The sequence below is a fragment of the Thamnophis sirtalis genome, unplaced genomic scaffold, assembly GCF_051295495.1.
Source record: "Thamnophis sirtalis isolate CommonGarterSnake01/CBP01778 unplaced genomic scaffold, rThaSir2_p1.2 scaffold_1, whole genome shotgun sequence".
Classification (NCBI taxonomy): domain Eukaryota; kingdom Metazoa; phylum Chordata; class Lepidosauria; order Squamata; family Natricidae; genus Thamnophis; species Thamnophis sirtalis.
The window spans coordinates 130,776,382-131,353,097 of record NW_028261381.1 but is presented as its reverse complement, the minus strand read 5'-3'; the positions used below and the strand labels follow the sequence as shown (position 1 = coordinate 131,353,097).

Genomic DNA, 576,716 nt, shown 5'->3' with positions numbered 1-576,716 from the left:
CACTACAAAGACACAGTATCTTAGGAACTGGAGTGGTATTAGCAGAAGAGAGAGAGAGAGAGATGTGAGGACAGTAGCAGTCAAATGTCCCCATTATAATTTTGTTTGCAAATACATGTTTGTGTGTCTATATAATGCATAATTGCATTACAACACACAGTTATCTGTGCTGTTCAATTTATGCATTGCTTTTATTATTATCCTCATATGTACTGCACATTCCTTGCCTTCCAAAACCCTACAACTGTGATGGCAAACCTATGGCATGCATGCCCAAAGTGGTATGTGGAGCTATGTCACCTGGCACACGTGGTGTCACCTGTTCATCTTCCAGATTTCTGGCACACATGCGCACGATGATCAGCTGGCCTTTGTGCATGCAGCAGTGCTGGAAACTGGAAGTGCTTCCATTTTCCTGTGTGAGCATGCGTGCTTGCCAGCTGATTGTTGTGTGTGCATGCGTGCCAGAAACTCGAAAGACTAGCTGGCTGACATGCATGCATGCAACAAAAAAGGGAAGTTAATTTTCGGGTATGTGCATGTGCTCTGGGTTACGGCCCAGAGGAGTGTGCACACTTTCCTTTCGGCACTCGGTACTAAAAAGGCTCACTATCACTGCCCTACAACAGTGGTTCCCAAACTTGGCCACTTTAAGACTTGTGGACTTCAACTCCCAGAATTCTCCAGCCAGCAGAGCTGTCCACAAGTCTTAAAGTTGCCAAGTTTGGGAACCACTGCCCTACAAGATACGACTGTCTATCCCAGGGATGTCAAACTCACGGTGCCTCATGATATATCCAACTTTTTTCCCTTTGCTAAACTGGACAGGAGTGGGGCCAGGACATGACATAGCCAGCCCACTGGCCACAAATTTGACACCCCTGGTCTATCCTATACAAAATTTCCAATTCCATATTTTTCCATAGCTATGTTGTTATCCTGGTTTCACAAGCCTGTGAGCTCTTATTAAAAATGAAATAATGAGACTATTACCGAAGAAAGACAGATAGACAGAAATGGAATTTTAATACTCTTCCATTTAGCTTAAGGCGTAAAGTATTCAAATTAATGATATTGACTCCAGATATTCCCAATAGCCCTCCTGGGAATGCCATGTTTAATTGTTTCCCAGTGAGACTCATTCTTTTCAATGAAGAATCTAGTCCATTTCCTTTGGAAAGGAGGGTGGGGAACAAATTAACAACTCTAGACACTTTCTCACTTTTAATCATAAGACATATGTGGCTGCTTCCATTAGCTTCAAATGTGCCACCTCTGCTTGCTTCACTGCACTCCATTATCATCAACAGAATGCAACACTTGCACACAATATGTTGTGAAGATCATTTGCAAAGCATGCTGGTTCTCTGGAAAGACCAATCGCATGAATTTCATTGAAAAGTTAAGAAAGCAGGAGGGGAAAAAAATCAAAGGTCATCCAGCCACTTATGTTAATATTTGGTCATAATTCTCTCCCGGCTGACATTAAATAGCTAAGCTACTAAATTTTAATAGCACAGTTAAGTCTTTCAGACAAGCACCACCTGAAGTTGGAGGAAAAAGCATAAAGGAATGGTTATTTCACCTCTTTTAATTCTTTCAAAGAAGGCTGAGAAGAAGCCGCTCATTAGCTAATATTTAGAGATTGCTCCAGGAAAAAAACATTTTAAAGATATTTCTCCTTTCTTCAAACTACATTTCAGCAGAATTTTTTTCAGAGCTCAAAGTACTTTTTTAAAGACTCTTATTCAATGACATATGGCAAATAAATCAGTTTAAAGAGAGATGGTGGAAACAGAGACTAATAGCCCATTTGAAGTACTGGGGCTGCTTGGCCAAATTCCAGTTTAATGAAGCAGCAATACTTCACTTAGATAATTCCCAGCTCTCCGTTTCTTGCCTCAAACACATATAGAAATAATATGGCTTAAAGATGAAGAAGCACTCAACATGCTGATGTGACTTCATGTTCAAAATCATTGCACATTCCAAAGAAAGCTATTTCAGTGCACGGCTGACATTTCTAGTGGCTACATCACATTTGTTCCCTTTCCATTTCAATTTTCAAGCATTCACACCACTTTTCAGAAATGAATGAGGCTTTAGGAGCAATGAAAAGGTATTATATAACCCATAATGCTGTCTCTTGAAAAAGTGCTCTCTTGCCATTTCACATAGGCGTATCCTGTTCACCATCCTTGAAATCTTAGCCGTTTTTCAAAAGGCACACAGAGTTACTATTACAAAAATCTCTCCAGCTCTCATCAATTCACTCAGGCTAGATTAAACACAGCTGAACAAATGCACCAATTCCACTCCTTCAAGCAGACCCAGATAGCTGACCCAGCTTTTATTACCATTATAGGGTAGGTCAATGCTGAGTAACAGTTTAAAATTGCTTAAGTCCCATCATCTCAAAATCAGGGCAACCAATGCAATAGGCTTTTGGCTAAGGCTCAGTACAGTAATGTTATACCTGCTGTCATCTCTCCCAAGATCCAAACAAGAAATATTTTTCCCTTGAAGTGTAGATACAATGCTGATGTTACAATGTTAGAAAGGTCCTGAAAAGGGATAAAGGCAGGTATCAAGATTGGGGAACTTTCTTTATAAGACTGAATACTACCCAAAATAAAATAAAAGATAGTTCACCTTTCTGTTTCATCTTCACAAAAGATATGAAGATTAAAGGCAAGAGGGACTTTATACATTTTTGCTTATGTTTGGTGTCCAGTACAATGGCAGACCTTTAAAAAAAAGTCAGCAAGATGGAAAGCAAATCAAAAAGAGCATCTCTGGTCTGATTTTTTTCTCTCTTTTCCTTTTTAGAAAGAAGACTCAAGAAGGTAAAATACAGCTATCTGGATAATGAAGGAGGAAAGATGAAAAAGCAGAAAATGAAAAGGGCTGATGAAGGAGATGTGCCCATTTTGTTGCACTAAGTACAATTCAACACCATTTATATCAGAAACAACTGAATTGCAGCTTTTGTTCATCTTCATTTTGTTTTCTAAAAAATAGAGGTGATTTGGGTGCTTTTGATATGTTGTGTTTCATACCATCAGGAGTATAGGTACAAATATTATGCCAACATTCAAAGGCTCTGGATATGTTGAACTAAAAAATAAACTGTGGACATGTAAAACACTCCAAACCTGTTAGAGCAATCCTATTTGTATCTCAGATAAATATATCTGTGTTGCCCATTACATTTGCAAAAAATGCAGTCATTAGGGAGATTAATATTCATTTTATCATATTCATATCTCGTGTTTCATTCAAAGGAGCTCAGTCATTTGTATTTCCTGTCTCACTACAAACTCTCGAGTAGATTAAGCTGAAAGATAGTGACTGGGCCAAGGAGAGTATTGTGAATCCACATAACACTAATCATTACATCTATTAGCATATTGTGACAAGTTCTTATACATACAGAAAGATCAAAACAGAAAGAGAATGGGTCACCAAGGCAATCCTGCTTCCCCTTTCTGTTAATGGCCAGATGTTCAGGCACAAGGTTTGAATGCCTTCTCTGAAATGAGATTCCCACCTTACTAATATTTCAAATGGCCCTGAAGACATGAACCCAGGCTTTTGTCAAAGCTGATTAACACCCCTTTTCTGCTTTTTTTTCCAATCTGTGTTTGTTATTTCAGCCATCTTTGTTCTTTTTGTTTCCTTTTGTTTTGTTTTTAAAAGATTTTAAGAATTTGTAAACTTTCTAGAATTGCTAAGAGTTGAACAGTGTAAATTTAATAAATTATTAATTTTGGTTTAATTTGAAATTTGTCATGCCATTTTCCCATGAAACAACAATTACCTTGTGTCATTGACACATTTATTTTCAGATCAATATCCTTGTTATAAAATTTCCTCATTATAAAATCTAATAGCTAGATTTTGCTTTTAGATTTCTCATACTTTTATAAAGATACTGGAGCTCATAAGGTATTCCTTAATCTTCAAGTTTCCACCCTTAGCTAATATATACTTTTTAAAGCATGACTTATTGAATAAACTAAAATTATGGATTCAGCCATCACACTAAGCCATGAATTGTAGTTTACCCATTATAACATCTCCTTTCCCAAAGATAGTAATTTAAAACCATACATCACAATTTAATGTTAGACTATTTCTGAGCAAGGCCTTGTCTTTCAGCGGGCTCAAGAAATTACAAATGTATTAAAGTAGAAATGCTGAACAGGTTGAAATCTACCTTAAACATATCAGAAATTTGTCCAACCTCTTGTTTTCAATAAACTATTTTGTTTCGGTGTGTCAATAAACTTTATTCTGACCACAAAGCAAAGGTCTTCTGTTAACGTGTGTCATTTTTGTTTGTTTTTCCTTCCTTTCTTTTTTTCCAAAGAGTCTTGACATCTGAGCAGATAGTTCAGCTCCAGATGTAAATGACTGAATTAACAACAAGAAAAAAAAATACTCTAATGGGCTTTAAGAAAGTATGAAGAATTTTAAAAACTCTGCAGTTTTATGCAGAAGTATCAGATGACTGATAGTCAAACAACAGCTTTTCACCCACCTGTATGAAATTGTGCAACTTGCTGAGATTATGGTGTTTTTTTCTCCGAATTCAGGCTCTGTGGTAGAATGGAAATTATAAATATTTGTGAATATGTGGAGATCAAACATACCTATATTCTGTAATCTTGAAATAATAATGCAACAATTTTGAGACAATTCAGCCATGGAAACAGTTTACAAATGCCAAAAATTAAGGCATTTTCTTTTACCCAATTTTATTGGATTATTTACCACGGGGGAATTAAGGGGTGGAGGGAGTACTTAGTTTATTTTTCATCACTAGTTTTCACTGCTATTCACCCAATTCATAAAAGTTATCATTCCTTGTCCCATTTTAATCCAATCTAGGCAAATAAAAGCTTTTGCTTCTCTTTTTTTATCCCCCCCCAATTTGTTTCATATTTAGAATGCAGAACCATACAAGAAGAGTGAACAAAGTGTATGACAATAATATCTGAATAGTGCAAGGATTAAAAGTGGGTTCCTGTTGGACTGTGAGCTTCAGCCATGCCATGCTAAGTTCTGCTATCCATGGTCTCAATCAGAGGTGGGTTCCTACCAGTTTGCACCTATTCGGTAGAACCGGTTCATCAAATCTACCGAACCAGTTAGAAGAGGTTCCACCAGTGGACCCAGAAAGCAGGCCACAACCACAGAAGAGGCTCCCAAAAATTTTGAAACCCACCACTGGTCCTTGGATATGATTATTCTACACTATCATGCTCATATTTATAAAACTCAGTGCCTCTGTGAAAGGTAAGGATGACTACTGCGTTTGTGGTGCAATCAGAACATTGCATGTGTTGAAGTTGTTTTAACGCAAACCAAAGATGCCTTTTAAAAAACAAGTTTACATCATATTCTTATGCATGCCAGTGCTGTGTGTGAGGTAATTTAAGGTGGTTCTGACAAGTGTCATCGGCATCTTCATATCCGGTCACATGGGTGGCAAGCCATTCCCATCCAGTCATATGGGTGGCAAGCCACTCACACAAAGGAGGCCACACCCACAGAGTAGGTTCAAATAATTTTTGAAACCCACCACTGGTCTCAATGAAATAATAAACAAATAGAATCTGCAATTTTTCCATACAGTGCAGAAAAAAAATCAACATACCTTTGGGTGCTCAGACCCAAATCGTAGACCCAAGTGTTATTCTCAAAAGCTTATGATACATCTCCTAAAAAGTTCTCCAAATATTGTCAGCCCAAGTTGTAATTGTTCACTAGATAGCTAGTACACATGTTAGTGTCATGACTCCCCCATGCTTCCCCAGATACCTCTCCGGATGTCATCTTGGAGGAAGATGAACCAGTTCCAGGTGTGTCAGGATGGGAGTTGGTCAATGGCTCCAAGCAGCCATCTGAGAGTGATTTGGCTGAAACACAGCTGAAGCAGAACAGCCCTCAGGCTTCGTGTGGGAAAAGCATGCAGCTGCAGCCAGTCAGCTATGAGAAAGAGGGGCTTCCTTCTATGTTTGATCCAAAAATGTGTAAGGTAGATAAAAGGCAGGAGCAGCAAAGGTCATCCAGATTACTCATGAGGAGGCAGCCTCGCCCTTCTTGATAGACTACACCAGAAGTTGGCTATTTAGCACAGCAGACAGATGGAGACAATGCTGAAAACACAGTGTTTGTTTTCTTGCTGTATGTTCCTGCCTTGAACTTTGGGTCACATCTCTTCAGTTGTTTCCTTTGCCTTGTCTTTCCCTATGGATTTAACTTTCTCTTGGAACTTGCTTTGGCCTTTGCCTTGAGGACTAGTGTTGGCTTCATTTGAGTAGCCTGTGGAACTCATTGGGGTGAGCTGGTGCCAGCACAGCTAATTTCTGAAGAATACAAATTCAGGCTCAGAAGCCTTAGTAAAGACTCTTTACACCTGTGGCACATGTGTGCTTGAGTGGGACAGCACAGTTAGGACTAATCTTATTAACTATTACACAATATTTAAATATAATTTAAATGTCATGGTTATCTTGTCACCAGAAATTTATCTACCTTAGGAAAATGCAGTGCCCAATAGACAGATTAAAAGTTAAATGTTGCCTTCAGCCTAACAGAGTTTATGCTCTCATACTGTATGGTGCTATAGTCAACCATATTTTTGAGTGTAAGAAGGTTTAACTCAAGAACATTTTCTTTGGATCTCCATAAAACAGCAACTTAGCTTCCTGGCTGTAAAAAAATCATGTAGATTTGAAGTCATATTTTATATTTCAAAATGGAACTAAGACTTGCAGATTAGGCAGAAAAATACTGCCAGAACATCATTATGTCTTTAAGAACAGAAGCATAAAATCATTTAACAGAATAACAGAGTTGGAAGGGACATTAGAGGTCTTCTAGTTTCCTGCTCAGGCAGAAAACTCTAAATCATTTCAAAAAATGGTTGTCCAATATCTTCTTAAAAACCTCCACTATTAGACCACCCATAACTTCTGGAGACAAGTCATTCCACTGGTTAATTGTTCTACTGTCAAGCAATTTCTCCTTAGTTCTAGGTTGCTTCTCTCCTTAATTAGTTTCCCTCCATTACTTCTTGTCTTGTCTTCAGATGCTGTGAAGAATCGATGGACCCACCCTCTTCATTGTGGCAGCACCTTAGATAATAAAACACTGCTATTATGTCAACCCTAATCCTTCTTCTCATTAAACTAGACATACCCAATTCCTGCAACTTCTTCATATGTTTTAGCCTCCAGTCTTCTAATCAACTTTTTGTTGCTCCTCTACACTCTTTCTAGAGTATCAACATCTTTTTGTATTGTGGCAACAAAAGCTGGATGCAATATTCCAAGTGTGGTCTTACCAAGGCTTAATAAAAGTTTCAAGGACAGGAATCAAGTACATTGTTCTCACTGAAATTGCAAAATATGCTCTTAAAACACCAAATATCAACTAATGCAGAATATAGAATCCAGAGAGATATTTTTGTCAAATCCAGAGCTACTTGCTCATACATTATATGGCAACAGATTTTTGTCATAGCTTTCTCACTGTATAGATGGTGGCATGTCTATACTTTCCAAGAGCAGAGTCATGTAAGCCCTATGACTTTCTATCAAAGTGAAAGTTAGACTTAAAGATATAGGAAGGGTTGAAGACTTTGAACTTTGGTATTGAAGAACATCCTGAGAATACAGAAAAAAACAAGTTTACTCAAGGCACAAATGACCCAGCTCAAATTATCCAACTTCTGATACACTATGCAAAGATCTAGCTCTCTGGAAAAGACTTCTAATGCTGTGAAAGCTGGAGGGAAAGAGGAGAACAACTAGTAGCAAGGTAGATGAATTCAGTTACAGTGTCAATGAATACATCATTGGAAGACTTGAAAGAACAAGGTAGGGATAGATTGTCATCAAGACAATATATGTTGTCTCTAGGAATTGAAAATTACTTGATAGCATATAGTCAATTTCTCAGTGTTGGCTAGTCTGGGCACCTGCACAGTTTTGATAATAGTCTTGCTAACTCTTTTACTCTTGGCTTCTAATCTTCCCAGATTCAGTCCAGAAAGGTATGAGAATTGGAACACAGCCAAGCATTACAAGCTGAAGAGGTTTATAATAAAAACTAAATAAACACTTCAGCAACATCACTAATTGGGACCATAGACTATCTTTTCATGACAGCTGGACATTTGCCTCATATTCATTAGAGATGCTTCAGTTCTCAGAGTAAAAATCCTACTGGAGAGGATGTTTTTCAATACTGACTATTCATAAATAAACACTTAATGAATACCAACTTACCAATTTGAACAGGGATGGTGGTGGAGGAGGAATTCAACTGAAATAAAGCATCAGCATTTCAGTTTAAAATTGAAATGTATCTATTTCAAGTTAATTAGTTTTGGACAGATTATTAATGAATCCTAATATTTTTCACAGTGGAACCAACAAGCAATGTATTTATTTTTAGTCAATGGTTATCAAGCCCTGTGCTAATTAAAGTCAAGCATCAGTAGAAATTTATCCAAAGTGATATTTTAAAAATGTGAACAATAATGTGAAATAAGCAAGTGACACTACATTTCCCAGGTGTGTAATAAAATCTAAAGTAGAGGAAGAGAAAAGTGAAACAGGTGGGGAAGAGGAAATTCAGAGGAGGGGTAGAAAGACTTTTCTGACTCTGAATCCGATGGTTTAGCACCTGACTTTTTGTAGCCGTGTTTATATGTTCAACATGCTTTTGTTTCTGAAAAAAAAATCCTGATAATACTCAAGCAAACGATTTCCGGTGGAGATAGTAAGGTAAAGGTAAAGGTTCTCCTCGCACATATGTGCTAGTCATTCCCAGCTCTAGGGGGTGGTGCTCATCTCCATTTAAAAGCCAAAGAGCCAGCACTGTCCAAAGACTTCTCCGTGGTCATGTAGCCGGCATGACTAAATGCCAAAGGTGCACAGAACACTGTTACCTTCCCACCAAAGGTGGTTCCTATTTTTCTAATTGCATTTTTACATGCTTTTGAACAGAAGGTGAAGATTGTAGATCCTTACATAAATAATTAGTTATCAGTAGTTAAATTAGAGTAATATTCAGGAAAACATCAAAGAAATTGCAGAACACAATTGAAACTACTTTGTCTTTTGGTTTTGAGAGTTTGTTTAGAGAAATTTAATCTTACTAATGAAGAAATTTATGAGGGGAGAAAGAACTATCAATCAATTTGGATCAGGTTTTGCATAGATTGGGCTATAATACAGAGACATGGGTTTCCTTTCATCTAAATGGAGAAAAAATTCAAAACCAGGAAGACCTCAAGGGCAGTGTTACTACTTGAAGAAATGAGTAAGATAAGATTAATCCATCCTAAATAGAAAAGCTGACCAGATTCTATCAGTCCTTCATGCTAGTGCAGATCAGGAAACGGATGTCGGTTAGAGATGTCTGATTTGTGTTGATGTGTTTTGTCATTTTCTTAATAACTTTATTTTGATGTTATAACAATAGCACTACCACTTAGACTCATATATCACTTCACAGTGCTTTACAGCCTCTCTAAGCAGTTTACAGATTCAGCCTATTGCCCCCAACAATCTGGGTCCTCATTTTACCAACCTGGAAGGATGAAAGGCTGAGTCAATCTTGAACTCATGAGGACCGAACCCCTGGCAGTGACTGAATTAGTGTGCAATACTGCATTCTCACCACTGTGTCACTTTGGCTCCTTCACATTGTGAGCTGCCCGGAATCTTTCCAGAGTTGGATGGGATCAACATTTAATTAAATAAATTGTTTTACTTTGACAGTATGAGAATCCTATATTGAAAAATAGTGGTGTAGTCTTATCACACATGTACCATGAATTCTGAGAGACCTGGCTTTATGAGTTTTACAGTCAAGGGAAGAATCCTGGGAAATTGTCTTTTCCATCTTGAGCTTCCATTTGATTTAGAAAAATAATTTAATATTTAATTAAATTGTATTTATTTATTTGTCTTGTATGCCACCCACTCTCGAAGGACTCCGGGCGGCTCACAATAGACAAGGGAAGTGGGAAGACTAGACAAAGACAACACTTTAAAAACAAAACCACAACATTCACAATTTCCGCGGGGCTGGATGTTTCACAGGCCCCCCGGCCTGCTGGAGCAGCCAGGACTTGGTGGCTTTGCAGAAAGCCAGGAGGGTCTTAAGGGTCCAGATCTCGACAGGGAGATCATTCCAGAGGGCCGGAGCTGCAACAGAGAAGGTTCTCCCCCGGGGAGTCGCCAGCCGACATTGGCTGGCGGATAGAATCCGGAGGAGATTCTAGCATTAATCAGCATGGTCATCTATGAAACAATCCAATTATTTAATTCCTATGATTAAAAATGATCTTAATGTTCTTTGATCTGCAAAGATGGAGAATATAATATTAACACATAAGTAAATTTTAAATTGTAAACATTTTAAATGATATTTTAATTAAATAAAAATTAAATAAATTGAAGTGACACAATGGCCGATGCCTCAGTGGTTAAAGACGTTGAGCTTGTCAGCTGGAAAGCTCACAGCTGAGAATCAAGACCCAAGCATCGTGTGTCAGGGTGAACTCCCATTACTTGCCGCAGTTCCTGCCAACCTACCAGTTTGAAAGCATGGAAACGTGAGTAGATAAATAGATACCACTTCGGTGGGAAGGTAACAGCATTCTGTGTACCTGGGCATATAGTCATACTGGCCACATGACCACAGAAGTGTCTTTATACAATGCTGGCTCCCTTGGCTAAAAACAGAGATGAGCATGCCTGCTAGAGTTGGACAGCCTTTACCTTTACCTTAAATTGTAAATATTATCATGTCCTTTCAATACTGCACTTGCTATTAACATTTCTCTAGCCAAAGTATCTAAACAGTTCTAACATTTGAATCAAATATTAATACTTTCAATTAATTCATTCCATCTTACCCTATGCAGTGGTATGTTATCAGTCAACCAAATTATGCATGCTGGTTTCATTTCAATTCAACTATTTATTTGTCCATTTAGTTTCATATATAATGAATGTGATGGCAGCCTTAGATTTCTTTCTTCCATCTTTTCTTGCATTAGTATTTAACTTAATTAAGTTTTATGATTCCTACATTTTCTGCTTTGCAAATCTTTACTCTGATGTTATTTTGTGCATCATAACCTCCAATTAAAGTTAGCTATGAAAATGGCCAGGAATACACTGTGTGATATTTATTTAATGAGAATATGTTTTTTTTTCAAAATTGGCTTTCCGTTGTCATTTTGTCTACTAATAAAAAGAAAGAACTTTTTTCCTCTAATTCCATAATTCTTGGCTCAATGATGGTTTATATATATGAACATAGAATTGTAATAATTAAAAGGTACTCTTGATGCCAATATATTGTTGCCTTCTGGTATGGATCCCAGAAGTGTTTTATTTTTTAATGTACTTTTATATAGATAGATAGATATACCCATCATGCTATTCCCTTTCATGGTAAACAAATTAGGCTAAGAGCAGGAGAGTTATAAGACATAATTATATAAAGGGAAAAATATACCATCACAATGTATCTCAATCTTAGTAGCTTTAAGATATGTGGACTTTAATTTCCACAATTCCTCAATCAGCATGGGACTTGAAGTTTGCAAAGCTGCCAAGATTGAAAAACATTAGATTAAATTAAGAGTTTCAGTGATTGTCATATAACATGCCCAATTTCTTGCTGTCATCAATACTGATCATTTTGGGCCACCAGGCCAGTATGCCATAAGCACAATGATAGCCTAATGTTATTCTGGGCATGCTCACATTAGTCTAATCTAGAGACTACTTTGTGAGTTGAAAGGATGTTATTTTTAATGTATCAGTTACCAGTATCCCACATACATAAGCAGTATATCGACAATCCTTCCCAATCCATATAGCAGCTCTCACATACACTCATGTACCATTCCTGATCTATACCCCTCTGCTTCTCTGCACTCCCTCTCTTACCCTGCAGCAGCCATTTACTTGTCTGCTGGCCTTGGACTTGCAACTGGCTTCCTCACTGCTTTTTTCCTATACAGAAGAGAGGGAGGAATGAAGGAAGGAAGATGATAGGGAGGGAGGGAGGGAGGGAGGGAGGGAGGAAGGAAGGACGGACGGACGGACGGAAGGAAGGAAGGAAGGAAGGAAGGAAGGAAGGAAGGAAGGAAGGAATAGCAATAGCAATAGCAATAGCAGTTCGACATATACTGCTTCATAGGGCTTTCAGCCCTCTCTAAGCAGTTTACAGAGTCAGCGTATCGCCCCCACAATCTGGGTCCTCATTTTACCCACCTCGGAAGGATGGAAGGCTGAGTCAACCCTGAGCCAGTGAGATTTGAACCGCTGAAATGCAGATAGCAGTCAGCTGAAGTGGCCTGCAGTACTGCACTCTACCCACTGCGCCACCTCGGCTCGGAAGGAAGGAAGGGTAGGTTAGTTTCTGATGTTCACTACCAACTTCCTGCCAGGAAATTCAATGGGGAAGCTAGTAGAAAGCCAGAAATTGCTATCATTCCCATTCCTTTTTGCCCATCTGTTGCAATTTGGTTTCTGTGTTTAGGTAAGGATATATCCAACAGGGTACACATAATCCCACCCTTATTATAGTTTTCTAAGAGGTGGAAGAAAATCACACACAGACATATTGTTCATAATAGAATAAACCTTAATTTTAAAGATGGGATTTTAGAATTTAATACATGGTTTGGCAAACTTACGTTCTTAGTTATTTTATCAGCTAACTGCAAATAGTCATTCCTTTATTTTCCCTATTTTAAAAGACCCTCCAAAAGCCTTACTAAGGACAAGTGAACTCAGCGCTGAGACCCTATAGTCCAGCTTCAGAGATGCAGCATCCTTTAATAATTTCAAATAAGAGAGGTTTTAAGGCTGAAATATATTTGAATTGCACTTTATGCTTTCAACCACATTCACTGGGCAAATCAATAATACAGCTAAGTAATTTACATCTCAAGCTAGATAGACACAAACCAAAACCAAAGTCTAGTGAAACACCCAACTTGATCGAGAAGAAATATTCCACAAGATTCTGTGTGAACCTTTCTTTCCAGGAAAAGGTGTGCACATTTATAAGACTGGTGTAATCCATACACACATTATACATGAGACCCATCACATTCCATAGAGATTTAGCTCTGTCAGAAATGTCCTCACAATGATACAGCCTGTGTTTTAGATTCAAATGGAAAAGATATCTTGGCAATGGTTTATCAATTGTAGAATCCCACTGCAGATTCCAAGGTTCTATTCAGCTTAACACATATGAGAGGGGGCATGCTTTTCTAAATTAGAAGACAGTTCCATCTAGCCCAGTACAATCGACTCATAAAATGTAAACAAACATGTAAACAAAAAGTCCAGAAACAAAACACAAATGCCAATATCCCCCTAATTTTTCATGTCTTCAAAAGTCTAATATACAAACTCCTTTTCTTTTGTATAGTTGAAAACCCTTATAAAACACACAGATACTGCGAGCCCAAAGCCAAATGATATTTAACTTAATATATACAATATATGATTGGATGAAAATTGTGTGTATAAAAAGTCAGTTCTGCTGTGTTGAATATCTATAAATAATTAGGAAAATTCTAAAGCATGTGGTCCCAAAAGCATAATTTTGTTCCCTGTTGAAGATGAAAACATATACAGACAGTCTCAAAATAGGCATTACACAATTAAAGAAAAACATATCTCCAAACCCTCCAAATACCATGAAAAGAGACAGAAAGTTTCATCTCAGCCCACACATGTAAAATGACCACATCAATTTTGGATAACTACCTCACCCACTAAAAATCTTATTCTGTCAAAAATATTAAGCCATCCCAAAACTCTCTGTTCCTATTACTGCATAAATGAAGCACAGCTGGTGCTGCATTTTTGAAAAAAAATGGTTCATGAACAAAAATTGTCAAAAAGATTTAATACAGATAAGGAATTTATTAAGTTCTCTGACAATACTGTAGCCTTGATGTAATAAATGTGTATGTTTTTTCATAATTTTGCTGCTTATTTTTGTTCAAGATCTATTTTAGTATTCTTGCTGCATGTTTTGTTTTGCATTGCCGACACTTTAGAAATTAAAAAAAGAGTAATAGGAACCAGAAAATGTCTGATTTCAGTGATCACAATAAAGCTATTTTGTTTATTATCTCTCTCTCTTTTTTGTATCCTAGTTCTAACTATATTCAAAAAGATAGTTCAAAATGTAACAGACGTAAGCTATAACTCTGTTTTGGTGTTGTACATTGGCCAAATGTGCTAATTTATATCTCTCTTGTGTCTCATAAATAATAATATAAACTACATTATAAAATTCTCAAAGGGATATTGATTTTTTTAACAAAGAAAACAAATAACACTATTATCTTTCTTGTTCTGAAGTACTAACCATTCACATCTCTTAAAATTTCTCTTAGATATGTTTCCATTTGTTTTTATTACAAATAGTCATGGGGGGGGGAGATATGTATGTTTTATTAACTAAACAGCATTAAGGTTTTTTTTCAGCAATCTATTACATTGTGAATAGCTTACCAGATTGCCAGTTAAAAGAATATGCTTATTATTTTATATATATAAAAGCAACCAAATGAAATCTGTTCTAAATTTTTATTGCATCTTTGCCTGATTTTTTTCTGTATATTAGCCACATTGTTCCTTTCCACAAGAGTGTTATAAAAAGTCTTCTGTGCTTCACCCAGCTTTGCAATGTATTTATTTTTTTATTTTCATTCTCCCTTATCTTCTCATGATTTTAATAATGATGCTAGCTAGTGAGGAAAATGCACTAATTCACTTATCCTACCTGAATTTTTTTCACATATTTCTAGATATGTGTTGTACAAATATTTCAGAAGAGATAGAATGTGAGCATATGCCTAAATAACCTTTACACTGATGGTAAAAGCAGATTCATCTTTTTCCACCCTTGTCAAGGTGGAGCTGCTAAAAATTGTCTTTAAAGAATTATAGACCTTTAAGGTAGAAGTAGAGATACAGGGTTTGGTGAACTGGTGTAATAAAAACAGCCTTATTTTAAACATTGATAAAACTAAAGAGATCATTGTGGATTTCATAAAAGGCAGGCACAGCCACATTCCTCTGTATATTAATGATTCGCCTTTGGTGATGGTTAGCAGCATCAAATTTTTGGGTGTGCAGCTACCGGGTTTCACCGAACTTGGCCTTATTTTCGTGGAGGTCTTATTATTTTTGAGGTGCAGGATGCAGTGAGCGTGGTCACTTCATGGCTGCTGCTGTGTTGCAATATTTTCAGAGAGGGCTTGTTTTTGGGGGAGGGCTTATTTTAGCGCATGCACTCAAAAGCTTGATTGGGCTTATTATCTAGGGAGGTGTTATTTTCGGGAAAACAGGGTAGTGAATAGTCTATCTTGGTCGCTCAACAGCTACACGCTGGTGAAGTGGGCACAGCAGTGCCTGCATTTTCTGCATCACATGATAAGAGTACATCTTTCTCCCCCTGTCCTTATCACTTTCTATAGAGGGATGATTGAGAGCATCCTGTCATATTGCATTACAGTCTGGTTTGGAAGCATTACTACTTCAGACAAGAAGGTGGTGCAGAGAATGGTGAGAATGGCAGAAAAAATTATTGGCAGCTCACTTCCCTTCTATCCAGGACATAGCACATAAGTGTTGCTTAAACAGGGTCCACAGTATGAGCTCAGTAGCGCAGTGGTTAGAGTCCGGTACTGCCTCCTAGCTGCAGTTCGGCAGTTCAAGTCTTACCATGCTCAAGGTTGACTCAGCCTTCCATCCTTCCGAGGTAGGTAAAATGAGGACACAAATTGTTGGGGACAATAGGCTGACTCTGTAAAGAGGACTATAAAGCACTGCAAAGTAATATATTTCTATTGTCTGGGACACTACACATCCTCTTCACAACCTGTTTTCCTTATTACCTTCTGGGAAGAGACTTTGTGGTATCTGAAGCAGAACATCAAGATTCAGCCACAGTTTTGTTCCATACTGTATCAACCTTGGAAACTCTCGAGGTTCTTCTTTCTACTAGGCATTCAAGATGAACAGAGATTAATATTTATATATTAGGTTGTAGGTATATACATATGTACGTATATAACATATCTGTATGTGTGTTACAGGTAACAGAATTTTAATCTTAATGTGTGCCAGTGTGCCCACAGAAAAAAATGACAATAAAGATTATCTTATCTTTAAAAACCAGAATTCAAAGCTATATAGATATCTGGCTATTTTAGCCACTCAGAAAGCAGTGCTTCACACCACTCCTATCTGTTCCAAAGCATTTCTTTCACAGGATTTGCACAGCCCAGTAGAGTGCAGTCACACCTGCCTTCGCATGAAGCTTTGTGCATTACCAAGTTGCAAATGCTTCCTAATTGAAAAACATAAAAGAGTTCAGCTGCAGACATGGACATTTATAGGAATTTTTCCAGGGACAAGAGCAAAGTTGTAGTTTATTGTAATTTGTGCATGTAATGCACACCACAGTAACAACACTGGCCATTTATCTTCATAACTGTGGCAATTTCACCTGATTTGTATGTTCTAAAAGAGCAACTTGCAAACTTCCTTATAACAAATTAAATTCTGGTCTACCTGAGTACTATTACTATCGTGTTTCCCCAAAAATATGACAGGATCTTATATTTTTTTGATCCACAAAATATGGCCTTGGGCTTATTAAAGGGGAGGGCTTATTGTTTTTGGATTGCCGGGCAGCTGCTCCCTTGTGACTTGGCTCCCGAAAAGTCGGACACCGCCTCAGGGTCGAATGGCTGTGTTGTGCTTCTGCAGCAGCAACACAGTAGCCATGAGATGACCACGCTCACGAGCATCTGCCCGGCAACCCCCCTTTCCATCCGGGCACAGCGCCGCTGACTGACCTAGAAGTATCCGGAAGGCACCAAGCAATGCAAGCGCCTGTTTGCTGCCATCCGCCTCCCGCAGTGCCTTGGGAATGCCCCTAGGTGAGTGAATGGGGCTCTGCGTGGCTGAAGAGGGGGGTTGCGTGAATGGCTTTTCTGCTCCCTGCTCGCACAACTCGCAGGCTCACGATGCCCTTGGCTAACTCTACAGTACCTGCAGAGCCAGGGCATCTCCGCTGCTGGCACCATCCACTGCTTGGATTTTTTTTTGCGGCTATCAAAGCACGGAGGACGGATACCACTCTGGGAGTACACTCTATGGTTGTACCTAGCGGTACCCCAAAAGCACCAAGAAACGTGAGCCCACCATCTTGTTCCCGCGGCTTTGTGCCTTTGGGATACCACTAGGTCAGCGAGCGGTGCTCTGCCTGGCCAAAGGGGGGATTCTCCAGGGGGCTTATTTTGGGAGGGTAATATTTTTGCCCACCCGAAATATGTGTCAAGGCTTTAGTTTCAGGACAGGTCATATTTTTGGGAAACACGGTACTGATTGGTATGTACTCCAGGTTTTCAAAGTGAAGACACTCATGGTTCTGTATAAATCAAATTGGGGTTATTCTATATGCAAAGTTGGGTTTCTACCATTGAATTACCACCCTTCTGTTTATTCATCTTGGAAACAGGTTTGAATGCTTTAGATGGGGGATGCCTTTTGCAGTTGAGATGGTGAGAACTATACAGGTAGTTCTCATTTAATAACAATTGGGATCAGGAACTCCATTGCTAAAGGTTTTGGTAGTTAAATGAGATATCATGTGGCCACGACAAACCTATGACCTCACTTCTGGTATGGGCAAGTGAATCACAACAGTGTAAAATGAGACATATGATCCTGGCTTTCCATTTTATCACCAGCTTTTCCATTAATTGCTTATCATTGTGGCACACTGTGATGGTCATAAAAACTCATCAGTTGCAACGTGTTTGAATTTCAATCCCATAACCACAGGATGTTGCAATGGTCATAAGTGCAAGGACCAGTCATGAAATTACTTTTTCAGTGCTGTGATAACTTTGAATGGTCACTAAATGGAGATGTTGTTAAGCAAGGATTAGATGAGACTCTGGAGCTTTTCTTCCACAGCATTATTAGCCATTTTATTAATCAGTTGTAAAATAGAATTTTTGTAATCTTGTAATGCACAGGAAAAAATATGCATGTTTCTTAAATCTGTTCTTTGTATCATAATGATACAAAAGAACAGATTCTGTTTAAAAATGGATCTGGTAGCAAAATTAACAAACTAAAGAATCTGATATACCATTGTCTCTTCCTTCAAAGGAAAGGCCTTCATAACTATAAATTCTGCCAATGGAACCAACTTCAGTTGTCCATTCAGCATTTGCTCAGAAGACCAGTGAATGGAGGTTGAAGAATAGATGCAGATGTTATTTTCAGACAATAAGATTGAAAAACTGTTGTATGCACAACCCTTGGGGGAGATGAGGAGCTAAGAAATAGAATGAATGCATGCATGAATGAATGCAACAAAAACTAATTATCCTATTCCCTCTTTCTCCAAACACAAGATTGGTGTAGTTTCAGAGATAGCCAATTAGAGTTTAGAGACAGTGCTGTAGTAACAATACTTATACCCTAAATGGCAGCTATTACAGTTCTATTTTATTAAGGTCCAACACACATCCCACTCCCCAAAGACAAAATTAGGCCCAAAAAGGTTGTGGATGAGATGACTGAAGAGGGTCAGTGCAGTTTATTCTAGGACTAAATACATAATAATTCATGCATTCAAATCATTTTTCAGAGTGGAGCTTTAAAAATCCAATCACTTGGATTGATCTACCACCATTCTTGGATGAAATGTGCCAGTTCCTTATAGCAGAAAACTGAAACAAAATCCTGTAAAGTTTATGATAATAAAACTGGAAATACATTCATATTTACCTAGGAAAAGGTAAGCAAAGGCAAAGAAATTGAACTGGTTGCTGTTATTTAAAGGATGAAAGGAAAGTGTTCATATGCCAGCAGGAATTTTCATGTGTATCAAAAAGTCAAGATTGCTATAACTACATAATAGAAGTCCTTTCCTTTCAGGATCAGGCCTTTGATTTCATAGTCACAGCCACCATCTTTTTTAAAAAAAAACTTGTCCCACTACAGATGCTCCTGGGTGCTAGGTATATTTCCTAGAAATACTTTTTTCTATCAGCCACCAGGTAATACAACTCAGTTTGGCATCTGCTGTTTAAGATGTCCATAGAGCAATTCAGAGTTCATCTAGAATTCATCTCAAAACTGCTAATGTAAAATGTGCTTCCGAGCAGAATCAGAAGAAGAGAAAAATGTAATCTGAAAAAGCTAATATGAAGCATAAGTGTTTCCACTTGAATGAAATTCTTCTTACCTTGGCAGTTATTTTAAAACTGCTTCTTGGAAGGAAACAAAGGCTTTTCAACTTCCTCATGGCTCTTCTGGGCGAGATCATTGTTATAAATATTGATTCAACGCTGTCAGCTTAATAGGTAGTAGGAACATTGTTCACACACAATAAACTCAACAAAATGACCCAAGGTGTGTGCATTAAAATTTTGATCTGGCAGAGTAGTTTTGTTCTTGTTATACTAAGAAAATCTTTTTAATGTCCTTTTCTCAGTTAAATAGAAAAAGATGATGTAAAGTTTAGCCGATATCTTGCCTGCCAATTTATTACATATTATTATTTTCCTGTGCTCTAACAGTCTCCATATGACTTACCTTATGGAGAAAAAGACAGATTTGCGCTATGTGGCATTCATGTTAAGCTGTTACTTTCCTAAACTAGTGCTGGCAATAGCTTTTTGCTTTCATCAGTACAATAGATTCACTTTGGCCCCACAGTGTTAGTTTTTTTATTTTATTTTTTGCCCCAACATTCCTGTTTCCTACATAGTTGGCTATTATCTTCCAATATAAAAATGATGTTTTCATTTTCTTCTTGGTGTTTTATAAAATTCAAGATAGGTTCCTTCAAGTTGTAGTTAATTCTCAGTGACTCCATGGAAACATCCTTGCAGTTCTCTTGGCAACAGTACAGAAGCAGTTTGCCATTGACATCTAGGATTTTCTTCTCAAATTTGGTCTAATCTACCTAATTGAAATTCTTTGATGGTGCCTGTATAGGCCCCAAGAAAGCACAACCCTTGTTAGTTCAAGGCAAAGCCACCATCTGTTGAAACTTGATCCTATACAGGTGTTCTTTTATTTATGTATTTATTTGATTTGTTTGCCACCTTTCTCAGCTCAAATAGATAAATCAATCATAGTTTTAAACTGTTTCATCAGTAAACTCAATTTTCTCTCTATATAGTCACTACTTTAATTGTGACTTACAATATTTAACATTAAAACACCTGAGCTCCCGCCACCCTTCCTTTCAAGTCCTGTACAAAAGGAGACAGGGAAATGGTTCTTCATGAAAGAAAGCAATTTATGGAGAAAGTAGAATAATAGAATTAAGGGTTAGAAAGGATATTGAGGATCATCCAATCCAGTGTTTCTTACTTTTCATAACTTGAAGATGCCTGGACTTCAACTCCCAGAATTCCCAGGCAGTATACAATACATTACAGTTCATTTATTCAAACACAAGTAGCAAGTAATACATTCCCTCCACCAGAGGTGAGTCAGAATTAAAACAATATTTACCAATAATTACATCAAATAAAATTTTAATCTAAATCATGCCAGCTCATTATTCTGTCCTTGAGACCTAATTTCCTTTAGAAATCTGTGGAAAATTAAATATGTTTATATCCTATTACATATTAGCAGCAGATTAAAAATGCAATATGTTGACCCTTTTTCTTTTTTAATCCATTCCCAGAATGTGTGCATGCATTTTCTTGCACAAAAATGAACATGGATCTCTAGAGGATCTATGATTGACTGCTGTATAGCTCTCTTCATTTCAGTATTATTGATTCTCAGTATTACTCTTCAATAACTGGAAACCAATTGCACAGGAGCTGTCCAGCTACTATTTTTCAAAAACATTTTTAAAAATTATCCCAAATGTGTTTTTTTTTCCTTTTGTCAAATTTTGGTTTAGATTCCAAATATCTATAGCTACAGGGTGATATTTAATCTTTACTATAAGTGTATTACACCCCTATGATTAATGTTTTTTTAAAGTGGGGTGAAGTCTGATGGAAAGTGTTAGGCATAGTCTGAGTAAGCCTTTATCTCTTAGAAAATTATAGTTTGAGAATTTAAATTAGGACATTTTTTCAAATAATGAAGAAAGAAACTTCCAAAAATTGAAACATAAAAGAATGTGCATTAACAAAGAACAGGCTGGATTTATATATGACATGGTGCAAATCATTCAAAATTTCACAAAACCACTAAGTCAGAAGGGGATATTTAGGCTACTGAGTCCACTATCTATTTACTGCAAGTCTCCAGACTAAAGCATCGCAGACAGAGGTCTGTCTTACTTCTGTTAAATTACATCCATCGAAAAGGTATCCACCACCTCTCTATGTAATTATTTTCACTGTTGAATATCTCTTTCTGAAAAGGTTTTTTCCCCCTTAACATTAAGTGGGATCTTCTTTCCTGTAATGTAAAACCATTATTCCATGTCCTATATTCTGGACTGAAAGAGAACAAATCTTGACTTTCTTCAATTTAACATCCTTTCAGAAATTTGAAAAGAACTGTCATATTCTCTCCCTCACACATGTTGTTTCATCTGAAATCTCAAAACTAAACATAATCAATTCCTTCAATCTCTTGTCACAGAGATAGTTTCTAATCCTCTAATAATTCTTGATGCCCTTCTCTGAATTTTTTTCCAATTTTCCAAATCCTTCTAAAAATATGGTGTCCAGGACTAGACGTAATATTCAAGCTGTGACCTGATGAAAAAGAATAAAGAACTTTTTCCTCATAGTTTAGAAGTATAAATTCTGTATCATTTCTTGAATACAAGACAGAGCTTCCCAAGAAATCCTTCTCAAGTGATCTGGTATGTGTGTGACTACAAGAAATTGAATGGAAAAGCACCCATGGATTAACTTGAATATATATCAAGTTCAGTGCCTAGTTTATAATTGTGACCCCCATTTTTCTTCAGAAAGAAAGCCTTTCAAAAGTTCCTGAAATCCTATTTCATATAAGCATTCACTAGCCACAAAGTCGTGAAACTTTCCAACCCTTTCTTAAACAAGGAAGCTACTGATCATTGCTATAGTTGTTAGCAATGTTAGCAGTGAATTACGAATTGTTCATGTCAAATCTACTGTACATTCATTTCATCCTGAGATCTAGCATTGTAAAGAATTACAAAAAATAGAATGTCTGCTGATGTAGAAGCCCAATGTAGCTTAGGATGTGATTATCTCATTTAGTATGTTGCTAATTAATAACAAAAACAGCAGAATAATAGAGCTGGAGGAAACCTGCTTAAGCAGAAGACCCTATTATTTCAGACAAATGGCTGCTTAAGGAGAAGACCCTATACTATTTCAGACAAATGGCTGTCCAACCTCTTCTTAAAAACCTCTAATGATGGAGTGCCCACAACTTCTGGAGGCAAGTTGTTCCATTGATTGTTCTCACTGTTAGGAAATTTGTCCTTAATTCTAGGTTGTATCTTTTCTTGATAAATTTCTATCCCTTACTTCTTGTCCTGCCTTCAGGTGCTTTGTAGAATAGGTTGACCCCCTCTTAGATATTGGGTTATTGTTTTCATGTCACTCCTAGTCCTTTTCTTTGTTAGACTAGACTTACCCAGTTCCTGCAACCTTTCTTCGTATGTTTGAAATATTCTTAATCCATTAGCCACTCGAACCAAACCCTGTTGTGGCACTAATGTTTTAGGATTTTTAGCTTTGAAAAAATGAGAGCAATAACAAAGAGAGAATGTAGAAAGAAATGTTCCTCTCTTCATCTCCCATTCATAATACTGGACACTTGGTCATTAAAAGTAAAAAGAAAACATTTTTTGTGCAACTCCTAGAGAACATTGGAACTTGCTGCCATGGGAAGTAGTGATGGCCAATACACCAGAAGGGATTAGGTGATTTTGTGGGATAAAGGTATCACTGGCTATTAGTCACTTTGGTTTCATATTAACTTGCATATGCTTTTCAATACAAATTGGCTGAGAAAGGTGGCCAGCTGGACATTATTTGCTTACAATGGGATCTGCTTGGCTATTGTTTTAAGAGCACACTGAACTTGAATAGTCTAATCAAGAATTCACAGTTGTGTTCTTTTGCTTCATTTTTACTTCCTCCACTGCCTGCTCACATCTTTCATTTAGTTTTCACAGTCAGCATATTTCAGTATGCTGTCTGCTGCAACCTCTTCTACAGTCCCAGCCAGCCTTCCTCACCATCACTGTATTATAACTGCACTGGCTGCAGTTTGTTTTCTGATGCAATTCAAGGTGCTGGTTTCGACCTTTGAAGTCCATCATGGCATGGGACTACAAAAGGCTCCACCTGTCTCCAATTACATCAGTATGTCCTATTAGATATGGCAGAGAAAGCATGCTTCAGGTTCTGTGTGCAAGGGACTTACATTTACGTTCCAGGAGGCCCTCACTTATGGAACATTTTCCCCTCATCTCTGCAAATTGGTCAGCTCATCCCTGTCAATGTTTAGAGAGTCTCTTAAGACCTAGTTTGGGGATCCCAAGAAACTGGCAACATTTTAAGTTGGCTTTTCTATTGCAGATGATATGTAGTTGCTACACATATTTCTATATTATAGTTTATGTACTCTACTTTTTGTAATAATTCTTTTAAATTTTTAATGATGATTATATATTTGAAATATTTTTATTAAAAAAATTAACTATGGTTTTATTTGACTATTATATGCTGCCAAAAGTCACTTCTGTGAGATGGACAGCTATATAAATTTGATAAAATAAATAAGTAAATAAATAATTTATTCTTACTTCTTTGTGAACCACATTGTGCCCAGATTTCTATGGCTTCTTGGTTCCCATACTATGGACACTTTTGCTCAGTTTGTAGAGAACCTTCTTAACATTTTGCAGAGCCTGTTTTAATTTCAGGAACTCCTGAATAATGTATCATCTGGAAATTTGATAAATATTTACTTATTTCTATTCTTTGGTTAAAGAGAATTCAAGGTTAATGTTCAATATAATTTACCAGACAAGGGAGTTCCCATCAAGCAAATCCAGTCAAATCAATTTTTATTGTAGTCATTAATCAGCTCCAAAAATATGTAACAATAGCCCAGAGATGAAATTAAAGGAATTAAAATAGTAAGGAATAAGTATAAACCAGCAATTTTAACAAAAAAAGCATTTGAAAAATAAAAGGCTTAACACCAAAAGGATTAAAATAAATGGAGAGGGTGAGGATAATATAGAACATTTAACTCCAAGGAATGCTGAAGATAAATGCTTCACTTAAAATAAGAGCAATTTTAACTAATAAAAGTCAGTCTTGCATTGACTTTAGGGGTAAGCCATAACTAGCAGCTATAGTAAGCCATATCTAAGTTCAGCTGTTTTGGGACATTATGTGCCTTATTTTGTATGCAGAACTTGGCTATGTCAAAAGTTGTCTGGAGGATAATGTCAAATGCATGTGTATGGTGTTTTATATTACATAGGCTCTGCTTACTTAAAGCCATTTGAAAATAATTGAGAATGTGAAAGCTCTAGACATTTTGTAAACTGCTTTGAACTGCTGGTGGGGAAAAATAGGATATAATTTAACAATACGGTAGATGTTATCTAAATATGCACACAATAGGCACATGGGAGAGACACTATGGGGCTACAAGACAGCCCACAGTTCTTTGTTTAGACATTATTTTACTGCAGAGAATGTTTTTTTGCTAAGCATGTGGCTTTGGATTAAGATATCAGTCCTTTAAACTAGCTCTGGAAGTCCTCTGCAGAAGGAAAAGGAGGTTGGAAGTAGTACTGATGAAACAGGAAAATGGCCCAGGAACAAGGATTTTGCACCTTCTGTGTGCTGTCCATCAGCACTTTATTCAAGATTGCATCCTCCTAGGACTGCCTTTTTTAATTTTAAAGAAAGAGCAATCAAGCTGCTATATGTAATATATCACGTTCCACATTGCAGGAATAAACAGAAAAATTAGACATAGTACAACTTCCATTTCTTTCTAAAAATCAGCGTCTTTTTTGTAATCACCTAAAACATTTTGTCTGTAAATAAGATATTTCATGGAGCCATTCCTTGCGCAAGAAATTATTAATTTGGTTCACTTTAAACAATCATTTTTTCTTTGCAAATTAACCAGTGAAGAAAGTCTCTCATGTCCCAGAGCAATTTGAGTACATTTGAATTTTCCCCATCAAATATGTCTTCAATTTTGGCATTGGAGACAGGAAATGCTATTGAATTGGGAAACTACAGTATCTTGGTTCTTCATTCTAATTAGTGGATCATAGCTTGGATTTAGAGGACACATATCTACAAGTCCATTCACATGGAAACTTGATGCTGTGTCTCTGCAGAATCTCTTGTCTGTTTCTGAGGAGGATGCAAACAGCTTCTAAAATAAACCTCTTCATGTTTCTTTGCCAGTTCACAAAACCATATCCTCACCTAATTTCTCTGTGGATATGAGATTTGAAACACAGAAAATGAGTTTCTGGATATGTCCCACTTAATGTGACTGCAGAGGTGGTAAGGATGAAATGCAAGCTGTAAACCATTTTTTTAAAAATCCTCTTTTTCAGGGGCAAAATGTCCATGAATTAGTAAGGGCTGATCTTTTACAGTAAAAAGGTAATTAACCTGTGGGAAACTGTGGGTTAACTGACATTTTTCTTCATTTATCACTCTCAGTTTCAGGGTAAACTTGCTCAGCATTGTCTAAGACTGCACTATCAGATTCTGGGAGAGCTTAAGACAAATTGGAGACAAAATTATAAGTGGTGTCTCCCACATCATTTATAACTATACTATATACATGGTAAGGATGAATATTATTCTCGGCAGAATTAAACAGTCTTTATCTCCTGCCTATATATTGATTAACAAAATATAATAGACATTGATGCAATTCTAGAAGTAATTATATCATTTAAATAAAAATACATTTTTTCACAAAAATGGAAAAGATTATGACCAGATTATTTATGTCTGATGTCCAGGTTCTTACTATTAATGATCAATCACAAGGTTCTTGTTTTTCTTCTTTGGGGATCTTTATTTTAACCTGGACCCAAACTGCTCAGCTTTGCAAATAAAGCAGAAGTTGTCTTCTTTACTGTCAAGGCTATTTTTGATGTGGATCACATGGGTAGGTGGAGCTGTAGCAAAAAGAATGTGAGGCTAGAGGTAGGTGGGATACCCATTGTCTCTTGAACAATCAGTTTTTCTCTGACACTTCAGTCTTCAGGCTGCAAATTAGGAGGCTACAAGGGGATCCCAAGTGGAATCAGAAAATACTTTACTGACCTTCAGCATTTTTCAAAGGAAAAACTGCTCTAAATTATAACAACCATAAACGAATCAGTAAGCATACAGAAACCTGAAAGCACTCAAAAAAGCCTCCCAACCCCATATTTCTCTCTCTATCTGACTTGCAGCATTAACTAAAGACCTTACAGAACTGGATACAATGTGAATGCCTTGAATCAGTCATTCCAATTTAAGTGTAACCAGTCAAAAAGGAATTGACAAATGAATATAATTTTCTGTTCATTTCTTCTTTTGTGCAATATAAATGGTTCTTTTTGTGCAATACAAATGGTTTATGGTTTATGGTTTTATTATTTATAGGCCGCCCTTTTCCCTGCGGGGACTCAGGGCGGCTTACAATATATAGGGAGGGGAGTACAAGACAGTAAGACATAAAACAATACATAAGTAAAAATAGTACACAACATTCATCATTCGGGTGGGGACGGATTACGATCTTTATCCCCAGGCCTGACGGGATAGCCAGGTCTTGAGGGCTGTGCGGAAGGTCTGGACGGTGGTGAGGGTACGAATCTCCACGGGGAGATCGTTCCAAAGGGTCGGAGCTGCTACTGAAAAGGCTCTCCTCCATGTAGTTGCCAGTCGACACTGACTGGCGGATGGAACTCGGAGGAGGCCTAATCTGTGCGATCTAATAGGTCGCAAGGAGGTAATTGGCAGGAGGCGGTCTCTCAAGTACGCAGATCCACTACCATGAAGGGCTTTATGGGTGGTAAGTAGCACCTTGAAGTGCACCCGGAGATCAACAGGTAGCCAGTGCAGCTCGCGGAGGATAGGTGTTATGTGGGCGAACCGAGGTGCACCCACGATCACTCACGCGGCCGCATTCTGGACTAGCTGAAGTCGCCGGGTGCTCTTCAAGGGCAGCCCCATGTAGAGCACGTTGCAGTATTCCAGCCTAGAGGTCACAAGGGCCCGAGTGACTGTTGTGAGTGCCTCCCGGTTCAGGTAGGATCGCAACTGGCGCACCAGGTGAACCTGGGCAAATGCCCCCCTGGTCACAGCCATCAGATGGTGATCGAAGGTCAGCTGTGGGTCCAGGAGGACTCCCAAGTTGCGAACCCTGTCTGAGGGGTATAAAGTTTGGCCCCCCCAGCCTGAGTGATGGAACACTAGCCAAATTATTGGGAGGGAAACACAACAGCTACTCGGTCTTCTCCGGGTTGAGTACAAGCTTGTTAGCCCTCATCCAGTCCCTAACGGCTTCAAGACCCCGGTTCATCACGTCCACTGCTTCATTGAATTGGCACGGGGCGGACAGATACAACTGGGTATCGTCCGCGTATTGGTGGTATCTTATCCCGTGCCTCCGAATGATCTCACCCAGCGGTTTCATGTAGATGTTAAATAGTAGGGGGGATAAGACCGAACCCTGTGGCACCCCATATGTTAGGGGCCTAGGGGTCGATCTCTGCCCCCCAACTAACACCGACTGCGACCTGTCTGAGAGGTAGGAGGAGAACCACTGCAAAACAGTGCCTCCCACCCCCACCTCCCGCAGTCTTCGCAGAAGGATACCATGGTCGATGGTATCGAAAGCTGCCGAGAGGTCAAGGAGAACCAGGATGGAGGCATGGCCTCCATCCCTGGCTCTCCAGAGATCATCGGTCAATGCGACCAAAGCGGTTTCTGTGCTGTAACCAGGTCTGAAGCCGGACTGGAAGGGGTCTAGGTAACTGGCTTCCTCCAAGGACCGTTGAAGCTGGAAGGCCACCACCTTCTCAACAACCTTCCCTACAAAGGGGAGGTTGGAGACTGGACGATAGTTGTTGAGAACAGCTGGATCCAAAGATGGTTTCTTCAGGAGGGGTCTCACCACCGTCGCTTTAAGTGCGGAGGGGAAGTGCCCCTCCTGAAGGGAGGCGGTAACAACCGCCTGGATCCAGCCTCGTGTCACCTCACTGCTGTTGGCGACCAACCAGGAGGAACACGGGTCCAGTACACAGGTGGAGGCACTCACAGCTCTCATGGCCTTGTCCACATCCCCAGGGGCAACATCCTGAAACTCAACCCAGGGATGGTCTGCCAATTTATCCTCTTGTGCCTCGGCTGGATCTGCAGAGGTGGAGTGGTTACATGGTTACATTGTTTGGCAATTATTTATCACACTGTACATAGACTTAACTGAGCTTCCTATAACTGCATAATCTTAAAGATTTTAAAGCTAGTGGCATTTTCTAACTCATATAAGGATTGTATCATGAAAGTTACAATGACAATAACTCAACAGTTTAAAATATATATTTAAGATCAGAATCCTAAAATTAAAGTATTGATTCATGATTATTGCCAAGTTCACATAATGCACATAACCAAAAGATAATTAGACCAGATTTAAAAAAAAAAAATCAACCAATTTTAGCTTACTAACAAATGGATGCATACAGTATATGTCCTTTTTGGTGGAACACAGATTATATGATAATCTGTAAACTAAAGATTTTCACTTGCACAAAATAGTGGGAGCATATTTGGTTTTAAATTGGGGTTGTTGGAGTTTGTGACATATTATGTGATTATGTTATGTTGATTTAAAAATATCTGGTATTCTCTTACTGTTTGCAAAGATTGTTGGATTGGCACCAATATGATTAAGTATGTAAACCTATCTACAACTTCTTTATTATTATTTTTTAAATCTTAGATTAAGGCCTCTTTTGATGCAATATACTTAACTCTAAGCGCAACCATTATAACTGCAATAATCAAATGCTGCAAATATTAGACTACATGATGCAAAAAGAAGCATGCAGAGGGGGGATGCTCCCAGTTTGGACTGTTCAGCTGAACTGGGAGTGGTAATTGGGTGTTGCTGAACTGGTAGTGATGGCTGGCTGGCCATGCCCCCAAACTGGCCCACTTCGATGCTCTCCCTGCCTCGCCTTCACCACATGCATCCACAGAACTGCCACTTCTTGCCTACACAGATAAGCATTTGTGCAAGCCTAGCCCCCCCTATCCACTGCTGCCATTGCAGCCATGGTGAGGATGGGGGCAGCATGCTGGAGAGAGCAGCAGCAGCAGGAGAAGGCGGCATCCCAAGTCCCAGTGTGAGAAACCGGAAGAGATGCCTCCCTTGCGCTCCACTTGCTCCCCACTGGAAATGTCTGGGTTTAGCTTGGATCTTGGGCCCGCCAAGGAGCACCTCAGCTTCATCAACTTCCTGCAATAGGTAAGTTGAGCAGATGTGATGGGAGGCACCCAGACAAGCAGGAGCCAGGCAGGCTGCAGAGCACAGAACCAGGAAAAGCCATAAGTTTCCTAGAAGGAATTGAAGCATTTAACATTGTAGCCTCGAAGCCACACCTGTGTTTAAATCTGGCAGGGAGGGTAGAGAACAATGGGAAGGAAAGGGTGGCAGATAGGAAAAAATGCAGGCGGAAGCAGTTCTCCCCCCCCCCCACTCGCCTGCCGGATTCATAAACACAGATGTGGCCTCTGGACTGCAAAATTGAATGCCTCAATTCCTTCTAGGAAACCTATGGCTTTTCCATGCCCTAAAATCCTCCAGCAGTCTATTTTTGGGAGTTTTTCCCTCTCTTCCCCGCCCCCTTTCCCTCCATCAGAGTCCCAAAACATTTTGCCACTATTTTAGTGGGCGTGGCTTTGTGGGGGGGGTCATGTAATTGAGTGTGCATAAGTAACATCAAGTTGGCGATGCCCACTCAGTCACATGCCCCCCCACTTAGCCACGGCCACAGAACTGGTAGTAAAAAAAATTGAAACCACCCCTGGACGCATGGCTATAAAAATTGCTGAATAAAGGTCCAGGTATTTTTGTTAGAAAGTGAAAATGAAGGGAGTGATGGTAGTTGATACATAAATACCAAAAAGCTAGAAAAAGTAAATGAATGTCTGTATCTTGCTAGAATGTTTATTAAAAATGAAACAAAATGAAAGATTTTAAGAAACTCAACTGCTTGTAGAAAAGTAGTAAAGTAATACTACTTAATAGTAGCAAATAGTACGATGTAGGTAATCAGTTGTAAGGAATGAATGTTGAAAGATCAAATATGGCTGTGTATAGGATTGTTAGGGTTAGGGCTAGTTCAGAAAAGAAACCACATTGTGTATTTATGTATGAATCAAACTTTATTATAAAAATACAGCACAATATGTTAGATAAGATAGGTAGAGACAAGCAAACTATGGTTTAGGTCGGTGGCCAGTTCCAGTGTGGCTATTCAGTCAGAGAAAAAATATTCCAGTTATATATTTTGATAAACAAGAAGAAATGGAGTTACCTTTATTGTGCTATAAAATTTGCAACAATCCAGCTGTAACTTGAAACGAGAAAAAAGGTTCTGCTTTACAGCCGATTGCAGTTTAAGCTTCCTGGCTCAACAGGAATGCAGAGTTCCGTTTGGATCATGCAGGAAAACCATAGGAGATTCAGACAGGCAAAAATGATTAGATTTTCCATCACTCCACTAATGCTGTCAAGCCTGCTGAGTTTTTCATAAGACTCAAACTTGTGGAAAGCTTTCATGTCATCAGGGAATGTAGTTAAGTCTGATCTGTACATTGTCCCAAAAGATACAGCTGTGTTAACATGAGCAGAAAAAAAAACCCTAAAACGCTTTGGTTTAGGATTCAATAGATATTACCCATATCACCCAGGAGTCTCAGTATGTGAGAATATAGTTGCTTTGTTTTATGATCTCACATTTGGGCATTATTCCAGAAAAACTGTTTATTATTATCATCATCATTCAAATTAATATCACAGTGTGGTCACCTGGATGTTGAATCCAATTGTTTGAATTTTGGCCAGAGTCTAAGACTCATACTCTTTTCTTGTAGGGTGCTCTCCTTAATGCTCTCTGAATTGGTTTTTTTTTAATTGCAGATGTTTTATTGCCAAACTAGGTAACGTCATCAGTGCTAGAAAGGAGCGGGCTTGCTTTTTATATATATACTACTGACTTGCCCTTTCTATGCCTTTCCTACAACTCGTCTTTCCTCAAAACAGCTTGGAATAATACACACCATGTTTTCAGATTTATCCTTTGGGGGTATATTTTTACTGAGAGACAATAACTAGGAAAAAGCCATGTGCTGATATTCCTCACTGTACAGAGATTTAAATCTACATTTCCCACATGTAATCATGTCACACTAATGACTAACTTTTGGCAGAAGAGAAGAAAAATACTTTAGCATTAGTACTTCTTGTAACAACAAACTGCAGTGAGCATCTCCAGATTACCACCAATATTTTTTTTGATGAAAAACAAATTGGAGATATCAGCATTTTTCAGGGAAAGCCTGGGTTTGCAGAATATAAAAGATATTTCCAAAACAAACTCCATCAGTTAGATCTTGCTTAGAAGACTGAGAGACAATTGGGAAAGAAAAATTCAACCGGAAAATAGAAAAGTCTCATATTATCTTATGAGAACTTTAAGGAAGAATTATTTCATTTAAAATATATCTCAATATTTTATTGCAGACCTTGTCTATTTGTAACATTTAAATGACAGAACGTTGCTGCTAATTTGTGCATCAACACTTAATTTAGAATTCAAAGGATGGTATCAAAGAAGGAGACCACTAAGGGAGATGCCAATATGGCAATAAACTGTTAAGAAGGTTTATTAAATAGTTTTTCCCAAACAGACTCTCACAGTGCCGGAGGTCCTTCCTCAATCACCTGGAATGAATCCAAGTAACAAGGAAGGTCTTCAACTCACAAAGAAGTTGATTTTGCAAGGCAAAACTTATAAACCTTTCCCCCTCTCACCCTCATACTTTGGAATGATGATATTGGTGCTGGGGTGATTAACCAGCAGGAAATTAGTGTTTATATTTACAATCATTGGATAGGAATAGAATACAAGAGAGTAAACAGGTAAATAGGAAATTCACATTGAAAGGAATGCAATAGCATCAGCTGTTTGCCTAGTGCAATTGAGCTGCTCGGGAGATGAACGCTGTCAGCTATTAACTTATTAAGGTCAAGGCAGGAATTTTGTTAGTTGCAGACTGCAGCATCAGTCACACTAGGAGGAGCTAATTGATTAAGATCATGAAGCCAAGCTTGTTAATTTGCAGTTAGCACTTATTAGTAAAGAACCGCACTGTGAAGAAAAACCATTCAAGAAGAGAACTTGTTTATATAATCTCTCTACTTTATAGGAAAAGAAGAAAAAAGGAAAAATGGCTCAGGCAGAGGATACTGATTGTTTAAAATCTAGTTTAAGTTTAATTGCCAAAGGCAATATACTGTAGACCTTTGCCTAATATTAGTGTAGACCTAACATTATATGGCAATGCAAGTTAAATTGCATAGAGAGTATACAAGAAACATTGTAAAAATGCTGTTGTTGGTGATGATTCCACATGGATGCAATAATGTGCGACATTATTTATTTATTTATTTATTTTGTCACATATGTATTATATATCATATATATTTAAGGTGATCAGATTTTCAGATTGCTAAAGAGGGACACCTTTGACCGGGGGGGGGGGGGCGCTTGATTAAAAAATTTATATGGAGCAACAAAAATTTTCATACAACGCAAAAATAGTATTGTAATGTTTTTTTTTATTTCAACATAACTACAATTTACAAATATAAATTGCAACTGTTGCCAAACATCAAAATTTTGATCATGTGACCATGAGGATGCTGCAATGGTCGCTAAGTGTGAAAATGGTAGCTAAGTGTGAAAAATGGTCATCAGTCCCTTTTTTCAATGCCATTGCAACTTTGGTCACTAAATGAACTGTTTGAAAGCTAAGGCTAACTTGCATTATAATGCCTTATGGTAGCTTACATTTTCAAGAGAGAGAAGCTAAACTCCTAAACACACAAGGAATTTGTCTTTGGTGAATATGCTCTCAGTGTACATAAAGAAAAATAAAATAGATCTGGATTCATCAAGAATCATAAGCTACAACACTTAGTGATGGTCACTAAAGCCTGGAAGATTGTTCCCTCTGTGCTTCTTTAAAACAGTATATGTTAGAATAGAATAACAGAGTTGGAAAGCACCTTGGAGATCTTCTAGTCCAACCCCCTGCTTAGGAAGGAAACCCTACACCATTTCAGGAAAATGGTTATCCAACATCTTTTTAAAAACTTCCAATTTTGGAACATTCACAACTTCTCTCCTTGATTAGTTTCCACCCATTGCTTCTTGTTCTACCCTCACGTACCTTGAAGAATAGTTTGACTTCCTCTTCTTTGTGGCAACCCCTGAGATATTGAAACACTGCTATCATGTCTCTCCTAGTCCTTCTTTTCATTAGTGGTTCAGGCACCAGACAAGAAATCAGGAGTTTCTAGTCCCATTTTGGACATGAAAACCTGCTTGGATGAAATGAGGCCAGTCACTCTTTTTTTCCCTTCTTTCCTTCCTTCCTCCTTTCCTTCCTTCCTTTCTTCCTTCCTCCTTTCCTTCCTTCTTTTCCTTCCTTCCTTGTTTCCTTCCCTCTTTCTTTCCTTTCCTTCCTTCTTTCCTTCCTTCCCTAACTTTCTCCCCCCCCCCCGCTTTCTCTGTTGTGGGGAGTTGGAAGGAGCATTAGATCTGCTCACCGCCTTAAAAGTGGGATTTTTTTTAAAATGGCTTTTTTTTAAGTTATTTCAGCCGGGATGCCTTTAGTACTCGCCCCATCCGTCCTCCCATCCTCTTTCCAAAAAGTTGATTTAAAAAGCCAGCGATCTGCGCCCGCTTCTCCAGCATCCCTGATTCAGGGGCAGAGGTGCCTGGGCGCGCCCTGTTCCCCCCTCAAGGCTTCACGTTAAAGCCAAAAAGGACCTCCACAGAGATGGCTCTGGGTCTGGGAAGGCAGGGCAGGGAGGGACGCTGGAGAGCAGCTTTCGCCTACAGCCTTGGGGGGAGGGGGTGTTTGCAACCCTGCCCTGCTTGGCACCCCTCGTTGCTTGAAATGGGGTGCTCCGTTTGGGGGAGGGATGCAGGAGGTCCAAATAAGAGGCGGGCTCAGTCTCCGCTGGGATGGAGCAAGCAGAAGGAAGGGCAAGAGCGGGGGGGATGGGACTTTGCTGGCAGTTGCAAAGCAGCCTTCCCCCAATTGCCTTTCCCCACACCTCCCAACCCTTTCAAAAGCCACCCCCATCACCAGCCTCTCCCAACCGGATCCCCGCCTGCCTCCACTCGGCTCATCCAGACCAGATTGACAGTGGCTTGCACGGCATGGCTGCAGAAGAGCGGCGCCCAAAAGAAGCAGGGGAAAAAAAAACTTCTGATGGCTGAGCTGCTTGGCCCAGGACCTAACCTCCTCCTTACCATCGCTCTCCCTGCAGAAAAACGGCGTGCGTTGGCGCGCGCACGTGCAAAAGGGGAGGGAGGGAAACACTGCCCTCTAAAGGCCACATCAGGAATGACACTTTAGAGAATTTTTTTTTCACAGAGTTCTTTTTAAAATTGATTTTCTTTCTTTTGGAAAATCGGTACTTTTTCAATACACGATGGGACGCGGGAAAAATTATTGAAACGCGTGCCTGTCCTGCCAGATGTGGGACGTCTGGTCACCTTATATATATTATATAACATAAACATGATTTTGAATACATGAAATGGATACAAATAAAAGGGAACATTAAGACAGGGACGGTAGGCACATTGGTGCACTTATGCACGCCCCTTACAGACCTCTTAGGAATGGCATGAGATCGACAGTAGATAGTTTAAGATTAAAGTTTTGGGGCTTCAGGGAAGTAACCACAGAGTCAGATAATGCATTCCAGGCATTGGAATGAATTGGAAAAATATCTGAGAGATCTTCATAATCTTGTGACTACAAATAGGATTTTTAGAAACTCTGAAAATGTTCAGAATATTTATGAAAATAAAATTCAATGAAATGTCAGGAGCAGGGAAGAGCATGAGGCAGATGTCCTAAGAGCAGTATAATGGAAAAAGCTGTTTGGAACATTGTCTTTCTGCGTAAGATTATTAAGGATGTGATAAGATGCAGAGGAACCTGGAGGAAGCAGATTAACTAGACCCATTCAAATCAGGTTTCAGAATCAGGCATTGCATAGAGACAACACTAATCATAAGTTTTGATGAGTTATGATGAGACCAAGAGAAGGATAATGCAATCCTCCTGAGATTAGAGAGAGAGTTGTTTTCCAGTGGCCCTTGTCCTTTCTAAAGGGAATGGTTCAATTACAGAGTGCCATAGAAGGAGCAGGTTGGGGCCATTCTAATTTCTGCATTAGAATTCTCTGTGCTCCCAAATGATGAAAACAGAGTGTTTCCAAAGGGCCTTTTTGGGCATGCTACCATTTTTTTACTGTATTTATATTGTAATTTATCTTATGGTTCTTTAATATTATAATTTTTATTATTAATTACCACTGCTAATGAGAGTGGGAGAATTTTATTATTAATTTCCACTGCTAATGTGGGACTGAGAATCCCAGACTGAGAATCTCCAAAGACTGCTAATGGGAGTTACCAAGAGTCTATTTATGAATACAGTGGGATACAAATCTGATTAATAAGTAAAAAGGAATAGAGTAGAATAAAATAAAATCTCCGGATCTCCAACCACTATGACAAGACAGGAGGTGAAATGTGGTTCATAGTTCAACAGATATCTGGAACGCCACATGTTGACCACTTTTCCAGGTTGATGCTGACACGGAACATAACAAGGCAACAAATGCAAGGCCTTTTTGAAACTGGAATTTTGACATAGAATAATCACATATATCACATTATATATATGGTTATTCTATGTTAACATAGAATAATGTTAACATAGAATAGTGGTTTAGTGGTTTATTAGCATTTGTAGGCCGCCCTTTTCCCTGAGGGGACTCAGGGCGGCTCACACAAAACCGGGAAGGGGGGGAATACAAACATTAAGATAACAACATATAGTAAAATAATAACCAACATACATTCATCATTCGGGCGGGGTAACTATCCTATCCCCAGGCCTGACGGGCGAGCCAGTTCTTCAAGGCTATGCGGAAGGCCTGGACGGTGGAGAGGGTACGAATCTCCACGGGGAGCTCGTTCCAAAGGGTCGGGGCTACTGCTGAGAAGGCCCTCCTCCTTGTAGTTGCCAGCCGACACTGGCTGGCCGATGGAATGCGGAGGAGGCCTAGTCTATGGGATCTTATAGGTCGCAGGGAAGTAATTGGCAGAAGGCGGTCTCTCAAGTATCCAGATCCACTGCCATGTAGGGCTTTATGGGTGATTAATAGCACCTTGAAGCGCATCCGGAGATCGACAGGTAGCCAGCGCAGCTCGCGGAGGATAGGTGTTATGCGGGTGAATCGAGGTGCACCCGCAATCACTCGCGCGGCCGCGTTCTGCACTAGCTGAAGTCGCCGGATGCTCCTCAAGGGCAGCCCCATGTAGAGCACATTGCAGTATTCCAGCCTAGAGGTCACAAGGGCCCGAGTGACTGTTGTGAGAGCCTCCCGATTCAGGTAGGGTCGCAACTGGCGCACCAGGCGAACCTGGGCGAATGCCCCCCTGGTCACAGCCGTTAAGTGGTGGTCGAATGACAGCTGTGGATCCAGGAGGACTCCCAAGTTGCGAACCCTCTCTGAGGGGTATAAAATTTGACCCCCCAGCCTGAGTGTTGGAATATTAGCCAAATCTTTGGGAGGAAAACACAACAGCCACTCGGTCTTTTCTGGGTTGAGCACAAGCTTGTTAACCCTCATCCAGTCCATGACTGCCTCAAGGCCCCGGCTCATCACGTCTACCGCTTCATTGATTTGGCACGGGGCGGACAGATATAATTGAGTATCGTCCGCATATTGATGGTATCTAATCCCGTGCCTGCGGATGATCTCTCCCAGCGGTTTCATGTAGATGTTGAATAGTAGGGGGGATAAGACCGAGCCCTGCGGCACCCCATAATTTAGGGGCCTAGGGGACGATCTCTGCCCCCCCACTAACACCGACTGCGACCTGTCCGAGAGGTAGGAGGAGAACCACCGTAGCACGGTGCCTCCCACTCCCACCTCCCGCAGTCGTCGCAGAAGGATACCATGGTCGATGGTATCGAAAGCCGCTGAGAGGTCAAGGAGGACCAGGATGGAGGAATGTCCTTCATCTCTGGCTCTCCAAAGATCATCGATCAATGCGACCAAAGCGGTTTCTGTGCTGTAACCGGGTCTGAAGCCTGACTGGAAGGGGTCTAGATAGTTTGCTTCCTCCAAGGACCGTTGGAGCTGGAAGGCCACCACCTTCTCAACAACCTTCCCCAAGAAGGGAAGGTTGGAGACCGGGCGATAGTTGTTAAGAACAGCTGGATCCAAGGATGGTTTCTTCAGGAGGGGTCTCACTACCGCCACTTTCAGTGTGGCGGGGAAGTTCCCCTCCCGAAGGGAGGCGGTTACAACCGCCTGGATCCAGCCTCGTGTCACCTCACTGCAGTTAGTAACCAGCCATGAGGGACACGGATCCAGAACACAGGTGGAGGAACTTACAGCTCTCATGGCCTTGTCCACATCCCCGGGGGTAACGTCCTGAAACTCAACCCAGAGCTGTTCTACTTGGTCCCCCTGTGCCTCGGCTGGAACTGCAGGTGTGGAGTAATAATTATATAATATATATACATATAGGTTTGCTTCTGTTTACTGTGCATTATAGCTTTAATACTATAATGGTAAGCAAACAATTCTAAAGATAAGCAGCAGTGGGGAAAAGCAATCCTAAACTTTTTTAAAAATTGAAAAGAGTTGTAAGGATAGGAAGGCAAAAAAAAAAAACCTCTATCAGATATTCCTGCTGTGAACAATCAAAAAGGTGAAATTTCCCCCTTCCTCCTTTCCCTTCCCCAGGGCAAGCTCTTCTAACCTGCTGTTACTGAGCACATTATAGTAGGAGAAAAAGAATGGAGAGGTGCCTATTATAGACAGATTTAATCAGACACCACTCCAGTTGTCAGGCAACTTTGGAAAAGAAATTGCTTTGGTTTCTCTCAAATGAGATTAGTAAGTGTGGGAGAATTTTAATTTAGAAAGGTGATGGCCAGCCACAGCAGGCTCATCACATATATTTTCTTCTTTACTTTCATGTAGTTCCTGGCAAGTGATTGCAAATAAAATTGGATGAGGAACACTAGAGAAAAACTGCTGAAAATATCTTTATCCACATATACATTTATATTTATTTCTTGTATCAGTTTTGAAAGTCTAAGGCATGCTAAGAAACTTATCGGTCTGAGTTTCCATTGAATGAAACCCACTGAGTATTTTCAGTATGCTCTGAAGGCAGTTTCATACTGGGGGTTATTCTGATTCTGTAATGGAACTGTTAGATTGGGTAATGGAAAGGCACACACAGACTAATGGTAACAACAGCTCTTTATTGTAACAAACAAGTATGAACAATCCAGCAAAGGTTGAATCTGACAGCAGCCTTTATATAGGGAGCTGTCAGACCCTTCGACCAATGAGATTAAACCTCTGTTCTCACCGGAACAGAGGACCTTGGTGAAAACCATTATAACTGAAGATAGTATCTAACAGGAACTCTACAAGATGCTTCAGAACTGAGTATCTGCTCTGTTCATATAAAGTCATGATTTGTAAAAGGGTGCACGTATATGCACTTACAAGTGATTGTGTTGAAGCATATTATTTATATTATGGGTTTGGAGAAGAAAGAATTGGTCATGGTATTTTAGTGCTGTATTATATTCCCCTGTGTTTGCCATCTTTAAAACAAGAAGCCCCAAACCAGCAATTTGTACTGTCAGAATTCAGGTATTGCAGTCAATAGAAGATTTACAAGGGTTGTGACATAGGAGCTAGTAACCAAGACAGTCACTTGGTATACAACATGTCTTTATATTAGTAAATCGTAGAGATGCAGGGAATCAGAGAAGGACTGGTTGTCACTGGGAACTTAGATAAAGTAGATTCCTTTCCTTCTGCCCATTGTAGCTAGAATGCTTAACAAAATAATTTTCTATTAATTCTAAAACTTTTGAAATTTTGTTATCTTCATGAACTAATTGCATCCTTTATGCCTCAATTCTGTAGCCCTTATTTAAAAATGTAACCTGTGGTCTTTAGCCACCAAGAGTGCTCAACTTCTCTATATGTAATCTCTCCTAAAAATCTTAAATTTCAATTTGGTGGGGGACTTATACATGTTTTAGGCTTAACTGTTTTGGAAATCTCTAGCCAATCTATAGAAGAATACTTCTGAGCTACTTTAGAGGAATGCTAAAATCGGGTGGATGAAGGAATGCAAAAACTTTTAGCAGTGCTATTAAATCAGAATAATTTAAATCAGAGAATGTAAACCACTGCATAGCTCTGGGGAAAAAAAGGAGCATGAAAAAGAGATTCAAAATAGCCCCACCTTGATTTTACATGGTATAATATGGGACAAGGGAAAATTCTAGAATTCTTTCAACAATCTGTTGCACTTTACAATAATAGTTTTTGCGATGTTCACTTCTTAACCAGGCTTACCAGGCTCACAGCTACTTAGAAATGCTCACATGCCACTAGCTGTCCCAGTCATACATACAAATTGAATCCTGCATTTAATATGTTCTCTCTAGACACAGATTTCACTCATCCCCATGGGTATCCATAGGAGGATTCAGGGGAGCAAATGACAAAGTGCTTGTCAAAGTGCAAATGCCACAACTTCCCCTCTTAACATCCCTTATAATAAAAAGTAATCTTAAAAATTAATAAATGAACAAACCATCCTGAACTCGATTTACATGATTTCATTCACTTTCATTAGCATGCTACTTATTTTCCATAAGCAAATATCTATTATATAATTTTTTAACAAGCTAATAAAAGATAAAATGCAATTTCCTGTTTCTGTCTTCAACACTTGCCTTTGTAATTTCCAAATGTTATTATATACACATAATTTCAAGGAAATTTCTTGAAAGTATTTATTCTGGACAAATAGATGATAGTAGATATAATATGGCAATTTCCTCTCTTCTAAGCTAGGGGGCCTCTATTTTAAATTTTTCACACTTCCTGGAATCCTGCTAGGACATTCCTTCATAGCACAGTGGGCAAAGTAAAATGCTACCAATTCTCAGTGCAATGGCACCCTTAATTACAACATTTCAAATGCCTCATTCTTCATAGTTAAATGGACAAAATTCTTTGGAAATATATTTATATTAGTGCATTTGAATGCTCTAATTTTGGGCAAATAATATTGTCCAGAAGGACTAAATTTAGATAATGAATAATATGCTCAACAAATGGATGTCAATTTTCTGGACAAATACCTAATATTATTGTTGATGATGTATCATTATGAAACAAGAAAATAAATCTAATGTCAAGGTATAACAAAAATAGAATAAAATGCTGCAGAATAGCTAAGTTTAGAGGCTGTACAAGATGTGTTCTTTTTAAGAAATGCAGCATACCTGACACACCATCATTCACAGAAATTTCCAAGGTGCTATTTGTCATCATCAACCTCATCAAAGACAGTTCAGCCGTATTCTTGCAGACAGTTAGGTCATGAGATGCCACCATGCCTGACCACCACATTTATCAGTTTAGGAAACCAACATCCAATAGTTGGCATGATGAAATATGGAAAGCCAGATACAACATTTATCTTTGTTGGAACTGACTGATCACTCCCACAGTTTTAGTTCTGCCCAGGCTGACACTCAAACATAATATCTTACAATCTATCATTGGATCCACCTTTGAAATACAACTTGGATTTTTTTTTTTTAAGAGTCAGAACTTCGTGTGAGAGAGAGGGGGAGGGAGAGAGGTTGTTACCACAATATATTTGAAACAATACAAAATATAATAGAAATAAATGATATAGTAATGGTATATTCATATACATTGACAGTTTTGCATATTAGCTCCTGTTATCTATCAGCTTGTTTCATTTAAAAACATTTTTTCAGAATTTTGCCATGATTAAATTTAACTATTTGAAAGATGCAAAATGGTAGAAATATTGAGCAAGACAAAGCTGGTATGGCTTTATCACAGGATATTTCGGGTAGAAATTTATCTCCCCATGAAGTCAGAACTTACTTCCTTCAAAAAAAAAAAAAGGATGCCTGCACTCATATTTGAAGTGGATTATGAAATATGATACTGAATATGAACTTAATTAGGTCAGGTGCTATGTTGCCTTTAAATACAGGCAGTCCTGAAGTTACAACCATAATGGAGCCTGCTTTGGTCATTAAGCAAATATCACAATAAGTTAAGTTGAAGTGCCAGTTTTCAGCAGAACTATTGTAAACCACAGTTATGTGACCACGAGACACAGCAAAGGGCCCATAAATGTGGCCATGTTGGCAAATACCAACAGAAAATCACATGACTGGAGGGACAGGGAGGAACTACTGTATTGGAATTTCAGATGCAGGTCATGAATCCCCTTTTTTGGTAGGCCATGTTTTCAAATGCATACTAAGTGATTGGTAGTAAATCAAGCACTACCTGCATATAATTTTTATTAAAGATTTTTTTTAAAGGAAGATTAAAAACTAATATAAAGAAAGAAGATTAAAAAAATAAAAAAGCCAAAAAGTAAAGGAAAAATAGAAAACATAGAAAGAAAAAAGATACAAAGATACAAAGAAGAAACTTCTGATCTTCTTAACTTCAGTTATAAGTACAATTATAAATTTACCTCTTACTAAATGGTTACAATATAACTGTATTATTTCTATAATCTATCCTGTCTAATAATCAGTTAATTCATAACTTTTTTTTCTCTGTTTCACATAAAAAGTCTATAAGAGATTTCCAGTCAACAAGAATGTAGTTTTTATGTTGGGTTAAAAAGGTTAATTTAATCATCTCAGTACGTTCCATCATTTTCATCATTTATTCCTCCACTGTAAGAAGCAACAAAATTTCTATCTTAATGCATACAATGATTTTGCTGCAGTTATTAGGTACAAAACCAAAGTTCCATAACGTTTTTTCCAATTGTTTGTACATCAGTCTCGCCAAACAAACCCTTCTGATCTCAATTATGTTCAAATCCTATATTATCTTAAGGAAATAAGTGGATGGCAAATATTTTGCCTTTTCTCCTTATCTGCCCTTATCACAATTACACAAGTAATATTGCTCTCTCTTGACATTTTTATACTGCTAGTCCTATTGGTGGTAAAGAGATATTTCATATGTATTTTTGCTAACTTAAGTGTTACACCAAGCATGTTTCTTTGATGCTAGAATTCTATTGTCCCAGTTGAAGAGAAACATCCAGTCTAGTCACTACTAACCATTACACTACTCATTTAAATGCTATAATGGCCTAAATATGTATATATTATGCCACCAACTGATACAAAATTATTGGCTTCTCAGTGACTATATGCAGAGGATCTGCAGCTTTTCCTCTGTAATCTCATGTCTATCTTTTTTTTTCAGAAGGTTTGGGGAAAGTATATGATTTTGGACAGTCGAGTCATAACTAAAGACAATATCAAAATGGAATTCTTAACATGATTGAAATAGTCAAGCAACTATTTCTAAAACAGATCAAGGTAAGGAGAACTGGAAGATTTTCTGGGCCTGTAAAAATAACAAATATAGACAATGTATCTGCAAAAAACCCATGGGTTGTTGAGTATCCATCTAATTGAATGAGAAAAATAAGCATGAAGAAGTACTGAATTGCTGAGATTACAGGAAAATTAGATGCATAATATAAACCAAGATCAACATCAAATATACAAACTAAAACTAAAACAAGAGTGAAATAGTATATTAGAAATGATAAATAATAAATCAGTGACATTCTTGTAGCATTTATCTTTTCATGGTATTTTCATAAAACATCATAAAACACAAAACACCACAGTAGACATTTTATTGTTAGGCCAGACTCCAGAACTTCTTTTCCGGTGAATATGATAAACAATCCAGAGTGACATAGAATTTCTCAAAGGAACTTTTTTTTTCTTTCCCTTCTTCAAAAATTGTTTCTCAAAACAATTCTCACTAAACAGATGAGGAAGCTTCCTCAAATAGCACAACCTCAAGAAAAGATAATCAGGATATTAATCCTAGAGGTAGATATATTCCATCTTTGTAACTTACAGGACTAGAAGATATATGATTCACATTTCCCAAAATAACATAAGGTTGGTAATGTTCTCATCCTTCAGTATTTGCATTTTCCTAATATTTCTTCCCAAAGATGTAGAAAAATGAATTTTAAAATGCATGGTTTGAGAGAAAATACATTCAATAAGAAATTCTTGTTCTAAGAAAACAATGTTTTTAAATTTATTATTATGTGGATACTTGGTTATTCAGAAAGTGGCAGCTAATAGAAATGCAGAATATTTTCAATAAGAGAGAGCTACTGATGGCTCTAGCCTTAAGGTATACTAGATTTCTTGATGCAACAGCTCTGTATATTCTCAATTTGACCTTGGGCTTTTCTCTATTTTACATTTGGGGAATGTATTCTGTAATTAAAAGAGTCCTTATCAAAGGACAGCAGACTCTTAACATATGTATAGCCAGCTGTACATCAGAAAACCCCAACAGCTATTTTCAGAGTTATTAAGTGGATGTCATACAAAGGAGACAATATATATGAAGAGTGTCCTAGTGGATAGTCTGTTTTTGAAGATAGGTGAAAATGTCTTACTACACCCTTTTAAGATACCCTACCATAAAATGAATACCTTATAAAACAGCAGAGTTTTCAATACATGAAATACACCGTACCTAGGTTTATGGACCATTACCCCCACCACCTAGCATTTTAATCAAAGTGTGAAATATTTTGCCTATTTCACTCATTAGAAAAAATGCTGTGTCTTTAGATGTTGAAGAAAGAAGATGAGGTAGTGAAATTCAATCCACTTGAAGTCAGCTATCTGCCAGAAATACAGAGGGAAGGTGGGAAGAACAAGGATACTGCAAAAAAAAAAAAAAAAAGTAACAACCTCTAATGTCATATATATCTTTGGTTAGGAATAGCTGTTTCCCAAAAGGAACAAGGAACATTCTTAGCAAATATAAAAGGTAGATGCCTACAACATAGTGTCAGAATACTTTAATCAAGTATTACCACTGTAATAAATGAACCTTGTATCAGTGCCAGGACACAACTGTTAGGATATCATGCCAATCATTAGAAAATGCCATGGCATAGTGGTATGCCTAGCATTAGGCCATTTGTTTGGATGAATGGGCATATCTGGAAGATGGAATGCATGACACCGACTCAATACAGACTAAAAAGGCAGAAATGTTTGCTAAGGAAGATTTCAGCATATGAAAAGTTCAAATATGAAATGCTTAAAGAAGATACAAAAAACGGTTTTCATGTGAACTGGATTAGGAAAAGATATTCTGGTTAAAAGTTTCAGGAATTCTGAGAAAAGTGCCCAGCCATGGATTGATCAATGGTCAAGCTTTGCTGAAAAATAGAAAAATGATTGCAATTGTAGTTTTTAGAAAGTTCACAAAGAATAAATGTGGTATGTTGGCATCCTATCTTGATTCTTCTAGAACTGAAGTATGATCAGACCAACAACATAGAATTAGGAAGTTGCACATATATGTCTACATGTGAATTTTTTAATTCAGGAATTAAATAATAAAAGTTGTAAAATAGCAATTGTTTATATATATCTGAGCCTCTGAATGAAGAACAAATAGCATTGGAAATATTGTCCAACCAAAGACATCCACAGCAAGTTACAATAACATTAAAATGTTGAAAGATTTGTCATATTATTACAATGCCACTCACATACGAAAATGTAAGAGGCAAAGCTTGTGTTGTGATATTGCAACATGTATTTCATCACTTTGTTTCCCTTTCGGCCTTCCATGTGACACTACTGCATTATATAAAATTGTGTCCCACCACCAAAGATGAAGTAAGAAACAGATAGATAGATAGATAGATAGATAGATAGATAGATAGATAGGTAGGTAGGTAGGTAGGTAGGTAGGTAGGTAGGTAGGTAGGTAGGTAGGTAGGTAGGTAGGTAGGGAGAGAGAGAGAGAGAGAGAGAGAGAGAGAGAGAGAGAGAGAGAGAGAGAGAGAGAGAGAGAGAGAGAGAGAGAGAGAGAGAGAGAGAGAGAGATGATAGAGAGAGAGAGGGAGAGAGAGAGAATTGCTGAACAGATTGATGGGAGAAAAATTATATTTTTTCTTTATCTAAATACATGTATTGTGGTAATTTTATTAAACATTACAATTAAAATGATTAAAAACCAATACAAGCTACAAAAATAAATAATAAATAATAGAAAGAAAAGGGAAATATAGGAATATATTTTTTGGAAAAATTGACCACACTATGTGGGTCTCAAAATAAGCCACAAGAATACTGAGGTGAATTTCAGGTATCAGAATAGCCTTGGTTTAGATAGATAATGCAAGCTGAAATGAAGGAATGGAACCAGAAATCATGCAGTCCAGAATAATTATCATCTGAACAGAGATCTACACACAAGATTTCCTGCAAGCTATACCTGACCACCCAAAGTGATAAGTATAAATAGATATTTCAAAGTACAGCTGAGGCATTATGTTTATGTACAATTTAAATGTTAAATTTCTCAATCTTATTCATAGCATCACTGCTTTGTTGGGAAACAATTTTAGGTTAGATTTTGCACAGATGAAAATTACACAGATGATTACAAATCTTGCAGTAGATAAAGTTACAACCAGCCAGCTTTTTATAATTCTCTAAGCACATCAGAGATATACATGTATGCTGCTTTTATTTGTGCAAACTCCAACTGGACACTGAATCTCCAACACAATAAAGATGCTGTGAATAACACGGGAGACCTGAGCAACTTAAATTATCCACTAGTGGAGCTTTTATATGTATATTTAAAGAATATTAATGTAGCTAATACAAATACGGGCATTAATGGAGATTTAATTTAATTTAAAAGTTTCCCCTGGTAAATTCATTTATTTGATTTATACCCTGCCTTTCCACTCTGGTGAATTTTCAGCAAATAAATAAATAAATAATCAAAAGCATAAATTAGGATTAAATGGATACTAACATCATAAACAATTTACCCTGCTAAAACCTTCTTTACAGGTTTATTAAATCACGAGAGAGGAGGGAGAGAGGGAGAGAGAGAGAGAGGGAGGTGCAATTTGGAAGTGTCTTCTGCAGCCTGGGGCCTCTAATATATGCTCCTCCATATATTAGAAATGCAGGACTCTAACAGCAAGAATATTTTCAAGAGAGATCCTCTTTAGATCTTTAAAAAAACAGGCAGGCTCGTCATAGGAAACATGGTCTCTTACCTAGTTAGGCGCAAGTTAGCAGTTTTGAAAATACTTATAAATGGCATAAATAGTGTTTGGTAAGCAACTGGGAACCAAGGAAGAGTTTTCAACAGGTATCATATGTGGCAAGCTTGAGGCCCACTGTAAAAGATGGCTTCCAAACCTGACATGAATGATGTGAGTTTGACACCCCTGTTCTAGTTTATCAGTGTGGTGTTTCAGGGAAAGAGCCCTCTCATTTAAAACAAGCTGAATTTTTATCCTTAAATCTGATTTCCTATTTTTGCATGTGGATTAAATGCATGTGTCTGCTCAATACTGTTGTCTATAGTTTTGAAGATCATAACACAATAACAAATTTGGAAGGGACCTTGGCGGTCTTCTAGTCTACACAAACAGGTGAAATTCATTTTTTTTTTTTTACTATTGGTTCCATGGAGGTGGCTTGGTGGGCATGGCGGGGAAGGCTACTGCAAAATTCCCATTCCCACCCCATTCTATGGCCAGCCGGAGATAGTATTTTCCAGTTCTCCGAACAACTCAAAATTTCTGCTACCGGTTCTCCAGAACCTGTCAGAACCTACCGAATCTCACTCCTGGTCTAACACCTTGCTCAGGCAGGAAACCCTATACCATTTAAGATAAATGTTGTCCAATCTCTTCTTTAAAATCTCACTTGTTGGAGCACCCACAATTTCTGGAGACAAGTTGTTCCACCGATTGTTTTGTCAGAAAATTTCTCCTTAGTTCTAGGTTGCTTCTCTCCTTTATTAGTTTCCCTCCATTGTTCCTTGTCTGGTCTTCAGGTGCTTTGGAGAATAGATAGACAACCCCCCACCCCAGCACCTTCTTTGTAGCAGTCCCTTGGATATTGGAACTTTGCTATCATGTCACCCCTAGTCCTTCTTTTATAGACATACCCAATTCTATACAATTTTCTTTTCTCTCATTTGAATTTAATTTAAGAATGCTTGAAGAATTCAATCTTTGTGCAGTCCTACGTGAAATGACTTAATCTACATATCTTAGACGGGCAACCAAATCAGCAATCACCTATCCATTGAGTTCTACTTTTCTTTGAAAGTTGTTTTTCATAATTAACTTCACATTACAATACACATTTAACCTTGCATAGGCAGAAAAATTGATAGTATGAATCTATGATAAAAAAAATTAAATATATGTCTGGAGAGCCAATGCTAAAATAAAAATTATTGATCAGAATATATTTTTTATTTTTAACATTTAATTTTTAAAATAAATTTCAACTTTCTCTCCTTTAGTTCAACTATGTAATTTAACATATAGTATGGGATTAGGAACTGTAATGCCAAACAAATTCAGCAAAAAAATAAACCCAATATAGTCAATGCATGGAATCTAACTCATCCTACAGTTTTTTATTATAGGTTTTTTTTTATAGGTTTTATTGACATTTGTAGGCCGCCCTTTTCCCTGAGGGGACTCAGGGCGGCTCACAGAAAACCAAGGGAGGGGGAATACAACATTAAGACGACAACATATAATAAAATCAACACCATACATTCAATATTCGGGCGGGGTAACGGTCCTTATCCCCAGGCCTGACGGGCGAGCCAGTTCTTCAAGGCTATGCGGAAGGCTTGGACGGTGGAGACGGTTTATTTAAAACATAAAAGCATAAATTATGCCAATGGTAAACATATATTATTATAACAGTGTCATCACATTCTTTAATAAATGACAATTTGCATATTTTATACCAATTGCAAGCTATAATTTGAGCAACCTGTACACAATCAATGGATAAAGTCCACTACTTGTTTAAGATGTACAGAAAGTCCTTCCGATTTAGATATCAGCAGAAATCTAGCATAAAATCAACAAAGAATGTTTACTTTATCAAACCAACTCAATTTTTTCATGATCTTCCGAAAGTAATGAATAATCAGGAACTTTAAAAAGTGCCGTGTTTCTAATGTGCAGATATTTCACCATTCTTCAGTTTTCTTTAAAATTAGTTTCTCCCAGTCTTTCTAAAGAGCTGAGGTGGCGCAGTGGTTAGAGTGCAGTACTGCAGGCTATTTCAGCTGACTGCTAGCTGCAGTTCGACAGATCGAATCTCACCAGGCTCAAAGTTGACTCAGCCCTCCATCCTTCCGAGGCTGGTAAAATGAGGACCCAGATTGTTGCGGGCAATATGCTGACTCTGTAAACAACTTAGAGAGGTCTGTAAAAACACTATGAAGTAGTATATAAGACTAAGTGCTATTGCTATTCCCCAAGAGCTTATGACACCAGCTTTTCAGTCACATAATACTTCACTGAGAGAACATGACTCCATCAAGGCTTAATAATAGCAATAGCAATAGCAGTAGACTTATATACCGCTTCATAGGCCTTTCAGGCCTCTCTAAGCGGTTTACAGAGAGTCAGCATATTGCCCCCAACAATCTGGGTCCTCATTTTACCCACCTCGGAAGGATGGAAGGCTGAGTCAACCCTGAGCTGGTGAGATTTGAACCGCTGACCTGCTGATCTAGCAGTAGCCTGCAGTGCTGCATTTAACCACTGCGCCACCTTGGCTCTTTAATCTTTTGTCTAACAAAGATAACAGAAAGGTGGGCTTCCAGGAGCTTGTTTCTATCAATTGTGAGGCTACTCATTTGATCATAAGACTAGTTGGGGGTGGACTCTAAATACTGGGTAGTTCAGAAGAGGTCCAGGTTGCGTTGCAACAATTATTGAAGGAAAAACTAAGTGAGAGTACTAGAGAATCCATTAAAATTCTCACTCAGACTATTTTCAGAAGAGTTGCTTTGTATCCCTCAATGCATCTAAAGAGAATTAGATTTTTCTAAATCAAAGGGAAAAAATGATATGTTGCTTCATTTAACGCATCTCATACTTCCTATCTTCTCTCTTGTAAGCAGGGTTTGTTTTAGTTGTCTTTGTGTCTTCGTTGTTGTTACTGTTCTGTATTGCATTGAGAGCAAACTGCTGCATTAGCCAGAGGGAGGACATAAAAGAAACTCCAATATAGTATTATTTTAACCTATCTATCTTCTTTCTTCCCCTCTATCTTTTAGAGGAATGCCTTTGGGATGCCACAAATCTGACAGGGTTTGCCAACTAATGGATGGATATTCTATAACTGCCCAACACTGCTAGAACAAATCTATTGTGAATACACCTAGCATATACTCTCAATATTCTAAATATTCTATTTCCTTTACTGCCTGGCCTGAATCACATATGACAGTATATTATTAAACATATTTTACCCATAAGACTTCTATTTTGTCCTACCCGGATAAGTTTTCTTTGCTTTGGGTGGTAAACTATTATTTCGGAAATATGTTTGAGAAATTTACCTCCCTCTGAAACTTGCAATAGGAATTCTTTTTTCCCACTGAACTATCTCATATTGTACATAGTAGAAAGGTGCTAAGATTGATTTTGTCAGTTTCCTTTGGCTGTCAAATATGAGTATTACACAAGATGTAGCTGTGATGTCCCTATAGTAGCTAAAAGTATCATTAAAAGAAGGAAAAAGTATGATTGGGTCTACTTCATAATGTCCACCTGAATGTTGTTTTATTGGACCTGTTTTAATAAATTCCAGCCTACTGCATTTACCAGAAGCTATAATTAGGTGTATATTGTTTCTAATTATCTAATTTTAGAAATTTATTTAACTCAAACTCTAAGAAAAAACAGCCAAAACAGTCAGTCAACTCCAAAGTTTTTGTAATATAGCCTTGACCAAAAAAATGCAACTCTTAAGTAAGAACTAATAGTACAAAGCCATTTATTCTTCCTTTGTTCCCTGTGGGAAAATGTGAGGCTTAACTAACAGAAAAAAGACAATTTATAAATGTGGGATTGATGAAAAATGAATCAGCCCGTGTCAAACTGTGCTCAGCGGCTTCCATATCTGCCAGCTTCCTCTGCATCATAAGAACTTTCTACCTTCCTGTCTGAATTAGTTGTAATAAGATGGATGGGAAGAAGTAAAATGTACTAAATGAAATGCACTGCTCATCAGCTGCCTTCTGCTTTGCTGGCAGGTGGTTCCCATCCATATGGAAGAGTCAAGTGATAAGTCACTGCAGAATAACACCCCTCAGAAAAAGAAGTCTCTGAATCTACAAGTGTGTCTTGAATGCAGAGGACATACAAAACAGGAGAAAGCTATTACAAGGGATCCTGTACAATCCATCATGCTATCACATGCAGATTAATGTCATCATGCAAATAATTTGCACAGTTGCACAGTGATTTATGATGTCATCTATCTGTCTCTCTATCTCAGGGCAGTCAAACTCTCAGCCCGGGCCCAGATGCATCTCATGCTGGCTCCTCCCCCGCCTAGCTTAGCAAGGGGGAGGGGGAGTCCCAATATGTCACGCGACAATGCCGTGGCGATGTGAGTTTTACACTCCTGATCTATCTTATGGGTCACCCACCCCCTATACAACTCTGCATGGCTTACAACTAAAAAAGAACAGAACATATTAAAAAATCCACAACAAACCAAAAAAGCAAAATATAAGAAAAACCAAAGCAGATTGAACCAAATTAAAACTAAACAGAAAGCAGGGGGATATACCCCAATAATTTTCTGAACACAGAAGAGACATCATTACTGAGGGCAGGAATTGCAATAGAGTAGGCACATTGTTCTTTTAGTCTAGCCAAATTGGGGACTGGACTGCTGGAATGGACTGCTGAGTCTAGCAATCTTCCTGAAGAGAAAGAATATCTTTTGCGAAAGAAGCTGATATGAAAACATAGATCCACCTAGAGGTCATCAGCTGTACTGGCTTAACCATACAGGAGGGACTTGAATCTAACACATAGCCCAGCAAACAGTCCTGTCCACTTCTCAGGAATCATAAGATCAAATTACTACAGAGAGCTACACAAGGCCCGCTTTGAGGATCTCATCTGGATCTAACCAGAATCAACGTGACTTTATTTGCAAAACAGCAAGAATTTTCAGTTCAGTGCCCCTAAATATGGTCTTGTGCCTGTCCCTTTACAACAGGGATCAGGTCATCTGAAACAGAGCATCAAGGTAACTACCAGTATATGTGATAAAGGTGGAAAAGTAGAATGCTTTTTTTCAATTAGATTCCCACTCTGATGATACTTGACAATGTGTGCTCCAGTAGGTCATAATTTCAAAAATATTTACTTATCTAAACAGAGAAACAGAATGACCATGGCATGGGGTAGGGGAAGCAGTGGGACTAAAAGGAATATCTAACTTCTTGCTAGCTTACCCATTAAGTTTCTTTGCTGGAAGGATGAATCAGAACCTACCTACTACCTACCTACCTACCTACCTACCTACCTATCTATCTCTATCTATCTACCTTCCTTCCTTCCTTCCTTCCTTCCTTCCTTCCTTCCTTCCTTAATTCTCCAGCTGGCAGGTAAATGGCTGCTGCTGAGTGGGTGACAGTTCTAGCAATTGCAAGAGCAGTTGGGAAACTATAATGAAATGTTGAAAATGAAGAATATATGACCATACCAGCAGCAGCTAGCAGCACTGAAGCAGCCACAACTTTGCCAAATTTCATTCCTTTGGGAGTCATGGATTCTAGATTTTGTACCAATTCTGTAAATTAGCTCATTTGATTGAAAAAGTGTTTCTGTATTGATACAATGTTTTGCCCAGTTAAAGGCTTTGACAACTAGAGGTTTAGTAGTACATAGACTCCATATGCTTCATTTCCCAAAGCTCCTGGGAAGGTCAATAGCAATAGCAGTAGACTTATATACCGCTTCATAGGCCTTTTCAGGCCTCTCTAAGCGGTTTACAGAGAGTCAGCATATTGCCCCCAACAATCTGGGTCCTCATTTTACCCACCTCGGAAGGATGGAAGGCTGAGTCAACCCTGAGCCGGTGAGATTTGAACCGCTGACCTGCTGATCTAGCAGTAGCCTGCAGTGCTGCATTTAACCACTGCGCCACCTTGGCTCAAAGTGTACCCATGCAAAGATGATTCCAAAGAGCCATCCAGTCTAAGACCTGAGCCAGGCATCCATTCCAGGACATGACTTAGGGTCTCAGCCAAGTTGCCCTATAAATCTCAGGTTCATCAGTTTCCTGGTCTGAGTCAATTTAAGAGGTCCTGTCACCCGTGGGATGGGGTAGCACCAGCAAGCTTAAAAGCAATCAGAAAGCAATCTGACCATGGCAACAGTGTAATAGCTATGCTTTTAAAATTTCTCTTCTGGCAATTATTTTACATACATTTTCTTTTTTGTTCCATGCCTTTTCCTTACCCAAGGTCTACTCTTAATGCTACTAAATCTTCATTGGTCCCACATTTAGAATTCCTCATCATCCATATGTCATTCACTAATTCTCTCATTATGAATTATCAGTTATGTTTCAATGCATTTCATTTCCACATATATTTATATGCTTAAACTATGTATTTGAAACAGACAGATCTTTTACTAAGCAGATGCTCCCTGACCATCATCTTCATTCATTCTTGACCTCCAAATGGCCCAATTACTTTCTCGGTACTTTCTCTTCACTTTCTCACACATATATTCATGTCACTAAGATAATACCTTTTCCTCTACATCTCATTAAATCCAGGATGGTTTGCAGAGATAGAAAGGTATGCAGAGATGCAATGATTTGGGCTAGTGTAGTTACTCATAGTTAAATCTCCTTTTATTTTTTTCCTGCCTTTAGTTCATTTTCTTACTACTAAACTTTGTGCTTTTTTGTAATGATGCTTATCCTGAAACAGAGTACACAATGTATACCTATGTATTTCAATTAAAGCTTTAATTTTTTTTCATTTTTCTTTTGTGAAGATGCTCATTTGAATCCATAATTCAATATTTGACAAAGGATATTTGGATATTTGACAAAGTTAAAGCAGCATCACTTCCAGAAATTATTTGTTTCAACAAGGACATAAAAAACATTTACTTATTTTCCCTTAGTTAAGAAAATATGAAAATGTCTCTGGTTAGATTTTCCATCTTAACCTCTTTCCTAGCAAAGTGAACCTAAGATTGTATTGCAATTTTGGACTACATTTTTTATATTGCAACAAAGATCATGAGTCTACACTCTGCATTCTCAGAGACCATATGTACCAATAGGATTTTACTTCCAGTTCCCAACCTCATCCCCTGCCAATTTTTAGCTAAAGAATTAAAATTAAACTTAGTCTTTTAAAGGTTAGGTAAACAATGATTAAGAGAATCAAGTTGCTCAAGTAAATAGATATTTATTTTTTTAAAGGACTCCGTGACTTTCTGCTTAAATTACCTTATTGTTCCAACTCACAAGCATTCCCACAACACACACTTGAGGATCACAAGCTGTCTATAACTTATAAAAGTAAATGTTTACTACTTCATTTTATTGATTATCTTTCTAGAATCAGTTTCCTTGATGGTGAAATTGTACTCTACTGAACTGTTTCCATTGATGATTTAGCTGCTTTTGTAGTAAAGTTTCCAGTTTTTCTTGTTTCTAACACATTTCAAACTTCGGTTCAATGAGAAATTTCAGCATTTGGTGGTAATCTTTCCCAACTGCTTCTTCAGTTTTAAAATCCCACATTAAACAATATAATCACAGCAATTGTACTCATGGATTGGGGGGGGGGGTGTTCATTCTTTTTGTCTTCAAAATTGTGACACTTGCCTCTGCAGAAGATAGAATTCCTGTATGAGACTTACGTCTAGATAATTAGCATCAGTACACATTCAGAAATTGCATTTAAGTGGTAAAAACAAGAAATCAACATTATATACTTACGTGATATACAGTTTAGGTAATGGTTAGCAGAACACAAAACAAAATGAAGTGAAAGTGATTATGATGAAACATATACAGCACATATCTTTTCAGGCAAGCCTGTTTTGACACTAATCTATAATGGGTATTTTATACTATATTGCTATTTTTCATGTGCTGTTTTTATTTTCTAAACCATGTCATTCTCTTTCAAACTGAATTGTAGGAAGGTCATGATGACAATGGTGATGGTGGTGATATTGATTATGACAATGATAACAATACCTCCCAGATTCAGCTATTACTGGATAGAAACTAATATATTGGCTTTGTATTATCCTGAAAAGCAAGGTTTTCTCTGAAACTGAGATGGAAGCTATTGAGTAGATAGAAAATAATAACTATCTGCTATCTAAGCAAATTATAGATAATTTGAATTCTGGTAACTAACAGTTGAATAAAGTTGTGGAAACTTTAGAAGAATGTCATTCAGAACTATAAGAACAGCGTATAACTTGGGGAAATTGATGCATTATAGCTAAAAAAAATTAGAAAACAGATCTGACTCAGAAATGAAAAGCAAACAAGCAAAAAACAGAAAGAATACCATTAGCACCAGAAAAGAAAAAGCATTTGGTCAATCTTTGTATGACATTAACATGGCAAATAAAACAATTCCAACATAGTCTTTTAAAGAAAAAAACTATCTTATGCATTATGTTGCTTCTATTCTTTCAATACAACATGGACCTAAAATAAAGAAGTCAACTATTTTTACCAAATGAAAGTCATAATGGAAAATTTGCGAAAGCCGTAAAAAATTGGACAGATTTGAGTAAAAGCAGAATAAATTAAAGCTTAAATAAAAATACCATATTTAGAACTAAAACTTTTTTTATTGAAATCAAGAAGCTGAAAAATATAAAGCATCATCAAATCCAGGTCAAGGAAAAAAGCACTGAATATTGGAAAAGTTTGTGGGAAAATGATAAAATAAGTAAAAACAAAGCACAATGAATCAACATAGCTGAAAAAGAATGTAATGGAAAGCGAAAGGACGATCGGGTGTAAATAACAGAAATAGTTCAAATGAAGATTGAAACAATCAAAAACTGGAATGCCCAAGAAAAGACGATTTACACTTTTGGCTCAAATACCACAGAAGCACATTTCCAGGCTTGTTGAATGATTTTCTGCAACTAACAAAAAGTAAAGAATAGATAACAACTGAAAGAACATTTCTAATACATAAATCAAGAGAAAAAGGAACTGATAATTACAAGCCTACAACTAACCTGTCACTGCATTAAAGTTGTTTACTGGAATTACAGCACATCCAACACAGGCTTTTTTGAAAGAAAATGGCATTTTCCCATTGGGACAAAGGGGAATGTGCAAAACTTCACATTGGAAAAATGACCACCAAATTGATAAAAATGATTCTTCAGAACTCCAAGAGAAAGAAAATGAATTTTTAATTACCCAGAAAAATCATTTTAAGACATTTGATTCACTTGAAAATACTAGGAAATTTTGGAATGAGCAGAAAGATTGCAAAAATTCAAGAAATGTTAACAACTTCATGAAAAACCAACCTGATGGTAAATGGAGAAGTAAAAATGAAAAAGGGATATATCAGGGAGTCTTGTTGTGACTATTAGCCTTTGAACTAGCAATGATTTGATGCATAAATATCCTGAATAAAATCAATTGTGAATACCAAGTCACAACACAAAACTTAAAAATAAACCACTCATTTATATAGATGAGATAAATCTGATACTTGCTTAGAGTACAATACAGTACAATAGCAGAGTTGGAATCTTGGAATCAAGGGATCTTGGAGGTCTTCTAATCCAAGCCCCTGCCTAGGCAGCAAACCCTACTCCCTTCCAGACAAATGGCTATCCAACATCTTCTTAAAGACTTCCAGTGTTGGGGCATTCACAACTTCTGGAGGCAAGCTGTTCCACTGATTAATTGTTCTAACTGTCAGGAAATTTCTCCTTAGTTCTAAGTTGCTTCTATCCTTGATTAGTTTCCACCCATTGGTTCTTGTCCTACCCTCAGGCGCTTTGGAAAATAGCTTGACTCCCCCTTCTTTGTGGCAACCCCTGAAATATTGGAACACTGCTAACATGTCTCCCCTTGTCCTTCTTTCTATTAAACTAGACATACCCAGTTCCTGCAACCGTTCTTCATATGTTTTAGTCTCCAGTCCCCTAATCATCTTTGTTGCTCTTCTCTGCACTCTTTCTAGAGTCTCTGCATCTTTTCTACATCATGGCGACCAAAACTGAATGCAGTATTCCAAGTGTGGCCTTACCAAGCCATTATAAAGTAGTATTAACACTTCACGTGATCTTGATTCTATCCCTTTGTTTATGTAGTCTAGAACTGTGTTGGCTTTTTTGGCAGCTGCTGCACACTGTTGGCTCATATTTAAATGGTTGTCCACTAGGACTCCAAGATTCCTCTCACAGTTACTACTATTGAGCAAGGGACCACCTATACTATAGCTGTGCATTTCGTTTCGGTTGCCTAATTGTAAAACCTTACTCTTTTCTGTACAGTAAATCAAAATCTGTACAGTAGATTTGTACAAATCTGTACAAAAATCTGTACAAAATCTGTAAAATCTGTACAGTAAATCAAAAGCTGAAATCAAGTCTCTACTGGATGATGTCTTCATATTTACTGAACATAGAAGAACATAATTTGACATGGGCACATGTGCTATCTGGCAATTAAAGGAGGAAACGTTATAGGAAATGATAGGCTGTAGCTAATGAATTAAAACACCATTAGACACCCAGTATCTGAAGAAGGTTATACAATACTTAAGATTAATGGAAGCACCTGATGTATTACATGGCTAGGTTAAAAAGACTACTAGTTCAAATTATATAAAATATTTTAATGTTTATTTTTAAATTTATACTACATAGCATAAATATTATTAAAGCAATCAAAACCGGGGCAGTCACTGGAATTGATATATTGCAAGGATTATTGAGGAGACCTAATCTAGATTGGACAAGCAAGATCAGATCTAGATCTAGACCAGTGGTTCTCAACCTGTGGGTCAGGACCCCTTTGGGGGTCGAACGACCCTTTCACAGGGGTTGCCTAAAACCATTGGAAAACACATATTTTTGAAAAAATATGGAAAACATAAAATAATCTTATGGTTGGGGGTCACCACAACATGAAGAACTGTATTAAAGATTTGCGGCATTAAGAAGGTTGAGACCCACTGATCTAGACTAAGGAAATTATGGACCGTAATTCATGCACTTCACCCCAAAAATGGCATGTGCAGATTATATGTATCCAGAAACAGAGGTAGTTAAAGCATACTATAAATAAACTGTGGAAGGACAAAATACCATCAAAGCCAAATTTGAACATTTTTCTTATATGACCAAATGGAGATTTAAAAAGCTAAGGTAAAACTAGAACCTCTCATAAGTGGCTCCAGCAAAATCAGCATAAACAAATCCCTGATTGGATTGAAATGTGTGCCCACTGCAACTCATGTAAAAAAAACCAGATTTATTATTTGCAGACACCACTGGAACACAAAAGAGTTATGCAAAATGAAGAGATAACACATTCTTTATTTTACAATTCAAGCATTGAAGCACTTAGGTTCTAACACAGTAGACATTTCTGCTATAGAAAAGAACAAAGAAAGTTTCCTTGACATGGCAATACCTAGAGATAACCAAATTGATGGGGAAAAAAACCAGAAAAAGTAACAAAATACCATAATTTACAAACTGAGGTTGAAAGATTGTGGAGGAATAGATTGACATGCTTATTGTAATTGGATTTTTTGGTATAATAATAAAAGGATTCATCAAACATTTGCAGATTTTAAATGGACTTGACACCACTAATTTGCAAAACATTATTCTATTTGGAACAGCATGCATTTTATGGCAATATCTCCATGACTGTTAGATCCTTAACTAGAACTCATTTGAGTCAATGCTCTAGTAAATTAAACTATGATATTCACTGGGGCAAATAGTGATGTATAATCATAACAGGCAAATTCATATAATATATTCCAGCACATCATAAAATCCAATAATGCAATATTTCAATTAAATCATGTTAAAACACTTCTTTTTGCCTACATTCCATGCCTTCAGCTAACCTCCAGCTTTCTGGCAATCAGAAATGATTACCAGTTACAATGTATAGCAAGAAACTGAAAACCGAGAATTCATCTATGAATATACCGGAAAGGCTGTACTGAGAGATACAAAGATTGTTGTTTGACATGTCATAGATGATGCATTTTCGTTTGGGGCAAGAAGAGAACTGGCTATCTCTAATCCATTTTGGAAATGGATTGTCACAGTAGCCTCACCTTCTGCTATACCTTCTGTAGCTGACTCCTCTGCCAGTTGCTGCCAGTCTTCAATCTGTTTTCCGCTAATGGAAGTGACTATCAAACTGTCTAAGAGATATTTCATTTTTATTTTTTTGTTATCAGTCCAAATACCTGGGTTTTATATCATGTTATAAAAAAATGTCTTGAGAAAGAATGAAAAGTGATCACTAGTGGCTTAGCTAGTTCTTCTCTTACTTATATCCAGCTAAGTCCACTCCAGAGGTGGGTTGCTACTGGTTCACACTGGTTCAGGTGAACCAGTAGTGGTAATTTGGCCTGTGTCGCAAAACCCACAGCAACCCAGGCTGGCCACGCCCACAAACTGGTTCCCTGGTGTCTGCTGCCATTGCCAGCATGCTTTTTATTACATTTTCATGATCTTCACACGTGCACAGAACAATTTAAAGTGAACTGTGAGCTCATGCAAAGCGAACCAGTACCAATGCTGGTAGGAACCCACCCCTGGTCCAATCTATTTATATTTGTGAACGAAAAATATGTGAAACACATTATTTGCAATAAACTTTTTTTTTCATTTCAATGCAAATGTATCATTCAAGTGAATTTTAAATTGCAAAAAAAAAAGACAATGTATAGGAGGTAAAGGAAAAAGAAAAAGAGAAGGACCAGTTAGCAACCTGGAATGGACTGAATTATAATGGCACGATAAAAACCATTAGGAGACTTGAGAACAAGTTAGGGATAGATTGTCACAGATGAAATCTATGTGATTGTCAGGAATCAAGAAATGACTTAATAATACATATTTAATCAAATCAATAATGTGTTGATTTTAAAGCATCACAGGTTTTGGCCATAGATCCACATATATCCCTTAAAGACTTGGGTGGCGCCTCAGAAATATACAAACTATGGAATTTTAGTAGCTGATCTGACAGAGAGTGAAAAATTATTAAATATATAAATAAAATTTAGTTAATAGTATTCAATTTAAAATAATTTAAATATAAAATAAAGTTAATGTTTGTATGATCACCAATGACATTTTGGAAAATTCTCCCTGATTAATTACTCAAGATAGTATTTCCTGCAGCCCCACAAATGTTTTTATGCAGTGAACAGTGGCAAAAATGGAAAAATCCCTTCTGTGTCCAGAAGCTAATTTGTTTGTTAATTTGTTTATCTATTGTTATAACTTATAAATCACTCCATTTTCAGACACTCCAAGAGGATTAATAAATTATTATATAATGTTAAACACAGAAATAAGTTCAATATAATTAGATGACTTCAAATAATATAAACAGAAAATGTAATAATGTTGACAGCAAGAGATGGGGATGAATTCTTCAGTCTTTTTTTAAGTAGTTGTTTTAAAGCAAAATAAATGTATTAAGTTTATCTACCACTTCTTTTTCTCCTAAAATCTGCCCCAAATCAGAGCTTTAACACCAAATTTCAGCAGCATACAGGTAGATTACCTATTATCCCATGTCCCACTGTAGGAGGTTAGCACCCACCTCTCTCCTAGGAAAATGATATATTTTAGGAAATATTAAAAGGGCAGAATATTTCCCCAAAAGAGAGGCAGAAACTAACATACACACATTTGTCAATGGGCCATTAAGGCCTGGGCCAGTCTATTCTACAGAATAAAGATGCCTCCTTCAGGCCGAGCCACAATAGGAATCCCAAAGCCTTTCACCCAGCAAGACTCAAACAAGCTTGTGACTCAGGACAGCCTACAGTTGCCTCTGCATGGCCCCATGGGAGTCTGACAACCAATTAGAATACAAGCTCAAATTCAAAAGCCCAGAGAGGGTATAAAACTCAGGCCCTCTCAGCATCTCAGCCTTTTTTTCTTTGCCCAAGATCTCGAAGCATGTGGTCCTGTCCATCATTAAAACCTTCTTTCCAAGCAACTACCATGAATCCAGTGTCTTTTTCCCCACTTGAAACTGAGCCCAGATGGATATGTCTTCCAATAAGTCTACACAAGTTTTCTGTGAGGAAAAAATTGGTGCAGAAAAAAATATAACTTAGTACACTGCACAGAACGTTTTTGGAGCGAGCTAAGATTTGGGGAGTAAACGCCAGTAAATTAACTGTTAACAAAAGTCTCAGAGAGAAGAAAAAGAAAGAAAATGGATTTGAAGTGGTTTTCAGAATGCATTAGAAGGTTATTTCAGTCAGTTAAAATCTATTTAGTGGCTTAGATAAAGATAAACTAGGATGAAAGAATCAACAAACAGTATACAAAATGCCCAATACATTAATGCTTATTTTTTCTTTATATGAATTAATGATGAGTTTTCACTATGAAGAGATAAATTACAATATTTAATATTTTCTTTTCTTCAGCTCATTCCTAAAAAGGCAAGAGAGGACTTGTTCATTGGGGGGGGGGGGCTGTGATTCTTTTTTTTAAAAAAAAAAGCCTTATATGCCAGCAAAAGTAGTTGAAATTACCCCCAGCCTTTCCCTGTGCCGATGATGCAATTAAATGTCTATGTAAAATCTCAACCATCATGGTCATGATTGTCCCAAAGTGGCTTTTCCAAAAGTCAACTGGACTTCCTTGATTTTTTTTTGTTTGAAAACATTTTGCTTCTCATCGAAGAAGTTTCTCCAGTTCAAGCTTCAAAAACCAAGGAAATCCAGTTGCCTTGTGGAAAAGCATCTTTGGAACTACGGTGCCACTAATTGGTTAAAAAAGGCAGGAAGGAAATTTACTTTCTTCACTTATTCATTTGCTAAAATGAATGTGGGTCAACGGTGGGATTTACTTACCTTCCATACCAATTCGCAAATGTGAGCATGCGTGTTCTGCGCCTGCACAGTGCTTGCACATTACGTCTGGGTGGGTGGGCGGAGCCTCCCGCAGCCGGCACTAGCGGTTCACCTGAACCAGAGAGAACTGGCTGAATACCACCTGTGATGTGCGTGTTAGAGAACTGCTGGAACAGGACAGACTAATGATACATACTTTAAATCAGCTTGTTAACGCAGCAAGCATCATTCTATTTGGAGAAATAATATTTGAGCCCTGTATACTTTCCATGCCTTTTATAAGTGAATGCCTAGATTCCAATTTCAATGTGCTGTGGACCATTGAATTCCATATAAGTGATCGTATTGTTTCTTTTATCGTTTGGGAATGTGACCTATTATGGGTTTCTTATCAGTAAGTCAAAGTAAAATCTAATTTGACACTTCATGGGGAAAACTTTCCTCACAAATCTTATAAAACTAGTTTGCTCACAACAAATCTTTAAGGTTCATTATGTCACACATGTGCCCTAGCCAAAGAAATGTTGTAAGTATATCATTCTCAGCTGTTGAGTGACTTTTCTGCTTTGGTGTAATTTGAACCCTTTACTTAGCCACATCCACCTGTTTTTCTTCATCCAAACCATTTCATATTTCCAGATGTTGATTTATTTCTCTGGATTGATTGGACTCCAAATGCACAACCAGTAAGTGATTCTCAATTAGCTATGGGATTACTGGAACAGGCTTCTTACACATATTTGTTGTCAGGCAGATACAGTCCAGATGTCTTATTGGAAGCGGCTTTCTTGATGTATAAGTAGAAGAACCATGTGAACTGTGAACATCAAATCCCCATGTAATGCAGAGGTTGACTGCTGCCTTCTTATGTGTAATACCTCAGTGTTCATGGTACCACTGGCAGAAGATCATAGAGATGGACTCAGATACATACACATTGTTTTCACCAATAATAAGAGCAGCAGCACAAGACCAGTATACATATATCTTATTGTTGAAAATTGCTTTAGCACTGAAGCTTTGGCAAATCAATGGGCATTGTACTTGTGCAATAGAGGCATTATTATAGCTAAAGTAAAGATAGCTTGGAAGTGTGAAATCAGTGGCACTGACTCTGCAGCACCTCATGACCTATTGACCACAGGGGACAATAAGATGTAAATAGAAAGTTAATGATTGTCTCTTTGGCAATTTACCTGTTTACAGTCTAAGAAATTATAAATATTAACTACATTTGTTTTTTTTCCCCCAGACACGCATGTAAAAAAAAATGTGTGCTGTCTAATTGTCTTCCTGGCAGAATGTAGCTAACTAAGCTTTGTCTGCATCAGTGGTTCCCAACATGGGGCCCACACCCCACAGGGGAGTAATTTGATTTTTAATGGGGGCAATTTGAACCTTGTTTAAACCAAGTTAATGGCATTTTAGGCTTCTTCTGCATGTTTATACATTTTCTTGAATATATTTCTTTTGATGAATGAAGACAAATATATGTGCCCCAAGAGAATGTTGCAGGATCCAATCTGGATCAGTCATTGGGACAAGCGGTTCTGTCTTCTGGGTTTTTGGATTCATGCTGGAGCCCATCTTCAGGGAACTTCTCTCTACCAGAATGTAGCCAAAAGCTCCATCTTCTGGTAGAGTAAAATTCTCTGAAAAGGGCTCCAGATTGAGTCCAAAAGCTTGGAAGACTAAACATCTGGTCCTGGTGACTGACCCAGATTGGATCCTGTAATAATATTTCCTTTCTTTTATAGTTACAAATCCTGCCTCACAAATCAATGCACAGATCAGATCCCTATTCTCAGGAATGCTCACATGCCCACATGGTGGAATGATTCCACCACTACCAGTTAATCTTACTGAATACATTGAGATAACAGTGGTTTCTGTATGCACATACAATGGCAGTGATAGGCACATCAGGGACTTCTTAAAGTACAAGTAGTTTATCACAGCATAAGGAAATAGATTAAGTCTTTAAAAGACCATCCTGCTTTTGCAAAACAAAATATCAAGAAGTGGAGTAACATATAAATTTAAGTTATATGTGATAAAGGTTAACTGCTTGAGGGCGAAACTTGTCCATAACTAAAGAATTTCAAGTTCCCAAGGGTTATATTAGGCTCTACTCCTGTACTGTAATGAATAGAGATTTCATCTGCTGAGCCATAATGTTTCCTTTCTTAGAAAAATCTATGGACAATCCCATTCTTACCATCTTACCCCCTGCTTCTATTCTGTATAATGTGCCATCAAGTTGGTATCAACTCCTTTCTTTCCCTTTCCTTCCACCCTTCCCAGCATTAGAGAATTAGAGCTAGAGCTCTAATTCTCTAAAGAATTAGAGCTATGCATAATACATGCAAATCTATTCTGGATTTCACCTCAAATTTCAGCTGTTGGCCACAATCTATTCAGGTTTAAATTTATTCTTGGAATAGCAGAGAGTAGCATCTATATTTTTCAGTGAGTTCCTCCGAACTTGAAGAACCTGCTATTCATTGGAAATCAATTCTTCTTTTATCAAATAAAACAATAGTCACTGGGTTATAGGCATGGAGCAAGCAGAGAGGTTTTTTTAAGTTTATTTATATCCTAAGGATATTTCTTGATAAAACATTTTGATAATTTCCAGGGTCTTTCTGGTCATGTGAGCCTGAAAATTGGGCAGTGAGTAAGTGAGCAGAATACAAATTATTTCACATTAAGGCTTAGGAGAGAGAGAGATCACCATGAAAAAAATTGCAATATATCATGTTTATTTCTAGCTAACAAAAACAATCCATGAACGATAAGGCAACAAGGTTAATTTCACTGCACAGAGAAAGGGAAAAAATGCCACAAACCACATATTCCCTCAGTAGTCATAAATTTTTGATCACTGTGAGATTAACACTCCTGGGTAAAGACAACGGGGAAACCATATATGTAAGCTATTGACTATCATTCTGAGCCAAATTATGAATGCACAGTTTCCCAGTCTAAACTCACCGTCTGATTTCTTGTTTTCAGCAGGAATTATCCAGGGATATTTTTATTCTTATTGATTTCCTGGAGTCAGATATGAAAAGAGACACACACTTTTTATGTCTGATGTTGATTCTGCTTATCATTGTCACTTCCATGATTTAGTTTTTTCTTTTCTTTTTTTTAGCTTTCAGTCCCATTTTTTCATTGATTTAAAAAGGGTAACAAAAGCTACACCAAAGAGTAAGAAAGATTTAAGAACTCCTCCACCAGAGAGGGAGAGAGAGGGAGAGAGAGAGGGAGAGGGAGACAGAGATTATATATAGATAGCTCTAAAATAGCAGAGGAATCCAGATAGCCTAGCTTCTGGTAAGAAAATATTCATGTGTTCTTCTCTTTCACGAACTGATTATGTTTTAAGAACAGACTACAAACTAAAAACTAATTACTACTTCAGGAGCAGGGACTGGGAAATAGAAAACTGTGTTGTTCTTAGTTGTACATGTATTTGGATCATGACCAATTTAGCAGATGCAGATCTTTAAATATAAGCTTTCTGTATTGCTTGGACCCCCCTGAATGGCTCTTGAAAGTATCTCAAAAAATATTATTTTTCTAATGTATTCAAGAAATTGAAGGTATTACATCACTGATGGATTTGAACCAGGGGAGTATTTGCTATAGGAAGAAAGTAACTGGGTTTATTTATGCTTCCCACATTCTCTAAATAAAGTTTATTCTTTTGTACATTTTCTTCTGCCAAGATATTGTTGGCAATTTATCTACCGTATTTGCTAAAGCTAGTATGGGAACTTATAATCCTCAACTAATGGTGAGAATTGCTGTGCTCCATTTAGCAACAACTGTAGGGTCAAAGGTTCCCCGCACTTATGTAACAATTTGCAGTGGCTGATGAATACTAATTGCCCAGATGGCTGGACTGATATTTGTTGTCTAGATATAGAGTAATATATTGGCAAGATACTACTTTCATCTTACTTATTATAGACCTAATTATACATGCTCATCTGAACTCATATCTGTTAAAAACTGAGTGGAGGCAGAAGCCAGAAAAATTATTTGATCTCTACTCAAACACTTTCTTTTTATATCATTTTTTTGTCTTGCTTTCTCTCTTTTCTTCAGTTAAACAATAGCAAATAAACAACTGCACTCAGAATCCCAAATTTTAAGAAAGGAAAACAGAAATCTCTGCATTTAAAAAAAAATTGAAGAAAGGAGCATTGTGTCATTATGATAGAAGCTTCACACCTTTTGTATCTAAATAGCATATCATGTCACATATTCAAAGAGTGCAGCTTGCAAACTGACAGTATGACACTACACTCATAATTTACCCATCCTCCTTTACTGCCTTCCTGCCAACAGCTCTGGTGGGAATCTTCTTGGTATAATTATTCTGCTACTGCAACTGCTGCTTACCACATTGAGACAAAGAGACAACATATTTCACACAAATTGGATGCTTTGCATTGCCTCATAGGCTCTTAGCATCCTTGGGCTATTGCAAGTGATGGCTATGAAGGGAGAGGGAGCATGAAGCAGAACCACTTCTCTGTTAGAAGTGAGGGGGACCATTCTTTTCTATAGCAATTCAGTGGTTGCTAGGTTCAAGCCTTTATTACAGCAAAACGCCCCCTTAAAATCTGTGTATTTTAGCATGAAAAGTATTGACCTTGAGATGGTTTAAAATATTCAATCAAAGTATGGATTCAACCACTTTGATATACAGACCAAGGCAATTTCTAAAGTCCTGGAAAGAGTCAGAATGTAATTGCTATACTAAATGTCTATAATCAGGAGAGCCTTTGCATAGATTTATCTTGCCAGTTGGACCCTTTCTTTGATCAGGACAACCTTCAGTTACTCATGCCTGGTCACTTCACAATTGAATTATTGCAATGTCCTCCATAGGGAACTTTTCTTAAAAGGTACCTGGAAGCTGCAGCTGCTTCAGAATGCAGGGATGCGAGCAGTAACAGCCACTCTTTGGTGTGTTCATGTGTCACCATTGCTATATGAGATGCATTAGCTTCCAAGCGCAATTCAAGATGCTGATAGTTACCCTTAATGCCCTGCACAATATAAAGTCTGGATATCTGAGACACCGCTTGCCTTTAACCATTTCTGCCTGACCAGTATTTTCCAGCACAGGAAAATGTTCTCCAAATCCCCTATATTAAATATTTCCATCTAGATCAGCATTCTCCCCAGAGATAAGGAGGGAATCCTCTCTCCTATGTTTCCAGAAAGCTGGCTTTGATCCCAGACCTGGTGATGATGTTTATTATTTGTCCAAGGCTTTTTGTTTTACTGGTTTTTCTGTTTATTAGAAAATCTGGGCTGAACACCTGATTTAATTTTTTTAGCTGTTTTTATGTGTGTGTGTTTTTCCTAATTGTATATGCTGCCCACAGTTCATCAGAGTTGGATCACTAATACATTTAAATAAATAATTTGCTTCTTGTCCCAAAGAGAGACTTTTGCTTTGTGAAGCCCAGACAATACATCAATATTAAAGAACACTAAGAATCATTCTGCCAGCTTGGGTGAACTGACTTCTAAGTTCCAGACATCACAAAATTGACCGATTTAAATGGAATTTGGGGTTAAAGGCTCTTGATACAGAACATAAGGATAAAAGGAAGCAACACCTGTGCTCTGTCTTATTGGCAACTTGGAGAATGCAATGCAGGAAGTGGAGTCTTGCACAGAGAGAATGTAAACTCTGGGTTATAGTTAATGTGGTTGAAGAAAAGATACTTTGACATGACCTTTAGAAAAATATTGTAGAAACCACAAACAGCACCTACAAGTTCTTAGAGTAAGTTATCATCTTACAATTCAGAATGCAGCACTCCTGGTCACTTGCTTAGAGATTTGCCTTCTAACCCCAGTTGTTTTATTTTTGGCCAATAGACAGCTCTCTTTGACCTGGTTCATGTATTACACCAAGTCTTAATACTGATAACTGAGTTGGGTTGGGTTTAATGTATTTTATGAACTAAATCTTGGTGGCTTGGAAATCATATTTCATACTTTAGTGCACTATGCAAACCCAGCCAATTGTAATTATTCAAGTAAGCAGTTATGGTTTATTATGGAGCAGACCACAACCTTATACCATTTGTAAACAGTGCCTCCCAATTCCAAACTGACACTTCTTGATCCTCATTCAAACATTCTAAAAACCAGAGCATCTATTGCTGCATCTATGCTGACTTCTTCCACCAGCAAGGACCCCATAATAACTCATGTGGAAGTGAACCACATGTAATTGCTTTTACTTTTCCCGAAATCAAAATTATTCAAGAATAACTGTACAAGTAAAATGGGGAGAAGAAAAGGGAGGGGCTTTAAGGCAGGAGTGTCCAGCCTTAGCAATTTTAAGACCTGTGGACTTCAACTTCCATGCTGAGGAATTCTGGGAGTTGAAGTCCACAAGTGTTAAAGTTGCCAATATTGGACACCCCTGCTTTAAGCCCTTAATCAAGCTGGTCACATGATAAATACTCCGGTTTTCAGAACACCTACTGTAAATAATATTCTGGTATAGGCTGGATTCATACATCATTCTGAGACTTAAATTGTGCTTTTAATAAGCCACAATGTCTGGGATCACACAACACAAATAAGTCCCAAAAAATTCAAACCATATTAAGGTTTAGCATACATTCCGCCACGATCTTCCATTGATCTGACTTTCATATTCATTTGTTGAAAATAAGGCATTGGCCAAATCTTTAAGAAAAAGCTCCATTTGTATGACTACATAAATGACAGAAATGTGTAACAGTACATGTTTATGTGCATTACATTGGAATGACACTTGAAATTGTAAAGCCTTTGAAAGCATTTCCTGTTGCTAACATCCAGCTAAGTAAAGTACTGAAACCATTTGATTCATGTAATGTACAAACTTTACTAACTGCTCTTTCGATTCCATGTGTAATTCCTTTCTACTTATTACTGAATTCTTAAATGGCTTGGAGGTGAGCAATTTATTGCCTCCTGGCTTGTGCACTTGCTACGGCTTTCATGTGTGTGTCATTACTTTCAGGGGAACCATTAGCAATCCATTAGGGGGCTTAAATTTAAGGGCTGCAAAAACCGCACAACAGATATACGCCAGAAATATTAAGTTGGCAGGGTGAGTAAAATTGGTGCATTTGTGAGATATAGAAAAGGCATATGCAAAATAGGCACTGTTTCCAATCTAAGAATTTGACAGCATAGGTAGAGATATATCCAGGTTGCAAAAGTTTAGACAGCCACTAGAGAGAAACAGAGAGAGGCATACAATTTCTCTTTCCTGCCATCTGGTGCCCATCTGGATTTTTATAGCACAGGTGTGGTAACTCTACACATATGTTTATGCTCAATTTTTTTTTAATTTCTTGGATGGAACTGTGCTCACCATAAAATTGGTCAAGAACCAAACGTCTGGATATTATCCAGTCCAAGTTAAACAGAATGAAGCCATTATTCCAGGACCAGGTATAAGCAGTAGAAGATCATGCTTCCATGCATTTTTGTTTGATTTGGCCATATTATTGTGAATATGTAGTCACCATAATTAATGCCTGTTTCAACTGAGAATGGCTTATACCTTATTGCTGTTTGGCAGCCAAGTCTCCAGTAGTGTTGCTACATTGCCACCCAGTGGCAAATAAATGCACCAAAAGACATGGCTGGAAATGGGGTAGAAATACACAGGACATATTTCAGAGCTGTTTGCCTATCTAATCTGTGCAATTTAGTGAACATTTTGTTAAGAATTACACTTAAATTAAAATAGGAAAAATGTCACTGAACTGGAAGGACACCCAATTATCACCTTTGCCAGAATTAATCACTTATTTCTGCATGCAGAGTAATGGATGCATTTGAATTTCATCTGAGACAATGGATTTTTTTTATTACTCTATACATTTCTGCATAGACGAGAGGCCAGGTCCATGTGCATAAACTTATCTGTCTAAACTAGATTTGGTTAAGGGATCATAGTTTCATAAAAGAGTACATGTTTTGGGGTAAAGAAGACCCTGATTCAATTCACAGTACATTTAATGAGATTATAGTGGACTGGATGACTGATAAGAGAGTCTGAGACTCTGCTGACTCTTGGAGACAAAGGGAATAACTGTCAGATGGAGTAGACAGTACTGAATTTGACAGGTCAATTTTCTGACACAAAATCAGTCTTTATATAATTGAGTACTAGAAGCCAGCAATCAAAGAATTAAACAGCCCAGAACAAGAACTGATATTCACCCTCTCTTTTCCACAGTATACAGCCTCATAATTTACAGCATATATGAAATGTTAGTCCCAGGTAAATTAACTTAATCCCCCCCAGGATTGGATTTCATAGAGTTGTTAGCGTGGTTCCCTGAACACTGAAACATTCAGGAATGAATTGTGTTTTAGGCCTACCTATTACAAAGCTAAAAAGGGACGTGGTGGCTCAGTGGCTAAGATGATCTTGTCAATCAGAAAGGTTGGCAGTTTGGTGGCTTGAATCCCTAGTGCCGTGTAACAGAGTGAGCTCCCATTACTTGTCCCAGCTTCTGCCAACCTAGCAGTTCAAAAGAACATAAAAAATGCAAGTAGAAAAATAGGGACCACCTTGGTTGGAAGGTAACAGCATTCCATGAGCCTTTGGTGTTTAGTCATGCCGGCCACGTGACCACGGAGACGTCTTCAGATAGCGCTGGCTTTTCAGCTTTGTAATGGAGATGAGCACCATCCCTAGAGTCAGGAGTGACTAGCACATATGTGAAAGGGGAACCTTTACCTTTACCTTTTTACAAAGTGTCTGTCATTACTATTAGAATTCAAGCCATGGTTACTGCTATGTCTATCCCAATAGTGAATTCTCATCCTTGTGTGTGTTAAGTGGCTGTTCTGTCCCACAATGATGCCAAATGATTTCCCAATCATTTGCTCTCCATTTTTGTGGGGGAGGGGAGAAAAACTCCATAAAATATAGCTACTCTCAAGTATGGCTGTCAGAAGAATCATATTAGAAACTTTCTACTTTATTAATTTCCTCTCTCCCCTCTGTGCAGGCAGTTACAACACAAAAGAGAGCAGAATCACAAGCACTGAAGTGACACATACATGTCTATCTTCATACACAGAGAGGCAACACTTTTACCTCCACCCTGATTAGACCCTAGCAAATGACTAGCAAGTGCTGAGCCAAGGTGGCACAGTGGTTAGAGTTCAGCACTGCAGGCTACTTCAGCTGACTGTAGTTCAGGTGTTCAAATCTCACCAGCTCAAGATTGACTCAGCCTTCCATCCTTCCGAGGTGGGTAAAATGAGGACCCGGATTGTTGGGGGCAATATGCTGACTCTGTAAACCGCTTAGAGAGGGCTGAAAGCCCTATGAAGCGGTATATAAGTCTAACTGCTATTGCTATTGCTAAGTGCATACAGACATATTCTCCCATTAATCCCCATGGAGAAAAAAGCATGTGCATTTTCCTTCCATTATTTCATTACAAAATGCAGTTGTGTTTGACTCTATGGGATGATGCTCATCTCCATTTCCTAGTAAGGAAGCCATTGTTGTCCCATTGTCCCTTCCATGGTCATGTGGCTGGCATGACTATATACAGATGTGCACAGAACACTGTTAGCTTCCCACTGAAGTGGTACCTACAGTATTTATTTACTCTCATTTGCATGCTTTCAAACTCCTAGGAGGCAGGAGTTGGGGCAAGAATGAGAGCTCACACTGTTATGCAGTACTTGGCCCTCAAACTGCCAACTTGTTGGTTGAGAAGCCCAGCATCCTAACCGCTGGACCACCCCAGAAAAAAAAACATAGGCCACTACTTAGTGGCCTAGTTTAGGGGACTGAAGGCTAAAACCAGAGGTGGCAGTGGTGGGAGGCTCTGCCCACCCACCCTCAAAGTGTGCATGAGCAAACCACTAGTAAAAATAATGGAAACCCACCACTGGGTAAAATATATGAAGAATGGTTGCAGAAACTGGTATGTCTAGTTTAATGAAAAGAAGGACTATGGGGGACATGATAGCAGTGTTCCAATATCTCAGGGGTTGCCACGAAGAAGAGGGAGTCAAGCTATTCTCCAAGGTGCCTGAGGGTAGGACAAGAAGCAATGGGTGGAACTAATCAAGGATAGAAGCAACTTGGAACTAAGGAGAAATTTCCTGACAGTGAGAACAATTAATCAGTGGAACAACTTGTTTCCAGAAGTTGTGAATGCCGCAACACTGGAAGTCTTTAAGAAGATGTTGTATAACAATTTGTCTGAAGTGGTGTAGGGTTTCCTGCCTAAGCAGGGGCTTGGATTAGAAGACCTCCAAGGTTCCTTCCAACTCTGTTATTCTATTCTATTAACTTTGACCACTGTTGAAAAGAGGGTTGGAAAGAGATTCCAAAAGTCATGTTTTCTATGCTTTTGCTACTTTAAAAAATTAGCTAACGAATAAACATACAGATCCAGGTTCAGTGAAGATGAGAGACTAGATGAGACCTACTCGGGCGATTATGTACAATTTATGAAGAATAATGTGTTTTGGATGTTGCAAGGTCCTTTCCAATTGTTTCTAAAACATAGGGGAAATTGTGCTTACTTTGAATGTAGGCTGCAAGACCATTAGGTAGCAAAGCTAAGACCATTAGGTGTAGACTTTTTAGCTAACAAAGTCAAAATCTTACATTTGGGGTAGCTGTATCATCCTGGAAGACTGCCATTAAATTTCAACACCCTTTGAACAACAGGGCTTCTTTCATTTCCTATTTGCATTTAATTTGGAAAAGCTGACAGAGGATGACAAAAGGACTGCTGTCATTAATTTCCAGCGTAATTAGTACTTACTGGACAAAAAAAAAAGATTAAATCTCATTGCTACAATTTACAACTCAGCAAAATGAGTGCAGACCCTACATTAACACCGGGAATTGGCACTTGGTATGATTGTGTGCAGCGGCGTATAAAAAACACATTACTTTGAGCAGATAAAATATTTAAGCTGGCTATCTACAACTGAACAAATTGCAAATGATTAAAAAAAATAAACATTTTTTTACTCTGCATGCATTTCATTTCTATGATGGCTGTAATTGTGCCTCACACAAGGTTATTGGTAAAGTGTTTAATTTGTGTTCTCCTCAGTCATTAGAAAATTTAAGCATTTGCTTGGATCCTATGGACTGAAGGTGAGCACCAAATTAATGAAGGCCATATCCGGCTGTGTTCCTATCTTGAGGCAAATTATGCATATTTTGAAAAGAAAGAAGCAGTAATTGAATCTCCCTGGATTAAATTTTATGTGGCCATAAACCTACTATTAGTCCAGCAGCTAAATTTAATAATTCCTCCATGATGTTTCCATCCCTTAGCTGCTTTTGTTGTTCTTTTGCCCCTTTTTCCTGACACACAAAATGAGAGGCACAAATTAAGACCAAAACAATTGTGATATGATAGAACATTCCAGAAAGATAGGACTATTTTCAACCATGGCACTAATTCCCCTTGGATGCTCACTTTTAGCTTACCTTTTTATCACATTGTGTTTATCCACCATGTATTATTACTAGGAGTATAGGATTAATTATCTCTCTCGGTTCAACTGTCTTAACCACAATGAAGTCTCTGTAGCTGATTTCAAACTAAGTTAAGTAAAAGGTACAGAGATTTCATCCCAGTTTTATAATACATATGTACTATGGGTTGCCAATTTCTTTATTACTGGTTCAGGCGAGCTCCCATGCGCACGCAATGCAGGTGGGTGGAGCCTCCCACCACCGCTACTACCGGTTCAGCCAATCTGGGCTGAAGTGGCAGCAACCCCCCTCTGTTCCAGAGGCAATAACAAAACTATGTTATGAGGAACATATATGGTAAACTGCATGTATCCACCAAATTGTTACAATAATCCAAGCCCAACATAATCAGCTCATGAACTAATTTCTTAGCTATTTTTGTAGTGTGGAACAAGCTATTCATCTTAAAATCAATCATTAAGGGAATGAGCTATAAGTTACATTTAGCTTCTTCTTGATCTTCACGGCTGCTATCACATTTGTTACTTGCTATCCCTGCTGTTTTTAACAATTTATATTTTATTTTAGATTTTTACATCTAAAATTCTATCTAAAATTTATTAGTACTGTACAAATTCTTCAAAAGAAGTGTTTTAAGGCATATGGGAACATGTATGAAAAATATAGAACTACCATATCTGGGCTGAAAAAAACTGAATGACCACTAGATTGGAACAACATCGGGCATAAAACTGTTTGTAGTGACATGCAGTCACTAGAGGCAGGGGAGGCGGGGCCTCACCAGTCTCCTCAGGAAAAGGAAAGAATTTTAAAGAATTTTTTTAAAATAATTAAAGCCAAGGTAGTTGCTACCAGACTCCAAGTCACAGTGGCTTAGAGTCTGCTTAGTGTTAACTATAGGAGGAGGTGAGAGAACTAGGGGCCTCCTTTGCATAAGGAATTTTTCGCCTTTTAAAAGTTAAGCAAGGGTTAAAAAGCGAAAAATTTCGTATGCAAAGGAGGCACTGATTCTGCCGCCTCCTGATCTTTTTTTTTTTTTTTTAAATATATTTTATTCAATTTTCACATTCCATTTGCAATCATTTATATACAGGGTATTCACTATAAGAAAAGAGAAAAAAAAAAGAAAAAGGGAATAAAACGAACAGAAAAAGGAAACACAACTCATCATTCACAACCCCACCTAACCCTTCCATCCTCCATACACCCCATCTACCCCCTCCAACTTTCCTTTCTCCCTCTAACACTCCCCTCCTACTTCCCTTTCCCCTCAAACCTTCCTTCTCCCCTTACTCCCCAGACACCCTCCTTACATTCCCCTTACTCCTTACATTCCCCCTACTCCTTCCTTACTCCTCCCTCTTCCTTCCCTCTACCTCCCTCCTTGGTGTATGCCTTTATTCGAGTGTTGTTGGATCTGATAAAGGTAAGATGAACCAAGGAAAAAAAAAGAAATAAAAAAAACAAAAAAAAACAAAAACAAAAAAAACCACCGTATATAAATACATTCTTGTTCTTTTTAAGGCTATGTTAACACCCCCCCCCACCCCACCCCCCACAAATCCCCATCCCTAATCCTCCCGACTTCCCAGGGCCCACACCTGGCGCTACCTTCTGTCTAAAATATCTTGTGTACATATGGATTAAAAAGTAAAAGTAATATATCAAAAGAAAAAAAAAACAGAGAAAAAAGAAAAGGAAAAAAAAAAAAAAGGAAACCACTCTTTGTGTTGATCTCAGCCCCCCATCTTTATCTATGTTTAAATAGTATAAATCCTTCTATCTATATTTTATTCTCGTCTCTTACTTCTTTGCTATTTACCCCAACCTTCTGTAGGTTCTCCCGTTCCTTTTCCTTAACCTCATGATCCCTTCCGATAAAATTTAAGCAGCGTGGTTCATACCATATATTCAAATATAACTTTACAGACAAGTAATCAAACTTTCCCTTCTAGTAAAATTTACACAGCATGAATCATCTTTCTTTAAAGCAGCGTAAATCAACTATTACTTTACACAGAAATCAATTTCTATCTTAAGATAATTCCAACCAACTTCCTCTTCAAATAGGATTTAAATAACGTAATTCATTCCACATGCATTTTACCCTTTTCCCTTACTTGTCTGATATTTTTCCCTTCAAGTAAAAGTTAAATAGCATGGGTCATTTCACATATTCGAATAATACTTTCAGCAAAAGTCAGTTAACCTTCTATTTTAAAATAGTCCCTTCTAACAAGGTTTAAGCAACATAAATCATTCAGCATTCTTTTTACACATTATCTTAAAATAATCCCAACCGACTTTCTGTTCTAATAAGCTTTAAACAACATAAGTTTTACCCTCATCCCTTGCTTGTCTGATGTTTACCACAAATAACGTAGTTCCTTCCACATGCATTTTACCCTCATCCCTTACTTGTCTGATATTTACCACTATCAAATTTATACTAGCATTTGTTTAAAATGTAATTCAGAGCAATTTATAAAATAATACTTTCAGCAAGAATCAGTTATCCTTCTATTTTAAAGTAGTCCCTTCTAACAAAATTTAAACACCCTAAATCATTCCGCATTCTTTTTACACTTATCTTAAGATGATCCCAACCGGCTTTCTGTTCTGATAAGCTTTAAACAACGTCAATTTTACCCTCATCCCTTACTTATCTGATGTTTACCACTATCAAATTTATGCTAACGTTAATTTAAAATCTAGCTCAAAGTAGTTTCACCCAGCTTTCCCTTCTGATAAAAATTAGTCCGCTTTTTCTACCGGGGAGAGGTCTCAAGCCCCCATTCAGTCCTCAAGCATTTTGAAATGTCTAAATTCTCGATCTCCGTTTTTCTACTTCTCCGAGGGAGGAGGGGCTACCCCCTCCATCTTGCAACCACATGGCCAACCGCTCGGCTTCTCCTTCCGCTTGTCTCTCCACTCTTCCAAACGCGTCAGGAAGTCCCGCCTTCAGAATCCTACAATAGAAATCTTGAGCCTCCGAAACAGAGTTAAGACGAAATCTTTGATTCTCAAATGTAACTGTGATACCGGCAGGGGCCTCCCATCTGTATCGAATCTGTTGGCTCCTAAGCTCCTTAGTTAAAAAGGCGTAATCCCTTCTTGCTGTCAGCATCTGAGAAGGAATATCTTTAAAAACAATCAGGTCTTGGCCTTCAACTCGGAGCCTGTTATTATGAAATTTTTGCACGATCGCATTTCTAGATTCTTTTGTAGAGAAATGTATAATTATGTCCCTCGGGAGCTGTCGCTGTTCCGCTATCAATGAGTTCTGGCGATAGATTTTCCGAATCTGCCAATCAAAGTTAAGTCCCGGGCTTCCCAGCGCATGGCTGAAGGCTTCAGCAAAGGTTTGTTTCAAATTCTCTTGCTCCTTTTCACGGAATCCCCTGACCCTTATCGCAGATGCCTTCCTATTAAAATTTATCACCATAAGCTGTTTCTCATTGTCTCTAATTTTCTGTTGTAAAATTTCAATATTGGTAGTCAAATTTAAGTTAGCCTTCTCCAGACTTTCCAATTTGTTCTCTATTTCAGCAGAATAATCTGACAGGGCAGACACAGCTGCAAACGTATTCGCCTTCATTTGATTAACTTTAGATTTTAAATCATCATATAATTCCAATACAAATTCCCTGATTTCTGTCTTAAAAGCGTTAAGCATTTTAAGGAGATATTCCTGTGTTAAAAGTTCCCCAGCAGAAGGCACAGGAGACAAAGGCTGTGTTTCTTTAAATTCTTTTGTAGCAAGACGCTTCCTTGACTTGGGTGGCATAATAAATAAGCAAGTAAGCAGAGCTTCGCTCCCCTCTATTTCCAAAAAAGAAAAATTTATTTTGTTAAGGAGCAGTCTGCAGGGAGATAACACCGGCTAAGTACATCAATCATCCACGGAGAGAAATCGCCATTTTGAGGTCTATTTAGACAAAGAAGTCTCTAAGACGAATGGTGCTGGTATTTACGATAGTAATAAAAACATAAATCTCACAGGGGTGGGACCCGCCCGTATCAATTCTAGCTTGAAAAAACTTTGTCTTGTCCTGGGGGGGGGCTAGCCTGTCTGGGGCTGCCAAAAAAAAAAAGGCAGCTGAGAAGAAATGGCTGGAGATAAAAGCTCCGCTTCGGCCGGATCTAATCTCTTTCCACAGCCATAAAAGAAAAAAGGCTGTGGCTTACGATTAGATCCTAACCTACGGGGCTATCCTCCCTGCCCCTTTCTTAGCCAAAAAGGGGTGCTATCTATGATCTTATTTAGATATACAGACCAGATCTCTGAGGAGCTCGGTGGAGCCCTCCTCGGCAACAGGCCACGCCCCCCTGGAATTCCTGCCGCCTCCTGATCTGGGAGCAGCGAATCATGCCTTGCACTTGAGCGACTGTGCAATCTAACAGCAAGAGACTTGCTTGTAAAACGCGCCTGTGTGAGCAAGTTCAACTCTCCACTTTGCATTGCGGGAGCCGCCAAGACGAGAACCATCAGAAGACTTAGAGGTCTCTTATCTCCCCATTAACCTGCAATATCTTTAACTAGCTAACTGTCATGCCCCACTCCACTCCATAATTAGGAAAGAAGACTAAGAGACTCCATGGGTTGGAAATCCAAAGTACTTTTACTAATTATAAATGGTAAGCGAGCAGTAGTGAAGCAAAATCTGAATAATATGGCGCGAAAGCAATTGATATATAGCAAAGCCTGTTCCCCCCCCTTAGGATCAAAGCTCCAGTCCAATCATAAGTCCTTCAAATGTCAGGTGTGAGATAACTTCAAAAAGACAGGCCGAAGATGGAATGTGTAGGCCGTTGATGCAGGCGGGAAACACGTACGCATGCGCAATCCCAACGACTGGTACATCCTAGAACATTCCTCCAGCAGTCCTCCAGCACATCAATTAAACCCCTCCCACATACACGCCCCCCCTTCCCGTTTCATGGCAGCTGAAGCAACAGCAAAGCAGAAGCTGACACTAACATTTAATATACATTTAAATTTGTACTGAAATATTTGTTTTACAAGTTTTTTATATATCAGTATCTATTTTAGTTTAAATTAATATTTGCAGAGAATGATTCTCAAAGTATTCATACAGCTATGGCTATGGAAAATGATCAGATGTTAGAATACATTCCAAATAATTGTCCAGCGGGGCACTTTGCATCGCGGGAGCTGCCAAGACCCGGGTCTGCAGCAAAGGCGCTTGGTGGCTCCCATGATACAAAGTGCCCCGACGGCGAGGCTGACATTCGTGCCGCTGCCGATGTTGCCATCCACCCGCGGCATCGGCAGCAGTGTGAATGTCGGCCTCAGCGGTGGTGGGGCACTTTGCATCGCGGGAACTTCATCGGCCGCCACTGCTGCTTTCTCCGCTGCTGCTGCTTTCCCCTCTACCCTGGCTGCAGCTTATGCCGTGTTCGGAGTGCTGTTCTTTCCAAAAGCCCTGCCAAAGCCCTAGCAGTGTGTCCACTATAGAGCGGGACGCATCCTGCCTATATGGCGGACACAGCGGCAGGGCTTCAGTGGGGATTTTGGAAAGCCGCTCCAGGGCTTTGCCTCACCAGCCATAAAGCTCACCACACGTCACTGCCATTTAGTGATTCTCCAGTTTGTCACAGCCCAGATGTGATAGCTCTAAAGGTAAAGGTAAAGGTTTGCCTCACACATATGTGTGAGTTGTTCCTGACTCTAGGGGGTAGTGTTCATCTCCATTTCAAAGCCAAAGACCAGTGATGTGATAGCTCTAACGAAGTGTTTATCTGAATTATTAGAGGAGTGTCTTTTGAACAGCAATATGGTATGCAAGCCTGAAAAAGGACTGCTTTAATGATACCAAAAGGAAGTGCTTAATAAACTTTGACTCTTTAAAATGATTTGCATAACTGTATAAAATATTCTGCTGGTTCGGGTTTAGTTTTGACCACATATTCTCCAAAAAAAGTGTGGAGGTTAAAGAAGTGCTTAATTTCCCTTTTCTTTCCCTCTAGGTCCTAAAGAACATTGATAAATGAAAGTGCAAGAAGTAAGATGAAGTGAACGCTTGAAACAGAAAGCTTGTTGAATGAAGCTATGTTGAGGTAATGACAGCTGGGCATTGAGGGACATTCTCCTACACAGAAATGTAAAACTGCACACTCATTTCTACAGAGTGGGTAAGGTCTGTAGTTTCTTTCTTAGTCATACTGAATCTTGACACTTTTTCTTTGGTGCCTGCACTTGTTTGCTCTGACCTTGAAATATGTATTAGATGTGTGATGCTCATCCCTGTGGTGTGGCAAACTGGTATATTTGATTCTGACAGATGTCGACCTGGCTTTTATTTGACACATGTTGCAATTTCCCTCAGATCCATTAGTGCTTCACTGCTGCTTCCAACCATAAAACAGGATGGATGGATGGATGGATGGATGGATGGATGGATGGATGGATAGTCAAACAGATAGAACTGATTTATAAAACTATAAAATAGACAGTTTCTGTCAGAGTTCTCTGAAAGAAATTCTATGGGAGTGATTCATAATACCCACTTCCAATGAAAAATGGAAAAATTCCTAAATGCTTTACGAGTTTGGATCTTGATTATAATAGTTGTAACCCATAAAAACTTTAACTTTGGGCAACAGCTCAATTTCATAAATTCCAGCTAAAATATCACTTCTGAAGTTTCAACAGATAAAGGAATCACTTTATTGTTTTAAACTTGTTTTTATTTTACTATCTTAAGACTTCATAAATAAGCTGGGTAGAAAGATGCATGTAATTGGAACTTGTGGATGAAATGAGTAGCTGTAGCAGTAATTAATATCATTACTCCTTTGCAATTATTGTGATCTTTCAGACTTTTTTCCCTTGAGTGTGGCCCTTCCAGCAATTTGCAGTGGAGAATTTATCTTTTTTTTTAACAGCAGACTGCCTTTTGTCTTCTCTATTTTTTGCACATTATGAGTGAAGAAATGTGCATGCAAATGTCAGTGACAAAAATGAATGAAACAACTCTGACCCTGAATGAAAAGCATTGATCTGTGAAAGAAAGATACCGTATTGTAAGGAGTCCACCTCTTTTCAAAATGATACATGTCAAAGAACGGTCCCTTTTGCCTTTGAAGTGGAAGAGAGGATAAGCGGACTCTCTCTAAGGCTAATCGAAAGAGGAACAAATCCTGCCAAAACTATCTGTGGCTCATAAGGAATTTAATGAAAGTTTTCGTTAGGAAGAGTTATGGTTCCCCTTGATGACTTTAATTTAATTTGCTTTCATCTGAAAGATTAAATTGCAGCAGGAGTTGGAGTTAGTTGATCACCAGAGACTCAATCCATGAGGATTGCAAAGAAAAGGAATTGGTCATATGATGAGACTCAGTTCCACAGAGTCCCACTGAGATCTCTAAAAGCCAGGCAGAATCTTCAAAGATTAGTCTAGGCTGTTTCTGTTCAGCCTTAATCAGCCATTTTCTGTAACAGTACCGGCCTGGAGAATAGTGAAGCTGTCTTTTGATTACTCACAAGGGAAATAATACCGAGATTTTGCCTTTTAAAACTTCTCATGTCGCTCAGTTGTTTTGTCCAAGTTGATACAACAGAAAACATTTGCACACAGTAACGCATCTTTCCATCACTGCTAAAAAGGCCCACAAATCTAATTTTGGTTAATATTATTTGTTAGATAAGCTCCCCGTTGGGAAAGCGAGTATGTTCAGAGAAGCGTTGTGAGAGTGTTGTTGGAGAACACACTGCAGTTTAAGTAGGCTTTTACTTTTGTGGAAATAGAGGTATCAGAGTCCATCAAACAGTCCAAGTCATACACGGTTAAGACAGTCAGTCATCAACGTCTTTCAGTTAAGGGATAATCCAAATAACATAGTCCAGTATCATATAATCAGTTTGGTACTCAAAGTTTGCTAGCAGTTGCAAAACTTACAATAGCTCACGGCACTTCTAACAGCCGGTTTTCAAAATACTCAGATCAATCAGCCCAGCATCTAACAGAGAGCTAACAGTCATTCTGGCTCCCTCTTATGGCCGATTGAGAAAAAACAGCAACCAATCACATTTTACAGTATGCTTTAAAGAAACAGGAATAGCATTGTTACATGATTTATATATTGCCAACCCAACTGTTATATTATATTCCTCACATTTATTGAATGCCGTCTCTAAGTTGCTATCATACATACTTGCACTTCACTCATTTCCTTTTCTGACTAGACCCTGGAAATAGCAGTTTTGCAAACTTCTGTAGAATAATCATTGCTATCTGATAAAAATGAAAAATAGTTGAAAACAACTATTATAAACATTTTTATAAATGGGAATGTGTGGACTCTACAAATAATCATGTTAATTGTATGTTGTTAATTTCATTATACCTGCCCTTACCATATACTACCTTAGTTCTTTGTACTACCTTAGTTCACTTTTTTAAATGTTATTCTTGGCATCAGAAACTAAGAATATCCAGATTTAACTTTCTCCTTGATCACTTTGGGCAAGGTCCTCCTGCATAGCTGAAATAACTTTAACAGGTGGTTCTTCTGAGGAAAATTTGGAGGTGGGAGGAACTATGTATGTCACACTGAGTCCCTGAATGAAAGATGGGACATAAACAAAATAAATAAATAGATAAATGGGTGGAGTTGGGACTAGTTAAGAATACCTCCTAGAAACCCTTTGGCTCAAAACTCATTTCAGGCTGAACTTATCAGGTAGTGTCCGGTAAAATTGGAAGAATTAATTTGCACCTCTGGGAATATAATTTGTACCCCAATATGAGATATCTGAAAAAAAGCACATATTTGCAAATTTAATGAAATTATTTAACAGGCTGCTCTGTAAACTAAGCAAAAGCAATCAGACACCTGGAGTCACAGCCACATCTGAAGTCAAAAGGCACTAACAAAATAAGTGAAACATTAGCTGCAAAAACTCACACTAGATGCAAGTGTGTATCAGACATTTAGGAATTGACAGCATTTAGCACAGGGGACCAAAGTAACAATAACTGGTAGCAAGTAAAAAATAAAAACTTAAAAACAGATACTAAGGTCTTTTGTTTAAGTGAAGCCTATGCTGTGTAAAAAAGTAATTGAATTGATCCTTAGATTAATATTTTATTATGCATAAATTAACTCAATCAGTAAAGGTAATATCAGTCATGACTGTGATGGCCTATTATACTTTCCTAATTAACAGTAATTGCAAAGTCCAGCAACCAATCAAATGGAAGTAATAACTTTCATAAGCCTATAATGAGGATTTTGTAACCCTATCTCTTTCCGCACATTGCCTGTTGCCTTCCAGGACCATGTTTGTCAATAAATCATGTTTATGCTTCAGTGTTACTGTGTTCTATCTCTTGTTCAAACATACCATTTAATGGAATTATTTCTCATTCAGTGGCCTTAAATTTAATAAGAATTTCAAATCGAAAGAGTCACTTTGGATAGCAAGATGATCAGCATATAAATTTAATAAATAAATAAATGAAACACTAGTTGTTGAAGCTTAACAACTCATATATGACCAGACTTTGTAGTCAGACTGTACAGGAAGTCCTGACTTAACATTCATTCAGTCACTCTTTAAAGTTACAGTGGTGCTGAACAAATGGTAGTGACAAATTATCTTCTAAGTTACAGCTTTTGCAATCATATAATCAAAATTTGGGTGCTTAGCAATCAGTCCAGATTTACAACCACAGCAGGCACTTCCAAACCCACCTACCCCACAATGCTGCCCTTCTAGCAATTTGCACTCTGCTGCTGCCACCTGCAGGCCTGGCTGACCTTTGCCATCTTCTCCCTTCTGTTGCTGGCCTGTTTTCCAAGCTCTGGTTAAGGCCTGGTCCTGGGATGTCCACAACAAGGGTGGCAGGATGGCAGAAACTTATTCTGGACCTTGTTGGGGAGAAGCCAGTGGGATGGAGCCAGTGAGGAGGCAGGCATCGGTGCAGGCAGTGACTCCTCTGGTGGAGGGGATAGCTGAGATGAAACAAAAGTGAGCATGGCAGGGCGGAAGGCCTCATCCGCCAAATGTTAAGTTGGGGTGTAGAAAAAACATGTGCCTCTCTAGGCAGAATGGTCACAGGCTAGAGATGATGCTACAACCCAAGAGCAACTAGCAGGTACAATGGGATATCTAGCTGCGGCCAACTAACTGCAGGACAATTCAATTTAATTATTTAAAATAATTTTAAAAATTAAGTTTTGTCATTCACATTTCATTTTGTCCCTCATTTGGTATCCTTTCTTTAATGATTCTATTGCACCATTTCTTCGAGATTAGTGTAACTCTGTTCCCGGGGCAAGTTGTCCTGTGGTGAATTGGCCATGATGCATTGTCCCGCAGTGAGTCGGTCATGGCAAGTTGGCCACAGAGAGTTGGCTGTGATGATTATGGCACGTTGGCCATGGCAAGTTGTCTTAGACCCCTAACGGGTCACAAGTTCCTTTTACTGCTTAGAAACTTTGCAAAGTTCAAAGCAAATAAATAACAGTAATTATACAGGACTTTTTGCATAATATGGATTGGCACCCACTTTAAAACCTATCTTCCTGAGACTGTTTCAGGCAGGGCAGTTTACTGTACAGGTGTGTGATTCAGCTTTAATCTGATCTGACAATTTAAATCACTCGGAGAAAGTGCTTGCTTAATTTTCTGAAGTATTCAGACAAAAAAAGAAGGTTGTCTTCTAAATTGTCAAATCTATTCATAGGCATCTGATTCAATTCAATAATTCAATTCCATTTCTGATTTGATTCAGGAAGTCTGTTCAGTTCAGAGATTTAGTCAAATTGGCTGCAGATCAACTCTCCAAAATATAATTTTTACACAGCTTCATCTTAAAACTTGGCGGTATGATACTGGGATAATTGTAACAAATATAAATATCCTATATAAATATTTGTTACACCCCACAAAAAAGATACAGCATTTTCTAATATTTGCACATTTCAAAACTGTCTCTGTAATTCAAATAGGAAGGCAGCATATGTCACCATAGTGAGGCTTATGTGCTGGTGACTTGTGTCATTGCCTGTTCATTATGTAATGAACATGCAAGCTTGACAACCATTTGACTTACCGTATTTTGGATTCTTTCAGCTCATACATTTTAAGGAGCTGAAGAGGGTATATGGAGGGATGGCAGCTGACCAATTAGCCTTGTTAAAAATTAAAGTCCTAATGGATATTTTGAACTATGGGCTGGTAAAATCTGCAAACATATAGGTTTCCTCTGCTATCAGAGAGTGACTTATTTGACATGAGGAAGACCATCCACTGTCTTGAGTATTTCCCCTACTCTCCTTTTCTTTAGAAAAACAATCAAGATAATTGTTTTTTTTTTCTATTTTATTAATGGATAGCTGAATTGTATTCAAAGTACAATTTTACCTGTATTTGTTAGTGTTACTTTTTGTACTCTGTACAACTGTATTTATTGCTAGTTACCTTGGGTGCAAAAATTAAACAAAAAAAGTGGCATACAAATCAAATCAATAAACAAACAAAGCCTGCAAAAGCCTTCTAACCAGAAAAGTAGAAAGGCAATATAAGTGGTAAATCTGACCTGTTGGATTCCGAGGGCTGAAAGCAAGAATTTGGTGGACTACATCTAGTCTAGGAGCCTCAGGTTAAACACCTTATTCTACAGTCATCCTCCTACATACTAACGCTTCTGCTCTGTCTTAAAAATACTCATCAAACTCCTATATACTAATTCTTCCTTTCACTCCTGTGCAATTAGGATAAATGTGTGATGAAAACAAAAGGCAGTGAAATACAGGGGGGAAATGCTATCAAGCCAAAGGGATTGTTTTTTCAATCATTCAAGCAAGTCACCTTCCTCTCATCAACGCAAATTCTAGATTGTGCCACAGCTAGTCCTTTCCAAGAGGTTGGAAAATTCCATCTGAGGATAATGATGAAAGAAGCACGTTCAGCCTCTCTATTTAATGCCATTGTCAGCCTCACTAGCTCGTTTTATAAAGAGGAATTCAGATGGTACCAAAAACAGCCTCAGTTGCCTGCCTATTGGGAGTGTCTGTACTTATATTGAATGAGGTTCAATACAATGGAGAGTTCCCTTGAGTCCCTTTCATTGTGACAGTGATCTTGGGAAGTATATTACTCCCAAAATGTTCTGTGCTGCTATGGCTGGCGCTGTGCATGCCAGAAATATACAGCATATGGCTCAAAAGCTGCCTTGGTTCTGCCTAGCAGATGTCTCAGGCATAGCTTGATCGGGGAGAATAAATGTGAGTGTCACTTCCCACACCTTTCCCTTTGGCTGGCTCATTGCTGTTTATGAAATGGTCATCTGCTGGGAACTTCAGAGAACTTCAAATAGAATCCCAGTCAACAAATTCTGCAAATATGAAATACTTCTTCTTCAACAACAAGCCAAGCAACTGAGGCCACCATGGCTGGCATACAGTGGTGGGTTTCAAAAATTTTTAGAACCTCTTCTGTAGGTGTGGCCTGCTTTGTGGGAGTGGCTTGCCGGACGTGACTGAGTGGGAGTGGCTTGGCAGTCATGTGACTGGGTGGGCATGGCCAACTTGTAAAATGTGGTGAAACTCACTTAACAATGCTCTTGCTTAGCAACCAAAATGTTGGCTCAGAAACTCTTGGCATTTGAAGCACGCAAGTCTTAAAGCTGTCAAGTTACGGGACTCTTGCACCCCCTAACCCTTTAGAAAAAAAGCCCGAGGGGTGTTCAAACTTGACAGTTTTAAGATTTTACGGTTTAGATGGGACTCTTAGAGGTGGGCGGGGTGATTGGTGAGCCAGCCAATCAGTGAGTGGTGGGCGGGGCAAGCGTGGTGCGGAGGGGGGTAAGGAAGCTGGAACCGGTTTTAAACGGCCTCTATAGAAGAAGTTAGAACTGGTAGGAACCCACCCCTGCTGGCATACTGAATTAAACTCCCACCTGGAAAGTCAAAGCAAAAGTATCATCAGACATGTAATATCGCAAGGATGTGTGAAACAAGAAAAGTCATGTAGATTTCTGTCAAAGGATTTCTGTCAAAGGTCTCTGTAAGCAAAAGGTAAATTCCAATGGATGGAAGAGAGAAGGCTAAGGCTACAATTTGGCATGTTTAAGTAGGCTTCTGTTCCACCAAACTCTACCACTTTGGAGAGGTAAGTATGATATATAGTGTGCTTACGCAGCCATAAGTCTTATTTGCAGAGTTGTACTGCTGTTGTTCTTCCCTCCCATATTGCTGACTAGCAGCCTCTCCAGCTGCTAATAGAGAAGCAAAAGCATCCATTCACTGGTCTTCTTTCATTTGTCTTTCATGGTGAGGGGAAGAGCAACAAGCAGCCACCATACATCTGGTCCTTGTCATGGCTGGAAGCAGTGGGGATGGTGACTGCAGCAGAGAGTGATGACTTGGGATTTCCTGTCACTGGGGAATCTCCTGCCTCACAGCTTCAGAAGAAACCTTGCAAAACTCTATTTCCAGGATATCTGGAACTAGGATTTCCAAGGCTTATCCAGTCCCCCAAGTGGTAAGAGGATCCCTCCAGGAAAAAGGAGGAAGAAAGCTATTTCTTCCCACCAAAGCTACCTAATGGCAAAACCATTCATATTTCTGTTTGTTTGTAAAATTTATTGGCCCCCATCTTACCACAGGGGAACTCTGGGCAGCTTACAATCACTATGTATATGTGTCTCAGAGGTGGGTTCCTACCAATTGGCACCGGTTCGATGGAACCGGTAGTGGAAATGATGACTGGGTCTCTGAACCAGTAGGGGCGGCATGCTTGCCACACCCCCGAACTGGTTTCCAGGTCACCATGACATCTTTTTTTGACCTTTTTAAACGTTCTGTGCATGCGCAGACCTATTTATAGGCACTTATTTAGATAAATGTATATAAATATAAATTCACCATGAATTTATAGGCAAAATTGTGCATGTACCAAACCAGCAGCAATACCGACAGAAGCCCACCCCTGGTATGTATGGATATAAAACATAAGTTAATACCAGCCAACAATCCACTACAATCCAATTAAAAACAGTGAGGGTGGAGGCAGAGGGGGGAGTTGGGAAATTTAACAAATTAACATTTTAATATTGTTAAAATCCTTCTGAGAACTGTGGCAAACATACACATAGGGCATAACCTGATATCACTGACTCGTGGTTTATGGCCAATGGTATTTAAATATCAGTCCAGTTAGTTCTGAGGGGGGGAACTATTTTTGTTTAAGCTAGAAACAGCACCCTGTATTTTTCCAAGCTGGCCTCTAATCTGATTATGGGCAAAATTTCAACAGGTGACATATTCTCCAACTTGATCTGCAGGAATTAACAGGTAGAATTAATATGATGCTAATTTTTCTAAATAAAAATATGCCAACAAAACACATTTTTTATTTCAATAATAAATACATTTTTTAAAAAAAAGATATCCATTGGCCGATAGCCTAAGAATTTTTAGAGTTGAAGTCCCAACACGTATGGAGGATATATACAGCTGTCAAAAAATAATTCTCTCAAATTTTAAGTTTGGAGTTTCATTGTTTTACTTTGGTTTTGCTTTTCAAAAAAATCCTTATTAAATTGAAAGCATGGGACAATAAATGAAGCTTGCACAATGGTCTTTCAAGCATTTCAGCTGTTAAGCTCCAACAGTTTTCAATTAATGGCAAAGAAGGTCACTGTTAATGTTGGAGTGCCATCTAGTGGTAATGGTTCATTGAAGTAACTATGCTCCATAGGAATGCTTTCAAAATAAATGTAAAAGTTATTTTTAGAGCTGTGCTATGCCTGAATATAAGCTTCCTTGGAAAATAAAAAAAAAATGATGAAATGTTACAGCCCAGTGCTTTGCTTGGAAGTCCACCAATTTTCTGGAAAAACCCTCAAGTTAAACAGGTGTGGGTAGGAATGTCCTACATTTGATTTAGCATTAAGTGATAAATAGCATTTTGATAAATTTGTTTTGTAGCTGATCACATGACCAAACTTTGGGAATTGCTGGTATGATTCTCCAATAATCCTCTGTCCACATATTAAAAAAAGTGTAGGAAATCCCACACTACATTTTATTGGATTCATGTCTGGTCAACATACAAAAGATTCATGGGCAGGAATATAGTGCTGTCAGATAATTGCTTTGTTAGAACATAGCTGTGCATTGCAAAAAACACGATGTTGCTGCTATGGTAAAGTGTAGCATACATTTTGAGAACTAGAGAGAAGTAACCATTTGTTGTCCCTGACAATTGGATGTTATCTGATACCAGTTATACGTAATATTAAATATGCATTCCTCCACACTGCAGATCTCATGGTTTAAATATGTTGGACTGTTTTCAATTTTCTTGCTTTCTCTTTTTTTCTCTCTTTCTTCTTTTTAAAGTAACATATTTCCTGATAAACAGCACTTGGAGGATTCAAAAGATTTCTCAAATTTTTGTATTATTTTGCTTGCCCTAAGCATTGCCAGGTCAATGTATGAATTATTCCCAACTTTGCCATGATTATTTTAAAAAATAAATCCTGATAATATGCATGACAGAAATTGAACTAGTCCTATGATGGCGAACCTATGGCATGCGTGCCAGAGGTAGCATGCAGCGTCCTCTCGGATGGCATGTGAGCCGTCACCCCAGTTCAATTCTGCTGTTCATGCACATGCACCTCCCACTGGCTAGCTGGTCTTCGGGTCTCTGCCACACATGTGTGTGGGGAAGGAACCTGAGAGGCCATGGGCCAGTGGTGGGATTCAGCCAGTTCACACCTATTCGGGAGAACCGGTTCTTAACTTTCTAAGCAGTTTGGAGAACCAGTTGGAAGAAATCACATTTTGGTTTTTTTTTCAACTTCACAGGGCTAATCCTTTTCATTAATCAATGCTTAGGTCAGAATCCTTGTCTAAGAAATGTTTTCATTTTATTTATTTATTTATTTATTTATTTATTTATTTATTTATTTATTTATTTATTTATTTATTTATTTATTTATTTATTTATTTATCTATTTATCTATTTATTTATTTATTTATTTATTAGATTTGTAGGCCGCCCAATCCCGGAGGATTCCAGGCGGCTTACAAAGCGGAAAGAAAAGTAATTAATAAAAAATAAAGGAAAACTATTTAAAACATCACCCATACACCCAATCTGATTGGGGCTGGACCTCAGCAGTGAGGTCAACAGCCCCAGGCCTGCCGGAATAGCCAGGTTTTAACAGCTTTTCGGAAAGCCATGAGAGTGGGCAAGGTCCGGATCTCTGGGGGTAGTTCATTTTTGTACACTTAGAACAATTCAACTTACAAAATGCTATGTTAAACATATGTGCTTTGTAGTGGAAGTGTAGAACATCTCAAATTACAAGAATCTCTGTTGTTTTATAAGCCACCTCCACTTGTGTTCCACAGATGTTTAACATAGCATTTTGTAAGTTGAATTGTTCTAAGTGTACAAAAAACATTTCTTAGACAAAGATTCTGACATAAACATTGATTAGTGAAATGGTTTTTTCTAAATATAATAGAAAGAAGCTTTATTTAAGAAAATGCATGATAAGAGATAGAGAAAATCTAACATCTCACTAATTACAACCTACCAGGGAGTAAGGTAACATGGAAGAAAAGCAGAAGTAACCAAAGATTGATATTTTCTTAGCAAAGTGATAGACAAAGTGGGAACAAAGAATAAATCTTTGATTCCTTATTTATAGCTCATTGGTCCAAAATAGAAAGTGTCCTCACATACTGTATCACAGTATGGTACACTGGTTTAACAGCTGCGGACAGGAAGGCACTACAGAGAATGATCAATTCAGCACAAGAAACCTTTGGTTGCCCTTTAACACCACTGGATGACATCGCCAGATCTCGCTGTTTCATCAGAGTAAGGAAAATACTTAGGAATGATTCACACACAAGGGAAACATGCAGCAAATCTCATATAATCATATCTCAAATAAAAAAGTTACTATTGTTAGTATAGTGTATAGTATAGTATGGCATGGCATAGCATAAGTACAGTATATACTTGATGATTTCTGAGGATCATTCTAACTTTATGATTCTGTTGACAAGAATGCTTTGTCAATTCCTTATGCTATTGGACAGCATATTCATATGCCTTAAGTATATAAACTGGAGTAATCTTGTCACTGTGTTTTCTTATGCACAATACTCAGGGTCATTATCATCAATGACAAATGTTCAATTAAATTGATCATATTTAATCACATGTTAATCTAAATGTCTAATTAGATTATTTAGGAAATTTAGTTGGCTGCCCACTCTCTCGTAGTGACCCTGGGTGGCTTACAAGCAGTAAAACGCAGTATAAAAAATAAAACATCTGGGTGCCAACATGCAGTCAGATGAGCCACTTGATGGGTTCCAACCCACTCTAGGTTGTCCAGGCCCACTGGCAAAAACCAAGTCTTCAGGGCCTTATGAAAGAGTGTCAAAGTGGGGGCCAGTCTAATTTCTGCAAGGATGATATTCCAAAGGGAGGAAGTTTCCAATTTTAACAGATTTCCAATTTTATCACATCCTTATATTTGCTCCAATATCCAACATGGAATTCCAACTAATCTTGCTTCCCTAATAACTGTTTTTGTGTGATTAATATAACCTAAACAAAATACCAAAAACTGTAGCTTATGAGGCAATCTCAAAATCCCCTAAAATTTCACTTGTTTCCAGGATGCAATTTATTCTTGGCATAATTAACACCAAAGAGATCCATGTTAATTATCCATCCTGTCTTATACCTAGGCATTAACTGACTTTTCTTTCTGGCCTAACTCCAAAGCTTGAAATTGTGTTTAAACCATTTTTAAACTATGAATTTAGTTTTAAATAAAATTACAGTTAAAAGATGTTGCTGGAGATGGGAAAAGTTATTAACAGAGAAAATTACAATAGTCTTCTCTGTGCTGGAGAGTTAATGAGATGGGGAAAAATGTGAACATTTAATGGTAAGGGCTTTATCCATTAGGAAGACAGTGATAAGTCCTGAATATATTTTAATGAATTAGTTGGAATACAATAATTAATTGTCACAGCTTGATTCAAGAGAACATTTACCTTGTGCTTTTATGCTAAACAATTAAGTTACTTTCTTGTTAAATTACACAATTTTAAGATAGCACCTTCAAGATATGTTGACTGCAAGTCCCATTATCCACATACAACATCATACATTAGTGTCATTGTGCAAAACATATAGAGAAAAGCAGTCAAGCTAGAAAGTTATTGCCTGAAATATATAGATTTACAAAATCACGACTGCAAATTTGTTATGTCTGACTTCTCTAGAATTAAACACCTACTTAAAGGTAAAGTATCCAATCTATCCAGATTTCTAATTGCAATGAATAACCAAGGAAGTGGTATAAGAATTTGTGCTCAAGGTAAACTCCTTTAGAACACATTGTTCTCTCAGATTGATTTGCCATTTTGATAGATCTGCCTTTTATTCTTTTCTTTGTTCTTCATCTTTCAAAGCATACTCTGTTGCATCAACACTCTTATTTTTGTAATGCATACATTCTTAATCAACTTTAAATACTTTTTAAATAGATATTTTGATGTTACTTTGGGGCTTGGGTAGGGTTACCAGGCAATGGAGAACATGGATAACTGAAAAGAGGACAATGGGGCAAAATAAAAGACATGCATAGCAAAACTTACAGTGAAAAATTACCTCCAAAAATAATGTAGACTACATCAGAGGTGGTATTCAACCAGTTCTGACCGGTTCTGGAGAACCACTAACAGAAATTTTGAGTAGTTTGGAGAACCAGCAAATACCATCTCTGACTGGCCCCGCCCCCATCTATTTGTTGCCTCCCGAGTCCCAACTGATCAGAGTCCCAGTTGATCAGCTGGGTCTTCTTTTGTTGCCCTGCACAGAACAGAGCTGGAAAGCAGGTTAGTGGGGTGGAGAGGGAAGGAATGGGGTTTTTACAGTATCCTTCCTCTGGTGTGGGTTTGAAATAGACATTTTGCTGTATCCTTCCCCCAAGAGTGAGGAGAGAATGGGCATTTAGCAGTTTCCTTCCCCAGCCACACCCACCAAGCCACGTCCACCAAGCCATGCCCAAAGAACTGGTAGTAAAAAAAAAAAGAATCCCACCACTGGACTACATATATATGCAATTACACTTTCCAGCATAAGAAAGATTATTTTTTCAGCTGTAAGAATGTGCTAGAACCAGTTCAGAGCCAAAAGCCTTCAGGAAATAACTGATTAAGGTTTTGTCAATTTTAGGCAGGAGTACAAGCCAGTCCTGAAAGGTACTAATCAAAGTCATAGACAAAGAACAACCTTGTGGTTAGCACATATTGTGATTTAGTCACTCAAGCTGAAGATTTAAAGTAGTAATTCCCACTGCTTTGAGAAAAATGCTCTTATAATGTTGGTGCCTCAATTATACATTCCAAAAACAAAGAAACTAGCAGAACAATATGAACATCATCTTTTTTTTAGCAGGCAAATGTTTTTAGTCAAGAATAAAATTTGGAAAAAAATAGCTACAATCCAACAGATTACAATGATAAAGATTATTCTTTACATATGTAAGATCGTACCCATCATACTGCTTCATTTTAAAAAGGTTGTTGAGAGATTCACTGATTTTTCTGAGCTACTTAATTTAACCCAAGTTATGAATAAATTTTAGGTATGGTGGATATTAATTTCTCTCAATTTAATATGCAGAGCTTTATAGGAATCCAGTCTATTTAAAAGCAGTGTGTTATCTGCAAAAGACCTTGCTATACTTTTCAATAAATATTCTATCTTGTTATATGTAGCTTAATTGCTGTTTACTTTTCCCCATAAGTAAGTAAGTAAGTAAGTAAGTAAGTAACCTGGAGATTTTCCTACTATGCATCAATTTACTGAATACAATGTTATTTGTTAACCCTGAAAGCCAGCTGGGTAACCTTGGCCAGTTAGTCTCTCTCAGTCCAATCCACCTCATAGGGCTGTTGTTATGGGGAAATTAGAAGGAGGAAGTTGTGTTGGATATATTCACCATCTTAAGTCATTTGTAAAACTAACACAGGTGAGAAATAAATCAATAAATCAATAAGTAAATTTCTTATCAAACAAACAGTAAGCAAAAGCTTGTCTAAAGTAAGCATAATAATAATGATCAGAGAAAACAAAGAAAACTAAAACTGGATATCAGATTTTTGAAATTCTCAAGCCACCAATGCCCAGGCTGCAAGTCAATGCAGGTAGTCCCCGACTTTGTTTAGTGATGGTTCAAAGTTACCACAACAATGAAAATAGTGACTGAAGATTATTTTTCACATGACAGTTGCAGCATATCCATGGTCAAATGATCAAAATTCAGATGCTTGGCAGCTAGCTCGCATTTATGATGGTTTCAGTATCCCGGGGGCCCTGTGATCACCTTTTGTGACCTGACAATTATAGTGAGAAAGCCAAATTCACTTAATAACCATGTTACTAACTTGACATCTGCAGTGATTCACTTAACAACTGTGGCAAGCAAGGTCATAAAATGAGGCAAAACTCACTTAACAAATGCCTCACTTGGCCACAGAAATGTTGGGCTCAATTGTGGCTATAAATCAAGGTGCGTATGGCATTGCCTCCCATTTTTTGCAGTCTTCAGAAGCAGAATACAGAATAGTATTTCATACTATTGAAATATCATAGCAAAATTGCAATGTACTGGGAATTGTTTTCTTTCCCTGCCCAGGCTTGGAGGCTGAATAGTATTATTTTTACCCTCCCCTCTAATAAAACAGATCACAAATTTTAATCTCATATATCTTGGTAACATTCTACATCAACCCAAGTTATTATCTACGGCTGTTAGGCAGAGGTGATTTGCTGCTAGTTTGGCCCGGATCGGGCGAACTGGGAGTAGTAGCATGCGCAGAAGCAGAATGCGCAAGCACATTCACTAGCGAACTGGTAGTAAAAATAATAGAAACCCACCACTGCTGTCAGAGATAGAAATCAAAAAAATAATAGAAATGCAATCTCTAGTCAGAAAAAAAATCTTCATTGTAATTACACAGGAGTAACTTTACATGTACCTCAAAGGGTCACCCCAAGCCTCATTATGCAGGGGATGGTATGTTTCCTGAGATGAATGGGTAAAGAATTGCAAGAATATATATTCCCAGCATGATAACCCAAGGTATGAAGGTCATCCCAGCTGCCCAGCTAAAGGAAACAGGCATCTACATTGAAACAGCAGCAAAACAGAAACATGCTGGAGGTGGGTAATTACTTTAGCAACAAAGACCAAAGCATTGATTCATAGTGTGTAGGAGAAAGCAATGATAAATTAATATTTTACTGAGAAAACAAGAAAGATAGACAATATAAAGTGACAGATACTACATGACAAAGGAGATGCCAGAAGTTCAATATGATTTTAGAAATGGCTGACAACAAGAGGCATTATTGCAGATGCACATTAGATAAGAAAACCAAAGAATACAAAAAAAGAAATCAATACAGTATATGTTTAACTGATTTTTAAAATCTTTCAATTGTGTTATCAAGCTGAACAATGCCTTTAGACAAATGGAAATACAAGAATATCTCATTGTCCTCATGAGAAACCTATACCCATCTCTGCAAGCTTTAGTAATGAAAATCCAGAACAATAAAAATATTGGGATTAAAATTTAAAAGCGCAGAAGACCAAACTACCTAAATATGTTGCATTTAGTTGTATTATTCTCAACTGCCCTTAGTATTTCATAGACTGAAAAAAAAAATTTCAATTATATTGAGGTTTATGCACTTTTCTTTCTAGGGCTGTGGTATCAAACTCAAGGCTCGCGGACAGGATCTGGCCCGCAAAGCTGCCCTGGAAACAGCGAAGGACCGGCCTCTGTTAAAAAAATGGAGGCTGTCCCAGCCAAAAACGGAGCTTGCGAGGGCCACGCACACACACACGAGCTCCATTTTTGCTGGCAGAAGAGGCCGTCGCAGCTGAAAATGGAGCATGGGAGCCCATTTTCACTGACAATGTGCTTGGGCCACCACAGGTGCCCCAGACATGAGTGATGTCGAGCTAGCCATGCCCACCTGACTACACCCACCCTGAGGTCAAACACAATCCTGATGTGGCCCTCAATGAAATCGGGTTTGACACCCCTGTTCTAGGGTATTTATAAACCTGGCAATTTAAGAGTTATTCAGTTATTTTCATTGAGCGGACAAAATTTAGCATATGATAGGAACTAATCACACTAGTTCAACATCCTCAGAATATTCAGATATCCCAGTACAATAAACTGCCTACTACCAGAATGAAAAGAAATCCGGCACATCAAATAAATATTTAACACACAGGTTTTTTTTAAAAAAAAGGCAATGACATATTAATTTATAAATTAACAAAAAAGACAGGTTTCCTAGCAAGAAAATGTAATGCTGAGAAAAGTAATCCTTATTTTTACTGGTCATGTTAGGAATATTGATCATCAATCATGTTAGGATTATGTGAAGCTAGTTGTTGTGATTTATATAACCCTAGTTAATTGGGTTTTATTTAAAAAAATACCGTATTTTTCACTCCTTTTTTTCACTGCCTCTGCGCACCCTATTTTTTACCTCAGCGCAGCCCATTTTCAGCCCGTTCTTGGTGGTGGCAATGGGCAGTGGCGGCAGCAATTAGTGGCGGCAATCCCTGCAGCCTGGAACAGCTGATCGGAAGTATTATGGGAGGCCAATCCAACCACCAATCAGCTGCTCATGCTAAATCAGACTGTGCTGAAGCTGACTAGGGTGTTTGCTGCAAGGAGGAAAATTGCTGGCAGAGACAGTTTTTTTTTTCTTGTTTTCCTCCTCAAAAGCTAGGTGTGTCTTATCGTCTGGAGCATTTTATAGTGTGAAAAATATGAGTTTTTTTCAATAAAACCTAACTAACTAGGTATAAATCACAACCACTGGCTTCATATAGAAAATTAAGCCAAAACCAAATGTGTGGCAGGGCAAAAATTGATGAGAAAAGTTAACACAGATAGTCCTCAATTTACAACAGTTCATTTAGTGACTGTTCGAAGTTACAATGGTACTGAAAAATATGACTTATGATCATTTTTCAAGCCTATGACCATTGCATTGCTGTAGTCACATGATCAAAATTTTGACACTTGGGAATTGGCTCATATTTATGACCGTTGCAGTATCCTGGGAAAACATCGCGCTGTGAGCGGTAAATTTAAAATTAAAGCGAAAACCTTACCCTAACCCCCCCAAACCTAACTCTAAACCTAACCCTAAACCTAACCCTTAACCAAACCCTAAACCTAACCCTTAACCTAACCCTAAACCTAACGCTAACCCTTAACCTAACGCTAAACCTAACCCTAACGCTTAACGTAACCCTAAACCTAACCCTAACCCTTACCTTTATGTGAATCGGCTTGCTTTAATTTTATTTTAATTTCAATTTAATTTATTTTTAATTTTTTTCATCGTGCTGCTGATGACATCAGGTACGCGCTTTCATCGAGCGCGGTTTTGTCTACCACGGTTTTGACGGGTCACGGTAGAAAAATATCAATGTTTGATTTTAGGACTAGCTTTAGATTAAAAGGCAAAAGTGTTTCAAAGATAGAATCTGCCCTGGATGCCTCCTACATTATGACATAATACATGGGTAATACATAATATGGCTTTCTTTCATTTATCTTCAGCAAGGTTATAAAGAATTAATTAACAATAGTTAATTAAAAAAAGATTTTGGATTTTGTGACGGGATGAACCCAATGCAAGGAAAATGCCCATACTAGTGACCAGTTAAGGCCTATCCTTGGTGATTCAAGTGTTTGGGTCAGTGTGGGAGCCTGACAGCAGCAACTGGTAAGTCAGAAGAGGGCTCAGCAGGCATCTGGTGGGAAAATAAAGGAACCAAAAAAATAAGTGCAAGTAAAACATTAAAGGGGAAATAAGGAAGTAAAAAGAAAGGAGCAGAGAATAGGCATTACAGTTGGAATACAATTTGGCCTGAAGTGGTTTCTTCTATCAAATTTCTTGACATATAAGCGTTGTAGTTTTCAGCGGGATTCTGCCCTTTTATCTCCTTTCATGTGGGTCTCTACAAACCATGGATTGTCAAATAGACATACTTTCAGAGCAATCACCATTTCCTGTCTCAGTTCAGTCTTCTCTCTTCTGTAATTATAGTAGTTCGTGCAGGTTTTTTGCAATAGATAAAATTAACTTTCTATCATTATGTCATTTCCTAAATAAAGCTTGTTTTTTTCTTTTATGCAAGCTGCAGGCTCCTCAAGAATATTTTTTTAAATAAAGTTTCATAACTTCAATATTTCTCCCTAGGGGCATTCTTTCTACTACATGAAACCAGCAGCTTTCCAAGATTTAAATTAAGATAGCAGAAAACAAAAGCCTCAAGCTAAAGAAGCTTCTTGTAAATAAGCAGAAAATGAAAAAAATAGCCTTTTTAAAAAATGCAATGCACTTCTTTACTCTAATAAAAGTACCTTCCCAATGGGAAATGATGCTTGGGTTGGTACCACTCCTGACCCTGCAACAGATATTTCCAAAAACGGTGCTTGTTTGCTTAAATAGGAAGGCAGGATGTAAATAAAGTAAATTTACAAAATAAAATAAATATTTTATTGGCCATGTGTATTTACACAGACAAGAAATTTGTCTGTAATGTACTGCAAACTATGGGATACAAAACTTTTGCTAGAACAATTCTCGAATACAGCTTGTCTGTCTAGAATCCGCACTGTATTGTTGTCCCCAATTCAGGTCTGAGTCTGGTGCCGAAACCAATGATGGACACCAGACAGCCAGACATGAGGTGCAAGTTTTTTGATTGCTTTTTATTGGAGTATTCCGAGGAAAAGGATTCCTGGTCAAAATGCCAAGAACCAAGAACAAAGGATTAAGTAAGGTTTATACATTTTCACTAAAGGAGAAGACGGGACAAGGTGAGATAACAAGAAATATCTAATAAAGATTTTAGTAATAATTCTACAATTTGTTCTATTGGTCTCTAGCTGTCTCTATTCCTAATGAATGCTCCAGGAGTTATCCACTACATATTTCATTTGCTATAGGCCATCCCTAACTTTTAGCTGAGGTCTGCAAGTTGTCTAACTACCCATAATTGCTACAACCTTTACACATCATATTTGCTGTTGATAAGCATTCTTTGTTCTTGCCAAACCCCCACAATTACAGTCTTTCTGATTTACTTTCAAGTGTGTTCCATGACCTTGCTTTAGTAGCCAGTCCATCAGTATATTGGACATTAACACAACTGAGCGAGTCCAGAGGTATTTCACCAGAACAGTACTCCACTCCTCTACTGACAACGTAATGTTATGCAATGTTATGCCCCGCTGGAAATTTTGGATTTGGACAACCTAGAACTGTGCCGCCTATGGTCTGACCATAATTATCTGCTACAACATCTAATCTGTCAATGACTATTTCAGCTTCAACTGCAATGAGCACACGATACAAACTCAAGGTAAACCGCACCAAACTCAAAAAAAAACTTCAGCAACAGAGTGGTCAATGCCTAGAATGCACTACCTGACTCTGTAGTTACATCCTCATACCCCCATAACTTTAACCTTAAACTGTCTATGGTTGACATCACTCCATTCCTAAGAGGTCAGTAGGGGTGTGCATAAGCGTGCCTACCATCCCCATCCTACTGTCCCCATTTATTTGAACCCATTTCCTGTGCTCTTACTCATGTTTATTCTCATTCCTGTTACCTTGTACATAAGTGACAAACGAAATAAATAAAATAATAAATTATTCCCTCTCCCCCACCCATCCACTTTTGCAAGCAGGATGGGATGTCGTTTATAGGTTTTAGTTCTCTATTGCCGAAATTAAGTGTGGGAGAGGAGGAAAATTACACGCTGCGACACACGGTTATGCTGAACTCTCGGATATCTTGGGGAAGGGTGCGAGTGTCACGAAAATCATGTCTAAAGAAATCAGAAATTCTTGGTCATCGTTACAATGTACAATTGGTTCGCATTCTGATCAACGTCATTCCTTGAGGCGGAGCATGACATCATGAGGCTTGGATTTAATTCCTCTTGCAATGTTTCCTGGTCTTTGTAGTCCTTTCGGCCGATTTCTCGGTAGATACATATTGCATTGGTGGCTGATTGGGGAATTCTGGGAGTCCGCACATCTTAAAAATTACTGCGGTTGAACTGAAATAACATCGATCTACACCGAAGCATCCCTCTCTTTCACTGCAGAATACAACTTTTAAATCCCAACAGACTCCCACGTGCGGAAATCCCGCGATGGAGACCAATGTCCCTCCACTCTCCTCTCCTTCCGCGTTTGTAACTCTTCGAAAACCAGAGCTCAGAAGTGACTTTAATTGGTCGCCCGCCTCTCCGGCTTCTGATTGGCCGCGAGAATGACATTGACGCGTCACTCCGCCATTGGCATCGGGGGTCTTACTGGCCAATTCAGAGAGGCCATGTCAGAAAACACGCGAGCCAATGACAACGCGCCGTCTCCAGCGTCCAGCAGCTATTGGAAGCGCCTTAGCGGGTGTCCTGATTGGCCGCCGTGCGGCTGAGGGGCGGAGAGCAGGCGGCAGCTCTCCGGGTTTTCTCAGCCGCGGCGGAGTTGCTTTCGTCTTCGGCGGGATGGGTGTTTTCTCGCGGGCCGGGCCGCGGTGGTTCCTGGCACGGGCGGCGGTGGGGTTGCCGCTGTTCCTGTTGCTAGCGTCCATCAGCTGGGCTGCTGCGGGTCAGTACGAGCACTTCCGGTGGGCCTTGCTTTGTGGATGGGGGGCCGAGTGTGGGAGAGGAGACCCTGATGGAGAGGGCGGCGGCGGCGGCCGGGTCGATTGGGGTGGGGTGAAGCAAAAGGCCGAAAGCCGGTTAAGGATAAGAGAGGCGGCCAGTCGAGAACGCGTTGGGATAAATAGTTGCTTTTAGTAGTCCTTTCTCGCTAACCTCCCAGGAAGGATATATACATCGTCGCAGATTAGCCTCTCTTTCAGCTTTGACGCTTAACATTTGCAACCCCTCACTTCAATACAATCCTTATTTTTTTAAATTTAATTTTATTTATATCTCTCCTTTTTATAAATAACTCAATCCAATTAAATCGGGGCGGAGAAATCTTAGCATGGGTTCCTTTGTGTTTAAAGCCAATTGCTCTGCAATTCATGCATGTAAAGCTAAGACTTGGGGGTTACCCCAGAGCAGAAAAGAGGTGCTTCCCCCCCACACACATACCTGATGTAAGGCCCCTAGCAACTTTTTCTAGAGCACAGCGTGGAAATAATCTGCTAAATGAGGAGTGGAAAGGTGTGTTTATTAAGTGCTTTACTAAATGTTGCTAAAGGTTTTGACACCCACTCACCCCATAACATGGTTATTATACATACTGTACAAGTCTGTATAAATATCCAAACAAGTGTGTATATAATAGGTATTTGGCATTTATTTGTCATTTATATCTCATCTTTCCTATAGAAATTCAAGGCGGTGACTGTGATTTCTTTTTGCCTATGCAAGCTTGTAAATATGATCTATGACTGCAACTGAAGCCATTAATGCACATTAAAACACATTGTACCAGACATGTTCTCATATTTTGCTGATAAGGTACACATTTGTCTTTTTGCATCAGAAAAGCTATTTCTCGATAACACCCCCCTTCCAGGAATACTAATTTATTGTAATGTTATATTAGTAAAATTTCAATAGCATCTACTAAATATTTACTGATTATTATATTACATTACATTATTACAAAATAAGGTTAGAAAGAAAGAGAAAGAGAGAAAAAGAAAAAAATGGGGGGGGGGAATATATAAAAGAATAACTTCCAATCTTCATCACAATAATAAACAAATTTGATATCTCTTTGCCTTCTCATAAGATTACAAAGACAAAATTTTCCCACAAAAATCTATTTAATTTAATTATTTCCAAAATCTTAAAGTAACAGTCTCATTTTTCCAAATTTGCCTCGACTCTTAATTTATAACTTAGATCAGAATCTATTTAACTTTCGCTGTTTATTTCCTGTTTAAGTTTTTAAACGTGGCTAAATTTTCTTCTGTTCAAAAATGGCTGTAAACTCATCAGGTGGCTTTTCAGTTCTCTAATAGCCCTAAGATAGTTAAATAAGTAGTCACTTCTGACAGTGAGTAGAAAGTGAGATTAGCAAAATCAGTATCCTTTAAAAGACTCCATGGTGGCTGTGAGCATGATAGTTGATCCCTTCCTCTCCCGGTACTCCAACCTGTGGGAAATTACTATCCTGCTGTCTTCTCCTGAGGAGCATCCATCTTGGGTTACATGTGATTAAGCTCCTATCATTCCCTTGTCCGTGATGGTTCTTCAGTTGTCTAGCTTTTTCAAAGACTGTTTAGTTTGCCACATCTCCCCAAGCCTTATCTTGATATTTCTCTACTCTAGAAATCTATATTTATTGTCTGGCTGGCCAGAATGCTCTGGAAAGCACAAGATGCCAGATGGAGATGCTTATTGTTTGTGTGAAATATGTGGGCTCATTTCTGCAGAGTGGGATAGGAAGAAATTGAGGAATATAAATGAATGAAATAAATTTAGCATTGAAGAAAGTTAATAACCAATAGCAGATAGGGAGGTTCATGGTATTAATGGATGGGTAGTAGTTTTTCACTGTCTTGAATGTCTTGAGAAAGTTGGTTGCCACATATAAAAAGAAAAGCAATGGAGACTGATAATTTGAGGTAGTTATATTGTTATTCCCAGGAATGCTTGGAGCAAGGAATGGTACAAGGAACCTTCTTGTGGCCTGATCATTAGTGATCCCTCTACCAAACCACCTGATTTTGACCTACCTTACTTTGGTCAAAATTGAACAAAATTAGGTGTGATAATGGAAAAAGTTCCACGGTCCTGTATCAGTGGGAATGAAAAGACCCCTGTTGCGATTGTGGTGCTGATAGGCAAACTATTCAACATATTATGCAAGATTGCCCATGACATGTGTTCACTGGTTCCCTAGAGGATCTGCATGAAGCAGCACCACAGGCGATCGCCTGGATAGCTGACATATAGTTAGGAGGCCACTGCCATACTCTCATAGAAGTTTTACTTAATAATTACGTGGATTGTGTATATATGTTTACTTCTATTCTGTCATGTTCTCATTGTACTAATAATAATAACTGAGATAGTAAAGTCAATTAATGGGTTTGACTAAGAGAGTAAAGCAAATAATTCTACTGTTAAAAATTAACTGCCCCACTAGTAAATAAAATATAATTTAATTTTTCAATCAAAATGTTGACTAATTTCTCTATTCACACCTAAAAAACCAAGGCATTTAGTCAGTTCAAATTCACCACATAATCTTCAAAGCTGTAATAGTATTTCTATATATTACTTAATCTGGATGTATAATAACGCAAGATTTTCCTAGCAAAACGGTAAACTCTCATTTTTAATACTGGTGTGTCTCTAGGCATATTTTAGATACATTCACTGGGAATTTAATGCTGTAGTTGTATGAATATTTGTCTAGAAATAAGTCCCATTTAATAAAATGATTGTTTAACTATTACAGCTTACAAAATTTTATCAGAACAAAGTAAAACCTTTCATGATGACCCTAGCTTTGTTATATTCTTATTGTCTCTTCCGCATGTTTAAAGAATAGCTTTGTTATGAGAAGTATTACAAAAGTCTTTCACAGAAAACATAGGCAGACCAATGCCAAGGATGGATGCTTTATCATCATTGATAATGACCATTTGACGTTACAACAGCACTAAAAAATATGACTTATGGTCATTTTTCATAGTTATGACTGCTGCAGCATCGCCATGGTCATGTGATTTACATTTGGATGCTTGACAACTGACTCACATTTATGATGGTTGCGGTGTCCTGGAGTCATGTGTTCTTCTTTTGCGACCTTCTGACAAAGTCAATGTGGAAACTAGATTCACTTATCCTACTAATGTAAGAACTGCCATGATTCACGTAACAAATATGGCAAAAGAAGTCATAAAATGGGGCAAAACTCACTTAAGAAATTTCTCACTTAACAAGATAATTTTTGGGCTCAATTGTGGTTGTAAGTTGAGGGTTATCTGTATTTTGGCTGTCAGGAAAAGTGTACTTTGAGCACTTATTACATCCAAAGGTATGGTTTGATTTGTTTTTGTTTAAATTTAATTAGAAGTGTGTATTTTCCCCAGAACTATTTTTTCATACCTTTGGATGTAATAAGTGCTCAAAGTACACTTTTCTTTACCAGCTGAATACCCAGCTTTGTGAAGCAAATGGAACAATCCTAGATTGCAAATTTTTAATTGGAACTTTATTTCTATACTTATCACCCTGTTACTCTTACTTTAAAATAACTAAGACACTAAATAGTTTTTAAAATCCTGCTCTAAAAGAACGTTTTTGAGGCAAACTAAAATTTGAAGTTGGTCTACAATCATTAGCTTTGACTAGAGGGTATTTGTATTTTTGTTTTGCCATTTATTACAACTACTGTGTAAGGTTTTGTGTAATGGTGGATTATGAAAAAAAAGTTCGATTTTTTAGTTATCTTTTCCTATAAAAGTTATATTTCAGTTCAGTTATTTTTATCATCATTCTTGCAATTCTTCACACGAAATAGAAAACATTTCTGAGCTCATGGATATACAGAACTAAAGAATTCCTATTCCAGACTGACTAGATTCCTAACATTAGCTTGACTTTAATGCTCGGGATATAATGTTATATTTTGTGGTATATGAAGCACTGAAACATCCTTCTGTTAACTTATTGCCCTGCAGATTTATAGATTTTAACTTCAGAATTGGCCATATTGCAGAATTTTAAAAGTATAAAAAGATCATTCCTCCTCCCTCTCCTAATTAGATTTGCCGGTTGCTTTTCCTTTTCTTCTGGAAGCTCAAGATGGCCCACCTAGGACTATTTTTACCACAATGGTCTTTTAGAGAAGGTTAACAGATTGTACTCTGCTCAAAGTCAGTCAGTATATTCCATTGCCAGGGGTAGACTTGAATCCATCCTAGTCCAACATGTTTATTATTATGATCTGCCACATTAGCTAGGTAAGGCTCTTCTAAAGTTTGCTGAAAATTATATTCTTGATAGCATGGATCAATTGTATTTTCTTTCTTCCTTCCTTCCTTCCTTTCTTCCTTCCTTCCTTTTCCTGATTTATGTAAGAGTTTTTTTCTGCAGTAACTGAACATTAATTGCAATTTCTAGGTGGTTTCTGGATTAATATCCTACCGGATACTTTCTAAAAGATGTACTATAATTTTTGTTTTTTGTGTGCTTAAATTTAAAATGTCTCATTATCAATATTTTACATGTTTACCATGGACAAATAGAGGTGAGACACCTGTATACAATATATGGAAAGGGTTTTTTGATTATCTTTGGTTTACCTTCAGTAAAGGGATTGGGTTATCTGCACAATATACTTTTAATTGGTCACAACAGATATTGATAAGTCACTTGTGGCACAAGACTTGTTATAGTAACCAGACACCTTGGTGAGGTGTACTTGCTCAGCTGGTTATCAAGGAAGTTCGCCCGATCAGTTTTCAGTCACTATTAACATCCAACAGTGTAACTGAGAATCTGAGATTATGAAGAAACTCTTAGAGCAGAATAACTAGGAGAACAAAATGGCAACAGTAAAAAGACTACAAGAAAGCCACTTGGAGCCATGTGATTAAATTGATCCATCAGTAAATATCAGTACATTGCACATAAAATCACTCTTGAAGAATTTCTAACAAAAAGAAGAGAATGGCTATACGCTTTGGATATAATTTTCCAAGATTCAAGGTGATGTAAATTGCAGGGTTATTGACTACGGTATAGTTTTATGTTGGAATGGAACCACTCTGAATAACAAGAGTCACGTGTATTCATCTTTTGCAAACTCTGGATTGTCATATTAGAAAAACAATTTAGTTAATTGATCTGGAATTGTTAATAATCATTATTTTCTCATGGGAATCAATAATTAGCATGTACCTGTGTTTTTAATATACACTCAGATTAATCTTTTAAGAAACCAAATCTGAGTGTTTACCGCAACAGGGTTTCTGCTTTTTAAAATCTACTTATTTTTTGTTGAGTCCTTGAAATATAAGGAACCTTCTCTGCTGGCATTTGTTTTCTACAAAATCTTTACCAGCTGAATAGGAAAAGACAGCTAAACAAACAAAACCTGTTTTCCTTATGATACATTGCTTTGGAAAGAACATCTTATCTGCTGACAGTCAACAATGTGTTTGCCTGCAACTTAATATAGAGCTTGTTCCTTTAGAGAGATCTTAACATGATGCAATGAGAATGAAATACAGCCAACTGGCTTCACTTTGAAGATGCAAATTATTTCAATACATTTATTGGTGTGATAGTTTAATGGATTTAAATTAAAATAATAGCATGTTGTACACACAATATTAAACTAAACAAAAATCTTGTGATTTATCATGAAGCTGATCACTAAAATATGTCATCATTATCTATGCTTTTTAATTTGAATTGTTTTCAAGTGAAATCATTGTCTTTTTGATACTGATTACAATGGTTTTCTCATGCTAAATATGCTGCTTTTTTCTGAATAAATCAAGTTAAAGACTATATTACTAATCTGGAAACTCTATGAAACTTTAGTTCTTAAAGAGTGATTTCTAATCTGCTTTCTTTATTATATAACATTGCCCAAAAATTATTGTAGATTTTTTTTTTCCTTTTCTTTGTAAATTTTGCTCTGTGAAGTTTCAATTAGATCTCCTGTCTGCTCCATTCAGTTTCTTATTTTTGGCTCTTTCCAGGTATCAGTATTTTATTTTCTTATATTAGTTCTGTTTCCTCCAAAGCTTTTTTCCCCCTCCTGCCTAAGGATTCTAGCTGATCTAATTTTTTTGAAATAGACATACTATAAATAGAAATAAATATCAAAATCACATTGTTATTGCAATGTGTCTGTGCTTGATGATAATTCAAAATAAAAAAGAAACTCGCAACGTACAGCAAGAAAAAGAAAAATATAATACCTTTTACAGGTTTTCAGCATATTGACTAATTTAGAATAACTGATTAAATTAGATTGAACAGTTTATCTTTAAGCTACATTTTATTTACATACCTCTGGTTAATTTCAGATTGCTTTTTGCAAATGTAAGATTTTTCTTTATTGAAACAATCTGTATTTTCTGCTCCAATTGCCACACTATTCTAGATAGTCCTGTGATCATTTAGTTAGAGGTGAAAGAAAGGAGCAATAAGAAAAATATCTAGCACTCTTTTTTTTCACTGAAGACAACCTATGCTTTATAGCCCTTCCTGGTTTGGATTATTGATTTGCAAATAAGCTATGAATTATAATTACTGTATATATTCATTTATTGGGAAGTATGTATCTCTAGCACATCATTGTAAGCGTTGGGTACATATTGTGTTTATGCATGAAGTACTGTAATTTCATAAGTGTAGATTAATATTTGTATATGATTTATTATCTGAAGCTTTGAGATAAAATTAATGGCAATTGTTAAGAATAGGATTTATTCCCAAATTTTGTTGTTAAAATCATTCTCCTTAATTTTGTAGATGAAGAAGCTGCTCAAGAGGAGTCTTTTGAATCAAAGGTGACTAGTCTTTTGTCTGGGATTCCTTTCTCATAGCTATGAATTTTTGAATTAATGAAAATGATACAATATATAATTGCCATGAAAAATTTTTTACCTAAGTTTTATGGTTGAATAAAAGCTTAAATGAGAGAAAAAATATTTCAGTAATTCTATTATTTTGAAATATCTTAGATTATTTAATTATTTCCACACAGGTTATTTCAGAATTGAAATGGGAAATATTTTCAAACAATTTCCTGTGAGATTATAACTGCATTGGTTGCACTATCCATTAGCTACATTGGTTGAAGCTGGCGGAAGTCATAGCTCAGCAACATCTAATAGGATATAATGAAAGAAGAGTTGCTGGGAATAGAGAATAAACATATTTTTAAAACAAAAAGCAGATTCTGGAAGAAAATGTGATAAATTGGAATCTGTAACAAAGTAGTTTGCATTATCCAAGGTGGCGCAGTGGTTAAATGCAGCACTGCAGGCTACTGCTAGATCAGCAGGTCAGCGGTTCAAATCTCACCGGCTCAGGGTTGACTCAGCCTTCCATCCTTCCGAGGTGGGTAAAATGAGGACCCAGATTGTTGGGGGCAATATGCTGACTCTCTGTAAACCGCTTAGAGAGGCCTGAAAGGCCTATGAAGCGGTATATAAGTCTACTGCTATTGCTATATTGCTATCCTAAAGGTTACTTTTGTGTCTTTTGATTTCTTGCATGCAATTGTCTTAGAATAAAAACTCCAACTTTGCTATATTTCATAACAAAAACTATGTTTCTTTTCCCCCCTACTATTTATTTTGTAGTCAACCTTGCCTTCTGAAGAACAAGTGAAAGATCATTCAGCAGGAGCCCAAGTGGTAGCAGGTCAGATCTTTATTGATTCTGAAGATCCAGAGGCTCTAGCTGAAGATGGAGATGGTTTTGGAGAAGAGGACAAGGAAAGGACTTTGGAGAGCTTAAGCTCTTTAGAATTGTCTGACTTATTAAATAAAGACATGGAAGAAGTAGAAGCAGAAAAAACAGGTGATTGTGTGGGTTATTAATTTTCCATCTGCCGATCTTAAGCAGTTTTTATGTACTTTTTAGATGAGATTTGTAAGAGCTTGAGGAAAGCATTCTTACTTTTTTCAGAGAAATTGGTGAAACTATAGTAGTTAAATCAGAAGCCTTATATTCCCTCCTTCCTCTATAAGTTTTTTGCTTTTTTTCCAGCAAATTGTCATAATAGTATTCTGTTTTCCTGAAAATAAGATCTACCCAGATAATAAGCTCAATTGGACTTTTGAGTGCATGCACTAAAATGAGCCCTCCCCTAAAATATTTCAACGCATGCACAACCTGTCCCTGCCATTTCCTGGGGAGAAAGGGGAAGAAATTGCCCCACATGTCCCAGCCATCCATATGGAAGCTGTTTCTGAAAACCCTAGCCACCGCGCCCCTTCTCTTAGTGGTGACCACAAAAAGAATGGCAGGCCCAGTGACGCACCTTGTTGCCAGCCCTATCCCTGTCAAACTGGGACTGGGGTGAGGGGGACTGGCGCTGGAGCTCCAAACAGTGGCTGGTGCGGGCTCTGAACAACCATGAAGTGGGATTGGCATGCCTGGTTCTTGCCTGCAGCACTGCCAGCCAGGATCGGGTTAGAGCCGCTGCTGGCCAAGATCAGCAGGCCATATTTGGTGAGCCGGACGCACCGCCGCCGCTTGGGAGGAAAAGAGGGGAGGCACTGTGAGAAAGCCTATTTCTCACTTTCTTCTCCTGGGTGGTGGCAGCGTGTTCAGCTCATCGAAACTGACCTGCTGATCATGGCTGACAAGGGTGGGGTGGCACATCTTACCTGACTTCCAGCTCCATCACATTTCTTGCCATTCTGCCGCTTTTTGTGACCGCCACTAAGAGAAGGGGCACGGTAGCTAGGGTTTGTAGGAGTGGCCTCCGCAAGACTGTTCCGTGTGGATGGCATGTGCCTGTGGGGCATGTCCCCCTCTCCCCCTCCCGCCCACCTCCTCACCTCATGTTGTTTGCACAGGTAGCAACAAGGAGGCCCAGCAATGCTAAGGCTGGCAAGAGTGTGCCAGAAACAGACAGAACTTCCAGCCCTCTCTGGATCACCTGATCCGCGGGCAATGGCTTGAGGTTAAGGGACCTCCTGCACCTCAAAAATAATAAGACCTTCCCAAAAATAAGGCCAAGCACTTATTTCGGAGGTAAAAAAAAAATAAGACCCTGTCTCATTTTTGGGGAAACACAGTTACATTATACATACTGCTTAAATGCTGTTTTAAAAGAATAAATATTAGGAATGTTTCTTGTATATTTGTAGATACATGTGGTGAAAATTAGACAATGGGTCTACAAATATACAAGAAAATTCCTTAATATTTAATATTCCTTTAAAACAGCATTGTTTAAGCAGTATGTCCTAAATTCTGCCTACACTTTTGTTCTTCTTTTTTGTAATTTGATGCTCTTTAGGATATGAGAGCCAGTTTGGTGTAATGGTTAAGGTGCTGGCCTAGAAACCAGGAAACTATGATCTCTAGTCCTGCTTTAGGCATGAAAGCCAGCTGAGTAACTTTGAGCTGGTCACTTTCAACCCACTTCATAGATTTATTGTAGAGAAAATAGGAGGAAGAAGTGCTATTTATGTTCACCATCTTGAGTTACATAAAATAATAAAGGTGGGATAAAATTTTAATAAATGATGGAAATATAAAAACTGTATTTAGGTGTATCCATGAATCAGTAGAATGGATTTTTCTGGTAAAATAGTTTTCTGCCTTTCTTATATGTCAGCCCCACTGGTGTATTCATACGGTTTTAACAGTGTTACATAGTTAATCAGACTTTCGATCTAAATGTTTTTTATTACAGGTTGCTGGTAAATCTCTTCAATGTCAAAACCATAGCTTGCATTCTGTGATTTTTAACTAGCTTCACTGACTAAATGCAGACAACATTATAAATCCTTGTTTGTGTCTTGTTTCCAATACTCAGATCCCAATTTTGAAATAGATTTTAGAGGTGAGGTTTGAGATAACTGATATTCATCACAATCCCATAGTAACATTTTCTTTAATGAAAGCAAGATTACCAAAGAGAATACTCAGATATTTAAAGATTAGTTAGTGTATATGAGAAATTGGACTTAAAAATAGGATAGATATATGCATATCTGTTTATTAATACATTGAAAACAAGACTACTCACAAAATGCTTTGTTTCTATTCGTAAACAAACAAGTTCTGCAAGACTGCTTCAGCCAGTTATAGTTCAGCCACAGGATGGGAGCTTTTAAAATATTTGTCTACAATTTTGTGTGGAATAAACCTTATTCTGAATTAATGACTGCATACTTATCTTTCCTAATAAGTTATCTGAAAAGACCAGCTATGCTCTTCACTAGCACAGGAATTACTGGTAGACAAGGTGGAGAGGGGGCAGGTTTCAGAACATTAATCTAGAAAAAATAAGATGAGAAACAAATATGATAGCAATTGCAATATGTATTTTGAAAGAAATAAGCGGTATTGTCTTTCTTTCATGATATCTTGTTTGTTTCAGTGCAGTATATCTTTGTATTTTGTTGATTGGAACTCTTTATATTTGAATTCACATATAATTCTAAATCAAAAAGTGGATTATTTTGAATCTTAGCTTGTAGGAATCAGTCAGTGCAGCTTATTTGGAGCTTACTGCAGTGCATATGGTAGAGAAAAAGTCAGAGATAAGCTATTGTTGTACTTAGTTACCATATACGTTTTATTTTAATATAAGCAGACAACCTTTATGATATGATAAGCATTTGCAATTTGAAATGTCCCAATAGATTTTAAAAGCAAATGTTTTGAAAAATTAAGACAAGGAACATCTGAAGTCCTTAATCATTATGAAACTTTTCACACATCTAATTATAACACTGAAAGAGAGCATAAAGTGATTCTTGCTCTTTCATAGATGTAGCACATGCTCTCTGACTTCAGTTCTCTTCAAGTGCCACGTCAAGTTGCATTTCCTTGTTTTATGTAAATTTAAGAATTGCATTTCATCTGTAAAGAGATCATATTCTTCCCAAATCCTAATCTATTTTAATTACGTTTAAGGACTATAATAGTACATTGTTACAGAAATATTGCAGCATTAAAATGAACACGGGAACTGTCAACAGCTTTAATCAGATTCTACCTTAAATAGTTGAATTAGATAATTTCATTGTGTTCATTTTATTTTCTCTTACTTGTTTACATTTTGTAACTGCCGTGTTGGCTTTCAGCTGTAAAGCATGGGGATAACTTTTCGTACATTTGGTTCTGCTGTAGAGAATTTTCTGATTGGCAGAATTTTTGACAATTAATATGTGTTTCTGTTATCTGTTTCAATTTCTTGTTCTTTTGAATCTGCATATCCATTGTGATGAAAATGTTTATAAACTCCCTGAAATGCCTTAAGTTATATATATATATATTATACATAGGAAAGCTAAAAGAAATAAAATTATGTTAAAATTTATCAACATTTGGTGACTTGGTAGACATTGTAACTTTACGGTGTTTCACATGGGTTGTTTGTTTTAGTTTTGACAGCTATTGGAGGAACTGCAGATGGCGAGTTATGTCGGTTCCCCTTTCTCTTTATGGAGAAGGAATACTCAGAATGTACTGTAGATGGGAGAGAAGATGGGAGACTATGGTGTGCCACAACCTATGACTACAAAACTGATCAAAAGTGGGGCTTTTGTGAAAGTAAGTATGGCTTTCCTGGGAAATGCAGTTTTCAGATTTCCTGAATTTTAATTAATGGGTGTCATTTAGTAAGGGATAGATATAGATGAATGAGAAAAATTACATTTGTACATTTTAATAAATGGATTTAAAGGGTCCATTGTTAGGTTATAGCATAGGAGCTATTGCCAATACAAATACTGCTTACAAGCAGATATCCCAAAGGTATTTGCCAGGACCCAGAAACATACCTTTTATATTTTTTCAGGAGTTAAATTAAGCAGCTACATGAAATAACTTTCTTTCTTCAGCCTAATGTTGCTATTAACTCACCACTCAATTTTTACTTTTTATATTTTAGAACTTTTAATATGTTATTTATGAGCTTGGTTTTTCAGAGCAGAACTTAAATTTAAAATTCTGATGCTGGCATTTAGTACAGTTAAATTAGTGCTTCAGAAAAAAAGAGCAATATATGAGTAATTTGAATATGTAAATATTTTATTCACATGCTTACAAAGCTTTGGAAACTATAGAAGAATAATCCCGAATAAATAAATAAAAAGGATTTCTTTTTTTACTCTATTCATGATTTCAGCTACGTCAGCTTTTTGCTTAATAAATAATAATAATAATAAATCATATTGCCCGAACAATACATTTGCTATGCTGAAATATAAATTTTGCTGATCACTGGAAAGATTTCTATCAACAGAGTTAATCAAAGCTTCATATCCATTTATTTTAAATCTAAAAATGTAGCAGGTATACAGAATGTTTACTTTTGAAATCTGTCAGGTATAAAATTTCATAAAATATTCTGCTTTCTATGCAAAATGCGTTTTGAGTATATAAAATAGAATGGTTTGGACCTTGGGAAATTCTCCAAACAGCTCATTTGGGGGAGGGGGTATGTTTTCATAATTTTTTACTTTGAAAATACTGCAAAATGCATTGCATATCCCTAATAACTGATATTAGTGAAAGTTTTTTACATTTTAAAAAATAACTGCTTTTTTAAAACCTGCTTGTTCATCAAATGCATGATGAAAACTGAATACCATCAAACTATGAGCCAGATATACTCCATTTTAATATATAATTGGTTTTTTTTTAGCCTTTAGTAATTTGATTGCCACAGTATAAGAAAAATGCCAAAACATAATAGTTTAACAAAAAAACCTGAAATAGATGGTCTCAGAATAATATGAGCAGCATTGTAGTGAATATTAATTACCCTTTTTAAAAATATTCTTTTTATTAGCTGAAGAGGAGTCTCATAAGAGAAGACAAATGCAGGAAGCAGAAGATGTTTACCAAACAGGGATGAAAATTCTTAATGAGAGCAGGAAAAAGGCCCAGAAGAAAGAGTGAGTTGTCGTCTTTGTGTAGCTCATATCTCCTGGATCAAAGGACATCAATAGCCTTTAATAATGACATCTATATGACAGTTTCTCCCAGTGATGTATTTATCAAATTTATTTGGATTACAAATTCTGGGGATCAAACTAACAAACTCAGATCCCTGATACCCGTATGTTGAATATAAGCAGTGACTACGGAATCTCTAACGTGCTCCAAGATTCTTTTACAACAGGGTCGCCAACCCCCAGTCCACAGACCAGTCCCAGTCTGCAGCCTATTGGAAACCTGTCCACACAAGCAGCCGCAAAGCTCCATTTGTACAAATAGCAAATATCATGTGAAACCATCCCCTCTCCCCTGACACCACTGCTGCTGGTCCATGAAACCGGAAAGGTTGGGGACCACTGTTTTACAAAATATAGCTTATCAGATAAATGTTACCTATTAGGTTAAAACTTAAGGTAGAAATAGACAAGTGCCTATTTCTAGTGCCTATTTCTGAGAATCATTAAGCCTCCAAGCACACATCATTAGCATGATGTGACTTCCCTGCACCCAAATCATTAAAGATTGGTAGGCTCAATGCATATTTTTTGTCATAATCACCTCATGCTAACAGACTGGAAAAAAATAACTTCAGCATTTCAATCTCAGGCCAGCAATAAAAATGTTTTGCTTAAGATTTTTGTTACTAACTTTCAGTATATGAGGCCTTGTGTTTCAGTTATGACATTACATTCCTGTTTTACACTATGTATCAGATGAAAGAAATGTGTCAACTTTTAGGGAAAAGATTTGAAGTCTGTCCAAACTTGGATGTATCCCCCAGAAACTTCCAAAAGCTTTTAGCAAGATATATTGTTAATGTAATAATAGAGAAACATTATTAATACATAATGAATACATAACAAACCAATTTCGTTGTATTTAAGTACAGTGACAATAAAGATTATACTTATAATGAGATAATCATATTGATTAATCAAATGTTAATCAAATGAAATCTGATTTGGGTTTTAACAATATTCATTTAAAGGTCTTGTGCAGCCATCAGCTGGAGAATTTGCACACCATCTACACATGCATTTTTGGAACAGCATTTATGCTTGAAAGTATAACAGCATGCATTTTTTCTTCTTTAAGGGCTTATCAGTATTTTTTGAGAGCTGCTGACATGAATCATACTAAGGCGATGGAAAGAGTGTCTTATACATTATTGTTTGGTGACTACTTGAAGCAAAATATTCAGTCAGCTAAAGAACTGTTTGAGAAACTGACTGAAGAAGGATCTCCTAAAGGTCAAACAGTATGTATAACTTTTTTCTCAGAGCCCATAGATCCGTCATTATTATTGTGAAAAGTTTGAAAGGGGGGAGGTTGTATATCATTGAAAAGTATGCTCACTTTTTAAACCATATTCATCTATATACAATTATATTAATTAATTTACAGATACTAAGTCTAAAGGAACGATAAGGGAAAAAACCAATTTTATATGTTATACTTCCAACATAGTGAGATTGATAGGGTAGCCCCTTTTAAACATTTTCTATTTTTAATAAACATGTTGAATGTTGAATTGTTTTTATCTTAAGATTATACAAAATTGAGGCTATTATTCCTAGACATTGATATGTTAATATAAGATATTCCAACATTTTATCCAAGAATTGTAGACAAAAAACTGATATAGCCTTGTAATATACTTTATTAAAAAAAGATTGTAGATCTAAAATCATCCAAAACACATTCTAACACAATATGGGCAATAATTTAGACATTTCAGATAGTGCTAATGTTTCTGGATAAAACTGAAATCAAGTGGCCCAAAGTCATTAAGAGTCAGATTCCATACAGGTTTAATAAATACTAAATTATTATCAACATCTCATAAACATAGTCTCATGTATCTTCAGGAAAAATCCTCATACTACACTCTAAACACTCATGTCTGTGTTTTAAATTCATGTTAATTATTATAGTACTGTTGCTATTTTGTGTCAAATTTTCTGCACCTATGTTAAAACAAGACCCATAAGGCAACCTTCTGTGGTGGTTGTTTTTTTTAAAAAAAAAATCCCACAAGAATTTTCTGTGTGGCATTTGTTATAAACTTCTCCATCATCATTCCAGCTCACACACTATGACTAAAAAAGGTCAGTGGTTTCCTCTGAATTGTATGGTGGTATTAGTTCATCTAATACTATTGTCTATTTAATTTGGATTCTGAAAACATACTTAATCAAAGTAATCTTGTAAAAATGCCATTTTTTTCAGGCCCTTGGATTTTTATATGCTTCTGGTCTTGGTGTTGATTCCAGCCAGGCGAAGGTAATGCAAAGCCACCATCCTTTGTCTATTTCTGTTAGTATTCCATTGAAAAAAAATAGAATTAATTTGCTGCACTTTATTTTTGTAGGCATTAGTTTATTATACTTTCGGTGCTCTTGGAGGAAATTTAATAGCACATATGATTTTGGTAAGTAGAGTTTTCTCAACCATACAAGTAATGACATAAAACAGCAAAACCTGATAGCAATCTTACCTTCTAGGTTTTGTGGCTATGTTTGGTACTTACTGAGACTTTATCCCAATGAACACAGAAATTTTCTTTGAAGAAATAAATTTATTAATTTGCTTTTAGAGAGGAATATTGTAATTGTAATTTTATATATAAGGTTTTGGCATTGCTCAGTTTTATTGTTTTTACTTACTGCATTCTATCCTGAAGTTCATTGAAACAGAAGAAGTTGCCAATGATTTAACAAAAACACATTATGTCTATTTTAAATATTTTCAAATGTAAGATAGCGGTACTTGCTTTATGACAGTAGTTGCTTCTTTCCAGGGCTACCGGTACTGGGCTGGAATAGGTGTCCTTCAGAGCTGCGAATCTGCACTTACGCATTATCGCCTAGTAGCTAACCATGGTAAGTACGTGTATTTACATACATCAGTAAATGGAGAGATAGCCATTAGCTAACATATACACAGGATAATTCAATATCCCTTGCATGGTGTAAATTTGCTCTGGAACATTCGAATATCTTGTAGCACATTTGGGGAAGAGATGGGGAAAAAATCTTAAGCAAACATAATTGTGCTACTGTATTACTTACATAAGAAATGATAGAATTGCAAGCATATAATGAATGTTTATCTTTGGTACAATATTATCTAAATTAGATATTTCAGGTTTACTTGTTATTTTTGCAATACTGGGTATTATTCTTGCTTGAACTAGTTGTTTCTATTTAACCCTCTCAATGGAGACCTAGGTAACACCACAAATATTTGTATAAAGGAATAGCAATGAGAACTTCTTCATACTTACTAAATTAATTGTCCATTGATAGTGTAGTGTCACCCCCCACCCCCCAATTTAATTTACAAATCCCTAGAACATTTTTCTTTTGGAAAATTATCCATAATTTGGATGTAATCTTGAAGGGCTCCCTTTTCATCTTGCAGAAACTTCTGTATACTTTGTAGAATCACATGACACAATGAAAGACATGTTTGCTTATAAATATGTATGTGTCAGTTATTTAAAGGGCATTTAGAACAGATGAAGATTCCTTTTAGTAATTCAGTGTTAGAAAAGTATGATATGCACTAGATCTTGAACTTTATAAGGATAAAATTAAATGTTTCTGCCCTGTTCTTTCTCCCTAGTGGCTAGTGATATCTCTCTGACTGGAGGCACAGTGGTTCAGAGAATTCGTCTGCCGGATGAAATAGAAAATCCAGGAATGGCAAGTGGAATGTTGGAGGAAGATTTAATACAATACTATCAGTTCTTAGCTGAAAAAGGAGATGTTCAAGCACAGGTAATTTAACTATCAAACTAAGAGGGCAAAGAAAAAAGTTAATTAGGGAGCTCCATTTAGATTTGAGTAAACAGAAATAGGGAATTTGGTCAGTTTTTGGAGTTGAATAGCTTCACTGAAGAAGGCTTCTTTGCCTAATTAGATAAAAGTTTTATTCTTTCAATTGCATTGTGCTTGCTTGCTTGCTTATCTGTCTGAGGGGTAGACTTACAGTTGCAGGTGATTTCTGATTAGCTAGTGGGTGGAAGTACATTCTTGCAGTTTAGTCTCTGGAAACAGAGAAGAGGAACTTGGAAGTTTACAACTGGAGCAGATAAAGAAAAGCAGAAGCAAAAATGGGACTGCAATTGAAGACAGTAGAGAGTAGCACACTGACTGCCTATCTCCAGAAACGAAACAAGTGGATTTACAGGTAGTTCTCATCTTACGATCACAATTGAACCCAAAAATTTTATTGCTAAGTGAGACATTTGTTATTTGAATTTTGCCCCATTTCACAATCTTTCTTGCCACAGTTGTTAAGTGTATTGCTGCAGTTGATAAGTTAGTAACAAGGTTGTTAAGTGAATCTGGCTTCCCCACTGATAGGTTGCAAAAAATGTGATCACATGACCCCAGGACACTGCAACCATTATAAATACATGCCAGTTTGCCAAGTGACTGAATTTTTATCACGTGCCCATAGAGATGCTGCAACTGATAAATGTGAAAAATGGTTGTTAGTTACTTTTTTCAGTGCCTTTGTATCTTTGAACAGTCACTAAATGAACTGTTGTAAGAGGAGGACTACCTGTATTTGTTTGTTGATATATTAAATTTATTTGCCGCCTGTCAGCATGGGACTACTGTAGGCAGCTTACTATATAAAAACAGAGAAAGGAAAAGAAGCGTAAATGTAACAGTAACAACATAATGACACAATAAAAGAATGAAATACAGTAATATGAGATTAAAAGTTAGGCAGGGAATGCAAGAGGAAAGGAGGTGTTTGCTATCAATCTAATAGCCACCTCCAATGTGATACTCCCCCATTGGGTCCCGTGGCCAAATGGCAGAGCCAGGTCTTCAGGCTGTTGTAGAAGGAGAGGAAGGTGGGAGCAGATGTCACCCATGGGAAGGTGGATAGGAAGTTCCAGAGGGCAGGTGCTACAGCAAAGAAGGCTCTTCTGGATCCAACAGCCAGACTTTGAGTGGTAGGATCCATGGCAGGCTTCTCTTGTCAGCACAAATGGGGCAATCCTGATCTAGCAGGATGAGATGGTTCTTCAGGTAACCTGGAATCTTCTTAAAATTAACAGTTATTTACTGAGAGAATGATGCAAATAATCAGCTCAAACTAAAGGTTTTGAAAGTAATAGGCTATGTGTCAGTTAAGCAGGATAGTGATGGTGATAAGATATTGAAGAATAACAACATGAAAAACAAACTTTCCCCCCCCCCAAGGTTGTGGTGTTATATGCCCTGTTTGCCATATTTGTTGGAAATAATGGCAGTTTATCAGGAGACAAGTTAGGGAAAACTCAACTTACTCTTTAGGTATAATAGGTTTTAAAGGAGCTTTTTAAAAAACACAAGTTCTTCCAAGGTTTTTAAAAAGGCAGCTTGATGGTTGTAGAGCACACTATATTTTCAAAACATGATGGAGTCAAATTTTATCTAAAGCTGGGAGAATATTTTCCTTTCTACAAAATGCTAGGAGTACTTCTATGAGTCATTCGATTTACCGTATTTATCGGCGTATAACACACAGTTTTAAAACTAAAATTGCAAGCTTAAACCCTGCCTGCGTGTTATACGCCGATACTGCGTGTTATACGCCGGGTCCACTGTTCCCTCTAAGGTGCGCGGCCGCGCGGCCGCGCACATGGCAAGAAACCCCCGCGCAGAGGTTTCTAACTCCCACGCAGAGGTTTCTTTCAAAGCAAACGTGGGGAAGTCCTTTGCAGGCAGCTAGAACTGGCTGCCTGCAAAGGACCTCCCCAAACTTGTTTCAGCGGCAGCTCTCAGCCTGGCGGCAGCGTCACACAGACTGTGGAAGGAGGGGGAGGAGGAGGGAACCAAAGAGAGCTTTTACCGAGTCTGCGCCCCACAGCCAGGACCGTCCTGGCGCCTCCAGCCGCGTTTCTTCCTGCAAAGCCCTTCGGGCAACCCGAGAGTTCCTTTTGACGCCAGAAGGGCTTTGCAGGAAGAAACGCGGCGTTTCTTCCTGCAAAGCCCTTCTGGCGCCAAAAGGAACTCTCGGGTTGCCCGAAGGGCTTTGCGGGGAAGAAACGCGGCTTGAGGCGCAAGGACGGTCCTGGCTGTGGGGCGCAGACTCGGTAAAAGCCTCTCTTTGGTTCCCTCCTCCTCCTCCTCCTCCTCCTCCTCCTCCTCCTCCTCCTCCTTCTTTCTGGAGCCCCTTCCTCAAAGATTTGGTACCAAAGCAATGGCGGTGAGGAAGTTGTGTCTTTTGGATTTTGCACTGTTGTCTTTTCAATGGTTCTCAGACTGGTTGAACCTTTAGCAGCTGGGGTGATATTCTTTACTGTTAAGGTTACAATTGGATGTGTTGGACAAATCTTAAAAGATGAAACTTTTATTAAAACGTTTGACTTAACTAAAAACGTCTTCCTTTTTCTTCTTCTTCTTAAATATGATTTATTTATTTATTTTTACTTCAGAAGTTTGATGACCGTTGTACAAACTAATCCAACCTAAATGTAGAGGAGGAGAAGAAGGGGGGGGGGATTTAAAAAGAGCAGAGGAAAAAGAAAAGAAAGCATGAAGAAAACATAAAGAAAGGGATGGGAGGGAGGGAAGGAAGGAAGGCACTTTATGTTGAAACAGAAAATATTATATAAGGAAGAAAATGGAAATAACTTTTTGCTCAAAGAGGTGTTTTTTCATTTCATATTTGCCTTTTAAGAGGAGTTAATGTTATAATTCATGTTCTAATGTTATAAATTTTAATCCAACATTAAGTTCCGAGCTTCCAAGTCATTTATTTTTAATGAAAAAAATTTTTACTCAAATTTTTGTGTTAAAATGGGGGGTGCGTGTTATACGCCGGTGCGTGTTATACGCCGATAAATACGGTAGTTTTCACTAAGACTAGTTTGCATATTCTCTGTCCTGAAACAATACATTGAGCTGTGGTTGCATGGCATTATTTTACACAAGCTAGCAAAGGCATGATTTCCAAATCAATACTGCAGAACACTGTAATGAGCCTTAAAAAATATTGTTAGATAACTCTCATGATAACAACCATGATTTGGTATTGCCCATCCGCTTGTGATTACTTTTGGAGTACAAAGTTGCCTTGTTCTCATTGCCCATATTTTATAGTTTTCGATTGTTATAAAGAACTGTTACAAATCAATGTTACTCAGTAGAAAATTAGATAATTGGGATAAATGTAAGGAAAAACGTTTTTCCTGATTAATTTTTAATATGCAGGATATAATTTCATGTGGATGCATGACTGTGCTTTCCTTTGGATCTGAGTGGGAAATGTTCTTCATTACCCTGGAAGATCACGTAGTGTTTTTGGCAATTCAAGGCAGTTGTATCTTTTCTCCCAATCATGTGGCTGCCTGCCATAGTTATAGTACAGTTCAGGAAAAAAAGATGCGTTTTGGTAACAAGTGCCTCATGAGCAGTCTGATATGTTCTAAAGCACTATGTTTCCTTAGAAACTGCACAGCCTGATTAACAATCTGAGGAAATAGAACCTGGGCTGATAGGTATTTATTACATTTATTTGCCACCTAACAGTATCAAAGCCCTGTCTCCATTAGTTTCTACAAAACCTAGCATGGAGTGCTTGTAGGTATCTCATCAATTCTGAGGTGAAATTACTTTTTTTAAAAATTGTAGCAGGGTAGTTTTTCTTTAAAATATTTCCTTGACCTCCTGATTTGGAGGTTGTCTCTTTATTGTGAGTTCTAATATTCTTTTTCTTCAGAGTATGCTTTCTTATTAGGAAATTGAATAACATGTTTCAACTACTATTGCAGGTAGGGCTTGGACAATTGCACCTTCATGGAGGAAGAGGAGTAGAGCAAAATCATCAGGTATCTATATAGCAATACATAAGATATTGGTACATTTAACTTATAAAATGAAACTGTTTTGAAAAGCTATTTATTGCAACAGCTATCGTCTTAGCGTAACAGTAGAGATCTATGAGGTATTTCAGTGTTTAAGCTGATCAATGCACAAGTAGCCAAATTCCAATTAGTTACAAATGTCTTGTATTGTGTAGTTCATACCTGACATTGATCTGCATGCATTTATTGCAGCTTACAAATACATTGCATATTGCCTGTTGCAACTTATTCTGCATGGACGGATGTTGAAGAGTGTAGAAAGGTAGAAGAATAAGCAGCAAATATTATTAATAATGCTGCTAGGAATTCAAGATGACCAATTCATCTTGAAGAGGGAGTCAAACTATTCTCCAGGGCACCTGAGTGTAGAACAAGAAGCAATGGGTGGAAACTAATCAAGGAGAGTAGCAACTTAGAACTACAGTTAGAACAATCAGTGGAACAGCTTGCCCCCAGAAGTTGTGAATGCCCCAACACTGGAAGTCTTTAAGAAGATGTTGGATAGCCATTTGTCTGAAACGATATAGGGTTTCCTGCCTAGGCAGGGGGTTAGATTAGAAGACTTCCAAAGTCCCTTCCAACTCTGCTATTGTATTGTATTGTATTAATTCATTTAAGAAAACTGTTTAATTCAGTTTTGATATCAAATAAGGCATAAACTATGCCTGTGGTGAGAAATTTAATAAATAAATTATACATTAAGTAAAGCAGTGTTTAAAGCAGTGGCAACTTTAAAATATATGTACCTTAAATTCCAGAATTCTGGAAGTTGAAGATTACATGTCTTAAAGTTGTCAGATTTGAGAAATTGCAGTAATGCAACTAAAATAAAGGTATTTTTAAAATATAATACAGTTCTAAGATGGTAACTTTAAATATATGGTTTAACATAATTCTATTAAATTTATTTACTATAAACTTACTATAGTAATAAAGCAAACAACTTCTTGTCAGCTTTCATTATCCTTGCAGTGCTAGTGTACCAATAGGAATTGCTTGTATTGAAAAACATTTAAAAACAATACTTCTGAAATATAATAATGCCATCTTGTTCCTTCATTCTCATAATGTATGGACCATGCCGCCTACTCTGCTAAACTGATACCAAGGGTTCATAAAATCATGATGTAAAAAGGTATAATAGTCATAATAAGTATTTATACCCTTCAACTAATTAAAAAGAAGATTTATCAAGTCATGGTTTTGAATTGTGCATTGAAGCTATGCCTTCTTGGAATTAAGCACTATTTTTCACAGTAGAATTGCTTTCAAATAAACAAGGGTATGCATAGGCTAGCAAACATGATATTGCCCTAGCATGCAAAAAGTGAAATAATGGTTGAATTTGCATATTTTAGTATCATATTCAGTTATATAAAACTGGTATAGCTATTGCTCATATCAATAATGCAGATTTTTAAACAAACTTGAATGAATGTCAGATGTTATATTAAAAATTATTGTCAATATTTATATTTCTACTCTTTTTCTCCTCCAGAGAGCTTTTGAATACTTCAATCAAGCAGCTAATGCTGGCAACTCACATGCAATGGCATTTTTGGGGAAGGTAGGGCACAATTGTCTTTGAGCTGTGTTTTTGGAAATTACCTTTTGATTACTACTACAGTCAGAGAATTTTTTGCTGTAGAAAATAGGCTAAATGTCAGTCTGATTGTCTATTTAAAAGCAGTATCTGACATTATAACTTCAACAAACAATGAAGAAGCCCCAAACTTTCCTAGGCCAGGGAAGGGAATAGTGTAGGGAATAGCGTTAGCTGCCATAAACTTTTTTCCAGAACTGACATTTCATACAAAGTCCAAATAAACAAAAGAATTACAAATTACAAATCCTATCTGTCCTGACTACAGGTGCCACATAAATTACTGTTCAAGAGATAATCAAGATCCCTCTGCAAAAATAAATCACACTAAACTCTACACTTCCATTTATCAAACTTCAGATATAATGGACAGAACCAGATATAATGTCTCTAATCTTCGCAATAGATTTCTGTACTTAACCCATATTTACTGTTTTATGTATGCATAAATTCCCCATTTATGTAATGAGAGTATGAAATGGGGGAAACCAGCCTTTTATCTCTTACCTTTTCACAATTTTCCTGCCTAATCTAGGCACTCGGTTTGGGATGGAAATATCAATGTTATTGCTTCTGACCAGTGCGTAATTCTTTTTAGAAACAGAAACCTTGAAAAGTACGCTTACCTTCATGTCAAACTCAACTTGTAGTGGCTTCACCTTCAAATAGTTTTCTTGACAACAATACAGAAATAGTTCATAAGCTGTTCGGGGATTTCTTTTCAATGCTTCTATGAATGTCCTGCAGCCCTTATGCTTCCTCATAAGTATCAATTAGGTCTGCCTCTACTGAGCTTTTCGGGATTAGTGACATTATCTAAACCAATTAAGGTGTTCAGATGGGTACGTCCCACAGAGAACAAAACTTATTTCTCAAACAACCAACGTTGTGGTGGTGGGTGGGGGTACTGCGTCTGCTAAGCTTACTTTCCTTTAATGACTCTGATACACTTACATTTATTCATAATTTCTTTTAGACTCTAAAAGAGGATTGAGAGGATTACTTTATTTAGAAAAAGTCTACCAATTTAGCCATAGGAGTCAATTTTATGGTGCTATTATGGTAGAAAGCTTCCTATGATAGATATGATGGAAATGTATCTTCAGATTTTACTGGTCTACCAAATAAGTCAAACTTTGCCTAATTTTAGTTAGACAATTTTCTGGAGAAAATCTGACATAAATGCTTTCCTCCGTAGTATTTTCAGTCAACTTCCCAAGAGTTTAGATTTACTTAGGTACATCGTAAGGTTGTATACTTTCCCATACTAAATTGAGAGAGGAATATTGCATATTTGTTGTGGAATTCTATTAATTTGATGAAACAGATGTTCAGAATTACAGCTTAAAATATCAATGGCTGGCTGACCTTTAAGGACTTAAGAAAGTGTCCATAAATATAGAGATGCTGTTTCTTATGGGTTGAAAGGAGATTTTTCTTCCTTCCCTATCTTTTTTAATGGACCTTAGAAGTTCCCCTTGTGTTTTTTTCCTCTGTCACAAAATAAAAGTGGTGAGACAAGGAAAACCAATCCTAGAGGCAAATCCAGATCATGCAAATCTTGCTTCCAGAATGAGAAGGAAATATAAGTCCATTTTAGATGTCTCCATTAGATCAAGCCAAAAGGAACCTTGGCAGAAAGGACAATAGGCTATTCTTTCTCTCAAAGGAAGAATCTTCTAAGATTCTATTAAGATGCATACATTGATCAACTAAAGCTCTTTTACAAAATAGTTTTACATTTAAACTTTTAAATGAAATTATTATGGTTTTTATTAATCTCAGTATAATTAAAGAGAAGTTCTGCATTAAGTGGGCCAGATCTTATGCCAAAGAATAAATATTTTTTCTAAAATTAGACTCTTAATAACTTTCAATTACATTTTGCTTTTATAGATGTATTCAGAAGGAAGTGATATTGTACCTCAAAGCAATGAAACAGCCCTACAATACTTTAAGAAAGCTGCTGACATGGTAGGTTGCTGAAATCTTGGTTACAAGAACTCACTAAAGTTGTATATCGTACAACTTTATCTCTGGAAGCCAATCATTTTGAACCAAATAGTTCTACACACAACAAATGCATATATATTTGCTTTTTGAGGAAAATTGTTGTTTCTGATATATTCAAAAAAAATCCAGATAAAAGTGCATTTTTCAAAAATCACAAATATTCAGTATTCTCCATTTATGAGCTTCCACATTAATTACTAAACCAGTTAAGTGGTTTCTCCTGTTGTCTTCTCCTGATGATTATTTGTAAGACATATGTAAGTGACCACTTCGTGGTATCTGTCATTTGTCCCACACAGTATAATTCATATGTGCAAGTCAGATTATTTTCTTCAAGGCTTTATGTCCAATTTGTCCTGACATACTATTTTAATGAGTGTTGTAATATTGCACATTTGGTATAAAAATATGCTAAGATTGGGCATTATGACAATTTAGTAATGAAGTGAAGAAAATACTGAATGTTTGTCTTCAGTTCAGGGCAAAATTACCTCATTGATTTAGTATCTTGCATATTTTATGTTTTAAAAGGAACAAAACTCAAAATGAATCCAACCTCAGAGAGCTTGGACCAGTTTTTGAAACAGTTTTAAATTTCCCATTGCAAATAATATAATTGGCATGCCTGGGGGATGAGTTGTCAGTCTAACAGATGCACATTAAAATAAACTTAGGAAACATGACAATTTTGTTTTGAACTTAAACTTCTTTTCAGGATTTTACAAGTTACTAGTTTTGAGTTAGATTTTAATCACATTCTTTTATTTCAGGGCAATCCAGTAGGACAGAGTGGTCTGGGAATGGCTTACTTATATGGAAGAGGTGTTCCAGTGGTAAGTTTGCTTACAAAAATGGCAGTAACAATTCTATTTAAAAAAATGTTGTTTTTGCAACATTAGAATCGTATTGTTTATACAACCCTTTGTATTGCACATAAATGGATAAAAAGGAAAGTACCATTTGAAATGGATATTAGAAAAAATACAGTTTTAGGCCGTGGAAATGTTCAGATAAACAATTCCAAGTATAAGAGGTAGCAAAGAAGAAATGCATCCAAGAAAATTTTGGATGCATGAAGGTGTTGGCAGAGGTGAGTTGGCAGAATGAACAATATAGGTTCAAATGAAAGTGTAAGAAAAAGGGAGCTATGGAATACACAGTCAGATTCATATTTTACTCATTATCCACTTACAAGCAATATATGTATTCACATTAAAACAATAAAAGAGATTTAGGACTGCAGTGAAGATATTTAGTGTAGAACCCTGACTGATCCTCCATTATCTGTGTCCTCCTTTAGAACTATGAGCTGGCCCTGAAATACTTCCAGAAGGCAGCAGAACAAGGATGGGTCGATGGACAGCTTCAGCTGGGCTCCATGTACTATAGTAAGAGACCTTTCTGATATTCAGAATTTACATTTTGGAACTGGATGTGTCATTTTTTTATTAGAAGATGTTGGAAGTAATTGAATAATTGAGATTTGGTTTTCTTTTTTAACACTTTATTTATAATTTTCACCTCATAAAAATAGGCCATAAATTAGGTTATTAACCTTTAAAGCATGTCGTTTTAAAAAGTGTCATTGTTGAACCAGTTTCTCTTGCCTGCTTATTATTGATCTTTTAATATGTATCCTTACATAATATTAAATAACAGACTAGAGTGTATCTGTTTCATAGCTGGAAAAACAAATAAAATAAATAAATAAATAAAATATAATAGTGTGTGGCTAGTTGGGGATTGACTGCCTAATAAATGAAACTATTTGGACAGATTATGAAGTTAATAAAGATATTAAGAATAAAACTCATTCATAAATAGCACAGGGAAGTTATTATAAAGCAAATGGAAGCCACAATTGATATTTTCATGGACAGAAATTGACATGTTCTTTTATTTGGTGACCCAAAGTCTTTCTTTCCTGCTTTTGATTATATTGATCCAGGAAGCTGAGCTCTTTTAAGTTGGGCTTTATGTTAAGACACCAAATATTATATGTCAAGCAGAAAGCAAGATTTCAGGTTTGCATTAAACTTGTTACTCTAAATTATAGAAAACTGAATGGTTTGTAAATTCATTTAGTATTATGTATTTTAATTTCACAATTCAGACTGAACTGGTGGATCTTATTGTCAACTAAGTGAAATAGCAACATAAATCAAATTAAGAGAATGTACATATCAAAGGACATTAATTCAATTATTCCTGCTGATTCTTTTCTATTTGTAGATGGCATTGGAGTCAAAAAAGACTATAAGCAAGCCTATAAATATTTTAACCTGGCTTCTCAAGGGGGGCACATTCTGGCTTTCTATAATTTAGCACAGATGCATGCCACTGGCACTGGAGTCATGCGGTCCTGTCATACTGCTGTTGAGGTAAGAATCAGTTGTTTTTCTAAATGCAGGGTCAATCAGCAGCAGTGTTGCACTTGTTTTAATGAAATTTTGAATGCTGTGTTAAGATAAGTCATCTTTGGGGACACATAAATGTGTACAGTCGCAATGAATTGTTTCAAATTATTTAGTTTTACTATGGAAATACTTTAATTGGAATGTATTTAAATGAAATGCGGGATTTGACCTTCTATGAAGAATACAGTTTGCTGTTTAAAGAGTGAAGCCACCTATTTGGAAAACAAAAAGCTTAAATTTCAGCCAGCTTATAAGCATGAGTTATTCCAAGTTCTTTAAAGTTTCACATAATTCTAAGAGAAATTCAAACAACATAATTAGCTTGCTAAAACAGTAGCATCTACTGATGAAATCTATTTGCTCTTCTTCCCTATATGCATCAAACTCTGGACCTTTGGTGGTTTCTCAAGAATGAATTTGTGGAGCTTGTTTGGAAAAGATTTAATGTAATCTAGAAACATTAAAATAGGATTTGTTGGGAGTTTGTGCTGTTGAGTGAGTTCTTAAACAGGTTTGATAATATTTTTACCTAATGCTTGATTGCTTTTACTCATTCTTGCATTACTGTTGAATGTTGGTGCAGAATCTATGAACAAGATAATTGTTTCTACAACTACAATATATTTCCAAATAGCCACTAAAGAAATTAAAATTACCTTTTTTTCCCCTGTAGCTGTTTAAAAATGTGTGTGAACGGGGCCGTTGGTCTGAGAGACTCATGACTGCTTACAACAGCTATAAAGATGGCAATACAGATGCTGCAGTTGTTCAGTACCTCCTTTTGGCAGAACAAGGCTATGAGGTTGCACAAAGTAATGCTGCCTTCATTCTTGATCAAAGTAAGGATTAAATAGTTCCTTGTGTTGTTGGTCTAGTACAATGCAATGGTAATTTTTAGCATGCAATTGTTACTTTTGCTTAGCTGTTTTCGCCTGTGCACAAATGCATGTGATATATCAATGTAATATTCATATGAATTATGAATGAAGTATAAATCTATACAGGAGTCATAATCCCATGAAAAAAATTAAAAATTCAGTAGCATCCTGAAATTAGTATTCTAGAACTATAAACAGTTTACTGAAATATTCCCCCCCCATTTTGATTGCTCAATTAACAATCTTAGACTCAAGTGAAAAATTCTATTTAAATGCCATTTCAAAATGAAAGCATTCATCTTATTTCCTTTTTAAATTATGTACACACACACACACACACAAGATTATGTCAATACATCAATTACTAATTATAAATTCAGGTCTATTTTAGTAATATTGAATAATATGAATTTGTAGACTTTTAACTTGTTAAAAAATAGCCAAGAGTTAGTTATAATACTTCTTCCCAGTACTGAATAATTGGATGGTTGAAAATATATAAACAGATAGTGTTTAACATTGCCAACAGACAGCAAACTCTGCTGAACTGATTCAGCCAATGTAAATTTTCTGCTTATCCCCTTAATAATAGATTTCATCCGAAACACATTAAGATATCAATTAACATACATATATTTTGGAGTAGATCTGCCTGTTCTTTGCTTATCAGTATCTACCATCTTACGTGCAGCAAAAACTAATAGTTATGTTTGCAGATAGTCTATTAGCAATACTGAAATTTAATGCTGTAAACTTTTATGTCAAATTGAAGTAGCCTAGATAAATTTATATTTGCAAAAAAATTGACTGTTTAGCCAGTTATCTAATATTGCATCAGCTTCTAAATTCTTTCTATCCCATTCAATTTATGAAAGTTAATCTCATAACCTAAAATCTCAATATATGTCTTCAGTGGAGATATGAATTATTTGCATGACTTATATGAGCGAGAGAACCACAGCCAACAAGGGCCCAAATAGCTCGTATTAGACTCCAAGCATTTTTGCATTTCTTCACTAGATAGAGTAGAAAAGAGGGAAGAGTAGAAAAGAGGGATATTCCTTCTTAAATCCAGTGTGTATTTAAGATATGCCCCAAACATTATTTTCTGAATTGTGGTTTTTGTATACATTTGACAAAACGTCTGCCTAAAATTCAGGATGCACAACTTTTTGCCAAGCTTGAAAGTAGTATTTCACCATTAAATGGCAGTCAAGATCTCAGGGTGAAGTCAGAAAGCAGATTGGATTTCATTTATTTTCTTTACTAAATTAGAATTACATAACTTTATCAAGATAACTCTTCAGTCACATATTCAATAATTTCCCCTTCCACAGTTTTTTTTAAATATACAACAACTTCTGGAAGTCTTTGTTCGCTCCATCCAAACAAATTATGAACCTTGGGCCTATTATTTTCATGTTATGTTTTTGACTTTTTGTCATAATAAAATAGGATGACATCTGAGACAGCTAGTGAGTTCTGACTTCACTGGGTTTTAACTTTGCAGAATTCAGTAATCACGATCCTTCAACTGATTAACATGCTTGCAAACAAGGGGTATTGATTCTGGATTCAAGTAATTCAGGTTCAGGTTCTGTTCATCTCTATTTTTGTGATGCTCATTGGAAGAACAGCAAAATGGGTTACATACTAAATGACAGGAAAAGAAATGACTTGGACTTTTATTGTCTCACTTTTTTCCCCTCACTACAGAAGAAGCCAGCATAATAGAAGAGAATGAAACCTATCCCAGAGCCTTATTACACTGGAACAGAGCAGCCTCACAAGGTCAGTCAGTTCAGAATTTAGTCCAGTTTCCTAGCAGTAGCCTCAAGAACTGAGCTGTTGTGGTTTGATTTTTGATCATAATGAGGAATATGATTTTTCTGTAATATGATTTTTGATCATACTAAGGAGTTGTAGCACTACTTGTTTAACAGCTGAAAGGAGATCTTGATAGTGATGTGCCACATGTTTTAATAAAAAACTGAAACTAAATATATTTGGTAGATTTGGAATATTAGGAGCTGCTTCTGCATTCATATGTTTGTACTAGTTGCCATAGTCAATTTGAAATGAAAACATCATTTTTGAAGTAATTCAATCTAGAAATTACATTCTAAATAATAGGAATTGGAGATAGACACAAATTTTGTCTTCAGTGCAAGTCTGTTCTCTCCTCATTAATTTGAACATCTTGAAAGGAATGAAAAAAACTAAGCCGTATTACTCACAAGTCCTTTCATAGCATTTATTTTCTTGATAGGTTACACAGTTGCTAGACTAAAACTTGGTGATTATCATTTCTACGGCTTTGGCACTGAAGTTGATTATGAAACTGCATTTATTCATTACCGCCTGGCAACAGAGCAACAGCACAGTGCCCAAGCCATGTTCAACTTAGGATACATGCATGAAAAAGGACTGGGGATTAAGCAGGTAAGCAAGTGCATAGTTATTTCCATAGTTTTGTAGTAACACAAATATATGTTTTAAAAAACTGTCAAAATTGTCTGCTTTTAAACAAGAGCATATTGTATGAAACTCACATCGTCACATGATGTGACGTATTGCGACTGTTTTCCCCTTTGTCAAATCGGGGGTTGGCGTGGTCAGCATTTGATGCATCTGGCCCATGAGCCACACGTTTGACAACCCTGGTATACTGTAAACCAGAAATAAACATGTGGCTTTCAACCTAGCTTCAGAAGATTGTGTAAGTAATTATTTCAGACATTTGACCAAAATAATCAAATTATTATATTATCTTCTGATTAGATATTATTTGGATTGATAAAATTGTTTTAGTGTGATGCAAAATGGTAGTGACAGTCAAAAGCACAAGGTATAACTATTTAAAATCATAATTTCCAAAGTTCTTGTTAACTTTTTATTATTCTATCATAAGCATTATTAAAGAACAATATTAATTTTTCCCCATTAACACATGTAAGTAATTCTTGTGAGATACATACACGAAGGAAGATTCTCTGTACAATATTCATATTATTTTATTAGCTATGTTTTTGCAAATTTTGTACATTGTATATGTTGTAGGACATTCATCTTGCAAAACGCTTCTATGATATGGCAGCTGATGCTAGTCCTGATGCTCAGGTTCCTGTCTTTCTTGCACTTTGCAAGTTAGGAATTATTTATGCCTTCCAGTATGTACGAGAAACCAATGTAAGTAATGATACAGAAAATGGTGTTATTTAAGGTAACTTATGTAGTGGTGAAAGCTTTTCTTTCATGTGATTAGTTTTGATGGATTTATGTGTGTGAGATATACTCTGTGTGTGTGTGTGTGTGTGTGTGTGTGTGTGTATGTATGCATATGTGTGTATATATATAGATATAGATATTCACACACTTAAAATAAAAATGGTTTTTGACATAGAACAGTTTCTAGGATTTGGCTGAGAAAACATTTTGAATTTTATTTCCATTTCTATGGTAATGGTGTAAAATCTCTATATTTCTTGGTCAGATGTAATGCTTTTGATTTCAGTTCAGTTTAGCCAGAATGTCAAGGACCAGTTGTAAGTACCACTTGTTCAGTACTATTGTGCCTTCGAATAGTCATTGAACAAATAGTCCTTCACCAAGGACTACTTGTACTGATCAAAACTGGCTGTTCTAATTACTATCCTTGTGAGGAACTTTTCTGATAATCCAAACTGCTATTCCAAGTATTGCAAAAACTGTCTAGCCTCAGAACATGCTCATTCCAACTTGAGCTCCAGATTAGGTCCACTGAAAGAACTATAACTTTAGAAGGAAGTTGTTCTCAGCCGAGACTTTTCCTACTATCAAAATACAAGGTATGAAAATTGCATCTGGTCCAGTATCCTGCCAGAAAACATTCAGCAAGTCTGTGAGCATGAAAATAGAAGCCCTGTCATGATATTAAACTTTAGCAATTACTATTTAGCAAAATAGCAAGGTATGTTAGCCTGTCCACAGAAGGAAACAAGTGTGTTACTTGTTTTAGACACAAGTGGCTTGGGTGAAATCGGGAAAAAGCCAAGGATACTGACAGCCAGAGAGACAAAGCGAAATTAAAGGAAAGTGTAATATGCCATTGTAGGAGCCCATTTTTATCAACAGAAGCATCAGCATGAAGAATAGGCAGATAGGCATATAAATCAATGGAAGAGAAGAGAAAGGGGTGACAACCAGAAAAGCAAATGATATAGGCTATAGTGGAAGTTTTCTCCTTAGTGCTAAGGTTGTCAGGAAAATAATTTATAGGCAGGCTGTCCATCAGCCACGGTGGCAGTTGAAGGAAAAGTTGGAGAGAGACTAGGCCTTTACTGCTCTGGAAGCTGCTCTGTAGAGAAAAGAGGAGGCCATGTGCACAAGCCTCACCTCCTTCAGATGTTGTTTCATCCCAAATGTGGGACAATCAAAGCATTCTGGGCATCAGTTGCACCTGTGACTGATCTGAACTCATTTATTAGATTTGTTTTTAATTTGAAACTAAATATTTTTCTACATCAAACATGCCAGGACTGGATTATTTTTTCTGCATTGTTACTATCCATCAAACATAGTACTCTTGCCATTTAGAAAGATGCTGAATCTATGAGGAATTTCATACACATTGTGGTTGCAGTATGAGAATTAATTGTCTCTGTCCCCACCCCATGTTTCTATTTAGGTCAAGGAGATATTCTCACACCTGGACATGGACCAACTTTTGGGCCCTGAATGGGACCTTTACCTCATGACCATCATTGCTTTACTTTTGGGCACAGTAATAGCTTACAGGCAGAGGCAACATCAAGGAGTCCCAAGGCCTGCGGGGCCACGAGCAGCGGTACCTCCTCAAGAACCTGCTCCAGAACAGCAGCCACCCCAATAGTAGCAGCTGGAGGTTCAATGAGGTGAACTGGAATTTCTAGCTAGGACTCATTTTGTGATCTTATGACAACAGATCAAATAGTTACATGCACACAAGATTCAAAAAAGTATTGAATTGAGAAAGCAGTTTAGAATTATGCCTTTTTTCAGGGATATGCATCTTTTTTGAGATGGAGTGGAATGTTATTTCAGTGCCAATGGAATAACAAAATAGATTTTTATGAAAAAGAAGTGTGCTACATGCCTACTATATTTAGTTCATTCAGTGCCCTTTTCAACTGTCCTTTGATTGTTCAAAAAGAAATATATTATGAGGTTTAATATGAGAACATCAGACTTTGTGCTCTTTTAAGTAAACAGTTGTAGTCTTTTCCAAATATGTTTGTCATTGTGATAAACCGGACTTTATTTTATGGTTCTCCCAATTATTTTGAAACCAACATAAACCTCTGTAGTGCTATCAGCCATGAGGGTCTGGATGCTTTAATTTAGAATGACCAGTTATTCATGGGCTACTCTTTCTAGGGGTTAGGCTTAAAATACGAATTACACTTGTGCAATGACTATTTAAATAAGATGAAACCTTTTTTGTTTAGCATTCAGACTTGCTTGAATTATGCACACTCAAGAATCTTTCTGGTATATCTTTTCCCTAGTGTACAAGGCAGCTTGTTTGGTCTTCCTTTCTTTATTGTTTCACAAGTATGCCAAGATTATCCAAGCAATGGGCTGAAAAAACGACCAGTGTTAATCAACCTCTTTATTTCAGTGGGGTTTTTTTTCTGAAATATTTTCTCATTGGATAGCATTGGTTTGCTTTTCAGTCCATCATAATATATTCTTATGATTCAGACTTATTTGGGGTTGAAGATTGTGCAATTAAGTGTTATTAATGTAACTGCTATCTACATATCTCTTTAAAATATGCACTCTGATGTTATGCTGCACATGGCTCTTGGAGAACTAGTCAGTGAATATGCATATGGTAGACTATCCTAATAGTGTTGTTTTATAACAACCTTACAATTATGAACTATACCAACTTGCCAGATTTGGGTAGAATGCATGTGATTTTTAAACTTTTGCAAAATGGTAATAGAACGCATGGCTAGGATTGAAACTTGGAAATTTTCAAAACAGTGAGATGAGTTATATGAGTTGCAGTAGAAAATCTAATCCCAAAATTTCCCTTGCAATGTCATGGAAATAACTTATTTGTTTTGCTGTAATATTAATTTATTAAGATTGTAAGTACTATACTAGGAAAACAACAACAAATAATTTTGGCTGAAGGTCCAATTTAAAAAATATATATATTTTGCTACTTTTCCAAACATAGATGATTCTAGTGCATCGTTATATAATTTTGAGTACCCTAGAAAGAAATATAATTAAATGCTGTTCTCTGAAAACTAAACCTCATTAAGTGCATTTAAGAAGTATGCAACTTCTGTATATAGCAGTCGGCTCCCTCGTGTAAGTTTAGAATACATGACAGGAACAACAGAAGTCCCCTGAATGAAAGTGAAAAGAGAGAAATTGAGTTTGTATGAATCTAAAATACAAGGATATTTTTAAACAGGATTGCTTATATCTACAGGAAGCTGTTTTAACAGCAAGGCGTGTCTTAGCAGCAGTATTACTGAAGCAGATATTTGTGTAGCCAGAGCTTTCCTTCCAATTGTACACATTGGATAAGATGAAAAATTTCTTGCAATGAATAGAAGATTAAAAAAAAGGAAACAATAATGAAAATTGTTTCAATTATTTGGGCTGCAGTTTTTTTAAATAATTTGTAGAAGACCTAAGCTATTTCAGAAGAAGAAAAAAAAACCTTGCCTCTTCTCCAATAAAAGTTGCAAATGAAAAAATGTTCCATCATTAGTTTGAATAATGGTCTGCCCTTGTGTGTATTGTGTACAGACTCTTACGTGATGAACTCCAGAAACTTATATTAACATCAATAAAATCCAAATTATTATATTAAAACTATTTTTTCTGAAATAAGTAGTAGTCTTTCAAAATGATTAGAACATTTCCAAATACTTTTCCCTTTGGCATTACTTTTAATTACTATGGTGAGCTATTATTTCTGGTCCTTAATTACAGGAATGTAATAATGGAGTATATATGCTTAAATTTCACTTAATGTAATATCCTGCATCTAGCTCTTGAAAGAAAATATAAAAATTCAAAATTTTACAACCTTTTGACTTTTTGCTTTCAAAAGTCAGGATAAGCAATATTCATGCTTCCTGTTTTTAGTCATCCTCATCTTCCTCATCTATATAAAAATATTGATTTAGGTTGTGTGTGCTTTTGAAAAGCATCAAGCTAACTCAGGGATTTAAGAATTTGTAGATTTTCTAGGTTATCTGCCTAGGTAATTGTATCTTTGATTATTCTGATCTATTCTAAATTGAACTTTTACCATTTATTTTTAATTAAAATGAACACTACCAGAACAGAAGTACTTTAGTTCTGCTGATGGTAGGGAAGAGACTTTAATTTTAAATTTTTAATATGCAGTAGAGTTTAGTAAGCAATCCACTAACTTTCTGAAGGAGGGTGAATTAAACTTAATCTAAATAGGCTAGTTGACAGGAATCAAATTTCTGAATACAAATTGTTATAATTGAAAGGCATTCTTCTAAACTTACTGGAATTTAAAGCCTGTTACTATAAAAACAAAATGCCTATAGCAGGCCAAGTAGGATTAGAACATAAAGTTGGTTTATTGTAGGCATTAAAGTTCTGTTTAAACTTAGTAATTTTTCTTACCCAACCTTTTTTTAAAAAAAAAAATCTTTATCAAATTTGGAAAATATTATTAGAAGAATGTTTTGGGGAATATATGCTGTTTGAATATTATAGCTCAGATTGTTAGCTGCATTAACATACTATGCATATGTATGGAAAAATTTATTCCGTGTAGACCAAACTGTTTTGAGGATTTAGTCAAGAGTATTTGAAATTATGGCAAACATTCTACCACATTGGTGAGGTTGTTAGGATCTGCATTCCTCCTCTGTAATATAAATGCATCTTAATCTAGAATCTGTAATGTGGCTGTACATGAGGATGAATATTGATCTTTGAGAATGTATTCCAGTGTATTAATTCTGTTCCTTAATAGTGGTAAGAAAACTGAGAGCATGTTTTTCTGCATTTTTAAGAAGTCAAATGTACCACACTCCGACTAAAGGTGTAGCCATCACTATTAGATCCAATAGCTGAAGGTAAGGTTTCAAGCAGGTGCAAGCACTTGCACATGCAACACTATCATAGTAAAACCATGTACCTCCACAGCACAGATCCCTGGTGTAAATGATTCAGTTGATACGAGTGAAAAGCTCAGTGCATTTGTCTAAACACAAGGCTTTAGTGCAAATTAATATTGATAGAAACATGCTGCAAGTCCTGGCTGTCTAAAGCTGGACTTGGGCCAAAATGCTCTGCTTGCTATTTGTAATGATCCCCACGTATCAGGCCCTTCCAGTCTTTTAATATTTTAAACAGAGCACAATAAACTGATTTTTTTTTCAAAGAATTGGTATGATTTGAATGAATGCATTTGCAGAGAGGAAATAAAACTGTGTGTGACTTGGATTGATGTACATTGGCAAAAGGATAAGTCAGTAAGTGTGTATAAGGGGTTTTGTAAATTTTCTTTTGTATTTAAGATGATGCAGTATAAAGGCTGGAAAAGTGTAATATAGCTGTAAACAAAATCTGTTAATAGAGAAATGTACAGATTCATTTTGTATTATATCTTGTTAAATAAAGATGCCACTTTGGTGATTGGCCTGTAATGAATGCTGTAAGAGAACTTGTGTTGCCTTTTATTAAAGATATTTTTGATACAACAGTGATTCATATTGTTAAACTTTACATTCCCATCTTTAAAATTCAATAATGATTTGTAATCCATTGTTTATTTTCTCATTGGGTTCTAAAATATACATGCCATCATGTATGCCTGCCAGTGATGGTTCATAAGATAATTGTTATGAATTATGTATATATCTACTTCATACCCAATGAATGTGTTGGAAGAATAAGTGAGCATTGTTCTTATATGTCTATCATTTGTAGTGATATTTGTATTGCCTGCAATATACATCTTATACATTAATAAGCCTAGACAAAAGAAAGCAGTTTATGTCCATAAGAACAGTTTCCAGCATAAGAATGGGCAAAGAACAACCCACTGCCTTCTGGCAGCATATGTATGTGGGCATTCACAATCCTTGGGGGTGTACGCTCTGTTTAGCAGTCACCATGGGAACGAAATTCTTTGTACAATACTAATCTTCTCATTCCCTCTAAAGAAAATAAGGATTTCTCTATAGTACTGCCTTCCTGATAACTTTAAACATCACTTTACTGCAAAGTTTTGTTATACTCAAAAGAGTTTATATTAAAAAAAACAACAGCAGGATTGGAGAAACAATGCTGATTTGTAACATCGGATTGAAATGGGTGAGCCATAATGTAATAAGGCCAGACCTCAGTGCTTTCAGGCAAGCTGTTTTCTGACAGCCTCTAATCTCCTGTTAGATAGTTGTAAGAGCAACCACTCTAATGCATACTGTAATGAAAGACAACATGCTTGGGGAAATTTCCATGACAGTGCTGCTGTGACATTAAACAAGCCCCTAACCTGATTTTTGGGGACAAATTTAAGTCAGATGCCTGACACAATGAACAGCAGCACCAGTCAATCACTGCATGAGGTTAAAAATAGAAATTATATCATTGAATGTCAATAGTTAATAGTCCTAGACCTAAAGGTTTACTAAAAAAAAACAACCATCCCAATCTACTTCCCATTTATTTAGAAACATTTTTTAAAAAAAATTAATAATATTAACATTACAATCCAGCATTTGTGTTACAAAATAAACAATATTAACTATTAAACTGAATATACCCTTAATAAAATAAAATTGACAAAGCTGTTTATTTTGCATTGCTCAGCTTTTTTTAGCATCTCCACTTTTCTTTTGTTACATACACAATAAACAATGTAAGTTATTTAGCTTCATTTTTGTTCGGTTTCCTAGCCTTGACTTACTATATTCATAACATTTAGTAATTTTTGGAATTGTATTTTTAAAAGTGATTTGAGATCTATAATATTTTAAAAGGAAATTGCAATATAGCGTGGATATTTTTCTTTTAGTTTAAAAGATAATTAAGAACTAGTTTAAACTTCCAATAAAATAGAATATTTCTTATCTAGATTGTGCTATATGTATATTTTTAAATGAAGATTTAAGTTAATAACTTTTACCTGAGAAAAAAATACACAAAATGGAAAATGATAAAATGAGTTAATGTTGATCAGAATGAATGTGCTTTAACTGCAGCAATCCAGGGCAAATAGAGTAAGTAGTAAAAATTGTAAATGATTTCTGCATGTCTCTTACTACTTTTGGCTATAGGTGGTCCTTTACTTACAACCAATTGTTTAGTGACTACACCAGGAGTGGGTTGCTGCTGGCATTACTGCCGGTTTGGTGCACGTGCAATGAGATTGGTTGCCATACAAATTGTCTACATAAACCAACAAAATATATCTGCCAAGGAGGAACAAAATTTGAGCCAGTTTGGTCTAGTGGTTAAGTCTATAAACTAGTAGTCTGAGTTCCAGTCCTGCCTTAGGCATGAAAGCCGGTTGAGTGACTTTCGGTCACTTACTTACTCTCAGCCCAATTCACCTCACAGGGTTGTGGGGAAAATTGGAGGAGGGAATATCAAGTATGTTCAACGCCTTGAGTTACTTTTAAAAATAGTAAATGTGGAATAGAGGAAAAAATGTCTACAACAGTGCTGCCCAATTTTTATTTAAAGAAACCTACCATCTACACTAATATATTCAGTGTTTTTAAGATGGAGTAGTAACTCAATTGAGGACATTGTCTTCCAGATAAGAAAAGTTCCCTTTTGTCTGGACAGGCTTTCTCTATATCAATTTCACATACTATTTCAGCATAACAATTTCCTGAATTTTATGAAAATCTGAAACAAAATTAGTATTGCTCCTCTATGTAAGGCAGAACAATGATGAAGCCAACAGGTTTAATATATATCCCTGCAAAAACCAAAACCAACAACTTTGATATGCTTATTGAGATGGGCAGCCATATATATTGAATTACCGGACAAATAAAAAATCATGGGTTGAAAATATCTTTTCTGTATAACAATACTTTATAAGTAGTTAATATAAATTTTCAATATCATTCAGTCAGAATATAGGGCAGACACAGCTATCAGTCTCTGTCCTTTCAAAAACTCAACTGTGCAACCCCAAAACTTCAATGTTACTGCAGAATGCAAAAATCAAGCTATAGATTTCTTTCTCTCCTGCTCTTTTGAGTCAACAGACTCTGACAGTTCTTTTCTCAGCCTTGATGGGTACCTGCTCCATGTTTACATAATGATTCTGTCTGGCTAAAAACAGCTAGAATGTGAGTCAATAATCTATTTGGGTAGTTCATGCTAGAGAGTAGGAGGAGTCTGGATTTGAACAGTTCCCGTCAATTTATAAAATCATTCCTATTGCTTTGGGAGTGTTTTTTGCAGATTGAACAATCTCTATGAACTTCAGTAGACAGCCTTCATTAAAACAAACAAAAAGTAAAATAAAGGAGTTATAGAATTAAATTGTATTATTTCATTCTCTTTCTAGTCCAGTAAGACTATATTCCACATTTCTCCCTCCCTCCCTCCCTTTTTCTCCTTCCCAATTTACACACAGGTGACTCAAGACAGATTACAAAATATTAAAGCAAGATTTCTTACAAGTAACAAATACACTGAAGCTGATGTTCTCTGATATAATTTACATAAAATTCATAATCACATTGGCTGCTTTGTGATTATTGGAACATAAAATTAATAAAATAGTGCATTTCAGTGCACATATAAGCTATAAATCATTTTTTACTTGCTACAGTGGCTAGTTTCATGCAATATACTGTGTCAAAATCAAACAAATTGCACTGTGGCTTGGGGAAATGTGTGAGAAAATAAATTTTAATACTCTGTTATTATAGAATGTCATGAAATCCATGCCAAAAGGAAACATTGCTCTGGACCTAGGTGAGTGAAATCCAAGATTATTATAATAAAAAGTAAGGTATTTTTATCAATTGCTCCTTGAGATAAGTAAGTTTCCATTTCGATTAGTCTCCGGAAAATGCGGAAACAACATTTTACATTGATATTTCAGAGCTATATTGATCGTTCAATTCCTCCTGTTGTCCATTTTGGAGGGGAGAGGCACGAGCAACTGCTTAAGCTTGGCGTGTTCTTTGGGATGCAATATTTGCAGCCTACGGAAAAAGATAGCAAACGCACGTTTAGAATGGTGGTACTAAATTATTACACATCTGTGTATCTGTGCGGCAGATTAAAACTAGGGAATCCATGTTCCACTATTCCAGTAGCCCAAGGGAGGGAACACTCCGCCTCCTACGCGTAACATGCCACGCCCACAACCCTCTTCAGCCAATCCCAGCTCGCTTTCGCTCTCCTCCGGCCGGCTCAGGAGACGGCCCAATAGAGAAGCTCTGGCTCTTTTCTACAAAAAAAAGTGGGAGGGGGGAGGAGAAGCCACTGCCAAAGCGGCTGCCGGCTGTTGCTTAGCTTTCCTGCCGCTGTAGTAGGAGATTCGGTGTTAGTTCAGTGTTACTTTCCTCGGCGCGGTCCAATTTCTCCCCTTCAGTGCCTGGAGCGAGAGAGCGAGGGAATCAAACTGCAGGGAGTTCCGCAGGTAATCTGTCTTTTCCCTCTCCGCTTTCCTACGAACCGAACGAGCAGGTGGCTGATCCCCGGCCAGTCATAGCCGGAGTCCGCTACGGTTCCCCCTTCGTACCTGCTCAGCGTCCCCTGTTCAGTTGTGGTGTGTAAGGGAGCTTCACCTTTGAGGAGAAATACGTCCACGGCCATGTTCCCTCTCCCGAATCTCTGAAATGGATCAAAAGGGAACCCGAGCGTGCTTGGAAGAATGCATAGCTCGGCGGCGGGCTGGAACAAAGACCAGATAATAGCCGCTTCCTCACTCCTTCCCTTTCGGTAGCTTGGCTCGCCTTAGCTTAAGGCAGCTGGAAAAAAAGGCTTATCGGAGTCAAACCTCTGTTAAAATATCATTTCGGCGGCGGGCATGAGGAAGTCAGAGAGTGGCCGCTTACCCTCCCCTCGCCCAGTGCCAGATTAGCACTTTTGTGTATAGCTTGGATGCGTGGGTGAGGAGTGCGTTGTGGTTAACTGGTGGCTTGAGGCACTGGTCATAGCCTGGGGATGTTCCACCCGAATGTTCCTCTGTACAATGTAATCATCTACCAGACTCCTGATGGGAGTTACTATTAAGGAAATGAGCTTGTTGCTTTGCACCCTGCCACATTCAAGCGTTCTTTCTTAGGATCCTTACCTGGGCAGTTTAAAAAAAAAAGCACCTGCTTAAAGGAGAAATAAATATGTTTCTATCATATCTCTCAGCCACCTGTCAAAGTGCTACCAGAGGAGACTGCTCTACCAATCAAAACCCACTCTGCAGCTCTGGCAACCTTAATGTACATTTTCAAGGAAGCATAAGACAGGAATGGGAGAGTTACAACTGAAGGAAGGTGTTACTTGGATTTCTTCCCTGTAAGAGGTTATGACTGAGGATTATTCCACAAATTAAAGCCTCTTTTAAAAGAATGCATTCATAATAACCCCGGGGAGAGGGTGGAGATGAAGCTTTCAACATATGCAAATTCACAATATGTCTTGCTTGCTATTCTCCTGTTTTGAATGCATCAATTACTCTTATGCTTAATGAACTCAACTAAATCTGCTTGTATATTAATATTTTAGATGGTATTCTCAAGGATAGAAAACTGAAAAGACAATTTATAACTTGTCTTGGTTTGTTTTGTGGGATTTAGTAATGGAACTGGGTGGGGGGAGGAAGCAGTGTAGTAAAAATAGAATGCAGTATATGTGGGAGTGGAAAAATTATTGTTTCCTAGATTAATGTAGGAGTGTTATTTAGCACAAAAAGGGAGGATATTTTAGATTTCTCTACCTGAAGCAAAATAATTAAGTGTCGCCCAACTCAGGACCCCAAATCAAGATGCATAAACCAGTCTTGACATTCGCTCATTGGGGCAGAAAAATCTGCAATTCTCCTACTCCCTGGTTGTAAATATATAATATCAACATTGAAGGATCAAGTAATTAGCAAAATGCTCTGCATTCATGCCATCTAAAATTAGCAACCTCTTACCTAATAGTAATGCCAGCCAGGACCCTCAGTTTTTATTAATGGGGGAAGGAACCTAATGTCACTGGGAAGGATGAGAGGTTATGTGTAGCTCAGGTGTCAAAACACCTTGGAGCACTCCTCACCGTAAACTTTTATTATATGGGTGCACACATATCCCTTTTTTTAAAAACAAAACAAAAAACCCAGATGTTAAAAGAATTACAAGCCGTTCTGAAAGAAAGGAAGATCAAATATCATATTTTATCATTTGAAGAGTTCTGTCTTTATGATGGGGGAGAAAAACTTTGAAGCATTAATATTGTATTCTCCTTGCAGTAGTAAATGCCTCAGCTTATGTTGTGGCATGGAAAGATCAAGAGGACTTTGAACAGTCAGTGTTGCCAATTCACGTTTGCAAGTTATTTCCTGAGGAGTAAACCCGGTTGGGTTGGGTTGAATTAACATGTCACGCTAATCCTAGACATTGTAATTTTGTGTCAATATTTAGAGATCAGAGACCGATTTCAGAAATTTGGAGGGGGGGGGCGCTAATGGCTACTGCGGATGGGGAAATATTAGAAAGCCAACACAGTGTTACATATATAGCATTTTGTTTCTTTCCCACCTTTTGGGTATGGGTGATATTTATGAGGAGGTTCGGTTTTAAATTTGTATTTTAGGTTTTATTGCCTTTTTCATGTAAATGCAGTGAGAAACTGTTCTGATATATTAGTTCAAGTGTACCACTGAAATTTAGTACTAAGATGAAAGAGGATTCCACTGACTGCATGTAGCCTCAGGTTGCCTGATCCTTTTCTGTGAGATAGGCTGAAATCTGAGAATCTGGATAAGCAAAGGGTAAGAAACCATAATACAAGATAGCTGGAAGGAATGCAGGGGCCAGTGAACTATGCATCAGAAAACCCAGTAGAAAGATAAATGAGTAAAGCTTGAGAGAGAATACAGTAGAGACATAGAGAAGATGATGGAGAGAACTTGAGAAACAGTCTCAACAAAAAGGAACCAAATTAAAAGTCAAAATTGAATATCACTGTCAGTAACAGAGCTCATACCAATAGATAAACTGCTCCATTTAGGGTTATTATACAGTCATGTGAAAAAGTAAGTACAGACCATTTAATTTTTTTTTACAAAATGGGCATGCCAATATTTTATCTTTTTTAGAACAGTATATAAAAATAAAAGTCATTTAACTGAACAAAAAAAAAGCCTATGAAAATTGACTTGCAATTATTTATTTTTTTAAAAGTAGATAGGCCATTTCTTTCTGCAGAAAAAAGAAATCTTTAATTCCAATAGCTAATATTATAACTATCCACCTTCTCTGACATTGACTAGGCAGAGGTTTTTTTTCATGTAGAATTTTTTTTCCAGCTAGACAAGGTTTGAGGCATTTCTTGCACACACAGCCCATTTCAAATTACCCCATAGCATCTCAGTGGGGTTTAGATCTGAGATTTGAACTGGACAGTTCAGAACCATCCATTTCCTTGTCCCAAAGGTGCTTTTTCAAGAGGCAACTGGACTTTCTGGTTTTTCTTTGAAGATGTTTCACTTCTCATCCAAGGTGCTTCTTCAGCTCTGACTGGATGGTAGGGAATGGAACTGCCTTACCCATGCCCTTCCAACCCCCCCCCCTTTTTTTTTACCCAACTCATTCCTTGGTGTGTTTTTTGTAATGTTTAGAGTACCTGCACTTTTTGTTAGGCATCAGTCTTCTGACAGATGGTCTTGCATTATCCTTAAGCTTCTTCTAGGACAATGAAGAATTCATAATGGGTTCTATGATAGTTAGTTTCCTGATCCCTGATGCAGCAAAGCAATTCCAAACCTTAACATTTCTACACCATGCTTTGCATTTGGTATCAGGTTCTTTTAGCGAAATGCTGTCTTTTTGTCAAACATTTTCTGGTATTGTGGCTAAATTGTTCCAGATGTCCTGGTCTTTGCCTAGAGATGGGTTTTTTTGAACAGCAAAGATTGCCTCCTGGCAGACTTCTCACATAGCTCTTATTTGTGCTGCTTTGTAATAGTAAAATCGTGCACTTTGACATTAATAGTCTTAAGAACTACTTGTAGGTTAAATGATGAAATTCTGGAGTTCTTAGAGACTTATTTCAGTATCTTACATTTTGCTCTCAGGATGAACTTGCTGGGAAGGTTTGGCTCTTCACTCTAAGTATGGTGCTAAACACATCTCAACAGTAACAACAAATAAAACTAAATAATTGAGGTTTAAATAATGGGTTCTTCCCAGATCCTTTCTAATGATGTTCTAATCATTTGCACCTGATCCAGTGCACCTGATTCTAGTTTTAGATATTTGGTTTAGTGATAAATGTAGAGATGTGCTTACTCTTTCCAAATGCAAAATGTGCATTTATTATATCTATTTAAATTATACAATGGATTGCAAGAATTCAACAGTGTACTTAACTTTCTCATACTACTGTATATCTTGTTTTGATGAAAAATATCCCCATATTGTTCCAGCTCATTTAAAAAAAATATCTTGGAAAAGAGGGCTATATAGACACACAAAGTGAAGTGCAAATTTAGCTATCTGCTACAGTTTAGGTGAGTGAGTATTGACCAAGTTTTGAAACCTTTTAAAACTTTTAAAAAATGTTTATATGCTTGAATAAAAATATAGACAAAGTTGGGGAATGTACCCCAACTTGGTCTATATTTTTATTCAAACATTTAAACATTTTTTAAAAGTTTGTTGAATCAGATCACCTTTGCTACTGCCCAATATCATTCTTTCTTGATCACCATAATGAAGAAAATGACAAAATCTGCATTATGTCATCATGAAGCAAATTCCACTCCTCTTTATGTCTCAACATTGGGCATAAGTCCACAAGTAATTAGGTTGCATTGTCACATTATGATGCACATGTTATCATATTCCCACCCTTACCAGTGTCTAAATTGCTGCCCACAAGAATGTGATCTTCAAAGTATACTGCCCCTAGAAATGCAATTTCCACATAAGGAACGTGGTCATTTGCTATTGTTCTTTATCTAATCCGCTTTTAAGATCACTAAGCAACCAACCTCACAGACTATGGAGATCAATTCTTGCTACAAGTTGTACATTCCCTGCATTACCATACTAGCAGATAGCAGCCTCAAACAGCAATCCTTGATAGAAGAGAATAACTATAAGATGTTAGAGGACAGAATTGTATATTAGGTTTATGTAGTCCTTTGGTATTAATTTGCAAAAAAAATGCTTTAGACAGCATTTGTGTGACAGCACTAACTTTCTTGGAGTCATTTCTGAAGCATTGTAGCTGTAATGGGTATTCTTCCTAACCTTACTTTAAGTACAGAAGAAAATATAAATATGCTTTTAATCTTTAAAGATGCCTTAAAGATTAGTTGCTCATTCTGTCAACTTCTTTATATTGAGACAGTTTCCTATCAATAGAAAGGATTATACACTGAGCTATTCCTAGTTTTATTGAGTGTCCAGTTTGTAAATATTTCCCCAAAATGAGGGGAAAATATATCCCTCTGAGTTATTGAATCTGAAAGTCATACCTTGCAATCATGAAAAGCCACCATTTTCATCTGGAGTTTTCAAGTTTAAATGTTCCATTCATATTATGCCAGACTTGTTTCCACAGTCAACTTGGGCAGGGCCCTTGTAGCTTATTTCAATAGTGGTGATTTTAGTAATAGGCAGAAGAAAAACCTTACATTCTGAAATCCTGCCTGCTCCTTCAGAGGTTCCAATTAAGTAGTTGACATAGAAGATCCTTCCTCATGGAAAAGGGTTTCAGCTTGGTCAAATAGCAATTCCTCAGCAAGACACAAAGAAGCAGGCTTGGGGAAATGACATAATGACATGGGAAAATTGACAGCTTCACCAAGCCTCTTATAGTTCCTGTTTCCTACCAAGAGGGAATCCATGTAGCCTACCCTTCTTGTTGTTAAGCAACAACTCACAGATCCTCAACATAATATTTTCCAAATACTACCCAGATGGCTGAATTCTGAGGCTGATACGTTTTGAAAGTTTCCATACATACAGATAGTCCTTGAGTTACACTGGCATTTGGGATCAAAATGTCCATCGCTAAATGATGCAATCATAAAATGTGACATCACGTGGCTGCATTGCATAGCAGTGGCAAACTTTGCAGTCCCTGTTGCTGTCATTAAACAAGGATCATGTGCCATCAAGTTTCCTCCTTGCAGTTTCCTGCTGGCTTCCAACAACCAAAGTCATTGGAGGGGAAAGGAACAGGAAGTTTCAAGTCCCAGGCAGCTTCAAACAGGCCAACAGGTAGGTAAATGGCTGATGACAGGAGACGGCACAAGAGAGAGTGTGAGTGGCCAGGGAGGTACAGTGCAGCAAAGCTTAGGGAGACAACACAGGTGAGGGAGATTTACCTGAACAACTTATGATCTTCTCTGCCAACAGTGAAGGTTGGAAATTGCTATCATGTGACCATGGGATCCTGCAACTGAGCCAGTGGCCAAACACCCAGATCATAATCAAGTGATCTTAGGGGTAATGGATGACCAGAACTTTGAGGACTGATTGTAACCATTACTCATTCAACACTGTTGTAATTCAAACTGTCATTGACCAAATGGTCATTAACCGAGAACTACCTGTATATTCTTACAAAACAACTGGCTACAAACTGGTTCATTGAAGGAACTGGTTAGTGCAATAACTGCACTGTTATCAGTGTACAAATGTTATGTATATTTTTTGCATTCTACTTGCAGAATTTTGTTGCTAGGACAAACACAACTCCTTGTTTAGTGGCATATTGAATACAGTAGGAAATACTGTCCCCTTCCTTGGCTTAGTTATTAAGCGTTAGCAAGATATTTTTCTACATATTAATTTAGTTTATATTTTATTAATAACTAAAGAATTTTAAAGCAAGAATTGATCAAAACTAATTGATTATGCAATTGTGAGCCTTACTCTTCAAAAATTGTCTGATTTAAAAGCTTTCCTGCCCTCAAAAAGACTAGATAATATGAAGCATATTTTCAATAAAAGCAGAGATCATGGTAGTTCTACACACACATATTTAATTATATCTTTTTATAAAAATATAAGATGGGATTTGAGTTTGGGAAAAATAATATATTTTATTTACGACTAAAAGTTATTGTTTTCCACTCAGAAACAGAATGCTCAGGCATTGTGTGAAGAAAATTATTTTGCCTCAATTGAAATTAAATGAAAAAATTAATCAGTTGAGAATATCACAAGCATTGCCACACAAGGAATGATGTTGGCATGCTGTGAACTGCTGAGAATCATTTGGAGTCAGGCTGCATGAATCTTGAATTTAACAAATAAATACATAAATGAAACAGTAGAATTAACTTGCTTGAGAAAAGATATTTTGGAAGGATGTGCCTCTCTAACAATGAAATGCTACTTATGTCTGCATCTTAAATACATGATGTTTCTTGTCCCTATTGGATGGCGTGGTGGCTCAACAGTTAAGATGCTGGGCTTGTCAGCTGGATAGCCAACAGCCCAGGTTCAAGACCTGAGCGCCATGTAATGGAATGAGCTCCCATCCTTGCCCCAGCTCCTGCCAACTTGGCAGTTTGAAAGCATGCAAGTGTGAGTAGATAAATAAGTACCATTTCAGTGGGAAGGTAACATCGACATGACTGTAGAAATGTCTTTGGACAGTGCTGGCTCAATGGCCTTGAAATGGAGATGAGCACTGCTCCCTATAGTCAGCAACAAGTGAAATAAAATCCGCAGGGACTCCTTTACCTTTACCTTGTCCCTATTGGTTCCTTACTAACATAAGTAATTACAGGGAAGAATTTAAAAGTGTCTTTTCTGAATTCTTTCTTTAGTACAGTATTGTTAGCACAGTACTGTTTGGTATCTGATACTGTACTACAATATGATGAAAGTGGAAAACTAGGTTATATCACAGATTACCATGTTATTACATTGAATATTGCAACCAACAACAAAAGAATTTTCCTCAAAGAGAAAAAAATCTGCAAGCAAACAACCAAACTTATAGAACAATAAGCACTCCACAGAATAGACTCTGTTATCAAGATCTTAAGAACATCTTAGTTGTCCATGAATCTAGTGGAATTACAGTGGAATTCTATGGAGACATCCCCCTTCACATATTTTATTTGGCTTTCCCTCTATAGCCCAGGGATATTGTGGTAAAACTTTGAGCTTCAGTGATAGGCCTTCCGAAAAGCCGTCAAAACCTGGCTTTGCCGGCAGGCCTGGGGGCGATGAGTTCCCTCCCCTCTCAATATGTATGGTTGTGCGACTGTTGTTTACTTTTATTATTTGTATTTTGTCTTTTTATGTTCCCCTTTTTCCCCCTTGAATTGTTCGCCACCCTGAGTCCTCCCGGAGAAGGGCGGCATACAAATAATAAAATACAAATACAAATACAAATAGGTCAGTAACATTCTATGGCATCTCCAAAAGAAACTGAACTTCATTTAGTGGCAGCTAATTTGCTGCCATAGGAATTGCTGAGTACCAGGCAATTTGTGGTGATCTGCTCCAGGGATTTCTAGAAGATAGAATCAAAATTCAAAGTAAGTAGAACTAAGGTAGAGCAGAAAGCTTTGAGTAGAAACTTGTAATTTTTTTTTCTTTTTTAAATTTACCTAAGCAGGAAAAACCCACATTTTAAATGTGACAAAATGATATTCTACTTGGCAAAGATAGATTTGATTGATTGTGTGCCATCAAGTTGGTGCTGACTCTTAACAACCGCATGGCTACTCTACAAAGTGAAATAAAACCACAATATAATGGTACAACAGATACATTTCAAGTAATTACCAGTTTTTTTCTGTTTTGTGAAACAGTGATGTACCATTGAAGGTAAAAGGAGAGACTTAAACATGAAGGAAAGCAATGCTTATAGTAGCAATGCTATTTTTATGTGACCTTTTGGGGAGTTTTTTTCTGGATACTTAAAAAAGAAAAAAGGAAGGAAGTTCTCTCATTTGCTTCGTCTGTGAACCTCTAGATAAAATATATTTTGTGTATAGAACTGTAGAAGTTCTGTCTCATCTTTCTTTCAGGATAATCTCATTGCTGCTTGGAAAAATTAATGCTGTATTTCAAAATTATTCAAAATATAGCTAGCCAAAAATTTTAAGTATGTAGTAAGATAAAAGAACAGTTTGAACCAGTCATGTGGGGGAACAAAACAGCAAAATATTGAAGTCTATAGATCCCTCCCGGTCTCAAGGGCAAAATCAAAAACAGAACACTGCTGTGACCTTAAAAGTCTTGAATAGAGCTCTGCATGGACAGTTTGCTTGTTTAAAGTAGAACTGTTGCTTGGGACTAAGACCCTTTCTAAGTTTTAAGTAGTGTACAATATAACTTTAATGGGACAAAAAGAAAGAATGGGAGTGATTTACTTAAATGTCACGGTTGTGAAGGAAACTTGTCAGCTCCCTTTCTTGCCAAGAACAGGATAGCTGTATAAAGATAAAGAAACTATTTTCAGTGGAATGGCTTAAATTCGGAAGTGTCCAAGTTCCTGCTTAGAATGTTCTAAATTGGGTGTGTGTGTGTGTGTGTGTGTGTGTGTGTGTCTGTGTGTGTGTGTGTTTTAATGAGAAGGGAAGGTTCCTATCTTCCTAAGGATTATGCAGAGATCCCCCATCTCAGGAACAAAATCAAAATAGAACACATACCATCTACAGTATAAACTTTATTTTTTTAAATGAGAATGTTGCCATCATACTGTTTATTTATAGTATGGCTTCTGCTTTCCTAAAATGTTGCAGATATTTTTTTAAATGCATACAGTAGTTTCCTAACTTTGATGGGAATAGAATGTATTGTCAGTTTCCTTGACAAGAAGAACAAAGCTGCATAAATTAGCACATTCATAGCAAAACCATTTCCAGCCTTGTCTTCTTTTCTTGCAGCATCTCATTCAAGTATTTTTCTCAACTCCCTTTGAAAAATGTTAAAATTGTGTGTGGATTCTGATGGAATTGTTTTGTGCATTTGATATAAGGCCACTCAGTTGAGTTTGTGCCTAAGATTTTGGGTCTCCTAGCCCAGTGCCTTAACCACTACACCAAATGGGCTATTGTGATAAATATACAGATAGTCCTCAACGTACGACCATAATTAAGCCCAAAATTTCTGTTGTTAAGTGAGATATTTGTTAAGTGAGTTTTGTCCCATTTTACGACCTTTCTTGCCACAATTGTTAAGTGTCACTGCATTTGTTAAGTTAGTAAAACAGTTGTTCCGTAAACCTAGCTTCCTCTTTGACTTTACTTGTCAGAAGGTTACCAAAGGTGATCCCATGACCTTGGGACATAGCAACGGTCATACGTATGAACCAGTTGCCAAGCATCTGAATTTTGATCACATGATCTTGGGGATTCTACAAAGTGTGAAAAATGGTCATACATCACTTTTTTCAAAGTTGCCATTGCAACTTTGAATAATCGCTAAATGAACTGTTGTAAGTCAAGAACTACCTGTATTATGAGCCAAATTTTCTTAAATTATGGATAACACAATTTTTACAAATATGCATTATTTTATTGATATTTTGTAATCTGTACAGCAGTGATGGCAAACCTTTTTGGCACCGAGTGCCAAAAAGGGAGAGCCTGCTCGCATTCGTTGGAGACACAACACATAAGAGGAGCTGCCCTGGGGGCATGCGTGCACTGGAAAACAAATTTCCGGTTTTCAGCACACATACTTCCAGTTTCCAGCACACGCACTTCCGGTTTCCAGTGTACATGCAACGTGACGATCAGCTGACCTGCATGCATGGCAGAAAACAGAAGACCAGCTCTTTGTTTCCAGCACTACCGCACACACGAAGGGCAGTTGATTGACGCGCTCATATGTGCACCAGAAACCCAGAAGAGAAATGGGTGACACCGTCATGCAAGGCAACATGGCTCTGCGTGTCACTTCAGGCACGCATGCCATAGGTTCGCCATCACGGCTCTACAGTATTAAATGCTTTATAATTCTGGTTTGTAAATTTAATACATCCCTAAGTATGGTTGTGGACAAAGAGATTGCAAATTCTGGTGAGGTATATTTGTAGAGATTTAACAATAAACACATCATGACTGTCTTAACTTTTTCCTACTTTCTTTACTTTTACTGCTCTCTTGAACTTCTCAATCAACTCCCAGGAGGCACTGCTATCCTAGTGGTTAAGGAATTCCAGGTTTCCAACTTCACCTTAGAGTTTTTGGGTGATTTTGAGCCAAACTGACCCATGCTCTCTATCCTGCCTTACAGGATTTTATTTGGAGATAAAATAAATCCCCTTAATGCTATGTTAACTCCCAAAGAACACTAAGATAATTAATAACATATGTAGAAATAAATGACATTTGACTATTTAGTTACTCATCACTGATTTTTATAACTGGAGAAGAATATACATGCATCTCAAGACAATCCACTAGTCTGGCATAATTCTTCTTCCACAATGGAGAAATAATAACAAGATAATTGACCTTGGTTACAAGACTAACTTCAATGGTAATCTAAGCTATTTTGCTGCTTGAGGCCGAGCAAAACACTCTACGTCAATCGAATTATTTTAGCATCTGTGCTTCACCAGAATCGTTCCGTTTTTGGCAGCAGCATGTAATAGTAAAAAATGATTATTTGGTGCCACTTCGTAACATCTATAATCTGGAGCCTGAAGCAGCTATATTATGGTAAAATTAGCTTTAACCTCTTTGTGGACAAGACTAGGGACAAGCAGTCTTATTTCTGCACTAATCCCATTAGATTGTTTTACTTGCTTCTTTTACTTTATTGCTTTTTAAATAGTTTAGATTATCAATGGTTACTGCATTGAAGTTTTTCTCTGCTCGTTTTCTGCTTTATGATGTACTATATAATTATAAACTACTTAGAACACTAGGGACAATAGACAGACTTCCAATACTGTAAAATAAATATATATCACATTTTTCTCATTCTGTGGCAGATAGGACACAAACGTCTTTGAGCAGACCCAGAGCATTAGTTTTCTTGTAGTTTAGAGTTATTTATTTAATCAACGTGAAGAATTGACCAATTCTGAGTGGCTTACAATAAGAACAATTTTAAAAGCTAATAAAATGGTGAAATCAATGGAAACCAAAAAAGGACGTGATTGTGCAAATTATTCCACAAAGCATCCCATGGCTTTGGGAAAGATGCAGATTTTGTGACTTGCTTAAAGTACAGCCAGGCCAAAGGTAACTCAGATCTCTGGGGAATACCATTGCAGAAGACAGGTACCAGAGAAAGCCTGATTCCTGGATCACTTTAGATCAGGGGTCCCCAACCACAAAGCCACGTCCCTCTAATGGGCTGTGAGCCATTTGGAACTGGGCCATGGAAGTGGCGGGTGAGCATGTCCCCATTTGCGCAAGCAGTGGGAAAGCAAGTGTGTGCATGCTCCGTTTTCTCAAGCGGCGGGACTATCCCTCTTCCCCCCCGCCCCACCCCAGTCTACAAAGCCAGAAAGGTTGGGAAACTCTGCTTTAGATGACATTGTTTCCTGGATGGGATCCAGAACATATACCCACTGTGCTGGAGTGAGCAGAAACAATGAAAGAAAGGTGATCTCACAGATAGTCAGGCCCTATGCTATGAAGGATCAACAGCCTGCCTTGAATTGCATCCAGGAATTCACTTTAGCTTGCACAGCAGAGATGTTCCATGAGTATCCTGAGGCATGCCCACAACTGCTGATGCAGCTGCATTCTGGACCTGTTACCATTTCTTTCGTGCAGCGTGTTGTGTGGTCAGACTGCTACGGGAATTGTTGTATTTCATGTTTGAAATTTGTCGTGAAAGAACTTGCAGTAGAAAACCCATGCCCTCTGTTCAGCATTATGGTCATATAACGCTCCAGTGATTCATTGTTCCATGAGAATTTTCTTTGTTGAGTTGACTTTATTGAATTCTTTGTAGTTGCTGATAAAGAAATTGTTGAGAGGTTAAAAATGCCACTAATTGTAGTGATTACATTTGTTTTTGAAGAACTGTAACCAGGAAGAGCAATGTCAGTACATGTTTATGTCTGTGGCTGCACTAGTAAGTCTATTTACTGTACATTGCAAATATACAAGGGAAGAAGATAAAACAACATTGACTTTGATAATGTTATTTATTATCTTCAGTCTTATGTAATATATAAAAGCATTGAAAATGGGAGAAATACAAAACTTATGAAAACTCTAAGGGAAAGAATAGAGTAAGACACTGCATTGATATGGTGATTAAGACATTGACAGCGAGTTAAATGCAGGTGATGTCAGTTTTGTATTGACTGAGCCTCCGCTAAATAAATGTTATAGATTATTAATGTGGTTTAGAGTGGTAGATACTATGTCTTACATGTAATAAAGCTATACAGATAAATTACCTATTCCTAAATTTTCTTCTTTATAGTTGTGTTTCATTTAAACAAAAAGTCAGCTGGAGTATCTGTTCTATATTGTTGTATTAGATTCGGATTATATGAAGATGAATAGGAAAGTGCAGCAAGCATGACATCTCTGGCCAATATCATCTCTTCCCCACAGTCTGAGTGGGTCTCCTTCAGTGATGGCCTTCACTGTTCTGTTACTTCACCAGGTAAAACTGTCCTCTTTCATAACATATAGGTTCTTGCTATTTATTGAAATGAATAAGCAATTGAATTCAGCTATAGTCAAAAACAAAAACTTGCCATGGCTTGCAATGAATACAAGTTCTGCATATGTACAGTTTTCCATCCTCAATCCTCCACCTGTGAGACTCTGTCGCTTTCCAGTTACCAGAAAAAGACTTCTTTAAAAGACTTAAGGAAAACATTGTGCATAAGGAAGTTGCTTCTGATTATTTTGGTCTCCTGATCAGATCCCAGATGGTCCACTATAAAATGTAGTATCAATTATAGGGCAAGTAAAAGGAATAGCTCTGGAGTGTCCACTGTAATTTTAAAAACGTAGATTTAAAAAAATATTAAAAATTGGAGGATTCCATTATTGTTGAACTTGGATTTTGGAATGGGAATTGTAAAATCTTGGGAGAATATTGAAACTGATAAGATTTCAGGTGATTAAAAAAAATTTTTTTTTTGTTTAATGCTGAAATATAATATTGAAGTGAACCCCATCAGCCATTGGGCTCATTGGGTAAATTTGGATCATTCTCTCAATATATCTCAGAGGATGGTAATGAACATAAAATGAGGCCTTGATGTCCAGTTTCCTTGCCTTCTGGTAGGAAGCAGGATAAATATAGTCCTACGGATCTGGTTTCAGTTAGGCAACTAGGACATAGTAGATCATGGTTTTAAAAAGAGAAAGAGAATGCAGTAGTATGCTGTACCACAATTGTGTTTAGAGAAATGAGATTTTTATTAGTATACATTGAAATACAGGTCAAACTAAATCATTTATGGGATTCCCTCCACATCTACAATTTTATGGTAACCTGGGCAGAGTTTTTTGTTACAAAAACTCAAAGCTAAGGAGTTCCTGTAACAAAAAGGAAGAGAGTACCAGTAGCAGTCCTTTGCTAATTTTCCTTCTCCTTCTGTAGTTATCTTCATTTTACACCCCGTATGTTGCCATTTTAATATTTATTTGCCCATTCCTTCTTCATAATAACAACTGGCTTCTGTTTGACAATGCTCTGTTGAATAAACTTGGTTGGCTGGAATTAGTTATAATACAAAGTCATAGACCAGGGCTTAGATTTCACAGAAGCTGAGATCATATGCCTTACTCAGCCCAAATAAATTACATAGGAGAGTCTGAAGGTAGAAGTAGAAGAGAGTCTAAAGATACTCAGTGTGACTGCTGTGTTTTTCTGTTGAACAAACACAGAGCTTTAAAGTCATCCTGTTCCCTTTCACATATCTTAATAGATGATAAAGTTGTGTTTGTTCTTCTTAAATAATTAGTTTGATGCCATATTACTCATTTTTACAGTGTGGTTCTCATTACAGGTCATACTAGGGAGCCACTTGAGAGATTTCTTTCCACCTCTGATACTTCCTCTGAAGGCATCCAAAATCTAGATGGAAAATTGCCAAGTTTTTCACATGCTGAATTGGGAGAAGGAATAAACAAAACAGGTCTTGATTTGCCTTCATCCTTCAGCACGTGGGTCCAGTTTGAAGATGCACCCTGGACAAACAGTTCACCAGATCATCCACGTACAGGTTGGAATGTCACTTATTTATTGTGTATTATATTATATTGTGTATTAAAACAATAGACTACATCAGCTTTTACCAACCTAGTACTCTCCAATATCCTAGATTAGAATTCCCATCATCACTCAGTTAGCATTCACAACCTAATGGGTATGAATTGGATTAACGAGGAACTGGGATAGTAATATATAGTTCAGCTTCTTTTATTTGGAGAGTTTGGAAGTTTCTGTACTATTTGACCTAGGATGTTTAAGACTCAACTTGTACTGTGGATATTTCTTAAGCATGTTGGTAAAGGAAGCAAATTTCTAAGCCTTGATGTAAAGAATTCCTATTTTACAGACATGTATGTATATTGATGTTGCCCAGAGTCGGTGTACCATCCAGGTATTAAACAAGTATATTGTAAAATACTTTCCATACAGATCATTGGTTGTTGCTAAGTTTTTGGTAGCAAATGATACAGCTTTTTAAGAGAATGGGTGGTAGGTGTTCTAGAACCTATGTATGAAGGAGAACTAATCTAAATTTTGATTCGATATTCCAAATAATTGGATGGAATGATGTTTTTCATTTAAACTAAACATCAGGGGGTTGGGTTTTTTCCTGGAATATTTACTAAAACAGAAAATAATTAAGTTGATCTAGCATGTGGTGAGAAACAGGGGAACTAAATTAATATTACATCCCAGTACATCAGATTATTTTTATTTCATTTATTAAGAAATGTTTTTAAAAAGCTGTGCTAGATGAATTTTTTTTTCACGGACTTGAAATATGAAGACAGTTATATCTTTTTTTATTGCTGCTTTAGAAACAAACAACTTTAGCTCTTTTTTATTAGCCTTCAGCCTCAGAGCCAGGAGGAATTTTTTCACTGCTTTTAAGATAGAGATGCCTTCTTGCACACATGTGCTGCATTACCATAACAAAGGTGTAGAACTGGTTAGTTTGCAATTTTAAAATATGTAAAGTTCAGTTTAAAATATTTGATTAGCTTTAGTTTTTCAAAATAAAAAGTCCTATGTTTTCATCTAGGGAATTATACAAGTAATGGTATGTGAAATATGACTAGTATGGTATTAGTGGAATGATAAGAAAATAACTAAATGAGAAGTGATTTTGATCAGCTCCTTTAAGCTTTTTGTCTCCTGTGGGAGAAAAAAACGGAAGCCAGTTGGCTATCAATTAGATTTACTGAAGGATTGATCTGCAACCTGGAAATTACTGAGGCATGAAAACTAGAGTTAGAAAACATCTGTTTTGATTGCAATGTGTAGCTTACACTCTTCTCAAGGACTTTGTCTGATAAATAACAGCCCTGGTAAATAATAACCTGATAAAATAATCCAGGTGACAAGGAAGTTATCTCACATCCTTGGGAACACTACTTCACAATAGGGCAAATCTCACAAGATGCTTATTATCTAGTCTGGAGCTAGAAAATATGAAGTCAAGGTTAATAGCAACAGAAAGAAAGCAATAACTAGAAATGAAGAGATTTTAAAAGTACTATTTAATGTCAGGGTAAAACAATTGAATTGCAGTTGAATTGCTGAAAGTGTTGTCAGAAGTCCAGTCTGCTTTAGTGTAACTTGCTTTCAAAAACAGGATTGCATTACAAGGATACAGTATAACTGAAAATGAATTTCTTAGAAAAAATTAAACCAGGTGGAATTTTATTTCAGGGTGTATGGAATGATAACTATGATTTTAATATTTTCCAGAATGGGAGGAGGGAATGGTCACACGTGGGTTTTATCACAGCCTGATTGGTCCAAGGCTGAGAGGAAATCTATAAATACCGGTGCCTGTCCATTGCTAGCCCAGATTCTCTCTCAGCCTGGTCCAAGCTGTAGAGTAGTTGGATAGGTTCTGTTTGTTTTCTCCTTTTGGGTGAGTTCTATTCAATCTGATTCCTATTTGGCTAATTGGGCACTTTAAATTTAAATTCTAAATTGATCTGCTGCGGCCCCAAGGGACAGATCTCTGCCTCGGGCGGCTGGGGGAGAGCCCAGTGGGGCACTAGTCTCCCCCCCGCAGGCCAGGAACCTTTGCCCGTCCCCGGGTGCGGGGGTGCGGTTCCATTCAAACTGCTTCGTTCAAACTACTTGAAGGGGCTGTTTTTTTGCAGCATTCAAACTGCTTCGTTCAAACTACTTGAAGAGGCTGTTTTTTTGCAGCATTCAAACTGCTTCGTTCAAACTACTTGAAGAGGCTGTGTTTTTGCAGCATTCAAACTGCTTCGTTCAAACTACTTGAAGAGGCTGTGTTTTTGCAGCAGGAAAGTGAAAGAGAAACTTAAGCCTCGAGGCTCCAGCGTGCAGATCGCTCCGGAGGGGGCCCCTCGCTGCAGGCTTCCTTTGTTTGTGTTGCCGGGGAGACAGAGCAGGGGGGGGAGAGCGGCTCTCCCTGCTCAATTTAAAGTGAAGCCGGCTAGAAAAGGCCTGGCTGGGCTGCTGGTGATTATTTCCAGCCCTTTTCTCCCGCGCACGGAGTTCCGGTGGCCATTTTGGAGGCTGCCACGTGCTTGAGGCCTTGCCTTTATTGACGGGCCTAGTGCGGCCTAGTGAGAGGCCTTGAGCCTAGGTCTCCCCACAGGCTTCAGGCCCTGGTCTCAGGTGGGACTTTGGAGGCCGATTCCTGCTCCTTTCGTCAGACACGTGAGTGGGGCATGGACGAGGGAGCGGAGATTCCCCAGGGGCAAGGGGCAGGCCCTACTGGGAGTGAGGAGGCCTTGGATCAGGAGGTGGGGAGGGGGGCTCCCCCTCAGAGATCCCTTTCTTCAAGGCGCCCCTCCAGTTCTGTCTCTAGGGATGAGGCAGCTCGCCATAGGGCGCTGGAAAGGACCTTTGCCAGGGCAGAAAGGCAGGCCCAGTCCTCCAAGCCTTTATCTAGGGACAGATCCAGGTCCCCTGTTAGGCCCATTTCAGAAAGGTCTCTACTTAGAGGTTTTAGCCCGGCTTCTTCATGCAGCTCCCCTGGTAGGTCGCAGGCCTTCTCCAGGAGGGGGCGTTCTCCATCCCCCATAGATGATCCTCTGGAGGGCACGTCCAGAGGCCCCTGTTCCCCCCAAAGGTTGGCCCCTCAGGGTCCTGCTTCTACTTTTGGGGATGTGGAGGATCTGGATAATCTCCCTGAAGGGATTAAGAGGCTTATTTCGGCAGCCATCACTCGGGGCATTGCCCAGCGGGACAAAGGCTCCCTTTACTCTAGGCATGGGGGGCTGAACAGGGCTCAGTTTCGGGCTTCCTCCCCTTCCATGATCAGTGAGGCTTCCTTCCTGGGTGGGGGGGAGTTACCCCAGGAGATGGGATTCTCAGATGATGAGAATACCACTGTTTCGGAGGAGCCTTCTTCTAAGGTCCTATTTATGCCCGCCTTGTTTAAAGTTCTCTTGGATAAGGCGAGGCACACCACCAAGGTTGGAACTGGGGATCCCTCTGTGCCCCCCCCAAGGGATCCCGACATGGTCATGTTCTCTGCCACGGCCACCAACAAGGAAGAGATCCCTGCCCCTCCCTTGTTCCTAGAGGTTCTGACCGACCAGTGGGCTAAACCTTCCACTTTCTCTTCTCCAGGTAGTACCGACCGTCGGCATTATAACATGGAGCAAACCTTTGCTCAGGCCATTCAGCTCCCGACGGTTGACATCCCTGTGGCCGCATTGGTGTCCTCCTCCCCGGTGGTGTCGGGCGATGCGGCAGATAAGATGAAGCCGGAGGATAAGCGCGCAGAGCTTACGTTGCGGAAGAACTTCAACGCCACAGCGTGGGCCATTAAGGCGGCGGCCTCGGCTTCCTACTTTAATCGTGCCACGGTCATGTGGCTCAAGAAGCTGCAGGCACGCATTCCCATACAGGAGGACCGGATCCATCAGGATCTGGTCAAGATTCTGGCGGCGTGTCAGTTTTCAGCTGACGCGACCTTGGACACGGTCAAGTTTGCTTCTAGCGCCCTGGCCACCTCGGTCACCTCCCGTAGGCTCCTGTGGTTGCGCCATTGGCAAATGGACAACAAAGCGAAATGGGATTTGGCGGCTGCCCCCTTCAAGGGGTCCGATCTCTTCGGGGAGGCTCTTACTCGCATCCTCGTGGAGGATAAGGACAAGAAGAAGGTCCTACCCTCCACGGCTAAGAAGGCCGAGAACAAGTCTCGTCCCTTCCGTAGGCAACGATATAGGGCCCCTAGCTTCGGCTATAACCAGCGCTTCTCTTCTTTCTCTTCTGACAGGCATTTCTTGGGGCAGCCCTTCCAGGACAGGAGCCGTTTCCAGGGCCAGGCTCGGCGGCCCTTTCGGGGGGGAGGCGGCCGTCCCTTCCGCAGGGGGAAGTGACTCGAACCCGAGTCATCCCATCGGCGGCCGCCTCGCTCTTTATGCGGACCGGTGGGACGACATCACGTCGGACGCCTGGGTTCGAGCCACGGTTCGTTACGGGCTCAGGTTAGAATTTCTCTCCACTCCTCCAAATCTCTTTCGGTCGTTCCCTCCATCTCGGAGTCGAGAGCGCCGCCGCCTGATGAGTCAGGCGATCGCCCACCTCCTCGAAATCCATGCGGTGGAGGCGGTTCCCGCAGGGGAACGGGGCCGGGGCCACTACTCAAATCTCTTCGTGGTCCCGAAGAGCACGGGGGGTTGGAGAGCAATTCTAGACCTCAAGCGCCTGAACAGGTTTCTGGTCTACAGGCGGTTCAAAATGTCATCGCTCAAGTCCATCCTTCAGGGCATCAGGAAAGGCGATTTCCTGGCCTCCGTGGATCTCACGGAGGCCTATCTTCATATTCCCATCCTGCCCGTTCATCGCCGGTTCTTGAGGTTCTCCCACGGGCCCCACCATTACCAGTACAGGGCTCTTCCCTTCGGCCTGGCCTCGGCCCCGAGGACCTTCACAAAGGTCCTGGCGGCTCTGGCGGCCCATCTGAGATCGGTCCCGGTCCGCCTCCAATGTTATTTAGACGATGTCTTGCTTCAGGCGGGCTCCCTGTCTCAGGCCGTTTCAGATCTTCAGATTACCATTCGAAGCCTCCAGGCCCTGGGGTTCTCGGTAAACTTCGAAAAGAGCCATCTCACTCCCTCCACTCGCATTCTGCATCTGGGGACAGTCATAGATTCCAAGTTGGGGGAGGTGCGTCTGTCTCAGGAGAGGCAGGTCAGCCTCCGTCGGCTGGCAGAGAGCGTTCGCACAAAGCGCTCCGTTTCCATCCTCTCTCTGTCGCAGTTATTGGGCAAGATGGTCTCTTGCATAGGGATTGTCCCGTGGGCCAGACTCCATCTTCGGCCCCTTCAATGGGAGCTTATCCCCTATCAGAGGGGACGAATGAGCAATTCCCTTCAGGCTCTCCGCATCTCGACGGGAGTCCGTGCATCCCTGGTGTGGTGGCTCTCCCCGGCCATCCAGCGGGGGTGTCTGTTCTGGGAGCCGAACAGGGTGACCGTCACCACGGACGCGAGTCTGTTCGGGTGGGGGGCCCTGGTGGGCTCTCGGATGGCTCAGGGCAGATGGACGGCCTCGGACCTCCGTCACAACATCAATTGGCTGGAACTGAAGGCCGCGCGTCTGGCTCTGAGTCACTTTCGCTCCTCGGTGGAAGGGAGCCACGTTCTCCTCCTGACGGACAATGTGGCCACCAAGGCGCACATCAATCGTCAGGGCGGGACCCACTCGAGAGCCCTCTGGCTGGAGGCTCTGCGATTGGGGTCGTGGGCGGAGAAACACTTACAGTCCCTGGTGGCGGAGCACATCTCGGGACTCTCCAACGTCCAGGCGGACTGGCTCAGTCGAGCAACTCTGGACAACGGCGAGTGGCAACTCCACCCGTCGCTGTTCCGGGAGATCTGTCGTCGGTTCGGGTCCCCCCGGGTGGACCTGTTTGCGTCTCCCGAGAACACACAACTCCCGCGTTTCTTCACCCGTTTCCAATCCAGCTCGGCAGAGGGCACGGATGCCCTCAGGAGCCGGTGGCCCCCGGGCCTTCTCTATGCCTTTCCCCCCATTCCACTCATCCCGGGGACCGTCAGGAAGGTGGTGACGGAAAGGGCCCTGGTCATTCTGGTGGCCCCGTTTTGGCCCAGGAGACCCTGGTTTGCGGACCTGGTTCAGCTGTCAGTGACTTCCCCGTGGAGGATTCCGCAGGGGGAGGTGGTCTTACGGCAGGGGGCCCTGATTCACCCAGAGCCTCAGTGGCTTCAGCTGACCGTTTGGCTCTTGAACGGCGGCTTCTAAGGGGGGCTCATCTGTCTTCCGGGGTCATTCGCACCATCGAGGCGGCCCGTCGTCCCTCAACGACCCGCATTTATAACTCCACCTGGGCAGCGTTCGTCCGCTGGTGCTCCCCCAAGGGCATCTCTCCCGTCAGAGCCACCATCCCCAACGTCTTGGATTTCCTTCAGAAGGGCCTGGAGGACGGGCTCTCGCAAAACACCTTGCGTCGCCAAGTGGCGGCTCTGTCCTCGGTCTTGGGGGGGGCGGGATCTTCTTCTCTTTCCCAGTCTCCTCTGGTCAAGCTGTTCCTCAAGGGGGCGGCAAATCTCAGGCCTCCCCCCGTTCATAGATTCCCCACGTGGGATCTTCCGCTTGTCCTCAAGGCATTAACAGGAGCCCCGTTTGAACCTCTCCGCTCGGTGCACTTGCGCTTCTTATCACTGAAGGTGGTCTTCCTGGTGGCCATCACTTCCGCCCGGCGTATATCCGAGCTGGGCGCCCTGTCTTGTAAGGACGACCTCTGTCATTTTCACCAGGACAGAGTGGTCCTTCGCCTTGACCCGGCATTCGTCCCCAAGGTGAATACCCCCTTTCACAGGGCTCAGGAGATCGTCCTGCCTGACTTCTGCCCGAGTCCGTCCACTGACAGGGAGCGTCTTTGGCATCGTCTGGATGTCCGCCGTGCCTTGCGGATCTACCTCCGGCGGACCAAGGATTTCCGCAAGTCGGAGGCCTTGTTTGTCTCCTTCCTACCTGGAGCTCTGGGTTCGAGGGTGTCCTCGGCTACCATCGGCCGTTGGCTGCGTCAGGCCATCTCGGAGGCCTACGTGGCCTCAGGGCGGCCGGTTCCGTCAGGCGTCACGGCGCACTCTACAAGGAGCGCGGCAACCTCGGCAGCGTGGGCCACGAGGGCCCCGTTTGAAGACATCTGCCGGGCGGCTACCTGGGCCTCTCCAACCTCGTTCATCCGGCATTATCGTCTGGATGCTTTCGCGTCAGCGGACGCGTCTTTCGGTCGTAGGGTCCTACAGGGGGTGGCAGCTGAAGCTCCCCTTGGTTCCTAGAGTTCCTGTTCTCCCTCCCTGGGACTTTAGCTTGGGTATGTCCCACGTGTGACCATTCCCTCCTCCCATTCTGGAAAAAGGACGTTGGTCTTACCTGAACGTCTATTTTCTGATGGGAGGAGGGAATGGTCACAACCCGCCCTGAGTTCTGTCTGTTGGGGCCAAGGGGAGGGCCCGGGGGGTGTTTCCCGGGGTTTGTTGTGTTGTTTCTTGTTTTTCAGTTGTACCGTTCATGTTCGAGAATCTGGGCTAGCAATGGACAGGCACCGGTATTTATAGATTTCCTCTCAGCCTTGGACCAATCAGGCTGTGATAAAACCCACGTGTGACCATTCCCTCCTCCCATCAGAAAATAGACGTTCAGGTAAGACCAACGTCCTGTCTCATTTCTTTTTGAATACGGCATTTGAGGAGAAACTATAACCATATTCAGATATTCTTGGAATATGTACAGATTAATGTTTGCAGACAGGCTTAGATCATTCCTGAGTGAATATATACATTATGCATCTGTAAGTCTGATATATACTGCTTGATATTCTGTTTACAAAGAAAAAAAAAGTTTAGAAATGTTGTATGCATGCAACTGAATAACGTATATTAAAAGTTACTTTGAATGTGATCTATAACAAGCCTCAGATTTCCAGATTTCTTCCCCGCTACTCCTTTCAGCAGAGTTAATTCTTCAGAAGAGTTAAGAACTACTAGCTTCAGGTTCAGTAATTCTATGTGGGATGAGGATGAAAATGCAACTAACAACAATATTTAAGAAAAAAATTAAATTAAATTCAATCATAATTCTATCATAATAAAATGGAAACTACTTAAATCCCAAATCATTATGATAAATCTGGCATTACATAATCTGTCTCGGGAATTTAAGAACTGCGCTATATAAATTCCATTTTTCTCTGTTAATATTAATCCTCTGAACTTGTAGAAGCACTTAGTTTGATTGTAAAGTCTGCCTAACACCAAAGCTTATCACTTAGAAGAAATCTGATGTGTTAATAGAGTTGGTTTTGATCTGCTTTGTTCTCTGTTCTGCCTTTCCTATCTGGTGTCATACAGACTGTTACTTTCTTTATGACCAACTTCAGCTTTTTTTCTGAGCCAATCTAACTGGCTTTGTCATTTCGACGCTATTTTGTCCTTATCTAAATATTGCAACCATACAGCACAATGAATAAACATTGTTATAAATTAAGTTGTTAATTTACAGTCAGCCAAAATTTCTCTGTGTCAGAACATAGAATAAGAAGGAATTGGAAAGAACCTTGGAAGTCTTCTAGTCCAGCCCCTTGGCCATTGTAGGATATCCTACACCAGTGATGGTGAACCTTTTAAGCACAGAGTGCCCAAACCAGAAGGCACATGCACACATGCACCAGAGCACCAGAAACCTGACAACCAGCTGGCTGGCGTGCATGCGCGTCTCAGAAATCCGACAACCAGCTGGCTGAGCTGGGGTGACAGCGCACATGCGCACAGAGAGGACTCTGTGTGCCACAAGCTTGCCATCATGGCCCGATACCATTCCAGTCTTTCTTTGACTGCTATCATGTCACCGTAGTGCTTCTTTTTATTAGACTAGACATACCCCAATTCCTGCAATCTGTTTTATCCTCCAGCTCCCTAATCATCTTTGTTACTCTTCTCTGCACTCTTTCTAGAGTCTCAACATTTTTTTTATACTGTGGTGACGAAAACTGGATGCATTATTCCAAGTGTGGTCTTACCAATTCATTATAAAGTGATCTAACACTTTATTTCTCCTTTAAAAGACCAAGGAAAACCTTAAACATAAATAACTTCCTTGCAATTATCCTGACCTGCTGACCAGACACCAGATGGTCTATTTTTAGGATAAAGTTACCAAAAATATCATGCAGAAGTTCTCTAGTTTAGAAATTCTTGTCCAACCAATGAAAAGACAATCTAGATAATGGAAGAATTAGTGTCTTCAGCTGTTATTTGTGGCCATCATTTTCATTTCCTCTTTTCAAACAAAATGGCTTGGTTTTCTCTCTATGCTCATGAACACCTTAAGCCAGAATTTGAGAGTGCATTTGGAGAGGCAAAGTCCTTCTGGTGTGTGCAATCAGATTATATCCTCTGAGAACAGAAAATGGCAAAATTTTAAAAATTAAAATTCATAGTACAATAAAGTAGATTTAAAAGAAATAGGCTTCATAAGGGGAAGAACATGGATCTATCTGTGATGAGTGATTAAATCTCAGGAAAGACTATTTTAAAGGAAACTGAGAGAGGAATGTGCAAAATAAAAACAAGTGCTAATGCTATTTAGTCAAATTATTCACTACACCCAGAAGTTCAAATAGATTTGATTTCTTTCTGTCTTTATGCAAACATGTTTGTGCTCAGGGATCATCCAAATGACTTTCCAGATTTATCTACCTCGAGGAAAGATTCTGACACATTCTTACCTAACAGGAATCTCTAGATGATTGAATTGCTTGCTGCAGGTGCCCTCATTTTATTTCCCTGCCTATAGTTCTCCCATGATATGAGTGTGTATACGATTCCATGTGCTTAGTGGGGAAAGGCTGGCATGTGTGTCCTCTCTCCCTTCAACTCTCAGAAATGGCATATTCTACTCATTTGCCCAACTCCCAATCTCCTTGGCATCTTTGATGCTTTCCCTATTTCATTCCAACAACCTTGATCAGGGTTACAGCACAGCTTGTTGCACTACCTTTGCTCCTCAAGTTTTCCATTGCCTCCACTTCCTTTCATTCCCTCCCTCTGCCACCACTGATAATATCCCATTCCACCTCTCTGGTTTCTCCTAATCTTTCCAGTAGTGTCTCTGTCCTCCAGCACTTGTCCATGTCTCCTCAATAGCTGCTAACCCTGACCTTTGCCTGTTCTGACTCTTCCCCTTAAAACACTTGTGCCCAGAGCATTGTCTTTTCTTCTTAATCCAGGACAAAGCAGTCCCATTTTGCCTATATCTGGACTAAATGAATGTGTTTGGTCTGTAAACAACCCCCCTCCCGCAACCCATAAGTTCCATGTTCTGCACATTCCTCTCTTACACTTGATAAACCCTTTATACAGAAATCTTTTTATGCCATTAAATGTAATAAAGTTATTTTTTTTTCTTTTAAGCCTCCTCTCCAAGAATATTTTGTTGGATGTGTCCCTCTTTGGGATATTCAGAAAGGCAAGCTCTTACTTCAGAGAACAGTTGGACAACTACTTCAGAGAACAGCAGCAGCCCAAGTATCACCCCTTCCTATACTGATCTTCAATCAATAAATACAGAGGATTTGACTAGTGGAAGAGCATCCGCTGAAGACTCAACTGGTAAGAAACATCATTTATTTGTTTAATGTATTTATAGGTTATCTCATTCCTGACAACTCTAGTCATACTCTTCCCTTTTATTGGCCAAATGTTGTTGAATAAACTTCAGGACTTCAGAATTCAGGATATTTGTTTCCAGTCAATCCCCATCATAGGGAAATACCCATATTTTTAAAAAAAAGTTTTTATTTTTTAGTCTCTTATATGCAATTACAGGTATACATTCATGTAATTATTCTTATTTAAATTTTTAACTTTTATGCATTTATTTTTCCATATAAAAAGTTAAAATACACATTCAGGGTTGCTTTGCTTACCATCCCATACACCTATATGCTTTAAGCGCTGCCTTGTCTCGCAGCTGGGGCCACTCCAGGCCGCCGGCCGCTGGCACGCGCTCCTGCGAGAGCCTCTGCGTAGTGCCAGGAGGCCGCGGAGAAGCTTCGCTCCGCTTCTCACCCAGCCTTCCCCCAGAGGCGATCCGGGAGCCTAGAGAAGCAGGCCGGGGCAGCGGGCGGGCGGGCAGGCGGCAGGGCACTTTGCATCACGGGAGCCTCCAAGCGCCTTTGCTGCAGACCCGGGCGCTTGGCTGCTCCCGCAATGCAAATCTGCCCCTCCCGCCGAGGCTGACCGCTGTCCTGCTTCGCAAAAGGATGCCCAGCTGAGCCTCACCAGGTATAAACCTCACCGCACGTCACTGATTGTGGTTATCTCTTTTCCTCTTTCAACTGGTGTATTTATGGGATGGTATTCCCGCAAGCTTGGTTATAGTTTTATACTTATCATGGGAAATACTCATACCTTAGGAAGCATCAAGTAAGCTGATTTGTCTTATTCCTACATCCTGGATGCTATTATTCCAGTTATTACACTCCAGTAATAAGATGACAGATGTTGCACATGTGTTTGAACTTTTAGTTACAGTACTGTTTTGCCACAGTGTCTTGATACTTCTTTCACATTTTAAAGATCTCCAGCCCTTGTCTATGGAGACTCTCAGTTATCCAGGTTGTGGCTATCCCACAGATACTTTTTCAAAAGGCAACTGGGCTTTGTTCGAAAACATTTCGTTTAAGAAACTTCTTCAGTTCAATTGAGAACTGAAGAAGCTTCTTGGATGAGAAGATAAATGTTTTCAAGGAAAAAAACCCAAATCCAGTTGCCTTTTGAAAAGGAACCTTTGGGATCTCCAGCCCTTCCAGTTAAACCAGGATAGGATTTTTACCCCCATTAATAGGTGGTATAGGGACTGTATTATGAAACATGGAGTTAATTCCTTTTCCCCTGCCATTGTCTCAAATAATGTAGTTTTCCATTTATGTATATCCATTTACTTAACAAAACAAAATACATATTGATGTTAAACTACAAATAACAGTTTATCCTGACCCTAAGATTAATGTTGGAGTACTGAAGAAGAGGAAACAAAAACCAAAAATTATTGATGGGAAACCTTATGATTTGATATTTCGAATAAGTAATAGTAATAGGATCCTGTACTCTGCAGCACCGACTTGCCTACATTCACACTCACTCATGCTCCTGCCTGCTCTTGTACCCACCCATGTATCCACCCCACCCATCTCTAGTCATCCTCACTTAATGATACAATGGGAACTGTTGAAATCACCAAGAAGCATTCATGTGCCATTGCGCTTTACAAGCACATTGCTTAGTGATGGAAACTCTAGTCTCAATCACTGTCGTAACCTCAGGACTACTTGTAATGTTGGATTCCTGCTATGTTATCAAAGTAGGAATATGCTTGCCTTAAGACATACATAAAGTGACTGTCAGTATTTTGGTGAAATTAAACTGGTTGTTCCTAAGCATTTTGGGGGTTTTGGAGATCATTCCATTGTTTTGTGGTTAATTCATATACAGTAAGTATGATACCTTTTGCAACATAAGGGTAGTCATTCATTGTCTTCATGCAATGTAAGGGTAGCCATTCATTGTTGCTGACTATAAAATAAGTTTCTTTTAGGTTTTATAAACATGTTTTATAGGTACAGAGTTTGAATAAGATCATAAACTACATATACAGTAATTTGGCTTCTAAGAACATATGCAGCTGCTTGCTTTCATAGAAAGAACTCCAAATACAATATGTAGCTATTTCCTATTTCCCTCCTTAACGAGTTTTCTTTGGAAAGCAGAAAGTACAGTGGAAAGATGAAGGAGGGAGTTTCCTTTTTTTCTTAAAACAAACCAACCCTGTAAAATTCTGAGAATAATAGGGTAATTGGGCAATCATATTCATCAAGAAACATGTTGAAAATATGTCTGAGAGCAAACTAGCCCTGGGTAAAGACCAGCTGCATATGCAAAGTACAGCTATATACCAAATAATATTTATGATGCCTAATCACAGCATCTAAATCCTTAAAGGATTATTACGCTAAATCCTTATTAGGAATCTAATATGTGATTTATGTACAGTATTTTCTATAATAGATGGAGATGAGAATTAACAGTAACATTAAGTGCTATTATAAATCACTTCAATTTGATTATTGGGGTGACTTATCCATGCAAAGATGTAATTTTCCATCATCAAAACAAAGCAAACTGGAAGGAAAATGAGGATTGGGGGTGGGGGGAGATCTGCTTACTGAAATAAGAAAATCCACTTAAGGTTGTTGCACAAAAGTGTGGGAAAGAATCATGAGATCATAATTGGTTAGAAGCAGAATTATGTGGTTTAGCACTGATGGCAGGTTTACAGAACCAATTTTAGAAGCAGCTATTTTAAATGATAAAGAGTTAATTAGAAGCAGATTTTGTATATTAAAAAATAGAGAGTCATAGAAGAAGGGTTGGGTTACTTGTTCTAACAGAATTTGTTGCAATTCGCCTACCCTTTCCTGGAAAAACAAAATGTTGATATATTATATAATCTGAATCAAAGTTAGCTAATATATGATGTACACATAGAAGTCTTAAGGTTGTCAATTTAATATTTTTAGTATTACCCAGTTTTTCACATCCAGGGATTCAGAAAACAGAATAACAGTTGGAAGGGACCTTGGAAATCTTCTAGACAAATCCTCTGCTCAACAGGAGACCCTGTACCATTCTGGACAAATGGCTGACTAATCTTCTTTAAAAACCTCCAGTGATGGAGCCTCCACAACTTCTGGGGGCGAACTGTTCTCCTGATTAAATAGTTCTCATTGATAAGAAATTTTTGATTAATTCTAGATTGGATCTAGGGGTGGGTTCCGGATCCCGTTGCAACCGGTACAGTGCAACGGGGCCCAGCATCCACCACATGAACATGCGCAGCATGTGCGCACAGGCATGCAGCACATGCATGCATCCTTACCTCCTGCGACACTCCGCGACGCCTCTGCGATGCTCCAGCTGCTCAGTGGAACATCACGCAGGCGCCGTATGCTCTGTCCGTGGAAGCTCCAAAGAGCTCAAATACAGGTAAGGACAGCTGGCGGGCAGCCGGGCCCTCTGGAGCACCATACCAGAACTGTACCTGGTGCTCCCGGCAGGCACCGCTATGCCCATACCGGGGCGTACCGCCTGCAACCTACCACTGATTGGATCTCTCTTTGATAAGCTTCCATATGCTACTTCTTGTCCTGCTCTCAAGTGCTTTGGAGAATAGATTGATTCGCTCCCCCCTGTGACAGTCCCTCTAATTTTGGAAGGCTGCTATTATGTCACCCCTAATCCTTCTCTTTATTAGACTAGATGTACTCAGTTCCCACAATCACCTCAGCCGCCAATAATTTTTATTGCTCTTCTCTGCATTTTTTCTAGAGTCTCAGTATCTTTTTTGTATTGTGGCGACCTAAACTGAATGCACACAATTTAATCTCCCACTTATGCCTTTGGATGTGGGACATTATATTAGGTAGTTCATTTTTATGTGTGCTTATAATTTATCTAGTGACCTAGATGCAGCATATTATATTTTATTTATTTATATGGCTGCCCAACTAACTAAGATGACTCTGGATAGCTTACAATATTAGAAATCCACAACATAAAAATCATATACTTCCCCCTCCACCAATGGCAACATAATGAGACCAACTATTTGATCAGCTAAATATCAAAACACTTAATATTCAAATTGCATCTGACTTGGTAAATACTGGAAAATATTTGGACGTTTTTTCCAACAGAAATGAAAACAATTGTTTATATAATCCAGAGTGTGGGTAGAACAAATGAGAACCATGAATTATTGTCAGAGGTACTCATATCCTATGAGGATCAGAAATTGCAGATTTGTTAATTAATCTACTGCTACAACAGATAAATTAAGAAATTGTAATAAACAAGGGCAGTGTGAACTTTGTGATCACTTGAGGGCAGATGGTAATTCTTCAGGATGAATCACTTTTCTAACCAGGCTTCTGATTGGCCAATGCACAATTTCCTTTCATGAGATTGTCAGCTGGATAGTGATTCATAATTAGATCTGCAATATCAATTTATGTTTCCTCTGGAAAATTCCATAGGATTTGGAATTTTCTGGAAAACTCATGATACATGAGCAAAGGTAATCAGAACGTTTTGTTCCTACATGTTACATAATTTCACTTACCTGACTTATTTTGCTGAAACACAGTGCAAATCTGATCTAATGCTCAAACAAAACACCAATCAATAGAATAAACATGACCAGACAGCTAGAATATCTGAAGCTCTATTGAAATAATAGCAATTAGCAAATGTAACAGCTTGGGCCAGGGATTAATTTTCATCAAGATTAAAAGAGACAAAATAAAACTAGAATAGAAAATGGTATATAATAACCATCTTTCTGGCTGAGTATTAAAGAAGGATGATAAAAAGAAAATGATATATAATTCAGAAAAAAATGTGGATGCTATCAATCAGAATGAAGATTGTACTGGCAACCTGTAGCTTTTCTTTAAATAGAAAAACATGTAAAATGTTTTTCATTCATCTCAGTTCACTGAACGACTCAAGCTTTCCTTCAAGTGAGAGACTGAGCTGTATTTGAATGCTTGTTAGATCATACATAACAAATATATTTAACTATATTTACCTTACTGGCTCAGATATGTAACCACCACTTACTGGTATATTAAGATAATATTGTTTTAGATCCAAGGTAGATCTTCACTTCAACTTCATGTATTTTTCCACTTGACTAGAGTGAGAACATTAAAAATGCTATGATACATGTGTATGTGTGTGTATACTTACTGATACATAAAACATAATTGAATAACATTTGTAAAAGTGTCTTATTCTAAGCAGTGAAGTTTGTCACTTGCATATTTGCATTATTTTCTCAAGACTCTGCTATGTATTCCTTCCATCCTTGAATTGACAGAAAAATATGTTATATAAATTGTGCTGCCCACACAGCTGAACTTTATTATGTTTTTGTTATAAAGTCAGGAATTGGTGCCCTCTTATTTCATTTAGGAGTGTTTTGGTGCACTAACTGGTATTTTTCCCAGTTTCCTTTCTCCTTGCTGACAATAAAAGCAGTCCAATTTGCTGCCCTTAAGTTGTAGTGGTAAGCTGTCTAGGTTCTCCTTCCAGCTTCATCCGATAGGCTTACTGTGCATCAGAATGTTGGTTTGTTTTGAAATAGGACTTTGTCAAAACACTAAAAAAAAAACCTGTTAATTGGGACAAAGCTTGCAAAAACAGGTGTGATCTTGTTAAAGACCATTACAATTGAAGCACAAAGCACTCAACAAACTTAGTAGAAATTACACAGCTCAACAGCTTGGGAGCTTCCAAAGCAAACAGTTGTTCTTGTTCTTTTGTGACTTTATTATGTCAAAGTGTCCCTCATTTGGTTGTAATGGTAGGGCTGTCTAGGTTCTCATTCCAATTTGAGCCCACTAAATGAGAGAGCAGAATCATGATTTAAGTCCAGTGGTCGGATTTGAATGAAGATTCTTTGATTCTCCCTTTTTTGAGTTTCTTTTTGTCATCATTTGGAGAAATAATCAAGAAGCAAAAGCAGTGGTGTGGCTGGCTTTGGATGCAGCTAGACTAGACTGTCTTTAAGATTCTTAAGACCCCACCAATTCTCTTGGTAACATCCCACCAATCCTAGAATCATGCTACTGCTTGACTTCTCCTATTGCAATATTGGTATATACCCAGGCATTGGAAAGGCAGAACATTGGGCAAGCATATGAGTGAAACTTTGTTGCTCTCATCATCTTGGTTCTTGGCTATCATCCTTCGATGATGAAGGGAGATCAGTGGGACAGTTCCTCTTGTCTTTGACCATTAAATTGAACCACAGTTGTGGAGCAAATATATGGCATAAATTTCAGACATTAGGACTGTTAAAATATTTAGGAGGGACTTTAATTATAGGAGGAAAGATTTGGACTGAACATTAGGAGACACAGAAAGAAGTATTTGACATAGCAGTCTTATCAACTAAGATATTTTCAGTTTTGTTATTGCACATTTTATAGAAAGGAAAAGAGCTTACACCTCTCTTATTTTGCTTCTATAACATCCAAATGAAAGCAGATTGGAAAAAAACATGTTTAATTCAGAGGCAGGATGCTTATTCTAGTGTGACCTAAGATAAAATCTGATATCAACCATCTAGCCAAATTTTATTTGGCATTATGGGCTGGGAATAAGTAGAGGCATGTTATGAGGATACGTCTTTTAAAACTAGTTATTATTTTTGTACCAAATAAGTTGATTTGGGAGTCAGCCTTATGTTACGTGTGAGCGCACGCGCGCGCGCACACACACCCACACACACACATTATTTATCTATGATCTTTTTATGTTTATAATATGGACTAGCCCAGTGATGGCGAACCATTTTTGGCTCGCGTGCCAAAAGCAGGGGGAGTGCAGGGGGGTCATGCGTGGGTGTGCCACACCCATAATGCTATGTGTGCAATCCAGCACGCATGCATGCACGGGCAGTATTCCCCCCCCTTTTGTTTCGCTCTCCCCAGAGTCCAGAGACTTTCTAGGAACCTGGGGAGGGTGAAAACAGCCTACCCCACCCCACCCCACCCTGGAGGCCCTCCAGACGATTCAGGAGCTTTCCTGAAGACTCCAGAGTATGAAAAGTTGGCCCTACAGGTAAACTGGAAGTTTAGGAATGGATTTTCGGCTTGCTCGTAGGACTGTTTTTTGTCCTTCTGAGCCTTCAGGGAAATCTCTGGAGGGCAAAAAATGGCACTACGAGCAAACCGGAAATGACTTCCGGTTTGGCTGTAAGACTGTTTTTTGCCCTCCAGAGCCTTCAGGGAAGCCTCCTGAAGGCTCCGGAGGGTGAAAAATGCCCCTACGAGCAAAGCGGAAGTCCAATTCTTAATACCTTTATGTTCCATATATAAAATATTTAGAGAGTTTATGATAACTTCACCAAGTTACCAAGTTAGAACAACAAATAATACACAATACCTGAATAAGGTCCAAAGTCTCAAGTTCATCCTACCTCATTCTGCTTTGTAACTTGTGATGTTTTAGATTTGCTCTGAGTGTTTCTGAAATGGTGATTTATTGCCTCTGAAGTCTCCTTAGTTGTCATTCTTTGGTTTCTATAAAAGAAAAACAATGATGCACCAGTTCTTTTATTCTTTTATCAGAATTGCATTTTCTTCTTTTTATTTAGAAAAAATTAAAAGATGGGAACGGTAATGTCATGTGACCTATTACCTGTCAAACTTTTAGAGAAATTACAGTAGCTGTGCTATGCAAGTGTAAGGATCTCCCTATTGAAATCAGGAATAGTAATACTTGAAAAAGTTTTGCTATTGCCCACTGCTGAAGAAATACTAAAAAGAGCATAAAATAAAAGTATATGTTAACTCATCTGATTTGGGCTTAAGAACAATTCAGAACCCTAAAAAGACAGTTTTGTGTTGACATTGTGGGCTGTGATCCTTTTAATAATGTGGTTGACAAAATTCATTGGTTTAATCTAAGACACATTTTAATTTGTCCACACTAAAGGAAAATAATGTTTTTTTCTTTAGATTTCCTCATTGTTCGGTTTTTATTTTTCTCTTCCTTAAACGCATCAAACACCAATTAAAAGGAAAAGGGAGAGTAAAGTACTGTATTTGGGACTGGTTGCTTTTGATGAAGTAACCAATTGATTGAAATTGGAGCTCCGGGCAGCAGTGCCCAGACACCTATTAGCTCATGCTTGAGGTTTGCTGATGGTTATCATGGCTCAGACATGGAAATGGAAATTTAAAAAGCCACTGCTGTAATTTCCTGAACTGTCCTAAAGAGATTTTGAGGAAAAGATATTATTTAATAGGTGTGCTTTGAGTGGGATAAACAGACAAATTAACTCTTGGCTGCCATGAGAGTAGATGTAAAGCATTCAGAAGCCAAAATATTGACCACACAGGGCAGACATAAAACCAAAATTAAAACATGTTTACCTCTGATTTCATAACAATGCCTTTTGCATCCAATGGTTTATTTTGTTAATAAGTATGTTTAGATTACAACATCAGGCTGGGGGGGGGGGGAACCCACTCCCCTTTAAGCAGTCTGTTAGAGATTCAAGTATTATATTTCTGAGAATCTGCCCAGAGTTTGAACTATTTGGGGATTTAAACCACTAGGGATATATAAATGTATTAAAAGAATTGTGTAGTTGTTGGGAGTCAGTGAATATACAGATTGAGTAAAGTAATTAAATATTGGATTAACTATTCATTGTAGGGTGGATGTAAAGGAATGCAATCCCAAAATGCATTAATAGAGGAATAGAATCCAGATCTCATGAAGTTACAGTACAGCTTTACAAAGCCTTAGTAAGACCACACTTAGAATACTGCATGCAATTGTGGTCTCCACAATATAAAAAGATATTGAGACTCTGCAAAGAGTGCAGAGAAGAGCAACAAGAATAATTAGGGGGCTGGAGACTAAAACATGTGAAAAACAGTTACAAGAATTGGCTATGTTTAGTTTAATGAAAAGAAGAATTAGGGAAGACATGATAATAGTGTTCCAATATTTGAGGGCCTCCTACAAAGACAAGGGGGTGAAACTATTTCCAAACCATCAAACCTTGGTTTTTCCAAACCATCAAAAGGCAAGATAAGGCACAATGGATGGAAACTAACCAAGCAGAGAAATCCACCTAGAACTAAGGAAAATTTCTTTAGTGGTGAGAACGATCAACCAGTGGAACAACTTGCCTTCAGGAGTTGTAGTTGCTCCATCACTGGAGGCTTTCAAAAAGAGACTGTACAATCATTTATCTGAAATGAGGGTTTCTACTCAAGCAGGGGATTGGACTACAGGACCTCCAAGATCCCTTCCAACTCTATTATTCTATGTTCTAGGTTTTAAGAGGGAAATAACACATATAAAAATTGAAGGTTCAGATTTATTGTTTATTAGACAATTGTTTATTGACAATAAAACAGATAAGACCTATAAATCAACAATAAATTTGCAGAATTTATTATTTTATTTTAATGTGAAATTATGGGACATGAACGAAATCCATTGTTATTTGAGTGGGTTCAGGACAGTATGTGATATAGACAAAGTATAACATAATTGTCAGTTACAGTTGACACATAATTGTCAGTTACATGATCTGTCACCATTTTTATCTAAGATTTTCTTGAATGTGATGAAGATTAATTTTCAACTGAAAACTCAGTATAATGTGAAAGAAAATCATCAGATTACAGATTGTATGTGCGGAATCCAAAGAATCCTGAAATATTTTTTGGTCAGATATCCACACCTGAAGGTACTTTGACAGAGCTCTTATTGTTTCTGAGGGGGCCGGGGGGGGGGGGGGGAAGAGCCAGGAAATCTGAAAAGTAGCAATTGATGTGTTTTGTTAATAACCATGCACTTAATTATGTCTCTGAGGTATAGATCTTCAGAGTTCTGACTGGACAAAAAGTAGTTGTTATGTGCTTTATAAAGTTCTCTGTATTAAACTGAGTTGAGAAGATGTGGGATGCTTGCCAGTCCTAAAACATTATAGCACACAACTAAATCATGCTGAATAAAAGAATCTTGGCTCTGCAGATTAGGCAGTTAGTATTCTCCAAAGTGCTTTGCCGTGCCTCTTTTGTGACATGATGTTCTCTAACTGCACAGCATTAGAATTTGGTTGGGAAACTTTGCATAAAAGAATTGGAACACTTTTGGGTGCTTTGCTTTCAGGAACTTATTTCTTCTCTTGCTTCTGGGCTGATTTGTTTGTAGAGGCTGAACTGCCTCAAGCAATGCAATATCAGTGTGAACTATGGGGTATCCTTGGAGATTAGCAAGATTTTCTTAAGTCTATTCTGTTCTGAACCTCTTTTCAAGACTGAAGCTAACAGGCATTTTATTCCATAGCAACTTTGCTTAGTCTTTCCCTCAGCCTTTTTTCTCCCTCTTTGTGAAATATATAAAAACAGTTTTGTGTGTTTTTTTAAGCAGACAACGTAAAAGGAATGCTTTGAGTGCCATAATCTCTCTTGATGCTTTGCATTAATTTTTAGCCATAAGATGAAACAAGAGGTGAACCTAAAATGCTCAAATATCTGTCCAGACTTCATTCCTTTATTTTCTCCTTTCTGGGAAAGCGACCCCTTGCCAGGCATGAACATATCCCAATAATCCCTCCTTTTAACCATGTTTTCTTGACATTGCTGTCAGCAATTTAAAATCATCCTTAACTATTCAATTTAAACTGATTTTTTTCCTCTTGTTCTGCCACAGTTTTTGCCAATGGATGTGATTGTATTGGGGTTGTATTGACTTACCTTCCCTACTGATTCGCAAAGGTGAATGCATGTGCCACCTCCGCGCATGTGCACAGCCTTCCGTGCATGCACTTTTGGAAAAAAAAGGGGCTAAATTGGATGCCACAGAGCCGGAATGAGTGGGCGAGGCTACCTACTGTTTCTGCTACCGGTTCAGGTGAACTGGTCCGAACTGGTAGAATACCATCTCTGTCCGGCATACTTTATCAACAATATGTTGCTATATGGTTAGAGCTGGAATCTGCCTAGCATTCATGGGCCACTTTACACTGCAATGGCCTATCATCCCACCATTACTGATCATTGGAAACTGCCCTTAGTGTTCATTTGGGCTTCAGCTGCAGAATTAGAGACTTGATTTCCACAGAGACATTGTTTGCCTAGTACTTTCATAGCACTTGTCCAGTTCTATATGTGCTTCTTGTAAATATGGGTGTAACACTCTTCTGAAAGACCAGTGGACTGCACTAGACCTAAGGTTACAGGACTGTTGAGAGAGTCCTAGTCCTGAGCTGCACAGAAAGTCAATTTAAATAAGGCAGCCAAATTATATTACGTGGGTATTTCAAGATACATCCATGCTACCCATGCTGGACCAGCTGTAACTTTTAAGTGGTCTTCAATTCCCATTGTCATAATCCAAATGACTGTGAGTAGGGCTTTCTGATCTAGGAGCAGAAGACAAAACTATACAAAAGCCATCGTAAATATGGTTACTACTGCTCTTTTACCAGAAGCTAAAATTCTAAGAGGACCTCTCAAATTGCATGCCAATTCTCACTGTGTAAATACCAATCCATTAAAAACCAAACATGGTAAGTTCACATATCAAAGCCAACTAAGATTAAGGCAGAACCTATTTTAGAAAGCAAAAATGTATTAGGTATTTTCCTTTTGGAAAATTAAAATAAATACATAAGTAAGTCCACACCAAGCTCCCATACCTGTTTTATTTCCTTGGTAAGATTTATTTTACTACTATTTTATACAAATTTAATAATTGCTTTCTCCCAATCCTTTGCGGATTTTTTCTTGACATAGTATAATATTAATCTTCAGTTTTCTAAATTTAACTTTTAACTTGAGGCTGAATGAAAGTAGTTCAAAATGAAACCATCTACTCTTTAATTATTTAAGTAGTTCTTATTCTTTAAGTGTGCACATGTCTAATATTACAAACTGAAAGTTGTTCTCTTCCATAATTTTGTGTTGGACCAGTGGTGGAATTCAATTTTTTTTAACTACTGGTTCTATGGCTTGGTGGGTGTGGCATGGCTTGATTGGTGTGGCTTGTTGGGCGTGGCAGGGAAAGGATAAAGGACTGTAAAATCTCCATTCCCTCCGCACTCCAGGGGAAGGTTACTGCAAAATCCCTATTTCCTCCCGATCAGCTGTGATTCAGTTGTGAAACAGAGAATAGATGGGGGCGGGACAAGTCAGAGGTGGTATTTACCGATTCTCTGAACTACTCAAAATTTCCGCTACCGGTTCTCCAGAACTGTTCAGAACCTGCTGAATACCTCTGTGTTGGACAATATAAAATTTTATTGGAAATAGAAACTGGCTGAACCTGATGTCAATTGTAGAATTTGTTCCTTTTATTAAAAGTTTCCTTTCTCGTTGTTTGACTTTTATTAATCCTTTTATAACAGTTCAAGCTATTGCTTTCTTGTTTTAAAAAATAAGCACTTTTGTTTACTAGAAGCATTAGTTAGCCTGATAAGGGTTTCAGTGCAACTTCTTATTCAAAGAAATGGCATTGTGAACTATTGTATTTCCAGACACGATCAAATGAAACTGCAGATAAAGACTGCAACAAGATTTGTATGATTGCCTTTTTTTCCCCCTAACACTAACTGATTCTGCCTTTTAACTGATAAATGACCTCTCTGGCATGGTTATGAATTTTAAAGAACATCAAGCAAAACATTGTTTTGAAATTAGTTTCCATTGTGCTTTACAGTAAAACAATGGAGCAGCCCTTCTGCTTCACAGACCCGGTTAATAAGGGTGACCGAGCACATCTTCATTAAACTGTTGGCATTGCTGTGTTAGAGGATTTATTTGGTCCTAGCCTACTTTCAGATCATGACCTTAATGAATCAACAGTAATGACTGCATTCTGAAAATGTTTTGCCGAGTTATCATGGATCTGAAAGCAATTAGTAGTTCAGGAATTTTGGAAGAAGGGAGGACCCCAGTAGTTTTCTTAATAAGAGAGTCTAGCTGTCACAAACTTTAAAATTCACTTGTCTGATTGATCAGCATGCTACCACCTTCATCCGACTCAAGACAAAAAGAATATTTTATTTTAGAATGTTTTATTCAGCTTATGAACTAAGCACTTTAAAAGAAACCTAATGTTAATGCAGCATGCTATTTCAGGCCACAAAAGATTTCCAGAAGGAAGAACCTGTAGCAATATCGTCAAAGCTAACATGCTAGGGTTGGTGATTTACACTAACAATAAAAAGGAATTTAAGTTATTAAATTCGATGATGAAAGTTATTTTTGTTAGGTATAATTACTGATTGTACAGCTGTAGAGATTAATTTGATTTTGCACTTAATAACTGCAGCTAGATTGTTGGTGGCACAATACTAGAAGAAGGAAGATTTGCCTACAATTAGCAATAGCAATAGCAATAGCAGTAGACTTATATACCGCTTCATAGGGCTTTCAGCCCTCTCTAAGCGGTTTACAGAGAGTCAGCATATTGCCCCCAACAATCTGGGTCCTCATTTTACCCACCTCGGAAGGATGGAAGGCTGAGTCAACCCTGAGCCGGTGAGATTTGAACCGCTGAACTGCTGATCTAGCAGTAGCCTGCAGTGCTGCATTTAACCACTGCGCCACCTTGGCTCTTCAAGAATGGACATTGAAAGTCATAAATTTAGCCGAGATGGCTAAAATATCTGCATATCTTAAGGACTACTAAAACGAGAGATATAAACGAGACTGGAAAAAATGGATTGATTATACTCAAAATAAATATGGGACTAAGAAATTCCAGATAGCTTATGATTAAGATCAGGAATGATATAAATTGTTAACCTACCAAGGAGGAGCTAAGTTCAATTTAAAGATGTTATCAATTTTCTATTCTTTTTTCAAATATATTTTAGACTGTTTTTGTTAAAGATTTATACTGTGTATGGGTTCTGGGAAGTCGGGGGAGGGAAGGTTGGGGGGGTTGGGGGGAGGTGGGGAGGGAGGGATGCATATTAGGCTTGATGAGGGGTGTTGGATTTTAAAGTAATAGGATTGCACATGTATACTGTCTTCTCTTATTTTTTCTTTAAAACTAAGATATGTTAAGTATATTGATATGGAAGCATAAATACCATCAACATAGAATGGAGTTTGCTCAGAAGCTGTAATACACCAAGTGAATGAGAGGAAGAGTGGGAAGCAGAGGAGAGAAGAAAGATAGGAAGAGAGGGATAGGAGAGAGGATAAGGGGGGAAGATGAGGAGAATAAGGAGGAGTGGAATCAGGAGAGAGGAAAAGGAGAAAGGAAGGGGAAGAATTAGAATTTAGAATTGATTAGAATTGAAGTAGAGTAGAAAAGGATGATGGAGGGAAGAAAGGAGGTAAGGATGGGGAGGAGAGAGGCAGAAGAAAGAGGTGTATGGAGAGTAGAAGAACTAATAATGGGGTTTTATCTTTCTGGGAGTTGATGGCAAGAGGAACTGATGTAATTACTACTTAATACAATATGATATTGGCTATGTAATAGTATACATGTGATATATATTTTATGAAAATGGAAAATAAAAAGCATTTTGTAAAAAAAAAAGGAATTTAAGTATTTTCAAAATTAAAGGAGATGAATATATTATTCATTGAAGATGGCAAAATGCAAGCAAGGCACAAAAAAACCTATGCACTAGGTACCCAGCTTATATTTTGGTTCACTCTTCTCCAAATAGAGAGTATGTGTTTCACCAGGCAACTGTGAAGAGTAGTATTAAAGCTTGGGAGTCATAATCAATGGTCAAATATGGCCTATTTACTTTTAATGAATATTAATCATGAATTGCAGCTTATAGTACTGAAGGAACTAGTGATATATTGCTGTATCTTTTTGTACAAGTAGTCCTTGACGCACGATCATGATTGAGCTCAAAATTTATGTTGCTAAGTGAAACAGTTGTTAAATGAGTTTTGCCCTATTTTATGATCTTCCTTGCCACAGTTGTTAAGTGAATGACTCTGGTTGTTAAGTTAGCAACATGGTTGTTAAGTGAATCGGGCTTCCCCATTGACTTTGCTTGTCATAAGATCACAGAAGGGGACCACTTGATCTCAGGACTCTGCAGCCATCATAAATATGAGTCAGTTGCCAAGCATCTGAATTTTGCTCATGTGACCATGGGGATGCTGCAATGGTCCTAACTATGAAAAACAGTTATAGGTCACTTTTTTCATTGCTGTTGTAACTTTGAACAATCACTAAGCGAACTGTTGTAAGTCGAGGACTACCTGAATTACCTTTGAGGAGTTCTGATAAATTGATGAAATATCAGGTGAGTAGAGGCACTTAAGGCATCTTCCAAAAGAGGAAAATGGAGGATTCAGGAAACTACCAATCTAGCAATTTTTAAATACAGTGTGGTAATCGTAAGAAGCCAATGTATATATGGCAATACCAAATTACTTTATTCTTTTTTAGCTTTGGTAGATTGTGAAATTGATGTAATTACATTTTGATTTCTGCAAAGCATTTGAGAAAATGTCCCACATTATTCTGATTTGCAAACCAGTAAAGCATTGGGTGGATTGCAAAGCTATTATGGTTAAGTATAAAATCATTTTTCAATAGTGCTCTTCAATAATTTCTCATCAAAATTGAATGAATGGGGAATTATAAGGCATAGTCTTCTGCCTTGTAGGAATTAATTTTTATTAATTATTTGAATGACAAATGCTAGTCAGATTGCAGATGAGATAAGACGTATATCCCTGGAACATAGAAGTAACACCTGAAATTAACTTGATACATTAGCAAAATGGGCTGAATATTAAAAAAAAAGTTTTATGCTTGATAGTGATGACATTCTTCACTTAGAGAACATAAATTAAATGCACAGTTCTAGAATGGAGATACCTGGCTTGATAATAGTATTTGGAATCATCTTAGAAACAATTTTGGAATAATCATTAATTGCAAGCTGACTATGAGTCACTTATGGGACATTGTTGAAAAAAAAAAAAAAGGCAAAATATTTTATTCCTATCCACAGAAGAATAATATTGGCCAGTCTCCCTGCAAGTAATGTGTCCAGTTCTGGTTACCACACCTCAGAAAGAATTCAGAGAAACTGGAACAGGTTCAGGGAAATGAAATCACAATGATTCGAGTACAGGAAGCAAAGTCATATGACTGAAGGCAATAAGAATGTTTTGTCTTGAGAACAGAAAACTGAAAAGGGTTTATGATAATCACTTTATAAAGACTGGAATGGTTAAGATCTGTTCTTGGTCATAAAAGATGAAGCTGAGAGAAAAGTGTAAATTTTCCCTTTTCTATCTAGAAGACAAAGCTTAAGATTTCTTCTTGAGGCTGTCTTTGGGAGAAAAATCCTTCAGTTCAGTCTTCACAACAACAATAATATCCTTTAGAAAGAAGATACATTTACTTGACTGCCATTTTACTCATTTATATTAGAAAGACAAGGATTAATAAATTCATAATGCAGGCTAAAGCACAATATACATCCTACAAACTTTCCATTATGGCATCCTTGCCTATAAATCAGAATTTAGTTCAAGTCAATTCTGAATTATAATACTTTCTTTAGCCACAAGATGGTGTAATCTAATACCAGGTTCACATTTTTTTAAAAAAAGCATGTAATTAAGATACTAAATTTATGTATCATCGTCTATATTCTAATAAGTAGTGAATATAAAGTCTGATGTGTTGATCATTTATTGCCTGTTATTTGACCATTATTGCCTATTATTTGACCCCAGAAAGCCACTTGCTGAAATGCAAACAATACTGTATTGTTTGTATTTCAGCAAGTGGCTTTCCAGGAGTCCAATTCTGCTGAGTTTTTATACATTAAATGTGCAATCTTCTCCATGGAAAACTAAGTCCAGGTAAAAGTTCACTTTAATAGATCAATAGAGGGTGTTCATTGTTCCTGATTGACAAAATAGAAGATATGTCATTATGGCAATGTTGCAATTTGAAGCATAACATCATTACACAAGTGATAAAAATATGCATATTTCATTTGATGTTCATTTGGGTAATGAAATCATGCAACTGATGAAGATGATCTCACTTGCATAACACCCTTATACAATGATGTAAATCATTATGAATGTTAGCCTGCTGTATCCAACACTTCGAAGTTTCCATGTATTCTATTATTTATATACTGTATGCCTTTATTGAGGAAAAGGAAATGTATATTGCAGAACCTGCAATATTGTCCTTATGGATTATCATGACATCTTCAGGAGATTCCAAGGAGCAATAAGAATTTTCACTTCTAGGTCAACAATTAAAATAGTCTGGAGTTTTTGGGATTTGTTGGATTCCTGTTTCCATTGTTTTTCATGCTGGGGATTATAGGAATTTTCCCAATACATTTGGAGGTCATCAGATGAGGGAAGACTATATTACAAGTTCATCCCTCTTCTTTAAACCTGAAAGTCAACTATGAGAGTATTAGTCAGTGTCTTGTATAAGAATGGGTTTTTTTGTTTGTTCCAGAGACTTTATCTTCAATTCTGATTTTAATGTAAATTGACTTTTGAGCATAGATGATTGAAACCGATGGTATTGTTGTAAATTAAGATGCTTTAAATATTCTCCCAACTACTTAGTGGTTTATCAGCCTGTTTTTTGAGGAAAAATATGTTGTTAAAATATCATCTACCTAGTCACTCCTGAAATATAAGATTTTCAGATTGTCAGAAGAGGATTTATCATCAGTTTGTATGATCCGAAAAATGCCTGGATTTAATATTAATTAAGATAAATCGAACTGGTTCTTTAAGAATTTTTTTTTAATGTGAAGTAGTTCTTCTTAAAAAAAAGAACAAGTGAGATTGTTCATCCCAGAAATGGGATGATCTTTATAGTTCAGATTTATTTCACAATAGGGTTACTGTGTCTTTAAGTGCTGAGTTTTGTTGCCCACAGGCAGTTATTTTTTTTAAAAAAAAACAAGTGATGCCTCCATAGCCTTTGTGCTTCTCCCTTCAGGTAACACTTCCTTTCCTCCCTACCATAGAAATCATTAGCCCGTTCCAAGAATATGAAGATATTATGCTGCCCATTTTCTTTTGAGTCTCTCTCTTTTCCTTCCTCCTCTCTGGGTGTGCCTTGTTTGATTTGCAAGTAACCTGCTAAAGTCTCTCCCAGCTTCCCCCTCCTCCTTATGCCCTGCCCACACCAAATGAACTGGGCTGACTGAGACAAGCAAACAGCCACAGCTCCTGCTCAAGCATGCATAATGCATACCGCCCTATACCACTCCCACAGCCCCAGTGATGCAGAGGGAAGCCTCGCCACGGCAGGCATTCGAATAGGCGCTTTACTCAACTAACTAACACACAACACTTTCTCCTGAGTGCCACAAGGTATTTCTTTCATTTTAGCTTTGGGAAGGAGGCTGGCAAGTTTTAAATGGAAAGTAAGGCAAAAACAGAAGCAAATGTTGTATGGGTCGAAGGGAGGGGGGGAATTGAGTTGAGCAACATGTTGCTTGTGATATCTTTGAAACTCTGGTGCTGAAGGTTTAACTGCATGTGTAACCTGAGAATGCTAAGGTGGCGTAAGAAGCATGTGCTTTTAACTGGTGATTTGAGCTGGGAGCCTAGAGGGATGAGACCGCTGCCCTTTGCTTACATCTGCACCTTGGCAAACCTGCTTCTTTTAGATTATAACTTTTGAAAAAAAAAATTTTAAAAATCGGCTCAGACACCTAGCTGCACTATATCAGGGAAGAGTTTGCTCCTCATTTAAAAAATAAATGCTTATGCTTTTAGCACACTTGCTGAATGGCAAAGGAGGGGAAGCTTCTTAATTACTTGGGGATAGTCCAAGGTTTCTGTTTGTTAGTTTTCTTAAAATAAACAACAGAATGCTCCGTAAAGCATGTCAGCATCTAAAAATAGCGACAGGTGTATTTCTGTACAGTATTTTGGTTTGTTTTACAAGTTCATAAAACAACTACAGTGAATTTCATTTTCATGAATTAAACCCGCTTCTGTAAAATCCCCCACTGATTACAATCTTTTTTTTTTTTTTAAAGTTTCATTCCATCTTCTGTTTAACTTTTTTGCAAGTTTGACATTCAACACTGAAAGGTACTGCTGGGATAAAGTTAGTGAGACCTCTGAATGACTTGCACTAAAATACCCAACTATGATGGTAAATATTAAATCTAGCAATCTGTCAAAGAAAGGGGGTTATCTGAAAAATACTCTGTTCTATAGTGTAAAAAATGCAGGTTTACATTCAAATCATTGATTGATATGGCGATGAAGACAACAAATATTGGTTTTAATAATATTTGAAGAAAATAAAGCTTCCTAGGAAATCAGTGCTGTGACCTTAAAGCCAAGACGTTAATTTTATAAGTCGCTGAGTGAATGATTCTATTATAATAATTGTATGATTAGATATTCTTCTAGGTTGAGTTGCATTTATTTCTTTTCTCTTTGGCTGGACAAGTGCCAAATAGTGTTTAATAATTGGTCTCTATCCAATAACATCACCGCACCCAAAGAATTGAGGCTTCCTTCAATTGCCTTTTGAATAGGTCACAATTTATAGCACAAGAGAGCTCTGTAGCAAGTTAAAGATATGTAAAAGTATTGGTCTAGTGCAGAATGCATCTACTGAAGTGGGACATAAACAAGATAATGTTATAATTAGTGGTCTTTATAACATACTTATTTTGGGAAGTTCCTTCCGCAATCTTTTGGACTAGAAGTTTACTTTGACATGTTGAATATATTTGTGGAAATCTTGCAGTTCTATAAGCTTTATTTTACCTTCCCTCCCCAAACCCAGAAATTATATACTATATATTGAGCACTATCTATTTGCATTTGGTCTTATCACATGTTGAAGTGGAGAAATATCAGATGAAAAGCAGTGATTATGGGAGTATTTTTTTTTTCTTGGCTGTATGTGTGGTAGAAAGAGCTATTAGTAGTAGGTTTAATGAACCTTAGGGAAAGCTTCACATATTATTAGGATTCGAGTTCAAGTGATGGGAGGGAGCTCTCAGAATGTACAGAGAGAAGTTACCATCTAGCACAGGATCTCAATCTTGGCAACTTTAAGATGTGTGGATTTCATCCACCAGAATTCCCCAGTCTGCGTGCAGTTCTACACATACACACCCAAGATTCACTTTTTTGAAGAGGTTGTTGGTGAGCAAAATTGAAGCCTTCCTTTTTTCTTTTTCTTTGTTCTCATCTTGGTTTGCCATATTGGTTCTTTTTTGTTTTGTTGTTTAAATGTATGTACAATACAAGCTTAAGAGCATTAAGAGACATTAAGAATAAACATGAAGAGATATTAAGAGCAAACGTCTGAGGGTAAAATAGACAGACATTTCCATAATTTATGTCTATGGATTTGCGGTGGAAGTGCTTTGCTTCTATTCTATCTCTAATACACTCATATCAGTAGAATTGACATAATGGATAGAAGTTCCACAATTCATTAGTTCCCCTTCTCTTCTTTTAGTTAGTATGGCAATCACAAATTATCCTCATAAGTTTCTGCTGCTTGGAACAGGAATGGAGAACTTCCCACTTGCAGGCCAGTGTTTGCATACCAATTTTCTCTATCTTAATTATAAAGCTTGAGACAGCTTCACAATTTCATTGAGTACATCAAATTTCCAGTGAGCCACATATGCATTACCCTCATCTAAGGTGAAGGATGGATGAAATGGGAAGCCATCATTTCAAGGTGTTCTGAGCATTCTGAATAACTTCTCTTTTTAGATGTTGCCTGATATCACTACATGGAGAAAGAGGAGAATACTAGACATATCCCACTCATGTCAGCAGCCTTGAGGAAGGGTGAGCTGTTGTAAGCAATGGGTTACATGTGCGAGTAGAACCAAGCTTATTAAAAGCTTCTAAACTGCAGGGGTGTCAAACTGGCTGTCTGCAGGCCAGATGCATCACATGCAGACCACACCCACCTCAGCTCTATGAAGGGAAAAACATCATGTGATGGCAACATGAGTTTGACACCTATGGACTAAAGACAGATACTTAAGACCCTAAACAACAAATAATGTACATCATAGAAGTTACAGGATATGATAGAAAGCATGTACTTTTGAGATTCCCTCTTTTTGTTGTGGTAAAGACAGAAGAGTGAAAAAAATCAGACAAAAAAACAAAGACTCTTCTGCGTTCCTACTAGTCTTTTGCACGTAGTGGTCAATTAGAAGCCCAAAGAGCCAATGCTTTTGGAACTGGAATTGAATTTTCAACAGTTCGGTCCTCTGACCATATTCTGAGTGAAATGGTCTATATCAGGGGAGTCAAACTCGATGTTATTGAGAACTGCATCAGGGTTGTGTTTGACCTCAGGGAAATGAGAGGGGCATGGCCAGGGTGGGAATGACCAGTTTGACATCACTCGTGTTGGAGGCGCCTGTGGTGGCCCAAGCACTCTTGCCAGCAAAAACAGGCTCCTGAGCTTCCTGCAACCCAGTGAAAACGGAGCTTGGGAGGATTGCCTGCAGCCCCCACAAGCTCCATTTTCAGCTGCGACAGCCTCCTGCAACCCCCTGCCAGTGAAAGCGGAGCTCAGGAGGGCTACACACAGGCCAGTCCTTTGCTGTTTCCAGGGCAGCCCTGTGGGTCAGATTTAAGCATCCTGCGGGCCAGATCTGAGCCCCGGGCTTTGAGTTTGACACCCCTGGTCTATATAGTATATTATTTGGTAGTCTCTGAACTTGGTTGTTTGCTAGTAGAGGTTTCATTACCCAACTAGATAACATCATCAGTGCAAGTGAGTGGTTTGCTTCCTGTTTACATACAGTAGTCTGCCCTGCCAGTTTTGATGAGGGTGCAGTTTTCTCCTTGATTAGGGTATTGTTTTCTGCTTGATTGTTTGCCTGGTATTAATCTCTGTTTAATTTGGTTATAGCTGCTGGAGAGGATATGTTCTGTTTTATTATTATACAATTGTATCACAGCGGCCAGTTGTTTCGCCGGATTTGGCATTGGTTACTAGTCGGGCCCCACCCAGGGGCCCCAGGACGTCGTAACGTATTTTCGTAATATGCGTGCAGATCCAAGCAGTGCGGCTTTTTGCATTTGACTGATGGTGATTTTGTCAATTTTTAACTGTTTTAAATGTAATTCCAGTGCTTTTGGAATAGCACCCAGTGTGCCAATTACCACTGGAATTACCACTGCTGGTTTGTGCCATAGTCGTTGAATTTCGATTTTTAAGTCCTGGTATTTTGCGATTTTTTCATGTTCCTTCTCGGCGACCCTGCTATCACCTGGTATTGCAATATCTATGATTGTAACCTTGTTTTTCTCAACCAGTGTGATGTCTGGTGTATTATGCACCAGTATTTTGTCCGTTTGTATACGGAAATCCCACAAGATCTTGACCATCTGATTTTCGGTGACTTTTTCAGGCTGATGTTCCCACCAGTTTGTTGCTGTTTTAATATTAAAATTTTTGCACAAATTCCAATGGATCATTTGCGCTACTGATTTTATTATTATTATTATTTTGTATTATTATTATTATTATTATTATTATTTCTTAGCTTTTATGTTGCCTTTTGAATGGTATGTAAATTTGGTTTCTCTCTATGTGTCTATTGATGGCTGAATGCCAAGCTTCCAGGAGTTTCTTAGTGTTTGGGATTTAGTTTGGTTTACAATATCACAGTTTTCCAGTTGATTCTGTCTATGTTTCTACTTGATGTTCATAGATACTCTGGTAGTATTCTACCTGCCTGCCTACATAGTGGCAGTCCTTACATAAGGACTACATAATAGATGGCTCCTGTTTCTTCTTGGACTACTGGGTCATTTGGTTCTTTTAAAATGTTTAGGGGGGCTTTAGTTGCTTTGTGTGGTACAGCAAGGCTGTCTGATTCAGAGGTGGGTTGCTCCTGGTTGCGCGAGTGCGCACGCAAGCACAAGTGAACCCGTAGTAATCCAGTTAGCAACTCACTACTGGTCTGGTTGTAATAGTCTGTTACTTGTTTTTGAGATTTTGTGATGTATGCTAGTGTTTTCTTTTCATAGTGTGTGTTGGTTGTGATGTAATGGAGTGACTGGACTGATTTTTTGATAAAGTTCTATGAGTATCCATTTTGTTGAAAAATGTTGGGTTTCCTTTTTCTGGTGTCCTGGATCACTGCAATATTTTTGTATTCGTCCTTTCCCCCGCACATTCAGAATACATTTGAAACTCATTCTAACATTTGAAATGGAAGTCAGCCTTTTTTTCTCACTGGGACAGTGCCATGGAAACCACAACTACAGTGTTTAGCCAAAATGCATGGAGTGCTGGTGTTTGTGAGTGAATTGTACTTGTGAAATTAAACATACAATGAAAGCATTGCTTTTAAAAATAGAGAAATAATGCAAGAAGGCTATTGCAGAATAAATGATTGGTGAAAAACCAAGTTTTAAAACCAGTTCTGTATATGGGAAATGGATAGCTCCAATTAGTCACAGTTTGATGAAAAACTGTGAGTCGTATAGATAGGAAAATAGGCTCCTTTATTTAAAATTTATGAAATGTTGACGAGACTGTATAACTTAAATAATAATTGTTTGTGACTTTTATTTTTGCCTCTGTTCCCCCACCCCATTTTTTTCTCCTATAAGAACTATTGCCAGGAAAACAAAAGGGTAAAATTAGCCAAAGTTAATGCAGGATGTTAAGAGGAACAAAAGGGGTTTTGTAGAATGTTCAAAATAAAAGGAAAATATAACATCTACTTAATGAAAATAAATATATATTAATCCATTAATATGAAAAAGCAAACAACTCAGCTCACAACTCACTTCAGCCTGATCCAACAACAAATATATATCCATCAGGAAACTGAAGAGCCAGAAAAAGGGCAAGGTTGAAGCACCAGATTGATAGAAATATGGCTGAGGTATAACTTCAAATTAATTGAATTTTAATGTCAGCGATAAGATGAATTGCACCCTTATGTATTACCCTTGTGAAATCATGAAGAACTGAAGGCCAAGATGAGTGGAGGGCAGCAAATGTTCTCACTGTTTTCAAAAATAAAGTATAGGAAAATTCAGCAATCTATAGGCCATACTCTAGAAAGATGCAAGAGGATTTCATAGAGAGATTTGTTTTACCATCTTAGATACACTGCAATTCTTTTACACAGTAGAAGTCATAAACCAAAATTTTGGCAAACTACATTTTGCAGGATCCAATCTGGGTCAGTCACCAACCCAGATTAGATCCTGCAACATTATCTTGGGGCATGTATATTTGCTTTCATTCATGAACCACATTTTACTTCCTTTAGATAACTTTCTTAGTACTCTAATCTAGATATAATATACTTTAGCAAATCATTTGATAGAATACCTTTCTAATGAGCATGTCAGTTAAGTGTGGGCTAGATGAAATTATAATAAATGCATATAAAGCTTTATAATGCATATAAAGCTTTCCTAAAAATGGTATTTAGAATGGCTCATCAATGGCTTCTCATCTATTTGGGAAGAAGAATTGACAAGATGCTACAAGGATCAATCCTGAGTCCTTTGTAGTTTAGGATTTTTATTAATGACATGAATGAAGAGATGGAGGTAATGTTTATGGAATGAAATAAAATTGAGTGGGAGAAGTTAGATCCAGAGGTTATTTCATTTATACCTTTGGGCAGGATGGATGTAGCCTCCATTGAGGAATGGTTGTGTGTCTGTTGTTTCCTGGTTTTGCCATATTTTCTTCTTCATAATTTCTATCTTGTTTTTATGTTTTTGCTGAACCACCCAAAGTCATTGGGCTTGGGGTGATATACAAATGAATATATAATAAATAAGTTTTATCTAGGAGCTGCAAGCAACAGAATGGAATTTTACAGATACAAGTGCAAAGTTCTTTGATTGTATATATATCTCAAGGGAAGGATTTTCTTCAATGTTATTCAGCTTTGATCATATTTGACCTCAAGTACTGTGTCCACTTCTCGGAATCATACATTAAGAATGATTCTGAGAAATAGGTAAAGATATAAGCCATCCAATGATCATGCTTTTCTAGATACTGTGAAGAGAGACTGAAGAACCTTTTTTGAGATTCATGTCTGACATTGAGAAAAGATCACTGACATGGGAGTTATGGCAACATTCTTCAATTATTGCAGGGTTGTCACACAAAGGAAAGTGAAAACCAGCTCCTTTTGTTCGACCAGACAATGCCAGCTGGCGACTACTCAGGGGAGGGCCTTCTCTGTAGCTGCTCCAACCCTGTGGAATGACCTACCCCCAGAGATCCGGACCCTCCCCACTCTCTCGTCCTTCCGAAAGGCTACTAAAACCTGGTTATTCCGGCAGGCCTGGGGCTGTTGACCTCATGAATGAGGTCCAGCCCCGCCTAGATTGAGTGCATGACGTGTTTCTTTTTTAATCTGTTTCTCTTCCCTATTTTTAATTTTTATCCTTTTCAGAGTTGTATTCTGTAAGCTGCCTGGAGTCCTTCAGGATTGGGCGGCATATAAATTGATTAAATTTGAATTTGTTCCAGATTATGTGGCATGTTAACCCTTCCCACACCAATTAAAGAACAATTCTTGTCCCCCAAATTCCTTCAAATTTTCTTTTGGGAATTTTGGAGAAAATAAAGGCAGATGAGAAGCAAGAGAGGTGGGGAGGATTAGGGTAGCTCTTATGGACATAAAGTTCACAAGAGTTTCATTACTTAATCATGTTTGGATACAACTAATTTACAGATAAAGAGAAGCCATTAAGAACCCTCAAAATGGCATGTTTTATAATACTAAGTGAGTTTTCTTCAATCCTTAGTCAAAGAGGTTTTACATACAAGCTGAAGGACTTTCACTTTTTTTAAAATAAACAACAAAAAGATGATTATGACATTGGTTCTGGATGAACTAGGATTTGAAATAAGATTTTGAAATTAATAATTACAATTCTTTCTATGGGAAAATACTATTGCTTTTTCTTGGAAAAAATTGGATGGGACTTTGAAGGTTGGGAAAAAGAGGGGGGAAAAGAGATAAAGATTATAATTAAAAGAGAACACTTAAATTTAACGCCCATAAAGATTGGAACAAAATACTTTCATTACTGGACAATATGTATGACCAGTGGGCCCAGAATTTATTTTTAAGTGTCTGCCATTATAGAGAGAGACTATATTTAAAAGATGATATAGAAGAAGAAGAACAAGTTTTACTGGACAAGACTGATACTGTTTTGAAAGTGGATTTAAAAATCAGGTCACAAGAATGATAAGGGAAAAGATGCTATATGGGATATACAAACAAAACCAGTTGATGTCTTAATAATTAAAAAGTCTATACAAATAAACTAAAAATGTGACCTAGCTAACTTTCCCTTATTGGATTTACAAAAGAGGCTTGTTAAAGTTTTGAAGAATCTTGTGTGAAGAGACAAAGAGAAAAAAATGAAATCAAATTCTAGGATATTGTTAAAAGCGATTAAAGATCAATATTGTTAAAAATAAAAGGCAAGAATATAAATTATTTTATTTGATCAAGATTAAATTAGATGTGTTGTTATCTCTGGTAACCCCTAATGCATGTTTGCTGATCAGGACTGACCAATGAGCTTTTAAAGTTTTATTTATAGCTAAGAGACGAGATATGACAAGAAGATATCATTTATTGTATTTTAAAAGGTGATAAGTTATTAAAATTGTTTATACTTGTGATGAAGAGGGAAGATGTTTCTTTATACAGTACATTTATTTCTCTTTACTATATTCTTATCTCTTGTTTGTTTTCTGCTATTCTAGTTCTTCTTTTCTGCACTTTTTCTTTTTGTTTTCTTGGTTTTAATTTTAAATTTTGTGTGTGTGTGTGTGTGTGTGTGTGTGTGTGTGTGTGTGTGTGTGTGTTGGAAAAAAGTGTGTTGATGTTGATGTCATAATCTTAACATCATGTTAAAAAGGCTATCAGAACTAACTAACTATGGCGTTTAGGTTTGGGTAAACCCAGTCATATGAGCTGCTTGAGCACAATCCAGCCATAGAACTTGCACTCTACCAGGCAGTCAGATCATTTACATGTTGCTCTAGTCCAGTGAAAATAACTTGCAGGAAAACATCTACTATACTTCCATGGGAATGTTTAAAGGCTCCCTTGCTGAGAAAATCCACATTATGGATTATGATGGGTAGTTTCAATGCAAAGTATGTGTATTAGTTATGGAAACCCAGAATAACTTCACAATAATTTATCTACCAATATCATTATTTATACAGTATTTTATCTAGTTCTCTCCCTGTTTTCTGCTGGGAAGATAACTGTAAGTTCTGTAGGACAGACTGGCCCCACATTAGCTATCTGTTGAAAATGAAAAGTATCTTCCTTTCTATAATAATGATCCAATTTGTTGCTGCTGTTGTTCATACTTCTCTGCAAAACAAAACACTTGTCCTTGATAAAATGTGATACTTGATTCCATGTGCTTTGCAAAAGAGGAAGGGATTTATGTCATTCATATTAAGTTGCTTGTTTTGCAGCTATTTTATAGCCTAAAGGGTCAAGTCCTGGCCAGACACAAGGACTAAAATATTAATATATAAAAACTTTTAAAGTTTTATGCTTTAATCTCCCAGGTCGTTTTATTACATTTATTTAGTTGTAGATAGAATAAAATAGAATAGAATACAGCAGAGCAGAGCAGAATAGAATAACTGAGTTGGAAGGGACATTGGAGGTCTTCTAGTCCAACCCCCTGCTTAGGCAGGAAACCCTACATCACTTCAGACAAGTGGTTATCCAATATCTTCTTAACAATTTCCAGTGTTGGAGCATTCACAACTACTGGAGGCAAGTTGTTTGATTAATGGTTCTAGTCCCTTAGTTCTAGGGAAATTTCTCCTTAGTTCTCCTTATTCTACTTAGTTCTACTTCTATTTATTAAATCTATTTGCTGATGAGTGGCTAAATAAATAAATAATCATAAAATTATCATATGTACAGGGCGGGGCATAACCTTTTCCTAGGGGGTCACAGCAACACTTGTAATAACAACACAAATAATTCATACACCATTCGAAAGCCCATCAAAAACTGAGTTTATTGACACGATTTAATAGTCAGTATGACCACCATTAGCCCTTCGAACAGCATTCAAACGAGGTGGATAAGAACACAACAAATCTTCAAACAGTTCCGTTCGATTTTCCAGATTTTTCAACACAGTTTCCAAATTCATTCTCAAAGTTTCAACCGAATATCGATTTTGACCTTGCTCCTGAATCATCAGAGCTTCCACTTCATCCTTAATTATGGCCCCAATGTTCTCTGCCGGATTGAGATCTGGCGAATTTCCCGGCCAGACGTCATTGCCCCAAAATTCGACATTGTTTTCGCGAGCCTCTCGAAAGGCAATGCATTTTATTCTGTCAATGATCCTTTGTTCTTCCGAATCGAATTTTCCAGCCATTCTTAAAGCAAATTTAACATTTAATAGCTCATTCAATTCAGTTTTTTATGGGCTTTAAAATGAGGTGTCGTGGAAGTTGTAAACTGCTGTCGATCTTGCTGTGACCCCCTAGGAAAAGGTTATGCCCCGCCCTGTAGAAGCAACTCTTTTGCAATTGGTGGTAGTAACAGCAGTTAGAAATGGGAAATTCTGTTCTACCTTATTTACTTTTGTAAAAATGACTTTCATAGGGCAAAATAAATAATCTCACCTCTGTTGTAAAGAACTCAGATAATGAAAAGCTTGTTTAGAATCCAGTTTAGTTCTGAAATTTGGGTACAAAGAAAATAGTATTTCTTCTTTTCTCTCTCATAAGAAAGATAAGAAAAATGTAGCAAACTTTTACCCTCAGTTAGAGAGTAGTACTTTTTTTCTGTTTGGGAAAGGAGTTTGGTGGACTCCTGCCACTGATGCTAACATTTTAATTAAAAAATGTGCATAATTCATAAATTGTTCTCTGCAGCTCCTTCTTTAGTTCAGGCTGCATCATCAGTCATGGTTCTTTCTTTACTATGATTTTACATCAACAATAATGGTAGTGGCACAAATTCCTTTGATGTATAATAGTAAAAGCTATGAATCCTTGAATACCAGAAGAACCATAAGATTACAAGACTGTAATCTTATGGTGCTACAGGAGGAGGAGGAGGAGGAGGAGGAGGAGGAGGAGGAGGAGGAGGAGGAGGAGGAGGAGGAGGAGGAGGAGGAGGAGGAGGAATGTGTTCAGGAATTGAAGCCTGGCATTTCCTTATTAACTTCAGAATTTCTCTTTATTGAGTTATTGGATCAACTCATTATCTATCCTCTTTCCATTGTCACATTTGGAATCAAACGTGTCTCTACTTCCTGTGCTAACACATTAAACTGAGACTTATTTAACCATCTGCCTATCTAAGCATGCATAGCCATGCCTAATTGTGATGATGCAAAAATGCATGACAACATCAATGATGCAATTGCCATCCTATCATACTTGTATCACAACGTCCCACACAAAAACACAAGAGGTGAAATTTGTACCACAATATTGCAAAATGTGTTTTGTCACTTGCACTACCTTGCTCCTCTATAGGGTATCTGCACAAATATGCAAAAGCAATCCATTTTATCCTTCCTATCTGAAGTTTTTGAAATTACAAAATGAAACAAGAGTTATTCAATAAAGAAATATCAATCCACTAACTATTCTCGAATCATCTCTTGTGAAGCGAAAATAACACTGGAATCATAGGAAATATTATAGGTTTCATAATTATATGATGGACTATGGTAGCTCATTGAGGTCAAAAGTTCCCTCTAATATACAACAGAATCTTGGATTTTTGTATGACATTTACTATTTTCCAGATGATTTGAACAAATGAAGTCCACTATTAAAGACTTTTTTTTTTGGTTTAGGCTAATATTAATTTGATTTTAGCCAATATTCAGTATGTGATTGAAGTTGACCTCATTTGTAAGTATAAAGAGTCTCGTAGAAAGGAAAAAGAAAAACAACCCGAGGTGCATAGCTACCCTATGTTAACCTCTTGTCCTCTTTCAGCTGCAGCTGTTGAGATCTACACGTAGGAAGGGGATATTCTGCTACAAAAACTTTACAAAATCTTTTCAGTACTTTGTTAACAATGAAACAAATCTATTTTTTCATATACTTTGACACTAAGGGAGTTTCAGAACAATATGTAAATTTAGTGCATTTCTGGATTTGAATCTAATAAACTGTGAAGTACAGACTGTAGGAAACAATTAAACATAGCCTTTCATGAAAGGGATAACCACACAATTGTGCTTCATTAAACGACAGCTTGTGTTGGACAGAGATTTCGAATTGATTGGCTCATAGGACAAATAGCAGACTCTGCCATAGATTTCTGTTTGCTTTGCTGCTATAGCAACAGGTTGAGGGTTCTTTTTCTTCTTCTGTATTATCTGTGGTTTTTCAGTTAAACATATTCTTGGTGTATATAAAAAAGCTAAAGCAGAACTGGGGGCTAGAGGGTCAGATTTAGGTGTGATGGAATAACATTCTTAACATTTATTGCCAGGAAGGGAATCTTCTTGGGATAAGGTTTTTCTAGGGGTATATGGCAGTTTAGGTTTGCTCAAGTCACCATTTGCACCCAAAAGAACCTACCTTAACCTAAATATCTGTTTTAAAGACTTGCTTTCTGCATCTACCTTCTTAGGAAGGTAAATTGGTAAACTAATAGCGTGAGGATCCTGACTGCATGGTTATTGAATTTCCTATCATATCAAACCTCCTTATTTATTACATATTGTTACTTTTGGAATTGATCTTCTGTTCCCAGAAGACATTTTACTATTGTCTGTTTTTTAAAAAAATTCTGTTGTGGTCTTTTTAAAGTTTAATATTCTGTCATTTCTTTGAACTTCAATAGAAGAATGTGTCAACTGTTCATTATTTTACTAAGAGTATAAAACTTTACCTGAATAAACCACATTGGCACACAGAAGAAGCAAAACCAGCTCTGGGTTTCCCGTGAAAAAAGAAACATAGTAATTCCCCCTTTTCCCTACAAGCCATTCAGTCCAAAATGTCCACCAATCACTCCTGTTCATTTTGTAATGGGAAACAGCCAGCTACGCCGGGACATCTGCTCAGTGTGTCCTTGAGATGCCAGCAATGTCTCACTGTGCCATTCTCCCACCCTTGCATTCCATCCACCCCCTCCCTGTTATGGTCAAATTGTGAGGGAAGGAAAAATGTAGGTGAAAGTGCAAATTAGTCTTGACAGGATGCGTATTCTTAAAAATAGCATTTAATATAGTAGATTCAGTTTCCCAAAGAGTACTTCATAGCATGTGGGCATCTGTCTGCAACTCTTTAAAATAGCCACGTCTTTTCCCCAGATGGCACAGCTAACGAGGTGTTGTGCAGTCATAACAAATAAGTGATTAAAATTAAGTCATAATACAGACTGATGTGCAAAGATCACTCATAAGAAGACATAATGGTTGTTTTCATAGAGAAATGTATGATGCAAGCCATCATTTCAGGCAGCAGAAGCTTATAATAGTCTAATACATCATCTAACTCTTGATCATGACAGCTCTATATGTCCTGCCATATAAAGCGTTTTAAAAAGCTTATTAAGATGTTGTGTTTTTTTATTGTCTTTGTATGCTGTCTTGAATTACATGGATAATAAGGTGGTCTTACAAATCAAGCAGACAAATAAGTGTGTGTGCTCCCAAATCCTAATGGCATGAATGTAACACCGTGGGATATGCTACCTGTGGAAATGAGCCCATTATGAGTCAGAGGTTGGAATCACAATCTTACAAATATTCTAGAGCAGAACAAAAAATTAGATATTTAAATGTCCAGAACTATTTGAAGTCTGTTCATATAAACTGTTATGTGGAATTGTCTGCACTATAGATGTGTATGCATGATTGTGCCTGAAAGGATGAAGGAAAAGATTGATTGGAACATTCAGTTTTAATATTTTAATACTTTGAATAGCTACCAAATGGCTACCGCCCTGAGTCTCTCGAGAATGGGCGGCATACAAATCCTAATAAACATAAACATAAAAGTTTTCCTGGTAAAGAAAGAATTCCACCACTGAAAACCACTCACCTGCAAACAAATGAAATGAATGGCTCTATGTTATTATAACTCAGAATTAGCCCAGCTTTATAACAAGAAACAAGAGACTCCCTAGTTCCCCCCAAAAGGGGATATTTTGAGGATATGAAGTAGAATGCAATCTCACAATTATTATTAGGTATACCATTGCTCATTGTTGACTGTATAGTTGTCTTACTGGTTAGCCTTTCTTCTGAAATTGCAAATTCAATGCTTAGTCTGGACTTTAATTCATTCTGTCCCTGCAAAGCAGCAGCAGGTAATGAGGACAAAAGTTGTAGAGAGGAAACAGTGACCTGGCCTCTTGCCAATTCCGTTTCCTGGATTTCTGTGATGCGACCCCTGGTAACCCCATGAATTTTGTCCATCTCTGCACACACACAAAGGGAACGAACAGAAAAGAAAGGACATCAGAAAGATAAGAAAGCAATATTGGCTTCTGTTAATTTCCTGCAATTGTTTGCAGTTGCGTCCACAGTCAAAGCTTTATGATAAAGAATTGTTTATCTCCTTGACAGGAGTATCTGTCATTTAGTGATCTCAAAGAAAAAAGAAAGAAGGTCCTCTTTACTCCAGAGATGAAGGTCACTGTATGAATAGTGTTCTTGTTAAGGGAATGGCACCCACATTTTTTTTTTTTTTTTTTTGCTTTTCTTTGGAGTCTTGATGTCTGGCTTGAAAAAGATTTCAGTAACTACAAAAAGATTGTTGTGTTTGTGGAATCCCCAGGATCACCCGTTTCCAAAAAAGGGGACTATGGACTGCCCTCAAGTAGCATGGGTTGCTTCATGATCCCTTAATTGGGGTGCCATCAGGCTGTTATTCTGGTCAGAACAGGTGAAGAAAAACAGAGAGCTTATTTTCTGCCAGATTTACTTTCAGGTTGCCAGGGTGGTTTATTTTTGGTTCAGTTTTAATTCAGTGTTACTTGAATGGCCCTTCTTTAATTCTAGCTTGCTGTCTATAGATTGAATATAGTTGCTTTGTCTGCCTCTACCACAAGATTATCCATGACTGAGAAAACTGTCTAACTGTTTATTAACTCAAAAGATCTTGTGCAGGTAGTTTTATTCGCCATCTGCAATTTCTTCTTCATACTGAAGAATCGTGGGAGGAGGGGAAGGTGGGGGAATGGGATAGAAGGCACTTTCCAGACTGAAAGAACATGCTGTTATTTTGAGTAGTGAGACAGTCTTTGAAACTACTGAACTACCTTGGAGAAAATAGTGTTTTCATGCAACAAATAAGTTACAGCTGAGCCTTTTAGATAATTGTGTGTGTGAGAAATAGAAGAATAATATAGTGAGGCTCATGTGTCCAAGGTGTCCATTCATATGTCATGCCAAGCCATCAAAATCGTTCTTTTAGGCTTAGCATATTTTCTAATATACTTGAATGTAAGTCACAATTTATCCTTTAGAGTTATATATAAGCCCTCTGTAATTTATTCAACTACAATAAAACAAGCATGGATTACCGTATATACTCAAGTATAAGCCGAGTTTTTCAGCCCACTTTTTGGGCTGAAAAAAGCCGCCTCGGCTTATACTCGAGTCAGTGAAAAATTTGCCCGAAATGGAGGAGAAAAAGGGGCGGGGCCATGCCGCTGGGTGACGCTCGTGATTGGCCCGGCGCCCCTGTGAGTTTCCCCTCCCTCTGTGTCAGTTTGCCGCGCAGCGCGCACCGCACCATCCCCCCTCCTCACGTTCTAATGTAATGCAGGGCTGTCTTACGATTCCCCTTCCTCCCCCTCCTGCCGCTCTGCAACGATGTCCCACCTCCTCCTTGTTATGGCAAGCAGCCACATAGCGATGTCCCACCTCCTCTGGTACAGTGATCCAATGATAGGAATCACTGTGCCATGTGTCATAGGAGGCGGGACATCGCTCCCGCGGCTGCACGGGACATCATCATCACAGCGGGACATCAGCATCATGAGGTGAGTGAAGTATTTCATTGAATACACCGCTAGTTTACTGTTTTTCTTTGAAATAAATATTCAAAAACATTATTGGTATCTATTTTTATTTTTGAAATTTACCGGTAGCTGCTGCATTTCCCACCCTAGGCTTATACTCGAGTCAATAATTTTTCCAGTTTTTTGTGGTAAAATTAGGTGCCTTGGCTTATATTCGGGTCGGCCTATACTCAAGTATATATGGTAATATGATGCATGAACCCAGCCACTGTCTGTATTGTGTAACATGAAAGCCAAATGTATATTTTATATGCTTGCACATAAAAGACTCTGTCCTCAGTCTCTTGCATCTGTTAATTCTACTGGGAAGATCCTCTATTCCAGGCATCCCCAACCCCTGGGCCACAGCCAACTAGTGGACTGTGATCTGTTTGCAACTGGCCGCAGAAGCGGCAGCTGAACGTGCACGCAACCCCACTTGCATGAGCTGTAGATAACTGGGTGCACGCATGCTCCATTTGTGTTAGTGGAGGGTGCATGGGCCACCACTCGAACAAAGCTGGCCGCTCATGCGGAATCATCCTCTTTCCCCCTCCACCAAATTGCAAAGCCAGAAAAGTTGGGGAACCCTGCTCTATCCCACACATTGTAGAATAGTTTCCAATCACCTTATTTATGATATGACTCATTGCTGAATTGTTGTAAAATTAGGTCTATTGTTTTTAGAACTTATACTCTGCTTGAAAGTCAAGGTATGTTATAAACAAAGCACTCCAATATTTAATAAAGCTCATCTAACTAGTTTATTTCTATTACATGGAGTGTCTGTGTTTGTGTCTGTCTGTAAGAGGGAGAGGGGATATTTTAAAATATCCAAAAAGAAAAATAAGAATAGCAAAAACAAATGTCATTAAAACTTCTGTTTCACTCATGTATTAACAAAAAAAGAGACCACTTTGCTTAAAAACACAAGTTTATTTTTGAAGAGAAGAATAATTGATACATTTTAAATAAACAGCCAGATTGGAAAAATTGTGAGCAGTTGGCTTGGGTGCTACCTTACTCTGCTATACAGGTGCATAGCACATTATTTTTAAAATATTTCAAGGCTCCTTCTTTTATATCTTATGGTCAAATTAGTTTTGGATTTAAAAACGTCAAACTGAGGACACTTAAATGTGTTGACTTCCTTATAAGAAATATTATTATAATTTCATAGCCCAACCTTTAAGAAAAAGTTTATCAGCTGAAGATGCCAACATTTCTATAGTCTGGTCCTGCAACATTCCAGATACAAGTATACGGCTAAGAGGCATTAATCATCATTGTAGTAAAAATAACAAATTTAAATTCTTGTCATTTTGTCATCTGTTTATTCTCACAAGCTAGTTTGGTGAAGTGATTAAAGCACCGTTCCAAACCAGTAAAGTGTGAGATTTAATCGCATCTTATGCACAAAGCCAACTGGATGATTTGGGACCAGTCCTTCTCTTTCAGCCCTAGGAAGAAGGCAATGGTACCCCCCCTTTCAAAAATTACTTGTCCAGAAAATCAGCAAAAATCACGTCTAACTCAAAGGAATGCACCCAAAAAAGTTTTACTGTCAGAATTCTGTATTATATGACACACCTTTCTCATTCTTCATTTTGGAGCTGATAAAGTTTTTTCATGGAAAACTTTAACTGAGCAAGAAAATAATTGATATATGGCAACTGATGAAAATAGTACTTTGATGTTACCTCAAATTGATGTACTATCACTCAAGTCAACATCTTCTGTTATGAAGTAATCTTTAATTATCTTGTATCTCCTCTGCCCCTGGTGGATCTGTAGTATCCCTCTTTTTACTACTTGAATCCAAACTTTCTGTCTATTACTCCACTAACTAGAATATAACAGAGAGAAATAGGTTAATATATCTTCCTTTCACCTGTCAAAAGTGAAGAAAAATCTCATTCATTGTGCTTTCTTGGTAAGAGTTTAAAGTGAGTGCACTATGCTATTTATCAGAATTAGAACAAGAAGAGATATCATACAAAAAGGCTGCTTGCCTGAACTTGCTTTCGCTTGGAGGTTTTAATAAAAGGTGGATAGCATCTTCTGTATGCTATTCTTTTGTCCCTGTCATTCCATTCCTGGAAAATAACAGTTTCTAAAATAGTCTTCACAGTAATGAATTATTAAGGATCCCAGACACAAAAACAGCTGAGTAGCTTGAAGAGGCATGCGTAAAGTTTCCCACCCCCTTAATGTGTAGAAATGTTTCTGAAGGATGGCTATAGATTTAGTGTTCAACAGCATCTTAAAAGGCCACAACTTCTCATACTCTGAAGTAGACATATTCATTTAAGGATTATTTGTTATTATGGTTGTTAAGCAATTTCTGGCCTCAGAGGCAATTTGTCTCCGAATACCAATAACTTAGGAGCCAAAATGTTGAATCTCAGAGCCTTCAGGTTTTGGAGGAAGTATCCTGGAAGCATCTACTTTGTCAGTGTTGAAAATAGATGGCTTTTAGTCTGGTTTGATTTAGCAGGGCTCTCTTTGGGTTGTTGCTGTTCTTAAGATCTCTGATGTTTTTGGAATTGTTGTTTTACTCATAGTCATAATTTCTAAAATAGTACTGATCTTCTTAGGGCAGAACTAGATTACATGGGATTCTGATATTAATTCAAACATGATAAGGGGATATTTTGACAATGTCTTCTTAATTTCCTCAAGTCACAGTATGTTTTTAGGGAGCACTACTCCTCTACTTTTTATTCCTCCAGCCCAGGGGTGTCAAATTCAAGGCCCGGGGGCTGGATCCAGCCTGTGGGGCCACCCTAGAAACAGCAAATGACCGGCTAGTGGGGCCTCTGTGCGGCCCTCCTGAGCTCTGTTTTAGTCCTCTGCCAGTGAAAACGGAGTTTGGGGAGACTGCATGCAGCTTGCCTATACTCTGTTTTCGGCCGTGACAACCTCGCAACCCTCTGACAGTGAAAACAGCCCAGACAGGCCATGCACACTCCACTGAGCTCCGTTTTTGCTGGCAGAGAACTGCAAGAGGCCATCGCAGCAGAAAACGGAGCTCGACAAGTAACGTTGAGCTGGCCATGACCACCCAGGCCATGCCACCCCTGGCGCCCCAAGGTCAAACACAACCCTCAATGAATGAGTTTGACATCCCTTCTGTAGCCTATTCCTGGCCAAATAAATAACTGCACTGTAAGGAAATATATCAGTTATAGTATTGGAATCCAAGAGTCAAAACCTACAATGTCAGTTAACAAAACTTATATTTCTTCAAAATCCCCAGGTAAACATTTAAAATACTACAAATGATGGTTCAAATACCAACAACACAGTTATAATGCCAATAAAAATATCCCAAGCAAAGCAACAACAGTACTTATATGTGAGATATTTGTATAAGTGTATACTTCAACTATGAACTAGCCTAAAACCTACTAAAGTTTCTCTTACACAAACACACATATTTTCAAGATGTCATTTTGTGAATAATAAAGGAGAAGTCCTCTAGACACTGTTAAAATAATCTATTCTCTAGACAGCACAATGTGGATAAAAGGAAGCTTATTTCTTCCTCATCTTATGAATTATCATCAGTTCTGCTCTTCACCAACCTCTCCCTTTTTGAAACAGTTTGCTGCCCACGCAGCCTGCAATATCCTTCAAATTGTTTCGGTTGTATATTCTGCAGTTTATTACAATTATATTGAAGTTTTTGTGCATTTGAGAGAAACATTTGTTCCCAGGAATGAGATATTTTGCTTTCTATGTTTCAGTTAGTTCAAGGCCACCTATATAAGTATGAAGATGTTATACATGTTCATATGCATAAGTAGTTGAGTAAGTATCTATCTTTGAAAAGTAGAAATACCTTTACAAGAAATATTTCTTATTTCATTACATTATGGATTAGATTGTATCCAAAATAGAAAAATTATGAAAACTATTCGGAAAACATAAAGATACAGTAAATGTGCATTTGAATAGATGATCTAAGCTATTCTCTTTAGTAGAACAATAGTAAATGTTTACCTAGTATAGTATTGCCGTTATTGCCATTGTACAAAATAAATACAACTAAATTGGTTGCCTAGACGAGCAGTGTAATCATATAAGGAAAACATTTGCATTGGAAGTATAAAGGAAGGTCCTGGGCCCTGCAAAGGACAACTCTGGTGAGACTGCTAAATGTCATCCTCTGATTTCATAAATCAGGCCAACAAGATTTTTATTCTATAGATATCATTTCTCAGTATTTTCTAGGCTTTTTCTCTCTGGACAGGAATACTTGGTACAAGGTTGTCCGAGAATCTCCATAGACATCAGGAATTACGTTATCTTCATAACCTGTTCCATTTATGTTAGATTCAATTTTATTTTAAAACACAGAGCTACAAATCATTATGCTTAGTCATCGAAGAGCCTAACAGCACAATCTTATATACAACATTCAGGCAAGTTTGCATTTAATAGTGCTGCGTATATGCATTTGTGTGCATGTGTATCTTTCAGTCAGTGACAACTGACTTGGAAAAGTCTCTGCACTTTTCTTGTCAATACTTCACATTGATTTGCCATTGCCTGCTTCCTAAGGCTGAGACAGAGTGACTGGCCCCAGGTCATACAGCTGGCTTCATTCCTTAGGCAAAACTAGAACTCACAGTCTCCCTGATTCTAGCCTGATGCCTTAACCACTATACCGAACTCACTCTTAGTAATGCTTACTTCTTAGTATGTAGACAGAAGATTAAAGATGATATAAAATCAAATGTAAACTTTTAATTTAGAGTCTCAGGGATTATTTGATTATCACCTGTTATGTTGGTGTTGACTCTTTAACAACCATGTAGATAGGTTTTCTCCATGAAGAATATTTTCATGGTGTAAAATGAGCTATCAGTTCACAAGCACTTGAAAAATTGCAGTTTCAGAAATATTGAGAATGTTACTGAATATTATGTAGCATTGTATGTCAACAAAAAAGTACTTATAAGGCAACCTGCATGTGTTTTCAAATTCTGATTTCTTTGATAATTGGTCAGAGGTTCGTCAGTGAGAAGAAATACCTGAAACATAGATTGAGCAAGATCGCTCCCTTTCCCACAGCAAATAGTGGTGAAAGCTGAGTGTATTCTAAATCAGTGAGAATTCTTAATTCAAAAAGAAATTGTAATGAGGCCCATCATTGCCTGGTATGGGTACATTATTAACTGTTAGATTCAGTTCTATGAGTGCAGTTGAGAATTTCAGGAAGCTGAAAATTAATTTTGTTTCTGATAGAGCAAGTTAATGAAAATAGCAAAAGAAGATAAACAATTATCCAAACTATCTACTTTACATGTGTCAAACTTGTCGCATCAAGTCATGTTTTGTGATGTTTTTCCTATTCACGGAGCTGGGGTGGGCGTGGCCTGCATGTGATGCAGGCCGCCAGTTTGACACTTTTCATCTACTTAGTCTTACGCATAAGCTGTAGTCAGATGTTTATATACACTCTCCTCATTTAATGACTACATTCCATTCCAATATTTTGGTCACTAAGCCAAATGGTTATGAGGTGATCATGTGACTGAGAAAGACATTACAAACATCATTGGTTGCTGTGCTCACATTCAGATTTAGAATTTAGAATTTTAGAATTTTATTAACATTTATAGGCCGCCCTTTTCCCTGAGGGGACTCAGGGCGGCTCACATAAAATCAGGAGGGGGAATACAAACAATGACATAGACACATATAAGTAAAATAATGAGCAACATTCATTCATCATTCGGGAGGGGCGGCTATCTTTGTCCACAGGCCTGACGGGCTAGCCAGATCTTAAGGGCTATGCGGAAGGCCTGGACGGTGATGAGAGTACGAATCTCCACGGGATAATGTGCCTCACTCATTTTCTCCCCCTTTTTTATTTTATTCCTTTGCAGGGTAGAGATTGCTTAAAGAAGTGATCTCTTCCCAAACAGCTTTTCTCTACAGGGTAGAACAAACTCAACTCTGTGACCTTAATTGCTTGACTAGAAGCCTCCTGCTGGCTGCACAACTGCCTGAAACTTACCAGAAACTTAATCAGTTTCACACTGAAGTCTTTTGTTGTCAAGTGCAAGAAATTTGGTGGGGAATGTCCACATCGGTCAGAAAATTGTTGTTTTTAAATCACTAAATGAGGTAGTTACTAAACAAGGAGTGGCTGTATTTCTTTTATGTGGATTTAAATAGCTGATAACACTCTAAAGTAGAAAACAGACTGGTTGAGGTTTTCCAATCATAACATAGAAGGAAATGGGTACACATGTAACCAAAATGCACAGATTTCTAGAAATCTAAGAGTCTCTGTTAATGTTCACACAAAATGATGGGACAATAGAGAAAATTGGAGCCTTGTGCTGGTCTGAAAAACTTCTACTTACAAAAAACTTGAAGATAGAGCCATTATATAAAAACTCTACTTAGCATTCTTTTATATCCTTGGGCACATTCCTATGCAACACCTCTAGGGAATTATCACATAGAGGTCTTTAAAGAGATTAACATAGAAATAGAGCAGTGACGTACAGTGAGGTTTATGGCTGGTGAGGCACTGACACAATTTTTTTTAGACCTGTGGACTTCAACTCTCAGAATTCCACAACTAGGCATGCTCAGTTCTGATTTAAAGCAACAGCATTTGTTTTTTCTCCTTTGCGAAATAAGTTTCCTTCTTTCTTTTTCTTTTTCAATTCCCCTCCTTCCTCCCTCTCAAACACACATGCACACACACATACACACACACACACACACAATCACACACACACACACACACAAGTTGGATTGGACTATCCTACCCCTTCCCTCTCTCACTCAAACAAACACTCTCTCTCAAACAAGCATGCACACACACACACACACGCGCGCGCACACACACACACACGAAGTTGGATTGGAGGGAGTCAGGGAGACCATAAAAGGAGGCAGGAAGCCAGTCAAAGAGCCATACTGGAGCATACACACTTTCCCCCAGCCCCGGAAGGATCCAGCCCAACTTCACTGATTACAGGTTTGAAAAGACAACGTGGCTCTGCCTGCAATCCAACTACACTTGGGGAGGGAGAGCATTTCCCTCCAGCCTTTGCCCAAAGCCCCGCAACAGGAGGATGAAGTTTGAATTCCTCCCCCTCCCTCCAACCCACACGTACCTTTTCCAGCTGTTTCAGAGAGGATTTCAACTCTGCTCTTGCCTGTCATCATGAAAAGAAAAAAAATTAAAAGGAAAAAGGCGAGAGCTGAGGTTAGGCTGAGGTAGTTGCTGCCTCACCGTGAATGACTGCTTAACTGTTTAAAAAAAGTGTCTAAAAAGTGCTCTCTATAGGAGGAGGCAGGAGAACAACGTGCCTCGCCTACATTAGGAATTTTTAGGCTTTTAACCCTTGCTTAACTCTGCTCGAGTGATCATAAAACACCTAAAGTCAGACTAGATGAGGCACGTCATTCTCCTGCCTCCTCCTGTAGAGGGCGCTTTTTTAGAGGCTTTTTTTAAACAGTTAAGCACTAAGCAGAGTCATCCACGGTGACTCTGGCAGCAACTACCTCAGCCTGGCCTCAGCTCTTGCCTTTTTCCTTTTACATTTTTTTCTTTTCATGATGACAGTGGTGAGGCTCTGCCTCCCCTGACTGCACATCACTGAAATAGAGACATACCTTCACAGATATATACTGCCATATTTTGATAGCATATATAACAGTGATGGCCAACCTTTTTTGGCTGCCATGCCAAAAGCGAGGGAAGCACAGGAGGGGGTTATGCACAAGCATGCCACACCCATAATGCTGTGCGCGCAAACCTCCCTGCTTTTGCTGTGGTTTTTTTCCCTTCTCCAGGCTCCATAGGCTTTCTAGGACCCTGGGAAGGGCGAAAACAGCCTCCTCTGCCTCCCCCCCCCCCGATGCTCTCTGGAGGCCTCAGGAGCTTCCCAGAAGCCTCCAGAGGGCAAAAAACAGACCTACAGGGAACCTGAAAGTTCGGGAATGGTGATTTCAGGTTTCTCCATAGGGTCGTTTTTCGCCCTCCGGAGCCTTCAGGGAAGCCTCCTGAAGGCTCCGGAGGGTAAAACATGGTCCCATGAGCAAACTGAAAATCCATTCCTGAACTTCCGGTTTTCCCGTAAGGCCAGTTTTTCACACTCCGGTGAAAAACAGACTCAAAAGAAGGCCAAAGTTAGCTGGCCAGCACACACATGTGTGCAGGCCAGCTGACAAGGTAATGCCTTGCGTGCGCTAACAAATGGCTCTGTGTGCCATCTGTGGCACATGTGCCATAGCTTCGCCATCACGTACATATAACATGGTAGGCTTTGTAATGGGCTGGTTATTATACATGGCAATATAATGATCTTTTCTCTGGCAAAAAAAATGTTCATGCAGTAAATATTCTGAATTTTAATATTAAAGTTAGGTTAAGTAATATTAACAATCAATATTAAACTATTTTAATCTGAAAACCAATATTTTTTATAATACAGTTTAGTTTTATGGCACCATCTTATGGTCACTATTAAATCATTTTTATTTAACAAAAGTCATGGTTCTATAGTTCTATTGAAGATTGACCACTTGGTTCAAAATTCTCATGCAGCTACTATATAGTTATTCTTTGCTAAGTTGCTGTTTATTTTATATATAATTATTTTCTGACTACCCTTCAGAGAATGGTAGATATTCAATATTCTAGCTACACTGTTGATCAATAATCCAGTTCTTAAACTGAGATTAATGCAGTAAAGAATTTACTGTCATTTACTATGGAAAATCCAGTGTTAAAATCTTTTAGGAACTACTGAGATAAGGATAAAAATTGTTCGCCTAATGGTACCATGAATGGTATATTTGAGAGACTACAAATATACTGTGTATTTACTACTGTGTATTTAGTCTAATTTAGAACATAGAATAACAGAATTGGAAGGGTCCTTGGAGGTCTTCTACTCCAACCTCCTGCTGAAGTAGAAGCCCCTATATCAGTGCTGGCCAACCTTTTTGGCTCCCCTGCCAAAAGAGGGGGGAGCTTATGGGGATCATGCGTGGGTGTGCCAACCCATCATGCTATGTGCACAACACCAGTGTGCGTATCACCAAAGCCCCTCTTGCTTTTGGACCTGTTTTTTTCACTCTCTCCAGGCTCCAGAGACTTTCTAGGAGCCTGGGGAGGGTGAAAACAGCCTCCCTCAGGCCCCCTCTATAGGCCTCAGGAGCTTCCCTGAAGCCTCCAGAGGGCGAAAAACTGACCTACAGGGAAACCGGAAGTTTGGGAATGGTGACCTCCGGAGCCTCCTGAAGGCCACTGAAGGCTCCAGAGGGCGAAAAATGGCCTCAAAAGAAGTCAGCTGGCCAGAGTGCACCCTGTACCGTTTCAGATAGATAGGTTCGCCATCATGGCCCTATAACATTTCAGACAGATAGCTGTCCAATCTCTTCTTAAAAGCCTCCAGTGATGAAGCACCATAATTTCTGAAGGCAAGCCATTCCACTGGTTTTGTAGGATCAGTTCTTAGTTTTGAGATTTGAGGATACGCTGAAGGCAAATGCTCATACCTGTTCAGTCTTTCACATGGTTTCATGATTTCAGTCAAGTATTTACATACAATAAAATGCTTTACTACTTTATGCTCTACAATTTGTTGAAGTTAATGAATAAACTTCACTCTAGTTGTATATATTCTGTGGTGATAAGATCTAACCCGGCTGTCAAACTCCCAGCCCACGGGCCAGATGTGTTACTCGCTGGCCACCCCCACCCCCAGTTTAGCAAAGGGGGGGAGTCCCAATGCGTCATGTGACACCGCCATGGCAATGTGAGTTTGGCACTCCTGATGTAACTATTACGTCTACAGGAATTGTTATTTTGGTATACCTTTATATATCAAAATATGTGCATCTATCTCTTTAACAGAAGCATATGGAAAAGTAGAATTTGTCTAGGAATATAAAAAAAATGTTACCTGCAGTAAGGCAGAGGATCTATTTAATACATCATCGTGTTTCTCGTATTCTTCTTCTGTAGGAAACACACAAGTAGAACAGAATAGTTTTCTGCTATTGTTCCTCAGCAATCAATGCTTCTGTTCCTGGATATAGCCTTGAGCTCTTAAAGAAAGGCGAGATGTAAGTGGAAAAGAACAGTAACATGTAAGAGGATGTTTCCCACTGCAGGCAGAAGATTTTGCACTTATAGTGAAGGGAAAAATTCTACACCACTTCTCTACAACAGGATTCTAGTAGCATCTTTTCTGACTAAAAAAAAGCTTATCAAAAGGTATATGTTTTGTGACTGGAACTCCCTTTATCAGTTGTTTAGAGACTTTTTGTTTTCAGAAAGTCCTGTAGCTTAGATTCGCTAGTTCTTACATTGTCTTTATAAGAGACAGGAGTCTGTTTTTGCACTAGCCATGTATATTTCCATTCTAAAACTGGTTTTTGACATTGCAATAAATATGCACTCATACAGATGTGACAACATGAAATGTTATTTTAAATAAAATATCTGATCTATTTTAAACATACATAAGAGCTAGGACAATCTCACAAGGAGAAAAGGCCTTACACAATGGTCATTCTTAACTCTCTGCTCTTATTTTCTGTAAAAGAAATATAATATCTGCAAGTTATTTAATAGATTTTATAGATTCTACTAGTTTACCAAAAAGCTATCTAAACAATATAAGAAAGCTGATTTTGAGACGGGTGGTTTTATTTCTGTTAAGATTTTATTAATGACTTCTATATAAATGAGATAAAAGGGACCATTAATATAACTTGCTCTTCCCACAGAAAACCTTATGAGCCTACTGGAATATCTTCATTCCTTCATTACTATGTAATCAATATGTGTATAATAAAAATATCTCAGTCATTGTGTAGTAATTATATTCTTTTTTTCCTTCTGCCAGACAATTCTTCATCTCTTCTTGAAGATGAGGAGCTAGGTATGGAGGCCACCAGCTGGCAGCTGAACAACACACCCATTAATGGCCACGATGAAAGTGCAACCACAGCCCGTTTCCCCAGCTGGGTGACTTTTGATGACAATGAAGTTAGTTCCACTTCTCCAATAACTACATCTCCTGTGAAAGAAGAATCCTCATCGTTATCAGAAGGAGCAACAACAGCAACCACACAGGTCATAGAAGGGAACACTAGTACCCCTTTATCCTTTAAAAAAAGGGAACGCCCCAAGAGCACCTTGGGTGATTTTTCTAAAGTTCAAAAGCTTGATCTTTCTTCCATCACCTTGGTGCCATCAGTTGGTGGAACACCACCCTGGAGTGCTACTAATCCTTTCCTTGATGTATCATTAAAAGATGTTCAACCTTCTCCTATCAATCCATTCAGTTCTTTTTTTGAGGAAAGGGACAGGCGTACCCAAAGCAACTCTCTCTCTGGAAACACTAGTAAAAACCAGAGAGATTCTCTTCTTATCCTTCATCAGGAACCTGATTCCATTAGCTTCAATGAGCCAAGTAAACACCTGAAACATAGAGATGCTATTGAGCAACTCAAGCAGCTCCATATTGGTGATCCAGATCAGCTGAACATCCTCAGTCTACCAGATGATGACCCTACAATCTCCACTGAGCTCTATAATACCTTGTCCACTTTGGGGCCACCTCAGCAAAAAGATGGCTGGCCAATGATGCTGAGGATACCTGAAAAAAAGAATATAATGTCTTCTAGGCACTGGGGTCCAATATATGTCAAACTGAAAGACAGAAGATATATACAGCTCTTCTATGAAAAGGGACTGGAAAAACCTTTTAAGGAATTCAAGCTTGAAATAAATCATGAGGTTTCAGAGCCCAAGCTTCAAAATTATGATGAAAATGGAAGGATACATAGTGTGAGAATAGACCGTGTTACTTACAAAGAAAAAAAGAAATACCAACCAAAGCCAGCTGTTTCTCACATAGCAGAAAAAGAACAGGTTATTAAGCTAGGCACCACCAATTATAATGATTTCCTTAGCTTTATCAGGGCTGTTCAGGATTCATTGATGGATTTGCCTGCTTCCTCAACAGATTTAAGTACAGTAGGACTTAATTACCAAGAGGAAGAAATCACTGTTGACGTAAAGGATGAATTCTATGGAATTTTGGCCAAAGGAGACAACAGGATCTTGCAGCATAATGTACTGACACGAGTGCATGTGCTCAGCTTTCTTTCTGGACTGGCAGAGTGTAGGCTGGGCCTCAACGACATTCTTATTAAAGGGAATGAAATAGTTTTGCGGCAGGACATCATGCCCACCACCACTACCAAGTGGATTCAATTGAATGATTGCCATTTCCATTCATGTGTGGATGAAGAGGCATTTGCCAGTGCCCGTGTCATTATGTTTAACCCTTTGGATGCTTGCCGATTTGAACTGATGCGCTTCAGGAGTATTTTTTCTGAGAAGACCATGCCTTTTACTTTAAGGGTTACGGCTAGTGTCAATGGTGCTGAGGTGGAGCTTCAGAGCTGGCTGATGATGTCACCAGGGTTCTCATCCAACAGAGATCCTCTAAGTCAAGTCCCCTGTGAAAACGTGATGATTCGTTATCCTGTGCCACATAAGTGGGTGAAAAACTTCCGGAGAGACAGTGTCCTTGGGGAGAAGTCCTTGAAAGCAAAGGTGAACAAAACTGCTAGCTTTGGATCCACCAGCGTGTCTGGCTCTGAGCCAGCAATGAGGGTAACACTAGGAACTGCCAAATACGAGCATGCTTTCAATTCCATTGTGTGGAGGATAAATCGCCTACCTGATAAAAATTCTGGTGGGTACTGCTGCATGAATTAGATTAGCTTGTAAGAAAGACACATTAGTATAGTTTTTCGATACTTTGTTCAGAAATTCAAATCCTTGTGTAAAATGAAGTTGTTCCCTTTTCTGAAAGTATGACTATGTAGTAGTAACAATAACAACAATAATTTTATCATCAGCTTTCTTTAAAAAAAAAAAGGCTTTGGGGTGGAGAAGGGTGGATCTAGCCCAGTGGTGACATTCAAAATTTTTTACTACCAGTTCTGTGGGTGTGGCTTGGTGGGCATGGCAGGGGAAGGAAACTGCAAAATCTCCATTCTCACCCACTCCAGGGGAAGGATATTGCAAAATCTCCATTCCCATCCCACTCTGGGACCAGCCAGAGTGGTATTTGCTGGTTCTCTGAACTACTCAAAATTTCCACTACCGTTTCTTCAGAACTGCTTAATTTCACCCCTGATGTAGTCCTTCACTGCAACTCTTAAAGTGTCAAGCATCTGATCATGTGGTAGACTCCTTGCCCAACAGCCAAATAGTTTTCAATTTCCACAAGGATAATATCAGGAGAAAGATAACGAGGGACCTGATAATGTACTAATGCAATATTTTTCAGCTTGCTAACTATTTTTATTTTGTTTTAAAATCAAGGAAAAGTCTAATATGAAGCTTTTTCCTTATTCAGTTTCAACCACTAAGCAGTCCTCCTTCAGAATATTATTTCTTGTGGAAAATCTCACAAGACTTATTAGCAGTACAAAAAGAAGAAGCTATAACACATTGAGCCTTCTGAAGATGTAATTGACAATCTGCCAGAAAAACCAGTACTTTCAGAATTGAAACCTCAGTGAAAGGCACCAGCCAGCCTTTCTCACATGTAAAGTAGCTCTCAGCATGTGTGAGATTCCAGAACTGTTCCTTTGTTCAGAATCTTTAGGAAGTTACATATTAAAATTCCACCTAATATACTCTGTTCTCAGCTGGAACTGAGGAACGGAACTCCTAGAATTTTTATTACTAACAGATTTTTTTTATTAGTTTTAACTCTGCTCTAATGTTGAGAACAACTACCACATCTTTCTTCAGCACTTTGGCAGAGGAATTTCAGAGAATGCTGATAACTGCCTGACTACAGTACAGCATCATCTTGTCTGGACATGCCTGATCTCTTGGCATGTTACAAGCAAGGCTGTATTGAGAGCAGAGTAAGTTCCTTTCTTTCACATCAGCTTTGTTGCTGAAACATACGAAAAAATAAGACTGTTTTCCCAAGCTATTGAGGGTTTAGTATGTTTTTCAACTGAAGGCCCATGACCATCTTCTGTAAAATTGGACAGTGAACAGGAAATGTATTAAATAAATTACATTATAAATGTATAAGCTGCCCAGAGTCACCTTATAGGGGAGATCAGTGACATATAAATTTAATAAATAAGTACATTAAAATATCACTACAGCACAGTAGTTCTAGCCCAGGGGTCAGCAACCCGCGACTCTGGATGTCACTCTTTCATCCCTCTGCTGCAGTTCCCTGTTGCTCAAAGTATGCGTCACAACCACCAATATGTGACACCAGCTGGCACACAATGTATTGAGCTTTTCGACCCCCGGTAGGCCAACCATGGATAAATCCAAGAAAAAAAAAGTTTCAGAAGAAAACAGAATGTTTAATTCAACTACATATGCTAGTTTTGTGGCCGCTCAGGAAACAGTCAGGCATGGGAAGGGCTTTGTGGCTCCCGGAGTTTTCTGTGGGAAACTGGTTCAAATAGCTCTTTGAGTGCCAACCCCATTGTTGACAGGGAATCACAGCTAGCTTTAATTGTCAGATTAAAAACCATTAACAGAATTATTTTTCTCATAGTGGAAAGCATTCCTGTTTATGTCAGACAAGAAACATACATGAAATAAAGTCACGGATAATCAAATGAATAGCAGCAGAGGTATCAGGTAATAGAGGAGTGGTATAAAAAGGGAAGACAAAATCATGCTGCAGAATTGATATATTTTGAAAAAGTTTGTCAAAACAGTACTAGAAGTGCTAAAAAGCATTTCATAGAACTGAAAGTTTTTAGAAATGCATCTAGTTAAGATCTCAGAAACTGAAAAGGGTTGGTCACAGAATTTGAGCTTCTCTATGCTACGTGGAGATCTCTCCTGATTACATAAATCTTTTGAATAGCAATAGCAATAGCAGTTCAACTTATTTACCACTTCATAGGGCTTTCAGCCCTCTCTAAGCAATTTACAGAGTCAGCATATCACCCCCAACAATCTGGGTCCTCATTTTACCCACCTCGGAAGGATGGAAGGCTGAGTCAACCCTGAGCCAGTGAGATTTGAACCGCCGAGCTGTAGCTAACAGTTAGATGAAGTAGCCTGCAGTGCTGCACTCTAACCACTGCGCCACCTCGGCTCTTTTGAAGCCCAATCACTTACACTTTTACTTTTTATATAATCAAAAGTCTTAACAAAAATTAAAAAAAATGAATACTAAATGTATTTTCTTAATTACTTGTTACATATTTATAATATTAATTATCTCTGTCCAGAAGCTGGATAACTCCACCAACTTATAGACTGGATTCCCATATGATTCTAAACAAATAAAACCAATGAACCAATGTAATAGTCACAATATAATCCTTTGCATGAATACTGTAGAACTGTTGCATATAAATGATTGGGGCATTGTAATCGATGGATGTTCATATGACCTTGGCATAACTAAATTTTATTTCTCACTTGGGCCTTGGTAAACTGATTTCGTGACGCATGGAAATAACTTGTCCATTCTGGATACAAGGCAAGTGCACAGCTGTCTTTTGTTGTGTTTAAGAAACAGCTGTTATGTCATAACTCTGAACTTTTTTTTAAAAAAAAGTTACGTTGGGCCAGTTTTAAGTTTTAAGATCAAAACAGATAAGCTCAATTCCCCTGTATAGCATTGCTTTTTGCAGTATTGTTCCAACAGCAGCTTGATAACTTCTGATGTGTGCTTCTCTATAAACAACTTGTTGATGCTGGCTGATAAATAATGGGTCTTGTTTATAGGCTGTGAGAAATCTCTGTCCTAACTGTGTATGATTCATTGCTTCAGTACAAAAGGATGTTTTTAGTTAGCCAGCATCAGACAGAATAAAGAATGTTGGGAAAATATTGATTCATAGAATGTTTTTCTGCCTAGCCTGAAAACAGGCCAGCCCATATTGAATAAGAATAGACTTAAAGTACAGATTTGGGGCTGTACACTGTAGAAAACCAACATTTAATCAAACATCCCTTTCTCAATGTGTATGTATGAAAATTGCTGAAGTTTTAAAATAAATCCCTTGCAAAATATTGTATACATTATGCACATGCACACAACCAGCAAACAGGCTTTATTTTTGTGTCACACTGACTCACTATTTTTGGTTTGAGGCTTTGTGTATTGTTTGAACTTAGACAGAATGGCTTGTAACTGTGATTTATGATGCAATGTGTTTTGAGGTTCAAGACAATCATAGCCTACTCAGTAATTCATAGATAAACAAACCATGGGTTTTGGTGTAGTTTTAAAACCCAGTCACAGAGAAAGACAGAAAAAGACACCCTTAAAGTAGGCACCTTCTCCTAAATAATGTCCCAAATGGAGTGAGCAATTTTGATTCCATATTGCTAGTGTCCTCCAGAAGACTGGATGATCTTGCTTCTCCAACATTCTTCACTCCTGCTCTAGATGATAGTGAGACTGTGGCAATGTCTTTTAAACTATCAAAAAAAATCCTGATTCTGCTTCTAAAGCAGAAATTAGCAATCTTATTGTTGTTGAACAGCATTCAGAATAATCTGACACTGCATATCATTCATGTTGGCTGAAGCAAGTTGTGAGTGGGTGAAAAGTCAAAAACAACTAGGATTCGCCATTTTCTCATTCTACCAGCCCTTTGTCCTTTACTCTCTCTTCCCTTTTGACACTCTCATATGTCTCTTTCTATCCAGAAAGCTGCTACTGAACAGATGGACCATTCATGCCAGCAATTGCTGATTGCTGACACCGAACCTGTGATATTACAAAAGGACCATACTACTGCCTTTCCATATTTTAAGCAAACATCTACAAAAGCCCCACCACATGCATGCGCGCAATGCAAATTGAGGTGTGCAGGCAGGGGTGAAATGCTATCATTTCAGACTGGCTCACCCGAACAGGTAGTAAAAAATACTACCGGTTCACTTGAACCGGTAGTTTAAAAAATGCTTTAAAAGTTTTTAAAAAGTTATGACAATCAGCTGTGTGACAATCAGCTGTGCCACACGATTTATATTTGCTAGAAATCCTGCTTTCTAGCGAATCTAAATCACATGGCACAGCTGTCACCACCACCACCACCCCGCTGTTCTACTTACCTTTGCAGATTCAGAAAAGGTTTTGGTTTTTGGTTTGGTTTTATTAACATTTGTATGCCGCCCTTTTCCCTGAGGGGACTCAGGGCGGCTCACAGAAAAACCAGGGAGGGGGGAGAATACAATATTAAAGACGACAACATATAATAAAATAGTAAACAACATTCATTCATCATTCGGGCGGGGTGGCGGTCCTTATCCCCAGGCCTGACGGGCGAGCCAGTTCTTCAAGGCTATGCGGAAGGCTTGGACGGTGGAGAGGGTACGAATCTCCACGGGGAGCTCGTTCCAAAGGGTCGGGGCTACTGCTGAGAAGGCCCTCCTCCTTGTAGTTGCCAGCCAACATTGGCTGGCCGATGGGATACGGAGGAGGCCTAATCTATGCGATCTTATAGGTCGTAGGGAGGTAATCGGCAGAAGGCGGTCTCTCAAGTATCCAGATCCACTGCCATGTAGGGCTTTATGGGTGATTAATAGCACCTTGAAGCGCATCCGGAGATCGACAGGTAGCCAGCGCAGCTCGCGGAGGATAGGTGTTATGCGGGTGAATCGGGGTGCACCCGCAATCACTCGCGCGGCTGCATTCTGCACTATCTGAAGTCGCCGGATGCTCCTCAAGGGCAGCCCCATGTAGAGCACATTGCAGTATTCCAGCCTAGAGGTCACAAGGGCCCGAGTGACTGTTGTGAGGGCCTCCCGGTTCAGGTAGGGTCGCAACTGGCGCACCAGGCGTACCTGGGCGAATGCCCCCCTGGTCACAGCCGTTAAATGGTGGTCGAATGACAGCTGTGGATCCAGGAGGACTCCCAAGTTGCGAACCCTCTCTGAGGGGTATAAAATTTGACCCCCCAGCCTGAGTGTTGGAATGTTGGCCAAATCTTTGGGAGGAAAACACAACAGCCACTCGGTCTTTTCCGGGTTGAGCACAAGCTTGTTAATCCTCATCCAGTCCATAACGGCCTCAAGACCCCGGCCCATCACGTCTACCGCTTCATTGATTTGGCACGGGGCGGACAGATACAATTGAGTATCGTCCGCATATTGATGGTATCTAATCCCGTGCCTGCGGATGATCTCTCCCAGCGGTTTCATGTAGATGTTGAATAGTAGGGGGGATAAGACCGAACCCTGCGGCACCCCATAATTTAGGGGCCTTGGGGACGATCTCTGCCCTCCCACTAACACCGACTGCGACCTGTCCGAGAGGTAGGAGGAGAACCACCGTAGCACGGTGCCTCCCACTCCCACCTCCCGCAGTCATCGCAGAAGGATACCATGGTCGATGGTATCGAAAGCCGCTGAGAGGTCAAGGAGAACCAGGATGGAGGAGTGTCCTTCATCTCTGGCTCTCCAGAGATCATCCATCAATGCGACCAAAGCGGTTTCTGTGCTGTAACCGGGTCTGAAGCCTGACTGGAAGGGGTCTAGATAGTTTGCTTCCTCCAAGGACCGTTGGAGCTGGAAGGCCACCACCTTCTCAACAACCTTTCCCAGAAAGGGGAGGTTGGAGACCGGGCGATAGCTGTTTAAAACAGCTGGATCCAAGGATGGTTTCTTCAGGAGGGGTCTCACCACCGCCGTTTTCAGTGTGGCGGGGAAGTTCCCCTCCCGAAGGGAGGCGGTTACAACCGCCTGGATCCAGCCTCGTGTCACCTCACTGCAGTTAGCAACCAGCCATGAGGGACACGGATCCAGAACACAGGTGGAGGAACTTACAGCTCTCATGGCCTTGTCCACATCCCCGGGGGTAACGTCCTGAAACTCAACCCAGAGCTGTTCTACTTGGTCCCCCTGTGCCTCGGCTGGAACTGCAGGTGTGGAGTCCAAGTCCGACCGAAACCGAGCAATCTTGTCCGCTAAGAATTGGGCATATTCTTCAGCTCTGCCCTGCAGGGGTTCCCCCGTCTCCCTTTTGTTCAATAGGGAAGGCTTCTTAGTGCCTGGGGTGAGCATGCTAACGAAGCAAACCGGTAGCAGATGTCAGAGCATTTCACCCCTGTGTGCAGTTGCACATGCTCCAATCAGCCACTCACTTGGCCAATTCCAAATAAGTCACAGCCCAGAGGTTGGGGACCCCCGTTTTACATGAAAGGCAAAATGATATATTTATAAATCATGGTTTATATACTTGAGAATACTCAAAAATTATCTTGTTGTATGGCATCTATTATTTTTGTCTCTATAGTGTGTAACAACAATCGGGCCAAAGCTAAAAACTCTTCACAGAGGAATAACATGGTATTATTTCTATATCACAGACAAGGAGATTGGGGCCCAGATCATGGTTGTGCAAGATCATACAGAATTCACATATTTAAGCAGAAAGTTACTAGTTTTAGACATTGCAAGAGGACACACTGAGATTCAGATATTTGAAACAAAAGGTTGTCCAACTATTGTCCATACTACTATATTAATTGTTTAAGACAATGTTTCACAATTTTGTTTTAGAATTGATATTCTTTAAGCCTCATTATATGTTTATCAAATTACATGAGTAAAGTATTCTGAATGGGAGAAAATTAGATATGTTTCACAGCAAGAAAAGCAGCTGACAAACACATTTAATTAAAAAAAGTGGGGAAAATAGTGAGGAAAAGTTAAGTAAATTTATTTCCTCTTTTTGAAGTAAGCTTTTCATTAAAACAATACCTCAAAAATACCTCAATATCTTCTTATGAACAATTACATGCAATAAGTCATAACTTTTGTTTGCATCTTATACAAGTGTGTACCAAAGATTTGCCTTGCAGCCATAGGAAAAAATAATGATGATGTTTTGTTCCTGAATTTTTCACATGAAGAAAGTACATGGTTCAAAATAATTATCAGGGGTCATCAGCCAAGAACAATGAGTTGGGCCTATTTCTCTGTGTAATCATGCCTCAAACCCTATATTTTAAAAGAAACTGGGATTTCCTTACTGCCTTGGGATTGAGCATGTTAAAAGACCACATTTGTATGCATTGGCTTATTCTGTTCTAAATTAACACGTAGAACTGTTAATAGCATGCATCAGCCTTAACTACTATTGTATATGTCAAGTGATAATTCTGCATGAAAGAAGAGACAACCACTCTTTAGCCAGCATTAGCTGACAGTTTTTCAAGCATTTTTTCCAGGATTCATTGTGATGTATTTGCAAGGAATGCCAGAAGGTTCTGAGAGTTGTGTAGCAATATTCTAAAATATGTGGGTGGTGTGGCTTTCCAATTCCCTTCAGTTAACTAATTTTGCCAGTGATGATGAATTGTAGGTATTATAGGAGCCGTGGTTGTTTAGACAGGTTCTAGAATTAGAATATGTTGTACTAGTAATATTCTAGCGAAGCTTTATTTAATGCCTGTGAGTCTTATCAAGTTTGATTTTAAAAAAATAAGTTGAGTATCTCCATATTTTATGTCAGAAAAGCTGACCTCAGAATCCTAACATAATCATTTGAATAATTCAGTGGCTTTCTTTTGGTATTTGTCATCTTTTTTCTTCTAAGATTCCATGTTGGTGTTCTCAGTTGCCATATTCTTTCATTACTTTTTAGCTGCAGGTCATCCTCATTGCTTCTTTTGCCACCTGGAACTTGGCTCAGACCGGGAAGTGCCTTCTCATTTTGTCCGCTATGTGGATGTAGACTTTGATATGCCAGCAAGTTCAGCATCCAAGGCTGCCGTTCGGTCCATCTCCGTGGAAGGCAAGACTGATGTCAGGAAGTGGGTGAATTATGCAGCACATTACAATTATAAGGTATGGTTCAATAACTGATAACCACCCGTTTACCCACACCCACATCCATACTTTTGTTTTTTCTTCCAAAGTTAGTGTGGCTTACAGGAACAGCTGGGTTTGTTCATTTTTACATTCAGATAACTTTTGATAGCATGCCTTCTACAGAATCTCTAATGTACGAATAGTCAGATCTTCTATGCTATCTGATGTATGTTGCCTGCAGTAATTTAAAGGATTAAAACAATCTCCAGTTTTTTGGCAGAATATATGTTGCATGAAAAGGCCCCAGGCTCAGAACCTGACATCTCAAATTAAATGATCTCATATAATAAAAATCAGAAGCAATCTATTTTCCTGAGGCACAGAATAATCACATTTAATTACAATGGGACAAAGGTCTGTAATTATTTAACTTTTAAATTATCATAGAATGGGAAGGGGCCTTAGAGACCCTATTGTGCATCCTATTTCTCAGAACAGAATTATTCACTCCCATGAGTTATAACTCTATGCAGAGCCACATTTGGAAACATGTACCGCATGTAGCAGTATTTGGGAAAGGCCCTTTTCTCCGGTCCAACTAGTCATGGCTCCTGCTTAATCCATTAATCCTCCTACTTGCTTGTTTGGATTTGTTTTAGACTTGCCACAGTGTTTAGCATGTTCATGCTTGACCTGAACATCCTTCTGCTTTATCAAATGCTCTTACTTCTTTCCTTCCTTATTTTTTAAAATAATACCCTGCCAACCTGCCAACAAAAGTGTGTATAGTTTTCCCAGTTGCAATATATGTCTGTGAAAGTTGGAGCATAAGAAAGGCTGAGCGCCAAAGAATTGAGGTCTTTGAACGATGGTGCTGGAGAAGACTCCTGCGAGTCCCTTGGACTGCAAAGCGATCAAACCGGTCAGTCCTAGAGGAATCAACCCTGACTGCTCTTTAGAAGGCCAGATCCTGAAGATGAAACTCAAATACTTTGGCCACCTAAAAATCAGGTGGCTGGATGGAGTCACTGAAGCAGTAGGGGTGAGCTTAAATGGACTCCAGAGGATAGTAGAGGACAGGAAGGCCTGGAGGAACTTTGTCCATGGGGCTTGGACACAACTTTGCAACTAACAACAACATTTTAAAAAATATTCTTTAATATACTTTTAATTCTTCTTCAAAGTTTCCTAGAGTTATTTTTTCTTCTTTCTAATTTACTTTCTTTAATTAAACTTCAGTTTTTAACCTTGAAACTTTCACTGTACTCACCAATTTCTTTTCTTTTTTCTTTTTTGCCTAAGCAATGAGCCCTTCCTCTTCTTACCTCCTCCTTGAATATTTTGCTAGCTCTTTCATTGCTTTACAGGTAGCTAAGAGTTCTATTCATTTAAAGCCCTTTCCCCCAAGTTACTTATTTTCTTTCTACCAATTGCTTCTTTTAAGTATCTGGCAGAGAGCAATTGCTTACAGTAGTACATCTCCTTGGCCTATACTAGTGGTCGGCAACCTTAAACACTCAAAGAGCCACAAAAGTCCTAACCAGAAGCCCCCCATTCAATTCTGGAGCTGACAGGAATTCCCGTTCCCCCACTATAGAGTCTCCTTCCAGCGTGGCATCATTTTTTCTCTACCTGTCCTAGCCAAAAGCCTTATCAATTGTGGAGCTGATCGGAAAACCCACGCTCTGCCATAGAGTCTCCTCTTGGCACACCCTACTCCCCCCCCCCACAACTGGAAGCTCCTCTCAAAATTGTAGTGCCAACTGGCGACAGAGAGCTGCAAGAGAGAGATGAAAGAGCCACATGTGGCTCCAGAGCCATGGGTTGCTGACCCCTGGCCGGTACAATGCCATTCTTTTATTGAACCTTCACCCTTCTCCTAATCATCTCTGTGGAATGCCCCTGTGGGTGACACAGGATTCTTGCTGGCCTTCTCCCAGCCTTCCTATATTTTGCTCAGCTGTTTTCCAGCTTCCTTTCTCTTTCATAACAAAGGGTTAAGGAAAATGACAAGATTGCCTCCCCTCTCTTTTTAAAGTCAATTTTGCTTGGATTTCCTAGGCATTCAGTTTGACAGTCAGCTGATTATAGCTTCTTGGCGCCAGTCTTGCCTAAATGCACTCATGTTTTCAACTTAAATTTCCCTTCTTCCGCTCACCATTTCCTCTTCTTTCTTCTAGGAATGATTTTTAGGTCTTGAATTGCTTAATTGCTGTGGGCTTTGTGACTTTGGGTCTTTTTCTCTCTTTTCTCCCCCCAATTTGCCATTATGACGTTCCAATGAACACCAGGCTCATTTCTGAGCATTGTTTCTCCTCCAGCTATTTCTCAATTGTCCCTGTTTAATACTGTTCAGCTCTACTTCCTATTTCCAGAAAAGTACTTTTCTGTGTACTTCAGGTCATGTATTCCTGTGGAAGAAACTTAACTCATGGCTTAAGAGCCATGGTGGCACAGTGGTTAAAATGCAGTACTGCAGGCTAACTCCCTGCTTGTTCCAAGAGTTCAATTCTGAATGGCTCAGTTCGATTCTGAATTGACTCAGACTTCCATCCTTGCAAGGTCGGTAAAATGAGGACCCAGATTATTGGGTGCAGTATGCTGATTTTGTAAATCACTTAGAGAGAAGTACATGAGCACCATGAAGAAGTATATAAATCTGTCTTATTGCTATTGATGAGAAGCAGATCGCTTTGCCATCACATAGCCATTTCAAATGTTTTTTTAAAAGGTGTTGTGGTTTTGGGATATTACATATACTGTACTGCTTATATCTTTCCCATTTTTAAAATGGTAGAATGGCTCACATTTATAGATTTGAAGAATGTATACTTTCATATCTCTATGTAGACCTTGTTATTTAGACGTAGAATAACTTTATTGTCACTGAATTGCCCCTTCTTTACTTTTTAATAGTTTGACTCATTTACTAATTTAGTGTTTCGTTATTTGGCCTCTTTGGCCCCATGTTGTATGTTATGTCATATCTTTCCACTTCAAGGTGTAATTTCATTCCATTGTTTAGGTTAATTACACATTTCCACATTAAGTTTCTTTGCCACATAGCTCAAGTTCTTCTGCACTTTGTTTTCTGGATCAGTTAGAAGAGGTCTCCAAATCAAGGACCACCAAAGAGGCTACTTTCCTACTGCCATGACTCTATATGCTTCAGGTGTTTGTATACAAGTTTTTCTCTGTAACATGAGTCTTGTTTTCCCCAACTACTGAATCATATTAAGTTACAACTTGAGTTGTTTGCTTCACCAAATTAGCTTTATTCATTTGAACATTAAAGAGCTCATTCTGTTCATGGTGGTAAAGAGCAAAAATATTTTTGGAGACATTCCCCTTGTTCATCCTTTATATAGTGGGGGAACCTGTCTCCAGGACCTCTATATGCTAAGTGCTTGGTTTTTTGTGACATCAAATAAACCCTCAAGGTTTTTGAAGTTTGGAAGGCATTAAAAGTGTCCCCATGGTCATTCTATCCATGTAGCATTGATCATTCTGCAATAATCTAATGCATAACAAAAAATGTAGGATATCTACTTAAAAATTCAAAAAATAAGAAGTAAAAATGTTACACAAGAAAATACATAAAAAGGACAACAGTAAAAACACCCTGTAATTACAGTTACTGTGTATTCAAGTACATCAGCTGTTGTTAGTCTTCAAAAGGAAAAACTAAATTTTCAGTGTTAATCAAGCCTGTCCAATTAGTTTTCCAAAGGGAGAGATAATGTGACAGTTTCTGATTAAACAAAACAACAGAAAACAAAAACAAAACAAAAATCAGCAACAAAAAGAACAGAAGGATTCTTTGAAGTCTGGAAAGAAGATATTGTTAGGAAGATACTCTTTCCTAAATCAACAAGTTATAAGAGGGAGGGAAGGTAAAACTCAAATGTAGTGGCAAGATTCTCTTACTGTAATCTATTTCCTGACCTGATCTACCTAGAAGCTTGCCTTCTCTGTTATGCCACCTGCACAGTGGAATAACCTTCCTCTTGGAGTTCAAAAGCTCTTACCCTCCACCTTCTTTCACCATTATAGTTTGGCCCTATTTCCACAGAGATATGATATTTGGAAGAGTTTCATCTTGCCTTTAGCCAATTTGCTATGCTTTAAATGAGCCTTGAAGATTTGGCTGTTTCCCCAGCCTCTAGTTTAGCTGAGTATGAGTCAGCTTGAAAAGGTTATATCCAGTATTGTGCTAAGTCTGTCCCTCCTGGCTATGTTCATCTTTTATTTCTGTGTTGAGTTAATATATTGGATTTTGTTTCCAATCTGTACCCTGCTGTGAGTTGGCTGCCTTATAAATTTAAAGTATAAATAGGTAAAATAAATACATGTTGGCCTTTCTTTTATATTTGAAACTGCTAACTTTAGTTCTCTTTTCATTAAAAGGAGTCGTTCCATTTTCCTCCTTTCTTCAGGTAGTGTTACTCTCTCTAGTCTGCTAATGAAGCTTTTTATGAGCCATCCAGCACCTTTCCAGCCAACATTCCTACTACTTTTGGCCTATAACCTTAGCCTTGTTCTTTCTGTATTTTCACATTAACATTGAAATCCTTTCAGCTGTGTCTCCTGACCCAATTTACCTCCTCTGATGGAAGACACTTTTTCTGGTAGGCAAAGCATTCGGTCATTGACTGAAACCCTATGTGTTTTATGTCCTTCTATCTTTATTTTTATAGGAACAAAGTTGGATTCCCAGATATTTCATTTTTTTCCAAAATCAATCTGTATCTATTGCTTGGAATCATATTGCCTATTCCCCCCCCCCAAAAAAAAATACCTAACACCACTGGAAACACAGCACATTCTTTGAATATCTAGGGCACTTTTGCTTTTTAACTGAATTATACAGTACCTTTTCACAAGAATTAATGTTTATTCCTGGTCTTCTGAGGTCCAACTCAAAAGCATGGTTCCCTGCCCCACCAGCTCCTAGAATGTATCCTAAAGAATGATGATAGCTATCAAACTTTGCCACAAGTTGTCCAAATAGCTGGGTCTCCTTATAATCATGCCTTACTCATCATAATTTTTATGTTCATAAATCTAATGGACAGAAAGAAAAAGCACATTACATATACATAGGGTTTTTTTCTTTGGTTCCCCACTTGCTTTATGTAGGGTTGGGAGAATCCTTCCCTCTCAAATTTATATATCCACTAAGTTAGGTGGACTTTTCCATCCTGCAATGAGCCACCATGGCACTACTTCAATATTTCCCATGTAGGCAGCATGGGAAAATCCTGCTTTTGCTGGAGTCAGTTCTACATACCTATCATCTGTGAATCAGAGGAGTACTGCCCATTCTTGCTTTGGGACAAGTCATTCTTGAGTGAAACATACCAAACAAAAATTAGGTGATCTTTTGCTGTTCTCCACAAAATTCCCGTTTGTTTTTCTTTCAGGTGGGAATAGAGAGGAAGAAAAGCTTGAATCCAGATAATTTGGGAGAAGACAATGATAATGCCAAGGAATGTGCTGTGCAATGAAAGTAGCTGTATCTGAAAACAATAGAAGTGACAAGAATTGAAGACAAGGAATGCCGTGCCTGCCTTCTATAGTCCGAAGAACCAAGAAGTATTTGGAGTGACTGTTCTCTCTCTGAACATGCTTAAAAAATTATTTTGGGATATGTTTGCTGAGTAGTTTGGGTAGAATTACACTAAGTATATAGGCTTGCAATGCACTCAAGCCTGTTTTCATCTGTTACAGTATACCTTTTACAGCAAAATAACTGTATTTTGTCAGCTAGAGTTGTCAAAATTCTAGTCTTGTTAAGTATTTTCCACCTGTTACTTGACAGTTCCTGTTGATTGGTAATTCAGTCTTCAGTGGAGTTTTTCCAGGTGATCTGCAACAGCCCTGGGGATGGGAGGTATAGAAGAGACCCCAGTCTTTCTATGTTTCTATCATGCCTATGGCTCTCAGTGAGAAATTCTAAACAACCTTTCCTATCAGCTACTAGTAGGTAGAGAGAGCCATTGGGAACTCCAAATGAAAGACACATGATCTCAGTTCTCGTGTATGCCATCTTCAAGAAAGAATATTTAAATATTGTAGACTTCCCTTGGCGAATCAGAAATATTTTATGCAATTTACTGAAATGCCAGTTATTCTTTAGACATGATTTAGTTATAGTTACCAGCTGAAAGGGACTAGGTGACTTTTGGAACACTCTTACCTGGAAAAATACTGAGGGGGAAATAGATTTAATCTTAGTTAAATTTTTAGCTATGTGTTCCCCAAATCACTACCATACTTAAAGTTTTGATGGGGTTGGTAAAAAGTTGGTTAACTTTTGTAAATTATTAATGCTACTTTCAAATTCTGTCTTATACTACATTTTATTTCAGAGATACTTCAAAAAAATAATTTTCTATGTTACTAAGCAATTAATGGTATTACTTTATACAAAGTAGACATAGTGGCAGTTCAGAGAAGGTTTTTATGAATTCTTATGTCCACAGTCTTTTTCATAGAGATAAAAACTTGACCTTGAAAAATTTCAGCTTATAGTTGTTATTTAAAGACTCATGTTTCTAGTTTTCCGATTTCTGGGAATATTCCTAAACATGTCTGGACCTATCTTTGAAGAACTTTTTTTGAGTTCACATAGGAGCTTCAGTATTCTGCATATCCATTTTAATCCTCCCTATGCCCATAAAGTAAACCTTACCAATTGCTATAGCAATTGTAGTCCAATATATTGGTAGGAGCACCAAGTTGGGGAGCTGTACTTATCTATAATCACACTTTCTGTCAAGCAAGAATTTGTAGTATTTTTGCATGGGTATTGATATATTTGTATGAGTACAGAGAATTCTGGTGGGCATCTTTGCTTCTGAGAATGCCAGCCAGTTGCCGGCAAGACATCAGGAAATCTGTTGTCTAAGAGCAGTTCCTCAACCCTGAAGCACAACACTGCCCAATAGATAGTGTCATGAAAGCCTACACACAGAATCCTGTCTAAAATATTCTAGTGTTGTAATAAATTCCAGTTTTAAACAAATTACTAGAGCTAGACTAGATGCAAATTTCACATATTTTTTCCTTCTAGACCATATTATTCTGGAAAATGGGCTTGGTGATGAAATCACTGTCCAGTCGCTTGTATAAGGAGAGGAAGGTGTAATTGGTACTTACTCATAGGCCAACAGCAATTTCAGAATATGTGGCGCTCAGGAGTAAACTCTAGAGTCCTTGCTGCTCTCTGAGCTTAGTAGTTTGCTTATAGTTGTTTCATTACCCAACAAGATAATAGCATCAATGCAAATACAGTTAAGTGTCGGCTTTGCTGTTTGTACACTGTTTATATACAGTAGCTTGCCCTGTCAGTTTTGGTGGTTTTTCTGTTGGTAGTTCTTTGAGTAGGGTATTGTTTTCTGCTTGATTGTTTGCCTGGCGTTATTCCTTGTTTATTTGGCTGTTGGCTGCTGGAGAGAATATATTCTGATCTTTTTTATTTCTTCTGATCTTTTTTATTGTCTCTTTTGAATGGTATATAAATGTGATTTAGTTCTATGTGTCCATTGATGGTGGATTTGTCTGATTGCCAAATGTCCAGGAATTCATTAGCATTTTTGGATTTAGTTTTGTCTAAGATGCTCAGTTTCCCAGTTGAAACTATGGTTGAGTCAGTCCATATGTTGTGTTGTAAGATTAAGGAGTTTTCATCATGTCTTCTGACTGTTAATTGGTGTTCATGGATATGTTGTTAGTCTTCTATTTGTCTGTCCTCCATAGTAACTGTTACAATCTTTACACCATATATTATAGATGACTCTACAACATACATCTATAGCATACAGCAAATCTTCTATAACAGGGTAAGGAATGGAACAGCCCAGGGATGGGATTCTACCGGTTTGGCCCAGTTCAGGTGAACCGGTAGCCCCGAAGATCAGTTGAGAGTGAACCAGTTCTCTCCGACCTTCTGGTGGGCTCCTTCGCCCACCCCTGGGTTATACTCACCTATATTTCCTTGTTTTTTAGCCCAGCTGATAGGTGTGGCCCTTCAGCTGCAGTAGAAGCTAAGGTTTTTAACCCACTCCGGATGTGCAAAGCACATGTTCAGCGAACCAGTTGTTAGACCAGTTGAATCACACCACTGGAACAGCCACTATGTACCCACTAGAAAGAGTACAAAGTCATAATCAACTTTCCTCAACTGCTTTGAGCCAAGAACTAATTTTTCTGTAATGTATTTCAACTTTTCTTCTTGGTTTATTTACCAGACTATTTGGTCTTCACTTTTGAGTTCCCTGGCTTGTTTTCATCTGCCCTTCCTTTGCTATATCTTACTTTCACTGACTGTGTGTGAAATAATTCTCGCAATACCAATAACGTCCCTGCCTTTGTAATGATATATCATTTTCTCATTTGGATAAACTGTGTAGGACAAAAGGCCCATTGATATTCTTTACTGACTTCATATTATCTAGCATATCAAGAAGCACATCTGCCTATTATCTCCTAGCTGCATTGAACTGAATATTGTTTACTGTCATTGGTTTGCACATTTAGTGGCAAATCACAATATTTATAAAGTATTTAAATATTATGCAAGCTTTTCTGAACCAGCCCTTCAGCTTCATTTAAAATCTGCCTCAAAAATTGATGAATGCCGTTTTCAGTGAATACTAAAGGATGAGGTTAAGTGAAAGTCTTTAAAAATACTTATTTCACATACTCTGATATATGGGTGTGGTAGAATATTCAGGAAGCCTAATTAGATTTTACCTAATCTCAGAGAAAATATTTTGGGGTAGGGAAATGGACATGGGGAAGATTATTTCTATGTAATGTAGTACGAGGCTCACTAGGGGAGTTTAAAATGTAAATATTAACATATTTTAAGGGTACCCAGAAATTGTTCTTCCCTTGGTGATCAAGTTTAACATGATCTGAGTAGTCAGTGCTTTTCAGAATAGATCCTTATGAAGAATGCACTAACAACAGTTAAGGTATAAGAGAATGTATGATGATTATCAAATAAGAGCCACAACCTGTACTTAAAACGACTTAACAAGAGAGAGGGGATTGTAGAATTGAGGAGAAGCTAAGATTCCTGGCTGATATTTGGACCCCCACAAATGAACCATCGTTTTGGATTAATAACATCTGCCTTATATAGATTCACTTTTAATTGACTTGCTGATACGCAGTCCATTGTTAGTGAATTGTAGATTGTAACATGCCATCTGATTTAAGTCCTATACTGTATATAGGAAACATATTTCTATGGTATTAGCAGATTTGTAATGGGAACCCTATTAATTCATTGTGAAAATGTTACTTAACATAAAGCAACTCCAAAGCCCTTAATGACTTGTGAGGATAAATAAAAGGGCTTGTATTGCAATTATGATGTTGTTCAGTGCCTCCATACAGATAAGTCATAACCTCTTGCACTAATGTGATTGTTGTTGTTTTTTACATATTTTGTAATCGGTTTCTACCTTTTAATGTACTTTGAAAAAGTCTATACACTGGCTAATTCTTAAAAAAAATATTGTGGCACTTCTCCACCCCCTCAGAGAAATGTCACTTTGGAGTTTGGGAAGGACTATTGAATAAATGCAAATGAAATTCGACATTCACAGCAGTTGTGTCTTCATTTTTACATTGTTCATTTTTTTATATAGTTGAAAAGGAAAAGATAATAGCCATAATATAATGACTTGTTAAAACATGAATGGTTCAGAGTTTCAATATACATGTAAAAAGGTGCCTACATGGGCGTAAATTTTGCAACATACACAAGTGGTTTATGTTTGCCATGTTCTGGATGTTCTTTTAACTTTCCAGTCTGGTCTTTGGCCGTTGGATTTCTTGATGGTTCAAATCCTAACCAGGTCCAGGCCTACTTTGCAGAGCATTACCATAAGGAATCCCTATGGAAATTATCTAACAATCTGCATGAAACAGAATGAAGTATGGATAAAGGCATTGATTTCATTTTCTTAATGTTATAATTTTTTATAAGCAGCTTTATAATCTGATATTATTAAAGCTGATGGGTCATTTAATCACAAAATAACTTGATCTGATCATTTTTCAGTATATTGAGTACTTATTAATAGGGAAAAATGAGGGAATTACTATCAGTCTTCACTGATGCTATTCACTTGTCTTGCGTAAGTCCTAAAGGAAGAACACTATCAGACCCAAACTTTTGGCCTCTTTACCATTCATTAGGCAATCTGTATTTTTAGATTATAGTTCTCACCACTGAAGTATTAAGTGTTAAGATTGCCTATACCTCTGATCCAGAATAAGTTCAGTATCTCATGGAAGAAAAAACATGGGAACTTTAAAAAGTCTTCAACTTTGATTGGGAACCTTCCTCACTTTGCTCCTATGTCCTTTTGGCCAGAATGCTGACTAGTATTGCCAGGAAAAATTGATGCAATCCAACAATGCCAAATATAAATTCTCCACACACCACATTTGTTACAGGTCCACCTGTCCTTTTGCCTATGCCAAAGCAAAGCAAATTTCCCATAAGAAACTTGCAGGCTGGCTAAAAAAACCTTCCCTGACCTGTCCATTGCAAGAGATTCCCTATGCAGGGTTTGGAAAGATGCTGCCAGCCTGTTTATAATCAGTTTATAATTTTGCTGAAAATAAAAATAAAATAAAATTAGCAATTATTGTTTAAAAATGGGACATCCTCTGCTAATTATCAAATTATAATTATATGTCAAAGGATAGCATTTACTATATAAGGTGGGAAGATAACTCTGTTCAAATATATGCAATACCTGATCAATGTAACACAAGAACAAAATTGAAATTCATTACATATTTCCTTTCCTTATACTGTAGGCATCAATAAGAAAAGGGGGGGGAAAAACGAACACATGTGAATTTGTAGATGCATTTGTTGCTAAAATAAACATAAGTAAAACAAAATGCACAATTATAGATTTTATTTTCTATTAGATCCAGTTTCTTTATAGTTTGGTTAACAATTTGGCACAAGAGTGGAGCCAAAAAAAGAAAAGGAAACTCCTATGTACATACAAATTCTTAGTGGAAACATATATCATTTCTCCTTTTTAAGTAGATTTTATTGTTAGCCCAGCAACATCAGAATTTTACAACGTTTGACACTTTTGTGAATTGTTTTGGTTTAATTCCAAAATGAAGAAACTTCACCACTTCTTATTTAATTTCTTCCTTTTGAGAACTATTGCCATCTTGTGGTTTGATATTGCTAGTGTTACTCTAATAATGGGTAAAAAAAAATCTAGCAATACGAGTTAAACTGCAATAAAAAGTACACAATGTGAATGTGTTTATAATATAAGAAGATGCATAGATTGTTTTAAAAATAGACATTACAATAGAAACAAAAATATTGATACTTAATTTCTCATACTGCCAGATAACAATCTAAAGTCAGAAAATTTAAAAAAAGACTAAAATCAATAAAAGCAGAACATAGCTAGTTATAAATGTTCATCAAGAGATGGATCAAAATGAATTTCAGCTATTTAAATGTATTCCACACTGATCATTAAGCAAATTAAAAGAATAAGCACGCCATTACTGGCATCAATTTCTCAAGAGACCAATATCCATTATCAATAATATGCAAATAAAGATCAGATTTAATAATCCTTTCTGTCATATTGCTGTAAATTAGAAGAGCATACTTGTACACCATAAAAAACAGATAATTTCAAATCTGCTTCTATTCTTTTTCTCCTTATGATCTTTTTCTCCTTTTAGGATGCAACCTAACACAGCTCGTTTTTATTGTCTAATATGGACACTTACTTTTTCCAAAAAGTTAATAATAATGACAACAAAAGGTTTGGTTGACTTACAATGATCATTTATTAAAGCAATTGAGAAAAACAAAAAAAACCTCAGGGAAAACCTAACCAGGGATAAGATGGGGAACAAGTCTAACAAGTTCTGTCTCTCTTCATGGCCAAGTATTACCCATGCGGATGGGACCAGGTGGAAATGATATCCAACAATATTTGCAATGGTACATCTTTCATGGTCTATTACCAGTTCTAAAGCAAATAAAAAGCAGATAAGATAAGAGTTAACAAAAAGAATGTCACTCTGGGTGGTCAGTTCAGACAAGAAAATATTGGCATAATTTATGGTGGTGGTTGCAAGGCAATGGTATTGTGTCCATTAAGACTGCAGGAAATATAAGGTGTATGAATAACTTTTTAACACTTGATTTAGTCAGTTTATTTGATGTACTACTGTATGAGAAATATAGTCCAATGAGATTTTACATATCTATATTTCTGTTGACCCTTAATGAATTTTCGTTGAGATTATAACTGAAATGAAGAAACTCCATGAAGTTTTTTATGGATAGGATATGGAAAGAAGAGATAATTTGTTGTATTTTAGGGGATGATACTAAGTTACAAAATAATTTATACTTTTTGTGCTTCAATTTAAGCTTTATTAAGTCCAAAGATAGTTTATTTACTGTAAGTTCAAAATATTACTGTTCATTTCATAATAAGAAAACCTTCAATATAGTATTGTTTGCCATTTTTTCTTCTCATTCGTTTTCATTTGGTTCATAGAATCATAGAATGTTAAGATTGGAAATATTTTAGACATGATTTGGTCCAAATCTCTGTAGAAATCCATATTTCTTTCATTTAATTTTAAAATAATTAAATCACCACCGTCAACCATTCCCTACAAGATCATGAGCCATCTTCCAAGGTTGTCAGTACCATGAATGAACAGTTCTCATCTTTAGCATCTTTTTTTTCTTGATAATCAACTGAAATCTATTTTGTTGTAATTTAAACTCACCTTTTTTTGCCCAGTCTTCTGGAACAATTGTGAACAATTGCATCAATATTTTTTTAACTTTTATTTATCACATTTAGAAACTGCCCATCTCTCTCACAGAGGGAGTCTGGGTGATGTACAAATAAAATGTTAAAAACAAAAACTGAATATAAAATTGAAAAAAGTTAAAGACGGGGCAAAATTTGACCTTAAAAGTTACTAAAAGGGAACAATCCTCAGGGTAGTACCCAGCCCCACAGTTTCATATTTGACAATCACTCAAATTATTTTTTTAATAGTTTTCTATTAATTTATAATATAGCATAGAAAGAAAATACAAAAGTAAAGAGTAAATAAAATATTTGTCTTCCATCATTCATGTTTTTTCTTACATTGTTTTGAATTTAGTGTGACTTAGTTCCAACTAAATAAACTGGGTGCAACCCTAAGGGCATTTCAAGAGCCTATGGAATGTGATAATGAAGATGCCAAGATTTCTGTGGAAAAAAGATTGTTTATTAATTTAAATCAGATTTTTAAGTTTAACTCAACTTTTGAATTTTAAATGCAATGTTTGTTAAAAAAAGATATAATCATATCTATTCTAATGTATATTTCAAGCTGAAAGACAAGTAAAAAGCCGTGGAAACTATCCTCTCTCATCGGCCTTCTTCCCACAACACAACTCATTGGGAGTTAGCATATGACTGAGTTTATTTCATGTTATTTTTTTCTGAATTTAAAAACTGATTGCATCAATTTTGCTGTCGCGAGGAGAAGGAAGAAAGTGCTTTGAAAATAATTCTTGTGAATCAGAGGGAGCCCAAGTATCACATTACATAACTGTTTCACTTGAGCTATGTATTTTGCGACAACAGAACCCACTGAAACTGTCAATGGTCAGCATTTTCTAAAACTTTTTAAAAACATTTGTCATATCACCTCCTGCAATCACTTTAATGAGACACGGCTAAAGTGACAGTGCTAACCTGAAAGAACAGAGAAGACCCTGATCTGAGAGATTCTACAAAAGTATTTTCTTCCAGGCGCTTCTCATTCATTGAATATGGTGATCGACAATGCTTGTTTCTAGTGAGATTGCTGATTTTTAAATGCAATTCCAAGCATCTATCTGTTTTCTATTCACTGATTTATTACTGAACAGAATCTCTGAAGGTGCATTTTGAAACAGCATCTGGAGAATCATTCCTCAAATACACACCACTGAGTGCCACACTTTGAAAGGCAATAAAACCTATCAAACCGCAAACTGGGGATAGATAATTACCAGTTGCCATCTTGGATAATGCTGCAACAGGATTTGTTCATGGAAAAAAAAATAGGAAGAGAAAATAGGATCACTAGGAATATAACAGAATAACAGAGTTGGAAGGGACTTTGGAGGTCTTCTAGTCCAACCCCTTGCTCAGGCAGCAAACCCTATACCTGTGATGCCTCTGTTGGTATGTGTGCTGTCGCCAGCTGCTCTTCTGATTTCCAGAATGCGCGTCAGCCAGCTGATCTTTGTGCATGCTGGAGCCCCGGAAACCCGAAGACCAGCTGGCGAGTGCCATCACCACCTGCTTTTCTGGTTTCTGGCACATGCATGTGCACCAGCGAACTGAGCCTCATGAGTGCCAGAGCCCCGGAAACCTGAAGACCAGCTGGCCGGTGTGTTCAACCCCATAAACTCAAAGACTAGCTGGCCGATGCACATGAGCAGACCAGCCAGCTGGTCTTTGAGTTTACGGGATTCTGGCATGCATGTGTGCATGCACCCATACACGCATTCCAGTTTGGGCACTCGATGCCAAAAAGGTTCACCATCATTGCCCTATACTATTTCAGACAAATAGTTGTCCAATCTCTTTTTAAAAACTTCCAGTGTTGGAGCATGTACAACTTCTGGAGGCAAATTGTTCTACTGATTTATTGTTCTGTCAAGAAATTTCTCCTTAGTTCTAGGTTGCTTTCCTCCTTGATTAGTTTCCATCCATTGCTTCTTGCCCTGCCTTTTAGTGCTTTGGAGAATAGCTTGACTCCCTCTTCTTTGTGGCAACCCCTGATATATTGGAACACTGCTATCATGTATTCAGTCTTAGTCCTTCTTTTCATTAAACTAAACATACCCAATTCCAGCAACCATTCTTTATGTTTTAGCCTCTTTTTTGCTCTTCTCTGTACTCTTTGTAGAATCTCAATATCTTGTTTACATTCCACACTTGGAATACTGCATGCAGTGACCAAAACTGCATGCAGTATTACAAGTGTGGTTTTACCAAGTCATTGGTGACTTGGAGTGGTATTAACACTTCATGTGATATTGATTCTATTCCTCTATTAATGCAGCCTAGGACTGTATTGGCTTTTTCTGCAGCTGGAAATATAACCACATTTCTGTAGGGACTTACATTATAGCATGGCTGTACAGTATTGCAATGACCTTATCATAAAAAATAGCTTTTTCTTTCAGATGATTTTTCAAAAAATCATTTTTGTCCTTTACTTTGGTCATTTATCTTTTACCATACTAATAATTCCACTTAATGCATAGTCTTTCACATTCACATGAAATATGGAGACTGAATAGTCCCTTTTAGAATATGCATTTTATAGTTTTCTTAAATTTAGTTTTCTTGAATATAGTTTTACTCTTCAATTTTCCTTTGTAAAACAAAATTATAAGTACTTTTAATCCTTATGAGTTTCTTTCAGATATGTCCTTTTTTCAGGTTTGTCCTTTGTTTTTTCCCAACAAAATATGCTCAACCATAAGCCAAAGGATGGCTTATTGTTTAAATAAATGTTATAAGCAAGAGACTCCAAAAACTAATGTGGAGTAAACCTCTGGACAAAACAAAGTCATACCCTTATACAGGATGTCGTATGATACTCCCAAAACTCTTCACCGTATCTGCAAAAGACCTACATCAACATTGCAAGAGTACTATAATCAATGTTGACATGATGGCATATGCAATATTGATGGACTTGCTTTAGAAAGCTCTTTGGAGATGCATTTCAGGTATCCTTAAAACCACAATTCCATTTATTGGTGAAAATTAATCTGAACGTACTCTGGCTAAATCATTGCTTTATGACATGTAACCTCCATAATGAAATCTGTATCTCTTTCAAAATACTGAAATATTTATCCTGATTAAAACAGCTAAGCAATGGAGGCTCACCACACAAAAAAGAATCAACATTTTATTCAAAGAAACAAAAGGCAATAAATAAATTGATAAGCCAACATAATGCAAAGCACCAACTTCTAGAGACATATTTAACTGTGGGAACCTGTCATTACCATAATTAAATATGCTTCTAAAAGTTAGTGTTTTGCATCATATTGTCTTCAAAACCTATTTACTTGTTTACCGTATTTTTTGGAGTATAAGACACACCTTTTCCCACCAAAGAGAGTGAAAATCTGAGTGCATCTTATACACAGAATATAGCATTTTTGGCCTCCTGAAACCCCTCCCCCTTCGCAAAAATGGAGGTCCATAGGCTTTGAGAGGCCTGCAAAGTGCTCCTGGGGAGGGCAAAAATGAGCAAAAGATTAGCCATTTTTTGCCCGTTTTGCTCTCCCCCCAGCCTCCAGGAACACTCTAGAAGGCATATGCATACCTTTTTTTTTTTTTGCAAAAAACGGGCTGTTTTTGCCCCCCCCCCCAGTCCCTAGGAGCACTCTACAAGCCTCCCAGAGCATATGCATGCCTCTTTTTTTTTTACAAAAAATGTGCCCATTTTTGTTAAAAATGGGTAATTTTTTTGCTCGTTTTTGCCCCCCAGCCCCCAGGAGCATGTTGCAGGCCTCTCAAACTCTCTGTATGCCCAATTTTTCACAAAAAAAAATGAGGCATGCAAAGTGTTTGGAAGGCCTGCAGAGTGCAAAACCTTTTTTAAAAAATTTACCTCTTCAAAATCTTGGTGCATCTTATACTCCGGTGCATCTTATAGTGCAAAAAATACAGTATTTTTTTTTAAAAAATCAAGAAATGTAGGGTGCATGGTAGGTCGCATATGCCATATGGTCTAACTATGCACTGATCTTTGATATGAATTTCTAGCCAGGAAGGCTGCTGCTGTTGCTATAATTATAAAAGTCCTACACACAAGCACACACACAAAAAAAATCCTGATCCAGCCTTTTGTTATTTGGAACTACTTACCAGAGAATGGTAAACACTCACTTGGATTACATTAACTACAGATCATGAGCTGTGTTATCAGCCTGCAGCAGAAAGAGATGGATGAGAAGCAAGATTATTCATTCATTTATTACATTTATATGCTGGCCATCTCACTGTCAAGCCACTCTGGTAAATAACTTTATTACAGCTGAAACTCGAAAAATTAGAATATCGTGCAAAAGTTCATTTATTTCAGTAATGCAGCTTAAAAGGTGAAACTAATATATGAGATAGACTCATTATATGCAAAGCAAGATAGTTCAAGCCATGATTTGTCATAATTGTGATGATTATGGTTTACAGCTCATGAAAACCCCAAATCCACAATCTCAGAAAATTAGAATATTATGAAAAGGTGCAATATTCTAGGCTCAAAGTGTCCCACTCTAATCAGCTAATTAAGCCATAACACCTGCAAAGTGGTCTCTCAGTCTGGTTCAGTAGGAATCACAATCATGGGAAAGACTGCTGACCTGACAGTTGTGCAGAAAACCATCATTGACACCCTCCATAAGGAGGGAAAGCCTCAAATGGTAATTGCAAAAGTTGGATATTCCCAAAGTGCTGTATCAAAGGACATTAATAGAAAGTTATGTGGAAAAGTGTGGAAGAAAAAGGTACACAAGCAGCAGGGATGACCGCAACCTGGAGAGGATTGTCAGGAAAAGGCCATTCAAAAGTGTTGTGGACTTTCACAAGGAGTGGACTGAGGTGGAGCCACCACACACAGACGGATCTTGAAGCATCCTGGTCTTCCATAACGCCTGAGCAGTGCCATAGGCTGATAGCTTCCATGCCACGCCGCATTGAGGCAGTAATTGCTGCAAAAGGGGCCCAAATCAAGTACTGAGTACATATGCACGCATATACTTTTCAGAGGTCTGATATTGTTCTATGTACAATCCTTGTTTTATTGATTGCATGTAATATTCTAATTTTCTGAGATTGTGGATTTGGGGTTTTCATGAGCTGTAAGCCATAATCATCACAATTATGACAAATCACAGCTTGAACTATCTTGCTTTGCATGTAATGAGTCTATCTCATATATTAGTTTCACCTTTTAAGTTTCATTACTGAAATAAATGAACTTATGCACGATATTCTAATTTTTTGAGTTTCATCTGTAATTGTTGCTTTGGGTTAGAGCTGGTCAACCAATGATTTTTCAGAACTGTTCCTATTTCACATTGTCAGTATGGAAAGTATAGTACTTTATTAGTTGGTATCCAAATCTCAGTTCTGCTTTTTCTTTCTCCATCTCCTTTTCTCTTTTGAGGAGCCTAAAGTCTCTGCCTGTAATTTCAATCTTTTGAAATCCATTGCATGTAAGTTTTTAAGTCTTTTTGACAACCTTACCCATAAATACGCATGCAAAAAATTATGGAAACAGGCAGCTTTAGAAAAGAAAAATGGTGTTAGCAATTCTTGTAAAACACAGCTTCATAGGTGCTTCCGTATCTCAATTTCTGAGTTAATTTGAAGATTAAACAGTGGCTGATGTAAAGACGAGTGTTCAGTTGGAGAATGGAAGCATTCAGTAAAAGAATCTCCACAGACATTCAGTAAAAGAGATAGAATTGCAGGAATGCTGTGGCAATGAGGTAATTTTATGGAAGTTATTAAAAAGGAGACAATGAAGAGAGAAATGCAGATATACTTGTGGGTTAAAAAAAAATAGAAAAAGGGGAACATCTTTTTCTGCATTTCCTTCCCATAGCCTTTTCTTCTGTATTAGGTTTTTAAATATACGTTCACTAGCTGTTTCTCATGATTCTGTGACCTATTTCAAATTACATGCAAATTAAATACACAAATGTTTTAAAACGACATTTAAAATAGGGTTCACACAAAAATCTGTTAAATAATAATCATTTTACATTTAATTTGATTAAAGGAAGAAGTAACCACACTGGGATTTTTTTTAACTGTGAAAAACAAAAGACTATTGTGGTATTTTAGAGATAAATTTATTATTACTTAGGTTTTTGTATATAACAGCCCACTTCAATACATGCCCACCGTCCAGAGTCCCTCTATGAGGGAGATGGTGGTCAAGAAGTAAATAAATAAAATTAACACATATTGCAATTTATGATGCATCTAATATTGTGAATTGTATCCAGAAAAGGCTATGCAACATTAGATCAGTGTAGGTATTCCTTCACTTACTACAACTGGAGCCAAAATTTTGGTCACTAATGAAGTGATCATTAAGTGAGCCATCACAAGATCAGACCCAATTCTACTACCATCTATACAACCTCCTTAATTATCATAGTCAGTAAGCAAATTAGGGTGTTCATAAGTGAATCAAGTGGTCCTTAAGTAAATCCGGCATCCTCAATTGACTTTGCTTGTCAGAAGCTGGCTGGCAATGCCACAAATTATGTTCACATGACTGCAACTCACTGTATCTGTTGTAAATGCGAGCCTGTTGCCAAGCACCAAGATTGCAATCAAATGACTCTGAGAATGGTGAAATTGTCCCTTTCCTCTTTTGCCTTCAATCTTTCCCAACATCAGGAGCTTTTCCAATGAGTCCTCCCCTCTCATTTGGTGGCCAAAGTGTTTGAGCTTCAACTTCAGCATCTGTCCTTCCAAAGGATAGTCAAGGTTGATTTCCTTTAGGAACGAAGGGTATAGGCCATCTTTTAGTACAGTAGTTCAAAGTCAAAGTATTACTGACTGAGAGCCATGTTAAACAGGCAATGGGATCACTGACAGTGGGTAAAACCATGATATAAAAGCGGGTTCCTAGCATAATAGCTGGTGGGCAAGACAAAAAAAAATCAAAGACAAAAAATTATAGACAAAATAAAAAAAAACATTTTAACATTTTAAATCGATTTTGGTTGCTTTCAAAAAAGGCTGCATGTGGACCGGGAAAGTCTACCCATGCTTTAAAAGGGGATATTGTAGGCTGTTCCCATGACATCTAATAAAGCAAGTCAGGTCTGAAGTACTTTCCTCTCTCAAACCCACATTTGATAGGAAGTTACAGAAGATTGCTCTTATTTGGACTTTTTGTTTCTTTATTTTTGATTATCCAAAATCAGTGTCTACATTATGCTCAATCTTAACCGATTTGTTTGCAGTCTCTCCTAAATAACCACTCTTCCTGTTGCTCTTGTTTGTTTGACTTTTGTATTTCTTATATAAGGGCAGGGCTATATACAGACATAATATACTGTTGTGTGATTCCATGAAACAAGTATACAGTGGGACCTTGGGTGCCGACGGTAATCCATTCCAGGACTTCGGTCGGCACCCTATTTGGTCGTGACCAGAAGCAAGACTGACTGTGCATGCATGCACATACAAAAAAATGGTGTGGATGGGGAAATCATTGCAACTTTGATCGGCACCCGAGGATGTGTTCGTGACCTGAGTGAAACATTTAGCAGATGTTTAGGTCGGCACCCAATTTGGTTGTGGTCTGAGCTGTTCGTGACCCGAGGTCCCACGGTAATACAAAATAGAATTTGGAGCTAAATAAAATGCACAGCTCTGCCTTAGCACTTTGCATTAAAAGGACACATAGCTTTTAAAGACTGAGCCAATGATCCTTTACCCATTTTCAGCATACTAATTAACACATTGTCCCTTCTGTTTAAATTGTGGTTGTCTGACACAGGGCAATCGTGAATGTTTATGTACAAAACTGATGAATATCACAGCCAACTAGTATTCTATGAACTTAGTAAATGTGAAAACAGCAATATCTGCAAAAATGAGAAATCATAGAAATACCACAAGAGAATATGCACATATAATACTCTGAAAAGAGTGCATGCTAGTGCATTTTAAAGTGCTGTATTAAAACTCTGCATTTATCGGAATCATTAATGTTATACATTACCAAGTTTATGAACACAGATTTGGGTTTCTCATTCCATGCCAATACAGTATCTAATGTTACAGTTATCAATCAGTTTCACTTGCTTCCATTCACAAAATTTCAAGAACAGTAATATAAGTCACTTCTCAATAGATCTGCTACAATAGTAATTCTTTTCATTTTGATCCAAGTTGTATTAGCATATTCTAAAAATGAAGCTCTTTTCATGGATAAGTCATTTTGTAGATAACACTTTGATTCATAAATTACTATATGTAAAAAATACATTTTGACTTTTGCTACTTCTCTGAAAGTTGGACCATAAGAAAGGCTGAAGGCCAAAAACATTGAGGCCTTTGAACTATGGTGCTGGGAGAAAATTCCTGCGAGCCTCTTGGACTGCAAGGCGATCAAACCGGTCAGTCCTAAAGGAGATCAACCCTGACTGCTCTTTAGAAGACCAGATCCTGAAGATGAAATTCAAATACTTTGGCTACCTAATGAGAAGGACTCATTGGAGAAAAGCCTAATGCTGGGAAAGATTGATGGCAAAAGAAAAAGGGATGACAGAGAATGAGGTGACTGGATGGAGCCACCAAAGCAGTAGGCGTGAGCTTAAATGGACTCCAGAGGATTGTAGAGGACAGGAAGGCCTGGAGGAACATTGTCTATGGGCTTGCGATGGGTCGGACACGACTTCGCAACTAAAAACAACTTCTCTGCACTGGAAAAATACTGGATTTGTGACAGTACATGCTTTACTGGTTTTACCAGTAAAATAGTACTGCTGTTAACCCTAACCCTAAAAGAATGTCTCGAAAACACATCGTTTTACCTACCCAGAGATTCACCAAAAAGCAAGGGAGATATCCAACTTGCTTTCCAAACAAATCAAATTTCCATCAATCAGAAACCTACACGAAAGCAAAAAGAGAATCTAAACTCATGTATATACGAATACAGGTCAAGAATAAAAATCCCTTCCCCTACATCTTCATGGTAATATGTAGTCGAAAGGAAGGAGAATCATTTGATAACTCTTGCTCTCTTTATTGCAAATCCTCAAGGGCGATTGCCATGGCATCCTGAGATTTTAGTCCTTGCTCAGTCAAATTCTTTTGTCTTCATTTGATTTTTTGCACAGCAGATTACGAAACCTTTAAATTTTCTGTCTGCGCACGAGGGAAGAACAGCAAGAAGATATTAATCTACAGATCACTTAGTTTGTATCATTTTCCCGCCTAGCGAACACGGAAACCGGAAACAAGGCTTATAACGTCTATTTTCCACCTTTAGGGCAGAAATCCCTGAAGCGCTCTTAGAAAATGAAGGATAACATGGGGTGGGGTGGATAGATGGACATCACTCTTCCAGGGAATCGGCGTGGCCGCATTTGGAGCGCGAAAAGATCCCGCTGGCTGCCAAGAGCTGTCGCACAATCTCTGCGGCGCTGCCGACTTAGCCCCACCTCTGCGCGTCCTGGCGCCAGGAAGGCGGAAGAAATTCGACAGGAGGAGGCGGAGGAAGACGATTTCTCGCTACTTCTCGCGGCGCTTCCCTCCTTCTCCCCTCCGCGGCCTCCCCCTTTCTCTGGCCGCTCGCGCAGCTGCTCGGCACTCGCTATATAAAGGGCGAAACAAGCGGAGCAGACGGCTGGCGGCTGCAGCCCAAGGGCCGCCGTGTGAGGCCGGGCCGCGGAGGAGGGGGAGGGGGAAGAAGAAGAGGAGTGTGTGTGTGAGAGAGAGAGAGAGAGAGGGTTGCTTCTTCCGCGCGGGCGGGTTAGCCGGGCTGAGGAGGACGCCCCTGAGGCGAGACGGGGCGGAGGAGGCGGACAACAGCGGCGGCGGCAGCGGCGGGGAAAGGGGGGACCCTAACTCGCCTCAGCCTGCTCTTGTCCGGAGGGGGGTGTTGGGGGCGCCCTGCCTCGGTGTGGGTGTGTGTGCGTGTGTGTGTCCTACCCAGGGGTGGTGCGGGACATGGCGAGCTCGACTAACACAAACCCCGTGGTAAGGACTAGGGTTGCGCAAGGGGCTCTGAACGGGAGGGCGGTGGGGGGGTGTTCGGTTTGGGGATGGCGGGGCAAGGGTGGGACGGCGACGGGAGCAGCAGCAACAACCGCCCCGGATTCGCGGGCTTCCGCTCCATCCCTCCGGACCGAGCGAGCGCTGGGTGCCGCTTCGGGGAGTCTCGGAAGAGGGGTCTGGAGGGAGCCCGCTTCGTCTCTGCGAGTGGGGAAAGGCGGGGAGGGGATGGGGGGAAGGCTTGGGGGTGAGGTGGCGGTTTTTCCCCGCCTTAGAGGAAAGGCTGGCGGGGGGTGGAGGGTGGGAAGCGTGCCTAGAGGTGAGGCTTCGCCCCCCAAGCATTTAACCTGCTAGGGCAGTGGTCGAAACCGCCTCTTTCCGCAGACTATTAAGGCATCGGTAACGAATGGTTGAAAAGCACCTTTTAATTCCTAGTCTGGCAGAGAACGTCTCTTCCTTCCCTTCACTCGGGGTGATGTATTTTTATATCTATACCTGGGGAAAAGGCCCTTTAGATCCGTCCGAGTTTTCTTCAGGAAGCGCTTTTATATTAATAGCTTCTCTTTCTTTCCCGCCTCCTTTTCTATGCTTCTCCCTTCAGTTCTTTGTAGAGAGGACAGGCTCAGCTTCTGAGTCTCGGTTTCACATCGGTATACAATAAGCAGTCACACGGAAAAAAAGAAAAAAAAAACCCTCCCGGCCCCTTTCATCACTGTTTCTAAGGCACTAAGGAAAAAAAAACCAATGCAAATCAAATGCACTCAAAAATAAGCACCCCACCGGCCAAAAGATAAACCCCTGCTGACCAACCGAAGTCCTGATGCTGATTTGGAGGCTCTCATTTTGTGCTCTCAGATCCATCATGGCTTCCCCTTGCTTTTCTCACTCCCTGCTCCTTGTGTTCCTCCTCCCTGTGGCTGCCCTGTTTATATAGAGCCATTGCCGCTCTCTAATATAGACTCTGCCAGGATGGGAAGGTGCTTTCCAGCCCCACGTCACCGCCTCTCCATTTAAACACCACATCAGCCTTTAAATACGGAGAGAGCTGTGGAAAGCAGGCTGGGAGGTGCCTGCACTACATAGGCACGACCAAAAAGCGCTCTCTTTGTTGCTTAGAAGCTTTTGCTGGCTCTTTTCAAGCACCATCACATGATAAATAGCTGCTGTTTCTTGTTTTTCTGTATAAGGTTATTTTTTGCAAATCGTTTTTATTCTACCTTTATTCTATTAAAGTTCTATGGGGTGACTAGTTGAGTGCAGTGGGATTTTTGAATTAGTTTTCAATGGGAAATCAAAACCATACACTACATTTTGTAATAAGATGCCTCATGTAATTATTTTTCTTGCTCTTAAACATTTTTTACCTTTGGAATGTAGTAAAAATTTTATGGGTGTTATTGAATTGTTCTAAATCATGCCATCTCAGTTTTATCTGGCTGAAAATTGAGATTTAGCACAGCTGGTATCAGTGTGACTACATTGCCCTACAGTGAAATAATTTGATTTAAAAGTCAAAAGAGCATTTGAATGCTCTGTAATGCATAGTTGCCGTAGTAATCTTTTTATGTTGGAAAAGTGAAATTCTGCTAGGCATGTGTGTTAGAAAGCTTGAGATTTTCATGTAGTTTTTCATTTACTTAATTTAGGTTGTTTTCACTTTTAAAGAACCTTCAAAGTTTTGAAATATGGCAAGAATATATAAACATTTTCAAACAGTTATTTGTCACTTTTTAAAGCCTAAATTGTATAGGTCTGTGATTGAAGATGTCATTAATGATGTCCGAGAAGTCTTTCTTGATGCAAGTGTGGATGAGCAAGTCCTTGTGGAACTTAAAACAGTAAGTTGTAACTTCATGCATCTTAAATAATTCTTACCTTTTAGCAGGCGGTGACTATAAACATGGTTGTGTAAAATATCGGTTTATGAAGAACAATCCTGCTTGAATCAGTCTGTCAATAAATTGTGTGTGATATGATATGATATGCTTTGAATATGTTTAATAAACTTCATTAAAAGTTTTAAAGAAGATGTAAAAAGTAACACAAACTACAAAATAGAACAAAGAGAAGGAAAAAAAGTACAGTGAAAGAATAAAAAGAAATAGGAGTTTCTGATTTTCTCTGCAGCAAATATGATTTACAAAATTATATCTTACACTTACGATTAGAAAAACTACTTTTTCTATTATCCGTTTTTTTCTAATCAAAACCACAAACCATAAATACATTTTTCATTTCATGCAAAAGTCTGTAAGTGGTTTCCATTTAGCCATAAATTTAGATGTTCTCTTTTCTCTGATCAAGAAAATTAATTAATTTAGCCATCTATGCAAACACCTAGCCATTTCTCTATTTGGGTAGTGTCAAACTTTTTCACTTTTTGACCATATAATAATTATATTGCAGTTCTATATAGAAACAGTTCCATGACTTTATTCTTGTTACCTATCCATTGGTCCCAAATGAAAAGTCTTTATTTCAGTAGTGCTTTAATTTTTTTTTAATGTTCTGAATTAATGTATGTATTTGTATCCCAAATGTTTTGGCTTTTAACATAGCCATTCAACATAATAAAATGTTCCTACATGATGTTCATATTTCCAAAAAAGAACCAAAGCATCTTTATGCATTCCAGACAAATTTTTGGTGACAAGTAAAATATAACAATAAATCATTTTATTAAAAAATATTTTTAAAGTTAGAACATAATATAAATTTTAATACTTTCACCCACCTATTTTTCCTTTGTTCCATTTGTGTATTATAACCAAAATTTTAGCCATTTTATATATTCAACATTAGTCTCATATGTCAAAAAAATACATTTTAGCAATAACACGTTCTTATTAGTACATAATTCTGTTTCAAATTCATTCTTAAAATATTAAAAACCCAATTATATTTTATCCAATATGCTTCAAGTATTCCTCTATAGGTATCTATAGGAACGCTAAAGAAGCTTTTATTACCTTGTTTTTCATGCAAGAGGTACTAAAATGGATTGGATGGTGGTCCATACTAAATTTCAACTACACTCTAACCTACCCAAGAAAGTCATTTTTTTTAAGAAATTGATGTCATGCTACAAAGAGTCAGCTGACTACTGATAATTTGTTTCCAATGTTACAGTTTAAAAATGTGTAACTCATATATGTCAGTAAAAAGAAACATAACCTAAAGTTTGTTTATAACTTATTGTTATTTACTCACCAGTAAATACATTTTTTTAAATAAATTCAGCTATGGGAAAACAAATTGTTGCAATCCAAAGCTGTTGATGGATTTCATTCAGAGGAACAGCAACTTTTACTGCAAGTACAGCAACAGCAGCAGCACCAGCAGCACCAACAACAGCAGCAACAGCATTCCCATCATCACCACCACTCGCAGCCACAGCAAACAGTTCAGCAACAGTCCCAGACCCAGCAAGTCCTTATTCCAGCAACACAGCAAAGTAAGGCCTTCTCTGAATCTTATGAGGGTTATTGCCAGTGTTCCAATCTTGTAATCAGGAGATTACTGGCACTCTAGGTTTGTAGTGTAGGTCCTTGTGAGGTCACCAAAAACAATTTTACCTGAACCGGGAGGCCCTTGCAACAGTCACTCGTGCCCTTGTGACCTCAAGACTGGACTACTGCAATGTGCTCTACATGGGGCAGCCCTTGAAGAGCATTCGGAGACTTCAGCTTGTCCAGAATGCAGCCGCGCGAGCGATTGTGGGTGCACCTCGGTACACCCACGTTACACCTATCCTCTGCGAGCTGCACTGGCTGCCTATTGGTCTTCAGATACGCTTCAAGGCACTAGTCGTTACTTATAAAGCTCTTCATGGTATTGGACCTGGGTACTTGAGAGACCGCCTGCTGCCAATTACCTCCAATAGACCGATTAGATCCCACAGATTAGGCCTCCTCCGAATTCCATCCACTGGCCAATGCCGATTGGCGACCACCTGGAGGAGGACCTTCTCTGTGGCTGCTCCGGCCCTCTGGAGCGAGCTCCCCGTGGAGATTCGGACCCTCACCACCCTCCAGGCTTTCCGCAAAGCCCTTAAAACCTGGCTGTTCCGACAGGCCTGGGGCTGATGAGTTCCTGTCCCCGCTCGAATGGTGTGCCTATTGAGTTGTTTTAAATTGTGGTATTGTTTGTCCATGTCTTGTTTTCCCCCTATTTGTATCACCTATCCCCCCCCCCCCCCCCCGACTTGGGTTGTGAGCCGCCCTGAGTCCCTTTAGGGAAAAGGGCGGCATAGAAATATAATAAATTCAATTCAATTCAATTCAATTTTAAAAATATTTTCCTAACAATAACAATCCTGTGAGATGTGTTGGTCTGCGAGAGAATGGTTGGCCCAAGTCACTACCACATAAGGTTCTATGAAACTCAGTTAATGTTACTGCCTAATTTTTGTTTTGATGAGTTTAATTTTAAAAGTTTTAATATGTTTTTTACATTATTTTATTTTTTAATTGGGAGCCACCCAGAGTTTGTTACAAGATGGGTGGCTATTTAAATGTTTTAAATAAAAAATATATATTATTGGACATTGTAGTTTCACTTTTTTTCCAACTGTTGCCCATTTGAATTATCAGTTCATAAAGTGCCATCTGAAAGCAAAATATGTCCATGTAGTGTGCAGGAAAGTTGATACTAAAATAGTTTTCTTCTTACATTTTCTTAAATGTAAGTAACTTTAGATGAAATGCTAACTCATGGATGAGCAACTCTTTTTCAGGGTCCATTTTTTATATTATATTATATTATATTATATATAAAGAGCCAGATGAAAAATTGTTGCCAAAAATTGCCAGTGGCAGAGACCTAAGCAGTCACAAAAATTTCTTGAATGAGATGTTTTTTACATTCATGTAGCTTGCAGTTAATAGTTTTTAAAACAAAATGAGACAAAATTAAGGTCAAGGAAGGATATATCCCCACTCCCACAATATGCATGTGGACATTAGTGAATACATTTTCAGAGAAATAATGCTTCATTTAACCTCTGACTAGACTTTCTTTGCACTTCCTTGTGCAGGGAAAAGTTTGGGATTCTGGATAGATAGTGGAGCTGAGAAAGAAGCATATGATCAGCTAAATGTAGAGTTTTCCTTACTGAATCATATCTCAGAGCTGAGGTTTCAATTATGAAACTAATTTAACTAATAACTAATGATTGTAAGCTGCCCAGAGTTACCTTATGTAAAATGTGGGGAAATAAATTTTATAAATAAGTAAGTTAAGTAATTTTATTCATGAAACAGTCATTTTAACTTTGAAGTCGAACGTGCTTCAAATTGAAAATACTTTACACCACTGCAAGAACAGTTATAAATTAATCACAGGATTTCAGCATTTGTTACAGACTGCTTTTACTCAACTGTATATTTTATATCAGAGTTTACTACATTTAACACAAAAGGAAGCTTAATAATTTATCAATACAGTTTGTAAAATGTTTTATGATGGTCATAGCAGTGACTGCTTGTTTTATTCCAGCACCTCAGTCTCAAGTTATGCCAGATTCCAAACTGATACAGCATATGAATGCATCAACCATGGTAAGAATATGTAATTCATAATGTTTTAACTGTGCATAATAAAAATCAGATAAGGCATTATAGTTCTCTTAACAACGTGTTTTCTTCCTACGTCCACTATTTTAGCCAGGTTCAAGATTTCAGCTGTTTATTGTTAGGAATTTGTTTTAACAAAACAAGATTTAAATAGAATCATCTACTGCCTTCACATTCATGTTCTCTTAAAAGCAACCATCTTAAGCTAGTAGATCACTCCCATTAAAATTGGTCTTTTCTAATTAATTGACTAAAAGAATCTATTTTACTGTTAACTGGAAAAAATGGCTTAAATTATTTAAAGATGCTTCATTGACCCAATACAAAAAAAAATGTTTTCTTAAAAAATAGAATGGTTGCAAAATCTGAGAAATCTATGTTTTACACTATTAGGTTTTCTCTATTTTTAAGCACTTTGCCCTAGGCTTGTACTAATGGTAATTACTGCTGTCAGCTTTGCACATCTGTAATGTAGCTAGAATTAGTTTGGTTTTAGAAGCAATATAATTTTTCAAAAAATGGCAGGTGAACATTAAAAATAAATTCATCTTTGCATTCATACACAAAATGCTGCTTAAGATAGGACATTGCATTTAAGCTTCAGAGGTTCTTCGCTTGAATATTTTAAAAATTACATCAATGAAGTATAGTAATAGGGAGCTCTGGTCTACATTTTTATATCTTATTCTGTTTGCTGCTTATTATTTAAATTATGCTTAAAATAAATGAAATTATAGGATCATGTAATTATAATTAAAATTTCATGGGCTGTTGTAAGCTGTTCTTTAAGCATGGGTCAAATCTGGGTCAAATCAATGAGATTTGGAGGTAGGGGACAGAGTTGCTGTGTTTTGCATAGCTGACAACAGCATGCATAGGCAACTTGTGCTGTGTTATTAAATATGGTTCTGTCTTATTTGGACTTAAATCTATCAACAAATTGAATAAATTTCAGTTTGATTCCTAAGTTTGAAGAGAACATAAACATTCAATTTCACTTGTTATCTAAAATCCAAATTATTGTATAAATATGTGTAAGAATGTATACAAAGATTTATGTGATGTTCTACTTCTGTCAAGTCAATTTATTTCATTAAAATTAAAAATAGAAAGCTACTTTTTAAATGAAAAATAAATGTTAAATGTGGCTAAGTTTGACTAAAATAAGAGTAAAAAGTATTTTGCATATAATAATTTATAAATCTCTGTCTTGTTATATCTCAGGTCTGATTTCCTAATTTAAGTAATGTTTTGTACTATATTTATCTTTCAGAGTGCTGCTGCTACAGCAGCCACTTTGGCTTTACCTGGTGGAGTTACTCCTGTTCAGCAGATACTTACAAGTTCAGGTATTCTTTTATCTAATTTTTCAGTCCAAATATTTATATGGTGCTTCTCATTAAAATCTCATGGTGCTTACAACAAATCCTATTTCAAAAAGATAATTTAAACAAATCAATATTAGTATTTGGAAAGGAAAACATAAAAAGGTAGGAGCCAGCTGATGTAAGCTGACCTTGGTTGATAGAGATACTTGCATGTAGAATTATCTGACCCTAAATCAATCTACTACAAGATAAAGGTTGTATTGAAAGTTATGGATTGAAATGTACTATGTTGGTCTAGTACACTTGTTAGATAGATTTTTTTTCAACTTCCCAACCTATTATGAAGAAAAAAACAACTCTGCCAAAGTCACCCAGGTAGCTTTTATGCCTAAAGGAGAGGACTATAATCTGGGTTTCCCATTTATAATCCAACATCTTCACCACTATACCACATTGTTTTGAAAGTCAGTTTACATTTTTTCCATAGTTTAATACTATTAAAGTAAAAATATGAATAAATGAATAAAATCTGAAATACTTTATAAATCACTATTACTGTGGAACCGGTGGGCAGTTAGAAAATTTTACTACTAACAGAGATACAAAAGTGGGCGGTAGGTATAAAAAGATTGACTACCCCTGCACTAGATGGAAAAGAAAAAAGATGAGTGGTATACTGAAAGACTTGGGCAGGGTAGAGAGTTTGAAAATCATGTTTTATCATTTTCTGAGCTATTAGAGGCTTAGATCTTCAGAACAAATGAAGTGAGTCATCAAGGAGGGAGGGAGGCCAAGGGTGTGGGATTCAGTGTGACAGGAAACAGGCCCAACTCCTGTAGGGATCCAGCCCGGTGGATGTTAGGTCCAAGGACCCAATGAAGCAGGATGGAGAGGAAACAGGCATGTAGGAGCAGCTGCAATATCTTTGCAATTGGTAGTAAGAACTGGCAGATTACCAAGCCCTCAAATTTTGTTCTTGTGACTGTGGAAGCTATACAGCTGCCATAACTTTGAATATAGATCATAAACGTCTACATTCAGTGCCCTCTTGGTTATGCTATTGATATATCAACTAGAAATAAGATGTCTCTGTTTTACTGACCTGCCTCTATAAATGAAGCATATACTACTTGCTTTTTTGACTTTCTGTTTAAAACTCGTGATTATTTTATATTACATGAAGCCTTTGGTTTTGGCTCCTGTAGATATCCAGTATGCATTCATTTTCCTTTACCTAAGTCAATAATTTAAATATTGAACTTGGTTCCTTTTTATTACAGGCCAACTCTTACAGGTGGTTAGAACTGCCAATGGTGTTCAATACATTATTCAGCCTCAGCAGCAAGTAGTTCTACAGCAGCAGGTTATACCACAAATGCAACCTGGTGGAGTTCAATCCCCTGTTATTCAACAAGTAAGATTACTGTTAAATAGACATTTCTAAACTGCTTTTTTATTGAATGTCATAATCCATCTGGATTTTAAAAATTGCTTAATTGCAATGTAGGGACTACTCAAATTAGTTTACATGCCATAATATTGGATCTGTTTTCCCCTCCTCCCAATCCCTTTTCTATTTTCACATTGCCCCGGCTGTATTTGTTTGTACTTAAGTGCCTAAACAAGCTTCTACTCTCAGACAATACAAATAATGCTGGTATATGAGAATACAAATACTTAAAAGGAAAAGTGGGAGAGTATAAAATGTTAGGGTACAAGAAAGTAGAGTTTTGGAATATAATGAATATTTATTAGGAAGAGTATGGTAACTTTATTTGATTTCAATTATGTTAAAAAGTAAATTCCTTTCAAAAAAACCATTGAGCATTAGAAATCCTTTTATGCTGCTGTAAGGATTCAGCTCCCAGTTAAGCAAAAGAATATATGGCAACATGACAAATAATAGGTAAACTATACTAACACTGTTTTGCAATACATTTCTAGTCATGACTCAGTCACTAAATATTAGTATATGAATAGCAATAGCACTTAGACTCATATACCGCTTCATAGGGCTTTCAGCCCTCTCTAAGCGGTTTACAGAGTCAGCATATCGCCCCCACAGTCTGGGTCCTCATTTCACCCACCTCGGAAGGATGGAAGGCTGAGTCAACCTTGAGTCGGTGAGATTAGAACTGCTGAACTGCAGATAACAGTCAGCTGAAGTGGCCTGCAGTACTGCACCCTAACCACTGTGCCACCTCGGCTCTGTATTTAAACAATGTCCTGAGTATCCAGAATGAGGGCAAAGAGCTTGTTTTTGGTGGTAAACCATTGAGAGAAAAAAGTTCCAATAGAGAATTCATCTATTTCAGTCCCATCTCACTTCATGTAAGAAGACTTTCAACATACATGTTCTTCCAACACACATTCAGTGGGCAGATTCTCTTTGGTGTGAACTTGGTTGCAAATTTCCGGACCCTCGATGATAAAGGTTATCATAGTATTTTAATTGTGTTCAGAAACCAGTGATCAAAACATTTTTCATAGTACCATTAGTTAATAGCTGTTGTCAGTGGTCCCCAACCTTTCTGGCACCAGGAACTATTTTCATAGAAGACAATTTTTCCACAGACCGGCAAGGGAGAAAACAGCTTCATGAGCAACCTAGATCCCGTGCATGCACAGATGAAGCTTCGTTTGCCCATCCGATTCCTAACATGTCACGGGCTGGTACTGGTCCTCCGCCTGGGGATTGGGGATTCCCCCCATTACAATACTTGTCATTGCAATTTGCCCATTTACTGAAATTTCTGGAAAGTTATCAAAGGTAGTTCCATGCCATTGGTAATAGGAGTGTGAGTAACCATTACTAATACCTCCTGTTCTGGGAACTGGTATAGTGCTATTTGAGTAAATTCAGATTGTTGTATTTGCTAACAACTTGCATTGTTCTGTTAATAGTTGCTCTGGTCCATTTTTCCTAAGTGTATGCAGATCATTTTAGAATAAAACAGAGAAATAGTTTCTCTTTGAAGTTATTGCTACAGTTTAGGCATGAACTTGGGCTTGTTGATGCCTCGTCTTCTGCCAACCTGGTGAAAGTGATGAAGAAAGAAACAAGCAAGATTTGTCATTTAATTACAGTTTTATACAGATCTTGTGCTACTATTAAGTCAGTGTAATGAATGTTGAATTCATTACGAATTAGGGTGAACAGATCAATTGTACTGAAGTCTATAGACATACAAGTGGAAAGTTTAGTGGAAATTAGTTGATGGAACACTGGGGTGAATTAGGTTTTTTTTTTATCATACTGTGCTTAAATACAATGGCATCTTGGTACTCAAACTGAATTGAAACTCATCTTAATTTGGTACTCAATGCATTTTGATGATGTCTGCTGACTTGTGACTCACTACATTTTGGTAGTATGTTTTGGTGCCTCCCAGAATCAATTAACAATGAGCACCAAGACTGTAGTGTGTGAAAAATAATAGCACTAAGTACATGTGCAAAGGCTGCATAACTGCAGTAGTAGAGCAAAGCTGATACTGGAATAAAAATAGATTCCCTTCTTGCTTACCTAGTTCTATTTTGAGTAGGTCACATCTGGAATTTTGAGAGCATGTTGTGGGTACAATTACTGAATAGCTGCCAAGAAATGCCTAGCCACTTAAGAAACACCAGAGATAATATGCTGTTCTCTGTGGGAACCAGTGGTGTTTTTGGAAATAAATATGCTAGAGACCACTTTACTTTGCAATATGCCAGTCTCCTATTTTTATAAAATGTCATTAAAAAAAAAGGTAGACAGCACAGTGGGAACCCAGAAACAGCCAAGTTGCCTAGTCCTATTGTAATTAGTTCCTTTCAGCTACCACCATTACATAAAATACAACCATGAGAAAAAAACTGGTAATCTTTTATGACAATGCTACCTTATAACAATTTATCAAGTGAAATGGTTACTCTACAAAATTCTAGAATGTAAAAATAATTATTTGAGCTAACTCTTGAAAATGATATTTTTGTATTCAAGTTCTGAGATAATTCAAATTCTGAAAATACTTTGGGATATACAAAATAAACCATGTCCAAGATACTTCTTGCTCAGAACATCTGATTTCAACCTGACTGAAACAAATATGGGTAAAATGTTATTGTTCCATGTTGAAATGGCTTTTGGGACAGGTTGAGTTAAGAGCAGAAGAAAACCAAGGACATAAGTGACAATTTCTGACAGAAGTTGCTGCAAAGATTGGTGACTGGTTGAGTTGAGATAGTGGAATATTTTGATTGGGGGCATCAGTAGCAATTGAGGCTGAGGAAGGAAGGGAGAGAGCTCTGGGAAGATGAGTACAGATGGGCTAATACTTAATATGAAGGGAAGGAGAACTTTGGGGGAAGAAACAGAGTGATAGGATGTGCCATTTTCAGATCCGGTTGCTGATACCATCACAAAAAGGAACAGATGTCCAGACCAGAATATTAGAAAGTGTTCAAGAAAGGGAAGGAAACAAAGAATTCGGACTATGGCCTGGTCTAGAGAGGTGGCTGGAAGTCAGTGAGTTGGGAAAGAATTATATGGAGCAACCTTACCCTAATCACACCCTTAAATGACTCTGGGAGCCTTCTAGAGTAATTTCTCAACTAGAACAACCAAAATATTCCTGGATTGAACTATGGCCAATCTGAAAAATATGGGGTTTTTTCTGGGTTTCATATATGTACAGCCATACTCATGATATTCTTTTTTTAAAACCAGGTTTTGGCCCCAATTCCTGGAGGGATCTCGCAACAGACAGGAGTGATTATTCAACCTCAGCAGCTCTTATTTACTGGAAACAAAGCCCAAGTAATACCTACAACAGTGGCTGCACCTACAACAGCGCAAGCACAGATTTCTGCAGCTGGTCAGCAGCAACCTCAGCAACAAGCAGCACAACCACAGGCACCTTTAATGCTTCAGGTAGATGGAGTGGATGATACATCATCTGAAGATGAAGCAGAGAAGGAAGATTATCAGCCAGCACACTCACAGGCACTTTCAGTGCTGCAAGTGGATGGAGCAGGTGATACATCATCTGAAGAGGAGGAGGAAGAAGAGGAGGATTATGATGATGATGAAGAGGAAGACAAAGAAAAAGATGGAGGTGAAGATGGCCAGGTTGAGGAGGTAAATTTTGATAATATCTATTTCCAGTTGTTTTATGTTATATATACAGATGCATTTTAATATGTACTGTCAGCGTTCCAAGTATCATGCAGAATTAAATCAAGAGTCCAAGACAAAACAATCCTTAAAGTTCCAATTTAATAAGTCACACATCTTGGCACATCTGTGGAATCCCAATTCTGGAAGTTACCTAGGATTCCCACCCAGTTGAAAGTTCATGATCTTGTTCCCACACCCACAAATCCATCACATGGTCCAATCTTCTTCTTCCACGCTGCAATCTGCACCCAGCTGGTTCCGGTCAGGTGCAGAGGTGAGGAGACAAAAGATGACCTTGGGCTTCTAGAAAAGAATGACAACAACACATTCCACAATTCTACTCCTTTCTATTCCCCCCCTTCCAACTACTACACTAATGAAACAGCATAATGAAATAAGAGTGTGTGGCAGGCCAAAGATCCTAAAAGAGATATAATTGCAGGCCTGACATATACATTTGGCTTAGTGAATAGTAGTTGCTGTTGTGGATCAATTATAAATAATTATCTGAGTCAATTATTTTCTTGTTATGTTATTGAAAGCTACCCCTACAGGTTAGAGAATATCAGCATGTTTATGGATATTTCAGATTTGCAACAATTATTTTGAATTTAAGAAGGCAAGTTATTACTATTGAATGATTCAGTGAAGAGTGGTGTTAGAATTAAATGGATTGCAAGGAAACCAAAAGAGAAAAAGTCCAAGTACAACATTTTGGTTTACAACTACAATCGTCTCTAATTGGAGGAGTTAAAAGTTGAAAAGAAAAATAAAAGAACCAAAATTTTTGTACAGGTAGTACTTAACTTATAACAGCTTATTTAGTGGCCATTCAAAATTATAGCAGTACTGAAAAAAAATGAGTTCTGACCATTTTTCACACTTACAAACATTGTAGTGGTCACATGATCAAAATTTAGCTGTTTGGCAACTGATTCATGTTTATGACAGTTGAAATATCCTGAGGTTATGTGATCACTTTTTGTGATCTTCTGACAAGTCAATGGGCAAACTGAATTCACTTAATTGTGGCAAGAAAGGTCTAAAATAGGGCAAAATTCACTTAACAAATGTTTCAATAACAACAGAAATGTTGAGCTCAATTGTGGTAGTAAGTCAAGAAGTACCTGTAATTAGAAAAATGCTTGCATTGTATCTAAAGTATTGTGTTTATATTATGAAGCAATTGTTCTCAATTCTATTGATTTATGAAATTAATCTCTTCTAGGAACCTCTTAATAGTGAAGATGATGTTAGTGATGAAGAAGGACAGGAATTATTTGACACTGAGAATGTTGTAGTGTGCCAGTATGACAAGGTAATATATGAAACCGAATGCGTTTGTCTATTATATGCATCTGTCCATACAATACATTCAGAAAGTATTCAACCATCACTTTTGTCAATTTTGTTGTGTTGCAGCTTGATTATTTGGTTGCTGAAATTCATTTTTTACTTATTAATCTACATTCAGTACCCCATAATGACAAAGTGAAAACAGAATTGTAGAAATGTCTGTAAATTTATTAAAAAGAAAAAACTGAAATATCACATTGGCATAAGTATTCAGACTTTTCACTTAATACTTCGTTGAAGCACCTTTGGCAGCAATTACAACCTCAAGTCTTTGTGGGTATAACACGACAAGCTTTGCACAGCTAGGTTGGGGAATTTTCTGCCATTCTTCCTTGCAAATCTTGTCAAGCTCGGTCAGATTGGATGGCGACTTGGTGGACAGCCATTTTCAGGTCCCTCCAGAAATGTTCATTTGGGTTCAAGTCTGGCTGAGCCACTCTAGGACATTCTCAGAGTGGTTCCTAAGCCACTCTGTGTTGTCTTGGCTGTGTGCTTAGGATTGTCGTCATGTTAGAAAGTGAACCTTCAGCCCTGAGGTTCTGAGGATACCCTGAACTTTGCTGCATTCAGCTTTCCCTCAATCCTGATCAGTCTCCCAGTCCATGCTGCTGAACTCCCCTCACCTCCCCAGCATGATGCTACCACCACCATGCTTCTCTGTTCAGATGATATTGGGCAGGTTATGAGAGGTGCTTAGTTTCTTCCAGACATAACATTTAGAACGGAGGCCAAACAGCTGAACCTTGTACCTCACAGTCTGAGAGTCCTTCAGGTGGTTGTTGTTGTTTTTTCAAACGTGAAGCAGGCTTTCATTGTTTTTCACTGAGGAGAGGCTTTGGTCTCAACAATTGTAGAATCGTAGAATTGTAGAATCGTAGAATTGTAGAATAGGTAGATGAATTTATTTGGAAAATATTTAACAATTTAAAAAATCTGTTTAAAACCTTTGGGATCTATCCAGTACAATGTAAATATAATTCTGTGCACAGTAATGGGAATGTAGAAGAGGACCATCTTAACAGATGCATCCAGATCTTGCTGTCGCTTTCCAAGGTGCCTGTTCAGGCTCATTGAAAATGTTTACAAAAATTTGGGATTTCAGCTGGATATTATTTAGAAATATTATTTTCATTTTCTAATTTAAAACAGTTTTATTATTCTATTTTAATTGTGATTTATTTGACAGCTATGAAAAATAGAAAAGATTAATATATATGTGTATACATATTCATATTTGGATGTATTTTAATGTCCTCCTTTAGGAAGTTATCTTGGAATATTTATAGTACCTAATTTAAAACAAACTTTTTAGAGCAAGAAACACACATAACAGTGCTGCTCTGTTTCCATACACACAAACACAAATCTTATTATTCATAACATACTGATTGTTGAACAAAATGAAAGACCTTTCTTGTTTTGTTTTTTTAATCCCATCTTTCCAGATACATAGAAGTAAGAATAAGTGGAAGTTTCACCTCAAAGATGGAATCATGAATCTTAATGGCAGAGATTATGTATTTTCCAAAGCCATTGGAGATGCAGAATGGTGAATACAGAAAATAAATTCAAAGCTAATATAAGAAATGTTGAGACTTGGACAGTACACTTCAACAGAAACATCTCTGCAGACCCATAAAGAAACAATAGAACTGAGGCTACCAGGACAGAAGAATAGCATGGCAAGGTTGACACTACTTCAAATGGGAAAATTGAGGGAATGGTGCAGCTAGCTCTGTCCGACAGCTGGTTTTATATGAATACCTTAATTAACCACTTCTACCTATAGATAAAGGTAACTAGCATGTGATGCTTAATCTCCCCTTCCGCTGATTTGAAGGAACTCTTCTTTTTAGTAACAATACTATGGAAAAGGCTTAGTGTGTTTTTGTGCATAAATTGTGCTGAAATGCTCCCCTGGGGAGTGGGATTGGTGAGAATTTTGATCAAAATTGTATGTGGAGATTTAGCCAATTGGTGAGGACTGAGGTGTTGAGTTCTAATTACTATTGAGTAAACTATTTTTAAATCTTGTGCTGGGCCATGTATAATTTTATTGACAGTTTTAGGCCTTTTATATAAATTTTGATCCTGGTACCAAACGATCTCATTTGTATTTTAAATTTAATAATGCTGAATATTTTATTTAAAAGGAGGTTGTGCTTTAGAAATTGATAAAAATCTCCATCTCCCTTTGCTCCCTTAAGAAAAGATTCTTGAATATTCTTAAAGATTGAGCAATTTGCTTGTTTATTGAATAGCAAATTAGTAATCTTTCAAAAATAATTCCACTTGTGAACCTAATGTATATTTTCAAAGTCCAAGTGAATATGCACTGCAAGTGACAAACAAGAACTGAAGTTATAGGTGACTATGCACTTTGGAAAGGGATCTAAAGCATTGAAGGAGCTTCCATTTCTCAAATCATAATTGGAGAACTGAATCACATTTATTCTAATAAGTAATAATTTAATGTAATATCCAAGTATTGTTGAAGATAAATTTCTCTGTTGTAGCAATAGTGTTTGGGAATCAGGTTTTCAGCAATGCAGACTTTCCTAATGAACAAAGGGCTGAACATCAGCCAAATTAAGGAAGTAACACACCTCCAAATGGTTCATTCTTGCAAGATATGTATGTATTTCACATGGTAGCCAACTGTGAAAAGCAATGAAAAAAGCCCAGGGAATGGTAAGTAAAGAAATAGGTGTGTGATAGTAAGAATACCATCTTTCTTCAATACTAATATTTCTGTTCTTACAAAAAGGAAACCTTTTGAATACTAAGCAAAATTGCCAGTACATTTAATCACCATTATTTGAGTTTTATCTTCTGTTCCTAAATTAATTTCTTTGCATTTCAATGTAAATCTTGGTTATTTCTGCTTGCAGGAAACTCCTAATATATTGCAATGGGCAATTTTTTTATCCCACACTATCTCTAAAGCCTGCCAAACATGTTAATTGTGTTGTATAATAACATTTGTAAGGCATTTGCATTTTTATATCACATAAATGTAATTGAAGGCTTCATTTTCTGGCCATATTGATTGTTCACTGAACCTGAATTTGTTTTGGGTGCAGTGGAGTTTTGGCTTTGGACTTGTAGATATCTTCAAATAGCTTATTCCCACTGTGTAAAATAAACAGACATACCACTACTATACATATCAACTTTTTGATTACATTGAAATCAATTGCCATTTTCCATTAAACCTTTATGTATTTTGTGGCCATCATATATCCTAGTCATTTACCCTGGTTTAATATAGATTTAAAAACAATTCAGAAATACAGCACTGTGAAACTCAAAAAAGGCTACAGGTTCTTTTCATTACTGAAACTAATACTGTACAAATGAATTAACATTCTAGACATCATGGACACTGAATAGCTGCTTGTCTCTAGCCTTTTATTTATTTAAAATAATACCACAGCTTTAAAAGTGACTTATAAATAGGTCTATATGGAAACAGACTTGATGTTTTGCAAATGTATTATGGGTAATCTTTGGTTGGATGAGGGTGTTAATAAAAGGACCTGTGAAATTCTTTTGGAAGCCAGTCATATACCAAACTTGTGCTCTTACTTGCTTCATCAAGTGTTCCTTTTTAAAAATCAAATAGTGTGCTTTTTAAGTTACATTTTATGGGAGCAGCTTCCTGTAGGACTATAGCTTACTTACAAGTATTACCAGACTTGAATTTTAATCATGGTTTTAACATTATAATTAAGCAGACCATTTTGTTAGATTTTTACTAAAATTATCATTCCTTTGAGGGAGAGGCAGGGCAAATATTCCCATGATTAGTCCTTAAGTATTTAAAAAGTATTTGCTTTTGTTCTTATTTGGCTTAGAATTGGAAGTAGTTACTATTGGAATAGTTCAGTACCTCTGCTTTTGAAGCAATTAACGGTTTGCAAGAAGGGCTTTATTTTTAGATTTGCACAGAGAACAGGAGCACCTTTTTAACTTTAAAATGGTAAAATAGAGAAAGCAAATACTTTGGGTTAGACTAATATGAAGATTTATAGTGTAATTACACAAAGGATGAAAGTCTTGTGCCTTTGCAATCTTCAGATACTCCTGTTTTACTCCATGATTTTAGGACCATGGGTCTCCTTTAGTAAACAATACTCTACAAAGCTTAAATTGTAACCTAATATTTTGAGTCTAATCTTATTGGCTTTCTAGAATGTGCAATCATCTGAAACATCTTCATTAAACATTGTCTTTTTAGAAAGTTTTAGATTGTCACAAATAATTTTATATTGGAGTATTTAAATTTAATGTGTAAAATATTTCCCCCTCTAGTGGCAGTCCAAGTTTTCTTTTACTTGTCTCTATTATCACAACTTGTTTTTTGTTATCAGTCAACTCCACGCAAATGGATCATGAATTTACAAATATTTTGCTACCCTTTTTTCAAGGGAGATTAAAATTGTAATTGAACTACAATTTCTGGGAAAAGCAGATTTGTAGTGAATGTTGCACCCAGATTTGCAGAGATACCATTTTAAAAATAATGTTAACACAACTATGTTAACACAACTATACATCAAACAGCAATAACATCCCAATCAAATTACTACTGGATAAACGATGTAGTTCCATTACAAGGAAAAGTTATTTTTGTTCACAATTATTTGCTCTTCTGCTTTAAAAAGTCTTTTATTTTGATTTTTTGCAAAAATCAGCAAAAGTGATTTAGAACCGATTTGTTTTTAAACAGTTTCATAGTTTAGAAAATGCTAGTATAGTTTTCCTCCTGAAATGTCCTTCCATCTAGAGGACATTCAAAGGAAGAACCTGCATTTGAATCTTTTTTATATTGTATAGTCTTAAATTACATAAGAGATTCTAAGAAATCAAGCATTTGGGATCAGTGAGATAACAATTTTGGTTGAGCTATTCTTGATTTGTGTTTTAGAAGGACAAAAGATTTTTTTTTAAGTGGAAGAATAATAGCAGGCTAGCTGCATGTGACATCACATATTCGCTCTTGTGTGCCTAGGGTACCAAAACAACTTAAGAGTGTGAGAAATATCCTTAGTTGCTGTTCTGAGCTACTACTGTCAACTGCTGTTGTACATATACTGTTCTGTGTAAGGGGGTAAATATATTTATTATGTTTGTAAAATCTGTACAATTAAAGATCAAGGATGTTCTTCCTAAGATGTACAGGATGTGTTTCAAAGGCCATGCTTGGAATACAATTAGAAACTTAGTATTTTGATGTACTAAGACCTATTTTAAGTTTAATATTTTGCCTTTGCAAAAAAAAAATTAAAGATGTTATTTAAAATAAGCTTGCCACTTTATTTACTATTTTGTGTATTAAAATACTTTAATGTGTATATAGCTGTGTTTACTTTATTCTAACTTAATTCCATAAATAGCATGACAAAATTGTTAAGCCATGGATGGAGAGAGAAAAGGACTATAGATTATTTTTACCAGGTACATACGGAGCTGGGATTATATTTTATTGCGGTTAAATAAATACGGTATTACGATTAAACAGAGCTTAGGTGCTAATTATAGGCCTTTCATAGACCTATTAATTTTTACTAATAATATTGCTTGTAGTTTGCTCAGCTTTTGCTTATTCTAAAATTAATGATTTACTTCTGGGACAAAATTGAAAACACGGTTTATATTTATTCATTTGAAGGTAAAATGTAAAGCAAGTACAGTCCAATAGCCTGATCTTGTTGCCTTGTGCATACGATCTCCAGTGGAATACAGTATCAACATTAACATGCATGTTGGATTTCAAAGTTTAATTTCAAACTATTACTAGGATTTTGCATGATTTGAATATAGAAATGTCTTTGTGTGGATGTGTATAAATTCTGTCAGGAAAAACATACAATTAGGCAGATGTATACTTGAGGGCTTTCAAAATTTTCAAAAACTACCTGCTATCTCCCCTAGATGGTAGCAAAATGCAATGAAAAATACCACAAAGGAAAGTTAGAAGTAAAAGACAATCAACTGCCTGTTAGCTTTATAGTTTCCTCTTTCCCAGCAATATAAATGGAACTCTTTCCAGGGTGCCATAAATTTGAAGTTACTACTCCTTATAATCACAGTTTATTTTTTTTTACCTAAATACCATTCTTGAAGTAATTATTTAAATATGTATGACTTCCAGGCCAATAGATTTCAATTTTCTGTTTTATCAAATTTATATAACTGCTATCTCATCAGAAATGACTGGGTGGTGCACAATCTTAACAGGAAAAAGTATTTTCTATAGTAGTACATAATTGTTACTGTCAATATTTTCAATATTTAATTTATAAATTAGTATTCTTCAGACAAGAATTTTTGCAAATAAGTAGTTCCATCATAGAATAACCCTTAATTGAATTTTTATTTCTTGCTACCAAGAATGTAAACTGAAATCTTAATTGTATCATTTTAAGTCTTGTAGTTTTAGTGTCGTTTTACTTTTTATTTTATGAACTTATATAGTTATTGACTCAACACATTTATCACATAATGAAAAAAAACATGTTTTGTCAAACTGATCAAATATGGTTAATTTAGTCATGTATGCTCAGTTCATTTTTCTTGGATCACATAAATTTGACCATAGCACATGGCAATCTTGACTAAAATGTGGTTGGCTAGTTTTTGATTCAGTGTCGTGTACATAGAATCTTTTGCTTGTAGGATACGAATATTCAGAGTTTACCTTCACAACTTGTGGTATGCTAATGATAACATAAGTTTTCATAGCACCTTACTAAATTTTGCTTAAAGAACCAGCAAGAGAATCTAGGAATCTAGATTTCCCCCCCACGTCCTGGGCAAACTTTTTTTTTATAAAAACAAGATAGTGAAATAAATTCCATAAAGAAGCCAGTTTGTTCTTGATATCTATTTTGAGTGAAGTTCTCAATAACTTATGGTTGGCTGCTCAATCAGCCAGATATTTAGAGTGGATTTGGTATTGTTATCCACCTATCAAGTGCTTTCTAGACTTTAGACAGGCAGATGTTTATTTGAAGGTGGGATGGTGATTATATGATAGTGATTGTTTAGCGTACTGCAATAATGATAAATAATTTACAATTATGGTGAAAGTATAATATAGCCAAGTCCTAATCAAGGACGTAAGAATTATTAAGTTAGCACTTAAGGAGATACTGTAGGCAGTTCCAAGCAAGATGTTTAGTGTGCTTAGTGTGTTCAGATCCAATAACTTAAAAATGCTCAAATATTAAGGGTCCTTTAAATATTGCTCCAAAGACTCCAGTCACAATTGTTATTACGGTGGATTTCTTCTTCCATAAGTGCTGAACTTCAAACTGCAAGTCCCAGTATTTTGCAATTTTGGGTGATTACTTTTCCTCAATCCTTGTATGACCCAATATGGCAACATCAGTGAAGACTTTATTCTTTTCAATGATTGGTATATCAACATTTTATTAGCAAGATGCCTGTCTATTTAGATCTTAAAAGTCCTATAAGATTTTAACCCACTTGTTTTCCTAATCTCAACATGATGTTCCCAGGAGTTTTTACTACATTTGAATCTAAACAGCAAAGTTCCCAATGATTTTGGCATTGTCATCAGTTTTTGAAATGTTGCTGTTTCAGAATTATTATATAAATATGTGAAATCACAGCTGCCACATTTAGCTGATATTGGCCTTCGTATGTACTAGTTGAGGGGTCTGCAACTTAAACATTCAAAGAGCCACTTGGGCCTGTTTCCCACAGAAAAAACACTGGGAACCACAAAACCTGGGTGGCTGTGGCCAACTCGATGTCACTCACTCCCACCGAGTCACAACAACTGCCCCCCAGCCACACCTACCCAGGTTTAGTGACTATGCTTTCCTCTTCCTCCCTCTCCATCTCTCTCCCTCTCCTTCCTTCCCTCCATCTCATCTTTATCTACCTTTCCTCCCTCTTTCATTCTCCCACCCATCTCTTTCTCATTCTCCCTCTCATCTCTTTCCCTCCCTCCCTCTCATCTTGCTTCTTCCTCTCCCCTCTTTCTCTCTCTCCCTCTCCCATCTCTTTTTCTCTCTCTCCTTCCCTTTCATCTTTCTCCCTCCCTCCATTTCTTTTTCCCTATCTCTCTTCCTCCCTCTCTCATCTCCCTCCATCTTCCCATCTTTTTCTCCCTCTTGCCATCTCTATCTTTCTCCCTCTATCTCCCTGCTATAGATCCTCAAAATAATCAGTTGCTGGCAATTAGTCAAAGCTCATTTCTGATCATACATATAAATAGATGTGCATTCCTTTTTTTTACATGACGGGGGCATAAGTTATCAAGGGGCAGTGGTGACATTCAAATATTTTAACTACCGGTTCTGTGGTCGTGGCTTGGTGGACATGGCAGGAGAAGGATACTGCAAAATCTCCATTCCCACCCCACTCGGGGGCCAGCCAGAGGTGGTATTTGCCGGTTCTCTGAACTATTCAAAATTTCTGCTACAGGTTCTCTAGAACCTGCTGGATTTCACCCCTGTCAAGGGATATGTACATTTAAAACAGTAACAATGTTTTGGATTTTTAAAAAAATAAAAACTCTTAAATGATACTGTTTCATACACAATGGATTCAGGAATGTGGAATTCCAGGATTCCAAAGATAAAAATTCCAGATTTTTAGGGATGTGTGGGTGGGCAATACTTAGATTGAGCTGAAACAAACATGGCTACTATTGCTTCTATGAATATAATATATTAGCATAGTATGCTATGTATTTATCATAATAGAGTTTTTTAAAAAACTATTCTATCCCAGCCTTGCAATGTAAGTTGAGTTCTCTTTAATGGTAGATACTGTGTTCATCTTCTTTATTAATGTTTTAAGTTATGCTGCTAAAATAAAGGGAATTATTAAAACACTTGGACTTTGGTTTGCTTTTGCATTTATTTAATTTTTAAAATGGGCTTTTAAATTTACCTGTAACAAATCCATTATGTTGATCAAAACAACCATTTACTTCGTAATATTTCATAATAAAACAAACAGTAACTGCAAATAGGCAATTAAACATACATATTCAGAAATAAGTATACCTACACACAGTAGACTTAAATGAAGAATTAAATCTTTATTATATTTCTATGGCAGATCCTGTATAAATTATAGTTGCTATAGTGTAACTATTCTTATAATCTAGCTCTAGCATAATGCAAGGTACTAACTAGGAAGTCAAGGAGAGCTGTTGTCATTGTGTGCCCTGCTTTTCTTTGGTGGCAATTGTTGCAAGAAGCATACTAATCTAACTAGTCTCTGGTCTGAATCCAGGAGGGCTCTTGGTACATTAGGTGCCCTGAATCTACCTTCCTTAGATAATGTACTATCCAGCTTTTAATTCAATACAATAGTCTTAACTTTCTAGCTGCACCATTTCAGTGTTTTGATGACAGTGGCTGGGACTCCGTTGAAGTTGAAGAAAATTTTAGTGTAAGTGAAACCACTTGATTAGTTACTGTTCCAGGATAATGATGATGATTCTTCAAGAATAGGTCCCTCAGATCTTTTTATTTTTTAAAAAAAATTTTTTAAGGAACATGCATGGTATGTTCCCTGAAAATAATGGTATGGTGTTGCTATCACATAATGAGATGTCAGTCAGTGGAGAGTGTACCCACTTAAATCTGAATGGCACTAAAGCAGATTGACATTGGCTGTCTTTGTTGGGTCGGAATCCCTAAGAAAGCAACATGCAAGAACAACATCTAATCAGGTGTACAGAAAAGTTATACAAAATTCCCAATTTATCACACAATTCAATTTAAACTTCAAAGAATCTAATACATAGGTAGTCTGATGGAAGCAAACTCTTTTGCATACTATCAGCATAGCATTCATGCATGCAGTTTATAATTTAAATTCCTATTTCATTCCCTTTTTCAAGGATACAAGAAAGGGGAATTATTTTCCCGTGAATAATTCTGTTCAGCTGCATACTTGTTATTGTTTAATTTTCCTTTAATAATAGAACAATACTTTTTCTCAGACCAAAAAAAAATCATGAACACTAGAAGTCAAAACAACACATGTTTTATCAAAGCATGTTTGCTAGTGATTTTAAATAAACATGTTTTAGCTGGTAAGCACAAATAAGATAAATTATTTTTTAAACTAAATCATTTTTCTCTCTGGGTTTATTGTTAACAATTAACGTAGCATTTTTAGGAACCTGTTAGAAAACACTTAAATTTTGTATCATTTTATATGAATTTTTTAAAAAGACATTTATGCAGACAAAGCAAGAAAATGTTTTTAAAACAGGAATTTAATTAGAGTATTCTTCTCCTCTCTAAAAGTGAGGGATTGGAAAGGGCTTTGTAATACCATTGCTTTTTGCATTTGTGCCACATTATTTCATTTGCTTATTTACTTCTACTTTAAATATGACATAAGAATTTTTCTTCTTCTCTTTGGTTGTAGATTTAGAAATGTAATTGTGCTAAATGTTGGTCTTCTCATTTTATAGATGCATAACATTTTTAGCAGTTTATATTTCTTATTTCATAGTACCCTTGATAAAGGCATCACCTGAAAATGCACTAAAGTTTATTCAGGAACACCGCTATAATTATGATAGCAAAGATTGAAGTAACCCAGGGTTCTGCTTAAATATCTGATCCAATGCTGTTATCGATCCCAAAGTTCTGTTTAATTAAACTGGAAATGGACAGGGCAACCTTTCATCCAGAGCATCACTTCTCAAGAGGCTTTAGAATACAGAACCCTTGAAAGGTGGCGTAGCTATTGCCTTTTCTTCAATTGTTCTTCAGAATTTGATTGTGGGATTATAGGATAATATTTCTTTTTCTCAATACACAGAAATTGAGCTTGGATGTGAGCCAGGAAAAAATAGTTTCAGCGTTATTATCCTTGTAGCTTGAAAGAGAGGATATTAATTTCATTAACTGGATGTTAATGATATTTCTATTCTTTCCATTCTACTGCTGCTTGGACATTCAAACAGTTGAGGGGTTTTTTTTGTTTTTTTTTTGCAGTGCAACATGTTTGTTTCTGGCCAATTTCATGAGCTAGTTCAATGAATCAATGTATAACAAGTCAGGGGTAGGCTGCTACAGGTTTGCACAGGTTCAGGAGAACCTGTGGCTAACATTATAGCTGGTTTGAAGAACCTCCTAATCCCACTCCTGGCTGGCGTCACCTACCCCGGTTGCTGGGGTTGTGTGGCCATGGTGGGTGTAGCCTAATCGGCCTCTTGCACCATGGCAGGAGAGGGGGGACATTTGCACTTTCCCTAGGCTCTGGAGGCTTTCCTTGAGCCTCTGGGAGGGTGAAAATGGGTCTGTTTCTGGCCTTCTGGAACTTCCAGGAGGCCTGTTTTCCCCCTCCCAGGAGTCTCCACATGGCCTGTTTTGGATGTGAGGTAAGTGTAGGACCCGTGCGGAGGCTCGGGGTGGGGAAAAATGGACCTCTTGGAAGTTCCAGAAGGCCAGAAACAGGCCCATTTTCACCCTCCCAGAGGCATTAAATTTTATTATTATTTTATAATAATATAGAATATAGAAAATTCTAAATTTCTATATTTAATATAGAAAACAATGAAACTAGTTATACCAAAAGTATATTCCAACTGAAGTCCATTAAATGAACAAGGTAGAAGTACTATCTTCCAAGTAATGTAAAAAGGTACAAGGGCAGAAATATGTCATAGTAAGCTAAAAATAATGAGCAAGACAACAGTTGATTATGTTACATATTTACCATTTCACCAAACAGGAGCATAATTATGTTTACAATTACAACTTTCTAAAATTTATTCATATACTTTTATTAGATTCTTCAATGTACCCTTGTTAGGCAGAAAGATCAACACAAGGTCAGTTAAGCGTGTTTTAAAAAAATACTTAGAACAAATAGATGTTCAATAGTTGGGCATACTGTTTAATTTAGTTTGAACTTTCTAAGCCTGTTGTGAGTCAAATTGATGGCTTTTGTCATTTTAAAAGCTCAAGTAAGAATCCATATGATCTTCTAAAAATGGCTATCCATTGTTGAGTGGAGTAAAAGGTAGGATATTTTCTTTCTTCTATAATTACTCTGGGGAGCAGAGTGTTTGCTGAGAGGTATATATCATTGTCCTCATCCTTGTGGATTTTCTGTAATAAATGCATGGCATTATGCAAACTGACAATTGAACTCGAAAATTACTTGATCTGATTTACTACAACTTTTCAAATATTCATAAACTTACAGTTTTATATAGATGGCTCACAGCAAAGCAGAATGTATCTTAAAAATTCCTATCAAAAGAAACCATGCTCTTTGTAATACAACAAGGATTTCCAATATTCCAATATTATTTTAAGTAGTGATGTGCTACAATATTGTCAGCTTACTATTTTCCATGGATTCTTGAATATGTAGCATCATTGCAGAGTGGTAGCCTCCAAGTACATCATGAGGATGGCTAGAAAGGTTATGGGCAACTCCACGGTTGCCCTTATGACCAGAACCACTGCTGTTCTTGGCCGAGACTGTTTGGCCCCTGTAGAGTTGTGCCTGATGTTCACACAACCCAAATTTGCTAAGCAAGATGAAGATATCTCTTCGGAATGCTTTTGTAAAGATAGCATAAAGGAATGGGTTAGCACAAGAATTGAGTGGATACAACAAGACCAGCAGAATTTTTGAGTTGCTGACTGTTATTAAGGGTCTGTTTATAACAGCAGATAAGGCATAGAATGAGATCGGTGCCATACATAAAAAGTCAGTAAAAATTAGCACAGCCATCCTTTTTGCAATGATTGTGTCTTTGTTCCCTGACTTGTATTGGGGATTCCTTACTGTAATATAAATTTTAATATAGCAAGCACATATGATGATGAAAGCAACAATGTTCAACAGCAAAATAATGATAATGTAAGCTTGATCTACAGGTGTTTCAGTGTTCATGGGAAGGCAGATGCTAACTTTTCCATAACTACTGACTCCAATCAAAGGTAAAAGGGCAAGAAGGAAACATATCAGCCAACCACCCAACATAATAAAAGATGCATGCCAAAGGCGAATTTTTTTATCTAAGCGCATGGCAAACGTAATAGCATACCACCGTTCGAGGGTGATTGTAGTCAAAGTAAAGATTGATAACTCACTAGCAAAGACAGTAAAAAAGCCAGCTGTGTTACAACCAGGCCCAGTTTGCCAATCAATGGCATAGTTATAATACTCTGATCTAGTATAAAGATCCACTGAAGCAATCAAGAGAAGATACAATCCCATACAAAGATCAGCAAAGGCCAAGTTACACATCAAGAACCGTGGAACAGTCAACTTGTAATGGCTAGTGAGTAAGATAAAGAGAACAAAAATATTGCCCACAATGGCTAGCAAGTTTACAAACCATACCACTATCCTTAAAAATCTGTACCCCATTACATCTTCACAGGGGTTGAACTCATCAGGCCTTGGGCTGCAACTAATATCATCATTACCTGTACAGATAACATAATCATAATGATTATCGAAAGTCACAATATTCTCTTGGGGGTTCTTGAGCTCTTGACCAAATCCATCTTCTCTATTGTTATGTTCTTCAAAGAAGACATAATAACGGGAATTTCCATGAAGGTCTCTAAATTTGGAATTCTCATCATGAACAGCATCAGTGTGATCTGAATAATCTTCTGCATAATCCTGATAGAAAGGCGCCCTGAATGTACTGGAAGATCTTCTCTTGCGAATGCTGAGATTGTTAGTTTGATTACACAGCAAGAACTCTAAGATTCTAAAGAAGCAATAGAAAGCATGATTAATAAAATATGTAGCTTATTTAGAGCAAGAAAATGAATCAGTGGGGAATATTTATTGTGAGCTAATGCAACATTATTTGAGAAAAGTGCAGTGTTCTAGCTTTGGAATAAAGCTACAATTCTAAGGTCTAATTATGATAATGACATTTTGATTAGACAACTATTCCTTTAAGAAAGCTATTACCCATTTAATTATACTTTACTGTTATTACACTGCATTTGCCTTTGTTTCTGTTTATTATAACAAATTGCTACCCTTTCTTTCCTTTATAAAATTCTTTTGTACAGTTTACAGTAAACATCATGCTTCAGAACAAATGCAATCTAATCTTATTAAATTGGAGCAGCCATTGAGTATAAAATCTACTTTAAAGAGGTTCAAACAGTATTTAAAGTTGATGATAATTTAGTCCACGGTGAAGAGGTGGGCTTCATTCAGTGCTTAAATAAACACGAGGTTGACTTTCTATGGAGAGAATCTTAAAGTCTGAGTGCCATTTCAAATATTCGCTCTCTCATTTGCATCACATCTGATGTGAAGAAAAGTTGAAGAGGTTTCTGAAGATACATTTCTATTGTTGAGCAGGTTCATGAGCCAGAATTAAATTCCTTAGATAGTTGGATTCTAACCCATTTAAAATTTAATACCATTTTTAAAACTTACCCCTTAGCTTTCTTCCAATTCTTAAAAGCACAACAGTGACTTGGGTATGACAGAGCAGCATAAGTTAGATAAGGAAAAGTTTTTACTGGGGGGAATTTCTTTAGAGTCCAGGTATTTTGAGCCATCAGTTCTTTCAAGTTTTCTAATCCTCTTTCTGGCAGTGAAGTGATACATGTCTGGGACACGTCACTAAAGATAGACACAGAGCAAAAATAAAGGACAATTAGTAATGTCAGTTTCTCATGAAATGCTTCATGAATCTTTAATTTATATGCCATACAACTGTCAAATGCCTTAAAAGAATTAACAAACATAGAAATTAAGAGCAACATGTAGAACCAAAGCCTACACAGTTTTATTTATAGCTGAACCAGTTTCTTCCTATGTACTATATTCTCTACAAAAAATAATCCATTCCTAGCCTCCTATATTGGGCTGTCTAGACTTTGGATTTATTTGCCAGGGGGGTATGTGTTCAGTCTAAGCAAGTATGACTTTAAAATGTCACCTTCCATACCATCACCAAAATGATTAGCATTTTTTCCATGATCCACCATTTTGGCCCAACTTTGCTCTGTTGTGTTGCTTGACACCCACTTTCTCCATATTTTAGACAGAAATTAACTGGATTTTTATGCTAAAAGGCATCTGACATCCAGCATTATGGTTATTTTTAACTGGCAAAATATTTTTAAACTTTTGCTTGACTTAATATTTCTGAGTTATCTTTGGCCTGTTGACTTACGATTTGAAAATCTTAAACTTCGAAATAATATTATCACACAGCTAAGAAAAAAACCCAGGAAAACTCTCTTTTTTCTTCTTTAAATAAAATCAAACTTCATGCATTCAAAATAATTTATAAGGGTTAGGCTGAAAGTAAATTGAAGTCACTTGAAAAACATTTCTCTCTCTCTCCCTCCCTCTTCACATCCTCTTCCCACCATCTCTATCCACAATACAGATGTCTTCCAATTTCTTAGTTCACACCTGCTCCTATGCCTGCCTTTTGGTACTATTGAGATTGGAAAGAGTAATTGCTTAAAACATTATGTAACACAGTAATACTTTTAGCAATAAATATTTTGTACTATCTTTGCACTATATCCTTAAAGGTTATCTCTGTTGTTATAATATAAAACACTTCCCCCCGCCCCCCCAAACCCATACATTTTAAAAAATTCAATTGTCATCATACTTTAGCACTGAGAGTTCCAGGTAGCATCCATTGTACCTACTCCTCAAATTTTCTACATAACCACAGCCTTATTTGGTAACTTGAGTTGTGTGTTTCCATAACAGAAGATGGCAGAAGAAGAACTGAACCTGAGTTGTCCCACTCATAGTTCAGCAACTTATATGTAACCCAGAATACTCCAATTATATTTTTGGCACTTTCAGTTTTGTAATGAAAAAAATAAAAATAAAGGAACAGATTCCTCCATGAAGAAGATGTAAGAATCTGAAGCTTGTTTTCATGTATACCTAGAGGCAGGCTTTAAAAACTTAAAGTGGAATGTGATTATCCTGCATCAGGTATTAAACGAGAATTATAACTTTGCACTCATGTCAGAAGCTCCGAGGTGCTGCCAGGTTGAAAGGATTAGCCGGTGAAATCACCTTGCCCTGTGGATGCCCAGATGGGGGCTCCTTTCATGTCCCCCGCAGGAGCTGGAGTGAAAGGCGAGCTCAACTCCATCTCACAGCAGCTCTCGGGTCTCAAATGCTGCTTACTACCTTCCTGTTCAGTGTTTCAACCACTTGAGCCACTGTGCTCCTAGAATTGTGACCATAACTGAATATGTGAAAGGAAATGGCGTATGAAACATAGTGAAGAATATGGTGACCAAATTCTTATTTGCATCATGAATTCAGTAAATTATATTTTTAGTGCAATTTACAAACAGGAATTGTCTTAAGGGACTCTTTGTGGTGATGGTATTTAAGAATTTTGAATTTCCCTCCTCACTGGCTGACTAAGTGGAGACTTAAGAATTCAATTTATACCTTCTGAGCTGCTATTATTTTAATCTGTATAGGTCCTTTGCTTAGACCGAAACCTAATAGGTTTTCAAGTGCTCTTCCAGGATTTGCCAGTCCATGCTTTGACTAGAAAAGATGCCATACCTTGATTGCTACCAAATTTTATGAAAAAGTGGTGTCACTAATGCTGGAAATTTTCATCTACAATATGCTTCAGAATTCCCATCTTTTTGACACATTTTCTGTTGTCCATTATGAACATCTACTATTATTGCTTTTAACAATCTGCTGTTCTGTCATTTTTATGTTTCTTTCCAGAGATGGTATTCAGCAGGTTCTGATCAGTTCTGGGGAACCAGTAGTGGAAATTTTGAGCAGTTCAGAGGACTGGTAAATACCATCTCTGACTGGCCCCCATCTATTCTCTGCCTCCCGAGTCTCAGCTGATCAGGAAGAAATGGGGATTTTGCATTAACCTTCCCCTGGAGTGGAGTGGGAATAGAGATTTTATAGTATTCTTCCACTGCTACGGCCACTAAGCCATGCCACGCCCACCAAGCCACTCTCACAGAACCGGTAGTAAAATTTTTGGAATCCCACCACTGTTTCTTAACCATTATTTTATCTTTGCAAACAGCTCTACAATCCAATTATAAGCAACATACACATTTACAAAAAAAGAGCTGTTTAATTCTATGTATGACTTTTTTAAATAAGACATTGCTTAACCAATCATACTGACATTCTCTAACATTCAGACGAATCTAAAGTTCTCAAGTCATTTCCTTTGGTGCTTCTGTGTACAAACCAGTACAATAATAACCCTGCTAAGATGAATAGTTAGATGAGCAAAGCAGAAGCTTAATATTTATTGGATTTTTTCTGTTCCCAAGTAAGTTACTTCTTTCAGATTCCATGATTTCATGGTGGTGGAATGTGAATAAGTTCACCTTCCAGAATATTACTCTACAGTATAAACATTACTATTCTCATTTAATGTTTACGCTTAAAAAACAACAACCCAAAAAGTTGATTGTATGAACAGCGCTGAAGCCACTCTGATCATCACAATTAAAAACAAAACAAAATTAAAGCCATATGGATTTCCTTAGACAAAATAGATAGATGTAAAATTTGCATGGTTAAATACAGCCTGAAAATTGGCATGGTCATAAAAGATGCATTTTGTGGTGCACAAGGATGTTGGGAAGGCTGCATGAGTTCCTTTGGCAGAATGCAACTTTTGATCCTTGCTCTTTGGTAATCTAATGGAAATTTCTTTTGCAAAGATATACCGTAACTGTCCAAGAATTCAGTTTCTCTTCAAATCAAACTCTGAGACTGACCCAGCCTTTCCTGGATTCTTGTTGCTTTTCTAAGATGCTTTGGCACCTCTGTACTGGTAGTGCCTACTAATGGTGCCTTCACTAAACCTGTGGAACTAACCTCTCACTCAGAAAGAAATCTTTGGACTCAATAAGGAGACTGCTCCTATGTGTTTCAAGACTGAATCAGTATAGATCACCTTTGTTATTTGGGATTGTACTAGCTATGGTTTTACATTTCTATGGTTGCTAAAACAAGATCTCAGTTTTTGAGACCCAGTTTCTACAACATACATATATACAAACATACATATAGACATACTTATATGCATGTATGTATATAGGGGTGGGATAGCTCAGCGGGTAAAGATTTCGTGATCCCAGTGCCACGCAATGAGGTGAACTCCCATTCCCTGCCCCTACCTAGCAGTTTGAAAGCATGCAAATCTAAGTAGATATATAAATATCACTTTGGTGGGAAGGTAACAGCGTTCCGTGTGCCTCAGCATATTATTATAGTGGCCACATGACTACAGAACTGTCTTCAGATAATGCGGGCTCCCTTGGCTAAGAAACAGACATGAGGATTGCCCCCTAGAGTTGGACATGTCTGGACAGGGGAAATATTTACTTTTATCTTTCATGCATGTGTCACGTTCCGGTGTTCACGTTGCATACAAACAGGCCATTGCACCCGAGTAGAAAAGCCACATGCAGCTACAGGCTCAATCGACAACAGAGAGGCAACATCAACGTGGCAGTATTAGTGGCATGTAAGCATGGCCGAGTGGGCATGGTGATGGACAGGTTCCCCCTGGATGGCAGCCTGAGGGCTGACAACATGCATGTATGCAAGCATGCATGCATGTTTGTATGCCTGTTTATGAGTGTATATATATTGCATATATATGGCTAGCTGATGAGAGCTAAATAGCTTGAAATAGATCTATACTAGTCTCCCTTTATTTATTTATCAGCACAAATACAACATTGCATATATATTGCATATATGTGTGTGTGTATATATATTTTGCATTATGTGCATTATGTATGCATGTATGCATGTATTATGTATGTGTGTGTGTAATGTATGTATTTGCAAAAAAAAAGAAGCTTTTAAGTAAAGTACATTTTCTCCAAGTCCTAAGTCTTGTTATTCATAGTTTCTAGACTGACAGGTAACCTCATGGATAATAAGGAACCTATATTTGATTTATTTACATTGAGATCCAAAATAGTATGTCAGGAATATAGAACCTAGCTTTTATCCTGTTCAACATACTAACTGCACCTTTGACAAATCCTAGAAAAAATATATGTCTGTCTCTACCCTGTTCTCCTGGACCTACAACTTTTTCACATCTTTTCCATATGTCTATCCAATGTTTACTATTTTTCTGTAGGAGTCTATTTATTTTGCCTCAGATTTCCTCTTTTTAACTGCTTCCTTTGATTAGTTAGCTGTCAGTTCCTGACATTTTCCTGGCATCATTTTCCTTGCCATAGCTGATAAATGCTGTTTTCCATTCTCTTTTTATTTTGTAATTTAGATATTTAGAAGTAATGAACCAATCCACATGCTGGAAACAAACAAGTTAATCACATTTTTTCTTCCTGTAATGAATAATTGCTCCTGCATTGATTATACAATCAAGTATACTTACTGAATTAAATTGATTCTCTCCTTGAGCTTGTATTCTAACCCCAAAATAAATAAGTACCTCTGTGTGAATGTTCAATACATTATTTCCAAAATGTGAGTCACCCTGAAATATGCCAAATCTACTAGTGTTAGCGAGTTATTGACTGTTTTTCTGTATTTCTCCAACTGCTGATAGCTATTCCTAAGAAGAAAATGAAGCCTCTTTAGGGAAGCAGGTTTAGAACTGGAATAAATGTTTCATTTGTGGTCATAATATCACAGATAAATTTGGAACAATCCATGTCACACAATACGATCAGGTTATTAAGCTCATTTTGTTTTTGCTGAATTTGTCCAGATGAATTTGCCTAACACAGTAAAATAGCTCTCAGAATGTTCACTAAGTTCTATTGCAAAAGGGAACAAATGTTTGATCTTTCTTCAAATTCATAACAGAATTGCTGATTTCAGTTTCTTCTGCTTCATTGATTGTTTGCATTTGAGGGTAAATACAGTTTTATGACTTGGGGAGAAGAAGAGTATCTAATATTACCTATCGGCAATAAAGATATTTTCACAGATAGGTGCAACCTCTGTTCTGAAAGGGCTGTAATAGGGGGCAGTGGGGAAAGCAAAACACACACCTGCCCAAAAAAGATGACAGCAAAACACCTTTCTGATTGTTTTCAAGAAAAAAAAAAGCATGGATATGTCATTCTAACAAAGGGGCAATCACTGGGTGGACAACATGAAGCTCTCAGCGCAACTCCTAATTGTGAAATATACATACCACAATATATTGTAGGTAGATAAGCAAACCTGAGCAGCAGAAAAGCCAACAACAATAGTACTCACTAAGACTTCTAATATAATAAGTCTACAGTCTGTTGACATTGTATCATATCCTAGTCACCTTACAGCAAGAACATGACTCCAGAGGAATGTATGAGTAGATAGCTCATGCCTTAGCATTATAATTATTTAAATAACCAGTGACCTAGCAATCATTATCCAATATCTATTTATGAATACCACTAGAATAACTTAATATATTCTTCCCCCATTACTCACAGTAGGCTTGGACCACTTTGAACACCCAAAAATGCATCTTCATCAATAACTTTTAGATATTTGTTCTTATGCAGGTACCTGCAGAGAAGCAGTGACACAAATTTTTAGTCCTTAAATTAGAAATGTTAGTCAAACTGAAGTCTTAAATGCAACAATCAAGAGGATTTCTAAAAATTAGTAGCAGTTAAATATTCAGAACAGCTATCAGCTTAAAGACAAGTAAAGATAAATTAGGTTACAATTTCAAAGGCTAGGAAGTTAACAAGGCAGCAGGAGTGCCCTCAGGCCACCAGCCATCCACAAGGATGCATCATACTTTTAGACCCAATGCAAATTGGCAAAGCCAGGTCTTAACATTCCTCCAGAAAACCAGAAGATAGGAAAAAACTTAGCTACCCTAACCTCCATTTCCACCTCTGTGTTGTCAGAAAGTAGGACTACTATATTTGGGCTGCAAAAATCTGGATGAAACTACTTAATAATATGTGAAACATCTCTTTTCCAAGCAGGTATTTACAATATCACAGTTATTAAATAGGAGATCTTTATAAGATAAAAGAGGCATTGTGTTAGTTGTTAAAAGGCTCTTTATAATTCTGGAATTCACACTTAGTCAATATATAACTGTACATAATCAAAGGGGTGGATATATTCTAATTAGGTATATTTGGTTATAGCCAGTATGCTAATTAAATACTTAAATGACATATTACTATAATGCTCCAGTATGAGCTATTAAAATCAAACCCATTCTCACACTAATTGTATCTGAGCTTCACCATAAACTAGACAAAATTAGTGATGGAATGGATTTGTTAATCATTTAGAGTATCTAAAGTAAAAAACATTTACAGTAAACCTCATTAAATGTACTAGATTGTTGGTTAAAGTGCATGTACAGCTTTCTGTAAATAACTCTTCTATAAATAACAGACTTTGATCCTGCTCTGGAAAAGATGCTCATTTACATGAAGTGGACATCCCTTTGAAGACTGAGGATATACCTTGACTTAAAACTGAAGTTGAGCTGCGAATTAGGGTAATAAAACATCCCGATTGCTAGTGAGTCATCACATGGCTGATCTGATTTTATATTTTAAAAATTGCAGCGGTTATTAAGCAAATAACTGAGCCAGGGTGGCGCAGTGGTTACAGTGCAGTACTGCAGGCTACTTGAGCAGCTGCAGTTCGCCAGTTCAAATCTCACCAGCTCAATGTTGACTCAGCCTTCCATCCTTCCAAGGTGGATAAAATGAGGACCCAGATTGTTGGGGGAAATATGCTGACTCTGTAAAACCTCTTAGAGAGGGCTGTAAAAGCACTATGAAGCAATATGTAAATCTAAGTCTTATTGCTATTGCTAATTACCATGAATTGTAAAGCAACTGATTTTTCAAAAAGTAAATACTGGTTTCCAACCCCAAAAACCTTGAAAATCATGGTCACGTGACTGCCATAAATGCAAGGCAGTTGCAGACTGCCCAAAATGTAACCATGTGACCATTTGAGGAAGCCATTGGGACTTTTAGTGTCCATTGTAACTTCAAATAGTTGTTATATATTACAGACTTAATACAATACAATACAATAGCAGAGTTGGAAGGGACCTTGGAGTCTTCTAGTCCAACCCCCTGCCTAGGCAGGAAAACCTATACCATTTCAGACAACTTATTTGATCCCATGTCAGTGAATGAAGATGCAGAGATGAACAGCACCATATAATAGATCAGAATGTTTGAAGCTTTCCCCTTTTTTTGTATGAAAAGTTTTCATGGCAAGAGGGAGTTTAAACTACATTTTTAAATTTCCTGGCTCAAAATGGTGGCAAAATAAATGTTAACAATTTCTGGTTGGATGAGGTCTTGAAGGAGTAAAAAAATGATTTCTCCAACTGCCCATCCATGATTTATATTCTGTGTCCCTATCTAAGAACCGAATTATTAACATTTTAGGGTAGGGATTTTCTTAATTTTATAGAAAATAAGTGGCATCAAAAATCCATTTATATAAAGAAGAAATGTGGCTTTACAGCAAATCGTGGTTTTTTGTTTATTTGTCTGGCATCATTTTCTAAGAGCTAAGGCCAGTCTGAGTGTTTTAGTTAGAAACTTACATAATACTATGCTGCTGGCAATATGTTCAGGTTTTAAGTCATAAGAGTGACCAAGCCCTAAATGTCCTGTTGACAGAGATTATATTTTGTTTCTACAGGTGTCAAAAGAGAACAACCTTGGAAAAAAAATACCTTTTTTGGGGAAACACAAGTAATACAATGTTAGAACTAACAGGTTTTTTTCCAATCAGAGATAGGAAAAATCTCTGGGGTTCTGCATTTTGCATTAGTTACGTTACAGATAGCACAGTCAGTTTTTCAAATCGAGTACAGTATGACAGTTTTGTTTTAAAAAGTATGGAATACAGTTCCAAAATACTTAATTCTAAGAATACATAAAATACCTGAATAAGAATTACTTTAATAGAAAATGACCACAAAGCATTGTGTACAGTTATGCTTTTACACTTCTATCATTGAACAATTACTAATGTAATTCTGAAATTATTAAAATGGCAATTGTTGTAGATTATATATTTTAATAATAGTCATTAAACTGCATGTTCCTTTCTCAGAACAATTTAGAGTTACGTTGTTGTGATTGTTGCTGTTTGAAAACCAGAAGTAAAAAGTTCCTAAAAAGTTGAAAAGCAGCGCAAAGGATACATGGCACTGATTAGCTTTCTACCAGAATAGGTTGAAAGAGAGTTTGTCATTATTTGTACCCATGTTTTATGAACTGTGTTGTGGTTTCTATTTTAAGGCCACATAGACTACACAAGAAATACCTTAACTGCTATTCAGATAATTTATAATAAAGTATTTGAAAGAAATAAAAATGTTCAAAATGATTGTTTAAACTCCCATGGAGTTTAGTGGAACAATCAGAGTGCCCATAGAAGAAAATAGGGGAAGTAGCACAATTTTCAGCATCTCACAAGATCTTCAAAGGGAGCATACGTAGCATTGTAAATACTTTTGTGGATCATAACACACTTCATTAAAGGCATGTAATAGTTTAGTGAAGTTCTTGGATAATAAATATGTTTCCAGTTGATGCAGAAAATGTACACAGCTTACAATTTTGTAAATTGTTATTGAGTATATTTTCTGTCACTGAAAAATGGAACTGAAACTGTGCTTTCCCAACAATAAGACAGGGTCTTATTTTATTTTGACCCCCAAAATAAGCGCTTGGCCTTATTTTCAGGGAGATCTTATTATTTTTGAGGTGCAGGAGAAGGCGAGCGTGGTCACCTCATGGCTGTTGCTGTGTTGCAATATTTTTTTTTGGGGGGGGGGTATTTTAGTGCATGCACTCAAAAACCTAATTGGGCTTATTATCTGGGGAGGTCTTATTTTCAAGGAAACAGAATAGCAAAGGGTTAACACTACTTCAGTCAGTCACTCAGAAGATCAGACTAAGGTTTGGATCCAACAGGGGCACCCCCTCCATCCTCAGTCTTAGGTCTGCCTTCTAGTAAAGGAGGTCTTTTTCCTCTCAGCTCCATCTGGGCCAAGAAATACATTTATTGCCTTTGAACTGACTGAATAAAATAAACTTAATGGGACTGAAAAAGAGATTGGAGTGAATAGCAGATTGTGAGAACATGCAGCAAGGAGAAAGCTGTCTTTCCCAGAAATTTCTCACCACCCATTTGTTTCAGTGACTGCTCAGAGATCTATAAATTCCTCTGTGCAGAATCACAGAGGTCCCTAGAAGGTCGCTTTGGCCAAATCAGACTGCAATGGTGGTCAGGAAGCAGTGAAAAAGGTGTTTTACAAATGTGCTTCCTTGTGGCTGCCTGTATATTCCTTTTTGGGGAATATTCCAATACTTGTTCTGGGAGGAGATAGTAAAAGAGATATATAATCCAACCTTGGACAGTCTTCAGTCTGCAGCCTGGTCTTTGGCAACCAGAATGGCAGCACGTTATGGTCTACGCTTACTGGTAGATACTGGAAAGCTGATTGTTAGTCAAGAATTAATCTAGTACCCAAGTGTTGGGGGAGGCAGAATTTGTTTTGGAAATCTTCTGATATAATGCTAGTGAACAGTAAACATAAAATTAAGCTCTTACCATCAACAATAGAGAGCACCTAGTATCACATCATATAATTAGCTTTCTTTTGCATTAAAGAACAACCTTCATTCATCAAGGCAGTCAAGGAAGTCGAAGCTGGGGGTTTCTGGAAAGGGAAGAAGCAAGTCCAAGTGCTAGGATAAAATAACCCCTTACTGACATCACAATTTCTCAGATTGTTAGATTATGTCAAAGATTTTGGAATATCTGGGAATGGACTTGCAAGATGGTCCTGGAGGTGGGTGCTGGAAATAGATATGGACTGAAATATTTTTTGTGTGACCATTTAGTGCATTTACAATAAATGTTTTTTTTAAAAAAATATTAATTTATTTAAATTAATAAATTAATAATAAATTAATAATTATTTACCTGCGAGACTGCCTACTGCCACATACTTCCCAACGGCCGGTGAGATTCCACAGATTGGGCCTCCTTCAGATGCCATCAGCCAGACAATGTCGGCTGGTGGCTCTCCGGAGGAGAGCCTTCTCTGTGGCTGCTCCGACCCTTTGGAATGAACTACCCCCAGAGTTCCGGACCTTACCCACTCTCATGGCCTTCAGAAAAGCTGTTAAAACCTGGCTATTCTGGCAGGCCTGGGGCTGTTGACCTCATTGTTGAGGTCCAGCCCCGATCAGAATGAATGCATGTGTTGTAATTTTAAATCTGTTTTTATATATTTTTTATCATTTCTTTCCCCTTCTTTTGTAAGCCGCCCGGAGTCCTTCGGGATTGGGCGGCCTATAAATTTTATAAATAAATAAATAAATAAATAAATAAATAAATAAATAAATAAATAAATAAATATTCAAAATAAAAACTAACCAATTATTAAACTTTTCTAACAACTGCTAATATGTTAACAATTTGTGCCTGAAAAAAAGTAGAAGGCGATTATGCCCAGTATAGATCTTTCTGTAAAGAATAACAGAAGAGTGTATCTTTTTCATAGACCTGAAAGATGCTATTAATTTTACATTATACAAGGATACATTATATGATATTCCTGTTGCTAGGCTAAATTAAATAAATCATCTGCTTCTAAAAAGAGTGAAATTGCAGTACTGATTGGACATACAATAACTCTTTCAATTGTACATGGAGAATTTGATCAGTAGTAGAGGCCAAAATGTTTTGCCAAACATTTACAGGAACAGTATATGAAATATCTCCTTGCCTTGAAATCATTGCAAGGAACAAAGTTTTACCCAGAAGCATTGGTGGTCACAAAATTTACATTAACAACATCTTACAAAATGGAATTCATATGCTTTTAAAATATCTTTGTTTCTTTTATTACTTTCAAATAAAGTGAAGAAATTATATTTCACCAACTTAAATTCACACACACACAAAATCCAGCAGTTTGCTGCCATGAAATCCCTCCTTAAGAAACACAGTTGGAACAGGCAACTCTGTAGCTAAGTAATGAGGTTGTTAGAAAAAAAAAAACCATCATATGACTGTGATTTTATTGCCAGCTTCTTTACTGCCGCTGATTGTAGAAAGCTGGCTGTGATGTGCGCAAATGGCGGTCACAGGTCCAAAGAATGCTGCAATGGTTGGTATTGTGTATGCGCAGGCATGGACGGGGATTTCCATTCCGGTCCGCGCTGACCATGGGAAATACTTTGAATCTATTGGCTAACAGCCGCCCAGACTAACCGCGGGAAAATGTGTTGAATCTATTGGCTGAAGGCTGACTGGTCTCTGAATAAAAGAGCGCTGCCAACCTTGTTTTGTTAGTTAGAATGTAGCAAATAAAGAGTATTGATTCCAATCGGCTTCCATTCCATTCTTCACCCAAATCTAACAGTTTTAAATGCCTTCTAGTTGTGAAATGCCTAAATTTTCATCATTCAACTGCGAGGATGCTGTAACAGTTGTAAGTGTGAGGGCTGGTCGTAAAGTTACTTTTTCAGTTTCATTATAACTTTGAATGATCACTAAACAGTGCATTGTTAACCTGTATTCTGGTTCAGAGAATGAGAATTCAGCAACTCCCCAGTTAGGAAACTTTAATGATATCCATGTCACACTTAACATACAGAATTAACACAGACTTCTCTTTCAGCATTTTTAAGGTGAGGAACTATTTGTGAGCACTTATTTTTGAGCTGTTAAAATACAATAAAGGTATTATGTTATATAACATTATTTACTTACACAGAATCTAACTTAGTTCCATTAAATGCCTGGGCTTCTACCACCGTGAAACCATTATTGTAGAGTTTTCTGTTAATAAAAAATGCAGTGTTAGTGGGTTTTGTTTGTCTTTATACATATTTTGTCCAAAATTATTTTAAATACAAAATAATAAAATCCAATCAATGCTCAGCACTATATTCTATGATTGTATGCACATGACTGATATATCCCTGTGTTCTTTAATCCAAAATAAAATAAAATATAAAGTAAAATAACTATGTTATAAGAACTACCATGAGATGGTCAAGAGCCCAGCATCATTTCCTATTTAATGTATCTCCTTACATTTTCAGAATGACAAGAATGCCATTAACTTTAAATCATAGCCATTTCACTATCCTTTCCTATTAATAATCTTACCTTATTATTGTTTGCTGCTGCTATTGTTATTACCAATTCTACAAAGGATCTCTATATAATTTCAAAAATGTACAATACTTGAATGAATGAAACTTGTTTTCAAGTTATCTATCTATCTATCTATCTATCTATCTATCTATCTATCTATCTATCTATCTATCTATCTATCTATCTATCTATCTATCTAAACTGTGTGTGTGTGTGTGTTTATGTTCCAGCATAACTCTGGAAAGCCTCAAGCTATTTCAACCAAACTTGGTACACAGATGACTTACTCTCTGGAAACAAATACTACGGGGGTAAGACACCCCTAACAACCCTTGGGTTATTTTGTTAAGATACAGCCTGTTGTGCCTTAAAATGTACTGCTGTATAATGGCTTCTACTGTACAGCACAGTGGAATTGCCATGGTAATGGCTTCACAGTACTCCATATGGGGTTCTCTCTGGTAATGGGGAAAATCCAACATTAGAAATTATGTTTGATCCAGACATTTTCAACAAGGCTTTGATTATTTTTGAGGACATATGTATGATTTGATTTGATTTGATTTTAATGAGCATTTATATGCCACCCTTTTCCCTGAGGGGACTCAGGGCGGCTTACAACAATGGGGAGAAGGGAGTGCAAGACACGACTTAAAAGAAAAAAAATGTGAATAAAGAAATTAACCATAAAAACACAACATTCACTCAACATTCGGGCGGGGTGAGAATAAATCCTATCCCCAGGCCTGACGGGATAGCCAGATCTTGAGGGCTGTGCGGAAGGCCTGGACTGTGGTGAGGGTGCGGATCTCCACGGGGAGGGTGTTCCATAGCGTCGGAGCTGCAACTGAGAAGGCTCTCCTCCGCGTAGTCGCCAGTTGGCACTGACTGGCGGATGGAATTCGGAGGAGGCCTACCCTGTGCGATCTGATGGGACGCAGGGAGGTAATTGGCAGGAGGCGGTCTTTCAGATAGCCAGATCCACTACCATGGAGCGCTTTATAGGTGGTAAGTAAGACCTTGAAGTGCACCCGACGATCAACAGGTAGCCAGCGCAGCTCACGGAGGATCGGTGTTATATGGGCGAACCGTGGTGCGCCCATGATCACTCGCGCGGCCGCGTTCTGAACTAGCTGAAGTCGCCGGATGCTCTTCAAGGGCAGCCCCATGTAGAGCACATTGCAGTATTCCAGCCTAGAGATCACAAGGGCTCAAGTGACTGTTGTGAGAGCCTCCCGGTTCAGGTAGGGCCGCAACTGGCGCACCAGGCGAACCTGGGCAAATGCCCCCCTGGTCACAGCCGACAAATGGTGGTCAAAACTCAGCTGTGGATCCAGGAGGACTCCCAAGTTGCGGACCCTGTCTGAGGGGTATAAATTTTGCCCCCCCAGCCTGATTGATGGAACGTTAGCCGAATTTTTGGGAGGAAAACACAACAGCCACTCGGTCTTTTCTGGGTTGAGCACCAGTTTGTTAGCTCTCATCCAGTCTTTAACAGCCTCAAGGCCCCGGTTCATCACGTATGACTTCTGGGGTCACAGGGAAAACATTTGTAACTAATTTAATGGTCCCCAAAACCAGGGCTTTCCTGTCTACACAGGATTAGAATAAATAAATACCCAGGCAATGCCAGGTTAACGCCAGCTAGTCAAAACTCTTGGGTTCTATCTTACCATTTTACAATAAATAATGCAAAACAAAACAAACAAAAAAACCCAGTTCTATAGCAGAATAACATACAGTATAAGGGAGTCATTACATAATCCCTGGAATGCATTTGAAGGCAATGAATTCAGATATGGATTATCAGCAATTTCACTGTGAAAAAAAGACAAAAAAGGTTTAGCATTGAAATAAAATTGTAAAAATGTATTAGTATAACTCATGCGTATGTGTGCATTTATTTTATTTTATTATAGTTCTACCATTTGCCATTATATAATCACTTTTGTTGTTGTCTTTGGGATTCATAAGTGTTTCTTTGGATGAACAAAATCTTTTCAATACTTTATGTTTCCATAGACAAGATTAAAATAGGCAAAAGGGCTTTGTTTTCAATAACAGTGTCACATTTCATAGTGTATAATTTGACCTCCTTCTTTGGAGGATTCCCAGAGCATAAAAGTTACAGCTGTATTGTTAATTTATGAGAGATTTTAATAGATTTAGGCATTACATCTGTTTCTGATACTTCATTATTAAAATATAAATTGTTCTATCTTGAGAACTTGAAATAAAATATTTTTCATAACTGTTTGTTTTTATTAATTAATAGAATTACTATTTCAGGAAAACAATATCTATTCCCCCATGTCACACTCAGTCTCCACCTCTAACTGGACTAGTACTGTTGACTTCTCCTCGGTCCTGTTACATACATTTGGGTGATACATACTTACAGCAAAAAGTTCATATTTACTGAATTAATTTTGGTGAGATCAGGAAAAATGCCAAGCCCAGTATTCAAGATCACACTAAAATAAATAAATAATAAATAAATAAATAAATAAATAAATAAATAAATAAATAAACAAACAAACAAACAAACAAACAAATAAATAACAACAGGTAGCAAAGTGACTCAGTAATGTGCTTAATACAGAAAACAATTCATTTATTACACTATAGCAGGGGTCCCCAAACTTGCAACTTTAAAACTTGTGAACTTCAACTTTAAGACTTGTGATTTGAAGTCACAAGTCTTAAAGTTGCTGAGTTTGAAGATCTCTTCACTATAGCCTCAGTATTTTTTGTATTAATAGCAACCAGAAAAACTCTGGGGATTTATACATTTACATTTTTGTAGATCATCTGTTAGATTGATAATTAGACAGACAAGCAGAATGTAGAATATTTCAGAATTAATAATTAAATTTAGTATAATAAATCTGCTTAATTTCCATTCTCAGCAAGGTCAGGCAGATGCTTGCAGACCTATATATATTTGCAGGTTGATATATTCTAATTTTCTTTTGCACTGATGATTGTAAAACTGGAGTTTCATTGTTTAAATCATAATTTGTTCTGATTAGGCTTACAAGCAGATGATACAGATAGTAAAGCTAAAGATGTATTAATTCTTCTGAAATTTTTAGAAGAACCTAAATGTGGTTCTTCATAAAATAGGAAAGTGATCTTGGATCCAAATGAATTTTAACTCAATCCCACTGTGGTAAATGTATTATACTCTTAATTTTTGTAACTGTTGGCTGCATGATAGTATTGAGCATTTAATGATTCATTTCATTTTAAAATTTGCTAATTGATTAGCATAAAAGTAACTGAGTGAAGATTATGTTAATAAAATTAATTATTTGCCTTTCCCCAGGAAATTACATTACATGGATTTTATGCAATGGAATTTAATTCTCCAATGCACATAGTCACACTGCATTAGATATTTTATAGAACATGAACTTCTTTTTAATTTAGAATTCAAGACTGAATTCGTCTTTTCCAAGTGAATCCTTAATTTTCTTAATCAGAACATTGCATCCTATTTTTTATGCCCTACATAAATGGCATTATAAATATATTTTAATAATAATAGGTTTTGTCCTTTCAGAGGCTAAGGTTGACTCTTTGGTCCTTATTATTTCAAGATAATCCTTCATAATCATATATTGTTTAATTCAATTATTTGTGTCAACCATCTAAGGTGATTATTCTGATAATTTTGCTGGAACATAGTAATCAACATTATATGAGAATACTGTAAAAAGGTTAATGATTGTTAGGAAAATAGGTAATTAAGTAATTCTTAATTTTTTCACTGCATAGTCTTGTAAGTTGATTTTTAAATTATGATTTCTTATTTCATTTTTTAAAAATGTATCATTGATTTCCAAGGTGTCTCAGCTGTTAACGGTAAAACATAAAAGTACAGCGTTTTCTCTCTCTCTCTCTCTCTCATTCCCTCTCCACTTTCCTCTTTCTCTCTGGCTCTAAACGATTAAAATAAATTATTAACACCTGCTTAAAATGAATCACTGGGGATTGGATTGTGTACAAATTATTTAGAACAGGTTTGTGTCAAGTACAGTATTTTAAGCCATTTATTTTGCTGCTTGAAGTCCTATTGTTTATTCATCAACAAATTATGGGGCTTTTTTTCTGACAAGTCAGAAAAATTACTAGGAAACAATTGTATCAACTGACTAGTAGGTTAACCCCCCCCACTCCATTCCCCCCCCCAAATTAACAGAGTCACTGGTAGGACCTATCACAAATTCTTCCATGATTTTTTGGAAAGCAACTGGATCCTGTAGTCCAGGGGTGTCAAACTCACGGCGTCACATTGTCATCACGTGACGTATCGTGACTTTCCCACTTCGCTAAACTGGGGGTGAGCGTGTCCAGTGTGTGATGCATCTGGCCCACGCGCCATGAATTTGACACCTGTGCTGTAGTCATTCTGGATTAGACAACATATTCTAATGTTTTCATTTCCCTATAGAAGTAAAATATAGACATTAATTTAAAGTAAAATAGATGGCAATCCTTTCATGAGTGAACAAAAATCAGAAACATATCAATCCATGGAACATCTTCTTTGTCAAAACAAAAGATTAAATTGAGCATCTTGTCTGCCTTAAGTGTAACTAATGAGAATAGACCCTTGGCTTTCATGGTGCTTGAACTAGCTCCAATGTGGATATTGAAATTATTTAGCAGCTTGAGTCATAGATTCTGTAACACCAGCTAAAAGACCATCTGTCCAGTCAGTTTCCAGTGACATTCACTAGTGATGTACAATATTTGGAAACATATTGCTTTTTACATTCTGCTTGTTAGTGGCTCCTTAAAGAAGTCACATTTTCTCTTGATAATGAAGTCTATACAAATTGAGATGCCGAATCTAGAAACCACTTTGCAAGGCAATACAGGTGGTCCTCAACTTACAACAGTTCATTTAGTAACCATTCAAAGTCACACCAGAACTGAAAAAAAGTGACTTAAGACTGTTTTCCACACTTAAGAACCATTGCACTATCCCCATGATAATGTGATCAAAATTAAGATGCTTATGGCAACTGAATCATATTTATGAAGGCTGCAGTGTCCCTGGCTCATGTGATCACCTCTTGTGACCTTCTGACAAGCAAAGTCAATGAGGAAGCCAGATTCAGTTAACAACATTGTCGCAAATTTAACAACTACAGTGATTCACTTAACAACTGTGGCAAGAAAGGTGTAAATGAGACCACAGTCAGTTAACAAATGTCTCGCCTAGCAACATAAATTTTGGGCACAATTTTGGTCCTAGGTCAAGGATTACCTGTATAATGTTATTTGGTCCTAGGTCAAGGATTACCTGTATAATGTATAATGTTATTTTAACAACAAGAAGATACATGTAGTACAATGACATACATTTATGATGAACTTGAACAATGATTTCTCGGAATTTTGTTTAAAATACTTACAGATATTTCAGCATTGGGAGGTTCATAAAGGCTTGATTATCTATGTATCTCAGATTTTTAGCATTTCGAATGTCTCTGTTGATTACATAAACACGTTTCCAAAAAACATAGTAAGTTGAAAATCTTGTTTATTTGTAAATTAAACATATATTCAAAAATATAACAATAAATTCTGTGAAGCAAAACCTTATGGAATTTATAGCTTGTTAGTGAATGTTTTGTGCAAAATATGTAAAACATATTCGCTTCAGTCTTTCAGTATTATTATTCAAGTAAGAGTAATTCTGGTTTTCTAGGTTAATTATATTGCAGACAATTAACAAGTCTTTGATTTGCTTATTGAAGTAGATATTGGCTCTGGTGGGAAAAAAAACCATACTTTACTTACTGAAATTAAATAACGTCACACCACAAAAGCATTTGGCCAACATAAAGAATCCTTATGAGTCTGAAAAATAGATGATGCTCGGGGTTTTAGCTAAATAGTATGTTCATTAATAGTTTAAAAATTAAGCAATTTATTTAATATTATCTTATAGTTGGACACCCTTCAATTTGCTTATAATGGTACAGGTAGTCCTCAACTTACAACAATTCATTTAGTGAATGTTCAAAGTTACAACAGCACTGAAAAAAATGACTTATGATTGTTTTTCACACTTACGACTTTTGTAGCATCCCCATAGTCAGGGGATCAAAATTTGGATGCTTGGCAACTGGCTCGTACTTATCACGGTTGCAGTATCCTGGGATCATGTCAGAGGTGGGTTCCTACCGGTTCAGACCGGTTCGGCCGAGTAGATAGTAATTCGGCCTGCACATCCCAGAACCAGTTCTCTTGGCAGCGCCATAGGTGCCTCTATCTTATTTTTTGCTTATGCGCATAAGCTTTTTTAGTACTGTGCATGCATGCATAGCGCGCATCAAGTTCACACCCGCACAGCGCATCCCTGAGAAAACCGGCAGTAGCAGCAGCAAGAAACCCACCCCTCGATCATGTAATCACCTTTTGTAACCTTCTGACAAGCAAAACCAATGGAGAAGCTAGACTCACTTAACAACCATGTTTCTAGCTTAACAATTGCAGAGATTCATGCAGTTAACAACTATGACCAGAAAGATTGTAAAATGGGACAAAATTTACTTAACACCTGTTTCACTTAGCAACAGAAATGTTGGGCTCAATTGTGGTCGTAAGTTGAGAACTATGTGTATTACACATGCAAAAACAGTCAATGCTACGTAATGAAAAGAAATAATTATATTTGATTACTAGACAGCCAAGAACTAAAAAATGGGAGATGCCTCTTCTTCTTTTTGTCTCCTTGATTAATTTGATTGCCTATAATTTGGAGTACTACTGCATGTTGTATTTAATAGTTTCTACATTGTGTTTTTTTTAAAGCCCAAGCACTTCGATCTAACTTTCTATGAAAATAAAGTTCTCAGACTTTTATATCTTGATATACTTTATAAAAAAATGTTAAATCTAAACTCTAAATCAAAGCTATAGAACTTTGGAATTGTTAGTAAAATCAAACTTTGTTTATTGGCTTTAACTTTGAGAAGATAGGAGAGGAGAGAAGAGATTACTGCTCATGATTTGGGAGGATTTATTTTAATCTACTTACATGTGAGTGACTTTGTTTAAGTTGTTGAAAGAATAAGCCTCCAATACCTGCAGCACTGTATCTATGCTGATATAGCTACGCAGAAGAAAGACAGAGAAATAAAATTCAAACAGATGAAAAGTCAAGAGAAGAAATCATTATATGAACAAAGTGATTAAGCCATCATTGGAAACACAAGCTAAACACCTCTCTTCTCCTCACAAATTAACCCCCAAAAACATTGCTTTTAGATCTGTGCACTGGAAACTTAAGGATAAAAGAGCTGACTTAGATCCCATTTAAATATTGTTCTAAAAACAAAGCTTTTTTTTTTCTTTTAATGTGAAATACCTTTTTCATTCTTACTGGAAGAATAGAAATGATGTGCATGGCTGTGGAGGCAAAAATCAATACACTAGGCACTAAAGAAACAGCCATATATGGTAATTTAAGGAAAGGAACAGTGTCCCTCTTCCTCTCTTGAAGGACACCTCAAGGTTGTAGGGATATAGAAAAGGACCTCCTATAAGAAACAAGGTTCAGAAAAATCAGATTTTCAGTCTGAATCTGAAAATATAGAAACATGGACCTGAATGAGCCTCAAATCTTTCACAGAATGACCTTCAATGACCATGAAGGCCTTTGCCATTGGGTTACTGACAAATGGATTCAGTAGGGAAAATCAGAAGAGTGGCAAACTGTGGATCTTTTCTTAATGGCTGGGATATAAATACATGAGAAATTAGGTTTTGGAGTATTTTTTTAGGATTTTAAAGTCAATAAATAGCATCCTAAAGTATATGCAGAAGTAACCAATGCAGTTACCTTATTTCAGGGGTGTCAAATTCGATCCCATTGCAAGCTGTATCAGGATTTTGTTTGCCCTTAGGGGGTGGGGGTGGCCTGCTCATCACGGCCGACTGATTGGACATGGCCAGGGTAGTCCAGGGCTGGAGCGGCATGGGCCAGTCCCTTGCCATCTCTGGGACAGCTCTAAGGATAACTCTGGACCTATCATGGGCCAGATCTGGCCCGCGGCCTGCGTCTTTCATACATCTGCCTTATAACTTCAATTTTCAAGAGTTCAAGGACACTCAATGTAGAATGCATCAGAAAAATCTATAAATGCTGAAAACATTATTTCATTTTTAGCTGGTATTTTTCAAAACAAGACATTCAGTTTCCTGGTAACTGTCTGGCAATTACATTCTAAATGGCACTCGAGTATTTCATGGTTAAGTGGGTTGGGGCTGCATATGCACCCGAGATGATACTATATAAAAGACAGAAATAAACGAAAAAAGTTTATAGAAGAAGTGAAAATAAAGCAGAACCAAGTCTAGGAGCTTTACAGTCTCCCATGTTAGTATGGGTGGTACCTAACAAAATTTGATTAGCTGAGCTAAAAACAAATCTGATTGACGTAGAAATATGCAGTTCTCAAGTTTGATACTTGTGGACCAGTGATCCAAGTCATCACTGCACGTTTCAAGCCTCACCTCTTTTTAAAACATGTATCAAGTTACTTTGAGTTTACTCTCCCTCCTCCACTCCTTGGACAACCCTGTAGTCAGCATATTTCCTAGGCAGAAGCGAGCAGAGGACATTGGGGGAATGTTTGTTACTGAGATGAATAGCTTAGGGTTGTGGTGTTGTTCATATATATTGCTTCCTAATGATATAAGCAAAGCTGAAATAAATTTATAACTAGAGGTCAGATGCTCTCTTATTGCATAGCCTAGAAAGGAGGGAAACAACACTCCTTGAAGGCTTTGAAACAGCTTTGGCTGAAATAAATTCAATACAAGTTAAAAGAGATTCTCCTTTATATTCTTCAAGAGCTATAGCCCAACCTCATAAATATTTGAATAGGGTCAGGGTCTGGCTATGTTTGCATTGTGCTTATCTAGTTCTTACAGCAAAGCTGCAAGAGTGCATGATGCTACAAGAGTTTGTTTATCAGCCAGCTTGTTGTAGAGCCTGACGCTGATAAGAGCTGCAAGGACTTGTTTGCCTCAAAATCACCCACTAGTTTTGGTGCCTAAGGGAGGACTAGTACCTAGGTCTCTCGGCTGTTTATCCAGCACTTTAATTACTAGATCATACTCTCTCTCTCTCCTCCCTCTCCTTCACCCCCCCCTCTCTAGATATTTAAATGTTTCTACCCTACAAAGGTAATCGTCAATGGAGAGGCAATCAGTATTACTAATAAACATGAAACTGTAACTCGGCAAAACCTCGTAATTATCATAGCAATTACCTATATAGATATGTATTTCTAAACCAGAAAACATTATAATCAATACAACCTGGGTGTTTGTATACATCCCTGAGCTCTTTTCCTCCCCACACACTGAAAAGAACTAACATGTTTGATTTGCGACCTAACCTATATATCTTCAGACTTGAAAAATTGTTGTCAGCACTCCCAAGTAAACTAGCACAGCTGAAATTGTTTAACCAAATATATTCTATAAATATATTGCCATGGTTCAGACAATGGCTTAGGGAATCTGAGACAAGATAATTCATTTTTCTATCACTTCATCAAATTTGTGCAATTGTTGATGTGGGTTGTCTATCTGTCTGCCTGCCTGTCTCTCTCTCTCTCCCTCCCTGTCCCTCTCTTTCTCTGAGCATTTGTGTGTGTTTTTGAATCAGTATTAACTCCTGGCAACCACCTGAGATAGTACTGCAGTGTTATTGCCAAGATTTCTGAAGTCCATTTACCATTGCCTGGTTCCTAGGATTAAGAGGGAGTGATTGGTTCAAGGTCAACCATCTAAGGTGGAAATCTTATAACTCACACTCTCCCCATTTCTAGACTGGTGCCTTAACTACTGTAGTACAGCAAACTGGCTGTCAATCCTTTCTTTTTAGCCTGAAGCATTAAACAAGCAATAGAGCAAATATTGCTTATTTTAAGAAAATAATGTGGGTAAAAACTTACATCCTGGAGATGTTAGGTAGTCTGGAGAACGCTTCACTAGGAATTCTTTTCAGATATGTATCCATAAACCTCCTGTAGGAACAAAGCTTAAAAAATTAATATATTTTCAAGATGATTATGCTGTTCAAATTCTTTACAGTAATGGTTTATAAATCAGAATGGAAATAATAGCAGTGGAAAACATGGATTACATGACAGATGGACAGTTCATTAAGTTTGCTTCCTAACAAGTTTGAATTATTTTCATCAAATTTTATTTGTGCTATGAATACTCAAGTAGAAATTGACTTTTCCTGGAGGGTCATAAAATGAGTGATAATACAAGCATAGCAACATTAACATTTTGCTATTGTTAGTCTGTCAGTGAAATGCTCAATCACTGACTTTGAAGAAAGAGGAGATACTGATAAATTTCTACCTAGACGTCAGGTTGACATAATTGAACAAAAAATAGAATTTTGAAAGAAAGATCATAAAGAATAATACAAATTTTGTATTGTACATTTTTAAGGTTAGAGCATGAAAAAGCATTCCTTTTTCTTCAACATTATAGTACCTGTAAAAATGATTTTGCAGCATCAGAATATCAAAACAGGCAGAATTTTATACCAACTGTAAAACTTTAAGAAATTTCATCTGACATTGATGAAACCTTGTATACAAATTCCTATATCTAATTAATATTTATAGGGATTATTGCATATTATTTAATGGATTGTTTCAATATTTTATGTTATTTTATTTTAAAAATAAACTATCATAAGCACTGATTGTACTGAACAAGAAATTTTTCAAAAGTGTTGTTTTCTGAAAACTTGATTATGATAGACTCCTTGAAACAGCATAGTTATAAGTTGAGAATGACTAAGTCATGCAGGAATCTTGAAAAACATGTTTTAACTTTTAATAACTGTAATGCATAGTGCACAATCTTTCTGACACACTGCATGAGCTCAGGAGTGTTTTGCTGCTGGTTTTCATTTGAACTCAATGTATGATGCATCTCATTACAGTATCCAACAATAGTCAGCCAGCATTGATGGATTCCAATTGCCCTGATATATTTTTCAAATGTGGAAATGTCCTTTTACCACATTTGTCATTGACTGCACCTAAATTTTGGGAAAAGAAATCCAAGTTTGGATGCAGAAAATGAATCTTCAATGATACATTGCACTTCATGGTCTGGTGCTGTAGGAAATTTATCAATCAGTTGAGTGTGGTTTTACTGCTCTGTATTTTGCCAAGAAAATTCTTAACAACATCTTTTGGTATTTTTCAGGTGATTTTCTCTGGTCCCACTAACAGTCCTTCAACTGTTTGTCACTGATGATGTATCTGATCTATGGACCATCAAAAATACCTTCCTTATGCTTGGCATCAGTTATTTTTGGAAACATCTGTCTCAAATAACGAAAACCTTCACCTTCCTTGTTTATTGCTTTCCAAAATAATTTCATCAGTCCGAGTTTTATGTAAAGTGGATGCAAAAATATCTTTCTTGGTCCTCAAGTGATCAATATGCCCTGAGTGTATGATTGGGCTATATAAAGCATACATATAAGAAGCACTTGCAAAAACAGAAAATTATCCTGATTAGCAGGGGGAAAAAAACTTTATAAGATACACCCAGTGTTCAGGAGCAATTTTTTGTTGTCTAGTGCATTACAGTATAAACTTCCAGCAAGGGTGACTTTTGGTGGTATACTATTTGTTGCAATCCTTCCTCAAATTTTCCTTTATAGGAGGATTAATGCAAAAATTCTTAAATTTAAATATTTTCCCAACAGTAGTTTATTAAGCCAAAATGTAACATAGTCATCCTACTGCCATTTTCTCTTTGTTTTGTAAGGTAATGATTGTAAAAACGAAAGAAGATCTGTACTACAGCTGTTGTTGTAATCATATTTGAAGCTCATCCCAACTCCTAGAAATCATAGAGTACTCCTATACAGGATAGGGCTGAATTATTGACATGAGTATTGTCGGTAATGATTTAAAGAAGTTTATCAGAGTATATCTTTGCACATTAGTGTATATTACACTAACACATATCCTGTAGAAATCATTCTTTTGAGTACTGAAATTAACATAATCAAATCAATACCACCTATATGTCAAAAAGGGAGACAGCCTGGATAAGTCTCTGCAATTTTCTTTCTTTTCTTCAAGGTTTTTCATAAGTGGACTTTAATTGCAAGAAAGTTGGTGACCCAAGGTCACCCAGGGGACTTTGTCTCTGTGGTGAGACCAAAACTCACCATCTGCCTAACAATAACACCAATATGACCCTCGTGTGCATTCTCGAAATCATTCAAATAACAGCTCAAGCCTGTATCTATTATAAATTGGGGCTTTTTTTCTTTTAAAAATGTTGTTTACAATGCTTCATATTACAGCTGTCAGAGTATTTCTTCTGTTGTATCAATGTCTATGGCTATTCCAGGTTTCTGGAATGAATTCAGCTGATGACATTCAACCCTGTAGGATTAGTAGAGAATGAAGAGTGAGCTTCAGGCAAAATCCTATTAATTTTACACTTGTAAAATAAGGAATAAAAGCTTTTATTCTCTTTCACACATTCTTCCCAGAGAATCTTACTTTAAAAAATGCTGAAGTTTAAAAATCAATAGTTTTAAAGAAGTGTATTCTATTTATTCTTAAATTTTTCACAATTATTAATATTGTAGTGGATTTTATACTGGCTGTTTACAAACTGGATTGTCTTATTACGTTATTTAAGTCAAATATTCCAGATCTTCCCTGTGCTGAGATATATAATAGAAGATTATATAGAGAGCCAAGGTGGCGCAGTGGTTAAATGCAGCACTGCAGGCTACTGCTAGATCAGCAGGTCAGCGGTTCAAATCTCACCGGCTCAGGGTTGACTCAGCCTTCCATCCTTCCGAGGTGGGTAAAATGAGGACCCAGATTGTTGGGGGCAATATGCTGACTCTCTGTAAACCGCTTAGAGAGGCCTGAAAGGCCTATGAAGCGGTATATAAGTCCACTGCTATTGCTATTGCTATTATTAGTATTAGCTTATAAATTAAAATGATAGCATATAAATAATGGAGCAGTAATCCAACTCTGCTTATAGTTTATAAACCAATTTAACTCAAAATAAATCTTAAAGTCCTGCCTCAAAGATTCCGAGATATTGTAGATATCTCTCTCAGTAGACAGAGAAAAGAAGAAGAAGAAAAAACATTCTTTGGCCAAAGTATTTGAGTTTCATCTTCAGAATCTGAGCTTCTATAGAGCAGCCAGGGTTGATCTCCTCTAGGGATGACAAGTTTGATCGCCTTACAGTCCAAGGGACTTGCAGGCAATCAAACCCCATGGACAGTACCAAAAGGGGGGGAAAAAAGAACAATTCCTACAGCCTACATTTTTGTGATTCAGTCTCCAACAACAACCTGTCCCACAGAGATTATTATTAGCAAATTTATTTTGAAAAAGAGAAATATATTGATGAAAGAAATGTCCTTCTGGGTTCGGCTCCAAGTGGGGAAAAAGACACTGGGGACATGGAGGCTGCTTGGAAAGATGGTTTATTGGTGGACAGGACCACAGGGCTTGAGCCCTGAACAGAAAAGGTCATCACATGCTTCAATGTTGGTGGAGAAGAAGAGAAGGGCTGAGGGAGCGGCTTGCTAGGCTTTTTATAACCTGTTCAGTCCCACCTCTCTGTTTCCTGTTCCTGTGTAAGAAATGTATTCTGATTGGTTGTCAGACTCCCATAGGGCCATGCAGGAGCAACTCTCTGGGCTGTGTTTTGAATCCAGGTTTGGTTGAGTTCTCAGATACCATGGGGTCAGTTGAGGCCAATGTTATCATGCTTTCCTGTAGCTAAAGTGGAGAAGTCTTTATTATGTAAAATGGACTAGCTTGGCCTTCTTAATGGCCCATTAACAAAGTGAGGATGGGCAGGAAGCTACAGGCAGCTATTCTGTCTTTTAAAACATGTTTCTTTCTTTTCACATCGAGAAATATTCTACCTCTAGGATATTTCATTTTTCTGGGAGCGGGCTGGATGATAACTTCCCACAATATAAAGATAGAAAACAAAGGCAAGTCATTTTAAAGCCATAGCACAGAGCACTCCAGTCATGTGAGACATTATATGTTTTAGCTATAGTGCAAGCAGTGAAACTTCAGAATTCCTGTCCTGGATTGCATATACAGTAATAAAACCCAGAAAATCGGTAAGCGATAAAACAGCTTTCGGTTCTGTAGATTTTGGCAAATCACTCCAACCTCACCTCCCTATCTTATGAGCCTTGATTAATTTTGAAACTTCAAAAAACAGTTGAAAGAGATTTATTCCACTTGTTTGATCCAACCAAGTATCAGTAGTTTACACCTGATTAATTTGCTCATCTAGAATCGTCTTAGATATTATCATTCATCTTTCACATATTAGCAAGCAAAGCCCTCAAACTCCAGGAGTAATTACCAAATGGTCAATTAGTAACAATAATAAATTATTAATTGACATTTACTAATAATAATTGACCATTAGTCTAATTGACTACTAAGCTTGCCAACATGGATGACTAGTGTCTGGTACACTGTTGACATAAAGAAGTTAAAGGTAAAGGTTCCCCTCGCACGTATGTGCTAGTTGTTCCTGACTCTAGGGAGCAGTGCTCATCTCCGTTTCACAGCTGAAGAGCCAGCACTGTTTGAAGACGTTTCCATGGTCATGGGGCCGGCATGACTAAATGGTGAAGGTGCACGGAACACTGTTACCTTCCCACCAAAGGTGGTTCCTATTTTTCCACTTGCATTTTTGCATGCTTTCAAACTGCTAGGTTGGCAGAAGCTGGGACAAGTAATAGGAGATCACTCCATTATGTAGCGCTAGGGATTTGAACCGCTGATCTGCCAACCTTTCTGATTCCAATAAATGGAGACAATCAAAGTGAAGCCAAGAGTCATAAGGGGGCAAAGTATAGGAATGTGATCTCTAATTGATACAGAAAAATAAAGTGCTTCTACAACCTGCATTTCTGTGATTGATTCTCCTGCAACAACTTGTCCCACAGGGATAATAAACCAAGGCAAAAACTAGTCCTCCACTTACAACAGGTCATTTAGTGACTGTTCAAAGTTACAACAGCACTGAAAAAGTGATTTATGACTATTTTTCACACTTATGATCATTGTAGCATCCCCATGGTCACATGATCAAAATTCAGATGCTTGGCAAATTACTCATATTTATGATGGCTGAAATGTCCCTAGGTCATGTGATCACTTTTTGCGACCTTTTGACAAGCGAAGTCAATGGGGAAGCCAGGTTCACTTAACAATCGTGTTACTAACTTGACAACTGCAATGATTCACTTAGCAACTGTAGCAAAAAAGGTTGTAAAATGGGGCAAAATTCACTTAACAATTGCCTCACTTAGCAATAGAAATTTTGGACTCAATTTGGTCCAAAGTCAAGGACTACCTCTAACTGTAAAAGTGCTGATCTTCCCCCAAGATTGATATTGTCAGTTATATCCCTCTTGATTTAGTCTACAGAAAAAAGAAAGAACATCTTAAATTTTTACTTATGTTGAGGTAAAAAAAAATTGGGCACCAAGCCGGTAGTAATGGCAGCTGAAACCCACCCCTGAATATAACCATAAAGGGTAAAAAATCAATTCTGTTGAAAAGAAGTCAAAATCCATAGTGAAAAAACCATCCATATAAATCAATTGAAATTTTAAAAGAATCTAATTTCCAAGCTTCCATTTTTCAGTCTGTCTGACTCTTGACTCTCAGACAGTTCGCATTCCCACAACAGCCAGTTCACATGGGTGAAACCTGGGTTTTTGATACATAAACATAGAGAGCTCCTCCTACACTCCCTCTCTCCCTTTCTGTCTTGAAAGGAGAAAGACTGCTTTCTTTAAGCTAGAAACAGAAGCTGCTGAATTGAGGCAGGAAAGGAGTGCCACAGCCTCAGCATTAACCGATTGGAATTTCCAGGGAAAAGGGGAAATTTAGAGAAAAAATTGTTTCCAAAAACCTTGTTTATTTCTGTAGAAATAGATAAAGGTTTTTAGTTAGGCATCAGAGCTAGACTTTTGATTTATTTTGCTGTGCACATGTTAGAAGTCAACTTCTCTCAGACTCCTATTTTTTTGAATACTTAAGCTTGGGGTAAGGAGGTTCCATTGAGTTCAAGTTTTACTTTTTTCTCTGTGAAGTTCTTGACAGCTGACATATTTTGAAAGCCTGTTTTTAATTGTACAATGCAATTGAGGGTTTTTAATTGTAGAATGTTTCTTGATTTTTAGGCTTTTATGATGCGTTTTTTTATTGTATGCCACCCATAATCATATTTTGTGAGATGGGCACTGATAATTAATAAAGCCAGATCCTGAATGAGGTTGCTAATTAAAATAATCCATCAGGAGGTGTTTTTAAATCTTTTTTGTAAATAAAATTTGATTTTATTCATTTTTGCAAACTTGCAGAACTGGAAATGTTATTTTCATGAACCTTTTTTATTAGCCATAAGGGGAGTATAGGTTATGCTAGTACACTCTCTCCCATACATCAAAGAGAAGAGGCACCTCCAGGAACATTACTGATAGGAATATTTGTGAGGCAGCTGAAGCTAGGCCGGAAGTCAGGACTGGGAAAAGTCTTCCAGGAGGGCTTGAGGAAGATAAGATTTCAGACTTCTAGAAACCCTGTTCTACCAATACACAAATATTTCTTATGAATGATATTTATAGTTTGATTGAGATTGGTCAATTTTATCTGAATTTGAATTCATAGTTTTGAGCTGGAAAATAATCTGTTTTTAGTGCAAGTTTTTCAAGCTGGAACCTTAATGGTACTTAGACTTATCAACAGTACTTAGTCTTAGACTTATCGTATAAGACACACCTTTCCCCCCCAAAAAGAGAGTGAAAATCTGGGTGCATCTTATACATTGAATACAGTATTTTTGGCCTACCAAAACCCCACCCCCTTTGCAAAAATGGACATGCAGAAGGTTTGGGAGGCCTGCAGACTGCAAAAACTTTTTAATTTTTTTTTAAAACTGATGCATCTTATACTCTGGTGTGTCTTATAGTCCAAAAAATATGGTATATACCACTTCACATTGCTTTACAGACCTCTCTAAGCGGTTTACAGAGTCAGCATATTGCCCCCAACAATCTGGATTCTCATTTTACTAACCTCAGAAAGATGGAAGGCTGAGTCAATCTTGAGCCTGGTGAAATTCGATCTGCCAAACTGCTGGCAGCCGGTGATCAGCAGAAGTAGCCTGCAGTACTGCACTCTAACCACTACACCACCACGGCTCGTAAATGAGAAGTATTTTCATTCTTCTCATCCCTACCAGGACTATATATCTTCCTCAGTTTGGGATTCTCTACCAGAGGCCTTAGAGTTGAAGGGTCTATGTGGCATCTTCGCTATTCCTGGTACTGCATTTTTATGAACAGAGAGCTTTGATGTTGTTCCAAGCATCTGTTGGAGCTAATTTCTCAATTTATGAGTCAGAGCTCTAAGTGCTCCTAGGACTACCACGAACACTTTGACCTTTACTTTCCAAATCCTCTCTTCTGCCCTGGTGCTTCTCCAGCTTTTCATACTCCTTCATGATATTGCTATCACTTGGCACAGCTACATTTATCACCATCATTGCCTTCTGGATATGTTGTATATATCATGATTTTTGAGGCAGTGATGAATCATTATGAAAACCAGTAACACACACACACACACACACACACACACCGCCCAGGGGAGTGGCTTCCAAAATTAACTTAAAATTGCAACCAAAACTCTCAGAACATAGGGACCAATGAGCTCAGTGAGCATTCTCATATTTCCATTACAGTTAACAGCTTAGATTCAGTTCCAAACCTCATGAACTCATGAAAGCAGCTGCATTCATGGAGATTCATGGAGATGCATACAAGTACTAGGTTCTTCTTCCCACATTTCACTTTCTGGATTCAAGCTGCACTTTGCATTGTCTTTAAAACTGAGATGGTGGAGAATCAAACATTCAGAAAACAAAATGCAGAGAAAAAGACTAAGTCCAGTGGGATCAAGATCTGGATTGGTATGCATGATCAGTTACATGCAACTGATTTAAAAATATGCTAAAATTCATGAGTAGCTTAACTTGAAAGCTTGTTGAACATTGCAGCCGCCTTAAAATATTAAGGTTAACAAACCTTATTTAATTCAGTCACTAGGCTGGATTCATACTATGCTGAGTATTGTATCTGTGTACTCACAATGTCCGTGTGCTCTGTGGTAGTGTAGGGATGAAATTGATCTCCATACAAGTTATTTTATAGTGTCCCCATTCAGAACAATCACACGAGGATGAAGGGCACACTTCTGTCCCTCCACTTCTCTGGCCCATTTCCAGCAGAAGCAGCAGCTGAAAGAACATTGGTGGCCACAGCATCTTCTTGTTCCTACTACTGCAGCAGCTTCATTATCTTGTGTAATCTTTTGCACCAGAGAGAAGAGAGGGACTAATTAAGATGCTTTTCCTGAGAACAGCTGGAATCGCCAAAGAAATGTCCCATCCACCTAATTATTTCCCACTTTCTCTAAAAGCAAAAATAGAAAAAGGAAAATAAGGAACGTACAAAAATACAGTATGTTATACAACTAGCCGTCAAAGCCATGTTGTTGCTTATTAATTTCAATATGTCTCCAGACCAGTGGTGGGTTTCAAAATTTTTTCGAACCTACTCTGTGGGTGTGGCCTCCTTTGTGGGAGTGGCTTGCCGGACATGTGACCTGGTGGGAGTGGCTTGCTGGATATGTGTTCTCTCTCCCTCTCTCTCTCTCTCTCTCTCTCTCTCTCCCTCTCTCTCTCTCCCTCTCTCTCTCTCTCTCTCTCTCTCCCTCCCTCCTTTTGTCTCTCTGTTCCTTTTTCCTTTTTTTCTTTCATCTCTCTCTCACACTTTTTCTTTCTTTCTTTTTTCTTTCTTTCTTTCTTTCTTTCTTTCTTCCTTTCTTTCTCTTTCTGTCTCTCTGTGTGTGTGTGTGTGTGTGTGTGTGTGTGTGTGTGTGTGTCAGTGGTGGGTTTCAAAAAAATTTGGAACCTCTTTTGTAGGTGTGGCCTGCTTTCTGGGTCCACTGGTGGAACCTCTTCTAACCAGTTCGGTAGATTTGACGAACCGGTTCTACTGAACTGGTGTGAACTGGTAGGAACCCACCTCTGCTCCAGACCCACTGGACATTAAAATAAGATGAAAATAATAATAAATATGCTGAAACATAAAGAGTAAGTTCTGGGCCATTCAAAATCCCACAGTAAGTTTCTACTACACGGGCTTCTGGGAAGCATATTCCTTTTCAATCAACTAAATGCCTTCCAGAATGCTGAACAAGGCTTCTGTATGTTGTATTAAAATACTCATACTGCCTAACTATAACTTGAACATTTTCTTTTTTAAGTAGTCTGTCTCTTTTGGCACGTCTCCCACAAATCTGACCTGAAAGTCTTGCTTTTTCAAGAATAAAAACAGGATGTCAGAATTGCCGTGTTACACTGTCCACAGCTGTATTGATTTGAGATTATATTATGACACCAGCCATGGAAAACTTATCATATCAAACAACTAGAAACTACATAAAGAACAGTTGGGATAGTGGATTAAATCCTTTGCTTTGGAGGAAGAAAGCCGATTGAGAAATTATTTGCAATATATTGCAAATTAAACAATGCAATAATTTATTTTCAAACATTTTGCAAATCATAAGCAGGGATTGTTTATTTTCAAATTCAAGGCTTTGAGTATTTGAAAATCTGAGAATTTGATATTTTGAACATTTGAATTGCAAGGATTCAAGGCCGAGGAACTTTTCCTCAGACTTGAATCCTTGAAATTCAATTTTGAGGAAATGTGATATGATATATGGATGAATAGTTAATGAAAGGTGAAACAGAGTTGTAAGCTGGTTTGAATATGTGCAGATAAAACCTCTAACAACATTGGTAGCAACATTAGAATAGACAAAAAAACCTATACTCAAAAATATAGTTGTTTAGAATAAAGCATACAATTCCAAAATATATAAATAATTATAAACAATTTAAAATCTGATTTGCAAGTTAAAGAAATCAATTATTGAGTGATCTTAACAGTAAGCTAAGTATTTCTGAAAACCAGCAATATTTCTGGAAAGAAAATCAGTCATCAATTTTCTATATGAAAATTTCTATATAGAAATTGAATAAATGAATAAAAATAAATATAGAAATGAATAGTAAGAGAAAAGACATGTGAGATTTCCAATGAAAAAAAAATAATGAATATAAATTATAGCTCAATATATTGAAGTTATAAATCTCAAACAGACTTTCCAATTCACTTATAATGGACATTTTCAAAAATAAAGAATATATTCTATTTGTGATAAATAGAATATTGGGTTTTATCATTTTTGAACTAATACTAGATTATGAAACTTCAACATATGGAAACAATTTCTTATATGCCTTTTGTATCTAGAATAACCTAAAAAAAGAGAGGAGAAAACAGTTTTTAAAAATTGCCCAGCGTTTTTAATTTATTCATTACTTGTATGAACAATCACATTTGTTGTCAATTAAAAGTGATGAAAACTGAACATTTTTAATTAGAACTACTATCTTAAATTTAAAATAAAAAAATAAAACATGATATGATTATAAACTTGGGATTGCTTGCAATCAAATATCATTTAACTGCTATTATATTGAACAGTAAGATTTAAACATAGGTTTGCTGCCAAAAGTTATTAATGCATATATAATTTGCATTTCAATGTTAGCAATAATCAGGGGTGGGGGGACTTACCAGTATATTTTTTTCTAAACACAATTGAGAATCTCAACATTATTCCCCAATGTATAATGCCATCGGTTAGAAATTCTGAAAATGGTATCTTATAGTATTATCTTATATACCAACCAAAATTAAGTTCCGCCAGACACAACACAGCAAGGAATACTCAAAGGTGCTTTTTTCTTTCTCTTTATTAAGACTTGCAAGCAGCTTTTGTGCTTGCATAACTGTCAGACAGTTATCAGGTGAAAGTTCCTGCCCTCAGGGAGATAAAATTGTGAAGACACCTGCCAGGCTGAATATCCACCTGTTGCCATTTGGGCCCTCTGCGCTCCAACTATACCAAGATTTTTGAGAGTTGTAGCAACTCTTCATATGGAAACTCTCCACAAACACACCAGCTCTATTTTAAGGGACAGGAGGTTTTCCCCACTTCTCCATCCTTTTAGGTCAGTTTTTTTCAGCCTTGGCAACTTTTAAGATACATGAACTCCCAGAATTCCCCAGTAAGTACAGTGGCTGGGAAATTCTGGGAGTTGAAGTCCACACAACTTAAACTTGTCAAAGTTGAAAAACACCATCCTGAACACAGCAGTATAGATACCAACTACATCTGTTTATTGATCCTCACCGGGACTCGCAGCTCAGTGAGAAGACGGTCGCTGTCAAGGAGGATGTAATCCTTTCTCGTCCTCTTCTCCCGCCCAGCGCCTTCTGAAACACCCGGCCAGAAGCTGCGGAGAACCCTCCAAAGTCCCATCAGGGTTGGACGACAAGGCGCCACAATTTGCCCGAGTGGCAGGTATAGAAGGCAACTCCGCTCGGCACTCTGGAGCAACATCAGCGCCAGCAGTGCCTTCAAGGCTGGCGGTCGGTTGCCATCTAGTGGCGACAAGCCAGATCGCACCGAGTCGAAAGCTTTCCGTCAAGAAGTACGTGAAATCGCGAGTTAATGCATCTGCTTATCGATTCGCTTTAGTTCAAAATTAATTATAGCCCCAAACCACCTATTTATATTCCGCTTTTTAAATTCTTCTTAGTGCGGAAGGCGGTTAATAATAATAGAAGAAGAAAAAAAGATACGCCTGCGTTCACCCAAATCCTCCACTAAATGAAATTAGTGATTCACTGGAAACGTTTGCATTACATGCTTACAGTGATTTATCCAACTGGTCCAGTTTCTGGGCTTTCCCAACCCATTAACCGTAATCTAACCACACAGGCTGAATCTGCATGACTAGCTATCTTAAAATGAAATTTAGTTCAATCTGCAGAGCCATAAACTAGACAACCATATTGTGAAGACCCAGCCCAGGTAGTCAGTCTGTTTCTCAGGAGCTCCCACAAAGTTCAATTAGTTAATATAGTAAGTCCATACAGTAGGCCACACACTGCCATTGCCATGTTCTCTGAATCATATGTGGCTGTGATCCTTGTAAACTGCCTGACAATGTTCCAGGACCAGCCTCGCATAAACAGAAAATATGCTCTATCTATGGTCTCATGGTATTCACCCCATCTAGCCAAATTACAATTTAAGTTAAGGCAGTGATGCCTGGATATTCTTCCATACACAGAGCATACAGTAATCCAAAAAGGTTTTAGACAAAACTATGGGGCTATAATGTGGTTAAAGCCCTGGAGTTAGGACCAGGAGCAGGAGCAGTCCCTAGTCCACCATAGATGCTCATTAGAGATTTAGGTTTTTTTAAATGATGTACTGTGGATCTGCCAGTGGATTTAAAAATTGTTTTAAATTTACACTATGTAAGAATACAATAGGCTATTGGGGAAAAATCATTACCTTGGGAGTTAAATTGTAACCTTTTTCCAAATTATAGGAAATAAGTGTTTTCCTTTAGTTTGCATTGGTCACAGCCCATCAGGAATAGTGGGGTTTAGTCTGGGTTAGTCTAGTCCAGGGGTCAGCAAACTTATACACCCAAAGAGCCATTTGGACCTGTTTCCCACAGAAAAGAAAACACCGGGAGCCACAAAGGTCCTAACTGGAAGCCCCCTGTTCAATTCTGGAGCTGACCGGAAGTTCAGTTCCCCCACTATAGGGTCTCTTCCTAGCGTGGCGTACTTTTTCCTCTGTCATAACCAAAAGCCCTATCAATTGTGGAGACAATTGGAAAACCCTCCCCTTGCCATAGAGTCTTCTCTTGGCACTGTGCTTCTCCCCCTCCCCCCACGGGAAGCTCCTCTCAAAATTGTGGCACCAACTGGTGACGGAGCCGCAGCAGAGAGGAAAGAGCCACATGCGGCTCCAGAGCCGCAGTTTGCTGACCCCTGGTCTAATTAGACGAATTTAGAGAAATTAAACAGGTTTGGAAAAATCAACAAAGATGATTGTAAGGATGACACTGATATATAATTTTATGTCATTTTATTCTATTTTATATATTTATGTATCAAATTATATTGTATCTTATCCCATAACTATTGTATTTTACCTTACTCTTATTTTAAATTGTTTGTAGAAGATTTTATTGGCAATATGTGTCTGAACCTTGTGCTTTGATATGACCTATAGACTAATCAATACAGCTATCATATCAAACAAAGATGATTGAAAATTTTAAAAAAACAACTGAAAGAGATTGAAGCAGCTGTGCAGGGTCTATGGATTCTAGTTACAGGACGGCATATTTCCTCTGAATGTTAGGGGTGGGGGGGGGGAGTTGCTTTGTTGCTCTCCAGTGAGTTTCACACACCATCGGTTATGGCCATTTATGTCATCTGTCCTGGTCTCATAGCCAAGTAGGATTAGGGTTAGTGGTTGATAAATAGAAGTTTATGCACCTGTGCTGTAGTTACAGCAACAGCATTCCAATTATGTCCACTTCAACAATTATATAAGACATGGTGTTCTGCTCTTCACTAGGTGTATTTAAGCAAAGGCTGGCCAGCCAATTGTCTGGGGTGCTTTAGGAATTTGGATTTCCAAATTTCCAGACTAGCTAACTTCATTTCTTAAACTGTTTGCTTATAAGATTCTAAGTTTCCTTCTTTGTCTTATTGAAAAGCCAGCAATTGTTGGAAATAAAAGTAACATCGTCCATCACCAATCCCATTTCCATGTTTTAAAACAAAAACAGCATCTGTAATTTGTGTTTCGCTCCTATTTGTGATGTGGTTGTGTACTTCACTCTTCTCTTACCCAGTGCGTTCCAAACAGCTTGAAATAAAATCCCGATCACCCCTTTTCAGCTTTTGGGACAGCTCGTTGTAATGCAACATAATTGTAAGGAATATGACTGGGAAAAACCACGCAGAGCTGACATTAAGTGCCTACGCCTTTAAGAAACAGGCGCAGCCTGACTCTCTCTATTACCGCTTGCTGTACTGGTTCTTCGGCAACGAGGAACGGCGCTTCTGACTGTTCCTTAGACGGCTCGTCGCGGAGCATTCTGGTAGCTGTAGTTTCCTCTCGACTCGAAACAATCGGTGCCTCGGGACATTCGAACTACGATTCCTAGGATGCTAGGCGCCCGAGGGGCACTGGCGCCTTGCGAGGCCGCTCTCTCTCGGTGGCAGGGCGGCTAGTTCAAGTTGCCATAGCGGCAGCTGGGCGGGTGTCGGACAGTTGGAGACGGAGGCGTCCGGGAGTCATGCTTTTTTCCTGACAACTATTCTCATGTGAGAAGGCACGGGTTAGTCCCGGGATCAGAGAAGTGTCCGGGGCCCAGTGTGGAAATAAGCGTGGGGATGTTATGACAGCGGGTGGGAATGGGAGAATCGGAGTGGGTGCATCCGCTTGTGTCTTCGTCGCAGGCGCGGGGTGGAGAGAGCCATTGCCTTGGATCGTGCGATCGGGATCGGTCGTGATCTTACGCTGGCGGAACCCGAGTTTCGGGTAACGGAAATTCGGCCAGGAAAGCGTCTTTATAGTATCTGGACAAAAGAAACTTTGCAACGCTTTAAACGGATAACAGTTGTGCAGCCCGATTATGTGCATCAAAATAGAATAGAATTCTTTATTGGGCAAGTGTGATTGGACACACAAGGAATTTGTCTTTGGTGCATATCTTCTCAGTGTACCTAAAAAGACAAGATACATTCGTCCAGAATCATAAGGTACAGCATTTAATGATAGTCATAGGATACAAATAAGTAATCAGGAAACAATCAATATCAATATAAATTGTAAGGCTACAAAGTTACAGTCCTGCAGTCCTACATGGGAGGAGACGGGTGATAGAAACGAGGAGAAGACTAATAGTAATAGTAATGCAGCCTTAGTGAATAGTTTGACAGTGGTGAGGGAATACTGTTCTTGTGTCTAGTTGTCTTGGTGTGCAGTGCTCTACAGCGTCGTTTTGAGGGTAGGAGTTGAAACAATTTATGTCCAGATGCAAGGGGCCTGTAAATAGTTTCATGGTCCTCTTTTTGATTTGTGCAGTGTACAGGTCCTGAATGGAAGGCAGGTTGGCAGTAATTGTTTTTTCTGCAGTTCTGATTATCCTCTGAAAGCAGGTGATTCATGTTTTGCCCAGCCTCTTCCTTTTATCATCCTTAAGAAGTGATAAATAATTTAACCATCATGACTCATAATAAACCCTGTTTGATTTCAGCAGCCTTACACTGGGGGGAGGCGGCAATTCTGTACAGTATCTTCCAGGTTAGGAGGAAGAGCCATTGGACAAAATGAGGTGTGCAGATTGAGGTGCATTTAGAGTAAACAGATTTTGAGTACTCATGATTAAGGCAACGTAATATAGGAAGGATTTCAAGCAAAATGAAAATGAAAAGTGTCTTCAGATTATGTTTGTACATATGAACTTCATACAGTATATATTTTTTGTGGCTTGTAAACTAAAACTTTTTTTTAACTGTCTGATTTGGAAGAATTTGCTCTTATTCATTTTATTTAAGACTATAAAATAAACTATTCATTTTATTTAAGACTATTCTGTATTAGCTATTTGTGACAGTTCCTAAGTGTTTCTGTTTTCAGTTGTATATTCCATCCATATGGTTCTGTGAAGCTGCAAAGGGATATGCTTTATGTTAAAGAGGTGATACCGTTGAGACCTATGAGTCATAATTAATTTTGAAAAGAGACAAATCTTTGCATTTTAACAGTATGCTGGATGAGGGCTTAATCCTGTTTTCTGGAAAAAGTGTACTCTAGCAGTGCCTTAATGTATATGCTCATGTTCGTCTTAAGGCATATCACCACTGAATTAAATAGATTTTAAACTCCTTCCTTCCTTCTCCTCCCTCCCCTCCCTCCCCCCCTCTGCAGATGAGGCAGTTTGATAACCTTTACAGTACTTTGTGCTGTATTGGGATGGAAATGGGAACTATGCCTATAAGCTGATGATATTCTACATTTAATAGGTAAAAATGGGTATGATCCATTTGCTCCTGAATCACAATATAGTCTGGTCCTGGTTACTATAACAAAGCTTTCCCTTGCTCCATTTCAACCTACTTTTTCAACGGTTGCATTCTGTTTAATTTTATGCTGACTGAACTGAAAGTGGCTCAGCATATATAAATCTTCCCCATAGTTCTTAGTTTGACTCAACTTCCTTTTTCCTGTTGATTGAAGTTTGGAGAAGTTGTACTTAAAGTTTCCTAAGTATCTTTTTGCTATTAGTCTGCTAGGGTGTGGCTTTTCCCCCTACTATTCTGTCTATATTTTATTTGCAATTGTGACGTTCTGTGATTAGGGGGGTAAACTGTTCTGGAGGATTGTGAATTTCACTGACAACTTAGGTGAGTTTCTTCACCTTGAAGATCTGCAATGATGCATGTATTGTTTTAGACTAGCCTTTTCACTAATTTGTTTTACTACTTTATCAAAGATAGGAATTACTGCTCTCAATTCAAATGAATCAATTTTGAAAATGTCCCTATTTTTTGTGAGAAGTGCTATGGGAACTAGGTGCATGCCCTAGAGTATTGGCCTTGATTTGGAATCCCCTGTCTGGCCATGGGTCCGCTCTAAGGTAGATCTTAATTGTATTGCTACAATATTATGGTAGAAATACATGATAATAAAAGTCACTGGTTACATTATTAAAGTTTGGTTTATAGATAAATTTTGTCTAAACAGGTCAAAGCTTTTTACTTAGTTTAGTACAATCTGCAAAGTAGAGGTACCATAGTATATATACATCATGGGTGTCAAACATCATTACAGCGACGTTATGTGACATATCAGGACTTCCCCCCCCTTTGCTAAACCAGGCGTGGGCGTGGCCAGGAAGTGACGCATCCAGCCTGCGGGCCGCAAGCTTGACAGCCCTGCTATATATGATTCTTCAGTAGAAACTAGAATAGGGAAAGGAAGAAAACTGTTGTCAAGTTTCTATTATTCTTTCGCTCAATGGATAAGTGAAATCTACATTTTAAGGAATACTGTAAAGTGTTTAAAAATTGATGTTTTACATAAAAAGATGCATTTTTAAAATGACTACTCCTGACTTTATGTGTAACTTCTATTATATTTCAATTTTTGTAGTTCAGGGCATTTGTGGAACAGATAATGTGTTTCAAATAATGTTATCAGTAAGCTTCTGAGAACTGATTGGGTATAAGATCAGTTTTTGGAAAGATTATCACACAAAAGAAGGCCAAGAATTGTTCTCATGATCCTATCTCAGAGATAGGACATTGGATAATAGATTTAAGAAAGAGGAAGGCAAATTTCTGATTCCATATTACACAACATTTTACTAACAGAAAGAAAGTTCTGGCTTTAAACTGATTGGTGAGAGAGCTGCTAAATTCCTCCTTCACTGGATATTTAAGTAGAGACTGGCAACCATCTTTTAGAGACGCTTTAATTTGGATTTCTACATGGAGAAGAAGTTGCTTGAATGGCCAAAATGATCCCTTCACTCTCTGTGAATATATAAACTAATGTATAAACTAATAAAGAATATGTTGTGGCAAATAGCAGAATCAGTTCAATTCTGTTTCAGAGAAAAAGAGACTCTTAACTGGGTTGCCTTATTTCTGAATGAATGGGATCAATTCAGCCAACTTTTCCTTTTAATACTGATCCTGGCAGTAAAGTAATGAGACTTTCTTTTGCTATTTAGTATAATGTGGGTTCTGAATGAAGTTTTTGTTTTTGGAGTTGTTGTACTAAAAATAGTAGCTTTTAAAAATGTCCCTTCATGGCTAGGGTTTGCTATCGTGATTATCAGGTGCTTAGGACAAATTACTATTTGCTATACCATAATAATGTGTGAATATAAACTTTTAATGTATGTGAATAATGATATTACATGTCTGGATAAGTGCACACAGTTTACATATGTAAGATTTTTCAGAACTGCTATAAAAGGAAGTATAGTGACATCTTTGAAAACTTGAGAGTCATAACGATAACAGTCTGGAAACAATTGGTTACTATGATATTTCTTTCAAACATTCCCACCCAACACACAGAGACAAGGTCAGGCAAAAAGAATGCAGGTAGTTCTAGACTTACAACCATGATTGAGCCCAGCATTTATGTTGCTAATTGAGACACTTAAGTGAATTTTGTCCCATTTTACAACATTGCTTGCCACAGTTGTTAAGTGAATCATTGTAGTTGTTAAGTTAGTAACGCATTGTTAAGTGAATCTGACTTCCCATTGACTTTGCTTGTCAGAAGGTCACAAAGGTGATGACATGATCCCAGGATACTGCAGCCATCATAAATATAAATCAGTTGCTAAGCATCCAAATTTTGATCAAGTGACCATGGGAATGCTGCAACAGTTGGAATATGAAAACCGATCATAAGTTACTTTTGCACGCACAGAACAATTTACAGTGAACTACGCACGTGCAGTCACTAAAATCCCATATGACGGTGACATCAGCGGTGGCAAGGGAACCGGTTTGGGGGCGTGTCAGGCCTGGGTCACTGCCGGTTCTGCGACCCAGGCCTGAATTCCACTACCGGTTCAACTGAACCGGGCTGAACTGGCAGCAACCCACCTCTGCTTTGAAGATGATTGTTCTACAATCCTGTGAACGCCATGAAGAACAATGGTCAAAATTCAGACATTTCAGTGTAAATACTGATTCAACTTGTTGACTGGCATGGTGGTCTAGTAGTGAAAACATTCGCCTCCCACTTCAAAGGTTGATAGTTCAATCCTAGGTACTGTAGCAACAGATGTTTCTTAGGTCACAAAGAAAAAAATATCTGCTGTGAACTCAACATTGGTGTCAGAAAGGGCATCTGGTCAGTAAATGTTCCACTCCCTCCAGTCTCCCTGACTTTATTTTGAATTAAGGGCCTATAGGGTCATAAAAAGAAGAAAAAAATCAGTTTGTTAGAAATTCTTGCTCTTTCAAAACAAGACAAAATAAATATGACTTTTCATTCTGGGTTATGTGCAGGATTTATAGTGTTGAGCCTTGTGATTAATCACCATCTTTTCAACATTGAGGTATGCCTCAAATTAACCTTGCTCACAGTGTGTTACTTGTGCTTTTTAGTACTTTACAAATTTTGGGTAGGTTTTGTCATCATTATTAATGCAAGCACAGATTAATGAGATTGTGATATATTAAGGAAATGGCAAAGTCTAGGATATGCATAAACAATAGATCTTGTACATACTGAATCTACCTGTCCTTCAAGATCTTTTTCAAGTGTTCTCAAAGTGAGGAGGATGGTAATTGTGTGTGTGTGTGTGTGTGTGTGTGTGTGTGTGTGTGTATGTATGTATGTATGCATGTATGTATGTATGTATGATGTATTTGAGAACCAAGCAAGGTCAACATGGTTTTTGAGTTTGTTTCTTGGTGATATGATATTGCAATTGATAAAATGTAATGAACTTTACTAATGTGAATGTTTTTACCCTTAAGGTTCCAATGGCAGATTCATCCAGCGACTCTGATAACATTCGTCATAGAATTGGAAGAAGGGGTCCTATAAGAGCAACGAGAATCCGAAATCATGGAACTGAAGATGTTGCAGAGAAGATTCACACTTTAGCAAATACTTTGCAGGTTGCTATGAATGGTCTACTTTAAAGAACAATTTTGTAGAATTACAAGGAAGGATTCTAATTCTATATGGTCAGATAATTGTCTTGATATATAATACTGAGCCTGGGAGAGGTTTGTTTGTTTGGTCTGATTCTTAGTAGTTTACTTAGTAGTAGTTGAGCCTACTTTCCAGACTGTAACCTCTTTCGGTCCATAAAGCAGCGGCTATAAATCCAGGAAGATCATCAAATCTTGGACCTGCTTTTTCAAAACAATGGCATCTGATTAAAAGACTAGTCTGGAACAGAACATCTTGATGGGTATTAAGACACTCTATTTTGTTTGGATTTAATCTAGCCACTGTTTCAATGTTCCTCTCAAAAAGGCCAAGTTAGAGACAAAACACTAGTTATCAAGGATGGCTGAGTTTATGGAGGGTCTCTTAAGGAAGGGATACCGAAGTAATGTTCAGCAGGTTCTGACCAGTTCTGGAGAACCAGTAGTGGAAATTTTGAGTAGTTCAGAGAAATGGTAAATACCACTTCTGACTGGCCCCACCCCATCTATTCGCTGCCTCCCGAGTCCCAGCTGATAGGGAAGAAATGGGGATTTTGCAGTAACCTTCCCCTGCTACACCCACCAAGCCATGCCTATAGAACTGGTAGTAAAAAAATTTGAATCCCTCCACTGATGGGATGCACTACAAATGGCAATCCCATGACTGTGGGACACTGTGATAGTTGAAATGCCTGCTGGTTGCAAAACATCCATATCTCAATCATGTGACTGTGGGGATGCCGCAATTGTTATAAGGGTGAGGACCAGTCATAAAATGACATTTTCAGTGCAATCACAACTTTGAACAGTCATAAAACTGCTAAGTGAGAATTATTTATTGATTTAAACTATAAATATTTACATAGCCTTTTTATAAAAATGGCCAAGATGATTTTATAATAAAACACACATTTTTTAAAAGACAATTTGAATATAAAGTGAGAAGTCCGACTGATTATATATGCTTTATATCCCTCCATATTTAGATATAATTCAGTATCTGTTTTTTAACTAAAGAAACAAAGAAAATAGGTCATAATGGGGAACTATGTGTTGAGAGGTCATCGTTTTTTTGTGTTTGGATTTAACATGGTCATAGCGCATGTACTTTACATGCAAAAGATTCCAGGTTCGGTCATTGGTAAACCTGAGAAAGTTTGAGACAGGTTTATGTCTATGGAGATTCTCAGTCATCCAAGTCACAGTTGTCCCAAAGGTGCTTTTTCAAGAGGCAATTGGACTTTCTGGTTTTTCTTTGAAGAAGTTTTGCTTCTCATCCAAGAAGCGAAACATCTTCAAAGTAAAACCAGAAAGTCCAATTGTCTCTTGAAAAAGTACCCTTGAGACAAGTTTTTGTCTTAATAGTTTCTATTAAATAGTTTCTTCTAGATAGTTTCTACTGATACACATATCAGTGGTTTAGCTCAATACAAGTTCACTTTCTGTAGTCTTTTTGGTTCATTAATATTCCTAAATTACCTACAATCAAGGAAACAGTAAGGTATGCAGGTTTCTGAATACTGCCACATTATTCAACATGGTTATACCGTGTTTCCAGAAAATAAGACCAGGTCTTATATTATTTTTTTGCTCCAAAAGATGTATTAGGGCTTATTTTCTAGTTAGGTCTTATTTGGGGTGAAATGCGGTACTAATTGTATCAGTATAGCTGATGATCTTAACTGGAGCTTATTTGGGGGGGGGCGCTAGGGCTTATTTTCTGGTTGGGTCTTATTTTTGGGGAAACGGGGTAGCTTTAGGCAGATTATGAGGTTAATTTATTAGAGCAGCATTTCTCAATAGTGACAATTTTATGTATGGACTTCAACTCCCAGAACTCCCTAGCCACTGCTGACTGAGGAATTCTGGGAACTGCTCCACACATTCTAAAGTTTCCAAGGTCGAGAAACATTGGGTTAGAGCAAGTACAAATTAATACACTTTTGACAACTATATTGATGTGGATCGCCTAGAACCCTAGGATGATTGTAAGAAAGTTGAATAAATAAATAAATACAACATAAATATCAATGGGTATTAAACTGGTTGTGACTTTAAGGTTACACATTTGGTAAGAAAAGCACACAAACTGCTTGTTTTGAATATTGACTTCCCTCACTTAACCCTCATTTCAATTTAGTATCTATAGCTTGGATTGTAGTTTACTTATGCTTTCTTCTCATATTTAAAGGATGCAAACTGGAATTTAAGACATGTGGATCAGATGTTGGGCCAATATCGAGAGTATAACAATGAGCAGGCAGAAACCATTGCAAATGTAAGCAGCTACTGATTGAATTTAGTAATTAGAATCTATAAAAGTATAAATTCCTATTTCTCTTCTATTCTTTAGTGCATTTTGAAGGAAAATTGTCTTCTATCTAACAAGTTGCCATTTTCATACAGCTTAAAGAAACTTTGGAAGAGTCCGTGGGCCATCTGAAGAACCAACGCTTATTGAGAAATTCTGGAGTAAGAAGCGCATCTCTTTCAAGCTTGTATGCGAGTGACCTGGATGGTGGATCTCCAGGTATATTTAATGAACCTCAAGCTGTAATCATATACTCACTTAACTGTGGACATCCTATTGAACTATTGAATAGACATTTACAGTTTTATATAGCAAATATAACAAACTCTTTATTGATTAATTTTACTTTGTAGTAGCTATGTGTGCATAATGTAATACCTGTAAGTATGGTGGAAAATATAATATTTGAACAGATTAATACTGGTGTCTTGGCAGATTCATAGACGAATAAACAGTTCTTCATAGTTAAATTGTATTTCAGGAGAAATTTGTGCTGATTTTCCTATCTTTCTTTCTGTGAAGAAGTTCATCATGTCAAGCCTACCTCTCCTCTCAGAGATTACAGTGCAACACTAGGTATCAGGCAGCGACGGTCTAGATCTGCTGTTCGATTTGTTGATCAGCGAGGTAAATTGGACCAGGTGAGTAAGTATTCTTAAAAGCACACAGGTTCATGTTTTTCCCTGTAACCACTTTAACCACTTCTTACAAATCCTTTTTACTTTATTACCAATTATAGTGAAATATATAATTCAGCTACTTTTTGAAGTAGATTTTGAGAATTATTATCTATCTGTGAAGTTCTTGGTTGTTTGCTTGGAGATGCTTCATTACCCAACTAGATAACATCATCGGTGTGAGTGAGCATGGGGATTGATATATAGCAGCTTGCCCTGCCAGTTTTGGTGTGGGTGTGGTACCTCTTTGATTGGAGCATTGTCTTCTGCATAAAGTTTGTTTGATGTTAATTCTTGCTTATCTGAGTGTGCTTGCTGAAGGGGATGTGCTCTAGTTGTTATGCTTCATTTTTAGTTTTTTATTATCTCATTTGAATGGTGTATAAAAGTATTTATCTGAATGTGTCTGTTGATGGCTGATTTGTCTGAGTGCCAGGCTTCCAGAAATTTCCTAGCTTTTTGGATTTGGCTTGATCTAAGATGCTAATATTAACTCAGCTGAAACTGTGGTTGAATCTATCCACTTGCTGTGAAATGAAGGATTTTTTCCCCCTCATCTGATTGCTAGTGTTTGTCTGTCACTCCTATATATATGATAACTGCTAGAATGTTTGAATTGTATATTGTAGATTATGTTTGCTAATGGGACTTTATATATCTTTTCAGGACAATAGCTCCATATTATTAATCACAATGATATGAAAAAAAAGAAAGCAAACTGAAACTGCATTAAAGCATCAAATTTTTAAAATTTATATCTTTCTCTTTTTGCATTTCAAAATAAAACAGCCAATGCCAATTAGAACTTCTAAGCTTATGCGGCATTTTCTAGTGTGGTACTATTATTACTGTGTTCTAAAAATATCTTCTTTTGAGAAGAGAACACAAATTCTTCTCAAAAATGAACCATTAAAATGGTTTTTCTATTTTGTGTAATGCTATACATACCCAAGATTCGTATCCAGTACATTTTTAATTTTAGTGGTATGTCCTAAACTTATTAAAAATAATTCATTAAATATAGTTTTTCAGTGTGCAAGAGGTGAAATATTTAATTAATTGCTAAGGAAACTACATTTAATACTATTTTTTAAGCTTTTAAATGTGATACTACATTTTATCAGTGTAATCCAATACATTTATTACATATTATATAGGAATAATTGAATATAAAACTGCTGTAATCTAAGAATTACTTGCACTACTACTTTGAGTAATGTTTATTGCTGTTACTATTTGTAATTTCTTTTGTTAGAGAGTAAAAATAATTTTGGCTAATGACTTTAGATAAAATGGGCTCTGGAATAGCTACTGTATTTTAAAATGTTTAAAACAGTCACTGTCCAATGCTAATATAGAAATATTCTTTTGAGATTTATCAATCTAAGAATAACGTAACAAGACAGTTGAAGAGAGGTGAGAGAAATTTAGAACAGTACCGTATTTTCACCCATATAACCCGCCCACGCAAATAACCGCACACGCATATAACCCGCGGGTTTTCCGAATCGTGTAAAATATTTCCCGTATACCCCGCCCACGCATATAACCCGCCCACGCATATAACCCGCCCACGCATATAACCCGCCCACGCATATAACCCGCGACGAGTAAAAGAGAAGGGAAACAGCTGAGATGGGGGGGGAAGAAACGGAGAAAGAAGCCTGCGCAAGCTGGGGAAGAGGAAAGGAACGAAGGAGAAGGAAACAGCTGAGATCGGGGTGGGGGAAGAAACGGAGAAAGAAGCCTGTGCAAGCTGGGGAAGAGGAAAGGAACGGAGGAGAAGGAAACAGCTGAGATCGGGGTGGGGGAAGAAACGGAGAAAGAAGCCTGCGCACGCTGGGGAAGAGGAAAGGAACGGAGGAGAAGGAAACAGCTGAGATCGGGGTGGGGGAAGAAACGGAGAAAGAAGCCTGCGCAAGCTGGGGAAGAGGAAAGGAACGGAGGAGAAGGAAACAGCTGAGATCGGGGTGGGGGAAGAAACGGAGAAAGAAGCCTGCGCACGCTGGGGAAGAGGAAAGGAACGGAGGAGAAGGAAACAGCTGAGATCGGGGTGGGGGAAGAAACGGAGAAAGAAGCAAGCCTCTGATCGTGTAAGCCTCCGATCGTGTAAAATATTTTCCGTATACCCCGCCCACGCATATAACCCGCAGGGGGGCGCTGTGCATGTAAAAACCGCATATAACCCGCGGGTTATATGGGTGAAAATACGGTAAGCAACAACAATATAATAAAACATAGTTTAAGAGTGTTTAAGACATTCTTAGGTGAATAATATTTACTGGCTTAAATCTCAGCTAGCAGATATTCAAAAAGTACTTTCAGTAATTGGAAAAAGAATAACATGTTGGAAAAAAGTAATACATTTTTTAGAGTAAAGGAAAAATGTGAGTGTACAAAAATCTGTAGGATATTAAGTAATTCTGAAAAAGAAAACTAAGTACTAAAACATTTTAATAAATTTTGCCCTGAACTAGTTACATAGGATTGACCCAGGTCCTTTGGTCTAATTTGAATAAATTTTAATATATAAAGATACAAAAATCTAATAATTATATTCTTCTTTCTAATTATTGTTATTATAGCTGTTTTGTAGCTTTCAGTATTTTGAAAAGCGTACTGAAAAATATACTGAATATACTAAGTGATAGAAAAATATGTTTAAAACAGCTAATTATGTTCTGTATGTATTCATACTGCAGCTCCATTCTTTACACCAGTCACTTAGAGATGTCAGCAGTGAACAAATTCGCTTAGGAGAAGACCTCACCAGAGAACTTTCAAGAAGAAATCGGTATGACATGAAAGAATGACTTTGGTTGGTGGAGAAACTTGAGTGTATAACATTAGGAACAAATACTTGATGTTTGATGGTTTTGTTCAGTCATTTTACTATATTATGTGTTATTTTTATTGCATCTACCTAATAACAGAAGTTCTCTGGCACATTACAACAGTTATAGAAATATTTAAAAATCCGATAAAAGCAATAAAATAACATATATCAAAGCCAATTTCCCGATGTAATGTGGGCACTTCTTATTAAAATAAAGCATACAAAAATGCCTTGTTGACGAGAAATAACTTAGCAAGATTCGGATATAATACTAAGTGGCTGCAAATATACCTTCCTTGGGAAGGTATTTTTTAAAATTGCAATTATACAGCTGGAAACTCCCGTCCCTCATAGAACCTTGTCCTTTATAAAACTCCTCCGTAAACTTCACTTGGCAGCTTTGGGAAGAGCAGTTGATAGAATGCCTGGATAGATACATATGAGAGATGTTGCTTGCTTTACTCTGATCCCAAATTATTTAGAGCTTTAATAATCATCGGCTATCTTGAATAGAATCTGTAAACAGATTGTAGAAATCAATTTCCAAAAAGACTAGTCTTGTTTCAGGGGAACCTATTCAGTACTGGTGCCATAACTAAAAATATCATTTTATGGCCTTAGCTCATGAAAATGGGATACTACTAGCAATTTCCTCCAGGTGGACTTTGGTTGGAAAAGGCAATCTTGTGGGGTATACAGGCACCAAATCATAAAGAACCTATAAGTTAAAACAGGTCTTTGAATTGTACCCAAACCTATTAGCAACTAATACAGGGCCCACAATATAAGGGTAATATACTAACAGTGATTAACACCTGCCAATAAGTGGGCCATTTCATTCTGAAACATTTGCAGTTTCTAGGTTGTTAGAACAGAATTAAGCCATCTAACTACTTCTTCATCTAGCTTATTAAAGTTCCATTATTTGATGTATTTGATGTTTATTGGGGTCCCTTCTCATTAGAGGAGAGATAATACAAAACAAAACACATCCTGTTCTGAAACAATAACATATTTTGAAAATAAATTACTGCAATTTTGTAATAGAGATAGAAATTAATTTGCTTAATGTAGTACATGGTATACTTTCAAGAAGTATGTGTTTTTCTTTTTTTATTTTAAGAAATGATGCTGAAATTAAAAAAAGATTAGAAGATATATCTGGCAGACTTGATGAATCGCAAAGGCAGGAAACGGTAAGGATATTAAAAACTCAATAATAGGGTGTGTGTGTGTGTGAACTATCTATCAGTCCATCCATCCATCCATCCATCCATCCATCCATCCATCCATCCATCCATCCATCCATCTTAATATGGAGTGCTAGAAAAAAATGGAGCTTGTGTCTGTGCCAAAACCTCTTAGATTTTAGAAAAAAAGAATTTAATTTACTATACCTGGTGACTGAACTTTCTTCTTCAGAAGAAAAGCTGGGATCTATTCAGATGTATCTGCCTTGAAAATAACCCATGTTGAACTGTATAATACAGTCAAACATCAGCACAGGAAATATGTTATGGCATTTTGTGTTATGTCATAACATATTTTATGATAATTTTTATGTCATGAACAGTTTGCCAAATTTCAATTCCACAGGAATCATGCGGCCCAGACTTCTATAAGTCCATTTGAAGTACCTTGGTTCAAAAATTATTACCCTATGAGCACACTTTTTCCCAGTTAAAGATCACAGAAACAGGGAGTTTTAGTAATAAATAGATTTTTAAAAACTTGACATTTATTGCACTATGTGAAGTTCAGCACAAATTGCCCCTTTATAAAAATTAAATTTCAGCCATTTCTGATCAAACATAGCCATTTATGTTTTTTCCTACTGTACTTACGGAGGTATATAAGTTTCTTTTTCTGAATGGGGGATTTAGTCAAATGAGATTAAATCTTCCCAAGTAGATCACGTAGATCAATACGTGTAGGCCTTGGAGAAAAGCAAACCCATTATGTTAGTGGGCATTGCTTGAGGTGACTTACTAATAGTTTTACTATGGCGGGAATCCTATGGATCCATTATCAGTCATCAGTCATCAGTAATTGTTTTTTGTTCTTATAGCAGTTGAAGAACATTCATTTTTTCCCTGTTGTTTGTAATTTCAAACAACATTCAAACAATTTTGGCCTGAAACGGCCGGAAAATAGCCTTTTTTTTGGCTGTTTGTCAGGGCATTTTCTGGTGCTCTGGCACCCGCAAACACTAGCTGGCTAGCGTGCCGGAAACCAGAAGAGCATCTGGTGACGGTGTGTGCCCACCGAGAGGACACTGCATGTCACCTTTGGCACGTGTGCCATAGGTTCGCCATCACGGCTCTAAATTGTGTGCCAACTCTGCCAGGGGATGTGCAACTCTATTCAGAAATAAAAATAGAAAATTCCCAGCATCAGGAAGCCTCAAAAGTCACAGCTGTTTGGTTTTACCAAGGTTGAGGTATAATATGTTCTTCCGCATTCAAATCCCCACAGCCTTCAGACGTTAGGAAAGGCCCTTAATGGCATGACATGGTTATCACAGGGTGGAGATCTAAATAGGGCATCATCACTATTCTGATGATACCTCGGCTTCTGCAAATGAATGACCATCCCAACTTCATGTAGATGTTGAACAGAAGAGAATAAAACTCTGAGGCAACTTGAATAGTAGTAATCGGAAGCTAGATTTTCTCCTCACCGTCACCAACTGGAAGCAGCCTTGAAGAAAGAAGAAGAATAAGTAACAGTGTCCCTCCTCTCCTTATATGGTTCAGAAGTATCCATAACATTGAAGGCTGCTAAGAGTCATGGAGGGCAAAATGACTGTGTTCCCCACATTCCAGATCTGAATGACATTATCTATAAGTGTGAACATTACAGTGCTATAACAAGTTTAAAACATGAGTGAAAATGGTCCAGATAAGCCATTAACTCCAGGGCCTTCTGGAGCTACCACAGAAGCCAATCATCTTCTTAATAACCTACTCTAAAATCGGAAGGTGAAGACTAGACAAAAATAGTTCAATTTTATGAGATCCAGTGATGATTTCTTAAGGGGAGAGCAGACCATATCCTTTTTCAGAACAGGTGAACTCTCCCCTCTCTCAATGTTTGAAAACTAAGTCTTCGGTACATTGATATTTTTTAAATGTCTTTTTCCCCCAAAAAGAAAAGCGAGAAAAATGCTTTTGATCTTGCATCTTTTGTAATAAAATTTTTTACTAAAACCAAGTAGCAGCAGAACATACAGTATATAAAATAGGTTTAAACACTAGGAGTGCCACTGTACGAAAACTTACTTTTATATTTAAATGAATTTATATAGGAAACAGGGTAGACTAGGCAGCAGCATATCATTTCTAGTGAGCTTTGAAAAACACTTGTGCAAATGGAAGTTTAAAGACATGCTAAACATGTAATTGTTACTTGCCACTAGAGGGTAGTGTCTGCAAATAAATAAAGGGAAAAAATCAACTCCTCTCAAACATGAGTGCTCCCTCTATCTTACAAAGTTAGGAAATTGAAGGGAAAAATTGCAATTGAAATAAAATTCCTGATTCATTCAGTCATATTTTATTATTTAAAAGTTAGATGTTATTCTAATTCATTTCTTCATTTGTCATTCAGGAAAGTTTTAATAACAATAAAAAAAAAACTGGCACTGATGTATGGAAATATACTGGCATTGATATATGGAAATACAACCTTTTCACATTACTGCCCTGATCTAATTCTACATGTGCACAGCTAGCAGCCCTGGGAGGAGATGTACATTCCTGCCAATATCAAAAGACTCTTCCTGCTAATTTAACAGAATCCAGATGTGAATGTTGGAATACAGATTCAGTCTTGTGTCTGAAGTAGCTGCATAACCTAGCTTTAGCATGGGAATCTCCTTTACTGGACCTGGTGCAACAATGTTTTGATTGATGATTATTGCTTTCATACGCCATACTGTTGCAATGCAAATGAAAATAATACCCAGTTTCTATGTCTCAGGATATAATTTCGAAGCAAATGGTTGTAATAAATTTGCTGAATTTAGGCAGATCAGAATCTCATCAATGCCTTAACATCAGACTCTATAGATGTAATTTTCCAAAAGGAAAACAGTGGAAATAAAAAAAAGACTGAAGTGCAAACTTATATATCTGGTTTCATTTTATTTTACATACAGTAATTTGTTTTAATATTATTATATGGGGAATGACAAAGTGCTAGGCAGGATATGAAGCTCCACCAGTAAACAGAAATATTATGCTTGGTTTGTTTTCTAAGATTTCTTCTGGCTTAAATTATTTTTCAGAGTCTTAGATCTTCAAGTAAACAAATGCAGAACTTGGTATAAACAATTAGAATAGCCTAATCCATCTATTCTTGGTTTTCATATCCACTGTATTATTAATGCAAATGGTGATAGGGAGGACAGTTAATTGGTAGCAGTGGACAAGAGATATTTTCTTAGTAAAAACTTATTGCTTGAGTAGCTGCAGCTTAATTGTAAGATTTCAGGTTATATCTAAATTGTGTTCTTCCACTGATGGACATTTAGTTAGCAGTATAAAGGCTGTTTCATTATAAATAAGTATAGCTGTAGCTTTTAAAACAGGCTAAATCACAGACTAAATCACAGCATATTCACTGCTTGTAGAACATTGCAGATTCAAACTCTGCATTTCTAGATAGAAATGGAGAAGTCTTGTTTCATAATTTTAAGATCTTCTGCTATCTAGTACCAAAACTAGCTGAACTAACCATCTTATTTAAGGTAAGGAGGTTCCTATGATCCAGTAGCACAATGCAAAATAAAATGATTTGCAGCAATTTCCTTATATCTGAAGTCTCTCCATGCTATTTCTCATTTTGTGCTGAAAGTTAGTAGACCAATTATGAGTTCAGAGCAAAACCTGGGCAAAGGGAATAATTGCTGATAGCCTGTTTCCTGTTATGCTGGTGAAAAAATGCAAGAGAATCTTCTGTTAAACAGATTCCAACCAGAATGTTAACCATATTGGTTTCATTTTGTTAAGGGGACTATCCGGTTCATATTACTACAATAGGCACATCTTATAATACGGTTAGTGTTTGGAATAAAATCAAATATGCAATTGGATCTTGGTACTTACTTTCCTTTTCCTTTGTTATGAATTTGGAGCATTTATGTTTGCTTTTTTTAAACATCGTAACAAACGTTTCTACTCTGACATCTGCCTGCTTATATAGGTATCAGAGAGGGTGGAAAGAAGACTCCAAGAGATCGAACGAGAAATCCGATCAGAAAGGCAATTGGTAGAAAGACGCCAAGACCAACTGGGACACATGTCTGTGCACCTGCAGGAAGTAAGCATAAAGGCCTTGGTATATGTTTAAAACCGCAAAAGAGCTTTATGTTAGTAATATAGGCTGAGTTAATTATTTGAAGGGGGTGACTTTCTTCATGCCCCCCTCCCCCCCCATAATAGAGGTCATGCAAAACTGACAAGATACTGATGAAGTGGGGCTCCCAGGTTTCAACTGCAAAATCCAAATAAACTGCTGGTTGACAGCACAGCAATAACGAAAATTTCTCTGCTGCTATGTAGTGCAATTTCAAATCCAGATCTGGTAACTTTGCTTCTATACAAAAATATTTCTCATGCTGGAAGCCGGGAGTGTTGGTTCCCATTATACAATAGTTGAAAGGATGCTGTCTTAAAACAATTTCAGGCACATTTAAGATTTAAACGATTGAAGGTATTATTAACAGCCAGTAGTGCATACTTTTCTTTTGAAGGGGTAAATGTAATGTAATGGGTAGCCAGTTTCCTGGTGCCGTATAATCAGCTGTGTTTGAATGAAAACGCATCCAGGAGAACAAGAGCCTGTGCTGGGAAGGCAAACTGAGCTATTGTTTGCTTCAGAACAGAAAATTAAAGTCTTTCCCACCTTTTCTTTGAAGAGAATGCATAAAGTGCATATGGGAGAGGTAGTTAATTTGCTCCACCCCTGTACTTCAGAGGCCAGGGTTTTTAAAATATATAGCTTATAATTTTGGAATTAATTTAAATGTCTGGGCAATTAGTGGCCGTCATTTTCAATTGACTTTACTCAGGTGTCTCACAGAGTCTATGAAAAGTTTAATATCATATTTGGTTGCTTTAATAAATGTAGTGACCTGGGTGCATTTTTCTGAAAAGCAATTGTAGATTATATAGAGAAGTATAAATCACTAGGGATTAATTGAGATTGATGCTTTCAGTTTTGAAAAAAAAAAAGTGGATTTCTCTCAAGAGGTCACATTAAAAAGAAGAGAGGAGGGGAAAGCTACCACACATGTTAAGTTTAGTAAAAGTAATAGCTTTTCAACTTCATGTGCTCTTACTGGGTCAGAGATTTTTTTTCCTGGTATTCGCCTTCGTTTTTTAAATTACCTCGAATGATTGTAAAAGATTGTGATTGATTAGAGCAAAGAGGAAATGAAAGTGGTTAAGTTCTGCAGAGAAGATTCTCACAATGTCTAGCAATTTTTTTCCATTGCTTTTGGGCTTTTCCTTATTTTGGATCCAGGAACTCAATGTATAATTTAATACCGTACTATATCTTGCAAACCCAAATATGCACTTTTACAAGATTTTACACCTTGTCCTTTTTTAAAAAAAACATGAAATTTTTTATCAAACATATATATGCATACATATATATACCCTACCTGAATCGGGAGGCGCTCACAACAGTCACTCGGGCCCTAGTGATCTCCAGGCTGGAATACTGCAATGTGCTCTACATGGGGCTGCCCTTGAAGAGCATCCGGCGACTTCAGCTAGTGCAGAACGCAGCCGCGCGAGTGATTGCGGGTGTACCTCGATTCACCCGCATAACACCTATCCTCCGCGAGCTGCGCTGGCTACCTGTCGATCTCCGGATGCGCTTCAAGGTGCTATTAATCACCCATAAAGCCCTACATGGCAGTGGATCTGGATACTTGAGAGACCGCCTTCTGCCAATTACATCCCTGCGACCAATAAGATCACATAGATTAGGCCTCCTCCGTATCCCATCGGCCAGCCAGTGTCGGCTGGCAACCACAAGGAGGAGGGCCTTCTCAGCAGTAGCCCCGGCCCTTTGGAACGAGCTCCCTGTGGAGATTCGTACCCTCTCCACTGTCCAAGCCTTCCGCACAGCCCTGAAGAACTGGCTCGCCCGTCAGGCCTGGGGATAAGGATAATTGCCCCTCCCGAATGTTGTATGGATGTTGCCTACTATTTTTAGTATATGTCTCTATTTTGTTGTCTGTATCCCCCCCTTTTCCTAGTTTTATGTGAGCTGCCCTGAGTCCCCTCAGGGAAAAGGGCGGCCTACAAATTCTAATAAAAGAAAAAGAAAGAAAAGAAAGATATGCTTGGTAGTGAATGTTTTGTTAATGTTCTTCATACAAACTTAACCTTTACCTTTTCCTATAGTGGGAACATGTTGCTGTACTTTTTAAATTTGCCTTGATTGAGATGATCTATTTGAAATACATATTTCAAATTATACATGGTGATTATATTTGGTAATACCGTAGATTGCATTTGGACATTATCTTGCATTGTGGGTTTTTTTCTGTTTTAATTCTTTTTTAGTAAACAAATTTATATGGTCACCCAACTCCTACAGAGTTGACTCCAGGCAGCTTAGAACATTAAATATATATATAAACCATACCCTCCTAATGGTGGCAGCAACAAAACCAGATCAATCACTTAATTAGTTCCATCTTCATTCATGGTTCCCAGACCCACTGACAAAGTCATACTTTCAGGGCCTATTGGAAAAGCAACAAGGTGGAGCTGATTGTACATCTGGGGAATGATGTTCCATAGAGAAGGAGTCACCATCGAGAAGACCCTTTTTTGTGTCCTATTTGATGTACATCCCTAACAGTTGAGGGATATACCTTGCCTTCTAATCCTGGTAGGCCAGGTGGATGTAACAGATAGCTTTCAAATAGCCTAGCGTCAGGCCATGTAGAACTTGAGAGATGATAACCAGCACCCTAAATTCGCGGCACGTGCGCTCACATTTGCGAACTGGTAGGAAAGGTATGTGAATCCCACCGCTGGTTCAACCTGTGTATATGAGTATTAAAGTTTTTTCAGGGCAGAGTTATACACAAAGAACTTATATTACTATCTTGCAGGTTGTCCTCCTTGGCAAATCACCAAGAACTGAGCATTACATTTTAATACATTATTGTAAGAACTTGTATACTATATAGCTCTTCCAGTTGGGTTTTTCTAGCTCCCCAAACTTTTAAGGTGTTTAACTAAATATCTAAAAAACCTATGCAGTGGAACCATAAATCATGTGGCAATTTTATAGTTTTTCTCCCCCGTGGCGTATATAACAATGGTAAGTGGCTTAAAGCTGAATGTCAGAGTTGGACACCTTTTGCACAATTGGCAAGATTATATATCTCTCCATCTGTTATTTTCCTCAGGAATATCACTTCTGTGTTTTGGAAAGAAGAGCAATGCATTAAAAGTATGATTTTGAATGTACAAATAGCTGAGAAAGAAAGAGTTAGTGCCTTCTCTGTCTGGCTTGGGTCTGAAATTGAGGAGGGTTTCTGTTAAAGCTAAAGCATTTATAGTTGCAAAAAGGCTCATGAGAGAAAACTGGAGCCACAGGGACTTTCTTATGGTAGGCATCAAGTGATACTTCCTCAATGTCTGATTTAACTTTAGCTATCATCCTCTGATGGAAACAATATCTGTGCAATTCCTTGCAGTTCATACCTCAGTACAAAGAATTGTATTTCTGTGCATGAAGCATAGGCTGTTTTTGAAGCAAAGATTCAAACATCATAGATAGTCCTCATTTAACACTTTCTAATAGAGACCGGAAGTTCATCAATAAATAACACAGTCATAAATTGAAAAAAACAACAACCATATCACCATGTTGCTTAACAATGGCAGCTCTGGTTGCCATTATTAAATGAGAACAATGTCAGATGTTAAGCAAGGATGTCACATAACCCTCACTTCTAATTACTTGCTGAGTTCCCTATTGATTTTGCTTGTGAGAAGTTGGCAGGGAAGATCACAAATTGTGATCATATGACTGCAATGGCCATAAATACATAGTCCAGTCGTAATTACAATTTGTTCAATATTGTCATAAAGTTGAATGGTTGCTGAAGGAGGGGACTCCTTGCATATGGGAAATCCGTCACTCCTGACCTCTTTTAATATACAACCTTTTTTGCTCTGTACAACACAATATGGTGGATGGTACCCTCTGATAAAAGAAAAGAACAGATCTTCAGTGAAATTTAGTTCAATGTTTGGACCAGAGATATTCACAGATTAGTATATGTCAGAGTTAGCTTTTATTTCGAACAGTATGCATCTACAATATGTAGATAAAGTCCATATGTATCATCAGACAAAAAAAAAACCAAAGTGCATATTGTTTAGCATATTTGTACATTAATTATTCCCTTGAAATCCCACATCCTCTCTTTTTATTCTTTCAAGGCTTTAAAGCAACAAGATGCTAAAGGCAATGGAGCGGAAATTGTCTTGAAAAATAGAATTGCAAAAATGGAAGATGAAAAAAGCAAAGTAAGATTTAAAAATTCTATTGTAGTGATGTTGTGTCTTGTAGTGGCTTTTCTCTGTGTGATTAAGAAAAAAGGTGCATGAACTTTTCCCCAACTGTCAGATGACATAGTTGTGGTTTATGTTTTTCATGTTAAGATGTAGAAAAATCTTAAAATATAGAAAGAGTAGGGGATGAAAACTGATCTGAAACAATTCCTCATCATATGCTGTATTTTGGTATGGAAGGCATTTTGTTGGAATGTTAAGCCATGTGTTCAGCCTGATGATGATAGTATGCATGAAGCATCTGTTCTACTAATGTAAGCTCCCCACAGAACTTTGGATGATCATAATTCTAAATTACATCGGGAGATCTCTCCAAGTAGAATAATTATCTCTTGGCAAGCATTCACCAATCAGCTAATGAAGTGTAATCAGAATTATGGCGGATCTTGCTATTTGTTGCCCCATCTTCATCATGACATTCTGCTTATAAAGGGGATTTGAACTGAGAAATTGGGCTTCAGACTGAAATTATCTCTCAAACCTAGTTCACAACATATTTTATAAAAGGGACTCTAAACAAGACAAAATATACTTCTTTTCTCATTGGTTTTCAAAGCTAAATATTGCAACTTTTTTAAAAAAGAAAACCCTTTGTTTATTGTCTAAACTAATGGGCTCTGAATATGGCACAAGTGGAACAACAATGATAATTATCTGTACCTTCATATAAAGGAGGTTCCACAGTTTTTGGCCCCATACAATTTAAGAAATTAAAGTTGTAATGGGTAGGCTTCAAACTGAATATGATTTCAACATCATTTGAACTTAAGTTTGGTTTAAACCAGTTAAGTATCATTAAAACTGAGAAACTTAAATAATTGAAATTTATGTACATGCATGCAAGAATTAAAATTGGTGGAAGAAAGCAGACCAAATATCCCTGTTGGGGAGAACTATAAAGAGCCATCACTAAAAATACGGTTTTTCATCTTTCTGCCAAATTCTTTGAGCAATGGTATATAAAGTAGTGCCTCTGAAGATGAATGCAGTTGATGGTCAGGTTTATGCATCTTCATAATATACATGGTTGATAATGTACAGTGTTTTATATTGCATCTGTAAATGAACAGCCAGGCAAATCAGTTTAAATATGAAGTGAAATCATTAGGAAAAAGCAAACTGACTAGACAGCTTTGTAAGAGACTGGAAACTGTTTGTGGACTTTCTATGTAATAACAGATGGTTAACAGAGGGATTTGAAGATTAGTGTAATGTTTAGCTCAACCTGTCGACTGCTTTTTCTTCTTATTTCTATATACATATGTACGTACCTACCTACCTACCTACCTACCTACCTACCTACCTACCTACCTACCTTCCTACATACATACATACATACATACATACATACATACATACCGGTACATACATACATACTGGTACATACAGTACATACATACCTGAATATAATATAAATATATATTGTATTTATGTATGTATGAATATGTGTGTGTGTATATAAAGGGGAAGATAATTTACTGTTTTTTCTTTCAGTACCCAGCCAGGGTGGATCCTATATATTAAATGTTAAGTTTAACTGACCACTTTTTCCTCTTTTTTTGTACACTATTTTTTTCTTTTTTGTAACAATTAATAATAATAATAATAATAATAATAATAATAATAATTAACATGATGGATTATTTGGAAACAAACAACATCTTGCCAGTAGAGCAAAAAGGCAACAAAAGAAGGAGCAGGGGGACAAAAGATCAGCTTCTAATTGATAAAATGATATTAGAAAATTGTAAGAACAGAAAAACAAACTTGAATATGGCCTGGATTGATTACAAAAAGGCATTTGACTCACTGCCACATAGTTGGATCATAAAATGCTTAGAAACAACTGGCATTAGCAAAAATATTACATCCTTTACTGAAAAGGCGATGAAACAATGGAGAACTGAGTTGGCAGTAGGGAATGAGATCTACGGAATGGTTAATATCAAGCGAGGAATTTTCCAGGGTGATTCACTTTCACCTCTTCTCTTCATCATCGCAATGATCCCACTATCAGTAATCTTAAAAAAAATGAAATTAGGCTACCAAACAGCCAAAGAAGCTGAAAAAATTTCACATTTACTATATATGGATGATTTGAAACTCTATGGAAAGTCAGAAATAGAAATCCAATCATTGACAAACACAGTCCAAGTATTCAGCACCGATATTTCAATGCAGTTTGGCATGGAAAAATGCGCCACTGTATCCATAAAAAGGGGCAAAATCACTGCATGTGAGGGAATTGAAATGCCCAATGGCCAATTAATTAAATGCAAAGAAAATGAAGCCTACAAATACTTAGGCATTCTGCAGTTGGATAACATCAAGCATGGAGAAGTAAAAACTATTGTCAGGCGAGAGTACACCAACAGAGTTAGGAAAATTTTAAAATCTAAATTGAATGGTGGAAATACAATCAAGGCCATAAATACCTGGGCAATACCAGTTATAAGATACACAGCTGGTATAGTTAACTGGACACAAGCTGATTTGGACCTTTTGGACCGAAAAACCAGGAAACTAATGACAATGCACTACAGTTTACATCCACGTGGTGATACTGATAGACTATATCTGCCCCGAAAATCAGGTGGCAGAGGATTATTACAAGTGAAGCAAATAGTTGAAGAAGAAAAACATGGACTGGCTGATTATTTAAAAGAAAATCAAGAACATCTATTAATCGAAGTAAAGAACAAAAATCTACTGAAGGCCCAACAGACGAAACAAGAATACAGAAAAGATGTGATAAAATCAAGAATGGAGAGTTGGCAGAACAAAGCACTGCACGGCCAATTTCTGGAAAAAATAAAAGATAAAGTGGACAGTGAACAAACTTGGTTATGGTTAACAACAGGTACATTAAAGAAAGAAACAGAGTCACTAATCCTGGCTGCGCAAGAACAAGCTATCCGCACAAATGCCATTAAGGCCAAAATCGAAAAATCCTCTGATGATGCCAAATGCAGACTTTGCAAAGAAGCTGATGAAACTGTTGATCACATACTCAGCTGCTGTAAAAAAATCGCGCAGACTGATTATAAATTGCGGCACAATTCAGTAGCACAAATGATCCATTGGAATTTGTGCAAAAATTATAATATCAAAACAGCAAAAAACTGGTGGGAACATCAGCCTGAAAAAGTCACCGAAAATCAGATGGTCAAGATCTTGTGGGATTTCCGTATACAAACCGACAAAATACTGGCGCATAATACACCAGACATCACACTGGTTGAGAAAAATAAGGTCACAATCATAGACATCGCAATACCAGGTGATAGCAGGGTCGCCGAGAAGGAACATGAAAAAATCGCAAGATACCAGGACTTAAAAATCGAAATTCAACGACTATGGCACAAACCAGCAGTGGTAATTCCAGTGGTAATTGGCACACTGGGTGCTATTCCAAAAGCACTGGAATTACATTTAAAACAGTTAAAAATTGACAAAATCACCATCAGTCAAATGCAAAAAGCCGCACTGCTTGGATCTGCACGCATATTACGAAAATACGTTACGACGTCCTAGGCCCCTGGGTGGGGCCCGACTAGTAACCAATGCCAAATCCAGCGAAACAACTGGCCGCTGTGATACAATTGTATAATAATAATAATAAAAAGCATACTGTATTATTTTGGCTGCCACATGTTCGTACCAACTGTTATTTTTAGATACTCTTCAAAAGAGAATATTGGAAGAGGTCATTTTGTTCTTAGTGGTTACAATAAGATCCAAGCTATTTGAAGTTTTGGCTTTAGCATGAATTGTGCCTTGAAAATCATAGATCAATCCTGAGGCACTGTTCCTTTAAAAAAATATTATTATTAATATCAGTCATTTTGTAAGAGCATTGCACTTTCTTTCTTTTTGTATTGTTGGTAGTCATATGCAATGTTCTTTTCTATTCTGCGTTCTATGTTGACATTTTGACTGTTCATATCCTACCCTCCTATCCGGAAGTCTAGGAGATTTCTAGGAACTAAACCACATTTAAAAATGCATTAGACTCAATAGCAGGGGATGCTGTAACAGCTTAATTATGTAATAGAATGTTAAAAAAGTCAATGCTGCTCAGAATCTCCAAATTCATAATATAGGCCTCAAATAAATTAGGTAGGCAGGCAGACAGACAGACAAGAGACATACCTGTCTGTAAACAGATCATTTGCTTTAAGATACCACTGAGATAAAAAGCATTTTTAAATTGCCTGTGGTATTGCATAATAAATAAAACTTTCAAATAACTTCAAATTTTTAAAATATGGTACTTAATAAGTATAACCCAAATATTACTAGCAATGAAATTATTTCTTATTTTATTAAGCTTGAACAGGTTTTGGAGCATTCCCAGAGGAAACTGGATCATTCAGAAAGTAATAGAGAAATTCTTCTCCACCAGGTAATTGTTTTAACAGTTGGCTATATTTGGGTCTCATAAAATTTGTATCAACTCAGCAGACAGTTGGGATGAGATGTGCTGAGGAAATATTCAGAAGCTTGTGTCCTAAGTTAGATTACAAAATTATGTCAAAAAAAGGTGCCTAGAAATATATAACAGAAAAAGGTAGTCTTATTTTGCATTATGAGATGGCACCAACCTATCAAAGGCGTTCTCCAGTTTTTAAAGAAAGTGTCCCTAAAAAGGGATTTAGTTTATTGTTTTGCATTTTGTATCTTTATCCTTCAGCATGGGACTCTTTAAAAGGAGAGAGCATTCGATTTGAGATTACCAAATTGGTTTCATGACTACATGGGGATTTGAACCAGCTGTCTGTTTTCCATTTTCAATAGTTCTCTACTGTACATTTTTGGACTAGAATGTACAAGATTGTACATTCCTCAAGGGTTGTACAAAGCTACCATACAGAATACTAGTGCATGTGTCATTTGCATATTTAATTTCTTACATTTTAGTTTGCTGCAACTCGAAGCATTTGTTTCTTGGAGGTAGTCTATGTTGCAATTGCTCTTTGCTCTAATTGATATTATTAAAACAAGCTGTGTTTTAAGAAAGGGGAGTGTCTCTGGTTATCTAAAAAGCTTTCTTAATTTTAATTGGTTTGAGTTTTTGATTTGGTTTTGTTTGTTCGCTTATTTTCTCAAACCCATATGGAGTATCTGTTATATAAATGGTAGATTAATGTGTTTGAAAATAAAGTAGCATAATAAATAATACTGATTGAAATGTTCTATTTATTGCTCAAGATACATTAATTTATTATTTATAATTCAAAATCTCAGACTTCCTAATATACACATTCTGATACGTTTTGAAAGAATGCAGAAGATCCCATGTTATAATTAAAGAAATTAACACATTGGACATTTTTTCCCATGTGTGGTGAAGTTGTAATATTTTGCTGCGCTTTACAAAAAGAAACTATAGTTTGAAAATGAATTCCTTATAGTATCTCATTTCTTTTTGGTAAAATTTTGTTTTTCCAGCAATATGACTAAACCTTTGCCTCCATTTTTCCATTCAAAATCTTGTGTACTGCACTTATAATCATTATTAGATATATAACAATTTGATGTGTATTTTCCACCTTCCAGGAAAACAGTAGCTAGATGAGAATTATTTTGAATAGGAAAATGGTATAGGCAGGAAGAGTCAATCCATCACACTATTCCTTTTTAGGTAAAACAGCAGTACACAAAATGTAGAAAAATAATGAGAAATAACAGGGAAAAGGAAATAATAGCAGAAGATAAGCTAATAACTTACTCTTTATCTTTGTAATTCATCCTTGCTTCCACCACATCTACACACTGATTCATGTATTACCTTTTGTTATTTAAACAAAAGATTCTGAGAATCTCCTCAGTTCTGCCCAATCATGACTTTTCTTTCAAAACATCCATTCTTTCTTCACATACTAGTTTTGCCACTTGGTCTTTATCCATTTTGTCTGTATAACTGAGCTATCTCAATATTCTTCTATCATACAGGTAGTTCCTGACTTACAACAGTTCATTTTGTCATTATTCAAAATTACAATGGCATTGGAAAAAGTGACTTATGACCATTTTTCACAGTTGCAACTTTTGTAGCATCCCTATGATTATGTGATCAAAATTCAGATGCTTGGCAATTGGTTCATACTTATGATCATTGCTGTATCCCAAGGTCATGTGGTCACCTTTGCAACCTTTTGACAAGTAAAGTCAATGGAGAAGCCCGATTGACTTAACACTGGATTATTATCTGCAATGATTCGCTTAACAACTGTGGCAAGACAGGTCATAAAATGGGGCATTTGTCACTTGACAAATGTTTCACAGAAATTTTGGGCTCAATTGTGGTTGTAAGTTGAGGACTACTTGTACTATTTTTTCTGCATTTTTTATTATTCACTAAACTCATTCTTGATCCTGATTCTTGTTGGTTTACCACACATAGTATTTTATTTCCACTGGGTTCAGATGTTTATTGTCTCATGAGATATTCCACAGTCATTTCCATATACCATTTATGTCATCTTAACATTTCATTTAAAAATATTCCTTGCAACAGGAACATGTGTCCCCCCCCCGACTTTTCTGTCCACATTTTTCCCCAACTACCATTCTTGTGCTCTGAACCCTGGAACTTTTTCTTTACCCTTTCATCTTGTCCCCACCATACATTCATGTCACTTGAAACAAATTTGTCCTCTGGATTGCATTCATTCAGATTGTGGTGTAATTTTCCCCCAAACTCATCCATTTTTCCATAATTACGGTTAATGGGAGCATAATATACAACTACTAATAATGCATGAGTTTCTGCTTTCATATGTACCAGAACTATCAGGATAATATAAAATCATACTTTCTGACATATACAGTATTTTAGTCCTTTCAGCCATAATTAAACCTACACCTTCATGTCTATGGAGATTCTTAATCATCCAGCTCATAGTTGTCCCAAAGGTGCTTTTTCCAAAAGGCAACTGGACTTTTTTTTAAAAAAAAATATATGTTTCACTTCTTATCCAAGGAGCTTCTTCAAAACTGGAACATTTTCAAAGAAAAGCATCAAGTTCAGTTACCTTTTGAAAAAAGCACCTTTGGGACATCTACACATTCCATTTCTCCACTCTGTAACATTATACCATTGTCATTCACATCTATTATATCCATTCTCTTTTTCTTAGGTTCACAAACATACAATAAATCTATATTCCTTTCATTTGAGTTCATTCATTAACTCATGCTCTTTACTAGTTGCTTCTCCTAAATTCCAAGTCAGATGCTATTGCTACAAGCAGTGGTCAATGTCTAATGACATCATTACATATGATTACTATCATATGGAAGTATTCTCATTGTGTTCTTTTTAATTGTTTATTTTATGGTACTGTTATTATTTTACTTCAGTTTACGCTCTTCATTTTCTTCCTTTTTATTATTGTAAGCTGCCTAGAGTAGCCCCACAGCAAGATAGGTGGCAAATAAAATTTAATAAATAAATATGGACCATTTATCAATATTGCATGTATTTCATTTATTACTAATTATACTTCATGGATAATAGATAAGAGTCTCATTTTGCTTGTGCCTTTCTGTCCTTTAAAGCTTTAATAAAATCCATGAAGATACAATGCCAGATTTGATTGAAATTTTCTAGCTTGTTTAAAAAGCTGGCACTTGTCTGTGTATATGTATGTGTGTGTGTTAGATTGAAGATCTTCGTTCCCAACTTCTTAGAGCAGAAGAGGACCGTTCGACTCTGCAACATCAAATATCTCAGGTTTCTAAGCATCACCAAAGCCATCTAAATGAGCAGCAGGATGACAGGAGGAAGCAAAAAGGTAGGACTTTTCCTTCTACCTTTGGTAACCATTACTCCGAAGAGAAAATCTTAGTACTTGGAATGGTAAGCTACATTTTGCCAAGGGGCAGAGATAAATAATGCTAAACCCAGATCACACAGAGAAAAATATTTTTTAAAAATGAGCATGTAAATGCTCACCATCTCAACTTATTTTTACTCATTACTCTGCAGGGGTGCTGTAAAATTATGACACTGATATATTTAAAAAAATACTGAGAGTTAAAGGAGACACAATTTAAGTTATGGAAAACATATTGCACAATTTTTGAGATTAAAAAATGAGTGGAAAATGCTAATATTTTATAGGCTGCTGAAAGATTATGGGACCTGCTAGTATTTTATAATCTACTCTTTGCATCTCCTGCTGTGGGAATATAATAAAAAATTGAGAGGCAAACAAAAGTGTATGTATGAGCTATGGAAGAGACTTCTGTTTGCTATTCATGTCAGGAAGAGCTGTATGGCTGCATTCTAACATCTCATACAGCAGTAGATGGAGGCAATAAATCAACTATGCTTGGTTGATTTTAGCCTTTGTTTCATTTGGCATTGAACAGATCAGTATAGTTAGATTCCCTAAATCTTCAGGGTTGCTGTGAGGATTTATTCTAGGCATCTGAAGTCTTAGATCTGCTGAAACTGGATTATGGGCTGTGAGGATCCCATTCAGGTGGGATAATTTAATTCCAGCTGCTAAACTTAAAAACCATGCTTGGTTCTGGCACTTAGTTAACAGCTACAGAGAGGCATGGGAAAACTATTGCCAGAATATTTTCACAGTGGAATCAAAGGGTAATCCATTTGTGGCTGACTCTTGAAGTGTTGTTCCTGATTAGCTTGCTGAGGTCAAGGTCCTTATTATACAGCTAAAACCTGAAAGACCTCTGGCAGAAAATTTTATCCTTAGAATTACTAAAAGGAAAAAAAAAGGTTGGTGAGCTCCAGTGTTGGCTGTCTTATTTACCCGTATTAGCAGTTCAGCACATTTTTATATTGTTTGGAACCATGCCACTATCATCTATTTTTATAAAAACAAAGGAAATAGTCCAGACCCTGCCAACCATAGACCCATTTGTTTGCTTAATGCAATCAGCAAATTGTATGCTGCGGGTACTTTTTTGAACTGCAAATGATCAGATTGACTCAGACTCATCACAAAAGGACTGGAAACTGGTACAATTGCTTTGTTTTGCATCTCCCTTCATGACTAGGGCAAACTTTTTAAAAAAAAACAACAATAACAACAACAACCAACAATAGTGAACAAAAAGGGAATTGTAAATTACAAATGTCTTCTGCTATTTTATAAAACTAATACTTTACTATTGATATTCTATCTATATTGATGCTGTAATCCTATTCTTAGTTTATACTAATTTCCTATTCCAAAATCAGTATTCCTGGTATATTACAGTTTCACCATCTATTTTCTGTAGACTATTTATATGCACTATATCTTAAAATCCTACTTCTTTATCTTTCTCTGTTCTCTGTTCTAGATCTATACGGTATATTTCCTGTATATCTATACTGTATATACTGTATATAACCATAACATTTATCTGAAGTATTGTAGGGTTTCCTGCCTAGGCAGGAGGTTGGACCAGAAGACCTCCAAGGTCCCTATCAACTCTGTTATTCTATTCTGTTCTGTTCTATTCTATTCTATTCTATTCTATTCTGTTCCTGTGTTGCTAATATCTATATTTCTCTTATATACAATTCTATATGTACTGGCACTCTTTCTAGATGTATTGCTGCATTTTTCATTCATTTGGTCCTTTATCTTTTGGTTTCTATTTCTGCTGCTTTGCCTTTTCTGCTGAATTGTTCCTGGTTGGGCCCCTTTACTTTTCTCCTCCTTCAAAGGAGGGTTCCAGCTGAGGGGAAAAAGGATCTCAGATCAGGTCTGAGGAAAGAAAGAGAGATACCTTGCACAACCCAGTTTCTGCAGCTACAACCTCCTTTCCTGTTGCCTCTTTTACAGCAGGGCTTTGGGGCGTCTGTTTATTCTGTTGGCTTCTCTTGAGGCCTGTGGCTGCAGAGCTCACAGGTAGACATTTTGTCTTCTCCCCTCCTCCCCCACCTGTCCAACATTGTGATTCTAGCAGTTATGTCATCCTGGCATTGAGAATCAAAAATTACTGGTTTATCAAAAATTACTATTTATCTGTACTATATCTTAAAATCCTTTTTCTTTATCTTTCTCTAATCTGTATTATATATTTCTATATATGAAAATGGAAACATTTTCATTGAGAAACGGGGCAGCTTTAGAGGGACTAATCAACTCTGGACCACAATTTGGTCCTTTGCTATTTAGCTGGAAAAAAATGATTCTCACAGCTCAGAGGCTCCCTTTTTGAATCCTTTCTTGATTTCAGTTCAGTTGTGATTTGATCTCAAGCAGAAACTTGTGGGGGGGTGGAAAACTAACTGTATCCTTAATTGAAAAAATCTTGCTTTTTCTTGTCTTCAATGCCTCTTTCAAATTAGATTTAAAAATATCCCTCCTTGGGAATATCTCTCTGGGGATGTCTCCACCTAGAAAAACATAAAGCAGAAATATGTTCTAGGCCTTGCTTTTGTTATTGTACTAGCTTTTTCTCTTTTTTCTGACTTGGAAAAAGGTGAATGAGAATATTTAAAAAGCTAATTGTTATCATGGAGTTAGAGATGACTTCTGAAGAAGGCAACTCCCCTATCTGCAGTGTCCCAAATCAGTTTTTCCATTATGTTCCAAAATGTCATTCAAAGGAGGCAATAGCACGGAACTAAAAGGAAATCAAGTTGATGGAGTATAGACACGCATATGTTGAAACATATGTTTAAATGTTTCATTAACTATATTGCTCCATAGAAAAATTCTGTTTAGAAGGAGCCTTGTTTTCCCTCTTGGTTTGCTCTGATCCTAAATTGTATCATGTGTTCCAGTTGTTGAGAGGTCTGATCCCGAGAAGCAAGAGATGGAGAAACAGATCTGGGAATTAAGAGCACAATTAAACCACAGTGCTGTAATGTCAGAGATAGAGGAGCTTCAGCGATGCGTTGAGCGCAAAGACAAAGAGAAATTGCAACTTGTGATGCAAATGGAGGTAAACCTTTTCTTACATTATAACTTTAGGGGCTTTTACTTTGCAAATGAGAGGTATGTGTGCTAAAGTTTGCCACACAAACATCATCATCATTGCTTTACTTATAAAGAAACAAACAGAAAAAAATTATGTACATGAAACCAGTATGTTGGGTTTTAGCCTTGTCTTCATTCCCTTTCCATGTTATTTATTTTGATATCTCTAGGGAATTTGAATGGCAGGACAAGTAGTAATATTGACCAACGTACATTCATACAAGTCCTTATTTGTAGTCTTGTCACAGTCTTGAGTAGCATGGTGCATAGTTCTTATGTTAATACAGGACTGTCATTTAAGGAAAGTAGTGGTTCCCATCAATACCAAATATGAAGGCTTTTATTTGTGAAAAATACAGCTGACAAAGCATCCAACTGATCTTGAAGAAGCAGAGTAAGGTCAGCTCTAGTTAGTACTTGAATGGGAGGCTACTTGGGTCTATAGACTAGATTGGAAGATCAAAAAACCAATCCATGAAAAAGGCAGTGGAAATCAGTTCTATATTATTGATAAAAAAGATGGATGTTTCCAAGTAGTCACTACTTGAACATGACTTCATGGAAATTTTATTTTCAGTTACGTACTTCCAGTAGCTCTAAGTATAACTTATCTCCTGCTGTGTATAATTTCTGGAATTACCAAACTATTAACCATAATTCTTAAGAATTAATAATTCTTCCATTATCTAATAAATACAGTTTTAAGACATATGTTTAACCAGTTGATACCTGTGAGAGATATAGCTTTGACCTAATATTGGTCAAGCCTCTGAGTAACAGTGATCTAAAGTCAAAATTAAAAAATTTCCAACACAATTCTGTAGAAAATATGTAGTAACAGAGCAGTTTCTTGTTCGTCAAGCCAACCATGTGCAGAAAATTAAGTTTCTTTTCCTGGCAACTGTGAGCAATTTATTTTGATTCTGAGCAAGATTACAATACAATACTCAAACAAACTGGGAGAATCAGATGAGAGTGGCAATATCATCTGTTACAATGGAACTGACCAAGGAAGATCAATTATAAGCTTCTCACTGACTTTCTCCTTTTGCCCAGACTGTGATCCTTTCTTGAGATTTGAAAGGGAAGGTTGTCTAATGTGAGTATTTGGTATAACATGATGATCAGTGAGATAGTGTTGGCTATCATCATTTGGGTAAACCAGAAGTTAGTGCCACAATATTTTAAAAATGAAGAGAGGAGCGGTGGACTGTGGACATCATAATTTCAGGCAAATGGATGCGATCAGATTGGGAAATATTTCAATTGAAATATTTCTGTGCTGCTTTGTCATAAAAGAGAAAAATAGGGAATTGTTACTTCATAAGGTAACTCTTTGATGCTCAGTGGACAGATGCTAGTATGCTGTGGTGTCATAAAAATATTTCAGGATCTTAGACAGAATATCTTCATTGTCACTTTAAATGTACACTAATCAGCATACATTAAAATTAAATTACATTGCATCAGTTCTCAAAGGATTACCACACACGCACACACACACTACAAAAACATGACAGAAATAAATAAATAAAAATTATGCACATACCCACATATATTATATGATAGAAAGAAACAATATAGTTTGCAGCTATCTTTGCATTCTCAACCACAGGATGGATGCTACACTGTGCAGAATTTGACAATAGACTGGTAAATAGTTCAGTCAAAATTAAATGATAAGGGCATATTATTGTTTGGCGCCATATTTGCTTTAAAAAAGAAAATGTCATAGCAGTCTGCCACCATTAAAGGGATTATTCTTTTTGCATTGCATATAGTCTTGTCAGTTTTGTTCTTAAAAAAGCTATTTAAATTGTATTAGTTTTTTGTAAGCATTACTTCTAGCAATTGTCCTTGAATGGGTACTCTTTGGTCACTCATATGTTTGAAAAGAATGTTTCAAATTCCAAAATAGATTTATGTCTTTATTCAGTTGACACAGAACATACATGGGAATTTCATGATCTGCGGACTCACGTCTGATACTTCGACTGTCCCTATCTGGCCTATGATGGGATGGGTAGCAGTGGTGGTGCAGCGATAGTGGAGAGGCCTGGAAAATGGCTGCTCTCTACAACAGTCCCAGAATCTCATGTGGCTCCTTGGGAAAATTAATTGCCCAGCCCTGACATAGAGAAGACATTATTTAGAAGACATGACTAAAATTATAGATAAATTGAGATGATTGCTGTTTTGATTTCTTACTATGATTGTTAATTAGTATGAATTTTGTATAATAGTTAGGTCATACTTATTATAAAATTATTAAATTTGATTATAAATTTAAACATACATTTGGTCATAGCTATTACTTTAGAGGGATTTCAGTTGAACATATTTGAAGAGCATAAAGTAATAGCATATAAAAATAATATGTTATTTCCTTGACACCGGTTTGGCTAAGGCACCTTGCTAGGGGAGACTGTGAGTTCTAGTCCCACCTTGGCACAAACACTTTAGGCCAGTCACTCTCTCTCAGCCCAACTCACCTTGCATGGTTGTTGTTATAGGGGAAACAGAAGGAGGAAGGAGTATTAGATATGTTTGCTGCCTTGAGTTATATATAAAAATAATAAAGGCAGAATTAAAAATAAATAAAAATAAATAAAATACTCTTATAATCATGATTGTATCAGAAGCTATAGCTTCTTCAGAAGTCAAGTTTAAGAGTAAATTTTATTGAATACAATTCTAATAAAGAGAACTCTAAAATAAATGAGCATGTAGGAAAGCAGTTAAGATACAACATAGTTGCTTAAAATCTATTGCACTCCTTGTATTTAACCAGGGTGTCACAAGCTATAATGGTACTTCGGTATTACTGTTAATTGGTTCTGGGAAAAGCAATGTGTACCAAAAACAATGAGTACCAAACAGATTTTTCCCATAAGGAATAATGTAGTGAGTCATAACATGACAAGCTCTAGCTTATGTGTTGAGCACCAAATTCCATGAGTTTCAAAGAAGTTATGCACCACTGTACTTTGCGAGAGGAAAACTAAATTTCTTTTTAGTAATATAATTTGGAATCTGATCACTTTTTACATTTGCAACCCCAAAAGAATTTCTGGGAATTTTGCTGTACGATTGGAAGATAAAAATATTCATAGCAGGTAACTTGTTCTTTTGTAGATTTGAAATCATAGACCTACTCCCCTGCACCATTATGCAATTCACATTTTGCTTCCTGTCATTATCCTTTGAGGATAATTTCACTCTTGATGCAACATTAGGCCATAAAAGACTGTGAATTTGAAAACTGCAAAAGTAAAACAGCATCCCATCAAATCTGTTTCCATATGCAAATGTAATATTGTTCTTTGCTTTTTCCAGATGGAGTTGATGAGTAAGATGAGTAAACTTGCTCTATGGATGGTTGGAAAAGTTTAGAATTTGCCTCAGAATGGCTTGATAAAATTATTTTATATGACACTCAAAATAATCAAGCTGTTCAGATTTAAAATTGAGATTCTGTGGACTAGATCACTTGGCTTGCTCTAGGCAAAAGCAGCCATCATTGATGGTTTAATTATGGTTTGTTCAAAACCTCTAATGGGAATTGGGCTGATCTTGTTACAGACTTTTAATTGGGTAGGGATATTCAGCCCATTTAATTTTCAGTTTGGAAGTTTATGCAATTCTGAATTATAATAGGAATGGACAGGCTTAATTCATCTTAGCCATCTATACTCTAAAATATAAATGAGGCAACTTCCTGGAAGAAAATTAGTAAAATTAAGATACATGCACGGGCTCGATTGGATGCAAACTATCTTAAAGCCCTGCAGAAAAATATTGAGGCAATTCTATGTTTTGTTTAAAGTCTTTATTTTTCTTTATAAAAAGCAAAGACTGATATTTCTGATGAGGTATTCACTTTTGTCTACTTTATTGTGTGAACTTTTCTTGAGTGGGACTAAGGATATGTGATAGTTAATTGAAGAAGAAAGATATATTTTATAATTGACAATAAAAAAAGTTAATTTAGCTCGCACTAATGTATCTTTGAAAAGTTATCTGGATAAATTGGAGAATGTTCTGTACATACCAAATATATTCATTCTATTCTTTTAAACTCATGTTGAACCTCATTAACCTTCATGAGTCATTTGTATTCATCAGGATTCCAAGTATTCCCTCTTCAATGGATGTTACTAATTTAATCTGTTTTTTCCCCCATCATCTGAAAGTGTTCAGAGCTGACTTTTACATAAGTCAAAGCAACATTAAGAGAGAATTAACAACATTTCTATTTTTAAATAAAACGGAGATGGTAATCTCTCTTAAGTGGGCTTTATCAAAAAAAAATATTGACTGTCTTGCTGAGCTACTATGTACGGTATATAGGCCCTATCAACAGTTTATAGTATGAGTGAATAAATTAGCTGTTAGTAATTATACTGTATACTAAGATATGATGGGAGCTTATCAGTAGTTTTAATAAGCGACATATATCACCAAAGTAAATAATTAAAATCCAATAGTGTAGATGTCATCAACTGTATATGATCTAGTGCCTAATCCCATGAGAAAAGACCATGCTGAAAAGTTGTGCTTTGAAGCAAACCCTATTTTTGAGCATGTTTACAATTTAAAAATGCTGTAACAATAATCTTATTAATATTAAATACATTAAATAGGTACTAAAAGCTGGTACAAAATAGTTGAAAGCATGTGGGTAAAGTCTATGACTGCACAGAGATGTATCCTCATAATGATTGCAGTCATGTGCAGAGAAAGATTATTCTGTGTCTTTGTATGTTTCTACCCAGTGATAGGATTCTGCACATCTGCAAAGCACAGCCAGAAGTATTTCTCTGGCTGTGTGTTAGCATGCCTTGCAAGGAGAAATTGGTTACATACCCCATCACATTTTGATTAACTTGCCTATGCAGGAGCAAGCAGGTACAAGCATAAATGTCTCTCACTTAATAAACGGGCTTCTGGATATGTGTCCAGGCATGTCTGAACAGAGGCCAAGTTTCAGTTTGGCTTTAAAAAAAAAAAAAATGCTCCATGTGCTTTTAAACAAATAAAGCCCCATTTAAAAATGGTAACTTCTGATACCAAAGAGAACCTTAAATATTCTGCAAATAGTTTTATATCATTGGAGTTACTCTTCAACAACCAGCAAACAGGGTTATGTTTTTCAGGGATTTCCAGGTGGTACAAAATGGTTGAGCCTCCTGTGGGGGGGGGAGGGGTTAATAAGTTTCAATTTGTCTGGTCAGAAACCTCTGCAGCGTATATTGTAAACTTCAGTCTTGGTTTCATGTGTGCTCTTTAAAGAATGGCATGCATCTTCTCATTGTACATTTGATTGGTGACCACAGTCCCCGTAGTAAGCATCCCATTTCACAGTAGTCCCATCTGATGAATATGAATGCAGGAATGCTTGAAATGAACTTCTACATAATCTATTTCTGTGGAAAAATTGATTACCTTTATAGAGTTTCAAACATTGTGAATCTTATGCTTCATTCTGCTAAAGGAAAGAGTTCATAAATACTATTTTTCATCTAAAGTCATCACATCCATTTACTAAATCTATTCTCAGAAAAGTGTTAGCTGTGAAAACAATCCAAACAGTTGGATAATTTATGTCATAAAATCTCATACTGAAACAGTTACATATGCTTCTGACTTTATGCCTATCACTTCATTTTGATATCAAAAGCTAATTGCATTAATTCTAAATTCCTAAAATCTTTATAAACCAGTCAGACTCGGAACAACAGATTTGGGTAATACTTTTGATAAAGGTGATTAAATTGTCTTTGTTTTAGCATGCTGACACAGTTAAACAAGGTTAGTGAAACACTATCACCACCATATTTCCCCCTGCATGTATGTATTTTATTATAAAGTACAGTAAGGTTGGATTAAAAATGTGAAATACCAGCCCTTTCACAATAATGGCAATTCAGTCCAATATTTGCCATTACTAAAAGTAAATTAGTGTCTTTCTCAATGCAATCTATGGAGGTTGCCAGTTCAAGAAAAGTGTCCCACATAAAATATAATTTATCCAGTTTAGAGGAAGTATTTATGATGCTTCAAAGACCTTGGATCTGAAAAATTCTATAGCAATTTTAATGAGTTCTGTAGCTATCAATTTGTTCTTTTTGCTCACATAGACAACCGTCAGACAATGAACGATTTTTATGCTCTAGACTTTCAGAATCTGTGTCATGCTAACAAATGAGACCTAATCATTTTTAAAGGTGATTTAAATTAAGGTGATGGGTCAAAAACTAACGCAAAGTATGATTATTATTATTTTTTTGGTAATCTTTTTATTCACCAGTTGCTGTATTGTCAAATCAGAAGGAACAAGGCAGTATCAATAGTCCTCAATTTATGACAAAAATTGAGCCCAAATTTTCTGTTGCTAAGTGAGACAATTGATAAGTTTTTTTTACGTTTTCATTGTAAAATGGTCATTTTTTTGAAGTAATCACCTTTCTTGCCACAGTTGTAAATCACTGCAGTTGTTAAGTTAGTAACACAGTTATTGAGGGAATCTGGCTTTTCCCATTGACTTTACTTGTTGGAAGATCGCAAAAGAATATCACATTACTCTGGAACATTGCATCCACCATAAATATGAGTCAGTTACTAAGCATCCAAATTTTGATCATGTGACCATGGGGAAGCTGCAACGCCAATCATAAGACTGAAAAATGGTCATGTTATTTTTTCAGTGCCATTGTATCTTTGATCGGTCACTCACTTAACGAAAACGAACTGTTATAAGTTGAGGACTACCTGTACAATACCACCCTGAGCATCATCCTCAAATAGACTAAATGGCTCATGAGTTCAGAGGCTTTTCCTTCCTCCAAGCCTTTGCTTTGGAGGCCCAGGAGGTCAATTTTGTATCAAACAAATCAGCCTCTATATTTTTTTCCAGTCCTTTATACTAAGTTGATAGATGTTTGCTCTTGTACAGCATGCTTTTGTCATACCTATATGAATTAGTCAAGACCATAACACCAGGGGTGGGTTGCTGCCGGCGTTGCTGCTGGTTCACTGTGCACGCATGCGCAGTTGACTGCAAATTCTTCTGCGCATACGCAGAACATGAATAAATTACTAAAATACATGCCGGCAACCGCAGCGGCGACCAGGGAACTGGTTCAGGGGTGTGGCCAGCCTGGGTCATTCTACAACCAAGGCCAAAATACCACTACTGGTTTGCCTGAACCAGTGCGAACTGGTAGCAACCTACCTCTGCATAACACTCTCCTCTTCCAGGGTATTCCTAGCACTGGTCCAGAGAAACATCTTTGGAAAAGTTTTGCATATGTGTAAAAACCTGCCACCAGAAACCTGCATGGAAAATGCTCAGATATGACAATCATTCTTTGCACATGTTTTTAGTCATTGTGAGGATATGTATCTGCCTAGTTGCAGACACACTGCAGACAGAAGTTTTAAAGTGTTTTATTAACATTTATTTTCCTTCACTAAAGTAGGGTATGCTGCAATATTTATTTTTGCCTTTTTGTGAGTGGGTTGGAGGGTGCATACGATACATACAGGTGAAACTCAAAAAATTAGAATATCGTGCAAAAGTTCATTTATTTCAGTAATGCAGCTTAAAATGTGATACTAATATATGAGATAGACTCACTACATGTAAAGGAAGATAGTTCAAGCCATGATTTGTCATAATTGTGATGATTATGGGTTACAGCTCATGAAAATCCCAAATATGCAATCAGAAAATTAGCATATTGTGAAAAGGTGCAATATTCTAGGCTCAAAGTGTCCCATTCTGATCAGCTAATTAAGCCATAACACCTGCAAAGGGTTCCTGAGCCTTTGAATGGTCTCTCAGTCTGGTTCAGTAGGAATCACAATAATGGGAAAGACTGCTGACCTGACAGTTGTGCAGAAAACCATCATTGACACCCTCCATAAGGAGGGAAAGCCTCAAATGGTAATTGCAAAAGAAGTTGGATGTTCCCAAAGTGCTGTATCAAAGCACATTAATAGAAAGTTATGTGGAAGGGAAAAGTGTGGAAGAAAAAGGTGCACAAGCAGCAGTGATGATCGCAGCCTGGAGAGGATTGTCAGGAAAAGGCCATTCAAAAGTATTGGGGACTTTCACAAGGAGTGGACTGAGGCTGGAGTCAGTGCATCAAGAGCCACCAGACAAAGATGGATCCTGGACTGGGGCTTCAAATATCATATTCCTCTTGTCAAGCCACTCCTGAATAACAAACAACGTCAGAAGCGTCTTACCTGAGCTAAAGAAAAACAGACCTGGTCTGTTGCTCAGTGGTCCAAAGTCCTCTTTTCTGATGAGAGCAACTTTTGCATCCCATTTGGAAACCAAGGACCCAGAGTATGGAGGAAGAATGAAGAGGCACACACTGCAAGATGCTTGAAGTCCAGCGTGAAGTTTCCACGGTCTGTGTTGATTTGGGGAGCCATGCCATCTGCTGGTGTTGGTCCACTGTGCTTCATTAAGTCCATGGTCAACACAGCTGTCTACCAGGAGATTTTGGAGCACTTCATACTTCCTTCCGTAGACAAGCTTTATGGGGATGCTCACTTCATTTTCCAGCAGGACTTGGCACCTGCCCACACTGCCAAAAGCACCAAAACTTGGTTCAATGACCATGGGATTACTGTCCTTGATTGGCCAGCAAACTCGCCTGACCTGAACCCCTTAGAGAATCTATGGGGCATTGCCAAGAGAAAGATGAGAGACATGAGACTGAACAATGCAGAAGAGCTGAAGGCTGCTATTGAAGCATCGTGGTCTTCCACAACACCTCAGCAGTGCCACAGGCTGATAGCTTCCATGCCACGCCGCATTGAGGCAATAATTGCTGCAAAAGGGGCCCAAACCAAGTATTGAGTACATATGCATGCTTATACTTTTCAGAGGTCCGATATTGTTCTATGTATAATCCTTGTTTTATTGATTGCATGTAATATTCTAATTTTCTGAGATTGTGGATTTGGGGTTTTCATGAGCTGTAAGCCATAATCATCACAATTATGACAAATCATGGCTTGAACTATCTTGCTTTGCATGTAATGAGTTTATCTCATATATTAGTTTCACCTTTTAAGTTGCATTACTGAACTAAATGAACTTTTGCATGATATTCTAATTTTTTGAGTTTCACCTGTATATGTGTGGGTTTTCCTAGTTAAACTACAAAAATACTCTTTTCATTTTTCAAAGTTAATTGATTTCCATGATTTCCATGATTTTTTTAAAAAACTCAGCAAAACCAAAACTTTATTAGGGATTTGGAAAAATGCTCAAAATATGATTTACTTCAACATATGAATTTTTGGTCGTCTGGTTACCAGAAGTCAATGCAGTCAAATAGAAGGGTGTATTAATTACTAACTTTAGGTCTCATAAGCAATTTCTCTGAATGAGATTAAGTAGCATGTCATATCTGGTAGGATCAGATATCTGTACCATATGGACTTAGTTTATTTAATTTGAAAATGTCACTTTAAAAATTAAAACTACAGGCAAATTCCTATTATAAATTAGTATATTCTGTAACTACTGCTTTTTAACATTTTCATACATATTTGGTCCTAATTCTATTCTATCCAATTTCTGCAACAGCCTAAGGAGTTTTTAATACATAAAGTTTTAATATACACTTTTCCTTCCTGAAAAATGGGGAATCTGTGGGTCATTAGGTATTATTGGATTACTATTTCCTGTAAACACATTTATTTATTAATCAAATTTGGAGACTCCCCTTAGCAATTTTGCTTACAAATAAGAAAAAAATGCCTATAAAAGTGAACAAACTGAGTGGAAGAATAGAATACCAACAATAAACCAAACATAACAAAACAAATAAATAGGGGAATGATAGCTCAGCAGTTTAAAGATGCTGAGTTGTCAGATGGAAAGTTGATAGCCCGGATTTGAGACTGGAACAGGGGGTCTGTTACTTGCCCCAGCTCCTGCCCACCTAGCAGTTCAAAAGAGTGTATGTGTGTTTGTGTGTGTGTGTGTGTAATCAAAGTCATTAGGGAGTACTGTATACATATACATACATACAACATACATCATACATACATGCATACATACATACAATATATATGGAGAGAGAGAGAGAGAGAGAGAGAGAGAGAGAGAGAGAGAGAGAGAGAGAGAGAGAGAGAGAGAGAGAGAGAGAGAGAGAGAGAGATGGAAATTTATTTTTCTATTGAATTGATACATTTCCAAATCCACCAAGACTTCTGACAGCTTATAAGAATATGAAAAAATACTGTAAACATTGAAGCAGTTGTGGTAAAATCCAAAGGAACCAATTTCAACTCCCAACAATATCAATATCAAACCAAGTTAAATACTATATTAAAACTATTAATGAAGCTCATTGGAGGAAAACTTAAGATTTATACATCTCTCTGATCGCTTTGTTCATTTCTAGGTGTTCACAAAACTGCTTCTCAATTAGCTTTTCCAGATTTTTTATAGGTATTGATATCAAGCTAGATTCCTGGATTCACTCTCCCCCCCCCCTTCTTGAAGCTTGGAATCACATCAGCTCTTTCCCAGTCCTCTGGCAGTTCCCCAGTGCTCCAGGAGTCTGAAAGATTTTGTTCAGTGGTTCTGAAATCACATCTGCCAGTTCCTTCAGAACCATAGGATGTAAACCATCTGGTCCTGGCAATTTGAAATTGTCTAAAGCGGATAGGTGTTCTTTCATCAATTTCTTATCTATTTGGATCTCCATTGCTGTTCTGTCTCCCACTGTGCTGCTTTTGAGAGGTTAGGCTTTTTGGTGTTCTTTTTTGCATAAGGACAGATGGAAATAAGAAATAAAGCAGCTCCTCTTTCTCCATCTTTCCTCTGCCATCTTCTTGTCACTTTCTCCCATTAGTAAACAGAACATTTCCTTGACTTTTTATTTATTTTTAAAAAAATATTGAAATATTTTTTCCCCTTTACTTTTGCAGTTTGATTATTTTATATCCTAAAACTGCAGCTACCTAGTATGATGACTTGTGGGAAATATATATCCGATGGAAAGTTAAGCTCTATTGAGACATTTCTTTCAACTTAAATATATATTTGAAAGTCTATTTGGAAGTATGATGCTTTGTTTGATTACTTTTCAGTAAATAGAAGTTATGGAATAATGTGTAGCATTCATATTTATTGTATTAAATGTAGGTGTCAGGATGAAAGTAGACGCAGTTATATGTTACTGTTCAAAATTCATCCACAAACAAACAATCTAAAATTATACTGAATAGTGATTTTTTTTAATCCAATTACTGAAGAGTGAGTTCACCATATGTTCTTGGATTCTGACATAGCAATTGTTATTATGCTGACGTAAGAACATATCCATGCATCATTTTATTTTCTAAATTTCCTGGCATGTTCTTAAGATTGTCCTGCATTTCTTTCTCTTTGCAATTGCAATGATATGGAAAATAATGGCTGTGCAAAACAATTAGGGATGGTTGCAATTAGTTGATTTGTTTCAGATTTAACTTCTACTTAATAAATTGGATAAATTGGACATTACTTCACCAAAACACTTTGATTTTTCTTCTAAAGATTCATGGGAATTCTGTGTGTGGTCTTATATAAGCCTGTGTTTGTACATTGTGTTTAATGTTCTGCATGATAAAAATAGAGTCTTAATATCTGAACATTTGCTTCAAAACAAAAATTTTATGTTTAGTTTTAGATTGCTGCATTTTCGGTATGTACTCCCTGAGCAATACAAAAAATTGTGTATACTTTTTAACATTTAAAAGTACAATGGTTTATGTGGTTGTTACAAAAGCTGCAGGTTTTTCTAGATTTCTTTATTGTGAAAGAAATTACAAGAAACAGATTGGTGGTAGTGAGGCACTTGTCTGCATAGACAGTTCTAAAATAAACAATGGGAGAAGACAGTCAACTAGGCTCTGTTTGATGCTATGAAGGATTAAGATTGTAGCAATGACTGCTTTGAGGATTGCTGGGCAATCATAGCCTCATCCTGAAGCCATCAAACATTCATGTAGATGGTAATCTGAACATCTTCAATCAAAGCAATTTGAATCTTCAGTAAACGTATCATTAGTTCCCCTTCATTTCTCTTGCTTTGCCATTGTCTTGATTTTTGTACTAATGCATAACTGAGCAGCCACAGTCATTTATTTATTTGATTTATATAGCCATCTACCTTACTTAAGTAGCTCTGGGTGACTCACAAGATTAAAAGATACAAATCCACCAAACTTAATCGCCTGGCAATCAAAGATAAATAATCTCATTTCCCATCAGTAATAGCAGGTTTTTTTCTAGCCATCTGACCCAAATGCCTAGTGAAACAGCCAAGTCTTTAATGCCTTGCAAAAGACTAAAAGAGGTGGGGACATCAAAATCTTTTTCAAAATCCATCAAAATCTAACACCTTGCCATAACTTCTATCCAGCCAAGCCACAGTTGAGAATAAGATCTGACAATCATGATTTTGGTAGTTTGAACATGTCTGCAAGATAGATATAGCACTCTTGCCCAAGTGATTGCTGGAAAGGAAATATTCACCTGGTTGGGGGGGAAAATGCCCTTCAAAAAAATCTGGATCAGCAGATATAAAAGTGGAAGCCTAGCGATTGTATTCTAGTGTCGCAGAAATTATGGCACCTGCTTAGGCCAGAGAACATTGAAAGGGTAGCTGCAGGGTTTTAGCCATGGTGGTGATATCTTGCAGTTTACAAGATTATCCATATGAATTAATCTTTATGTAAGAGAGCTATCTGTTGATCTTAAAGTCACACAATTTATCTCTTTTTAAAATTAATCTATGCCATGGTTGTTTCTAGTTGGACCCAAGATTGATCTTTGATGCCTTTTAGTGCTTTGATTAATGACTTAATTTTTTTACTAATATAGAGAAGAGGAAAATTAGTTACCACCCTTTGTCATATCTGTGGCACATGTGGTATTTCCTGATAATATTAAAGATACTATCAGCCACTTTGGCAGATTTGGGTCAATATGTCACTTGTGCAAGCAAAGCTCACAATATTTTATGCCTCCAAAGTTGTCTAATCTAAAGCCCAATTCAATATATTGTTTCTTGTATGACATCAGCTAGGGAAATGTGTAATATACACAGGATGCATTAAAGATGTCTATAAATAATAAAAAGCTATGTGTTGAGTATGGACATAGTAGAAGTATAGAAATGTATGAGTTGTTGATGTAAATGTTTAGCAAATATAAGTTGGTGTGATAAAGGTGTTGTTCTAATATGGATTGGGGAATAGTTCTAATAGCTAATATAGGTATCATTGTCTTTTGTGTGTTTAAGTATTTAGCTTCTGTTCCATAATCACTTCAAAGTCAGCAAAAAAAAAAACATTTTAAAAATTACATTGAAACAAATTTATATGAATAAAGTGCAATTTGGCATGTATTGTCTGTTGTGTTTCTTGTTGACCAAGGAGATAGCTGATTTGGTATGGGATTCTTTTTGTTTTATTTTCTTGCCATATTAAATAGGTTGGTGGATAATGGTAAAATGTATGGATTATACATTTTGCATAGATATTTCATTGGAAGATAACAGGATTATTGTGATTTTTATCAGTGAGTTGATGTGTAGGAATTAATTATGTATCCTTGTGCTTTAAAAATAATAATATGAATTTAAAAAGTTTGCCTTGTTTATGAAAAAATATGAACTGCTAATAAAATAGAGGTCATTTTTTCATGTAAGATAAATGTTTTCAATTAATTTAACAGTATTTTCTGTACATTGCTTAAACATTGAATCTTATTTTATTAAATACTACATAGAAACTATAGTTGTATGTACAATATCTTTCCCTCAAGGCTTTGTGGAGAAATAATTATTTTTAATGATTCAGAAAAGTTGAAGAGGCCATTATTTAGGACTGTATCTTTTAATATTATCACCAGATGGGAAGCAATTACAACTGTTGAAAGGGAAAAATTAGCACAGAGGTGAGACATTTGATAACATTTATTGAAGAATAAAAGTAACCATTTCATTGTTTTTAGTGTCTCTTCACATCTGTCAATGAATTTGAATCCATGGATCTTACAAGTTACATTTAATTAATAAAAACGTTCCTTTGTTGTTGAATTCAGCTGAGTATATAAAACACCACTTTAAAAATATATGAATAAGGTTTTCTAGTGTGCTTGATGATCAAAAAATATCCACAAGTGTTAAGAGTATGAAAGTCTTTTGCATTTTAGAGAAATGCTCAATTACAAAATCTAATTTCAGCTATAATGACCACAGTGTGCAAAATCATTTATTTAGAATAACAATAATAAATGGTTGTGGTTAAATGTTTCTAGCTCTTGGTTGGTGACAAGCTTTGAGATGTCTCCTTATTGTATTGTTATTTTAAATGGCTCTATGGAAGATGTCTAAGCTGTCATCAAGCAGCAAAGAACAATAAATACTTATCAGTTCTTTATGTGGATTTTTTTCCATTGGATGTTATGACTTTTCTTTTTCAATACTTCCACATAAGGTGATAGGGTGGTTATTGTTACTATTATTATTACTACATGTCTGTCTGTCTGTCTGTAAATTTATATATATATATATATATATATATATATATATATATATATATATATATATATATATATATATATATATATATATATATATATATATATATATATATATATATATATATATAGGTCTCTAGTTGTTCGGGTTTTCTCCCGCGTAGAATTGGATATGTCTTTGCGACGTTTCGACGAAGTCACATTCGTCATCTTCAGGCTGCTGCTGACTACTTCAGGTTTGGTGTTTCCAGGAGTAGTGTGGGATCTTTGGGTGTTTGTCCCTTAAGGGACAAACACCCAAAGATCCCACACTACTCCTGGAAACACCAAACCTGAAGTAGTCAGCAGCAGCCTGAAGATGACGAATGTGACTTCGTCGAAACGTCGCAAAGACATATCCAATTCTACGCGGGAGAAAACCCGAACAACTAGAGACCTACATAGTAACACCCGCGAAAACCTCAGAAAACATATATATATATATATATATATATATATATATATATATATATATATATATATATATATATATATATATATATATATATATATATATATATATATATATATATATACTGTATTTTCACGACTATAAGCCGCACTGAAAATCCTAAAATTTGATCAAAAACCGTCAGTGCGGCTTATAACCCGGTGCGCTTTATATGTGAAAAAAGATCGAAAATCTCTCCCTCCCGACGCTCAAACTTGAAGCTCGCAAGCATGCACACGTCCCTCGGGTCTCTCCCTTCAACCTCGCTACTTTCTCAGTCGGAGACCGGGGGGCGAGCAGAGAGCCACCCAGTTCCCAGCCCCTATAGACTGAGCTGTTCCGTCACCCCCGCCGCCGCAAGAAGGGACGGCAGACCGGCGCAGCCCTTCAGGATTTGCCGGCGCCGAGCACCCCATCCGCCCCGGCAGTCGTCCTGCCTAACTCCGCTCCGCGCCCCAGCCGGCTCTGCGCTGCCGGTCAAGGGCACGCGGGTGGCCGGTGCGGCGCCGGTCTTCCCAGCACACCACGCCGGCCGGGCAAGAGCCGGGAGAGCAGCGGAGCCCGAAGCCTCCCGCGCCAGAAACGTCCCGCTAGCCGACGCCTGCCACGTGCGCCCACCCGCCCGCCTCGGGGACCGCAACCCGGGCGCCCTGCCCGCCGCCGCCCGGTTTGGCTTCCCTGGCCGCGGCGCCCCAGGCCCCCGCGCTGGCGATCTCCCGGGGTGGCGAGGCTGCGCGGGGCCGCTCAGCGGAGGAAGGCGGCCGCCTGGCGGGAGAGGTTTGGCCGAAAGGTGCTGGGGCTGGAGCCGCAGAGCCAGGCATGCCTTCCGCCCGGGAAGTCCTGCCCCTTCATCCCCGAAGGCCGGCGCGCGGTGAGGGAGGCCGGCGTGGGGGCGAAAGTACTTTGCACATGCTCCACGGTCGCCGCGCTCTCCGTCCCAGCCTTCGCCGAAACCGGCGGGTTGCCTCCCGAAGAAGCCGCCGGAGCGTCCCAAGCCAGAAAATGCCCCAACTCGGGCAGACGGAGTTCCAAGTTGCAACCTGCGCACGTGATTCGATGAGGAACCAAGGGGAGCCGGGTCTCTGAGCGCGGCTTATAACCCGGTGCGCTTTATATGTGGAAAAAGTTTAAAAAATTAACGTTAATTGATACTGCGGCTCTTGTGTATATATATATATATACTTAAAGTCACAACCTCTGGTATGCCCAAGTATGGGAGGAAGGTCACACTTCCACTCTCTGTCATTAGGCTCGTCACAAGAGTCCAACCAGACAGAAACCCAATATTTTTTACTGTTGCCTTTTTTGTTACATTTGTTATATTTATGCTGATAAATAAATAAAGGGAGACTAGTATAGATCTATTTCAAGCTATTTAGCTCTCATCAGCTAGCCATACCCAAGTTTTTGGGAATCGAACCTGTGCTCTATTGCCTCCCAGGCAGGGAGTTAACCATTTGAGCTACAGAGAACGACTCCTTATCAGCCAGCCAGGGTGGGAGGTATATACTTAAAGTCACAACCCCTGGTATGCCCAAGTATGGGAGGAAGGTCACACTTCCACTGTCTGTCATTAGGCTCGTCACAAGAGTCCAACCAGACAGAAACCCAATATATATATTTTTTTTACTGTTGCCTTTTTTGTTACATTTGTTATATTTATGCTGATAAATAAATAAAGGGAGACTAGTATAGATCTATTTCAAGCTATTTAGCGCTCATCAGCTAGCCATACCCAAGTTTTTGGGAATCGAACCTGTGCTCTATTGCCTCCCAGGCAGGGAGTTAACCATTTGAGCTACAGAGAACGACTCCTTATCAGCCAGCCAGGGTGGGAGGTATATACTTAAAGTCACAACCCCTGGTATGCCCAAGTATGGGAGGAAGGTCACACTTCCACTGTCTGTCATTAGGCTCGTCACAAGAGTCCAACCAGACAGAAACCCAATATTTTTTACTGTTGCCTTTTTTGTTACATTTGTTATATTTATGCTGATAAATAAATAAAGGGAGACTAGTATAGATCTATTTCAAGCTATTTAGCTCTCATCAGCTAGCCATACCCAAGTTTTTGGGAATCGAACCTGTGCTCTATTGCCTCCCAGGCAGGGAGTTAACCATTTGAGCTACAGAGAACGACTCCTTATCAGCCAGCCAGGGTGGGAGGTATATACTTAAAGTCACAACCCCTGGTATGCCCAAGTATGGGAGGAAGGTCACACTTCCACTATCTGTCATTAGGCTCGTCACAAGAGTCCAACCAGACAGAAACCCAGTGCTTTCTGTGGGAGTGGAAGTGTGACCTTCCTCCCATACTTGGGCATACCAGGGGTTGTGACTTTAAGTATATACCTCCCACCCTGGCTGGCTGATAAGGAGTCGTTCTCTGTAGCTCAAATGGTTAACTCCCTGCCTGGGAGGCAATAGAGCACAGGTTCGATTCCCAAAAACTTGGGTATGGCTAGCTGATGAGCGCTAAATAGCTTGAAATAGATCTATACTAGTCTCCCTTTATTTATTTATCAGCATAAATATAACATATATATATATATATATATATATATATATATATATATATATATATATATATATATATATATATATATATATATATATATATATATATACATACATACATACATACATACATATATATATATATATATATATATATTCTTATTATATTTAACATAACTGCTAAATAGAGTTTCCTAGAGCTTTAGGAATTACATTCATATCTGTGTCAGGTGAACCAAAGACAATATTCTGACATATCTTGTTGATTCCACACACCTTGTACAGATATACAATGTTACTCAACATGAAGGTGTTTTTTTGGTATATATTCAAGAATATTTTTTAAAGTGGAAAATATTTCTGTTTTTCCCCCAGAATGTAATGATCAAGCTGTTCAGGGGAATAGGCCAGCTAGTTTTATAAATATAATATTTATAGGTAGAATTTTGTATATTTGAACATGGTCCAGTTACAAATTGTCCTTTTTTATATTGGGAATTTTTATTTTTACATTCTTAGAGAGCCAAGTTATAAGATTTAGCAAATGTCATTTTAAGTTGGATGTGTGCATAGTGTCAGATTCTTTTTATGTTTGCCATTTCCCTGTAGCATAATAGATGCATTTTAGAGATACGTTCCAGGCATGTCAATGCATAAGAGTGCAAAGTATTTTGTTCATTGCAAATAATGAAGAATAAACAATATTTATTCTTTTAGCCTTTAATTAGTGCAGCTTAATGGGACTTAGGAGACGCATATTAGACTTTTGGTTGCTTATCAATAATTGTAACTAATTTAATTGCTTGCTTTTTTGACCTTGCTGTACCTTGCCAAGAATCTTTTTAGTTTGGAACAGGCTATAAATATTGTAAATGAACAAATAATAGTGTCTTAAATAAACATAATTGCATGAAACTGAAAAATTGCTTTGCTGCTCTCCATGTATTCAAATAAATTTGTTTTCGTTATATGTAAACCTTAAGTTTGTATGTATCTGTCTGTAAGCATAGGTCTTAATATGTTGTGCTGGCTTCTAGGCTTTAACAGCTGACTTGGAAAAGAGGGACAACCAGCAGCAAAGGATGATGAGCCAACTGAAAGAGATACAGAGCAACTATAAAATCTGCGAAAATGAGTGCAGAGCTGCAGAATTACAGGTTACAGAGCTAGGTCAGCAACTAGAAGAATCGATCAAGGAAGCAGAGAAGTACCTAGCTGAATTCAAACAATCTGAATTACTAAGGCTAGAGACTGAGAAGAAAAAGGAAGAGTTAAAACTCAAAGCTCAGGAATCAATTCGATGCTGGAAGCTAAGGTGTAAAAAACTAGAACATGAAAAAGGAAAACAAAGTGAACTTCATAGCCAGTTGATGGAGAAGAACAAATTGGTATGGTATACATTTTTTATTTCCTTTAATCAATAACTTTGCAATATGTATATATTTGCTGTTCTTCCGATACAGTTTAAAAAACGGTGTTTCCTATACCTAGATAAATTACCCAAATTGAGCAAAACTGATTTTTCTTTGGGTAATGTTACACAAACCCAATCAAACAGTGGCACTTAAATAAGGTCTCTCTGATAAACTGTAAAAAGGATTTTCTGATAAGCAGTTTTGGGTAATGAAGGAAAAAGTTTGGAAAGGACTGGTTTAAAACTATTGAAATTAATTCTTGTAATTGTTTTGAACTATTATTAAAACACATTATACTAGTAGTGAATGGGGAGGCCTGGTGAGATATGGCTTTCAGTAGGAAACATTGAAATAACAAAAAAAGTATAATTTAATCAAAAGACAAGGTAATTTTTTAACAATTAAAACTGATCACAGATGGTAATTGGGTGAAATCCAAATTAGTCCAACTTAGATTATATTTACGTAAATCACTAAAATCAATTAGTCATGGCTAATTTATCTCGAGTTAATATCAGTGGGCTTGTGCTCATTAGACTCACATGTTTTCTCCCTAATGCTATACTAGATCAGTCTTTGATTAGCACAACTATTCTCACACTTCTCCTGTAAGAAATATTATAAATTAAGAAGGGAATGATCTAGAATTGTTTCCCTCCACCTTGCCTCATCAAAATTGGAAACTCTGTAATGTACTTAAAAACTATTACCAAAGAATTTAAAAAAAAAAAATTTCTAGGATTGAAGACTTAAAACAGAAGAAGATTATCGAGTATAATTTTTAGAAAGCTGTCCAATTTTGATCAACTGATAAAATAAAACACATTCTAAGCACTTTGTTGTTAGGGATAACTGTATTCTGTCTGGGATACTGTCTTCATTCTTCTGCTGTTTTATGCTGCAAAGATACAAGGCATCTTTTCGTGTTAAGTTACTCTTTATCTGTTGGGAATACAACTTTGTGACTTTTCAGTCAACATTAATGGCTGAGCTTTTATTTATTTAAAGAACTTAAGTGGCTTCCTTTCTTATACAGTGATCCTAGACAGATACAGTAACCAATAAAAACTTACACCATAAAAACACATTGTACCCTTCTCACCAAGGCATCAGAGCTACACATACTATTGATTCATTGACTCAACCCTCTTCCTACACAAATATGTAGGGAAAGAGCCAGGTCTTCATGGTCTTTTGGAAGGCTAAAAGTGTAGCCCCCCCCTTCAAAATCTCAGTTGGAAGCTATTTTAAAGGGCCTGGGCTTCAGGAATTGTAGAGAAAATACATCTGTGAAAGTAGAATATTGATGAAGGTTGAAATTTGGAGTGGCACATAAGTCCTACTTAATAAATAAATAAAGGATGCAAAACAAATGTAAACAATTTGTTTTTCTCTACCCTGTGGCTGATTACAGATAGGGATTGCACATGCCTACTTGAATTTCTTTTATAGCTTTTCCAGCAGGTTTCTCCCTGAGCTTTATAAAGTTAAGCCTCTTTTTTCCAGTAGTGAAAAAACAGATACCTCCAAGTAGCTCACAATCCTCTTGATGGATTTGCTTTTGGAGGTGCAAAATATGTTTTGTCAGATTGGGAATCAGACAGCCCTGATAGCCAGATTGACTCTGAACTGGTAGTTTATATACAGGTTTGACTAGTTGATAGTCTCAATGGATTTTCATTTGCATTCTCTCTAGAAATATCAGTTCAGTTTCCCAAATAGGAAAATAGGTCACCACTGATTCTAAAAGGATACCCCAGTGTGAAGTTTGAGTCTCTTTGGGAAGTCTTTGTCTTGTTTCACTCTGTATTTGCCCAGAAGGGAGGAACTAACAGTTATGCTCAGTAATGCAATATAATTTTCAATTTTGGTGATCAGTTGAAAAATTAACATTTAAAATACCAATTCATATTGAAATTAAATGTTCATGAATAATATCCAGAAACAGAAAAAAAATCCCTTAAATACTTAAAAAAGAAGTATATTTTGATGTGATAATAAATATGGGAGAAAAATGACTGGTGTGAAAATAGTAAATTAGACCTTCTACCCTAGAGGTAAAACCATGCAAAGAGGACAGTTTTGGCAGATAGCCATCAGCAACCTGAAAGCAATAATTAAGCTTATGATTGCAGTTTCAAAATAATCAGCCAACATAGGAAACACAGATTTAATACTGAAAAGCTTTTTTTTTGTAATGTTGTGAGAAGGCTTCAATGTGATATACACCACATTGACAAGTTGGTGGATTTTCTTGCTTGGTTTATAATTAATCATTCATTTTCTTTACATTCTGTCAATGCAAATTATACTTAGCAGAATTTAAAAGTTTTCCCGTCTTAGATAAAATGCAGCTCAACCCTTTAGTTCGCAATAGGTCAGGATTCTTAAAATCTTCAAAAGGGCACAATAAAAATGAATATTGGCAAGATGTTTTGGGGGGAGGAAGAGAAGGTTAACACAAGGTTCTAAGGACCCAAGATTTTGCTGAATGGCCTAATAGTAGGCGACTGCTTAGAGGGAAAAGAGGATAATTTGAATTTAGTCTAAATGTAAATAGCAATGTTTAATACAGGTTGTGTGGAGTGTTCGACAACTTAGGATAGGAGATGATATACATACATGCATGCATGCATGCATACATACATACATACATACATACATAAATGTACACACATATTTTGTATTTTGTCTTTGATGATTTTTATATGATTACTTAATATAGTTGACAGGGCTCAGTAATTCCATTCTCTTAATATCAATGCTGGTGGTAGAAGTATATTTCTTGGCAAATAAACCAAGAATAATCCAGAAAAGGGATAAAAACAGTTAGGGCTGGGCAGGTGTGAAAAATGCCAAACCATTTAAATCTGAAAGGGCTTTGACTGGGTAGATAATGCCTGAATGTAGACCATATTAAGACTTATGAACATGCCAGAGCCTCTAATTACTCTTTTGAGGAGCTTGTACAATGAGCAAGAAGTTATTGTAAGAACTAACTTTGAAGAGACTGGTTCAAGAGAAAGAGGAGAGACAAGAATGTTAAATCTATTATGTAATTAAGTTAAATATTGGAAGAGTAGTCTATTGGAAGAAAAAAACAGCAGGCATCTAATCACTTGAAATAATGCAGATAATTCCAACTTGTTAAATGAAAATGAAGAGTTAATTAGTAAGAGAAAATGAGCTGCTTTTATGCTATGATTTTTTTTAATTTTACACTTCCTAGAATCACTAAAGTGAAATGGATGGTATGTGATAGATAAGTAAATGACAGAAAGTGAAAAATATGAATTAATGTTGAATATTAAAATGACAAAGTTAAACTCAACCAGCTGCTTAGTGAACTCACAGTTGCCTTTGAAGAAGTAAAGACTATAAATAGTTTACAGTTTACAGTTTATAAGTTTTTTCAACTCAAGCATAAAGATGGATAGATTGTTGAGGAAGTAAATTAATTTTAGGGAGAAAGATAGTGATAAACTATATCATGAAGTATAGGCTATTTCTATGGCAACAAAGATCAGGATAGTTAAATCAATCATTTTCTCCAGTGAAATTGTGAAAGCTGGATATTGAGTAAGAACAAAGGAAAAAAGATAGATGTCATTAAATTATGGATTTGGAGACAGCTTCTCAGAAAACAATGAACTGCAAAGAGAACTAGTCAGTCCATCATGGAAAAAATAAAAGTAAACTATTGTTTAGCGTTAAGAAGCATCAAGCATAAATTCATATATTTTAACTATGTGATACTAGAGAGAAACTTGAAAAACTTTCTGTGCTTGGCAGAGTTGAGGCAAATTAAAAACGGGGAAAGGCAGTGGAAGGATCCAAAATCAGGGAAATTACTTGAATGAACAGCTCCAATTATTTCTAGGGAGACATTAAGTTGAATGGCTTTTACCTGTACAGTTATAAGGATTTGAGTTTAACTCAATGGCCTGCATGTTTGGTTATTTTTAACAGCCAAAAAAAAAAAAAAAAAAATTGCAAGGGAGATACATATTTACTTTAAAAAACAAATATTGAATCTGGTTAATCCTTCTAATAACAAGGGGTGTTCAACTCGATTTCATTGCGGGCCGCAAACACACAGGGTTGTGTTTGCCTTTGGGGGGGCATGGCAGGTTGAGCATAGACAGCTTGATGTAACTTGTGTCGGGGCCATCTGTGATGGCCCGGGTAGGGCTGAGGGCATCCACTGTCTCCAGGAGAGGAAGGCGAGACCAGGGAGATGGTCAAACCCTTGTCCTCCAGAGGAGCCTCACCATCCCTGTCAGGTCACACAGAGGACCCCACAGCCCAGCCCAGCCCCACTCCCCGAGGGGGTGCCCAGCTGAGCTTACCTCTTCCCCGAGACTGCTGCTGCTGTGCTCGTTCTCTTTGGCACAGTTGCTCTTGGTATGTGCAGGAAGGAAAAGTGTCTGTGTAAGACGGAGGCCAACTCCCTCTCCATGCAAGAAGACCCAGTTTGTAACCAAAGCATCCTCAGCGATAGAATGGGAGACTACGAGAAGAGGTCAGGAGAAGGCACAAAGGGTTGGCGAAAGAGCATCAAGGATGCTGATGGCCAAGTGCTAAGATAGGACTTCCCTCAGACCCTCCCACCCTCTCATTATAATCTTCCTTCCTTCCTTTTTCTCTTTTCTTCTTTTTCCTTCCTCTTCATTTTCCTTTCTTTCTTCTTCCTTCCCCTCTTTCTTTTCTGTTCTTGCTCTCTTCCCATCATCCTATCTTTTTCTTTGTCTTTGTCTTTCCTCTTTTCCTTTCTCCTTTCCTGTACCTTCTTGGATGCTCAAATGCAAAAGGGGATCAAATTTGTGATCAAATGCCACTTTTGCTAGTAGTTTGTTTGCTAGCACTCTGCCAACAAAAACAGAGCTTGGGAGGGCTGTGGGTGCCCCTCCCGAATTCCATTTTCAGCTGCAACAGCCTGCTCCAGCACTCTGCCAACACTGCCAACAAAAACAGAGCTTGAGAGGGATACCCTTGGCCCTCCCAAGCTCTGTTTTCAGCTGCAACGTCCTCCTACAGCACTCTGCCACTGAAAATGGCTGCCACCAGGTTGTAGATCAGCACCCGGTCAGCCTAGGTTGGGCTAAGGAATGTGGGCTGGACTTTTTCTGTTTCCAGATCTAAGCACCTCACAGGCTAGATCCAGCCTGTGGGCCTTGAGTTTTACACCCCTGTAATAACAAAACAGAATGGGGCGGGGGGACGGGGATGTTGGTTTTTCTATCACCTTATGTATAACTTCAAAATCTATTCTGAATCAAATACATACATTGGCCTTTCAGAATTTGTGAAGTGCTGGCTTTGTATATATGTATTTATGCAAATATGAAAATTTTGCTTGAATATTTAAATAATGAAAAGCAGGTAACAATCCTATGAAGTTTGCTTATATGTTTAGTTGAAGGAGTAGTATACCAGTAAACTCCAGACTTGCAAACTATATCATATAAAGATGTACATAATCTACCAATCATCCAATCACATTGTTAGTGAAATTAGCAAATTTTATGCAATGATGCATTGATCATTTCCTTTTTTGATCATTTGATCAGTGATCATTTCTTCTTTTTGATTATTTGCCTTTCATTTTGAACAATGGTATTTTGTGCTTTTTCTTCCCATAACAGATCCTTAAACCACTCACCTTTGCCCTATTTCATTTGGACTCTAGGTTCTTAAAGAAAAGGATGAATTGAAGAGCCAGCTCCTTTCAACTATGCACCAGATGGAAAATCTTCAAAAGGAACTGACAGATGTTCTTGAGAAAAGGGCCAGACAAGAAGAGGAGCTGCACTCTAAAGAAATGAAACTCAGTGAAGCTAGATCCTTGCAGATGGCTTTTGAACAAGATACCAGAGATGTTAGAAAAACTGTGGATAACCTTGAGAACAAACTGCAAAAGGAGAGCCTAATACAGACTCAAATAAGAACTGAAAAACAGCATTTAGAGGAAGAACTTGCAAATATCAACGTGATCCATGAAAAGGATCAAGCAAGATTGTCAGAGATGCAAGAGGTTATAAAAAACTTGAGTGCTGTTCGGGCTGACTTGGCCAATCAAGTAGCAGAAGAGAAGAAATCCAAAAAAGAAATGGCGAAATTAGTGATGGAACTTCAGAAGCAAATAGAGTCTGTTCAGGAGGAGATGACTACAATCAATAAGCAATTGAAACTGGAAAGAGATGTCCACAAACAGGAGCTAGGAGAACTTCAGTCAGAATTGAAGCAGATGAAAACTAAACATGATCAAAGTGTCCAAGAGATGATGAAGCTATTCAACCAAGAAAAAGAGGAGGCAGTTAATCACATTGGAAAGTTGAAGGTATCTCTGAGATGGTCAACATCTAGTCATTATTATTGCATAGTATGGTATAGATGGGATTTAATGAAGTCGGGTTCTGATGAATTGCTGGCTGAACAGTGTGATACTTGGGGTAATATTTTATGTGGCTGTTGACCTTTACCAAAATTATTTTGTTTTTACATATTGTCTAACTTATTTTTTTGTTTTAAAGAAAGAGCTGTATAGGCAAGACTGGATGAATGGTTATCATAATCTGAAAATTTTACACAAGGCAGGTGCAGTATTGAGAACAGAGAAGAGTTTTGTGGGATCAGGCCATAGGCCCATCTAATCCAATATTCTGTATCACATAGTAAACAATTGACTACATTAGGAAACATATAGATTTGGACCTCCTTCCATAATCACTTTTGAGTCATTAGCATTTAAGGCAAGAAGATAGTATAGAACCATCAATATTAGTAGTCACAGTATATTAATCCTCCATGAATCTTTCCATACCTTTAAAAAAATATCCAAATTGGCTACCATTATTATAGTTGTTAGTAGCAAATTCTAATTTAACTATGTACTCTGGGGGGGGGGGGGGAGACACTCTATCAGTTCTGAACATCCTTACATTTAGTTCAAACTAGACAACCAATGTCCCATTGGGTTGTCTTTTCAGAGATATGTCCTTACCTGAACAGAGAAGCAGAATGACTATGGTGGGTTAAAAAAAGCAGTAGGAATGGGAGCAACCTCCAACTTGTCAGCCTCTATATCATTTTCTTGCTATCGGCTGCCATAGTAACGGGAGGAGGAGGGGGTTTCGGTTTTTGGGAGGGGAAGTGTGCTGGAGGAGATATCTCGGAGTGAAGAGGGAGTTTTGTTCTCGCCATCTTCTGTGCATGCTGAATGGAGTTGTTTAGGCCTGGTCAAGTCAACTGTCTCTGCATACCAGATGGATTAAGCCACCTGAAGATGCACCCCACATGACACCCTTGGAGGCTGGAGATTGGACATTCAGCTTGGGGTTGTTGCGGGGGAGGGTAAACTTTTGATACAATTTCGCACCTTTAGCCTCAGATCTTGCTTTATTTTCGTTGCTTTCACTTCATATTCAGTAAAAGTATATTTTCTCTGAAACAATGGAGTTGGGGGTTTCCTTTCTTAAATTTTGAAGAAGGCACATCTGACATAAATTCATGCTGACTTCCTCATTGAATTTCCTTGTGGGAAGCTGGCAGGAAGCATAAGAAATTTTTCTTCCTTTCTCTTCCTTCTCTTTCTTCCTGTCATTCTGTCATTATCTCCATCCCACAAACGCCTGCTGGCTTCCCCATTTACTTTGCTTCTGGAAAGCTTCCAGGAAGAAAGTCACTGGAGAATCTAAAATAAAACACTGCTGGATGGGGGAAGGAAAAAAGATGTGCAGAGGTGTAGGTCGGGAATGATATGGGTGTTGTTCAAGAGGTTCCATGTGGCTTGAGAACAATTGTATAGATGGTATAAATCAGAAAGGGTAAGTGAGGGTTTATATCATCAGTCTATTATGGAGTTATGGTGGCACAGTGGTTAAAATGCAGGTTTGCAGGCTGACTCTGCCCACCTCCAGGAGTCAATCCTGACTGGCTCAAGATTGACTCATCCATCCTTTCAAGCTTGGTAAAATGGGGACCCAGATTGTCAGGGCAATAGGCTCACTCTGTAAAGCACTTAGAGAGGACTATAAAGCACTTATGAAGTGGTATATAAGTCTAAGTGCTATAACTATTAAGTGACCCTTTTCCTTCCTTTATTCCAAGTAATAAAATTTCTGAATAGAGGAGATGCTTTAGCTATGCCATCAATACTCTAAATGTAATCTCTCTATGGGCTTTACTGTATAAAAGATGTAGATAATTATATTGATAATTCTGTTTGAATTCTCCTTCTAATGATTCAAAGCATAGAATTTGCCTTTTTAACATTGGATTGTCATTGTGCTGTCTGTTGTGATTCCAAACTGTCTTTCCTGACCCATCATTGCCTGTTTTGGTCCCATTCATTTATGGGAAATGTTGGTGGAAAGCATCTGGTCAGATTAGTACTAACAGTATAAACCACGGGTGTCAAACTCGCAGTGTCACGTTGCTGTCACGTGACGTTTTGTGACATTTTTCCCCTCTGCAGAGCTGGGGTGGGCATGTCCTGCGCATGATGCAGCCAGCCCGTGGGCTGCCAGTTTTACACCTCTGGTATAAACTGTTCATTATTATATAACATTTCAGTTATTTCTATAAATATTTTATGTTTAATAAATCAGAATAAATTGAGTTAAAATACCATTTTTCACTATTTAGTTATTGTATTGACAATAAATAAACCAGATGGGGATTTAGTTTGAAAAAAAAAAGTTAAAATTTGATTTCAAACTTGCTTTTATTTTTATGCTATATTTTCTCTTTACCACAGTTGTAGTTTCACTCTTACTTACTTGTCTGGATAAACCTGTTTCCTCCCTTAATAAAAGTGGGAATCTATTGGGTGTGAAGAAACATCAATGAGTACAAGAGAATTTTTTTAAACAGTATTTTCCTGTAAATATCTGTACCATTCATATGAAATATCAAACACTTCATTTCTTGTCTGGTTTCCTTCCAATAGTCAGAACTTACAGAAGAAAGAAATTTTGTAAAAGCTCATCGTCGGCAAGTAGAAAAAATGAAAATCGAATGCGATAAGCTGTCATTGGAGCTAACCCACAAGGAAGAAGAAAATGCAAAAATTAAGCGAAAATGCAACATAATAAAACAGGAATTGGACGAAAAGGTAAAAGTAAAATATGAAGCTTTGTAATAAAAGAGTATCTGTTCAAAGGAAAAACCAAGTTTACGATGTAAGAAATATTTATTTTTTAAAGATGTAAATGTCTATCTTTCCAGTCTTTTTAGTTTACTCTTCCATTTTCTCCAAATGCAAAAAGAAAACATTGCACAAAGAAAGTCTTCTTGAATTTGATATGTATTTATCTAATTGTATATACTGCTGCATAATAAAGATGGTGACCACAGACTATTACATGAAACACTCTGATATCGTAATTCTGAGTATTGATCCACCGTTGAGGTCCTATAGTTGAGGCATGAGAAAATTGCTTATGAAAGTCTGCTCAAAAAGTTTCAGATTTGCATCATACTAAATTCCAAACTTGTGCTCTGCCAAATCAAGTATACACTGATAAGATATTTTTTTCTAAAAATAAAATATTATTAGGAGTGATTTGAGTTTATAAATAGATATTCCCTTAATCGCTAGCAGCATTTTAATGTTCAAAAATTGTCTGACATGCTATTGTTTATTATTATATTTATATCCCAATCTTATTTTGTATAATTAAGGTAGCAAACCTTAATAAATTTAAGGTAGCTAATTCTTTTTTTCCCCACAACAACATTCCTGTGGGATAAATTAGGCTGATGCAGAGGGAATCACCTGGGCCTTATCTTGGACCTTAACCACTACACCAAATTGGCTAAAAAACTACAGCCACCCAACATGGGACTTGAATCCACAACCTTGTGATTGAGGGCCATGCTCTAACTAATGAGCTAGCAAGGGTTTTTTTGAGATCAGATTAGTTATTCCTAATTGATATTGTTAAATTACATTTTGTTATTACACATAGCATACTGTCATGGGAGATCAAAGGATAGAATTGTAAACTGCCTTGAGTTGCAAGAGGTATAAACATGTAATTTATGAATTCAAAAAATTCAAAACTGAGGCCTACAAAGAAAGAAAGAAATGCCATCAAGTGTGGATTAGTAATTTAGTTCAGAAAATAAATGACCTGCTTTAGATCAGTGCATTTGAATTGTCATAGGTACAAAGAATTTAACATTTGCCAATGTTTCAATGTGCGATTTTTCCCCCTTCCTGTGATGGTGACTCCAGCCCCAGTTTAAAATAAAAAAGAGTTATTTTAAGGAATAGCTTTGCATTAAGGTAAGAGGTGTTGCTAGCTCTTTTGAAAAAAAAGGTAGTAAACTAAGAAAGTGTTTCCTTCCATTGTGCACTGTTAATGTATTTGAATGATAATTGTACGTGTGAATTTAGGTGGACCTGAGTAGGTAAGGTAGAGAAAGGCTATATACCAATTTTTTCTAGAATGTGAGAGTATGTATATATGTATGTTGACAAACGTGTCAGAACATTTTCTTCAGACTGAAGAAGGTTCTTGGAGAAATAGTAAAATGTTTCAAGCTGACAAGAAAAGTTCAGTTGTCACATGTCCATAGTTAGATACAAAAATGGCCTAATTACTTTATGAAAAATACTAATGTACTCCAATGCCCTTACCCTCGCTCGCTCTACTAAACAAATAATGAAAAAAAAAGTTTATCTGGTTTGCCTTTGTCTAGCTCTGCTACATAGCAACATTTTCCTTTCCAGGATTTTGTTTCCCATTAGAGCAGGGATGTCAAACTCGATTTCATTTAGGGCCACGCCAGGGTCGTGTTTGACCTCAGGGGGGCTGGGATGTGTGTGGCCAGGGTGGGCATGGCCAGCTTGATGTCACTCCTGTTGGGGGAGCCTGTGGCGGCCCAACACTCTGCAGTACGCAGCCCTCCCGAGCTCCGTTTTCACTGACAGAGTGTTGCGGGAGGCCGTGGCAGCCAAAAATAGAGCTTGGAAGCCTGTTTTCGCTGGCAGAAGCATTGCAGGCCGGTCCTTCCCTTCTTCCAGGGAAATCCCGTGGGCCAGATCTAAGTACTCCGCGGGCCATATCTGGCCCCCGGGCCTTGAGTTTGACACCACTGCATTATAGCGTCCTTTGCAAACTAAAAGTTTAGATAGTTTCTCTGTTGTTCATTGGCATATTCTTTTTCTCTATTGTTCATTGGCATATTCTTCAGGGTTTTTTTTAACCTTCTCAGTTGTTTTCTTTTAGCATGATTTTCCGAGAGGGCTCAACTTAAAACAATGGACATCTTTCTTCTACTCTAGCCTTTTATAGTTTAATACTTCTGGTAATGCCATGAAATTCTTTATTCTTACTAAGTATTCTGTGGAAAGTAATAGAAATAGGCAGAGGGACTTAACAGGCTTCAAGTTTATTACCAAGACGTGACAAATTTATAACGTGATGTTCCAATGAAACCTTTGAAACAAAAACATTCTGCCCTTTTTAAAAAATAAAAATGTAGGTTCATCCTGTAATTTGAAGAACTCGGAGATAGCATCCCATAGGAAATTGCTAATGGTTTTCCATGTTCTCCGGTGGGTTACACAACTATAACATTGCTTAAACATTTGGCTCGTAAATAAAAGTACTAGTGCATTCCAGCAATTTCCAAAGGCTGTCCAGGCCAAGCTGTGTTTGGATTTGCACTTTTTGATGACAGGTTTTCTAATGACTCTTCTTCCTGCATGGATATAATTAAAGAGAGAATAAGAGAGCACAAAGTCTACTTTTACCAAATCAAAATATTTCCCTGGGTAAAACAGACCCACGATTGGATTCTTACTATTGTGTTCTTTGGATCAGAGCATAGCAGCTGCTCAAAGCTAACTCTTTATAATGTCAAAAGAAAAAAAATGATCAAATGAGAAAATGTCAAACAAGGATTCATTTTTGAGAACTTGATCAGAGGACTGCATTCTGGTTTTCATTTCCTTGGGAGCTTTTTTTTGTGTGAGTTATTTATTAAATATGTTTTCTTTATATCCCTAGGAGGTGGTGAGAAAATGAACCTTTGACCTAATCTAAAATTATGTAAATGAACATCTTTGGAGTTTATCCTCCTACTCCGCATCCCATCATGGCTTTCTTTTGTAAAATAAAGGCAATACACAAGCAAAATCATTGCATAGAGCTGTATGAGGAACATTAAATAGTTTACAGTTATCTTTTTTTCTCCTGTAATCCTAGAGAACAGTTATATTCAATATGGGCAGATTTCAGTGTTACAAAATGAACTCAAAGTGGCCATGTGAAGATCCCCAATGTATGCAGGGAGTTTCAGTAGTGGAAATGATGTACATCTCCATGGCTTGGTTGTTTGCAAGTTACCCTGTGTGAGTTGGGCAGCTATATAAATTGATTTATTAAATAAATTTTATTGCTTAACTAGGTATCATTAACCAACTAGGAAGTTGCCTTGTTGGGTAATGAAACATCTGCAAGTAAATAACCAAATTCAAAAGGCATCAAGAACTTCACATTTCAACACTGAACTGTATATATTCTCTGTTACGTCTTTTTCTCATTTGTTGTGAAATATATTGAGATTATCAACAATTGCTCATTACATGTAACTTCAACTGATTTATATTCAGTCATCTGAAAATTGCTAAACAAGCCACAGACTGATATGCCAACATCAAAATTCCATTTCCTCCTAGAAAATATCTCACATATGGTATGTACTATATGTGGTCTTGACAAAATTTTCTTACACTCAAATAACTAAAAATGTATTTGGAATGGAGGGAAGAATATGTTTTATATATATTGTAATAGTAATATCTAATACAAATTAAACTTAAAACACAGAATAGAAAGGATAAAAAGTGCAAAGAAAAAAGTAAAAATAGAAATTAAATAAAGAAATAAAAAAGTGTGTGTGTGTGTGTGTGTGTGTAAAGTGTCTTGCAACCTTTATGACAAGCATAAACTCTTTGCAATAGGACAATTGGTTTTCCTACCATAAAGACCCCATTAGCTGTTAAAGCTATTAAGTCTTGAAAAATTTCACTTTTCTATATTTAAATTTATAACAATATTGGTGATTGTAGATGGTTTTTTAAATTAGTACTTGGCGATATAGTAATTCTTCAGCAGATGGACTGTGCTCCTGTGACTTACAAGGCTAGATACACTTTAAAACAATATGGAATATGGAAGTTAGCATCCATTTCCTACAAAGAAGAGATACATTTAAAATGAAATCCTCTCCCATTACTATGGATCTAAGTCACGAATGGGTCACAGTGTTTTCTATTAGCTGAGGGATGCCATTAGGTAATCACATACAGTTAGTAGTTATGGAAATTCATTTCTGTTTGAATACAAAAGAAAATTCTCTGGCTATTTGTTATTATCATAATAAATATTGTTATGGTCATAACAAATGAAATACCAATGCATGAAACATAGAGCCTACAAGATAGTATGGCTCTAGATATCAGTAATGAGAAGTGCAGTAGAAGAATGCAGTCCTATTTTAGCTTGCTGGAAACTACTGACTATTGAGGGGGAAAGGTTGTAGGCTAACTGGAGCTTGAGAATGATCCAGCAGGAGATACTGGGTTTGTTGTTGCCCTTGGAACTGATCTATTCTGAAATGATTCCACCTCTTATTTCTGCTTGGGCTTTAACATGCTCTCTCCATAGATATGAGGCCAAAGATGTTATATGAGAGACTTTGCATTGGAACTTCATGCACCTCATGATGTGCGGTAATAAGCTGCTGTGTTACCTGGCACTTTATTTTAAGGTAGTTTGATTGTAGGGACAAGAAGTGGGATGCTTTTCCTTGAAAACTGTTAGGAGATGTTAGCTTATGCTACTCATTTTAGTCATTTACGCATAGTGTGATGCTAGTACAAAGATTGTAGAGCTGAATTTAGAGCATGTATCAATGCTAGCCCAAAGATTTAGAAAAACCATGAGTTTCTCCTTCTCTCAATTTAGCTGACAACTTTTGCTCATACTTCCCACAGTTTTATTGATTTGATATGATCTGTAAAAAAAATAAAAAAGATTTTTTCATTCTTAAAAATGCCAATGCGGTTTGATCTCAACAATAATGGCACTTTAACAAGGGCACTGAAAGGGATGGTCTTAGCTTCTTTGCAGTAATACTATCACTACTTCCATAGATGACAATTGCACTCATTTCAACCTCTCCCTGTACAGCTTTATTAGTGGCAGCAACAAGTTTCAGAATTTTCTAGCAGGAGGTGATTTTTCTCAGTGGCACGGTACCAGTTAACTTCCACAGTGCAACATCTAATTGATGTATCAAGCAGGTACCAGTTAACTTCCACAGTGCAACATCTAATTGATGTATCAAGCAGTAAATTTTGAGTGTTTAAAATGGCAGCAACTTGCTGTCAAAGTTTAATCTTCAGCAGATATTCCACTCTGAAATACTCGGAAACTCAGATGGGGTGCCATTGGAAAGATGTGCTTGTTTTAATGCCTTTGAAATCTCTTGAGCCTGGTTCTTACCAAGTCTTGAGCTAGTATTAGCTCTGGCAAACTGAGGATTTTGATTAAATGTAGATCATTCCCACCAATCTTTATTATCCTCCTCTTACATTGAATGATTGCAAAACTCCTGTCTTCCTAATGGACAAAATGCAAAGATAGGAATGCTCTGCATATAATTCTTCTGCCCAACATATATTGATGCTTTAAACTAAGCTGTTGTGAGTGAGATGTTTGTGTCAGGCAAAAGCTGTCAACTAAGAAAACTAGCACTGAAGTGTAAAATTAAACAATTTTGCTTTGAAATAAATCTTCAGATATTGGATATGAGCTGTTCTGTGGGTTCTGCTTATTTGCTGGATGGAAGAATTTACAGAGAGCTCCAGTGACTTTTTTTTTGCCAATTCTGAAAGCTAGAAGTGCAAACTACAGTAAATGGCAATAACAATTATTTCCACCCTGTCTTCCCTGGAATAGCTGCTACTTTTGCTGACTAAAGAGTATGTAGATTACGTTGACGCTTTGCTAACTTGTTTATTCCATGATGTAAACTGTGTCCACTCTGGCTCAACTTTCCTTTCTACTGAAATGCCAACTTAACTCTGAACCACTAATACACTAAATACTGTTAATATAATTGTAGCTGAAATGTGAGAGAGCCTGGTGGGAATTTATTTTTTTGTCAATCAAATTTCAGTACCTGCCATGTCACCTAAATGACTCTCTCTCTCCATACCTCTGGGTTTTCTGGTCACCTATTTCATTTGAAATTAGTATCTTCTAAAAAAATTCAAGACTATGGCCTGCAGCCGAATGTTTTAATTTCAGCCTTCTTGCCTTCTTGTTTTCATTCCTTTCTGGGATTCAACTTTGGTTCGGTTCACTTCTGTATGCTTTTATGCCATATTTAATTTATAAATATTAACTTTTTAATAACCATGTTTTTTATTATTATGGAAGAAAATATTTGAGTTTGAGAAGAAAATCCCTAAGTTTGAAATATTTACTAAACTATTCAAAAAACAACTTGATTGAATCTAAACAATGAGGGTTAAGGATGATTTAGAGTTCATTATAGGTACAATACTGCTCCAGCAGTGCTCCATCTTATATGTTTCTACTCACTTTCTGGGATGTTGCTGCTTCAGAGAAGAAAATCCGTCCTAAACTATACTGCACAAGAAATAATTCAAATATAAACTATGGAAAAATGCAAATACCTTGATAATAGTCTTACCTGTCATTGTTTCCCAGCTGAAAAAAGTACAGTGGAGGCTAGTGGCTTCTAGATCTTCAATGGCGTTGTGTCTACCTGCCATAGGTATAGGCTAAGTAAATGCTTTATTGCAAACCTGGCTTACTTAGATGCACAAACATGCTCTACTAGCCGTTTGTTTGAGTTGTCAAATTCATGAAGGCTGATCAACTCACAATGATTCTACATGATATACAGATATTTTCAGTAGCATTTTCCCCTTGAATTTCTTAACCATGGGAAATCGATTTATTTGAAAAGTGATTCTTGAAAATAATTTACATCCAAACATGTGGAAATTGTAACTGCAATGCTGGGGTTATAAGGAGTTTCTGTAATTAGTATTGCAGACTTTCTGCAGACTTGTAAAGTGGTTTTCAACAACCTATGCTAATAATATTTCTAGCACTTTATAAAATAACAGCTTTCTACTGTTGAAACTTTGAGGCATTTTAGTTCAGGAATTGCTATCCGTCATATGGAAAGCAATGAAGTTACAGTAAATGTATAATCTGACTGCATTGTGCAAAAGATGAAGTACTTAATGTGCCAATTTTGCTTAAAATGTTGCACACAATCTTTCATGTATTATATCTTTGTTAGGTTACACTTTGGTCTTCCAAAATGTTTGGAAAAATAATAAGTGCCTTCACACACACATTCTGATATACATATACAAATATGGAGTTCGACTATAAAATATAGTGTTATTTTATCCGACCTTTGATCATTTCCATGTGATAAACATGAGAGGAAGAATCCTTCTTTAGTCTGTTCCAGCCATTCTCCAACACAGACTTCATAGTGCAGAGTTGGTTGATATATAAATAAGAAGTGACAGTGTGTCCATACTATAAAGAAATCATCAACCATTATCTCTTCCCCCTCCCCGTCCCATCATCCCTGGAGTCCTGATCCATACACCCAAATCTCAAATCCAGGATTTTACTGTTGCTATACCAAGAGATTGTTAGCTTTTATGGAATTGGCTGGAACTTCATATATTGAAATTATAGTTTATGTTTCTTACTCTGTTTTTCCTTGCTTTAAAGGGGGAAATGAATTAGAATTATCCTGTATACTTAAAAGAGACAAAGTGTATTTAATTTTCTTACCTTTGTTTGTCACGTTCCAAATGAAAATAGCTGTCAGGAACTCTAAATGCTATCAGATGAGCTGCTACTATTGCTGCTTAATTTCCATGATGAGAGTAATGACAATTAGTACTGTCTGGCACTGCCTGAAGCTCTTAGAAACCTTGGATATGCCCCCTATAATTGAACAGACAGATAGATTGCAATAAGTAGATCAGAATATTTCTTTTGCTCTACTAATTTGATTTTTGTTTTTTGTTTTTTGCTTTTTGCATTCATATTAAAATCTCAGAGTCTGTCCTTACAACAACAATCTTGTGAAATATTTTTGGCATAGATAAAATGATTAATCCAAAATTAGACATTTCCAGGTCAATTGGGGAACTGAACCATGATCTTCCAGGTGCAGTCCAGAACTGAAAATACTATTTCACATTGTTACAATGTGTAACAACGTTTTTCATAATGTCCTCACCTCCATAAAGTTTGTCTTACACACACAAACAGACTCAAGAGCTGTTTGAAAGTGGTTGGCTTATTATTATTAATGTAGAAAAAAAATGTAAAATCACAGCTGTCAGTTCTTTAATGGATGTTGGCTTTCATATATCGTACAGCGAGTTCTTCCTAAGATTCCAGGGTGTTGTAATGTATCGATGTGGTATATGTGTGAATTCAAGCAATGCAGATTTTTGCAATTGAAAGATGGAAATTTTGTCAATGTGCAGATATTCTAATGTTGCCCAAGATTTTGGGGTATATGGTATCCAATTTGCCAATAATCACTGGGATCACCACAGCTGGTTTATGCCATGATGATTAATTTTTTAGATTTTTCAGATCTTTATATTTTGTGATTTTTTCCCCAATTTCTTGTATTATCTATTTTCTCCTGGAATTGTCACAATTATCAATATATTTTTCTTTTCAACCATAGTTAAATCTGGTATGTTATGAGCCAAGACTTTTATCAGTTTGTATTTGGAAATCCCACAATATTTTAACCTGCTCTTTTCATCTACTTTTTAAACTCTCTGTTCCCATCAATTTATCATTATTGGCACATGATAATTTTTATAAATGTTCCAGTGAATCATATAATAACAAAACCTAATTGATAATGAAACATCCTACAAAAGGGCAGCAACAGACAACTAAAGTCCAATTACCTGCCCGCTAATAACTTCCAAGTTTGTAACTGGTATGGTAACTGATGCAGTTCTACATCATTTAATTGAAAACAAGGTCTTTTCACCTGAGCAAAAAGGAAACTGTTCAAACAGCAGAGAAGACTCACTACTACAGTTTCTCATAGCACTGATTCCTTTGTCAACAATACTGAACAAGTCATGCCATAACTCTCAAACATCAAAAACATCTGCCAAGTTGTGGTATCCCATCTCCTTTGCATGGATGATCTGAACTTGTGTGGAAAATATCATCTGAAATAGAATCACTATACAACCAAAATATTGCAATGGAGTTTGGACTGGAGAAATGTGCCATCCTCACCTCTAATATGGGAAAAGCAGTGAAAATTGAAGGAATCAAGATTCTCTATGGAAATTACATCAAGGGTCTGGATAAAGAAAATAACTACAAATACCCGGGCATCCATCAAGCTGACAAAATCAAGCACACTGAAGTCAAGAAGAAGGTTAGAAGTGAATACATGAAAGTGAAGAGTTAAGATCTTATCCTAATTCAATGGAGGAAATACCATCAAGACAATGAACACCTGGGCAATTCCACTTATTAGATAGACAGGTAGAATAGTAAACTTGACCCAAAGAGAACAAAAAGCTCAGGATAGAAAGAACAGAAAAATAATGACATTGATGCAGGACCTTCATCAGCACAGCAGTGTTGACACAAGGAAAATAGGTGGGTGTGGAATGTTGCAAGTACACTGGACAGTTGAAGAAGAAAGGGCATTGGAATAATATCTGAAGGTCAGTGAAGAAGATCCACTGGTTAGTACATCATAAATGCTTAACTAAGTAGTGAAGAGACTAATGCTCCAGAACAACAAACGAAAGAAGAATAGAAAAGAGAAATGATAAGATAAAGTGTTAATTGGTCACTACATTAAAAATTAAGGGATGTGGTTGCTCAGTGGGTAAGACGCTGAGTGTGTCGATCAGAAAGGTCGGGAATTTAGTGGTTCGAATCCCTAGCACTGTGTAACAGAAGGAGCTCCCGTTACTTGTCCCAGTTTCTGCCAACCTAGCAGTTCTAAAGCATGTAAATATGCAAGTAGAAAAATAGGAACCACCTTTAGTGGGAAGGTAACAGCGTTCTGTGCGCCTTCGGCATTTAGTCATGCCGCCACATGACCATGGAGATGTCTTTGGACAACACTGGCTCTTCGGCTTTGAAACGTAGATGAGCACTGCTCCCTAGAGTCGGAAATGACTAGCATATATGAGTAAGGGGAACCTTTACCTTTACATTAAAAATAGCAGGCCAAGCGCAAGAAGATTTGACAGTGTCTAAGAGCAGGAAAATGCAGAAAGAGACAGAGGTCTAATTATGGCTGCACAAAACCAAACCTTATGAAAAAATACATATCAGATCAGAATTGAGAAGACAGAAGAGATAGAAAATGCAAAGATAGAAGAGGCTACCTAGTTAACTGCTCAAGATGTTCACACAGACACCTTGACTATAAAGCACATGACAAAGTAGCAACAACGGTGCATTTAAAAAGCTGCTAGAGAGAAGTTCCCTGAGGATATGCTCCAGCATGAGTCCAAAAGCTCAGAAGACTAAACCTCTGGTCCCGGTAACTGCCCCAGATTGGATCCTGCAACATTATCCTGGGACATGTATATTTGTTTTCATTTGTGAAAACAACTTAATAGAAAATGAAGAAGATAAAGTGCTCTGGGATTTTAGGATTCAAATGGACAAGAAACTGCCACTTAAACACTTCAGATTTTGCAAACATTGATAAGCAAAATCAGAAATTTGGATAGTGGAGATGGTAGTACCTGAAGACAGCAGAACAGAAAAGAAAGAAGTGGAGAAAATCACAAAATGCAAACATCTGCAAATAGAACTACTGTGACAAAAGAAAACAAAGGTAGTATATTTAGTAATAAGCATCTTGAGTGCTATCCCAAAAGTGGAGTACCACTTTAACACTATTAGCATTGACAAAATCACCATCAGTCAGTTGCCAAAGGCAGGTTTACTTGAAACAGCTTATATACTGCAATGATACCTTTAACACCATCAAATAATATCTGTCTGTTCCTTGCAAATGGTTCAACTACCATAGTGGATACAACTATTATGTACTCTGCTTAGTTGGAGATGAGTTCATTGGCTGTGGCTTAAGATCAAGAGAAAGAGAGAGAGAAAATAGACCATAAAAGAGTGCTAATTTGAGGGAAGAAGCTTTGCTGTCTTAATTTTGTCAAACTTGCAACAGGAAATCTGTGATTACGGTTTTGTTGATTGACCTGTTTTTTTGAAAACAATTTTCACTGAAGTCAAACTGGATAGCAATATTTGAAAGGTTTTAACTGTCCACACATTCTTCATCAAACAATATAATTAAACTGTAAAAGAAAAAAACTCTGGAAGAGGCTTGGTTGATGCGAGGATTGTGTTGTTAAAAGTTTTATTTGAAATATGAAGGTGTCTCCAGACATATAATTGGGTATTATCAGAGTCACAGAATGACTAAGAAGTATCTACATATTTCTGGAGATTTTTTTCCCCCCAATATTGAAAATATAGAGAAGACAATGTTTTCAGTGTACAATTGTCATGTTATTATATGTCATGGGCCCTTTTAGTTAAAGTGTTCCTTATTTTATTCTGTGGTTTTTCAAAGGTTTTTAGTTTGTAATGGTATCAGTTGCTGTTTTTATTTATTATTTATTTATCTGTTAAATTTATTTACCGCTTATCTTGCCGTGGGGCTACTCTAGGTAGCTAGAGTATTTTATTCTGTGACTGTGCTGCACTAAGTTGTAAATACACGATAAATTTATTGTTTCCACTTTGTTATTGTTTGCTTTAGAATAAAATAATAAATAGTGAAGATGATCACCTAAGGAGGTTGGATGGAGAGAGGCTTCAACTTCATGATCAACTACAAAGTCTGAAAACTGAACAGGAATCCATCTACCGTATGATAGGAAGTGAAGTCGATGCAACTTGTCAAGTCTTTTCAAGAGATTCTATGGAGAAAATGACAGTAATTATCTCAATTGTTCTTTTAATTTATTTATGCCTGGAATTTTATACTTTTTCTGTATTCCCAAGTGCTACAAGTGGGTCACAAAACAAAAATGAGGACATAAAATGTGAGACCAGTAAAGTATGACATGGAATGACCATATGGCAACTTAAAACTGAAGCAAGGTAAATTCAATAGAGGGGACAGCAGTTATTGAAGAAGCATTAAATTTATATTTATAATTGTGTAAGTAACAAAGCCAGAAAAAAAAAATCTTCAGCTTGCTCTGACAAGGTTAGATTGCCTGGGGACAATAGTCTGTAATTGTCGTGCCAGCATTATAAATGCCTTTTTTACTAGTTATCAGTCTTATGTCTTTGGCAAGGGCCCTGAAAGAAGAAACAATCTACATAGATCTCTGGTGGGTTCCGGATCCCATTGCAACTGGTACAGTGCAACAGAGCTGGGCGCCCACCACATGAACGTGTGCAGCATGAGCATGCGGTACTTACCGCCCGTGACGCTCTACGACGCCTCTGCAATGCTCCAGCTGCTTGGTGGAGTGCCGCATAGGTGCCGTATGCTCTGTGCGTGTGCGCAGAAGCCCCAAAAACTTCAAATACCAGTAAGGAGCACGGACGGGTTGGTGGGCTCTCGGGAGCACCATACTGGAACTGTATCTCGTGCTCCCGGCAGGTACCGGTACGCGTAACCCACCATTGACATAGATACATATGGAAGTCTTTTTAAATGTAATTGGTTGCTTCTTATTACTAAGAAACAACAAAGTGAATACTGCACTTCATATTATTCCATAGTTCTAAGAAATAGTGTATTATTCCTAGCTGTAACTCACTGTTAATCATATCTACTTTTGGCATGTTCTAACACCAGGTCTGTGATGGCCAGACATAGCAAATGGTCTGATTTTAAGAGAACATCTTAGCTGTTCTGTGATTGTCTCACTCTACAAATGATATTTTCACCAGTTAGCAATTAAATTTTCAAGAAACAGTTAATAAGATCATTTTTCCAGTCACCTATTTTTCTGTAGTTATCTCCAGCAAATAGTCCAGGAAAAAGTTTATCATCATACATGCAATTTGCTATTTATATGCTATTTTCTAAGATCGCCAGAACTTGTTTTAATAATTGGGTGACTTTGGAACAAATGACACCCTATTAATCCTGGTATGTTATGTGACCTCTCCAGTTGCAAGCGATATCATTTCAGCCTGGGAGAAAAACATAATTCTTTACCGTGCATGGATCCATTATGGTTTTTTTTAGTAATATAATATTAGAATCATATATTTATAATTTGGAATAGAATCTTACATGCTGTGTTTTTAGTTCACAGGGTGTGTCTGTAGTCTTCATGTGACAAATTTTTAGTAAACTTGTGCCAGGGTGTCTAATTTGGGATACTAAATCATGAAGATTATATTTTAATTTCTTTTTTATATTTTGTTCTATTGGTTTTATTTAAATGTGTATTTATATTACAAGCTTCTCAAAATGGTAGTTCTTAATTCATAGAAAACTTGAAAAAATAATTTTAACAGTTTTTCAGGTGCTATTAGATTTTCACTAATAATTCAGAAATAACTTTAAAATATCTATATTATGAACAATTTAACTTTGAAATGGTTAAAAAGAATCAGAATCAGAATAGTGCTGGAAGGGACTTTGGAGGTCTTGTAGTCCAGCTCCCTGCTCAAGCAGGAGATTCTATACCATTTCAGACTTAAAAATCTCCAGTGATGAAGTACCCATAATATCTGAAGGCAAGCTGTTCCACTGATTAATTGTCCTCAGTGTTAGGACAATTCCAGGTTGTTTCTCTCCTTGATTAATTTCCATCCATTGTTTCTTATTCTGCCTATCACTCTCACCCAAGGTCCCAGTAACTTCAACTCTTATCATTCTTCTCTATTAGTAAGAATTAGATCCAGTATACTGTGTTTCCCTGAAAATAAGACAGGGTCTTATTTTCTTTGGACCCACAAAATATGGCTTGGGCCTTATTATCAGGGAAGGCTTATTGTTTTTGGGTTGCCGGGCAGCTGCTCTCTTGCGAGCAGACTCCCAAAGAGCTGGGCACAGCCTCAGGGACGAATGGCTGTGTTGCGCTGTTACAGCAGCGCAACACAGCAGCCATTAAGCAACGACGCTCACGATCAGCCACCTGGCAAACCTCCTTTCCAGCTGGGCACAGCGTCATTCACTGACCTAGGGGTATTGCCAAGCCACATGAGCACCTGTTCGCTGCCACCCGACTCCCGCGGCTTGGCACCTTCGAAATGCCAGTGAATGGTGCTCTGCACAGCTGGAGAGGGGGGTTGCACGAGCGACTGTTCTGCTCCCGCTCGCACACCTCCCAGCCTCATGATGCCCTGGTCCACCTCTCCCCGCAGAGCCAGGGTACCTCCGCTGCCACCACCGCCATCCCAGCATGGCTTTTCCAGCGGCTTCCAAACCGAGTCTTCTGGCAGTGGCTGCTCTGGGCCTACACTCTATGGTTGTATGCTCTGGGAGTACACTCTGCCGGCATCTGGCCCACAACCATAGAACGTATGCCCAGAGCGGCCAGGGCCGGAAGACTTGGTTTGGAAGCTACTGAAAAAGCCATGCTGGGATGGTGGCGGTGGCAGCGGAGGTGCCCTTGCTCTGCAGGGAGATTTGGGCCAGGGCCTCATGAGGCTGGGAGGCACATGAACGGAACAGCAGCTTGTGCAACCTCCCTCTCTGGCCTTGTAGAACGCTTATTTGCGGGAGAGGACTTATCAGGACATGTCATATTTTCGGAGAAACACGGTAGTTTTTCCTCTAGTTCCCTCCTCTACCTTTTGGATCACAAAACTCTAAGTTAAGTTGATTAGGAATCTGTTTAATCTGATGTCACTTAGGACAAATGTGACTTGTTCAGTTCCTTAGTGCTTTCTGAATATTCCTCCAAAATATTCCTACGTATTAAAAATATAAATTATAGCTGTGATGGCAAACCTATGGCACGTGTGTCACAGGTAGCACACAGAGCCATATCTACCAGCAAGTGAGCCATCAGCTCCAGTGTGCTGGCCAGGAGGAAGCCATTTGCGCCCTTCCCAGGCTTCAGGAAAGTCTCTGGACCCCGGGGAGAGCAAAAAATGGGCCCAATGGGCCTATCGGAAGTTTGGAAATGATCCATTTCTGGAATCTGGAGGGCCTCTGGGGGTCTGGGGGAGGAAGTTTTCACCCTCCCCAGGCTTTAGGAAAGCCTCCAGAGCCTGGGGAAGGTGAAAAACTTTCTGAACTTCTGGTAGGCCTGTTGGTCCTGTTTTTCGCCCTTCCCAAGCTCGGAGGCTTTCCTGGAGCCTGGGGAGGACGAAAATGGCCTCTCCTGACTCCCAGAGGAAATACCAAGCTCAGCTTGGAGGTGAGCAGTGTGGTGTGCATGGGGGTGAGCATGGTTTTTTTTGTGTGTGTGGATGCTCATGTGGAGGCGTGCTTTACATTATGGGTGCTGGTATGCACATATGCTATTACGTGTGTTCGCATTTTGGCACCCAATAACAAAAAAGATTAGACATCCCTGAACTATAGAATTATTATGTAGCTGCAAATGTAAAGAACAAAATATTTATATTAAAATGTGGATATCTAAGTAATAACTGGCTTGTATATAATATGTGTCCATATTTTCATTTTCATCTTTAATTTAGACAACATCACTTATATCCGGGATACTGAATGATCCTCATCGCTGGTTAGCAGAGACAAAAGTAAGAGCAGATTTTTTAATATCTGAATTAAAATTTACTATATTAGTTAATGTGAATTAATTCCTTAGTAATTGTTCTGACCTAGGGTTCCTAATACAGTAAAAAGCACACGCTTAATCCCAAAAACCTTCTTTTTATTTCAATGGCTATGAATTATGTTCATTCACAGCCCGTAATGAGTCACAAATAGTTTGTAAAGAGTCCGACAGAAGTCTGCGACAGTCCTTCGGTATAAGGCTGATATACCTGCCCACCTTTATCTCCCTTGAAACGCTGCCAAAGACCTAATTGGCAATTAGCTTTGCAAGACCACAAGGAGCACAGAGTCAAAACAGAGCTTCAAAATGTAACCTGACCAGAAAGAACAAAGTTGCTTCCTGCAAAGGCTTACATGCTTTTGCTCTTCCTTTATGTCTTATGGGACATTATCTTCAAGCCCTATTGCTGAGTCGTCACTTTTGTCTTAACCGTTCTTCCCTTCTGGCAGGTCTGCACATGTGTGCACTGGGAACAGGCTCCCCCTGTTCCTCTGCCTCGCTGATGTCCAACTCTGGAGACTCCGGAGGCAGTACATAACTCCTAGATGGCCCTGGCCCCCTCTCTGCCTCTGATGCAAAGCCCTTATCCAAGCCTTCCTCAAACTCCAAGACTGGTCAATTTTCCTCTCCAACCTCTTCACTGTCCGACTCTGCTGCCAGCTCTGCAGGCCAGCGGTGGACCACAACAATAATTAAGAGGAAATGTACTGTTCTCATGTCTCATGTTGTGTTCACTATATCCCAGTAATACTTTCATGTATTTAAATATTTGGCCCTTCCCTATAGATATTTAATATTTATATAAATCTGCCAGATATCTAACTTTGTAGAAAGGTAGGAGCACACTAGAGGTTTCACTACATTCTGTGAATGCAGTTTGTAACATTGTAGCATTTGTTTGTTTGTTTGTTTGTTCACATTCCTGAAGCACACATCGCCCTCAAAGAGGAATTCTGGGCAACGTGCAATAAAAGATGTTAAAATATAAAACTATGTATAAAAGTTAAAATTTTTAAGAAGAGGCAAGGAATTAAATTGATGAAAATTGATGGATGTGAACAAACAAACTATTCTGCCCACTCCCAGTCCCTAAGTGAAGCCCAAAGGGATACAAGCCGTGGTGGCACAGTGGTTAAAATGCAGTACTGTAGCAGAGTACTGATCACTCTAGGAGTTCAATTCTGCCCGTCTCAAGGTCGGTTCAGCCTTCCATCCTTCCGAGGTCGGTAAAATGAAAACCCAGATTGTTGGGGGCAGTATGCGACTCTGTAAACCGCTTACAGAGGACTATAAAGCACTAAGCAGCAGTATATAAGTGCTATTGCTATACTATGGTTGATGATATTGAAAGTCACCAAGAAATCAAGAAAAGCAAGGATGAATGCACCACTTCCATCCCACCAGAGATCTAAGTGGGACCAATGTCATTTTGGTTGCATATTTGGGCCTAAAACCTGAAGAGTATCTTCAGTACCTGACTGAAGAGTACAGCTAATTTGTTTTCCCCAGGATCCTTTGTAGTTGCCACTCTACCGCTTTCTGAACCACTTCCTATATAAAGGAGAGGGGGGAGACTGGACAAAAACTATTCAGAATGGTAGAGTCCAGTGATGGCTTCTTGAAGAGGGGACACATCAGTGCCTCCAGAACACCCCCTCCAATATGGATGAATTGACCATTGCTTGAACCCATCCATATGACTCCTTGGGATGGTCTTAACCAACAAGGAGGGGCATAGATCTAATGTACAGGTGGTGGGGTTTACATTTTGGAGGCCCCTGTGCGCTTCCTCAGGTTTAGCAGATAATTGGGTAGTTCCAGATAACTAGGAAGGTAATTGCAATGCTGTAATGCAGCTAGCTATTCATTCCAAAAGAAAATTCTGTGATGATAAATTGTATATGCAAATAGCACTATTCAATTATATTCTAAATGTGTAATGAAAGGGCACCGTCCCTTTCATTCCTCGTTTTCAAATGCTGGTCTTAATTGTCTTGAATTCACATATTTCTCAAAACCTTTTATGAGACATTTGAACTCTGATTCCTTTTTCCTATAATCTTTGGTTCCTTTTTTTTAAGCTTATTAGATCAAGACATTGCCTGTTAAGATCTAACCATTTTTTTTAGTTTAGTGACTTTGTAAGCAACTTTATCTTGTATCTTTTAATAATGTTAAACTTCTCTCAATTGGAAATGCTTTTTCTACTTCATGAGACAAGGCTTGTCTTCATTGTATATTAGGGTCACAATGAAAGGAGAACTGTTGACCAACTGACTTAGGTGAAATTGCATTTGTTTGCTCGCAAGATTGCCTGAAGTTATTGATGGGTTTGTTTGTAATGCCCATGGACCAGGAATGAATATCACCATAAATAGTGGAGATAAGAGTTTGAACTGGAGGACAAGGGCAGTAGAGGAAACAGACTCACTATTCAGATTGTTCATGCTGAAACTCCAGGCACTAAGTATCAAGAAGGGGATGTGGTAATTGATTCATAAATCTGCCAGTTGAGTCCTCTTTGGTTATTAGTAGGTTAGTCATGAAATAAAAGGGCCTTTGAAAAACTGTATTTTGCACCTGAAAAACAAATTGACTTAATAATTGTTTTGTTAAGAAATACTGTTTTATCCATCAACTCTTTCACTGCCTGGATTCCTGCCTTTGCAACTGAACTCTGTGAAGAGATTAAATACAGTGCCCACTTTTAGAGGGCCAGAGCAATGAACTTTGTATACACAGTAAAATTTCTAAGAATGACCTTTCCAAAAGGAACCCTCTTTATCCTCTTGGAATTTCAAGGAGATTTTGGAAAGGAGCCATTTATTCAGAATATGGAGTTGCAGTTGGTTTGAAGGAAAGGCAGGATAAGAAAAATACTTTTGAATATGTCTGGACTTTATTAAAATGCTCTAGCTCTCAGATATTGGCATTATTTATAATGATTTCGGGTGAGGAACATAATAATGATAAAGAGAAAAAAGTCACAAGTGTGGCATGAAAAATCATAAAATGTGTTGCAGCGTTTATGCAGTGCACTTTTTACAGTGTTTACACTTTAAGTCAAGAAATTCAAAATGTATGTGAGCTGTCCCATTTATCTGGTTTCCTTTTCCAATTTGTTAATGGATAAATAGAAGTGGCTTGTACATTTTATAGAAAATGTTGATTTAAAAAAGTAGACAAGAAAATCAAGCAAGTCTTCTCCTAATGGGCTAGGTATGGGCCAGAGGTTTTGGACACAAGAGTCTGTGCAAACATGTCATTTTTCAGTTAAATGTGGAAGTGATACAATCCTGCCCTGTTATTAAGGGTACTATATAAATTGGCCCTATTTTCTAGACTCTCAATTAAGAACTGAAGAAATGTGTGGGATTTACATTCCCACAGAAAGTACAGGGCAGATGCCCTATTTCTGAAACTAATGATTGTAGGATATGATTTGAACAGCTGAGATTACTTAAGCACATTGAAATATTTGTGGAACTTTTATTATTAGAAACATTTGGAACTGCTGGGATGAGGACCATATGTCAATTTTATTCCTTTGAAAAGTAAACACTTTTTCTTAGCTACTTGTAAGTAATTTGGAAAAAGAATATTTGTGTTCTCATTTTGCTGTTGTCATAGTCATTGGTATAAATGTATAAGGTATAAATTAGTGTAATTTATAATTACACTATTAAAAATTCAATGTTTTGAGCTGCATTGGTTACCTGGTTGTAATGGAATGTGTGGATGACCTTGGGAAGAGGTGCTGCTTAAGAAACGATCAGACAAGAGAAGCAGGAGGCCCCAGTGGCTTAATAGTCAGATAGAAACTTAGGAAGGACCTGCAGTAAAGGATCAAGCAATTAAAAATCCTGGTAGAAAGTTTGTACTTTCAGACTTGCAAAATTATTACCAGCCTTCCCATTTAAATTAGGCAGGAAGCAGAACAAAACAAACTAATTCTATTTTATTGTAAGGCTACATTAATAATATCTTACATATTTGAAAGGTTTTTTTTTGTCTGATTGTTCCTAGGCTTATTTGTAAACCGGTCACAGTAGCCCTTTGACATTGTATCCTTGAGCTATGCCAAGACCCTTAATTGCTCAAGAAACCACCAATATTGAGCGGATTGAGTAATTGCTGAAAACTATGGTAGCACCCAACTGTGAGGCATGCTATATTTATGGCTATTGATGTTGTCTACTCTCCATCTGTATTTGACCGAAATCTTTACAAATAAAGATTTTGAAAAAGCCCTTGGTTTGAGTTACGGGGCCCTTATCGTATTTTGAAGTTCATAGATGTACATGATTGAACTGTATCTGATGAATGGCAAAGTTCTCATCCAGTATATTTAATAGGAATGTGTTTTCTTCTAGGCAAAACTTAGATGGCTTTGTGAAGAAGTGAAGGAGAGACAGATCAAGGAAAAGAAACTTCGTCATCAACTACAACAGAGCCGAGAGCAATTAAAGCAGCTGAGCTTGAGCAAGGAGACCGAACACCAAAACCTCATAGATCAAATAGAAAAGCAGGAAGAACTGCTAGAAGAAGTTTATCAAGAGAAGAAACGTGAGTTTATAGAATCATGTTAATTAACAGCAAAACTTTTTGAATTTCCCATGTCAGCCATACCTCTGATTAGACTAGTAAGCTCCCTCCCTCCCTCCCTCCCTCCCTCCCTCTCTCCTCTGTTTATAATAAAATAGCTGAAATCTTAAATTAGTTTAAAGTTGAGTTTTCTGTTAGAAATGGTAGTCCCCTGTTGCCTTCTTTACATCATGTAAGAGTTACATGATCTGAAGAAAAACTAGTATTGCCAGTGAATCTGACAGGTAATCTGCTTCTCCATGACATACTTAACCAACCTTGAAGTAACCTAGTCATTAGAGAGCTTTTACGCTGGCATGATGTCATGCCATCCCCTTGGCTGCCCTTGAAGGCTGATATAGGAAAACGTTCTACCAGGAGAGGCAATGTCCCTTTGACTCTGCACATACAGAAACAACAGAGCATGTGCTCCTCCAGTGTTTGTAAGACAGAGATATCTGTACTAGCCTCATCTCATCAATACTCCATATACAGTAAATACCCAAGTCTCACAGGACAATTTTATACCTCCCTGCTGCTTGCAGACACTAATCCTGCTATAAGATATATTGTTCTCAGGTTCTGTGCAGCAGTAATTAAAATTTCTCAGATGGTGACCTGTGTCTCATGTCTGAATAAGTATTTAGCTTGTCAATTAGGAGTCTTGAGTATTGTGATAGATTTAGTTAGCCATATTAGCCACTTTTATGTTTCCCTACATTTGATTAACATTTTTACCCCTTTTTATGAATTTCTTTTTTTATATATTGATTTTGTTCTTTCATATACATACATACACACTAGGTTTTTAAAACATCATTTTACCCTTATGTATTTTATATTTTATAGCTTTTAAAATTACTAGTAGTTTGTTTCTCACCCTTCTTATGTGGGTTATGACTGTAATAGAGATATGATTGGATTAATTTAAATAAATTGACCCCAGAAAAACCAACACTTTCCCAGTGCTAGCCAAAGTGTTGAAAGTGAGGTGTTTTCAATGTGTTGAAAACATATGTCAAAAGATGAATTATATGCTTTGAAAGAATTGGAGAGTGCTGTTTTCAGGAGCATCCCTACTGTTGTGATAGGAATAATTCTGCTTTTCTGCTTTGAGCTGTGCTTCCTTACATTAAAGTATCTGAAAAAATTGGATATATAAGTAAAGTGGAGTAACTTATTTTCCAGTTGAAAGATTAGAGGCATGCCGTGAGCTGCAAGAAACAAAATTTAAAACAAAGCCCTATTCATTTTAAATTCATTCTGTCTACCTAAAAAAACTATAGAATTTCTCCATGTTTTACTGACGACTTTCTTTCTCTTGTACCACTTAAAGAAATATTTTTCTATCTTATTTGTATCTCAGCACTAAAAATGGTTAATATTGTAAAATGACCCCAAATATTTTAATTATGTTTGTTTTTAGCTAATTATGCATTCTATTGGTGACTGATATCTTTTTCTCAAAGCAAATAAAATCTGTGCATTTGCATTATTAAAATGAACTGTTATGAGTTGCGCAGTTATACAAGGTAGAAATGTCATAATCTATTTTTACGCTATTTTGCTTTAGAAAAAGAGATCTTTTCTACAAATATACATACAAATACAAATATTTGTATGTATACAAATATTTGTATGTATACAAAATAAATACAAATATATATATACAAGTTTTAGAACTATGATAGAGCTAAGTATCCTGTAAATAACTTGATTATACAACAATATACATCCATGATACATTTTTTTTCTCTATAGATTTAAAAATGTATTTTTTAACTTCTGCTCAATATTGTACTTTTCTGTATTTGGATACATTGATGCAGAAATGCCAAAAGCTTTGTATTGCCTCCCATCTCTAACCCCTTTCTGCATATTTCTATTTTTTGTTTTAAATTCCATAATCATTTCTTCCATAAACATACATATTTCTCATTTTAGAAGAAAATAGTTTATTGTGTGAAGGGGTTGTATACTTTTGATACATTGGAAAGGTGCTTTATTTACTGAATGCAGTTATTATGAACCAGCAACTTGTGAAGTGAAAAGAAATTGTACCATAACATTAGATTTTTAAGTTTACAATCCAGTGTATTATACATATCTTCTTATTAAGCAGCTAGTATTATGATAAAAGTAGAACCTGCTACCTTCTAGAACTGCAATCATCATGCATTTCATTTTGACTTGTAAGCCTGAATTTGCAATTGTGTTTGTGATTAGCTGAAGAAAGTTTGAGATAAAAATGTGTCATTCCTCATAAACAATGGCATCTATTGAGAACCAGAAATGTGCCTTGTATGTAGCAGCACCTGCCCTCTGGAATGAGGTTCCCCCTAAGATTTGAATGAGCATGACCCTACTGGTGTTTTGAAAGGCCCTGAAATCCTAGTTCTTTGTCCTGGTTGGTGAGGACCACTGAGGTTTCTTTCTTCCTTTTCCCTGTTTGTTCTTTCCAGATTTGGTTTTTCTGCCATCACTGGATTTTTGTTTAGGGATATTTATATATTCTTCTTTGTTTTTAAATGGTAGCTCAGTGGCTAAGAAGCTGAGCTTGTCGATCAGAAAGGTCGGCAGTTCAGCAGTTTGAATCACTAGCACCGCGTAACAGAGTGAACTCCTGTTACTTGTCCCAGTTTCTGCCAACCTAGCAGTTCAAAAGCATGTAAAAATGCAAGTAGAAAAATAGAAACCACGCTTGGTGGGAAGGTAACAACGTTCTGTGCACCTTTGGCGTTTAGTCATGCCAGCCACATGACCATGGAGACGTCTTTAGACAGCGCTGGCTCTTCGGTTTTGAAACTGAGATGAGCACCGTCCTCTAGAGTCGGGAACGATTAGCACATATGTGCAAGGGGAACCTTTATATTTACCTTTAACCATTTTAACCACTCAGTTAAAATTTTAACCGATCAGTCAGCCTGATGATTAGACTGGATTTTATATTTTTGTCCACCTATTGAATCCTTACTAAGGATCTGAGGTGGACAGATGTTGTTTAATAATATTAAAGGTATTATTGGGGGAGGCAAATTATGAAACAATAAATTTCTGTCACATAGTTTGACAGTAATAATTACATCAGTCATCAGAATTATCATCAGCATAAATATAAAAAAGTTTGGCCAATCTTAAGACTTGGTGTCTTAATTTAAACAGATGTGTTCCGCACATAGATCCAGTTCACACAGTTAAAAAATAAACCATACAGCCCAATTCTGAATTTTGCTTTGCCTGATCACTAAATGTTACATTATTCCTTTGTTTTTAAAAGTGTAAAAGAGAAATGCAGCACTGAAAATGCATGCCTACATGCCAGCTAAAGTGAATAATAGTTGAGATAATTAATCAAGAAAATTAAATTAATTTTGGAAAAAATAGCAAGTTCTGCTATCAAATTGATATCTCAGGAGAATTGTAATTTATTCTGCAAGCATGCATATTAAACCAGCAGAGTTTAGGAAAAAGAAATATCCTGGAGAAGAGCATGGTTCAAGCATTGGTAGGTATTTTATTTTTATTCTTTTCTTTTTGCAGTTACCAACATTGTTGAACTGCTTCCTTTTAAAACTGTTTCTAAGATGCTTGGGTATTCTTTTTCTGCTTCTTAAATCTTGTGCTATTAGAATGAAAAGGTAATCCAGTTACCAGCATTCAGAGCACATCCCTGTAAATCTTTTAAGACTTAGATGAAATCCTGTTATTGCTGATTTTTTTAGGCTGCATATTGGTTATATTTTAAGGCAGATAGTAGTATGTTTTATTTGCTTTAGTGGAGGTGCATTATATTTGTTCAACTCTCAGTTCGATCAAACAAACATTGTAGATTAGAATACATGATTTTATAAAACAGTGGAATGACTGTCCACACTGCACATATCAGTAGCTCTCTAGAGGTAATAGTTATTTCTGATTTTCCATCTCTGCAAGTCTTTAGTATTTTCACTTAAGTAATCATGACCCCAAACGATCAAGCATAAATGTTTTGCACTTGTGTTCACTACTGTTGTCTTTCCTGTAATTACTGTTTTTAGAACCTTTATCTTACTGAAGTAATTAGCAAAAAATATTTAACGCTTATATTTGATAAACAAAGATCTCATTCTGGAACCAAAGCTGAATTCAGATTTTTGTTTTATACTACATTGATTCAAATCATGGATAGTCCACTGAGATCAATGATATATTTTATGTATCATGAAAAACTGAATTCACTTACCTGTATATAAAATATCATATTGGATAAGTTACTTTTATGCAAAACAGTTTTTCTGAGACCCTGCTGTAATGTTGAGAAGAGTCTCCTGAATAGATGAAACACTTATAATTTAAATTTTAAGCAATTTATAGTTAAGGTTCTCCCTCTTTTGGGGGAGTTCAATTTTATTTTAAGGATTATTTCAAAACCTATCCATGTGTATGCAGTAGTGAAACCTGAGTTGCTCAATAGTGAGATAGATAGCAGATAAATGTAATAAATTAATAAGTAATAAATAAATCTCATTTAATTTACTAGGATGTTTTCTAGATTTTTTTTCAAGATTTCCAAAATAAGATTTTGGTCTTAATTTTTAAATGATAAACTTCTATAGTAATCAGTCATATTCTTATTAAAATGAATGTGTTTTTTTTTACTAGCAAACAAGAATAAGAAGTATATCAAAGATGTAGATTAAAATGGTTGCTTGATTTGGCGGTTCAGGACATCCATGCCCATGACATACCAGTTCTTATTTACAAGGTGTTCCTTGCAGCATGAGCATTTCCTCCTTATCTTGTAGTTACGATTAATTGTGGTTTTGATTCCTGATTTAGTAAAAGGATGAGATTGAGCTCTTTGAAGACATGAACTAGACCAGAGATAGCTAAACTTTTTGTCATCGCCTGCCGAAAGCATGCGTGTGACAGTGCATGTGCATGCTTGCCTGCACCCATTAGGCAATGCACGTGAGATACCCCCTGCCCCATTGCACATTGAAATCTTACACCCCTCAGAGAGGGCCCGCAACTTGGGTGTTCTCCTGGACCCACAGCTGACACTAGAACACCATTTGTCAGCTGTGACCAGGGGAGCTTTTGCCCAGGTTTGCCTGGTGCACCAGTTGCGGCCCTACCTGGACCGGGAGACACTTCAAATGGTGGCACTTCACTCATGGTGGTGGCACTTCACTCATGCCCTCGTCACCTCAAGACTTGACTACTGTAACACGCTCTACATGGGGCTGCCCCTGAAAAGTGTTCGGAGACTACAACTGGTCCAGAACGCAGCCGCGCGAGCGATATTGGGTGCACCGAGATACACCCATGTTACACCCATCCTCCGCGAGCTGCACTGGCTCCCAATCGGTCTCCGAACGCGCTTCAAGGTGCTGGTTATCACCTTTAAAGCCCTACATGGCTTAGGACCTGGATATCTACGGGACCGTCTTCTGCCACATACCTCCCAGCGTCCGATAAGATCTCACAGGATGGGCCTTCTCCGGGTGTCATCGACTAGACAATGTCATCTGGCGGCCCCTCGGTGGAGGGCCTTCTCTGTAGCTGCCCCAGCCCTATGGAACGATCTACCCCCAGAGATCCGGACCCTCCCCACTTTCTTGGCCTTCCGAAAGTCTATTAAAACCTGGCTATTCTGGCAGGCCTGGGGCTGTTGACCTCTTGAATGAGATCCAGCCCCACTAAGTTTGAGTTCGTGTTGTGTCTTTTTAACTTGCCTTGTCTTTCTATTTTTAATTTTTTTAGTAGTCTTTTAAATTGTTTTTTATGTAAGCCGCTCAGAGTCCTTCGGGATTGGGCGGCATATAAATTTATTAAACATTAACATTAACATGTGTGTGCAACACCCCCGTCCCCGTTGCGCATGCACATAGGACCCCCATACCCCATTTTGGGTCTAGCAGGCCTCCCTGTAGCCTCCTGGGACCAAAAATGGACCGTGGGGGACAGGTCCCCCCCATTCCCCCTCCCCCCATGCATGTGTGCATGTCCACCACATGTGGCCCACCACCCCACGCATGCATGGCAGAGACCCGAAAATCAGCTGTCTGGCGGGAGGCACACTTGTACATGGAGGTGGAGCTGAGCTGGGGCAATGGTTTGCATGCCTGCAGAAAGGGCTCTGCATGCCACAGATTCGCCATCATGGAACTAGACGCTCAAGATTCTAATTTTAAAAGAAAAACCTATAGAGCACTTCCAGTAGTTAGAAGATTGCCTACCGCTGATTTAGAGCCTAGAATCCTTTTTCTCTTCCTCAAGTAATCTATGGAAGAAAACAATAAAGAAATGTATATGGGGGTTGGGGATGGGGGGGGGGGAGGAAGGGAGAAGCTTCTAGGACAATAAGATGAAATTTTAATTAACTTCTGGAGAGGTGAAATTTATGAATACATTATTTTCCCTGAAGCCATTATATATGGCCTACCACAAAACACAGTTTTTTTTAAGTTCACAGTTTATTGTAGTCTTGATGCCTACAATTATCTACATTATTATATAGAATGTTATTTAATAAAGGGCAGCTTGATGGCTCAGCTCAAGACACTGAGCTTGTTGACATCCTGGATTGAAGACCCAAGTGTTGCTTCACAGAGTGACTGCCTATCTTTGCCTAGCTCCTGCCCACCTAGCAGTTCAAAAGCATGCAAATGCAAGTAGATATATAGGTACCACTTCAGTGGAGAGAAACCAGCAATCCACAATGTCATGCTGGTCACAAGATTGCAGAAGCATCTTTGGACAATGCTGGCTCATGGCCTCGAAACAGAAATGAGTGCCACCTCATATAATTGGCAATGTCTAGCAGAGTGAAATCCGCAGGGACACCTTTCTTTTCCTTCCTTATTTAATATTATATAAGCTTACTGATATATAGATATACATTTCCATATATAAACATAAATGTGATCATTTAGAAGTTCCAGTTTTCACTTCCAGATTCTCATAAATAAATTCTTTCTTGATGCAATATTATTAACTTTTAGTCAAAATGTAGGGTATGCAATGCCATTTATGTTCAATTTCAAAATTAACTGTGTTGTCCATAATTGAGTCTTAGATTTCCTAATTTATGCAACTGCCTCTTTTAAAAATTGCATTTATGAAAACATTCAAAAATATATTATTATTTGTTTATTGCATGGAGTCATTCCTATAAATGTATTTATATATTTATGGTATAATTTTACCTTAATTCATGTGTATTAATGCATGAAATCATTTGCAACCATTGTTATAGCTATCCTGAAGATATTTGTTTTATTGTATATATAAAAGTGTGACGCCATCATTAACAGAATTCACAGAAGTACTGTTGGTAATTTTTTCCCTGTTTTTGCTCTATGCAATTTTTAAAAAAACCTATGCATTGGTTTATAATTGTCTTTGAAGTGGTTTTTGATCAATATGGAACACTGGCTACACATTCTGATAATAACTTCAAACCTTTATAGATCTAACTGTGGCAGAGGTGGGTTGCTCCCAGTTTGGCCCAGTTTGGCCAACCGGTAGTGAAATTAGGCCTGGGTCACAGAACCGGCAGCGACCTAGGTCTACCACGCCTCCGAACCGGTTCTCTCACTGCCACTGGGCCACTGCCGTTTTGGTTTTTAGTGACTGCGTGTGCGCAGTTCACTGTAAATTGTTCTGCGCATATGCGAAGAACAATTTATATTAAACAGTGCACACATGTGCAGCGCATATCTGGCGCATGTGTGGGTTGTGAACCGGTAGTAAAATCAGCAGCAACCCACCCCTGAGCTGTGGATGCCGATATAACAGTACACTGTAGTGCATGGTACAGTAAACTATAGACAAGGTTTTGAAATGATATTTAGATTGGAAATGTAGTTTTTAAACTGGTCCAGACCCCACGAACATGCCTTTCCTTCTCTATTTAGTAATGCTGATGAAGAATTCTTGCATTCTTAAAAAAATAGACAAGTTTTTTAAAATAGCAACCATTAGTTTTCTGAGCAAACAGTCACATATGCCTACTGTTGATCTTCTTGCAATGTCAGCTAAATTGTTACCATGGAGAGAGGATACTGCAAAATACTTATATAAAAGAAACAGGTTTTTTTATATTCTGTGGTTTGTATGCTGTGATTACAGTTACAGGTTCTCTTAAGCTATAATACTGCTGTTTAAATAGTGCTGTTTAAATTTTCAATCAAAGTATAAAAAGGCAGCAATCCAGAATGTAGCTTATATATGGTTGGCAATTTTAAGAAATTCAGGATTAAATCCACAATATATCTGAATAACAACTGTAGGCATTACTCTTCACCTCTAGATTCTTAAAGGCAGAATTCTAAACAGCGATTAATGATGTTCAATTAGACATCAAATAGAGGAACATCACATTTACTAAATATATATCATATTACAATCAATAATATACACCACTGACAGTTTCAGGGAGCTTTCTCAGAAAACAAACAAAAAATGCATATTAAAGAATAAAAGTATAAAATATTTATGGATACTAACTCATGATAACAATAATAATAGGATAACTGTGGAATACATACGTATTTGTGTATTTGTATTCTTTCTAAAAGTTCCATTTTGGTTTCTATATTTGTGAAGTTCCTTGAATTTACAGATCCTGCTGAAGCAAGGGGAAAATATGGCCTTTATAAAAGTGTTTGTATTCCTATTATACTCTTATCTGAACCAGGGCAGTGGTGGGATTTCCACCAAAATTTCCACTACCAGTTCTCCAGAACTGGTCAGAACCTGCTGAACACCACCTCTGAACCAGGGGTTCTTCAGTCACTTATACTTTGGACATCTCAAGCATAGACTATTCCAATATGCTGTCTATGGTCTGCCCTTGAAAATTAGTCAGAAGCTGCAGCTGATCCAGAATGCAGCAGCACAGGTGATAATGCACATGTAACACCTTTATGAGTTTTATAACTTACCAGTAAGCTTCCATGTGCAATGCAAGATGCTGGTTTTCATGACATACAGCTGTCATGAATGTACTATAATGTACTATATGTCTTCTGTAGCTTCTAACCACACTATAATTGGTTCCAGGACCCCTCAATTAATACCATATGATGAGATCTAGGAAGTCTACCCTATCTGTCATAGCACCTGTCCTATGGAACAGCATCCTGAGATCTCTCTAGCCCAACTTTGTCAGTATTTGAAAGATCCCTGAAAAGTTGGCTCTTCCCCTACCCTTGAGATACAGGGAGTTGTGGATCCTATGCACTGGACTGTTTGTGCCCCCCCCCTCCTTGTATTTTTCTTATAGTAATGATTTTTTTCATTGTATGCCCATATAGGATTGAATGGCCTTATAATAATAATGTCCACAGGTGGTACTGTATGAAATAATCTTTAGCACAGGAGGATGAATTTACTATGAGATAAAATATGATCTTCAGTGTTGGCCCTTTAGGCAAAACCAACAATTCTGGTGGCACACCTTAAAGAAGAGGTTGAAAAAGATTTAAAAATGTTCAGTCAATATGATTGAAAGTTGAAATAGTTCTTCTGTTAGAAAAGTCTACATGTCTTTGGAACAAAAGCATGAAAATCAGATAAGATGGGAGCGTATATACCTATGTGTCATATGGAAAATGTAGATTAAAAAATGTAGATATAAAAAAACTACTTTCCTACTATTAGAAAGAATTGATTCTTTCTTCTTAACTGATTTGTACTGTTTAAGATATCCATACAGCTCCTGTGTTTAACAGGCATAGGCAACATTTCGGTTTCTACATTTGGATGCTTTCAGCTAGTTACTGCCACAGACTCTCTACTTTTTATTACCGTATTTTCACGACTATAAGCCGCACTGAAAATCCTAAAATTTGATCAAAAACCGTCAGTGCGGCTTATAACCCAGTGCGCTTTATATGTGAAAAAAGATCGAAAATCTCTCCCTCCCGACGCTCAAACTTGAAGCTCACAAGCATGCACACGTCCCTCGGGTCTCTCCCTTCAACCTCGCTACTTTCTCAGTCGGAGACCGGGGGGCGAGCAGAGAGCCACCCAGCTCCCAGCCCCTATAGACTGGGCTGTTCCGTCACCCCCGCCGCCGCAAGAAGGGACGGCAGACCGGCGCAGCCCTTCAGGATTTGCCGGCGCCGAGCACCCCATCCGCCACGGCAGTCGCCCTGCCTAACTCCGCTGCACGCCCCAGCCGGCTCTGCACTGCCGGTCAAGGGCACGCGGGAGGCGGAGAGGACAGAGCGACCGGAGTGCCGCCGCCGCCCGGTTCGGCTTCCCTGGCCGCGGCGCCCCAGGCCCCCGTGCTGGCGATCTCCCGGGGTGGCGAGGCTGCGCGGGGCCGCTCAGCGGAGGAAGGCGGCCACCTGGCGGGAGAGGCTTGGCCGAAAGGTGCCGGGGCTGGACCGCAGAGCCAGGCATGCCTTCCGCCCGGGAAGTCCTGCCCCTTCATCCCCAAAGGCTGGCGCGCGGTGAGGGGGGCCGGCGTGGGGGCGAAAGTACTTTGCACAGGTCGCCGCGCTCTCCGTCCCAGCCTTCGCCGAAGCCGGCGGGCTGCCTCCCGAAGAAGCCGCCGGAGCGTCCCAAGCCAGAAAATGCCCCAACTCGGGCAGACGGAGTTCCAGTTGCAACCTGCGCACGTGATTCGATGAGGAACCAAGGGGAGCCGGGTCTCTGAGCGCGGCTTATAACCCGGTGCGCTTTATATGTGGAAAAAGTTTAAAAAATTAACGTTAATTGATACTGCGGCTTTTAATCCGGTGCGGCTTTTGGTCGTGAAAATACGGTATAGTTTTTCAAGAACATGAGACACTGTTTCTTCCCTTCTTCTTCAAAGACATGCAAAGGGGAAAATGTTTTACGTCAATTATTTGTGCTGTTCCAAATATATATACTTTTCATCTTATCTTACTAAAAATATTCAAAATGTTTTTATATTGTATTTTGCAGCTGATGACTAAACAAACATGAAATATTTGCATTATGTTGATCATATTCAATGTGCTTAATTTTTCTATTTATTCGTCTCTTTCGTCTCCATTGTTTCAGATGATATCATGTTTTCAAACGTAGTTTTCTCCCACAGAAAAATTCTATATACAGAGAATAACCTGTTATGCTCCACTTTGATTTTTAATATATATTTTAAAAACCTTTGGAATTTATCTTTGACCCACAGGGTCTGAACTAAGTATCTTTGCATATTTTTAGAGATGTTCACAGAAGCATATTTTTCTATTGTTTGAATTGATAATAGTTAAATCAAGTGCATTCCATCAGCCATCACTGTTTGTTTTTTAAAGTATTAGTTATCATTGCTTTGCACAAATATGTGTGTGTTTGCCTTTGATGTCTGATATAAATGAAACTGGAAAGCTATACTTTGTCCTCAGGCTAAAGCAGCTGCATACACAACTTTCTTTAAAAAGCCTTTATATAAATTGACCTTTCTTACTTTTTCTTGAATGCAGTAGTATTTTCCTTTCAAAAATATCTTCTGGGGATTTTGAGATAAATCAGAAATTCTCCTCCTTAAAGTCAGCTTTGAAAAAACTGTCACCAGCAAATTCTGAACATAAATACTGATTAGCTGAACATGTCTATTTCTTTAATAAACTGGTCCTGATTCTGTCACTGGATCTTCATTGCCCCCGCCTCCCCCTCCGCCATTAACAGCACCCAACTTTTGTAGCATTTTATTTCTTTGCTTTATCACCTTTTCAGTGAAATAAGTCTGCTTAGTATCTTGTTGATTTCACCCCAATTTTAAACATATTTTATGAGTCCAAACAACCACTTTATCATCTTCCACTGACTATATTCAGGAAAAGGAAGACAGGGATAGAGTGAATGCTTTGTACTGCGATCCAAGTTAAAATTCCCAGCATCTTCTAGTAGCAGAGCTGTGTGAACCATTTAATGAAGCACTCTGGAAAGTGAATAAATTGCCATCTGAACCCACTAACTGAAGTTTGAAACTTCTGGGGCGGGACCTTGCTGATGGCGGCAGCTTAACGAGCTGCCCCCGGGTTCCTGGCCGCGTTATCTGCCTAAATACCTGGTAGATACCTCATTCTTCAGGCAAAGAAGAGTGAGAGAGAGATCCAGCTGGTAAGAGCTTTTCTTTGAAGTTTGCAGCCTGTTTTTTTTTGCTGCGAATGGAAGGGGGGCCAGCCAAGGCTGAATCACATCTCTGTGCCAGAAATTCCTGCTGTAATCATTACGGCGCAAAGTAAGGAACCCCCACTTAGGACAATTTCTGATATATTTATTTGAGATTAATACAAGCAGAGTACGTACCTGAGAACCTTATCTGCCTTTTTTTTAAAAGAAAGAGCTTTCTTTGTGCACTTGGTTTCTTAAAAAATAAGCTCCTAAAATGGCGATTGTGCCACATTCCTAACTATCTGGCAAAGAACAGTGATAAAAAAGATCAAAGGAACAGTCAGCTAGCATTCTCTTACTAATTAGTTTCATTTCTCTGAAGAGCTTACAAGACTTTTTTCTTATCAACTTTTAAAAGTTTTAAAAGACTCCTTGTTAATATAGAGACATTCCAAACAGAGATGAATATGCTGAACTGTTTCGTTACAATGCTAATCTTTTGAAACCTGCTTTGTTACAATGCTCTTTTCTGAAACCTTTTGAAAAACCTCTAAGAACAAATAAAGGGGGGACTTAATACTTTCTTTCCTTGTAAGCTACACAGTGGGCCAGTAGAGTTTGAATAATTGTTGAATAATTGTTTGAAGAAAAGATATAATGGCATCAAAATTAAATTCAGGGAGACCTCTTCCTAGGAGTACATCTCACGCACTTGGCACAAAGTCGCAGCTTCCACCCTCTATGCCCCCTACTGGAGATTTGCTAATGAAAGAACTTTTTTTTGAAACTTTTAGAGAATTTAGAGAGCAGAATTTAGAAACTTTCAGAGAATTCAGAGAGGAGATAAAGAAATTTAAAGCAGACTTATATGATAAGCTTGATACTAGGATTGCCAAAACAAAGGATGATATGGTGAGACTTGTAACTGTATTAACAGAATATGTTTCTGGAATGGAAGATAAGCTAGAGGTTCTTGATGAAGCCAACACTAATTTGACATCCAAAACTGAAGTGGTGCAACAAAAAGTTGAAAACGCTGAAAAACAAATTATTATGATACAGTACAGACAGATGGAGCTTGCATTAAGAGTCAGGGGGCTGCGTGAAGACGAACAGGAGAACTTGAAGCAGATTTTCTCAGAGGCTTTTAACCGTCTGGTGGAAAGACCGGGGTCCAACTTTGACTGGCAGATCGAAAAAATTTATTGCGCTAACTCTTGGGTGGCTAAACAGAAGCAACTCCCCCGAGATGTAATTATATACTTTGCTACAAGAGAGTTCAGAAACATGATACTACAAGAGTCTTATAATACCAGGCTTCAAATTGGCAGACAGGACTTGATTGTCTTGAAAGAAATACCACCCCAAATGCTAAGAGCCAGGAGAGATTATGCTTTTCTAGTGGAAGAACTTAGAAACCGTCAGATACAGTATAGATGGGATGTGCCATTTGGTAACATAATTACATTTGATAAGCAAAAATATTGTCTCAACTCTGTATGGGAAGCCCGAGATTTCTATCACAAGATCCTGAAGGTGGGACACCCTGAATTATCCGGATCTGGAGAAAGACCACGAGAAGGACAAGATAAAACAGCAAATCACACAACTACCAGACAAAAAGCACCATTTCCTCCTTCCGGAAGGGCAAGGGATCAGGGAACAAAGATCTAGCTGTATGACTACCAGACGAATGGGAAAACAAGGCACATTGCAACAACCTCAATAATCATCGGCCATTGATCAAGGAGTTGTGGTCTGAACTCTTTACAGAAGAGAAAGAAAATATTTCACTATCTCAAACAGTTCAAGAACGATATAATTTGTCTGCAAGAAATTCATATCAAATCAACTGATCAAAAATATTTGTTCAACCCCGAACTTGGTCAATATTTTGTGACCTCTGCTACAGAAAAGAAAAATGGTATAGTTGTATACTTAAGAAAAGACATTAAGGCTGAATTAATTGAAGCAGATCCCTTTGGAAGATATATCGCATTAGACCTAATTCTAGAAGGGAAAAAGACTTGATGGACGACTTCGAATTGAGAAATGTTTGGCGAGAAAGAAACGCAGAGGCATATGACTTCACCCTTTTTTCTGATGGACATCAATCCCTTTCAAGGATTGATTTTATACAAATCACTAATGATTTATTTTCTAGGGTGAAGAAGACAAAAATTGCGGCGAGGGTCCTTTCGGATCATAACCCAGTCTGGACAGAATTGGGAAGGGTAGTGCAGGCAAGAAGGTCTTGGAGGTCGAATGAGAGTTTATTTAGATATGAAAAGTATATTAATGATTGTAAAAAATTGCTATCTGAATACTTTGTTCTGAATACGAATAAGGGTACATTCATGGAATTTGTAGGGGATGCAAGTAAAGCATATATGAGAGGAGTACTGATGAATATAAACAAAATACATAGACATAAACAAGGGCAAAAACGAAAAGAATTGGAAGAGGAAATTAAAAGAAAAATTTGAAATGTATCCAAATTGTGTTATAGAGGGAAGGAGGTGTTTCAACAGGAGGAGATTTAAAAGGCATTCCGGGATTTATTTTTTTTCAGAATTATAAAAGGAGACAAAATTAAGGGTTTATAGCAATAGCAATAGCAGTAGACTTATATACCGTTTCATAGGCCTTTCAGGCCTCTCTAAGCGGTTTACAGAGAGTCAGCATATTGCCCCCAACAATCTGGGTCCTCATTTTACCCACCTCGGAAGGATGGAAGGCTGAGTCAACCCTGAGCCGGTGAGATTTGAACCGCTGACCTGCTGATCTAGCAGTAGCCTGCAGTGCTGCATTTAACCACTGCGCCACCTTGGTTTAGATATAGACAGATACTTAGATAAAGAGATAATACCCCTAGTTAGAGAAGAGTACAGGCAAAAGTTGAACCAACAAATAACCTCTGGGGAAATCCTGCAGGTAATCAAACAACTAAGATTAGGAATAATGTAAACTGCTTAAAGTTTGTGTAACGGCAAGAAGCTGAGTTCAACGCAGAGATTTTACTGACTTTTTTTTCTTTTTTCTTTAATTTCCTTGGTTTTAATATATTTTACACTGTGTTTGATAAAAAGCTATATCGTGTACGGGCTCTGGGAAGTCGGGGAGGGGGGAAGGGAGGTGGGGTCCTAGGGGGGAGGGAGGAAATATAGTATGTGCTAGATTTTAAAGTAACATGATTGCACTTATATACTGTTGCTTTTTTAATTCTAGTGTAAAAATAGGAAGCTGAATATATTGATAGATAGTAGAAATACACCGAAGGGAGGAGCAGAGGGAAAGAAGAAAGAGGGGTAGAGAGGGTGGGAGAGAGGATCGGAGGAAGGGTGAGATGGAAGGGAGGGAGTGTATTGGGAGAGAGTAGTGATAGACGGGGAGGGGAAGTAGGGTAAAGGGGAATGTTGGAGGGGAGAAAGGAAAGTTGGAGTGGGGTGAAAGAAAGGGTGTATGGAGGGTTGAAGTGGTATATTGGGTTTGTATTTTGGGGAGTATTGTTGACAAGGATGGCTGTGTTTATTGCTCAATGTTATATGGCCCCGGTTATGCACAGTATATATGTGACTGTATGAAATGAAAATGAAAATAAAACATATTTGAAAGTGAAGTTTGAAAATGCCATATCTTTCTGCTTTAAAAGGATATGCCTTTCCCCTGTGGCTGAATATGCCTATGTACAATATTCCAGAAGACTTTTTTTTACCAAGATTTGTTGTGATAATTGCTGATAATGCTGACCACTAGAGAGCCAAATTCTGACTTTGTATAGGAAAGTTCTTAAATATTTGGAAATTGTCATACAGCATAATTTTCAATTTCACTATTTTAATTCTTTAAAAAACGAATGAAGAAACACGATTATTTTTTTAAATCACCATTGCATCATTCACCAGTATACTGAAGCAGAAGTGTAAGTTCATGAATTTTCCCCTCTAAATATTTGAATAGTTTTTCTCTTCTCAAGATGTTCCAATCAAATTTTATTTTATTTATTTATTTGATTTTTATCCCGCCTTTATTACTTTATAAGTAAGTTAAGGCAGCAAACATAATAATGCTCCTTCCTCCTTTTGTTTTTCCCACAACAACAATCCTGTGAGTTGGACTGAGCTGAGAGAGAGAGACTGGCCCAAAGTCAACCAGCTGGTTTTTGTGCCTAAAGAAAGATAAGTCACAACCTCCTGGTTTCTAGACCAGCTCCTTAATCATTACATTTCAAATTAAAATGATTCTGTGAAATTAAAGAGAAGTTCAACTATCCCTTAATAGTAACTCCCTTAATATCATTTGCTCCTTTTCCTTTTCAAGTATTCGGTTATCCGTTCATGGTGCGCCTAGAAAAGGCCTAAACTGAATGTCATTCAGAATTGAATCTCTGCTGTAGCTACAATGCATGTTTCCTTTCTGAGTTTTCGTGCTGGCCAAGATCAATTTTCCCTCATTTCTGATTTGTTTGCAAGGTGGCTTCTTGTAGACTCCAAATTATATGTGAATTAAGAGACTAATCAGTGTGTTTCTGTAAGGAGTTGCGTGGATGGCTATATGAGTGAAGGGAAATGAACCCAAAGAACCATACTTGAATAGAGAGAAAATTAATTAAGTTTTCTATTTTTTTCTATATCTGTTTGAAAAAATAAATGATTTTTTTATTCCATTGGATTAGATTAGATCTATATTTTAAGATAGTGCACCTAATGCTCCCTTGCAATTTTCCTCCCACAATAACAATCCTGAGTTGGGCTGAGAGAGAACAATCAACCAATGGAACAGCTTATTTTTGGAAGTTGTGGGAGCTCTATCACTTGAGACTTTCAAGAAGAGGTTGGACTGCCATTTGTCAGAAATGGTGAAGGGTCTCCTGCTTGAGTGGGGGGTTGGATTAGATGACCTATAAGGTCCCTTCCAACTCTGTTAATCTGATAAAGAATGGCTCAAAATCACCCAGCTGGCTTTCATACTTACTGGAAAACTAGAACTCACAGTCTGTGAATATCCTTATGCAGTACTTATGTAGGATGGGTTGTCTCCCTAAATTAGTGATTCGTGATTCTGCAATATAGGTAGGAGATTCCATAAAATGAAAAAAGTTTAATTAGAAAGCTGTAAATGGGAATGTTCTTTTTCATAGATATCAAGAATCCAGCTATTCCATGGTTTGAACAGAGCACAAATTAATTAAAATTTATTTTGGCAAGGCTTGGATTGAGGCAAGAAGGAAGGAATTCGTGAATAATTTCTAAAAGACTATTTTTGTACTGCACTAAACAGTCTTATTGGTATGTTTTACTATAACATAGCAGCTGCATGAATGTTTAATAAAGGAACTTGCAGATTTCTAGCAGAGCAGAAATGTTAAAGCTGAATGAAGAGAAAGAAACTAAAACAATTTAGCAACTGCTGTTATGTCACAGGCTCTTGTTTCATGGCATCTATTACCAATATAATTAGATTGCATTATACCCAGTAGCCTTATAAAATGCACTCAGAGAGCAATAAACTTCACAACTCAAGGTGACACTGTATAATTTGTATGAGGACTAGAAAATGAAGCTACTATCCTATTGAATCCCATATGTGTTGTTTTTTTCCTTCTGCTCTTGTACAAATGTGAATTACAATATGCACATTCCAGAGCATATTCAAAAACCTGGAGATGCAGATTCCCAGTGTTGCTAAGTGTAGTCTGTTCATTCCTATATACTTAAATGCATATAAATATGTATTAGAAGAACCTCTTTACAAAGGGTACACACATTAGCATATTTACAATATATTGATGTATTTGGAAAATAATTTTATTCACACAGGTGACAGGTGTAAATTTCAGAAGTAATGGAAAATTTGTTTGTTTGTTTGCTTGCTTGTTTATCACATTCCTGAATAATAAGGTTATACAAACACAAAAGTCTAGAAGATAGATTTATTGAATAAAAACTATGCATGCATATAGAGTTTACATTTTTTTTTAAATGTAGTTTACATATCCTATAAATGTATCTGGATGATATTCAAGAAAACACAAGTGATATCTAGTGCATGATTTCTGGTGTTGTTAATTGGGCATATAATGATGAACAATAAATATTTTTTTCACAATGCCATCAAATTGGTGTTGACTGATGGTGACTACAGAGATCCTTTCCAGTCTTCCAACAGTACATCCCTCATAATGTAATCAAATTCATCTACTCTTCTGCTGATTTTCCACTTCCTTTTGCCTTCTACCTTTTCTAATGTTATAGACTCTAGAGAGCTAAGACTTCACATAATGTGTCCAAAATTATTGGAGAATTATTTGAGCTTCGTTATTTGTGCATCAAGTGAGAATTTGGGGTTGATTTGTTCAATGGTCCTTTTGTTTTCTTGACTGATTATGATATTCTCAAGAATCTTCTCCAACTCTAATGTTCAAAAACATTGTCTTTCTATCTTGTTTCTTAAATCCAGTTTAAGTGTTGTGGGGGAAAAACATTGTTTGAAGATTTGGATCCTTGTACAAATTAAAATGTCCCCGCAACTGAATATCGTTTCTAAAGCCTTGATTCTTACCCTGCCAAGTGCTACTATACATTATATTTCTTTAGTGCTTGTTCTTTAATGGCTGATAGTCAATCCTAAAAAACAGAAACTATCCACCCTTCATTGCTACTTCTAAGGCTGTCCGCTGTGTCTGTTGTCATTAGTTCAGTTATTACTATTTTTAATGTTAGTCTCGTTTTTCACTGTTCTTCTTGAGTTTCGTTACAAGAGCTTTGCAGTTTCAACTCTTGATGCAGATTCAGTGTTATAGACATAGGACAGGTTATTGATGTTTACACTTAAAGTTTTAAAACCATGTTCATCTTCTACTCTAACTTCCATATTTATATGCTCACCATATTAATGAGAGAAGGTGCATCTTGGCCTTATTCAATTGTAGCCAGTTTGTTTTGTTGTATTCTATTGGACTGTGGTTTAATATCTTGTGCATAGGTTTTGCATAAGAATAATGAGCTGTTCTGGGATTCCCATTCTACTAAGGACATAGTGGCATACTCAAGAAAACCAAAGAGTATTTTTAAAAGCTCTTTTTTATAAAAAAAACCTTTGAATTGTTTTTAATATTAGACTTAGTTATTTCATTGTGCAGTATTGTTTTTATTCTACCTAATCTCATTTCAGGTTATGGATATACTGCAAATTACACTGGTAGACAGGGCCAGCAAAAATGTTTGAGAGTAATAACTCATATAAGTCTATTTGCAAAACTACAAGATTATAATTTTGCTTTTATATGTACTTTCAGGCTGCTTGTGGCATGCATCTTCTGCTCAGTAATGTATGTGAGATGGGCAGCTATATAAATTTATAAAACAATAAGTTCTGATACAAGGAAAGATGAAGCATTATTTTCTTCTTGGCCTAATTATATTTTCCTGGACTGGAAACAAAGTTACTTGAGTAGTATTTATATTTTTAATGTGTATATGAAGCTTCATCTGTAATCTGTGAGACCTTTTTGTTTTTTTAATCATACTGGAGGTTAAATCATCATTTGGCTATTTTGCATGTGACAGCTGAGAACAAGATTTTAAAGCATATTCAGTACCACAGAATTACAGTTATAGGTCACTGTAACTGGATATAAATACAAAAATAAAGAAAATGAGAAATGGTGGAACAAATGGAAGAATATGGAAACCTGGGATAAGGAAAAAGATAGTAGCCCAAATTCCTCATGCGCTGTTCTCATGATTATAACTAATCACCATGATTGAAAGCTCAGAATAAAGTTCTGTCAGGAATTTCAAGCTCTGATCTATGAGGTTGATAAGAAAGGCAAAAGAAATATGTAGCAAAAAGCAAAGGATTCTAATATTCTTTCATAAGAGCTCAATTTGTTTACATGATGATAATATGCTGGTCTATGACCGTAATAAAGATTTGATTCATGATAATAAATCAAACAGAATCAGATGCTTGCAAAAATGCCACGTTATTTCATTCATATATCAGCTTCCCTCAACTTATTGCCCTCCAAATGTCACATCTTCAGCTGCATGTAAAGGGTGCATTCATTTGGAGAAGATAATGAAGCATGCAAGCACTTACCTGCAAGAAGAATGATTTTGACCTGCAGAACTGAACAGCAGAATACATTTAATTGTATTCTCATTTTTTTTTTATTTTGCTTAGATTGTCTCCTACTCCATTTATTTTATTTAATTATTTTCTTTACATAAGGCACAATACTGGGCCATAAATAGCTTTTTGCTTGAATTCTCTACAGTCAGTCAAAACATATTATAAACAAGTAAAACTATATAGAAGCAATATTCAAAGCAATATTCAAATTTAACACCACACCTCAAACAAAATAAAAATTGAGCTGGAATGGTAATGGCAATCAGTATGGCATATAAAAATATACATTATAGTAACCCCAAAGTAACCACAAAAACAAAATAGCTATACAACTAGCACTACAACTACAAATACCACAATTATGATTATTAAAATATTTTGGAAATTAAAAAAGGATTCACCTGACACCAGAAAATTGGCAACGTGGGCGGCATGTGAGCTTCTCCGAAACATTCCCACAGTAAGTGAGGTGCTATCAACATAATCATCAACAACACATCTTTTAACAGATGCCTGGAGTTCACAGTAAACGCTTCCATAGGGGGTTATATGGGAAAGTTTCTTCTGAACATATTTGATTAGCGAATTCTGCCTTAAAGAGCATAAAGGCACTTAACTGCCATGCTCTGACTGAAGGAGAAATTACAGTTGAAATGGAAGAACCAGAATTTCTGTCAGTAGAATGTCTAGCAGAGCTCTGTTCTGTATAGCCATTAGCAAAAAGATTGCCATTACTTACTTACTTACTTACTTACTTACTTTCTTTCTTTCTTTCTTTCTTTCTTTCTTTCTTTCTTTCTTTCTTTCTTTCTTTCTTTCTTTCTTTCTCTCTCTCTCTCTCTCTCTCTCTCTCTCTCTCTCTCTCTCTCTCTCTCTCTCTACCTACCTACCTACCTACCTACCTACCTACCTACCTACCGTGTTTCCCGAAAATAAGACAGGGTCTTATTTTCTTTTGCCCCACGAAGTATGGCCTTGGGCTTATTATAGGGGAATGCTTACTATTTTCTGGGGCAGGTGAGAAGCGAGGCGCGCCTTTTACCTTTCCAGCTCTGTCGCATTCCTCGCCATTGTGCTCTGGGAAGCAGCTGGTTAAAAAAAACCTCACGAGTTCAATCAAACTTCTTGAAATCGTGAGAAGGTTTTTTTTTTTACCAGAGGCTTCCCTGAACACAATGGCAAGGAACGCGACGGAGCTGGAAAGGTAAAAGGTGCTCCTCGTGGCCCAACACTGCCCACCTTGCCCCAATGGTAAAGGCAGCCTGCCTGGTTTCCTTCCCCGCCATCCCTTTAGCAAGGGGTGGCAGGTGGGGGGGAGAAGCGAGGCGCGCCTCTTACCTTTCCAGGTTCGTTGCGTTCCTCGCCTTTTCATGAGTTCAACCCGCAAGGTTTTTTTTTACAAGGGGATTCAATGGGTGAAAGGGCAAGGAACGCAGCAGAGTTGTCAGTCTCTGGTAGCACTAGGATGCACGTCTCGCTTCTCCCCCCCACCTGCCACCCCGCACTAAAGGAACAGCGGGGAAGGGAACCAGGCAGTCTGCCTTTACCATTGGGGCAAGGTGGGCGGTATTGGGCTGCGAGGCGTGCCTCTTACCTTTCCAGGTCCATTGCGTTCCTTGCCCTTTCGGCCATTGAATCCCCATGTAAAAAAACCAAGGGGATTCAATGGGTGAAAGGGCGAGGAACGCAACAGACCTGGAAAGGTAAGAGGCGTGCCTCGCTTCTCCCCCCCATCTGCCACCCCTCGCTAAAGGGACAGTGGGGAAGGGAACCAGGCAGGCTGCCTTTACCATTGGGGTGGGTGGTGTTTTTTTGTGCGAGAAGGAACAAGCGTGAGGCGGTGGTTGCATAGCTGGCCTGCTGCTGTTTTTGCAGTGGGCTCCTTGCGCAGGAGGGAAGGGCGGGGAGTGGATGCACTTTGCTTCTCCTGCCACTGTTTTTGCGGTGGGCTCTTTTTGCGTGGGAGAGAAGGGCGGGAGGTGGATGCACTTTGCTTCGCCGGCTGCTGTTTTTGCAGCGAGCCCTCTTTTTGCCCCGTAAGCTGTACCGGTAGGTGGTACAGTGGTAATGTCGGGGACCGGGTGCACATGCGCTTAAATAGTTGGGGGTGAGCTTATTTTCGGGGGAGGACTTATAATGGCGCATGCTCTGAAAAGCCCGATTGGGCTTATTAGCAGGGCATGTCTTTATTTTTGGGGAAACACAGTACCTATATCTTTCTGTCTTGGAAATCATTCACCTGTCTATCAGCTTATCCTGATGCCATGTTCAGACATTACTTCAATACATATTTTTCTTAGAATGCCAGCGTTGTAAATATTTTTATTCCTGAAGTAATCACAGAAGTAACAGATAAAAACCTTTATTCCTAGGATACCAGCTTTAGTTACATTTCCATTTTGTCCTCTATTTGAAATGGAACAAAATTCTATATGAGACAGGAAGATCATCCTTGATATATTATGTTGGTAAGCTAATGACATTTCTTTGTATGGTCATCAGTCACCAAAATAGACTGTCTAGTCCCTACTGTGTAACACCCAAGTAAACTGATTTCTTGAACTTTAAAGGTCAACGTTTTCTGTTCATTTTCTCCATCTTTTTTCAAATGGATAAATTATTCATTTTCTCTACCTTCTATATTCCTTTGCTCATACTAAGACACAGCTATGTATCCATGATAGTTATATATCTTGAGTAAAATGTTATAACCTTATAAGGCTCAGTCTGTGTTGTCTAGATAGACTGATAACCCTAGCTATAAATTCTACTGTCTGAAATGTATTATAAGATTTATTTGTTTGTTTGAAGGTTTTCCCCATTTGTCACATTTACTTTTAATGGATTCCCATTTGGTCATATCTATGTGCTCAAAAGAAAATTAATGTACCACCAAATATATATCTATTATAATAAACTTAACTTTAAATTGTTAAATTGTGATGGGTAGAGAGAGAAGTGTCATATGAGAAAATAAATAGTAAGAAAATATGGCAAAAGTAAGACAGGATTGCCTTGAGTCAAAGGAAAGCTTTCATTCATTTCCACCTCTACAAATAACTTGAGGTGGTGAATACACCTTTCTCTTCTTTATTTTTCCCTCACCAACCACCCTTTGAGGTGAATTGCGCTGAGCGAGAGTGACTGGCTCAAGGTCACCCAGCTGGCTTTCCTGGCCAAGGCAGGACTCACCGTCTCCTGCTTTCTAGCCTGGTGCCTTAACCACTAGACCCGTGATGGCGAACCTATGGCACACGTGCCAGAGGTGGCATGCAGAGTCCTCTCTGCTGGCATGTGTGCCATCACCCCAGGTCAGATGTCTATGGCGTTCCTTTCATGAGCTTCTGTTTCCCTGCAAAGCAAGAAACAGAAGCTCATGAAAGAAAAAAAATCTTACCTCTTGCCGCATTGCCGGTGTTGGGATGTCCTGCTTTCCACTGGCCAGCTGGTCTTCGGGTCTCTGCTGTACATGAGCTCATGCCAGTGCATGCACACATTCGTACATGCATGCCTGCATGCCTGCACACACCTTTCAGTTTGGCAGGTGCGCGTGCGCAGTTTGAGCACTCGGTGTCTAAAAGGTTTGCCATCTCTGCACTAGTTCAAAATGTCTGCTGTTAAATAGCTCTTTGATTCTGAAACTGGAATAATGACTTTCAAAATGTTCTAAGTTGTGCATTTGTGGATATAACATTAAGTATTTCTTTTAATCTGTTATACATTTCTGGCAAGTATAAATCTTCCCTTAATTAATATAAGTGTGTGTATTCCATCTTTCTTGACCTTCTCAAACAGATGAGAGAATTGGACTAATATCTGAATTGGATCTGTAAAGTTGCATCACAAATGTGCAAACTGTGTTTTCTTCCTTTTTTTTTGGTCCTATCTTAATTTGTTCAGCGGTATCCAATTACAAAGAACTAACAAACAGAAACAAACAGGACATTCCAAATATGTGTGTTTTATGTTCAGCCCACGTACTCCTGAGGAAAGATTTGCATCTGTTTGTGGCCTCCCAAGTGAATTTCAGGCAGAAAATATGCACACACATACACTTATGGACACACAGACACACCATTCCTATTCTCATACTCAGTGTGCCTAATCCCTTGCCTTTTATGACAGAGTCTTGCCTCACATAAATTGTTTTTTTTTTACACAGTTAACTATTGCTATCCCACTTCACTTTGTGCACATAACTAAGTTCTTTTTAATCATCTTTCCCAGTTAAAACACCCTTTTACTTGTATAGTAATCTTTTCATGGAAGTCAGAGAAAAGAAAATTGTGGAAGACATGGATGGCTATTAAAAGGAAACATGTTTTCATACTGTTATGTGTTTCTCGTTGGCAAATCATGTTTTGAATTTAATATTATCTAAGTTACATTAATTTTATCTAATTGCATTCTAATTTTCTCTCTCTTTTTAGCAGTTGTTCCTTTATAAAAAAATTAGTAAGTAGTAATATATATTACTCCTAGTCTCCTGTGGGGTTGTGTTGAATTTCAAATAATGAACTAGTATATTATTAGTCAAAATTCATATTCCATCATGTGGATGCAAATACAATATTGTGCTCCTACATTGTTAACAAAACAATGGCATAATAGCAGTAAACCGTGACCCATCAAAACCGCGTTCCACAAAAGCGCGGTCGACGAAATCGCGTATGTGATGTCATCACAACGCGACAAAAAAGATCGAAAAATTGAAATAAAAATTAAATTACAGCAAGCCGATTCACATAAAGGTAAGGGTTAGGTTAAGGGTTAGGGTTAGCGTTAGGTTAAGGGTTAGGGTTAGGTTTAGAGCATTAGTGTTACGTTTAGCGTTAGGTTAAGGGTTAGCATTAGGTTTTTCGTTACGTTAAGGGTTAGGTTTAGGGTTAGGTTTAGGGTTAGGGTTAGGTTAAGGGTTAGGTTAAGGGTTAGGGTTAGGGTTAGGTTTGGGGGGGTTAGGGTAAGGTTTTCCCTTTATTTTTACATTTTTCGATCTTTTTCATCGCGCTGTGATGACGTCACATACGCGCTTTCGTCGACCGCGATTTTGTCGTCCGCGGTTTTGTGGTGGAACCGCAGTAAACATACATAATAAAAGATACTATACTTAAAATACATATTTTCAACTGCATTTGGAAATTCGATAATGTTGGTGTAATTCAAGTCTTCCAAAGGAGACCATTCTATATAGCTGGCCCCATTATGAAGATGCAATACCTTTAAGTTTCAGTCCTCTGGCTTCCCCAAACTAGGAGACAACCAGCTGCTTGACTGAGGTGATCATGCCAACTCCACTGAAGAAATTCTGTCCTGCAAGTAAACTGATGCCAAGCCATACATAATACATTAAAAATAGTACTTTAAGCTGTACTCAGAACCTAATGAGAAGCCAGTCCAGGGCGCACAAAATAGGTGTAACATACACTTGGTGGCAATCATCCATGCAATGAATTTCCAGCAGGAGCCCTGAATCCAGGAAGACCCCAAGATGTAGACCTCCTCTTTCAGGAGCAGTCCAACCCTGTCCAGAAACAATGCAAGGGGCAGAGAGCAACAAACAGGAGCTCCAACTTACTAAGATTCGGTGTAAGTCTGTTCCCTCTCATTTAGACCTTAACAGTTCCCAGGAATCAGAAGACAGAATCTCCAGTGTTGTCTAGGATTGCATCATGTTTCTGGGTGTCAGTGCTGATTTCTTCCCTCTGATCACTGTTGACTAGAAGTAGCCAATGTGGAAAGAACAGAACCACTATAAAAAGTGCCTTCGGTTCCCAGTGCAGAACAATACCATAGTCAAAAGTATCAGAGGCCACCAAGACATCAAAAAAGACTAGGGCAGGTTTACGATCCACATATTCCTGACATATGTCATTAAAAAAAAAGTCTTATATCCTTTTGGGTCTTGAGTTCAACTGGTAACAATCTAATATTAGTTTGACTTAATTAGTTAACTATATCATTGTCTTCATGCTTAAATCAAGACATTCTGTTATATCAAGGTGAGTGTAGGTTACTTCATTTTAATTGTGGAGCCATGACTTTTAACTTCTTTTAAAATAAGAAATTCTAAGTCTATGCAATTTAAGTCCGGGACATGATATCTTTCACTGTCCTCACTCGATCCTTTTACTCAGTTTACATTAGTGAGGCAGTACTGATTAGCTGGTCACATGCTTGCTATAAGAAAGAACAGTCTGTGAGTTCAAACTTTGTATTTGAGACAATTTGATTCTGTACATGGTGAAACGAACTTTGGTGATGATAGGCTTGAAAAAAATGAGGACATCAGGCACAGTTGAAGATGATTTGAGACGATTACTCAGTAGTTCAAAAATAGTTCTATGTTTTAAAACAATAAATAAAGAGAAGTGATTACACTGATACTAATGGCAATTGACACGAATGCTTGAATGTTTAAAGTATTAAGGAAGCAGCTGTCATATGGCTACTGTGAACTGCCAGTTTTCTGTTCTATTGAACATTAGCACTTCTAAAAATCATTTTCCAAATGCCTAGAGTAAGTTACAGAAGTAAATTAAAGATCTTGTCAATTGTGCGTGTCTCTTTAGATTTGGGTAATGGAATACAAGCTTTCATTACCAACAGTTAATCTAGAAATAGTACCCTAGAGAGCAATTTGATGTGGAAAAAAAATGAGGAAATGTTTTAGGTGGTGGTGGTGGTGGTGGTGGTGGAGGTGGTGGTGGTGGTGGTGGTGGTGGTGGTGGTGATGATGATACTTAATTTAATTATCCCATTGGCCCTTACTTCGGGGTATTATTTGTGTATTCTTAATATAAAAGGGTGAAAAGGTGCTGAAGTCAGAATGATGTGCACAAGCTGTTTCATTATCCCCCCCCCCCTCCAAAAAGTCTTTTAAAAGAAACCAGATCCCTACCCATTTATGTAAATTCCAGAGAAGAGCAGTCAGTTTAAGCTCAAAATTTTTGACTAATATGCTGATATAAGAAATAGAAATACATTTGGGGAAAAAACATACCGGAAGTTGCCATAATAGATGGAAAATGGTTCCAATAATTTTACAAAAATGCACTAGAGGTTTATTGACTTAAACCTAACAGCATTTTTAACCTCTCCGGTATTATTCCTGTACATTTGTGAACATTATCAATGTAAAATAAAAATATGTAGCAATGTTATATATTGTATGGAGTTTGTTTTCAATCAATTCAATTTATTCAATCAGAATAGAGCTGGAAGGGACCTAGTCCAACTCCCTGGTCAAATAGGTTAACACCATTTCAGGCAAGTGGCTGTCCAGTCTCTTCTTAAAAACCTCCACTGATGAAGCACCCATAACTTCTGAAGACAAGCTGTTCCACTGGTTAATTGTTCTCTTTAGGAAGTTTCTCTTAAATTCCAGATTGCTTCTCTCCTTGATTAATTTCCATCCATTGTTTCTAGTCTTGCCTTCTAGTGCTTTGGAAAATAAGTTGACCACTCATTTGTGGTAGCCCCTCAAATACTGGTACACTGCTATCATGTCACCCCTAGTCCTTATTTTCTCTAGACTAGCCATACCCAATTCCTGCAGCCATTCTTCATATGTTTTAGTCTCCAGGTCAATGGGATAGGAGGGATGGGATGGGGCAGAACAGAACAGGACAGAACAGAATAAAATAGAATACCTTATTGTCACTTTGAATGTACATTAATCGGCATACATTAAAATGAAATTGTGTTGCATATCAAAGGATATCTTAACCATCTTAGTTGTTCTTCTCTGCACTTTTTCCAAAGTCTCAACATCTTTTTTGTAATGTGGTGGCCAAAACTGAATGTAGTATTTCAGGTATGGTCTTGCTAATACTTCATGTGATTGCAAATTAGAAATGGAAAAATAACTTTAACAGCTGGAAATATTTTGAAATATTAGTTTATGTTGTCTATTGCAGATTGATTTTTCTAAACCCAATAACCATGATTGTGCATTTGAGAATCCACATGTTCTTTTCATAATCTTATAAAAATTTATTGGACCATTCTTCAAACTTGTAGTTATCTAATGTGAGATCTATTTCTTGATTAATGATAACCATTATTAACTTTAATTAAAAGTTGCAAATAATTTCAGAATCTTGTTTCAAATCATGAAAGAATTAAACTGCCCTGCCAATGATTCAGGTAAGCTGGTACACAAAATATAATTCATTTAAATATAATTTACTGAATAAAGCAGAAGTGACTTGGGTTCATACAGTACATGTATTGTAAATGGAGTTCCCTTGGCAACCAGCAGAAAGTAGACACTGCCAACATAATTCTGAGGTAACTTCACATTTCCTCAGCATATACAGTATCTTTATGAAAGAGAGATGCTTTCATAATAACACAAATTTCCTCCTCTGATAAAAGATTAGAATCCTCAACAAGCTGGGGAAAAAAATCCAAGAAATCAATTAGGAGGCTTTGGCTTCAGGCATCAACTTGGCATAAAAAATAAGTAACATTGTAATGATATGGGGGAATGACTTTTTTGAAAGATCCAATACCCAGGTTAAAGGCCTCTGGCATGCCACTGAATACTTTCATTCAGGTTGAAGTGGAGTTATTAACGAACCTAAATTTGGTGCAGTCATTCAGCCAAACATGGCTCCATTCAACAGTAGTATCTCTACCTTATATTTTGTTTACAATGATATCATGAGGCATTCTGTTGAAAGTACTGCTGACCTCCAGATACATTATGTCTATGTCATTCATTTCCCTTATCTTCTAAGCTAGTAATGCTATAGGAGAAGGGGATAAGGTTAGTCAGGCATGATTTATTTATGACAAATCCATGCTGGCTCCCGTTAAAAGAATATGAAAGGGGACACACTCATTGAGTTTCTTGTACTTTGTTCATTGTCATGCTGATTTAAAACAGACGAAACTGCAACCTATTTTTTTCTGCTAACTAGATTTCTATGATGCCTGTTTTAAAATAATTCATTGTAATTATATTGTTATCGCTGCAATTTAAATATTTTATCAAGAATTATATTTTTATGTATAACAGCCTTAAGTTGTTTGATTAAAGTATCATTAAATATGTAGCATTTTTCATTATAGTATGAAAAGTTCACATTCTAATACTTTTTCTGTATTTTTCCCCTTTGTTGTCAGGATCAGCCCCAAGAAAGCCATTTCTAACTATGTTAATTAAGTTTTGGGAGCATACGCCTTATTCTTAGAAAAAAAAATTAAGAGGGCATTTGTTTTTCTTTAACAAGATTATTTTTAACACAAATGGTTTCCATTAATTTGTCTTGTTTTCTTTCCATCACTAGAGATACATTGGTTTAGGCCTGGCAAATTGTATAGAAACTTAATTAACATAGTCTGATTTAAATAAAAATATGTTAAGACTCTTCATAATTGGGAAGTTGCTATTGCTCAAGGTCAAATTTTTATGTCTGTCTGTGTGGATTAATTGCCTGCTGCCTTTAATTTGGTCAAGTGGGAATTATGAAAACTGCATTTAAATCTCAAATGCCCATCCATCTTGATTTGAAAAAAGAACTTAAAGCTTATTAAAAATCAGTTATGACTCTCTTGCAAATTGTAAACTTATTTCTTGTAAAATTAATTAAATATTCAAATAATTTATTCAGAAATAGAAAATAGTTTCACTTTTTTCTTCTATCCCTCTTTCCCAGATCATTTTTTCTATAAACTAATAATACAGCCCCTATTGTTTCCTTGAATGCTGTATTTTATGCCTGCATATCTTAGTGAGCAGTGTTTGTATTTTCACTTAATGGCATATATTGCTGTGATGATTTATTTCTTTGCATATTAAATTTTTTTAATAAGTAAAGTTCTTGTCTGCTGTGTCAATTCCGATCACCTTCCGTCAAATGTTCTTTTTAGAATATTTCTTTTTCTTTGTTGTAGAAATAAGGTATCAATGTTCATTTTCTATTCACAACCATTGCCATTGTGTGTTTTTAGAAGGCAAGGTTCTAAATCTATCAGTTTCCCACAAGAGCCAGGCATGCACTTAATTAAAGAGTGTTTTCTTCAAGGTTGGCTGCATGTAAATGATTTAATCAGGAACTTTCATCACTTTTTCCTCTTAGTGGGTATGCCAAGGGTCAAGATTAGCTGAAGACTAGTTGTGGTAACTTGCTCTTTGCTTCTTCCCCCACTCTTCTGTTTGCATTTTAAAGCAAAATAACCCCAGAATGAGACTTACTTCAAGCAGGATAATTTCAAGATGTCTGCAAGGCAAGGATCAGCACTTCCTCTTATTTTTATTGCGCTGATCTTCCTTATTTAGCTTCAAAACAGTACATGAAGATGCTTGCTGGGAGGTTTGGATTGTGAATTACATTTGTTTATGTGGTTTTTTTTTCTTCGTTTAGTATTTTCATTGAAGGATGTTACAGGTGTGTTGAGAGATGGTATTTGCATGCTTACCAAATTAAATAATAAAAATTCTTTAAAAAAAATAGCCAGGACTTTTGGTTTGAGGCATTGTAATATCCTCTCTTTCAGTGAAGCTTGTGCATAGGGATACAGGGTTTTGCACAAATTGTTTACATGTAAGTGCACAACCCTTTTAGTCAGACTTTCAGGTCAGAGTGTATCAGTTTTTGTTACCTGCTGGGAGATGAAGTATAAATAAATCCTATTCACCATCAAAAGGATGAACACTTTTGGGGGAGAATAAGGTGAAGGCAATGCAATTTATCTTGTAGAGGATAGACATGACTGCCTGCTTTCATTGTACATTTTCTGGTCTGTGTAGTGCATTTCTATCAGTTCATAGTGTGTGAGATATGTTTTAAAAGGGCAAGGATATGGAAGGGATATAAAACCAGCCTTTGTAACTATAGAGTAGATAGGGAACATGGCCAGAAGAGGCAATTGTATTGTACAGTAACAGGGCAAAGGGTTCAAAGATAGTTGATTCTTCCTGGACTGCATCTAAATTCAATGAACTTGAGTAACTATTGAAGAATAGTTGAAGATTCTACTGCTGAAGGCTAGGTTAATAAATGAGAAATCAACAGGCATGTAGAATTTAGTAAGCAGATTCATCTGGCTTATAAAATATCAGTTGGCTCACAGTGTATTAGTGGAGACCCATTATTTTATAAATGTTGATCAATAGGATCTAGTTAAATAAGAAACATTGGTAACTGCACTGATGAAAAGGAAAAATAATATTCTATTTGCCAAATCAAATCCCTGCATAATATTGTATTTTTCAAGCAACTACAGTATACTGTATATGGACATTTTTGTTATGTAAATGCTGACAATGAAATTAAAGTTTGCAATTCAGCAATATTTAATGTATACCACTTCTAACAAACAAGAATATGTATTTTCTACTGGGAAAAATCTTGCAGTAGTAAGCTTGTGAATTCTTGAGGATCAAAATAACATATTGAATTCACTTGAATCTATTTCTAAGTGAGCATTGTGTAAAGAATGCAGCTGCTGAGGCAGGAGCCATCAGTTCTCAAGCTAGAGGGAACCATTGTGTTGACATAAATCAGATGCATCTCAAAACATCTTTAGAAAATGATCATCTCTTGACATAGAAATATAGGAGGAAAAATACCAAATTTAGATACTTCATAGATTCATATAAATGATTCAAGTTCTCTGTGTTGCACTGGGCAAATATTTTATGTCTATATGGCTTCATTATTGTCTGAAATAGAGAGATTAACTTAACTAAGTTATGTAAGAAAGTTTTAAGCCAATTAAATCAATTCCTAAATAATGGGATTTGTACCTGACTCTTGTGTGAAGATTGCTAATTCACATTTCAAATTTATTTATCATTTTGAAAGCTTTCAGGCTACTGGTTCTGAGTCTCTGACACATAAAATGAGACTGATTGGGCACAGTTTGGGCAATTGGGCACAGTTCTTGAGTACTACAAATATCCAGTCAACTCATTCCCAGTCCTGTAAAGTGGATCCAGGCCACTGCACCATAGAGAACAATACAGATCTTTATGTTAGAGTATATCAATGCATTTCATGCATTGCTTAAAGTAGTAAAGGTGCTTTACACATAACAAACTAATCAAGATAGATTTATGTTAATATTAGTTTTGATGCATTTATGAAGAAATAAATGGGAGGGAATCATTTGGTGTCTAGTTAAGTTAACAATATTTTCTATCAATGGTTTTAGCAATACCACAAATTGTAATCTTTTAATTGGGAATGAATATAATTATAGAGCTATTAAAAGGACAAATAATCTCCATGGTCAGTTGGCAACACTATTTTAAAAATAGAAATTCAATAAAATAACATTTCAGAAGGAGAAAAATATTAGTATGTTGTTTTCTTGAGCTTGTTTCCATTTTCTAATGCTGTTATTGTTATAACCTCCAGTTTCGGAATTGTAATGTCTTCATAGGCTGCTTTTAGGCAGATAATATGGTTTCTAAGATAGTACACCTTTTATACTACTTGAAAAATTCTAGGATTTAAATTCATTGTAAAATATAAGTATTCTTATGATGAGACAATACAGATAATATAAAATGCATAAATAGTATACAATATATATTTAGAATAAAATGTGTAAGTTATGTTTTTCTGTTATGAAGCAACATCCACATAATGCATAATATCTTTGAAATATGAATTTTTTTTAGAAAGCAATAATCCCATAGGTGTTCCATCGAATTGGAAGCATGAGAAGTTTATGAAATCTACAATCTACAATCCTGGGTGTTTCAATCTTTGAATATATGGTTCAGTCAAGTGTGTTGTGGAATAATGTGAACATTTGACTAATTCTGGATCTACTGAGGTGAAAAGGGCTGTAACATCAAATGAGACCATGATTTCATCCTATAGTCATGTCTGTGATTGTTTGACGGCACTGTAATGGGAAGTTAATGGATTGTCTGCTTCCCCTTGTGAGATGCCTAGCTGTTTTGTTAATTCTTTAGATAGGGGTTCCCAGCAATGATACAATTGAGTGGAAAGGTATATTAGGCTTATATATTTTGGGTCATCCATAGAAGTGTGGGTTCACTGCTTCTCCTCTGCCATTGTTCTGTTTGGTAATTTGGCCTTTCTTGGTGAGGTCACTGAGAGTTCTCTGCTTTTCTGTTTGTCTTTTTCTGTATTATGTGGTGTGCACTGGGATGTTAGCCAAACAAGCTAACAGTAAAGAGCCCAACCAAATCTGGTTTATTTATCAGTTAGAGGAAGAGAGATTTAACTTTGGAGAAATTTTAACAATGTAACGAAAGTGCCAATTACTTCAGCGAAGGTAAGCTATTTCTCAGTTCTCTGTGGGCCTTCTCTAGTTCTGAATTTCCCATATTTACTGTGAGTTCTTTGTATCACTAAAATTGTATAGGAATAATTTTGAATAAGACCGCCAAAGCCAAATCAATAAAACCACATATCTTGAACAAGTCATAATTGACTTATAATTTTAATTTGTAATTGACAATTAATAATAATTGTCAAACATCCTCTCCTCTGGCATACTTGTCTATTTGTTTACAATATCTGTAGATTACTCATTTGTGAGACAATCCTGGGCAGTGTATAATAATAGTTCAAAACAAAACAACACATATAATTCAAGATGGGCTGAAAGTACAGCTAAGGCAGAATCTGGACCATCATCTGTTGGAAGTGTTTTATTTTAGATTCCCACATTGAACAGGAAATTGGATTTCTTGGCATAAATGGTTCCTTGGAGCAATAAGAGTGTTTGACTCTGTTTCTGCTTTAGCAGACAGATGTGACTATCCTTTTGGAAGTTTAAGAGGAACATTTGTATTTAGTAAGTTAAGCAGGCTAGGATTGTTATGTAAGAATCTGACTTCCAAAGTCTCTGTTCCCTGTTGAGGTTTGCCTTTAATGAACACCATATTCTACTTGTTAGACATTAAGGATTGCCCAAGGCAGGCAAATCTCTACCAGACCCTGTGGAATTTGCTGAAAATGAAGTTACCTGAATGAAGAAATCCTGGTTCTGAGACTGCATAATTCATTTCTTCTAGTCCATTATCTTCTAATACTACCTGACTACCAAGGAGATGACAGAATTTTGGTTTCCATCTGTCTTTAATGGAATAATTAGAAATTTTAATAGCAATAATACTTACATTTATATATTGCTTCATAGTGCTTTACAGCCCTCTCTAAGAAGTTTACACAGTCAGCATATTGCACCCATCAATCTGAGTCCTCATTTTACCGACATCGGAAGGATGGAAGGCTGATTCATCTTTGAGCCAGTCAGGATCAATCTTCTGGCAGTGAGCAGATTCAGCCTGCAATATTGCATTCTAACCACTATACCACCACAGCTCTAATGATGGTAAAAATAATTATTGCAGATTGAAAGAAAAAATAATTATTAAATACACACATAATATGATTTTCGGAAGTAAAATGAAACAAAAAACAATGGATATAAGAACTGGATGTGGAACGAAAGTATGGGTACTGTTTCTCTTTGGAATTGTCAATGGAAGAATGGAACAAATCTTGATTCTTTCATCAAGGTCTATTGAAGATCTCATTCCCCTTTTCTTATTATCTTCCTTATTAGAAATTTTAAAGATAGAGAAGAAACATACAATGGTTGTTCTATTTTTTTAGCCCTCACATACCGAGTGCAGAGCTATCAAGTGTAGGAGGTAGCACATGAAAATGGCTTTTGTCTCCTTCAATTGTCCTGTTCAAGAGCCAAGATAATAATGCCATGTGACTTTTTGAGGTCAGCAGCAATTTCTACTGTTTGAAATGAACAAATTGCTTGCTTGCCTTCTGCTCTCCTAATGAATTGTTATATTTTGGCTTCTCTGCTATTTAACTGGAAATTTGGTCTTCTTCATGAGCCCATGGGAACTCTCTAACGATCAAATCATATTCAGCAATACTTCCCTTTGTATTTTTTGGGGGGAGGAACGTTGAGTCAGCAATGGGCTAAATGAAAAAAAAAAGTTCAAAGTAAACCCAGGAAAGAAAAAGATGCCATTGGTTAAGCCTGCCAACAGGGCATTAATCTGTTTTAGTTTGGGTAATTAGATCATCTGGCATTGATTGTATCTGGAGGTACTGTCACAAATTTGCAATTGCTAAGTAAAAAACATCTTTCTTACCTCCAATAGAAGTGCCTCTTATCGATAGAATCCTTGCTATGGATAAAAATAATGTTTATTTCTAAACTATTACAATAACTCATGTAAAGTTCAAAATATACTTACAAAACTGGGATATAATAGTCTAAGAGGGCCTAACTAACAAAAAAAAATTATTTTGAAAAATGTGAATGCTTTTCTAAATGTGTGATTGATTATGTTGATATTTATTGCTGGTATTTGCTGATACAGCCAACAGGTAACCCAGAAAAAAAGCTCTTCTAATTGGGATGCGGTGGCTCAGTGGCTAAGACGCTGAGCTTGTTGTCAGTTCAGCGGTTTGAATCCCTAGCACCGCGTAACAGAGTAAGCTCCCATTACTTCTCCTAGCTTCTGCCAAACTAGCAGTTCAAAAGCACATTAAAAAATGTAGAAAAGTAGAAAAATATGGACCACTTTGGTGGGAAGGTAACAGCGCTCCATGCTCCTTTGGCGTTTACCTGGCCACATGACCACAGAGAAGTCTTTGGACAACACTGGTTATTCGGCTTAGAAACGGAGATGAGCACCGTCCCCTAAAGCCGGAAATGATGAGGACACATGTGCAGGGGAACCTTTACCTTTACCTAATTGGCAAACAAATGTATTTTAAAAATCCATATATTTGAATTAAGGGAAATATGAAATTTGGCCATAGTCTTTTAGCATACTTAGATTATTCTAATTTAAAATTTTTAATTTAAATATGTATTTTTATTTTCTTTATGCTTGTATTTATTATTTTAAAATAAATCAAGGTGGCGAATATACATAATACTCTTTTTCCCTCCTATTTTTCCCATAACAACCCTGTGAGGTGGGTTCAGTTGAGAGAGGATGATTGGCCCAAAGTCAACCAGCCCGCTTTTATTCCTAAAGCAAGACTAGAACTCACAGTCTCGGGGTTTCTAGGCTAGCACGTTAACTAACCAAACTAGCTCTTATTAAAAATTATATGTAATACATATTACAACTAATACATAATCATTCTAACCTAATTACAGGGATCACATATTAGTTTAACTGAAAGTCTTCTCTTCTGAATAGATGATTAATGATCTCAGTGTTAAAAGTGTTTGCACACATTCTTGGTTGTGAGTAATATAAATAATATGGTATGGCCAAAACTAGGAAATCTGGGTTTTGCAGTGCTAAAATATCTTGTGAGTGTTTGGGAAAAGTGGCCTCAGATATGTCTGGGTATTCTATTCAAAATGGTGCTTGAATCCATTTCCGCAGGAAGAGTGACTTGCTCACGGAAACCCTATTGTCCTTCCCTTGTTTTATCTAGCAATATCTTTTAATCCAAAAACATGTTCTTAGGCTTTTTATGGTAATAATAGCAATTTTTTGAGACTAGTATATAGCCAGCAATTATGTAAGGTTCGACTAGACAACCTAAGAATGATATTTAAAGTCCAACCAAAGTAATATTGTCTTGGGGAAACAATCCTGAAACAATTGTACCAAGCAAATCATCCTTTTCCCCCCTTGGTTTAATTCCTTACTTGCTGAAACAGACTGTGAAGAGTTAGAGCTCAAATCTCTGGGGGTCCATATATCTGTCTTGTAAATTTTCATTGCAAGATTTAAAAGAAAATTCCAATTACACCAGTATGGAAGTGTGAAAGTGGTTCTAAAATAGGTTAATACAGCACACCACTGCCTACAACTCTCTCCTGCTGAAATAATATATAACCCTTAGCTGTTTTTTACACAATTAAATGCTGTAATATTGGAGAATGCTTAGCCTTTATGCTCTTATTCTTTAACTATCAATTTGTTAGAGCTTTTACAGCGATGGAAAGAGTTTCTTAACACCTTGGGGATTATGGAGATGAATGTGACTGCTTCTGAAGAAATCTTTGGCAAAGCTTGGCAGGATTTAGAGATGTAAAAGCTTTGAGAAATTTTGAAAGCAAAAAAAAAGAAATGAAAAATAAATGTGTTGGGAAAAATGTACACTTAGTTTCTTGCTGGTGTGTGTGTGTGTGAGAGAGAGAGAGAGAGAATACACACACATAAAAACATGCTTGTGTGCGTGAGAAAACAGAGGCACATAGACAAACAGATGAAATTTAAAATTTGGGAAGGGCAGTGCTGCTTTATCTAGGTAAGAAAGTAGGGGTTGTGCAGGTCAGACTTCTAGTTTTTAGCAGGGCATGGAGGCTGCAGGGAGGCCCACTAGGCCCAAATGGGGCATGGGGTGTTGCATGCGTACGGGGCACATGTGCAGGGGGCAGGGCATGTAGGGTGTATATGTCACGCATGCATTGCATTACGGCACATGATGACAAAATGTTTAGCCATCACTGATCTATAGGAAGCATGGAAAAAGATTACATTAAATCGACCTTGGAAGGATGGAAAGCTGAGTTAACCTTGAGCCAGTCAGGATGAAGCTCTAGACTATGAGTAGAGTTAGCCTGCAATACTGAATTCTAACCACTGTGCCACCAGGCCTTTTAAGAAAAAGAAAGACAAAAATGAATCTGTTTAACTCATACTGTTAAAACTAATATGTAATTAAGTTAACTAATGGAAGACTAGGCTATTGAATGCATACATGCATGTGTGTGTGTGTATGTGTGTGTATCAGGGGTGAGTTCCTGCCAGAAGAGGTTCCACAAATCTACCATGCCGTTTAGAACCGGTTCCAGCTCCCTTCTCCCGCCCGTCCGCACCACGCTTGCCCCGCACCACGCTCACTGATTGGCTCAGCACCCACCCCCCCGCGCTTCTAAGAGTCCTATCTAAACCTTGAAGTCTTAAAGCTGTCAAGTTTGCACACCCTTGGTTTTTTTTTTAAAGGATTAGGAGTGCAAGGGTCTTGTAACTTGACAGCTTTAAGACTTGCACACTTCAATGCCAGAGTTCCTGAGCCAACATGACTGGAAGAGTAATTCTGGGTGTTGAAGTCCACAAGTCTTAAAGCTGTCAAGTTTGAACACCCCTGGGGTTTTTTTTTTCTAAAGGGTTAGTGGTGCAAGGCTCTTGTAACTTGACAGCTTTAAGACTTGCGTGCTTCAAATGCCAGAGTTTCTGAGCCAACATTTTGGTTGCTAAGCAAGAGCATTGTTAAGTGAGTTTCACCACATTTAATAAATTGGCCATGCCCACCCAGTCGCATGATTGCTAAGCCACTCTCACTCAATCACATGGCTGGCAAGACACTCCCACCCGGTCCCATGGCCGGCAAGCCACTCCCACAAAGCAGCCACACCTATAGAAGATGTTTTAATTTTTTTTGAAACCCACCATTGGTGTGTGTGTATATGCGTGTATGTATGTGTGTGTGTGTGTGTGTGTGTGTGTGTGTATGTATACACATACATACATACATACATACATACATACATACATACATACACACACACACACACATTATATATATATATGCATCATCTTGTACTAGGATCTTGTTTATTTAGCAAAGATAGCTGATAAAATTCTAAGAAACCTTTGTATGTCCTTAACTCATACTTTTGTGAAAAAAATTGAACTGAGATAAGTGGGCAATGAAAAAAAGTAAGATTACTGAGGTTTCAATCATGTTCTTTATATCTTCTGCTTCTATTTGATATAACCCAGCTGTTTCCTAATGTATGCCATGTGACTGAATTTGTGATCACATATATTTGCTTGATAAATAATTGGCTAGGCTTGAGAACATTATATATGCTATTCCTGGAAAATTGAGTAGAATGTTTTCCATGAAAGAACTGTGGATCAAACTACAGTGCAAAACTGTAGAACATTCAGAGTGCATTGTCTTTAAATTAATGTGTGAGAGAGATAGAGAGAGGAAGAGGGGAAGGGAGAAAGGGAGAAAGGGCATAATATGATTGCAGGAGGCAATAAGTTGTGTAGTTTCATGGCAGCTTTAGAAACAGTTATTACTCAAAACTGTTGCAAAAATAATCAGCTCATATTTAATACATTATGAACATTAAGTAACTACAGATTTGATATTTCCTCCTTTTTTGATAAATTCAAAAGGGATGTAATCTTCTGTTACAAATCAGCACCAAGTAAATTTAATCAGCTGCTTCCTTTGCAGGAGGTTTATTTGGGGAAGAAGAAACACCTTATTTTAAATTGCTGCTATTAGAGTATAATTTTAAAGATAGCAGGAGATTATTATAGTGCTTACTATTTGAATAATAGATTAGTCTACCTCTATGTATAAAAAGCAATTTGCTTAATGTTATGCCCTATTTGATCTGCGACCACTATCAAACTTTTTTTCTAAATCCTCTAGTATAACTCTTTGTTATAATTGATGTTAGTGGTCTATAGGAAGGTGAGCAAACTTTTTTTTTCTTTCGACAACTCCCAAAACATTTTCAATGTTGCCATTTAAAGAGGGAAACATATGGAAAACCTATAACAGGGTTAAATCAATTAAGAAAAAGAAAAATGTTTACTTTGCTTCACTGATCTACCCATTGGTCTTTTTTTTAACTTTATGCAGATATTCCTCTTTATATATAGATATTTTTTTACTAGCTTAGTTATATTAGAGATTTGGGTGAAGGACTATATTAACTCCAATCTTATGTAATTGCTGAATTTATATTGCATATTGTAGTTAGAATGGGCAGGAACTGATGCAATAAATTTCTTGAAACTTTGTAGAAGCAATAGAATCTCCAGTTTTAATTCAATGTACTAGGAATTCTGTAGACCATGCTTTTTTTTTACTATTTAACACCAATAATAGCAATAGTAATAATATTTGAGAAAAATAATATCTGTCTGTTATAACAGAGTCAGTTTGGGGTAGTGGTTAAGGTCCTGGCCTGGAAACCAGAAAAATGTAAGTTCTAGTTCTAATCCTGCCTTAGGCATGAAAGCCTGCTGGATGAATTTGGGCCAATCACTCTCTCTCAGCCTAACCCACTTTACAGGGTGGTTATTGTGGAGAAAATGAGAAGGAAGAAATAATTTTAGGTATGTCTGTTGCCTTGTATTACTTATAAAGTAATAAAAGTGGGATTAAAAACCTAATAAGTAAAAATCAATAATTGCAAATATAAATTTATTGTTTCTTTTTATAGTCTTCAGTTATATTGATCAGAGTGAGAAAGACAGATTTTGTTGGGATTTAATATGATTTTACATTTCTATATTCTACAAATAAATGATTTTGCACTCATGAATTATAACATTTGGTTCCTATCAGAAGTACCCTCTCTCAGTCTGGCTTGGCAAAGGAACATATTCCAGGATTCTGTTCCCTGTTAGCCTGTTATAAGTTGAACTTTGTGTCCTGTCTTTTCACAGTAATTGCAAAATGTTCTGTTTCCATTTCTTTCTAGTACATCCTGGAAAAGGAATGTACCATATTTAGTGTTCTGGATAGTCTGAAAAATGTACCTTACATGTTTGTGGAGAAATATACCACTCTCTATTCTGACCTTTATAATAACTAGAATGCCTTGTGATAGGTATATTTCAATATTTGCTCTTTGGTGGATCAAAAATTCATTAACTAGTTTCAGATACATGTTAGGAGAACAAAAAATACATGTTGTTTTGTACTTTTTGTAACAGGGAGGAATCTAGGACATTTGCAAGTCCTTTTAATTCTATTTATCCTTCTGTGACATTTATATATATATTAAAGCAATAGGAAAAAATATCCCTATGAACCACCACACACTGGTGCCATTTCATTTCTTCAAAATTGCTATGCTGAATACCAGATGGAGTGCATTCCATTGGATTCCATCCTTTTTATAGCCACCCATATTTTTAAGCCATAAACATAACAAAATAACCTTCCAAATCAGAATTTGAGATACCTTTTAGAAAGAGTAATAAATTAATAGACTTAATGATTTTATTTGAGGGGAAAAAGCTAATAATATAGGTTGCTGAGCTCAACAATCCTATGTTTTGCTTAGCTCAAAAGAGCCTCAGTATCTCAACCCCTACTTGTGCAGCACAGACTGATGAATAGGTAAAGCTGGATATCATGAACATGGTGATGACAACTTACCGATCGTCTCAGCCTGTGACCATGTAGATATGAAACAGGATGGGGAAGAGTGTTGAGCTCTGAGGTACTTCACAGGGCCTACCAGCATAATATCTTGCCTTCCATCCATGCCAACCGCAACCAGTCTCTGAGGAAAGAAGCATCTCCCACTCCTAACTCCCGTAGCCAGTCCAGAAGGAGCACAAGGATGGATGCAGCATTCCCATCCCAGTTCTGCCACAGGTCATCATAGACTATATCTATGTTGTGTCTCTATTATGCTCCTGCCTGAAACCGGACTGAAATGGGTCCAGATAATTCGTTAATAGTTGCAAAGTAACAAGTTGAATATGAGTGACCTCAGAGTTAGCGCAATACTGAAAAACACTAGTATTGCTTGCTCTCTGAAGTTATTCCTGCCTGAATTTCTATTAATTCCTTGAGATCACTTGCCCCTACTCCTTTTTACAGTTCATGATAAAATTAATTGCATTTTTATAAATGAAACGCATCCAGTTAAACTGGATTTTTTTAAAAAGGATGTTCTAGATTTTGAAAGCCATAAGCTATTTATTAAGGAGCACTTTGCAAGTGTGATGTGTAATGAAAGAGACCTGTCTCAGATATAAATATAAGAATTTTTTTAAAAAGTTACTTATCTCTTACTCTCCATTCCACTTTTTTCCCAAGGTGCCAACTTGCTCAAGCATTCATCTCCAGGTTACAGTGCTTATTAAAATGTCTCTGGTCATTGATTTTAACTTGGCAACTGCCTTCAAATAGTTCTAACCAATGGCTGGTCTCTCAGACAAGAGTTTTGCTCTTCAGAAAATGATTATTTTCCCCATAATATAAAGGTTTTTTTTTAAAGAGAAGATAAACTTGATTCTCTGATGTAGCCATGAGGAAAATTTCTGTCATGCACAAATATGGAAAAGTAATAAAACACGCAGACAAAAAAAATTAGAACGTTAAAACACAAAACCGACTAAAGAATGTGGCATTCAATTTCCTGTCTTGTCATTTTATGTAAGCTATACCATTATTATACAACATCCATGCCCATAAGCAATATTGTATCATTTTCTGAAACCAGAAATGACAAATTACCTTTTAAATCTTGTACTAGGTAAATTAAAATAGATTAAGTTTTTATTTCTCTGGGTTTGCTTATGGAGGGATCAAATTGTTTTTTGAAATGGTAATTTTTTTTCTGAGATTCAACTTTTCCTAACTTAAAATCATAGACAATTTATAAAGAGCTTGATATTAAACCTAAAACAACTTTATATAGGTTACATGGGGGCCTAACTTTCAAAACCTTCCTTAGAATTGCTGCTGTTGATCTACCTTGCCAATTTAAGGAGTCACAGTTCTTACCTTGAATACTGTTTGGCTTATTCCAATTGGTTGTGGACACTGGCAGTAGTCAGATTGCCCACTTTGCTGTCATTTAGCTTCCTTTCTTCAATTATAGGAGGACCTTTTCCATTGGAAAAAAATAAATAAAAGACCAACACCCAATGGCACCTAATGGAATTGGAGAGGCTGTGTGTAAGAGAAAGAAAAAGAAATAAAATTACTGCTCAAATTCTCTGATCAACCTGCACACTTTTAAAGTCACTTTCTTTGCACAATAGCAAATACAAATTAAAAACCATGCCTTTTGTGCAATAGCCTGCTCAGGGTATAAAGAGTAGGCTATTTTCCCAAGCATTGGGACAGAGTGTTGCTAGAACTTGGAGATGGATTTGTTGGTTGCATCAGAGAAGAATGGCTGAGGCATCAGGTTTGGGTTTCATTGTTTTTGTTCCTTTTTTTGGAAAGCAGTGTAATTATTGTTAGCCACCCAGAATTGTGTTTTTAAGATGGGCAGCCACATAAATCTTATAAATAGACACAGATAGATTTATATATGTACATAAGCATGCGATAGGAATATGGTAATCCAAAACCTAAATCTAAAAATTGCAACTACACATACATCTTTGACCTGATTATTGTGCTAAATCAAGGCATTTAAAAATTCAGTAGAAATCTCTATTTAGCTTTGTCTACCATTTTGTGGCAATCCCTATCTCTTAATGTAGCCTACTGTTGTGGGAGGAAAAAAAATAGGGGAAGGGGTTCCACATATGCTGCTTTGAGTTTGTTAAGAAAAAGCAGAATAAATATGCAACAAATGATGAATTAATTAAAAGTACCTTGTTATTTAATACTTTTATCACCAACCTGAAAATGTACAATGAATTCATAAGATTAAATGTATAAAATAATGTGAAGTTCATTGCATCACTACCAGTACCACTCACTTTTTAAGAGAGACTTGTTCTGTGCATGCTCATTGTGAAGACATGAATGGCTCAAGGTGTTTTCTTTCTTGACTATATATAATATTTGCTAAACAAAATAGAAGCAGCACAGAGTACTTTGGTATCTTGGCAGCCATATATTAAATAATTCAGTTATGTAGATATAGGTTTATATTTCTTCCTAACAATTCCGGAAACTTAAGTGAGCCTTAGGCAGTGTGTTACATATAATGCAGGGTTGGATATTCAAGACAGCTATACTATTCTGAAATCAGGAATCAATAGAAATGTTTGTACTCTATATCAAAACCCTTTAAAAGGAGCTTATCAAAGCTTGCTCTGTCTTTGAAAATGGGACAGATATTAAATAGCTGCTCCATTTTTATCTCTTGTCTTTTTCGGTTAGTGTGTAGTGATTTGCTAAGCACAGAAAACAAAAGTTGTTGCTAATTTTTTCTGACAGTCACATCTACATATGTAAATGCATCCTAGGCCTTATGCTGTAGTGGCACAAAACCTTGCTGCTTTGATCACATGAAAAGCAGCTGCTGCATAGAAATGCCAATTCCTACGAATGGTCCTTCTCATAAGTACAGCCTAGCCTTGGACTTACTGGTAGCCTGGCACGGTCCCAAATCCTTTGAACTTTGATTTACTAGCCATACAAAAGCAGGATCCTCAATTGGAGGAAAATAATTTAATGTCACTTGAAGCTGGAATAATATTCTTTGAGGATATACTTCCCCTCCAGATACTAGGTAATGCCATCCTATTTGGTTATTATTTGTATGTATATGTATGTAGGTATGTATGTATATTTACATACATACATACATATACATAAATATAAATATATATTTATATTTACTGGAGAATGGTGTCCAACTTTGTGTTCAAATAAAAATTTGTTAGCCTCTCTCTATTTCTCCATTTACCAAAGACTGCATGGGGTGGGTGGGCCTTTTTGTATATGAAAGGTGTTAGTGATTGTGGCCTAGAAACTTATGACCTCTCACTCTTTCCATGTGTAGCTTATATGGCATGGCTTGTGAACTACTTCCTGTAGTATGCAAAATGTTTTAAGTATCTTCTCCACAGACTGGACATTTGTTCAAATGCATTCATCCATACTTTTCTCCATCCATGCTTTTGTTCTAAATGACACACTTATATTTTTTAGACTGTTAAAAGAAGTCCACAAGTCACATTAATGGTTTACTAACTCTTTCATACTTATCTATTTTAAAAGTTAACAATTACCGCTGTGTAATTTTGAACAGATTGCAACTAAATTCAAACTTTACGCTTTTCACAAATTTTTTAATAGTTATGGTTATTACTAGAAATTTGATTTTATTTGGTTCATTTCAAAAGTGCAAATTAACTCATAGAGTAATAGTATGTAGCCTGCTGTAGAAGACTCCAATTTCTGTGGAAGAAATGGCATATTTAAAAAGCTATGTTGGTCATAATAATAACATCTTACCAGTGTCATCAAACTTTATACCTTCACCAGTACTGTAGATAATAAATAAATGTTATGAATAGACTTATATTGCCTATAATATATTATGTGGCTATGCTGTTCTATGTTATGATTCTGAAAACAATTGAGTTAGTTAAAAAGTTTCATTAGCAACAGAGAGAAATAAACTTTGTTACTCTCTTTATTTATCTCACTACAAAGTTGCCAAAACCTCTTAGCAAAGATTGTAAAGTGGACAGAGCTTGAAGTTGAGAGAAGAGATCGAGTGAGAGGGAACACTCCAGAGAATATGTACAAGAAAGATTTTTTAGATACATGACAATATTTCACTTGTTATATCAATTTAGATAGTATTCATTTCCCCCTTCCCCAATTTAAGATGACTTGTTTTCCTTCCATATTCATTGATTTTTATGCTCTGTATCTTTCCCATGATCTGAAAAATAACTTGTGACTTTGAAAAAACATTATTTTAAAAACATCTTGTTTGATAATATACAGTAATTAATAAAATAATCAAGTGATAAGCAAGTTTGATAAACAACTTCTAGCAGTTTTGCTAGCAAAATTATCCTAACTTTTTTTTTATAAGTTCCAGAAATAAATGTAGGCCTGGCTAGATGGCTTAGTAGCTAAGACACTGAGCTTCTTGATCAGAAAGGTTGGCAGTTCGAATTCCTAGTACAGGTTTCCTGCATGAACAGGGGGTTGGAATAGATGATGTCCAAGGTCCCTTCCAACTCTGTTACTGTTAATTAAAATATCTTTTTTTTAAAAAAATGGATTTATATGCCGCCCTTCTCCCAAGGACTCAAAGCAGCGTACAACATAAAAGAAAACACATATTACAAAAATTAAAGGGGACATTAAATAAAGTATCCAAAAAACCCCAATTGATATTTACAATAAAATTTTAAAAAATTAAATTAAAATTAACAACCAAATTAATCCTATATTTTATTCTATTCAGGGCAGGCCGGCTTGCTGGAAAAGCCAACTTTTTAGGGCGCGTCAGAAGGACCAGAGGTCGGGGATTATGCGAAGCTCTGCGGGCAGCTCATTCCACAGAGAAGGCTCTCCCCCTGAGGGTCGCTAGCCCACATTGTCTGGCCGATGGCACCCTGAGGAGGCCAACTCTGTGGGATCACACTGGATGGTGGGAGGCTACTGGTGGCAATAGGTGGTCTCGCAGGTACCCTGGGCCTAAGCCATGGAGTGCTTTAAAGGTCATAATTAGTACCTTGAATTGCACCCGGAAGACAACCGGCAACCAGTGCAGACCGCCTAAAAGGGGTGTAACATGGGAGCACCTAGGTACCCCCATGAAAACCCGCGCGGCCGCATTCTGGACCAGCTGAAGCCTCTGGGTGCTCTTCAAGGGCAGCCCCATGTAGAGAGCATTGCAGTAGTCCAGGCGAGAAAGGACGAAGGCATGAGGGACTGTGCACAGAGCATCCTGATCCAGAAAGGGGCGCAACTGATGTATCAGGCGAACCTGGTAAAAGACCCCCCTAATCAAGGCCGTCAGGTGTTCTTCTAAACTAAGCCGCATATCCAGGAGGACTCCCAGATTGTGGGCCCTCTCTGAGGGGGGTAAAGTTTCTCCTCCTATCATCAAAGATGGAACAAGATGCACAAATTGGGATGACGGAAACCACAGCCACTCAGTCTTGGAGGGATTGAGCTTGAGCCTGTTCCTCCCCATCCAGATCTGCACAGCCTCCAGGCATCGGGACATCACGTCAAGGGCATCGTTTGGGTGGTTTGGGGTAGAGATGAAAAGTTGGGTATCATCAGCATATTGATGATACCGTACCCCAAAACCACGGAAGATCTCACCCAGCGGTTTCATATATATGTTGAACAGGAGGGGTGAGAGAACTGACCCCTGGGGCACCCCATAAGTGATGCACCTTGGGGTCAATCAACCAATCAACATGAACTGCGACTGATCTGACAGGTAGGAGGAGAACCACTGCAAAACAGTGCCCCCCACTCCCAACCCCCTGAGTCGTCACAGTAGGATACCATGGTCGATGGTATCGAAAGCCGCTGAGAGGTCTAATAGGACCAGGACAGAGGAACAGCCCCTGTCCCAGGCTGCCAGAGATCATCAACCAAAGCAACCAATGCCGTCTCCGTGCTGTACCCAGGCCTGAAACCCGACTGAAACGGATCCAGGTAGGCAGCTTCATCCAGATACTGGGGAGGCTGACATGCTACCACACTCTTGACAACATTCGCTACAAAGTGAAGGTTAGAGACTGGATGATAGTTGGCTAAAGAAGCTGGGTTCAGGGAAGGCTTCTTAAGGAGGGGCCTCACCACCACCTCCTTCAAGGCGGTGGGAAAGAACCCCTCTGTCAATGAAGTGTTGGTAATCGCCTGGAGCCAGCCTTGTGTCATCTCCCGGGAAGCCGAAACTAACCAATTGGCAATTGGCAATTTAATAAATTTATATGCTGCCCAATCCCGTAGGACTCTGGGCGGCTTACAGAAAGAAAAAAATAAAAGTAAAAATTAAAATAAAGAAGAGATGCAATTTAAAAAAACACACACACACCAAACATTCCGTTTAAGTGGGGCTGGACCTTGATCAACAGCCCCAGGCCTGCCGGAACAGCCAGGTTTCTGTGGCTTTTCAGAAGGCCGAGAGAGTGGGAAGGGTCTGGATCTCTACAGGTAGATCGTTCCGGAGCAGCTACAGAAAAGGCTCTCTCCCGGGGGGCTGCCAGCCGGCATTGTCCGGTCGAGGGCACCCGGAGAAGGCCCAACCTGTGAGATCTTATTGGTCTTTGGGAGGTATGTGGCAGGAGGCGGTCTCTCAGATATCCAGGTTCTAAGCCATGTAGGGCTTTAAAAGTAATGACTAGCACCTTGAAGCACGTTCGGAGACCAATAGGAAGCCAGTGCAGCTCGCGGAGGATGGGTGTAACATGGGTGTATCTAGGTACACTTGATATCGCTTGCGTGGCTGCATTCTGGACCAACTGTAGTCTCCGAACACTTTTTAGGGGCAGCCCCATGTAGAGAGCATTACAGTAATCGAGTCTTGAGGTGACGAGGACATGAGTGACCATTCAAAGTGCCTCCCGGTCCAGATAGGGCCGCAACTGGTGCACCAGGCGATCCTGGGCAAAAGCCCCCCTGGTCACAGCCAACAGGTGGTGTTCTAATGTCAGCTGTGAATCCAGGAGGACACCCAAGTTGTGGACCCTCTCTGAGGGGTGTAAGATTTCACCCCCCCAGGCTAAGGGATGGAATGTCTGGACTATCCTTGGGAGGCAACATCAATAGCCATTCGGTCTTGTCTGGATTGAGTGCAAGCTTGTTCGCTCCCATCCAGACCCTGACAGCCTCCAGGCACTGGCACATCACTTCCACCGCTTCGCTGAGTTGGCACGGGGCGGACAGATACAGTTGGGTATCATCCGCATATTGATGATATTTAATCCCGTGCCGGCGTATGATCTCACCCAGTGGCTTCATGTAGATATTAAATAGGAGGGGGGACAGGACCGAACCCTGTGGCACCCCATATTTGAGGGGCCTAGGTGTCGACCTCTGTCCTCCGACCAACATCGACTGCGACCTGTCCAAGAGGTAGGAGGAGAACCATCGTAAAACGATGCCTTCCACTCCCACCTCCCGTAACCGTTGCAGAAGGACACCATGGTCGATGGTATCGAAGGCCGCTGAGAGGTCAAGAAGCACCAAGATAGAGGAATGTCCTCTATCCCTGGCCCGCCAGAGATCATCGGTCAGCGCGACCAAAGCAGTTTCGGTGCAGTAACCAGGCCTGAAACCCAACTGAAAGGGATCCAGATAATCTGCTTCATCCAAGGTCCGTCGGAGTTGAAAGGCCACCACCTTCTCAACAACCTTCCCTACGAAAGGGAGGTTGGAGACTGGACAATAGTTAAGGATAGCTGGGTCCAGGGAAGGCTTCTTAAGAAGGGGTCTTACCACCACATTCTTCAGAGGGTGCGGGAAAGATCCCTCCTGAAGAGAGGAGTTAACAATCCTCTGGAGCCAGCCTCGTGTCACCTCCCTGCTGGTCGAGACCAGCCAGGAGGGACACGGATCCAGTAAGCAGGTGGAGGCACTCACCGCTCCCATGGCCTTGTCCACTTCCTCAGGAGCGACAAGCTGGAACTTGCTCCAAGAAATCCGATCAAGGCCCTCCCCCGGCATCTCGGCTGGCACTATCCAAGTGGAGTCTAGATCTGTCCGAATCCGAGCGACTTTGTCCGACAGAAACTGAACAAATTCCTCAGCTCTTCCCTGTAAGGGCTCTCCCACACCCCTCCCTTTCAGGAGGGAGCGGGTTATCCTAAACAGGGCGGCCGGGTGAGATTCTGCGGATTCAATAAGAGCAGAAAAATGAGCACATTTTGCCACCCATATCGCCACTAAATAATGATAATGAAGGCTCTTAGTTGTGTTCGGTCAGATTCGGAGTTACTAGCCCTCCAATGTCGCTCTAGGTCTCTTTTGGCGCTTATCTCCCGGAGTTCCTCGGTAAACCAAGGGGCCCTCCTGGATCCACTGCCGCGGAGAAGGACAGGGGAACCAAGAGGGACATGGGTCCAGCACACAAGTGGCAGCACTGAGTCTCCTCATAATCCTGTCCATGCCCTCGGGGTCACAGGGTCAAACTCATCCCAGATAGTCTCCACAAGATTCATCCCCGTCGACTTGCCCGAATCTACCCAGTCAGAGTCCAAGCCTGTCGGAATCTCAATGATTTTATCCTGCAGATACTGAACAAATTCTTCAGCTCTACCCTGAAAGGGGTCATTCCCAGTTCCTTGATTAAGTAAGGAGCGGGTCACCCTAAACAGGGTGGCTGGGCAGTTATCTGCGGATGCGATAAGAGCAGAAAAATGCTGCCGCTTTGCTGCTTTTATCGCCACCAAGTAGGATTTAATATGAATTCTTACTAGTGTTCGGTCGGATTTGGACCAACTGGCCCTCCAACCACTCTCTAGGCGTCTTTTCTGGTGTTTCATCTCTCGGACCTCCTTGGTAACCAGGAAGCTACCCGGGATCAACACTGGGTCAGAGACTGCAAAGGCACAATGTGATCCAAGGCCCCAGTGGCCGCCCTGTCCCAGGCTTCCACTAGGGCTGTGAGCAAGGGATTCAGGAAAAGTCCCAAGCTCCATCAGGAACCTTTCAGTGTCATCAGTTGCCTTCAGCAGAACCATCTAGTCGGTTCCGCTTCCCTGCGGTGAGGGATAGCAGTATGGAAGTCAAGCCTAATGAGGAAATGATCAGACCAGGACAAGGGCTGGATAGAAATATCCCTTAAATCTAGATCATTCATCCACTGCCCACAGGCGTGTCCCCTGTTTTGGGTGCGATAGCAGGGAAATAGGTACGTAACAAAAAGGCCCCCCTGAACTCCAAGGCCCCATTTCACAAAAAGGGACTCATACCTGCCTATCTGAGGCATAGTGACCTCCTGAGGTTCGAGACTTTCCCAAATAATCACCGCTACCCCCCCTGCCCTGGGCTCTTGGCTTGGTGAAACGCCCGGAAGCCTGGTGGGCATAATTCACTAAGGGGAACACCCCCCTCACCAGGTCTCCGTAATGCACGCCAGTGATAAGTTCCCTGAAGGAATTAGGCAGGAGGTGCCTGAAGTAAGTCAACAGTAGTTTATTAACAGAACTGTACAACAGACAAGTTAGCGGTAGACAGGGACCTCCCCCCTGCTTGACATCTATTTATACGGAGCTGTCAAGCAGGGAGGCCAATAGCCGCACGCCTGACAGCCCGCCCTCAGCCATTCCACGCCAGGGCCAATCAGGCGTAGCCTGGCTGATGCTGGCTGTCATTCGTAACTACGAGGACTAAACAGCCAGGTCCACTCTACGCTCTTGTATGAGGTTGTAAATGAGGGGAGCCTTATGTACCACAGACGTGGTGTTAAGCGACACCAGCTGGAGACCAGTGTCATGTAATCCAGAGCACCTGGGGGTGTGCGAAGGCCGATGAGTGTCGGAATGTACAATCACTCTTAAACAGCGAACCTGCATCCCCCAAACATAATTTGGCCCTTGTCTCCCACCATATTTGCCTCTCCCACAAACAGTAGAGATGGTAAACCCCAATGGCATGGCTTAATGTCTCCCCCAGAATCACAACCCTTCCCAGCACTCCCAACCCGCACCCATTAGTTAGCTGTGGCCTGTGCCCTGGCAGACCCCCCCCAAGCCTGTATGAGCCGTCCAGATCAAATCCCCTGCTCCCATCCTTAAAATTTGATTTAAAAAAACCCTGTAAGAAACCCCTAAGAAGTCTCTTCTTCACATGCCACCTCTCGGGATCCCAAGATCCGTCATTAAGGTAGTGTCTTGATAGGCAAGAAGGCCATCCCTGGGAAAGAGGGAGTTCCCGAAGGGAGTATAGTTCTGTCGCAATATAACATAGAGGAGAGTGTGGCATCAACCAAACGGGATGACATCACGAGGAGAAGAAATGGGGAGATGACATGTCCACGAAGGGGCACAGCCGACAGTGTTCAAGGGGATAGCGGGAAGCTTATGTTTATCATAGCAATGGTTGGTGTTAAGGAAAATATGTAGGGGTAACGGCCAGATGTCAAAATCACAGCAGATGATAAATTGCGAGGTGGTGAAGCAACCAGTGATAGCGATGGTGAGGACAGCAGTGGCAGTGGCGGCTGCTACAACTCCAACAACTAAGTTCCGTCCATGCCAGTCACACTCATATCCGTCGCCAGGGCCGCACTCCATTGACCCAGTCCATAGTGTCACAAGAGGAGGAGCCAAATGGACAAATGACACAGTACGGTGGCCCAGGCAACAGCGGTGATATCGGAAGGGGCTACAACGAAGGACCCCCCACTCCAACTGCGCCTACACCAACTACCGAAGCCATTTTCCGCTGGCATCAATATCCATGCCAGCCCCCTAAGCCACTCCCCACTGATCCAGCCTATCATGTCCATAAGCAAGGTGGGGGGGACCAACTGGGATAACACCATGTTGTGGGGAGCGGCAGCAGCAGAAACTCCAGGCAGGGTGTCCCGACGACGACGACCACACCCACACCGGCAGCTGCAAATGCTCTCCATTCTCCATTCACCGCCAACCGCCCCATTTCACTCACGATGTTCCGGCTACGAGGCATGAAATTGCAGCTCAGGAGTACCCCTGAGGTCCCAGGAAGTTCTCATAGCTGGACCTGGAGCCAATGATGGAATAGGGTATCCCCTGCAAGCCCCGAAAAGGACAATCATCTCCCTGGATCTCTCCTCAAACGTGACATGACACCATCTTGGGCATTCACAGAGTACCAACAAAGAAATCAGAAATGTTAACCCTGTTTTACATCCAGAAGATTCCGGGTTTAATCCTCAGCATCTTCCCTTCCTAAAATAAAATAAAATAAAAATTAAATTAAATTTTTAAATGCCAATGAGATTATATGGAGGTATTTTTATCTTGGACTTTTCATTGCTTTTTAGAAGTAGTGAACAACAGATTTGATGATTTTGAATTAATTTCATTTTTAGAATGTCATGATTCTTGGATTAGGCTGTTAGATTATCTTCTTCCATCCATTGCCTTTTGTTCATCACTTAGAAAAATACACTTAATGAAAGATGTATCAAATAATCTAGTATAAATATTTTGCTTGATCTATATTTTGTGTTTTTTTAAATCTATGTTCATCATACCATTTAGAAATATATGTAGATCTTTATGAGCAACAAAAAAGCAATGCAGAATTTTGTGCATGTGATAAAAACATTCTAAAACCTTGCTAAACTTTAGAGTTTAAAGAACAAATTCATTATTTTCTCTTTCCCAAGTTGTCAATTTGTTTCTGTAGGAAATCTATACCGTGAATGTAATATGATTTAGCAAATATATGTGAATGTCCAATCCATTCCCGTCCATCCCATGCATTCTCATCTCTATTTGTAATATTTGTGTTTGTTGTTTTTCTGTGCTAATGCACAAGTACATCTTTATTGGTTGACAAACTCCTTCAGTACCACAACAAGTAAATACACGCTCTATATCAAAACATGCTATGGGGTCGATCTACTACTTGAGATTTGTATATGAAGAAAGTTCTGTAAGGCAGAAATTAAACTCGATCATTTATGGTGAATAATTATAATATTCTTACCATTCTGATTATTTTTGGGTAAGACGGAGAACACCAAAAGGCCCAGTTGTCCAGGTACATGATAATAATTCTGTGCAATGTTTGTGAGTGCTGTTGGCACAAATGTATAATAAGTTAACTATTTCATTCCTCGTTCCATCAGTGCTTACAATGATAAACATGAAGGGGACAAAGTTAATTAAGATTCATAAAAAAGTGTGAAAGAAACATTTAAAGATAGACAATGCAAGGTAGAGACTCTTAATATAACAATTTGTTAATGGAGTAGGCAGCTGCAGTCAGTGTTAAAAATTACTTGATGCTTTTTATGTTAGCAAAAGCTACTAATTAAAGAGAGCAATGACCTGTGAGATTGGCCATGAAAACCATTAGCCATCTGAATATAACTTTAGCTTTCAGGGTTTCTCCCAGCTGTATCTTCCTGACACACACTGAAAATTGTTTCATTTAGTTAATTTTTTCCCCTTCAGTAACAGCCGATCTTAATCCTTCAAGTTAAAATTAAAAGTGCATTTTTAATTCTCATTAATAAAAGATTAACACAAAAGAAACAGCAAACACTGTATTCATTAGCCTTATAATAATATTATGACAGTTGTTTGAAGTCATGGTCTGGTTCTGAGATTCTTAATTAACCCCAAGCAGTTTTTGTGTGCATGAGATAGTTGTTTTTTGTTGTCATTGCTCAGTGATGGAACTGTTGTAAAATAAAATTCACATCTCACTTCCCTCTGTGAAGATCTTGGTCTTCTGATGAGAGAAATGTATACATACTGTGATGGAGGCAAAGATGTTCTGAAATGAATTGCAAGTAAAATAACCCAAACAGATTAATTTTAAGCAGTAACTTGCTTTGGGGCAAAGCAAGAGAATATGGAATATGTTTATTCCAAGGAATTTAGTACTAAAGAGCTTTTTAAAAGACATGTATTTTTAAAAAGCACTTTTATTTGGAATTTAAATCTGCAAAAAACTTCTGCTCAGTTCATGAGAATCTGATCAGTTGGATGTTCTAGTCACATATCTTTCCTCTGGAAGTTTTTTGTCTTTTCAAACAGAAAAAGATATAATTCTAATATATTTGTCCAATTAACTTGTAAAATTGAGCTTTATACATGCACTACTAACATAATTTAAATATACACAAAGTTTAGTTTAGATTTCTTTGAAATAATATTTAGATGTTGGTGGAATAAACTAGTCAGTCACATGTAAGGTGTTAAGAATGATGCCTGATAATTCTGCAGTAAATTTATCCTGAGCAGGAAGGATTATTCTTACTTGCTTACTTCTTTGTTTATTTTGATGCAAATAAAGATATCCACTTAATCAGAAACTGCTTTCTCCTGGATCTTGATTGAGCAAATGCTATACTTGCCTGTATAGGTAAAGTAATATTTTCCAGAATTCACTTGCATTCTACAGATACTCCTTGACTTACAACCATTTGTTTAGTAACCATCCAAAGTAACAGCAGCACTGAAAAAAGTGACTTACAACCTGTCCTTGGATTTATGATCATGGCAGCATCTCCACACTCATGTGGTCAGAATTTGATTGCTTGGCAACTGGCATATATTTATGAGAGTTGAAGTATCTCAAGGTCATGTGATTACCATTTGCGAACTTCCCAGTTAGATTTTGATACCCTGAGTTAATGTGGGAAGCCAGATTCACTAGACACATACACTAAACGCAAGCATGATTCACTTAACAACTGTAGTTATTTACTTAAAAAAGTTGTAAAACTAGGCATGATTCACTCAATGGCCTCATTGCTTAGCAACAGGAATTATGGTCATAGAACAAGGACTACCTGTACATTGATTGTAAGCCACCCAGAGTTACCCTGAGTAAGATAAATAAATATACTAGCACCAATCTAAAGTTCAAAGTTATGTTTATTCAGTAGGAAAGCTGATATTCCTGACAAAGGAATAGAGAAATGTATGTATTTCAAGTCCAATTACTAATAAGGAGTTATCGTGGAATTCTTAATTAGGAAAAAATCCCTTTATTGGAAATCAATATTAAAGATGCCACCAAAACATTAACTAGTTCAGCTGTGAAAACTGCTGTATCAGTAAGTGTTGGGATAAATGACATATTTCCATTATAAGTTTTGTAGATCAACAGCTGGCAAAAATAAGTATAAAATAAAGTACATTTAGTCACAAGGAAGCACAAGAAATATATCTAGCAATGAATGTTAGCATAAATCTGCCTTTTAGCCAAGGATTTAAATTTAAAATGAGTCCCTGGCAACTGTTTTATTGTCAGCAGTGGCTTACAAGAGCCATGCAGCAGCAGTCTAAGTCATTATGAACTTTGCTTATAAAAGTATCCTATAATTGTGGCAGCGTACCAAAAAGAAATCTTTGTAATGGATGCTCTTAATAAAGTCTGTTGCGGTTTTATGAAGTATAGGTAATTGCTGCCACACAAGGTGCTTAAGAGCTTTTTAGTTCTTCCCAGAATTCACACATTCTGATGAAATTCCATGCAGGGAGAAAAAAGGTTAGGTCATAATATCTTGCTCGGTAGACTGAAATATAAAACTGCAGCTGTGTAAAATGGTGGCTCAGAGAATCCAATTTTTCAAATGCACAGAACCTCTAACAGTAATTATCCATTCTATTTGATCTTCATGTCTCTCACTTGCCTATCATTCAGTATATTTTCCAAAAATATTTGTTCAAGCTTCTTATGGATGGAATATCTTTGCAGGGATTAGCAGGATGGCTGTTTCTAGGAGATAGGGCTGAGATACTTCTGTTCAACAACTTGGCATTTATGCTTGAGATAGCATAAAGTTAAGGCTCTTCGAACAAGTGGATGAAAGGAAGGAGTGATTGGATAAAGTCAGAGCAGGATGAGAACATGAGGGGTTACATCAAGAATAAGTGGCTGCAGCACCAGGTTTGGATTTTTTTCCTGTGTGTGATTTTAGCTTTATGTAGTGTTTTTGATTGGTTCAAAATTGGGAAAAGAGTTAGACAAGACTCTGCTATTGTTCTGCCTATTTAACTTATATGCAGAGCACATCATGAGAAAGGTGGGGCTAGATGAATCAAAAGTTGGAATTAAGATTGCCGGGAGAAATATCAACAACCTCAGATATGCAGATGATGCCACTCTAATGGCAGAAAGTGAAGAGGAACTAAAGAGTCTCTTGATGCAGGTAAAGAAGGAGAGTGCAAAAGATGGCTTGAAACTCAACATTAAGAAAACTAAGATCATGGCATCCGACCCTTTCAATTCCTGGCAAATAGATGGGGAAGAAATGGAGGTAGTAACAGATTTTATTTTCCTGGGTTCCAAGATCACCGCAGATGGGGACTGCACCCAAGAAAATAAAAGATGCTTGCTCCTGGGAAGGAAAGCTATGACAAATCTAGACAGCATTCTAAAAAGCAGAGACATCACCCTGCCAACAAAAGTGTATAGTCAAGGCTATGGTTTTCCCAGTTGCAATGTATGGCTGTGAAAGTTGGACCATAAGGAAGGCTGAGCGCCAAAGAATTGAACCTTTGAACTATGGTGCTGGAGAAGATTCCTGCGAGTTCCTTGGACTGCAAGCAATCAAACCTGTCAGTCCTAGAGGAGATCAACCCTGGCTGCTCTTTAGAAGGCCATATCCTGAAGATGAAACTCAAATACTTTGGCCACCTAATGAGAAGCAAAAACTCACTGGAGAAGAGCCTAATTCTGGGAATGATTAAGGGCAAAAGAAGAAGGGGATGACAGAGAATGAGGTGGCTGGATGGAGTCACCAAAGCAGTAGGCGTGAGCGTAAATGGACTCCAGAGGATGGTAGAGGACAGGAAGGCCTGAAGGAACATTGTCCATGGGGTTGCAATGGGTTGGACACAACTTCGTAACAAACAACAACAAAATGTTTTTAATGTTGGGATATGTTGGGATGTGATCCCCTTTTCGAGTTGTAAGCCGCCCTGAGTCCCCCCAGGGAAAAGGGCGGCATATAAATAAATTACTCTAATTTAGATGGGTCGCTATAGAAATGCGATAAACAAACAAACAAATGAATAACTTAGTTCTAGAGAAAAAATGCACTCTCTCTAAAAGATCAACTTCGTAGTTTTGGAATGTTTCTAGAGCAAAGTCTTCCTTTAGTATCCTCTGTACTACAAAGTTCCTTTTCAAACCTTAGACCAGAATAGGAGTTGAAGATCACACCTCTTAAAGTTCCCAGGTTTGAGAAACACACCTTAGACCATATATAGCTTTCAGTTTTACCTTAAGAGAGATAATTCTGCCATAGTAATCCTGTGCATTGGAAATTTATACCAAACAATGCTTGGAAAATTTCGCAAATACACAATATTGAAGCAAGTGTAAGGAACTGGATGATGCCTGCAAGTACTGTACCACTTTTACATGATGCTCACTGGTCCCATATTTTTTTAAAAATTACCTTGACATATAGCTAAAAAATCATAAAGTCCTTCATAAATTGGGTCTATAGTATCAGAAAGAACACCTCTTTCAGTTTGTTATCCTCGGAGGCTGTGATCCAGTTAGCTGATTGCTATCTGTTATTTTCATTCTGGTATTCAAACAATTATTATTTTCCATGTTGTCTCATAGCAACCTTCCCACAAAATGAGAATGATGTCTGCTATCAGGCTCATAGTTAAGACAACATGACCCAGATTAAGAGGTAGGAATAAGGAAGGGACATGAAGGGGCCAGATCTTAAAAGGTCAGAGCAAATTTTAAGCCAAATTTGGATCTTCCATAGCTGGTATTTTGGCTCAAGTGTTAGTCACTTGTTCCTTATTTCCGGTCAAACTTCTGTACAATAGAAGTACTGCCACTCCGCTCCCCAGGCCTACAGAAATTGTCACTAGATTTGAATGTTCTAGGAAGTAGGGATGAAATGGTTTCCCTGCTCTTACTCCAGGTGACGTAAGATTTAAACATAGGATTTTAGGTGGTAGATAGCATCAAACCTTTTGATAATAAATAGCTAAATCTACAACAAACCTGTTAAAAAAAGCAAGTCAAGAAAGTAAATATAAAGTCTATACTTCTGGGAAATAGAGCCTTTAACGAGTTTTATGGCATTAGTCCAGGTTACTTGAGGGACCGTCTCACCCATTGGGATTAGTCCGTACCACTCGTGGTGGCAGAGGAGGCATGCTGCGGGTCCCGTCAGCCTGATTATTCTGTCTGGCAAGATCCAGGAGAGGAATTTTATAACTAAACAAGCAATTAAATAAATAGTTGTAAATCCAGATCATGTGACCATCGTTAGATGCAGTGATGCTGCAATAGCCACAGTTTGCAGATATAACTGGTGCAAAGATCCATAAAATTTCAATTACATGAGAACCTGAACAGATTCTTTATGTTAACGCCTTTGAGGTATCTTGATTCAAAAATTGTTATTCTGTGATGCACCCGTTTGTCCAATTGAAATTGGACTGGTCCATGCACCAGTTGAAGTTGAATGGAAGCTGCCTGGCAAAAGTTACCATCTGCCATTTAGTTGTGAGTCCAAGAGAACTTCTAACTCATAAACCTACTCTTTATGTGATAGTGACTTTGTCCAGAATAATTCCCAGAACAGATGTTACAAGTTGTCACAATGTTTATTGATAATAAATGTCTTGGTAGTATTTAATCCAGTGTTGTTTTGCACTAGCCAGTCACTGGCTCATTTAACTCCTTAATACTTTGACACATGGAGCTGATTAACTTCATCTATCACATTAATCTATAATTTGGTTGTTTTAGCTTGTCTTATTAATCCAACCTTGTTCTTAGTTCACAAAACATGGCAAAACTAATTTTGATTTGCTACAATATGACAACCCATTCAGTAATTGAGACATTTTTATAGATGTTATAGCTCTGTGTATTGTTGTGCATAAGAACATTTCATTCTAGACTCTTTGATGAGCTGGCATACATATAAGTGTAATATACAAATAGCATTCTGTTTAAGGAGTAGAATATCATTGGTATAAATATGTCTTGTAGCGATGTAAATGTGAGGATTAAGTTGTGATGAAAAATAAATTTTGATTTATCTTTATTAAAATATTTATAGATGGCCTTAAGTCATAAGACTCTCAAGATGATATAAAGGACATTTTTAAACATTTTTAAGTAACAACTTTAAAAACAGAACTAAAATCTCTAATGAAATTAAAGTAGATAACAGTTCTTAAAAGACCAAAGGAGCAGAAAAGAAATGATTTTTCCTTCTAGCAGAAGTGGAGCAATGGAGAGGCTAATCTACCATCTCAAGATTCATTAAAAAGTTGGATTTGCACATGGCTTTTCTATCTTGATAAAATTATGAAATAAAGACCTTAAAAGGCTGTTTCCTAAGCATACAAATCACTGTTGGCAGCATATGAAGAATTTAGCTGTGCAATGTAATGAGAAGAATTTCTAATTCATTCGGTACAAAGAGATCTGATCAAAATGAGTGTATCCAACTTAACTCCTGCAGAAGAATGAGAGCTTATCTTTGGAACTTTGGAAAGTTTTAAATACATCCCAGAATTGTTACCAAGTAATGCTTGCTCAGCGTATCTTCTGAAATGCACAGGTATTCAGGACCGTGTGAATAAGTATTCTGAATCACAAAGCATGTTGTAATTCATACCTTTTTGACAGCCTCAGCAGTGTTTTACAGATATACTGTAAGCTGTATTACTTCATCAGATCCAAGTTATAATATACTAATGAACAATCTATTTTCAGCCTATGCTGTTCCAGTTTGTTACAGAACCAGCATATATAGGATAAAGGAATCTCTTCTGTGAAATGTGTTGATTTGATTCTACTTGTATATATTTAGGAGATTTACAGAAAACCTTTGGAGACAAATAGCTATTTGTGACATGTGCTATAGATTCCCATGTCATCAAACCTTACAATGGTCTGTGAAAATCTCATTGCTTTCGCATTTGGGAATTTGTCTGCTGACTGTCATGTTTTTTCAGTGTCTGACACAAACCACAAAGAGTAACCTTCCTTCTAAAATGTTGTTTTTACTTTTGCCCTATAACTTTCCCACTGTAATCTCTGATCAAGAGATTGAAGCCAAGGGTGGCCTAACCACTTGAGTTATCCTGTTATGTACCAATTAGTGGCAGTGACCAAGGTGTCTAAATTATGCACAGGAATTAAAATATTGAAAGCAAACTAGTAGCAAGGGCTCTATTTTGTGGATTGTAGGATTGTTTAACATTTGATTCTGTAATTTCTAGACATTTTAAGTTAGCCTAGGGTGGATTTAAAATTTTAAAAAGGAACAACTGAAGCACATGTGATTTATTTAAACCACTGCTTAAACAAGAGATTGTTATAGCAGTACTTGTTTTGTAATGTTGCTTTTTATTTTATAATAAAATAGGAAAAGTGCTGAAAATTGTTTTTTGATCGCTGTGCAGAGATTGTCTTTCTCAATATTTAGTCAATTTATTTTTGCACTCAAGATTTTAATCTAATTTTGTATGGCTGGTGTACGATTTGACCTGCGTTTTGCTGTGAATATATAGAAAGGCTATCCATGTTTAATGATTAATAAGGATTATTTCTCAGCTGAGTTGTTTTTTACGATTTTCTAGTATCTAAGTAAAGAGAAGATTATTTATTTGTTTCTTTATATTGGGGGAAATTGCCAATGTACTTGGAAAGCTGTAATTCTACTTCATAAAGAATGAAAAAAGACACAGCAAAGGAAGAAGGTGCTGTCATTCAGCATTTCTTGTTGGAATAAATACCTTGACCCCAATATGAAAAAAAAATCAGAACTCAGAACTCAGTCTTACATTATAGACTATGTTCCTTAAATATCTTAAGTGAAATATCACATAGGTCTGCAGTGAATTTGTTCTCTGATTACAGTATTTACATTCATTGTAATGTGGCTGTGGAACACATTTGTCCAGCATTGGGGCCAAGGCTTTTGAATGTTTTCTTATTACAAGATATTTTTAGGGACATTATCCATAAGTTTGGTAAAGATGGAAAATTTACTCATGCAACCAATCTCTTAATGAGGAGACTGTATCTTCCCTCTACAGTAATAGTCAATGCATGTAAAATTACATATTTTAATATTTTTTGTGTGTGTCAAGGCTCAGTATAGCAGAATATTTTTATTTATAGTTGTATATGAAAAATCCAGGAATATCAACAACAATTTATTAAACTTGCATGCTACCTGATTATCAATGGCTCTGAGTATGCAGGAACACTCGCACTCACATAAACACACAATAAATGTGTGCACACATTTATTTTCAAATGGAATAATAAGCAAACATTTTCCTCTGTGTTCATAATTTATTTTCTGGTTTTTTTTTTCATGCTGTGTGTTGTGTTGAATTCAGGCTATACTTCCTTTCAAGTAAATAGAGTAATAACTCTCTCTCTAATTTGCTATTTTGGCCAATCATAGTGATGTACCAAAGCTAAAACTGTTTCTTTGTTCTTTAAATTCAGTAGGATTTAGCTATTCAGAAATATCTTCCCTATCTCTTATTTGTAAACATGTAAATTCAAACAATCCAGATTTGCAACCTAACAATCCATTGCATTTTTAAAAATGTCTTCATCTTTCTCTTCCATTTCATATACAACTAGCTGAATACCCGTGCTCCACTATGAAACTATGTGATCGGGCTTGATAAATCGACACTTACAGCTTGAAAATTAATGAGTAGTTATCATCGACCTCTCCTCTCCCCTTCTCTCCCTCAGGCTCCTCTCCAAACTCCCAGCCAGCAGAGCGAATGAGTCACGTGCTGGCCACCCCCACATCTAAGTTTTCAGGTTGGGAGGGGGAGAAGACCGTCTAACTCCTTAGCATCAAAGCGTGTTAATAATAATAATATACAAAATACTAATGCTCTGATGGTCATTTCAAAAAGCACCTAGAAGCCGAGAGGAACATGTGTGCCAAATTTCAAGTTTGTAAGCTTTATGGTTCTGGAGATTTCATGATTCCTGCGTGAGTGTTTTCGCGCTTATATATGTAGATAACTTCCTTGCTAACAAGGAAATCTCATCTTTGGTTCACAGGAATAGGCTTACCATACTATCTCAATGCAAGTCTTTACTATTCCCAAATTGTGCAGAATCAAGGCTTTCCCAAATATAATCACAGTACTTTAACAAAATTCATTAGCAGATTAGATGTTGTTTTCATTTCTGATTAAACCATAATATGTACTTATCCTTTAGACTGAAAATCCATCTACTTTTATGATTTCTAAAAAAATGAGGATTAAAAGAAGACATGGGCTTGGAATGGGGGAAATGCAGTATGTTAGTACCTTGAGCATAGTGTTCTGGATGCTAGATGCTGCTTTTTGTGGCAATTGCAAGTCAGATAGAGAAAAGTTCTGATTAATTGATTGACTTCAATTAAAGAACAATTGCTTAAAGGATATTCAATATGTTAGAAGCCAACAGTCTTTCAAGAACTAGTTCTGCAAAAAGCAGGGAAAATAAATTAAAATCTCTAAATGCCCAATTCATTTTCACCTCTTTAACTGTCTGAATAATTCAAATCCACAACTAAAAGTGACACTATGTTTTTATTCATGGGTGTGAATGTGTGAGTAAATTAAAATTATAACTGAGGAAGCAAATTGATATGATCGTGTCAGACATGAAACAAGATTTTCAATGGAAAAATTGACAATTTGATTACTGTTTATAGAAAGAGACTGAGAAGAAAACACTCAACTAAAACTGGGTGATTGCCTACACTGGCTTTTAAATGAATAAGCTTAATTGTTAGGGCATCACAGTGGTATAAATGGAAGAACAAGATGTGTCACTTGTTACTACTGTCTAATGCTCAGCAAATAAGTGCAATATTATACATATAACCTACCAATATGAATACGTCTATTTATAAATGGCACAACTGTCACTGATTTGAGTTCTATTATTATTTTTGAGTTATTTACCTGAGATTGTGTGGTTGTGTTCCAAAATGTTTTTAGTTTGTAAGAGAATCAGTAGCATTATCAGGTCATAAGGCATATTCTTAGCCTCATCCTAAAATGTTTTTTTTTATACAGATCTACTGGAAAAGACTATCAGGAAGGAAGAAGAAATATGTACACTTCAGGTATTTTCATGAATTGGATTGTACTCAGTGGTGAGATTAAAATAATTTAACAACTGGTTCTGTGCCCTAATGACCGGTTGGATGGGCATGGGTGGGTGGGTGTGGACAAGGGGCATGACAGCACTCAGCCTCCTGCAGCACTCTGCTAGTCAATTACAAGCGGGGGTTACTTACAAAATGTGGACTTCGTTGTATGACATCCAGATCCATCAAGCAATGAGTGTGGACTGCAAAGAAAATACACTTTGTTATGATGAAATATCCCCAAAGTCAAATGTATACTAAATGTAGACTTTTAGCTACACATCTTCCCAGCAAACAGCAAATTTTGAAGCTCCAGGTAAAGAGGATTCATTTTAGGATGAGTAACCAACCAACTTTGCATGTTGGAGGTTCCTAAAGGAATGCTGGGAAACTCTGTAACATTTAAGGGAGGAGTGCAGAATAGCCCTTCTCTGCCTGAGTCTATAGATACCTGGCACCAATCAAAACACTGTTTGTGAAGCAACTGATCAACACAGTCAAGATAAACCACTAGTATAAAAAAATAAGAGCAAACTCCACTCCCTTCTAGTACTGATGATATTACCTAGTTTGGAAATGAAACATCTGCAAGAAAACCATCCAGCTCAGAGAGCACCAAAGATCCAACAGTTCAACCCTGAGCTACAAATATTCTCTTCTATCAATAAACACTTTTTTGTTTAGAGGGACTCAGAGCCTGCCTTTAAGAGATGGCTCCCAGTGGATTTCATTCTAAATTAGAATAGAATAGAATAGAATAGCAGTTGGAAGGGACCTTGGAGGTCTTCTAGTCCAACCCCCTGCTTAGGCAGTAAACCCTGTATCACTTCAGACAAATGGATATCCAACTTCATCTTAAAAACTTCCAGTGTTGGAGCATTCACAACATCTGGAGGAAAGTTGTTCCACTGATTAATTGTTCTAACTGTCAGGAAATTTCTCCTTGCTTCTCTCCTTGATTAGTTTCCACCCATTGCTTCTTGTTCTACCCTCAGGTGCCTTGGAGAATAGTTTGACTCCCTCTTCTTTGTGGCAACCCCTGAGATATTGGAACACTGCTATCATGTGTTCCCTAGTTCTTTTCATTAAACTAGACATACCCAATTCCTGCAACCGTTCTTCATATGTTTTAGCCTCCAGATGCCTCCTTCCAACTTGGAAGGTCTGACTGAACCTTTTTTAAATTGGTAGTCACATGGTCTTCTTTTGTTGCTCTGCAAACAGGAGAATGGAGCTGGAAAGTAGGTTAGTGAGGGAATGGTAGTTGCTCTGGAATGGGGTGGAAGTAAGGAATTTGCATTGTTGGGGGCAATATGCTGACTCTAAACCGTTAGAGAGGGCTGTAAAGCACAGTAAAGCGGTATATAAGTCAAAGTGCTATTGCTATTATGATGGCTCTGGAATGGGGTAGAAGTGAGGACTTAAAAACTGAACTTAAAAAAGTTTAGTCAGACCCGTCCAACTTTTGGGGGAGAAAAAGAACAAAGAGCAGAGGAGAACGGAGCTGGAAAGCAGGTTGCTCTGGGATGGGGTAGAACTGAAGATTTTGCATTATGATGGCTCTGGCATGGGGTGGAAGTGAGGATTTTGCATTATAATGCAAAGTCCTCACTTCCTTCCCATCCCAAAGCAACGATAATGCAAAATTCTCACTTCCGTGTGATTACCAGTTTAAAAAGAATTCAGTCAGACCTTCCAACTTCTCAGGGGAAAAAGATCTCATGAAGTTGGAAGGTCTAACTGAACTGACTGATCAGCCTTCCAGCTCATTGGTGCAGCCAATCTTTTGCTGCCTCCCAGCTGATCAGCGTGGCTACCAGTCATGCCCCTACATCCTCCCCCCCACCGAATGGCAAGCCCGGTGTGTGGGGTGGGGCCAGCCAGTGGAAACAACCAGTTTGCTGAACTACGCAAAAAAGTAACAACAGATTCGGCCAAATCGGTGCGAACCAGATGAATCCCACTACTGACTGTACTGTGATGCCTATTAATAGGAGGTAGAATGTAAGGCTTAGTAATATAATGTACCCCCCTGTAACCATCTAATTCAAAGTCATATCTTAATATATGCTACTTGGAACTAAAAACCCAGGATTACATTAGTTATCTGAATGTTTCCGAGCCCAGATTTAATTCCCTAGCCTAAGAGCCTGATGATATTTTTTAAAACAACATGTCTGAGCTAGATGGTACTTCCCCACATCCTACCTTTTAACCTTTACAGATTAAACTATGACTACCCCACAATACTTGTTTCACAAAGTGTTTCATTGTGGTTTGACAATGATGGCTCAGCACTTGGACTGGGTGAGTATTGGTTTCTGGTTGGAAGCCAATAATTATATAATAAAGCCAACTTAAGCAGCTTGTAGAATTTCCCATGTGTTTTTTAGAGTTTGCTGTTGTCTATATCTATATCTGAGACCACAACTGAAATTTAGGTTGTTTTCCTGCGGCCTTTGGGTAATGGATCCAACCCATCAACAAAATGAGATTCTACCCCCCCCTCCACATACACATATACATAACCAAAGCTGTATGTAATTTGTTTATTTTGGAAATTCACACACATTTACACACACACACACACACACACACACACACACACACACAGAGTTGTATTGACATGTTAAGAACAGAACAGACAACATTGCTTCTGAAAAAAAAACTAAAAATCATTTCTTTAAAATATACGAATATAATATTAATACACTGTTTTCTGGCAGTAAGAAAAATTTCCATAGCATTTTTTAAAAATCTAGAAGATTGTTTTTGCTTTCAAAATCACTCTTTCTAGCAAGTTTCCATATTTATTTCTCTAATAGCTGCATAAAGTTATATTTTAACTCTTTGCATTTTCTTAAACATTAGTAAAATGTATTTGTAAAGGTTGAATTGTAAACTGAGAATTTCAGTAATCATTTTTTTTCTTTCCTTTGACTTATACGTGTCACCATTTTATCAACACAGTTGAAGTTGTATTCAAGCAATCTGTCTTGTACCTTTGGTTTTTCCTGCCCTGGTGTAAAACCTGGTTTTTCTCTACATTAAATTTCATTTTGTTGGCTAGGGTTCAAGTCTGTCAAGATCTTTTTGGATCCTGAGCTTGCCTTCTGAGATATTGGCTATTCCTGCCAGTTTAGTGTCATCTGCAAATTTGATGAGTTCCCTTTATATTCCCTCATCTAAGTCATTTATGAAGGTATTAAAGAATACTGGGCCTCGTGGCACGACAAAACCGCGGTCCACTAAAGCGCGCCCGATTAAAGCGCGTCGCTGACGTCATCAGCAGCGCGACAACAACGACTGCGGAGAAAAAAGGGCGCTTTAAAAAGCGCTTTTAAAGCAAGCCGATTCACGTTAAGGTAAGGGTTAGGGTTAGGGTTAGGGTTAGGTTAAGGGTTAGGGTTAGGTTTAGGGTTACGTTAAGCGTTAGGGTTAGGTTTAGGGTTAGGTTAAGGGTTAGCGTTAGGTTTAGCGTTAGGTTAAGGGTTAGGTTTAGGGTTAGGTTAAGGGTTAGGTTTAGGGTTAGGTTTTGGGAGGTTAGGTTTAGGTTTACGCGTTAATTTTAGCTTTACCACTCACAGTGTGCTTTTTTCGTCGCGCTGTGATGACGTCAGGTACGCGGTTTCGTCGAGCGCGCTTTAGTCGACCGCGGTTTTGTGGTGGAACCACTGGGCCTAAGACGGAACCTTGTGGTATCTCACTGCTTATTTCCCTCCATTCCGATGTAGTACCATTAAGGACTATCATTAAGTAAAAGTCTGTGGAGATTCTCAGTTTCCTTTGGGACATACTTGTTGAGTACGGTTTGTCAGTCGGTTATGAATCCATCTGGTGGTGATGCTGTCTATCCCACATTTTTTAAGCTTACCAAGAACTAGGTTATGATCTACTTTGTCAAATGCCTCGCCGAAATCTAAATATACTATGTGTACAGCATTTTGCTGGTCTACTGATTTAGTCACTTTGTCAAAGAATGAAATAAGATTGGTTTTGCATGATCTGCTTTTAATAAACCTGTGCTAGCTACTAATTATAACTTTATTTGTTTCTAGATGTTCACAGATTTATTTTTTTGATTATTTATTCCAATATTTTTCCAGGTCTTGATGTTAGGCTGATTGATCTGTAGTTTCCTGGGTTTGTTTGTTCTTTTCCAATCCTCTGGTAGTTCCCAGGTGCTCCAAGATTTTTTAAAGATATGATGCAATGGTTCTGAGATTATACCTACCAGCTACTTCAGAACTCTGGGATGCAATCCATCAGGTCCCAGTTATTTATATTTGTCAAGTTAGACAGATGTTCTCTTTCCATTTTTTGCTTATTTTAATTTTTAGTTCTACTCTGTCTTTTACAGTTATGTTTTTGATATTTTGGCAATAGTTTTTTTGTGTGTGAAGACTGATGCAAAGAATGAGTTAAGCAGTTCTGTTTTCTCTCTGTTGCTTGTTACTTCCTTGCCATCTTTTTTCTTTAGTGGACCGATTGCTTCCTTGACTTTTTTGTTGTTATTTATATGTTGAAAAAAACTGTATTGTCTTTATCTTTATTATTATTTAGTATATTTAAACTGATACTTTTAAAAATTAAAAGAGGATCAAATATCCCATTTTAATTTGATTTTCATAAGCTGTGTCTTACTTTTGACTTCATGTGATCTGTCTCCTAGATAATTTATTATACTCAAAGTTATTTTCTGAATCTCTTCCAAGCTATTAACAGACCTCTTACCCAGAACTGTATCCAGGCTTCCTTCTGAGGTCTTATGAACACTGGATACAGCCACTATAATTACTTCCCAAATTTTGAAAGCAATATAAGCTGCAGTGGTGTTTAGTTTTTTTCCATTCTAGCACATAGTCATAATGTTATTCTTTCTAACCTCTAAATCAGACAGACAGATGGACAGACTGACTGAATGAATGAATCAAGGTCACTCAAACTGCAAGGATATATAATATATACTTTTATTTTGTTGTGTATAGATTGAGCATGCATTTATTGAGCTATGTATGCAAGATTATGTGCAGTCATAACATTGTAAATATAAGAGCTAATGTGCCAATTTCAGGTATTGGTAGTATAGTCTTGAATCTTACAACTTTAACACAGGACTTGTTCCTAGAAAATATATTGTATGTAGCTCTGGTTTGCAGTCCTTGGTGCTCTCTGGGCTTGGTTGCTTGCTTACAGATGTTTTATTACCCAACTACATAGCATCATCAGTGCTAGTGAATGTGGGGTTTGCTCCCTATTTATCTACAGTAGCTTGCTGGTCCAGGGTTAGTGGCAGTGTGGTTTTCTTCTTGGTAATTCAAGCAAACAACTGTCTTTATGTAGTCCAAGGAAACAACCAAGATTAGAGAGCACCAAGGATTCCACAGAGATTGTAGAATGTGTTTTGTTGGTATTTTTATTGTTTAAGGATGGGTGGACTTCAGTCTTGCAGGAATTTTTGTTGTGGTGGTTAGAAGATTGAGGTCTGATATTAATGTTCAGATGCAGAATAAAGGTAGAAGGGAATAAATCTACTCCATTCCCCTTTAATAGTCATCCATCAGATATGAGAAAAGAAACTAAGAACTTTATTCAATAACTTCAAGAATTGGTATCTAGATGTTCTTGTTTTCCTTTTCATGTTATAATTCCATCACAAGAACTATTGTAACTCTATTTTATTGATAAAGGATATAACAAAAAAATCTTGAAACCTTAACAGAGTTTTCTTTCCCCACTACTTCTTCTTCTTCTTGTGCCATATCCATCATCGGATGTTGGCAATCCTATTTTTGTCAACAGCCACAAGAAAAAGTGCTGCTGAGTTTTGTCCAAATCAATCCCTTAGGTTTAGAAGCCATGATGTTCTTCTGCCTTCAGTCTTTCCCTGGAGGATTAAGTGAAGGATGCCGCATTTTTTTCGGTGTGTTGTATCAATGTCCAAAATATTCTAACTTTCACTTTTTAATGGCTTTGATGATTTCCCTTTGTTTCCCAGGCGGCTTATCACCTCCTTATTTGTGATTTTGTCAACCCAGTTTATACGTAACAGCAATCTGTAAATCCACATTTCAACTGCTTTTAGTTTCTTCAAGTGGTTTTCTGTCAGAGACAAACTCTCTACTCCTTAGACCAGGATAGAAAAGATGTAACATCTGACAAGCCTGACTTTCAGACTTACGTTTATGTCATGGCTGCAGAAGACCTTTTTCATTTTGAAGAATACTGTTCAAGCTTTCTCTACCCTTGTCTTTACTTCACTGATCATGTCCCAGCTTTCATGTAAATTAAAACCGAGGTACGTGAACTTTCAATTTTTTCTAGTTGTATTCCTTCCAAATTTATCAGTGGTAAATTAATGGGTTCTTTGCTGATGACCATGATCTTGGTTTTGAGGTGTTAAGTTTAAGCCATATTTTTCAGATATTTCTGAAACTCTGTTGATGAGGAGCTGAAGGTCTTCATGCTTACTGGCAAGCAGAACTGTACATCAGCATATTTTAAATTGTTGATCTGAGAAGCATTTACTTTGAGGCCAGCATCAATGCTTCATTGAAAATTGACTCAGAGTAGATATTAAACAATGGAGACAGAATACAGCCCTGCCTGACCCCTCTTCATATTTCTGCATCATCTGAGTATTTTTGGCCTACTCTCACATTTGCTACCTGATGCCAATATAGATTCTTTATTATTCGGATGTCTTTGCCATCTAGTCCCACTTGTTTCAGGATTTGTAGTAGTTTGCTGTGTCTTATTTTATCAAATGCTTTTTTCAAAATTGATGAAGCACATGTACACACTGTGACTGACATCTCTACAGCACTGTACAAGAACTTGAATGCTGAATCCCCCAGTTATACCAAAGAGAATCAAGGCGGAACATTTTAGAGTTCCTTTCTCCTTCCTTCCATTCAAAGCTAAGATGCCATTTGCAGCTATTAATTTCCTTATTTAAAGCTGCCTCCATGCTTTTCCACGCAAATTCTGCTGAGTTTAAAACCCATACTTTCCTGCTGAAGTGTGGAACACAAATAACTTAAATAAATAAATAACATATAGCCACAACTGTAAGTGGTAACCATGCGGAAGCAAATCCCATTTCCTTGTCAATGCAACGTGAAGTAAAATGCATCTCTGACATATTAACAATATTTAGGATAGGTACAGCCAAATATTGTTAGTACAATTTCACTGTTTGGTGAAGAGGATTCACTCCAGCAGAGTCTAGTTGGAACATTTTGTTTTCTCTGAAGACAAAAAAAAGTAAACTTGAACCAAGTGTCAAGGAGAAAACTTTTTCGGTTCAAGCCTAGAGACTTGAAGATAAATATCCGTTAATTATAATTTGAAACCCAAGAACTATACAAGTTGGGAAAAGGTATTCTGTGAAAAGAATAATCTTACATTGTCTAAGTTGAGTGAATAATGAGTCTTTTAATACCTACTTTCACTGATTGTAGGCAAGATAAAATGAGTTTTGCCCTATAATGTTAGTGTTCACCATGCCACCAAAGGGTAAGTAGAGTTATTCAGCCAATTAGGAGAGCAGTTCTCAATTTACTACACTGTAAGATCTCAGGAGAATAAAAGAACTTGAACTTATTAAAGCGCACAGTTTTTATTTAAGTTTCAGTGATCATTAAGTTTTATTACTTTGCTTTCTCAGAACTGAGCAACTGAATTTTAAGCTCAAATTTATAGCAAAATAAAACCGGCAAATAGGATGCTCAGAGAATAATTTATATACCTGTGAAAAGACAACAACTTACTTGGTTTGTGATCACCATATAGAACAAAAATAGATTTTCAATGGCACTTCAGTTCATTGAGATAATAAGAGTAGTGTTGCTATGAATAAAAGTAGAAAATTGTGCCCTAAAAATAAAATATTTTGGTGCTCTTCAGTGTTACCCCTAGTGCAGAGATGGCAAATCCTTTTTGGCTTCCGTGCCAAAAGTGAGGGAAGCGCAGGGGGGTTGTGCACAGGCGTGCCACACTCATAATTCTTTGTGCACGACCTCAGTGCACATGCACACATGACCAGCACTCCTCCCCCATTTTGGCATGCTTTTTTCACCCTCTCCAGGCTCCAGAGGCTTTACAGGAGCCTGGGGAGGGCGAAAACAGTCTCCCTTGCCACCCCAGCTTCAGGAACTTCCCTGAAGCCTCCGGAGCGTGAAAAACCACCCCTACTGGCAAACCAGAAGTTCGGAAATGGACTTCCGGTTTGCTCGTAGGGCTGGTTTTAGCTCTCCGGAGGCTTCAGAGAAGCTCCTGAAGGCTCTGGAGGGCCTCCGGGCCTCTAGAGGGCCTTCAAAGAAGCCTCTGGAGAGCAAAAAAATGGCATCAAATGGCCGAAATCAGCTGGCCAGTATGCACATGACCAGCTGACAGGGCAACGTCTTGCGTGCCCTGACAAATGGCTCCGCACACCACCTGTGGCACGTGTGCCATAGGTTCGCCATCATGGTCCTAGTGGAAGACAGGAGGCAAATGAGTCACAAAGCCAAGAAGGCAACTCAATCACATAAGATTTATAACCATGCTCAGAGAGGGACAATTTGAAGTATTTTTTTCTGAAAACCCATATTTTATATAAAGACTGCTTAAAAGTCAATTTTGAACATGCCCAATTAAGCAGTCAAAGAACTAGTGTTGGGATGGATCTTCTCAGAAACAGTTTGATGATACTATAACCACATTCATTGCTGTTAAAAAACTCCCTTTTTAGGTAAATATGAAAATCCATATCACATTTTCACCTCTTGTGTTTTTGGGCCAGATGTTGAGAGTTTAGAGTAGCCTTAGTCTGTTAAGTGACCTCAAGATGCTATATTGGCCTCAGCACTGCCCTGGATTTCCAGCTAAAGTCTGTGCTGTCTGGGATTTCCAATTAAAAGTCTGTGCTGTCTGGGAAATTCAGTTCCCACACAAATGAATGGCACCACACCGGGGAAATATGACTCAAGTAATGTCTTATATTGAATACTGTGCTCTTTGTTGCTAGTATTGTGAAAGAAAAACCTAGAAAAAAATATTATATCATTGTTTTAAACTGTTTTATATATTCTTACTCTCTATGATTTTCCAATTATGATGATTGAAGTTGCATATAAGCAAGAGTAAACAAATAAAGGTACAGGGAAAATGATTTAAGTTCCTTTTTCTCCTGAACATGTTAAAAATAAATTACAAAATATTTCTATGTTTTTTAAAGGTTAAGATGAAAAAGCAGTTGATCAATTGGCGAAAATGTTTTACTAAGAAATTAACTAACAGGTGTTTGGGTAGAAACAAGCAGAGAACAAACTATTAAATTCAATCAATACATTTGTAATCTTTAACTGAAAAAAGTACTTTTCATTTTTATACTGTATATCAAAACATATTCTTATAAGGAAAGCAAGTTATATATGACACATTTTATAAATTACTTTTTACTTTACCTACAAGATTATTTTTTAACTACAAAGGGTGATTAAGAAAAGAAACACTGAGTATTTCAATTTTTCTATCAAATTCTCAAGAAATTTTACTTGTTCCCCTACAGTTTTAACAATCCCCCTATGGCTGTCTTTTAACAGCTCTGTATGAACTATAGACTATCATTTTGTAGATGTGGATGAAACCTAGATAGAGTTATGCTTTTTTAAAAAAATATTATTTTGAAAAGCAACATATTCCTATCAAATGACATTGAAGTTATCTCTGATAGCACAGAAAGAGTCCAGCAGAGGGTGCTTGAATTCTCTTCTGGATCCCAATTTTGCCTGCTTATATTTTTAAGGAAAAGAGTAACATGAATTATTTGGGGTGACCAATTGATTGTTTTAAAAAGCCAATTTTCTTTTGGATATATTATTATCAACCAAGATGAAATTTTGAGGGAGAGAAAGAGGAAAAAACCCCATATTTCTCTTTATTTAGAAATATAGTTGGTATAGCATAATTAGTATAAGTGCAAATATTTTTCCTCAACATTACAGTTAAGTCCAAGAAAAATTTAGCTTCAACTTCAATCAAATTTAACTCAGACTTTCTGTTAATTTTTTAGCCTAAGTTGATTCAGTTTATGACATTGGAAGAGAATCTTCCAAGAAGTCATTGCTCTGCATCATTTAAACAAATGACAACATACAGTAAAATTTTTGCAATATTTTGATGCTTCTTCTTATCAACGGTGTTCCATTTGGAAAGTAGTATAATCCTAGAGGAATCTATAGAGGGTGTAGAAAACTACATCCCTGTAAGGAACAATTGAAGAAACTAGATCTGCTTTGAAAAGACAAAAAAAAAAACAAGGAGAGATAACTCGATAGCAAAGTAATTTAGAATGTCACACAGAAGAAGGTCATTTTCTGTATAGTACATTGTAGCATATAGAATAATGGTCCTAGATTGTTTTCTTAAATTCTGTGGCTTTAAGGAATGATAAAACTAGACAACAGAGAATGAGATGGCTGGATGGCGTCACCGAAGCAGTAGGCGTGAGCCTAAATGGATTCAAGAGGATGGTAGACAACAGGAAAGCTTGGAAGAAAGTTGTCCATGGGGTCACGATGGGTTGGACACGACTTCGCAACTAACAACAACAAAAACTAGCTTGACAGAAAAACTAGTTACTAAGGGAGTTGGTGGGCTCTCATTTGCTGGATGTGTTCAAGCAGAGGCTGAATACAGTTTAGCTGGGGTATTTAATTTCAATTTGTATACTATGGAAGCCAATTCCAATTCTGGAATTCTACAAATACAATTTTTGTTGTCCAGTTAGTTATAAAGAAAGTTAGAATGTTTGACATTTGCTGAAAGTTTCATTCAGGAATGAGTGGGGTTGGTGAGGAGAGGAATTAATTATGCCCAAGTAGTTTCTCTCACTTGTCATGAAAGACTTTTTAACTAAAACAGTTTCTCTACCTTCTGCTGGTGTGTGTGTGTGTGTGTGTGTGTGTGTGTGTGTGTGTGTGAAATGAAAATTATGTTCTTGCACATATATTGAAAACATGAACACAGGCACATATGTACATTCATATTGAGAACTGTCTACTACTTATGACCACAATTGAATCCACAAATTCTGTTGCTAAGTAAGACAGTTGTTAAAAGAATTTTGCCCCATTTTACAACCTTTCTTGCCACAGTTGTTAAGTGAATCACTGCAGTTGTTAAGTTAGTAACTTAAAGTGAATCTGGCTTCCCCATCGACTTTGTTTGTCAGAAGTTTGCAAAAGGTGATCACATGACTCCATGACACTGCAACAGTCATAAATCTGAGTCAGTTGCAAAGCATCTGAATTTTAATCATGTGACCATAGGGATGCAGCAATGGTTGTAAGTGGGAAAATCGGTCATAAGTCACTTTTTTCAGTGAAGTTGTAACTTCAAAAAGTCACCAAACTAATGGTTGCTATGTTGAGGACTACTTGTATTCAGATTGCACTGGTACGTTTCAAATATAAATTATCTTCTGGAAAATATTTTTTCAGAGTCCAGAAAATATCACTTGACAGAATATAACCCAGTATTATCTCTGATATGCCAATATATTCTCTGTGGAGACATTAGATATATGGAAGACATATATCCTCAATTTCACCTCAATTTAATACTGAATGATGCAGACCTAACAGCAAAATTTTTAAGACTAACTCTTTTCTTATTAGGAATCTCATAATTGGATAATTATGTTAGGAGGTAAATTATTAAACAAATAAACTAATACTGTTATGGCTCATTACTGAGGAACTGAGCAAACTTTTAAAACATACACTACATCTTTATACTAATGTAATATATCTTCTTAATATATTTAATGTAGGACAGTTTTATAGGTTTATTTATTAATATGTTATTGTAAGGAAATGCTATTGAGATCTTCAATGTATTTGTGTAGGTGGATAAGACCCATATGGGTCATAAAATGTCTGAAATTTTCCTATGAATCGTACTGGCATCCATCTTCATTCATACACTCCGAAATTGTATAGTTTTTCCTAAGCATTGTCCAAAACTTGTTCATTTAGCCAATTCTTATTATGTTCTGCTTCTTTTATTCACTAATCAAAATCATATACCACCGCAGGGGGGAGATCCAACTTAAGGAAGTAGGAGGAGGAAAGGCTGAAATACTCCAATAATGCTTGAGCTTGCCTTTTAGTATAAAATTTTATTGAAAGTTTTACAAAAATCATGAAAACTAACACAAACTAATAAAAAGTTAAGGCAGAAAGAAAACAGAAGCAAAAGCACAAAAGGAATAAAAATAAATAGGAAGAAGCTTCCAAAGTCCACCTTAGAAAATGTAAGTACAGTTACGAGTATATTAAGATTACAAAGGAAAGATTAATTTTCTATTATCCAGTTTTTCTAATCATCATACCACAAATCATAACTACATTTTTTCTGTTTTATACAAAAGGTCTATAACGGGTTTCCAGTCAACCATAAATGTATGTATGTGTATGTGTATGTATGTGTATGTATGTGTATATACATATATACATATATACATATATACATATATACGTATATACGTATATACGTATATACGTATACACGTACACACGTACACACGTACACACGTACGTACACACACACACACACACACACACACACACACACACACACATATATATATCTCCAACCAAAAACGTTAATTTAGCCATCTCCTCAAGTTCCATTATCTTCACCAACTATTGCTTTGTTGTGAGTAGTAACGAAGCATTCCACTTTTGAATATATAACAGTCTCACTGCATAATGCTTGAGCATAGTCAACACCCGTGGGATGTTAAAAATAACATAAAGTTAAAAATAAAATTGGAAAAGGTGTAGATTTAAATGGGTGAATGACATGAATCTCCATTTAAGGATCTAATATATCAAGAATGGTTAAGGTTTGCCATGTTGTGCAGCATAAATAAAGTCTCTGAATAGACAAAAGTTCACAGATTACTCCAATATTGTTGAAGGAAATATTGATTATTTAAAAAAAATACTTTTAGGGAATCATAAGGACTTATGAATGGCTATATTTCATCAGTTAAAGGTTTTGTACTTCCATGTACACTTTTTGTATGAAACAAAATGACTGGTTTAACAAGAAGCAGAAAGGTCCTGTGCCTTACCTTATTGTTACTTCTCTTGCAATTACCTTTTGAGGCTTTCCCTCCTTATGGAGGGTGTCAATGATGGTTTTTTGCACAACTGTTAGATCAGCAGTCTTTTCCATGATTGTGATTCCTACTGAACCAGACTGAGAGACCATTTAAAGGCTCAGGAACCCTTTTCAGGTGTTATGGCTTAATTAGCTGATTAGAGTGGGACACTCTGAGCCTTGAATATTGTACCTTTTCACAATATTCTAATTCTCTAAGATTGTGGATTTGGGATTTTCATGAGTTGTAAGCCATAATCATCACAATTATGACAAATCACATCTTGAACTATCTTGCTTTGCATGTAATGAGTCTATCTCGTATATTAGTTTCACCTTTTAAGTTGCATTACTGAAATAAATGAACTTTTGCACAATATTCTAATTTTTTCAAGTTTCACCTGTAGTTTGCAAATCACTTATGTGTTGTGACTCAGCAGAAACCTGTGAGTTGTTTTGGGATGCAGGATAATGAGCAGCTGTTGCTCGTTAGGGTCTTCTCCTGCAGATAAAAGACTGATGGTGCCACGCCTTAGTTGCAGAAGTCAACGTCATTTGTCATTCGTTTGTTCGTGAGTTCAGTTTTGTTCCTGTTCGAGTTTGTGTTCATGATTCAAAGAGGCACTTGGATAAGTGATTTGCTTTCTGTAAACCTAGTTTGCTGTAAGAGTTTTGTTTTTGCCTTTGCTGTGTAACTTTTTGCCAGAGACTTTATCTATGTTTATTTTGGGCTCGCAGCCAGCTTGAGCCGGGACTGATAAAGATATTTCCTTTGAAGTTCTGTCTGGCTGTCATTTGTGAACAAGCAAGGAAGGGGGTCAGAACACTTATGCATATTAATTCCATTCGTTTTTGAGCAGCATTTATATCAACTGAGTTGCATGTCATATTTGTAAAATGAATATGGTCAAATATGCGATTTAATATGATTCTGTGATGCTGTTAAATATTAAAAGAATTCAAATAGGGTACAACATGGTGGCAATTGATATTTTTACCTTCCCAATCTGCTAATTGGTTCCATTTTTCATTTGTTAAAAACAATTTGTCTTACTTGGGTTCATTGTGTAGTAATTGGTACTTTTAGAACTATGCCTTCAACAATATAGTTGCATGAAAAAATTCATTATTAAACAACTTGTTCATGGCTTGCTAGCTTTACCTTTTTCTAACCAAAGAAATGAGGGTATTTCCTAAAGATAACTTTTGAGTGCTGAATAAGAAATTTTTCCTCAAAGCAAATACCGCCCCCACCAAGAATATTTAGAAACTTTCTAAATATTTCATGTCTACCTTGCGTACCTTTAATATCAACAGGACCTAGAATGAGATCAATGCACCATAGTACCCCCAAAATATGCATACTTGTCTGAGCTCAATATAAATGCACTGATTTTTTTTCCAGCTATTTAAATAATATGCAGGCTTGGGAAAATAACTTAGCAATCTCTCCTGTCACATGATAAAAGCTAGAATGTAAAATATGTAGCTGGTAAATATCATCTGTTCTGCCTAAAGAAATCATCAATCCAAAATTAAGACATATATTTTACGTAGCCATTAACTATACATCTTTTCCTTCAGTATCCTTCATGTCATCCTAAAGGCCTTCAAATTGGTTAATCTTTGGCTTATATAGAAGGTAATGCCAAGTATTTCAACAATTCACACCAAATTCTCCGGCAGCAATACTGCTTTTTACAAAAATATTTGGACATATTTGTTATCATAATCATATAAATAACTATACAGTATAAGGCTTTCATGAAAAAAAATGATTGGGCTGGGGTTGCCAGCTTCTCCTTGAGTAGAATGACCTAAGCCAATTCTTTAAATAAGGGTATTATGAACCTGTAGCAGAAGGTTGTATAGGCAACAAAGAAACATGATTCTGAAAAGAAAATTGGTTTAAAGTGTCTGTTTCACATACATAGAATTGTTAATTAACTTTAAAACAATGAATAGAAAACCTTTAATATACAATGCATGAAACCAATAATTTCCACTAAGTAAAACATTTTTGATTTCTATTCCATTGTTGCTCTGAAAGGACTGGATTATTCTCATTGTACAGTACTGTATTAAAATACCACAGTTAATATTTAATATTAAAATTAATATTATGAGTAATAAAATAAAACAAATACAAATGCAGTAATATAATTTAATAATAAAAACCACAATGCTATGTGGGCATATTCTGTACTAAGATTTGAATGATGTACTATTAATCAGTGGAACAAGTTGTGAATACTCCAACACTCGAAGTTTTAAAGAAGATATTGGATAACCATTTGTCTGAAGTGATGTAGGGTTTCCTGCCTAAGCAGGGGTTTGGACTAGAAGTCCTCCAAGGTCCCTTCCAACTCTGTTACTACATTTATGTCTTTGATCTTGATCACAATCTTACTATACTTTCTCATTGTTTCCTTTCAATACAGGAGCGAATATCAGCATTTGAAACAGTAAGTTGCATTTTCATGAATTACTTTTAAGTAAAAATTTTCTTCTTTTTGTTAAAAGATAATATATGTGTAATATTAAAATAGTTGTCTAAACCTGTCTATAGAGATTCTCAGTCATCTAGATTACGGTTTTACAATCTCTGGTCACAGTTTTACGAACTGTGAATTAATTTCTAAAAGGTGGAGTTATTGCCAGTTTTGTGTGTATGCATGAATGTACACAAGCATGCATGCCTTCAGGTTACTATTGATCCTAATGGTCACTTCCTGGAGTAGTCCCTGAAATTACCTTGACAAGATTTCAGAAGTGGTTTGCCATTGCCTGCTTCCTAGGGCTGAGAGTGAGGGACCGTCCCAAGGTCACCTGGCTGGTTTTGTGTCTAAGGTAAGACTAGAATTCATGGTCTTCTGGTTTCTAGCTTTGTGCCTTAAACATTACACCAGATTGTCTCTTGCCAGTTAGCTGTGATAAACCAAATAATATGTACAAAAGCACAGGACATCCACATGAGATGACTTACTATGGAACTGCATTGATGAAGTCATCCATACTTTAAAGGTCAATTAAAAATGTAAACTGTTTATACTTGAAAATGATGAGTGTGCTTAGTTTTTAATATTCTTAGCAATTATATATATATATTGCCTTGGGGAAACTGAAGTTGTTGACCTAAGTAATTATACTGATTGGGGTATGAAAAACTTTATTTGGACATCCATTTTGGAGTTTGGCAATAGCAAATTACATTTTCCCTTCAAGACAGAGGTTCTTGAGTTCTTGCAGAAACAAGTGTGGGTACAATCTTGTTGTTACTTGCTATTCAGACTCTTGTATGAGACAAATTAGGTATTGCTCATCTTTTTGCCTTCCCGAACAATGAATAAAGTACATGTGTGCACATGTTTAATTTATAATGATACCCTTATATTAGGCTTTTTTTAAAAAAAAAATAGAATTATTGGCAGGTTTATTACTATAGTGCAGAGAAAACAGATTGAAAAGGATCCAGTAAATAATAAATTTAGTTCATAAAATCTTGAAACTAAGATGCAGCCATATCTTGCATTTCAAAATTATTTAGATAATAGTAGTAGTAGTAGTAAATAGTAAAATTAATAAATACAGGTAATCCTTGACTAACAACAGTTCACTTAGTGACCATAATAGCAATAGCAGTTAGACTTATATACCGCTTCATAGGGCTTTCAGCCCTCTCTAAGCGGTTTACAGAGTCAGCATATTGCCCCCAACAACAATCCGGGTCCTCATTTTACCCACCTCGGAAGGATGGAAGGCTGAGTCAACCCTGAGCTGGTGAGATTTGAACAGCCGAACTGCAGAACTGCAGTCAGCTGAAGTAGCCTGCAGTGCTGCATTTAACCACTGCGCCACCTCGGCTCTAATAAGTTACAGTGTCACTGAAAAAAATGACATGATCATTTTCACACTTACAACTGTTATGGCATCCCCATGGTTACCTGATCAAAATTCAGATGCTTGCCAATTGACTTGCCAATTGTACTTATGACAGTTGCAGTGTCCCAGGGTCATGTCATTGCCTTTTGCAATATTCTCTGTGGAGAGAGCCAAGGTGGCGCAGTGGTTAAAATGCAGCACTGCAGGCTACTGCTAGATCAGCAGGTCAGCGGTTCAAATCTCACTGGCTCAGGGTTGACTCAGCCTTCCATCCTTCCAAGGTGGGTAAAATGAGGACCCAGATTGTTGGGGGCAATATGCTGACTCTCTGTAAACCGCTTAGAGAGGCCTGAAAGGCCTATGAAGCGGTATATAAGTCTACTACTGCTATATTCTGACAAGCAGAGTCAATGGGGAACCTGATTCACTTAACAACCATGTTATTAACTTAACAACTGCAGTGACTCACTTAACAATCCTAATCCTCACTTAATAAATGCTTTACTTAGCAACAGAAATGTTGGACCCAATTGTGGTCAGAAGTCAAGGTTTATCTGTAGTAAAAGTAATGCAACAAATTACATTATTAGCTTGCAATGATCTTGCAACAAATGTCAAAAATAATTTTTAAAGTTTCTTTCAACATTTAAAAAACTAGACAAAATGAAACAATTGGTCTATTAAAGTGAGAAGAGGGCAAAGAAGAGCTGGGCAGCAGGGGGGAAGCGGAACTACTTAATTTATTCTTTGCATCCATCCTCACTCAAAAGGAAAAAATAGCTCAACCTATCAAAAACAGTACTGTAAAAGACAGATTAGAGATGCAAGACAAAATAGGCAAGAAAATGGTAAAAGAGAACCTGTCCACCTCAGATGAGTTCAAATCACCATGTGCTGAATGGATGCATCGCAGGATTGGATTACATTCTAGGTTTCTGAAGGAACTAGCAGATACGATCTCAAAACCATTGAACAGTATCTTTCAAAGATCCTGAAGCATGGGGAACTATCAGAGAGTTGGAAAAGAGCTGACATGATTTCCACCTACAGAAAAGGAGGGGAAAATGGATCCCAGAACTATCGACTAACAGCCTAACATTCATATCTGGCAAGATCCTGGAAAAGATAATCAAACAATTAATCTGCAAACACCTAGAGGCAAGCAAAGTTATAACGGCAAGCCAACATGTGTTTGACCATAACAGACCATGCCAGACAAATTTTATTTCATTCTTTGACATAGTGACTACATTAGTGAACCAGCAAGATGCTGTAGACATAATTTACTTGGTCTTCAGTAAGGCATTTGATAAAGTAGACCGCAACCTACTATTTAATAAGATTTTTAAAAATGTAAGCTAGATAGCATCACCATCAGATGGATTAACTGGCTGACCAACCACACTTAATGTTCCTTAATGGAACTGATTTGACATGGAAGAAAGTATGCAGTGAGTTACCCCAAGATTCTGTCTTGGGCCCAGTACTCTTCAATATCTTCATAAAGGACTTAAGCAAGAGGATAGAAGGGAAACTCATCAAATTTGCAGAGATACCAAGCTGGCAGAAATAGCCAACACTCCAGAAGATAGGCTCAAGATACAAAAGGATTTTGACAGAAGGCAGACGCTATCTAACAAAAAAAAATTCAGAGGTGAGAAAAGTAAGGTTTTAAACTTGGGCAAGAAAAATACACAGGTATAGAGCCACAGGTATCTGGCTCAATACAAGTAACTGCAAGGGGGATCTAGGAGTCTTAGTGGGCAACCCCTTAAATAGGAGCCAGCAGTGTGAGCCAATGCAATCCTAAACTGCATTAACAGAGGAATATAATAATGATCATGTGAAGTTTTAGTTCTGTTTTAAAATGTCTTGATAAGATCACACTTGAAATATTGCATCAATTTTTGGCTGCCACAATATAAAAAAGATGTGGAGACTCTAGAAAGAATGCAGAAAAAGCAACAAAGATGATTAGGGAAATGAGGCCGAAACATATGAAGAACGGTTACAGGAATTTGATATGTCTAGTCTAATGAAAAGAAGGACTAGGGGTGAAATGATAGCAGTTGCAGTATTTGAGGGGCAGCCACAAAGAAGAGGGGGACAACCTATTCTACAGGACATCTGAAGGTAGCACAAAAACAATGGATGGAAACTAGCCAAGGATAGAAGCAACCTAGAAATAAAAAGAAATTTCCTGACAGAAAAATTAATCAGTAAAACTTCTGCCTTCAGAAGTTCTCGCAGCTCCATCGCTGAAGGCTTTTAAGAAGAGTTTGGAAAATAATTTGTCTGAAATACTAGAGTCTCCTGCTTGAGTAGGGGGTTGGACTAGAAGACCTCCAGTGTCCCCTCCAACTCTGTTATTTTGTTCATAACTTTTTGATGGAAATTTAGTTATGCTTTCTTTTTTTATTCTGTTTCATATTGACAGAAACGTTTAAAGAATTGTTTTGAACCTGGACATAGGCACTCTGATGTTATATTTGATGTATAATCACAGTTACTTTGAAAGATATCTTTCTTGGATCGCCTTTAACATTACAACTCCTAGCCAAGTTATAAGTAACTGTCTGTTGCTGTCACTGTAAATTATGGGAATGCTTCTTTATCTTTTGGTTTACACCTAAAGGATTACTTAGCTGCACCCCAAGACTTTTTCCAATTTTTAAGAAAATGTCCGTGATCTACAAAAGTGAGTTTTATTCTTCATCATCATTTCTGCATATTACATTTATGGATTGTGCACTTCTGCTAAAGCCCTTTGGGAGATTTCTATAGGTCAGAAGTTTGGGGTAACAAATACCCCGCAATTGCATGTGTTCCTAGCTGATATACCCACACTATTCCTCAGTTCCTTGTCAGCTACTACAGCAAATTTTCCATGTTTTCTGTTAAGGATAACAGTATATTAATACTTCATTTTATTTTCAGTTGTCTCTGTAATAGGAAGATAAAAACAAGCTACAGAAGAATTGGAGGAATTATTGATGCGACAAGATCTAGGCATTGAACATAAAGATTTTCCCACCTTATCTAAGTGCTAGTTTGTAAATGTGCTTGCCATTTCAAATTACTACCTGTTGATGGTCACTTGTTCTACTTGATGTTTGGACAAGAAGAGCAAAATTGATTTTCAAAGCTATTGTCAGACAAGCACAAATTGATTTTCCTATGTGTAGGTGCTTCTTTGGAAATAAGCCTGGAAGGAAACTGGACCCCTTAATTTCTTAGCAAATGCCTTCAGTCCCAATATGCCTTACATGTTCCCCCTCTTGACCTAGCTGTCTGTTTCAGTAGTGATGCAACTTCTTGTAGAGGCTTTGCCAAACTAATTCTACTGTCCTTTCCTAACTTTCAAAAAGATTACGTTGCTTATCTTAGGATGTTCTGTATAGTTTATTCCTTCTTGGATCCATCAAAGCACCAAAACAGGAAGAAACCTTTCTCTCAACTGAACTTTGAATGAAAGAAGCAAACTTCTAATTGAAACTATCGGCACCAATAATTCTCTGGTAATCTCTGTGAACTGTACAGCAGAAGCCACAATATTTTGATACTGGCACTCTTGCCACTACAGTTCTAAGGATGGTAGACTGACAAGGTTGCATCATTCATGTGAAAGATGCAGCTATAGGTTCAGCATAATATATGGGAACTGACAACCCACACTGAATTAAAAGCAACCCAGTGAACAATCCAGGGACTATCAGACTTGAGATCCTCTGGGGTTCTTAATCTTCTATGGCTCAAATCAGTAATAATGTGCAGTGATGAAGATCAGTACCATTTCTCTGGGCTTTCATTATCAACTAGGGAATGGTTCCCTATCAGTTAAAGTGAAGTAGAAAGACTGATCCCATATTAATGATTGTTGCATATGTTGTGATACCACATATATGAATTCTGGGATGCTTATTAACATCCTTCTCTCTTTTTGCCTCAATGTATCTTTATCATTCGAGGAACTGTTTTTATACCATCTTCAAGATCAGTTCACGCATATTCCTTTGCATTCCTATAAAGTTTGTTATAAATTTTCTGGCTCCTTCTGGCTTTTTTTAATCTGCCTCTAGAGTTCCAATTTGCTGCATAGTTCTGGCATCATATATAACCCCACAGGTTGATACAAAAATGGTTATTAACATAGACGTGCACTCAGTCCATAAGGATTAGTTATTGGGATCAGAAGAACCTGCTTCTGAGAATCCTTTGATGGTTTTTTTCCCCTTTTTCTTTGGAGGTCAAGTATGTTTACTTCCCACAAAGCTCATGTAAAGCTGCTGCCTCATATGCCTGCTTCATATGCATGACCTATTCTTGCTCTACAGTCTCCTTTTCTCATTGATAAATCTTTCAGTTTCTTCAGTCAGAAACCTGAACTCCAGTGTTACTTCCTACTTGGATTCATGGGAAATTGGCAAGGAATTCATTGATGAAGCCACACTGTGATACATGATATTGCATAGATTTCAAGAAAACAATAAGCATTCAACACTAAATTACCAAGGTGAAAGAAAATTCTAATGCACATTCAACATAGTTGCATAAAATAAGTGGAGAGAAACTGGGATATAATGAGAGCCTTCCTAGTCAGCATCTGCTTCTCTGTTTCCTATTACAAAGTACCAAGCATGTGACAATTCTTCCATTTCTTTTGACTTCCATGGCAGGAGTTCCATATGCCAGCATTTAAGTGCTATCCTCCAGGGTAGGTATTCTGGTCATTTGTTTTTCCCTCTTGGCATGGACTGGTACAACTTGCAAGTACTTTATATCTCTCGATAGGGATCTTCCAGTCCCTTATTGGACAGATTGTATTCACAACCTGAATTGGAATGGCACTCTACGTTACCATTTCTTTAATGCATTGTCATCATCATTGAGATGTTGGAATAAATTGGGAAACATTATAGATAGCTCCTTTCTGCAGACAGTGGATTGCTGTGAATCTGCCAGGCATCCTAAAGTAGGTTTGGCATATATCATGTCAATCATATATCTTTGGATATATCCTCCATGTCTAAAATTTTATCTAGAGGAGATGCTTTTATGATTTGGTCTTATCTTCCTTTCAAAGAGCATTTCTGAACTCCATTTTAGTTCTTATATATTTGTTTTTACACATTCACACACACCACATCTTAGGAACAGCTCTCATTCGTGAAATGTCCACATAAATTTGATATTCTGTATTGCACAAACTCATTTTGCAGCCCATGCATGCATTTATGTATTAAGAGGGCTAGAGGAAGAATGATTCGTTTTTTGCTTAATCCAATTGAATTAAGTCCTTATTGCTTCTCTCTCAAAAGTAGGAACTCTCCATAGGCATTCTATGCAAGCTGTCTCTACCATGCCAGTCTATCTGTTGAGTAACAATTTGATTCTGTCCCTGGATATTTAAATGGCACTATAGGTAAGATTTTCAGGTGGAAGAAGATTTCTTTAATAGCGTAATGTTGTCTTCCATATTAGCTTGACAGAACACCTCCTACTATTCTCAGGTATACTTTTGACTTACTCATGTATGTGGTACACACCATGATGATAAATGACCCTACCAGTAGCTGTGAATCTTTGCATGATCAAAATTAGCTCTCTTTCCCATCCTCAGTTTCCTTCTTGTTTTATTATCTTAGTTCCTGAACTGTTTCTTTAGTCAAAAAGAAACTGAGGAGAAAGTAGGAGTATTATCAAAGTGTGTAAATCAGAACTGTATTTGTCATCCTGAACTGAAAAACTCTTAATAGGACTTCAGCATTCTGTAGATGTAGAATCTATATCTCTTGATATCACTCAGAGCATCATTATTACCTGTAAACAGCTTTTTATTACCCAGCATTTGAGGTACTTTGTTGGAGAAGGTACAATCTTTTTGTTATTGTAATCTGGGATTGAGTTTTTGGCTTTCACGTCTAAAAATAATAATAAAAAAACAATGTCTTCTTTTGATTTACATCTGTTCTGTGGGACAACCTAGAGCTGCCTATCGTTGCATATGCCTCAATATAAGAAGGATTAACTGTTCACATGCCCTTTAAATATCCAGGGCTTTATATAAAGTCATGGAAAATAAGCACCATGTTTTATCATTCTCTTTGAGAAGATAGAACACCTTTTAGTGTGTAAATAAAGTTTTATAGTAGTAAAATGAGATTAATAGCAGTCACTGTATAATGGAAGAATGCACTTTTAACTAAATGCTGTTTCTGTTGGTCCAACTGGAGTTGGCTGACCCTTATCAGCTTCATCATTGCCCTTTGCTCCCTGTTAAATAACAAGCAGACCCGTATGTTTGTTCTCTTCTGGATTAGTTGTACTGTATGCATTATGGCACATCATTTTCAGTTTCTGGGCAATAATTAGCAGCACTTAATCACTCACTGTGTCAGGTGCTCTCACCAACCTTTTAAACATTCTGTTCTGCATGATTAAACCTCTCTCTTTTAATAGAGAAAAATGCCATCGTTAATATGGTACTCAAATCTAATTTAGGAGATTATTGAATGTGTCAGTAAATTATTGCTTTTTTCTACAGGTCAGCTGAAATAAGGTTTCCCCTCTCCCCCTTTTTTCCCTTGGCTTTTATGTTTTTATTTGCCTGTCTTTTCACCCCCACCCATCTCACTCTTACCCATCTTCATAGCCAGCAAAATTATTGTATTGTAGCTGATGTGTTCTTGCCTGCCACAATGAGAGCATAAAATCTACTCCTGCAACCAGGCTCATGAATCATACTAAAGTTTTTCACATGCTTTTTGAGTGAAGTGAATATTAACCTGGCAGCTATTTTCCACACAGATCATAATGCTGGTACTTAGCTGTTGGCACTGTTGTAACAAGCCTGAAACAAGCCTTCAGTTGTTTGGACTGCAATGAAACAAACAGACTTTGTCCTTTGGAAGCACATTTAAAATTTCAGACACATGAAAAAGAAAATCCTAAATTGTATGCTATAAACGATGCTTTTGACAACTTGGAAAATTGTGTAGATAAGCTCATGTATATCCATTGCACCTTTAGTGTAGAATAAACTGAGACACAGTGGTATTAAATGACTGCTTTTAGAGAAAATAAAGTATCAGTGAAATTCAAATTTTAATGCATTTCATTACTTATCATCGCTGTCTGTATGTGATGAAGGTAAAATAAATATTTAATTTTAGAGGGAATGGTGTTTGGAAATCATTGCTCTACAGTTTCTTTCATGTGGCAGAAAGTTTCTGGAACATATTGTTTCTTTAAGGTGACTGCTGAGCATTTGAGCCCCTTGTTCTGTTTTACACCGTTAACTTTTCTGTGGCTGAAGGCTGCAGAGGAAGACCTGCTGAGAATCTGCTGTCTCTTTCGGATATCGCTCAACCTCTTCCAGCCCTTACAAAGACCAGGGCCACAAATGACTCTGGGAAGAAGTAGCAAACCATACATCTCATCAGAAATTAATGGGGTGGAAAATCAAGACTATGATGAACATAAGGCCACTATAAATGAAGCATACAATGTAAATGAGTGCAGCTTCTTTGTGGGAAAGATGCAGAAGTGAGCAATTTAATGAGGAACAGACATTGATAGACACCTCCAAGCAATTTTCTTTCTTTATTTATTTTTGGTTTGGAAAAAAAAAACCAAAACCAAAACCAAAACCCAAGGTGTAGAAGTGTCCTCTAGCAGAGCTTTTCTTGAATATTTTTAAACACACAGCTAAGGGTATTTTGCAAGGTGTAGTATTAATAAGTATATGAGGAAATGCCTGGAATTTCAGAGAATATGCATTAATTCACTATTCTTGATTAATTCTTCTTATGCTAATAGTGTAAAGATCCAAGTATGAAGCTTAAATATTTTAATACAAATGTTAACAATTGCTTTGCTAGAAAGCAGCTTATGCTACCTCCGGCGGAACAAAGATTTCTGTAGTGATCTTTTTTAAAGATTGCTTTTGATGATCACACTATAACCATACTAAAAACAAGCAAAAGCCTTTTGAGAGTAGTAAATGATATAGCAAGATATAACAATTTTCCTCTGAGCATTCAGATTCTTTTAAAGCTAATGTTGTTTTCCATCATTTTATGTACGTGGAAGTTAATTTGATAGTGGCATAAGGATTTTTGTTTGGAGGGGATCTCTGGAATGGAGTGAAGTGACCTGCTAATACTTAGACCAATTTCAATGAATCACTGTAGGTTCTTCAAAGAAATTCACCTGTATTGACTGCCAGACTTATAATTACTATCACTGACTCCACTTTTCAGAGTTATGAATCTAAAGAATCCTCTTTAGCATAATGAGTTTCATATTTTTTGCAAAAATGATCACGGTATTTTAAATCAAATTATACAGAATATGTTAATTATCCTGGAGTGTTTATTTACACTCCGTTTGAGAGGCCCAAGCCTTTAATTTTTTTTGTGTGTTTCAAAGCTCTTGTCAATTTTTCTCTTTGCACTTAGCTCTTTTTTATATGCTGATATTGTGAGTTTCATAGAGACGTTGGAAATGGCTAACAAACAAGCTAGACAGACAGACAGAGATGCCTCAAATTTTTTTACTAGGTTCCAACGTTTCACTCAGGAACTTGAGTGTTCTGTCTTTACCTTGATCATTTTTCTGCCCATTTAGGAATCCAGGAATATCAATATGAATTTATGGTGTAAAGACAAAATCTAATACAAGGTCAAATTCTCAATACAATAAAAAGTGCCAGAGCTATATTAAAGTTAAAATCTAGATACCTTGCTTCCAGCATGGCTATTCTGAACTGAGATTTTATAAAATAAGAGATTTGGGGATTATGTGAATATTCAGAAGGAATTTCTCTTTGGGAAAAAGATTGACCCACAAACACCCGATTCTTTAATAGTGTGTAGCATCTTTAAGCTTGAATCTACAATTGCCCCTGTTTTCTAGGTTTGGTGGAACTTTCTCCTCTCCTGTATCCTCAAATGAAGCCTTGTAATGAACTGAGTCTGGGTATGTCTCCTCTAGAGTCCCAGTCTCCAGTGGTTTAAAATTGTGCAGCATATTGAGGAGTTCAGGGGGGTCATGACATAAATAGTGTGAGTGGCCTCTTCAATTTAGGTATTTTTTAGGTATTTATTGGGATTTATATGCCGCCCTTTTCCCTGAGGGGACTCAGGGCAGCTTACAGCGACAAGGGAGGGGAGGTGCAAGGTCAAAACAAAACAATATGTGAACAACAGAAAAGTAATAAAAACCCAACTTTCATTCAACAGTCAAACACTCGGGCGGGTAATTGAGTTACATTGCAGGATGCATGAAAGAAAAATAAATGTACTACACATGAAAAACAGAAAACAAAAAGCTTTTGTGTTCTTGTCTGTGTTGTATTTGTGCTCATTTGTATTTATAAAGAAATAAGAGTAATTCATCTCTATTTATAATGAGTGAAGGGTTCTTATGAATGTTTATAGACAGTCAAATATCATTTTAATCATAAGGTATATCAAAGTGTTCAAATATTATGTCTCCAAATTAGTGTGTGCAGTTTCCACACTGAGGAAAGATGTCCAAAACTTTCCTTCATGCTCAACTTTAGTTAATTGCAATTACTTTATTTATTTATTATATGCCAACCATCTTGCTGTTCAACTCTCAACTTCTCTGAAACTATTTATTGTTCTACCATCTTATGAATGTTAATGTAATAGCACATGCATACAGTCCTTTTGAGTATTTCAATGTTTTTCAGAGTACACAGTTGGCCTTAGAACATCTGGAATCTGCTCCTGAGAAACTGAATGTTTCTGAAGATTGTGGAGATTTGGGGGTAAGAATATTTTGTGATCTTTTTCATTTGTAAAATATATAACAGCATTATATACAATAGGGGTAAGTGTATTTAAGGCATGACATCCCAAACACAATTATATATTTGAGGTTCACATATTAGCGTGAAGCTGAATAGATTTGTTCTGCAGCAAATTCCTTCTTTACCATTCCTTTACCTGCTCAAAAAGATATTTCTCAAGGAGAGTCCTTCCATCTTAATTTAAATATATTATAATGCGCCATAACAATTTTTAAGTGTGGTGTTTTTAAGATTTAATGAATTTAAAATCTGAAAATATTTCTCTCTCTATCCCAGTTTTTATATATATATATTTACCATATTTTGGTACTTGTTAAAACTTGATATCATTTAGCTGTGTGAAAAAACTATTTGAAAAGTGATAATTTTTATTTGATGTATTAAGATATAATGTGAGATATAATAAATATAAGATATATTTAGTGAGATAAACTCCTCAAGCCTTATGATGTCCCACATCATGTGTCCCACATGATGACACTCTGGAAGTCTTGTAGTCTCGTAACTGGTATTCTTCATCATGCAATTGCCAGCAAATTAAATAGGAAAGCAGTTGGAATCATTTGTTCATTGGGCTGAGTAAAACTAGCATTACATGACAGGATTATAATCATGTCAGATATTTAAAATGCAGACTAAGTATTGTATATCTGAATGTACATATTTACTTATTTATTAAAGTTTATTTTCATCTAAAACAACTCTGCATGGTTTATACTCTGCCTGTTATATAATCTAGACTGAAATATAATATGATTAAGAACAGTTCCTATCCAAAAAAACCACACCCATAATATCATACCTGATACTCTTTTCATCTTCTCATACCAACATCAGGAGCTGTTTGATTATCCTAACATTTTTCAAACATTCTTCAAAAGAGTTAGGTCTTAATTGTTTTCTAAAATTATAAGAATTGTTAATGGCTGTAAACTCCAGGCTCTGTGCTGTTCCATAGAAGATAGGTGTAAAGATTAATTGCACCTGGAGTTTTAGTAGCAGTAGCACTAGCACTTAGATTCAAATACCACTTCACAGTGCTTTACAGGCCTCTCTAAGCAGTTTACAGAGTCAGCTTATTGCCCCCAACAATCTGGGTCCTCATTTTACTGATCTCGGAAGGAGGGAAGGCTGAGTCAACCTTGAGCCAGTGAGACTCGAACTGCCAAACTGCAGGCAGCCGGCAGCCAGCAGAAGTAGCACGCAGTACTGCATTCTAACCATTGTTCTACCACGGCTCAGTAACAGCCTCTTTAAATAGTGATGTAACAAGATTGAGATGAGTCTACGACTACTCAAGGTTACCTCATTTTGGATTAGATGCAACTTTCCAACAGTCTTCAAGTTTATTCCCATATAGAATTAATTGCAATAGTCCAAATATGAACTAACACAGACATGAATCTCCATCAGCATTCTCCCTATCCAGAAAAAAATTAATACAAGATAGAATTATGGAAAATACTGTTTTGGTCACAATCTTTAACTGCTCTTCCAGCAGAACTGTAAGTCCCATTCTAAGATTATGAATTTACTGTGCACAAATGAGGGCAAATGTGCCCAGAAGCCCAGCCTCAGAAATAACAGTGATATCCTGTTATGTGTGAAACAATGTCCTTGGTGACCTGCAAAGCCTCCTGGATGGCAATTACCATTCCTCTTCACCTTATCTAGCCACATACAATCATGAAATATGGATGGGCACATTTTGAAATTAAGGCACTCACTATCTCACCTATCTAGCTCTTGCTAAGCCAGGTCCACTCTGTCACGATCAAGTTATGGATGAAAATAAATGTATTACACAGGTATAGTATCTGGTATTCAAAGTAGTAGCTAGTGCACAAAACTCGTAAAAGTACAGCCATATGCTCCTGAGACAAAGCCAGGAAGCTGGAAATGTAGATTGGGCTCAGATCTACAATGTCCATTTCCCTAGAGTCACCCACTGTATATTTGTTGCTCACCACCATAATGCTAAAAGGGACGTGGTGGCTCAGTGGCTAAGATGCTGAGCTTGTCGATCAGAAGGTTGGCAGTTTGAATCCCTATTGCCGTGTAATGGATTGAGCTCCCATTACTTGTCCCAGCTTCTGCCAACCTAGCAGTTTGAAGGCACATAAAAATTCAAATAGAAAAATAGGAACACCTTTGGTGGGAAGGTAACAGTATTCTGTGCACTTTTGGCATTTAGTCATGCCGGCCACATGACCATAGAGACGTCTTTGGACAACGCTGGCTCTTTAGCTTTGAAACGGAGATGAGCACTGCCCCATAGAGTTGTTAACAACTAACACATATGTTCAAGAGGAATCTTTACCTTTACATTTTTACATAATGCTTCAATTGCCCATTTTATTCTTCAGTCCTTTTATTCATACCCCAAAGTATTCTCATTATCTATCTCTCTGCTTCACTAAATCTATATACACTACATTCTGGTTGTTTTTGACTTCCCATTCAGCAGCCATCACATGTCTCAAACACCTCACTGAACTCCCCCCCCCCCCAACAACCACAGTTAATCTTTCAATCTTCCCATCCAAGCCCAATATGGCATCTGCAAGAACTGAGACTCCCACTGAAGTCAATCACATGTTTGGCCCTGTTTGTACTACCACTACTGACCAGAATATCCCCAAATCCACCATGTTGTCCAAGTTAACCTTTAGGCTATTCTGTTCTCTTTCTCCTATACTATTACCATTTCACCAAAAAAAGAAAAAGTTTTCCCAGACAGGATGCAGAATATTTTCTTGTTAGAAAACCATAGAGATTTGGACTGATCTGTAGTAGCAAAATACAACTGATATTCATAGAAATCAGGGAATAGAACTGCAGATAAGAATTTTCCATTCCTGCTGATACCAGATTACCCCTCTAAAGCTTAACTATCAAGGAAAAACACGAACTGGCAATGTCTCTTGGGACCTGTAATCTGTCCAGTGCAGAAATGGTCATTTCCAAATCCATCCTAGTTTGTCCTGCCCAATCTTGGCATTGTTCTTTGGTAGTACTATACATAAGCAATTTGGAGTGACTGAATGCAGAGATGGCATTTTGGGAAGCCAGGCTGGATGTACTCAAAAGATGGCAGTGTGTGGACTCTGGTTCTCATAAGGCATCCATTTAGCGATTTACACTCACCTGATAGGAAGCTTTCTACAACTCTGCTAAAATCTTTGTAAATATCATAGCATTATTGCAAATATACCAGAGACTGCAACAAACCAATTTTATATGGATTTTTAATTTTAATTTTGTTTCAAATAGATAGGGCAGTGAGCCTAGCTAAAACTTTTATAAGTATCACAGGCATTATTGCAAATAAATAGGCCAGAGGCGGAAACAATCCAGCTTGGTATGGATTTTTAATTTTAATTTTTTTTAATAGATAGGGCAGGGAGCCTAGCCAGCACCAAGAGAGATATGATGGAAGTTATACCAACCAGAGAGGCCTTTTCAAGTAGTTCTTGCTAAAATTACAAACCTTTTATTAAAATATATTTTTAGAGATATATTCCATATACTGTAACATCTGGTGATATTAAGTATATGAATATGTTATTTAAAGTTGATAACTTAGAACTCCCCTTCTCAAAATAGTAGTGAAATCTAGCAAAGGTCATCAAACATTATATAGCCAGTTTGATCTAGTGGCTAGAAACCAGAAGACCAGGAGTGTGTCTTAGGTAAGAAAGTCAACTGGGTGGCTTTGATTCAGACATTCCCTCTCAGCCCAACTCACCTCACCGGGTTGTTGTGGGGAAAATAGGAAGAAGAAAGAACATTATGTTTTCTGCCTTGTTATTTATAAAAATAATAAAGGCAAAATTGAAAAAAACACTATGAAATTTTAAAATCACAGTACTTCAGTATTCTCATATGAATTCTTTCAAAATTTCCTAATAGCCAAATCTCATAACAACTTTCATTATTTTGAGGATCAATGGGTCCAGAATGATGCTTTGACCTTTCTTTTTTTTTTTTTTTACATTCGTGAGATAATTATTTCACTTACTTGAAAATTTTCTGATTTCAGAATTCTCAGAAAGAAATTATCGAAAAAAGGTACAATAAATACAAGGGACTTGTGGGCTCATTACAGCAGCATCTGGAAGATTTAAAATACAAACTTGAAAGTTTTCAAGTAAGTTTATTTTCTCTTCAAAGTTTATCTTCTCTGTCTTTCTATGCAGTTAATTCAAAAAATTATCTCTAATTGCTGGGACTCTGGATAGTGCATAAACACAGAAGCAACATGCCAATTTTAAGAATTTAGTAAAAGGATGTCAATTTGCATTGCAAAGATCAGACCAAAGATTTCCATATGTCAATGTTCTGTCTCCAATGGTAACTTAGTAAGTTAATAGTTGGGGCATAGTGGAACTATTAGTCATTGGAAGAATAGAAGGACTTATGAGAAGGCCAGAGCAAAATCTTTAAAAGTTAGAGCACAATACGAATTTGGAAAATTCACAGCTACATTTGTAATCACTATCGCATTTACCCTAATGGGTGATATTCAGAGCTTTCAACCTTTGTATTGGAAGTTTCCTCCCCCCTCTTCTTTTTCTCTCTTACTGTCCATATAGACTGATGGAATATAAGGGCTATGTCTTATGTCAGCTCCTAAAGTGAAAAAGTACTGTTTCAGGCAGCACTAAGATATATAGAGAGGTAAATCTATGGTCTATCAGCTTCATATTTATGCAAAATAATATGTATGTGATCCAAATTTAATGAGTTAATTGGAATTTTATTGGTCTGAAAGCGAACTTTAAAGTATGTAAGAGGAAGTTAAAAAAAGTATTAGAATGTTTTAATTTTAGAAATGTTTTTTTTAAAAAAACACCTTGTGTTTTAAAAAGGATGAAAAAAAATCTTTTCCCCTTTAAGGTTAAAGGAGCTGAAAGAATACAGTGAATTTTGTTAACATAAATGGTGATAGTTTATAAAGATTAATGCGTACAAATAGAAATACATATCTTTTTCAACAGCAAAGAAGATAAAGCAGTAATGGTTAAATTGATTGTTCTGTTGAAAGAGGAGAATATATTGTTTTTTATTTGGATATCACTTCTAGATTTTGTGCTTGTGATGAAAAAACAATTAAACATTGACTTTGGTTTTGCTGATTAGATAGTTTTGTTGTTATAGAAATGGCTAGTTATACTAATGTGTAAAAATAAAAAAGTTGAGATTGTAAAGTTGTTATCTTATACTGTGCTAAAAGTGTCTGAAGTCAATCCATTTTTCTTTTTTTCCTTGTACCTCATTTTTTTTTCTGCCATTAATTTCCTATTTCTTTTTCTCTTTGTATTTTATACATTGATAAAACAATAAGAGTTTTAGGGAAAGAATAAGTTCTCTATTTGTTATGCTCTACTTATAAAAGTCTTATTTTCTTCTCAATTAAAGTCTCACTATGTTGGAGGAATTCAGCAAGGGGATTTCATTCATGTATGAACAGTTAAAAGAGCTAAGAAAGCTCAGGAAGTCTGGCTCCATTCTAGGTCAGGGTCAGGGTCAGGGCCAGGTCTTGCCCATCGTTAGAGACAACACCACTACCTCATTTAGACACACATACAATATATTTTTCTCCATGTTTGCCAAGTCCTTCTCTGTTAGTGGAAAAAAGTCAAAAGCCTATTATCTATTTTAGGATAATGCACTGGGAGCTTTTAAATTATCAAAGGTGGAAGATCAGATTAAGCTGTTAGCATGGAGACGGTATTAATAGAGTGTCAAGCATTTAGCTCTTAAACGTTTTTGTTTTCTTTCTGGTCTAAAATAAATCCATTGAATCTATTTATTTATTTATTTATTTGCCAATGCTTATTTCGTGCTGCAACAAAGCAGATAATTCATGGGATGCCACTTTGCAAGTTTAAGGACTTTGCGTGGGAACAACAGAGAGGCCAATTCCTGTTTATGTGCATTTTAGCAAGCAGGGCAGAGCTCCCAGCAGCAAATACAGAAGATGACCTTTACCAGAATTCTAAATGTTGTTGACAAAGACACGCAATCTAGATGGAAATTATATGTAATGGTATCTACTAGATTTACATTCTGAACACTGAAACCGGATTTTACCAGTTTAAAATAGTACTGTCGTAGTCATAAAACCTGGCTTGCGGTTATTTTGAATCACAAAAAATAAAATTAAATATAATCAACATCAATCTTTTTCACATGAAAAAAAACCCTTCTCTCTCACAGGATAAGAAGACCAATACCGATGTTTCTGCTACCCAGCATACACCTTCCAACTGGCAAAGCAGCACTAGTTTTATGACCAGCTCCTTGCTTTCTAAGTCTGAATGTAAGAATTGAGATTTCATTGAGAATCCTTGTAAACCTTTCAGTGAAATGACCAGTGATTTGTTTTGGGAAATCAAAAACTTTCTCTTTGGTGCACTGAATTCCTTCTTTCTTTGGTTACCGTAATGAGAATATAATTCAAGTTCTACAAATGCATAGAGGCTTTTCAGCAATTAAAGTATGTAGACATGTCTCAACCCTAATTGAAAGAAAGAAGTCATTGGAAACTATCGGGTGTCCTTGCATTTAACGAAATCATGTTTTTTTTTCTTGAATGTATTATCTAAAACATTTGTCTAGAAAATAAACTTATGATTGGACATCTAGGACTACCTTTGTTTATTTCCATTTGAACAAAATAGATAGTATACTTCTATAAGAGAATTTAAAACAATAAGAGTCTTGCCAACTGTCCTTATCGAAAGGCAAGTGGACTTTCGCTTCTCATTTTTGAAGCTTCTTAAGCTCCAGAGAAGCTTCTTGGATGAGAAGTGAAACATCTTCAAAGAAAAATCAGAAAGTCCACTTGCCTCTTGAAAAAGCATCTTTAGGACAACCATGACCAGGATGACTGAGACTCCATGGACATTTAGCGATGTCATTATCAAAGATTTCCAAACACCATCAGTATCAAAAATGTGTATTTCAAATTCTAGGGGGAAAATAAAAGGTAAACACTTTGATGAAAGGCTTGTACAAATCATGGTTTGGTCTTGGTAAATAAATACTGAATTGTTTTAGGTAGTTCATAAGAAAATAATCAATATTACAAAATGAATAATTTATTTTTAATCACATGAGATCTTGATGAATTTCTTTGGCAGTCCATCTCCAATACCATGTATGTGCAGTGAAGGGATTCCAGAAGAATTCATATAATAGTTTAAATCTTTGCCTACCATGTCATGCAATTAATTAAATCCATATTTCTCTATCAGGAGTATTGTTTAGTATAAAAATCTAGCTTCTGTCTGATGTTGGCTATTTTTAAATTAAATAACATCAAATTGTTATTAAGTTCTAGGCATCCCTTCAAAACAACTTCACGAAGTCACATGGACTTATTTCTGAAAGACCATGGAAGGTGGTCTTTCAGAAGAAGTGAAGTTAAATGATTACCAGACTTTGCCTGGGTTTGGAGCACTTCACTACAGAAGAACTCTGAGAAGAGGTTTCTTCAAATTCTGTAGGAGAAGGCTGAGCATTTCAGACTGGGCATCTGTGACATTGTGTGTCCAAGATGTCCTGGTTGGGCAACTACAGTGAATGCTGCAGGCAGTCTCATACAGTATGTACTAAAGCTGCTCAGCCTGGATCCTCACTTGCAAAAGATGGATGTGTAGTGTAGGAGGTTCCCAGTTTTGCCAAGTGAGTTGGAGAAAGTCGCTGAGTGGCACATTATGCTTCTAAAAAATCTTCCAGATTGAGTGATTCCTTTTCATAATGCAGGAATTTCCACCGCACATTTTGAAGCTAACCAACTTAAAGCCTCTTAGCAACTGCCAAAGTATTCCAGATCTGGTGGTTCACACTTGCAAAGTGAATTGCAAGTAATCCAAAACTGGCCAGTCTTGAAGCTTTGGAAATGCTCGAGGAGGATGGAAGTGAGCTTTGTCCTGCAGCACGGTTTCAAAATGATTCAAATTCACCAAGGATCCTTTGTGAAGGCCAATCAGGTCATCTTTTTTGCTTTAGCAAAACAAATCAGGTAATCTCCAAAATCTGACTCTGTTAATCAAAGCAAATCTAGACCATTTCATACAACATGAGTAACACAGTGACTGAATCATTTAACAACAATGCCCATGATAACAGCATCCAACTCTTCTGGAAGAAAGATATGGCAAAAGAGATGGAATACAGTAGTGAGGGACAATGCAAAAGAAACTGTTACCAATCTCCTTTTCTATACCAAATTTTTGGTCAGAGAAACTGGAGAGATGAATGCTTCATTTTTTTTCCTGAAGAAAGAGGAAAAACAACAATTTCTTAAGGGCAAGCAATTCATTTAGGAAGTGAGTATAGCACTGAGAAAATATCATGGGAGGAAATTTCTCATGAGGTTTACCCTTGGGATTTAATGTAAGCATAAGAAGCCAGAGAGACTATGAAAAGCAAAACGTTCTCACATATTCTTCGCCCTACCTATGTTACAAAAACATAGAGAGTGTATTGCTTATACTACAGGATTGTATTTGTTTTCATATTGAGGGGGAGAGAAAATGCTAGCATAGAGATAATGAGCCAAACAGAAATGTGCAGTTTGCATGCTCATGCTTTTATTTCTGTTTATAAAGTCCCATTCCCGATTCCAAAAAATAAATGACATTATCACAGTAATCATTGTTATTAATTAATATTTCAGCAATAAAATCACTAGTAATTCTTTGAGTGAGAAATCTTGTCAAAGGGATACATCTAATTAACACAAAATTAGATGACTGAGTCTCCAGATTTTCTGGTCCACAGCTCAGGGTTAAATTTCTCTGTTCCACTGCTAACAGTGAAGCTGTACTGTAGCTGAGTAATAGTCATAAGTTCAGCAACAAATCATATGCTTTACGTGAAGGGCCAGATGCAACCCCCAGTTTCTCAAAGAAACCCCAGAGAGCTGATGTTAGTCAATGTATATTACACTGAATTAGATAGTATAAGATAGTTTCCAACATTTCAATGAATTATTTGGCCATCACACAGTTCTTGCTAGAAGAGATGAAAAAGGACCGTGTAACTCCTTGGCAATCCAAGCAGTTAATGACATCTATTCCTCTTCTGCTGTACTACACAGATTTTGTTTGAAAGCGGGTCTCTAAAGGCCAGATATGTCATGGTTTACAATTTTCAGCTTTTACAACACTTGGGAAACCTGTTAAAAAGAATTTAGAAGTGCTGATTAATTGCCAGCAGTACTTTTTACTTACTACCAGTATCCTACTATATCATGAACCACTTTTATACCTTTATAATCACTCAAATGAATAAAATAAACACAGAATACTACTTAATGCTACAGTTAAAAGGGCAACACCATTGCAAGACCTCTGCATTGTACTGCACTGCACTATTAATGCTCAATGAGAGTGAATGCAAGGGATGAAACTTGTTTTGAATGATTTACTGAGAATTAATCTCTATTAATTAGTCTCTTTTAATGTAGGATTTTTTCTCAAGAAAAAATTCTGCTTAATTTTTCCTCGTACTATGACAAATACATACAAGAAACTAATGTCAGATATACTTCATGACATGTGTAATGTCTTTATTTTAACAGAAACTTCCATTTACTTGAATTATTAATGCTGAATATGACTTCACATCTTTTTCTTAACATCTGGAAAACCAAAGGTGCTATTCAAAAGGCAGCTAGACTTTCTTTGTTTTTCCTTGGAAAACGTTTTGTTTCTCATCCAAGAAGCTTCTTTCATTCTGAATGAGTGGTAGAAAATGTCCACTCCACTGAATGTTCTCCACCATTCAATCAGAACTGAAGAATCTTCTTGGACACGAAGTGAAATATCTTCAAGAAAAAACAAAGGAAGTCCAGTTGCCTTTTGAAAAAGCGCCTCTGGGACAACCATGACCTGAATGACTGAGAATCTCCATAGACATTTAACATCTGGAAACATTCCTAAAATTCTGCATCTTGCTTACATGGTATTTTTTAATGCCAAACTATTGTTAACATAATAATAAAGGACAAAAAATATATAAGACTCTTGCTTTCTCTATCAAACTGTGATCATAGACTTTGCTAGGCATAGAATATGCTACCATTGGAGGATTAGAAGATGCCTGAAATTCTTCTATTTTGGGAGACTTCCTTTTTTCAATTATCTTTAAATGGGAGCATGGGAGTCTTCCAGACATACACACACACTCACACTCTGAATTATTGTTTTATTATTTGTTCATTTTTATTTTTATACCATTCAGAACCAACTGAACTATTAATTGAAGAGGGGAATGTCTGTGTGCAAACTAAGACTGAAGACAGTTTAGCTTTGTTTGGCTGGAAGATTCGTTGCTTTTTTGGGGGGGGGGATAAAGCTGTACATTGAATATTAATGTTTAACAATCTCATTTGACTAATTTTTCAAATGGTTTATTAAGTAACCGAGAGTTTATTAGGTATTTTGACACAACCTATGATGTATTGTATCTTATTAAGGTAAAGCAAATAGATTTTCTACAAATTGTAGTCAAAATATTGGAACACACACACTAAGGACTTTCAAAACAATACTTGTTCGGTCTTGTTTCTTTTGAGTTGATATTGCTTGTGATCAGAAATGGAGTTTGTGATGATTGTATGTGTTTGTTTGTGTATGTATGTACACACACACACACACACACACAGAGAGAGAGAGAGAGGGAGAGGGAGAGAGAGATTTAATCTGAGAGTCCTTGCTCAGATTCATAGTTCTGCTGACAGCACAATGAAAACTAAATAGATCCCCTGGTCCACAGTATTGTGTCTTTGTTTCTTGTGTATCTTTGTATGCCAGAATTTAATCTTTATACTTACTACTGGGTATATTTTATATTCATACCTGTCTATTTAAAACATTATTATGGGAGCTAGCCTGAATAAATCATTTTGTAGAAAAGAAGTTTATTTGACAGCATAATTTAGACAAGAAGGTGCTCATCAGATACTTAATTTACAGAGGCAGATTTATTTTCAACTGCCACTTAACAAAGTCTGCCAAAAGGAAAAAGAATGAGCCACTGCCTCTTATCAAGGCATTGATCTTAAGGAACTATTTATAATAACCACTGGAGTTTTCCTTTAGTTTTAGATTACAAACCGATTAGCATCTGCAGATGCTTTGCATTAGTGTTCTAAATGTATCTCTTTCCTGTTTGTACAGTTTTTATCTTTTCAGTCAATTGACAAACCTTTTCCCAGAAGCCATTTTATTCCAAGGCTTAACTCTACTGTGTATACATGTAGGTATAACCCAAGACCTTCACAACCTGAATCTGAGACCTTCAAAATCTTTATAAAGCAAAGTAGCAGCAACTGGGCTCACAGCACTGAAGTTATGCTGCTTATTCCCAGCACATTTTTTATTTATTTTATTTTATTGTTTTAAATCCTGCCCTCATTATTTTTACAAGTAACTTGATATGGCAAACATATCCAACATACCACTATTTTCCCCACAACAACCCTGTGAGGTGAGCTGAGAGAGGGTGACTGGCCCAAAGTCAACTAGCTATCTTTCATGCCTCAGGTGGGACTAGAACTCATGTTTCTAGCCTAATGCCTTAACTACTGGACCAAACTGGCTCTCTACTATAAATTATTATTAATGTAAGCATTAATTATACAGAATGTTTAGAGCAGTGTTTCTCAACCTTGGTGACTTTAAGTCCTGTGGACTTCAACTCCCAGAATCCCCCAGCCAGCACTGGCTGGGGGATTCTGGGAGTTGAAGTCCACAGGACTTAAAGTTGCCAAGGTTGAGAAACACTGGTTTAGAGCATTTTGTATACCTTATCGCAGTAATCATTTCCTGCTATGTTGAAATATATTCTAGAGCAGGGGTGTCAAACTCACCGCATCACAGCATCATCACATGACGTATCAGGACTTTTTCTCCCTTTGCTAAACCAGACATGGGTGTGGCCAGCATGAGATGCACCTGGCCCGCGGGCCAGGAGTTTGACAACCCTGTTCTAGAGGAAGTGGATCAATACACAAGATGGGCTGTGTTTGTTAGTCTTGATTGCTCATCTGTATGAATTAAGAGACTGTGTCTTCTGTCCTAGGCTTCCTGAGACAGTAAAAATCACATGCTTAAAAATCATACGTGCTATTGGTGGTGATCCATGCGCCAAATGAAAATCAGAAGAAATTTTATTAAAAAACTACATGGATAAATAATATTTGTTTGTTGGGAGATTTCAGTGCAATGGTAAACACAATAAAGGACTATAAAAGTAGCAACCCAGAGAAGAAAAAAAGGAAAACCTTACCAAAATCATTTTTCAACATGAGCAATAAATTAAATTTAAGAGACAGTTGGAGAGAAATAAATCCAAATGAAAAAGGATATACTTTCTACTCAAATCCACACAAATCATGGTCTAGAATCGATATGGCCTGGTTGAACAGCAAGATAGAAAACAAGTTAGAAGTAATAGAGATCATACCTAATACATGGGCAGATCATAATCCAATAAAAATAATTTGGAAGAGCTCGAAGAAGAAAAATAGACGTTGGGTGCTAAATCCACAAATACTAAAAGAAAAAAAGTACACCTAGCAGATCAAGAAAGAAATGGAATTTTTCCTCAAAGAAAACAATAATCAAGATGCAATATTACAAAACCTATGGGACACCGCCAAAGCATATTTATGTGGGATAACAATAGTGTATGTAGCCTGAAGAAATAAAGAAAAATTGAAAAACAAAATGTACTGCAGGAAACTCTAAAAAACTAGAAACTACCTTACAGAATGAACCACAAAATGATAGAATTAAATGAGAATGGGACTTAGTGAGACATAAACTAACTTTGAGCAAAAAGTCAATGCAAGGAAAATAAAATTAACAAGACAAAACTTTTTTGAACACACAAATAAAACTGGAAGGTGGCTAGGCCACAAATTGAAAAAGGAAAAAAAAGCACACGCTTAGTCCCCAAAACCCTCTTTTTATTTCAACAACTGTGAATTATGTTCATTCAGAGTCCTAATGAGTCACAAACAGTTTGTGAAGAATCTGACAGAAGTCTACCACAGTTTTCGGGATAAGGCTGATAAGCACCCACCCTTAAAACGCTGCCAAAGATCTAATTGCCAATTAGTTTTGCAAGGTCAAATGGAGCACAGAGTCAAAATGGAGCTTCAGAGTTTAAACCGACCAGAACGAATAAAGTTGCTTTCTGCAAAAGCTCATGTCCATTTGCTCCTCTTTTATGTCTTATGGGAGGGGTCAATCAACTCCAAGCCTTACTCCTGAGTTGCTCCTTTTGTCTTAACTGTTCTTGCCTTCTGGCAGCTCTGCACATGTGCACACTGGGAATAGGCTCCCCCTGCAGCACATAATTCCCAGATGCACCTGACTCCTTCTCTGCCTCCGACGCAGAGCCCTCGTCTGAGCCTTCCCCAGACTCCAGGACTGGTCCATGTTCCTCCCCAACCTCCTCACTGTCTGACTCTGCTGCCAGTTCCGCAGCAGGCCGCTGGCAGACCACATTGTGTCCCACTAAAATCTTTCAGTTACTTACACTTTTATTCCATAGAACGTTGTCCATCATTTCACACGACCTATTCAGAAAATCCTAGAAAGTTTCCAAATATCTAAATTAAAATTATATTTAATAAATTAAATTGAAAAGCTAACATTTATGTCCGTATGCTGATGGTACTGCAACAGTTGTGTGCCAAATCTACTCTACTGCGGGAAGCTGGATGTAGTGGACAAAAGACGATCAAATCTACTTTTTAAAAAAAGGCATGTTGTCCCTTGGTACTAAAAAGAACCTCCATGGTATTATTTTATGAATAGACAAGGCAATAGATCATTCAAGCATGCCAAAAGTCCCAAGTACAGGATGAGTAAGGAAAAAAAAACTGTTTAAACCTCTGGAGACATAGTCAAAGTATATCATAAGAAGCTTGATCCAGGTAGTACTGTATAAAACAGCTTCCTAAACAGGACAGATACACTGCAGTAGAGTTTGTAAGCCAGTGAACTAGCTGCTTGAGCAACCCAATTTTTTCTCAGTCAAGCCAACCATGGAACTAACAGCTGGAACATGCTATGGTTATTAAGAATAACCATAGAGTGGGAAATGCTTTTTGTACACCCTTTATATGATATTTACTCACCAATCTCTCCAAATTGGGACTCCAATGAACATACTGTAGCAGCCACCTAAAAAAGGAATCTGGCCGCAGAAAACCCTTTTACAATATGAGCAGAAGACTTTGTCCCTTTTTCAAAGAATGTGAGAATATCTACTAATTACTTGAAAATAAGTTATAAGAACTCAGGCAAAGAAACCATTATTCTGAACTGTTACCAGAAGCATCATTTGATAGCTTTCAGATGTCCTGTTTTATGCTGTAACATCCAAGGTAGCCTTTAGCCACAGGTAACCCTTCTTTCCCCTAAACTGTTTCTTTTACCATACACATTCATTAGCTAAAGTAACGGGTTCTAAAGGTTAATATTGTACTACATTAAGAGGATTTCCTTTTAATATGTTGTAAGTATATTTCTTTTTGATTTTATCATTCTCCTTCTGGTTCTTGTATTAGTGGAAACATAAACAGGATTTAGTATTCCATCCGGATGTTACTATTCATAAATCTACATTTTATTTCCTATCTGCTGATAATGTGCAATGTTTAGTGGCCTTTCTTCACAATGCTGAATTATTACACAATGCTGTTGAATTATTGACTTTTCATTACAATAATAGATAATTTTCAAATTACTTATGGTAAATAGAGAATGGAGATGAGAGGAGAGGAAGTTAATTAGGACACTCATTTTATTAGGGAACTGGCTTAAATTCTGATATTAAACATAATATTCCTCAACTCTACAATATGAATTTAGCATCCATCTACAATGCTTTAAAGCACTTACCAGGTTCCTAGTCAAACATAGAGGTTTAGGGGTTTCCTGATGGGTCTCCCAATCATGTACTAGCCTTGTCTGATCCTGGTTAGCTTTTCAAGATTGGTCAGACCGCAGCTATGAATTGCCATCTGACTGAGCTACTACTGCTAAAAATTGACAGTGCAAGGCAAAAAAACCCTCTGATCCCCACATGTGCTTTGATACTTTGATTTATTGTCTCCCCCATAAGGCAAAACTTGGGCAATTCCCAACATACATAAATGAACAGCTTCTCTCCAACACAATTCCCTTATTGAAATGTATACATTAATATCATAGCAAGGTGGATTAGCAGGTGGGGCTTTTAAACTTCACTATTGAATACTTTTCTAAAGCAGGTTCATCAGTTGCTCTAACAACTTGTCATGTATAACGTCTATTCAACATATATGTACAGTAACAAGCATACATAATTGATTTAGGAACAGATTTGTTTTTTGGTGCTGGTGTAATGTCTCAGTTACAGTCAGTCTCCAGAAAGTGTATAAAATAGCTAATTACTAGCAGTAGTTATATGACTGAAACTCAGGAGGTGCATTAAGACAATCCTTTATGTACTCTTGCTTAGAATTATAAGGATGAACTGGGGCTGTTATGGTTATTGGCTTCCTGCTCCAATATTATGATAGAATGGAGAAGACGAGATGGTGCACTGAATAAAAACACTGAAAGCTTTTAATATTATCAATCAAAATTTAGAGCTAAACCTTCCATTTCTTCTTTCAAAAAAGAAGAAATGTAGTATGTATGCATCACTAGTAGAAGATTTTGGATTCTTCATTTATTAAATTTCATGTATATGGGTTGAGAAATAATTAGGGTTAATAAATATTGGTAAAAGCATAAGCTTTTAAAAATGTAATACATTTCTATTGGGTACGCTACCTTTTGAATGTTGAATTAGGAAGAATCTTGGTTGATATAGCTCTTTTTATAGGGGGAAAATGTTGAGGCTTCTTTTTCTGTGAGTATTCTCAGATTATTAAATTGTTGAAGTACCGGTAATACACCAAACCACTCAATTTTTCTAGTTTGATTTGTTTCATTTTGATTTGAACACAGTCCCTTTGTCAGTACTCAGTATTGTCCATGTACTTACAGGAGCTGGGCATTATCTCCTTAATACAGCCTTTTCAATGTTATTATTATCAGGTGGCTAAGACTTCATAGATTACCAAGCAATAGTCATAAAAATCCATGACTGTTTCACATACATAATTCAATCCATGTTTTATTATAGGGAGATAAAATTGCAATATTTTACAGCTAGTGTAAACAGGTTATGAGAAGCATTCTTTACCCAGGCTGTTTTGTAGAAGATAATTCCTTTCAGTATATTTTTTTATAATTCTATGCTCAGACAATGAACTCAGTGGATTTACATCTGAGTAGTGTCATATCTGGTTACCCAATTAGTTCTAGAGTTCCAATATCTAACCAACTAGGAAAGTGGTTACAAGGACATCTTGACTTTTTCATACTTTATTGCTGCTTGGCAAAATGATAGCATCATATAAGTACATGACAATGCCTTGAAGCTCTATCAATCACTATGCTGATCATTACATCTTTATTACAAATTCTGCTAAGGTTATTATGAACTGGCCATTGTGCTAGCTCTTACTGAATTGAATAACTATCTTTAAATATTTTCCCTTATTGATAACAATGTTGTGAGAACTGGTAGGTGTTTTAACTGTATTTTTGAAACTAAAATTCCTTTTCACTTTTTCAAGCTCATTTTTGATTCAGCTTTTAGGAAAGGAAAATGGATTTCTCTAAGAGTAGGGAATTCATTGAACCTATGATTGGAAACTGTTTTGTTCATTGCATATCCACATTTCCGAGTCCTGTAGCAGATTTAACTCTTGGCTTCAAAAACTGTTTTAACTTTATGTAGTAAATATGGTGGTGGTTACTCTATTTTGTACATGTTTTCCAAAGGACATAGTAAAACAAAATGGTTATATCTATACATATATAACAGAAAAGCATTGGGAAGCCAAAATTGGTTAGTGCTCCATTGATTGTGTTCATCATGCATTTATGGATAATAGCTGTAAAAACTGAAGAAATGCTAGGTAGATAGGTAACTTGCTTGTTTGCCACGTATAATTCAGTTGGTTTTCATTCTCCAATTGACCTGACTACATCTAAACAGTTTCTTTCTATTCCCGCTTCTATGTATAAAAAAGCATGAGGTTGCCAATACTCAATTATAACTGAAGTGGGATTCCTGCTCTTCAGCGTTATTATCTTTCCATCTGTAGTAATTTATGCCTCATTAAGAAAGCCTAAATTAAGTTAGTTACTTTGTAGGCAACGTCAGTTCCATAGGGAGGTGAAGCCCATATCCTATAGCTGTTTGTATTTGGCCAGGGATCAAGAGGATGGAAATTGATTTGTTTATTTGTCTAATATGATGTACAATTTGGTAAATTTGAAGGGTTAAGGAAAAACCTTTAGGGAATATGAAGACCCATAACAATACCTTTTCTTTGAAAAGGTTTTCAAAGCTATGCATAAGTCAGTAACAGATGCAGCTTGATTTCCCATAGGACATTTTGTTTTATTATGGTAACTCTTTGAAATAGCTTCCCGGTAACTCTATCAGCCAGCCAATCTGGAGCAATCATGTTGTCCATGGGTATTCTCATGCCCATCCTTTGGAAAGTTTGATGTGAAAGTCAAACAGATTCATCAACAGATTCTCTTAAAATCGCAAAGCTTTTATATGGTACGAGCAATTCCCATGGAGAATTCTTTTTACTAAAACTAAAACATAAGTCTATCAAGCCTATCAATATAAAAAGATCTCTCCTGGACAACAGTATTCTCTTCAACAGGATGCTGCTGTAGAATCTCAAATATCATTTCAGCATATCAGGGTAGAGATTTAGAGCGGTGATTTCAATTTTACGAACCTTCTTTCTATTAATAGCCCACAGTGTCAGGCTTGGATGACAAGGTGGCCAATCAATTCCTGTCACAACTAATAGATCAACCTTCCATTAATGGGAAAAATTACATTTGAAGGAAAACACTTTGAAGAAAAAATTATTAATTGGATGGAAACTACTGTGCTAAAACTTACACAGATTTAATTGTCTTTAGTTGGGCAAATATTAAATTGATATTTCAGTTGAGTTTAAACTACCAGAAATTCTTGGTTGATAAAGCTTTGTACAGAAATAATAGATAATTACTTGTTAACATACTAAAATAAGGTAAAATCCCATTTTCTGACTTTTGCAATAATTAAGGATTTCAAATACCATAAGCAGAGATATGATTAAGCAACAGTGTATTTAGCAGTGCATCAATAAAACCCCAATCATAGATAAAAATCAAATCAAAAGTGAGTACTTAAAATGTTTAACAGCAGCCTAGAAGTCCAGAATTGGGTACCACAATAATCTCGAGGCCCACTCAAATCAATGATAATTTGGTAGCAGTTTTAGATTAACTGTAGTTCATAAGACCTTATCCTTTTTAATGTATTAGTCTGAAAATGTGCTATCATCAACTAACATCATTATTTTCCTACAATGTTTCAGTTTATTATTTCTGTCACCTCTGAGAACAGAAATTTTACACAAAATGGCTTCTGGATACAATCTTTTCCAGAAGATTCATGCTTGAGCTATAAGTTGGTTTAGAGCTTTCAAGATTGTAAATGGCAAGAATTATGCTCTGAAACAAATGAAGATTATTCATTTAAATAAGATTCTATGGCTTCTGGGTGGAACTCCAAGGATAATGTATTACCGTAACTCAAATAGGAGACTTAACTTTGCCTAGATGACGTTGTTTAGTTTCATTTCATTTAAAGATGTTGTGAGGAGTCAGATTGTTGGGGGCAATTTGCTTACTTGGTAAAATGCTTAGAAGGAGCCGTAAAGAGAGGTATAGAAGTCTAAGTGCTAAGTACTATTGCTATTCTTTTTTATTTCATTATTTTTTAGTGAATGACGACTTTCATTTGTTTCATTTTCTCTCTCTCTTTTTTTTGCAGCATTTACCAAAAGTAGCATTCGTTCAGATTTAAATTCAGCTAAAAAAGATACCAACAGCAGGGCCGTGAACAGGATGAAGCTATTGACAGAAAAGAAGAAGCTTTAAAGCAAGAAGATGATAGACAAATTTATTCCAGAAAATTCAGCTCTGCATCTTTAGTTTTTGGCAGTGGCCACAATCAAGTGTAACTATATTTATGAAAGCTTTTGGGGGAGCCCTGGTTCAAGAATTGCCAAATATTATCATTCAAACTATTATTTAAAACAAGGCAGGTTAAATCTGAAGATGCACCATACAGTATATTGTAAAATGCCAGCTTCCCTGGTATTTTCTTCGGTTTCCTTCTATCAATTCTTTGAAGTCTATTCAGAATGTATTTAATTGAGACAAAGAGAAATAGTGTATGTGTCTGCATGTACACTTGCATACATGCAGACATAGAAGTTGTGTACGCTTTAACTTCAAAGACTTAACAATATTTTGATTGAATAGTGTTCGTTCAGTGAAATATAAATACATTTTGTGATAATCAGGAAATACTGAATAAAAATTACTTTGTCTATGTATACAAGTTCTATAATATTAAGAAATGTACATAGTATTTTACAACAAAAGGTGCCTCAAACATATTATGCAATGATTACATTATCCTGATTAATAATAGACATAGTTTATTTCTGAAACAATGAACTGAATTTCCTCCATCTGATCCAAGGTAACAGAAAAATATAGCCTAATCCAAAATTGGAGGAACTCTTTGTAATAATCTATTTTTATCATTAAGCCCAAGAATAATTTTGTTTCTAAAAAAATTAAAACATCCTAATAATGTAATGAAATATTTTTGGCTCTATTTGTTAGAAGAATTTAGAGTTACACTATTTAATTTTACATTATAGATCTGGAGACACTTATAAGTTAATAAACAAATTGGAAACTTTTGACGGGAGAGGTTCCTTTTTATATGTTATTCAGCCTTTTCAAACAAGTATTTCCCATAATCATAGCATTTTCATTCTTGTTCCATCCATTTATTGAAAATTTAATGGAAATGTACATTCTTTTGGCTATATATTATGAACTGGTTTAATTCAACTCTTTCCTATTTTGTCATTTTAATGAAGTCCTAAAGTACTCTTTCCCTTCACCAGTCACAATTATTATTAGTTTTTTTAAAGTCTCTTGCTTCTGATCTGCCAATTGCAAGCCAAGTCCTCACAAGAGAGTCTTGAGTGCCAAAACAATAGTCAAACTAGAGATTGTACTAATGATATGGATTGTTTCCCAATAACATGGTGATGTTACTGTAGCATTTTCTCTAGATAGTGGCCTGCTCTTCCAAGACTGGTTATTTTACTATCAATGTTAATAATAATGTCAGCTCATTTGGCCCTCTCAATTCTTGGCAAATAGATGGGGAAGAAAGGGAGGTAGTGACAGATTTTATTTTCCTGGGCTCCAAGATCACCACAGATGGGGACTACAGCCAAGAAATTGAAAGATGCTTGCTCCTGGGTGGGTGGGGGGGGGAGCTACGGCAAATTTAGACAGCATACTAAAAATCAGAGATATCACCCTACCAACAAAAGTGCATATAGTCAAGGCTATGATTTTTCCAGTTGCAATATATTGCTGTGAAAGTTGGACCATAAGAAAGGCTGAACGCCAAAGAATTGAGGCCTTTGAACTATGGTGCTGGAGAAGACTCTTGTGAGTCCCTTGTACTGCAAGGCGATCAAACTGCTCATCCTAGAGGAGATCAACCCTGGCTGCTGTTTAGAAGGCCAGATCCTGAAGGTAAAACTCAAATACTTTGGCCACCTAATGAGAAGGAAGGACTCACTGGAGAAGAACCTAATGCTGGGAAAGATTGAGGGCAAAAGAAGAAAGGGATGACAGAGAATGAGGTGGCTGGATGGAATCACTGAAGTAATCGACGTGAGCTTAAATGGACTCCAGGGGATGGTAAATGACAAGAAGGCCTGGAGGAACATTGTCCACAGAGTCGTGATAGGATGGACACAACTTCACAACCAACAACAACAACAAATGCCACACATAAAACTGAGTATTCATTTAAAACTGCATGATCTTCCTGAGGAAGATTACTGCAACGTGCTCTACATGGGGCAGCCCTTGAAGAGTATTCGGAGACTTCAGCTTGTCCAGAATGCAGCCGCGCGAGCGATCGTGGGTGTACCTCGGTTCACCCATGTAACACCTATCGTCCACGAGCTCCACTGGCTGCCTATTGGTCTCCGGATACGCTTCAAGGCGCTAGTCGTTACTTATAAAGCCCTTCATGGTATTGGACCTGGGTACTTGAGAGACCGCCTGCTGCCAATTACCTCCACTAGACCGATTAGATCCCACAGATTAGGCCTCCTCCGAATTCCATCCGCCAGCCAGTGTCGACTGGCGACTACCCGGAGGAGAGCCTTCTCTGTGGCTGCTCCGACCCTCTGGAACGAGCTCCCCGTGGAAATTCGAACCCTCACCACCCTCCAGGCCTTCCGCAAAGCCCTCAAAACCTGGTTGTTCCGGCAGGCCTGGGGCTAAAGAGTTGTTGCCCCCGTCTCGAATGGTATGACTGTTGTGAGTTTTAAATTATATACTGTTATGTTGTTGTTTTTAAATTTTTTGTCTGTATCCCCCTCCCCGGTTCAAGTTGTGAGCCGCCCTGAGTCCCCTTCGGGGGGAAAGGGCGGCATATAAATTTAATAAACTGAACTGAACTGAACTGAAGATATGAAAGAAGCATGAACTTCAACAGGATTGTCGTTATAAAAATATATGTTTGCATTTACCTTCTAGCATAATTGAATGTTCAGAACAAGCTAAAAAACAGAGAACAAATTAGTCATGCAAATACTGTGACACAGTGGTTATTTAGAAAGACTTGATTTCTCATAAATGTCTTGCCTGGTTCAGTAGAATAATTTGGTCATATCTATGTATGGAGAACCTGTGACTCTCCATATATTGTTGCATTCCAACTCCCAATATTCTCAACTAGAACAGTTATACCACTTATACATATTCGGGGGGGGGGGAACAGAGTTTAACCCTATTTTAAAAAGTCATTTTTTTCTGAATCAGGTTGGGGTAAACAGTACATGCAGAAAATGTTTCCACTCAATTTTTGACTCTTTCCCTCTCAATCCTTTCCCCTAGCACCACAAGCCATAACCTACCATTCAAAAAAGTCCCCTAATCCTCTGGGTCATGTTGCAATAGAGCATGGAAGAATTGCCATGAGAAAAATGAAGTTTGCTCAAAACAGCCCAGTGGCACTAGCCTAGGTCTGAATGGTACATAATAAAAACGGCTTACAAAGAAAGACTGAATTTACTGGATATAAGAAACATTTCCAAGAAATAAAAACAACTGCTTCTCTCTTAAGGATCCTTATGGAGGATCCATGTACAGTAATAGTCAAATGCTTCATTTGGAAGTTTGGAAGTTTATTGGCATTTGTATGCCGCCCACTCCCAGGGGACTCTGGGCGGCTTACAGACAAACAAGGGAATATAAAAATTAAAAATAGAAGTACAATTATTTAAAATTACACAACATACATACCAAAATGGGGCTGGATGCTGATCAACAGCCCCAGGCCTGCTGGAACAGCCAGGTCTTAGTAGCTTTACGGAAGGCCGGAAGAGTAGTGAGGGTCCGGATCTCTATGGGGAGATCATTCCATAGGGCTGGGGCAGCAACAGAGAAGGCCCTCCCCCGGGGGGTCACCAGCCAACATTGACCCGCCGATGGCACCCGGAGGAGGCCTAATCTGTGTGATCTTATTGGTCTTTGGGAGGTAAATGGCAGGAGGCAGTCTCTCAGGTAGCCAGGTCCTAAACCACATAGGGCTTTAATTTGGAATTAGCCTATGTGTGATCTTCTACTCGTACACAAAAAGTACTCTTGAATAAGAAAATAATGGAACACATTGTAATTCCATGGGCAATAGGCATTTATGATCAAGTAGGAGGAATTATCCCAGGCAAGATGGTGTACTAACAGATATTTCTTTATAATTTCCTATGCATTTCCCATTGCAAAATCTTTTTTTCATACTGTACTCTGCAGAATAAGGCTTTTCTTTTTCCTAAAGGTAATCAAGGTTATAAACCTGAGGAGGGGAGGGGGGGCACCATTTACTTATCTTATTTTGACCCAATGTCTAGCAATAAACCTGCAGACATTTTAAATATTTTAGACTGTTTCTAAAATAGATTAATATTTACACATAGCATAAACATGAAATTTCTAAACATTTCTATTTTTAATTTTAAAAATAATTTATACAAAAAACAACAGTCTACCATATCAGAAAAAACACACAATAATGGGAATTACCCAGGGTTGACTTTGATCTGTACTTGACTGAGGGATTACTTAGGAAATCTGCTGCAATAAGTTAGACTGGAAGCATGGAAAAAAAAATCTCAGAAGAACACTTGCAAGAAAGCTGCAGATGTGTAAGTCGGAAGCCACCATGATAGAATGTAGTATTGCAGCAAACTGCCCACAGCCAGAAGTTCAATTCTGGCTGACTTAGCCTTCCATTCTTCTGAGGTTAGTAAAATGAGGACTTAGATTGTTGGGCACAAGATGCTGACTTTGTAAACTGCTTAGAGAGAGTTGTAAAGCACTATGTAGTGGTTTATAAAGTGCTATTGTTATTAAGTCACTAGGAATCACAGTCGAAAGGAATTGCTTTTCTGCAGCAAGTTTCACAGTTTACAGCAAAAGTACAGTTTTTGTACAATAAAAATGATTCTTGTTTTTAATGCTAGACACCTCAAATAATCTTAAAAGCTGGGCTCACATACATTGAATAAGTAAGTAAGTATATATTTATTTATTTGACTTATTTGCCACTCATCTCGCCTCAAGGCAACTGTTGTAAGTACTTCTAAAAGTGGTTTAGAGGCTTATATGTTAAAACTTTGAGTTGGGCCTTGAAGCAAATAGTGTAGTTCACTACAAATATATACTACAAATTTTTCTCCAGACTCTCATAGCATTCAGGAAATAAGTGGTATTCTGCTCCTATTGAAACATTTAGACAGTCTTCATTATATTAGACATTTTTTCTGTTCATCTTCCAGAATTTTGTCCATGCTAGAATAAAACTTTGTCCTGTCTCTTCCAAGTGGACTTCTGAAATTAATGAAACATTTCAAAGAATGTCTGACTTGAAACATAGTCAGATGACAACAAACATCCTCTCTATTAATACATCAGAAGATGATTGCAAGATACTGCTCTCTCAATGTAGTATTTTCTACTGTGTCTCTCATCCAGCTAAGCAGCTATCTATGTTAATGTAGGCTTATAACTTGATCCGTCTCAAATGCTAAATTTTGGAACAAACTTTTTTGGGTGTTTTTTCTTTTCCTAAGAAGCTACATCCTAACCAACCTTTGCCTCCCAAATTTCAGTTTTGTGCTGGTTGAAACTTCCTTCCAGGCTAAATAGCAATTTTAGATAGGGATCTTCTGTGGAAAAGGAATCTGGGAACCAACTTGCAGTTGCTGACTCATGATTAGCAGAAGGCAGTCATACCAGGGAGAATCAACCTGTGGGGTTTTAGGGTTAACTTGCTCCTACATAATATTGACATGCCAAAGTAACCAGATAATTATCTTAGGTTTGGAGTGGGGGGCGGGGGATGAGATCAAGAAGGAAAATATTGAAAATGCTCATTAAGGGATGCAGTAATGATGGGAGCAGGAAATAACTTGTACTATGATTTTGAGTAGTTTTTTAACAGCTTTTTTTTTAAAAAAATGGAAAGATTTAAACATCAAAGCTGAGTTGTTGCCAATGAAAAGCACTACTTCTTTCTTTGGGTTTGGACATTGTCTTTTTGTCCAGAAGCCATGCACTTTTGGTTCCTGATGCTCCCTCATTCATCTGGAATAATTTGGGGGATGTAGTGGGGGCAGGAAGCAACAGCAGGGGAGGGAGAAAAGCCTCATTCCATGAATGGAGTTCTCTTCTATTCATAAAACAGGAGTTAGGCTCCAGGCCAATGTGCAGATGGATTTGAATAGTAAGTGACCATCCATTTGAAGTATATAACAAATATTTTTGTAGGAAAACTATCAGAGTGACCGAAAGGCTTCTTGAAAGCTTTGTATTATGACAGTTGTAGATATTAGGCAGTCTTCCATTTTGCTGTCTACATAAAAAGGTCAAAAGTCCAGGTTTTGTCTCTAAAACAATCTTATTTAGAGAATTACTTGCATGCAGTATTTGAACTCTGGAACTGCTTCATTGTGTTGCCTGTAATAGGGTGGCCATTCATAAAGATCTCTTCCTTTCTCATAGTTAGATCCTATCTAAAGATGTTTCTCATTGCTCTTTTTCCTATTAACACTGGATTTTCTGGAGTACATTGGAGAATGTGATTTAATCCTATTCCTTTCTGCTACTGCTCTCATGTTTGTCACTAAAAAAATCCTCAAGCTGTGCCTGCTCAGGGTGGCTGAGGTTTGATAATTAAACTGCAAATATCCCCAATGACTCTCATACAATTGGTGATGAAATCCATGAGTTCTCAGGAATTTTTCTCTTTTAATTATCTTTTTTAATACTGCCTTTGAAAAGTAGGTTTATGTGAACCAATAGAAAATATTTGTAGCTCAGATTTTAGATTTTGGCAGTGGTTTGCTCTCTGAGGTTGTTTCCATTTAGTTCCCAAATGTTTCATTATCAGACTAGGTAACATCACCAGTAGGTTTATGTGTTAAAACTGACACCATTGGATGGTCAGCACTAGATCACATGGGCTTAATTTCAGCCTGTGGTAAAAAGAATCATATTGTTTGTTTTAATCTCCTAAGTGTGATAGTTATTTGCCAGCCCTAAGCAATGGAAAATTGAGGGTGAATGTTGAACACTAAGCTGTGCTCCCTAGGGACTGTAAATCCCAAAATACAAAATGTAGGATGATCAAAATATTTACTTATTTTGAATTTTACACTATACCTTAATGTGCGGGAATGAACAGTTAAGGCAAAGATGGCTTAATTAAAGTATACCTCTGCAGTAGATGTTCTGGCTGGCATATGCTATTACCATATTTATCTGTAAGATTCCTATTTAGATCTTAAATTTAGATCTTATGCTGAGATGTAGCATTCCAATCAAAGGAGGACACTGTTTTCTTTTAATGCTTCATGCATCAGAAATTTCCTGAAAAATGCATCAAGGGGAATGCATCAAGAAACTGGCCTTTGTTCCATTAGGCAATTTATACATCTATGAGATTATTTACATAGGAAAGCATGTAAATGAAAACTTAATTTGAATCTCAAATGGTGCATTCTAAGAAGAGTCATACCATACAATATTGCTGACACTTGTAAACCACACTTATTAAAGGGGTATTGTATGGTAATTCATAGATTCAGTGGCAAAGTCAGCATTATAAAACCTGTAAAACATTTTGCAAATCAGTGGTCTATTCATTCTGTACAATTGACTAAATGATATAGATAAAGGCTAGAAAGCATATTTTAGTTCTGCACTGAAACATTTGTAGAAGAAATTGCATTATATTTGGCCAATTATTTTATCAAAATACAAAAATCATATTTTGTAAAGTCTAACACAAAACACTTTTGTTCAGATCCAATACACTTTGTAAATGTTTTGTTTATTCATTATATTTATTTACTGCCTGTCTCATTTCAAAGCAATTCAGTTTTGCAGTGTAAACAGCTCTGTCTCCATTTATCAAACAATGATCAGACCGGTACACACACTTACCTGTTCATGCATTCGCTTACATTGTCAACTAACTCATGATGAAGAAATAGATTTTTCTACCAGGAATCATCCTATGACATACCATACAAATTAGAATACAAGCTTCAAAACACTATAAATATGTCAATTATAAACAGTTGGTGAGTTAAAACCTACAAGTTAAGAGCCCACCTATGCTCTCTTATCCCCCAATCACCACTCAGTAAAATTACTGTAGCATGGCCTAGGTGGAACAATCTTTTGGGCCAACTGTAATGTCTGTGTCATCTCCAAAGGTCATCTCCAATGTGGCTGGGATATTGCTGGATAGTCCTACTATTACAGGGTAACACCACAGTTGTAATTATTGCATTGGTTACTAGCAGGCCTCTGGGCCCAATTTATCAACTGATCATACAAAATTTATTTATCGAATCAGTGTACTCACTCATAGAGGACTTTAATCATAGCACACTTCCCATTAAATTAAAATAATGGAAAAAATCAAAAGAAGATACTGCTTTACTTCTTGTGAATCAACCCAATGCAAAAAATGTTTTCCCTAAAATAAAGTGAATGATGATAGCATACTAAGCTAGCTCTCCTCAAGAGAGTGTGAAGTGCATTAACAAAATTAGTAATGGAGAATTTAGAAATACTTTTGTGGGTCTACATTCCATTACATCCTTCAACCTGTATGTGCTTTCAAGTATAGAAATTCACACAGTATGAGCCACCATATGTAGTGTGTATTCTTAATTCTTTTGGAACTTAGACCATCAGATAATATCTGAGTTGAGTATAAAATACGTGGCAGTGAGAATTTTAGTTGGGAAGTGAATAACAATATATGTAGTTGAATTTGTTACAATTGATTTTGTTTCTATTTATTTTCTGAATAAATAAAACAACAAACAATAGCAGAAACAATATCCAGATCTTTTTGATTCTCTGTGAGAGTGCTGAGATTTTTTTCATAATATATTTTTTGCTTGAGAAATTGAGAAACATTTAACAGATAGTTCTATAGGTCAGAAAGTGAATACAGTTTGCTAGCATAATTTTGTCCTTAGTTCTTAGTATTCTTTAGTGTGTTGAGCTAGCATTACATTTGTTAAGGTCCTGCCCAAGCATTGCTAAAGAAGCATAGCATTATTGGCTCATTGGGATTTGTCAAATTCATATGATTTTTAAACAGATGCTCATAGAAATGTCATGATGGCTGATGGCTTGCTTTATAAAAAGTTTTATAAAAATTATCTGATTAACTCAATTTATATCTACATTGGCAAATGCTATAGTGTGAAATTTTGTGCATTATGGGATAGCAACAGCTTTGGATAATAAGAAAATCATATATATAATAAATAGATAAGGGAGTGAAAGTGTATTCTTCTGGACTTTTCAATACCATTCATTATAGTATCCTTCAAGCTTGCTTTGCTGATTTGGTTTGGGCTTGGCAATAATGATAGCTGTGCTTACTAGAGCCGAGGTGGCGCAGTGGTTAGAGTGCAGTACTGCAGGCCACTTCAGCTGACTGCTATCTGCAGTTCAGCGGTTCAAATCTCACCGGCTCAAGGTTGACTCAGCCTTCCATCCTTCCGAGGTGGGTGAAATGAGGACCTGGACTGTGGGGGCAATATGCTGACTCTAAACCGCTTAGAGAGGGCTGAAAGCCCTATGAAGCTGTATATAAGTCTAACTGCTATTGCTATTGCTTCTACAGATCTGTGATTGGACTGAATTCCTAAAGGTTACTTCCTAAACTTCTGCAGGGCACCAGGGTGTGACCATAATACTTATCTATAGATTATTGCATCAACCATATTCTTTTATTTTCCCATGAGTGCGCAAGCTCAGGAAAAGCACAACTATTTTAAGAAGTGCAGATAGATACTAGATGTCTAAAGCACCTTTTTTGGAATCTTTTAGAACAAAATTTTAAGCATGACAAAGTCTCAGCAGATTCCAAGTATCAACGAGTGGATTTTCATATTTGATTAAACCATGTTTTATTTGTCAGTCATTGAATTAGTCACTATATAACTTGGGTTTGTACAACAAGGAAAATGAAAAGTCTCATGAAGAGAAGCACTAGGGTGACTTGATATCAGTCTTCTAATATTTTGGGGGCTGTCACAGAAAGGAGGGGGTCAATCTATTCTCCAAAGCACCTGAGGGCTGTATAAGAAGTAATGGTTGGAAACTTATTAAAGATAGATTCAACCTAAAGGAGGGAGAAAATTTCTGACCATGAGAATAATTAATCAGTGGAACAGCTTGCCTTGAGAAACTGTGTGTTTCAACACTGGAGATTGTCAAGAAAGGTTTGGCAGCCATTTATCCAGAATGGTTTGGGGTTCCTACTGAAGCAAGAGGTTAAACTAGAAGACCTTCCAGGTCCCTTCCGACTCTGTTATACTGTTATTATTTAGCACAATGTATGAAATCAGGCACTTAGTCATTTCTAGATAAGACTAAATGTGAAACAATGATTGTTGATATGTTGGGTGGCCTGGAAAATATGGAACTCCTTCATACGCTACCCAATGTGCAAGAACATACATGCAGCAGAAAGCAATGTTAGAATAAAATGTGAACCACTTTGACATAAAATTTGGCCAACTATGCTTTTGAATGCCCATCTTCCCTAAACAAACTACTTCGAAAGCACAAAAGTAACTAATCAGGGAAATCGTTGAGAAGTAACCATTTCCAACAGTCTGGATATGTCATTTTTGCCCTTTCTTGATTGATTGTGTGTTTATTTTGCTTGTTAATATTCTTGTTAGAGGGCATTTTAAAAAAAAGCTACCTTCCCATCTCACCCGAGTAAACAAATGACATGGTCTTAGCATCTCCTTCTGTTGCAAACCAGGCCTAGATCTCTCTTCAATTGTCTGTGGTTTGCCAAGGGGCATCCTGTTCACTCAATCTCAGTGTTCATGAGATTAAAAATAGTAGCTTCAAATAAAACACACAGTACATTTAAATAGAAAGTAAACAAGTCAGGCAAGGCTGGGAAATTCTGCCTTAATTCATGTGGCTATTATGTGTTCCTAAAATAGTTTCTATCTTTGGAGGTGCCCTTAAGGAATTGTGAAGAAACCTAGCATTATTTACAATGAATGCCACACTTTCTATTCTGTTGGTTTAGTGTACTTTAACCCCCTCCATCCTGTGTTCTCTGGCACAGCTCTTACAAACATTTGCCTGCACGTAGGCCCATTCAAGGCTGAGACTTGGTGGATGAAGATTTTCCAAGCGAAGGCCTGTTATTCGTGTAGAGTACAACTCTTTCAGTCGGCAGTTCTAATTACACCGTAACATGCATTACTGATGTGATTACTTTCCGAAAAGGATATTTGCTAATTAAAATCACTTCATAATGAGATTCTCTCACGACTTATCTTTGAAATACCATCTAGCCTCTGAGAGATAAATCTTGTCTTGTTTGTCAGTCAATGCCTTGGAAGAAGTAGCCTACTTGTGAGATATTTTCTTACCAGTTACTGGCTTACGATAACATTCTCTGGGGTTGAAGTGATGCAAGCCTGTAAACTTGCTAATTAAGTGAGCTACACAAACTTTCCCATTGCTGATAGGCCTGGCAGTTGCAAGAGGCAATGTAACAAATAAAGTATGAAAAAGCTTACAGCACTGGGCAAGGGCTTATCCAAAAGAAGTGAGTTTAAATCCCTTTGACTGGAATGGGTGAGAGCTAAGCAGATGCTTAACATACAGTATCTAATGAAAACAGTGTACCCTTAATTAAGTTTACTCAGAAGTAAATTTCATTAAATTTGGCATGGTTTTGATTCCTCACTATTCTCATTCCTTTTTCTTATTCGCACTGTATCCAAATAGCCACCATACTGTAATACGTGGGCAATATGAAACAAATTCTGCTCTAAAGAGTTATCTGTTTTTCAGTGACAATATTTTAATGGATATTTGCAGTCCTAATTTCTTCAGCAGTTTTTAGCTTTTACTGATTTTTAAAGAGCATTTAAGGTGTTCTTTTAGACAAATTAGAACACAGAGTATTTTGGCCACCTGCATCACCAGAGCCTCCTGACTCCTGTAACAAAAATTGGCTGAAGATTTCTTAGCCTGGAGGTCTTGGCCATCCTTCAGTTACTGTTACTATACACATCCTGCCTCCATTCAGCAATTCCTGTAAGATATGAGGGTTTTTTTCCCCTCTGAATTTCCTGCTCAAACTCTAAAACTCTATTATTATTAATAATAGAATATCTACAGATTTTTAAGTGGCATGTGCACTTAGAGACAATTGGATTTCTTTGGCAAAACCTCCAAGCAAAGGAGTCATGAGGATGGGAAAGCTATACAACATGTGTCAGGCTTCTTTGAACAACATTAGACAGGAAGCAGATGCAAGCAGGCATTCGGGGACACACAGCTTTCATACATGCTCCTTTGCAGGAAAGTTAATATAGTAAAGGTGTTATGAAAGCATTGCGGCGACTGCTGTGTATTAAATGCAAGCCTGATTTATACATTTAAATCAAATTTTACAGTAATGCATTTTTTCCTTCCACCTGCGTAGTGACTAAAAGCCCTTTAAAACACTTTAGGGGCTTGAGGTCACTTTCAAGAAAACTATTCTTTCTGCTTGAGGCAGAAAGACCAGTTTTCTCCTGTCTGTTGTTTTGATAATGGATTAATCAGGTTTCAGACAGTTTGCTTCTTACCTTGTGAGAATTAACTTTTGTGGCATGGAAAATGATTGGCATGGCAGGGGACAAAGCAGGTCACTTTTATGTGTAGGTAGTTCTAATGCCTATAGCAAGGCTGGTAACATATGAACCTCATAATCCTATTTGAACAGGAGTTTCAGGAGCTCCATCCAGCATGTTGAAGGATTCAGACACATATTGCACAGTGTCAGATAAAGTCACAGGTTCTCAACCCTTACAGTAATGGTGTGTATTGTGAGAATATGATTGGCCTTAATTTATCAAGTAATGAACACCATAATTAATACAGGTTGGCAACACTAGAATTCCCTGATGGAACTGTAAAGTACTAAACCATTTGTAATGCTACAAAAGTTATAGTTGATAGACTTGTTAATAAGATCGCCAACTAATAGGGTCCTATGGAAAGAAACGGAAAATGGAAGAACATGCTGGTATGAAGAGCCATGTGTTAAGGTTGTTTGGCTACCTTCCTAGGCTGACTTGGTTTCTCCTATAGAGTTTTTGAACATGATTGTAAACTACTTTCTATCTGTTTGAACTATCTGCCCTTCTAGCACAGGCTGACTACTGAGATTCAGACAGCTTTTTTGGTGTCTCAGATGGAGATACTTATCCAGTCATTAATCTGATTTTATGGTCCACTAGCAGCCAAATTACAAGGAAAGAGAGTGGAAGCTGCACATTTATTTAGATAACAAAAGCACATAGTTTTATGTCTGAAGATAGACAGCTATATTCTAAAAAGAGAACAGGAGAGAACAGTCGTGATGGGCAAACAACCACATTTGTTCAACCTTTTAAGCTAGGGCAGATTTTGCATGTCTAGAAATTTAAACAGTTTTATGCAGATTAACAGAGTTGGAAGGGATCTTACAGGTCATCTAGTCCAGCCCCCCCATTCAAGTAGGAGACCCTACACCATTTCTAACAAATGACAGTCTAATCTCTTCTTGAAAGTCTGAAGTGATGAAGCCTCCACAATTTCCAAAGGCAAGCTGTTTCATTGGTTGATTGTTCTCACTGTCAGAAAATTCCTCCTTATTTGTAGGTTGAATTTCTCCTTGGTCAGTTTTCATCCATTAGTCCTTATCTGGCCCTCACGTCCTTTGGAAAATAACTTGAGCCCTTCCTCTCTGTGTCAGCCCCTCAAATATTGGAACACTGCTATCATGTCTCCCCTGGTCCTTTTCTTCACTAGACTAGCCATGCCCAGTTCCTGTAATCGTTTGTCATATGTTTTAGTTTCTAATCTTCCTGGTTGCTCTTCTCTGCAATTTTTCTAGAGTCTCAACATCTTTTTTATAGTGTGGTGACCAAAACAGGAGCAGTACTCTAGGTGTAGTTTTACTAAGGCTTTATAGAGTAATATTAGTACCTCACTTGATCTTGATTGTATCACTCAATGCATATTAGGATTGCATTGGCTTTTTTGGCTGTCGCTGCACACTGCTGGCTGATATTTAGCTGGTTGTCCACTAAGATTCCAAGATCCCGCTCACAGTCACTGCTATTTAGCCTGGTTTCACCCAGTTTATATTTGTACTTTTGGGTTTTCTTGCCTATATGTAGGACTTTACGTTTCTCTACATTGAATTTCATTTTGTTAGATTATGTTGTTGAGCACAAAATCCCATCACTGAATGCAAATATGAGGTGGGAGATGAGCATGAACAGAAGATGCATAACTGCGACTGAACACTCTAGTTTGTTCTAGTAATTAAGGCATCAGAGTAAAAATCAGCAGGCTGTGAGTTCTAGTCCCACTTTAGGAATGAAAGCTGGCAGTGGGACTTTGGGCACTCTCAGCCCACCCCACCTCACAGAGTTGTTGTTTAAAAATATAATTAATCTGAGTTAATTTTCAAGCCAAGCCCTAATTGAATGTTATAAGCATTATGCAGTGTGTGTGTGTGTGTGTGTGTGTGTGTGTGTGTGACTGTATACACAATAATTACACATGTGGCTTTTGATAAAATCATTCCATGACCCTAGGTTTATTATAACAATCTCCCATAAAATAGACATTCTAGGTGAGCAGGAACATAGTTTTTAAGTAGTATTTTTAAGAAGCTAAAGAGAAAAGGGGGGGGGGGAGTAAAGCAGGCTATCATTGTCTAAATGTTTCCCCTGCCTCTGAAGGTCAGATTTCAAGTACAAATCCATTTTTGTGTTTTTGTTTCTTTGTTTTTGTTTTATATAATTTATGTTGGCTGGCATTTTAAAATTGCAGTGGAGCAATAAAAAACCTGCGCTTAAAGTTACTATCTGCCTTTGCCAGATTTTTAAGGAGACAGGAAGATGAATGTCAAAGACTTCTGAGGAAGGTTTTGAGATACTGTTAAGAGCTACATTCATTTGTCAGTCCCAATAATTGGTCTTTATGTATATCTTACTCCTGTATTTCAGTATCATCAGCTAAAATATGTTCTGATTTCTCCCTCATTTAAAATCCTAAACTATTTTTTAAATTGAATTTCAAGAAGAACACAAACTAACTGGGGTTTATGGCCAGCATCAAACTCATTTAGGATATTTTATGATTTTGTTGATACATGGACCTAATTTATAAGGAGGTGGAAAAAAATAATCAGGTGACTAGTTCTCAAAAAGCTGCATAATCATCATTAAGAACATACTTTCAGAATCCTTGATAGTCTCTTAGCTGGTTGTAGACATTTCATTCCCAAACTAGGTAACATCATTAGTGCTAGGACTGATGATGCTATCTAGTTTGGTAATGAAACATCTACAAGAAAACAACTAAGCTCAGAGACAACCAAGGACCCCACATTTCACCGCTAAACTACAAATATTCCCTTATTTCAGTATATACAATAGAAATAAATAAAATATATTAGATTGGATTCAGAGAGATTTAGTTATACTCATAAATCCATCAACATTACAAATTAGAGAAGAATAGTTTAAAATAAAATTGGACAATACGTTGTTTCTAAGTGTTTTGAAAATCTAGCTATTGTCTTACCACGTTGTGTGAACCAGCTCATTATATTAAATCATATCATAGTTTAGTTGTTTGGTTTTAGTAGCTTAAATAAACACAACAATTATGTTCTATTGACCTGGGTACAGAGCTTTAAAAATCTTCGTTATTTTGAACAGACTTTAAGTATGACTACGCAGTGATTAAACCCATATTTTTAGCCACTATCTCTAGTAACTTTTAAACATTCATTGCTAATCTTAGATGCTGACATATTTTCAGATAAGATTAATGGTTTTAACGAAGGCAAGTTCAAATGCAGGCTTTGTGTTTTCTAATTGGAAAACTAATTTTGGCACAGTATCCGTAATTTATGCATGAAAAGAATACATATTCAGATTGACATGGAGCTCTTAAGAATCTTAATGCCCTATTTATTTATGGCAGAGGATGATATCCCACTATTTGATATCAAACAATTTTCATACAATACAGGGGTTAGCCAAAACAAATAGAGATATAAAATCAAATCAAGTGCAAGTTTCTCGAGAACAGAACATACAAATTAACAATCTGCCCAGAAAAGGTGAGCAGAAGCAACCATATTTCAATGATTTAAAACATTTGCATGGAAAACTCCTAATTGTTCCATATGCACCAATGAGACTCAAGGGGAGGGGAAGGAATGGCTGTCATAATCTGTGAACCATTATAGGGTCTGAGATGCTCCACTCCACAAATAACCAGATGAGTGGAACTCTGGTTGAAATTGTGCTTAAGGGAACAATTGGGATTGTTACTGGTGCACGGCCATGAACAAATTGCTCTCTAATTGCCTTCTAACTCCCTGGTGTCAACCTCCTTGCGGTGTGATAGGGTCTGTACAATTATCTTATTCTAGACAATTTATAGAACCAAGGGGGTTCTAAAGAGAGCTTGGGATTTTCCCCAAGGATATGATTAGCCAGGAATGGGCAACTGGCCAAGGCCTTGGATTGTGTTATTCCACGTGGCTTCTCCCTGAGGATATTCCTCAATCTAACAAGGAACCCTAGGAGATGAAGCACCAGAGGTGATACCTGAAAGTTTGTTGGAGGAAGATTTGGAGCAAGTTTGACTGAACATGGGTAGAAGTTCAACTTAGGGAATACCTCATGGCAATAAGAAGGGGACATTGTACTTTATACTGTCACCTATTTATTAGATCCAGCATCCTCTTGATTCATGAAAGAACTAGGAGGTGATCTGTGGTTGGGTCCATGCTATGGCATTGGCATCTTTGAGGGTGGGATGATACTTCCTGCTTTAAATGAGGTGATAGTGCTCTTCCATTTGAGAACTCCACTCTTGGACCTAACTGTTTTTTTGATAACTATTATCCTCTCTCTCTGTTTTTAGAGAAGATTGTTGAGAAAATGCTTAATGAGTTGATGAGAACCTTGGAGAAAGTAGATTATCTAGAATCATTTTAGTTGGCTCCCAGGCCAGGATTTAGTACAGAGAAAGCATTGGTTGCATAGCCAGGATGGAGATGCTACATTTATCCTTTTGCTCCATGATGTCTCAGTGATTCCAAAACTACTACAGTGCTGTTTCATTCTGTGTTGGTTCTGAGGGTTAGGATTATGCTGATTCTCCTTCCTCTAGGAACTCTCTCTCTGTCTCTCTTGGCCACTCCTTTATGGGTTGCCACAGGACATAATGATTTCTTCCCTCCTATATAGGCTGTACACCAACTGAAGTTGTAGGTCATTCAACAATTTGGGAGCATCAATATGACAAGCAAAGAAACAGTAGATTTATGTTACAAGGAAACTTGTTTTGACTAGACATCAGGTAGAATTTCCTTCAGTAATGGAAATCACTACTTTGGGAAAATGGCTTCCAGTCTTTGTTCAATTGCTAGGTAATGTTCAACTCTTTGTGACCCCATGGCACCCCACGGATGACCCCATGGCACCCCATAGACGTGGATGTCTCCCAATTACAGTTTTTCATCTGTATGATTCTAATTCTAACTTTCTTCTAAACCAAGTGAATATTAAATTGACCTTTTAGACTTTTTAAAACAAAGTATCTTTCTTAATAAAGATGATAAATGTAACATCTTCACTACAATTATACAATGTAGTTGTGGCCTTCCCTCCCATTATGAAACAGGCTTGACCCCTGGCTGGATGCTACTGGGGAAACTAACGCAAAGCCATTATTCACAGTATGGCTTGTAGATGGAACACAGCATGCTTCTCTTGCCCTTTTAAAGTATCTAGATTATTGTTCCTAACAACGTATTTTATCTCATGGGCCAAGACAATCAAATTACATGCCGGGTATAACACTTTATACTTTGATACAGGGTGACATTCTATTAGAAGTTTAAAAAAATAACTATCGCTCTTACCAGTCGAAAACAGTGATGCTAACTTCCTTAGGAAGCAGCAAGTTTGTAACCCTTAAGGCTATTCTAAATCTTTTTGTTTGTTTGTTTGCTTGTCAAAGTTTCCATAAGCCATATGTCCTGGCAAAAGCAGCTGTAAGATCTATTTCCTTTTAAGAGAAAATAACACCAAGTGCTTGAAAGTAACTTTTGAAGCCATTTCCCTATGTGATCTTGAGCCAATGTGCTTTTGATCACAACCATAAAATCCTCTTCCTTTTCTTCCATTCACAGTGGCCTTGTAGCCTTATCTGACTGCCTAACAATGAAAGTATTTTAACTCAGATGTGCCTTAATCAAGCAACAACTGATGGTGGAAATATTTCTTGAAATATTGGGTCCAGCTTTTCCCAGGTCATCATTTATAAATAACAAGAGATTGAACCTAATTATGTTTTAATTAAGTATGTAAATTCTTAGTTGAGAATTCCTTTTACAGGCAGGTGATAGTAGTCCCAAACGAATAGTGGATAATAGGCACCTCATTCCATCTTAGTTTTCCATCCATATCTCTTCTTATTTTATTTTTGTATATCAACAGAGAAGCTGAATTTAGAAGTAGTGGCACACCCAGAGACAATTGGTGAGCTGCCAGAGCTGAGATTAGTGTCTCTGGTCTTAGTCCAGCCAACTAATAAATGAGACTCCTATCTGAGCTAAGGAAATTAATATTCTTCCAGCTGAAAAGGTGTGTGTGTGTGTGTGTGTGTGTGTGTGTGTGTGTGCGCGCGCGCGTGTGTGTATGTGTATATATCTATATCTATATCCGTATCCGTATCCGTATCCGTATCCGTATCCGTATCCGTATCCATATCCATATCTATACATACATACATACAACTTGTACATGTAAATAATCTGAGGGTGAAGAAAGGCCCTCTGATATTCTGAGAGAAGCTCATGAGAGATATTTGATTGGTGAAGACCATTCATGGTCCAATGGCAAAGTCAGTATGCTCAGTCTGAGATTGAGATGTGTAACTGAATATTAGCATTTTCATAGGTGGCCCAGAGCAATAACGTGGTTACTAGATCCCACCATCTTGCACTATCACCATCTTGATTTCACAACCAAGCACAACAAATCATTGTCTCTACTACTTCTCAATGTGAAACATGACTAAAAGGCATGTAGCCCTTTAAAGCACTTGAGGGGCTTTAAAGCTATAGCCCAATCACCTTTTCAACAATCTCCCTCAAGCCTGGACATTAGACAAAAACTGTCAAGGAATATTGAATTCAGTAAAGGCTTCAGGGGATGATGGTGTTCAATTTGCTCCAGGTAATCATTAAAGTCTATGCTTTTGTGTTCTGACTATGGCAAAGGTTCTATTTATTATTTATTAAATGTAGATGCCAACCATCTTACTGATAAGGGGATTCATTGATGGTGATTCAAATCCTAGCTCATGTTTCAATGAACTGTGATAAAACAAGCAAATCCAGCTTGGTGTTTGCAAATACTTGATGACTTGAGTCAGAGTCATGGTGGCCATAGAAGCTATGAACTCATGAACTATATGTCACTGGGCGGCAAGTTGAAATCCATAGAACTCAGAGAAACTGACAACCTGATGATGGAATCTAGGAGTTCAGGCAAAATGCTGGTACAGTAACAATAAACCCATTAGCTTCCTGGAACAAAACTTCACCCAAAGGATTACATACCTTTCATTATCTTAGAAAGTGTATTTACTTGATGGCATCCATCATGATACCCCAGGCTCTGGTCTCATAGCTAATATCAAACTCAAACATTGACTAAGAATATTTTCAAGAAATATCTTCCTCTTCTGGACCTATGCAAGTCTTGGTTATGCACACCAGTATGGCTGCCTCATCCCAAACTGAACCTGTGGCATAACATTTGATACTTCAGACTGTCTAATAGCCAATCATCAATAAATGCTTTTTCTATATAATTTTTCAGCCTGCTCTGTATACAGAGCTGCACATAGATAACCAAGCTGCTAATCAGAATGTTGTGGGATAAATTCTGAAATGCTTTGCCAAAGACAAATGTATTACATTCTTACAAACTATTGTGAACTTATCTGATCCATAAAATGAGATAAGATTAGTCTGGCAAGTTTTGTGCTTGATAAGTCACGATTGATTTCTTCTAACTAATGCAATGTTTTCAAGGTGCTTACTAATAGAATTCTCTAAGATCTGCTTTAAAAAAATTCTCAGGTATTGCTGTCCAGTTGTCTGCTCTAGGGCTTACTTCTCCTTTTCTCTAGTCAATTTACAAATATGAACTTGACACTTTCCGAGCAGGATATATGGATATAACGTGGCTATAACAATTTTTTTTCTTTTTGCTTCTTCCCTATGTCTCCTACTTCTCACATTGTGTCTGATAAAGAATCCCAGAAAATTTTAAAGCTAACCCACTTTTGTATGGCATTATTTATTTATTTGTTCAATTATTTATATTCCATTTTTTTTCTAGGAATTCAAGACAACTTACACAAGGATCATGCTGCCCAGAATCACTGTTATGCGATAGATTGTGATATAAATTGTTTAAAATAAATACATAAAATTTATAGATTTCTCTTCCTTTGATATCCTTAACAACACATGTGTGGGGTGGGAAGGAGCCAAAACTCAACTTATAAATTATTGTGGTTGAAGATAGAACTGAACTTGGCCTTTCTTATCAGGCTAATACCATACTCAACCATACATTGGGATTTGTTCTGCTGATGGAGCATCAGAGCTTCAATAACATTTTCTGGGTTTTGAGATTAGATTATTTATCATTTCCTTGGTATTAGTTGAAAGAAAGAAAGAAAGAAAGAAAGAAAGAAAGAAAGAAAGAAAGAAAGAAAGAAAGGGAGGCAGGCCATAGATTCTATTGTGACAAATAAGACCAGTATGAAAAGCATGGTGCTACCCAAATGGAATTCCAGAGACCACTGGTTTCTGTCTTCCTTCTAGTGAATGGCAGTCATTCATGTCTGATAGTGCATAGTCAGCATCAAACATGGCTTTGTAACCAGTTACAATAGCTACTGGATAAAATAGTTGTGAAGGATGTCATGTGCATTTTTCACAACATTTGTAACATTTCTAAACTCTTGGGTTTGGGAGGAGCTGGAGCATCAAGGAAGGTGGACTGACAGAAGCAGCATCACAATGTCACAACCAAGTCCTGTCCCTTCTTGTGTACATTGTGATGTCGCAATGCGTGCATGAAAGGAGCAAAGCTTGTGACTATGTCACAATGCTGGGTGCTTGAATCATTCTAAGTAAAGTTACAAGTTCTTGTGGATAACAGTGAGCAATCTATCTTTATAATGGCAGTATATGGTTGAAGAATCAGTGTAAGCTCTGGCTTAGCCTGTTTATGAAGAGTGGATTTCCCTACATATATTTCGTGTAAGACCTCACTGAGAAACCTGTGCTAGTACTAAAAATGAATATGTATCCTTCCCAGAAAAGAAAATATACATTTAGTTATAAGGAAACGGCAAGCGTATCTTTTACATATTCTGAGTAAAACCTCCTGAGATGAGTGTGGAGGCAGTCCTTTTGTGAAATTTGTTCTTATAATTGGTTTACAAATTCCTCCATCTTGCCTTACTGTGTGATCCAAGGATATTTCTGGGGAGCCTAAAATCCAACATGCCACAGTAGTCCTATTGGACACTGTTTTATCTTTTGATAAAAGCCCCGGGGAATTCAGAAGATTAGAAGCACAGCCTTAAAGCACACACAGTCTAACCCATTTGCTCTGATCAGCTGAAAATATTGGAAAGAGAAACCTAGCAGACATTGTCACCTTGTTGTTCCCCTTTGTTTCAGATACTGCACAAGCTGAACTATTTATTATGAGAGACAGGCTTGATGTTCCTTTTCACTCAGCCATATCTTCAGCCTCAGGCATTGATCAAAACCAAGGCAGCTGTCCTTGGAACAGTATAACTATACAATTTAAAGCAGGCATTGCAGAAAGCAATTAAAAGAAATAAATAAAATGACATTCCAGTCTAGATTGGGTACACTAAAGGACATTTGGGCATTATTTCTTGAAAGCAGGTGTAAACAGAAGTCTGCAACTGGAAGAATGAGTAGCAACTTTATCTCCTTTGCACTGTTTTCAAGGGTGACAGTTAACGAAGTCCCTTTCTTCCTCTATATTTTGTGCAAATTTCAGAGAGTTGTGTTTGTTAGTGACTTCTCCTGCTCAGGTATGGTTTTAAGGGGGAGATCTTAGTTCCTGTTGCTTCTAAATGTGCAATCTCAAGTGCTACAGACAGAATTATGCTGATGTCCCATTGACATTCTAAATATACTGCTTACCATGCTCTGTCAAAGGCTGAATGTCCCATCTCAGAAAACTGATTTGCATGAAGTGGATCAAACTAACCAGATCACACAGTTACCTAGATTGTTGGTTTGAGCTCCAAGCTTGGCGATTTCATTGCATATGTTTCATCCCCATTCAAGGAGACATGTTCAGTGTGGTTTGGATTATACTTGTTGGGGAAGGGGGGGTGCATTGGCCTTTAAGTATCTTTTTGAGTCCTGGTCAGATTTTGGATTGTGTGATTGGCTTTGGTTTTAGGTACCATCTGTGTGGTGTAAATTAGTGCTGGTGCTGTTGTTCGGATGTCTTCTGATGATATCATGGTCTGGTTTTGGGTTGATTTGATCCTGAAGGCAGCAATTAAAGACCAACAAACAGCCATGCTGCAAACAAAGTTATAACTCAACAGATGACAAGAAATAGGGCCACATCACACACAGCCAATCAAATCAACATCCTCCTCCAAAAAGCCACCACAGTTAACCCTCTAACCTAAGCTTTATTTCTTCTATTTCTTTGTAGAAAATGGTTTGAAATATCTTTGAATATTAGTAGAACTGGTAGTTATCGTATTTTTCAGAGTATAAGACGCACTGGAGTATAAGACGCACCAAGGTTTTGAAGAGGCATTTTTTTAAAAAAAGTAGGTAGGTAGTGTTGTATAGTAAAAGGTAGTCCTCGCTGTTACGAATGACAGCTCGGCAGCAGCCAGGCGCGTCTTAGCCAATCAGACGTGCCTGTCAGTTGCCGAGCTGTCAAGCGTGAGTCTGCTGGAATATAAAAGGGCAGACTCTCTCCAACCGCCACCCCGATCTACCAGAGCAGCCGAACAACCCGGTATACTCGGAACTGCTTCGCTGCCTCTTCTCTTCAGACTACCCGGTCTACTTCTTGTTACATTTAATTAGCCGCGCACACAGCCCGGTCTACTAGCGTTACTTTGTTACAAGTTCTGTTACTTTTACTCAAGTTACTGCTACATTAAAATTGGTTACAGTGTTACTGAATAAAGAGCCTCTGTCTTCATTCTCAAGTTATAATAGGTAGATAGAGGGAGGAAGAGAGAGAGAGAGAGAGAGAGAGAGACAGAGAGAGAGAGAGAGAGAGAGAGAGAGAGAGAGAGATACAGTAGGTAGGTAGGGAGAGTAAGTAGTTAGGTAGTTAAGCAGATAAAGGAAGAGATAGTGTGTGTGTCAGCGTTCCAAATATCATGCAGAATTAAATCAGAGTCCAAGGCAGAGCTATCGTTAAAGTTCCAATTTAATAAGACAGACATGTTGTCAACAAACACTGGAATCCCAAATCTAAAGCTTCCTGGGATTTCACCCAGTTGAAAGTTTATGATCTTATCCCCACACCCATAAATCCATCACATGGTCCAATCTTCTTTGCCCATGCTGGCATTTCCACCCATCTAGTTCTGGTCAGATGCAGAGGTGCGGAGACAAAAGATGACCTTGGGCTTCTAGAAAGGAATGACAACAACACATTCCACAATTCTATTCCTTTCTATTCCCCCCCAATTACTACACTAATGAAACAGCATAATGAAACAATAGAGAGTGTGGCAGGCCAAAGATCTTAAAAAGGAATATAACTTCAGGCCTGACAGGTGGCCTCTCCTCAGAAGAAAAACGTTTCCTGAAAAGAGAATAACATAAAAGTTAACATAACAAAATGAACCACCTCCCCCCCCCCCAAGGACCCTTTGTCTTCTCTGGAAACTTCTTGTGGAATTGTTTTACTAACTACTCCACTTTTAGGTTCCAACTTTTCACCCAAGTAGCTTTAGACAAAGGGTAACCCTTCCAATGCACTAAGTACTGTAAGCTATCCCTATTCCGCCTGGAGTCTACGATCTTTTCCACCTCAGATTGTGTTTCCCCTTCTATCACTACAGGAGGAGGGAAAGCTTGGGTGAATGGTCTTATGCTGGACCCAATTACTGGTTTCAACAAGCTACAATGAAATTCTGGGTCAATTTTCCCTAGACTTCTGGGTAGACTGAGTTGAAGTGTAACTGGGTTAACTATCTTCACTATTGGGAATGGACCTAGAAATTTTGGACCAAATTTCTGGCTAGGCATTCTTAATCTTATGTATTTGGTATATACAAAAACTTTGTCCCCCATACAAAAGGGGTTTTGGAGTGAGCGGTGTTTATCAGCTTGCTTCTTGTAGGCTTCTGCTGCATCTGCTAGAGCCTTCTTCATATTTTCCCATCCTTTCTTTAGTGTGTCCATCCATTCATTCAGAGACATGGAGGAGGAAGGTTCTCTAGGCAGCTCAGGCATGGCAACAGATTACATGTCACTGGTAATCTGGAAAGGAGTTAATTCAGTGCTGCTGTGGACTGCGTCATTGTACGCCACTTCGGTGAAATGTAGCAAGTCCGACCAGTTGTCTTGCTGATAGTCCACATAACACCGGATGTATTGTTCCACCATCGCATTGGCCTGCTCTGCTGCACAGTTCATGCTGGGATGAACCTTTGAGCTCAGTTCTTGTGTGCACCCAATGGATCTCAGGATCTCTCTCCAGAACTTGGCTATGAACTGGACTCTGCAGTCTGAAATGATCCTCTCGGGCAATCCATGCAGAAGATATATGTGTTTCACAAATAATTTCTTTGCAGATGGCAACCCTGAGCAAGTGATGAAGTATGCCTGCTTGGAAACCAAATCAATAACTGTCCAGATTACTTTATTCCCACTGCTGTCTGGGAGTTCCATGATGAAATCCATCTTCCCATGGTCGGTTAGGGCTGGCCACTCATTGTAGAGTCCGGGGGACTTCTCTGGAAGTGGTTTCATCGTTGCGCAAGTAGCACAGCTTTTTAGGTAATCTTCCACTTCCGATTCCATCTTTGGCCATCAAAATTGATGCCTGGCAAGGTGAAGCATTTTTAGGAATCCGAAGTGGTCTCCTAGTTCCGCCTCATGGCTTTGCTGTAAAACTTCCAGCCTCAAACAATTAGAGGCTGGAAGTAAAACTTCCAGCCTCAAACAATTAGATCCCACAGATTAGGCCTCCTCCGGATTCCATCAGCTACCCAGTGTCGACTGTCGACCCCCCCAGGGGAGGGCCTTCTCTGTGGCTGCTCCGGCCCTCTGGAACGATCTCCCCGTGGAGATTCGGACCCTCACCACCCTTCAGGCTTTCCGCAAAGCTGTTAAGACCTGGCTGTTCCGGCAGGCCTGGGGCTGATGAGTTCCCAGCCCCACTTGAATTGTTGTGGCTGTTGAGGAGTTTTAATCTGTTTTTCTATAATTGTTTTGGCTTGTTTGTTTTTTGTATTACCCACTCCCCTATGAGTTTGTTAGCTGCCCTGAGTCCCCCCGGGTAATAGGGCAGCATACAAGTTTAATAAACCAAACCAAACCAAACCTGCGGGGACGTACAGTTTGGACCCCTTCCAGGCTAATCCATTTTCCATCATTAGGTTATCCTGGTTATTGTTGAGCCACTGGTCTGTTGGGAGCACCAATTTCATAGCTGTCATCAGCTTATCCTGGCTTCAGTTAGTGACTTGGGCTATCTTTTGGTGGGAGGAAGAAATGATGGGGTGAACAACTTCTCCCTTCTTACTGTTGTCCTGCGGTTTTCTCGACAAAACATCCCCCAACAAGTTTTTGGTACTTGTTGGACCCCTGGGTTTTTGTCTCTGCTGCAGGTGCTGCAGGTTCTGGGCTCTTGGGTTCATTCATACCTGGGTGGACCTTTTCCTCCACTGGTGGTAGCGGCCCAACCGCCATCATCAATTTCCTACTGCCATCTCCCCATTTTATCATAGGCTTCCACTTGTCAAGCCATGCAAGCCCCAAGATAATATATTCTGGCATCTCTGGAGAAATAATGAATCTGATAATCTCATAGTTGCAGCCCACTTGTAACTTTACCAGTTCAGTTATTAGCATGGCTAGGGCCCTTCCAATTAGCGTTCCATCTATCTGCTCAACCCGATTGGGACAGGCTAGAAGTCTTGTGCATATGCCCAGTTGCTTTACAAATGACATGCTGATAAAGCATCGAGTGCAAACAGTGTCCACAACTGCTTCAACTTCCCCTTCCACTTCTGTCTCGGGTAAGAGTCGAGGTGGCACAGTGGTTAAATGCAGCACTGCAGGCTACTTCAGTTGACTGCAGTTCTGCAGTTTGGCTGTTCACATCTCACCGGCTCAGGGTTGACTCAGCCTTCCATCCTTCTGAGGTGGGTAAAATGAGGACCCGGATTGTTGTTGGGGACAATATGCTGACTCTGTAAACCGCTTAGAGAGGGCTAAAATCCCTATGAAGTGGTATATAAATCTAACTGCTATTGCTATTGCTACTTGGAGGTTGGCTTGAAAGGCGAAGGGGCAGATGGGTGCACTCACCATTGGGTCACCTTTGGCATTTTCCTCCTCCGAGGCCTCCCCATTGGTAGGACTCTTTGTCACCTTAGATTGGGGATCCTCTTCCAGAAGTTGTTGGCCCAGGTAACTCTTTTATGGTGGCATCTGGGGCCTTCTCTTTACTGCCGTGGAGGTTGGTGTGCACGTTTGTGGCATTGGAGCTGGAGCCCAGCACTCTGATGCTCTGTGGCCAAGTTGACAGCAACAGTGGCATTTTATTGGCCCCCAGGAGGGAAGGAACCTAGTTACATCTCTAAACTTAGGAACCGCTTCATCACATTATTCTGCTATCTATCCTGCAGCTTTCTCCTTATTCATCTTTTCTTCCATTGTCAAGAACTCTTCTCTGTAGGAAGGTGGGATAAGAACCTGTTGGGGCATTGCAGGTGAGACTGGACTCTGGGGGGGGGTCAATCCTTGGGTTGGCCACTGCCCAGTTATCTGCTGAGGGAGGGCAGGTCCCCACTGGCATCCCTTCCATCCATGACCTGGGGTTAAGATCCATCCAGGGGTTGCCTGATTCACAGGTTGCAGCTCAACCAATGATGGCTGGCTGGGAGGGGATTATGTGCCAAGGCCCCCTCTGCTGGCTTGGAGGATTTTCCCATGTTGATGGCCAAGCAGGTGCCCACTGGCATCTTTTCTATCCATACTCTGGGAAGAAAGCCCAATTTGGGCTTAAAACCAAGGACTATAACTCATCAACCAAAGCCGGCCAATCACACAACACCAAATCAGAACAGGACTCAGAAAGGTATTTAAAGGCCAGTGCTCCCCCAGACAAGCAAAATCCAAAGCACATTGAAGATGTCTCCTTGAATAGAGATGAAACATTTGCAACCAAATCACCAAGATCAGAGTACAAACCAACAACGTAACTACCAACCCGAGCTACTAATATTCAAAGACATTTCACCAATTACCTATACTCCATGCAGTGTTTGAGGCTTGTAGTCATGGGGAGAGGTGGTCATGAAATTTAAACTCAATGAAAAGTATCTTCTTTGATCAGACTGTACATCCCTGATAGATGCACCTCTGCAGTTCTAGAAACTAGCTTTTCCGGAAGATATTATTTCACTCAAATAACTTTAACTGGTGCTATAGGACAATATTTTGGATAGATGGTGGCCATAGAAATTTGATTAATAAAGACATAGTTTGAACCTATGCACTTAGCAATGGCAGGTCTGGAAGCCCCTGGTAACTATTGCTAATTGAATCACCACAGGTCATTAAGTGAGAACCTCACATCATTGTGATTCATGACTTCCTGCTGGCTTCCCTATTTTCTTTCCTTGTAAGAAACTGTCAAGGGAGGTTGCAATTTGTGATCACATGACCATGGGACATTGTGATGATTGGAAATCTAGGCAGTTGACTTTTTTTGGGGTGGGGCACTCAACAGTTAGAACTTTGAACAACCAATTGTAAATAACATTCATTCCGCACTGTCATAAGTTTGAATGGTCATTGAACAAGTTAAACGAGGCCCACCTGTACCCTCCCTTTTATGATATTCCATTAATAGGTAAAGGCAATTCTGTTGCTATGCTTTGGAAATGGAGAAAGTCAATTCGCTGTTATATTGTGTTATATTTTCTTTTGTGTTTCTGCTTTATTGTAGGCTGTCCAGGTTACGCGAATTGTCAAACAAACAAGTGGAACAACTATACATCTACACATTGCTTTTCTATGTATAGATACTGTAGCCTAGACACTAGTGACCTAGCCAATATCAGTTGGGTTGTGGATTTCTTACAAGATGCTATCTATGACAGTTTTAAATCAAGTTTTCACAGCTCAGAGTGTTGTATGAAATTCGTTAGGATGGTCACTCTTTTTTCCACTAATACATTGGATACAAATGTCAGTAGGGGTCAAATTGAGGAATTAAGGAATGCATTTGATGATCACACTTCTTGTTGGTAGTCTCCTATGGACATACCACCTTTGTTTACATTGATGTTGTCCCTGACAGTTGAAAAAATGACTAAGGAGCTTAGTTTCTCCATTTGACCTATGAGCAACACATATTTGCCTCACCATCCTCAAAGACCAAAAGACATGTTGCGTATGATTAGGCTCCCCCACAGTTTTTATTTTGCTTTTCCCAGCTTTACGGAGTTCTAGTGTAAGTAGCAAAACTAAAGGCAATCCTGCTCTAACCTTCTCTAACTGAACGGAAATAGCCTTCTTTCCTCCTGCAGGATGTAAGCTGGAGAAAAGCTCTAATACCTTTTCTCCATCTTACAGCCTGCAGGAGGAAAGAAGGCTATTCCGTTCAGTCTATCCAACATTCCAAACTATTAGCTTAGTCTTGTTGGGAAATTACTGTAATTTCCAGTTTAGTTTGCACTCAGCATGCTCCCAGTCAATCCCTTTATCCAGATCAGTGGAGGCATACCACTCAGTCACCTGGCAAAAATACAATTTGATGTATACAGTATTTATTAAATATCAGCAAACATAAAATGGGAAATTAGAAACATGGGGAAAAATTTAAAAAGACAAAAACCAGGCACATTTAGGGAGAAAGACATGAACAGAAAACAAGAACTTAAAGGATATAGAATTTAGTACCACAATCCACATTATCTGCATATCTCTACATTATTTCAGTCCGGGATGGCGAACCTATGGCATGCGTGCCACAGGTGGCACACAGAGCCATTTGTCAGGGCACGCGAGGGGTTGCCCTGTCAGCTGGCCAGCTCTCATGCGCTTGCTGGCCAGCTCTCATGCACTTGTTGGCCAGCTCAGTTCAGCCTTTTTTAAAGCCATTTTTCGCCCAACCCAGGCTCCAGAGGCTTTATAGGAGCCTGGGGAGGGCAATAAGAGTCTCCCCGCTCCCCAGAAGCCTTTCAGAGGCTTCAGGAGCTTCCCGGAAGCCTCCAGAGTGCAAAAAACCAACCCTACGGGCAAACTGGAAGTTTGGAAATGGACTTCCTGTTTGCTCGTAGGGCCGGTTTAAGCCCTCCGGAACCTTCAGGGGCCTTCCGGAGGCTTCCCTGAAGGCTTATTATGTGCGATTTTATTTTCAGATTGGACTGAAAGCCATTTAGGTAGCAATCAACAATACTGCTACAATAATAAAATTTCATTTTCATATCCCTCCATTCCTCCTAGAGTAGGAAGTGCCAAGATTCCAGCAAAGAAACTTCTTCCCAATCTCTTCAGAAGAAGGCAGAGCAAGCTCTCCTGGCATCCCTGCTAATTTTGCTGCTTTAGCAAAAACAAAACAAAACAAAAATACCCAATGGGGTTGCAACATTTACCCGTCTCTTTGTTTTCCTTGTTGCCGTATAGCCATTATGAAATCAAATGGACACTAGAATGAAGTTATAGGAAGCCATGATGGTTTTCAAATTATATCATTATGCAAATGATAAAATTAAGTTCTTGTTTCATGTCTAATTTGTGAGTTGTGCCACCTGTGCAGTGATATCATGATGGCTGTGTTGTCACTCCTCTTATTATTGTCCCCTCAATGCTTACCTGGGAACACAGACACCGGCATTTGTAAACCATAGCTTGTATTTTAATAGGTTATGTAAACTGTGTTCATTGTGATTTGCTCACTAAAACCTGTACAAACCAAGCATGGTTTTTATACAATGCATTAACCGTGTCAGTTTCTTCAATCTTTCCTGGTAAAACTTGTTTAATGGGATCATCATTATATCGGTCTCTCTTTTTTGGGACACATCTCAGTTGTCAGTAATCGTCTTAATAAGATCTAGAACTTCTTTTCATAAATAGCGGATTAGATTGTAACTTTATGGCCTTTAATGTACATATTAGACTGTAGGTAGAGGTTGATATGATAGAATCTTCCTACGTAAGACAAGTGTCTTATACATAAGTATAAAATTAGAATGTCAAAAAAAAGATTATACTGTATGCTTTCTTTTCTGGCTTCTTCCTCCTGTTCTCCATCTAAAGGAATTTTTACTTTTTGTATAAAGCACAATTTACAACCTCTAAAAGTAAAATCCAGATATAGATTCTTGCCTTATCAACTTTAACTTCATCATTAAGGAGTCCCAGCACTTTGGTTATAGTTCGTTTCAGGGAATGGTAACTTTATATTTTTTTTCTCCAAATGCTTTCAGTACTGCTGACCACAAGGTGGCATTGACCCATCTTCACAGCCCACAGAAAAAGTAAAAGAGTTATACACATAAGTCTTTGCACCAAATTAATAAGACCCAGGTCATAAACAGAGAGAAAATGTATCATGGATACAAGCCTGGGTGACACTGTCAATACTGGGTGACAGTCTTCCCATTGTAAAAAATAATATCTTTGCTACATCCCTTGCCACACAATTTATTTCATATAATAATATATTTTCAGTTTTTGGTGCATGATTCAAAATTGCATTCACATTGTAGACCACATTAGTGATCCCAAAGCTCTATGAGCAAATGGATGGGTATTCAAGCTAAACAGGACATATCATATGAATGCCTCCTCCACCGTTTTGTGCTTTCTATGTAATGAAATTGACTGGCAAACCTTTTTCAAGGTTCTTGATGATGTACAGTTAAACTGAAAGAAAATCTTTGCTAAATGAAATTCAACAAAATTAATCTTCCCTTAAGATCCCGAAACATTAGGGGAAAAAAACCCACTGATAAAGCTAAAGTAAGGAGATTTCAGAAGCAGAAATCACAATTTATCAAATGTGGTTACATTTTATGATTTACCGTAATACTAATAAATTATAATTTGGTGTATTTTTTATATATGATAAATTTTCAGATGTCTAATATCCTTTTCTTTATTCACATTCTAGTAAGTCTTTTTGTATGTGCTTTATATTTCTTCTTTCATTATATGTATCTTGGATTTATGTTAATGTAATTATCCTATATTGCTTGAAGTAAGAAAAACTCTCCTGCAAAGATCCTGGGAAAAGAAATCTGAATTTCACCTTAACATTTCAAGAAACATACTTTACATTCTTGTAGAACCTTTTTCTCAACCCTCTTTTGTTGTTTTTTGTTTTGGGTGAGTGTGTGTTGTGTGTGTGTATCCCTTCCTCCAAGCACTGAGACTCAAATGTCAGTACTCTTTTGTCTTTAAAGATTTCTCCCTCCACATCAGTGCTTGCCCTCTTATTTGAAGTGAATAACGAAGCTGCCCTGGCAAAGATTTCATGTACATTATATTACAAATTGCTTCTGTAATGGAGGGCTTAATTGACCATTATTAAGCACTTTAATATCAATGATTGTAGATTGTGCATATCAATGCATTGGGAAATTATTATTATTATACACACAAAAATGTGAAATTACAGCTGTTATTTCTTTGGCTGGTGTTGGCCTTTATATGTATCAAGTTCTTCCCAAGAAGTTAGGATGTGATAATATATCAGAAAAGTGTGTGCATTGACCCAAATAACTTTTGTAACTGACAAATAAAAATGTTTCTATAGATGCAAAGATTTTCCAAGTGCCATCCAAGATTTTGGATCTGGCACTAAGCATGCTGATAACTACCACAACCACCACAACTGATTTATGCCATAATCGTTTTGAATTTTAGCTTTCAGATCTTGTTAACTTTGTTAACTTCTCCAATTCTTTGCATTCATTTCTACTGTCCTCTGGTATTGCCACATCAGTTATCTACACTTTCTTCTCTTCAACCACAATTATCTGTGTTATGGGCCAAGATTATCAATGTGCATTTGGAAACCTCACAATATTTTAATCTCAGTTTTGACTATTTTTTCAACTCTATGTTCTCACCATTTTTGTTTGTTTGTTCCTGTCTCATGATATTTTTACAGGTGTTCCAATTGAATGTGAAATCACAACTGCAGTTCTTTAACTTGTGTTGGCCTTTATATGCATTGAGTTCTTCCTAAGAACTCAGGATATCGTAATTTATCATCTTCTTATTATTATTGTTCATCAGCTAGATGTTTATATTTAATATAGCATTTTATTAAGTTATCATCATCGTTATCATCATTGTTGTTGTAGTTGTTGTTTCTGAACTGGAAAGAACAAGGATTAGATAATTTGCAAGTGTTTTCCAAGTATAAACAAGTATTCATTCAGCCCATGGGGGAAACATCTGAAGAAGGTTGAATTTACACTAAAAACAATCTCTTTCTGCCTACAGAAGCCAACTGGACTGAACATTTAATCTTCAGTACTGTTCATGGAATAGAGATCTTCATTCCAACTGAAGACAAGAAGTTAGTGTAGGAATCCAGGACAGATTGTGTAGCACCCAATCTTCCAAAATAGAAAACTCGGACAGACTCCCATTGCACTTCCTCAGCGTTGGAGACAGATTCTATCTCCCTCTCAATATAGCAATATTAGAGGGAAAATAAAACTGAATTCAGCTGAAAAACAACAAAGGGAACACAAAGGGAAAACTCAGAGTTGCAATATTCTAGGCTTTCCTAAGGATGTTTGAAAAGCATATGCTTAGAAAATACAAATGCTTGCTCTGCAAATTGAAATGAGCCTGAACTCTGTTGATTGGTTAGTCCCATCATTTAGTCTCCAGAATTAATTTGTTTTGTGTTTTCTTAATATTCTTGATTTAGGAGCTGGAATGTAGGAAAGGAGGAATTTGCATGCAGATATAATGCTTCAGGAAGGTTTAAAAAATTTGAGAGGATCTGATTGATCAGCAAGTGATCCTCCACTTCAACAAGTATTACATCAGCCCCGTAGAGGTTCACCTCCTTTTAAAACCAAGAAAAGAAGAAAAGAAACCAGTCTCTCCAAAGCCCCAAGGAAACCTCAGAAATAGCAACCCAGCACTATCATTCATTCGGTGAACTAACGATATGTGAAGGGAGCCTTCTGGCTTTTTGTTAAGAGTTCAAAAGACATGACATAATAAAATGATGCCTCTCCCTGCACAACGTCTTGTCAGTTTTCATAAAAGTGATAGGTGGCTGAGGTTTTAGAAAGCCCAGACTTGCTTTCCCCAGAACAAAAACAACAAGTGTGTAGCAGTGTGTGGATTGCAGATTGAATGTGGTCTTCCATTTCCTTAATAGATCAGAAATTTCCACTGCTGAGAGCTGGTGCAAGTTTTTGAAGGACTTGATGCAGATTGATGCAGATGATGATTGTCTGTCATTAGCGTTACATACTTTGTGAGGTAGGTTTGTTCTTCATTCTCATTTCACGGGGCACCAAATGTACTCTGGTTGTTGGGAATCCCAGCACAGCTTATGAATGAGACAGGCTCAGGTTCAGGAAGCAATCAATATATACATAATAGGCAAAACAAAGCACACACACGCACATCTCAAACTTTGTGCAAAAGAGAAAGCTTGGCACTTGCTGCTCTTCTTACTTCTGCCTTCCAGGCTAACGTGTCAAACTGCACCTGCCAAAAACCTCTCTTCTGTCTAACTGGTAAAGGGACAGAAGCCTTTTAGTCTTCTGCATCCGATCACATTTTGTCCCACTTACATTGGCAGCCTTATCCTTTCCTTGTGTACTTGTAATTCAGGCCTGGTCCAAACCTGCAGCAGAATGAGGGCGGTAGGAAAAAAAAAGCAGAGGTGATGGAGTGGATTGGACCTCTTCAGACTGCAGATGGTAAAGGTTTTTTAAGGTTTTAAGGTTTTATTGGGATTTATATGCCGCCCTTTTCCCTGAGGGGACTCAGGGCGGCTTACAACCACAGGGGAGGGGGGTGCAAGGTCAAAAACAAAACAATATGTGCACAAAGAAAAAATAATAAAACACAACTTTCATTCAGCGATCAAACACTCGGGCGGGTAATTGGAAACCTATCCCCAGGCCTGCTGGGAGAGCCAGATCTTGAGGGCTGCGCGGAAGGTCTGGATAGTGGTGAGGGTACGGATCTCCATGGGGAGCTCGTTCCACAGGGTCGGGGCGGCAACAGAAAAGGCTCTCCTCCGTGTGGTCGCCAGTCGACATTGACTGGCAGATGGAATTCGGAGGAGGCCCAGTCTGTGCGATCTAATTGGTCGATTTAGGGAGGTAATCGGCAGAAGGCGGTCTCTCAAGTACCCAGACCCGCTACCATGGAGTGCTTTAAAGATGGTCATCAGTATCCTGAAGCGCACCCGGAGACCAACAGGCAGCCAATGCAGCTCGCGGAGGACAGGTGTAACGTGGGCGAACCGCGGTGCGCCCACTATCACTCGCGCGGCTGCATTTTGGACTAGCTGCAGTCGCCGGATGCACTTCAGGGGCAACCCCATGTAGAGCCCATTGCAGTATTCCAGTCTAGAGATCACAAGGGCTCGAGTGACTGTTGTGAGAGCCCCCCGGTCTAGGTAGGGCCGCAACTGGCGGACCAGGCGAACCTGGGCAAATGCCCCCCTGGTCACAGCTGACCACTAGCACTGTAAAGTGCTAGTTTTGAATATTGTTCCATTAACAATAGAAACAATCCTCTGCAAAGTGAGGAAAGTTTTAATCAGCTGGCTTCCCAAAAAGGTCAGTTTTCTTTTTGCATGAAACTATTTATGTAAGTGGAGGTAAACATCAGATAGGATTTCCCCTACCTGTATGCAACTTATTTACCCTCCTGCTCCACCACCTGGATTCCCATGTTCTGAAAGTATTCTCAATGGTGGGTGTGTCCAGAGTGCAAGATTTGAGATTGGTCAGAACACAGTCAGGAGCATAACTAGAATAGAATATGCTCACACTAAAAAATATGGATCTCATATACTGGGCAATTCTGGTGAGGACATGGTGAGCTAGCTGAATGTGTAGAGATGGCATTATGACCAAGATTGGCAGTCAGAAAGTGGATTCTGGCTAGCAAAATCACTCTGGAGAAAGATCATGAAACTGTCCAGATGTACTCCAGACAGTTGCTCATTAATAGTAGACTTTAGGAACCAAGATTTTTGTGGTTGGCTGGGGAGTAAACTATCTGGAAGTTGAGGGGTTCCAACTAAACTCATAGTTGTATATGGACATAAACTCTTCTGAGCCTCATTTTTTAATCACTTTGGAATTACTTTTTAAAACTGCTTTCCAAATATCTGAATCTTCAGAATAGCAAATTTAATGGCGTTCACCGAATGAGTTTCCTTCAATCCTTAGCAAAAGAAGTATGAGTTTCAAGATTTAAAAATTGGGGGAGGGGGGATAAAAGGCAAAAGGGTTAGATTAGATTGTTGTTTTTAGAAAGTTATAAACAGAATGGTATTCTATAAGGATGTGCAACAAGATTTTGAAATTAATTATAAGAATTCTTCAAGTGGGAAATGGCTGTTGTTTTGAATTCTGTGGGAAAAATCATGAGAGGAGGAGCTTTTAAAGGTTGAACACTAGAGAGAACCAGAAGGAGCTAAAGATTACAATTAAAAGAGAAGTACACTTAAACTCAGGTTGCTAACAGAATGGAGCAAATACTTTAAATTGAATATGTTAAAAATATTTTTGAATGATGGGCTCAAAAGTTAATTTTAAGAATGTCTGTAATTATAAATAGACTGTGTGTAAATGATGTCATGGACAAGAATGAAACTGATTTCAATCTGGATTTGGAAATGACAGACTCCCAGAATGATTAAAAATATATATGATAAAGTAGATGTACAAATGAAACTGGTTGGTGTCTTCATAATAAAAGGAGGAAATGTGAGCCGTGGACCACATGGTGAGAACCCCTAAACTATAGACAATGTCGCTGTCACAGGTATGGTCAAAAATAAATGCTTGAGGAGACAGCAAAAGTTTTCTATCATAAGATGTTCTGCAGATTCATTTATTAATGATTTTTCTTTTTATAAAATCAAATTTCAATAATTGTAATGAGACCAATTCTCTGGAAAGTTGTCTGAAAAGGTGCTGTTGAATTTCTTAACTAGAAGTTCTTCAAGAGCATAAAGTTTCTCATCAGAAGCTGATATCACAGTTGATGACTGTAGGGCATGAAATGTAGAAACTGCTTTATTCAGTTCTGCAGATTTATATTTTATAAGAGGGACTCCTGTGTCCAGTATTGGAAAGAATATACTTATTTTAAATTAGACTTCTGCAGATGTTGACGTTACATCCTCACAAAAGTCATCATGAAACCTCTTCACTTGGGGCATATGCCACTGTTGAAATTCTTGAGATAACTTTTGACATCTTGAAAATTATTTGACATCTTGAAAATTATTGAGAGAGATCTGGAGAAACCCTGCAAGTCTGCTTTGATCTTTTGTTGTAACAACTGTAGCAATTCTGAAATGCAGCTAGCAGATTCTAAAAATTTTGTAACAGCACAGTCAAAGGAAAACAGAACTTTAGCTTCTGTTACCTCATCCCTTTTTCCAGGATGAATGATCTCAGTCAGGATTTTTGAGACATCTTTGAAATGGAAATGGAGATCAAAGAACTTCATAACTCTTGCTTTACACTGAGATGTCATACATATAGTAAATGCCATCCTTTGATTCTGTGTACAGTGCAATTGAACATATTTCAGCAAAATTTCTCACTTATGGAAAGACTTGCATAGTGTCATCCAGGATTAAATTAAGACTGGAGAAGTGCTCCCTCCCTCCCTCCCTCCCTCTCTGTTTCTGTCTTGCTCTTTGTTATTCAGCTATAATTCTATTTTAGGCTTTAGAATATAATTCACTTAAACATGCAGCTCTATCATAGCCTTGACTTTGTAATTTTGACATGTCTAATCCTTTACTCTCAATAGTAAAATAAAGCTGTATGTAAATCTAACTATTAATCTTCAATTTCCCCCAAATTTCCCAAAGGTTCCTTGGATCTTTAGGCTCAGACGTTCACCTTGCAATCTTTAAACACATAGCAAACTACACTTGTTTGCTGAGCTGATTTTCTTACCAGTATTGGATTGGATTGAATCCATAGTCACAGAAGGAAATGCAAATTATTTGACTGAGTTGATTTTTCTTACCCTGGCTTAAGTTGTGGTAATCTGTAATCACAGAGGAAAAACTTGTATCTTTGATTCCCTTCCTGACAAAGTTAGAAAGAATGCTAATCCCTTTATTCTTTTCCCCCCCAGGACTTGGGTATTTTATTTCACCATTCTTCATACAAAACAACAGAAGAGGATCATGTTTTGCCAGAAGGTTAATAACTGAGAGAAAATTTCCACAGCATCCAAGCAACCACATATTACGTATCTGCAATCTCCAGCCAAGGTCAGTGTGACATTGATGATTTTACCAAGTATTTACCTTCCAAAGCTGGCCTCTTTCTGGACAGCCCTTTCTAGATTCTCTGCCAGAATCAAGAATCATGTAACAGTGCAGAAGCCATCTGAGACTCCATGAGTCACTGCTTGGATCTACAAATGTAGCTAGCCATAACTACCAGTTACCTGACTGAAAAAACATACTTAACGAAATAAATTTGCTCTAAAGCTTACAAATACAAAGCCATAGTTGTCAGGCTGATATATCAGTTTTGCTTTTTTTATTTTAAAGTTTCTCTTATTGTCCATTGTAAATGGGCCAATTGGCTCACACAGTCTATTTAACACAATCAACCTCTTTTTAATAATCACACAAGGATTCACTAAAGTGAGCAGTGACTATAAGATATATCCGAGAAACCAAAGTGCATGAGAAGCTTCTCTGCAAAACCCTTCATTGATTTCAACGCACACTTTGCTTTTCTCAACAAATCTGTGCACTCAAGGATTTACCGTGCCACAAGTGGTCTCTTTATTTTATAACAGCCAGGGAAAGTTTTGTTTCATTATGTTCCTAATAAACATGGTTATTATTTTTTTCTTCTTGGATTATCTCTATTCTCCACAATATGCCTTTGAAAATTGAGCCATCTTTGGGACCTTTGGTATTTTCTCAACTTTTCTTTCTGTGTGCCAGTATAACATCTTGGCAGCTTCTTCTCACAACTACCATTTGAGTTGTCACTTTATTGCTCTTTATTGGCATCTGTTAGGGTTATTTTTGCAGTCCAGTTGTGGAAGTCCAACTATGGTGGCTGTACCATCCGTTGGGTGGATTTTGATATAATGCCAGGCTTGCTCAATGGCTGGGCTACTGGATGGATCCTAAAACTGTTGGTGACTCATTGTGTTGTAATCAGCTGTTGTGCCAATATCTTTTTCTCAAGTATTATTGCCAAACTGGGTAACCTTAATTCTATCCCTCTGCATTTGTTTGTTGGCTAATTGCATAAACATTGCATTTGTTTATGCCAAATTCCATTCTTTTATTTTCATCCCATTTCTCTAATCTATCCAATGTATTTGGATTTGTTTTGTTTTAACCACTTTTGTGTCTGATAAATATTCCTTCCTATAGTCTTTTTCTCAAGACCATACTCAACACATTAATTCATTTCCCAGAATCAGGAAAGTTTATCTCCATAAATTGTGCTGTTCCCACAAGTGAATCTGGGGTAGTTTTGCTACCTTCAAACCACTTAATGCAGTATTTAATGCAATGTAATTTCAGGGTAGGTAATCGGTGGGCTCTCTAGTATTCTTTCCTTTCTTACCAGCATCATCTTACTGGCAGAAAAGCCAACCACCAACTGCTTTTCTGAACATATGTGGCACATAAATTACTATATATATATATTATTTAACATTCATATGTATTACTTACTTCTTGCTTCTCTTGAAGATATGATCAATCTCTTAGAGGTTGCACAGCTGAGATGGGTGGGTAGATATTAGATTAAATAAATAAATATGAATAATTCATATTTTGAGGTATGAAAGAATTTCATAGAAGCTGCCAGATCAAACAGAGGTTCAATATGCCGATGTCAAAGAATACCCACCCGAGTGATTGGAACCATTGCTTTGGAATACAAAGCAAACAAGACTGAACCCCAGAACCTCATTTTGTGCCTGTAGATCTTTCTTTTCTCTTTCTTGTGAATGGGCCTGTGAATTGTTTTTGGTTATACAAAGAGCCTCTTCTCTCTCCCACCACCATTCCACAATATGCACAAGATGGAAATGTGTGTTTCATACTTACTATACTGCAATCTGTTCATCATGCTCATGCATGCACATACCACATACAGCATACTGCCAAATAATAGCATTTCTGACTGACAGGTTTCTTGATGTTCTAGAAGTTTGTTACTTTACTGTAAAGCAGAAGACAAACCAGGTATACAGCTTGTTTTTCAGTCAAGGACAAAATGGCCATTCAGGCATTGGAGGATAAGGAGATCCAGGCCAATTGAAACTAAGCAGATTATTGCCTTAACTGTAGGTTATCCACAGATTTATCCCTGAAACACATTGGATTTTCTGCATGGAAGCTTTTCTGTTGGGACAGATAAGGGTGACTTCATGGTGCTTTAGCAATGGACTGGCCATGAATTGGAAACAACATCATGAGAATGTGTCCCCAAAATAGTTATGTGTTTTCATGTCACAGCAAGAAAAATATAAGTCCGGTTTTTTTATGCAAGTCATCCAACTCAATCCCAGTTTGATCCAGAAACACAGATGAATATTCCTTGCTTAGAAGCTTCAAGCCAGCTATACTACCATTTAATTATTATGCATCCAACCAGTGGTGGGTTCCGGATCCCGTTGCAACCGGTATGCTTCAAGGGACTCTGGTGTCCACCACATACATGCACGTAGCACACACGCAGCATGCACATGCTTACTTACCACCTGCAATGCTCCAGCTGCTCAGCAGAACGTAAGCACCATATGCTCCGTGCGCATGCACGAAAACCCCGATTGGCTCAAATACAGGTAAGGAGGGTGGGTGAGCCCTCCAGAGCACCGTACTGGAACAGTACCCGGTGCTCCCAGCAGGCACCGGTACGCCTGTACTGGGGTGTATCAGTCATATCCTACCACTGCATCCAACCCACATTTAACTACTTGCTAAATATTTCATCAAGTGCTTTGTTAAAATCAAACTACAATGCATCTACAGCATATGTTCTACCACTAAAGAAGTGATTCATTTGAATCTGAGCAACTTTTTCAACATCCAACTCTAAAGTTTTTTCCTCTTATGTAATACAAGACTATTTATTATTCGTCTAAGTATATACGTACAAAATGACTGATGGAAATGACTTGAAACAGTTCTGTGAAGCTCTTAGCACTCACTAGGGGCCTTGATCTTGTCTGAAATGGTATAGTGTCTCCTGCTTGAGCAGGGGGTTGGATAAGAAGAACTCCAAGATTCCGTCCAACTCTATTATTCTGTTATTTCTGTTATTCCTGAGTATAGATGGTATAACTTTCATTACAGAAAAGGCTCAGATCCTGCGGAGATGGGCTAAACACTATGAAACCCTCCTCAACCAACAATCATCCTTAACTATGTATGAAGACTGGATTCCCTAGGTTGATATCAGTAGTGCCATGGATGTCTTATTGGTGGTAGCTGAAATCATGAAGTTGTCAACAGCAATCCAGTGGCAAAGTCCCAGGGCAGACTATTTCCACAGAAATATACAGAGAATATACAGAGAAATGGTGGTCCAGTATTTACTGAGTTATTCCAGTCTTTCTGGGAGCAATGATCCATTACCCAGGAACTTAAAGATTGATCCATTGTACACCCCTACAAGAGGAAAGGCAATAGTTAACCACTGAGGAATCTTTGCTGCTCCCCATAGCAAGAAAAACCCTTGCAAGGGTTCCGCTAAATCATCTGGGCACTTATCTGGAGTTGGGCTTATGTCAGAATCACAGTTTGGTTTCTGCAGTGGCCATATGACAATTGATATGATTTTGCCATACACTAACTTCAGAAGTGTCAGGAGCAGTATCATGAACTCTATACAACCTTTGCTGACCTCATAAAAGCCCTCAATACTGTCAACCAACAAATCTTGTGAAGAGCCATGACCGCCCTGCCAAATTTATTCAGATGGTACTCTAGTACCATAATGACCAAGTGCTGAATCAGAAAGAATTGGGGAGAATCCCTAAGGCATTCCCAACCAGCAATGATGTTAAACAGGGCTGTGCCTTACACCCACACTATTTAGTGTGATATTTACAGCCATGCCAAATGCTTTTCAGGACAATGAGGCTAGAATTAGCCTCAATATGCCATATGGATGGGAAACAATTAACACTAAGGAGCCTTCAAGCTATTGTTAAAGTAAAGAAAACTATCCTGAGAGATTTCCTCTTTGCCCATGACTGTGTCCTGAATGCTGGCTCAGAGCCAGAGATGCAAAACAGTAGGGACAAATTCTCTAGAGCTTGTGCAACTTTGGACTCACCATCAATATTCAAAAGACTGAGGTTATGCACCACCTTGCTCCTCATGCACTATATACAGAATTCAAAATCACAACCAAAAGGCAGAAACTACAGACAGTGGGTCTGTTCATTTACAAATTGAAGGGCTACCAAACCATGGTACTCACTATCCTTTTGTATGCCTATAAAACATGAACTTTGTATCAAAGATATACAAGAAAGATTAACTATTTCCACATGATTTGTGTTCACAGAATATTAGGCAGCAAATGGCTAGATAAAGTACCAGACAGTGAAATTCTCTTTAGGGCAAGCATTCACACATTGAAAATGGAAGCATAGACCTGATGTGCAGGTCATGGTGTCCATATGTCAGATGAGTGCATACCCAAGAAGCTCCTTTTTGGAGAACTCTGTGCCGGAAAACATTCTCATGGATGACAGAAGAAATGTTACAAAGATACATGAAATCACTTTATCTAGACATCACTGAGAAAATCAATGATCTAGGATGACTGAGAAAATCATTCTATGGCCCAATTCATAAGGCCATCAAGCTTATGAAGTAAGGCAAAGTGCAAAAGAACAACCAAAGGACAACCTGTGCAAGTCTAGAGCCATTAGTTAGTGTAACAACTACAGTATCTACACATGATTGCCCAACATTGGCCAGGACAATCCCTGCCAGAACTGGCCTGACCAATCATCTTTGGATAGGTCACATTTAGTTTTAATGGGACTAATGGTGTCGAGGTCTTCATCAATGGCAATGGATACACAACACTACAATTTGCTTTTTAAAAGTCATACATACATTTAATGTATACTGACACCCATACCCACATACTCGCACAATTACATTGAATTTTGGTTTTCCTTAAAAAGGAAAACTGTAGCATAATTCCTGCTGTTTCCATCTTTCTTAACTAGGTCTCCCTGGCTGATTACTAATAAGTCAAGTACAAATGATCCTTTGTTTGCCTTTGTTCACCTTCTGAAGGAGAATGTTGTCAGCAAGACAAATCAAACATTACCTGGAATGGCGTGACTCATGTTTGGACATGAATTTCCAAACAGAAGTCCCGATAATTAAAGTCTTTCATCACTACTGTTAGGTAAGCTCCCCGTTGGGAGAGCGAGTACATACAGTGAAGAGTTGTGAGAGTTGTGTTGGAGAACACACAAACCAGCATTCAGAGATACTGCAGTTTAAATAGGCTTTTACTTTCATGGAAATAGAGGTATCAGAGTCCATCAAGCAGTCCAAGTCACGGATAAGACAGTCCGTCATCAATGTTTTTCAGTTAAGTGATAATCCAAATAACATAGTCCAGTATCATATAATCAGTTCAGTACTCAAAGTTTGCTAGCAGTTGCAAAACTTACAATAGCTCACGGCACTCAGATCAGATCAGCCCAGCATCTAACGAACAGAGGGAGTAACAGTCATTCTGGCTCCCTCTTATGGCCGGTTGAGGAAAACAGCAACCAATCACATTTTACAGTATGATTTAAAGAAACAGGTATAGCATTTTTAAATGATTTATATATTGCCAACCCAACCGTTAGAATTATATTCCTAACAACTATAACTGCACACATCATTTTGTAATGCAGTTTGCTTTTGGAAGGCATCATCCTCGTCTTCATCTTGGTTAGCTGGGTGATAGTAGATATCAAAACCAGAATGGCTGTTTCTGTTCCCCTGTTTATTTTCATATTGCTTTTTCTCTGGAAAGGGCTCTGAGTGGTACATAAAAGCAAATACAGTTTTTGTTCCTGATGCTGGACCTGCATATTTCCCATCTTTATTTTGCTATTAAGAGTTCTATTTTCTCATGCATCACATTCCTCTAATAAAGACATGCCACAGTGTTGTCCTCCCCATACATCCATCATGCTGCTACAGTAAGGTGACCAGATTTTCAGATTGGAAAAGAGGGACGCCCTTGACCGGGGGGGGGGGGGGGGACTTGATTTAAAAAAAAAAAATTGTCAAAAGGTCACCCCAGGACACTGAAACCAGCATAAATACGAATCTGTTGCCAAACAAAATTTTGATCACGTGACCATGAGGATGCTGCAACGGTCGCTAAGTGTGAAAAATGGTCGCAACGGTCGCTAAGTGTGAAAAATGGTCATCAGTCACTTTTTTCAATGCCATTGTAACTTTGGTCACTATATCACCTTTCTTGCCACAGTTTTTAAGTGAATAAATGCAGCTGATAAGTTAGTAACATAAGTGAATCTGGTTTCCCCATTTGACTTTGTCAAAAGGTGATTATATGACCCCAGGACATTGAAACCATCATAAATACGAATCTGTTGCCAAACATCAAAATGTTCATCGTGTGACCATGAGGATGCTGCAACGGTCGCTAAGTGTGAAAATGGTTGTTAAGTGTAAAAAATGGTAATCAGTCACTTTTTTCAATGCCATTGTAACGTTGGTCACTAAATGTTTTCCCCCTCCTCGAGACACCTCACTTCTTCCTTCATTCCTCTTGCTTATCTATCTTCACCTTATCCATCTTCTGCTCTTTTCTTCTCTTCCTTCCTTTCTCCTTCCATCCTCTCTTCTTTCCTCACTCACTCCCTTCCTCCTTTTCTCTTCCTTCCTCCTTCCATTCTTTCAACTTCCTTTCTTTTACCTATCTATCTTTTCTGTCTTTCTGCTCTTTCCATTTCTCTCTTCCTCTTCGCTTCTGTTCCTTCCTCCTTCCATCCTTTCACCTTCCCTCCTTCCTATTTCTTCCTTCCTTCTGCCTATCTACCTTCACCTTTGTCTTTCTGCTCTTTCCCTGTCTTCCTCTTTCCTCCCTCCCTTCTTTCCTTTCTAGTTCCATCTTTTCTTCTTTCCTCTCTCCCTCCCTTTTTCTTTCTTCCTTCCTTCCTCCTTCCTCTTGCCTATCAACTTCATCCTCCTCGTCTTTCTGCTCTTTCCCTCTCTTCCCCTTTTCTTCCCACTTCCTTCCCTCTTTTCTCCCTCCCTTCTTCTTTTTCTTCCTTTCTTCTTCCATCTTCCTCCTTCTTTCCATCTTTTCTCCTTCCATCTTCTCCCCCCTCCCTTCTTTTCCTTCCCCCTCCCTCCTTCCTTCCTCTCCTTCCCACTCTCTCCTTGGGAGGGGTTGGGGTTGGGGGTGGCAGCAGAGACCAAATAAAGTCAGAAAATCTTATTAAAACTTTCCTATTTGTTGGATTGCCTTGCTGCGAACTTATAAACCAAATCAGGGAAACATTTTGCAACCGAGCCTGCTGCAAGGAGAGGCAGTCCTGCCCCAGTTTTGCAAGGAATGAGAAACGGTGCTTTAAACCGAAGCAACTGCAAGGAACCGCAGACAGGGAAAGAAAGAAAGAAAGATCCTTGTAGCACAAAACCCACCTTTGCATGGTTGTGAGAACATAAACAAACAAACAAAAAAAGCACAGCGTCCCTCCGCCCTCTGAATAGGACTCAGCATGACTCCGAGCCGGGCAGGGAGATAAGCACCTTCATTTGCATTCTCTGAGACCGTGATGCTTTGCAAGCCCCGGGCTTTTTGGAGATTTTTCCTTTCGTGCTTAAATAAAAAGAACGGGACTTCTTTAAAACGCCACAGCTCTTTCAGCCTAACAAAAATGCAATCTCTTCCTTCGTCCTTCTCCGTCACTAACAGCTGGGGGCTCAGAAATCGGAGTGAAAAGTCAGTCCTCCATCTCTTCCCTCTTCCCGGATTCACTCCGAAGTTTTAAATATTCCTTCTGTGCATAAACACTCCCTCCCTCTCCCCCTCCCTCTCCCTGTATCTGTTTGTCTCTCACTCTCTGTGTGGCTCTTTACCTCTATCTCCCCCCCTCCCTCTCTCTGTCTCTCCTCCCTCCTTGTGTGTGTGTGTATGTGTGGGGGGGATCCCTGCCACCGCGGATGGGCTCCGGACTAGTGGAGCCTCCTCTTCCTCCTTTTTAACCAGGAGATCTTTGGCTGCTACACAATCCCAAGGTTTGCAGCGGCTTCAGAGAAAGAAGGCATGCGAGAAAGCCCCCCCCCCATCCCCGCTGCCTGAACATTTGAATGAAGGAGGCTGCAGGCTCCTTTGTCCTTGGCTATGCAATTTTCTTTCGTTCTCTGCTGCCCGAACGAGTGAATAAGGCAGAGGGAGAATGAAAGGAGATTGCGTCCCTTCTGTCTCCCAGTTGCTCAGAAAAGCAACTGTGGGAAGGTCAAAGTATCCATGGAGAGCGAGGCTGCTGCCGGCCGTTTCACCTTCAAGGTGAAACGGCTGGCAGCAGCCTCGTTCTCCTGCGGCCAGCGTCCGTTTCAGTAGGGAAGAAAACTTCCTTTCGCCTTCCTGGGCTTCTGCCGCCCGGCAGAAGCCCCGGGACCCAGTCAAATTCACTGCGCAAGGTGAAACGGCTGGCAGCAGCCTCGTTCTCCTGCGGCCAGCGTCCGTTTCAGTAGGGAAGAAAACTTCCTTTCGCCTTCCTGGGCTTCTGCCGCCCGGCAGAAGCCCCGGGACCCAGTCAAATTCACTGCGCAAGGTGAAACGGCTGGCAGCAGCCTCGTTCTCCTGCGGCCAGCGTCCGTTTCAGTAGGGAAGAAAACTTCCTTTCGCCTTCCTGGGCTTCTGCCGCCCGGCAGAAGCCCCGGGACCCAGTCAAATTCACTGCGCAAGGTGAAACGGCTGGCAGCAGCCTCGTTCTCCTGCGGCCAGCGTCCGTTTCAGTAGGGAAGAAAACTTCCTTTCGCCTTCCTGGGCTTCTGCCGCCCGGCAGAAGCCCCGGGACCCAGTCAAATTCACTGCGCAAGGTGAAACGGCTGGCAGCAGCCTCGTTCTCCTGCGGCCAGCGTCCGTTTCAGTAGGGAAGAAAACTTCCTTTCGCCTTCCCGGGCTTCTGCCGCCCGGCAGAAGCCCCGGGACCCAGTCAAATTCGCTGCGCAAGGTGAAACGGCTGGCAGCAGCCTCGTTCTCCTGCGGCCAGCGTCCGTTTCAGTAGGGAAGAAAACTTCCTTTCGCCTTCCTGGGCTTCTGCCGCCCGGCAGAAGCCCCGGGACCCAGTCAAATTCACTGCGCAAGGTGAAACGGCTGGCAGCAGCCTCGTTCTCCTGCGGCCAGCGTCCGTTTCAGTAGGGAAGAAAACTTCCTTTCGCCTTCCCGGGCTTCTGCCGCCCGGCAGAAGCCCCGGGACCCAGTCAAATTCGCTGCGCAAGGTGAAACGGCTGGCAGCAGCCTCGTTCTCCTGCGGCCAGCGTCCGTTTCAGTAGGGAAGAAAACTTCCTTTCGCCTTCCTGGGCTTCTGCCGCCCGGCAGAAGCCCCGGGACCCAGTCAAATTCACTGCGCAAGGTGAAACGGCTGGCAGCAGCCTCGTTCTCCTGCGGCCAGCGTCCGTTTCAGTAGGGAAGAAAACTTCCTTTCGCCTTCCTGGGCTTCTGCCGCCCGGCAGAAGCCCCGGGACCCAGTCAAATTCGCTGCGCAAGGTGAAACGGCTGGCAGCAGCCTCGTTCTCCTGCGGCCAGCGTCCGTTTCAGTAGGGAAGAAAACTTCCCCTGCACCGCGTGGAACTTCTCTGCCGCGGGCGGCTGCAGCTGCCCCCACCCTCTCCTCCTGCCGCGGCGAGCAGAAAATTCGATTAGAATTAGATTACTCACCAGTCAGCGCAGCTGCAACCTCTTTCGTCTTTTGTAGAAACGAAATGGAAACTCGCGCAAGCGTGCTGAAAATTTCCCATCCCAGCCAGCTCACTGATTGGCTGGAGTCCAGGCCAATCCAATCAGTGAGCGGGAGGCTGGGCTGGCTTAAATTTGTAGGTAGTAGGTAAAAGGCTAAAAGCACGCTTTTTTTGGCGCTCGCAGCTCCCGCCCATCAGCTGCTAGCTTGCTGGGCTGGCTCATCTGGTAGGATAGAGAACAGAACGATGAGCCAGCCCAGCAAGCTAGCAGCTGATGGGCGGGAGCTGCGAGCGCCCAAAAAAGCGTGCCTTTTAAAAAGGCGGGCGGGACGCGGGAAAATGCGTTGGAAGGCGGGTGTGTCCCGCCAAAAGCGGGACGTCTGGTCACCTTATGCTACAGTTAAATGAAGATCTAGAATTCCAAAATATCTACAAATAATTCACCATAAAAACTCCTAAGATTTGTCCAGACAGGATTTTGTAATTTGACTGACAGTAGCTAGTTTTGTACACTAGTTCCCAGCTGATAATATTCCTTGGATTGGATCCCACCTCTTCTAATTGTTTCATTACTCCCCTCCATAACTGATTTAATATATGCAGGTTTTTATTTAAAATAATTCAGCTATAGAAAAACTTTGGAGAGCTACAAATACCAAGCATTATCATCTGAATTCCCATAATAGTCTGTAAATGAAACACTGAAAGTTACAAAAAGACAAGTTTACACAACGTGTCCTAGTGAGACAAGCCTGCAACAGGGTATTATGAAATCTAGTCATAACAATCAAATCTAAAAATATAATACAGCAAATGTCATAGAATTCCCCCAATTAGCCTAGCCTTCTTATCTTCAATCAAATAACCCAAGAACTTGGTTTTGTTCATCACTGAGCTGATGAGAAGAGAAGGAATAAGGTGATTGTTGATTAGCCTCTGTGGCTCCCTTTCACTAATAACTAGATGAGACTGATTCATTGCCTCTCTCTTGCAAGATAGATACAGTCATACTGAACATCCTCTTAATCTAAAAGTTACTAATTGATCATCCCTTCCCCATGAATAACTTCCTCTAGGCAAAATATAAAGAAATTTCTTCTCAATGAAACTAACAACTCACTTAAAATCCAACAACAACACCAAATCAGCCTCAGAACAGACCTGGAAGGGACCTTGGAGGTCTTCTAGTCCAATTCCCAGCAAACTGGAGACCTTATATCATTTCAGATAGGTGGTTATCCAGTATATTTTTAAAAAAAAAAACATCAAGTGATGAAACACCGACAACTTATGAAGCCAAGCTGTTCCACTGGTTGTTTATTCTCACTGTTAGTTAAACCAAATCAAAGACACTTCTAAATTTTTATTCCTAAGCAGTGATCAAAATCCCTTGCCCAAGGTCTATCTAAATACAAGATTTAAACAAACCAACCAAAATGAAACCAATAGCAATAGCACTTAGACTTATACACTGCTTCATAGTACTTTAGCTCTGTCTTAAGCAGTTTACACAGTCAGCATATTTCCCCCAACAGTTTGGCTTCTCATTTTACCCACCTCAGAAGGATGGAAAGCTGAGTCAACTTTGAGCCTGGTGAGATTAGTAGTGAGCAAAAGTAGCCTGCAATAATATACTTTAACCACTGCGCCACTACCATAATATGAGCAATTGTATATTTATCAGGTTTACCTCCAATAATAATCTTGGCCCATTTTAAGGGGTTCTTACAAAGGTTTAGAGTGGTACCTTGATAGTCAGCTGACTTGAAACTCATCGAATTTGGTACTCAATGCATTTTGACATGAATACTTTGTTGTGGAATTCATTGTTTGTTTGGTACTCAATGCACAAGGTAGAATGTATCAGTTGAGACTGCCTTATGAATTTTCCCTTATGGGAAAAATTTGTCTGATACTCATTATTTTTGGTACTCATTGTGCCTCTCAAAACCAATTAACATTGAGTACTGAGGCACCACTGTAATGAGATCGTATGTGCAAAGTAAAGCATTTTTAAGCTAACTCAACTTAAGATTTAAATATGACAACGGTGCTCTAAAAATGTTAAGAGACATGAATCAGAAAAGTGACTGCAAAGATCAATTTAAAATATTTTTAATATGAAATTGTCAGGCCATTCCCTAATCTTTTAACAATATCTGTTGGGGAGGCAGGGAGCTTTGCACACACCAAGGGCATATTATGAGCATGCTCTGCTTTAGTATTCTTAATTGATGAGATCAAATATTTTCCAGAGACCGATAGATGCCAGGCTCAACTTAACTCACTCCTGATTCTGTAGTAAAATGTAAAATGTCTCATTATAAGTTGGAAGAATTTACTAATTTAATTTCTATAAATCTTCCACTAGAAAGAAAAAGGACCAGTGATTAATCATCATGGCTATGGAAGTTTGTCAAGAAAATGAGTTACATCACCTTGCTTGCTAGTTCCAGATGCTTAAAAAAGCCTTTGCCCTCAAAGCTGACTGCTGTCCAAAAGTTAAAATAAGATTAGTGATGTGGTGAACTCTGGGGGACATGGCCTGCAGGGCAAGACTAAATAAGTCTCCCTCTGCCCTATATAGTGACAATGAATTGGCCAGCATCCTGGCCAAAGGTTACAGCACAGCCTGCATTCCATGACAAACTAGATACTAGATCATGTGCTGAAGAGAAAGCAGGAGCTTGAAGGCTGTGGATGGTGTGAATTAAAAAAAAAAAAAAACACCAACTACAGCTACAGCAATTGCTCTTCCTGGATTATGCCTGAAACTGCAGTTTATATGGCAAAAGATACATTGCTTGATAGTGTGGACAATAAAAGATAAGGCTTCATTCCCTAGCTTCTCACAGTTTCCTTGCTTTTGTATTAATTCTACTTTAAAAGAGAGAAGGTTCAGTTAAAAGGATGGGGAAGGAAGGTTTGGGAATATCCATTTTGAGCTATTTATCTTAATCAGCACCATGTATTCTCAAAAGATGACTACTCATACAGTGTTATTCCTATTTTGTGCCCTAAAATGAGAATTATCCAAACCAAAGTAAGCACTTGTATATTTCATTTATTAAAAATGGAAGAGTGTTTTATTAAAATGAAAGTAATTTAAGCACATAAGCACAAAATGGTCCAATCTGGTCATTGTTAATTGTTCAAAGCAATCTGTTTTCAGCCTTAATATACTTTTCTTGTATTTGCTTTCTCTTCCTTTTCTTCCTTTTCTTTTCGCAAAGTAATATGCCTATTACGTGCAAAAATGTAGACAAGAATGTAACAGCAAAAGAGAAATGTATTCTTCCAGAAATGAACGGAAGGACACAGCTTATCCCATTTGAGCCAAGCAAAACCCTTTCTCTACCTGCAGTGATTAACGCATAAAATAAAACATCAAACTCTGATTCATTTACTCTATTACAGTGCAGCCTCTTAAATCACAAATAACACATTTTTAAACGTAGAGCTTTTTAATGGAAACTTCTGAAATCATATTCCTTTCTCACCCCATTCCAAGCAGAACCCATAGTTTGTAGAAAATGTGTATTACTATTTTTTCTAATTCACAGGTGTCAGCAAGGACAACAAATGACAACACATGGGTGATGTCGCGTCATTTTGCAAATATTATGACTTATAAACTTGTATCAGATTCTAGGGTATCAATACATAATAATGGCATTTTCACAGTGTCATTGCATACCTATCATTTTGCTGTCATAGATCAGTACTGCTATCCAGTCATACTTACTGTGATTAACACAGTTGCACAGAACAAATAAATTGCTAATAAAAATCTCATGACAAACATGTGAGGCAAAACTATAACCCTATACATGAGTACAATGAATTAAGCTCAGTTAATTCCATAGCCATTTCTTCTCATGGCATAGGAGGCATTATTTAGGAAGATGTTGAAGGAAGCTATTTTGTAGGGCATTTACTTATTCATTTATTTTAATTTCCCAACAAAGTCAGCCTGCAACAATTCAGGATTTATCTGATTTGATGTCCCGGTTGCATTTTTTAAAAGATAATATTGTAAACTATTAGTAGTCTATGGAGGGCAGCATTCTAAGGCAATGATAGATTAAATCAATAAGTTCAACCACTAAACCAAATTGAGTTTTAGAACCATTACACTTGGAATCTAAAAAGGGATCATATGACCAGCTTGCATAAAGTAGGAACTCCATTAATTAGTGAAAAAAGAAGGGGGAAGAATTTCCTAGGTATCTGATCATTTCTTTACTCTTCAGAATATGTTGAGAGTAAATAAAAAGAGCTGTAATGCCAAGAGATTCTTGCCCTCACTCAATTTTGTTGTTGGTACACAAAACTTCCTGTTATGCCAGCAGATGTCATCATTGCTTTTGCTCCCTGGCATTCTCTTCCATTATAACTTTGGCAACCAGTATAAACATGGCCAAAGCCTAACTGTGGAAGCTGTTGTAGAACACCAGTTTGTTTTAGATAATTGGACACATTGGAGATTTTCCCACCTCCAAAACTATTGTTAAAACTTTATCTGGAGATTGAGTGTCTTACATGCAGCAAGACAATCTAATGTTTCCATTCCTGGTTGGAACTATTATTTTAACATATTGGATTTTACTTGTGGAAACTGCTGCTCTTTATCTAGTCACATGCTCCCTAAACATTTTGCAGTAAGAAAGTAGATGATATTACTCCCACTTTGTAGATAAAGTTATAATAAATCTAGTTGTCTAGCAAATTCATGGCCATGCTGGAACTACTTACATGATGTTGAGCCAAATATATCTTCAGTTAAAAACAATAGCCAAAAAAAAGTTCTCAGTTACATTTGTGTCTCCTTCATACAAAGCAAAGTTGTAGTAAAAGCTTAAAGTTTTTTTGGTTTTTTTTTAATACGCAATATGCTGAAACTATCCATCCTTCCCTGTAAGCCACCCTATCTAGAACTGGTTGTTAAATCAGTTTTAGGAGATAGGAAACAGGATGCCTCTTTTGACTGCTCCTGTTCACATTGGGTGTCCTTCAATGCTAAGTTGTTTTTCTCTCCTGCAGTTTAGGTGAACCTAAGGCTTATGATGCTGTATTGTTTCCAAAGAGAGTGTGAATTCATGAATATTTGACAAATGATCATGGGTCTGGGATTTCAGTTGCTATGGGAGGGAAATATTATTCTGGTCTCAAGTGGCAATTTATAGGTTCATCTGGAATTCAGATACTGTATTTTGCAAACAAAAGAACTTTGACAGACTGTCAGGGAAGCATCTTTGGCCAAAAACAAGGGGGAGAGCTTAATTACCTGCCAGGGCACTCTCCAAAGAAGCAAAGAGGATAACTGTTTGTGTCCCCAGGTGATCATATTTTTTTTTCTTTGTCTCTTTAAAGCACCTTTCGGTCTCCAAGATTGGAAGCTACTGTTTAGAGGTTGTTGGCCATTATTAATTTATTTTATAAAAATGTTTTCAGGTTGCATGAAAGGTGAGAAGCCCATTAAACAAGTTAAATATATTCTGTATTAGGCAATAAAACAACAACAAAAAAGCAAGAGCTCAGAGTGGGTGGGTGGGGAAGTGGGGGAGAAGCTTCAGCTACAGTTGCTGTGCACAAACACATTTGGAGAAATGGCATTTTGCATAGATATTATATTGACTTGTGTTGAGGTGGAAGTGGCAACTCAGAAGAACAAAAACCAGGCTGCCTAATTTGATAGAAGCTGCCTAACATCAAACAGAAAGCAAAAAGTAAAGCATAATAGAACCATCAGAAAGGAGGCTGCAAAGTTGCAGTTTCTTGTTACATTTTTCCATGACTAAATAGTGACAAATTTGTGGGTTTGTGTTTCTATTCATTGGGTGTAAAAGTGCCATGCCTTCTTGACTAGGCTTCAGAAAAAATAACTGACCTATCAGTGGATTAGAGTCTAATTGTGCAAACTTATCCTGGTAAGTTAAAGAAGAGTAACAGTCTTAGCTGTTCCTGTTCTGGGTCTTAACTTCAAAACATCTGAACGGTATCTTCCCCTGATTCTCTGAGGAAAGGAGATTGATAGTAATAAAATGACCAGTTAACTACAGACTCCATAATAAAATTTTGCAGCTGGACTTTCAGGAGCATGTGGGGATTCACACTCCTGAATTCGATACAAAGAAATAATGGAAAGAAAACAGAAAGAAAGAAAGAAAGAAAGAAGGAAGGAAGGAAGGAAAGAAAGAAAGAAAGAAAGAAAGAAAGAAAGAAAGAAAGGGAAAAAACTAAATGTGATGTATATTGCATTTAAATTTAATACCATTAAATGCAGTTAATATGATTACACATCAGTAATTAATAATTTCCCCTTTATGCCACAACAAGTCTTACAGCACAGTAATAACTTTCAGAGCCCTCTGGAGTTGGGGCACACCTAAGATTTTTGTGAGGTATAGGCAGTCCTGGAGCCTCAGCTCATGCCCTTGGGTCTTGTGGCATACAACATGATTCCACCCAGAATTGAAAAGAGTCCACTCATTTGGAAGCACCAAAATTAATCTGTGAAGCTTCCCATGGCTGGCACAAAATATGTAGAGAACTTACTCAGAAATTTGATCAACATGCTAGGGCTTGTATCATCAAACAGTAATGTCAGCTTTTGCTGTCTTTGAGCCGTTTGCAATGGATATGAAGTTTGTACTATCTGTTAGTTCAAATCCAGTGCCTTCTTTTCCTGTATTTTTGTGGGAGGATGTCAGATTGGAGGTGAAAACCAAGACACTACACACACACACACACACACACACACACACACACACACACACACACACACACACACACACACAGGAGTTCTTACTTCTGATTCTTATCCTAATTAATGATGGTTGCATGTTTCAGAATATTGATCGGTTAGCAACATTAGCATTATTACTATGAATTCAAAGATTGCAGGATATACATATTCAAGGCTAAACTAGTAGCCACAAAGTATTTGGTCAAATAAATGACTTTGTCTCAAAATGGAGCATCATATAAACATGTGGCATGAAGCACCTTGTCAAAGTAAAGCCAAATATTTAATATACTGGTAGGTCTAATAGATGCCTTTCCCCCCACTATATCACTACAGATAGTCCTTGCAATGTGACCAAAATGAAGACTGCTCCTTACATTTGGATGTTGTAACAGCCATAAAATTCATTTGGATGTTGCAACAGCCATCAGTCACCAATTTAATGACCTTATATTTGCAGTGCATGTTAAGTGAATCCACAGACATTAAAACAAATGCCACAGTTGTTAAGCAAACCAATGGGTAAGTACCATTTTTTGGCAAAACCATAGTAAACGATGATCATGTCATGATGATCATGATGACTGGATAGTCATACAGCTGTAAATGTGGCCATGTTGTCAAGCACCTGAAGTTGAGACATATGACTTGCACAGGGAGCCTGACTGGAATCTGGATTGTAAGTGCCTTTTTTTTTAGTATCAGGCATAACTTTGAGCAGACACTAAGTTAATTCTTGACTTATCAAGTGTAAGTCAAGAATTACCTGTGTAGCATTTTAATAAGCACCTAGTTGGCTCTCTGTGTTAAATTGGGGTAAGCAACCTACATTAACATGACCATGGTCACTTACTTTGGTATCTATTTGACTTCTTGTACCATCTGGCTTTTGAAATAAAAAAAATACTTTTTTTATGGAGCAAAAGGTCATCTTTTTTTACTCATCAACTGTTGATAGTGTCTTCTAAATGTGTGTGTATGTGTTTCTATGCTTTTTTACACGGCAGTAAGTTCTTTTTCATGTCCTTGCATGTTGCTCTTTTCAACCCCTACTTTATGAATTCTTAACTTGAATGGTGTCTGCTCAAGCGATATCAGTTGCGATCTGGTTCAAATGGATTCTGGTAGTTGTTGCCCAAACATTTGTCCTACTCAATTTTGGATGATCTTGAAAGCTCAGAAGTGTTGTACTTGGCTACGGATTGACTGAGATATTAACTGGGAATTCCAAAGTTGGCGCAAATGTGACTCGTGCAGGCTCATGCACATGCACAAAGAGATAGCAGGTGTTTACCAAGCAACCACGCCTGCCTTACAAAATATGCGGCTATTTTGATGCTTCAAAGAGAGGTACTTTACAAACCACATCAGAGCAAAGCACAATGCATACATGCAGACATGTAGCAAAATATGGCTTATGTTTCCAATAGGAGGCCCTTTTACATCTCCCACAGATTATACTGTAGGTATAATCACTGTAGGCAGGGATGTCCAACCTTAACAACTTTAAGACCTGTGGACTTTATCTCCCATAATTTCTTAGCCAACATGGAGAAGTTGAAGTCCACAGATCTTAAAGTTTTCAGAACAGAACAGAATAATAGAGGTAGAAGGGACTTTGGAGAACTTCTAGTCCAACCCCCTGCTCAAGCAGGAAACCGCCCTATACCATTTCAGACAAAAGGCTGTCCAATCTCTTTTTAGAAACCTCAAGAGTTGGAGCACCCACAACCTCTGGAATTGTCATTCCATTGATTAATTATTCTAACTGTTAGAAAATGTATCCTTAGTTCTAGATTGGTTCTGTCCAGAGGTGAGGCTGCACATACGTTCATAAGCGGTTCATTGGTTGTGAGCGTGCATGTGTGCTCACCTGCACCTCTTTGGGAGCGAAACAGAGCTTCAAAGCAGCAGGTAATCAACTCAGGCAGCTCCAGTGAGTAGGATAGGGGTGGCGCAAAACTCAGCTGGGCAGCAAGGGCGGAGGGAACAAGCCGGAAAATTAGTTATAAATGGATAACTTAGTACAAGGGTGGGTGGGCAGGCCCAGCCAGTGATCAAAGCTAAGGGTTTGCCCGAACCTGCACAACCATGCAGCAGCCCACCACTGCTTCTCTCCTTTTTCAGTTTTCATCCATTGCTTCTTGTCCTCCCTTCAAGTGCTTTGGAGAATAAGTAGACCCCAGGTTGACCAAGGTTGGACACCTCTGCGCTAAAGGGAAATTAGGGCTTCCCAAACTCTGGATTTCATAATGATTTTCAGAAACAATTAGAACGTTGAAAAAGTAGATGATGATGATGACAATTAGCAGTTGCAGCTATTATAACTCTCAGCCAAATTGATTTTGTTTATCTTGTTAAGTGACAAGCAAGAGTTCCTAATTATTTTTCTTTTACAGTAATATAAATAGTTTTTACTGTATCTGATACAAATTATATTCCATTGAGGATAGCCAACCCTGAAAGTAGCTGGTGGCAATCCCTTTTGGAAAAAAGGCTATGGGGGCATGGGGGGGGGGAGGGAGGGACAAATACCTTGTTGATGACTGTAATTCTTTCCAAACCTTTTGTGGTTTAGCGGTTGGGTCTGCCTTTCATCTGCAGTTTTATATTGCTTGTACATTTCTATTTCTCTCTACTGGGTGTGGGATGCTCCTTATTTCTAAATCACTGAAATGTTCTTTTCAGGGCTGGGTTGAAATATTTTGGCAGCTGAACATGCAAGGGAAAATTTGCACCACAATTTCCTGTGCTCTACCTGTCCGCTAGATCAAATGAAAGATTTGATTCCCTGAGGGGTGTTGTTGAGCTGACAGCTTTTACCAGTGGTAGATTTATTACAAGCCATTCCCAACCCCCAGCATTTTCTGTAGTGTGCCTCTTTAAGACTGTGCTGTAAAAAGTTAGGAAATAAGTTCGGGAAAAGTCTTTCAGGAATTGGTCTCTACCCTGCCTCTCCTCACTTCAACTTTCCTACAATGTTGAAGGTGTGGCTTTGTACACATAATCACACCCTCCAGCACTATAGTCAAGCCTTGTAGCCTTCACAAGGTGCTTTACCTACTAATAATTTCTCTCCCCGCTTGGAAAAATTATGCAACCAGAGTCTAAACACATTCTTGCATTGCAATCCATCCGTCACCAATAGTTTAAAGCAATATTGGCAGCATGAAACTCTAATTATCCTATTGCAACAGAGCTTCTTCATGGGAAATACATGAAACATTTATAGGAAATATCATTTCAACCTTCCCACAATACTGTGTCACGGCCCTGTTCTTATCTACAACAAGAGCTAAAGTTTCACAACCACCTTTTCTTCCATTTACAAGCCAGGCATGCTAGGCAGCCAACCAGCAGCTCGGGGCTGGAGCAACTGTAGCCTGCAACTTACTAAACATAATTTTACAAGCAATAAGTGGCAGGCAGCTGGATCGCCCATCACCATTACAATGCCTTCCTGTTCTGACCTAGGTTTCCCAAGATCATGAAACAGACTCTTCTTCCTGATAAAACTTCTTTTATTTAATTTAAAGGGAATTCCTCTCCAGCAAAGTCCCAGCAAACAGTCTTTCATGAGATTTCACAACTATAGGCCTTTATCAGGTTTGGAGAGTTGCCAGGCCGATATCTTCCAAACACCATGCTGTAGCAGCGATTACTTGGCAAGAAGTCAGGAAGATCTTTACCTTAATGAATTGAATGAATTGTCTCCTGCAAACTCCCCTCCCCTTTGATTCTTCTTTATTCCGTATAGGGAGGGGGCATTCACCATCCACCTGTGCCTTTACTCCTGAGTCAGCCCTTGTTCCCTTCTCCTGGCAGTTCTGTGCGTGCACACATCAGGAACAGGCTCCAACTGTTCTTCTGCCCCGCTGATATCCGACTCCAAAGGCAGTTGATAACTATCAGATGGCACTAGCCCCCTTTCTGCCTCCAACACAGAGCACTCATCAGAGCCTTCCCCAGACTCCAGGACTGGCTCTTATTCCTCCCTAACCTCCTCACTGTCTGAGTCTGCCACCACTGATGGGCCACAACACTTCCTTAGCACCACATTTCCAAAGGTGGCATATCAATCTTTCTGTTGCCTGTTATTATTCCTTTTGGAAAACTGTTTATTGAAAATGGCAGATGGTGCAGCTGTTTCAGCTTTCACTGGTTAACTAAACTTGCTCTTTAGAGGATGTACTTCTCTGCTTTATAAGAATTATTTGGGGACACCTTTGGATGGCAGGCCCTGGATAGGCACCCTCTAATCTGGCCCTGGAGCTCTTCTGCATTGACTGTAGATAACAATTACACAAAAATTAATTTACTGAATTAATTGAAGCCCACTAAATGGGAAAGATTGTTATACTTTAATGGTGAAGTGTCTTTGCTAGAAATTCAAATGAGTGGAAATCTGCCCTAGTTTTATCTGAACTTGATACAAGGCTATTAGTCCAGGACTGGGAATTTGAGGAGGTACATAAATTGCTGTTAAAACCCCTTAAAATGTATAATTAGTAAGAGAGACTAATTTAATATAGGAACTGCAGGTAATTATACCATTAAAAAAACCTCTGCATTGTAAAAATGTTTGACAGCTGTGCAAAACTCTGAGGGGAATGCTTTGGCTTGACAAGGCTTTGATAGAACTTGATCAAAAGCAGATTCCCCAACTTGCTTCAAAGTAGCAAATGAAATGAGTGGGTTTGAAAGGCTCACGCATTCCATGGCTTTGCGAGCATTTCTATCAGTGGCTTGAACAGAAGTGGCTGAAATTTCCCAGACTTAGCACAACACAGCTTCTGCTCAAAGGCAGAAGCTGGTTGAAAACCAACAACAACCAGCTGACTGCCCCAAAGCAGAAAGGAGGTTCCCCCTTCCTATGCCCTCTTCCTTTAAATCAACCTTTCTTTTTCCAGCCTTTCCCACAGATCAACAAAAGTGCAGCTTTGCGCTTCCTGTGCTTGGTATTAGACAGCAGCAGGCTATTGAGACTCAACACATTCAACATTCTCAGTCTGGAAAAGTCTAGCTCCCCCATGTACCACCCACAATTTTTAGAATTGGCACTGACATCATATGATTTTGCAAATTCAGTTCTATGTGAAGAGTACAATGAGAGCAGAGTGATGTGGTGGCAGATGTGAGCAGGTGGGCGCCTTGTAAGGTGGCTAGATGAACATTATTTTCATCATCCTTTACTTTCTCAAGACTCAGCTTGTTTTTATGTGAATAACAGTTTTCTCTCCTTTGGGCTAATGGAATGGTTCACTTCTGTGCTTGTCCAGCCAACACAATTGGCGTTCTGAGTCAATTCTCAGCACTCTGAATATGCCCTGAAGACCAGTATGCAGATTTAAGGGCCCTGAACATACATCCATGTGTACATACATACATCAATGCTAGCTAATGATTATAGATGCTGTCCAGAACATTTTTCATCTTTAAGAACAGTTGGTGGCGAGGCTATGAGTGCCACTTGTTTTGTGACAGCCTCTCTCTTAATGACCCACTTTCCTCTTGGCCTGCTCTCTTACTCTGCCTGCCTCCTTCTGATAACTAAGTATGCTGTTAGTAAGCCATTACTAACCACTTGGTCTTACAAGGCACATAATAGAAATAACCTTGCTTGGCAAGAAAAAACAGTGATAAGAGACCTCAAAACATCCCATCCAGTGGTGGGATTCAACTGCGTAACAACTGGTTCACCAAATGTGCACTCTGTGCGTGCACAGTGGATTTGAAAACAGCTCAAAAACTTACTTTCTACTGCAGCCCTGGTGAGTAAAACAGCTGAGGCGTGGCAATCCACTCTGCCATGCCTGTCAGCTGGGCTTCAAACAAAGGAAATATGTATGTATGTATGTATGTATGTATGTATGTATGTATGTATGTATGTCTGTCTGTCTGTCTGTCTGTCTGTCTGTCTGTCTGTCTGTCTGTCTGTCTGTCTGTCTATCTATCTATCTATCTATCTATCTATCTATCTATCTATCTCTATCTCTATCTCTATCTCTATCTCTATCTCTATCTCTATCTCTATCTCTATCTCTATCTCTATCTCTATCTCTATCTCTATCTCTATCTCTATCTCTATCTCTATCTCTATCTCATCTATATCTATATCTATATCTATATCTATATCTATATCTATATCTATATCTATATCTATATCTATATCTATATCTATATCTATATCTATATCTATATCTATATCTATATCTATATCTATCTATCTATCTATCTATCTATCTATCTATCTATCTATCTATCTATCTATCTATATCTATATCTATATCTATATCTATATCTATATCTATATCTATATCTATCTATCTATCTATCTATCTATCTATCTATCTATCTATCTATCTATCTATCTATCTATCTATCTATCTATCTATCTATCTATATACCATCCTTCCTACCTACCTACCTGCATGCATACATGCATACATACATACATACATACATACATACATACATACATACATACATACATACATATATTATAGTATAATGCAAGGGCAGGCAGGCAGGCTCACCTGATTGTCGGAGTGAACCAGTTCGCTCTCAGCTGATTATCGGAGCTACTGATTTTTACGAATCAGTCCGAACTGGCTGAATCCCACCCCTGACCCCTTCCCACCCCACAAACCAGTAGATGTTCTTTGTCACCGTGCTAAGATTGACAAGGCAAAAGGAAAGTGGAAAGGGTTTAAAGTTTTTGAAAGTTTGTATTTGCACTTTAAAACTAGAACTGCATTTGTTTTCAGCCAGCTTCTCTATAGGCTTTTATAGGCTGCTCTGCTGTCTTTTTTGGTATCTCTGCTACTTTCCCCCAAAACAGATATAGGACAGAATCATTTAAAAAAAATGTATTTAGTTCTCATAGTCACAATGCTTAGTTTTAATGTACAGAAAGAGATTGCAGACATTATCAAGGTGATCATGACAACCTAATGGAAGCTGTTCTTCAGTTGCTCTTGTCATCATATGTAATATGAAATTGTCAGGTCTTTTCAGTAGTAACTTCCAAATGTGGAATACTTTTCAATGAAAATTCATCACAACACTAAAATTTGGCAGTGTCATCTTGATATCTCTAGGGTTGCAGGTTTGGTAACTCTGGGCCATTGTTATGGGATCATAATAAACAGGTGATATTATTGAATTTATTAAAGAAAATCACAGTCCTCCATAATGTTAGTAGGATTGAATAAAAATACATATAGTATGTGGATCAGTGTTAGTGTCTAATGTGAGTAATAACCAGCAATCTATTACGTGACACAATAGTAATCCCAATGCGACTACAACATTTTGAAATCAGTTGTTGTAAGAGCTGTACTTGTGAAGTGAAAAATGCTTGTTCTATGTGTAGAGTCATCTGGCATCATTTATAAAGTGTACATCAGCTCTACCTTTACTTTAAGTATTTCATTGGCACTTTGCTTTGACTTATTGCCAGAAGATGACACAAATAAAGAAGCAAGGAAACAGGTAGGTAACTGATATGCTTGCTTATTGTACCTACTAGCATTGGCTCCTTTTCAATCCTGAAAGGATTTTGAATATATCCACATATTTTACTCCTATTGCATTCAATACAAGTCCACTTTTTTGAATGGCCAACCTTGAACTTTAATAAGAGAAAGCACATTCATAAAAGCAATGCTGATAGACATATTTGGGGTTTATTAAGATTTTTTTAAATCAAGGGCCATCTGTAAGAAGCTATGATAATGTTGCACATACCATAACAGTGTGCAAATTAGATAAAGTCATACAATCAGCATGAGGTCATGTCTCACACAGTGTAATGTGCCCCTCTTCTCCTAAGTTGGGGGTGTATCTCAAACTTTGCACCAAACCCTTCCCCTTTGTATTCTGCAGCTTTGAAATATAACAAAAGGACTCAAGGACTCCTAAAGCAAACAAACAAACAGACAAAAACACCTGATGTGACTAGTATAAATGTTGAGATTTTATTCAGACTTTGGTTTGTGTAAAAAGTATTTAGGAATGGCTTCTGCCCGACTTACACATTAACAAAATAAAACAAGCAGCCATTATATGGGAATTCTATTCCCAAAATGGGTGGGTGGGTAGGTAGGTAGGTAGGTAGGTAGGTAGGCAGGCAGGCAGGCAGGCAGGCAGGCAGGCAGGCAGGCAGGCAGGCAGGCAGGCAGGCAGGCAGACAGACAATAGCTAGGTTTCATAATGAATGCATGTACAATTTTGATTACTGTTCAGTTAATCATCTTAGGACTCTTGCATTATATAACAAGGAGGACTATATTTTGTTCTATAAATATAAAGTATAATAAGATAGCATATTTTTTTCTGTCCAGAGGCCTAACATAAGTATGCCTGGCTGACAGATGTGATAAATATAAAAAAGTGTGATCCTTTATATGCTTAATTATTATATTCAAAAGATCAGATATTTGGGGAGAACAAATAATGGCATTATAGCAAATATTTATAGGAGCTTCCAAGCTGTTTTAACTGCAACTAGACCGGTCAACCAGCCACAGTGAAAATTTCCAAGGCTTAATTTGTGAAATTATAGATAGTCCTCAACTTATGACCACAATTGAGCCTAACATTTATTTTGCTAAGTGAAACAGTTAAGTGAGTTTTGCCCCATTTTATGATTGTTATTGCCACAATAACATTGTAGCAATAACACTTAACATTATTAAGTGAATTGCTGCAGTTGTTAACTTAGTAACACGGTTATTAAGTGAATCTGGCTTCCCACTGACTTGTCAGAAGGTCTCAAGCGGTGATCACGTGACCCTGGGGGACTGCAACTGTCATAAATACAGCCAGTTGCCAAGCACCCAAAATGTGATCACATAATCATGGGAACGCTGCAACAGTCATAAGGGGGAAAAACAGCCGTAAGTCACCATTTAAAGTGCCCTTGTAACTTTGAGCACTTGCTAAACAAACAGGACTACTTGTATTTCATGTTCCTCACTGGGTAGCAAGTTCTTAGTGCAGAATCATGGGTGCCTTCAAATGAGATGAGAGCTCATTTGAATTTCTACCTTAAATTGTGAAAAAGAAGTCAAGCAAGATATAAAGCATTAAGGCAGTGTTTCTCAACCTTGGCAACTTGAAGATGTCTGGACTTCAACTCCCAGAATTCCCCAGCCAGCATTCGCTGGCTGGGGAATTCTGGGAGTTGAAGTCCAGACATCTTCAAGTTACCAAGGTTGAGAAACACTGCATTAAGGGTTTCAGTTACCTTCAGTTATCTAAACTTATATTCTGGAGTTGAAGTCCACACAACTTCTTTAAGTTGCCACAGTTACAGAAACATTGATCTAGACCAGTGGTAGTCAACCTGGTCCCTACCGCCCACTAGTGGGCATTCCAGCTTTCATGGTGGGCTGTAGGGATTTGCTGCAACTCTGCTTTATAAATTTTATAAAGTAAAGTTACTTCCCTACTTTATAAATCACCATTACTGTGGAATCGGTGGGCAGTTAGAAAATTTTACTACTAACAGAAATACAAAAGTGGGCGGTAGGTATAAAAAGGTTGACTACCCCTGATCTAGACAGATCAAATATTGAAGTCAAGCATTTGGGGTGGGTAATACTTGCCATCAAAAGGGTATGGATTCTGATAACACCCTGTCATAATTGATAAAAGCCTCTTTTACCCAACACAATTTCTGACAAGCAACATTTACAAAGAACACTAGCAAGATTTCTAGCTATTCAGACAAAATGCATTGTATTTCATGTTTTAGGAAGAAGACTACCATAAACTGTAATAAAGAATGAATGTGCTCATGTAGACTAGTGAACTAAAAATCACCTTTTATATATTAAATCCAGCTATCGTGTCAGTTCTCGCTTCTTCAGGCTAACCATATCCATTATTTCCAATCATCCTTTTAATCCCACATCCTTGAAATATAGTTAAATGTCTAAGACAGTTCTCTTTCTCTTTTCCAGGTTGGAAAAAAAATCAATTGCAACAAATTATTTCAAATTTCTGGAAATTTGGGGCATCACACAAAACTTCTTAGTAAAATAGAAAGAGGGTGAGCTAAAGTCCACATTTGATGCTTAGCTTGATTAGATTGTGGAGTTTATTGCCGCAAGTAGTTGTGAAGACAGGCAAGTATACCAAAACTCCTCCAGTCATCAAATATACTATTATTAGATTATACTAGCACTGCACCCATTGCCTATTTATTCATTTATCTTGATAGATTGGAGCAGTTATAAATAATTTTTTCAGTTGTTTGTTATCATCTACTGGCATATAAATGGAAGTGGAGAAACAACTGCTTCTTAATCATAATGTTTATTTGTTGATTTCATTTATTGATAATAATTAGTTCATTAAATCCACGAACCATATACATAATTTGTATATGCTTACATAATTTGCCTTTATTTATCTAAGCGAGGGATGCAGTGGCTCAGTGATTAAGATGCTGAGCTTGTCTATCAGAATGGTTGGCAGTTCGGTGGTTCGAATCCCTAGTGAGCTGCCATTATTTGTCCCAGCTTCTGCCATCCTGGCAGTTCAAAAACATGTAAAAATGAAAGTAGAAAAATAGGAATCACCTTTGGTGGAAAGGTAACAGTGTTCTGTGTGCCTTCGATGTTTAGTCATGCTGGCCACATGACCACGAAAACATCTTTGGACAGCATTGGCTCTTCAGCTTTGAAACGGAGATGAGCACTGCCCCCTAGAATCAGGAATGACTTGTACATATGTGCGAAGGGAACCTTTAACTTTCCCTATCTAAGCCAGGTATCTCCAATTTGGTGCCCTTAGAAGAAAATATCAAGACCAAGAATGCTCTTGACAAGGTAAAATTATAGACAGAAATCAGATCTAATTTCTGCATATTATTTCCCTTGTCAAGATCCTTCTTTGGTTTGACACTGTCTTTTAAGGGCACCAGGTTAGAGACACATGGCTTAGTTTACAGGGACAACATGCAGAAATCAGGAAAAAAAATCTAGGTGTCTTCTTAGTGATTCACAAACACAATATAAGGCAGAAGGATAATAAAGTTCCAAAAAAGCAAATTGACTGGGTAGAACACACTTGGAATATTATATCCTGCTGTGAATACCACATTTCACAAAAGATATTGATCAACTGAAACATGTTCAGATGAGTGAACCAAGGGGCTGGAAAGAAATGCCGTGTGAAATGGTTGAATTGGCTATGTTTAAACTGTGGAGAGACATGATTTTAATATCTGAAAGGATGTCATGATGAAACATGTTTCTTGTCTTTAGATCTGATACTAAACAAATCTGCAGATTTGTTTAGCATCAGATCTAAAGACAAGAAACATGAGTTGATATTACGAGGATGCATGTTGGAATTTCCTACTTGTGAACATTGGAAAAGATTCCTTGCGAGGTGACCTTTTTTCTGCTGGAAGTCTTTAAACCGAAGTTGGAAAGTTAGTTCCTGGGGTCGTGTCAGACTGGATTTTTGAACTGATCTGAGCATTGCCTGGATAATATCCATGTTCTCTTCCAATATTTATGTTCTGTGTACCTATAGAAAAAACAGACATCCTCAAATTTACTGAATTTTAGAACTTTATTCAAGGCTAGTATTCTATGCAATTTAAATTTTGCCTCTCAGTTGTAAAAACTGGAACATAGCAAGATTCTATCTATATTTTGGTAATGATGCCAAATAATCCAGTGCTTTGGTACTAAAAATGCTTTTTACCCTGGCCCCATATACCTTAGGTACATTATATTTGGATAATCATCATACATTTTTGTGGAGTTCAACACCTTAAATAGCAGCTGCAATATTTTGAACCTTTCTACATTTTTGTGCCCTTTCAAATATTTGGACACAATATTTAATGAGACAAGGGTATCTGAAGAATTATTGATTCTATTTATTCAATTGTTCAAGGGTGTTTGAAAAGGAATAACAATATCTTTCTTTGTCTCAAGAATATGAAATCCATCTCAAATACCCCTTAATGTGCAAAGGATCTGCAAACTCCCCTAATAAATATTAAGGAGCAAAGAAAGAAAATGGGACTACAATTAAATATTAAGAAGACCAAACTAATGACAATAGATAAAACAACCAGCTTTAGAATTGGAAATGAATATATCATAGTGGTAGATAGCTTCTGCCTTTTAGGATTAATCATCAAGAGTAAAGGAACAAGCAATCAAGAAATACAGTGCAGACTAGTATATGGTAGGACAGCTATGAAGTCTTTGGAATAGATATTTATATGCTGTGATATATCTATACCTACAAACATCAGAATCCTGTAAGCTATGGTATTCCCTGTAGCACTAAATAAAGGTGGAGGTTGGACCTTAAATGAACTAGATATAAATAGTATTGACATTACTGAACTTTGGAGAAGATTCCTCAGAATATAATGGCTAGCATAGCAACAATCAATTAATCAATCAAAACTTCTGCTATTTGCATCTGGTATTAATATATATTTAAGATGCCATTTTCTGTATTGTTTTCATTTGTGCTACGATTTTTATGATGGACGCCATTTTGTGTGCCCCTTTTTAAGGTAGGAAAAGATGAAAATTTTGAAGTAGTATGGAATATTGTAAAATATATATTATATATAAACAGCTATTATGCATGATATCAGTAGCAACACAAAATAAAGAGAAATCAAAATATAAACCAATAACCAATAATTAATAAAAGCATAAAATCACCAGCAATGCAAATGAAAATATTGAGAAAAATGCAAACATTTAAAACAATTCACAAGGTTCTGGTGATACCTGTACAGGTAAGTAGCAATACCTTGACTTGTCAACCAAAGAATAAGAGGAAAGGTCAAGCAGATATTTCCAGGAAGGCAGTCCTATGCTGTGGGTCCTACTAATGCAAAAATTAATTTTGTCAGGAATAGGTGGATATACCAGATCATTACTATACCTGTCTAAATTGTGTAATATACTTCTCTATTAAGAACAAAGCATTAGCACTTTGCACGTGACTAGTTGCCTTTTATATGGTATTCTTTTTTTAGATGACAGTTTGAGAGGAATGAATATATGGATGTGGAATGCTACATATTTATTCACAATTACTAACCCATTGGCAGTGTTCTTGCATTATGCTAACAAGCCAGAATTCGTTTTTCAGATGAGTCACAGCTTGTTTGGCTATTCTTTGGAATTTACCCTTCTAACTACAGTTTGTCTTCCATATCTGTGGATTGTTAGAAGCTTTATGAGGCACACAATCAGAGAAGCAGAGAAGCCATACAATACTTATGCCCATTCACATAGCGCTCTTTATCAGAGTTATAACAAGAAAATGAACTGTATTTTAAACTTCTGATTATTTATCCTAAACAAACTGTTTTTTTCCACACTGACCGAAACTCAACTTGCACCAAGCCAAAAACAAAGACAACTTGCCTCAATGCTTGGTTGGCTGAACTCAGAAGTAGACTTGATGACATCAAAGCTTTTGGCACTTGGTTTTTTTAACATTCATACCAAGTACAGTCATTCTAGTACAGCTCTAGAGTTCATGGTTGACATGAATCTGATTCAAAGCAATATCACGTATGACGCAGGTTTAATTCTTTATTTATTTTTAGGGTGCTTCTCTTGTTTTGCATTGTAACCAATTTTGTTGTATTTAAGTACAATAACAATAAAGATTATACTTAGTAACATGAATAATGTTACATGGTGGTCTGATCAGGTTACAATAGATGGTACTGAACCTTCCCTGCAGGGGCACCAAGCTGCTTTTGAGGAACCATCCATGGCATCTTATAAGATCCAATTGAATATCAGAATTCACTTGGAGTGAGGTTTGCTGTTGTCTCAAAATATTTGCCTGGAGCCTCGATGAATTATTGGAATAACTAATTGCTCCAGCCTTTGATTGGCCAAACAGGGAGGAGCATGGTAATAGTTTTGAAAAATCTATAATTAGATCCCTACCTCTCAATAGCTATTCAATTTTGCTATTGAATTTTGTTATTCCTGCCAAGGCCAATAATTGGATAGTGACAGACCTTTAAGCATTCCTGAATAAAACTAATTCCCTGGATCTGTTTTAATTTGTTTTTAGGCAGGTTATGACATGGAGATAGCATTGATTGACTGAATGAATTATTGAGAGAATGGGATGGAATAAGTAGCTGCTGCTCGTGCTCCTAGATATATCTGTAGCTTTTGATATAATCAACTATGGTGTCCTTCTGGATTCCCTTAGGAAGTTGTGGGGTTTGAGTTTGGATTACTGATGTTTCTACATCTGTTTTGAAGGTAGATTCCTTCAAAGTGGGGGATTATTGTTCCATCTGTGCCTTTTATACTGTGGAAGGCTTTATTCTGTTCCACATGTTATTTCACATCTGTAAGGCACCATTAGGAGAGATCATCATGGGTTGCAGAGCTGAGTTTTACATTCATGCAGATGTCACTTGGATTTACTTCTTCTTTTCAACATCATCAGGTAGTTGGTTTTATTGATTGGCTCCAGATTTCAGACTTCATGAAGTGCAACAGATTAAAAGTGAATCCAGATAAATTAGAGAGTTTGGAGCTATCTCAAACTTTTGAAAAGAATTCTGCTCTAGAGAGAAATATTTTCCCACTGAAGTAGAAGAGCCAAATAAAAGATCTGCACCAGTTTGGTTTGACACTCGTTTGTCTCTTGCAAGTTAAGGAGCACATTTTTTGTTATCTGCTAAAAAGTCACCAGCTATTAGCTTTCTTTGAAAGACTTTTGTGTCCCAGCAAATAGTATAACTGTGGTGGCTAAGCTGCATTGTCCCCCAGTAAAATTTCAAATAAAATTCAAAGTACTGGTCATTACATGCAAATCCATAAATACCAAAACCTTGAATACTTTTCTCCTGGAAAATTGAGGTATTTGGATAAAGACTTTTTGTGCATGCCACTCCAATAAAAGGTTTATCTGGATTTACCAGGGTCAGATAGCTCCAGTACTGTAGAAGTTTCCCCCACTAACAGTTGTCTGCCTCTTCACTTGTGTGCTTCATTCAAAGAACAATATTATATTGTCCATTAAGTATGATTAATAAGGAACGTGGTGGCTCAGTGGCTAAGACGCTGAGCTTGTTGGTCAGAAAGGTCAGCAGTTTGGCAGTTTGAATCCTAGTGCTGTGTAACAGAGTGAGCTCCCATTACTTGTTCCAGCTTCTGCCAACCTAGCAGTTCAAAAGCACATAAAAATGCAAGTAGAAAAATGGGGACCACTTTGGCGGAAAGATAACAGCATTCTATGCACCTTCAGTGTTGAGTCATGCCAGCTACATGACCATGAGATGTCTTCGGACAGCACTGGCTCTTCGGCTTTGAAACAGAGATGAGCACCACCCCCTACAGTTGGGAACAACTAGCACATATGTGCAAGGGGAACCTTTATCTTTTAAGTATGATTAAATTAAATGGGTCTTATAACAGGTTTGTGGGCACAGAACAAAATTCCTATGAAGACAATAGAATATATACCTTATGAAGTATAATACTTCACAAGATACAACTCATGTCTGCCTGTTCTTCCCCTAATGCCTCTTCTTTTGCTGACTTTGATTTAACAAGGATGCTATACTAAATATAAACTTTAATTATTCACAGATATTTACATCTTTGATCTGCACATAATTGCAATAATTTGGGGTTATGCAATGGGAACAGATTCATTCAACCTGTATGCTATTAAAATACTGTGATCATTATCTTCTAATAAATGGGATGGCAGCTTTGATGTAAAATAAGTGTTCAAAACAGTTGGAATGTAGCAGTTGCTTTTTAATAATATGACACATTAAACCAGTTGATTTACAACATCATAAGAGCCTTGCTGGATGACACCAAAGTCCTGCCTTGCTTCATACTCCAGTGACACCAATCTCTTGCTTCTGAGAAGCTTCCAAGCAAACTATGTGTGCAAAACTATACACACCTTCCTCCTCTTCCTGTGTCCCAGCAGCTTGTAACAGGGTGACTCCCTATTCATGCTGTAGGTTTGATGCCCAACTATCATGACTAATCTTATCTGTTAAGGCGAAATTTCCCTCAAGTACTCTGCATGGAATTAAGGGTGTGCTAAAAACATACCTTGAATCTGATGTCTGATAACTTAATTTCACGATTCGAAGGATGGGCTTTTAATATGATTGATTAAGACTGATTATTTAAAAACATATGTTTGGTATCCACAGGAAATATTGATTAATGTTATTCTGAAGGCAATATCCAATGCCAAACTTATACTGAAGTTTGCAGGATCTGCAGGGCCAACTCTTGCCACTTAAAAAGTGTGACATCAACCAATGGGTTTATGACATATGTGTGATGGACAGAGGTATTTGGCATGATACCAAAGCAACATTAAAAATTCAAATTTCCAAATGGCTAAAGTCTATCATATTTTTTTTGCTGATTTCTCCCTTACACCCACAGTAATCTTTTCCTATTACCATCTTACATGAAGTGATGAACTTCAGAAGAGCGAAAACATTGTGGATATCATCAGCATATTAGCTGCTCTACTGCCATTTCCATTTTTCGGCTTTATACACTTGCATTATATTTGGTGCAGGGACAGAAGTTTTGATCTGCAGAAAAACAATAATGTAAAGCCTATTATAGTCAATGGTGGTTTTCTTCTCATATGCTTCTGTTTTAGTCTATTAGTATCAATCAAAAATGAAATTTATTTTTGACATGCTCTGAACTGGCTGCTTTGGAAGCAGATAGAAGAAATTTTAAAACCACTCCCATATCTTTGGAAATAATACGACAGTTGATACAAAACATGACTGAATCTACGAATATGGGGTCACATGATGGAATCCTATTAACCAAATGAATGCTCTAACAATACCGTTGTTCTCACTTTAGGAAATTTTCCAATGCAAATGCCTTGAAGTGACAGGTAATGATATCATAATTTTGTTTTTCTATTGCAGTATCTTGTCATGTGGGAACAGATTTTCACAAAAGCCTTCCCTTTCAGCAGTAGATTATTTGACATCTCTGAGTGCGCAGGGAGCAAACTGAAAGGGTCTCTGACATAGAAAACTATGCACCTAGACATGGATTAAAAGCAGGTTTTGAAAGTAAGATTTTATGCATCAGGATAGAGGATATTACTGGGTATTTATCCAGGAGTCCTTACAAAGCCAAAGTTACTTGAACTGATTATATAGGGTGTAGAAGGTAGGCATGTTCTCTAGAATGCCTCTGGAATAAGCATGTGTATATTTGCAGCTCTTCCTAAATTATTGTGATCTACATTCATTGCAAAAAGAAGGTGCAGTGAGTTTGCAACTGAAAAAGTAGTATCACTGCTCTAATTTCCCTAGATAAAAAGTTCTTGTCAGTAATTAATCATATCTCAGAAAGAAAGATTCTATTTTTGCTATTTCATTTTTTCTTCTTGTAAATGTTACTTTTCCCATAAGAGGCAAATTTTAAAAGATAGGCTGGCCATGTGTACTTCCATAACACATGGCAATCTTGTCTATGAAAATAAAACTAGTAATGCAGGTGTGTAAATGAAAGGAAATCGTCAAGGTAACTACCAAAATATCTTAAGCTTCATAAATACCACTAGAGCTTTTCTGAATTCCCTTTAGCAAGTGGTCAAGCTGGTACTCCCATCATCTTTTAAAGGGTGCAACTGATAGCATGAAAACTGAGAGGCAAAAATTGAGTAATACTTGACTTGGCAGGAACACATTTGGAAGATATCTTAGGAATGCATAAATTGCATATGGAACAGCAATGCATGTTAGCAATGCAAAAAAAGAGAGGCTATTTTGATTAACTGAACCATAAATTTAAATTCTTGTGGATATTTTGGTAGGCTTCATCTGTAGTACTGGTTCAGGTAATAATTGGAACTGGTTTTGAGGAAGACAAAGAAGACAGTTAAGAGAGATATAGGCCGGGGTATGGAAAAAAGCAATAGGAGGAAGGGGGACAAGAAAAAGATAAAATGGCACTTTTTATTATCTCAGAAATGAGAGACTATAGACCTAACCTGATACACTAAATCTGTTAACTGCAGCAGGAATCTGCCATACTGTATTCTCACCACAGCTCATGGAATTTTAGCTCTTTCCTTTAATACAAATTGACAATGCAATTTTTACATAGTGTATTATTCAATCCAAAAACAGGTTCTTAGTTTTCTACAGTAGTCCAGAAGGCCTTGATAACCCTATTTCTGCTACCTCAAAAGAAGAGGGCAAAGGGCTTGCCCAATCTCAATTTAAGCTTGGTAAATGGTTTGTCTGAGTAAGTCATAAATTCTGAAGAAAATACAGATGCTGCTGAAAATACAGAGGTGTTACTTATTGGATCTATGGAATGTCACACCAGATATAAAGCAATTGTTCTGACTTCTAATCAGTTTCAGAGTTCTGTTCAATATATATTTTTAAACCTTCTAGCGCCATAAATACTATGGGGCTCCAGAGACCTTAAAAAATTAATATGCCAGAGGCTGAGGTTTTTCTGTAGAAAACTTCAACATAATTTTAATTGATCTCTTTAATTTTCTCCAATTCAGATTAAATAAAGTATCAATATATTTCTTTTATTCCACCCTCAGGATTTCTGTCCTGTATTATATCCTTTTCTATTTTGAAAAGCTCCTTTCATATTTCTTTCAATAGAATACATATGGAGAAAAAAATGCAGGAGAAGCAAATAGCTTTGAAATAGTGGATGGAGGCAACTTAACCTTAAACCTCTACAATGAGGAAGAACCACAAAGTTCCAGCTGGAACAGCCACTACAAGCTATTTTTTACCCTCTCTGGGTAATGATGACAGATAGCTGGCCTCAATAAATACTTTTCTCTTCTGTGCTGAGGAGGAAAAAAAAAGCCCTTTTAAAATGAGGTCAACTTCAGCTTCCACATCCCACTTGGCCATTTAAATGTCTGTATCCTTGTCCAAAACAAAGTCTGAAGGAGATTCACAGGCCTTCTTCACCTGTTATCTTTATTAATGTTTTGCACTCAAGCCATGAACCTTGCTCTTGTGCTACGTACTGTGTAAACCATATAACTAATAGGATTCAGTCTCTGTCCAGAGAATTTTACAGTCTCTCTGAAGCTGAGTTGGGAAAATCTTCTGAGATATGAGTTGACAAGCCAACAGATTAAGTATGCAATAAAGGTGCTTATGAAAACAAAGTAGTAATGAGATAAGAGAGTGGGCCTTTCAATGAGTCAGAATCAGTTTAAAAAAGGAGGAGAAGCAGCAGCTGGAGCTGGGAGAAATGATCCTGTTTTCCAGTGGGGAATTTGATGAAACAGGCCTTAATAAGTGTTTTTCAACTCTGTAGTATTCCATAATATTCATTATTCATATATAAGGAGGGAAGGAATTTATCATAGGAAATAAGATCTTTTCAAATATAAAGTTTGAGCTTTACTTGCTCTGCTTCAGAAAAGGTACCATGAATTAGTTCATGGTAGCTTTGCTAAGGCAAAGGTAACCATTGTGTAAATAAATCCTAATAACCAAATACTATTATGGTTGTTATTCCGCATTTCATAAAGACTGCACAATAGCATCTCCTCTACCATTTTTGCACTGAAAGGCTGTGATTGTGAAAGTCACTAGGAAAGCTTCCACAGCTGAAGGAACACTCAAACAGGGAGTCTTCCCAGTCCTTCAACACCATACTTCTCTTTGTGTGCACTGTGTGTTGAGACTCCCTGGGAACTAACAAGGCCATTTTGAAAACATTAGCTACCTTGTAAGCACTTTAGAATTGACATAGAGGTTTGTTTTGGATCATTGCCTTGCTGAAATATCTAACCACTTTTTAAGTTTCAGTTTCTTCACTGACAGTGGGACATTAACTTCTAGAATGTGTTAAATATATTTAAAATTACATTTTAATGTGTATAAACAGTGTCAGCAATGCTGCTGCTGCTGCTACTATTATTACTACTACTACTGTTGTGACAGGAACACTGAAGTGCTTATGGGTTGAAAGGATTGAACAGTGACATCACCATTACCTGGGGGATGCCTCGTTGGGGGTCCTTTCATGTTCCCATTAAGTTTCTCACTGAAGAGGTACCCCTTTATCTACTCATGGTCACCCACTCCTGCTGGATTGGCAAGAGCTGGAGCCAGTGGTGGGTTCCAGATCCTGTTGCAACCGGTACAGTGTAATGAGGCCAGGCACCCACCCACCACATGAACACGTGCAGTGAGTGCATGCGTACTTACTGCCTGTGATGTTCCAGCTGTCTGGTGGAGCATCACACAGGTGCTGTACACTTTGTGCATGTGTGCAGAAGCCACAAAAACTTCAAATACTGGTAAGGAGCATGGGCGGGTCCTCCAGAGCATCATACCGGAATGGTACCTTGTATTCCTGGCAGGCACTAGTTCTCCCATGCCAGGGTGTACCGATCATAACCCACCACTGGCTGGAACGTGTGAAAGGATCTCACCCTGTCCCGTGTCACCAAGTGGGTCTCAAATGCAAGCTTGTCAATCACAGCTCAGTGTCCTAACCTTGTGAGCCACTGTGCTCTGTAGTCAGAAATGCTTAACCTTAAGAAAACTGTTTATTTTTGGTACAGAATTTTTACTGCCTCATGATAAAGAAATAATTACCCCTTGACATCTCTTTACGTTACCTACCACACTCATAGCCTAAACGAGGATACTTTTTCAGAATGTCTTAATCATTCCAAGTATGGTATGACTGAAGCAATGAAGTTCAGTAATTTGAGCAAGAAGACTTTTTTTCTTTTAAAATAAAAAACTCAAATTTTAAAAGATCTATTCTTAACTGAGCCAATCCAGATTTCCAACTAATAATATAAGTAAAAACATATTTAAGAAGTCCACTTCTTTCTAATCACTTGAGGCACAGCTTTTACTCATTGATGGACATGATCAAGCCTAGAGTGTCTCAATCAGTAGTATTTCGATCACAGTTGACACATAACAACAGATGAAGTAAGATAGAACTTCCTTGTTAGAGATTATGCTGGGATGAAAGAAAATATGTGGCCTAAAGGCTTCAATTGGTGGTAGTGTGTAGTGAGAAGCTGACTCATAGGGACACTGTTATGGGGGTATCACAGGAATTGTCATTTTCCCTACATTATTTAAAAACTATATGAAATTTTTGTGGCAGGTTTGGGCAACTGTCATGGAGTTCAACATAATTAAGCATCATCAACAGTTTATATCTTTATCCTTTATCCTTGGCTGAAGAGGAGCTATGATCATGGTTCTGTCTCAGTGCCGGTAACTGTGCAGTGCAATGCAGTGCAACTATGAGCATCGGGATGGGTATGAACAGCAAATTAGAGTGATTCTACATACAGAAGTTCTCTGATTTTCAGAAATATTCCATCTTTGGCTCCAGAATCACACCTCCCCATCTAGAGCTGGTTCACAATCTGGAAGTCCTTTTTGATTGGCTGTCAGCCCTTTAAGGTCAAGAAATAGAACTGTCAGAATTGCTGGAACTCTGTTTTTGTAAGGGATAATAACAAAAACTTGAAAGCCCAATATAATTTCTCTCTGGTCTCTCTTAAAGCAAAGAGAATCAAGGCATGATAATGTTGAGTTTCTTTCTCATCACCTTCTCTGTGTCAGGAGTAAGGTGATGTTTATGAATCTATTTTCTGTTTCAATTGGATTTTTCTGCTTTGAAGCTTTACTGATGGTTACTCAAAATATAATTTCTTGAATTACTTTAAAAGCCTTTGAAGACCATCTTGAAACTTGAAACTTCACTTGGTCCAGAACGTAGCAGCTCAAGCAGTCACAAGTAGCTGGTTTGCTCATCCAACATTACTGTTTCAGCAGCTGAACTGGTTAACAGTTTGGTCCTGGGGTAAATTCAAGGTATTGGTTGCTACCTTCAAAAGTCTTTGTTATTTAGGATGTGGATGCCTGCAGGAGTATGTTCTTCTGGTGATTTCTGCCCATCTTTTTTTAAAATCTAAAACAGATGGTACTCTCCGAGTCCTGATCGTTCAAAACGCTATTTGCTGAGATTGGTAAAATTGGGCCTTCTCAGTTAAAGGTTCCTATCTTTGAAGTAAGATTCCTCTCAATATCAGTTGGGCATTGACCCTGTTAGTTTTTCATGAAGCAATTAATATCTGGTTGTTTTACTTGGCATTTGAAGTGTTGTTATTGTCCCTCCAAAAGAATGAATGGATATAAGAAAGTTATTCATTAGCATTTGAGAAATATAAAGTATTACTGGGGAAGGTAAAATTCTTCAACTCCTATTGAAATCAATGAATTTTAATAGCGATATTTTATTATATTGTTTTGAAAGTTACATAAAACATTTTATTATTTTGATTCAGTGGTATTTCTACAGAACTAACAAAAGATTAACACACTGATCTTGAAAACATCCATAGATCATGTTCAATATGAACAGAGGGATAATTGCAATAGCCTTGTTGCTAATTAGTTATAAAATTTATAATGGATTGGCAACCACATTTTAAACAAGAGAAAGCAATGAAGCATGGACTTGTTTTCATTTCTAAAGATGACATGCTCTTTTTTATATTTTTGGTATGAGATATGATGTTTCACTCTTACACCAAGCTACATGATGAAGACGAAAAGGTCATACTTGCTATCAATACTCTCAAAAAAGATTACAGGGTTGCTTTCAATAGTTTATGAACAACTTCAGCTAGGATTATTGCAGAGGTGAAAAGGACATAGAGAAAGTGACAAGTGCTCTTTGAAAAGCATAACAGCAAGTAAGATTTTAACAAGAACTTGACATATTTCACCCCCTTTTTCCAAGCCATTTTTGTTGTTCAGCTCATCAGTTGGGATTAGCTATCCTAACCTCAAAATACTGCAGCACTGGAGAAGAATCTGAAAATTCCTCCAAAATCTGATTTTAGTATGTGACAAAAAGTTTTCCATCTTCCTTAACCGAATTCTGGAATTTAGGAGTACCCCAAAGTTTGTATACCATTCTATATACCATTATAACCTAATAAACAATAGGACGCATAAATAAAACTCAAACTTTATAATTTGTGTAGTGAAACATTGAACCAAGAGTATGCCACAACTTCTACTTGACTGTTAAGATCAGTTCAATTAGATAATCCTTTCATAATTAAAAATGTAAGGTTTACCACACTAAGGCATTCAGATTTATATTTGGTCCAGCAGGGTGGGTGTGCTCTAGGTCCCATCAATTAAGTAAAGTCATCTTTCAGGATCTAAAAACTCACCTATTCTGTTGAAATTCCTGCCCTCTGGAATGTATTCCCAAAAAGATATGTGTGGCTGCCATTCTTATGTCATGAAAGAAATTGTTCGGATGAATTTTGGTTGTTCTCCCAGTTTGGTTGAGGATAAAGCAATGGCTTTTGATCTTGCTTTTGTTTGTTTTTTATTTTACTCTACTGATCTGTAGTATTTTCCTTTTAATATGTTGATCTTGAGTTGCAAACTCTCCAGGGTTATTTGGGAGTTGGGCATCTATAAATTAAATGAACTAAAATAAAATTTCAAAATGTGTGAACTATCCCAATCATGTTTTATCTATATGTGATGGCAGATTTGAAGCCATCATGTACTCCACAATGTGTACTTTATCCTAACTACAGCCATGTAGTTAAGCCCCAAGGTTGATTTGAAGAGTACCTCTGTTCTTAAGCCCCAAGGTCAAATTGAAACCAGAGCTTTTATTGGGCATTTAGCATTCTGGGAAAACTCTGCTTAAGTCACTCAATATTTTGGTTGCTAGCATTTGAATGCAACTGCCTGCAGGATGTGCCATTTATGATTTCAGATTGCATTGGTTCAAACCAGAATTGAGCCATAGACTTGATAATGGTGGACCCTTAATTTTTAATAAACAAGCCTTGTGATTTAACTCTCCAATAGTTCAAATTGATACATTCAGTTACATGAATGGAACACTAATTCATGTAGATCAAAGATGTCAATGAATGACATATGTGTGTGTGTGTGTGTGTGTGTGTGTATGTATCTATGCATATATATCAGAAAACAAATATATATATGTATGTATATATGTATGCATGCATGCATACATACATACATACATACATACATACATATATATATATATATATATATATATATATATATATATATATATATATATATATATTTGTTTTCTGATATACATACATACATACATACATACATACACATTCACTTATATTCACTTATCACAGTTTTAATTCAGTTGCATATTTTTGTTCTGTTCTAATTTGGTGACAACCTTAAGATCAATTTTACTTACCTTTTTTCGCTATTAAAATGTAAACAGATATTTATATAAAAGAACAAGAAATAATTTATTTGTCTCCTCCCCCCCCCATTCTCTCTACATTCAAAGGTTTTCAAAATTATCTTTTCAGTGAATGCTAATAAATTAGGCACCCTTTTTTAAAAGGAAAAAAAAGTTTCTGGAATCCTATGAAATAAAGCAGCAGCTTACAAAGCACTAATTATATATACTTAAACACATGATTCAAATTTTCTCCATAGTGTGAGTCAAAAATATTTTTAGATATCCTGCAGTGACCCTGCACCACAATAAAATCTAGAGATGACAGTCAAAAAGTCATAAGTCTTATTGGTTTAGCAAAGCATTCTTTGTCATTAAAAAGCAGATGGCAAATTATTTTTAGTACCATGATGATTACTTTCATACATGAATTTCATACTTAGGAGAACCCAT

The 576,716-nt window shown here is 37.7% G+C and overlaps 5 protein-coding genes and 3 long non-coding RNA genes across 17 annotated transcripts; 4 read left to right on the top strand and 4 right to left on the bottom strand.

Moving 5' to 3' along the window:
- Positions 1 to 99,704: 99,704 nt before the first annotated feature.
- On the top strand, positions 99,705 to 136,397 carry SEL1L (SEL1L adaptor subunit of SYVN1 ubiquitin ligase). Its single transcript, XM_014066095.2, has 21 exons — positions 99,705 to 99,856; positions 106,714 to 106,751; positions 107,550 to 107,769; positions 111,319 to 111,486; positions 112,730 to 112,835; positions 113,974 to 114,136; positions 115,108 to 115,161; positions 115,250 to 115,309; positions 115,679 to 115,760; positions 116,506 to 116,660; positions 120,659 to 120,715; positions 122,250 to 122,318; positions 124,251 to 124,328; positions 125,138 to 125,200; positions 125,668 to 125,755; positions 126,600 to 126,748; positions 127,458 to 127,623; positions 129,379 to 129,453; positions 129,932 to 130,104; positions 130,723 to 130,851; positions 132,329 to 136,397. Exons 1-21 carry the CDS (start codon positions 99,754 to 99,756, stop codon positions 132,530 to 132,532), a joined length of 2,400 nt encoding a protein of 799 aa, XP_013921570.1. The 5' UTR covers positions 99,705 to 99,753; the 3' UTR covers positions 132,533 to 136,397.
- Positions 136,398 to 140,156: 3,759 nt separating this feature from the next.
- STON2 (stonin 2) lies at positions 140,157 to 230,069 on the top strand. The gene is made up of 7 exons (XM_087725123.1): positions 140,157 to 140,314; positions 153,313 to 153,440; positions 154,801 to 155,016; positions 165,410 to 165,607; positions 210,518 to 212,380; positions 220,292 to 220,494; positions 225,882 to 230,069. Exons 2-7 carry the CDS (start codon positions 153,353 to 153,355, stop codon positions 225,963 to 225,965), a joined length of 2,652 nt encoding a protein of 883 aa, XP_087581249.1. The 5' UTR covers positions 140,157 to 140,314; positions 153,313 to 153,352; the 3' UTR covers positions 225,966 to 230,069.
- Positions 230,070 to 231,392: 1,323 nt separating this feature from the next.
- LOC148049736 (uncharacterized) lies at positions 231,393 to 234,912 on the bottom strand. The gene is made up of 2 exons (XR_015697979.1): positions 233,652 to 234,912; positions 231,393 to 232,505 (listed from the first exon to the last, which is right to left on the bottom strand). It is a non-coding gene; the product is annotated as an uncharacterized LOC148049736 (long non-coding RNA).
- Positions 234,913 to 239,412: 4,500 nt separating this feature from the next.
- Positions 239,413 to 244,230, bottom strand: LOC106547206 (uncharacterized). Of its 4 annotated transcripts, none has more exons than XR_015697978.1 (2): positions 244,101 to 244,230; positions 239,413 to 240,227 (listed from the first exon to the last, which is right to left on the bottom strand). It is a non-coding gene; the product is annotated as an uncharacterized LOC106547206 (long non-coding RNA). The 4 variants fall into 4 exon arrangements; XR_015697977.1 differs by having other exon boundaries at positions 244,127 to 244,230; XR_015697975.1 differs by having other exon boundaries at positions 244,131 to 244,230.
- GTF2A1 (general transcription factor IIA subunit 1) lies at positions 243,128 to 262,092 on the top strand. Its single transcript, XM_014064279.2, has 9 exons — positions 243,128 to 243,305; positions 245,057 to 245,158; positions 246,561 to 246,774; positions 248,817 to 248,878; positions 250,167 to 250,242; positions 251,502 to 251,635; positions 254,930 to 255,340; positions 256,608 to 256,697; positions 258,181 to 262,092. Exons 1-9 carry the CDS (start codon positions 243,276 to 243,278, stop codon positions 258,286 to 258,288), a joined length of 1,227 nt encoding a protein of 408 aa, XP_013919754.2. The 5' UTR covers positions 243,128 to 243,275; the 3' UTR covers positions 258,289 to 262,092.
- A 6,146-nt stretch (positions 262,093 to 268,238) lies between these two features.
- On the bottom strand, positions 268,239 to 305,480 carry TSHR (thyroid stimulating hormone receptor). Of its 3 annotated transcripts, XM_087725085.1 has the most exons (11): positions 305,326 to 305,480; positions 302,142 to 302,465; positions 293,878 to 293,949; positions 290,949 to 291,023; positions 289,318 to 289,392; positions 286,291 to 286,365; positions 285,632 to 285,709; positions 283,502 to 283,570; positions 277,196 to 277,273; positions 271,175 to 271,363; positions 268,239 to 270,485 (listed from the first exon to the last, which is right to left on the bottom strand). In XM_087725085.1, exons 2-11 carry the CDS (start codon positions 302,315 to 302,317, stop codon positions 269,078 to 269,080), a joined length of 2,295 nt encoding a protein of 764 aa, XP_087581211.1. In that variant the 5' UTR covers positions 302,318 to 302,465; positions 305,326 to 305,480; the 3' UTR covers positions 268,239 to 269,077. The 3 variants fall into 3 exon arrangements, with proteins under 3 accessions (XP_087581211.1, XP_087581219.1, XP_087581226.1); XM_087725093.1 differs by lacking the exon at positions 290,949 to 291,023; XM_087725100.1 differs by lacking the exon at positions 305,326 to 305,480 and having other exon boundaries at positions 302,079 to 302,177.
- Positions 305,481 to 308,201: 2,721 nt separating this feature from the next.
- CEP128 (centrosomal protein 128) lies at positions 308,202 to 498,755 on the top strand. Of its 5 annotated transcripts, none has more exons than XM_087725051.1 (24): positions 308,202 to 308,336; positions 313,527 to 313,670; positions 315,898 to 315,984; positions 316,113 to 316,236; positions 316,540 to 316,658; positions 319,397 to 319,488; positions 320,654 to 320,726; positions 324,736 to 324,852; positions 329,013 to 329,099; positions 333,475 to 333,549; positions 336,811 to 336,943; positions 339,901 to 340,061; positions 358,704 to 359,054; positions 364,771 to 365,421; positions 368,032 to 368,196; positions 379,965 to 380,141; positions 383,828 to 383,887; positions 388,299 to 388,491; positions 451,880 to 451,929; positions 467,550 to 467,573; positions 478,709 to 478,786; positions 482,871 to 482,978; positions 485,051 to 485,153; positions 497,810 to 498,755. In XM_087725051.1, exons 2-24 carry the CDS (start codon positions 313,533 to 313,535, stop codon positions 497,914 to 497,916), a joined length of 3,273 nt encoding a protein of 1,090 aa, XP_087581177.1. In that variant the 5' UTR covers positions 308,202 to 308,336; positions 313,527 to 313,532; the 3' UTR covers positions 497,917 to 498,755. The 5 variants fall into 5 exon arrangements, with proteins under 5 accessions (XP_087581177.1, XP_087581192.1, XP_087581168.1 ...); XM_087725066.1 differs by having other exon boundaries at positions 308,271 to 308,350; XM_087725042.1 differs by lacking the exon at positions 308,202 to 308,336 and adding an exon at positions 308,374 to 308,774.
- Positions 370,463 to 376,106, bottom strand: LOC148049735 (uncharacterized). The gene is made up of 2 exons (XR_015697971.1): positions 375,953 to 376,106; positions 370,463 to 370,793 (listed from the first exon to the last, which is right to left on the bottom strand). It is a non-coding gene; the product is annotated as an uncharacterized LOC148049735 (long non-coding RNA).
- Positions 498,756 to 576,716: the final 77,961 nt, after the last annotated feature.

What these genes read in the sequence shown, in the direction of transcription:
- SEL1L (XM_014066095.2), top strand. Translation starts at nt 99,754, where the DNA reads ATGGGTGTTTTCTCGCGGGCCGGGCCGCGGTGGTTCCTGGCACGGGCG. An exon ending in TGCCTTCATTCTTGATCAAA is followed by an intron (nt 127,624 to 129,378) that starts GTAAGGATTAAA and finishes CCCTCACTACAG; the next exon opens with AAGAAGCCAGCATAATAGAA. An exon ending in AAGGACTGGGGATTAAGCAG is followed by an intron (nt 130,105 to 130,722) that starts GTAAGCAAGTGC and finishes TATATGTTGTAG; the next exon opens with GACATTCATCTTGCAAAACG.
- STON2 (XM_087725123.1), top strand. Translation starts at nt 153,353, where the DNA reads ATGACATCTCTGGCCAATATCATCTCTTCCCCACAGTCTGAGTGGGTC. An exon ending in ACCAGATCATCCACGTACAG is followed by an intron (nt 155,017 to 165,409) that starts GTTGGAATGTCA and finishes TTTTCTTTTAAG; the next exon opens with CCTCCTCTCCAAGAATATTT. An exon ending in CCTACCTGATAAAAATTCTG is followed by an intron (nt 212,381 to 220,291) that starts GTGGGTACTGCT and finishes ATTACTTTTTAG; the next exon opens with CTGCAGGTCATCCTCATTGC.
- GTF2A1 (XM_014064279.2), top strand. Translation starts at nt 243,276, where the DNA reads ATGGCGAGCTCGACTAACACAAACCCCGTG. An exon ending in CGACTAACACAAACCCCGTG is followed by an intron (nt 243,306 to 245,056) that starts GTAAGGACTAGG and finishes CACTTTTTAAAG; the next exon opens with CCTAAATTGTATAGGTCTGT. An exon ending in AATCCCCTGTTATTCAACAA is followed by an intron (nt 251,636 to 254,929) that starts GTAAGATTACTG and finishes TTTTAAAACCAG; the next exon opens with GTTTTGGCCCCAATTCCTGG.
- TSHR (XM_087725085.1), bottom strand. Translation starts at nt 302,317, where the DNA reads ATGCTGTGGCCACCAATGTTCTTTCAGCTGCTGCTTCTGCTGGAAATG. An exon ending in CTACCTAACATCTCCAGGAT is followed by an intron (nt 291,024 to 293,877) that starts GTAAGTTTTTAC and finishes TCTTCTGCGTAG; the next exon opens with CTATATCAGCATAGATACAG. An exon ending in TTAAACAAAGTCACTCACAT is followed by an intron (nt 289,393 to 290,948) that starts GTAAGTAGATTA and finishes TGTAATCAACAG; the next exon opens with AGACATTCGAAATGCTAAAA.
- CEP128 (XM_087725051.1), top strand. Translation starts at nt 313,533, where the DNA reads ATGGCAGATTCATCCAGCGACTCTGATAACATTCGTCATAGAATTGGA. An exon ending in ATCACATTGGAAAGTTGAAG is followed by an intron (nt 365,422 to 368,031) that starts GTATCTCTGAGA and finishes TCCTTCCAATAG; the next exon opens with TCAGAACTTACAGAAGAAAG. An exon ending in AACAGGAATTGGACGAAAAG is followed by an intron (nt 368,197 to 379,964) that starts GTAAAAGTAAAA and finishes TGTTTGCTTTAG; the next exon opens with AATAAAATAATAAATAGTGA.